Source organism: Sphaerodactylus townsendi, linkage group LG06 (genome assembly GCF_021028975.2).
Source record: "Sphaerodactylus townsendi isolate TG3544 linkage group LG06, MPM_Stown_v2.3, whole genome shotgun sequence".
Lineage (NCBI taxonomy): Eukaryota > Metazoa > Chordata > Lepidosauria > Squamata > Sphaerodactylidae > Sphaerodactylus > Sphaerodactylus townsendi.
In genome coordinates, this window is record NC_059430.1 from 52,487,454 (window position 1) to 53,064,169 (window position 576,716).

General features: G+C 42.2%; 3 protein-coding genes across 7 annotated transcripts; 1 reads left to right on the top strand and 2 right to left on the bottom strand.

The window, feature by feature from the left end:
- Positions 1-124,568: 124,568 nt before the first annotated feature.
- On the bottom strand, positions 124,569-385,568 carry TMTC2 (transmembrane O-mannosyltransferase targeting cadherins 2). The gene is made up of 12 exons (XM_048499966.1): positions 384,992-385,568; positions 271,962-272,532; positions 235,231-236,059; positions 216,730-216,844; positions 201,780-201,865; positions 200,835-201,019; positions 194,894-194,972; positions 177,023-177,144; positions 165,487-165,568; positions 150,856-150,970; positions 149,195-149,258; positions 124,569-127,579 (listed from the first exon to the last, which is right to left on the bottom strand). Exons 1-12 carry the CDS (start codon positions 385,072-385,074, stop codon positions 127,400-127,402), a joined length of 2,511 nt encoding a protein of 836 aa, XP_048355923.1. The 5' UTR covers positions 385,075-385,568; the 3' UTR covers positions 124,569-127,399.
- Positions 385,569-480,613: 95,045 nt separating this feature from the next.
- Positions 480,614-549,777, bottom strand: METTL25 (methyltransferase like 25). Of its 5 annotated transcripts, XR_007244758.1 has the most exons (13): positions 549,486-549,777; positions 545,985-546,149; positions 540,102-540,208; positions 531,493-532,131; positions 530,371-530,506; positions 515,333-515,427; positions 512,259-512,288; positions 509,595-509,668; positions 504,334-504,427; positions 498,007-498,081; positions 495,548-495,682; positions 484,766-484,837; positions 482,741-482,791 (listed from the first exon to the last, which is right to left on the bottom strand). XR_007244758.1 is itself a non-coding variant. In XM_048499443.1 (12 exons), exons 1-12 carry the CDS (start codon positions 549,775-549,777, stop codon positions 482,678-482,680), a joined length of 1,890 nt encoding a protein of 629 aa, XP_048355400.1. In that variant the 3' UTR covers positions 480,614-482,677. The 5 variants fall into 5 exon arrangements, 3 of the variants coding, with proteins under 3 accessions (XP_048355400.1, XP_048355399.1, XP_048355401.1); XM_048499443.1 differs by lacking the exon at positions 495,548-495,682 and having other exon boundaries at positions 480,614-482,791; positions 545,985-546,146; XM_048499442.1 differs by lacking the exon at positions 495,548-495,682 and having other exon boundaries at positions 480,614-482,791.
- Positions 549,778-550,040: 263 nt separating this feature from the next.
- Positions 550,041-560,350, top strand: CCDC59 (coiled-coil domain containing 59). Its single transcript, XM_048499446.1, has 4 exons — positions 550,041-550,176; positions 551,685-551,910; positions 555,475-555,574; positions 558,172-560,350. The coding sequence occupies exons 1-4, from the start codon at positions 550,041-550,043 to the stop codon at positions 558,331-558,333; spliced, it is 624 nt and encodes a 207-aa protein (XP_048355403.1). The 3' UTR covers positions 558,334-560,350.
- Positions 560,351-576,716: the final 16,366 nt, after the last annotated feature.

Below are 576,716 nucleotides of genomic sequence, written 5' to 3' on the forward strand. Positions count from 1 at the left end.
GGGTGAGTTCCTCTCGAAGAAGAAGGCAGACCTGCGGCCTGTAGAGGAAGAGTCTTAATTCTTATAGATGCAGAAATAAAGACGTCACATAATCCTTCCCCTTACATTTCATGTGCTTCAAGCATATGTGTTCAAACTCCATTGGTCAGAACTGGTCACATGAAGACAGCCTATATTTCTACGTATATTCTGTTACTCAAACAGAATATACATGCTGTTAGTTTATGGCCTCTACGCATATACAAAGGACTGCCATAAAAGCTAGCTCACTGTCTTCAAGAAAAACCCGTTTGGCCAAGTTTGGCTCTCAGAGAGAGATGCCCCAGGCAATGCAGGCTTAAGCTATGCAGCATTCTGACATTCTTCTGGATCATAAAACTTCTCTGTTCAATTCCCCAGCATGAAATGTTAAAACATGATTCTAACACTTATACAATGATTCTAAGACAATAGAATTATAGTGAAATACAAATACAGGTGAATTACTCATTTATCCTTTGTGTTCATTTAACTATATAGAAAAACCACTTTGTAATTTAACTAATCACATTGGTTTAGCTAGTTCTAACAAAGTCATATAAAATGCATCTTGTCTTCTGTCACGTAGGCCCTCAGTGCCAAGATGTCAAAGATGTTATCTTGCTGGCCTGCATATTCACTGAGAAACCTGGCAACATTCCTTTGACCTGTTGCTAAAACATGCAGGCTTGCTGGTCACTTACACAGAAGCTCCATTTTGATTCATTGCAATCTCTGGTTCATTTGGATTAATCTTCCTTGATTAAACAATTTTTACACATTCTGGCCCATCTCCACAGTACAAATCCTCAGATCATTTTCATACCTGAAGTGGTGTAAAAGGAGCTTTTGAATTCTGGACACTAAGTAAAAATGAAGGCTTGCCTCTGCCCAAAGTTATTTTTATTCTATTGTGGCTGTGCCAAAAACCACTCATTTCTCATTAATTTTTGAAAAACATCTCATTTTTTGCTAATTGTTCTAAGCTTTACATGCATACTTTTGTTTCATCAAGATGACTATGGTGACTGATTACTTTCTTCACAATATCATGGTACTGTTGTGATGTCATAGATCTCCAGAAACAAAATGGTATGTTTTACTATTTCAGATTAAATGGCCATTATCAGATTAAATAGATAATCCCAAGGATAGTGGAAACACAGAAAAAAGGGGAAAAATTGAAGTGAAGAACAGCAGCAACAATGAGGAAAACAGAAGCAGCATTGACTGGAACTAAAAATGTAAATCTGCTTGCAATGAACCCACTGTGAAGACTGGACAGGGCTGGTGTGCTGCCACAGCAACACACAGCACTGAGGAAGTTCAGAGCTGGGCTGACAGCAGTTTAGTCAGTAATAATTCCAAAGGTATCAAGTCTGTGAAAAGTCCAAAGCATTGTTAATTAAGTCATTAGTCAAAAGGCAGGAATGTACACAGCAATAAGGAAAATCCAAGAATCAAGGTCAAGAAGCAGGTCTGTGGTCAGTCAGGGTCTGGAGACAACAGTGGCATGCAGGCAAGGTCAATAAGAACACACTTTGCACCCACAACTGCAGTTCCTGCCAAAGTCCATTTATTCCTCAGAGCTACTTGCCTGGGACTGCTCTTGCAAAGACTCTGGGTAATGCCTAGCATGCAGTCTTGCTGAGTGGCACCTTTCCTTTAAGGCCACTGTCAATCTCTGTCTGCAATACCGACTAACATCTGGAGACCCAGAGCTGCTAAAATCTTTCTTAGCCGTGCTAATTAGCTCTGAGCAAGAAGCCGGTGCTGGTTCAGGCTCTACTGATTCAGCTGGCATCTCTCTGCAAGGCTCAGTTCATTCTTCCTCAGATGAGCTGTCAGCTGCAGCAGGAGGGGCCGTGACTCCCACAGTTTCCAAGACTAATTTTTGTTGTAATTCATCTGGCTGTGTATGTGCCTTTTTTTAAAATATCAAGAACTAGAATATGGGCAACCCAATGGGGGGGGGGAGTGGTTCCTGGAACAGGTACAGGGCAACAACAGCACATTTATCCACCCCACCAGAGTAAGTGGCACCTAGATCTGCAGGGAGGACAAGCACAGAAGAGTCTGCTGCCTGCAGAGCTGTACTGGCCTAAAAATGGATGCTGATGTGGCTGCAGGATGCTGATGTGGCTGCAGGCAGAGCCAACCTTAGTCACTACTGGAAGTTCAGCCAAAAAATATACTTGGAGCAGACCCCCAACTTCACCTACTGAAAGTCCATTTGGCTCAATGGAGGACTTTCAGGCACCCAGGGTTTTTCTGGATTTCAATGCCTCCCCATGCTTCAGGAAGTCCTCTGGAGGCTGCACAGTGGTTCAGTAGCAGCACTGTCTGTGGCCATCACAGCCTCTGGATTGGGCTGTGATACCCTACTTTATACAGTGTTATGGTACCATATGAATTAGCCCAATGATGTGATTCAAGTGATGCCCATTGTTATTTAATTATTTTTTAGACACCAATTGTTTTTAGGAAGCAATATGTTTGTACTCTATACTAATCCTAACTTGTTTTAATTACAGGGTTGGTGTTACTCTAGTAAGCAAAATCATTTTTCGTCCTTTTTACTGCTCTACAGAGATATTCAGGATAAGGTGTTTATAACCTGGTGGTTTGTAAAAAATCAGAATAGCATTCTCTTCCTTTTGGCAACTTCTCTAAATATCATGCAAAGAAGGTAATGAGGGTGAGTGGATCAAGGCAAGTAAGACATGCAACAGCCAGCAAAGATGTATTTGTTTACATGAATTATCATGACAAGGTCTGCATTATTAAATATATATAAAGGTTGATAAATCAAGATCTGTAGTTAAGCAATTTTTTTAAAAAAATAAATGCATGGTGTACCTGATGTTTAAATTGGTTTACTGTATGTATTAGTGGGGGAAATTATGGACAGAAACAGAATGCTAATATGAGGCAATGATAGCAAAGCACATGCAGTTTATGGCTCAGACATCTGAACAGAAGGATTATAATTTCTTTCTAGCACAGGGGCAACCTACTTTCTAATGCTCTGAAATAAATCATTGTAAGTATCATTCATAAAACCCTTATTGTTTTCTGCCTTGCTGGTCATACAGAACTAGTCACTGAAATGCAGAAGGATAGTATGCTGAGGCCAGTGTTTCCAGGAGACATCTGCATATTACTATTCTTATTTTTCTAGATTTGAAAACAGTTTAGGAATAGTCTAGGGATTGTTTTATTGATACCATTTTAGGCTGCCAGATGCATGTTTTTTATGCCCTGACTTGATTTTTAATGGCTTCCGCTTTTTGAAATAACAACTGTGCTTTTATTACTTACCTTTTTTTGTTTTAGTTACAACTCAAGCAGGGTCTTCGGAGGTACTTTTTAACATATCAGTAGATAGAGAAATCAATTATGTGTTTTTCCCTAAGTACTTGGTTTGGTATTTGGTTAGAAAAATGGTCTGCAGTATGCAAGTTCTACTTCTGTCTCCACTGTTTGTTTTGTTGCTGCAGGAAGGGGTTTGTTGCTGGCCAAAAAGTGAGCTTTGCTTTTTGATGAGTTTCTAGCCTTTTCCCTCCTGTTTCTCACACGAGCACATTTTTTCAGTGAGGAACTTTCCTTTGTCAAATTAGCTAGGGAGGTTCCTGGATGATATGGCTAGAGTGGATATGTTCCTGTGTAAAGAAAGAATATGTCCACAGATCAGGATTTGAATCCCCTTCTGTTAAGCTCCCTGGAGTGGGATATGATTCCTATAGGCAAAGCATGGTGCTCTGTGAAGGACTATGGTGTTTTCTTTACATTTTCTCTTCTTTAATGGATATCAACCAGGATATGTATCAGCATCAGCTTACATTAGTTGCCTACTACAATATATTGATGACATTGAGATATTTTGATTGGTAGACCACTCTGAACGCTGGTATAGTCGTTATGCTCTCAGATCATTCAGATTGAGTCTTTTTTGCCATTTCTTTTTTCTACAGACAGCACTGTGATGGCATTAACATATGAAGCATGGGATTGAATTGCCTCTCTCTTAAGTAACAAAACACCAAAAAGCCAGTTCTGAGGGAAGATGTTAAGACAAATAATACAAAAGCATAGGCAAGCACATGTGTCTTTACCTAGTGGTATATCTACATTAGTGTAAAAAGCTGAAAACATTGTGTTAAAAGCTAGTGTTAAATGCTTACAACATTTGGTGATAGGCAAATTGCTGGGTTACCATAACTGAGGAGGCCTTACCTCTAGTGCCAGTTCTATTCACCTCAAGCAATTAAACAACCTCTGAAGAAGATTGTAACTGACATGTAATTATATAAAGACTTAAAGTGACAAGGTCGCAAGCCATTTAGGAACATGGCATGTTTTGGGCAAGCAAAATCTGCCACTGCATTTCATAGCAGTTTTTTCTTGGTGTTCTTTAACCAAGATCCAAGACAAGAAATCTTCACATAATTATATTGCTTCTTGTGAATGTAGACTGAATGTACAAAGTGATTTTAACTGCATGTATCTCTGTATTGTTATAGCCAATGGCTCAAACAATAAATACTTGACTTGACTACAAAGTGCTATATGTGCAGATCTTTTGACAAGACCATCAACCATCTGATGTGGGAAATGAGAAAACTGATGAAGGCATCCCCGCCTCCTAATAGATGGACAACCCTGACAAATGAACCAAAAGTACCACATTCAGCCAATGATTTCATGTGGCAATTTGAAAATCAGAATTTGCCAGATTCTATTTAGTTTTTACTTCTTCCACCTGAAAGTATTTCTCAGCTCCAGCTATGTAATAAAAAGAGATGAAGAAAAATCCGTTTCTGTTCCCATCGAAATTATTAACTAGGCATTATGTAAAATGAAGGACACAAAAGACATTGTAAAGCCATTAACAGCTAGGTAGAGGAAATGAGGTTCTGATTTGGTCATAACTTACAGAAATATTTGACCCAAAGGTCACTATTACCATTATGACTTGTGCAAACATGAATAATAAGGAAAACCTAAAATGCAATCCTAGTGATTTAATAAGCTCAAAGTTAGACTAGAAGTTGCCATAGGTACACCAGTCTGTTTATAATACATTATAAATAGGAGGTTTCAGTCTGTCATCAAGTCCAGACAGACATTACAGACAGCAAGAGAGAGAGAGAGAGAGAGAGAGAGACATGGTCTGATATATTGGTTCCTATGTAAATATAAAATTAACGGAATGGGTAACATTAGGGCCTACTTTTCTGCAATTTGCTTCACTACTCTTCCATTTAAAAATAAATATTTTCATAATTACATATCAGAAATATTTATTCATTCGCTGGGTTCTGTGGCTTAGCAGGATTTGGTGAGGATAAGAGAACAGTTCGGTTTTGATCTAAAATACCACCCACTGTCCGTATTAGAGTCCACCTGCTTTTAGCCACTACACCACCCAGGAAACATTAAAAACAAGTCACAGTGCACCTCTCTATTTCCCATCCAGGAACATGAGCTTACTAGACATGGAAAATAAGTGCTATGTTTAGTTATCAAACATGTTCACTACAGCCCTAATTTGGATATACAGTTTCCCCTGGATCTACTGTCTACATTGAGAAATGAGGCACTTTGGGAATATTATATTTCCCAAGACAAGGCCTGCTGCTGGTCTGGGGAGCGAGGTGAGGGAGTGGGTGTTGGGATTAATTTTATAATGTTTTTATTTTCATGTTTTGTTGTTACTGTTTTGTTTATGATATATTTATTGGTATGTTTTATTATTCTGATTTATTGTGAGCCACCTAGAGACCTTTGTATAAGTCAGGGTAAAAATTCATAAATAAATAATAATAAAATTAAGGGAGGCAAGGGAGGCACATTGTTGCACATTCTGATTCAATATGGATAAGAGAAGCTGGTTGTAGGAATGGCACTGTCCTGAGCCTTTGCAGCAGCCTTCCCGAAGAAGCTGCCCAGATGACTATAAAAAGCTGCACTGAAAGGTGAGGCTGTGGATGCAATGTACTGTTTTCCTGATGCTATCTGCATGCCACTGCTCTGTTTCCAGATTCTGTTTTGACTTTGAATAGTCTTGTAACAACCTTGATTTTGGGCTCCTCCCTTCAGGTGTGTATGATTCTTTGCATTTGACTTGGTATCTGGCTTGCTTGACCTTGCTTCCTGGACCCTCCCACTAGCCTGTCAAATCTGTGCTTAGACTTTGCTGACTGTTTACCAGCTTGGACTGCTATAGGAAAAACTCCCAACCTCTGAGACTTCTCAATGTTGATGTTGTGATGACAGCATGGCTGCCCCTCCCAGCCTGTATAGCTAATGTAGTATGACAAAGAGAAAAAAATCCCTTTGAAAATGGAGAATGAGGAGAAAATGGCTGAAGGGGGGTTAGGCAACTACTTGGGGTGGTGGATAAGGGTCGGATGTTTGGTGGAACAGAGAAATAAAGAACATTTCAATGTGATCACACACTCAAGGGAAGCAGGTTCAGAAATGAATGAAAATAACAACAAAAGAGTTTGAGAAAACAACAGAGGAAAGATGAAAGGAAAACTTTTCCAAAATCAAATGGGGGCGGGGGGGAGAGTACAGAATTAAAACATATAATGTAGCATTTGGTGGCCAGGTATGTTGTAAACAACTCGTTGTAATTGGACAAAATGTGTCCACTCTTTGATCTGTATGGAAAAATATAGTTCAGTAGATGTGGAAAAACTTTTTTCCTGAGTCTACTGCACCTATTGGTTCAAATAAGCCTACAGAGTTTGTTATGTCTCCGTAGGAATTAAATTACCATTACCATTACCATGATTGATTGAGTATCGGATCACATTAAATTACCATTACCATAATTGATTGAGTATCGGATCACATTCAAAGTTCTGGTGTTGACCTTCAAGGCTGTGAGCAGTCTCAGGCCCACATACCTCAGGACTACAACTCCCTGTATTGCCCCATGAGGTCCCTCCGAAAGAAGTCTGGCTGGCTACTCCAAGGGCCAGAACCTTTACAGTCCTGGCCTCCATCTGGTGGAATCATCTCCCCAGTGAGATCAGGGCCCTGAGGGACCTAAATGGTTTCCGTATGGCCTATTAGATGGAGCTATTCCACCAGGCCTTTACATCTGGCCAGCTCGGTTGAAATTGAAGATATCATCATTATTGGCCTCCCATGGGTAAAGAGGGGTGGAGGGGTTGTTTATGGTTTTATGATTTTATGATAATTTATGATTTTATACTGTTTTTATGCTGTTGTTGTTCATTGCCCTGAGCCCTGTTGGGAAGGGTGGGATATAAATAGAAAAATAAAATAAATAAAATAAAAACCCTTCAGTGTCTTCTCCTCTCCAGCCAGGTCTCCTCTGCTGGTGTGTCCCATGAAGGCAGGTTCTCAATGACAAGTCACCAGATAGAGGGAGGACACGTTCAAGGCTCTTGAACTATCATTCTTTCTCTCTGGACTCTGGCACAGAACTACCACTGCAATTTATACTTTTGGACCAGCCAGGCAGGCAACCCAAATGGAGTTTAAATATCCCAGGGAATGAAAATCATCCCAGTCTTGGGCAGTTTTGCTCGGGCAGATTAAACTTTTCTTCTCCTCCTGTGTCCTGTCCCTCAAGGTGCAAAGCTTTGCCAAGTTCTAGCTAGCAGAAATGCATAACAATCACTGGCTGTCTGAGTAATCCAGTTACCAATTTGTTGCCCTGGAAACAAATTAACAAAACAACAGTGTTCAAGGGAAGGAGAGAGAGAGACTCAGTCAGAGCCAGCTCAAGCACCATTTCTGCTGGGCTTCAGGCTGCTCCTCCCTCCAGACCACACCAGAGAGCCTCCAACACACACAGCAATGTTAAATAAAGTAGAAGGAGATTCTCGGGGGGTGGGGGGTGTTTCTAGTTTAAAGTATACAAGGGTGGGAAATCTCTAGTTTTAACTATATGGAGACAAGTTAATTATTTTTAAAGGGAGTCCAAGGTGTCTAGCCACTAATGAAGTTTAAATCCCCTGAATTCCGAATTCTGAATATCTATTCATCATTCAACATTCTGAGCTATTCAGATTGGTTTTTATCAGCCCTGCTTGTATTCGGAGCTGATAAAAACCAGAAAAAGACAAATACAGCTTTTTTTGGATATACCGAATCATCAAGCCTACTATGAAATATAGCAATTTCTAACAAGGAAACCACAGTTCTCACTACCGTAGATTTGGACCTGTTATCTAAGGAACAATTTGCTAAATCTGTGGTTCCTTCTTTTATATTCAGAAGATCCCTAGAGTAGGTGGGAATTTGATAATTCTTACTTTGGAAGGGTCAAGATAAAAAATTAAGATCCTACTGGCAACTGCAGTCAAAGTTGAGCAGGAAAAATTGGACAAAATATCTTGATTAGGCAACTCTGCATTAGCACAAAGAGACAAGGTAAGACAACATGATTAACATACTTTAATTAGGTTGAAGAAGGCCAGATCTTTATGGACATAAAAGTTTTGTTAAGGAATACCAATCAGTAGTTGTGCACATGGAGCAGCTTTTTATTTATTTGTTTGTTTGTTTATAGTTACTAAACTGCCCACCCCCAAAGGGCTCTGGGTGGTGTACAGTAAAATAATTTAGCTAAAATACAACATAAAATTAGCCACAGCAACCACCAACTTAACACAGACATCAGATGGCGAACACTCTGTCCTGAGAGCAGTAGAAAGCATGATTCCTATCAGTGTAGTAGATGGCACACATCAGCAGCTGTCTCACCCAAATGCCTGGTGGACAACTCTGTTTTGCAGGCCCTACAGAACTGTTGAATGTCCCACAGGGCACAGATGAACAGAGACAGAGTGTTCCACCAGGCTGGGGCCAGCCGCATCATAGAGGGGCCAGAGACCACCAGCAAATTGGCCTCTGCAGAGTGCAGAGGTTGAGTGGGGAAGTAGGAGATGAGATGATCCCATAGATATGAGGACCCCAGGTCACAGAGTGCCTTAAAGGTGAGTACCAACACCTTGAAGGTGATCTGGTATTCAACTGGGAGCCAGTGCAGATGGCGCAGCATGGGTGAGATGTAGTCCTCTATGGAAGTCCCTGCGAGAAGCCATGCCTCTGCATACTGGACCAGTTTAAGTCTCCAGATCAGCCGTAAGGAAAAGCGCTCATAAAATGAGTTACAGTAGTCTAACCTGGAGGTTACTGTTGCATGGATCACTGTGGCTAGGTCAGTCTGGGAAAGATAAGGAGCCAGTCACTGAGCTTGGTGTAGATGGCATAGATTCTCCCAGGACAAAGAGAAGTCCTGCCTTTTTGGGGTAAGTCAAGTGGCAGAATCAACCCTAATGGTTTGAGTAATTGAGCTAATGGGTTGAGACCAACCAAGGTTGGGATCAACCAAGCTTAGAAATGCCTGAAAGGGGGAAGATAGCTGATTGAATTACAGCTGTAGGACAATGACAATGCAGATACAGTGGTTGTTAGTGAGAGGTTAGTCGGAGAAAGAAATTCTTGGGTTAATACAATACTGGCAGGAACTTTGGAGGCAAAAACTTTTAAAAGTCCTTTGTCTCTGCAGGGATGTATAATCTTGGACTGGAGATGAGAACACTCTCCAGAACAGGGGTACTGTGTTCTCTTAATCTCTTCAGGAAGGGTGCTGTGGCTATTTGCAAGGCAGGCACAGACAAGAGCAAGTCCAGACAACTTTTTTACTGTGTTCTTGTGGGTACATTAGCCTATGCAGAGAATGGGGCCCCCATTTTGGCACTGCACTGCTAGATAATCCAAGCTCTGGAAAAATGGGTAGAAGCATCACTGTCTTAAAAGAGCCCACCCACACCCACCATGTGTCAATCTGGCAACAAGATTTCCAAGAACAGATAAATCACCACTTGCTTAACCACCTGCCAAGGCAGGGCATATTTAATGTATGTACAGTGTCCAAACACAGAGAGCTGAAGAGAAAAAGTTATATAGTGGTGCAGGGGTCCCTAACCTTTACAGGTCTACTTGCTCTGTTGGAATTTTGATACTGAATGATGAGTACAACCACAAAATGGTTGCAGAAAAGGCAGGCTAATGACACCATGGCAGAGACTAAGGTTATGCATAACTAAGATTAACTCTTCAAAGTTTCAGGCAAAAGCTTTACTTAACAGGATGCCTTTTTATAAAGGTGTTTTATCCAACAATATTATTGTTTATAAATGTATTCTTGCATAAACATATTCAATGTGAATGTTTTATATTTATATTTTATGGTGTTTTTAACTCACACTATTTCAATGATGTAAGTCAATGCAAAACCCTTTGGTGAGTGACAACTAAAAAAATTAAATACATTCATGCATAAATACATACAATAGTTCCTGAAACAGGATGGAGGGTTGGCCAGTCAGCCAATTTTACAATATTATACAGAATGGAGGGCAATTTGATGATTTGAGTGCCCTTCTTTGAGTTAAAAAAAGGGAAAAGAGAAATCAGGAGTTGGTTAGTGAAATATCAACATTCTTGGACTGGGCATTCCCCTCTGAGATATGTCAGGATATTGGGTGATTTCTCCAGTGCTGAGAACAATATGCCACTGAGTTGGGAAGATGGCATTTATCCTGCTTTCCTTCCAACAACAGCCTTCCTTTTTTTCTCTGGGAATTCCCAATGTCATGGTTCAACCCATGTGCCTTTATGAGACTCCCCAAGTTTCATATCCACTGCACTTATGCTGTGAAAGGGGGTGTCTATTAAAGTCCAAAATAAAAGGCTAACCCTACTATCAAAAGGATCTCAGCTGGAGAGGGGGGCACTCCTCACTGATACAAGGTTTCAAATTCAAGTTTGAAATACAAAGTAACCCTCAGCAGACAGCCACAGAAACATACATCTATCTGAATCTATTCCTAAAATTGAACAGTCACAGAACTAGAATAAGCTGTTACACAATGGGAAACAGAAATTTTAGGCTGTGAAAGTGTAATGTATAGGTCATAGTATATTGCCTGGTCAATCAGAACAACAGAACTCAAGTTGTAATGGAGACTTTCCAGATGTACCTTAGTTCAGAATCTGGTTTTTCCTTAGTACAGAAATATGCGTAGTCTCACTAGAGTTCTTCCCACATGTGGTTGATCTATTTATGGAAGTTCTCTATGTGAATCAGCAGCTTTAACATTGTTTTTTCATCTTGGATGTTTCACCACTTTGTATGCAGAGTTGGAAATCATCGGAACACATGGGGTTCTTAACATGGGACATCACTGTAAAGCATTTGGATGTTCTGAATTTGATTTGCAAAGTTAATGACTTTTCATGCCATTGTGGAGCTAGATCCTTGCTGATACAAATCATTAAATACAAATTTCATTAAATACAAGGAGGCACACCAACTGAAGATATGGAATAGTGCTTTTCACCATATTCTGACCTTCAGCCAAAATGTATGTTTTCATTTCCAGGTGGTAGCATCTTGGGTCTCTAATGTTCCATGTAATGTATTGCTTACTGTCAAATAAGGGAAGCACTCAGTGTGGAGGATTAAAATTAAATGTGAGGAATATATGAATAAAATCTCCAGTTCTTTTGGAAGCTGGTATTATTAAAACAAAATTAGTTTTTATATAGATACTCTCATTCACACTCATAAATAGGCTGACAGAAGCCTGCATAGTTCATAGGAACTAAGATGCAAATTACTATTTATTAAAAATCATTTTTTCTTTCTTCAAGAAGCACATACTAATAGAAATACGTACTCATATATCACATAGCAATAAAACTTAGATACTACAACCTAATCTTCAAGATAGCTTAAAAGATGAAACAGCAATATTTGGGGTCGGATCCTACTTAGTTTGCTACTAGCAAAAGAGACTGGATGGACCACTTTTGACTTCTGAAAAGGTTATGTCTATGGGACCTTTCTGGACAGCAAGCTGTGTTGCACTGAAGAAGGAAACCTGGAAAATAACCTTCTCTTTCTTGTGCCTATATGAAAGTTTGCAGGATCCAACCCTTCAAATTATACTCTAATACTCCAAAGATTTAATCTATAGGTCAAACTAAAATATGTAGGAACAAGTAAACTGTCCGGATAAAGGTTGACATATATATTATATTACAGTATAAATGAATAAAAGATAAATCAATTACATAAGAACATAAGAACAAGCCAGCTGGATCAGACCAGAGTCCATCTAGTCCAGCTCTCTGCTACTCGCAGTGGCCCACCAGGTGCCTTTGGGAGCTCATCTGCAGGAGGTGAAAGCAATGGCCTTCTGCGGCTGTTGCTCCCGATCACCTGGTCTGTTAAGGCATTTGCAATCTCAGATCAAAGAGGATCAAGATTGGTAGCCATAAATCGACTTCTCCTCCATAAATCTGTCCAAGCCCCTTTTAAAGCTATCCAGGTTAGTGGCCATCACCACCTCCTGTGGCAGCATATTCCAAACACCAATCAAGAAGTTAAAAGTGAAGAAGCGTTTCCTTTCATGAAGTCCTAACCTTCCCCCAAGCATTTTCAATGAATGCCCCCTGGTTCTAGCATTGTGAGAAAGAGAGAAAAATTTCTCTCTGTCAACATTTTCTACCCCATACATAATTTTGTAGACTTCAATCATATCCCCCCTCAGCCGCCTCCTCTCCAAACTAAAGAGTCCCAAACACTGCAGCCTGTCCTCATAGGGAAGGTGCTCCAGTCCCTCAATCATCCTTGTTGCCCTTCTCTGCACTTTTTCTATCTCCTCAATATCCTTTTTGAGATGTGGCGACCAGAACTGAACACAGTACTCCAAGTGCGGTCGCACCACGGCTTTATATAAGGGCATGACAATCTTTGCAGTTTTATTCTCAATTCCTTTCCTAATTATCCCCAGCATTTCTGGTATGTACAGTTATTGTATTCGATTGCTGTTGGGAGCCAATTCCGAGCCCTGACTTAACTCTACCCTGATTGCTTGAACTAAGGACAGCTAAGGCCAGGGAAGGAAGGCAGTTGGGACGCACACAGATCACTCTAGCACAGAGGTCAGCAACCTGCAGCTCCAGAGCTGCATGTGGCTCTTTCCTCCTTCTACTGTGGCTCCACGTGGCCACCCCTCCATGGGGGGCCGCCGTCCAAGGGAGGCCCAAGGGGATTCCTTCCTTCCTTCCTTCCTTCCTTCCTTCCTTCCTTCCTTCCTTCCTTCCTTCCTTCCTTCCTTCCTTCCTTCCTTCCTTCCTCTCTCTCTCTTCCTCTGCAAAAGCCAAGGTGGGAAAAGACGTCATTTCTTTCCAAAGTAGCATGCAGTGCCACTTGCTGCAGTGCCACCAAGGAAAGTCCAGGCCAGAAAAGGACAGGCACCCACTCTATCCCTGGAGCCAGTCGCAGCAGGCAGGCTGCGGCAGCGGTGCCTGAGAGGCTTGGTGCTTGCCTAGAGCGAGTCAGAGCAGTGAGAGGAGCAGACTCCCTACCGTACTGAGTGCCTGAAGTGGGTGCCCGATTGGGAATTCAGATCAAGGCACCTCCTGTTTCCTCCAAAAAGCGGCCTCTTTGCCAAGTAAGGGGTAGGTGGCAAAATAATCCCGGGTGCAGGCTGTAGGAAAAGTGTCCTTCCCTTTGTTGTGGATCCCCATTTGAGTGCATGCAACGTTGCTAACTTCCCGGGAGGGGCACATAGGAATGAATTGGACCGCAGATCCCAGTGGTACTTTCAAGATCAGATGGATGACCTCCTAACGTTGATTGTGAAACTGGGGATGGGAAGAAGGTATCCCTGGCTATGTTGTGGAAGGGCAAATCTGGGGGGGGGGGTGGACATTCTTCACCCTCCGTATCACCAACTCATAGGCCTTCATAAACATCCTATAAGTTGTTCATGCCCCTTCATCGCAAGACTTCCTCCACGCTTGCTCTAGCCATCTGAGTTCCCGTTTCATTTGGCGCGGCTCCCCGGTATACCAAGGAGCCCGCCGTGAGCAGGGGTGCAGAGGGCGCTTGGGAGCAATTTCCTTGATGGCATCAGAAAGTCTGGAATTCCAGTCTGTCATCTGCTCATCAAGGGTGCCAGGAGGCTCAGGGTCTCGCAGAGCATTCAGGAACCCAACCGGTCCATAAGTCTCCGCAGGCGGACATAAATAGGCCTGTTGCCTAGACAGGGTTGGCGCGGCGAATCCACCCGGACCTTCAGGGCAAAATGGTTGGACCATGGCACTCTGCTAACAGAGGATACAACCATATTCACTCCTGCCCCAAAGACCAGATCCAAAGTGTGACCAGACAGCCACTCCAGTCCAGCACACTCGAACCCGGAAATTTGAGGGGCCGGGACTGCCCTGAAGGCAATAGAATCCCGGATGAACATCGGCACACCTCCCCGCTGGCCCTGTGTTCGAGGTTGGTGGACACAAGCGAAACCTGGAGGCAAGGCTTCGCTCAAGGCGACTGTCTCGCCTTCTCGCACCCAGGTCTCGGTGATGCAGGCCAGGTCCACTAGCTGCACCCCAAGAAAATCTCGAAGTGTTGTTGTTAATGGACCTGGCATTAATCAACACCAGGCTCGAAGCAGGGTATACCTGAGCCCCTCTGCCCACATTCCTTGGGATAGGCCAGAGGCCAGAAGGGAGATGAGCATAAATGCATCTCCTCCCCCTTCTCTCATACGGCCCCCTCCTACCAGCATATCTACCACATCCCCACACTACTGGGATCCCCGGCTCCCACGCACTGCCCCCCTGCTGCCATCTCCTCCCATAGTTAAGGCCTAGTACAAACTAACAGTAGCCTTATGACAACACCTACTCTAATAACCTAACCTATGTACACATACATATTGGTTGTCTACAAGCATTCAACACCTCTGTTATCTGCCTCCAGACAACCACTAATTCTAAGTAAAATATGGCAAAAAGCTAATAATGTACTAATAAAGTGCCGGTGCTTCAGATAATAGTAATAATAGTGGGGGAAGTAGGTTAAAGCCAGATCACATGTGGCCCAACATACATCGGTTGGGAAATCACTGCCACTTCTTCCCGCTGAGGTGTCAGTGTCTAGATCCAATGTTGCCAATCACCTGATCATTTATAGACGTCCAAAGCCGTAAAGTTATCAGTGGACGGAAAAGTCCCGGTCCATTTCCAAGTCTGTAAAAGTTCCAAGAAATATGACTCCCATTGTCTGGCATCAGTGCCCTGTAACCGGATGATGTCAAATGGCCAGGCAATGGGGCAGCAGGGGCAGCAAAAGAGACCCCTGCCACCAACCTCTCCCTTTGATCTTCAAATGGAGATAAATATTCAGGCCAGGTCCAATGACCAAGTATAGCCAGAGTCCAGACCCACATAGGCCAACGGACAGGTGGGCAGTGGACAGCAAGCAAAGAGAAAACAGAGGAAAAAGGGGGAGGGGGAAGGCTGCCGAAAGGAGGAACCAGGAAGGCTGCTGCCACCAGTCTCCCTCTCACAGACTGTCAGTGCTGGCCCCAAAGTTTAGGGGAGGGCAGAGAAAGGAGGGGATACCCCTTCCTTCTTGCCCCCCACACAGCGTCCCACACACAACGCCGCAGGAGGTCTCTGCCACCAACCTCCTCCGATGACATACCAGCTTCTAGATGGGCCTCCCCTGTCTGACTGGACATCCAACCGGGCATCCCCCAGTCACAGCGGCATGAAGGAGGACCCTGCCACCGACCTCCTCCAATGCTTTCTCAGATTCCAGATATATGTCCCTCGTCCGGGTGGACGTCTGCCTTGTCACAGCGTCACAAGGAGGCTCCTGCCACCGGCCTCCTTCGATGACATCACGGGATCTGGACAGGCATCCGTCGTCCCAGCATCGCAAAGGGGGGAGTCTCAGCGTCACAAGGGGGGTCCCTACCACCAACCCCCCCCAACGGTGTCTCAACGTCTGGACAAGCACCCTCCGCAGCATCTCCGCCACCACTGACCCCAATGGCCACACGCTGTAACAAAATGCGTAATGCCAGCTTAAGAAAGTAACTAAAGCTGCCAGGCTAAAACGCCGAAGCAGCCAGGAGTGGCGAACGGCCGAGAGCCGAGAGCAACGAATGGCCGGGAGGAGAAGGGAACGTCGAACAGCTGGACGATGGGGGGAACACCAGACGGCCGGGAGCAGCAGACAGGCGGGCACCGCGCCTAACGGCCAGGAGCAGCAAACGGGCGGCTGGGAGCAGCAGCGGCCAGAAGCCGAGAACAATGAACAGCTGGGAGCCCCACCCCAGCCACGGCCGATCAGTCCCACCCACAGCACTCACAGCGCAGTAAGGAAAACTAACTAGACTAGACCAAGCCAAATTAAACTGGGCTACTGACAACTCATCTGCAGCTGTAGCTACAAATAGATAACTAGAATCTAAACTAAAGCCTAAAAACCTAAACCTAAAGCCTAAAAAACCCTAAAACAGCGGAGCTCTGCTGCAAAGCTCCCGCTGCGGGCGCCATCTTGGAATGCATGCAAATGGCCCTTTGGGTGTTAAAGGTTGCTGACCCCTGCTCTAGCACAACTGAGAACAAAGGAGTCAGGGAGGGGTGGGGAGGGTCATGGTCAGAAGGCAAGGCTAAGCCCAGACTTAGGGAAGGCCAGGATGTGTGAGGTTAAGAGGTAGCTCTGAACAGCAAGAGGAAAGAGCTGGACAGGATAGGCAGAGATAAGAAAGGGACAAGGAAGGCTCCCCTTTCCTTTTATGGCCTCTCAGGTGGAAGTGCACTGGATACAGGCAAGTTGAAGATGGGGCCGGGAAATTCTATAAAAGGGAAGGTACCACACCGAGCTGAGGAAGAAGCAACAGATGGAGCTCACTATAGCATAAAACAAAGGAGGGGTTTCTATTAAAAACATCTATTTGCCTCCTGACTATGGTAACATTCTCACAAAAATGTATCTAGCAGAAGTTTCTATTATTATTATTGAACTTTGTATCATATACTATCAATACACGGAGCAGTTTCTGGAAAGATAGCTGACCAACTTAACCTTCTCTTCTATGTTTACTTTTGCTGGGCATTAGTTTCTGATCCTACCATCACACTACCAGATTTACTATACCTCAATAACAAGAACTGATCACTTTCCAGAGCAGGAAAATAATTTAAAACCTAGTTCAGAGGCATTATGTCATTATAATTAACTGATATCAGCATAAACTTGATCATTGTTCACAGTAAAGCAGCTGCTGAAATCAGGCTGTGCTTCTGTGGCCCGTTCTGCACTAGCCAATAAACACAGGTTAAGGACAATTAAAAAATCATTTTGGGGAGGAACTTCACGCGGATTCCACCCCTAAAGCAAGTCTGCCCTGCGTTATTCTCCCCAAATTCTTTTTTTTTAGAATCACACTATTCATGAGTCTTTTGAAAAATCCCGGGTTGCAGCAGTTTGTGAGCAAACAGCCAGGCAGGAGGCACTTTGTTTGGCTGCACTTTCCTTTAAAAAAAAAAAAATTCCAGCTTACATCTGCATAATCACACAGGTGCAAATGGTCATATTGTGGTATCATGAGGCATCAGCATGGCTGTGGGGGTTCATTTTTGCATGCCTGCATAGCTAAGCATTGGTGGGAAGTAAATTAAAAATAATAGACGCACCGTGCGAAGGTGTGAAAGCAACCCACATTTTTTCATGGGCTCCAATGGCTGCTTGCACAGATGCATGTGAATGCAAAAACAGAATGCAAAAACAGGGAAGTGGGTTACTTTATCCCAAATGCAACCCACTATACATTTGCTGTGTGGAAGGGGCCTACCATTATGAAGGCCCGCTATGTAACAAGTGGCTTTTCTGTGTACAAACCCATGATCTGCTGCGTAAGTAAAGTGGAAGTTCTGACACAGTGGATTACTTTGCTTGTGATATGTATTCACTGACAACACAGCAGCCTTTTGATTTACACTGACCAGACATGAAAATAAACAAGCAAAGTTTTCCCTACGGCATCTAATCAATAGTATCTGTTGTACTGCTGGCATTTCCTCTGCCCTGTTTATACCATTACTATCTCTCTTGAAGCTGTATAATTTTAAATGTTTCCAGGTACATATGCTGGGAGAAACTCATAGAACTGCATATTAACAGCTCAACTCTCAGAGGGGATAAGAGCTGCATACTATTGTTCCAATATTTTATTGATGGTGATTAATAGAATGACCAAATGGAATCCGTATTTATTATTTTTTTTGTCTTCCATTTTGTAGTAGTATAAGATAGAGAAGAAACATCTGCTGGCATGCTAAAGTAATCATTTGTTGCATTACCAAATTGGTTCTTTACAAAATTACCATATTGTTTTTTAAATCATGCTGTCTGCAATTTAGATTACAATGCTGTGTTACAATGTTGTATTACAAACATTCAGCTTCTCTGATTTAAAAAAAGGGTAACATATCCTGTAGAGAAATACCTTACAACCTAGAATCCACTTTGATGTTTAATAATTGGGACTTCATTCTACACATGCTCCAGAGGCTGCAGTGCTGGTAAAAGACTGGCACAATGAAAACCAAACGGTATGAGTCATTTGTCTCCCAACTGGTAAATGTTGCTTTTGCAAAAAACAACAACAAAAAAACATAAATCCAGGATGAAGATGCTTTCATGAGGTAAAACTTTTTCTTAACTTTGAAGCACACAGAACCGATAACCAAATAGGTACAATCAGTGGTGGGATCCAAAAATTTTAGTAATAGGTTCCCATGATGGTGGGATTCAAACAGTGGCGTAGTGCCAATGGGGCTGGGTAGGGCACAATGGGGGCATGGCCAGGCATTCCAAGGGCGGGGCATTAATTTCTCTGTTACTGTAAAAAACTCTTACTGTAAAAAAAAGTTCCTAATTTCCAGCTGGTATCTTTCTGTCCATAATTTAAACTCATTATAGCAAGTCCTATCGTCTACTGCCAACAGAAACAACTACTTCTCCTCTAATTGACTGTCTGTCAAATACTTAATACTTTCAAATACTTAATTTTGTTTCTAGAAATCAAAAGAAGGAAACTTTCCTTAAACAAGGAACTTTACCATATTTCTAAAACATGTTTTTAAAACAGCCCAACAGGGAGAATGATACCGTTTTCTACCTTCGCTAACCAGCCACATAGGAAAAAACAGGACTTTATGATTTTTGGACCTAATGGAATTTCTAACGGAAAAGCAGACCCAATTAGTAACCCCTTTTCGGCACACACAAATAATTAGTAACCCACTCTCGGGAACTGGTGAGAACCTGCTGGATCCCACCTCTGGGTACAATGGAGACTTCTGTGCTGGTCTGCAGCAGATCCAGCAAGCACCAAAAGAAAGAACAAACACAAAAACTAGGAAAATAAACTTCTAGGCCCAAATTAGTTACTAGGCAACATCAGTCCCATCTATATATTGCATAACTTTACCAGTAAATTAACCCTTTTGTAGTGTGTGATCCATTACTATTGCTATCGTAACAGTAAGCACTGAGGACTTCTATATTTAGTTGTACACTGGTCAGAATGGAACAAAATATTTACAATCTAACACCTTACTAGTATGCTATACCTAAAGACCAGAGACTGGGAAAGCCAAAAGGCTAGATTGTATTTTCTTCCTTCTAGGGAAGAACTGATCTTAAAGATGGGCCTTCTGTGGGAAGGATTCATGGGACTCTAGGAAGAAGCTTTCATGTGATCTCTTCTCCTCATTCATCTTTTTCAGATAGGTGCATGCTATGAAGGACTAACAGCCCAGTCCAGATTCTGAGGTAGCCTGGGTTGGTACTGCTGCCGTGCTGCCTTCAGAGGGCTTCCAGGCAGCATAGGGTGGTAGCCGAAAGGAAAAAACAGCCACCTGGAAAACCTTCATAGAGCTTAATGGAGTTAAATAACCTGAAAAGCCTTAATGCAATTACATTACTCCAAAGTCCTAGGCCCTGGTTGTGGTTTTCCTGACCCTAAAGCCTGGATGGAAGACAACTACAGTCAGCTCAACCCCCAGGAATACCTTGAATGCCCTCCCCATGTGTGTGGCTTAACTGGAGTTAGTTTTACTTTGCTTTACTAGGATCCTAGAAATGGTTGGCAGTGACAACAATTGCCAGTCTACCACTCCAAATTATCCATGGGGTTAGGATCATGTAACTACATAAGAATAAGCTGGTAAAGACAAGATGTAGCATAAAAACCTTACCTGAAATTTATCTCTACACATTTTGCTCTTCACACTCTAAAACAAGTGACTATGATAACAATTTTACCTCAAAGGGGAATAACATTGATTGTGGGTGAATAGGGTAGGAAATGGCAACAAATCAGCTATATCTGCTGTGTCAGTGTATTTTCTGCTGCTTTGGGGGCATATAGATAGATATTTATTATTACGGCCTTTTGGCCAGCCAATAGTTTAAAATCAGAGTACATGTGAATACATAGCAATCCACTTATACAAAAATATAATATAAATTAAAATCCATTATAAAAATGCACTTACAAGCCTTATACCCTTGGGTCTCAGGAGCGCTCTCTCTCTCTCTCTCTCTCTCTCTCACACACACACACACACACACACAGAGGATATTTAACCACAAATCTCCCATCATTCACCTAATTTGGCTTTCCCAGCTCTATAAGGAAAAAGCTGCACTAAAGTTTCTGGGACCATTTGGCAAATAAATCTAAAAGGTTCAAGATAATGAGAAAGTACAAGTAAGAAGTATATCTCCTTTCAAAGGAATAGATGAGAACTATACTGAAAATATCAGTTGCATTTTTATCCTCAATGTTTATTTAATGAGACTGAAAAATGTGCATGATTAATATATATTTGGATTTATTTTACATTAATGTTATGGTATCCTAAGAGTTCAAGAATCTCCTTTCATAAAGACAGGCTAACCTAAATTCATGTTTAATTCCAGCAATTATTAACAGTCTAATGCCTGTTAATTCCAGCAATTATTAACAGTCTAATGACTGAAAAGCATCATTTTATAATCCTTCCAGGGGAAATACAAGATGTCACAACAAATGTAGATGTTTGAACTGTCTGTTTTGTGTCAACTCAAGCATCTCTTTCAATCACCTGGTGTATTCGTTCACAATTCAAAAGTAGCAGCATAAATCTACAGAGAGCATAATGACTAATTAGGTGTTTGATTATTGTATTCTAGATCATCATGGGATGTCCTGTTAAGAAGCAATAAAGCTTTGATGTATGTGCTGATGTATGTGTCTACAAAGCTGGATATGTTCATTGGTCAACAGTATGCTTTCTCCTTGCCCACAGCCTAGACAGCTTTCTTTATGGAAGTTGATTTGTTTTCCTTTCTCAGAAATAAAGTTCATCTTCAGATTTTTGTTTTCCTTTGGGTATGCAGGTGCAGAATGGTGGGGGGAAAGGACACTGAGCAAATTAACAGCAGGTTCAACAGGGCAAAACTATATAACAAAGAGTAGTAACTGTAGTACCTAGCCCATGCTGGCAGGGGCTGATGGGAATTATAGTCCATAGCATCTGAAGTGCCAAAGGTTCGCCACCACGGGTATAGTAAATCTTTTATATAGATATTGTATACAAACATCTAAGCAAATAGTGCTTCTTTGATCTGTAGTCAAGGTGTTTGTCACACATGAGGCTAAGTTCCACAGCAATGGGAAAACATTGTAAGGCCATGCATGTAATCCAGTTTCAGGCTTTTTCAAATGTTAGCAAAAACCAGAGTTCTTTTTTAATAGTTGAAAATACTGATTGCAATTTTTGAACAAATTGTGAGGTAAACACAAAGGTAATTCAGCAACCTTGATTACTTTTGTTTCAAAGTATCAAAGTTTGATGTCCAAAAGAGATTTTTTAAAAAAGGATTGGATTAATTTTAAAAGAGGCATACAACTTTTGCAGTTCAGCACAGAAATGGTTATCCCCGCTAGATTTCTAATGACCAGACAAATATGGGGAACCCATGATTAGTTCTTCTCAACATTTTTAAAAGGTGAACAAAAACTGCTCGGCAGGACCCTAGTTCACATCAACACTTCACATCGATAGATAGCCAACTTTCTCCATATGGTTTTGCTAGCCAAACTGACATGCACCACACACTCTTAATAGCAGAAAGAGTAGGAGAAAACAGACATTCATGGACTGTCATTTTTCTCTCACACTAAAATAGAATGGGGAGGAGGCAGCTTTGATTGGTGAAATCACATGGGGTTGGGAGGTTTAGACCCATTTTCCCCACACACTTTTTAACTCCTGTACAATTCATCCTTTCAAAAGGCTTGGAAGATCTGATCAAGGATCATTCAGTATTAAGCCTGGTTTAGAATAGTGCTATCTTAAGTGGAGTTACACCTTCTAAGTCCACTGAAATTAATGGCATTAGAAGGGCATGTCCTTGATTAGGATTGTGTTGCATGTCTACTTTAATAGTATTAACTTAATACTTTGGTTTAGTTATAGTGACTAAGTTATTAATGGCAAGCCCAAAACAAACACATTTATCTGATAGATAATTAGTCCTCCTGGAGTCACTTAATCTAATTTCCAAGTAAACATGCTTGGAATCAAGATACGCTGAAGTCCTTGTTGGTCGCAACACTTTGTAATCTCTAATGTCATTTGTAGTGTCAAGTCTCATCATATTTTACTAAAGTGCTCACTGTAAGGCATATGGGTCTTCTCAATAAGATCAACCCACAGTGAGAGCATAATAAAAGTCATTCAGACTCAGACTGCAAAAAGGAGTCTCTATCTGAGCTTGCTGGTCCTGTCTTAGGTTCTAGTAGGCACAACAATCCAGTCACAATACTCTAAAAGGAATTAGGTGAAAAATCCAGATAAGGACAAGCATTCTGCTAACCCATTGCTGTACCCACCAACACATTATTGTTATAAAATGCCTCTTGACCAGTGAAATCTCTGCAGCATCTACCATCATCCTATAAGTTTATGCTGGCCACATTTTAGATGAATGGATGCCTAGTTTGGTAGACACCATCCAATTCGGTGTCCAAGGAATCAACTCTATGCATTTAGGATGCTGGCACCCAGCTAGTACTGCAACGATAAATGTCAGGCATATTGCAAACAAACCTAAACAACGTAGAAGTCGTTAGGAGAAATAAGTGGGCTGCAATGGATGTTACAACAAAGGACAGTGTTTTTTTATCAAAGGAAACTAGTGAATCTGCCAAGGTTTCCCTTTGCTAACAGATTGAAATTTGGTGATATTTCTTTTGTGATAGCTAGAGATCTCTTTTATGTTAATAGTATAATAGTGAATTATAACGGTTACCCTGTGCTTGCTAACAGTCAAAGGAAGAAAGGGGAAAAAACAATTTTCCTGTGCAGTTCTGGCAAATCTATTCTTTTAGTGCATTCACTGATTATGAAGGTACTGTTGTATAAAAGCATAAATTCTGTAAAAATTAGATTTGCAAACTTTTTTGAATAATTAATCAAAAGAAATAAAGATATTGCAATCAAACTTGACTTCCTGATACATAAACATCATACAAAGTTTGAAAACTATCACCTGCCTGTGTGACACTTGCTATCCCTTAAGCTGCTTATATCTGTCAGTGTTGTAAAGCCTGAGTAAATTTCCACATCTGCAGATACAAAAAGTAGACACCCATTTTGTATCTCCAACAGCCCTATCCAGGGAGGGGCAACAGGACTTGAGGGAGCAGTGTGGCCTTGGGTGGCATGTTTGCCATCCCAGGGGCACTTACCCTGGTGGAGGAGGCAGATGCTACAGTGGCAGTGCACCCCTAGCCCCCACTACAGCAAAATTTGGGAGTCCAGGCTGTGGCAGGGCTGTGCTAACATCGTAATTGGGTGCCAGCATGGGGGTGCGAGTGGAGCACCAATGTTAGTCAGTTCCCACTTGTGTTTAGGCCAGGGACTGAAGTGCACCAGCCCTTAGGCTTGCAAGCCCTGTGGATGGCAGGTGGTAGCAGGGCAGGGGGGATTTGTATTTTTTTTGCTACCCATACTGCCAGAAAACCAAGGGCTTTAGAAAAAGGTCCAGTATATCCTATCTATCACAGAAAAAGAATACTTGTTCCAGCAATAATGGATATAGAACTTGACATTTCTTGCTTTATGTTATCTGAGCTCAATTAGACATGTTTCCTTTATATTTCAAAAATTCTTTACAAGGAAAATGTTTGAAATGATAATAAATCAGTCCATTCAAAAGCAGCATGTTAGTTCTCAATCTTTTTCCATTGAAGCTAGTTGCTTATATGTATTCTAGTAAATTATGTATACTCTCCAGTTTTCCTATCATCAGTCTTTTATCAACTGCTGACTTCAACTGCAATTTGAAGCTTGGCTGAACATATTGACAATGGTAGAGTTAAACAGATTTCTTGCAAGTTAAGAAAAATCACTGTGAGAAATTGATTTTTTGTTTGTTTCCTGTCATACAAGGCAGTGGCTGATGATGTACTAAATACCTGTTATAATTGCACTAAGTCCAAACATACCATGGGCACATCATTAGGATTCCAATAGCACACAGAGAGTGAAATAAAACTTTTACTTCAGGACCAAACTGGACAAGATGTTGGAGATGCATAACTAGATTTCCTATTTCTTGATGGCTTTGAAAGCATCCACTAGGAAAAACTTGAACAAGGCTGTGGTGTGGGGCGGGGGGAGCCTTAGCTATTTTATCCATGTTTATAATGACTTCTCCAAGCTGGGATTTTTTTCTCCTCTGGAATTTGTTTTTTACTGTACTTACAATAGAAACTAGAGGAAATTTTTATTTAGAAAATTGAACAAGGAAAGGTTAACCCAACCGTCTCATGGCACTACAGTCCCAATTCAATGTTTCCTTCACTCAGCTAATTTTAAAAAGACACAAAAGAGCCAGTTGCAGATTTCCAATGCTTCATCTATTTTGTCTGTGTTGCAAATAATAAACATGATCTGGATCATTGTCATAAGTAACATTTCTCGCACATTGCATAGTCACTATGATTGCCCAGCAACAAGGCTTTGGGCAGGGATATGAGTAGGTAAGTGATGCCAGCTGTGATGCAATGCCAATTTGATAGAATCTGTAAGGAGAATTAACAAATATGATATTAATTAATTTATATCACACATTTTTGCCATTATATAAATCAAAATAAACATGGGTTTCCAAGAGGTCTCTCATCCTGCCACTGACCAAATAAATACCTGCTTAGCTTCTCCCAAAGTTACTACTGGATGTGCTTCCAAAAATAGCTGGTATGCAGCAGTTTCTAACCTCCATAATAATACATATGAATATTGTAATAATAAAAAAATGTAAGTCTTCTGAACTCACTGTAGAAGAATTGCAGTGAAGAAAATTATATTACCATTTGGTATACTACCATACTACCAGCATTAATCACTGCTGATTAATGGCATCCGCATAGGGTTTTCAAAGCAGGAGACATTCAAAGGTGGTTTGCCATTCACTGCCTCTGCATGGGCTAAGAGAGTTCTGAGAGAGCTGTGACTATCCCAAGGTCACCCAGCAGGCTTCATGTAAAGGAGTAGGGAATTGAATAAGGTTCTCTAGATTAAACCCCACACTCTTAGCAACTATGCCATATTGGATCACACACTCATCATATCAGTATACTTCTTAGCATCCAAAGGAAATACTAAGTTTATAGTGGACTGGGGAATACATATTCAAATCTGTATTTAGTGACACAGCACTGGAATAGGTCATTAATTTGTTAAGTATAATATGGAAAATGACTACTTTCTTCACAAACAGTTGAAAGAGTGGAAGAACATGCTATTACCCAACTCATGGCATCCCCATCCATGGGAGTCCCAGACAAGAGGTGAGCAGAGTGGAATGGTAATCAGAAATCATGCAAGAACACTTTGAGACCTCACAAAAAACTCACATTCATAACTAACTTAAGAACATAAGAACATAAGAACATAAGAACAAGCCAGCTGGATCAGACCAAAGTCCATCTAGTCCAGCTCTCTGCTACTCGCAGTGGCCCACCAGGTGCCTTTGGGAGCTCACATGTAGGATGTGAACGCAATGGCCTTCTGCGGCTGTTGCTCCCGATCACCTGGTCTGTTAATGCATTTGCAATCTCAGATCAAAGAGGATCAAGATTGGTAGCCATAAATCGACTTCTCCTCCATAAATCTGTCCACGCCCCTTTTAAAGCTATCCAGGTTAGTGGCCATCACCACCTCCTGTGGCAGCATATTCCAAACACCAATCACACGTTGCGTGAAGAAGTGTTTCCTTTTATTAGTCCTAATTCTTCCCCCCAGCATTTTCAATGAATGCCCCCTGGTTCTAGTATTGTGAGAAAGAGAGAAAAATTTCTCTCTGTCAACATTTTCTACCCCATGCATAATTTTATAGACTTCAATCATATCCCCCCTTAGCCGCCTCCTCTCCAAACTATAGAGTCCCAAACGCTGCAGCCTCTCCTCATAGGGAAGGTGCTCCAGTCCCTCAATCATCCTTGTTGCCCTTCTCTGCACTTTTTCTATCTCCTCAATATCCTTTTTGAGATGCGGCGACCAGAACTGGACACAGTACTCCAAGTGCGGGTGGAGTTGCCCTTTACATCAAAGAGAGCATAGTATAGTATCACATAAAATAGACAATGCAAGGGGAGCTGGTTCCCCTACAGAATCACTGTGGATATCAATACCAGGTGTGAAGGACAGTTTAATATTAGGAATATATTATCGTCCCCCTGACCAAAGTGCACAAGAGGATTCTGATGGAATCAGAATCCCCCCTAGATCCTTTCTTAAAGATTGGTGTGACATTGGCCATCTTTAGGGATGGAGGCTGATTTCAGGGATAAGTTCTATTCATATGCTCTCACCTTTTGACCTTGCTATCTTAATTGTTGCTCACAGGTATATACACTCCACTTGCTTTCCTGTCCTACTATCAGATCTCTGAACATGCCAGCCACAGTTGCAGGAGAAACACCAGGAGAGAATGCTGCTAGAACACGGCCATACAGCCCGGAAACCACACAGCACCTCAGTGATTCCGGCCATGAAAGCCTTTGACAATATATCACTATTTTCCTCACTAAAGTGGTAAAAGACCTTTTTCCTTTTCCTAGAATTATTTAAGGCAAAGAATAAATCCGAACCATTTCATAGAGCCACCATGGAACTTTTTTGCGGGCGGATGGGAAGAGCTTGCTCCTGGGTTCCAAAAAATCACACAAATACCACTTGTGGAATAAAATTGGGCCACAGCCTGTTTTATTATAACGAGAAGCTAGGGCGAGCAGATGGGATCACATTGGAGCCTTGGGCCAGCACCCTTGCTGGCCCCCTAAAACCGTCCCCAATCCCTATTGGGGCATGAGACAGGGAGCTAGCGGGTGCCACCTGGGCGCAAGCCCTATTCGTGACCCCCACCCCCTGCTGGGGTAGCGGGCTCGATTGCATAGTATCCACGGCTTGCGCCATGAGACCTGCGCACCCCAAGCCTCTTACAGAGGCCCCCAACCAGAGAGAAATTCAGGTTCCAAGCTAGATTTTTCTCCCCAAACGATGTGATCCCCTGCCCTAATCTTCCAGGCTGCAACAATAAAATACATTAACACAACTGAAACACAAAATAGACATCAACTGTGCAAATTGAACCATTCCTAAAGTAGGGCGGGGAGGGTGGGTATTGCTGTTGCCTTGGCCATTGGAAGAGACCGAGGCAAGTCCATGCACCACCTTATAAGGCAAACACGCCCCTTTCCCCCTGCACGTGACTGCATTTCAACTTGTGCTCACGAAAACAGGCTAGCATCCGAGCACCGTGTCAATCCTTCAACCGATGGGCTACCCATTGAGCCTCCCCACCTCTGCAACAACAACCCCCAGTGAGTCTGGGGCCGCTATTTATTGAGAGTGCAGATAATACTGTAATATACATGTGTGCGCGTGTGTGGCTTTTACATTTTCATATGATTTACAAATGTAGTGTACTACAACTGTAAAACAACAATCTTTTTTCACTGTGTTAGTGCAAAATTTTAATTAAATTTGTCTTCCAAATATGGCTATATTAGTTTGGATTTTAAATTAAGACTCCATATAGGAAATAAATGTAACCAGACATTTATAGTGAATTTTGTGAAGGAAAACTTACAATATTTTTTAAAGTGCTCTTTTAAAGAGACACATGTGTACTAAATTTATGCAAAACCTCCCCTCTGTAAAAAGTCTGTTACTTAAGGTTTTACATAAATTTAATGCTTCATGCAACATTCATGAGTCACATAGCACATTGCTGTTTCAAGCTCACCAAGGGCCTATTTTGTCATCTAAATAGAAATTGTGATGCAAACATTTTCTGCTCTTAAAAGGAACAGAAATCTCTGTTTCCTCTTGAAGTAGCTTATGCTAAATTTCAGTACAGTCCTATGCCTGCCTACTCAAAGTTAGTCCCTCTTAAGACAAACAGGAAGTGTTTCTGCCCTCTTAAATAATTTTCTTCTCTCAGATCAGTGAATGACGAAGCCACATAGTGATTTACACATTATCTTAATTATAATCCTGTTATAATTGCTATGTAATATCATGCATAAATAGAAATAAAAGTGTGTTGCTTAAAATTGTACTGTGTCATATAACTACATAATCTTCTTTTCTGACAGCCAAATAATTTGTGGAACTTGAAAAAGAAGAACATGATTGGTGTAAACATGGCGGCTATACTTCTGTTAATTATACCTCATAGCCAGCAATACATTTTGCACTTATGCATATGTCCAACTCCATTTAATACATCCATAAAATACCAGTAATCACAATTCAGTTTTAAAAGAATGTATTGTTAAACATTTGTTGTTTGTTGGACATCATAACCATGACATGAACATTATGCAAAAAGTGAAGAACTTATGGTAGAATTCTGAGGGGCAAAAGTGTTTAGGAGGTGGTGCGATTCAGGCATCAGGATAAATGCCACTTCCACTGGTATAAGGGGCATTTACACAGACACTGGAGAGCTGCACTACAGTACAACACCAGCACCAAAGGAGTAGGGCTGGCCTTAACTGTTTTTCTGACCTCTTTTGGCCTAGACTCCCCCACCCATAAACACTCCCATTTGCTGGTGTGGATTTACACCGGCAAAATCAGTGGCGAAGCCTATTGAGTTGCATATGCCACTTTCATCATGAAAAGAGCAGCATTGCTGTCATCTTCCAGGGGGAAACACAGCAAACCTCTTAGGAAGTGGTGTGGCTGTGATGCCCTGGACATGCCACAACTATCCTCCCCCATTCCACTGCCTGGCTGCTTACTAGTAACAGCAGGTAATCACAGTTTTTTTTAAATTAAAATGCATTCATTCTCAATTCTACCCAGATTTATAAATCTCTATCAGATCCCCTTCAAATTTTTCTAAACTCAAAATCCTCAGCTACTTAAGTATTTCTTCATTAAAAAATTGATCCCCTTCATTTAACTGGATTAGTTACCAAGTCTGTACCTTTTCTAAATATCTGCCATATTCTGTACTAAATTCCTGGGGTGCAGATAATAATATTATGGCTTTATTTGTGATTCTTTATCATTAATAACAGTTGCAGTCCTGTGCAGGTGCATAATTTAAGATTACCCTTTAAACCCATATTCAGAAATACATATTTGAACCATACGAGTATTTTTTTTCTCAGTATGCTCCCATGTAGCAAGTCAAAAAACTATGTTACCTAGCTTAACAGGGGGAAGAATTTCTTCTGGGGTTTTAGCACTGGGGAAGAATAACTCAGTTTTGCAAATACGTTGGGGAAAGAGCTTAGCTTGGCAGAGCAATGGGGAGAGCAACTTAGCTTGGCAGAGCTTTGGGGAGAGTAACTCAGCTTGGCAGAGCTTTGGGGAGAGTAACTCAGCAATGCATTTGGGGAAGAAACAACTTAGCTTGGCAATGCGAGAGGAGGCTAGGCTGGAATCTTTGAGACTATGTATATGGGGAAATATGGCAAGGAGCATTCCGCAGAGTAACACAAGGAGTCCAAATTAAGTTTAAAATGTTTATATAAATTTGGTTTCAAACACACATACAGGAAGATATGGAGGCGCATACACACAAGTTCCTAGAGATATAAAAAGGTGAGAAAAATAGATTTGGGTGATAGAAAGGGAATTGGGAAGCAACAGGGTGATACGTTACCTAATGGTTCCAATGCAGCAGACGAAGGCAGGACTCTATGCCAGCACAGAGATCCCATAGGAGGACGATATCATGTCTTACACCAACTTGCCCAAGGGAGGTTCAGTTTAGAAATGAGCAATGAGCTTAAGGTGAGCAGGGCTTTTATAGGGTGGAATGCTAGCTTGGTGGGAAAAGAGACCCTTTACATTAGGTTTCATTTCTTGCAGCTGTGCTGGGTTGCGGGGCTGAGCTAATCAGCAGCTCTATCTATTGTTCTAAACCCAGGGGATTGGTAGCCAATTGTTTCCTTGATTATATTAGCAACACCTTGAATAGGTGGCTGGCAGAGTGAGTCTCTGGCTATTGTAATTTAGCTGAGGCAGCGAGATTACATCAGGGATGGGAGCATTTAGGAAGTTTTAGGAACAGCTGAAGGGAAGGAAGGTTGCAGCATCTCAATGCAAGGGATAGTTCACATTTACAACTCTATTGACTGTAGCTCTGGCTTGGGTGTGGACATCAAGGAGCAAATTAGTAGATTTATTTTCTACTGACTGTTTGCTGTTTCTTAGGCTTGCTGTTAGCCCATTTTATCCTGCGCCACACCATATATATACCATTACTAGCGGGGCCCGGCCACGCGTTGCTGTGGCAATTGTCCTTCTCATAACAGTCCGCAACCCACACAGATGTGCATGCAGGTTCAATGATCCGCAGCATAGCCTTTTGGGGTGGTCAAATGGAATCCTTTTTTCCCTTTTCAGTTCACATTGTTATAACGTTGATTTGTAGTAGTCTCATGTAAGGGGGAAGGGTGTGCAGACAGAGTGTAGTATTCCTGTAGGTTTAGGGTTGCAGTGCTTGTGGGTAGACAACATTTCTTGCTTCTCTGTTGCAGGTGTAGTTGGAGAGGTGTTCTGGGGTGGGATACTCTGGAGCATGCAGCGTATGGTTAATGAGAGAAGCATTCGGAGTGTGGGCTCACGACACAGCACCATTATAGAAACTTGGCCCTGTGCTTTGTTTGATAGTGATAGCTGAATACTAAGCGGATGGGGAACTGTAGTCTCTTAAAATTGGAATGGCATATCTGTGTGGTATCATGGGTATGCAGGGGATAAGGAGGACATCCCTCACCTTTGAAAGAGGGCCTGTCAATGTGTGGCCTCAATTACAACAGAGCCGATGAAGTAAATAAAGGCTGACAAAACTGGATACATAGTAGTAAAGAAAAATTTATTTCATATCAGCTTAGGTGCATCAGTTTGTTGTATTTTTGGAATTGTGTTTGAGCCAGTGCATCTTGTGAGGTGGGGAACTGTGGTTTGTACTCCCCGTAGCAGAAGGAGGCAGAGGATGGTCTGTGGGATACAATTGTTCTGTTAATAGGTGTGTTTTTTGGGTTTGCAGGGTGTTGCAGAGGGAGGGAGGTGACGATGAGAAAGATCCCATAGTGAGCAATGTTGCAGGGTAGTACCTTTAGAGATGTGTAGTTGTAGTGTATGGACTTATTTAGCTGCTGGACCCCTTTGAGTAGTGTTGGGTTACCTATGGTATTTTAGCCGTGAGAGCTGAGTAAGTTGGATATTTGTGCATGGAACTGCGTCTACACAGAGGTTGTTGTTGCGGGTGGGGGGGAGGGGTTAGTGAACATCAGACCTCCACCCACCCACACACCAAGGGAAGGTTTGAAGAGGAAATGAGTGGGTGAACTTGTACGGAGCCAGTTATGTGCAGAGGCAGGGAGAGAGATGGTGGTGTCGGTGGGAAGTTTTGTGTGTGAGGGAGCTAGGTCGTTTGCTGCTGGGTGTTGAGAAGTAACTGAAGGCAGAGAGGTGTGGTGAAGATGCGTGAGGAAGTGGAAATGTGATGTTAGAGTGCGAGGGAGGGCTGAGTGTGGTGATGAGGTTGTGCGCGTGTGTGAATGGCTGAGATCACGAGGGAGGGGAGAGCGAAGGCGTGTGTGAGTGAGGTGGATAGGTTGAGTGGTAATCCTGGGTGAGGCAGGGATTGAGCGATTGAAGCCTAAAAGTGAGGTGAGTGCAGGGAGAGGGGTTTTGAAAAGGATGGAGGAGGCTATGGCTGTATGTGAAGTGTGGCTGTGAGGGAGGGGAGAGAGGAGTGTGTGAAGTAGAGGTGGTTGTGTTTGGGGTGTAGAGTGCAGTGAGAGAGTTGTGCGAGAGAAGGATGGAGGAGGCTATATAGCTGTGTGGAAGTGTGGGTGTGAGGGAGGACAGAGAGGAGTGTGTGAGATAGAGGTGGATTTGTGTTGAAGTGTGAGTGCAATTGAGAGAGTTTTTGAAAAGGATGGAGGAGGCTATGGCTGTGTGAAGTGTGGCTGTGAGGGAGGGAGAGAGAGGAGTGTGTGAGAGATAGAGGTATGGTTGTGTTAGAAGTGTGTGGAGTGCAGTGAGAGAGTTGTGCGAAGGATGGAGGAGGCTATGGCTGTGTGAAGTGTGGGTGTGAGGAGGACAGAGAGGAGTGTGTGAGATAGGAATAGTTGTGTTGAAGTGTGTGAGTGCAATTAGAGAGAGTTTGGAAAAGGATGGGGAGGCTATGGCTGTGTGAAGTGTGGCTGTGAGGGAGGGCAGAGAGGAGTGTGTGAGATAGGAGTGGATTTGTGTTGAAGTGTGTGGGAGTGCAATTAGAGAGGAGTTGTGAGAAAAGGATGGAGGAGGCTATGGCTGTGTGAAGTGTGGCTGTGAGGGAGAGAGTGTGTGAGAGATAGGAATTGGGATTTAGTATTTGAAGTGTGTGAGTGCAGTGAGAGAGAGTTGTCACGAGAGAAAGGATAGAGGAGGCTATGGCTGTGTGAAGTGTGGGTGTGAGGGGGAGGACAGAGAGGAGTGTGTGAAGAGATGAGAGTGAAAGTTGTGTTGAAGTGTATGGAAGTGCAGTGAGAGAGTTTTAGAAAAAAGGATGGAGAGGCTATGGCTGTGTGAAGTGTGGCTGTGAGAGGCAGAAGAGTGTGTGAGATAAGAAGGTGAAGTTGTGTTGAAGTGTGTGAGTGCAGGGGAGAGAGAGTTGTGAGAAAAGGATGGAAGAGAGCTATGGCTGTGTGAAGTGTAGCTGTGAGGGAGGAGCAGAGAGTGTGTAGAGATGAGGAGTGGATTTGTGTTGAAGTGTGTGGCAAGGTGTAGGTAGAGAGTTTTGAAAATGATGGAGAGGCTGTGAAGCTGTGTGAAGTGTGGTTGTGAGGGAGGGCAGAGGTGTGTAGAGATAAGAGGTAGTTGTATTGAAGTGTGTGAGTGCAGTGAGAGAGTTTTGAAAAGGATGGGAGGAGGCCATGGCTATATGAAGTGTGTGTCTGTGAGGGAGGGGCAGAAGGAGTGTGTGAGATGAGGTGGATTTGTGTTGGAAGTGTGTATGAGTGCAGTGAGAGAGTTGTAGGAAAAAGGATGGAGGAAGGCAAGGCTGTGAAGTGTGTGTCTGTAGGGAGGCAGAGAGAGAGAGTGTATGTGAGATGAGGAATTAGTTTGTGTTAAGTGTAGAGTCTAGTGAGAAGTTTAAGGATGGGTGGGAGGGAGACTATAGCTGTGGGAGATGTAAGCTGTAAAGAGAGACAGAGAGGAGTGTGAGAGATAAGGAGTGGTTGTGTTAGAGTGTGGGGTGCAGTGAAAGGTTTAGGATGGGAGGGAGGAGCTAAGGAGCTGTGTGAGGTGTGCAAGGGAGAACAGAAAGAGGGTGTGAGATTAAAGTGGTTGTGTTAAGAGGTGTGGAGTGCAGTGAGGGGATTTGGATAGAGGGAGGGAGCTAAAAGGCTGTGTAGAGTGGTGGCAAGGGGGAGGGCAGAGAGGTGTGGGGATAAGGTGGATTGTGTTAGAGGTGTGGAGTGCTGAGTAGAGGTTTAGGATAAGAGGAGGCTGTAGAGGTGTGAGGGAGGGCAAGAAGGAGTGTGTGAGAGATAGAGTGGTTGTGTTAAGGAGATGAAGTGGGAGTGCAGAGTGAGAGAGTTTAGGATGGGAGGAGGCTAAGGCTGGTGGCAGGATGAGGAGGGTGAAGGGAGTGTGAAGTAGAGATAAAGGTGGTTGTGTTAGAGAGTGCAGTAGAGAGAGGATGGGAGGAGCTGTGAGGAGGTGTGAGGGAGACAGAGGTGTGAGAGATAAAGGTGGTTGTGTTTAGAAGTTGTAAATTGAGTAGAAGAGAGTTTAGGATAGAATATAAGCTGTAAGAGTGGGAGACAGAAGGGAGTGTGAGAGGTAGGAGTGGTTGTGAGAAGTGTGTAAGGAGTGAGTAAAGAAGAGTTTAAGAGATGGGTGAAGTGTGAGGGAGAACAGAAGAGGAGTGTGGCAGATAAAGGTGGTTGTAAGAGTGAAGTCCACAGTAGAAAGTTTAAATGGTGGGAGAGGAGCTGTAGCAGTGTAGAAGTGAGGGGAGAAGAGGAGTGTAGTAGAGATAGAGGTGGTTAATGTTAAGAGATGGGAGTCACAGTAGAAGAGTTAGAGGATAAGTGGGAGCTAAGAAGTGTGAGGGAGGAGCAGAGAGGAGTGTAGAGATAAAGGTGGATTGGTAAGAGTGTGGAGTGTAAGTAGAAAGTTTAAGAAGTATGTAGAGTGGTTATGAGGGAGGAACAGAAGGAGGATAAAGGTGGTTGTGTTGAAGTGGAGTCTGGTGAGAAGTTTAGAAAAGGATGGAGGCCAATGAGAGTGTGAGGGAGAACAGAGGTGTGTGGGAATAAGTGGGTTGTGTTAAGAGTGTGGAGTACAATTAAGAAGTTAAGAAGAGAGGATGGGAAGTGAAAACTGTGTAGAGGTGTGTAAGGGAGGGCAAAGAGGAGTGTGAGAGATAAGAGGTAAGTTTAATGTTAAGTGTGTGGAGTGCACAGTGAAGGAGTTTAGGATGGGAGGAACCATAGCTGTGCAGAGTGTGAGGGAGGGAGCAGAGAAGGAGTGTGAGATAGAGGTGGTTGTAAGAAGTGTGGAGTAGAAGAGGTTAGCAGAAGGATGGAGGGAAGCCAAGGCTGTGTGAGTGTGAGGGGAGGGAACAGAGGAGTGTGAGAGATAAGGTGGTTGTGTTAAGAGGTGTGTGGGGTGAAGGTGAAGTTGAGGATGGTGGGGCTTTGTAGAGGTGTGAGGGAGGAGCAGAGAAAGTGTGGGAATAAGGGTGGTTGTGTTGGGAGGTGTAAGGTCTGAGTAGAAGAGTTTAGGATAGAGGCTAAAAGGCTGTAGAGAGTGTGTGAGGGGAGAACAGAGGTATGTAGAGATAAGGTGGTTGTGTTAAGAGTGTGGAGTGCAGTGAGAGAGTTTTAGAAAAGGATGGTGGAGGCTATGGCACAATGTAGAGTGTGTGTGAGGGAGGAGCAGAGAGGGTGTGTGAGATAAGTGGTTGTGTTAAGAGTGTGGGAATTTTAATTAGAGAGGTTTAGGATGGAGGGAGGTGGCTGTGTGGGAGTGTGAGGGGAGGGCAGAGAGGAGTGTGGATAGGGTGGTTGTGTTAGAGTGTGTGGGAGTAGAGGTTAGTAAGGAAGGATGGAGGAAGTGAGGCTGTGTAGAGATGTGTGAGGGAGACAGAGAAGGAGTGTGAGATAGGAGTGGTTGTGTTAGAGGTGTGTGGGAGTGCAGTGAGAGGGATTTAAGATGGGTGGGAGATGCACAAAGACAGAAGAGGAGTGTGAGAGATAGAGTGGGATTTAATGATGTGCAGAGGTGTGTAAATTACAGTAGAAGGGATTTAAAGGATGGAGAACAGAGGTGAAGTGTGAGGGAGGGAACAGAAGGAGTGAAATGTGAGATAAGGTGGTTGTGTTAGAGATGGAGTCCCTGAGTGAGAAGGGTTTCAGGATGGAGGGGCCATGGCACAAATGTGAAGTGTGAGGAGGAGCAGAAGGAGTGGCAAAGATAGAAGGTGGTTGTGATTGGGAGTGTAAAGAGTGCAGGTGGGATTACAAGGATCACGGAGGCCAGCTGTGAGATGTGAGGGAGGAACAGAAGAGGAGAATAGGGAGTGGGTTGGTGAGAGGTGTGTAAGGGTCCTGAGTAGAAGTTAATAAAAGGATCACGGGAGGTGTGTAAGGAGGGAGGAACAGAAGGTGTGAGAGATAAAGGTGGGTTGTGTTAGAGGTGTGGGAGTCCCTGAGTAGAAGGATGGGAGATAGCTGTAGAGATGAGGAGGCAGATAAAGGTGGGTTATGTTAAGAGATGGGGAGTCCCTGATGAAGGGATTTTAAGGATCTGGGAGGAATATGGCTGTGTAGAAGTGTGTAGGGAGGGCAAGAAGTCGTGAGATAAAGGTGGTTGTGTTAAGTGTGGAGTCAGTGAAGAGTTAAAGAAGGATGGAGGCTAAAATAGGAGTGTGTCCTGTAAGGGAGGAACAGAAGAGTGTGAATAAAGTCAGGTTATTAGAGATGTGGAGTCTGAGTAAAGAGGATTCAGGATCAGAGAGATGTAAAGGGAGGAACAAGAAGTCAAGGTCGTTTGTGTTAAGAAGTGTGTAGGGGGTGCAGTGAGAGAGTTTTAGAAAAAAGGATGGAAGCTATGGCTGTGTGAAGTGTGTGTCTGTGAGGAGGGCAGAGAGGAGTGTATGTGAGATGAGGTGGTTGTGTTAAGAAGTGTGAGTGCAGTGAGAGAGAGTTTTAAGAAAAGGATGGAGGAGCTATATGGCTGTGTGAAGTGTGGCTGTGAGGAGGGCAGAGAGGTGTGTGAGATGAGAGGTGGTTTGTGTTGAAGTGTGTAGGTGCAGTGAGAGAGTTTTAGAAAGGATGGAGGAGGGCTGTGGCTGTGTGAAGTGTGTCTGTGAGGGAGGGGCAGAGGAGTGTGTGAGATGAGGTGGTTGTGTTTGAAGTGTGTGAGTGCAGTGAGAGAGTTGTGAGAGAAGGGATGGAGGAGGCGAAGGCTGTGTAGAGATGTGTCTATGAGGGAGGGCAGAGAGGTGTGTAGCAGAGATGAGGTGGTTGTGTTGGAAGTGTGTGGGAGTGCACAGTGAGAGAGAGTTGTGAGAAAAGGATGGGAGGGAGGCTAAGGCTGTGTGAAGTGTGTCTGTGAGGGAGGCAGAGAGGAGTGTGTGAGATAGGAGTTTGTGTTGAAGTGTGTGAGTGCAGTGAGAGAGTTGTGAGAGAAGGATGGAGAGGCTATGGCTGTGTGAAGTGTGGCTGTGAGGGAGGCAGAGAGTGTGTGAGATAGAGGTGGATTTGTGTTGAAGTGTGTGGAAGAGTGCAATTAGAGAGTTTTGAAAAGAGGATGGAGGCTATAGCTGTGTGGAAGTGTGTGTCTGTGAGGGAGGGCAAGAGAGAGAGTAGTAGCCAGAGATCAGAGGTAGTTGTGTTGGGGGGGAGTGTGTGGAGTGCAGTGAGAGAGAGTTGTAGAGAAGGATGGAGGGAGGCTATGGCTGCAATGTGAAGTGTGTGTCTGTGAGGGAGGGAGAGAGGAGTGTGTGAGATGAGGTGGTTGTGTTGGGGTGTGTGAGTGCAGTGAGAGAGTTGTCTCTGAGAAGGATGGAGGAGAGCTATGGCTGTATGTGAAGATGTGGAGTGTGAGGGAGGACAGAGAGAGGAGTGTGTGAGATGAGGAATTGGTTGTGTTGGAAGTGTGTGGGGAGTGCAGTGAGAGAGTTTTGAAAAGGATGGAGGAGAGCTATGGCTGTGTGGGAAGTGTGTCTGTGAGGGAGGGGCAGAGAGGAGTGTGTGAGATAGAAGTGGTTATGTTGAAGTGTGTGAGTGCAGTGAGAGTTTGGGATGGAGGGAGGCCATGGCTGTGTGAAGTGTGTCTGTGAGGAGGGAGCAGAAGGTATGTGTGAGATGAGGTGGTTGTGTTGAAGTGTGTAGAGTGCAGTGAGAGAGTTGTGAAGGATGGAGGAGGAGAGCTGTGGCTGTGTGAAGTGTGTCTGTGAGGGAGGAGCAGAGAGAAGTGTGTAGAGATAGAGGTGGATTTGTGTTAGAAGTGTGAATGCAGTGAGAGGGATTGTGAGAAAGGATGGAGGAGGCTGTGGCTGTGTGGGAAGTGTGTCTGTGAGGGAAGGCAGAGGCGAGGGAAGCAAGGGGGGTGGGAAGGAAAAAGTTTGTCACGAGGTGGGCGGGGCAGCGTTTGGCTGGCTGACTAGAGCCAGCGTTGGGATATGAAGTGTGCCCAAGGAAAGCAAGAGAAGGTGGGAGAGGGTTGTGCGTATTGGCCCAGCACTTGGGAGGCGTCTTTGTCCTTCGAGGAGGGAGGCGAGCGTGTCTAGCTGAGATGGAGGAGTGGACTGCGTGGCTGCACAAATAGGCTTGGGACAGTTAAGCTCCAAAGCGAGAGATGTCGAGGGGAGTTTGAGCAGCATGCACAGAAAGCAATGTTGGCTGGAGGAAGGGGTGTGTGGAAAGAGCAAGTTCTAATGGGCAGCAGCATCTAGAGGAAGGGACTTACTGAAGCGTGGGATAACTTAAGCTGCTTGAAGAAGCGGATTTGATGGCTCAGGACGGGTGCCGGAGTCATGTAAATGTTGCTAAACACTCTCGCTTGGCAGAGTGACGTGCCTGGGAAGTTTGGGAGGAGTTCGTCCAGCAGTTTATGAGGTAGCCCCTCAGAGACAAACACACTGTTAGATTTTTATATATATAGAATATATCAGAAATATGTCTCACATATACATTCCACCCATAAATATCCCGGCTTGGATGCGTGTTCTAAGATGTGGGGTGGAAGGGGTATATAACAACTATGAGAAAACACCAATGGCGAGCAGGGAGATAAAGTGCAAATAGTGGCAGGATTTACTCGCCTTTGCCCTTGCACTCCTTTTAAAAATTAAATTAAGAATAATAGCCCAGTCAAAAGTAACAAGTTATATCTTCCAATGTATAATGCTAGACATTTTTTTAATGCTGAATCCTGTTTTCCAAAAATTACGCTATGCTGTCAGTTTTAACATTTGGTACAGTCTTAAAATATGTTTGCCTTGTGTTTTAGTTTATGATTGACTCCCCACATGGAACAGTTGTTTTATTGCCTCAAAATAGTGACTTGAATTCATTGTTTGAAATCACAGCTTCCAAATGTATGAGTCTATGTAACATTTTCATTCAGCAATTAATCCCTTCTTAATAGTTCAAACCATTCTAAATAGACTACCTAATGCTGATGAAGCTGGTAGCCTACAGCTTGAATTCTACACTGATTTACTTCTACAGGCTGCTTTGACTCATACATTTTTGACCCTCAATAACTTTTTGTACAATATTAGTAATGATTTTTTGTCCCAGTGGGGAACTTAAATCTGTTTAATTGGGTTTAAATACATTCAGAGAGTCCTTGGTACTAGGTAATCATGACTTCTTAATAAGTAAACAGTTCTTGAACGCCAAGAGCTTTAAGTTCAAAATTTGAAATGATGGACAAGACACAAATTAGAAATCTGACATCAAAGCAGTAACACTAATTTGTTGTAAAAATATAAAAGCACTAGCACTTGATTTGAATAATAAAGCACTGTTATTCTAGACAAGTTGAAATTTAGAAGGGCAATGAGGATGATTGAGGGATTGGAGCACCTTCCTTATGAGGAGAGGCTGCAGCATTTGGGATTCTTAAGTTTAGAGAGAAGACATCTGAGGGGGATATGATTGAAGTCTATAAAATTATGCATGGGGTAGAAAATGCTGACAGAGAGAAATTTTTCTCTCTTTTTCACAATACTAAAACCAGCGACCATACATTGAAAATGCGGGGATGCGGGGGGGGGGGGATTAGAACTAACTGAAGGAAACATTTCTTCATGCCACAGGAGGTGGTGATGGCCGTTAACCTGGACAGCTTTAAAAGGGGCTTGGATAGATTTATGGAGGAGAAGTCAATCTATGGATACCAATCTTGATCCTCATCGATCTGAGATTGCAAATGCCTAAGCAGACCAGATGCTCGGGAGCAACAGCAGCAGAAGGCCATTGCTTTTACATCCTGCATGTGATCTCCCAAAGGCATCTGGTGGGCCATTGCGAGTAGTAGAGTGCTGGACTAGATGGACTCTGATCTGATCCAGCAGGCTTGTTCTTATGTTCTTATATGGCAGCCATTTTGTTGCTGCACCATTCATGCAATATCAGAATTCTAAATTTGACCACAGGTTCAAAAAATTGAAAACCCCCAGTATAGTTTATGCAATTGGTTTTTTCTCACCACAGCTTAGCACAGTTTTGAAGTTCAGTAATACATTTATATTTCTTTTGGCAATTTTCCCTATAGAAATTGGAAACAAACTCTTATGCAGATGTTATATTCATAGTGCAAGTTTTAAAAACTGCACAAATTGCCAAGACTATTGAATAGTTCTCATCAAAAGGCTCATCTTCCATTTACTGGTTCGAGGCTTCTGATTTATATATGTCATCTGTAGAGGTTGATTGGGCTCAATGTGTTTTCCATTTGAGCCCAAACAGGCCAATGAATCTCTCACACATAGTCATTCTGTGACAGTAAATATTCATTGAACCTCCTGAGTGATGAGAGGAATAAATGCAGGGCTTGGGCATTCAAAAGGTTAGTAATATCACTATAAAGGGTTTATAAAATGGATTCTGAAACCTCTTGACCTTGTTAAATCAATTATATTGTTTGATGGAATCTTCAGTAACTGGAGTCAGATTACAGTGCTGGTGATATTGGTGTTGACCAGCGACTTTGGTCAGTACTTAGAGTGTTTTCCTTTCTTTGACCAGATCAGACTTTTAAAATTAGATAATTACAGCAATTTCAGTATGTTTAGTTGACATACTGATTAAAGTATGTCAACTAAATTTTAAAGTCAATTGTTCTTTTTTTCCCTCATTTTGTTTATTTGCTGTGTCAGAACATTTTACAGATGGTGGGAGGGAGAAGAGTAGAGAATTACTTGTAGTATATTGTCCCAACTGTGCAAACATGAAATAAACTGAGGACTGAGTTGTAGTCATCCCCGCAGGGTCGTCGCTAAGGAATAGGCGAGACGCGGAGGAGGTTCCATCTGGTGGAGAGCGTCAGCAACAGGAAGCGCGGGATTTCGTGATCCTGACAACTCTGCCCTGTGCTGGTCTCTGGCACCTTTTATTAGGGTTCATTGTGGGCGTGTCAAGGAGGTGGGTAGGGAGATGGGGTGAGGAGACGGGAGACCTGGGAGATCATCATGATGTATGCCGCCAGGCTACGCGGAGGCTGATAGCGTCTGAGCTAATCCTCACCTGGGGGGCAAGACCATTATCCCTGCCAGTGACTGAACCCAGACTCCAGTTCATGACCCGTGACTCATAGAGGATGAGAGAGAGTGGGAGTGCGACAGAAGGCGTGGAGTCGCTGGTGTCTGCCCGTTCTACCACTGGGGTACTGCTGAGTCAGCAGTGCATTTTCCCATCTCCTCCCCGGTTTTAGAGCCAGAAATGCAAAGAGGCGATTTAGGGGGGCAGCTTGTCTCCTCTGCCTGTTTGGTCGAGGATTGACCAAATGGCATGCAACAAGAGCACCAGGATTTCCTTGGGCAGGAAAAGTCGAGGGCTTCTTACAGGTTACAGGCAATATTAGATACACATTGAGCAGAGAAACAGGACCACGACGATGAAGGCATACAATCAAATGAAATGCAGAGCTGTATGATAGCACTCAACCATCCTCCGGCGAAAATATGGCTCCAGAGGGCTGACCACCAATTGGGCAATACATCATACTTTAGACTGGATACAACTTTTGCAATTCACGCACTTTCATATGAATCAATTGGGAGTTATCAGAGAGAGATTAAAGCAACATATTATGTACATTCTCACAGCCCTGGTGATTAATAACAACAAATAATCAATGGCGGCGATTATCTAAAGTCGCTTGACGAAGTTCCTGCTGCTCGAAGTGGGGCATCCAGAGCAATGGAGGTGGAAGTTGATGGACCGCGAAATTTTGAGCCAGCCGGCCAATAGTCTTAGTGTTACAGGAAACAAGTCAGGGACTCCCACAAGGAAGTTCGCGAAACACCTCCGCTGGCACAGAACGCTTGTCGCTCCGGCAAAGTCGAGAAGCGGGCTGATGGCACAATGCCAGGCTTCGAGGAGGTGAAGCCTGAGGCTTGAAACGATGAGGTAGAAGCGGTAGCAGAGAGTTCCGGCAGACTTGCAAGGCGGAAATGCAGCAACAACAAATAACATAACTTCTAAAATTAAGGCGTACAATGCTTCGAAAGCTAATGGTTGGTTCACAGTAATAAAACATGGCTCGCTGATACATAGGCTGGATGATGTGCGGAAGGAGAGCAACCGGTAGTTTGCATAATTGTCTGTCATGGCTCTTGCTGTTTGACTACAAAACTACTGAAGCTGATGGCGTTAGAGAGTCATGGATTTCTCAAAATGGGAGAGCTACTGATAGTCTTTAGCATTACAGGTTCAGTGATTCTCGAGCAAGGTTGTGAGAAGAAGCGTGTTCAACAATATTCAGGCTAAAACAGCGGAAAGTTCAAAGTTAATCATCGAGGAATAAATCCCCTCGCTGCAACTCAACTTCAGCAGGGAGAGAATAGCGTTGTAGATGAGGGCGGCAGCAGCGGCATCAGCCTCTGAGCCACAGCTGGCCCAGGCTGCCGTTCCCCAGGGGTGGCCCCAGCCCGGGGCTGTGATCGCAGTGGTGGTGTGCTGGCTCAGAGAGATCCCTCCCATCTCGGCCCAGGCTGGGGGGCAATCGGGCTCTCTCGACAGGCGGCTGGGTTGGATCCTCAGGAGGCCAGCTCCATCTCGGGGATGGGGCACAGCCTGGCATGGCGGCTGGACTCCTGAATGGAAGAAAACAAGCAGCTTTCCCCAGGGGGGTTTTAGCAGCTAGCTGGGTTAGTAGATGACAATAGAGGACCCTGAGCCCTGAGTGGGGGGGGGAGCAATTTTTGAATGATTGATGAGAACGATGCTTTGGATATGGTCTGCTTGCTGGATGAACCTTGATTGGGTCGATGGAGGACTATTCTTTGTTTGTTTAGTAACTTTCCTTCGGCGCAGTTGGCCCATTCCCGACGATCACTTGCAACATTCAAAGCGTTAGAGATACAAGGCAGGGAATTGCCGAAGGCTTAGGAGAGAGATCCGCATCCAGGTGGGATGTTTGTTTTGTAAAAAAACAATCCCAATCACCGTCTAGGTGTGGGTTTTGCAAAACAGCAAGCAATTCACAATTATAGTCATATACGTAATATAGCATCTATAGGAAGATGTAGAAGATGCAAAAGCAGTTCCTGGGCCCGAGGTTTGATCACAGGGAGCAAATTGAGAGGGGTTTGCAAAAAGCCCTTTATCAGATCCTAGATCTAGAGGTGGGGTCGCGTCAGCCCATTAGAAAGAGGTGTGCAGAAAGGGGAGGCGGGGGAAGGGTTTGGAAGTCAGCTCACCTTCCCCTCCTGTAGAGGACTTTGGCGGTTTAATTTCGCTTCCTACCTTCCTGGCGGAGAGCTGTGTAAGATAGAATTAATGTAGAGACCCCTTGGCACTGTGACTAAGCCGAGGGGAGAAGGCACTCCATAGAAATGTGGGAACATAATGAAACGTTTGGCTATATGTAAACTTATATGCGCCAATGTGGCAGTGTGAGCTCAGACAGACGAAGGAAAAGGTTCTCAAGGAAAAGGTTTGAAGAAAGAGTTTTGAGGGTTTAAACTAAGATGGAGGTGGCCTGAAGCAGGTCCCCTTCAGGCCTCTCTAAGGAAACATACGAAACTGCGTCCTGTTTAGGTTGATGCTGCTTAATGGGTGAAACCTTTCAAGGCATTGGCACATAATCAAGGAGAAGACTTTAATTGAAGCATAAGAGCATGGCTTGAAAGCAATGGACAAATCCCACTCCTGATGAAGGAAAATTTTAGGGTCTCTTGAAAGGTAGTACAGAGCATACTCATGCATAAAGTAATGAGGAGGATTGCAACTCTGATTTGAGATCTTGCTCTCTGGCTGGTACTGGCGATTTTGCTGCCACTGGGGCTTTTGAGCTTAGGGCTTTGTATGCAGGCTCCAGGGCACAAAGTCCTGATTTGTCCACAGCTGCTTGTAGTTCAGTGATTGTGGACTCTGCAGAGATTTTGAAATCGTTAACCACTCTGTAGCTGGTGAACATGGTGACTTTGGAAATAGAAGGAGACAGAGCAGGAGTATAGGCGTGAGGGAGCAAGCAGCGAGATTTAGATTAGCTGAACCGTCAGACTTCGGTGGCTTAGGGGCAGGATGATCCCGGATGAGCAAAGCGGTTCCTGCGGGATGTTTGTCCACACGGTGCATGGATGGCTCCCTGGTGGTAGGTGATGACCCCTGAGATGATGAAACGAAATCCCTGTTCAGCGGCAAGGAAAACTTTTAGCAGAACCAGCCTAATGGTCTCCGTGGGGATGGGATCACTATACTGAGCTGGAGCAGCGAAGATCTCGATAGAGAACTCGGGGAAAGGGTTTGAAGTCGGGGCCTTGGTTCCGGGCTGGGAGATGCCGGGTCGCGAGACTAGCTAGCAAAACTGAGCACCTGGTCTTAAGACTTACTCCCTGGGGAGTCTTCGCACTCTGGGGAACCCTCACTTCGGGCTGTAGGCCCCGCGGGCGCAGTCTCTACAGTCCTTACGGAGGTGTCTGGCTTGTTGCAGGTGAAACACTTTCGTCGAGGAGCTATCTCAAGAACATGAGGGCACAACTAGAAAGGCGGCGATGGAAGCGAAAGACCCGATGTCCTGGCTGACTTTGAGCATGTCGACCAGTTCAGGGTTCCTACACAAGCCTGTGACTGCTGCGGCGCACTCAGTGGGCGTTCTCTTTGGCGCCAAGAATTTATTCAGGCCTCAGGTACCAACCTGCTGAAGGCTTCCTGGGCTGTTCGTCGGCATAGAGCTCTTAAGGGTTTGCGGATGGTGGAGAAAACTCTGGTTAGCTGGCGGCATTGGGAACAGCAATCGCGCAAAGGCGCACTCAGAAGCGACCGTGGGGTGGCCTCAGGCGGAGATTTAATCTGATCGTTGGGGTTGGTGAAACATCCCGAGCACGTAAAGCTGCTTGTGGCGGTGGCGCCGTAAAGTGGCACTACCCTGTTGAAGCACTGCTGGCGAACTTCGCTTTCCCAGATCATTATTGCAGGGCTCAGAACTGGCATGCAGTGGTCTTCCAGTCGTCGGAACCATTAGGTAATTCCTGTGATTGCCTCCAGCATGCCTCTCCGCGTAGGGGGGCTAAGGTGGCAAAACCCTCGTCCATATGCTTTCTTGAGCTCAGTGAGGATGTTATATAGCAAAAGCTTAAGGGCTGATTTTCGACAACCCGCCCGAACAATGCCATCCCCTCGGTTATCTGTGAAATGGGCCGGGGGCACAATGCGAGAATATGCGGCATCGTCTTCCGTCAGGAGTTTTCTTTCCTTTGCAGATCGTGGCTAATGCGGCTCTGCGAAAGTTTGAAACCAGCGCCATTAAATGGCGCTAATGAGTCGCGGTGGCTTCGAGGAAGAAGCTGGTGGAGAGACAGCTGAGCAGCGGAGAATTTGAGAAGGCGGAGCAAAGAGGCAGAAGGACAAATCAAATTCGCGGATAGAAAATTCCAGGGTTGAAGTGAAGATTGAAAGATCGAAGTGACCTGGCAAAGGGGATAGCCATAGGTCTCTGCAGGCTGATGGCGACATAACGTGTCTCCGATCGGTAGCAGTGAGCATCGGCGCAAGGCTCTGTGAAAGAGGAGATTAAGCCGATGTTTTCCAGTCCTTAAGATTCAATGTCCCCCCTCTGGGTACCATGGTTTTGAGCTTCAATCCTCAACCAATTGCGCCGCTCCACTTCTCTTCTGCGCGAGACCCTACGCGAAATTCCATCCATGGCACTTTCAAATTCGTCGCGTGCTTGTCATAAGCCCTGCTTTGCAAGCTCCCATACTCACGGTGTTCCGTCCCGGACGAGAATTGTCTAGGGCCGATGTCTCTGGATGCGCCGATCTGAAGGACAATGTGCAACGGTGATCCCTGGATCGCCGATCAGCGGACTCGGTATCGCGGCCCTTTCAAGCGGCAATTGAGCAGGTGGAGGTTGAGGATTCCGGGTTTTAAACTTTCCAGCTTGTAGTCATCCCGCGCAGAGATTACCGTGCGGCTAATTCGGCGGGAGGCGGAGGAGAGTTCCATCTGGTGGAGGCGTCCTTTAACAGAAGGCAGCGGGATTGCATTGATCCTGAAACTAACTCTGCCTGTGCTGGTCTCTGTACCTTTATTAGGGTTTCATTGTGGAAGTGTCAAGGGTGGGTAGGAGATGGAGCGGAGACCGGGAGACCTGGAAGTCATCGTAGCGATGTATGATCTCACCTGGCTCACGATCTTGAGGAGAGGAAGCGTAAAGCGTCTGAGCCTAATCCTCACCACAGGGAGCAAGACCATTGTCCCTGCGCCCGGTGACTGAGCCAGACAGTTCATGACCCGTGACTCATAGGGGGATGAGGAGTGGGGGTGCGGTGCGACCAGAAGGCCGTAGGTCCGCTGGTGTGCCAACGTTCTACCACGGTGCTGCTGGGTCAGCAGTGCATTACTACACTGAGTATCTGAGTGCTCCAACACATACTCTCAGTGAAAAGTGAACGCTGTGGTGAAATAGAGTGAGATTAAATTACGCATTGCTCATAATATTTTCTTAAAACTTCACTCATTCAGTTCCATCAAATCATCAATGACGCCAAGTAGGTAAGGGTTTAAAAAGTGGTCTCATGTCTAATGTAGAACACTTGCTCAGGACAACTTGGCCATATAATGTTACTGGTCTCAACCAACATTACTGGAAACCAATCACAGCTTTGGCACTAGGGATGATTTGATCTTCACAAAGCTGCCATTCAAAAATCAAACTTATCTTGGTTATCATATCATTGTGTGGATTATTTGTTCACAAAGAGAGTAGCACTTTCTAAGTAGCTCTGCATTTATGCGCTGATAGAATTGTACATAGAGACTGGCTAGGCAGCTGATGTACATGGATAATCTCTGCTTGTGCAGCATATAAGGCTAAATGAGAAACAAATCTTGCAAGTTCATTAAGTTAAATAAAATTTCTTCCACACACAGAACAGCACAACAACATTAGTAACAGAAAGAAAAAAGTTGCAACATATGTATACAAATTTAGTAAAGCAACTGCTTCTTCTTAGCGAGTACATTTTCCAACACCAGTTGATCAAGGCCAGAGTCTTCCAGTGCAGTCCTTTTGAGGCTGTCCCAAGTCTCTACTTGATAACACTTTACCTAGTTGCTACATCTCCCACTTTACTCCTACTAGCTAGTAAAGCAATGATTGATTGCACTTTTGTACATCCAAGCTATTGTGCTCAAGGAATGAAGAGCTCTGCTCACTGCTCCTTCACTTTACTGCACTTTGGATAACAAGACCAAATGGGATTGATGTGTTTACAGAGATCAGGCTTTGGGCATTCAAAATATAAGCAAAATAAACAGTCTATGTGGTCAGTTCAAACATCATGAAGAATGACAATACAAAGTAAAAGTGAAAACCTGAAATCCTCATATCCCAAATTCGGTTCTCATTTTAGCAAAGGTGATGTTCGGATAGGCTTGTAAAACTTGTCACTGCAAAATTAAACATCCATTATTACCTTGTTCTCAGAGTTAGGACTTCTCCCATTGTTCTTGCTATGGGAACAAGATGAATCCCCCAAGAAAAGACATACAGCCCCATCTAAATCTCATGACGGCAGGACATGGTGCTGCTGTGGCACCACCCCACCACCTCCAAGAGGGCTGTCTAATGGTGCAGAGAGATGAAATGCAACCCTACTCCTCCACTGCCAGAAATCCCTCCTTAGGGCTTAAGGGGGGCCGAGTGCTGTGCTCCCAGCCCTAAACACATTAAAAATTCCATGAAAATGTGATGGTACCCATCATACCTTCCAAATGTCAGGATCACAATATTATTTTAGAAGCAATTACAATTCTCATTTACATATGGACAGGTAGATAAGGCAGAGGGTATGTCCACTGTAAAACAAAACAGAACATGACTACAAGGGGAATTAATACAACCTTACCACTTTGCCTTAATCATTATAGTGGTTTTTCTCTTCCCTGCATGACTCCCGTATCTGAGTTTGGAGGAAAATGTTTTAGGCAACAAAGTCATGACATTAAATCTCACCCACTTCTCACTTTCTGTATACAAGATTTATGTGATGGTGTACAGTCCTGTCAAGTCCCAGTGGACTTAGGGCAACTCAGTAGAGTTCTCAAGGCAAAAGACTGACAGCTTCATCCAAAGGGGGTGGGGTGAATTGCTGTGGGAGTGGAGCACAGGCCTCACCAATGGATTTGCTCTCCCCAGGGCACTTATTCTGGCAGAGAGGTGATGTTTTCTCTTTGCAGGCCTCTGCATCCCACCAGGAAGCCTCTGTGGGAGTGGCAGGTGAGCATGGCTGCATCACCATGACCAGGCACCTGGCTCATGGATGGTGTTGTAAGAGTGGTGATTTGTCTGCCTTCTTCTGCATAGCAACCATGTTATTCCTTCCCGATCTCCTGTCCAAGTACTAATCAGGACTGACCCTGCTTAGCCTCTGAGATCTAATGAGATCAGGCCATCCAGGTCAGGACATACAAGCTTTATAGAGACCAATTATGCTCAAGGCATCTGGAATGTAATGAGGGCAAATGTTTGTTGCAAGATTTCTTATACAGAGGTATTTCCTCAAGCGCTGCTTTACTTTCTAGTCTCACCGAAGCAAGCAAGACCACTTGTAGCATGAATTTAATTTTGCTTTTCCACTAGAGTGGGGAGATTTTCCAGTGAGCATAGCTTTACCTTGGACCTCTTCCCTTCTTCCATAGCCAGTCTGCCTAGCTCTATCCTGCCACCCATGCCTTCCCCATTGTCCCATTGTTGCTGGCTCCTTCCTGCTTCTCGTATGCTCATTTTGAAATATCAGTGCATTGATGTAACACAGTTGGCTTTTGCAAGGAACAGCAGGAGCAGGATCTGTTTCTGGCTCCAGTCCACCTCCTTCACTCTGCTTCTGTCATACCTGATGATCGGGAGGACTTTTAAAAAGTTTTTTTCAAACAAGCCTCTTTTTTAAAACAAGCTTGGCAACTGAGGCAGAAGTGAAAGAGAGGCTGGGGGAGAGAGAGAGAGGAGGGTAAGGTGGTGGTGGGGAGAAGTATTGGGACTACCAAGTGTTATGAGATCTGAGCCTTTAAGGAGGGGCAAAGTTAAGAGACCCAGGAAACATATTCTTGTTGAGACTAGCAGATAAAAGGCATGAGGTAAGAATTCCATGAGTCTTTTTCCATTTTTCGAGCTTATAGAAAGGAAATTTGTATGGCTTCTTAATGCTTCTTAAGGCTTTAATGTGAGAGAAACCTGGTCTTGAGTCGTCTCTTACATAGGGAGATGATGTTATCCTTCCCAATGATATATCTATCGTATATTGTTTAAGGTAGTGTCTGCATTTTCAATGTAGAGGAGAGATAAATCCTTACCCGAGGACCATTCAATAAGGAGGTAATATGAGATGGTCAGCTCAAGTTGCATATATGGATGTGGTGGCAGCTTCCCATTTTAAATAAATAAATAATCACTGCCAGGCAACAAGATACACATCTACCTAGACATCTATGCTGGAACACTTGGATCTTCAAGAAACCTGTGATCTATTCTTGTCTAACCCTGACCCTTTTGCCTCTTGCTTTTATGTTGAGTGGAATAGCTTACATAGTGCTTAGATACTTGTAATAGATAGCTCTTTTAATGTGCTTCTAGTATTTGATGTTATTATTGAACATTTGGTATTATTTTGACAGCCTGAGATTTACTAATTCATCAGGTTGGATATAATAGTGTACTCCTCAATAACATTTTTTTCTGCTCTAACTCCATCTAAAGTTCACCCCAACACTTTGGCAAAGAATTCTACTGTTTGGGTTACTGCCTAGATTTGAGTATATTTAAGCTATGTGTAAACCTAAACCAGCAACTGAATGAAAGGAAATGGAATGAGAGTTTCCATTCTTTATGCTAAGATGATTTCAGTGTGGATGTGGGATCAATTTAAAAGTAGGGCACAATTACAGTAAAGAGTACTTGTGTCTTCTGATAACAAATGATGACAGCACATTTAGATCTTCACTGATGCCACTATTTTTGTTTAAATTATTGTGATATCCATACAACAAACACACACATGCTAAGCTCTATGAACTTGGTCCAGTTTATACAGAGAAGTTTTAAAATTAGAAACCTGAAGTAGACATTTTTATTCTAGTAACATTAGTTTGATTATTTTGAAGTAGATATAATATACATATATGAATCCAGAAGATTTTAATGCAGTGGCAAAATTTTTAAAAGCTAAATACCTAGAAAGTATGTGATACAAACCTTTGCTGGTTAGAAAAAGGGAGGGAAGCTAAAATCTCTTCTCTGTGTACCCCTTTGTTCTGATCTAAATTGGTTCTCCACATGTTTGGAAAGCATGGAACTCCCAAATGACATTTTTGTGACAATTAGAAGGACTCTGTATTGTGTGGTATTGTGTAATGTTGTGTTGTGCCTAATTAGCTAGCTAATTTGACACCATCTCAGTGGAGAAACTATTGGTTTTTTAAAAGGGGGAAATGTATTGAGAGGATCTGATGGACTCTAAGCTTCTTAAACTGTTGAATGAGATTGCATGACTGATGCTATCATATTTTCTTCCCATACCTGTTCAGCTTTATAGGATAGCTTCAGGTGGGTAGCTGTGGTGGTCTGCAGTAGAACACAGTCTATTAGCACCTTATAGGTTAACAAAATTTCCAGGATATTGGAGTATAGCTGTACAGAAGACATTTACATGTTTAATATAATATGTGGGGAAGCAAAATGAAGAAAGTTTTTGGTTTATATATGAACAGATATTAGACAATGAAATTGCAATGGAGCAAAATGTAATTCTATCCTGTAGTATGTCTGTTAGATGTTTGGGATTGTTTTCAACCCTTCCCACCTGGAAATACTATAAACTCCACTTTCTCATGTTCTGTTCTTTATTGCCCTCCAATTGATCCTGCACTAGTGGCAGACAAGCTGTTTCTTTTCCTTCTGTCTTCCAGCAGGACCTGGCTCACAGCTTGTAGGTAACTGCTCAGCATTCAATCAGCTATTGAGCTCTTCCTCAGAAGTCTCTCCAGAATCTTCTCTCACATAATTCCCTGCTTTATAGCAAGACTGTTTGCTTCCCAATGTGTTCTTGGGTTTGTTTGTATTAGATTCTGTCTGAAGCCAGCTCTGTCTTATCATTCCTAAAAAGGTTACAGTTACTTGAGAGTAAACTCAGAGAGAAAGTTGCCTCAGCCCCATTACAGCTAGTACTTGAAAAACATGCCCTAGAATCAGCACCCTGAAAATTTAAGGATTATATTTTTACAATTTGGAAACAAGGCATAAAGGAATTGATGAAATTTTTGGACCACCCTAACAGGATCTACACTAACATTCAATTCACCATGAAAAAAGAAAAATAAGAAAAAAATGACATTTCTGGATGTCATGGTTCCATACAAAACAAACCAACAAGTGAGCCACAGTCTATAGAAAACTGACCCACACAGACTGACATCCACACAAAAATTCCAATCACCACCTTTGACAAAAAGAATGGCATAATCAGAACTCTGATAGACGATGCAAAATGATCTGCAAACCTCACCTTCTCACTGGTGAACTGAGTCATTCACAGTCCCATCCAAAGGGAGGGGCATCTGCTATGTGAGTGGCATGCTGGCAACACTGGCAGATTTCCCCTTCTCAGGACACTTGCCCTGGTGGAGGGTAGAATCCAGCGGTATGCAGCCACCATACACTCCCCAATGCTGGAACATGCCAGAGTCCCAGCACCTGAGCCCCCACCACCAGCATAGTCTGGAGAACAGCATGATCAGGGGAAGAGCCAAAATTAGTTGGCTCCCTCTCAGCCAGTCAGCATGCTATGCCGGTGAGCAGGAATTGAGACATAAACTACCCTTTCAGGTGGTGTAAATCTATGAAGCCCAATGGGGAGTTTCTCACTGGCGGGGGCAGTGCTTGTGCAGCTTCCCCATGCCACCAGGAAGCCACTTTGGGAGGGGTGGTGCAGTGCAGCCATGGTACCACAGCCTGCTGCCTGGACTTGTGGATGGGGCTGCCCAATCACGCACTACAAACAAATCACTACTCCACAACAAAAATAAGAAGATGTAATACAACCAAGAGAGAAAAATCACAACAGAGGAAAAACAGTTTTTCACAGGGAAGGTATTTCTACTGTAAATCAAGAGAATCACAGACTGAATGGAAAAACTGATGGAAAAACATAACCTTCAAGCAGTCTTCAGACCCACCAGAAAAATACAACAAATATTACAGTCAACAAAGGACACTAGAAAACCCCTTACCTCTGCAGATGTCTATTGCATAGCATGCATCTGTGGATGAGTATACAAAGGGATGACAAAATACAGTATTCTGACAGGAATAAAAGAACATGAAAGGCACTACAGACTAAACCAATCTGAGATATCAGCAATAGCTGAAAATGTTCTAACCCAAGCTGGGCATGGGATTTTATTGAATGACACAGAAATTCTTTACAAATCCAAAAGCTACTATGTCAGAGTACTCAGGGAATAGCAAACAAAAAACCTAAAGCAGGTACAACAGAACAACATTCCAACCAACCAATACACCTACTGTAGTTAGACCATCACAATCATATAAAGAGTGTTAACATCTCCAGTATTTAATAAAGACACAAAAGTTCCACATTTGCTGTACAATAAATGATAGAGTAATTTGAGGAATCAATTTTGACAAGCGTCTGATTCCTGCTTCATTTGTGAATGTATGTCCACTTCTTCAGTTCAAATATATCTTGCTCTTTAATGCTGGTACACCTTTAAATTGATCTAAATAGTGAAACAGACCTTTTGCCTGGGGCCTGCTTTCAGCTTGGACACTCTGCTAACCACACAAAAATATGAGAGGTGGCTTCTGCCTATGTAGTTTAACAGGAAAATATTATGAAATAATATATATATATTGGGGTGTCAAGGGCAAGGCTAATGCATTATGCAGAAATACAAAAAATATGGAAAACAGAGTTTCAGTTACATTCACAGCTAGAAAACATGTGCATTTTCCATCTCTGATCCTAGCACATTATCTAGTGGGTGGGAACTTTGACATCTGAAAAGTCCATACATGCAACCTGTCACTTTTGAGGGGGTGAATACATGCATATTTACTCAATTAAGACATTAGGAGAGAGGGAGAAAGGATACAGTAGACTTGGTCAATACCCTAGACATTCGGTAAAATTCAGATTCAGATTTATTTGGGCATAAAATTATCTGTATTCAGCTATACCCAAAAAATTCGGGTCCATCTGATTTTTTTGTATTTTTGGTGTTTTTTCATGTTTTAGCCTGCATGTTTATGGCTAGCAACACCAAAATTTCAGAGTATCATCCAGAGATACTCCTGATTATGTCAGCCAAGTTTGGTGACGTTTGGTTCAGGGGGTCCAAAGTTATGGACCCCCAAAGTGGGTGCCCCATCCCCCAATGTTTCCAATGGGAGCTAACAGGAGATGGGGGCTACCCTTTGAGGGTCTACAACATTGGCGCCCCCAGACCAAACTTCACCAAACTCAGGTGGTATCGTCAAGATATTTTCTGGATGAGACTCTGAAATTTTACACTGAGACCTTCTATGAATATCAAAGTATGCGTATGTTTTAAATTTAAATGGTTCATGTTATTTGGTTCATGGTTCATAACATGGTTCATGTTATTTGTCAGGGAAAGCAGATTCCATAAGCAGAGGTAATTGGGTGGACCTTAGGTGTCTGATGAAGAGATTTTTGACATTGTTGATGGCTGTTTATTTAGGGATTGTGTGCTTCTATCATTTTGGTTTCTTTGTGTGTGTATCTTTGCTCTTGTAACACATTTAAAGTGTCTTGGGGTGAAATGAATTTTTTCTGGCATTAGGGGATTTATTAAAAACTCAAGAAAAATAAGAAGTTTCTCCAAGCTGAATTAGGCTGTGAAGCAGTTTATAGTTTCTTCATGAATGACTGTATAACCAGACATAGCAAGATGGTGTAGTGGTGTAACACTGTCTCATAGTGTTTAAAACTGAAATGTTTAAAAGGCTGAAGACACTTAATAAAATGGAGCTGATTTGACAGCCTCTTTTCAAAGGTGAGCCTGTGAGGGACATAAAACTACATCCGTACGTTGTTCATAATTCCGGTGTCTCGGATGGGATCACTCATTTTCTCCACTTGTGATTATATATTTTTCTTGAACATCTGGAATTCTACTAGCGTATGGTGAATTAATCTTGCCTTGCTATCCATCAGATCCTATTATCTCTGTCATGTAATGTAAGTATGCCCTGTTGCTTTTTTCTGAACTCATCCTGCCTGTAAGTCTGCATCTGGTAAACTGGCATATGGCCATTCCTAACTGCAATCCCTTTCCCAAAGATAATACATTGACTAAACATCTGGATGAAGATCTAAAGCCTTTTTAGAAATAATATTAGAACATGAATAAGCTGGATTTTAATTAGATACTCTGGTTTGATTGTTTTGTAAAAACACAATAAAAATTAGTTATCCAAAAACCAAGACAGCCAGCTTTTTTGCTTCTCGTGGTTTTATTTATTTATTTATTTATTTATTTATTTATTTATTTATTATTTCATTTTTATACCGCCCTCCCCCAGAGGGCTCAGGGCGGTGTACAACACTGACAAACAAATAAAAGCAAAAAATACAAAGTTGAAAATTAAAATGCAGCATTCAATTTATGTGAGGAGGACACTGCCCAGACACTAAGATAGATAACTATGGTACCATGGTACCTCTCAACAGAGATAGAGAAGAAACACCAAGCTTTTTTAATGTTCAAAGGTACCAACACACCTTTTTTTAACATATATATGCAACAGAGCACTTCAGTAAGTGAGAGCTTCAAACTCCATTCATAGCTTTTATCATAATTATTGGTAATTGGTTTTCAGTTTCATGGAAACTACATTTCCTAACTGGAATGTGCAATCAGAAATTTACTAATGAAAATCCAATTCAAACAATGCTGCATTCAAAAATACTGGAAAATTTCCTAATTCAATCAAAATGCCAGAGGGCAGTTTTCTAATCTGTTATACATACAGATTAGGGCTTATTCCTTATAATTAGGGATGCTGCTTTTAGAAATGTTCCTGTTCCTAATCCCAAAGACAAGTCTTATATACACACCCTTCTTACATACGCAATGCTCCCAAAGTGGCAATTTCACATGGCGATGGAGTCACCATGTTCATTTACTTGCACATTAGTTTCAGCCAATGTAATGGAATCTGGAGAGAGTTACCATTAACATGATCAGTGTTGTCTATTCTCACTTGCTCTCCACATTCTCTCTAGGTTCTTCAGTGGAGTTGTTTTATAAAATCTGATACCTGGTTCTTTAAACTGGTGATTGACAGCCTCATCCAACCAGGAGAAGGGCATCCCACACCATGTTCCAGCACTGGGGGATGCCTGCGGCTGCCATACACCAGTGGTTTCACTCCTCCACTGGGGTAAGTGCCCTGGAGGACATTTCTGCCAGTGGATGCCCACACTGATCCAATTGATGGATTGAACCACTTCCCTCAGATGGGGCTCTGAGCCGAAAACCTGTATCCAAAACAAGTGCTGTAGTCCCAGCTCTAACCAGAAGAGAGGTGGAGCACTGACTCCAAATGTGTAATAACCAATAATTATCCTCCTAATAACCAGATAGAATAACTGCTAAATTTCACCTAGTGGGCCTCACAGCTGACTAGAGACTTAAATTTATGACTTTAAGTACTACACCAAACCAGCTCCCAGTTACTTCTGTGCAATTTATATGTACTTGCTTCTACTACCAAAATAATTTCTGTGCAATTTATATGTACTTTGCTTCTACTACCAAAATAAGCCACCCAACTCTGTCCCAAGCAGCAGAAGATCAGTGAAATAACTGTGCAACAGAAATGTGTGAAGAGAGAGAAATAAGGGAGTTTGGGGCATATTTTGTGCCCCCAATTTGCACAGCAGCACTCAAACCACATGAAAATTCAGCACAGCCTGAATTTTTGCTAATAGAAGGCATGATTCAAACATTGTTGGTTCATTATCCTTAACATGGAGCAGCTTCAAAAACAGGTGATTCATTTAAGAGGGAATATATATACCGCATTAGAGTTCTTCCTGCTATCTGATCAGGGCAATATGTTCTGTCAATAGCCTTGCAATAACATCCTGTGTGTGCAAAAAGTGTTCAAAGCATACTAATCAGTGCTGCATATAAATAAAAATCATGCAGCACTTCAGCTTCTGGCAGCTTATTGTCCAAACATTTTATTGACATACTAAGTGCTCTAGGATTTTAAAAAAACACCTTTTCCACAGAAGCTACTATGAAAGGGCTCATGGCATAAGATAAGATTGTGTTTTATCTTTCTTGATGTGTTTTTGCAAGTCCCAGCTCTGCTGATGTTATCAAGTAATTGCTCAATTTATACAGCTTCTCTTTTTCTATCAGCAGAACTCATGGCTTAGCCTTAATGGAGCTTTCATAATGCAGCTTATGGTAGAAAGGTTAGTACTTATAGATATGGTGCATACAAAAAGTACTTTCCTCTTTCTTTGTTGTAAATACTTGAATGCCAGGTATCATTTTTTTAAAAAAGGAGTCAAGTCAAGGCCAATCACAAATGGCAGAGTGATTGACCTCAGGACCCAACGTGAACAAATAGTCAATAGCTCCAACAGTGCCACCATTCTTATTCTGAGAGGAGAACACAGGAAGGTCAGAGAGAATGTAAGAATTGCTCATTTGCCTAGGTACCCTCATCTGTGTTAGAGGGCTTTGTCAGTCACATTTTGTCTCACACTTCCTCCAACTAGTTCAGGATATGCTCCATGGTTCCCATTAAGCACCATTTCATGAAAAAGCTGTGAGGTAAGTTAGGCTAAGAGAGAGAGAATGACCTAATGTCATCCAATGAGATGAATAACTGATTGAAGATTTGAACTTGGATTTCTAAAGTCCTAGTCTAACTGCTCTCATACTAACTTTATAAGGGTGGTGCCTTGCTCACAGTGCATTGGGCCCAGCACTAGAGTCTATGGTTCTATGCATTATTCTCACCCATTTTCTTAAGTATGAAGATAAAAGAAAGACTGTTCTCTTTTAAAGATGGGATTTTCACATAGGCCATTTCCCCACGGGCCAAAAACGACAGCCTGGGGGCGGTAAAAATGCCACCCCCAGGCCGCCGTTCGCACAGGCAGCGCTGCTGCAACGCAGCAGCGCCGACCTTACTGTGCTCCCCCTCCCCCAGGGCGGCGTCAGGCCGCCCTAAACAACAACCCTTTAAAGGGTTGTTGTTGAGGGGAAAGCGTCTTCCCGGAGGCGCGGTGCGAACCGCACCGCCGGGAACATGCTGTTTCCCCTTCCCTTTCCCATTTACCTCTCGTGTCGCCATCCTGCTGGCCTCCTAAGTCCCTCCCTCGCTGTCCTCCGACCCCTGGAGGTCGGAGGGCAGCGTTGGCGGGGCTGAGGAGGCCTGCAGGACAGCGACACGAGAGGTAAATGGGAAAGGGAAGGGGGGAAGAGGCGGCTCCATGCGGAGCCGCCTGCCGTCTGCCGGCCTCTCCAGAGGCCGTCCGCATGCCTGCATGCGAACGGCCTCCGCCTCCACGCCGGCAGAATTCTTGCCGGCGTGGAGGCGCCTCGATGGCAGTGCGGAAACGGCCATAGACAGCTTTTTTGGAACCTCAAGGAAACATACTCTTGCCAAAATGTCTTATTTTACAAAGCTTATCCAGGCACAGGACCCCTGCCCTTTTTTATATCCACAGTATCTGCTAAGTATTGCATAATACTTTTAAATTATCAAAAACAACTATGCAGTGCAAGCAAAGAAGTCTAAACTGGAGAACCACCTGATTGATTTGTAAAGACTGAAAAATATAAATTTATATTTACTACTTAATGAACTGTCATAAATGCCATGTCAAGCAATCCAGTCAGCAGATAACAGCCAGAATAATCTTTTTCTGGGGCACCAAGTGACTTGGGAGAGACAAAAAAAGAGTATAAGTACATTTAAAGACTTTGAACACTAATGACTCTGACTTTCTTCCAGCAGAGGTTTTCCCATTGTTTAGGTGCCAAACTGGAGAGTTTCTGAACTGTCTTTTGTATTCATTTTCCATTTGTTGCTCTTCAACAAATTCTTCATTGTTTTGCTGTGTTTTTGAAAATCAGGTCAAAGGTTGTTAGAGAAAGCATGAGAAATTAGAAAAGGCTATGCATGGGAAATGAGGATCAGTGAAAAAGAAACACTGTGGATCAGCATACAAACCACGTGAAAAGCTCCATGTGAAAACAGTTTTACTCAGCTTGGGTACTCACTACTAAACAAAGCAACCCAATCTCACTTTGCATACCAAACTATTGATCTACATAGCAAGCCTGTCTACCTACAAAGCCACCTCTAGTCTTTCCCCTGGCCTGTCTGCTCTCAGCCTAGTTTTGGTCTGTGCACTTCAATGATAGCTTTCTGCCCCAGCTTTTCCAGAAGAGAACAGAAGTCTTTCTACTGTTTTTCTGATAGGAAGGTTGAAACAGTCCTACATCAAGACATTGGGATCTTCTTCTTCTTCTTCTTCTTCTTCTTCTTCTTCTTCTTCTTCTTCTTCTTCTTCTTCTTCTTCTTCTTCTTCTTCTTCTTTAAGCATCTGGGATGGGTCCTAGATTCTCTTGCTCTTTTTTCCCAGGGTAGTTTTTCATTTAGGCTAAAGAACTAACTGTTGTTGCTTCCACAAAATCCAAACAAAATCTATGAAGGATGGACACCTAAAGTTCTCCGTAATAATTTGTTTTCCTTTTCTTTATTATTATTTTTTGGCAGACTCATTCCTAAATAGGTTCAGCCAGCATCATTCAAATTAGTTAAAAATAGAAATATGTGGTTTGGAATGTTGCTCCAAGGTTCTGTGTAGGCTTGGAAATAAAGTCACAATGGAAATGTGTACACAGTGTGTACACCTAAAGAAGTTGGACACATGCATCTAAAAAATCCTAATGGAAACTATGGACTCCACTGGCCCAACTGCTGAAGCAGGATATGCTGCCATAACTGATCAAATGGAAATATACATTCATGTTCCATTTCAGCTGAGTCAGCTGAAGATCCTCAACTTTGCCTGCAACTGCTGTGACAACTCATCTCAAAATAAAGACCATCCTAATGCTTCCTTGTTCATATAGCATCTTGGTCAAACTTACACATCACTGAGGGTTTAATGAAAAGTGCAAAGGAAGTTCAGTGTCCAGAGATCCCAGAATTTTTTTTGAACTCAATTATCAGGTGCACAGGTCTCCAATTTGGATAGAAACTGCAGTGCAAAAGGAAAAATGATTTAAGTCCCTTTTCCATGCTGTTTCCTGAAACATCTCTGTGGAGCCACTATTTATTCCACTGGAATAAATTTGCATACTGCAGTTCATAAAGAATCACAGATTTGTTGTAAACAGGAACAGGATAATAGTCCTGGTGACCCAAAGTTTGCACTTCCTATGAGTCTTTTTGATCAGGACTTCAGATTTCTAACCCCCAACAGACAATTGCATATCTTTTCGCTCTTCTTAGAAAGAGTATGGTAAGTGTACATGGCCCAGGTACAAACATTTTCCTTTTAGAGGATGCATCAATGGTGTTTCAGTATTTCATCCCATTCATATCAAGTTAGTGCTTCTGTAGTACTTGGTCAGAGGTGAATTCCAAGAAGAAATCCTCACTAAGGTTCCCTTCATTGTGGCTAAAAATTACTCACTTTTTGTTATAGTTATTGTCTAAATACATCAGGAATCCTGATCATAGGAAATATGTTACAAGAGGATCAACTGTATAAAACTGAAACCAGTCAAACTGGCTTTGATCAAATTCTCCTTAAAAGAGAGTTCACCTTGAAAGTTGTCTTTCTAGTGGCTGTAACATGCTCTAACAGTTTCTAAACTGAGTAAGCTCTCAGAAAATAAGTGTGTCTTTCACAGGGAAAATGTGTTGTATGATTGATGCCTGGCTATTTTAATTACCTTTGGGAGTTGTCTACCATGAAATGCTATAGAGCCAGCGGGTTTAGTGTTTAAGGGCATGTGGATTCTAATCTGGAGAACCAGGTTTGATTTCCCACTCTTCCACCTGAGTGGTGGAGGTTTATCTGATGAACCAGATGTGTTTCCGCACTCCTACACTCCTGCTGGGTGACCTTGGGCTAGTCACAGTTAGAATAATAGAATCATAGAGTTGGAAGAGACCCCAAGGGCCATCAAGTCCAACCCAGTGCAATGCAGAATCTTTGGAACACTCTCAGCCCCATCTATCTCACAAGGTGTCTGTTGTGGGGAGAGGAAGGGAAAGGAGCTTGTAAGCCACCGTGAGTCTCCTTAAGAGGAAGGTTGGGGTATAAATCCAAACTACTCCTCCTCCTCCTCTTCTATAGGAGACTTTGCTTTTGTTAACACAAAGGGAATATATCACACCTGAAATACAATTCCATTTGTACATCCCAAGAAACAACCCGCTTTGCATCCACTAGGAAGGGAAATAAGGTATTTTTAAATTATTATGTATTATTATTATGAGCCCCTTGATTCTTAGGAGTTGTAAGACAGTTTGATATGGTAGTTTACACATGTACATTTTTTTGTTTTTGTTTTGTTTTTTAAAAAAAGAGGCAATGCATATTCACTTTATCAATGGAACCAGGGACCAGTACCTGGATAAGTGTGGACTTTGTATCACATAGTCAGTGATAGATATATATATATATTGAATGTAGATTGAGAATTTCTCATGTACTTGCATTTACTATAACTTGTAAACAGGATACTAGGTTAGGTACAGTAAAGCACAACCGACTACAATAAAGTCAAGCTGAATGAACATCAGAGTGATGAGCAGAAAGCTGAATGAAGGAATTAACCTGATGCAAAAGTTAATCTTTTTATCCTCTTTGTTTTTTTAACTGATCTATAATCCCAAATATGGAAATCAGACAAGGTTTTTCAAAAATGTTATTGATGTGAAGATTCATAAAAAATAATGTTAAATCACTGCTTAATGTTGCAGCTTAGAGTTTAAACATAGATGAGTGGTTTTTAAAAAATTAATTGCAAAAAATAGCAAAAACTGTTTTTGTAGCCAATGGTCAGTTTTCAATTCTTGCAAAACTGGTAATTGCTACAGTGAATAGGCTCTGGCCACATGCAAACATATTTAATTGAATGCAGCGAAAATGATTCAAGCAGTCATGTTTTACCAGCATTTGAGGTTCGTGATCAGTCACTGCAGGGGAATATTAACATTTTTCTATAGTAGTTCCCAAAAGATTTATGAAAGACAATGTATGATATGTGGTTGATGCTTTAGAATGCTAAAAAAAAGGGGGGGGGACTGCATCTATCTTTGTAAGTATAGATAAAGCTTTCAATAATATCTTGTGGAAATTTATGTTAAAAACATTGGAATACATAAATTGTGGTTCCAGATTTCTAGAAATAAGATGCACCTGAATAACCAGGGGCAGCCATTGCTGCTGGGGTGAGCAGCGCAGCAGAATAAGGGGTTGCAAGGTAGGAATTGCATGCTGCAGAACCGGGTGCATTGATTGGCTCCCAGCCGCTTTGGCGGGAGGAGCCTGGGTATATATAGACGCCTCTCCCAGTCCGCGCCCTTCCTCGGGCGGCGGTAGACCCAGCATATGCGTGGCTCCACCCACCCTCCCTGTAACTGGGTTGCCATGGGTTTCTTTTTTGGGCCTTTACTGTCGCGAGCTCGGCGTGGTTTGCAACGGTAAGTCGCGACATCTGGGGAGAGAACGAGCCTTCCGGCTAGGGCTATTCCCAGGCTTGTGCCCTGTTATGGGCCGGGGGGGTGGTGCGGGCAGGCTGGCAGGCAGGCAGGGCCGCTGCCCGACACCCCAGGGAGTGGGGTTGGGTTTCCGGCCGGCAGGGCGCCATGGGCTTAGCCGGTGCTCAATAATCTCCCCAGCAAGCAAGGCAGGAGGATCGGCTGTAAAAGGCCTTGGGGTTTAGCCGGTGCCCGCCTCCCCTGCCAGCATGGGCGGGAAGAGGGTGGAAGCAAGGAGTGTTATCTCTGGGGCTTCCCTTCCCGCCAGTCCCATATGATGGGATGGGATGTGCGACCCGTTCGCCGCCCAGCTCTTTTGTATATAGTTATTGCTGTTATGTTTGATATTTCAATAAACGGGCTGCGGCCCATTCCTTTTCCAGCCTGTCGTCGTGGTGTATTTATTGTGCAAGTAAGTCTCACCATCTGCAGCAATAGATACAAAGAATATATACCAGACAGAAAGCAAGAATTGTAATCAATGGCACTTTGGCAGAAGAAATTCAAATTGAAAAGGGAATGAAACAAGGATGCCCACTTTCACCATTATTATTTATCCTCGTTTTGAAACTTTAGGCAACAAAGATTAGACAAGATTCAAAAAATTATGGGTTTAAAAATAGATGGAGAAGAATGCAAGATAAAAAGTTATGCAGATGATGTGGTATTGACAATAAGTAATCACAACTCATCAATAAAACATTTGATGAAGCAAACAGAACAATATGGGCACTTTGCAGGATTTAAAATTAATCATCAAAAAAGAAAAATTATTACAAGATTCCTAACAAAACAAGAAATAACAGATATCAGGGAGATACTGATTGCGATGTTTTTATTAACAAAGGCTCATTCCGCACATGCAGAATAATGCACTTTCAGTGCTCTTTGAAGCTGTGTGGAATAGCAAAATCCACTTGCAAACCGTTGTGAAAGTGGTTTGAAAACACATTATTTTGCGTGTGCGGAAGGGGCCAAAGTTAGGTATTTGAGGATTAATATGAATGGTCAAACTAATAATCTTTCCCTTCTCAGTTAGACACAGTGTGAAACAGACTTTTCTCTGTGATACACCTCTGAAGATGCCAGCCACAGATGCAGGCAAAATGTTAGGAAAAAAATCCACCAGACCATGGCCACACTCCCCGGAAAACCTACCAGAGCCATCTGTCTTCTCTGTCCATGACTTCAGTCTCCATAAGTACTTTACTTCCCAAGTTTAGAACCCCTATTTCTTAAATTAATGGTAAACTTGTCATTAAAAACAAATGGAATGATCCATTTAAATAAGCCACATAAAGGTGTTCTAAATTTAAAGCAACCACATAATATAATTTGAGTTATGCTTTTTATTCTATAGCAAATTTTAGCACTGAGTGTATTTGATATTTACCACTCAGAAAATAGCCCTCTTCAAAAGAATAAATTATCCCCTTCTGCATATTCTGTGGAATCCACGTGTGTTGTGATTTTCTGACTAACGCGGCAGGGATTGACTATGTGAAATTTTGCTCCCAGTTTGGCTTAATACATTTAAATGGCTTAACCCAGTATGCAACCTCAGGTGACTATACCCACGTATCAGTGCGTGGTAATAGTATTATAGATTATACATTAGTCCCTCAAGCAAGTTTTGAACAGGTTGAAAGCTTTCAAGTGGACTGTTAGGTTTGGAGCGATCACATGCCACTTGTGCTTTTTATGAAAAGGCAACTCTTAATGTTAGCTCTCATAACTTATGCTTAACCAGAGCCCCAAGAATTATTTGGAACAGGGTCACTGAAAGGAAACTCGAAGAGTTTCTTTCTTCTTCCCTGCTAACTAAAGCCAGGCAAGACTTAATAGCAACATCACCAACCCAGTTTCTAGAACAGTATGAGGCACTCTTGGAATCAATTACAGATAAAGTTGCAAGATACTCAAGATCCAATGAAACTCCTTCTGAGAAATTTTTGAACAAGGGGTTTAATAAGGAATGTAAAGAGGTGAAAAATCGCTTGGTTTTTCATCATAGCATTGTTTTTTAAAAAGTGGATTTGTAGGGCAAGAATTAATGACTATGCTAATCAAATCTATCAACCATTTATATAACTGTTTTTTCTACTTGTCAAGGTTTCCAGTTTAAGTTTATATTGTTACTGATTCAGATTGTTTTAATTACATAAGTTTATATTGTTACTGATTCAGATTGTTTTAGTTACATAAAATTATTATGCTAGGCTGTGGCTTCATCATATGCTGGATTGGTCTGTATTTCTCTGCATGGCTCCCCATCCTCCTCCCACCAAGTATCACATACTCTCTTTCTTCATTTCCATGGTGAAATATCAAAGTACTTAAGTGAAAAAAGAGTCTAGTAAGTCTCACTGAAACTCATCTGGGAGAATAGCAAATGCTCATTTATATGAACAAAACATAGGCCCCTTCCGCACACGCAAAATAATGCATTTTCAAACCATTTTCACAACTGTTTGCAAGTGGATTTTGCCATTCCGCACAGCTTCAAAGAGCATTGAAAGCAGTTTGAAAGTGCATTATTCTGCATGTGCGGAATGAGCCATAAATTCATTTGTTGGTTAAGAACAAAAATGCAATCTGTCCATTTTACAGTCTGTTAATAGAAAAGATAATAGAAACAAAATGGAAGAAATACTGTCATCTGCCTTTGACAGATGTTTTAACATATTTAAACAATTTGAAATTATTTTTCTTCTTGGGTTGCTTTAAATAACAAAAACCCTTCTGGGATTATCACCACCGGGAATCCTTGTATAGTATATGTCCCTCATCTACTACCATCAGAAGATTCACAGATGGCATAGTTCCTTTTGAAAGATTTTGCAGGTGGCTTCAAGAGAGATGTACTTTCAGCAATAATCCCAAGCGAATAAAGGAATCTGGTGCACAAGTTATCACAAAGTTTGGATTTCTTTCTCATGTAAGCTATGATGAAAAGTAGATGACTGATTTCCAGAACTGTGGTGAGACTGAACATGAAGAAGAAAATGGAGAATGGTGGAATCAGCAAGATGGGAATTTAGAGATATCATGAATATCTTTTCTGCTTCTGATGTGAAATTTATATGTTTGCAGTTGCGATTAAGGGTCTCAAGGAACTTTGAGATGATTAGTAGAACACTGAAAAAATTGTGACTGGGGATATATGATGGTGTATAAATAAACAAATTATATTTATGATACATAATTAAATCTGCATCGTTTTGCTTAAGTTATGCTATTGAATGTAACAAGTAGTTTTAGATGATAATGTGCATGCAGTGTGCAATGCAAGATCAGTATTGCACAAACTATGCTTTAGGGGGTAAATGGTCTAAATACATGATGCAGGAAAACCTAACTGTATGCAAATATTGAATAAGAGGCTTCACACATCTCTGCCTATAATTTATGAAAGTCATATTGTCTCGGTCACCTTTCAGTCTGGGTAAGTGTCTAGACCATAGATACTTCTATTTTATTTCTTTTTGAAATATTTGCAAGGCACCTGACACTTGCTGATCCATGATGTCTTACCATTAGCTGGTGCAACTGAACTTTCCTTCCTCCTGTAGACTGATAACCCTGGTAGTCACACCTGGGAAACAAGGAACATGGAACAAGTTGGGAGGGCTGCAGCTGGAAGACATCAAAAATTCTCTGAATGGGAGTATTTTATATATGTATAAATAAGTGTGCCGAATTTTAGCATTGTCTAGTTAATTTCTCCAGATATATTAATTGTTCACATGGTTGTTTTTTTTAAAAAAATGAAGAAAGGACAACCAAAATGATATTTCTTTGACAGTTGTTACATAAGCAATATTACTGTTGGCAAAACAGGACCTTCTTCATTGTCTTTCTTCAAAGATAACTTTGAAGGAAATGGGGATGGGGCAGCGGAAAATCTAATTTCCCACACACACTCTAAAATTAGTGACACTGGAAAGGCAATTTTACTAATTCAATAAAGGAATTTTTTTGAAGCTGATTTTACATTAATTGCAACGAGGCTTGTGTGAACACATTGGAAGGAAACTCAGTTTAACTCATTACTGCTTTTGAGCTGACCACTTTTGTGACATATGTGATGCCTTTGTTGAGTTAGCAAAACCTGTTTGAGGTATTAATATCCCAGCTTACTAGGTTCAATCACTTTATGAGCTCTATAATTTCTTCAGCAAATTGATTCATGCAATTCTATTTTAATTTAAAGGTAGAACATTAGCACCCCAAATGAACTCCAAAATAAATATCTTAAAGCTCTCAGCAGGTAAAGAAAAGTATGTCTGCACCTTCCCAAGTGCCTCAAAGCTCACAGCGATGAGAATAATTTAATGGTGAAAATCCTGCAGTGATTGAGTTAACAATGACTTCATAAAAAAAGAGGGGGGAGAGTTGGAATACTATATGGTTGAGGGTCAGTTCATGAATTTGGTAGAATAAAGTGGTAAGGTATTTCCTGTGCATCTGTTGCTTGTGCTATTCCCAAACTGACTTCCAAATCAGACTGGAGAGGTTTTACCTGCAGGTAATTAGGCGCATAACTCTTTTGGAAGCTGGGCAGGCATATCGGGGCACATCCTGGCCACCAGGCAGCGAACCGCTGAACCTGATCACTGTCAGCTCCACAGCTGACCCCTGGCCCTTCGGGCAGCGCACCGCTGAACCCGACACCGCCCCCCAATGGCAACCGGGACAGAAGGTTACTAGATGTCACTTGGGCGCCTACCCATTTGTGACACCCCCTCCTGCCAGGGGTAGCGAGCTTGAAACAGGGTTTCCAGGCCTGCATCCTCAAGCCCAGCCCTACCCCCAGACCTCTTATTGAGGCCCCTGCCTAGGGAGGTCTGGCAAGCAAGCCTGCCTCCCCCAAAGGATGTGCCCCTATGCCCTGAATCCGCCAAGACTGTGACAAATGTCTGACGAGCAAACAACCTACCTGAAACAACAGCCCAAAACTCAGGGCGGGAGGGTGGGTTCCGCTTGTCGGCAGCCTTGTAAGGAGGCTGGGCTGAACTGGGCATGGGCTTAAATAGCCTGCTCGGCTCCCTCGTCACGTGACAGTTCCCACCCCCGTCACGTGACCCGTCGATCTGACGACAGGGAGGTGAGCCGATCGCTCCTTCCTCCCCTGCCGCAATGGCGCCCAGGGTAAGTCCTGGTGCACTTTTTGCGTGCAGATGTGCGGTGAGAGAAAGTGCCTGAAATTGCTGGCTGCTAAGCTAGGACCACTGGCAGAACCCCAGCCCCTGATTATAAACCCACACTCACTGCTGTGGCTGCCTGACAACTGTGAATGCTGAATATACTGTAAACCCTCAGTAACTAACTATGAATAACTGTGGATCTACAACATCTAATTATACTAAGACTGAAAACTAATAGGCAAGTCAACCACAGTAAAACTGTCCAGCAGTGGGGACCTAACATGGCCCTTGTAATCTGCCTGGCAACCAGGAACTAAGAATGGCTGCCGCCACCCCTCTGCTGATATTACAACGGGCGCCCTGCCTCTGCCTTGGGCTTCACATTCCTTTGTGGTTGGGGTGGGCGTCTCACCCGCCCCACTATTGGACCCTCTCCTGAAGCTCCCCTCATAAAATGCTGAGCGGAGACTAGTCTGAATTGGGTTATGGAGCGGCGGCCGCTCGCCCCACCTCCTCCCATTGCACTCCACGCGGCTGGCCGTGAGTCATTTCCAAATCCCTGCCCAGCTGCTGAGGCATCCGCGGCTCGCAGCCGCTTCTCCTGCCCCCGCATCTTGAACTGGACTGGGACCTGCATCCCTGGGAACTCACCCACCTCCAGGAGGTAGCCTGCCAATTTTTAAAAGGCCCCGGTCAATACTGCGGGCCAACAAGCAGCGAATCTGCCGCTAATAGAGCCTTCCCGCCCCACCAGCCTCAATCTGAGCAATCGTTGTCTGGCTGTGTAGGGTGCCGGGAGACCCTGCCCTGCCACCTGGGACTTTCCCTCCCACTCCTCAAGGCCCGCCCGTGTTGTTCCCAGGCCCGAGCGATGCCTCAAAACCTCACCATACAGTCTGGGATCTGAATTAAAAGAGATTATTTAATTAAAAAGGTAGCCTTAATTTTATAAAATCTGCTTCCTTTTTTAAATTCCCATAGGCTTCAGATTATATATGTAAGAAAACAGACTTCCAATAGAAAATAAGTTGTCCAAAGTAGCTGTGGAAACTCTGGGAGATTGTAAAGAAAATACTAGATGGATCTCCCTCTAGAATGTTTTAGACTGTGAATTGTAAATTATAGGTCAAATTGTATTAGCTACTTGGTATTGTTTTCTCTGTCTCATTTTATTCGTAATGCACTTTTGAACAATTAGATAGAACTAGATAGAACCACATTGATATTCTCATGGGAGGATAAGCTCTAAAACAGCAGGTCCAGTAGGCAAAGAGACAAATATGCCCTGTCATGTCTTGCTTACTGGGCAACTGCTAAAAGTTTTATAATGGTTATGTGTAATCTAAAATATTGTTCTCATTGAAAGCACACAGATTCCTCATACCACTTGGATTTGCTAAAGTTTTTTTTTTTTGGCCTGGTGAAAACTGTAGCTAAAGGTAGCTCAATGAGTTCAGTACATTAATCTGCTTTGCTTAGGGTCTCATGTCGGACAAGCCTGATAACTGCTTACTCAATATACTTTAAGGAACAGAAGAAATAGGAGACATTACACTTTGCCTCAAGCAACTTCCAATGAATAAACTAGACAACATTTTGGGTTTAATGAATTTATTTAAATATTTAAAATGATCTGCATCATAATTAAATATGCTAACATGGATATCCTGCCTGCAGCTGCCTTTGTTGGCAGACCCACCCACCTCCAAACTTGGCCTGCATCTTCCACTAGTCTCATTTATTATCACCTGCACATAATGTGTCAAGAGCTGCCCAGCCCCTTATGGACCACAAGTCCACTACCAGGTTCAAAAAAATGTTTCTCAGCATCAAGGGCTGCTCCTTCTCATCTGCACACCACTTCATAGTCAGTTATGCACTTTTCTGGATGTACTTCTGCCACTCTTGATATCACAGTGTGCTGGCTGATCTTTCCTACCTATCTTGTTCATCCCACGCAATCTCTCTCACACAGAGAGAGTTAGCCTAACTGAACACCCTTCCCCCTCCCCCCGGCTGACTATAACATCTTGCAGGCCCCATCACAGAACAACATCATATCTCACAGGAGAGAGATGTCCACAGTCTTCTCTGTTAAGGTGAAGCATATCATATCTGATGAAATAATGCAATGCACAAATCCCGCATCCATCCAACTGCTCTGTGAATTGCCTTATATACCTTGGCCCTAGTTCACTATGTGCAAACTGAATTTTGGTTCCCCTCCAAACTCTTTGCAGAAAATTTGACCACCACTTCCATGTATATATTACATAGTGAGCCAGTTGTAGATTCTTCCAATCAACTTTCTTCATCATTCTTATTCCCCATAGTCTTCATTGCCCTTTTCCTTAATCTCTGACTCTCCCTGTACGATTTAAAGGAGTCACATACTTCCTCCTCCAGATCTTTAACACAGTGGTCAATAAAATATGGTTTCTCAAAGACAAGGGCCTTTCTTCATATGGAAACTGTTTCAAATGCCCCAACTTACCCAGTAGGCTACCTAACAATCCTGGTATAACTATCTGTGGGGCGTTAGGTACCAACCACTGAAAAAAACTAGTTCAACACCTCACCACTCCCCCCTTCTAACAGTTGTGACTGGGGAAAAGACCAACTTCATTCACACATTTGTTTTACAATAAAGAAACACATGCAGCTGACTTACAGTGAGTCAGGCCATTGGTATACCAAGGACAACAGTGTCTACTCAGACTTACAGCAGTTCTCCAGGATCTCAGATAGAGGCCTTCCCCATCATCTATTGAAAGAACACTCCCCTTTTTTTACTAGAAAGACTGGCAATCTCTATTGCTGAGCTACACCCAACAAGGCCTCTTGACTTGCTTAAATCTGATTGGACTGGGAAAACAGCTTCCCAGCTTTAATGATGGGAACCCTACATTCCCAATTTTTCAAAGGCAGCACATTTAGCTTGTACTTACACCATTACTGGGAACAAGATACTTTGATTGTCTGACTAGTGGCACATTATTTGAATTGATGCAACTCTATTTAGGAAACACAATTAAGTGAATTGAACTTTCACACAGGTAATGTTTATTTTTTTAAGACTACTAGTGGGGCCCAGCAAAAGAGCCATTAATTCATACCATTATAATGTGGTATCATGTGCTCTCACTAGTTACACATACATATTAAAAGTAAGTTCGTTGACTTAAGTAGGTTTTGTTTCCTTCATCACAAATAGAAAAAGGGATAATGGCCCATTATGCATGGAACACTTCCTGCACCACCGTCTCTATGGGGTTTACATACAAGGACGTGCCCTACCTCCCACTTTGTAGCTTGTGTAGTTTACCTGCCCACACTTCTGGGCCACTCTCCCATCCAAGCTAAGAATGAAGATTGCCATTTGGGGAGGTTTTTAACCCCTTAAATGTAATATCGATATTCCTTAGATCAGTATTGTGGACGCTGCTACCATTCTTTTTGCTTTCTAAGAGAAATGCCAGCTGTCGATTCCCACGAGCAGTGGGAGAATCTCAGCCATTTTTTCTCATTATGTAAGAACAGACAACATATTGTATACAATGCTACTCTAACCCTTCTTCATTACTACCAAGATAAAAATTTTAAAGAGAGCTTAGAGACAATTTTGGTTTTTAATATTCTCTATATATTCTGAATGGTGTGTGTCTATATAAATAATACCAGCAGGAAAGAATTTTTTAAATAATTTTTCAAATCATAGTAATGAAGATTTACAAGAACTAACATTTGAAGAACAATTCCACTATAATATTGAGATAGATTATTTATGCAAATAGCTTTTAGTTCCATTCCTTTTGCACCAAGAAGTCTGGCCAAAGAGCCATCAGTATCTGCTATCTAGTTTGAGTAGTATAGATTTTGTTACCTTCACCCAGAGAAGTAGGAGGAAAATTGAAATTTGTATTAGTTTGAGTAGGTTGCAAATATATGTCCCATTACAAATTATAAACTGATAATCTCTTGGATGATAAAGTGAATACCATGGAAAAATTAGCAATTTCACACCATCACATCTGTGAAAGTGTTTACTTACATAAAAGTCAGTGTCAGGTGGTGAAACACTGAGAAACCTAGAAGACAAACCCAGAAACAATGAGAAACCTAGAAGAAGAATACCCACCTGACAATTTGCCATTGCCTGCACAGAAAAACCAAAGGTGGCTCAGGAGCAGCAGTGGTGTAGTGGTTAAGAGCAGGTGCATTCTAATCTGGAGGAACTGGGTTTGATTCCCCGCTCTGCCGCTTGAGCTGTGGAGGCTTATCTGTGGAATTCAGATTAGCCTGTGCACTCCCACACACACCAGCTGGGTGACCTTGGGCTAGTCACAGCTTTTCAGAGCTCTCTCAGCCCCACCCACCTCACAAGGTGTTTGTTGTGAAGGGGGAAGGGCAAGAAGATTGTAAGCCCCTTTGTGTCTCCTACAGGAGAGAAAGGGGGATACAAATCCAGACTCCTCCTCCTCCTCTTCTTCTTCTGCTTCTGCAGCTTCTGCTTCTGCTTCTTCTGCTTCTTCTTCAACAGGGATTGATTGACCTAAGACAGTTTATCATTGAAGGGCACTAGGGCAGGTGTGTGTGTGTGGGGGGGGAGAGAAACAGTGTTTTGCTTGCACTAAAAAGTAATAACCAGTTCAGTCCATCATGCCTCTTATCAGTCATTCCTTGTACCAGCTGAAGAATATAGGCCTATGCTTTCCAAATTTGCAAATCATGGCATGCTATGTTGCTGGAACAGAGATGGAAATTATGCAGGTCACATTTCTTTGGCTCCCAAAACAAACTCAAAGACAGATACTAATGTAAAGAAAGCACCATGCTCATTATTTCTGTTTGTAATCATTATTAGCATTATTAGCACTAATTGCATTTGTGATAAATGTAATGCTATATCTCTGGTTCACATTAAAGCAAACAGGGTTTTGATTGGTATTCTGTGCAACGGTAGCCTCATTGTGATAAATAAACCAGTCAACAAGAAATCAACACAACAGTACACTATAAAAAGCTTTTATTAACTACAGAAAAGACAGTCCCCTTTCCCACTCAGAAAGCATTGGATTTTTACCTTGGGCAGGCATATCAGGTCATAGAAGACACTTTTATTGTCTCTACAGACCTTTTAGTATCACTTGCTTTTCACTAAATCAAAACCTTGTTCCTAATTGGTAAACCTTATAGACAATGATGTGTTTTCAGAGGTTTGCCTTTAGCACTAGTTCATTTATCATAGCAGAGGGAATGGCTGAACAGTTCCTCTCAAACAACTGCCTATTGTCTTGCTTGTTGTGAATTTAGTTTTGCAGTTATTTACTCAGCACTTTGCTCGCAAACTTATGGGCTGTCCTGAAGGAAAACTGCAGAATGTGAATTCTGTAAGACAGTAGAAAACAGCCATAGGAGTGTTTTTAGACTCCTAATCCTAGAGATCAGCTACAGATATGCAGCTAACAAAATTATTTTTGGGTGTGGCCAGAATTAATTTACTCCCTTTCAGCCCAGGAATATCTCTGACAGAGATGCAAAGTTGCACCAAAGGCAGTGCAGCCCATAGGTTGCCATAGAGCAGCAAAAGCAGGTGCCTCAAACTCCCACAGTAATGTCCAAGCAGCTCTGGATACTGAGGATGCAACCAATTATGTCCTTCCTCTGCGGTGGCCAAGCAACCAATCATGACCTTCCATCCCTGAAGAGAACCCCAACCAGGAAGCCCTACAACTCATGAAGTAAGGCCACAGTACAGCATCCAAGTACCTCTCTCTCTGCTACTGGTAGGGATGGCATGGGGTCTCCTCAGCAGGATGGGATCCTGCTGCAAGGCATGGACCCCCATGATTGGAGAGCATAAGAATATAACAAAATGTTGGATCAGATCAAGGCCCATCAATTCCAGCAATCTGTTCACAAAGAAAGTCCGCAACTAAGATGACAGTAGTAACATTATCTCGCCTGTGTTCCACAGAATGTAATATAATATACATACTCCTCTAATATTGTAAGAACATATATGCTTCATGACTAGCAGCCATTTTGACTAGTAGCTATGGATAGCCGTATTCTCCTTGAACATGTCCACTCCTCTCTTAAAGCTTTCCAAGTTAATAGCCATCACCACATCCACAATTTTAACTATGGCCGTTTCCGCACGGCCCATTAACGACGGCCTGGGGGCGCTAAAAACGCCGCCCCCAGGCTGCCGTTCGCACAGGCGCCGCTGCTGCAACGCAGCAGCGGCGACCTGACTCCGCTTCCCTCCCCCCAGGGCGGCCTCAGGCCGCCCTAAACAACAACCCTTTAAAGGGTTGTTGTTGGGGAGGAAGCGTCTTCCCGGCGGCACGGTGCAAACCGCGCCGCCGGGAAGATGCTGTCTCCATAGGGTGCCCCACTCACGATAAGTCGCCCCCCATTTGTTGTCGTCTGCTGGAAACGTCGTGCAGCCCCGCCCACACTGTCCTCCGACCTCCAGGGGTCGGAGGGCAGCGTGGGCAGGGCTTCGGCGCCCAGCGAGGCGACCTGGCGCAGGACATCGTGAATGAAGCGCAGATAGCGAAAAAAATCGGCTCCATCGCGTGAGCCGCCTGCCGTCTGTCGGCCTCTGCTTGGCCCGTTCGCATGCTTGCATGCGAACGGGCTTCCGCCCCCACGCCGCCAGAACTCTTGGCGGCGTGGGGGCGAATGGAGGCCGTGCGGAAACGGCCTATGTGTTGTGTGAATAAATACTTTGTTTCATCTGTTTTGAATCTGCAACCTTCAGCTTCAGCAGATGACCCAATGTTCCAGTACTACGAGAGAGGGAGAAAACCTTCTCCCTGTCCATGCTCTCCACACCATGCATAATTTTATAGACCTCTATTATGTCTCCCTTTTCAACCTTTTTAAAAACAGCCCTTTAGCTCAGGGAGTGCTCATGACTTCACAGACTGCTGATGACATCTCCCCCTTTGCCTTCCAATGCGTGGGCTCCCCTGCTGCATGTGGGCAAGTAACTGGTTTGCAATATTTGGGGGAGATGCTGGGCCTGATGGTAATACTGGCAGGTTCTCAGGGACTTCTGGCAGGACATGGATCTACTAAAGGGGGGAGGGCAGAGGCGTAGCTGGGCCAAACTGTGCACGGTGTGCAGTGTGTTTTGTCCACCCCCATGCCCCCCGTGCCACCCCCCTGTGCCACCCCCCTGTGCCACCCCCCCCACACCACACCACACCACACCACCACCACCCTTCCCACACTTACCTACATTCCTTTTCTATTTCTAGTACTTTTTGAGGCTGAAAAAAGCGGCCTCTTCACAGTTCAGGGAAAAAACTGCCTGACGAACTATACTTCCGAGGAGACCTTGTGAGCGCCAAGGTCTCCTGGGAACTGTAGTTCCTCAGGCAGTTTTTAGCCTGAACTGTAAATAGGCCGCTTTTTTTAACCTCAAAAAGTACTAAAAAAGAGAAAAGGAACATAGGTAAGTGTGGGAAGGGGCAGTGTGTGTGTGTGCCGCAAGGGGAGGGGTGAGGTGGGGGGTCGCAGGGGGCACGGGGAAAAGGGGGAGGGGTTGGAGGCAATTTTCCACCCCCAGGCCTGCGCCCAGTGCATTATGCACCCCCCGCTCTCTTGGTGCTTTGCCACTGGGGGAGGGGGGATGCTGACAACAGCTTGCATCCATAGCCATGCTCCTTTCTGACCCTGAGCTCTGGCAGGCACTTGGTTTGAGTCCAGTGCCAGGCAGCCCTGATTTATTTTGGCTGTCCTATCCATCACAGTTCCACTGCCTTATCACAACACTTCCAAGGAATGCTGTGGCACAGCTGCTGGGGACACTGATGTGTTTGCAGCAACTGAAACATTTTTCTGCTGACTGCCACAAAGTGGTGTAGCTTGGGGCAGGAGTTGATCCCTGGGTGCCACTTCCAATGTGAGGGGGGGCACATTGCACACAACCCACAACTGCACCCTTTACCCAGACTGCCCAGTTCAGGGAAGGGGCACAGTAATGCAACTTGTAGGGCTGGCCCTGCCCCCAAACTAACCATGGATCTGGGAGCAGAGGCAGCGAGGCTTACCTGCTCCCAAACACCATATGGAGTTTGGGAGTGGGGTGGGCCAGTTCAATGTTGGCTTCAGGTGCCCCAGGTCCATCTTAAAATTGGAGGGTTCAAGACTGAAGTTTAAAGCTTCATCCCAGCTTCACTGAGACCAGGATCAAAATATGCTTCTGAGCTCACTGGCTGCAGTTTTATATTGTTGCTTTGAACCTAAGCTCCACCTCCAGTCAGGCAGAGCTTGCGGGTGGAGTCAACAGTTTAAAGCTGGAGTCAGTCTGAAGCTTTCAGTTTAAAGCTGGACCCATGCCACCTAAAGCCAGCATTGAACAGGCCATCCCCCATCCCAAACTCCACATGGTAGCAGGGTGAGCTCAGCTGGCCCCACTCCCAGCTCCATATGGAGTTTGAGGATGGGGTCAGCTTTAATTCACCCTTGTCCTGAACTCATGGAGTTCCAGTAGAGGTGCAGCTGAGGCCCCATTTTCCTCAGCAATGGCCCTTTCTGCATGGGTGGGCGAGCGGGGGTGCACCAACATAGTTTCAGTCAGTGCACCCCATGGGGCCATTTGCACGCCATTCTGTGAAGGTCCCAATATCCCAGCAGTCTGCAGGGCTGCCTTCACACAGGGCCACCACTGTTTTCCTGCTGTTACCTCCTCTCACCTGCCGTCGCTGTACAGAGGCCAGGGGACATGCCCCCATGGCCATGGAGACACCTCCAGGGATGAAGGCCAGGAGGCGTGTCCCCTGGCTTCTGTACAGTGATGGCAGCTGAGATAAGGTAAGAGCAGGAAAAAAGCAGCACAGGGAAAATGCCGGCTTCCACCTGGTGCCATTCAAATGGAAGCCACCATTGGGGGGGGATGCCGCTGCTGCGGTAGCTGTGCGAACTCCCCCCCCCACCATAATGGCATTTTGCTGGCCCCACACTGGTCTAAACGGGCCGTACAGAAATGGCCTATACTCCTGCCACTCCATGAACAGACACAACAGAGACTAGCAGTGCCATAGTTACACCATGGTCAGCCTCTGCAATGCAGCCATGACTAAAGATTGCTTTACCCACAACTAACACAAATCAATCTGACAAGCCTATACCGAGCCCAGGAAGATGCAGACACTTGGGGGTGGGGAGAGAGAAAGGAAAATGAATATTGAGAACCTTCAACCATTGGCTACCAATGCTCCAAGTTACTTGCAAATATTCCAGGATTTTAAAAACATATTTACGTATATTCCAGAAAATCCCAGATACCATTTGGAGACCCAAATATATCCCAGAAAAACTGATACAGTATTTTTGGATATATATTCAGCTTGGTTATATCCAAAAACACAGCACTGATGAGAATGACCAACTCTCCAACCTTTAGAGTAGAATCATATACTAAACTGACTGTTTCAGTGCCATCTTTTGATGTTCACAAGTCAATGGAATTAAAAAAGGTGCTGCTGTGCTTAGGATAGCACAAATCATATACGTAGTTTGCAGTCTGCCTTTCTGGCTAAGACTCAAGACAGATTACAAAATTTAAAACAACACAACAAGAACATATTAAACAGCGTAAGGAGACTGGGTTGTGATCTATAAGAAATGCAAAAACGGCATTACAGAAAACAATGCAGTAAAAACAAGGTAATGCATACAATAAACAGCACTATACACCAATATTGATAAGTTAGCAGTGTAGGTGTATTTTTTTTTTAAAAAAAATCTGATCTTGTATTTGCAAGGGTTGAAACTTGGATGAAAATAAAACCTGCCAAAAGCTGTGGAGCTACGATTCTGTACCTGGGAAACAGTGGCCCTTTCTCCACATGTCATCTAGAACATTTCAAGAATGTTTTCAAAACCTCCCTTTACCACAATGTTTGTTCACACTCACAGTCTCCAAACATTTCATGGCTTCCATGGGGTAGGGGGTGGTTATTCATAGAAACAAGTCATCATTTATTCTTTGATTTGATTCTCTATAGCTACATTTAATCAATGCTTCAACAAAACAAAACAAAAATCCCCCCCCCCTCCAGAAATGACAAAAATAAAGGTGGGAGGGAAAAGAGCAAAATCAGGGCCTCAAAAAAAAGGGTGCTGAGGGGAAACTTTGGTAATGGCAAAGAAACATAGAAAATGGCAGAGGAAAGACAAAGCATCATAAATATGACTGTACAGCAAGAGAAGACAGTTTGCAAACATTTCACTCTAAGAAATGTAGAATAGCTGTAAAAGGAGTTTTACTTATTTCTAAAGAATAGCTGTAAAAGGAGTTTTACTTAAAATGGAGAAAAGCTGCTTGGAAATGTTTTTGGCACCAAGGGAAAAAATACAATGTGGAACTCCACGCAGGACACATTTCATTTCCTGCCTGAAAACATTTTAAATAGTGTGTGCAGAAAGGAACAATATTGCACTGAACTTCAGCTGTTGCTTTGTTGCTGCACTGCAGCAGTTTCCACATGTTGCTTTTAATTTCTACCTGTTTGCTATAATGCTCTACCGTTCTAAAGTATCAAAAAGTCTGACTATAAAAGTTTGTTTCTCTTTAAACATTTAGAGTTTTTGCTTGAAATGTGTAGATCTATTTGGTAAGTTAATATTTTATAGTTAAAACAGTCTATTGTTGTGTGTGAGAACTGCACGAGGGCAAAAACTAGTGCTGCCAACTCCCACTTGGGTAATTCCTGGAGATTTGGAGGTGAAGCCCGGAAAAGGTCCAGTTTGAGTAGGGAAGATACCTCAACAGAGTATCAGAGTCCACCTTCCAAAGCAGTCTTTTATCCAAGAGAACTCATCTTTGCAGTCAGTAAATCAATGTAATTCCAGAAGACTTCCAGGTCCCAGTCTGAGGTTGGCAACTCTTGGAGTGGGAACTGAGAGCTGTGTTGTTCCAACAATTACACACAATCAGCTGTCCTAATGGAACAAGAGTGCCAAAGAGCTGCTGAATTGATACTACTTATTCCATTGCCCAGAAACCTTCCATCAAAAGGATAAGTTTGGAATCATAGGAACCAAATCCATACAGCACAGTCAAAACAGTCATAGGCACCTGCAAGGATATGGAGTCTGTGACGGACTAGCCCACATTGAAGGGTTAATGTGTTTTTTAAGGGGCAGATTAGCTGGCTTTAGCAACAGCAAGCCAAAGTATAAAGCACGTTCCTTATATGGAGATACCACCTGATTGGCTGGGAGAGGCGCAATTCGCCTATAGCCTCAGGTTGGGGGAACTGGAAGTGCTGGTTATATATAAACAGAAGAAAGCCTGTCAGAGGGACACACTTGAAATCTGAATCGTTTGGATCTTGATCTGAAGAGAAGTCTGACTTTGTCAGTGAAAAGCTTTGTTAAGCTGAGGTGGATCTAAGTCTGTGGACACGCAGGTGACACGCAGCTTTGTATCAGGTCAGTTCCATCCAGTCTGGGAGTGAAGTCCGAGAGGGGAGTGAAGCCCAAGCAGGAACCAGAGAGAGGAAAGGCCAAGAGTCCTCTAAGCTCCAGCTGGTAGTGTGGGACAGTAGGTGTACTAGTAGCTAAAAAGCTGAAGACTTTAGTGAGAGGGAAGAGTACTCTTAGTGGGCCACCTGTGTGTGACCAAGTCTGTGTCAGTGGAACTACTTGAGAAACCTGTGAAGTAAAAGCTCTATCTAAAACCGCATGCTTATGAAACCTCTCTGTGCCATCTGAGAAGCCAGTTCATTTCTGTAAATAACAAAGTTAAATCTGTTTTCATGTTACCAGAAGTGCCAGCATGTCTTTGGCTAGTCTGAACGAGGTAGTGCCTGTCTGTGTTACCTCCAAGCCCCCTCAACAGAGGTTCCCTCCATTTTTAAAGAGGCTCTGTTGTTTACTCCTTAAGTGGCTGAGTGAGTGGGGTGTTCGGAGAGAAGTGACCGTTATATATATTTGGTGGCAACGTTTCCTTTATAGCCCCATAGTGTGCTAGCTGCAAGGGCCACCATCTCCTGTGGGGGATTCTAGGCTATCTTTTGTTGGTTTCCTTTGTGCTGTGCAACACTCTCTTCTCTCCTGGGGGTTTAGTGAGGTACAGGACTGACCACAGAAGAGGAATTGTTCCTGGATTTGGAGAAAGATATATGGGTGGGAAGTCAAGTGCTGACAGCCAATCACAATCCTAGTTCCCTCCTTTGTGAATACAGTTCATGTCTCTTTCTTCTAATTTTGTTTCCTTAGCACACAAACAAATTTAATTTAATTTGATCTTTGGAAACTGTGTGCAACAGGTTAGTGCCATTATTATGACTTCTAATTTTAATAGCATGCATTTTATTCATTTATAGTTTGGTACTGCTTTTAAGAGTTTCTATGACCTGAAGGAAAATCATGTTCATGTTCTCCAGGAAATTTGAGGGCTTATCTTTGCTTTAGTATTTTCATTTGAAACTCTTCAGATTATACTGCAGAGTGTAGAGACTTTAATTTCTGCTATGTGGTTTGCCTCAGGGATGAATTCATTTCTTTTTCAACTTTCCTTCCTTCTCTATATTTATAGTAACCAAAAATCATGAGTTTTAAAACATCAATTTGATTCTCTCTGTTTATATCTCATGTCATTTGGTATATTAAGCCATCTTTTTTCTCACCCATTTCAGGTATAAGAAATTTAAAAACTTTAGTAATTATAATACACTGCAGGATATATGTAGAACATCCTGTGAGGCTTTCAAGATACAAATATTTTTTTCACACTGCAAATAAATATGTCTAACTGGAAATAAATCATGAATTCCCATTGTACATCTGTTGATTTTAGCAGTTCAGCAGCACTGATAACCTTTTAGTGAAAAAGGAAACCAGATAGTCAGTAGTGACTGACAGATCCATTACCCAATGATGTTGCAAAATAAACCAGTTTCTTACTCCCGCAATAGTTTGCAGTATGTATGGTGAAAAATTAATGGCTGCAGGGGACTAAAATAATGAACCACAAAATAGACACTGTGAGGAAAATGTACCTGCATTAATACTTTGAATAAGCACACTGATTTGGAAACAAAGGCCACATACAAATAAGAACATAAGAACAAGCCAGCTGGATCAGACCAAAGTCCATTTAGTCCAGCTCTCTGCTACTCGCAGTGGCCCACCAGGTGCCTTTGGGAGCTCAAATGCAGGATGTGAAAGCAATGGCCTTCTGGGGCTGTTGCTCCCGAGCACCTGGACTGTTAAGGCATTTGCAATCTCAGATCTAAGAGGATCAAGATTGGTAGCCATAAATCGACTTCTCCTCCATAAATCTGTCCAAGCCCCTTTTAAAGCTATCCAGGTTAGTGGCCATCACCACCTCCTGTGGCAGCATATTCTAAACACCAATCACATGTTGCGTGAAGAAGTGTTTCCTTTTATTAGTCCCAATTCTTCCCCCCAGCATTTTCAATGAATGCCCCCTGGCTCTAGTATTGTGAGAAAGAGAGAAAAATTTATCTCTGTCAACATTTTCTACCCCATGCATAATTTTATAGACTTCGATCATATCCCCCCTCAGACGTCTCCTCTCCAAACTAAAGAGTCCCAAACGCTGCAGCCTCTCCTCATAAGGAAGGTGCTCCAGTCCCTCAATCATCCTTGTTGCCCTTCTCTGCACTTTTTCTATCTCTTCAATATCCTTTTTTTGAGATGTGGCGACCAGAACTGAACACAGTACTCCAAGTGCAGTCGCACCACTGCTTTATATAAGGGCATGACAATCTTTGCAGTTTTATTCTCAATTCCTTTCCTAATTATCCCCAGCATAGAGTTTGCCTTTTTCACAGCTGCTATGCATTGAGTTGACATTCCCATGGAACTATCAACTAAGATGCCCAAATCCCTTTCCTGGTCTGTGACTGATAGCACTGACCCCTGTAGCATGTATGTAAAGTTTGGATTTTTTGCCCCTATGTGCATTACTTTACATTTTGCTACATTTCTTAGCCCAATCACCTAATTTATCAAGGTCCGCTTGGAGCTCTTCGCAATCCTTTGCGGTTCTCACCACACTACATAATTTGGTATCATCTGCAAACTTGGCCACCATGCTACCCACCCCTACTTCCAGGTCATTTATGAATAGGTTAAAGAGCACTGGTCCCAAAACGGATCCTTGGGGGACACCACTCCCGACATCTCTCCATTGTGAGAATTTCCCATTTACACCCACTCTTTGCTTCCTGTTTCTCAACCAGTTTTTAATCCATAGGAGGACTTCCCCTCTTATTCCTTGATTGCTGAATTTTCTCAATAGTCTCTGGTGAGGAACTTTGTCAAAAGCCTTTTGGAAATCCAAGTAGACAATGTCCACTGGTTCTCCCTTATCCACATGCCTGTTTACACCCTCAAAGAACTCTAGTAAATTAGTAAGACAGGATTTGCCTCTGCGAAAGCCATGCTGACTCTTCCTCAGCAGGTCTTGCTTTTCTATATGTTTTATAATTTTATCTTTAATGATAGATTCTACTAATTTACCAGGAACAGATGTCAAACTGACTGGCCTGTAATTTCCCGGGTCCCCCCTAGATCCTTTCTTAAAGATTGGTGTGACATTGGCCATCTTCCAGTCTTCAGGGATGGAGCCTGATTTCAGGGATAAGTTGCATATTAAAGTGAGAAGATCAGCAATTTCATGCTCGAGCTCTTTAAGAACTCTTGGGTGAATGCAATCTGGGCCAGGGGATTTGGTAGCATTTAGTTTATCAATGGCTGCCAGAACTTCTTCCTTGTCTACCACTATCTTTGCTAGTTCCTCAGATTCGCCTCCTAAGAAGCTTGGTTCAGGTGCAGGAATTGTCCTCACCTCCTCTTGGGTGAAGACAGATGCAAAGAATTCATTCAGCTTCTCTGCAATCTCCCTGTCATCTTTTAGCACACCCTTTGTTCCTTTGTCATCTAATGGGCCTACCGCTTCCCTTGCTGGCTTCCTGCTTTTAATGTACTTGAAGAACTGTTTGTTGCTGGTCTTGATGTTCGCAGCCATGCGTTCCTCATAATCCTTTTTTGCCTCCCTTACAGCTAACTTGCTTCTCTTTTGCCACCATTTGTGTTCCCTCTCATATTCTTCATCAGTCAAACTGGACTTCCATTTTCTAAAAGACATTTTCTTTTTCTTTTTTGATAATTTCCTCAACCTCTCTTGTTAACCGTGGTGGCTTTCTGGGTGCTGCCTTTCCTAACCTGTGGAATTTTGTTCAGCTGAGGGTTTTGTGCTGTGTTTTAAAATAACCTCCAAGCATCCTGGACAGGTTTGACTTTCTCGCCAGATTTTCCCTTTCAACTTCCTGCTTTTATCTCCCTCATCTTTGAGAAATTTCCCTTTCTGAAGGCCCGAGAATGTAGCTTCAGTAGTAAGTTGTCACTTGTACGTGTATGCAAGAGATACTGAATCTGACAGCATTGTGGTAAGCTGTTCCCTATTGACTCCTTGGCATTTGACTACTTGCACCAGGTCCTGGATCCCACATAGGAATTAGATCTAGGATCACCTCTCCCCTAGTTGGTTCCACAACCCATCTGCTCTAAAAGCCACAGTCATTCCAGCATATCCGGGAATGCTCTCCGCCTTACTATGGCCTGAACGTGCATTTTTCCGGATTTATGTGGGGATAGTTAAAATCACCCATTACCACTACATTTTTTGTTTTGTTGGCCTCTCTAATTTCTTTTTTTATCTCAGAATCCTCTTGTGCACTTTGGTCAGGGGGGTGATAATATATTCCTAATATTAAGCTGTATTATTGCACCTGGTATTGATATCCACAGTGATTAGCCAAGGGAACCAGCTCCCTTAAAATTGTCTATTTTATGAAAGCACTGTCTTCTCTTTTATGTAAAGGACAGCTCCACCCCCAATGTGCCCTGTCCTATATCCTTCCCTGCAGAGCCTGTAGCCTGGGTATAACAGCATCCCACTGGTTCTCCCCATTCCACCATGTCTCTGTAATGCCCACTATATCAAAGTCCTCAGCTGAAGCTCTGTACTCCAGCTCTCCCACATTTGAGTCCGAAGGCTTCTACTTAATGGCATAGAGACACCTGTATACCCTATCTCTGTCCTTAACCCGCAGGATTTGTGTGCTCAAGTCTTTTATGCACCCTCAAGTCTTTTTGTGGGCACTATCACTTGCCACATGCACATTGCTATGTTTCTTGCTTGTATCATGGATTTGGTTGAGAAAAACCTCCCTCTCTGTCTGCATTCCGCCGATACTGTATTCCGAACCGAAGTCACCTCAGCTCCTGTAGAGCTTTCCCCCAGGGCTCAGTTTAAAAGCTGTTCTGCCACCTTTTTAATGTTGAGCACCAGCAGCCTGGTTCCTCTTTGGTTAAGATGAAGCCCGTCCCTTTTGTACAGGCCTGCCTTGTCCCAAAAGGTTCCACGGTCCCTGACAAATCTAGAGCCCCTCTGCGCCCACCACCTTCTCATCCGCGCTTGTTGAGACCCTGTATCTCGGCTTGCCTGGCCTAAGCTGCGTAATGGAACAGATAGCATTTCGCAGAATGCCACCTGCCGAGAGTCCTGGACTTTAACCTGTTTCCTAGCGGCCTAAATTTGGCTTCCAGAACGCCGGCTACATTTCGACCGGAATGTCGTTGGTGCCAATGTGAACCACAACTGGCGGGCTCCACCTTTGGCTGTTTAAAATGGAAACCTATCTAGACGAAGCATGACATCCGCAACCCTTGCACCAGGCAGGCAAGTCACCATTCGGTCATCATGCCTCTCACAAACCCAACTCCCTATATTTCTAATGATCGAATCACAAACTATGAGGAGCCCCCCACCTCCCTGAGGGGTATCCTCAGTGCGAGAGGATGTCTGATCACCAGCTAAGGAAGAGGTCCCATGTAAGGGAGCATCTTCCCCCACCTCAGACTGGCACCCTCCGTCCCCAAGACCTTCATTCTCCTTGACATCTGAAGAGATGTCACCTTGGCAGTGGGATCCGGTTGTTAGGTCCCTGAAAGCCTCGTCTGTCACCCTCTCTACCTCTTTCAGCTTCTCCAGGTCTGCCACCTTGACTTCAAGAGAACACACACATTCCTTGAGTGCCAGGAGCTCATTGCAGCAAGGGCACACCCACGACTTCTGTCCTAGTGGCAGATAGTCATACATGTGACACTCAGTGCAAAACACTGGAAAGCCCCCATCCCCATGCTGGCTTCCTGCCTTCATATCTGATTTTGTTTAGATATTTAAATATTAAACTTTTAGTAAGTGCCCCCTGGAGCTATCTGTATTTACTATCCCTCAAGAAATGTCCTTATTAATTTAAAAACCAAAAAACACACACAAAAAAACCCCCAAAAACGACTGAACTAAAGACTGACTCACCTCAAGAGCCCCACCTCTGAGCAGCCCAGGACAAAGAGGAACCTCTGTTAACCCCTGTTAAGCCCCACCTCCCAGCAGCCTCAGCTCTCAGTAGCCTTACAAGGAGAAAAAGAGATAACCCCTGCAAACCCCTGTTAAAATACACTGTTTTAAAAGATGTGGCTTTGAGAAAAGCCCTCCAAAATGAACACCAGAGCTCACTCTGCTCTTCCTGGCCAATCAAGGTGAATGTATATGTCAGTTGTGGACAACTTCTGTATATGTCAGTTGTGGACAACATATACAATCAAGGTGAATGTATATGTCAGTTGTGGACAACTTCTGTGTGTTGTCTGACCACAACATGGTGAGGCTAGGTAAAGAAGAAGAAAAAGAGTTGGATTTATGTCCCCCTTTCTCTCCTACAGGAGACTCAAAGGGGCTTACAAACTCCTTTCCCTCTCCCCTCACAACAAACACCCTGTGAGGTAAGTGGGGCTGAGAGAGCTCAGAAGAACTGTGACTAGCCCAAGGTCACCCAGCTGGCATGTGTTGGAGTGTACAGGCTAATCTGAATTCCCCTGATAAGCCTAGTTCCTCCAGATTAGAGTACCTCTGCTCTTAACCACTGCTGCTCCTGTAGAAAGTATTTACTATGGCAGAAGTCTTATTTATATATTTTATATATGTTAGGATTTTCTATTATTCTTTCCCACTAAATTGACACTCAGGTTAAGTACAAGGTTACAAACCAGCAACAAAATCAACAATGCATTCTCAGAACAGAAAAAAGAAACAGCAAAAAAGTATAAAGCCTAAAGCCACTTACCAATCCCTACCCCCAAACCATCCAGTTATCCTTGACCAAAGTTTTATAGGTCAGCTGGCCCCTCTTTCCCCTTCTTCCTGCCCTTTCCCCTTCCTTTTGCCTCTCCCTTCATTGTTCCCTTTCCTTTCCTCCCCCCCCCCCTTACTTCCTATTTTTCTTCTTTCCACTTTTCTGTTTATTTTTCCAGGCCTGCAAGCTCACATAGGTTGGCTGACTACCAACCTACCACATACAATCTGTGGATATATGAGGTGGCTATTTAGTAGAGGACACTATCTTATAATTTATAGAATACAAAGAATTATAGTCAAAATTATCTCTTTCCAAGTCATTCTACTTTTAAAAACTTTAGAATTATCAAAAGATTGTTCTAAATTTAAATGCTAGGGAAGTTATGCTTCTAATGGGGAGGGGAAGGAATCCAACACTCAGTTGGATTCAAGAAAAAAATAACTGGAAGATCAGTGTTAAACTCATAAACAGCAATGAGGTAGACATGAAGTAAGAAGATTAATTGAACTGTAATAAGGCTTATTAAGATGAAGAATAACAAAACTACAACTGAGCTTTCCAAGAATCTAGATTATTCAGAATTACAGTTGTTGTTTGTTCTTTTATTGGTTTAAGATGATGTTGATGTAGTATTATACATGCTGAGCAACTGGTGTTGGGTCCTGAATTTGAGCTAAGTGCAATGGACAGGTCTCTTCTAGACAGATCATATTTGCAGACATTTAAGACTGATAATTCTTAATTAGGTTTAATGGAATTGCTGTCTTGTCTAACACTCTTTATGACTCTTTGAAAATGAGCTTTAGATAATCTTGAAGAGACACACTTAATCTTCCTCTTCCTTGTAGCACCCTAATGAATGTAGCTGTTGACACTTTTCACCTACTTTTAGGACTGGCAAATCTCTATTTTTAGGTCACCTATAATCCCTTTGCTTTTGCACTTGCATTTATGTTGCTCAAAACAGAAAGATTAATAACTGCAAAATGCACACATGATAGCTGAAAACAAATATTTTAATTGAATTCACCTTCGCATAGTCTATTGTTTTAGATCTCTTGAGGCAAATAATTAACTTTCATTGGTTATTTATAACTAGTATTTATATAGAACTTTCAATGTGTGAATTGTCCACATGGATTACAGTCCTTACAAGAACTCTATAAGACACATCTATTACCAGATTTATAATGGGGGACTAATGCTAGCAGAGAATGACATGAGTAAAGCCACCTAGAGTGTTTGTGACCAAAATGAGCTCATGTTCTTAGCCCTTATGCTCATCAAAGTACATCAAGCATATTCTTGTTGTAATGAATCAAAAGTCTAATTATGAATAACACCATTTATTAAAATAATGTGGAATCTTAGACATAAATAACTTTATTATACCATTAGCTTTCATAAGCCAGAGTCCACTCAGATGCCTACAGTGTTACTTTCAGTTATCCAGAGTTATCTGCCTGCACCTAGGAAACCTCAGGAGGTGCACTAATGCACCACTATGCTGTGGAGAAGTAGAAAGTAGAAAAAACCCCACTTCCCAACAGCACTGGGGCTGGCGTGTTGAAATGGTCATCATCTTGGTGTACTCTGTCCACTTTTCTCTGATTTTTCTAAAACCTGAAATTTTGGGAAGGTTTGGGAAAGATCAGAGAAAAAGCCTTGATGGTTACGATGTGCATGGGAAATTTCAGATTTTCCTGCCCATATGACAACCATTTTCTCACAGGCTATCCTTATGGCGGCTATCATGTGACCAAGAAAATCTGAACTTTCCCACCCATATGGCAGCCATCCAGATGTTACTCTGATCTGCACTGTGTTACTGAGGTTAAGCTCTGCCAATCATTTTCTGTCTTGCTGCACCTCCTGCAGCAGTTGTGCCCACCATGCTGTGCCAGAATTCCAAAACATTTTGGGGCCCCTGCATTAGATATAACAATATTCAATCAACTTTTTTTAAAAAAAACACTTCCCTGGTGGTGAGGAGAACAAATGAAGACAGGGTCAGGAAAAAAGGCTATTTCCCTCATACACTTTTTGCAAAATAGATAGAATTCTGTTGTATCAATATAATGTTATGAGAACATGTTTACAGATTATTCAGAAAGGCATATCTCCACAATGCGAAGGGGTTATCTTTTTAAAAATGAAAGCAGAAAGTTCAGAGACTCTTTTAAACAAGTATTGTTATATCAAGATATCACTATTCAGCTGCATTTTTTTTAAATGGAAAACTTCCATTAACCTATAGGAAAGGGGATGGCTGCTGCAGGTAGGCCGGGGCGGGGATGTAGGTGAGAACAAGGCAAAGAAACTGGTGGGAAGCTTACCAGATAGAAGCCACATAGCTAATGACCTGTAACAGCAGTTGAACCACCAATGCAAACTCCCATGTTCCTGTCACCATGTGGAAACTACCCAGGACTATAATCTATTGCCAAGAGTAGGTGAAGATCCATTTTCCCAAGACAAGGGAAGTTACATTATGTTGCAGAACGCCAGTGAAAATGAGTAACAGTCAATAGATTCACTCAGAGGTGCTGTGGCTTCTTCCCAACTATTGATGAATTGGCAAAACAAAATGAATAGTATACATAATCCTGGCAGGAGTTTGTGAAATATGCAAAATAATTGTCGTACAAATTATAGCAGAATGGGGAATAATCACCTCTGATTCACTGTAGGGGTTACAAGTATAAAATAATTCATTTTAGAAAAGCAATGTTCCTATTTGTTCTGTTAATGGGATGGTGGTACAAACTGAATAAATTTAAGTGAGAAATTATTAGGTGAGGAAACAGATTGCCATAAAAATATGCACTGGTTCAATTCACAGAAGAAAGAAACGTATAAAAGAAAGGAACATACAAAAACAAAGATTTTGAGACAAGGGAGGGAGGGATGGACTGTGAAAATTAAGTAGCATTTAGAAAATTTAGTAGCATCCTATTTTTGCCGGGGTCTTTTTGGTTTTCATCCAGCATAAATTGTCCTCTTTCAAAAGTGGCTGTCGGGATACCTGGGATTGGAGCCAGACAATATTGGCATATTTCACTGATTCCCCCTTCCTGCAGCACACCCATTTTGTCCCTCAGGGTTTCCTATTCCTGGGGAGCACCACTTAATGGAGATAACAGGGAAGGGATGCAGGAATGTTCCATTTTACAGATGGAAATTTGATCTGAATCCAACCCAATGTGAGGATTGTGAAGCACAAGACATATGTATCATGGAAGTGCAACAGAAAGCCAATCTATTTAAAATGGCAGAGTTCTATGAGCTAATTTCTTGTCTTTTTTTTGTAAGGCTCAATTTGTGGTATGAGAGGAAGAAAATTTGTACCACAGCTGCAGCACTGGGGGAGAGAACATTATTCCTTCCCATGTTTGTTTGTTTGTTTGTTTGTTTGTTTGTTTGTTTGTTTGTTTGTTTGTTTGTTTGTTTGTTTGTTTGTTTATCGTTTTGATTTATTGGCTGCCCTCCCTCGAAGGGCTCAGGTGAGGGAATGTGCTATCAAGTTGCAGCAGAAGTGGACTGCTATTGCCTGCCTTTGCGTAACAACTCTGAATGTCCTTGATTTTATTCCATTCAAGTGTTAACCTGAGACAACCCTGTTTAGCTTCCCAATTTTTTTCCTACTCTCCCAGTTTTAATGAATCTACAGCTGCTGTTTCAAAAAAAAAGCAGGGGGAACCACACTCCTGGGCAGCAAGGGCAGCAAGGGCAGTCTCAGCTGCAAGGAAAGTCTCAGCTGCACTTTCTTGCCTATTTAGATGCTTCTTAATCTAGATCATTCAACAAAACAGGTACTAACAAAAGGGACAGGAAGAAAAATACCAAGAGATTCTATTAATGTACTACCAAATGCTTAAGTATTTGAAGAATGTAGCTGTCTGTGTCAAATACAGTTTGTAAAATGTTTAGTCCTTGGGGAACAGAAAGCGTCTTTATCTGTGTACATTGCCAAGGACTCTGTCAGTATTTGTCAGTAATAAATGATAATCCTTTCTTAGTTCACAATTTACATGCTGAGAGTTCATGTTCTGCTGCCAACAATAATAGGAAAGTTTGCATTTGAGAGACTCTGGAGGGTTTCTTAATGTCAGGAAGTTTGTTGAGAGCCTGTCTAGTTACATGCAGCTGATATTCATAGGTCTTAAGTCTGCAGAAGTAAATTTTCAACAATTGGCTTTGTTAAGGCATAATAGAAATCAGCAAGAACTTATGATAGATATTTCATATGGTTTAAAAAATATAGGAAGCCAAACCATAATGAAAAGATACTAATCTATACATAAAATTATTGTTCTGTTTCTATATCTTATGTAAGACCAGTGTTCTCTATTTCCACTTCCTACCACCTCACTCTCCCTTCAGAGGACCATTGTTACAGCTTTCCTCTGAAACCCCATTCTTCATATTATCCATTCAAGTATACAATTCTTATTGATCTGAAGCAGGCTATAGGCAGACACTAGTCCTGGTAGGCATCTGTGACAAGCTTGACCAAAAAGTGAATTTTCCTGAAAGCAAAACTGTGTAAATGGAGATTACATTGTATTGTCGAAGGCTTTCACGGCTGGAATCACTGGGGTGTTGTGGGGTTTCTGGGCTGTATGGCCATGTTCCAGTAGCATTTTCTCCTGATGTTTCACCTGCATCTGTGGCTGGCATCTTCAGAGGATCGTGCGGAGATGACATTGCCCAGTTAAGAGTGTTGCAAAAGCTTGGGCAGCCCAGAGGCACAAAAATTATCAAGCAGTTAAATTCAGTTCTGCCAGTTATATAAACTTCAAGGAGTAACTTGGGTCATTTTGTATGGCCTTCCTGGATTCATAATTAGCATATTCTTCTTTTCATGTATCTGTTACCTATTCTAACAACACCCTGAAAGTGGAACAGCAAAAGAAAGGTTCCTGTCTTCAAAGGGCTCAATCTAATTTTCCATGAAGCACAAGAAGGAATCTGGAAAAGGAACACAATCTGCTTCTGATGAAAGGGCTAGTGGAGTATCTAGAGGGCTAGTACTGACCAGATTGTCTGAAGCAGAGACATTCTGCTACAAAACATTAGCAGTTGCAGAAAAACAACCTTTTTGGTTAATCTAATCTGCATGTCCTACTAACATATCAAGAAAAAAACAATCAGCTTCACAGTACCTTATGCTGAGGTGTTCTGAGGACTTCACTTCAACCTTCAAGATCCACCACATCTGTTCTTATTCACTAAATGATGCTTTTATTTAAAGTTTCTTCTGCAGAGGCGTAGCTTCCAGGGGACAGGGGGTGAGCACGGGTATGCTGTTAAAAAAATTGAATTCATTTTTATTTTTAGTTTCATATCCTGCCCATCCCAGAAGGGCTCAGGGCAGCAACATGTTAAACCTACATTACAGTTAAAAATCATAATTTTAAAAATGCTCGCCATAACATAAAAGATAACCCAAAGGCAGGACCATGCCTGCTAAAAGACAATTTTTTTAATGCACAGAGCCAGCAGGCCTGTGTGTAGCCTGGGTGTCTGAAACACTTGTGCCTGGCCTGGCAAGGGGGCGTGGTCTTGCAGTGGGGCCATTTTGCACCCCCCTCATGTGACCTACAATGGTGGTGCCTGGGACTCTGAAACTAGGGCTTATTTTTGGAGTAGGGCTTATATTTCAAGCATCCTCCAACAATACCAAAAAATCATGCTAGGGCTTATTTTTGGAAAAACATGGTAAATGGGGGGGGGGGTCGGAAAACACAGAGAGCACCGAGCACAGTATGGCCCAGCTACACCTCTGATCATCTGTCTTTCATGCTGAGTCTTCAAGAAATCTGTTTCCTTTCTTGAGACAGCTCTTCCAAGTTACAGATAACCAATGAACTAATAGATGGGTCCAGCTTCCAAAGCAATTTTATCCTGCTATCCAAGTCCTGCCCTGGTAGTGTTAAAATAATAGTTTTAAAATACACAATACACTCTTCAGTTTTAGTACTTATGTGCATATGGCTCCATAACTCTTGTTGTAATGGCAAAATATTTTGCAGGAAGTCCCATACTTCCCAGGAACGCAAAAATTGCCTATTCCTGTTCTGAATAAAACTTTTCTCTAATTTTTGTTTCAGACCAATCAATATACTAAGTACAGTTTTGTTTTATGGTTAAAGAGCATTGCTTGAGATCTGCCATGGATTTCTTGGAGACTTTTTTGGTCTGGCACATCACTTTCACTTCAGACTTTTGCTACATTCTTTCTCTTCGATTGCTTTAAAAATAGGTGATTAGAAGTTCAGTGGTTGTTGCAGATCAGACCTGTCAAAAAGAGGTGAATCTTTTGAAAAGCTGCTTCTAGGAGCTTGGAATAAAGAAAAGAGAAAAAAAGAAACTCCTAGGCCCCTTCCGGACACGCAAAATAATGCATTTTCAAACCACTCTCACAACTGTTTGCAAGTGGATTTTGCCATTCCGCACAGCTTCAAAGAGCATTGAAAGCAGTTTGAAAGTGCATTATTCTGCATGTGCGGAATGAGCCTCAGTGTAGTTTCTTCCTCCTTTTCCTCCATGTGGTCAATGTTTACTGCTACCTGTCATACTGACATACCTGCAAAATGCATGTTACTTATGTTACTCATTTCAACAGAAAGGCATCTGGTTACAGACTTGAGCCTCTTAAGTACTGTCTGCTTAGTTTTGGCTTTAGATTCATTTCAATTTTGGAAATACCAGCAAGCTGAATTTATTAGCTGGACAAAGTGAAAACTGCAGTACCTGGAAAGAGCTGACCAATCCTTCATAGCACCTGTAACTGGAGAGAGGAAAGAACAGGACTTGCCATAGCTGAACTCTTGAAGAACTGCACTGAAGCACCCTACTACAGAGCTGCCCCATCTTGTCTTGTCAGAAGAAAAGAGGGCTGCTCCTAGGGTAACTACCAAGTTGGAAGACTGATCTGGTGTCTTTCCAGGAAGACTTCCTGCTGTGGCAAGAAGGATTTGGGGGGGGGGGAAGGCGGATTCTGCTTCAGGCTTGGTCTCAGAGGCCGTTTCCGCACGGCAACGGAAACAGCTGGGTTGGCGCATTTCGCGCCGACCCGAAGACACTGGGACCGTCCTCATGGACGGTCCCGGGAAGAGGCGGGACGCCGGCACCATGGAGCGCCGGCGCCCGGCTGACCCGGTGTGTCCCTGGGTCTGCGGCACGTCGCCGAGGCCTGGGGACACGCCCCCCTGGCCCTGCGCGCCTGCTCGAGCGGCGCAGGCCAGGGGGGCGTGTCCCCAGGCCTCAGTGACGCGCCGGAGGCCCAGGGACAAGGTAAGTGCCGGGTGCGGGAGGCGGCGTGAAGCCACTGCCGTTCGCTCAGCAGCGGCTTCACGGCGGCGTATTCCCAAAAAGAATGCTTCCCAGCGTTCTGGGAATACGCTGGCTGCGGGCCAGCCGGGCGGCGCAAGGGCGGCGCGGCTGCACTGCAGCTGCGCCCCCCCGTGCGAATGGCGGCCTGGAGACGGCGTTTTTACCGTCTCCAGGCCGTCATTTTCTGCCCGTGCGGAAACGGCCAGAAAGAACCTATAGTGCAGTCTGCAAGGAACTGTGAAGAGGACTCTGATATAGGATAGTAGTTAGTGAACACGTGTTGAAAGCTTTGGGAATGTTTTCACAAATGCTTTCTGTTGAAGTTTAATAAATTGGATTTATTTTTTGAGTTTGCTAGAATTACTTTAGACTTACAACCTGGATTTTGGGGATTCAAGGGGTTACAGACATACCAGCAAATCAAACACTGGTTCTGTTCTGCAGGTCTCTCACACACAGCTACTCACTTATTTGCTCACTGCAGTCATTTTATCCTGTTAAGTTGTTATAGCAGTACAGAGGCGTTCCTCCCATTGGGCAAAGTGGGCAGTTGCCCAGGGCGCCACCTTGTGGGGGGCGCCAAAAATGCAGGTGGGATTTTTTTGAATTTTCAGTGTTTTTTCTGTTTTTGATCTGCAGGGGGCGCAGTTTTTAGGCTAGCAGCACCAGAAATTCAGGGATTTTTCAGGAGACTATCCTAATGATATCACCCAGATTTGGTGAGGTTTGGTTTAGGGAGTCAAAAGTTATGGACTCCCATAGGGACTGTCCCCATCCCCCATTGTTTCCAATGGGAGCTAATAGGAGATGGGGGCTACACCTTTGAGGGTCCATAACTTTGGACCCCCTGAACCAAACTTCACCAAACCTGGGTGGTATCATCAATAGGGGCTCATGAAGATACTCTGAAATTTTGGTGCTGCTATCTTAATAATTGCACCCCTGACAGCAGGCACGCCCTAAATTTCCCCAGATTCTCCTTTTAAATCCACCCCCTTCCTGCCAATGCTTTCTTTCTTTCTTTCATTCTTTCAATGCCTAATAAAGGTTGTTGTTGTTGTTGGGGGGGGCATCAAACTCAGGTTTTGCCCAGGGCTCCAGTTTGCCTAGGTTCGCCACTGTAGCAGTACCCCTGAAGAAAGCAATGAGTTGTACCACTTCCATTTCAGGCACCTAGCTGGTGTCCTTTGTTAACTTCCTAGTGTGCTAGAGGCAGGAACAAGAATAAAAACAATATGTAAAAACACTTTCTTCCTTTGTGACAACAAATCAGAACTGGCACACTGCTTGAAAAGATATTCACAATGGCCCTTTGGAATTCCTGCTACAAGACTGGAGACTTTATGAAATCTGAATCAGTTTTATTTTTACCAAAAATATGAAGAAAGTTTGATCAGAGCAATGCTGTTCATGATGTGTTCTCTCCTCTCACTTTTGCTTCTGATAAACTGGTTTTGTAAGGATTTCTATTGAGTTTGCTTGATCAGAAATAATAGTTTGGCAAAAAGCCCTCTCAAATCATTTCCAGCTTTCTTAATTTTTTTCTCTGGCCTTATTTACAAATGTTATTGCTTCCATAGACTAAGACATATGAATTCACTTAAATGTTTTGCTATAATGATAAGACAATCAGAACAGACATAAGGAATGAGATTAGAATGTTATCACTAGAAAGTAAATCTATATGCTGATACTGTAGCCATTTTTAACTGATCCAATTATTTCTGATATGAGATTGAAACAAGGTGAGTTGGGTTACAAGTTAAATGCAAAAGAAAAAACCCTAAGTCTAAATATAGTATGTAATCAGATTAAGAATACCGGTAGTTTTGAAAAAATAACTATCTAGGTATTCACATTTTTAAAGATAATAAGGATCTCTTAAAATATAGCTTTGCCGCTTTAATATCAGAAATTAAAGGCAAACTTGAGAACTGGCTGGAGTTGAATTTTAGTTCTTGGAAAGGTTAAGACTATACAAGTGCCTATTCTTCATAAAGTTACTGATTTGATTTCTGATATTCCTATACTAATCTAATAGAACAAAAATGAAAGAACTGGAATACTTAATAGTTTTGTATGGAATAAAAAATAACCAAAATAATTTTAACGACCTCACAAAGGTCTTAGTTTTCCAAATGTATATATATATATTTTTACTGTATGGGTTATAGCATGAATGGCTAGATGGTTTTCCTTAAGAAATGGCTTTTTATTGATATTATAGAACCGAGTTTATTAGAATACCACTAGATGCATAGATATGGTTACGATATCATTAACAAACAATGCAAGGAACAAATATTATGCAGGCAATGACTATATTATAGTTTTGGATAGTAGATGCGATGGTCTATCGTAGAAAAGCTATAATTAATCTAGTAGAACCTCAGAGACCAAAAATCCCCAATAAGATTTTGCGCTTTTGAGATTCTGACAAAAGGAGCTTTGATTCTCAAAAGCTCATTACCCCCCACCCCCACCCCAAATCTTGTTGGTCTATAAGGTGCTGCTGGATTCAATTTTAACCATATTATAACTTTTTTATTTAGCCTTAGCTACAATGTAATCACAGAATCGCATACTGAGATCTCCACTTTGATCCAAAATAAGGAGTTTAAACTGGGTATTGAATTTAACAAGTTCATGGAATAAAGAAGCTCAATATGTGCCTGATACTGTGTCTTAATTTCTGACAATCACACAAAGCCCTATGAAGATGTCCTAGGAAAAAAAAGGTACAAAGATTCCTCTTTTTCAATAATCACCAATAGCATATGTCACCAAGTAGACTGGCCAGGATAAACCTGGAAATTGTTGGCTATTTCGGACGGGTAATGATTCTTTCTACTGTCTTTGGTAGCAATATCTTAAGCACATTGTCTTTGCAAAATTTTGTGGGCAAATTCTGGTACAATCCCTCCTGGGATTAAAAGGGGAGACAAGGTGCATGGGACAGGGGACAAGTCAGGGACACAGTCAGCCCCAACAGACAGCCCATGGACCAATGATGAGTTGGGGGCAGAAACTCAGTGGGCTGGCTGGGAATGGGGAGGAGATAAAAGGAAAATAGTGGGGGAAAAAAGGGGGAGGTGAGCGCAAAGGAGAGGATGGAGCAGATAACAAGAGAGAGCGAGGAGAAATTGAGAGAAAGAAACAGAGAGATGAAGCAAGTCAGAGGAGGCAGGCCAAGTGGAAGAGACAGTGAAAAACTCAGCAAAAAGTCGCTGCCCTGGCCAGGCCATGTGCTCTGGCCAAAGGCCTGACGGCTGCCCTAGAGACCTGCCAGCCACTGAGGCCTGGGCATGGAGCCTGAGTAAAGTAACCAGCTGCTTCTTGGACATCAGGAACTTGGCAGAGGCATAGCTCCAAGGGGGGACACGACGCACCTGACACATGGCCCTGTGAGGGTGTGGTGGGGTGTTCCGGGGCAGGATGGGGCGGAGGACGCACCAGTGCACTGGGTGCTTTTCCCCCTTGCTGCGCCTCTGGAACTAGGGCAGGCTGACCCAGAAATAGGGGGATGACACATTCAGCAGAGGCTAGCAGGGCACAGGTGAGAACCCATGCAGCATAAAACCACCAAAGAATCATGTAATAGGACTAGGTTTATAGAATAATATGAACAACAAATAAAACAAAGATATGCTATAAACTATATAGGAAATTGATTGCAAGTTATAAGACAATGCAGTAAAATCAGGTGATATCTCTAAATAATCATACCAGATAGTCCATTATAAAAGCACCTTCCTGCTCAGTTTCATTCTACTATTGTTCTAATATTTTATACTGCCTTCTTAAACTTATATTTTGCACATTTTGTGGAATGAAAGAAACATTGAACCCTTTTTGACTTCCTCAGGCTGATCATTCCATAAGGTGGGAGACCATTGAAAATGCACATGAATGGGCAGCTGCCAAAGTTACCCATTTGCAGTGTGGCACATTAAGAAGGCTTTTCTCATCTGATGAGAAAATATGTCATTGTAAAGCATAGCAGTAGAGATAGTTCTCCTGTGTGTGGATCCAAGGTAATTAAAGCCTTCACAGATGATAACCAGAGCCTTCAATCGAACTTAGTAACTCATCAATAACCAGTGGAGTATCTGCAGAGTTGGTAGGGTTTTCATATTCCACCTGATGCCTGATAGTAACCAAGCCGTGACATTCTGCACCAACTGCAGTTTCTAAGTTGTGTTTAAGAGCAGACTCATGTAGAGTGCATTATAATATACAAGCACTGGAGTAATGGGCTAAATAGAAAGAGCCCATGGAGTAGCTCGTCCCCAAAACAGCAGTATTCATCTTGGACCTGGAAACTAGAACACTGATGTAGGAAGGGCCAACTCAAATATTTTTTGGAGCTGTAAGTGAATGACTTTGCTACACTCCCCACCCCCATACTGTAGAGAAGCTGCCAACTGCTTACTCCTTACCCTACTGGGAAGCCTGCCATCCTCCCCCTCCACACACACATCCCAGTAAAGCCACTCCACTAATTCCTCCCTCTCTATAACCCAGGATGTAGCTTGCCGTAATGTTCCATCTTCCAACAGAAATAAATTTGGAGACAAAAGCTGAATTTCTGGAAAAAGATCTTGCCTCCAACATAGGGGGGGGGGGAGGTGTGAGGGAGGGAAGGAACAGGTTCCCAAGTGCCATCCAGTGGCATGGAGGAGACTGCTACAGCTTCAAAAGAGATGCCCTCATTAAGCAGAGTTAGCCATTTTTGCCAAGAAGGAACGAACACTCAGCTACACAGAAACACAGTAGCTTGGTTCACAACATGCTGGGAGCTTATGAATGAGTTACCAGTAGTTAACATGCTGCACTCAGAACTACTATATAGGACATTAACAAACAACAAATGGAGAATAATAAATCTCTGAAAATGAAATTTTGAAAGGAGGAGAAATATATACCTTAAATGCTTGACAAAGAGTGTATTTGGACAAAGATGAAAACAGCAGAGAAGCATTTACCACAAAATAAAATCTCCAATGTATTTACAGTGGAATAGAATATTAAAATCCATGGGGATTTATAATCAAAACAAATTGAACTTCTTTGAAAACAGAGTGGTTATAAATTGTTCTAAAGGGGCTTTTTAAAAAGTACAAACACATTCATACTGGTTATAGGAAGGAAAAGCAGGAAACATTACTTTTTAAATTACTGATGCACATTCAGTTATGCACTATTATGCACAGTTATGCACTGTTGTTGTTTTTTTGCTTCTGCAAAACAAGCTGAAAACTACTGGCTTACTTTGACCATTTTTTGGCAATATGCTCTCAATACAGGATTAGGCTGGGGAAACACTTCTAAATTTGGTAGTGAATAGACTATGGCAGGTGAATATCTGGCCACTAAGCAAGTAAAAGAACCTGCTCAATTTTTTAAATGGATGCACAGCAAGGCACATGTGTATTCATTGGCAGTTGGCATCAGCTGCTGTTCATTTCATTGACAGTGCTTTTCATGATAACACATTTAGGAATGAAAATCTTTGCCTGAATAACAGGGAGTGTATCCTCCCCTTTGTGTTTGCATGCTATTGTTTCTGTCTTGAATTTGCATCCAGATGTGAATGGATACTGTCTTTTTGCTCAAATAGAGAATAACAGCAAGGTTCAATTGCAGTGGTAATACATCCATTTACTGCAATGAAATTTGAATGGGAACTGTTGCCCTGGCCATCATAACCACCTTTGAAAATTATATGAGTGCAAGGTAAGGTATTATTATTCAAGCCAGGACAGCTGTGATGGTGGTTGATGGTTTAACATATTTAGTATACTATATGCTAGTAAACCAGGCAGGTCTTAGGCATAATTGATAACTATTCTTTACTACACCATCTGGAAAGGGAGATAGGATAGGGATAATTTCATTTTTGTTGCTTTAGAACATTTTCACATAGCATTCAATATCCTTGATATATCCTATCCCTTCTAGAAGTGATGAATTGCACCATAGACTGCTAGCTTCCCCTTGACTGGTTTCAGCAGATATTTTATTCAATAGACATTTTCTCATTACCTATTCTTTACCTCTCCACACACACACACACATTAATTTCCTTTCATTAAGTTCTCATCAGATTTATTATTCTCCATGCAAAAGATAAATGCAAAAGGGTCTTTTTGCCCATTTTTGTTAGAATTTTAATGGGGTTGGTTTTATGGTTTCAAAGCATGAATAGTACATCCCTAAGGAAGTGTGGGGAATTATTTGGAGAAACATTAGCTTATTTCAGACCCCTTTCAGGACAGATTTTATATGAATATTTTTGGAACAGAAGCTATAGTATCATCCCCAACCACTAAGCAGACATTCTGGAGGTCATTTACTCCTATCTTATCTCTTTTCTAGATTTGTCCCTCTCTTTTTGGAACTGTAAAGCACATTATGAAATGAAGCAGCCCTGGCATTTTTCTTCTTTCCCATTTGAGCTAGCTTGTTAAAGACAAAGAGAAAATTCAGCAGATTACTCACATATCAGAATTGATTCATTGGATCAAAGCTGTTGGCCTGAGTTCCAGACCTGTTATCTGTTTTTATAATTATTTGAAGCATTTTGTGTACTTAGTTAAAGCACTGTATAAATATTAGCTACATTTACTAATTTCAGGTAGACAGGAAGAACTAGTCACATGTCCTTGGATGAATTTATATAACCCTGCTTTCTAGCATAAGATGAACTTCTGATTTTCCTCAGAAGGAATATCCAAAAACTCCTAGGAAAGATTTTATGCTTTGGGGAAAACAGTGTTCAATGGCCGTATTCTGCAAGCCATTAAAATGTGATATCAGCCCAAAAGGAAAGCTATTAATTTTAAATGATTTTTTTTTTGCAATTACAGTCATATGTTTACAATTAAATGATCTGAAACATCTGGCAAATGCTTATCAATGGCAAGACAGCATTTTAGAAGCTATAAGGGCAAAACTCTAGAGACTGAATTTTATAAACACCGGTGTGATATAGGAAAAAATCTGCCCATTTCCAGATGAAAGATGGATTGCAACTGCCAGTGACTGAGCTTGTAATGAGATCCTGGACAAAGTGATAAGGGCTATTTGCATTGGATTCTAAGGCATGTTCCCATCCCTGGTCATCTTTTCAAATGACAGCTTTCCATGCTAGGTGAGTTTGTTTTCATGTTAAACTCTACAGAATATTAGGTTTAATGCATGAAGCCACTGATGAGTTCACAGTTGCAAAAAAAAAGAGAGGAGAGATTCTTAGGATCTTGGTAGTGGCTCTGTCAATAATGATATTGATACAGTTAACAAGGTTTGTCATATGTACCAAAAAGCCCCATATCTGTAACTAATCTCCAAGCTAGGAACAGTGGCTGTAGCTCAGTGCATGCTTTGCATGTAAAGTTCCTGAAGTTCAATCCTTGCTCTCTCCAGTGAAAAGAGAGGAGGGGGAGGGGCTTGCCTTCTGTCCATAGCCCACCCATCCTGGGGGAGGTGTTGGGAAGGGGACAGGAGAGGGGTTCTGAAGGAGAGGGAGGGGGTCCATCAACTGGTTGTTGTTCACCCATCTGGGGGAACAGGAGGGAGGGGGAGGATGGAACTGCTAGACTTGAAAAGATTTCTCTGAGGTTATTGATGATGTATAAAGGATGTATGTGAACCAGCAGATCTGTGATTGATGATTCCATGTGTTGTTACCTGTATAATGTGTAGCTCTTAATTGCTGTGAAGTATTTTTATAGAAGAGACAATGTTGTGTAAATTGAACATCAATCAGGAAATGCATATGAAGAGCAAGCACAGTACAATGGTTAAAAAGGATAAACTATGTCATTACTGTGTCAATTTTCATCTCAGTTATGAATCTATTGTCAGTTTAGATCCAGGGACTCTTTTTTTGCTGAGCATAGTAGCATAGTGGTTAAGAGCAGGTGTACTCTAATCTGGAGGAACTGGGTTTGATTCCCCGCTCTGCCACTTGAGCTGTGGAGGCTTATCTGGGGAATTCAGATTAGCCTGTGCACTCCAACACACACCAGTTGGGTGACCGTGGGCTAGTCACAGTTCTTCTGAGCTCTCTCAGCCCACCTACCTCACAGGGTGTTTGTTGTGAGGGGGGAAGGAAAGCAGTTTGTAAGCCCCTTTGAGTCTCCTTTCAGGAGAGAAGGGGGGGATATAAATCCAACTCTTCTTCATCATCATCATCTTCCTCTATCACAGAAAGATTCCTTAAATGTTAATAAGCAGTCATTGGCACCACCTTCTTAGCCTCTGTATCTGTAATACAGGGACAATAATGAGCCTCCCGGGGATAGGGCAGTATATTAAATTGAATGAATGAATGAATGAATGAATGAATGAATGAATGAATGAATGAATGAATGAATAAATAAATAAATAAATAAATAAATAAATAAATACTAGCTTGTTTATAGTAATACTAAATACTGCTGACATTATTTGAGACATTTTGAGTATTTAGGAAAATCACTATAGAAATACTAAAAAGTATTACTATCAATTACAGGCAAACAGACAAAACTAGTCAGTGGTCACATCTAAACTTGAAGAGAGAATCACTCAAAAGACTTTCCTTAGCATCTGGAAAATAATAAACTTGAACAACGTTCTGAGCATGGGCATCTGTTTTCCTACCAAACCAAATTCTGGAGACTACATTTTTGAGATGTTTTGTATCTGGAATTATTCTTGTGCTCCCTGGAAAATCTCCCTGCCAACAAGTAGAATCCTAGATGTCTGCCTTTCTTGACATGCTCAGGTGCCCTGAGATGTAATTACTTATTATGGAAGAAATCAATATAATATGATTTAAATCTTGAACAGTCTATACAAAATACAAGTTATCAGTATTAAATTGCACTTAAAAACACTAGTCATTTACACACAACCTATTTATGAAAAGTCACAACTGGCACACCAACTGGACCAAGGTACTCCATGCCACATCTGTAGGAGTGAGAATGGAACTCTGGTTTTCATGGAAATCATTTGCAACCATGGATATGTTCTTGAAGAAGATGCTTTTCAGCTGGCTTCTTGGAAGATACTATTACTTTTTTCCTGTAATGAGACATTTTCTAGTCCATTGGCCCGAGGTATTTCTCTTCAGCTAGATGTAATAGGCTTTAAAATGACAAAATTTCCCTTTCCTCTTTTCCTTTTTCATTTTTTTTACTGTTAAAACACAATTTTTAAAAACTGTTTGAAATTACAGCCTTTGGTTTTAGCTATTTGTTTTCTTGGACTACTGAACATTTCTGAAACAGTTTGTCTTTACCAAATAGTGTTCTTTGTCATCAATCATGATTATAGTTCAGGTACAATAATTAGTGGGTTTAATCAATTTTTAAAACCACATTACTCAGGAAGCTGTGAAGTACAGCTAGCATGTATCATGAGAGAGATTATACTAAAAATTATCATACTTAGTTTTTTTTTGTGCAGATGTATGGAAGTTCACTCAATTGACCATTGATACATTATTTAAGTTGGAATAGGAAATCAGCCGCAGCCCATTTATTAATAACAAGATAACAATATAGGAAGCTGGGTGAGCATAAGGGGCACATCCAGGCCCCCAAGCAGCAAACACTGAACCTGGCATATGGGCAGCCCAAGTTGACCCCTGGGCCCTTCAGGCAGCAACTACTGCCCAACAACATTCCCTCCAAGGGGATTGGAACAGAAAGTTACTAGGTGCCACTTAGGTACTCATTAAGGCATCAGGTCTGCTATTCCACAACAGATCCCTGGAAACTTGAGTTTATTGAAATGCTGGATCAGTTGCAGTTAGTGAGTGCTATTTAAAGCCAACATTCAAAGGCTTAGCTAGGAACTAGATTCTTGTAGGTTATGTAAATGGAATCCAGATAAGATTGAGGCAATGCTGAAGGTTGGATGGGGTGAATATTTAGTTCTGTGAAGTGGAAACTGTGCATCCACGATACTATTGTTGCACTATGGCCCCTTCTGCCCATGCAGAATAATGTGCTTTTAATCCACTTTCAGAATTGTTTGCAAGTGTATTTTGCTATTTCACACAGTGAAATTCAGCTGCAAAGTACATTGAAAGTGGATTGAAAATGCATTATTCTGCATGCACAGAAGGGGCCTCTAGCAGTCATACAGAACGAGAATGCCTTATCCACATAGGATAACCCAGATGCAGAAGACTGCCATAGTGCACCAATAGCTCAATAATTAACCATGTATGATCATGTCAGAAAAACTGTAGCAATGAGCCTCCCAGATATCCCAACTCAGCTATCAGGAAATATCCCAAGTCATCCTCTAGAAAACTAGCTTTCATATGTTCACATGGGGGAAAAAAAATCCAGTTGGAATGTTTTATGGGCAAGTAGGTAATAATACCACCTAGACAAATATATATTAACTTACATTTTAGGTATAGTAAATTCATGCAAGTATAGCCTTGAACCTGATAACCTTGAAATTATTTCCAGATATATGTATTTCTTGATTCTCAGCATGTCTCCAAGAGAAAAAGCCAAGACCATGCTTTTTAAAGCGCTAATGCATTTTAATGAATTCCGTATCATTTCTTTTGTTACCTGTATTTATGTTGACTTTAATAGCTTGCATTACAGTACAGGAATTATTGAGTTCTAGTTAAGCCAATTATGCTTACATTCACTCCCTCCTTAAAATAGAGCAGTTCATTGCCTGTATAATATTTCATTCTATCTTACTCACTACAGACTTTGGAAAGAAGATTATTGAGCCCTAATACTATGCCAATTTTCTGACTACAAGATCGGCAGAATAAGTATTGTGTTTTCCACAACACAATGCCATGAGCCAACAGATGGCAATAGCATATGCTGCTACTGAATTTGTGTATAGCCAGCAGTCAGAGGAATATTTTTAACTGAAGAGTGTGAGATATGAAACAAAAACATGTAGATCACTAATCTATAACCTATTCTTTAGTATATGTCTTTTGGAATATGTTTAAAGCTGGTTCTGCTGTAATCAGTTGTTTCTTCCAATTCTATCTAATGATGGCAACACAATATGTTCAGTCTCTCATCATTACAGCTGGTGTTTAAATAAAATGGATCATCACATGTTAAAGAATCTGTCTTCGGCCTTTGGTTCCTTTGTGGATTTTTTTTCTAGAGCTAACTTCCTGTGATACTCTGGAAAGCTGAAACCTCAGCAGGCCTTAAACAAGATCACAGAATATTTCAGCCAAGTGGAGTTTATATGGGTGTCTGCACAACCCATGCATAACCTATGGATCCCCTGGATCCATTCAGCTAGTGAAGTGTTTATCTCTGGTGAAAGGAGCCTTCCCTGCTGGAAGACGGCACATGAATCACCTCCACCTTGCATCAGAGGAAAGCTTCTTCTGACAGACCAAAGTGCAAAGAGTTTCCATTAGCAGAACAGATGGATGGGATCCAACTGATCCTTCCTCATCTGAAAAAAATCAACCCATAAAATTTATAAGTGAACTATTACTATTAAAACATATGATATTTTGAATTAATTTCACCTGCACATTTAGCAGTGTGAATGTTTTATCTTTTGGGACAAGTAAAACAAACCCCAAAATGGAGCTATTGCAAACCCAAGTGGGAGGAAGGGAGCGAGGCCAAAAAGGAAGAACAGCAACACAATTGGGGAAAATACAACCACATGAGCATTGTGTGGCATTGGTACAGGTCCTAAATCAGGTGACAAGCCTGCTGCCCAATATTACCCCATCCCCCCCATTCTACCTGCTTGGAGAAATAACATGGAGTGGCAAGCCCCAGAGTCCACATGGGCACAGGTCTCTGTGTGGCTTCCTTGCCATCTGGTGAGAGCCAGTCAACAGCCCCCAAGCTGAGGGTACCCCTGAATGGCTCTATCCCCTAAACTCCTTAAGCGATCCTCCCAAATGGGAGAGATGGGCATCCAGGCACACTCTCTTCTCCCCAAATGGATCCATCCCAAAGCCCAAACCATCATAAAAGAGGAGAGCAAACAGCCCAGCTCCTTCCAACACTCCTATGACTGCAACCAACAAAGCAAACCATTGTGAATGCTGTGAAGCAAGATGTGCAAACTCGACTCTGAGAAATGAACACTATCAGCCCAGTCCAGGACCATTGCTCCCGACTTGGGAGTTTTCTGGCTGTCATATTCATCAATTTAACAATGTTTTAAACTTCTTTCTAATGAAGGTGGAAAGTTGTAATTTGAAAGAAGATTGTGATGAAAAAGTGAAATTTCAGTTTCAAAAAGATCTCTTTTAAGATATGAAGGAATTAGACTGCATTGTCATATTTTTTAAGGGGAGAAAATCATACATCAGCATCAACAATTCACCTCTGTAGTAGTACATATCTGGAAAGTTGCCTAGCAAGGCTTTTCATGGATTAGGATTTTGATATAGCTTGCTATTTATAAACACCCAAAAAACTCAGTCAGTGTATCACATATGTAAGTAAAACAATTATAAGGGTAAAACTAACAGAAATGTCAACATTTTATTTTTTCAACTAATGGGAACTGTTTAATAACGTCAACTTTGATGCACCAATACATTTGTAGTATTCAAGCAGAGATCAGCATTTATCTTTTTTTAATTATCCAAAGTCAACAACCTCAGTCATCCAAAGAATCAACTTTTAACCATTCAGAGCTACCAACCGGTTTAAAAGGTCACAAGTTATTGATAATTCCATATTTCAAGCTTACAAATGTATTGAGCAGAATATGCAGTTGTTGATGATTTGCCTTTTTCTGTCATTCAGGCATTTTCAGGCATTCCTGTATCAAACTTACAATCATTATCAACATACACTTAGAAGGGGATGTGAAATGCAGCTAAAGATTAAGCATAACTTAGATGTGGAGAAACAAGGAGGAAGGGTCGAGAGTATAATGCACCGTGGTAAAGAGCAACACATATTGATTTAATATAGGTGATTCCAGCCAGAATCAATTTGCAGAGCCCAAACAGATAAAATATACATAATTGTTTTTTAAATGGTTTACTGCTCCTGTACAAGGACAGGGGAAATTTAACAACTGCCTAATGAAAACTATGAAAAACTCACATTGATTATGAGGATGTTTTATGCTGGTATTCTTAACCATGTGATCTGGACTTCACAAGTATGGTTGAATTTAAGTTAGAAGAATATTTCCATTTAGCCATTATTGTTTGCTACTTCATGGAGTTATAGCAACACTGGTCATTAAAGTGTAGGGACAGAAATCATATTTATTTTAATTGAACAAAATTACCTCACCATATCTTAAACCCAATGGGAGCTTATAAAATGAATCCACCTGGAATATATTCCACCTGGAATAGACAAACTTCATTCAGTTTTCCCCCATGTCATAGGTACTGTATAAATATATAATATATATATATATATAATATAATATATATAGTATATAAAATATATAAAATATAAAATATATAAATTCTGGTACATGGATAGAAAGTATTTTCATAAACCTGACCTAACTTGAACAATAAACCCTTCAGATGAAACTGTCCTGAGTGCTTTCCTTCTAAGATAAAGTTGTTGTTGAGTAGAAGTGAGATTATTTTCTGCTGCAGCAATCTTAGAATCATTGAATCATGCTATCTCTGACTGAGTTTCCATATAATAATACCACACACAAGTCCAACTGGCAAACCTCATTCATAGCCAACTATAGACTCCACCCATGGTTCCATCCTTGGACTATCCCAGACAGGTCCTTCAGGAATAGTTAGATTAGTTCAAGCAAGCCTATAAGAAGGCCGCTGTGCAGATCTGGCAAAGATCTGAAAGTTGGGAACCAGGGGTGGCTGTCCAGCCAGCACTTCTGAAGCCAATTACATTTGTAGATGCATATCCATTGGTCTTCCACCAATGCAACACCTGGTAGACTGAAAGGATTATGGATTGGAAGAGCATGCCTAAGAACCCATGGACCACCTCAATATGCTGGATCACCTATGTTAATTTCATCTTGTTTATACCCAGAAGTCACTCCTCAGTCCATCTGAGAGGGTGGGGAATGGTCTAAAGGGAGGAGGATGTTATGGGTCATCCTGCTGTGACCGTCTGAGATTTACAGAAAATAGAGCAAGTCAGTTTGAGAACCAAGGAACAACTGCAGGCAGAAGATGTCCCAACGTCTCTGAAGACTTCCAGCTCAGGGACTCCAGCTGTGTCTGAACCCAGCTACAGTCAGCATCACCTGGGGTCTAGACCACCAAGCCTCTAGACCACAGGTGTCAAACTCACAAAGCCTCTAGAGCCGTGGTGGCGAACCTTTGGCACTCCAGATGTTATGGACTACAATTCCCATCAGCCCCTACCAGCATGGCATTGGCCATGCTGGCAGGGGCTGATGGGAATTGTAGTCCATAACATCTGGAGTGCCAAAGGTTCGCCACCACAGCTCTAGAGACAAAGGAGGAGATAGCTTCAATGAGAAATACAAGAAGGATGATGGAGTGCCCAGCTGGAAACCCATCATAGATCGCTCCCAGACAGCTGTAAAGAGGCAGAGCAAGGCTAACACACATCACCTGACTTGGAATGCCTGAACAGCCTAATTGTCAAAAGCTGAATCATCTAACCCAGCAAGATAAGGGCTTATTTAAGCAGTCAATTAGATTTGGCTGTTGTGGGAGCAACTTTTACAACTATCCTGTGTTCTTGTCTTGTATCTCTGCTGTATTTCCATAATTCCAAATACCTTGTCTTCTTGGGACCAATCTGGAACCTTGATGTACTACTAGGGATTGCCCTGTATCCTTGGACCCCTGGATGGAGACTGTGCTCCCACCTTTGGACTGCCTTACTGACTATACACTTTGTGCTTGTGACCTCTTATCTGCCTGCTTTGGGAACAGTATGCTCCCTCACTTTTATGTACCCATTAATCTCAGCTCATTACCTGCTGATGGAGTGGGGGGAGCGGTGCATTAAGCCCTTGTGGCTCTCCAAGCATTGTTTGGAGGCGGTCAGCTGGTTGGCTGAAGCAGAGCAGGTTAAAAGCTAGAATCCATCGAAGACAAGAGATCCCTTTGGCTGGGCTCCAGGGGGGAGGGGTTGAGGGATTTTCAGTCACCGGGTGTGGGAGGGGGCTACATTGGCATCGGCCTCCTCCGTCCAAGTAGCCTGGGGGGGTCCCACCTGGGATTAGTCTCTTTCAAATGGGGAGCACCCAGGTGGCCCATGCTTAACTTTCCGGGTTGCGCTTTTCCTCCATCTTTGCCAAGCTTTTCTCCCAGTGGCTGGCCCCCTTCACTCCTCTCTCAAGTAAAGCGGATCTAGCTACTGTGATCCATGCAGCCCGGTCACCTCCAGAGCTAGACTATTGCAACTTCGCTTCTCCGCAGGCCTTCCCACTTTGCGTCTGATTCGGAAATTAAAACTGGTCCAGAATGCGGCGGCCCATTTGCTCACAGGGGGTGCCACCAGAGACCATGTTTTACCTGTGTTGCACCACCTGCACTGGCTCCCAGTTGAATTCCGAATCATTTTCAAGGTGTTGGTATTGACCTTTAAGGCCTTGCGCAGCCTGGGACCTCCGTACCTGCAGGACCGTCTTGCCCCATATGTCCCAACTCGGCCTCTACGTTCAGCAGAGGCCAACCTACTGGTGATCCCTCCTGGTCCCTCAATGACGTGGCTGGCCTCCACCCAGGCCAGAGCTTTTACAGCTCTGGCCCCTGCCTGGTGGAATGCTCACATGTCTCCAGCCGCACGCGGGCCCTGCAGGGATCTAAATGACTTCACTTGGGGCCTGCTACAGAGGCAAGAGCTGTTTCCAATCGGACCTTGCTGAGGAGGGTCCCGGCCACTGATGGTTTCCCCCCCTCCGCTTCCCTCTATAACATCTATAGACCTACCGCCCCTTTCTTCCCCCTTTTCCTTTTAGGGGATTGACTAGAGCAGGGGTAGGGAACCTGAGGCTCTCCAGATGTTCAGGAACTACAATTCCCATCAGCCTCTGTCAGCATGGCCAATTGGCCATGCTGGTAGGGGCTGATGGGAATTGTAGTTCCTGAACATCTGGAGAGCCGCAGGTTCCCTACCCCTGGACTAGAGAGACGCCATTGATATATTTGATGTCAGAACGCTGCTTTTAATGGGGTTGGGTTTTAATATATAGAGCTATTCCTAATGATTTTAGAAGAAGAAGAAGAAGAAGAAGAAGAAGAAGAAGAAGAAGAAGAAGAAGAAGAAGAAGAAGAAGAAGAAGAAGAAGAAGAAGAAGAAGAAGAAGAAGAAGAAGAAGAAGAAGAAGAAGAAGAAGAAGAGAGAGAGAAGAAGAAGAAGAGAGAAGAAGAGAGAAGAGAGAAGAGAGAAGAAGAAGAAGAAGAAGAAGAAGAAGAAGCCCTCCCCCGGAGGGCTTAGGGCGGCGAACAACAGACAATAGAGCACAATAAAATCAATAGTATCAAACTATAAAATCATTAGGAATAGCTCTATATATTAAAACCCAACCCCATTAAAGAAACAGCCAGTTCTGACCATCAAATATATCAATGATGCGTCTCTCTGGTCCAGGGGGTAGGGAACCTGCGGCTCTCCAGATGTTCAGGAACTACAATTCCCATCTTCTTCTTCTTCTTCTTCTTCTTCTTCTTCTTATTATTATTATTATTATTATTATTATTATTATTATTATTAATCATCATCATCATCATCATCATCATCATCATCATCATCATCCCCCCAAAGGGCACTACCTTGGTGTGGTGGTGGGGCTTGTGTGCTCCAATGAGTCAGAGGGCTGTGCTGGAGGGCCACCCTTGGAAACCAGAGAGGCCTCTGATGAGGGAGCTCAGACTAAATGTGCCCAAAACCCAAAACCATGGGTGAGAGACAAGAAAAAGAAACTTTATACCCGGATGCGGTCGTCAGCCCAGGTCCAACAAGGGACCCAGCTGTCTAGTGCTGGAGTACCCTGGGCACTTGGTGAGGAAAATGGGCTACAGGACTCAGGATCTTCAGCTGAGCAACCAGGGCTGAAGACTGGCAGGACTACTGGAAGCTTACCGAACAAAAGCGTCAATATATAGGTGTGCAGAGGAATAGAGAAATTATGGCTTGCTACTACAAATCAAACCATCAAAAGAGGATACCTCAAACGAATCGTACCAAGAGTCCTAGGAAAAGAACTTCACCCAGACACAGAAATTACTGGAGCAAAGACTTGGCTGATCAAAGAGAGATATATTAGAAAGGAACAAAGTTTTTGAGTGCAATCTAGAGACTAGCAGAAATCCAGCAGAAAGCACAAGACAATGGGTATTTAGAAAACATACCAAAGGAACACTCCAAAGAAATTCAACAAAATTGGCAACAATTCAAGGGACTGCAAGAGACAGAGGGAGGAGAGGGAGGAGGGAAGAAACAACAATCATCCACACACCTCCAAAGGAGCCAACCCAAAGTTCCCAATTGACAAAAGCAAGCAAGAAGAACTGATGCAGAAGTATCCTAGAACACATGAAAAAGGCAAGTATTACAAAGCGAACGCATTACAAGATTGCCACCATTGAAGCATTTGTTTCAAGGGAAGGGATCTGCTCTCCAATTCACTGAAGGATGCAAAACAAGGGTCATTGCTGGAATCCAAAAACAACAATGTCACTGCATGGAAACAAACCAGCTTATGTACAGCACTGCAGTGAGTGATTTACCTAAAGAGCTAGGGGTAAAGATTTATCACCCAGAAAGAAGGTCGAAAATAAGATACTCTAAAGTGGAAAATCAGACTGGGAAGAGAAAAATCAGCAAACCTACATGCGATCGATGCCAGCAAACTAGAAAAAGCATGTGAAGGAGAAGAAGCTGAAAAAATGACAAAAATCAAAGCAGAGACCTATAGTTAAAGAGGTACCCACCTGGACAAGAGGAAACTCAATGAGGCAATAGAGGTGGGTCAAACAAACAGATGGTGGCAAAGTTTCAAAGAAGATTGCCACCCAAGATTCAAGCAGGGTATTGCTCCAATCTGCAAAGCAGAATCAACTTTTTCTCACTCCAACCAGGAAACGATTCACTACCAGAACCTGTAAGGGTGGAGATGTGAAACAGAAACACAGGAGAGCCAGACAGAGAACAAACGATTGAGTTCTGAGAAGCATTGGTAGGACAGCCCAAAAAGAACTACAACAAAAAAAAGATGCAAGTTGGGACAGCCAAAGAATGTGGAGGCTGAACTGAGCAGCAACAACATGGGACAACCTGGTAATAACAACAACCTAAAATGGTTGGAAAACGAGCAAAAAAGGTGGAAGAAACTGGACTGCCCCAGGCAGTGATGAACTACATGGATTCTGGCTGAAGAAACTGACCAACTTGCATGAAAGGAATTGCTCCAACAGTTGAATCAGGTGCTGCAAACAGGCCAAATTGAAGAATGGATGACAACAGGGAAAACGTTTCCTGATAATGAAAGAGACCAAGAGAAAAGAGGAGCAATCCCTAGCAATTACAGGCCAATCAGCAATTTTGCCTACCAACAACCTTTTTTTTAAGCTTTTTACTGGCATATTAGCTGATGCAATACAAGACCACCTGGAAGTTGAAAGAACTTGCTGCCCCCAAGAACAAAAAAAAGGAAACAAACAGGAAACAGTAGAGGGAACAAAGATCCCAACTGCTCATAGATAAAATGATCCTTGAGAATTGCAAAAGAAGGGAAAACCAACTTGCATGTAAAAAAGCTTGGATTGATTACAGGAAAGCATTCGATTCACTGCCACACAGTTGGATACCTCTCATTTGCCTGGAGATAATTATGGAGTCCAGTGAAAACATCAAGAGAATTGGTCAAGAATGCAATGCACACTTGGAAAGAAACAGAATTAATAGTCCAATGGAGCAGGAATAGGGGAAATCCCAACATCCCTGAGAGGGGAATATTCCAAAGGAGACTCCCCTGTCCCCACTACTCTTCACATCATTGCTATGATTCCGGCTCTCTATAATTCTGAAGAAAGAAAACAGGTCAAGGATATCAGACAGCAAAGAAACTCACCAAAAAATTTCACACCTTCTATACATGGATTGACCCTAAAAGCTCTATGGAAAATCAAAAGCAGAGATTTGAGTCACTACTGGAACACAGTGAGAGTCTTTTGCTAGCACTGACATTACAATGGATTTTTGGACTTGACAAGTGTGCAACTTTTGGAACTCGAAGTAAAGGTAAACTTGCAACATGTCTTGAAGGTGTGGAATATGCCAAATGACATAGAAATAAAGAGCTTACCAGTGACTGAAAGCTACAAATACTTGGGGATACCTGCAAAGCAGAGAAACATCAAGCATGCAGAGGGGGGTCAAAGGCGCAATTAGGAAGAGGAATATCTTAGAAGGGTAACAGAAAAATTTTTTTGAAATCAAAGTTAAATGGAGGAAATACAATAGAAGACAGCAATTAATACTTGGGCAGGTGCCTGTAGTGCGCTACACTGCTGGCATAATTAACTGGACACAAAGCCGAATTGGACATCCTGGACAGAAAACAAAGGGAAAATTATGACCATCAATCGAAAGCACTGCATCCAAGAAGTGATGTAGACAGACTCTACCTAGCAAGGTCAAGAAGGAGGAAGAGGACTGCTCCACATCAAGCAATCAGTAAGAGGGAAGAGAAAAGAAGGCCTGGAAAAAATACATCCAAAGAAGGTCGAGAGCCAGCATTGAAAGAAGTCCACAAGGCTGAGATGCTGAAAGCCAAAGAATCAAAAGAGTATAGAGTCCAACAGTTTAAAACACGCAGAAAAGGAGCAAGTGGCTAAAACAAGAAGCTTTTCACTCCATGGAGCAGTACTTTAAGAACATTTGAAGGGAATGACGGTTGACAGCAAGAAAACATGGGAGTGGCTCAGAAGGGGAACTCTAAAGAAGGAAACTGAAGGCCTGATTTTTTGCTGCCCAGGAGCAAACATTGATACAGGACAAATGCAATAAAGAGACCCTGTCGAATCGAAAAAAAGTCCTACAATGACCCAAAAGTGCCGTCTCTGCAAAGAGGGTGATGAAACAAGTGGAGCACATCATCTGCTGTTGTAAGAAAAATAGCCCAAACTGACTATCTTGAACGTCACAATAGGCTAAAGGCAGCAATGGTTGCACTGGAACCTTTAGGCAAAAAGAAATGCGGCCTGCCACTGTAGCAAGACCTGGTAATTCAATGCAGCACAAGCCAGAGAGAAGACCACAGAAAATGAAGAAGCAAAAAATACTCTGGGACTTTAGAGATACAGACAGACAGGACACCCTGGCACACAACACCCCAGACATAACAGTGATAGAGAAAAAGAAACATGTTTGGATCACTTAGATGTTGCTGTGCCAGTTGACAGCACAGGAGTAGAGGACAAGAAGAGGCACTGGAAAGAGATCACAAAATACAAAGGACCTACAAATTGAAGTTGAAAGCGATTGTGGTGCAGAAAAGAACAACAGTAATCCCACTAGTGAGTGCGGTGCTCTAGGGAGGAATCCCAAGAAATCTTAGAAAAAAACATCTGGAAAGCCTAAACTTGGACAGAACATCAGTCCACATGCTGCAGAAAGCAGCACTTCTAGGAACTGCACACATTCTACGCAAATACCTCTAATATCCTAGGTCCTTGGGAAGGACTCGATATTCAGAGATGAATTCCAGACACTTGTGCTGTGTTGTTATGTGTATAATAATAATAATAATAATAATAATAATAATAATAATAATAATAATAATAATAATAATAATAATAATAATCTCTCTACTATGAACTGTGCCAATCTCCTGTCTTTTTTATTTGGTAAATTTCAGGTTCAAGTTTTTAAAAATCCCCAAAATTTTGGTAGTCATATAACCATTGACTTTATTTGGCTTTTTACTGAAAATTTTCAAGTTTCAAAAACCAGAACCCAAATATTACCAATTAAAATAAAAAATATTACCAAGTAAAAAAGATTCTGGTCTCCCTGCCCCCCATGTCAATTCCCAAGTCCACATGGACCTGCGAAACGGGGTGGGGGGTGGGGGGTGGGGGGTGGGGGGGGGAGGAACAGCTACAACTGAATGCTGGACTACAATTCAGCATTAAGTTGAAGCTCTGAGGTTCTTACCACCATTTCCCAAGTCTACAGGAACCTGGGAAATGACAGCAGATGAAAAAACAAAACAAAACATGTACAGCTTCTTTGACACCAAGATCAAATAGCCTTGGTTTTTTTATTGGTAAATAACCCCCCCCCTCCCAAAAAAAGCCAATATGGTTTTTTCAAATTTTTGTAGTGATTCAGCTTTATTAAATCACTATCCCTACTGTCAGCATGAAAGATAGCAACAATTGTAATTTTTCAATTTGATTGCTTATATGGCAATGCTTCTTTTAAATAAAAAAATGGAGGAAGTTAATTCTGTTAGTGATTTCAGTTCTTGTTAGGATTTTACAAGTGCCTACTTCATTCATTCAAACAAGAGTTGACTGCTGAAGTCACAGCACAGCACAGATACCCAGACTGAGCCCTAGCATAGATATAGTTTGCTGTTCCTACATTTAGTGCAAATTGATTTGTTATCTAGTAAAGTTCTACAAAAAACACACTTGCATCTCTGTCCCATTATTTGTTCTGCTAATTCATTACAATACAACAAAAGGGCACTGATGTTTCCACTGCAAATACTTTTCTCTCTGATGCAAAGTGAGTTGCTTATATAAAGGAAGCTTTTAAAGAGACAAGATATCAGATGAAGAAGCCCCAGTCAGTGGCTCTAACCCAGTGATGACTGTTTCAGCAAATGTGAGTACAGTGCAAACCCCAAACCAATATGCCCTGGCAAGGAGTCCCCTGCTACCTGCTCTCCCTGGATTGGATGAGCGAAATTATTTGGTCTGGAAATTTTGCATGACGTATGCAAAATTATGAAGCATGGAGAAATATGATGCATTTTTAATCCAAAACTTGATATGGAGTTCAAAGTTGAAAAGGTTAAAACTTTTTTCTATGTAAGAGATGGTGAAAATGCTGAGAGAGCCATTAATCACATTAAAAAGGAAGACTGCTCTCACTTGAGTTGTGTTTATGGTTGGCATGTAAAATTATGCCACAGAAGGATGGATTCAGTGAGAAAACTTACAAAAGACTGTGATCAAAAACTAATAGAATGCAACAAAAGTACTGAATGCTGTGAAATATGCAATAAGGTCAAATGTGCTGCTCCTCATTATTCAGACATCAAGGAGCAGAAGTTCTAACAAAAGTACACTCAGACCTAATTGGACCTCTAGCACCTTCTATTGGTGGAAACAAATATGTGTTGAATTGTATTGCTGCAACAAGTAGTTTTGCCCATGTGTGTTTTCTCAAATCAAAAGATCAAGTATTCAGTAAGTTCAAATCTTATGTAGCAGCAGTTAAAAACAAGCATGGAAGAGCACAAGAAATTTTATTCTCAGATCATGGAACTGAATACAGTGCTAGTGAATTCCAAAATTATTTAAACAAGAAGGTACACAACATGCAAGATCAGTTATATACTTACCTCCTAGCAGAACACTTTCATCATACAATACTTGAAACTGCACATTGTTTGTTAAAACAGACTGGATTACTTGACTCCTGTTGGGCAGAAGTTGTGGTATATCTCTTCAACACCATGCAAATCTATTGCAATGACTCTCTTTGAAACCTGGTTTAAAACAAATGAAGCCATTTGGAACAAAAACCCTAAGTACAAATTCCCAAAGAGACAAGAAGAAAACAAGATCCAAGAGCTGAAGTTGAAATATTAGTTGGCTACAATCCAAAATGAAGAAGTTACAGAGTCATGAATCCTAAGACTTATGGTGTCTAGATATTCAATGATGTAGATGAAAGAAACATTCTGTGTGACTCCACAAAAGAAAGCAGGCATGATACTGAAGAAAGCATACAAGATACTGAAGAAGTCACATTTACAGAGTGGATAACAGCATTGTCTACCTATACTGCATTCCAACAGGAGACTTCCCAACCAGAAGGAGAAAAAGATGGAGCCAAATCAACAGAAAGAGAGACTGTAATAGCTGTAAGGAGATGAGAAAAAAGTGCAAAGGGGTAGTGCCGAAGTGATACAGCTACCACATAAATGTGCAAAGACATCATGAACCTGAAAGCTGGAACAAAATGATAAAGTTGCCTCCATGTGAAAAAAGAAAAATGGTGATGGCAATAAAAGAAGAGTTAGATTCTTTACACAAGAACATGATAGCGGACATACTGACAAAACCACTTACCAAGATGAAATGAGAATCTTAGTCAGAAATTATGCCTGGTTGACTTCAGACACTGACATTGGAGAAGGTATGACAGTTTTGTGATAACACAACAATACATGGGAACTGGATAACATTCTGAACTCATTGTTCTCTACACATGAGACAATTGCTTACAATTGAAAAAGAAAGACGATCAATCTCAATGGTGTTAATAAGACGTGTCCCGTTTAAGAGAAACGTAGTCAATGCTTGGAGGTGGAAGAGAAAACAAAGAATCTGAAATGGACGCTGAGATTCCGGCTTCTAAAGTGTAGCACCATTGTGTATTTCTGATGTATTATGGAAAAGTGTTGTTGTAGTGTGTGTATGTATATGTTTAGAAGTAGATACTAATGTTTTGATTCTAGTAGCTTTATATATTTATAAGAATGCACTTTTGGTGACGGGTAAATAAAGAGGGAGGTGGCAGAGTGCAACACACTTCATTTCATTGCTAGGATTTTATAAATGCCTGCTGCATGCTGTCAGGCAAGAATTAACTGCTGAAGTCACATGCCTAGAACCATATTAGCTTCTGGAAAGATCCCTCCTTCCAGCAAAAGAGGAGAGGTGGACACAAAGGCACAGATAGACCGCACAGCAGGGCTGGAGCAAGGGGAAACTGCGCCTGGGGCATGCATGCGTCCTGAGCCCCTGCCAAGCCACCGCCCAACTCCACCGCCCCATGCCCCGGAAAGCCTCTGCCACACCCGCTCCATGCTTGGCCACACCCTGCACCAGCATGCGCCCAATGCATCGCGCACCCCCTCAGTCCCCTTGGCACTACACCACTGCTGCACAGATACCCAGACTGAGCATTTGCATAGATATAATTTGCTATTCCTATAATTCAGTATGAATTCATTTGTTATCCAGTAAAGTTCTGCAAAACAGCTCACATCTCTGCAACATTATTTGGTATGCTAATTCATTGCAACACCATAATTCTGAAAACGTTGTAACTTGTAAATGTTTTAACTTATGTGCAGTGAATTTTCAAGAAATAGAAGTTCATTGTCCCATCCGTCCCCCCATTGAAGTGTAATATCAACTCCACAGTAGCATAGATAACTCTGGAGCAATCTGTGCAAAGCTACACCACCAGGCAACACAAAATTACTGCCCATCCATCCTCCCATAATTGTAAGCACTTGCTCAGACTATGAGACATGCATCTGCTAACAGCTGAAAACAGTAAACTAGTGGCATGCAAGAATAACAAACCAATAAGGTTGAGTTCCCCATGCAGGTAGTCCAGTCATTCAACTTCTATATACTACCTTGTGAATACAGGTTATATCTTTCCTCTGAAAGAACAAACATTGGATCAGAGGGGAACAAGTATGTAGTCCTCATGTAGTCTTCCCTGACATCAATGATTTTTGTTGTAAATTCCAAACTAGTGATAACTCAGTCTTCCTGGCACCATGTTCTCCCCATCATTTAATATAGAACATACAAATATTAACCACTACAGTACAAAGGGAAGCTGGAATGCAAGCATTTGTGGGAGTTGAAAAGAATATGCTTCAGAGTTTGCTGGACTGGTGCCTTTAGAAAGACAACACAGACCAGAAAAAGGAAAGAACCGTTTTGCATTAAGTCAAGAAACAATAGATTGCATTGGATTAATTTCCTTGTATACTTCAGGAAATTTCATAATGCAACTACCATTCCAGACTAATGGAAAATATGTTGCACTTAACATTTGCCATAATAATAAAGGTTTGGAAAAGTACCCAGAAAATCAAGAAAAAAATATACTATAAGAAAATATACATTGATGTATTAATACTCTGTTCATAGAAATGCCTCCTATAACAAACCTAAATCCTTAAAAGAGAAAAGAGAAAACCCTTGAAAGAAAAAAAAAGCTGTTCCACATAAATAAAGAGAATGAATTATTTTAGATAAATATGCATCTGAAATGTTGGTCTAAAATTACTCAAATCTATGGAAACATGTGTAGAATTTATCATGTCTTTTGGGCCAGAAAGTTATATAATGGGACTGGTTCACAGCAAATGCCTGACAGGAGATAGTACTCAAGAAAAAAATAATTTTTGATCAAAATTTTGGTCAGAAATCTTACTTTTGAAAAGTAAGTACATGAAATCTTACTTTTGAAAAGTATTACATGTACTACGTAAGGTTTCTCATTAGGAACCATAGAGTGAGAACTTTTGCACATGTGTTGGTAGCCTTGAAATCTACAGGGACAGACATACTTAGGCTCATGTACACATGAAAAAAGTAGCCCATGAAACATACATACACAACACACAAGATTTGCAGAGGCTTTGCAGTTTCTCAAAATCATCTCTCTTCCATAAGCTACTTTTCTACTCCTGAAAGAAATATATGAAAAACCCAGACTGTGCCCCCCATGATTGGAAAAACAACTTGGGGTGGGGAGTGTACAAGAAGTAAGGGAAAATGTTATACAGTTCCCATAAGGCTGAATTGATACTGCCTTTTTCATTCATTTTTATCCCATACATTTTTGTGGTCAGTTTTGGTTTGTTTCTTTTTCTTTTCTGTCATTGAAGATTCTTTTGTATCTTTTATTCCATTCAGACTGTTTGACCATGGTTTGCACCCGATCCTGCTCCACTGACCAATGCCTGGAGTGTGACCCATGATACTTTGAGTGTTGGCCAGAACAGGACTTAGTCTGGCCTCCAGGGCTGTCAAAAAGAAGTTTCAGACTAGCTGAGAGATGGTTGGGAATGGTGGAGGTGGTGGGAGGAGGTTTGGGCAAAAAGAAGGCAGGGCTGCAGTGCAGCAGCCTCCAGGGACAGAGAAGATGGGGCTGGAGGAGGCTGTGAAGTGGCATCAGTGAAACAGCTGTGATGAGGGAGATGGAAGAGACCCACAGAGATAGTGGCAGTGAGACAGGTGGGGGGAAGTGCCCACAATCTGCAGCAAGAGATGAATGGGCTGAAGGGCAGCTGGTAAACCTAGGTACTCAGCAGCCCTCCAGAGAACCATAGATACTGATGGAGAGGTAGCTGAAGAGATAAGCAGGTAAAAAGTAACCCCCCCTTGAACTGCAGAAGGCAATGTAGGCAGGCAGATAGGTGGGGGAGCAGGAAAAGAGAGATGGGAGTATTGGAGAGGGGAGAAGAACTGACAGTACTGGTGAAATGGGGGAAAAGAGGACGACACACACAGAGAGAAGAAATAAGGAGGAAGGGGAGGAATGACAGTAACCATGGCTGAAATGGAAAGAAAAGACAGAAGCAAAAAGAAGAAATGATAATAGCAGTGTATATTTGCTTGGGCTTAGAAATGACAGTAGTTATGCCTGAAGCAGGAAAAAAAGAGACAGAAACAGAGATAGTAAGAATGACAGTGGCAGAGGGAAGGGAAAGAATTACACTAGCCATAGCTGAAATGGAGAGACAGAAATAAGAGAGAAGGAATTACTATAGTGGAGGCAGGTGGTGGCAATGGCAAATGGGATGGCTATTCCCTGCAAAATCCTTGTGGGTCCCTGCTGTAAATGTGGGTCCCTGCTGTAAAGAGAACACATTGATATTGGGGAGCTTGACTGGATGGATAGATGATATAAAATGTTTTCAATTAAAAGTTAGATTTGAGTGCAGTAGTACCTTAGAGACCAACAAGATGTTCAGGGTACAAATTTTGGAGAGTTAAAGCTCTGTCTGTCAGATGGTATTTGAGGAAGGGAGCTTTGATTCTCAAAAGTTCATATTTGAGGATCTCTAAGAAGCTATTAGACTTGAATCCAACTGTCTATTGCAGACCATCACAGCTACACTCTAAAACTAAAATAAAAAGAAAAGTAAGTTAGCCTCAGGTAATACAAAAATGTAACATACAAACCTACAGAGAAGCTATATTATCCAACAGCATCATGCAAATTACAGGAAGAAAAAGCTCTGAGCATCTAGTGCTGATTCATATATAACCAGACAATCAAGTAGTTACTCTCCTATGTGGGGCAGCCCTCCCAGACGAAGCACTGGAGCCAGAATTTTCCTGAGTTCTGACAGTATTTTTTAGAGAAAGCAATCCATGTATTCAGGTGCAAATGAGTGAGCAACAAGTCACTGAGTAATGTAGCATTCAGTGATGGATGTGTGTTTGTGTGAATCATCGAAAAGAACTACAGATCACAGACAGAACTATAGAAATTGAGAAGAAGAAATCTGGCTGAGGCACATACCTTTAAGTTAGTTATGGGCCCCCTCTACACAGGCCAAAAACAGCGCCCCTGGAATGGTAAAAACATTGTTCCAGAGGCGCTGTTCATACAGCTGCCACCTCAGCATAGAGGCATCCCCGTGCTTCCCCCTCCCCAACCAGTGGGGGAACACTGTTTTCCTGCCTCGTTCAATGAGCGAGGCTTTTGGGAAACAGTGTTTCCCAGCCGGTGCCATGCAAACAGCACTGGGTTGGAGGCGCCGCTTTTAGGAGCCTCCTGCTTTCCCCATGCTTACCTTCTCTCCATGCGGAGCTCTGCAGTAAACAAAGAGACACGCCCAAGCTCCAGGGGTTGGAGGGCAGCATGGGTGTGTCTCCTGGTCCATGCGGAGCTCCACAGGGAGAGCAGTTAAGTGTGGGGAAACAAAACAGAGGTGCCTCCGTGTGAATGGCCCTGGGGCCACACCGGCATCATACAAGATGGTGTGTAGCTGATGCAGGGGCCTACGCAGAACGGACCATGGTTTCAGAGTTTGGTTTGAATTCTCTTTAATGGTTTAAGTACAAAAGGGATTTCACTGCTTGTATAAGCTCTAGGTTGCATGCTTTCATACACATAGGATTCACCCCACATCAGCAAGGATGTAGGTAAAAGGGGGGGTTCTTGGGTTCAACCCCCCCATTCATGTCTGAAGCTCCGCCCCTCCGTTTGTGGGTTTTTAAAACATTTTAGTGTTTTTTTGGTTTTTGGTCTGCATGGGGTGCATTGTTTAAGCTAGCAGCACCAAACTTTCCGGAATTGTTTGGGGGACTCTCCTGATGATACTAACTGGGTTTGGTGAGGTTTGGTTCTGGGGGTCCAAAGTTATGGACTCCTAAAGGGGGTGCCCCATCCTCCATTGTTTCCAATGGGAGCTAATAGAAGATGGGGGCTACACATTTGAGGGTCCATAACTTTGGACCTCCTGAACCAAACTTCACCAAACCTGGGTGGTATCATTAGGAGAGTCTCCTAAAGATACCCTGAAAGTTTGGTGCTTCTAGATTAATAATTGCACCCCTGACAGAAGGCACCTCCCAAATTTCCCCAGATTCTTCTTTTAAATCCACCCCCTTCGGCATAGATTTAAAGGGAGAATCTGAGGTCCTCAGTCTAGAAGAAGAAGAGTTTGGATTTATATCCCGCCTTACTCTCCTGTAGGAGACTCAAAGGAGTTTACAATCTCCTTGCCCTTCCCCCCTCACAACAAACACCCTGTGAGTGGGTGGGACTGAGAGAGCTCCGAAAAGCTGTGACTAGCCCAAGGTCACCCAGCTGGCGTGTGTGGGAGTGTACAGGCTAATCTGAATTCCCCAGATAAGCCTCCACAGCTCAATTGTTTGGGGGTGGATTCCAGCATCACAGCAGCTGCCGGGGGGGGGGCTCAGATTTTGCACCGGGCTCCAGTTTCCCTCTGTACCTCTGCCCAGAGGGGAGGGCAGAAGGAACTGCTGGCTGGGAGCCCAGCTGGTGGAAGGCAGGGGAGGGCAGGTCAGGGGAGTCTGCCATCCCTGGCCTCGGAGAGCTGCTTGTATAAGCGCTAGGCCAGGGGCGGGGCTTGGGGAGGCGTGGCCATGCCCTAGGGGTGGGTGGGGGTGTGGCCCCACCCTCAACCCCCCTATACCTATGTCCCTGCACATCAGCCTGCTCTTTCTAAAGAGTCAGACTAAGAAATATGAGTTCAGCTCATCTCCAGAGACAGGTAGATGGGCACTGCAATCCAGCAGGGGCGAATCCGCCTCTGGAGGTGGTGCAGGCTTACTCTGGCAGATTTGCTGTCTCTGGGGCATTTACACTGGTGGAGGGGCAAACCTGCCAGCACTCAGCCACAGCAAAGCTCTGGGATGCCTGGCCATGACACCCACCTGCCAGCCAGCATGCCTGTGCTGTTGAAAGCTATGCTGATGGCCTAGAGCCAGCAGAGTTATACTACGATTTTCACAGTGTATCTATTCTTCCCTATGAGACAGAACTATGGATGAGACAGAACCATCCCTTAAAGACCAAGTATACAGTTTAGTGGTAGTAGAACCAGTATTATGGGATGGGTACACAAGTGGCATCTGTAGCATGTAGCATCTTTCACCACCATTGCATGAGACACCAGCTGTATTTCTTTTTTGATAGAACTGATCTTACCATAATCATCTATGCTTGGCTATTGCAGTGTTGTTACATACTTGGTTATTTTTTAATTCTGTTAGAATTATATCACCAACGCACTAAAGATCTTCACAAGCTGAGCTCAATTCTGGGCTCAATTCAACAGTTATGGTTTGACTCAGAAATCAGAAACCTTTAATAGCATTCCTTGATATAAAAAGGATTGCTTCTAATCTTGGTGTGAGGAGCATCATCACTTGTCTATCATGATCTAAAGATCTTTGTTTAATCACCCGAATGATGTACTTTTCATCAAAAGCTAGCAGGTTGTTCAAAGATATTCCAAGTCTTCCAATTTTATTATAAATTAATTCTGACCAACTCACAAAATTTGGGTCTTCTGGCATATATGTAAAACCCTAAACAGTCTGGATTCAGATGGTCCATCTGCTCCAGTAATCACCTGTCCATACATTAACTTTTTCTGAGGTTGTCTTGATGGCTCCAATGACACAAACAACATTCCATTTACCCCTGTTGTTGGAAAGCCTCAAGGCAGGGACTCTTGGTCATCTACAGCATTATGAATTGACTTTTATTTTCTATGAGTTCCTTTTGGAAACAATTTTTGACTGAAAAGTAGAATAAAACATTGTAACTATATGCAATATTCTGAATTTGTTTTATTTTGAACATCTACCTCTTCTGTATTTTCTGGGGAGTGTTTTTGATATACTTTTGGCATATGATAATCTACTTATCAGATAGTTTTGAAGGGTATCCAATCTCATGCTGAGCTACTCTCTGGCATACTGCATATAGTTACCTTCCAGACAGCTATCACACCATTCTGACTGGCAGGTACTGTGATGAGATGCTGTATACATTATGACAGCTGTGTGGGAAAAAAATTAAATGCATTTGCAGCATCATGGAAAGCTGACTCAGTCATCAAAATCTCAATTTGATTTGAATCAAGTGGCAGACTTGACTGATTACAGTTGCAAGAATTCTGATGAGCTTCTTCAATTCTATCTGAAAATCAGGGCTCAGATAATTGCCTTAGTTGCCATGCATATTAACTTATTAAAGGGTCAAATTCTACTAACAATTTAATTCTATTAGGTGTCATGAAAACCATGCACTATTTTCTGTCAGAAAAGTCCATCAAGTCTAGCTTGAATTCACTACAGTTCTATCAGCAGTGACTTCTTATTATTCCAGAAATTCCTAAAGTTATATCAAGTTTGAAATATATTTGCACTGTATTTGGGCTTCAAGATTATTTAGCCTTATGGACCAAAACACAACCCAGAATGTCCTATTGATATATGATCGGTCTTCTTTAGAGTATGAAGATTTTTCCATATGCAATAAAGAATTCCAGAAAAGAAAAGGAGATTCCCATTCAATGCCAGCCATGTGCATTTTGGAACCTGAACAAAAATGCTACTTTAACCCATTTGCTTTTTTTTTTTTTTTTAAATTCAGATACATTAATTCAGGGTAGTCCCAAGCCTTGTATGACAACAGTTGAATCAGAAATCAATCCCTAAACTGAATAGCTTGATGAATGTGTCAACCCGGTGTGCTTTAATCATTAAAAATAAAAATAAAAAACCATCTGCTGAAAATAATTATGAAAAAGATTTAAAATGGCCAATATTATAGATCTATGGTGTGGTCTCATTTGGAATTCTGTGTGAAGTTCAGCTCACCATTATTTTAAAAAAATATTGCAAAGCTGAAAAAAGTGCAGAAGTGGACAACCAAGATGAGATATGACCACCTTTTCCATGAGGAAAAGTTGAGAAGTCTGCAATTTTTCTGTTTAGAAAAGAGAGAACTAAGACTGCACATAATACAGGTTTATAAAATTAGGCACAAAATAGACTCAGGTAAATTCAAAATCAATTTGAATCGATACAGGATTAAGAGTGTAACAAAATGACAGCATGCACAAAGTATTTGTTATCAATCATTTATTACTGAAAACGAATTGAATTTTCTTATCTGGCACATAAACAATCATGGCTACAAAAAGGAAAGCCTACAAATCTTGATAATTTATACAAATAATTGTTTTCTCAAAAAATAAAAATTTAATTTAGTAAACTTGTGCTCTTATTTTGAAGCACTGTCTGCAATATCCACCAAAAATCCCTGAGCAGAGACAACATTTTAACATATTTAAAAATGGTAAGTTATAAAGCCCAGCCCTATAGTGAAATGTATGGAGGAACATTCTTCTTTTAAAACTTCTATTTGTTATTTTCGTTTCAAAGAAGACAATCTTCAGTACTACCATAAAACTGTGCTGTGTGTCACTCAACATTGTGCAATGAACAGAAAATTAATAAAAAAAACCCCACACACAATGAATAAGAGAGAGAAAAACAGGAGAATGATACCTGCATTCGATAGCTGAAATGTAAGGATATCACTACTTACACATATTAGTCTTAGGTTAATACATAGGTTATTTTTACAGGGTTTCAGAAAGAAGTGTACCATAGTGGATAGTAACAAGCTATCACACACTTTAACATGAAATACTAAAAACACTGTATTTCAACTCTTTAAAAGTAATTTTTCCCATTTCTAAAAAAAAAACCACTGCTTTTGGGCTTGTACCATTGGCACAGTGAAATAGTTGTGGTTCCTGCACAAGCTTCAGTGAAAGAATGACAGGAAAGGGTTATAAGATCAGAACACTTAGACAGTGCTCATGACCCCCATGTTTACTGAAAATGTCAGTAATAATAGAAACCCACACAGACATCCAAGTTTCAACTTACAAATTGTGACCTACATGGCAACATGCCAGTAAGATGGATAGCCATATTCCTTAGCAGTTATACATTTACATAGAAGGTATATAACCAGATGGTCCACATTGTACAGAATAACCTCCCTCCAAGCATCAATACATACCTTAAACATTTAGAACAGTGTGTGAGTAGGAAAGTAGAAGGCTAGTAACAGTTGTGAAACACTACTTAATTATTCTTTTTTTGTGATTTCTCAAGCAGTATATAGCTATCAAGCAATATTCAAGAATAAGGAAACATTGTAATATAAAAATGAATTTTTTTAAAAAAAATTGATTCAAAGTGCTCCATGATACAAAGTCAATAAGCCACCCCCCCAAAAAAAACCCACTACATGATGTCTTTCTCAGACAGCAGCCTCCTCACCATTTTCATTGTAGATGAATTTTGAGACTAAAATGACCAAACTAAAATGAATTTGGAAAATTACTGGGTTTAGTACATAAACAGTAACAGTTTGTGATGTGGCACAAAAGAATCATGAGGGCATAGAAGAGCCCCTGGACAAGTTTGCAGCTCTCTTTGGAACATGGTTATTAATCGGTTATTAGAAACAAGTTGCCTACCCCATAAAAGAACATACTAAGTGCCCTAAATGAAAGAGCACAGTGCAGGCCTAACATAATTTGTAAAAGATAATTTTTTGTGTGACAAAAATACCATAACTATGTCAAACTGAAATGTTACTACATATCTTAATCAAGAAATGGATGCAATATTGGATTAAATGCTGTACAACATTTTTTCAACGTTAACAATTTTCAATGTTAAAAATGTAAACTTAATTGGCAACTACTATCAGAAACACAATCCATTTGAGTCGAATACCTTGAGATGCTGAGAACATTAAATTCTTGATGTTTCTTGCTGGCTGGGTAGCATATGTCAAAATCAGATACATTGCTAGCACTGCAAATTCATATTTATCAGCCTCACACGTCTGATTTTTTTCAGCTACGTGGAGCTGTTCTGATGGCAGAAATGAAGCTAAATACAAACATTATCTCTTAATGTCCATCTGCCCTGCCATTTGGAATGGGACTTATGCATCCATTAGCAAGTAATATACAACTCAATCCTGAGACCCATGCTGCTTTGCGACTTCAACCTAATAAATCTGTACTGGGGATATATACAATCATGGTCCAATGATCTGCATGCTTGTGCAGTGTCAGTGCCAGGCTGATTTACACTATACTCACCCATGCTTACAAATTACTAAGTGTCAAGGTCTACTCGTTCATGTCTTAGGCAGACCCACAAAGTAGAAATAGCTGAACCTCTCCCACCACAACCCACACCTTCAGCTACTTGTCTCTTGGTCTAGATCCAATACTGGGGCTCCTTTTATGGAAGATTTGACAGACTGTGTTAGACAAGAACTATGCAAAAATGTGAACAAGCAAATATGCTGCATCATCCCGACTTCTGCCTAAGTAGTTTACAATTGTCCCTTCTATTTCCTGTAATGACAAAAAAAGGAAGGTACCTTGAACACAATCAAACAGTGCAATATTCATGACAAAAAGAGGGTTTTCTTTTAAAAGGTTAGGGTGTACTGATTCTAATTCTTGGGTTCATTTTTTTTCTGTGTGCTTGTTTACCCTTCGCTGACCCTTGCTTATTATTCTCAAAACCCACAGCCAGCAAGATTTTTGAGAAAAGGCTAAAAAGTATGTGCACTTTATCAGGAAAGATTGCAAAATCTTAGCAAAAGTGTTAGGTTTTTCAAATAGTTTTTGGGAAACAGATAAGCAGTCAGCCCTAATGATCCACAACATTAATTCAATTTGGAAAATCACTGAGTTTAGTACATAATTTTCAAGAAAGCCTTAGTAAATGACCTAAAACTAGTCTTTATCCTCTTCTAACTTTCCATGCTGATCACACTGATGCTATAAGGCAGCATGATCCTCTATCAGAAACCACTTAGAAATGAGCAACATGAGGATGCCCAGAATGAATCAATGAACATGCTGAAAGGGCTCCTTTCAAGTGTTCCAGTTTTAAAATTATTTCATTTATATGCTTGTGATGGTAACTACCAAGTCCTTCATGAGTGTCTAAGAGGGTTGCTATCTCCCTCTTACTATCAAACTATCACAATAAAAAGCAGCCCTGTAGGTTCTCCTAGCAGCAATTACAACCTTGGACAACTGGACTCCAGTCCAATTTGAGTGCCAAACAAAAGAACATCCTGGAAGTTCTTCTGAAATTGACTTTTTCATTTCCCTTTACCAAAACAGAAAGGGTCTATGGATTTTTTTTCTCCTTTGTCATGTCTTTGATGTCCTTAAGCCTTGTTTTTCCATAATATTCCAGAGCTTGCGTAAGTTTGATTGTGTGATGACATCATCTGGTTTAAACTGAAGGGCATGGAGATAGTTTGCTTCAGCCTCTATGAGTTTGCCATTAAGATGCAGAATTGCTCCCAGATTCATCAGGGCAGCTGGATACTGGAACAGAAAAAAGAAGAAAAAATGGTTTAAAGGTATTTTTGTGGGGGCTGAATGTTTTTTCCCTCTGATAACCTTCACCCATGACACAAAAGTATTCCCTTCTGTTTTTGAAGCTTCTTTCATGGAAACAATTTAGCAACTGGAACAAGCATGGAGAACTAACATAGGAATTATTTAATCTACTATTTGCTGCGCATTGAACCTCAAAGATGGCAGGCCATAGCACTGACAAGGAGCTTCTGTTCCTTTTTTAATTAACATAACAGTAAGATTTCACAAACTATAAAATTGGTATTCCCACTGAAATTTCCAGGAGAAACCTACAGCTGATGAGAAATGTTATGTCTTTTAAAGCAGTTTTTTCCCATTTTTTTTATAATCCATGGAACCCATGCAATATTCTTTTCACTCTACTTTCTAAAAGTAGAAAGTTATGTTCACTTTAGGTTTCTTGTACTGGCTGGTATAACACAACATCAAAATAACCAGAGAAAATATGATTTACTAAAATAATCATATGCATATGTTTACACAATACAACTGTAAACTATCAACTTGCATAAGAATATAAAAGCCCTGCTGAACAGTGGTTTACCTTGCATCACACAGCAGCTAACCAGTTGCCCTTGAGGGCCAACAACAGGACAGAGTCTTTCCCATGACCTCATCTTCCAGGCCTGGTGCTTAGAGCTTTACTGCCCTGAATATGGAAGTTCCATTTAGTAACCATGGTGAATAGCCACAGAAAGACTTTTCTTACATGAATCTATTTAATCCCATTTTAAAATAAGCTATGCTTCTGGCCGCCACATTGTCCTCATGCAACAGAAATGGAAGCAATTTACGTTTACATTTCAACATTGAAATCCTATTTAAACATTGCTACCAAATAAGAAGTTTGCAGTGTTATACTAATGCAGCTGCTTAAGTGAGGAGAAAAAATTCCTTCAGAAACCCATAGTTGAGTCTCAACAATGTCAGTGTCATGTAATGTTACATCCCTCATAAAATATTTTGATAAACCTCCATCATCAAGAGTCTAAAAAGACTGGCTAGAAATATAACAAGCATGCAAGAGATCAATTAAAATTAAACAGTGTAGATGAAAATGCTGAAATTTGATATGCAGTCTTTCTTTTCTACCTTCCCAATGGCTATGTTTCTTCCTGCAAATGTCATAGAAATGAGATTTTTATGGACTGAATAAACCTACATAATTAGCATAGAACAAAGTATATATCCTGTGAATTTACACAAAAAAATGAAGATGAGTATTTTTCCTCAAAGCAAAAATATTTTTCTGACTTTCAAGCTTGCCCATTATCAATATGCATGGGTGACCATGCCCTGACCTGGATGGTCCAGGCTAGTCTAATGTCATCAGATATCAGAAGCTAAGTAGGATCGGTCCTGGCTAGTATTGTATGGGAGATCACCAAGGAATAACAGGGTTGTTATGCAGAGACAGGCAATGGTAAACCATTTCTTAAGGTCTCTTGCCTTGAAAACCAGCCTGGATTGTTAAAAGTCAGCTGCAAGTTGACAACGCTTTACAAAAACACCTGTGAGCCCACACACACTTAAAAAAATTCTTTTTACTCGAAGTAAAATGTTAGATGAAATGAAATAATTTGCCAACCACAGAACACACCAATATTTTGTTTTCTGTATGTCCAGAAATGAGAACTCAATACGAGTATTTGACAAATGTGAACTATTTTCTAGTATTGTGAGTGTGTCCACCTAGTCAAACAATCTAAGCACAAGGTGAACTACTAAATGAATTCATAAAACTTCTTGATTCCAATACTATGCAGAATATCCCAGTTACCATGCTGTTGGCTCTGAATGTAATCTTGTTTTCATGTAGCAAAAAATCATTTTTCATTCTCTACTTATGAAGGCAGGTTAGAAAATCAAACCGAATCTAATTTTAGATTTTATCTCAGATTATTTTTAGATACCATTTTGACTGCCATTTGAAATTCTTCTTCCTTGAAAATACAAAAATTAGTCAGCCGTTTTGTTGAAGACATAATCATCATCCAGCTCAACTTGCTGTTCTAGTGCAAATCATCCAAACATCGTCATACCTATAATGCATGTGATTAACTCAAATATTACATTGCCACATAAAAGAGAAGTGCATGAGGTGCCCTAAATGTATGTGCACTTTATGCATATGGGACAGCCAGCATGGTACAGTGGTTATAGAAATGGACTAGGAATAGGGAAATCTAGGCTCAAACCAACACTCTGCAATGAAGCTTACTTTATGACCATGGTCCAGTAATTCTGTTAGCCTATCTTCCCTCTTATGTTTTTGTGAGAATAAAGTGGGAGGAGGTACCAAAGCTCATTGTCAGTGAGGTACCGAACAGTGGATGATACTCAGCTCTACCTTTCTTTTCCATCTCATTCCAAGGAAGGTGAACAAACTGAAACTTAATCCTGGTTAGAAAGAAGTACTTTGGATTAATACACATGGTGACTAGGGACTTGAGATCTCCCCTGTCTTGGATGGGGCGACATTCTTCCTGAAAAGTTACACTTGCAGTTTGGGAATTTTGTTCAATGTAGCGGTCATCTTAGAACATCAGGTAGCTGCTGTGTTACAGAAGCTGTTGGCTGGGAATCCTTGCAAGGAATCACTCCCCGAAGATGTCAGATCCAAACATCTTGACATAGCATGAAGCTATCCTGGCACTTTTCCTTTTTAACACCCATTCAAGCCTCTGTTTCTGTCTTCTATGTGCAGCTGGCTCATAGAAGCTCATCTGGGGCTGCTGATGGCTCTTCCAGCTGTGAGGCATCTGGCTTTGCTGTTGACACTGCCTCTGCTGGTAGAAGAGGACTTGAAGCTGATTTTGCCACTTGCATTTCCTCTCAAGGAGTCAGTTTTTTATTTATGGTGCTTTCAGTTCTGTGTCTGGTTCCTTGTCTTCTGAATGCTGGCTCATGACATCACCCCATTTTTGTTTCTAACACTAGCTGAGATAAATTCTCCATTTAAAGATTTGTGGGACAAATATTTTATATCCTTTTTTCTGATGTGGGTTTCTTTAGACAAATTACATCTTGTATTGTCGAAGGCTTTCATGGCCGGAATCACTGGGGTGCTGTGTGGTTTCCGGGCTGTATGGCCGTGTTCTAGCAGCATTCTCTCCAGACGTTTCGCCTGCATCTGTGGCTGGCATCTTCAGAGGATCTGATAGTAGGAATGGAAAGCAAGTGGAGTATATATACTGTGAGGTCAAAAGGTGAGGCCATCTGAATAGAGGAGCCTGGTATGTGAGTCACAAAGAAGTCTGTAGCATGTGAGTAACAATGAAGATAGCAAGGTCAATAGGTGAATGCATCTGAATAGAAGTATCCTGGTCTTTGTTCCCTTTGATTGCTATTGTCTATAGTTGTCCTGTGTTTGTGTAGCGCTGATTAGTCACTGTCTTGATTCTAGAGTTTTTCAACACTGGCAGCCAAATTCTGTTCATTTTCATGGTTTCTTCCTTCCTGTTGAAATTGTTGAACATGTGCTTGTGAATTTCAATGGCTTCTCTGTGTAGTCTGACGTAGTGGTTGTCAGAGTGGTCCAGAATTTCTGTGTTTTCAAATAATATTTTGTGTCCAGGTTGGTTTATCATGTGTTCTGCTATTGCTGATTTTTCTGGCTGAAATAGTCTGCAGTGCCTTTCGTGTTCTTTGATTCGTGTCTGAGCGCTGCGTTTGGTGGTTCCTATGTAGACTTGTCCACAGCTACATGGTATGCGGTAGACTTCTGCAGTAGCTAGAGGATCCCTCTTATCCTTTGCTGAATTTAGCATTTGTTGAATTTTCTTGGTGGGTCTGTAGATTGTTTGTAAGTTATGTTTCCTCATCAGTTTTCCTATGCGGTCAGTGGTTCCCTTGATGTATGGTAAGAACACTTTCCCTCTAGATGGCTTTTTATCTTTGTTCATGTGGCTTGTTCTTGGTCTTGCAGCTCTTCTGATGTCTGTAGTAGAGTAACCATTAGCCTGTAGAGCCCAGTTTAGGTGATTCAATTCATCTTGAAGGAGGTGGGGTTCACAGATTCTGTTTGCGCGATCTACCAAAGTTTTTATGGTGCTTCTTTTTTGTCCTGGATGATGATTGGAGTTTTTTGTGTAGATATCTATTCTGTAGGTTTTCTGTATACTGTGTGGCCCAATTGTTGGTTTGGTTTGCGGATGACTAAGACATCTAGAAATGGCAGTTTTCCTTCATTTTCTTTTTCCATAGTAAAGAAAATGAAGGAATACTGCATGCACTCAACCACACCTTTGCATAGCAAGTTCCATCCAAACACTTAATAATTGGTTCCCCACCCTGGGACATGGACAATATACCACACTAAACTTTCCCTTCTCACTTAGACACAGTGTGAAACAGACTTTTCTCTGTGATACACCTCTGAAGATGCCAGCCACAGATGCAGGTGAAACGTTAGGAACAAAATCCACCAGACCACGGCCACACAGCCCGGAAAACCCACCAGAACCAGTTGAATCCGACTGGGAAAGCCTTCAACAACACTTGCCTGTTTGCTGGAAAATACAATTAGCATTGCTTAACAAGAAATTGTGTGTGTGTGTGTGTGTGTGTGTGTGTGTGTGTGTGTGTGTGTGTGAGAGAGAGAGAGAGAGAGAGAGAGAGAGAGAGAGAGAGAGAGAAGCAGTAAAACAAGAAAAGGTAATTTCTTTGAGGTCAAACCTCTCCTTGATTCTCTAAGACTAAGGCCGTTTCTGCACGGCGACAGAAGGGGTCAGGTCGGCGTAGACCCTAGAGCTGCGCTGTCAGCAGGCCGACCTACCTGTCCTGTGGCCCTCTGGCACATCGCCGAGGCCAGGAGACACGCCCCCCTGCCCTGCGCGACCACTCCGGAGTCGCAGGGCAGAGGGGGCATGTCCCCAGGCCTCGCCGACGCGCCGGAGGGCCGCAGGACAGGTAGGTTGCCCGGACATGGGGGGACAGAAGGCGCCATGGAGCTGCTGCCGTTTGCACAGCAGCGGCTCCAAGCCGCCGTTTTCCAAAAACCTTGCTAGGCAAGCGAGGTTGGAAAATGACGGCTTTGCGCCGGTCAGGCGGAGTGAGGGAGGCGCGGCTGCAAAGCAGCTGCACCCCCTGTGCGAACGGCTCCCTGGGGACGGCGTTTTTGCCGTCCCCAGGCCGCCGTATTCCGCCCGTGCGGAAGGGGCCTAAGTGAAGTGCAGTTATTTCACAGGTTTGCTCAGCAGGTGGTGTTAAAGAACAAACAACAGCTATGGTTTTTGGAATTTAGGGATCTGAAAAGAACAATGTCCAAATATTTTAGCTGTACCATTAGGATGCTATTCTCTTCCAAATGTAAAGAGCAGCTGAGGTATTTGGAGCTTTCAGTGTGCTAACTGAAAACTTGAACAGAGGCTTGATAAACAGCAATGAAGTAATAAAAGAGAAAATGAAACAAATTATCAGTAGGCTGTACTGCTCAGCATGAAGACTAGTGGTGGTGGTCTTGCTTCATTTTGCCAATGACCATGTTATAATGTGCTGTCAGGCCTTTTAATCCTTTTGTGGTGATGGGAAGAATTTTCACTTGAACTTTTATTACTGGTGTCACTGCCATGCTTCAGAATGCTATTTTCTGAAGCAATCAAAATGTCAGCAGCTTCTTTTTTATTGCTAAAGAGAACTACGCACAGCTGAATCATTTCAGAAGTTGCATTAATTTTTGACAGATCCCCAAAGTGTTACTTACAGGGTTAGACTGGGACATGAAGTCTAATAGGAAAACCAAGAAGAGTTTAGTTTTCTACACTGTTTTTCTATACCTTAAGGAATCTTGGTTATGCTACTCTTTGAAAAGGATCTGATCTCTATCAAGCAACTAGAATATGTGAACTCAATGTTTACGAGACAGAGATACCATTTAAAACAAAACAGGAAACCACAGAAGACTAAAAAAACCTGTTTTCATGGCAAATGTAATTGCTGCAGCACTATGAAACAGTCTTCTCTCAATGGGTGATAGTACCATATATTGCTATTTCCCACAGAGCCTGAAATATCAACACATCTCACAGTCTCTTGCATTGGTCACACTTTCTTACTGCAGAACATCATCAGAAGCTGGTTGTGTTTCTTCAGTTGATTGAACGAGTAGATTAATGAAGTAGTAAAATAATGGGTAGTTAAAAGTGGAATCAAAGACTATTATAGTCCTGCCTTAACTTTCAAATACAAGTATGTCTATATTGAACTCTTTTGATGCATCAATTGGGCACATCTATTTCCTGTGTTTTCTGAAATTCAATGATGACATACTTGTCAAAGCCTAAAAAATAGTCATGTCAGCCATTGTGTCTGCCTTTTAAAATTTTGTCTGGGTCACACATTTTGACAGTTCCATATACTTCTAATATCAGATTTCCAGAAACTGCATCTGCTTCTCCCACTGCAGGTTTAGGTTTAAGAAACTCTGTCTTCCTAAATCTTCCACAGATTCAGAGCAGCATATAAAAAACTAAGAAGAAGAGTTGGATTTTATCCCATTTTTATGTACCTTAACAAGTCTCAAAGAAGCTTCCAATCCCATCATCTCTCTACAACAGACACCTTGTGAGGTAGCTGGGGCTGAGAAAGTTCTGAGAGAATTGTGACTAGTCCAAGGTCAACCAGCAGGCTTCATATGGAGGAATGGGGAAACAAACCTGGCTCTCCAGATTAGAGTCCACTGCTCTTAACTGCTACACCATGCTCGCTGTTGTAGGAAAATGCTGTCTATTTTTCTACAAATGGAGGTGAGATCTATATTCCACCTTTCCTTCACTAGGAAACCAATACTGTCCATATTCTGTCCCACCAAAAGATCTCAGGAGATTGGTGAACTAATCTGCATTTTCTGAACTGCCTTTGTTCTAAAATGTTCTGCTTGGGCCCTAGTGCTTACCTAGATCTGTCCCCAAGGCACGAAGACCCAAGTGGAGAATTCTAGAACAAAGATGGTCCAAAAAATGGCAGATTAATTTACAAATCTCCTGAGATCTTTTGTTGGGACAGAGTATTATATAGCCAATCATCTGTTCAATATTCTGCAGCATTAATTCAGCAACGGAAGTAAAAATTTACACTCAATAGCAGTTCATGGTTTATTCATGAAAAACAAGAAGGTTTTAGGCGTGTACTCTCCTCTCTCTGCCACCTGTTGTCAGGGGGATGCTATCTAGTTGATTGAGAGGTATTCCTGGAACCAGGTTTCTGCTTGGAATAACACACTGCTGCTGCTATTGAGATATATGTAACCAGCCTGCTATACATAACCATTGCCATCTGTGCATTCTTCCCTTGATCTTTGCTTTATGGCTTCACACACTTGTAGACAACTAGGCTTCCACTGAAACTTCTTTCCCATGGGAACAATGTTGCTTTTGTTATCTCGTGGGGCAGGAAGCCAGGTAGCATTCTCTTGTTATCTGCTGGCAACCTTAGAGTGCCTAGCTCCAAAAGCTGTTTTTCACAAATTCTTGGGAAAACGGGAGGAGGCAGGGGCGTAACGAGGCAAACTGTAGCCCTGGGCAAAACCTGAATTGGATGCCCCCCCAATGGGCGGCCACTCCACCATGACCAAAATTTTTTTGCACCAGGACATTGGTGCATGCAGGGGGTGCATTTTTAGACATATCAGCACCAAAGTTTCAGTGTATCTTAAGGAGACTGTCCACATGATACCCCCCATGTTTGGTGAGGTTTGGCTCAAGGAGTCCAAAGTTATGGACTCCCGAAGGGGGTGCCCCATCCCCCATTGTTTCCAATGGAAGCTAATCTCCAAATTGTGTGCCCTATGCAGCCCTTTGTCTGGAGTTAGGTCAAAACTCCTTGGAATCAGCCGCTTGGCTGAGGGCTTTTAGATTCTGGCTGCAAATTCATTTTCTCTCGGACTATAATTCCCTGGTCCACCGTCTGCTCTCTGACACCCATTCCAACCCCTGGTTTTCCATAATTAAAGAAAAAATGGCTTCTATTGGACTGTCAGTGGATTCACTTTGCCCTCTGTCCTATTCAGAAGCTTATAGAAAATTAAAAGATCAACTATTGGATAGAGAGTTCTCTACCCTAATCACCACAGCCAAGAAAACATGCTCCCCCCTGTATTTTTCTCTCTCATTTGAACGGGGCCACTTGGCACACTACCTGTATTGCTTAATAAACCCTGCTCAAAGGAGAGCCATAATGCTTGCCAGGTTTAATGTTATGCCTTCTGCCTTGTTACATGGCAGGTTTAATAAGCAAGAAAAGGCTAAAAGATTGTGCCCATGTAATGATGGCTCAGTTGAATCTCTGGCCCACCAGTTACTACACTGTCTCAGATTCAAGGAAATCAGATCCAAGTATGTGAATCTTACTCCTTTACATTTACCAGATCTCCCCGATTTCATTAGATTACACTACTTGTTGGACAATCCTGATCCTTCTCTCTGTATGATAGTGGCAGACTTTCTCCTGGAAATTACTGAATGCCAGTAGATTTCCTTCGACCTAACATTTATTTTTTGTATTGTATATCCTTTTTAATCTGTTTTTATTATTGTTGTACTGTTGTCTATGCCAATAAAGGCTTGCAATGGGAGCTAAGAGGAGATGGGGGCTACAGTTTTGAGGGTCCATAACTTTGGGCCCCCTGAACCAAACTGCACCAAACCTGGGGGGTATCATCAGGGCAGTCTCCTGATGAGACCCTGAAAGTTTTGAGACTATGCCTTCAGAAATGTGCCCCCCCAGCCTGCAACCCGCATTGACAGCAATACAGAAAACTCAATGCAGAACAAAGATTCTTGGGCAAATTTCTGGGATGTTCCTGAAGGGGGTGCACTTTTGGATGTATCAGCACCAAAATGTCAGGGTATCATCTGGAAACTGTCCTGATGGGACCCCCCCATTGCAGTTTGGTTTAGGGGGTCCAAAGTTATGGACCCTCAAAGGGGGTGCCTCATCCCCCATTCTTTGCTAAGGAGATGGGGCTACCCTTTTGAGGGTCCATAACTTTGGACCCCCTGAACCAAACTGCACCAAACCTTGGGGGTGCCATCATGACAGTTTCCAGATGATACCCTGAAATTTTGGTGCTGATACATCCAAGAATGCCCTCCCTGCAAGAACATCCCAAAATTTGCCCAAGAATCTTTGTTCTGCATTGAATTTTCTGCATTGATGTCAATGCGGGTTGCAGGCTGGGGGGGGGGGCACATTTCTGAAGGCACAGTCTCAAAACTTTCAGGGTCTCATCAGGAGACTGACATGATGATACCCCCAGGTTTGGTGCAGTCTGGTTCAGGGAGGCCAAAATTACGGACCCTCAAAACTGTAGCCCCCATCTTCTATTAGCTCCCATTGGAAACAATGTGGGATAGGGGCACCCCCTTTGGGAATCCATAACTTTGGACTCCCTGAACCAAACCTCACCAAACTTGGGGGGTAGCATAAGGTCAGTCTCCTGATGATACGCTGCAATTTTGGTGCCACTAGCATAAAAACTGTGCCCTCTGCAGGCCAAAACTGGAAAAACACTAAAAATTCCCAAAAACGAACCCAGCATTTTGATGCCCCCCACAAGGTAATGCCCTGGGCAGCTGCCCACTTTGCCCAATGGGCATTACGCCAGTGGGAGGAGGACTCCTTGGGGAATAAAGGGGACTGTGAGTGCCAGCTTCATCAGAATTGGCTTTACCAGTGTGTTACTTCAATACCTGCTCATTAAATGCTAATGATCAATATTTCATAGTCCGTTTGTTGGCTTAAGGGTCCGAGACCTAACACCTGTCCATCATGGTTGTGCCAAGATTAAAGTTTTCCCATTTTAGAATGAACTTCTTCACCTTTTGTGGCCTCCAAATCAGGTGCATTAACAAATTACCACAAAATATAATACTAAAATGTTAGGAAACAAAATGCAGTATGTTTAATTGTCCAGTTTCTAATGCTATTACCAGTTATGACCAGCTCTAAACTAGGAAATCTTCATTCTCTGTGATTGGAGAGGAAAATGGAGGGATATAATTAGACTTCCAAGGCTAATTGTAAGACTAAACAAAGAATTGTTTGTTTGGTTATCTAAACAAATCCAAAGATCCAGATACACGTTAACTTGGAAAAGGTTATTCACATAGAGTTGATTATAAATATATAATGATATGAATTTTACTTCCATGTGCATATTACTCTTGCTAGACTGAATCACTCCTAAATATATAAAACATGATATATTAACCTAAGCCTTGACTTCGTGAACATTGGTAGAATCATGTCTCTGGGTTCAGCTGTGTCAAAAAATCACTCATAAACTCAAATGCCAAAAAAGCCTATATTCACTTCTTACAAAGTAAATGAAAAAGAATTTTGTGCACAAACATGGGTGCCAGATTTTTCAGCTTGCTCAGAGTTATGACACCAGGCCTATGGCTTGTAAGATGAAGAACTTGGCATGAACTTTAAAACAGCATGTAACCTATCTTGTTTTTTGGGATTGTGACAGCTTCACGGCATAATGCAATGAAGCCTCAGCTTTTTAGATTGCCATCCACTTACCTTCTTTTCCACCTTCATTTGGCTTTTTATACACTTAGTTGGTAAATGATATCTGCCATTTACATTTGCACAAATTCCTAATATACTGTATTACATATTGGCAACACACTAATGCAAAACTTAAAAGTATTACACATTATATGACAGTTTGCAAAACTCAAGAGAATTTCTACAATAGAAGTAGATCTATAATTTTTCCAATAGCTATACACAGAATACTTTGATACACAGTTTCTAAAAAGGCTCTCAGCAATTATTTCAATCCATATGGAAACCAAACTGTAAACTTTAGGATATTATTTTATTAGTATAATAAAACATACTAAATAGTGACATACAGTGTAATTTTAAAAAAAATAAAATACTAGCATATGTATTACAGACCTCACAAAGTGCTTATAATTAAACTCCTCTGGATTTTTAACTCAAATACTTTCAGATTGTGCAATATATAATTACTGCATACCATTTAGAGTTAAATCCGACCATTTAGAGTTAAATACAACTTCATTTGGAGTTAAATGAATTTTTGCTTATAGAAATCATGCTGTGTTTCCATTCTAAAACCTCCAATTTGGTCATTTTCCCATCTAGCAATCTGTTGGATTTATTGTACAGTAGCCCATTTCTACTTACAGTTGGGATGTCTAATAAAACATGTAATATAAATGAATGCCAGTCTTACTATTTTTGCTATGGCTGACATGGTTGGCCAACACGGATGATCCATACATAACTGCAATCAGGACATGTTAATCAGGAGAAGAACACTAATTCAGTGATCATCTATAATGTTATTTTAGCTACTTATTCTTTATATATAATTCTTTACATAATAATTCTATTTTGGTGTTTTGTATGTGCCTTAAATTAAAAGTAACTCATTGAAGCAAGGAACTGAGCTTATATACATAACAGTAATATGTCCATTAGCAGTCTGGGTACATCCAAACTTTTCTTATCAACTACCATGACAATTTAATTATGAGTATTCACAACAAGATTTCTGGCTTACTGCTGCAATTGTTGCTTTCTCCTCGATAGAAATATAATCAACATATAAGAGACAGGAACCAGACAATCTCCTATCGTTTACACTTTGTTTATTTAAACACTTCTATATAGTCTTTCTTTAGCTCGTGGTAAATCCTTGCAATCCACATACTTCAGGATCATCATACCCACATACTCTACCTTTGTCTTCCAAGTAATAAACATGGGCATGGGTCAGATGTAACAGACAAAACCTGGTTTGATGGGATCAGGAACAAGCCTAGGGTATCATAATATTTTCACCAAGATTTAGAATTTTGATTCTGAATGACAAAGCATAGCACATAGTTCAGACATAGTATGAAGGTACAGTTTGCTATGAATCTGGAACATACTTTCTTAACTGGGAATGCACACAGAGAAAAACACACACAAGACCAAAATCCTGTAATGGCCAAACTGTGGTTACATCTGAACCATGACTAGCATAAAAATTTGTCCTCAGTTCCCAAACCAAGGTCAATTACCAGATGTCTTCAGAGAGTGAACTATTTTAATAATGTGACCATACAAAAACATTACTTGGGTAGAGCTGGTTAATGGCAAGCTGTGGTACTTAATAGGGGCATCAGGGCAAATTTGATAAAGAAATGCAATTTGATTTGGATTATCATTAGCAGAAAGTCAATATGGTTGCTGAGTCTCCTAAAATATGCATGTGCACTGGGAACATGTTAAAATACAAACATACTAAAGAAAACCCCCCAGATGAATTGACACTTTCTGCAGATACGCTGACTCTGTTTTTAGCTAAATAGGTTAAAGGGCAAATTTGCTTTATTTTTGCTTGATGGAATGAATTCCTACTAATTCAGTTAAAATTCTAAAGCAGACAGAAAAGTACTATTAGTTTAAGCTTCTCCTGATAAGATATGCACCAGAAAGACTTGTAAGTAATTAAAAATGTGTGGCAAAAATCAGTTTTAAGGGTTACAGAGCCATGAGCTAACTGCAGTTATTAAACAGTATTTTTGATTGTGACCACACATGGAGCTAGAGATTTATGAATGGAATTCTACCACATATTCAGAATAACAACATACTCTTGAAAAATAAGAACTTTGTAAATGTCAGGATAATATCCTATGACTATGGTTTTGGATACAAATATATGAAGAGCAGGACTAATACGTTGGACTGTTTTGAGTGTGCACTAAACTGAGAGTGAACTGTTTGAGCACGCGTGAGAAAATCTCTGCGCTCCTTCCAAGGAAGTCTACTTGGAATAGAAATACAAATAAGCATTGTTGCACTTGTATTTTATGTATGATTAGAAATATAAGAGGGTAATACATTGAATGCCACTTTTAGCAGCATACGTGTGTCTTGTATAATTTTTCCGGTCCGTTTTTTGACACCACACATGGAGCCACAGAATGTATATAGGGTTTACAGCTGTATCCACAGGACATCATATTCTGTACCAGTCCAAACCAAACCACTGGGCCTTGGTGCAGACATCAAATGTTTCTCATCATACTGTGCAGAGGCGATAGCTGTATCTGACAAACACTCAGCTAGGGGCACAGTCACCAGTGATAGAGGTTTTGAAACAATTCATACACAATTCATAAACCATTCTAACAAAATCAACTCAAATGCAATACTTTTTTATCAATTGAATTGATGAATTAAGTCTGGGGACTTGTGAAAGTGTTTTTGAAACAATTCATAAATAGGAAAACCTTCTAACAAAATAAACTCAAATGTAACACTTTTTTGATGAACTGGGTTTGGGGACTTGCATTTACCACAAGATCATAGAATGGCTGTAGGGAAAGGCATTTTCAAAACCTGCAGGAGCCTGATGCAGTTCAGAAGCATGGTGCGTGTGGGTGGGTGGGATCTCCAGTTTCCCCTCTGCATTGTTGTATGAAGCCAAAATAGACCCATGGGATGTTATTTTCCTCTGTTTAGAGCTGCACACACACAGAATATGCAGTCGGACAAAAATATATCTATAGTTCATATGCAGCTGTGAAGTGGAGTCTGAACTCCATACAGAAAAACAGTGTGTGTGTGTGTGTGTGTATGCGCGCACGCGCGCACGGGTGGGGGAGGGGTGCCTTCTCTTCTGGAACCACACAAAATCAGTCCTTGTAGGTTTTAAAAATGCCTTTCTTAAGCTGTTGTATACATCTAAAAATATTGTGTCATTTACCCCTAAGGCTTCATTCAGATGTAACAAACAAATGCTGGAGGGTGTGTTTTTTTTTTAAAAAAAAAATAAGGAGCCTAGTCTCAGGCTTGATAGAAGCCAGGTTCAGTCAAAGACCAGGATTGATGCACCCCTGCTATGCCAGCAACTGTGCTGGGACACTGATGCAGCATACAGTGTTGCATTCCAGCACAGGGGCGCGCGGCTGAAGTGCATATTTTCCCCACCCTTTGGCTAGGGCTGTAAGAGACTTTCTGGGTTAATTTTCCCACTTGTTCTTTCTTTTAGTTCATATCTTCATAAAATGATGTGAATGGGGAGACAGTGCCCTGCTCTTTCCTCATGCAGACCCATTTTTCTAGGGGTGAAGAATTGACTGGACTGAAGTGGGTGATAACAAACCACCTCTGAACATCTTCTGCCTTAAAAGCTTAATGGGGTTGGCTGTGACTTGACTTAAAAAAATATTTTGGTGGCGGCAAAGAAACTACTGAAGATATTTATGGGTTCCAAAGCCTGGGCAGGTAAAGGCACATTTGCACATGCCCTAGAAAAACATTTGGGGGTCTAAAACAGTTTTATGGAATATTTTAAAGACTATATTGTGTTTGCTTTGCCACTGTATAGTTCATATCTCTGCATGTAACCCATATGGCCAAATACTTCCAATTCGGTAACAAGGAAAACTAGGCATGAAAATGTAAATTGGAGAAGTTATATGTTGCAATAAACTAAATATGAATTAGCAAAGAAGTCACAAAGTATATATTGATCTAGGCTTTGCTTCTTGGCATAAGCAGTCCTTAATCAACTATATAGTGCCTGCTTGAAACAGTTCTCATCAGATACCAAAAGTGCTCGCCAGAGACCATGCCTATAAACCAAAATGCAAAAAAGACAGAAGAGCTACTGAACAGATTATTTTCCAAACATAACACTAGAATGTTCCAAAGCTATTTTAAGACCTTGCATTTTGGATGCAATTATAAAACACACGCAGGTGGAGTTGAGCTCCTGGTCATCAGCTTTTGAACTAATAACTAATTTCGTTACCATATAAGAAGATTGCATGGAGAGTCTCATAATATCTGTGTATGGATTTCCAATTATATTTTTTCAATCACAGATAGATTTTCATATGACTTTGCTTTTTTAAAGGCAGTAATTATTTTTAATTGGCCAGTTGCCTAATGCCAAAGCAACAGGATCTATTGTGGCACATCATCATGCACGATAGAAGTGAATTTACCCATTTCATGGCTAAAGATTAGCTGCATAGTTAGTTAAAAAAAACATTCTGACATAGTAGCTTATTTTCCATCACAACAAAAAACAAGTGGTTAGGAAACAGGTGCCTTAGTTGCCACATATATAAAATTGGTAAAGAAAGTTAGTTTCTGAACTCTAGATTGTCAGATGTTGGGATTCATGTGCTTGAATGCTTTTCTTATTTTTTTCTTTAATATAGAAAAAAAATTAACAAACATAAAAAAGAAAAAAAAAGAAAATGGAATCAAATCATAGTTACAATTAGTTGTAAGAGAAGAAACAAAATTATACAGAAATGACCACATAAGCTTCCTACTGTTGAATGGATCACTGTATTTTTTCATTGATTTTTCTGTCCTCCCAGATCTGTCCTTTTCGATTTTTACTCTTTCTCAAAGAAAGTATTTTTATTAATTATTGCTATTAATACTATTATTTTCTTCCTCAAAGTTTTGCATCCATCTGACTATGCATGTTTCCACAGTTCTGTTTCTGTACCAGATTGAAGTAATAATTTTTAAATTTGTTCCAGTAAATTTTTTGTTTGCTACGTAATTACCTTTTCAAGTTCTGTGGTTCTAGCACAAGATGCTACAATTAAAGGATTGAAAGTGGATGTAGAAGAGTTGCTATGCTGATGATGTGGTACCGACAATTTTAAATCTACAAAGATCAAACAACTGGTCTGGTTTGGAATATGTACTGGCAATAATGGCCATTCTTGACATGATTTATTTTCAATTTGAAATACATTGGTTAAAACTCCTAGAGACGCTTGTATAAGGCGGGGCATAAATATAAACACATTTTTAAAAATATTAAGATTTTTGCATTTTTGCTTTGTAGAAATCGTTTGTACCCTGGTCATAAATCTTGAACCACAATTTAAATTTCAAGTGTCTTTAGTAAAAAAGACCAGACTATATTATCATTTTTTTTCAATCTTAAAAAAATAATTAATACTGCTTTTTTCTTCTTCCCTCCCTCCCAAATTCTATTGCATTAACTACAAAATGGACATCATCCAAGGGGTATACCACCTACGGGAACATCTGGTGTCACATGTCCCCCAGCGCACAACATTAAGTCACATGAGGGGCGCAGAATTGCCCCCCATATGGTAGCCAGTGCCGCATGCCCATCCTGCCGCCCAGGGCTGCCGAGCAACGCCTGTCGCTGCCTCCTACAGCAGCAAATTCACCTACTCCCTCAGTGGGCCCCTACTTCTCTTTCCTCCTTGCTGCGCCCCGGCAGACAGAGTGTCCGAAACCGGGGACAGCCCACTGCCCTCCCCGGACCCATTGAGTGGTTCCTGGGCATCCTTTGCAAGGAGGAAGGGCTGGCAGATTCCCTTGCAGAAGCTGCAGTGGGAAGCCATAGATCTGTGGAGCCAGTGGGAAAAGCAACAGAGTTCAAAAGGAGGCCTTGGAAATGGCCCTGCCATCTCCCTTGGCACAGAGACTGAAGCCTGGGATGCTGTGGTTGCCTAGCAATAACCACTGAGGGAATCTATTGTTTACAGGTGCTCTTTTTATTATTTTCATTTTAAATCCCTCCCCTCATTTTTTTTTAGATTTCAGATTTTTCTGCAAACCTGGGGCCCTTTTTAGGTTTGTAGAATATCTACTTTCCCTGTTCACAGCTCCAATTAGTGGATTTAAGTAGCTAAAGATTTGGCCAACTTTACTGTTACAATATAAAGTAGAATTTGGCATAGTTCATGAAGAAAGTACATGGCAATCATTACTGGGAAATATTTAATTGGTGTTTCAGATCTTAAAAGTTACTTAAAATAGCACTGTTTTCAAGTAATATTTTTAGGAAGCAAGTTAATTTTATTTGTTGGGCAATTCTCTATATAACTCAGAACATTTATTATTTTATAAGTTTTACTTTTTGAAATGTAGATTTTCCTGCTTCAAAGGTCCTTAAATAACCCTTTGATCAGAAGTGTAATATAATTAACCATAGCAGATTCACTTTGCCACTTTGATCCAGAAATTGTAGAGTTAAAGAATTGCTTTTCCATCTCCATCCACTCACCCCAGCTTTGAAATGGAAACTGCAGTTGCTTGGCCTAAAGGTGCTGTGCTGCCAAGCCCCTTTTTGTGTGTGCATGTGTGGGTTGTTATGCTATTTAAATCAAAGCTTTTTGAACTGATGGAGTGGAAACAGCTGTATCTGACAAGGTGCTGAAGGTATAGGGTTTAAAGCTGTCAAAAGCTGCTGATTGCAAGTGGGTTGATATGAGACAGGGGATGGTTGCTTCAGGTCATGGCATCTTCATAAGGAATGTACCAAGGTTGCAGGCTAAAAAACCCCAATATCTGGTACTCTTTTATTTGATACTCCAGAGACCAGACTTCAAAGCGTACTTCCTTTTTAAGAGCAGATGTGTAGGTAATTTCAGTAGCCTTCTTGCAAGATGACTTTTTTCTTTAACTTCAGACACTTAAAAAGCAATAGACCCTAAAGTGTTACACCTCTCTCCATAAATACTATACCCTCCAACACAGAGACAGAATTTAATTTGAAAGGAACAAGTTATATTTTGGAAAAGGTCATCAAATTGAGTTAGTTTGATTTTTACCCAATAAAAACTAGCCTGATGTACACTTTTAAAGTATCAACTATCTTAGTTTCTGAGCATAACAAAGCAATTACTAGTAATGTATTATCTCCAAGAGAAGCACCTTCAGAAATAGTACCAATTGTTGTAATGGAATTGCTTCAGTAAGTTTCTTTTGGCTGTTATCAAATAGAATTAATATTTTGCCTATCCAGTATATTCTAGTAACACTAAGACTAAGGTATGTGAACATCCAGTAACTTTCTAGAGAAGAATGGAATACCTTTTTTCTGCCCTGAGAAGCTGTAAAAATATAATGGAATTAATCAATTTTAGTCTGCCAAGACTCTGGTTTATGTTTCAGCATCCATTAATTTAAAGGATTTCAGCATCCTTTCTGAATTGCTGAACTGAAGCCTAATAACAACAAGAACAACAACAATAATATCTTTGATTTATTTCCCGACCTTTACAATAGTCTCAGGGTGGGTTACAATAAAAATAAAGAAGGAATTAGCTACAGTTTTCAATTTGGGATGCACCACACAAAAGCAATTTTAGACTTTCTACCAAGGGTAGACTTAGTAGGAAAATACAGATAGTCCTGGGTCCCTAATATACTGTATGATACAAGTGTCTTTAAAATTTCCTGTTGACAAACTGAAGATCTGTTCTCTCTCTCAACTCACCCAGAAATAGTTTTGGTAAGTTGATATTTCATACTTAAATCCAGAAAGAAGCTTTTCTTAACAATACAAGCATTACTGACCACAGGTGATATCACATCCCAATGTTTACTAGGCAGACTGTGTTTATGGGATGCCTTGTCATGGCCTTCTCCAATCATCTACTTTACCCCCATCAAGCTAGGTACTCTTTTAATGACCTCAGAAGGATGGAAGGCTTAATCAGTTTTGAGCCAGCTACTTGAAACCAGCTTCCATAGGGATTTAACTCAGGTTTTGAGCAGAGCATTTGACTGCAGTACTGCAGCTTATGACTCTCTGGCAATCTTAGAAATGAATTTAAACATATATTATTTAAGAAATAGAAACAAACATCTCTGATAGTGACTTATGTACTCCATGTTTAACATGAATATTCAGAACTTTTCTACAATTAAATCTCACAATGTTGAACATCCATGCAGTTGAATTCTAGCAGGCAGTTTTAATTATGTAATGAAAAAAGAAGTTATGAGAAGCTGCTTTAGCTGTAATAAATCATGCTAATGTAGATCATTTGAACATCCCAATATCTGAGGACCAACTGAAGATTTTTTTTGCTTCCCTTAACAACTGTTTGTATTTACCTAGGCCCAAACTTTACTTAAACATAGAAAAAGAACGGCCGCATCCAAAGGGGTGAGGGCAAATCTGCCAATGGGAATGGCATGGGGCTGCACCAGCAGATTTGCTCTCTCTGGGGCACTTTCCCTGCGGAGTAGCGGTTCTGTTGACAGGCAGCTGCTGTGGCCCTCCATGGCAGTGGGATGTGGCTCTGAACACAGTGTCAGCATCCCTGTACCCCTACTGCCAGCATAGCAGGGGCAGTTCAGAGGCATAGCTAGGGGTGGAGCCAACACTGATTGGCTCCCACCCAGCCATTGCCTGTTATGCTGGTGGCCACAGCTTGGGACTTGTGCCACCCTTTTGGCACTAGTAAGCCTAATGAGAGCTTTCCGGTAGTGGGGAGGCTGTTTTATGTTTTTAGCCTACTCATACTGCTGGAAAGCCTGCTTGGGTGCCTTAGTGTGGCCATGCTGCCATGTCTAAGAACCTGGCCTTTTGGATGGGCCTGGAAAACACCCATACTTAGATGAATACTAACATACACATACATACTGATCAAAAAACATACTATATAGTAATGAGTCTGGCAATTGCAAGATGCTTCAGAGTATTAATAGCGTATAAGCTATATTTTAAATTAAACTTGACAATACATACTCACTGATCTTTTGACTGTCTTTATTATACTCTTATAGCCTAATAGTGAAGTTGGCCAAATCTTTGGATATTTACATCTGGTGACTGCAGCTGTGAATGAGCATGATATATCTTTATGCAAACCCCAGAAAGGCCCTATGTTTGAAGAAAAATATAAAATCTTTTAAAAATACATCAGGGGGTTTAAAAGACCCACCAAAATATGAACGGAGTGCCTGTAGTTTTAAGCAATGGATTCCCTCAGTGATTGTTGCAAGGCAATCCAGACATGAATTTCTGTGATTAAAAAGGCAGGGGGAGGGATACACCCCTTTTCAAGCCTATTTGAGGCAGGGTTCAGTTGAGCTAGGTCTGGCTAGAATTGTCAGCTCCGGTTCCTGGAGATTTCATGGTAAAGTCTGCAGAGGGTAGAGTTTGAGGAGGACAGAAGTCTCAGCTTGGTATAATGCCATAGATTTTATACTCTGAAGCAGTCATTTTCTCCAAGGAGACAGATTTCCCTCATATGGAGTTCACTTGCAATTCTGGGATCTCCAGGTCCTACCTGCAGGTTGCCAAGCAACCTCTAGTGTCTGGATACTACCTGGCTTGCATGACTCAATTAGGCTTGGCTGTTTGCTGATACTCAACAGCAATCACCCTATGAATGTCTGTGTGGAAGAGCATTAAGAGCTTCAGAGCTGGGTCTAGGAGACACAGGTTCAACTCTCCATTTGGCTTTGGAAGTTCACTGGGTGATTTTGGAGCAATCACATACATTCAGATTACCCTACCTCACAGGGTTGTTATGTGGATAAAAAGGAGATGAGGATAAATTGCTTTGCTCCCATCAATGGAGAAAAGTAGAAAGAAAGTTAATACATATAGGTAAAGATGGAAGGCAGAAAAAGGCATGTTGCTGAATCGCTGAGAAGGTAACAATGAGGAAGGGAAATGGGGAAATGGTTTGGGGGTTGCCAGGAAAATAGAAAGAAGAAATGGTGTGGGGAGGGGGATAGAGGAGAAAGTGAGATGCCACCCTACAAGTCCTTTGGGGTTCCCTACCATGGAAATGGGTCAGGACCAGTGGTCGGCACCACATAACTGGACCATAATTTTCCTAGGTAGAGGCTTCTATGGAGGGTTGACTCTTTGGCATTATACCCTACTGAGATCCTTCCATCTTCCCATACCTCACCCTCCAAAGCTCCATTCCCAAATCTCCAGGAATTTTCCAACCTGGAGCTGACAACCATAAGGAACTGATCTGTGTAGTTGTGAGATCTTTTGTGATTCCAGGAGATCTCCAGGCCCCACCTAAAGGTTGGCAACCTAGAAGGAGAGACAGAAACAGGAAAAGGGGCTCTCAGAAAAGGGAAAGAGGAAATAGAGGGGAAGGGGGAAATGAGATGCTTCCCACAAGTCTTTGTAGGTTCCCACTTGTACTACATGTCTTTGCAACCATGACATACCATCCAACATATTACATATGAAAACAGGCAATCTATTAAGTATCCTTGTTTTCATATCAAGGATGATTTTATGAGTCCTATCGCTAGGTATTTTAAATCATTTGCTGTGCTGGTTTACTTTAAAAACAGCCTACAGTCTACTGTTCTAAAAATGGTTATGTTCCTTTGTTTTAGATATACTTGAAAAACATAACTAATATATTATCAAAAGTTCAAAATATACTTGAGCACCTGCAGTAAAATCATATCCTGGCACTGCCTGCTGCTTTACTGTTTGCAGATTTACCAGCATGATCACTAGAGAGATATCCATTTTTGCTCATCAAAGTCTTAGTGCAATTCTATGAAGTGAGCTTAGACTGGACTAACTTCTCATAGAATTGCACTATTAATTTTTAATAGATTTAGAGGAAGGAACTGAAATAATCATTCTAATAACTCACAATACAAGCAAAAATTGGGGACAGTGATTTAAAAAGTGCATGGACCAGTAAACAGGGTCCTGTTCTGGTTAAAACGGACAGTTGGAGCATATAATGTGAGAATGTCACTTTGACTTATGAATCTTTCCAAGAAAGTACTTACATTAGGTCTCAGTTCAGCTGCCATTTTATAGTACTTCTCAGCTGCTTCATTGAGGCTAGCTTGTCTATTGGAACAGGGAAAAACAAATAGTATAGTTGAATTCACACTCTGCAAATAAATCTGCAGTTCAATCATGAATAATTATTTGTTCTGACCATGATTAAGACTTAATAACAATATATTTTAAGTAGTTATAAATAATTCTATTCAAATATTATACAATTCATGTGAATTACTTTCAACATCACATTTTTGAAGCTAATTTAAATTCTGAACTTTCACTTGATAGTTTAGGCAATTATAAATGTGGATTGATGGCATGTTCTAAATAACTGATCAAAATTTAAGAGTAACATGAATAAATCTTACAATTAAACTTTAAGCTTCTTGAATGTCAATGTGATTCTTGTACAAACAAACCATCCAAAAAGAAGTAGTAATTATACTGGCAAGAAAAATATAAGTGTTTTTTTCCCTTGTAGTGCATTAAAAGATTCTGTGACAAGAATTTTCAGATTGAGAGACTGATGATCATTCAGCTTGGTAAGCTTATTTAGTAATGCAATCAAACCATTTAAGTTTGCAAATAGGATACAGTATGCTCATTGAGAAATCCCAATGTTCATTTCCATGACTAAGGCCGTTTCGTGACATCGGGCAAATATGACGCCGCCGTGAACGGAAAAAAAGAAGGCCAGAGCTTTGTGAGCGCTCGCTGCACGCCAAGAAGGCGGAGGGTGAACGCCGCCGCCGCCGAAAACGCTTAAACCGGGCGCCAAGACGTGTGGTATTCAGAAAACGCTTTTAAACCACTCTTTCCTTACAGGACGCGACGACTGCGGCTTAACAGCCGCCACGGAGCTGCCTGCTGGCTAAAATGGCGCCGGGCCTGCACGGGTTTCGTAAGGCAAGCAGGCTTAACGTCATGACGCCAGCCTCGCAGCTTCCGCATGAACCGTCATACATTTCATGGGCTGCGACGAGTTCACTTCTGTCTGTGTGAATCTTTTGATGTTGCATCTATGCATCGCCATCATAGCTGTTTTGGGCCGTATGGAACGCCCTAGAACGACTCACATATTTTCAGCAACATTTTTTTGCACAGGCTGAAAAATGCCTCAAAATAAATGAGAAAAGTTCTACCAATCTTATGCTAAAAGTATTATATAATACAAGAATACATATTTAACTTAAGAAATAATAGGTATTCTTACCTAAAATGAAACTGTTCATACTATATTATGATAGGCACTTGGAGTTCTGTGCTGGGGATTCAATTCCCAGGCACACAGGGGACTGGATTTCAATTGGAGGCATGATTCATGGATAGAAGGAGCTTCAGTCTTTCAGCCTACATGTTTTCCTGATCTGATATGCTTTGCCACTATGTGTCCCATTAGAAAAGCTTATGTGTAATCCTCAATATATCATGTTTCCCCACTGAGTTAAAGAGGGGCTTCTTTGGGGCTCTTTCAGGTCAGAAAAACTATATGGCAGGAAGACTTAAGCCCCTATTCTCTGCATGTTGTGGTCTCAATCCAAATTGAGCCCCAAATGCCTAGGACCCCATAGAACTCCAGGCACTTGTCTGATCCCAAACCCTTATGTGTGGACTTGAGAATGTGAAAATGAGCTTTAAGAAATCAAAAGAAACAACTAACCTGAGCATGTGGGCTGCATTGAAAACCACATCAAATTCTGTGTTATCCAACTCAGCTGCTTTCTTTGCCATCTCAGCTGCTTCTATCAAACGTGATTCTTCCAGTAGAAACTGACCTAAAGGACAGGACTGATATGAACTCAAGATGGAAAGCACACACACTTCAAATAAAGTATTTAAAACAGAATCGGAAAGACTGACAAGAAGAAGTCCAAAAGCATGCTAAGCTGTATTCCTGGGAGCATATTAATTTATTTCTGTATAACTACCAGAGAATCATCATTTATTTTATTATTTACTAATTGATATTTTCATAATAGCTTTTGGTTCTGAGAACCTGCAAAGCGGCTTATGAACATAATAATACATCATCTTGCAGAAGACCTACACATTTTAACTCAGACAAAAAAAATCAATTCAGAATCTGATTGAGAAAATTCAAAGTAATCACAGAAATAAGATACTTCAGATGTTTCATCAACCATAACACCAGCTGTCAAAAAGTAAAGAAAAAAAACCTTTTAGAAAGCTTTTTTTTAATAGTATGGGAACAGAACAGTAGGAAGGATAAGCAGTGAGGAATTATTTAAAAAATACTATTTTGTTAATTCTACCACATCTACAAATTTCAGGTTGCCTTTTTAGTGCACGTAAAGTTCAAAATGACCACAACATCATCAACTGAAATTCCATAATTCCATTACATAAATTGACCTCAGGAATATGGAGTAGTATAACATTATTTAATATTATTAAGTTTATTGATAGCCTTTTTACTGGAATTCTCACATGATTTCAAATATAAGAAATATTCCATCCATCAGAAAATGTCTTACGAAGTGTAACAAAAGCATTTGAATCTAGTAGAAGATGTTCACAGAAAAACAGAATAGTATCCCTTTCTTTACCCTTTCTTTCAACTAATTTTTTTCAGGCATTTCCTCTTTTAAAATCAAATGTACCAGCACTGGACATTATGAGCATCTTTCCATTTATACTGATGGTGATTTAACATTACTACAGTCACTTTTCCTGGGTGCTTCAACATATATATCTTTTACAAGGACCTGAGAACCAGTCAAGGTTAACAGTGCAATCATAAGCAGAGATACACCATAGTAAGCTCATTGACATCAATTCATAGAAGAATATAACACTAGTTAAAATTGCATTTTACTTATGGTTATCTCCCCTCTCCTGACAGGTTATCTCCTGTCAGTGCCATGACTACAAAGTGAGTTACTTATGATATCTAGACATTTTGCATTATTCTAAACAACCAGCACGTGTCAATGTGATGATACACTGTCAATGTAAGGATAAATTCTTATATTCTCTATTTTGGTTGCCTCCCTAACCTGTTTTCTTATTTTAAGATGTCCTGTAGATTTTTACTCAGTTATTCAATATACATACTCTGTATTATTGGGTCTGTGGGGAGTTAGTATTTAATCACAGAGGCCATTTCCGCACGGAGGCGGAAGGGGTCGGGTCGGCGTATTCCACGCCAACCCGACCCCTCTGGGACCGTTCGCATGACCGTTCCTGTCCCGTGGCCCTCCGGCGCGTCGCTGAGGCCAGGGGACACCCCCCCTGCCCTGCGCGACCGCTCCTGAGTCGCAGGGCAGAGGGGGCGTGTCCCTAGGCCTCGGCGACACGCCGGAGGGCCACAGGACAGGTAGGTAGAGGGCGGAAGGGGGGAGGAGTGCTCCTTAAGGAGCTGCTGGGCCGTTATGACGGACAGTGTCCTAGCCGGCCAGAGCCGCTGTTTCTCAGTAAAACCTCGCTTCCCAAAAGCGTAGGTCAAGGAAAACTAAGCGGGCTTCGTTAACGGGGTCGAGGTTTGGGATGGCAAGGCAAGCGGCACGGCTGTGAAGCAGCTGCACCCCCTGTGCGAATGGCTCCCTGGGGACGGCGTTTTTGCCGTCCCCAGGGCACCATATTCCGCCCGTGCGGAAGGGACCAGAGATTCTATGATCAAGTTTATTTCTCTTAGGTTTTCTGCCTTCTTGATATATATGTCTTGACATACAGTTTACTTCCATCCTCAATATGCCTTAAGCTCATACTCAGGTAACCACCCCCTCTGATTTTATCCATTCTATGAACATTTATATATCTATACTGTTGTTTAGCAACAAGCACTCTAGTTCTCTCATATTGCACATAAACACTTAGGTGTTTTTGTTTCCAAGAATTCATTTTCTCCCTCAATTGTTCAATGTCTCCACAAGGCTAGATTTAATTTGAAAGGAACAAATTATATATTGGAAAAGGTCAACATGGTCATTCTCTCCAAATTCTACCCAAATTTCCAACAGAAATCAACAAGCTAGACTGAGATCATTGTAGTAGAATAAAAAATTTTAATAGCTGTTATCAATAACAAAAAAGCCCATTTCCCAGAACAACAGAAAAGATCTACTGGGTCATTGAGCAAAGGATCCATCAAACAACCAACTATTATTCCTAGTGGTTTGAATTTTTTTTGCCTATTTTATTTGAAAAATGGGAAACAAAAAAAATGCATGCCAAAAACTCCTTTAGCACTGCAGGAGTCCCTTGTACAGTTCTGCTTGCAATAATAGACTAATATGTATTCAGATTTATTAACTACATGCTATATTAACCAGAGTGAACAAAAAATGACATTCAAAACATTAACTAACAAAAACTCTGCAGGTTAGGCTAGAGAGAACTGCATGCTGCATGATCAGTTATAAATTGCTTCAAGTGAGTGCATAATTACAGTAATTTAATGTGAATAATCAATTTTATTATAAAAACAGAACCATTAAGTGATTTACAGTTATTAGGAAAATGTATTATTCAAATGAAATGAACTTCAAGTCTCAGCAGTTATTAATAAAAAGAATAGTATTTAGAACATATTTGCTTTTCTGTTTGTTTTTTTGCTTCCTAACTACTAAATATTTCTCTTTTGAAAAAGTTGGATTTTAAACTTTCCTGATTTTTTAACCTTATTTAAATTTGCATTTGAGTGCTACCCATATGATTCTATCTTCAAGATTCAATATATTCTAAACCCACTGTTAGCACGAAGGTGGTAGTAAGTTGACAGAATGTGACAGAAACCACATATCATTATAGTTACATGACAGGAAAATTAACCAGAATCTCTGGAATTGGCCTATGCTAAAAGGAAATGCTTTCCATTTCCATCCCACTCTTCTCAAAATGAATGTCTACAGATGCAGGAAGATAGGGCCCTGGATCTCCACTTTTGTGCACTACCCTAAGATTCTTTCTGAAGGGAACAAAATAGCACCTCTTAGAAAATGTCATATCTTTTTAAAAAATTTCCTGCATAGATTTCTATGCACAGAGTCAGAGGCGAACCTTGGGAAGGGGGGAGGTCTTGAAACCCAGATGCCACTTTTGAAATTCACGCGGGGCACATTTCAGCTGTTCCCCTCCTCCCAGGACCTGCTGGCAGCCCGGCTGCCTGACCAGTCCTCTCGCCCAGCAAGCAGGGTCTGGTGGAGGTGCAGGGGAGTGTTGGTGGGCAGCAGCAGCAAAGGCACCCTCCCGCTGACTTGGCATGCATGATGCATGCAGTTTCCAAGTTTTCCCAGTCAGGTTTCCCAAGTGCAGCCCAGCAAGCAAGGCCCAGTGGGGAAAGGGCACTGCTGGTGTGCAGTGGCATCAAATGTGCCCTCCTGCTTGTCCAGCAGGCATGGTGTGTGCAGCAGCTCAAACTTGGGCACTCCAACTTTCAACAAAGACAGCGAAAGAGAAACCCTGACAAGCCATGACTCTTTTGGAGGAGGAAAAGCAACTGACTGGGAAGCCAAATGTTCTCCACTTAAATCTGCCATTTCAAGGGGGTGGAGATTCTGATGAGGTGGGAAGTTGTGCAGTGTCTGAGCTGTCTAGTGGGCTTCACTACAAAGGCCAGGGAGTTGGTGGTGCTTCAGGGTGTGCACAATGGGCTTCTCCTGGCTGGTGGGGACAAGACTCACTGCCTCAGCATGCTGGACAAAGCCAAGGGCCTGGCTGGCTGTGGTAAGGTTTGGCTCCGGCACTCACCAGAAAAAGAGGTGGGTTTCTGACTTTACCTCTCCATAGTCGTGAAGTCATTCCCAGTGGTTGGTGGGTTGGTGTGACTGATGGTTGGGGTGTTGAGGCAAGAGGCTCTGGCTCACCTCCCTTTCTCTCACACACACCCTTTCTCTTTCCCCCTTTCTCTCTTTCTTTCTCTTGCTTCCCCCCTTTCTCTTCCCCCCACAATCTTGGGGTGTATTAATAGGGGCATAACATCCAGATCTCAAGAGGTTGCGGGGACACCATTTGAAAGCTTGCCCCAGGTTCCATTTTATGTATATGCACAAAGGATTTGTAAGTGTAATCTCTATATATATAAGTGAATTCCACTCACTGACTCACTCGCCAACGGAACTCAGAAACCGCCGAACCTACGCACTTGAAATTTGGCACGCCGGTTCCTCATGTGCCCGAGGCGCTTAATAGAAAACGACAACAAGAAGCAGCTGCAAAATATGCAAAAACCAACCCCTCCGTCAACAGACAGGCTGTCAGGAAATACGCTAAATGTCACCCCGATATTCACAGACACACATATTCACACATATGATTACATACGCGCACTGCCACCCTGAAGTTGACAGGCTGTGAAAAAGTATTCCTCCACAAACCCTCACATTAACAAAACCTCTACAGACAAATACTATCAAAACCAATTACAAACCGCACTGTCACCTTGGACTAAGAAACATTTGTCAGGTTTTGCATATGTGCATCACATTGATTACTGTGGAGACAAGGTTATTGATCTCTGCATTTGATCACCCTGTCCTTGCTGTCGTGCTCTGAAGTGGTGAGATGAGTCCCCAGGAATGTGCTGCAGTGGCAGTACCGTCCAGCTCCCTGCCCTACAACCCTACACTCTTCACAGCCTTTTCACTCATCAGCATCCAATGGTGGAACACTTTCTTTCTGCATCCTGAAAATACAACAGCTGCTTCCAAATGACATCTTTTGGAGCCCACTAGGTGAAAGACAGCAATGTCATTCCAACATTCAAAGTGCACGGACAGGTCTACCACAGGATAGGAAGCCTCATGGCTGGACCCCAGCAGCAGCCTTCATTTCTTCAGATATACTTTGTGGGGGATGCCAACAATGAGAGGAACATATGATGTGGAATCTACCCAGTCCTTAAGCCCGAACTGGTTAGTCAGCTGTAGAAGCTCCTACACGAACACCACAACTACATTCTGGAATTCAAAGCTGCGATTGATTCAGTCCCTAAAGACCAGAAGGATTTCCAAATAGTGATCAATGCCAACCAAAAGCCTTCTGGACAGCACTGAGGTAGCTTCAATGCCCCCACAACTGTAGAAGTTGCTGCTCTCATAGTCAGCCAGGTTTTCAAGAACAGAGACATCATTCTCCACAGCAGAGACAGCAAGTTGAAGTGGATCAGTGCAATGCACCGCTCATAGGACGCTCTCCAGTACCCTCCGATGTTCTGCAGTCCATTGACATTCCTAAGCGCGCTGTGCAAAGCAAGGCTCCTCTCAAAAAGACCGTATCAGCTGCTGAGTTCTACAGCTACAGAATAATGGAGCATGGTGGTGAAGATTGCTACCTGCATCTGTTCAACAGCCTTTTCAATCAATTCCTGGTTGATATGTACGCAAAAATTGAGACCGAAAGACTAACCTGGATTCGTCACAACCAGACCACGCTGCAAAGTGAGGAATATGTGCACCTCAGAGACGCCATCACAAGAACTGATGCCCAGTCATCACAGCTTGGCAAAATGGTTGTCTTACCATCTTCTTTCACTGGAGGGCCCCATTTCAAGCATGAGCGAACTCAAGATGCTATGACATATGTGCGGCACTATGGATGACCCGATTTGTTCATTACATTTACATGCAATCTGAAGTGGCCAGAGATTGTGGACGTCTTGAAGCAAGGTCAAAAACCTCACGATAGGCATAACATAATTGCTTGGGTTTTCCATTTAAAAGTCAAACATATGATGAAACTCCTCATTAAAGGTTGCATCTTTGGCACAACTAGGTGCCACATGTACTCCATGGAATGGCAGAAACGTGGCCTCCCCCACGTTCACATTCTTCTGTGGCTGCAGGAAAAGCTGAGACCAGAGTCTACTGACAAAGTCATAGGTGCTGAACTACCTGAGGCCCACCTAGACCCAGCCCTCTATGAGATTATCAAAACTACAATGATTCATGGCCCATGTGGGTCCCTCAACAAGAACTCATCTTGCATGGTAGCTGGCGTCTGCACCAAGAAATACCCCTGGCCCTTTTCGATGGACACTCAAACAGGAGAGGATGGCTACCCTCAGTATCGCAGGAGATCACCGGCAGACGGTGGGTTCACTGTCAACATCAGTGGAGTTGATGTCGACAATTGCTGGGTCGTTCCATACAATCCTGTTCTGTCTCGAACCTTCAAAGCACATATAAATGTTGAGTGCTGCAATTCAGTCAAATCCATAAAATACATTTGCAAGTATGTCAACAAAGGCTCTGACCAGGTGGCATTCACCATTGAAGATCTGGACGAGGTGGCAAGGTATGAGGCAGGCTGATACATAAGCCGCTCTGAGGCAGCTTGGCATATTCTCTGCTTCCCCATTCACGAACGGTTTCCCTCTGTTACGCATCTTGCTGTACATCTTGAAAATGGTCAGAGAGTTTATTTCACTGCAGACAATGTTACTGCACGGATCACCACCCCCCCCCCCCAAAACCATGCTTCTAGCCTTTTTCAAGCTGCGCACAGTCGATGCTTTCGCAAGGACTCTTGTATATTGTGAAGTTCCAACTTTCTACGTATGGAGAGAAAACCAATTATCCAGAAGGAAACAAGGTAAACCTGTACCAGGTTATCCGGGGGTGAAGAAAGATCAGGTTTTGGGCAGGGTGTACACTGTTCATCTCGGCAATGCTGAGTGCTACTACTTATGCCTCCTCCTACACAAAATTTGGGGATCCACGTCATTCACTGCCCTAAGAACTGTGGCAGGGGTAATCCACACGACACTCCAATCTGCATGCAGAGCACTTGGCTTGCTAGAGAACGATGCTCACTGGGACCACACTTTGGAAGAAGCTTCAGTCTCCGAATTCCCTAACAAAATCTGTGAGCTGTTTGCCATCATGTTACTGTTTTGCCAAGTAGCAGATCCTCTGAAACTGTGGGAAAAATATAGACACACCCTTGGGGAAGGTGTCAGAAGGCAAATGGAGTGACAGTGCGGAAGTGCTCAATTGGTCCCTGAAATAGCTCACAATCAAACCCTTATCCTTCTTGAGGATATATGGTCATAGCCATGGTTGGGAAACCACTCTCAGAGTTCAGATTTCGACCATCTTCACGAGAGCAAGGAACCATTATCAGCAACTGCCAATACCTCAGTGAGCTGTCTTACAATACTGTTCAGTTAACCGAAGTCGTTAAACTGAATGTCCCAAAACTGAACCAAGAACAGAGGGAAGCCTACGATGAGATCATTCACAGTATTGCTTCCAGTTCAGGCTAGCTATTCTTCCTTGACGCTCCTGGTGGCACTGGCAAAACATTTCTAATCAATCTGTTGCTGGCCAAAATTAGAAGTGAAAAGAACATTGCTGTTGCTGTCACTTCTTCTGGTATTGCAGCTACCTTGCTTGACGGAGGCAAAATGGCTCACTCTGCCTTCAAGTTACCTCTCAACTTCAACCATTCTGACACCCCACTTTGTAACATCTCGAAGCACAATGACATAGCTCAAGTGCTTCGTGATGCCAGATTGATCATGTGGGATGAGTGCACCATGGCTCACAAAGGAGGTATTGAGGCCCTAAATAGGACCTTCCAAGATATTACTGGCCACAACTGTCTTATGGGTGCAATAACGGTGCTTCTGTCTGGAGACTTCAGACATACTTTGCCTGTTGTACCACGAGGGACACGTGCAGATGAAGTGACAGCTTGTCTGAAGTCATCCATTTTATGGCCTACAGTGAAAATTCTGTCCCTCACAGTTAACATGCGTGTACACCTTCAGTGTGACCTGAGGGCAGAACAGTTTACTAAGTTGCTGCTTGATATTGGCGATGGAAAGCTTTTGGAAGAGGACGGAAGGATAGACATTCCAAGAAACCTTTGCAATGTTGTGGGAGATCTCATAAGCTTGACTAATAAAATTTACCCCAACCTCCATCAGGTTGGAATGGACTGTGGTTCATGGCTCAGGGAAAGAGCTATTCTCACACCACGAAACGATTCCACAACTAGCATTAATAACTTTCTCCTTGAACAGTTGCCGATGGACAATATGAAGTACACCTCAGTGGACACTGTAACTGATGTCGAGGACGATTATCCCACTGAGTTCTTGCACACTCTCGACCCACCAGGCTTACCACCTCATGTCTTCAACCTCAAGGTTGGAGCTCTAATCATGTTGTTGCACAATCTAAACCCTCCTAAATTGTGCAATGGCACCAGGCTTCAAGTGAAGGCTCTGTACAAACACATGATCGAAGCCACAATTTTCACAGGCATCTGCCAAGGAGAAACCGTATTTATTCCCCGCATTCCTCTAATCCCATCAGACAACCACTTCGAATTTAAATGGCTGCAATTTCCCGTAAAACTCTTGTTTTGCTGTTACTATCAATAAGGCACAAAGGCAGAGTTTGAAAGTGGCTGGTGTAGATCCAAGGCGTGACTGCTTCTCCCATGGTCAGTTGTACATGGCATGCTAGTATTTAGTAAATTTCTCAAACTGCATGGGTCAGAAGTTCATTTCAATTTCACCTTACCGTTACTCAACTTCAACAAGCCATACATTAGTATTTGGGTTTCTGCATTCCATTTTCTCCCACTCCCCATAGCGAAGCATGGGCACTCTGCTAGTAGTATATACACAATTCATGTGAAACATTTTGAGTGCATAATTACTATGATTTAATGCAAATAATTATCAAAACATCAACAATCCAATACCACCTGAGGATCTTTTCTCTATTCAGACAAATAATCCTGAACCAAACAAGCTCTCAGTACCTCCATGTATATGGGCCAAAGGACTTAAGTGATTTTTTTCTACAGCAAATCCCTTCAAAGAAAACGATTTGGATTTATATCCCCCCTTTCTCTCCTGCAAGGAGATTCAAAGGGGCTTACAAACTCCTTTCCCTTCCCCCCACACAACAAACACCCTGTGAGGTATGTGTTACCTAAGACTTACCACTTAGGTAAGTCAAAAACAATGAAAGTTCACTCTGGAATTGCTACATGTACTGTACCAAAATCTGAGTTGATCCTATCACTCTACTGGTATGACCACAACTACACAGCCAGAAAATTTCTGGCCATGAACGCCTTTGACAATAGAATGCAATATTGCCAAATAACGCGCCAAATCATGTTCATCCGTGATTCCATTCCCTTCAGGGCGGCCCCCATCCCAGAGATTGCCGGCATGGAGTGTGTCGGCCTAGAGTGGTTGGCCGTGGAGAGGATGGCAGTCCTCCTGGTGTACCGGTCGCCTAGCGCACCAGGGGACAGCCTGCTGCGGCTGCTGGAGGTGGTGGCGGACTGGGCAGACGCGGTTCCCCAGTCTTGCTTATTGATGCAGGGGACTTTTAATGTCCATGCTGACACCTTTCGTAATACCAGTGGCTGCGGACCTGGTGTCATCCATGGCGGCACTAGGCCTCTCCTTGGTAAGTTCTGGCCCCACTCATGAGGCCGGCCACACGCTGGATTTGGTCTTTGGTTTGGGGGGTTAATATGGTCATATCCTCTACGGATAGAATGCCATGGTCTGACGGCCGTGCGCCTTAGAAGGTTGGGATGGCCCTGCCACGCCAAACCCGTCTAGGCGAGGGGCTGATTTATGCCAGCCCTTGAGACTTATGGATCCGATTGGTTTCCTGAATGCTCTAAGGGACCCTGAACCGCCCGGCACACTCGATGAGCAGGTGGAGGACTGGAACTCCCGGCTCTCCGATGCACTTCGAGATTGTTGCTCCCAATCCTCTTAAGCCCGTGTTGAGCGGAAGGCTCCGCTGGTATACCGAGGAGATAGCCATATGAAACGGATGCTTAGGCGACTAGAGCCAGTGTGGCGGAAATCTCCGCTGTGGCGCTCTTGTAGCGAACACATCTTATAGGGCGTTTATGAAGGCCTATGAGATGGCAACGAAGAAGAGGCGAAGAGAGCTTTCTTCTCCTCCTCTCTTGCGTCTGCTAGCTCCCGCCCGAAGCGCCAATTATTTCATTATAGGCCGGTCTTTGACCTCCTTATCGGAAGGGTCTACAAATCATCAATTGGCTATTAGCTGTGAAGAGGCATTCATGAGCTTTTTGCAGATAAAGTCCGCGTTTAGCTTCGCCGGGACCTTCCCGCCACGTTATCTACAATTAGTGAACTGGAGGCTCCTTGCGTCTTGAGGCCAAATTGTTTGGCCCAGTTCTCCCTGCTCTCGAAGCAGCTGTTGACAGAGGCCTTGGCTGCTGTTAGACCTACTACCTGTCCTCTGGATCGTGCCTCCTGAAAAGCTTATAAAAGCTTGCGGTAATTCTGACTACGACCCCATCTGTTGAACATCATCAATGGCTCCCCTTGAGCAAGGGGTCTTTCGGATGGGTTAGAAGGAGGCAGTGGTCATACTCTTGAAAAGACCATCGTTAGATCCAGGTGATCCTGGCCAATTACAGCCCGTCTCAAATCTTTTCGTTTCTGGGAAGGTAATTGAGAGAGTGAGTGTTAGGAGCAGCTTCAGGAGTTTCCCTGGATGGCGCTGTTGGCTTTCGACCCCTTCCAGTCCGGCTTCCGTGCTGGGCATGGGGCCGGAGACCACTCTTAATATCGCCATCACAGACACGCTCCGGTATGCAACTTCGACCCGGGGCGGATCGGCGCTGCTGGTTTTGTTAGATCTTACCGCAGCGTTTGATATGAAGTCGATCACGACGCTTTTGACCATTACCGCCTGGCGGCTTCGAGAGTACGGGGCACTGTCGCTTCAGTGGATTGCCTGCGTTCTCGGGACGGAGTCAGCAAGTGTGGTCGCGGGGATGAAGCCTCCCGGAGGTGCCCTTCAGTCGCGAATTACGCGAGGGGCCTGCGTTTCTCGGGACGAGTCCAGCTTTAAGTATTGATGCTGAGGGGATAAGCCTCGGAGAGTGCCAGCTTCAGTGCTTGAATATACGCAGGGGAAGCTGCTATCCACGCTATTGATTTAAACATCTATATCGCGACCACTTGCTCAGTTGCAGTCTTGGCGGAGCTTTGGGCTGGAATCTGTCATCAATATGCTGACTGACACTCCAGCTCTGATTCTGTTGATGGAGGGGCCGGTTGCCGCCCCTGCGACTCTCCAGCATTGTTTGGAAGCGGTAGCTGGTTGGATTGCAGCAGAGCAGAAGTTGCAGCGCTGAATCCCATCGAGATGGAGATCCTCTGGCTAGACGCGCAGGGGGTAGAGGTTAAAGGGATTTCAACGCCGCCGGTGTGGGAGGGTCTCATTGGCGCCCGACCCCCCTCTGTTACGCCAGTCCTGGGGGGTCCACCTGGATTCGTCTCTCTCAATGGGAACCCAGGTGGCTGCCATACAACCAGGCGTGCATTTTTGCATCTTCGCCAGGGCCGGCGGTTGGCTCCCTTCCTCTCCCAGGCCGGATCTGGCCACTGTGATCAGCCATGCAGCGGTCACCTCCAGAGCTGGACTATTGTAACTTCGCTGTCACGCCCTTGGCCTTCCCTTGCGTTTGATTCCGGAGAGTTAAAGAACTGGTCCCAACATCGCGACGCAGCATACGCCTGCTCACAGGGAAAGCCTTCAGAGAACACATCCAGCCTGTGTTGCGACAGCTGCATTGGCTCGGTTGAATTCGAATCATCTTCAAGGTGTGGGTTTTGACCTTTAAGGCTTTGCGCGGCCTGGGACCCTCGTACCTTCGGGACCGCATCACCCCATATGTCCCAACTTCCGGCCTCTGCGGCTCTGCAGAGGCCAACTTACTGGTGGCCCCCGGCCCTCTATGATCGCGGCTGGCCTCCGCGGCGGGCCAGGACCTTCACGGCACTGGCGACCTGGTGGAACACCCTTCCTCCAGCTGTCCGGGCCCTGCGGGACCTGGGTGAGTTCCGCAGGGCCTGTAAAGACTGTGTTGTTCCACCGGGCCTTTGGAGTGTCCAGCTGCTGATATGGTGCCCCCTTACTGCCCTGCCCCTAGGGCAGTTACATCAGGGTCCCCTCATATTGAGGGGTCCTGCCATCCCCCCTCATGGGGGTAGGTTTTAAATTGGGGTCGGACGCCTTTTATTATGTATTATGGTTTTTTGCTGTTTTATGAGTTTTAAGCTATTTTATGGATTACTATTAATGTTTGTTACTGCTGTTTTAAAGATTTTAGTGACTTGTTTTACCATGTTTTATGCTGTACACCGCCCAGAGCCCCTAGAGGATGGGGCGGCATAAAAGTTTAATAAATAAATAAAAAATAAATAAATAAAATAGCTATTCGTTTTTTGTGGGGCTGGCCTCTCGCCCAGACTGGTGTTGCTGAGTGTGCTGTCCCCCTTATCTGGGTGATTTACAGTCCATCCTGGCTTCTGCTGGCCTGGGAGCAGGTTGTCCTGCCTCGCTACTCCTCCTGGGTCTCTTGGCTGGACTAATGGGGTGTCTGGTGGCTGGCTTGGGCCTAAACTCTCTGTCCCAGCCTTCAAGGTCTTTCCACAGCTCTCTCTCCTGTCCTTTCTCCTTCCCTCTGTTTCTCTCCCTCTTAGGTCCAGGAAGGTCTCCTCCTCCTTCAACCATGCTGGAGCAGTTTTCCTATAGCCAGCTGGCCTGGGCTGAGGGCCTTGGTGTGAAGGCCTAGGATGAACAAGCCTCTGCCACTTGCCTTTGCCAGCTGAGGCAACCACTGGCTCCAGACATCTTTTTTGTCTCCTTAGTATACAACACTGCTTCTAGAGATATTGCCTTCAATTTTATTTTTTTCTTGATTATTCTTTGAGATTTACATTAATTGGAAATAAACTATGCATATTCCTTGCCAGATATTTTATCATTAGCAGCAGGAAGAGAAAAACAAACTATGGGTTACTTCATCAAGAAATAAATGTGATTCTTTTAAAAAAGAAAGCATTCATCATTCCCATCTTTAAGAAGGGTTCTCTTTCAAACCCTGGGAATTATAGACCTATCAGTTTATTGGTGAACATAGGAAAGCTCTATGCTCGCTTCCTGTTAAATATACTCTCTTCTTTTTAGGAATATACTCTATTCTTTTTTTCTTTTTCTGTTGAACATACTCTCTTCCCTCCCCCACAATGGTGTTTTTACTGGCCCCACTGGTCTTTATGCCCCGTGCGGAATGGGACTAAGACAGGATAGCTTCATCAGTCATTGGTCCAAAGCAATGGAATGTAAAGCTGCCTCAATTGGACTATCCTCTTTATTTCTTTTGCATCTGGGATATGATACTGCCCTAAGATCAATCAATCTATGACTGTTTTGCCTATTCAGAACTATAAAGTTACAAATCTACACAAAATACAGATATGTGATGATGGCTTAGTATATCTTGTTTTGTGCTATTTTTACTTTCTAAACATATGCCTACTGCTCATTTACTTAAAGCACCTGGAATCACTACACACAAATATGCTGCACAACAGTTGATTTTTCTCCACACTAATTAAATCAATTTCCCTAGGGGTGGTGGTTTTTTGGGTTTTTTTCAAGGTTTTATATTTAATTTCTAAATTTCCTGTCATTACATGAGAAGTTGTATAAAAAGAAAATATCACAGTATCTGTTCAGGATCAACTTCTACAAAAGATCTTTAACATTCAACATAAAAACCAATTCTCACTGTATTATACTCACTGTATTTTACTTAAACAGATTTATTAACAATGGAGACTTCAACCTTGACTAATCAAGCAATGCGCTGTTTGAGGAAACTTATTTATATTCATGGACTGCCATCACAATATGTGCACATTCTGCTTTTGTGTCTATGGTTGGAGCATCTGTTAAGGGATCTTCAAGCATAGCTGTTGACTTTGTACTAAAAAAATGGAAGGGGGAAACGGAAACAAACAAACAAACTTAAAAAAATCCTTGTCCTTTTTCCTCCATACAGGTGCTCAGTGTTTTCAAAGGTGACAATTGTAAATATCTGATGATTGAAGTGGTAATTGCTATAGTTTAAAATGCTTATAATTAGATCCTTGGGTGTCCTGGACTGATGCTACTGTGGAATAACATCCATTGGCCCACCAAGCAACAAGTAGTGCTAATATTACAATAATAAAGAGGGCCATGAACCTTCAGTACTTAAGAAATATTTATTTCCCTCCTTTTCCAAACAAGTGTGCCAACCATTTTGTACTTTACTTTAAAACCAAGATCATTTTCTGAAGAAAATGGGCCTTTAGATTTACACATAGGAAGTCTTCTTTGGCGTGCTTAAATTTACCACAGTAGCCCACTAGCTGCAGGGTTGTTTTTTTAAAAAAATAGTTGATCAACTCTTCCTTGATCACTCAGAAAGCAACAATAAACTAATGTATGCAAGGAAACACTGTTTATTGAAAACATACCATAATGCATATAGCAATTTCCCCTGGTAGGATCCAGTTGAATTGCCTTCAAGAAATATTTTTCAGCCTCGCTCTTTCGACCCTTGATGAAAGAAGAGAAATACAAATTACTGGAGATAATGTCATTGCAACTTTGCCATGTGCAATGTCCTATAAGAGAAGGATGCACAATGAAAATATATGTAACTGAATAACTAGATTCCTTATTAACACAAAGATTTCTCAGTTCATTTTTCTGAACTTACAATACAATTTGTAGCCAGAGCAGAACCAAGCTGGCTTACCTATTCTTTCACTTTCCTGCTTGATGTCTTTTTTGAAAAGTGTACTGAGAACTGCCTTTTCATGATACATTCTCTTGGAGTCTCCTGCTACAGACCCTGGGCTTAATCAAAAGGCATTTATGATTAGGGATGTGAATTCAGTATCCAAGCTGAAAAAAATACCCGAAAAACACCTTACCAATATTTGGGATATATTTTTTAGGGTTGGTGATTTGTTAAATCTGAATTACTAACCCCCCTTCCTAAAGAAACCTTTTATTGAGGATACTACGAAGCCAAGTGTAACGGGGTCTGTTATATTCAAGGCGAGGGAGAGATATTATCCCACCTCTAGCCACCAATTGTAACGGGACGTGTGTGGCCTACAATCAAGGTTCCCACTAAACTGACCAGTGGGGTTTCCTTGGTCACCCAAAATATCCCAGGCTGCTGTTCAGGGATCTTCTTTTTACTCTGTTGCCACCATTAAAGAGAAGGAACTAGAATCCCAAAACTGCTGTGGCTGCCAAATATAATAAAGGATCCCACCTCACATTTGCTCTTGGTCTGAGGGGAATGTCCTTCAGAGTCCCATATACAAAAATGGGGGGACTCAAAATTGGCTGGGATTCTAGTCTCTCAGACAGGCACGCTTCAACCTTTCACACACAAACGCAGGGTGGCACGAGGGTAACTTGAACACAACGAATGAAATTTATTTTAAAAACTGGCTCAGAAGAGGTACTAACATTTCTTAAACTGGCTCAGAGAGGTACTAACGCTTGATGGTTTCAGAGAGGTTCTTTTCACTTAAAAATTAAGAGCTTCAGATGTTACTTAGGTTTCACACACACAGAGACACACGCAGGTGTCTCTTCAGGAATGATTTTGTTTTAGATCTACTAACTTTCTTCACAGACAGACACTAATCCTTTCTGATCCACAACCCACTGAATACACACACACACACAGTCTATGCCCTGTGAGATTCTGGCATACAAAGCCTCCCTCTCTCACACTAATCCCAAACTGGCCTCACTGCCTCTGGATCGGGCTTTTCCCAGACTGATGTTACACAGGGGTAGGACAGACTCTAGGTCTGGACAGTGTTTACTGTCAAGCCACTGACTGGCGTGTCACTTTGTACCAAACTCAGGGCCTCCTTTCTCTGGCAAGCCTCCTCAGCTTGTAGAGTGACTGGACTTCTGTCAGCTAACACTGATGACAGAATCCTTCACTTCAGATCTGACAGACTGCTCTCTGTCAAACTCTGGCTCTTCCTGAATCTCTCTCCCAATCTTGACTCCTGATCTCTGTATCAAAATCTCTTCAGATAGAGTGTATCTCCTGACAGGCTCTGCTCTGTCTATTTATATTGCCAGCACTCTGGCTCCCCCTATCCCTGGCCATAGGCAACTGTACCTTTGCTCGACCAATCAAATGGGGTCCTTAGTATAGTGGAACCTGCTGCCTTAACTCTGGCTGTTACTAAGGTCTTTTCATTAGGCCTTTTACACACACCAGCCCTTCAGTGTGGGGCAAGTCCGTTACACCCAGCATTCTAGTTTGCCCCTCCTCTGCTGTCTCAGCTTGTCACTTCTCTCTTGTCCCAGGCTGGGACAAGAGAGGTGGGAGGAGAGTGGGTAAGATCTAGCATGCTGGGCTGAGAAGACTGTCACCTGGCTCTCCTGTGTATGCCCTTTTGGGCTAGGACAGGAAAGGCGGGGCAGAGTGAGCCAGATTCTGCATGCAGGGCTGATGTACACCAGCCCTGCATGCAGGATATGTCTTGTACCTTTCAGGTTCTTTTTTTTTTACCGGAATATTTTCAGTATAGAGCTGATGGATATCAGCTCTATTGGTGGATATCAGCTCTATTGGACTTCACTGAGTTAAAAACATGTGAACCCAAAATGTATCCATAGTTTCTATTGGTGCTCAAGCCTAGTATTTTTTTCAACCAGATACACATCAGATAATCTCCAGTGCTAATAAGTTATCCCAATAAACCCTGAAAAAAATTCTGAATAACAACTGTTGCTGAATAGCAACAATTAAAGGGCTCTACTGTTGCTTGATGGGCTTTTCCTGCCTTTGGACTGGTTTTCAGGGCAGAGAATCCCAGGGTGATGCTGAAGGTCATGATTTCTGGAAATCCTTAAAAAAATGTTGGCATCTCAAAGGTCACTTTTCACACAGTATCTCACACACATGCAAAAACTGTAAGAGGAAAGATACCCAGCAGCTGCATGAGAGGCAGGTGATAACAGGTATACCAGAGCACTACCTCACTCCACCTATACCATTTTTGAGTGTCTGATGGAGCAGAAGCGATCCTGGACTACCTTGATCTTTGAAAACAAGATTGTGTGGGAGGAGAGCCGGCTCAACCAGGATGAGTGGTTGACTGTCTTTCAGACCATGGAGGACCTAAAACCCTTTAAGGACTACCTGTAGTTGCTCTGGTCTGACATGACAACCCTGGCTCTGGTCATTCCCAGGTCACCATTTGGTGATTCAAATGGCTTGTGAGAAGATAGCTGCCTTTCTGGATCCAGCTGCAAGACATGTAGACTTGCTTCCAGTAACACATGCATTGAGTCCCACTTCACCCTCTCATCAAACAAAAAGTCTCCATGTTAGTGATCATGTGTGACCTGCCCATCAAGGGTAGGATTGCTGAATTGGCAACCAGCTCTTTTACTGGACAGCCAAGCTCTCCTGGCACTTTAAGTTCATGCAGGCCAAGAGATGCAACATTAGCATGAGCAGAGAAAGCAGAGGTGCAAGCTCCCCTGCCAGCTCCCCTGTGAGGCAGTATCTCCCCCCCCCCCACTGTGACAACCACTAAGAAGACCTTACATATGGAGACTCAGCCCCTCTGGGGGCATGAAGTGCCTGAAACAGGTTACATCATCTGCAGTGGAGAGGGTGTACTTTGCTGAGCCCTACAAATCCACTGAGCTACTGGGCCACAAAAGAGATGGTCTGGTTGGACCTCTGAGTCATGGCTCGACTCGTGTGCTTTGACAAGCATACAGAATGATCATGTTTTATCCCACTTGGGCAACATAATCAGCCTGCATTGTTCATGCCTATAAACCTAGACAGCTGAACAGGTCATCTTGCTGACAGTCAATCTGACACTGTTTACCAACAAGTTCTGACTTTCAGAGTGAGTGAAGTGAGTACATGCTTGTGCCTGTATCCTCACTCAATCAGTGTTGAGAAGTCAGGGCAAAATGCTCTTCTCAAAATTAAAATGTCACTAAAAACAAGCAGCAGGACAGTTATTCAATCTGATTTGCAGAATCCTCTCCATCCCTAATGCCATTTCAAAGCAACCAGCACAGAAATGCCTCTACTTTACCATAGCAAATGTGTTACACAGAGGGATGCTGGAAGTGGTTTTCAGTCCCAGTCATGTATAGCTACAACAAAATTGTTCTTCATCTTGTTTGAGCTAAAAGGGATAGAGAATGACAGGAACTTCTGTGTCTAACAAAAACTAGTAAAACTCACAGGGGCACCATAAATAATGATACTAATCCACATATGTGTAACTTTCTTCTTTGCTGAGGTGGAGTTGGAAAAAGGAGAGCAAGAGGTAAAGAGCAACTGCAGCACCTCAGGCTCCTCCTGTGAGGAAATAATGGTGTGTACGCTGCTGAGAAAGAAGGATCAGAATATACACCTCCTTCCTTCTGCTTTCTGATGGTAAGTATGTTTGGCCGTTTCCGCACGGGCATTTAATGGCAGCCTGGAGACGGCAAAAACGCCGTCTCCAGGCCGCCATTCGCACAGGGGGCGCAGCTGCATCGCAGCCGCGCCGCCCTTGCGCCGCCCGACTGCCACGAAGCTGGCGTTTCCCCAGAGCGCTTGGAAGCGCTCTTGTTGGGGAAACGCCGCCTCGAAGCCGCTGCCGAGCGAACGGCAGCAGTTTCGAGATGCCTCTCCCACCCTGCCCTGCGCCGCTGGAGACACGCCCCTCTGCCCTGCGCCGCTGGAGCAGGCGCGCAGGGCCAGGGGGGCGTGTCCCCAGGCCTCGGCGACGCGCCGGATGCCCGGGGACATGCCGGGTCGGCCGGGCGGCGGTGCTCTGCGGCGCCGGCTGCCCGGCTCTTTCCAGGACAGTCCGTGCAGACGGTCCCAGTGTCGTCGGGTCGGCGTTGGAAACACCGACCCGGCCGTTTCTGCATTCGTGCGGAAACGGCCTTTGTCAGTGGATTGCCTTTTGTTCAGCTTGGCTTGAAAAGTGGTCCCTTGTGATGGTTATGCTGGGCTTCTGTGAATTACTCTTGGTTCTTTTTTTTTTAAAAAAAACCCTGCTGGGATTCTCTGGTTTGACATTGGTTTTGTGGTTTGCACTGGTTTCTGCTGAGCTTCTCTGTTACACACTGGTTCTGTTGGCCCAGCAAAAGTGTCCTCCCTCTTGTCTGGCTGTTTTTCTGCCAACTTGAAACAATGAAGATTGGAGTGAGGCACCATCTTTGGGCATCCACAGCACTGGATCCCTGACCCAACCTTCTTGAAACTTGCGCGCCCTTCTATGGACAGGCACCAGCAGCTCTGCTACCAATTTGCTGCCTCCAGCTTAGAAAACAGTCCACCCACCCACATCTTGACAACTTCCCCGCAGGTTACAATGGAGCGGAATAAATTCAGATTCCTGAATAAAACCTGAATCTGAATATCATACTGGTTTTGGAATTCTGGAATAGTGGGAACACCAAAAAATTTGGCTCCAATATACTGAAATCCAAAAAGTACCATTTTTAATGCACAACTGTATTCACTATTCAAAAACTTAGATTCAAAGGTTTCAGGAATTCCCTTTAGAGAAACATTTTAGCATTACATAGAGGTCTCCAAGTAAGTTCAGCTCATGTTACTGCCACCTGGAAAGGAGGCATTTTGGTTGTTAAGGACTGACAATATGAATCCTCCCCACAATATAAGATGTCTTGAGGTACAGGTTCATATACCGGGGTTATTTCACAGTTGTACTATTTAACCTTGCAGAAAACAAAATCAGGGCTGTGGCAGAAAATACGTTACTCGGGATATCTCTACAACTGGGAAATTAATTAGCAGAAAATACAGTTTATATTGCCCCTGTACCTTTTCTTATTAGCCAACGTCAATTGATACTTGCCTTAAAAACCTTCTATATGGATGGAATGCTGAGATAAAATGATTTAAAATTCTAAACAAAACAGTAAGCTGGAACACATGGAAGCTAAAAGCCAATGCCTACTAATAGTCAATCCTATCTGAACATTTTCCCACAAATAAATACCTCTCATTGATAGAGTCCCATGCTTAAGTTTTCTACCAAGTCTAATATATCCTTAAATCTTTCACTCCACTTGTGGTAAGTATAAAGAAAAAAATACACACAAGGGGAGAAAATGAATGAAAAAAAAAAGAGTTATCCAGTAGAACCACAGAAATAATTTGGATTACAAATATCACTACACATTAAAAAGAAACACAGGGTCACAAAGCATTCAGCATCAGGTCTCTAAAACTGCAACCCCAGACTGGAATATACTGCTAATGAATTAACATTTATATTCCTTGTGCCACTGCCCTGAACAGAACACTATTAGTCCTAGCAAGCTAATTATTATGTCTCATTTCACACTTGGGTTTCTCATCCTGTAAGAAAAAGAACAGTTCATTCTTGCCTATTAAACCTCTGATTGAAGTATTTACCAATGTCAAACATTATTTTTCAGCTAATTCATTATACAGAATATGTTAGAATGTTGTACTTAGTTTTTTGCAGAAAATCACTGGCCAGTTGGTAGCTGGCAGAAGTTGGGAACTAGTATTCCATATGGGGACAACTACAAAAAGTAAGGGTTCTAAGACAAACCAAGCTCATTAACAGAAAAAGGAGCAGAAAACTTTTCCTGTCCTGACACTCTGCATGGGAGCTATGCTGTAGGTCATGTCTTCTACTTCAGTGTCGCCTTTACACAAAATCTGTTAAAATAATTACAAGGGAATTTTCATGCTCTAGCCAAATACTATTTTTTCAGTGACATTTTCCTGTTATTTTTTTAAAGCACTATTAAAGACACACATTTGACAGCTTTTTGTCAGCTGCACAATAAAGAATCTAGTCTAGTTCAGTGCAAACATTTGGCATTTACCAAACGGTCCTTTCTTGTTGTGACCTGAATGATGACATTTGTAAGTTGAAACACAGGGCAATAGCTGACTTTTATACAGCTCCATAAGAGAAATTCAATACATCAAGGACAAAAATACTAGAGAGTTGCATATAACAATATCTTTTATCAGTTAAGTCAGAATCTGAACTAAACAGTTCAAATGTGTCAAATTCATATTGTACAACTGCATGCAAATTCTTCTATGATACATATGGGTGCCTGACTTAATTCCATTTTCTTTGCATTTTTAAATAGAATTATTTCCAAATTAGCAAACAAGTATGACAATATTATGTGCTTTTCTATTACATGTTACAAACTGGATATGAACATGAGTTCACTTAACAAATATGGTTTCTGAGAAGTGAACAGCTGATTACAATTTAAGGTTTAGTTCTCAGGTAGCCCAGCAGTACTAAATTAATGCTGTGGGTACTACATGCTTTAGGAGAATTAGATCCATGACAGATGCTTAACCTGGACTAATGATCCAATTCCTGTGATGGGAAAGTTCACTTCTTCCACCACCCTTCTAATGTAATATGAACTTTGTAGATTTGCTTGAAATGTCACCTGGTGAGAGTGTAGGGTTTGAGAAATGGTTATTGTTCCTTTAAAGGCTATGGATGTTGCCCTTATACATCCACCTAACACCTAGGCTCTGTATTTCCATGTATGAGAAACAACCACTGACAGAAAGAATGGAGATATGAGCAGAGAACACAAGAATAGACAACTTCTGGCAACAAGATGAGCACAACAGCGACCACTAGGTGCAAAGCTGAATCACAGTGATCCCCAAAAATCACTGTGTGGATTTATCAATAAAATGTCAGCTGAAATCCTACAGCCATTTCAGAGCAGCTTTGGATGGTAACAAAACTCCAAAGCCAGCATATCTGGAGATGCACTGGCAGAATGCTATCCTAGAGTAAGCCCAATGCTTGTACATGTAGGCCAGGACAGAAACTCCAAGCGCACTGCCCTCCACTCCCAGAGAGCCTTCCCAGCAGTTCAGGGAGGCTTGCAAAACAAAACAGTTTCCCTGCCACCAAGAAGCCTCTATGGAGTTGAATAGATTTATGCAACTATTTCTCACCGCTGGCATAACCAGGCAGGGAAGTGCCCTGGGGACAGCAAACATGCTGGCATGGGGGTGCACTGCCCACAAGCCCCTTTTGCTCCCCCCTTGGGTGGGGATCTTTGTCTCTAGCAGTTCAGTGCATCTAGCTGAACAGAAAAACTTGCCAAGGCTCCCCAGTCTCACATTATGAATGGTAATCCCATCTTTAAACTATTCTCTTTTTTAAAGATTGATTTTATTGATTTTATAAGGAATTGGGAGGTTGCGAAATACTTAGCATAATGAACGATAAAAAGCTTGATTGCTACATGTTTGACTGCTGTCATAAAATTAAATTATGGCTTCTTTCATGAAACATACCAATAATTCTGTTTAGCTTTCCCATTTCCAATAACAAGCTTGAAATATATGTAGTTAAAGGGTGCTAATTACAACTTTCTCTGTTGCTACCAAGAAATAAACAATAAACAATGTCAGGCAGTTAAAAAAGTGAGTGTGTCTCCTGTTTTATAATTAGAGTTACAAAATTTTGGCAAGCAGACAAATACACTATAATTGAACGCCAAAATGTATGCACATTTAAATGCAAAAGTAATTTTATGGCATGTGGCCAATTCTAAAGGAAACAATGTTGACAGATGCCAGTTCTGAAAATAACTAAATTTAGAAAATGCTGTCATTTGCAACAGAAATACTAATGATTTGGATATACAACTTTGCTAAGAAGGAAGGCAAAATAAATTCAGTGTTATACAGAAGGACAGATGGATACAAAAATAGAAGCCCTTTCTGGGGGTTAGAAAACTTTAACTGAAATAAAAATGTAAGACACAAACTTGCACTTTATCCCTGAAAAGGTCATCACCAAACATTCCTGTTTACATTTAAACTATTTCTTTGTGCTAAGAAAATTCTGTCACAGAACATACCTAATCTTTAGTATGACAAACAAGGACAAAGTTATAAAATGAATTGCAAGGGACCATATTCTCATCTCATAAATTTTCTGAAGTGAAATATTGTTTATTATTTCACTAGATTATTTTTCCATAGACTAGCAATTGTGTATCATGACTTATAACTGAAAGAATCTCTGGCCAATGGCTTTCTATCAAAATATATGAAATCACCTGATTGATTTATTCCAACAAGATGCTAGTCTACAGCTGATGGCCTGTACACAATTTGTGACAAATGCTTTTGAAAGTCTCAGCTTACATGCTTTAGCTTTCCAACATCTCCCTTAGCACTGAGTTAATTCTAAAATTTGCCCTGCCCTTCCATGGCATTAAAGAAGCTAAATCAATGGCAACTAGAAACTCTGTAAACATAACTTGCCGTCAAAATCCTTGGTGATAACAATATCCACTTACTAATGGATGATGGATGCCCCATAGGGTGTGAACCAGCTAGTAGGAATATAATGGTATGTCAACCCTTTATCTTTATATAACCTCACAGTCATACAGCTGTTGCAGCTAATACACAATCAATCAATACCAACAAAATTAACTCATCCAATAGATTTTAACACAATGGCTGGTGAGATTAAGCCCACCATGACTAATGTCAGTATGTTATGATGAAACAAACACTTTTTGAAATTTAAATTCAGCATTTTTACTTATTTTTTACTATACCATCTTTCTTCATCTAGAGTTAACTTATGTTTGTCTGCTTCAAAACTCAAGCAGCAAGTAGCCTGTCACTGCAGATACAACACCATAGATAAGACATTTTTTGGTTAAATGCCTAGCTAGACATCCAGCTAGAACTGTGAAAAATTCAGCCTCCATTTCTCTGTCATTTTCATGATGAATTTTTTGCTCAAAAAACTTTGGTCAAATGATAACTATTCTTCACAACAAAGATCTATCATTTGAATCTTAGAGGAAAACTGAAATGCTAAACATTTTCCTAATAAAATTAAATTTGTTTCTCATCAGAAAACTGACAAATTACCAAATCAGAAAATGTGTTCTGGATCAATCCTTTGTACTACCAGTTACTAATCAGCAGTTAGTTTTAACAGTGTTTGCCCCTTAAATCCTTCATTAGATCATAATATCTTAAGGAATTTAGACCAGAATGATTACAGCACAATATACTGTCAAATAACCGAGTGCTGATCTCAGGAATCAAAGATAAGAACAATGAAAATAAAGGCATGGTAATACTTGTTTTCAAATTATTTGCTCCTTAAACACTAAATTTTTGTTGTTCTTAAAACTTTTTTGGGGAGAAATATCCCAGTGAGCTATACTTTTTAAATACTATATTATTTCATATGTGGTTTGTGAAACAATATTTTTATAGTGACTTTAGGTCTAATGATCACAATCTCACCAGCGATTATCTTACAGTATAGATTAATTCATTTTTTCCCTCTACAATTATACTCTGTCATATTATAATTCAGCATAACATATGTGAAATTTTCACAAAATTGCTCAGATACATCTCATAACTGAATACTAAACTTGTACAAATTTAAGCAAATTAAACATGTGCAGTTTAATAGAACACAATTAGATTATCTGCTTAACTCTGTTTTTTTCAATATCTTTACAATAATAGCCTAAATCCAATCACACAATTCTGAAGACTTAAGGTCACTTTGCGCTCTTCAAGGAGGTGATGATTTCTAACTATTCTTTCTCTCTGATTCTGCCCTCCCCCCATTTTATTTCTGAAGGTCAGCACATCCACAACAGCAGCACAGTAGCCCCAATGGGAATCTGTAGTGGCAGGAGGGTAATTGGCAGAAATCACAGCTGCTTCTGAAGAAAATGAAAATGCCCTTAAGTCTTTGGAATGTGTGGTGAGATACAGCCTGTTGTTTTATAAAACAAGCTTAAACAGCAGATGGCACTGCCTTGATTGATCCAACTGATCCCTAACTCAGCATTTTCTACTCCAGAGCTGCAGGGGCTCTCAGGTTGCTAAAGCAGAGAAAGATCTCTCCTGACACTGCTGCCTAAGATCTTTTAACTGTGACTGTAACTCAGGCCACTTCCGCACGGTCACGGAAGGGGTCGGATTGGCGTACATGACGCCGACCCGACCCCTCTGGAACCGTTCGCATGAACGGTCCCAGAATCTCCCGGGACGATGGCGCAGTGCTGCGCCGTTGTCAGGACGACCTACCTGTCCTGCGGCCCTCCGGCACATTGCCGAGGCCAGGGGACATGCCGCCCTGCCCTGCGCGACCACTCCGGAGTCGCAGAGCAGAAGGGGTGTGTCACCAGGCCTCAGCGATGCACCGGAGGGCCGCAGGACAGGTAGGTCACCCGGACATGGGGGGAGGGAGGGCGCCTTGGAGCCACTGCCGTTCACACAGCGGCGGCTTACCCTGTGCGAACGGCTCCCTGGGGACGGCGTTTTTGCCATTCCCAGGGCTCCATATTCTGCCCGTGCGGAAGGGGCCTTAGTCTTGTAAAGCTTGTGCACTGGCACTGAACCTACACTTACAAAAGAAGAATCAAATGATATGTAAGCTGCAATAAAAATAAAATCTTCCAAAATTCCTGATTACCAGTGGCTATTCACCAACAGGGATCTCATGGATAGAGCAGGCATTGATCCTCCTGAAAATATCTCCAATGTTCCAGAGGAGGGTCAATACATTTCTTTCAGAAATCAAATTCAAGGGAAGTCAAATTCAGTACCAACACATCTGTTTTTCCTCTACTATCCCAAAATTCTGTTGTAAGAGAAATATTTATTGTAGTCTTTTCCTCATACCTTGGAAGAGATATATTAAGAACAGGTTGGATGGATAAGAAGGGTGGGCTTTGACAGAAAAGTTTGGTAAGCGAGTAAGGAAGCTGGCTACTATCCAGTCAAACTTTATTTAGTTATGACACTTTTGACTGTTGATTCAACAGGACAAAAAAAACGAATTTTGGGCTACCCAGATATAATATGACCTAATTAGTAGTATGTTTATCGATAGCATTTTATTTCCTCTCAAAACAGTATTGCTTTTTTGATAATGATTAACTCACCGTTAAAGCTAGAAGCTTCCCGTACGTAAGATGAGCTGGGATATGATCTGCTTTGGATTGTAGTGATTCCACATACCAATGCTCTGCTTCGGATAATCTGTTGAGCCTCACGTAGGCTTCTCCTATAGAGCAAAAAAATCAGAACACACATAATCTTAATAAAGTTACATATGGAAAATAAGAAATTTGATAAGCTGTAATTATTATTTTTATTAAAGACCACTTCTTCAGATGGAATTGTTCTCTCTCATTCACTAAAACAGCACACACAAAATTCCAACTTAGCAGTTGCAATGAAAGTCTTGCTGTTTGTTGCATGCATTCTAAGTTCATGAAATGCAAATACATTGAACAGGATCTGGCCTGCAGAAAGCAAAGACTAAGGGAGCTCCATTAGTTATATGAGTCTCAAACTGTAGACAACCTGAAATGAAAGCAGAACACCCTTAAACTGAGAAGGAAGAGAATAGCCACCAGTGATGTTTTACTGACATTTCACAAGGGGTGTGCAGTCAGAGCAAGTGACTCATTTTCAAGAGTAGTCTGGCAACAAAAGTAAATAGAATGATGGGATTTGCCCTTTTTAATATTAAAATGTTATTAGTACTTAAAAGTACTTTACATCACCAAAAACACACAAACAGAAATTTACCAAGTACAAGGTACATATTCTACAAGAGCTCTTCTGCACCAAGTATTAACACTAAAAGAAATTTTTTACCACTTGCTCATTAACCACCTAGGTAAAATTAGATCTTTAGAGGTACTACTAATAAAACTTTCACTTTTCTCCATTGGGTCTCATTTCAACAATCCTTAACATTCAAAACCACTAATTGTCTTTTTTTTAAATTGTATCAAAATACGCTATCAAGGGTTTCCAGTTGTCCAAATGGATTGGCCCTCTCCTGAAAAACTGCCTGTACAAAAATGAGTACACACAATTAACTCCTGGCCATTACTTTGAGCATGTAAATATGGCTCTGTTTATTTACATATGCATGTGAATGCATATACAAACAAGACACAAAATGCTTCTTTACTCAATATAAACTTCCAAGTATGTGACACGTAGCAGTTTTTAACTGTGTCAACAGTGAATATAGCAACAGTATTTCCTCTATCAACATCACAGTTCGTGAAATACAAATGATTACAAATGGAAATAGAAAGAGCCCAGCTCAAAAAATTTTCACTTAGTAATTTTTTTCTAAAAATAAATACATCTTTACTTCCTCAGAATTTTTTTTTGGGGGGGAGGGGGAGTAATCTGAAGCATGCAAACTTGAAATATTTTGGAAAGTGATATTGCTTGTTAAAAATTCTAAGCACCAGAAAATCCTCTTATTTACACTGTCTGCTTAATCTAACAGGGATAGAGCAGGATATAAATCCAATAAAATAAATAAAATATATGTTCTCATAGCATATGTTGAGTCCTATTTATCTTAGCTCTATCACTCTAAACCTCATTAATTTAAAAATGAAGTGAATACTAAAAATAAAAACTTTCATATACAAGGTCTATTTTGCAACATAGCTTCTCAGACATACAAAATTTAATAGATTTCCAGCTCTTGATACAATCTGTCATAATTTCTCAGAACACACACATTCAATACACATTTTATATATACTTATTTTGCCATAAATAAAGCATGTACAAATTTATGGAAATGTGGTTGCAGTTATGAATCATGTGCAGGAACACATTTAAAATGCCACAATTTAAACCTGCATTATAGAGTTTTTTTAAAAAAACACACACCTTGCATTGTGATTTGCATTGTCATTTAAAATTCATAAACAGGTGGTTTATGCAATGTGTTTTGTTGAGAAATGCAACAGAGAAACATTGAAATAACAAACTTATGTTGTAGTGCATGGACTCACTAGTCTTATGCCTTGGAGTCTGAGACCCAAATTAGATGAGGCGGTCTCACTAGGGCAGGGGTAGGGAACCTGAGGCTCTCCAGATGTTCAGGAACTACAATTCCCATCAGCCTCTGTCAGCATGGCCAATTGGCCATGCTGGTAGGGGCTGATGGGAATTTGTAGTTCCTGAACATCTGGAGAGCCGCAGGTTCCCTACCCCTGCACTAGGGGCACTGCCACCATTTTACCTCTGTGATTAGCTCAGTTTCCAACACCATGGGAGTTAGATCTTTCACAGGTAATGGTGTGGGGAAGGAGGGGCTCCTTTGACCAGCTGTGGTTTTCAGGCCCAATCTACCCTGAGGGTGTTTGGACACTAGAAAAGAGCATGGGAGCAGTGGAACCTTTCCTTGCCCTGCACCATGGCCCTGAACATGGTGTTTGTAAACAGAGAGGATTCCTGGAAGACAGTGGGAAAATGATCCTATCCTTTCTGTTACAGGAAATGTAGTCAGTCACCATAATACTCATGAAGCCATGAATGAGTAATGATAAAAAGCAGACATCTGACTGAGTATCCAATACTTTTCTTCCATCCAGGAAGAACCCAGTTGCCACGTGCCCCCCCCCCCCACAATGTTCTATCAATCAGTCCATCTTTAGAACAATGAGGGAAATAACCTGAAAATACTCTAGAAAAGGACTCCACGCTTAGATAGTTTCAGAACTTACTGCAGAGAACAGGCTGCCTAATCTGTCCTCAAGACGATAGACAATAAATTGAAGCCTGTAACTTACGTGACCACCCCAACCCCCTCAAAAAACCCTGGCATATTTTGAACTATGGATCTAAAAACCCTACTACTTTTTGTTTTGCAGCAAATAAAGAATTATAAACTTTTAAAATGATATTAATTTTATCTGGCACAAGAAGAAAATTATTCACACATATATTTCAAAACATACATACTGCATATTACAATAAAGCACACTCTGATCTAAAGGTGTGAGGAGAAGGACAGCTGGAACTTAGATGTTTTTGTAAAAAGTTAACATCATGCTAATCAGTTATTTGGTAGAGAAGAAGGGAGAAGATTAATCCAGACTATTGCTCCTCCCTAGTGGATAGCTTTCATTTTAACATTAAAAAAGAATTCCAGGCACTGGCTACTTTATCAGATGGTTAGCATCTAACAGAGCCCATGAACTAGCTGAGGCAACCTGCACTTAATACCTGTTTCCAGGCAACAGTGCTCCTAGCTTGTTCCAGGCAAACTACCCAGCAAGAAGAGCAATGATATGTGATAGTCTTTAAAAGAGATTGTGAGAAGTAAAAATGTAAGCTAAAATATTCTAAGTACAAAGATATGAACAGTGGACGTAATGGAGCTTTGAACTTGCCTTACATCAAAAGTGTATTGAGATTAATGATAGCTTTAATCTTTTTAAAGTGGTACACATAACAGAGAAAAGTCAATTGTGAGACTTCTATAACTGTCTCATGAGGAGCTGAACTAGTTTTGATAGCATATCTATATGTGATCAAAACACAGTGCTATAGTTCAGAAATTATAGCATGGAAGAAGAGAAAATTAAGAAATACATTAATTCCTCAAGAGAATACAAATGGCTTCATTGTGCTGAACAAAATGATTATATAATGTGAAAGATTATTTATGTGTAATATATGGAGTCAGTGGCTACAATGAGACACCTTGTTTAGCATACTAATTGAAAGTCATCTTAATATTTAAAGGGACAAGCAAGAAGGCGGCAATTGTGTTTTATTACATTTCTCAATGGAAAAAAACTAACAATATCTGGATTAACATAAACTGACTGGAGAAGATGCATATATTGCTACGGATAAAAAGCACTATCCCTGAAGGAACTTTTAAAGATTTATTCCAGTGTACTTAGGGCTTAGGGTTAGTTTCAACCACATACAGTAAAAATGAAACACATTCTACAAATACTCTTTGGCTAGTGACCCACAGAATACTTAACCCAACATGTTTGCTCGTAAAACTATCCTTGATACATTAAACACAATAGAAGTAAGCTTAATAATAAAGCATACAGCAGTAAATTATTTAACATTAGCCTGAAGCATGACAAGAATGCAAGAAAAAATTGCACTGCTGGAGGCTTGCAAATAGTTACTCCTTTGGTGAGAAAGGACTGTCACCAGGTCATCAAACAAACAGGATTTCCAAAATTTTTGCCCCTGTCAAGGCACAGTCTACTTATCGTAACCCTGTAGGATTTTCAAGGCAAAAGACATTCAGATGTGCCTGCCTCTGCATAGTGACCTTGGTATTCCTTGGTGGTGTCCCATCCAAATACTAACCATGGTTAATCCTGCTTAACTTCCAAGTTTTAAAGACATCCTGTTCCCCCAACTGGTCTGGCATGTTCCCTTGAATGGTTGGCAGAATTAGGGAACAGATCTGCTATACAAAGGTCTGTGCCCCCAAGGAAATCCATTCAAAACCAGAAGTAAAAAAGGGAGGATTACAATTTTATTGAGGGATTAAAAAGAATAAAAATACACTCACAAACTGCAAACACACACACACATACACACACACACACAGAGAGAGTTTTAAGAAGCCTGGGAAATAGAGAGATGATTGATAGCAGGAATAAAATAGGGCGCTGTGGTGAGGACAATATTTATTATTCCAGAAGTGAAGAGGTCAACGGAGACAGCGAGAGAAGCAGCCAGTACTTGTCACGGGTGCAAGCAGGACATCCAAGTGTGATGTGCTATGGATTTCGAGGTCTAGTTACGGGAAAAATTGACCCTCTAGGTATAAGAGGAGCAATCTTCCTGGAACAAAGCAAAGTTATGTTCCCAGGCATGGACAATACTGTAGAAAATGGTTTGATTGGATTAAGATCTGGGAATGCCCAAGACTTGATGAATTTTGGGCAGTGCATTCCAAGTCTTGATGAGCTTGAACTGTTAAAACAAAGAAACTCTAGAAAGCTGATGACCTTTAGTAGTTGGACAGGAGGTTTAAGATTAAGCTAACCATTGGGAGAAAAGGGTACAGGGCAATCTAACTTGTATGCTGATGAAAGCCAAGTATGGGCATTCGCAAGTTCTTTGTGAAGCTGGAGCCAGGTGCATGATCTCAAGATTGGCTGTTGTGAACTAGATTTGAGTGGCTGGGCTATCAGGAGGGGCACTGTCTGAAACTATGCATGCTTAATTTAGGAGGGGAAAGACTGAAATGTGTCAGAAAGACCCTCTTGATATTAAAACCCTTAAATTAAGATTGTCATCCATCTTACCCTTGCTTTGTCCCATGAAACTGGACTATCAAGATTAAGAACATAAGAACATAAGAACAAGCCAGCTGGATCAGACCAGAGTCCATCTAGTCCAGCTCTCTGCTACTCGCAGTGGCCCACCAGGTGCCATTGGGAGCTCACATGCAGGATGTGAAAGCAATGGCCTTCTGCGGCTGTTGCTCCGAAAGCACCCTGGACTGTTAAGGCATTTGCAATCTCAGATCAAAGAGGATCAAGATTGGTAGCCATAAATCGACTTCTCCTCCATAAATCTGTCCAAGCCCCTTTTAAAGCTATCCAGGTTAGTGGCCATCACCACTTCCTGTGGCAACATATTCCAAACACCAATCACACGTTCGTAAAGTGAAGAAGCAAGTTTCCTTTTATTGAGATCCCTTTTTCTTCCACCCCAGCATTTTCAATGCTTTCATGCCCCTGGTTCTAGTATTGTGAGAAAAGAGAGAAAAATTTCTCTCTGTCAACATTTTCTACCCCATGCATAATTTTATAGACTTCAAATTCATATCCCCCCCTCAGACGCCTCTCCTCTCCCAAACTAAAGAGTCCCAAACGCTGCAGCCTCTCCTCCATAAGGAAGCGTGCTCCTAGTCCCCTCAATCATCCCGTTGCCCACTTCTCTGCACTTTTTTACACTATCCTACTTCAATATCCTTTTTTTGAGATGTGTATGGCGACCAGAGCGGAGTTTCACATGTACTCCAAGTGCGGTCACACCACTGCTTTATATAAGGGCATGACAATCTTTGCAGTTTTATTCTCAATTCCTTTCCTAATTATCCCCAGCATAGAGTTTGCCTTTTTCACAGCTGCCGTGCATTGAGTTGACATTCCCATGGAACTATCAACTAAGACGCCCAAATCCCTTTCCTGGTCTGTGACTGATAGCACCGACCCCTGTAGCATGTATGTGAAGTTTGGATTTTTTGCCCCTATGTGCATCACTTTACATTTTGCTACATTGAACTGCATTTGCCATTTCTTAGCCCACTCACCTAATTTATCAAGGTCCGCTTGGAGCTCTTCGCAATACTTTGCGGTTCTCACCACACTACATAATTTGGTATCATCTGCAAACTTGGCCACCACGCTACCCACCCCTACTTCCAGGTCATTTATGAATAGGTTAAAGAGCACTGGTCCCAAAACGGATCCTTGGGGGACACCACTCCCCACATCTCTCCATTGTGAGAATTTCCCATTTACACTCACTCTTTGCTTCCTGTTTCTCAACCAGTTTTTAATCCATAGGAGGACTTCCCCTCTTATTCCTTCATTGCTGAGTTTTCTCAACAGTCTCTGGTGAGGAACTTTGTCAAAAGCCTTTTGGAAATCCAAGTAGACAATGTCCACTGGTTCCCCCTTATCCACATGCCTGTTTACACCCTCAAAGAACTCTAGTAAGTTTGTAAGACAGGATTTGCCTCTGCAAAAGCCATGCTGACTCTTTCTCAGCAGGTCTTGCTTTTGTACATGTTTTATAATTTTATCTTTAATGATAGTTTCTACTAATTTACCAGGAACAGATGTCAAACTAACTGGTCTGTAATTTCCCGGGTCCCCCCTAGATCCTTTCTTAAAGATTGGTGTGACATTGGCCATCTTCCAGTCTTCAGGGATGGAGCCTGATTTCAGGGATAAGTTGCATATTAAAGTGAGAAGATCAGCAATTTCATGCTTGAGCTCTTTAAGAACTCTTGGGTGAATGCAATCTGGGCCAGGGGATTTGGTAGCATTTAGTTTATCAATGGCTGCCAGAACTTCTTCCTTGTCTACCACTATCTTTGCTAGTTCCTCGGATTTGCCTCCTAAGAAGCTTGGTTCAGGTGCAGGAATTGTCCTCACCTCCTCTTGGGTGAAGACAGATGCAAATAATTCATTCAGCTCCTCTGCAATCTCCCTGTCATCTTTTAGCACACCCTTTGTTCCTTTGTCATCTAATGGGCCTACCGCTTCCCTTGCTGGCTTCCTGCTTTTGATGTACTTGAAGAACTGCTTGTTGCTGGTTTTGATGTTCGCAGATTATGTCTTGTAGGGCTCCCAGACATCCCCCCCCCCTATCTGACTATGGTTTGCCTGGGTATCAATCCTACTAGCCTTAATCTTCTAAAATTAGGAGCTTTCCCCCTGTGACAGATGGCAAGGAAAATGTGATTTTAAAATGTAATTCTGACAAAACAAACCTTCAGATGGAAACACATTCAGTTTAGCCATACCAAAGAGCTTCCAATATCTTACCACCATTAGATTTTTAGGTAAGCCATACCAAATGGATTTAATTGATTTTGGACAAATTCAGTAGGGGACCATCTAGAGGTAGATGCAAGCCACAATTCTGCTAGGTTTACGTCCTTAAATCTTTTTATCACAGCTTCAAAAGCCATGTCTGGGCCAAGCAAAGCAAGAAAGGATGGCGCAAGGCCATAAGAGGTCATCTTGTGTTTAACCAACCTACGCCAAGGGTTAACATACTCCTCAGTTGCTAGATAGGATAATAAACCAGATCCCTTTGTAAAGGGATCCAACCACTTGGATGTCCTCCATTCATAGTTTAATAGTGGCAATCCACACCTTGAGGGATATTGGATATTATCCAGCTTCAAGGAGTAAGACCACATTTGGAACACACTTTGGGATCTGGAAAAGAGATCTCAGAAAGCTTACTTGCAGCCTATCTCTTTCCCCATGAAGCCCTTGTATCCAAATTGGAGAATCAAACAATATTTGGGCTACTACCTTTGCATTGAAAACCTTTACTGCAGAGAGGCAATTTGTATAGCAGAAATGGATGATGGCATTTTTACTAATGGTTGCTTTTTGTATTATGATGTTTCTTTGCTCTACCCAGGATAGAGTGTGATGGAAGTTTAATCCTAGGTATGAAAAGAACCCCGCTTGTTCAAGCACTAGGCCATTTATTATCCATTTCCTAAGATGGAATTTCTTCTCAAAGGTTTTATTGCTCCTTTGAGGACTGCACTTCAGGGAGAGTTGAAGGTTATCCTTTCAATCAGCAATTGCTATTTCATGATCGAAACCCATCAGTCACAAGCCTGATTGTGCAAGGGCCTCATCAGCTTCCCTAAACCAAGAATGTCATATTGAGAAACAGAGGCACAGCTGGTATGCCAAACAACCACACATGTCTCTTGAGCCACTGAGTTGAAAGTTGGTGAAACCTATACTGTACTCTATATGCAGACTTTTCATGAATTTTCTTAACTTTTTAAAAAAGTTCCTGAATACAGCTGTGTCTCACAGTAGTTTGTCATTGCACACAAGAAAGACATTCTGTGCATCTAAAGACATTCACTAGATTGGGACCAATAATACCAAACAATGACAGACTAAAACTGTCAAAATACAACCTAGCTAATATATTAAAATTGTGTCTGAAGAACAGATATAAAGCTCCTTCTTGGGGGAATGCAATTTCAAAAAAAGTAACAGTGTAATCTTAAGAACGCTTTCCTAGGAATAAGCCCACCAAATATACCTGAGTAGGATTCTAAACAGATCTGCTTAGAATTGCTTTCCAACAACCTGAAATTCCAACAGATCAGTTTCACCCTTTTCCCTATTATCTTTCAATGTGAAAACAAAGTCTTAATTCTCCATCTTACACTTATACCACAGAGCTGGCTGACCCAGAGATTACTCTAGCAGGTGGTCTTGTGTGGTTTTAAGACAAATGCAGTGCATCCAAGTGTATACTATATTTCCAGGATACTGAAATACATCTAGAAGTAAGACTGAGTCCTAAAGCAAGACTAATTTTGGCATTAAAATATTCAATGTTCCATTAGAACCATTATTTCTTTTGACCCTGAGATTTAATTGATGCTTTAAAACTAAATAGATTACCCATTTAATATACCTGAGTTGGTCTTTGTATTGCGTGTTCCAAGGCCAAGTGAATTAATCTGCTACCCTCATGTGTACTTGTTAAAGGTGAGTGCCAAAAAAGGTGAAAATGTACTCTACATGGAATCTTAAATAATTAGTCTGATAAGAATTTTTAAAACTATCATTCCATAGTAAAGCACTTGCTATGCATGAAAAAGACTGATAGAATTATTTCCCTTGGTAAAGGGCCAAACATATGGTCTTCTTAACTTGGTTCAAGCACACCTGGCCAAATAAATGCTTGAGACAAAATTCACTGTAGAGCTTTCTGTACTGTGCAGTTATTTTAAATACACGAGATAAGAATGTCCAGATACCTGTGAATACAGTACAGGCCAAAAATATCACTGTACTTTAACAATAACTCAGTAGCTAGATTTCAAGTAGGAACTAGTTGGCCAGACTGGCAAGGTAAATACCAGTGGGAACACTCCTTGAAAACTGTGGAAAACAAATGGTGTAAAATGTTAACACAGCTGAAGTGCTAATCAGAATTTGGTAATCTGGAATGCAACCTTTTTCTCAGCCTAGACAATGAGCCTTCTGTACCTATAAGAAGAAATGAAATCACAATGCTACTGTAAGTGGCATAGCAGAAAAATATTCTGAAATCTGTGGCTCAAACTCCAGGTGGTACTGTAGGCCTTAATAAATCAAGAAGAACATGACTGATTTTGCTGTTACTGGTTCTGTATTCTTGCAGTCAAGTGATCCAAGTTAATAGTTCAGTATATGTTTAAAAGATAAAGTACAGTATTTAATATGGACCAGCAGATTAGTTATCTGCTGAAGCCTATCACCTGACAAAGATTCCAATGTCAATTAGAGATACTTGAGATCGTCTACTCCACTTAGACTTGGGGGCCATATGACAAGGTCCTCTTTTATGTACATACAAGGGGCAACAGAATAGAGGACAGTGTGGCAATGCTGATGGCGGTGTACTTAGTAAGGATACTACTAGCAAGCATCTGGTAGTAATATCTGGTAGACAACTAACATTGTCCAGAGAACCTGCTAGCTAGGGGCTGGAGTTTGTTTGTTTGTTTGTTTGTTTGTTTGTTTGTTTGTTTGTTTGTTTGTTTGTTTGTTTATTTATTTATTTATTATTTGGACTTTTATACCACCCCATCCCCGAGGGGCTCTGGGCGGTGTACAGCATAAAATATAATTATAATTAGATTACTAAAACCTTTAAAACAGTGATAACAATAATGATAATAATAGAGGCATCTGGCCAACCCTGTTTTTAAAATTCTCCCCGGGGGAGGGGGGGCAAGTCCCAATAGATGATAGGCCCAGATGTAAAGAGCCAACTGGGGGGGCACCATTTCAGTGGCTGGTCCCTCCAAAGGCCCAGCGGAACAACTCCGTCTTACAGGCCCTGCGGAACTAATTGAGGTCCCGCAGGGCCCTAACAGCCAGAGGGAGGGTGTTCCACCAGGCCAGGGCCAGAGCCGTAAAGGCCCTGGCCCGCGTGGAGGCCAGCTGCATCATTGAGGGGCCAGGGACCACTAATAGATTGGCCTCCACTGAACAAAGAGGCCGTGCAGGGACATATGGGGTGATGAGGTCTCGAAGATACGAGGGTCCCAGGCCGCGCAAGGCCTTAAAGGTCAACACCAGCACCTTGAAGATGATTCGGAACTCTACCGGGAGTCAATGCAGCTGGCGCAGCACAGGCTGAATATGATCATAAATGGTGCTGCCTGTGAGTAAGCACGCCGCTGCATGCTGAACCAGCTTTAGTCTCCGGATCAAACGCAAGGGAAGGCCCGCGTAGAGCGAGTTACAGTAGTCTAATCTGGAGGTGACCGTTGCATGGATCACAGTAGCTAGGTCCGCTTGGGAGAGGAAAAGAGCCAGCCGTCGGGCCTGATGGAGATGGAAAAAAGCAACCCGGGTTATATGGGCCACCTGGGTCTCCATTGAAAGAGACAAATCCAGGTGGACCCCCAGGCTGCGCACGGAGTGGGTCGGCGCCAATGTGACCTCCTCCCACACCAGCGGCTGGAAAGTCCTGCCCCCTCCCTCGCGGCCAAGCCAGAGGATCTCCGTCTTCCATGGATTCAGTTTTAACCTGCTCTGCTGCAACCAACCAGCAACTGCCTCCAAACAGTGCTGGAGAGCCGCAGGGGCGGTGACCGCTCCCCCTTCCATCTACAGAATGAGCTGAGTGTCATCAGCGTACTGGTGACAAGTCAGCCCAAAACTCTGTACCAGTTGAGCAAGGGGTCGCATATAGATATTAAATAGCAGCAGGGATAATAAAGCCCCCTGGGGTACACCGCAATCAAGAGGGGAACTTCCGGGAGGCCTGATCCTCACACCTCACTTGCTGACTTCGACCCTGGAGAAATGAGACAATCCACTGAAGGACAGTGCCCCGCACCCCGGAGGCGGCCAGGTGGTGGGTCAAAAGGTCGTGATCGACCACATCAAACGCCGTGGTAAGATCTAACAATACCAGCAGCACCGATCCCCCTTGGTCAAGCTGAATACGGAGTTTATCTGTGACGGCAACGAGAACAGTCTCCGTCCCATGCCCAGCACGGAAGCTGGACTGGAAGGGGTCGAAGGCCAATGCGTCATCCAGAAAACCTTGAAGCTGCTCCAACACCACTCTCTCAATTACCTTCCCCAGAAACGAAAGATTCAAAACGGGGTAGTAATTGGCCAGATCTCTCGGATCTATTGATGGTCTTTTTAAGAGTGGGTGGACCACTGCCTCCTTCAACCCATCTGGGAAGACTCCTTGCTCAAGGGAGCCATTGATGATACTCAATAGATGGGGTCGTAACTCCGCCCTGCAGGTTTTTACAAGCCAGGAGGGGCACGGATCCAGAGGACAGGTAGTAGGTCTAACAGCAGCTAAGGTCCTGTCAACAGTGGCTTCGTAGAGCAGGGAAAACTGGGCCAAACAAGGGCCTGAAGATGGCAAGGGAGCTTCCAGTTTACTAATTGTAGCCAACGTGGAGGGAAGATCCTGGCGGAGCGATGCGACCTTATCCACAAAAAAGCTCATGAAAGCCTCACACCTGATACTCAATTGTGAATTTGAGGACCTCTCCGATAGGGAGGTTAAGGACCGAATTATACGAAATAATTGTGCCAGGCGAGAGCTAGTGGATGCGAGAGAGGAGAAGAAAACCCTCTTCGCCTCCTTCGTCGCCACCTCATAGGCTTTCATAAATGTCCTATAAGATGTTCACGCAGCCTCGTCACGAGATTTCCTCCACACTCGCTCTAGACGTCTAAGCTGAGTTGAGTAGCATTTGCTACTTCTGCCCATTCTAAGCCCGCGGAAGCATAAAAAGGTCCAGCTTGAGCCAGGGCAGAAGCCCAGCAATAGAACATGCCCAGGGATGCATATCACAAACATATTTTTTTCATTTCATTTCATTACCTTTATTAGGTATGGATAAAACAACAATCAGACTAACAATAACAAAAAATTGAAAGGTTACTAGGTGATCAACAGGAGTACGCAGGTGTTAATAAAGCTGTTGCCAAAAACTTTGCTATGTCTGCAGTTCTTTTAGTACAGCAGTCATTCAAAACCAGACGTAGCTTGTCTTGGTCATAGGTGGCAAGACATGAATTACTATGAGATTCAACATAGAGACTCCTGAGTTCTGTGTGGCAAGGACAATACAGGAATATATAAGCAGTTGTTTCCACTTGGTTGGGCGAACATTGACAAGTTCTTGTTTGTAAGGGGACCCGAAGGAATCTGCCACAGAGAACTGCAGAGGGGAGAACATTTAGACGAGCTTGCATGAAGAAGCATCTCAGTAATGGGGATGAGAGATTTTTGAAGTAGGTCAGAAGGGATCCATCAGGTGGAAGAAGTCCATAGCTCAAAATGAGCAAGGCCTGTTCGTTTCAGATAGCAGTTTTTGTCTTTCCAAATCAAGTACTCTTTGTTTTAAAATGAGAAAGGTACTGATCTCATCTGAGTTGGAAAAAATTCCACAGAGAAACATATTGCCCAGTGGTCTGCCACTGATTAAGTCTTTGATGAAAGATGGGGACATAGATATGGCTGGGCACCAAAAAGTATTTTAAAATACTTTTTGACTGCAGTTACATTACTTCAAAGAATTCAAGAACACTGATTAGTGTGTTGGATTTAAATCTGTACTATTACCTGATCAATTTTTAAAGACCAACAAAAGGTATTTAAACTAGATATGGAAAGGCAGCACCTTCATGTCCCTGTGAAGAACAAGAAAAGATACAAAAAGTTCAGCTTCAGCTGCTTCCATAATTTCAAGAAAACCAAACTGTGTATTGTTGAAGGCTTTCACGGCCAGAATCACTGGGGTGCTGTGTGGTTTCTGGTCTTTATGGCCGTGTTATAGCAGCATTCTCCCATGACGTTTCGCCTGTATCTGTGGCTGGCATCTTCAGAGGATCTGATAGTTGGAAAGGAAAGCAAGTGGAGTATATATACCTGTGAGTAAAGGTCAATAGGTAAGGGCATCTGAATAGGAGTGGCCTGGCAAGTGAGTAACAATGAAGTGTAGCATGTGAGTAACAAAAGAGATAGCAAGGTCAATAGGTGAGGCATCTGAATAGAAGTAGTCTGGCCTTTGTTCCCTTTGACTAATCCCTTTGACAGTGACTAATCAGCTCCACACAGGCACAGGATGACTACAGATAATCAAACTATCAGATTCTCTGAGGATGCCAGCCACAGATGCAGGTGAAACGTCAGGAGAGAATGCTGCTAGAACACGGCCATACAGCCCGGAAACCACACAGCACCCCAAACCAAACTGTGCTTTCCTATTCCCAGTTGGTTCTTTAAACAAACAACTAAGAGACTGGTTCAAGAGATTTAACTGAAGCAGAATTCATAGCAGCCCAAAAACATCTGCACAGTAACAATCCCAGAATCCAGAAACCAATATTGAGAGGTTATATTTTTAACAGTACATAACAAATTGAAATTATTTCAACATAAATTTGACTTTTGAACTATAAGCCTGAGTCTGTCTAAATATTTTACAGTGTTTTTGGAGAAACATTGTCAGGTGGACTACAGATGTATAAACTCATTCTAAATCTGAAAAAAGCACAATCTGCTTGCTTATTTTAAAAAGAAATGTTGATAGAATGGACAATACAATCTATTTGAATTGACTTGTCCGAAAATTAAAACACACAAAACCAAAGTTCAATGTCATAAATGTTATTTTCTTCTTCCAAGTATGTGAACATTATCAGTGTGAAATGTTGAAGCTGTCAGAAAAATATGCAGTGGTTAGCAAATAAATATTTATATGGATTTATATGGATATACTCTGTGTATATGGATTTGGATTCAGAAATTCAGTCATTTAGTATCTCAATTATTTAAATTACTAAAATAGAGAGCTTTGCCAAAAATTAAAATCACATGACAATTAATAACAATGCATAAATCTGTGCTATGATGTGTAAAATGGTATATTTCAAAATGTTTTAAGTGAGAAATTGTCTTTTTTTTCAGAATCTTCTTTCTGGCTGTCACTCATTTGGAGAAAAAAAATCATTAAACTGAATCCTATTGAGATGGAGCAACTTCACTTCCAAACACTAAACTCTGTGTGCTCTCCAAAAGCTATTCCTTATGCCAAACTCTGAAGAACAGCACAGCATGTGGTATGACCCCTGCAGCTAGAAAAAATTATCAGCAGAAATTCCCTCCACTTCTATAAAAAAAAATCAGAAAAACCTGCTCAAGGATAGGATAAGAATGCTACTGATTCTCTGTGGATACATGGTAAAAAGCAAATGGAATTCTCCAAAAATACCTTATTTCTTTCCTTTGTAAAATTTGTCTTAGGAACCCAAAATCTTTCTTTTTTATCTCAACAGACTAGAAGGCAAGTCTTGAAAGTTATATACTTCATTCCCTGACACTTTGAGTGGGGATGTTATTTGTTTACTTAATAATAGCATCTTGTATTTTCTTATGTGTAAATCTGACCAGAATATCCTATGGCTATTTATTAATAGTTAGTTTAAACTAATAGTTTAAACTATTAAACTAGCAGTAAAGCCCACTGTAGGGTAAAGAATACAGCAGGCCTAGATAGGGGAGGGGAGGGGGTGAGGGCAGGTAGGGGACTGGGTTTTCCCAGCTTGTCTTGGGGGGGGGGTGAGAGAGGGTGGGCAGAGAGATGGGAAGGCTCAGTCTACCTTGTCTTTGTGGGGGGAGAGACTGGGTGGGGAGCGGCTGGGAGGACTTACTGGGGGTGGCAGGTGGCAGGGAGGACTTGTTGGGGTAGAGGGAACAGCTGATCTGCAGGCTGGGGTGCTTGGGGGAGGCTGGCAGGGTTTGCTGGCCCACAGAACATGGGCTGGAGTGCTTAGTAGTGGGGAGGCCAAGAGGGCTTGCTGTGGGTAGGGGTTGGCGGGGAGGGATTGCTGGCCCACAGATCAGCTGGTATAGCATCTTGTGTTTTCTTATGTGTAAATCTGACCAGAATATCTCACGGCAATTTATTATTAAATGCAAAACCTGAATTTATTCTGAGTATCTGGTCAATATTAGGAAAGTAACCTTGGATCTTCAGATAGTTCTGTAGCAGCTGGAGCAAATTGTTATCCAAGCTGTGTTCTTCTGAAATTCCTCTAAATTGTAGATTATTATACACTTTGCTTCCAAGGTTTCTATCTTTTGTACTGTCAAAGACTTTCATGGCGAAATCACTAGGGTGTTGGTGATTTTCCGGGTTGTATGGCCGTGTTACAGCACAGTTACATTTTCTCCTGACGTTTTGCCTGCATCTGTGGCTGGCATCTTCAGAGGATCTGCCTTTTCTGTCCACAGATCTTACCCTTCTAGGTGTAGGTCAATTCCTTTCTGTTTTTCTTTCATTTTCACAATTTCTTGGGGTTTTTCTTGTATACTTTATTTTTGATAATCTTATTGATATCTCCTGCCTCATGCTTTGCACTTTTTTAATCTTCAATTTCGTGTTCTCTTCTGCTTGCTAATTCTTTTTTGTGCATTCTTTTCAGCTTGTTTGATTTTTCTTGAATTCTTTCTTTTGATTTCTTAATTTGATTTGCCACCATCTATATTTGCTGTATCAACATTTTTAAAATGTATTGATGCCCTCAAAAATGTCTTTACCATTTTCCCTTACCCTCTTACTTTTTGGTAGTGTCCCTGTTGCCATTATTTTTTCAATTTTTCTTCTTTGTGCAATTATTTTATATAAACATTCTATGTACCACCACATTAACTAGATACCCAACAATATTCAAAAAGGACAAAAATCTTATACCACCATTTTTTCATCTTTTCCAAATATAATACAATAATTTCCCCTAGTAAGTTGGCATAGACGTTTTAGTCCATTAGCTACTTGATACAGTAAACAATTCAAATGTTTCTGTTAATTCAGATAAACCACCAATTAATTATCCATTAAATCTTGGAAAACCCATCCAAAAGGCCCAGCACTTGGATGTGATGCCACAGCTATGCTGGCTTGCCATTCCCAATAGGCTTTCTGGTGGTGTGGGGACACAAAAAGCACAACAACCCCCATTGGGCTTAATGGATTTACACCACTGAAAAGGTAGCATAAGTTCCAAGGCCCAATTGCTAGCGCAACAGGAGCAATGGCTGGGTAGAAGCTGACTAGTGTTGGCTCCTCCCACAGTCATGCCCTTGGACTACTCCCACTACATTGGCAGGGGTGTAGGGAAGCTGGCGTGGCATTCAGTGCTGTGTTCTGCTGTTGTGTAGGGCTGTAATGGCCATCACCAGCAAATTTGCACCTCCACCAGGGCAAGTGCCCAGGGAAGGGCAATCCACCAGCACAGCCCTGTGCCACTACCAGAGACAGATTCCCCCCTTCCTTTGGATAGGGCAACAAGTCTTATAAAATTAAACATTATGTAGAACAGTTGTAAAAATAAAAAAGAAAAGAAAGAGTAAAAGAAGAAATAAACAGAACTATCAGCCCAAACTAGGGGGACGGCAATGGTGTCATGGAGGCAATGGGTACCTGCTGGTGTAAGGGGTATCTATGTTGGCAGAGAAAGCAAACACTCTGGCAGGTGGGCATCACACAGCTCTGCAGTGCCTAAACCCAGAAGGTTTCTTCCCTTTGAAGTTATGCTGGCATTGGGGAGTATACAAGCACAGTGGGGGATTGGACAGGGGTGTTCCTGGGATGGAGTCAATTTTGGTCAGCTTCTACCAGGCTTTCAGCCTGGGAATAAACCCCCTCTCCAAACACAGCCTTATACCACTGGAAAGTATGGCATAAGACCTTTTTCCCCAGTGGGGCTATTCAGGCAGCCCATGTGTGTGTGTGGGGGGGGAGAGTTGGGGTGAGCTTTCCATGTTGCCTGAAAATCCTTTAGAGGTGATATGTTGGTGTGGAAATGGTGCTGTCCTCGGCCATTGCTCCCACTGGATTGGGCTGTATATCCTTGAAGACTACCATTTGGCTCAAACACCCTGGGATGAATCATCTTCTGCATGATGTGAAAGCTATTTACAGCCTTGTACTTTGCCACATATTTTTGTTTGCTGCTTAAAATAGTCCGTCATCATGCATTCAGCACTAGATCAATCATAATAAGATCAATAATAATAAGGCAATAAAATAAGTATCCCAGATTTTTCTTAAAGTACATATCAATAGTTTCCACTAAGAAATTCCTAATATAAAACTCTGCATTTGAGTAATCACATGGGTCTAATAAAACGTAAGATTGTGAACATACTGGATTTCATTTTGATGTTGGATTTATACTCACCCATCATGTTGTACAAGCTCTGTGGGGCAAACTGCCTTGGCATCTTCTGCATTGCTTCTTTGTAAACTGTGAGGGCATCCTAACATGAAAAAGCAAAGGGGAAAATCATTTTAAGAACACTGTGGCTTCAGAAGCAATTTTTATATGCAAATTTAATCAAGGAAAAATGCATTAATCACAACAAGGATCACATTTCTAAAAAAAAATAGACAACTAATAAGGTGAATCTCCTCATTAATCCTATACAGAATGATTTACATTATTAACCATCTCATTGGAGAATGGGAAAATAGAATTTCTGAAGACCTATAAATGCTCATTATCCTGTGGAGCTAAACAAAATACAAGTTACTATTAAACTACAGATGAGTATTTTGTCATTTTACACTGTGATTCTAATAATCACTTAATAATAGCTTTTAATCTTATATATACTCAAATTCCCTATACAGAATGTATTGTTCCAAACAAAAAAGTTAGATGAATATGAAGAAAAAGAACATAACACAACAAAAGAAGCTTCAAATTAGGCTTTTTAAAGCCATGCATGATCAGGTAAAAGTAGTCTATTTCATAACTGTTAAATGAGAACTTCAAATTTATTTTCATTCTCACTGTTCTATGTGACATTCTTCCTTCTACTTGGAAGTCTTTTAAAAATGGCAAGATTTGCTTTCCCTAATTAAAAAAGCTCCCATAGAAAGCATAATTATCTTTGCTCAAGAACTTGTTGTTCAGTGAATCTTAAAATAAAACCACTTATAGATAGCAGTGTTTGGAAATGTGACATTTGCTAAAAAGGATCCCAACAAAGTGACAGCCTTTAAAAATAAATAAATAAATGAGCTGAGCTGAGCTGTTTTGTATCTTGGCTTCTTTTTGAGTCTCTGGAACCAGCAGAAAGGAGCAGCAGTGGACAAGGCATCTGGGCCAGGAAGAACAGAGTGACTCTGGTGTTCATTTTGGAGGGCTTTTCTCAAAGCCACATCTTTTAAAACAGTGTATTTTTAACAGGGGTTTGCAGGGGTTATCTCTTTTTCTCCTTAAGGCTACTAGGAGCTGAGACTGCTGGAGGTGGGGCTTAACAGGGGTTACCAGAGGTTACTCTTTGTCCTGGGCTGCCAAAGGTGGGGCTCCTGAGGTGAGTCATTCAGTCTTTAGTTCAGTCTCTGGAACCAGCAGAAAGGAGCAGCAGTGGACAAGGCATCTGGGCCAGGAAGAACAGAGTGACTCTGGTGTTCATTTTGGAGGGCTTTTCTCAAAGCCACATCTTTTAAAACAGTGTATTTTTAACAGGGGTTTGCAGGGGTTATCTCTTTTTCTCCTTAAGGCTACTAGGAGCTGAGACTGCTGGAGGTGGGGCTTAACAGGGGTTAACAGAGGTTAATACTCTTTGGTCCTGGGCTCTCCTGAGGTGGAGTCATTCAGTCTTTAGTTCAGTCTCTGGAACCAGCGCGCCACTAGGCGCGCGCAATTTCTTCTTCTTTTTTTAAAATAAATAAATTAATTAATTAATAAGGACATTTCTTGAGGGATAGTAGGTACAGATAGCTCCAAGGGGCACTGACTAAAAGTTTAATATCTAAATATCTAAACAAAAGCAGATATGAAGGCAGGAAGCCAGCAGGGGGATGGGGGCTTGCCAGTGTTTTGCACTGAGTGTCACATGTATGACTATCTGCCACTAGGCCAGAAGTCGGGTGTGCCCACAAGCTGCAATGAGCTCCTGGCACTCAAGGAACGTGTCCGTTCTCTTGAAGCCAAGGTGGCAGACCTGGAGAAGCTGAGAGAGGCAGAGAGGGCAACAAACAAGGCTTTCAGGGACCTAGCAGCCGGGTCCCACTCCCAAGGTGACATCTCTTCAGATGTCATGGAGAATGAGAGTCTGGGTGACAGAGGGTGCCAGTCTGAGGTGGGGGAAGATGCTCCCTTAGATGGGATCCCTTCCTTAACTGGTGATCAGCTATCCTCTCGCACTGAGGATACCCCTCGGGAAGGTGGGGGGCTCCTTGTAGTGGGTGATTCGATCATCAGGAATATAGAGAGTTGGGTTTGTGACAGGCGTGATGACCGCATGGTGACTTGCCTGCCTGGTGCGAAGGTTGCGGATGTCACGCTTCGTCTAGATAGGCTGTTAGACAGTGCTGGGGTGGAGTCAGCAGTTGTGGTCCACACTGGTACCAATGACATTGGGAAATTTAGCCGGGAGGTTCTGGAAGCTAAATCTATGCTGCTAGGAAAAAGGTTAAAATCCAGGACCCCCAAGGTGGCATTCTCTGAAATGCTACGTGTTCCACGCGCGGGGCGAGCTCGGCGAGCGGAGATACAGGGTCTCAATGCGTGGATGAGAAGGTGGTGCAAGGCAGAGGGTTTCAGATTTGTCAGGAACTGGGGAACCTTTTGGGATAAGGCAGGCCTGTACAAAAGGGACGGGCTTCATCTTAACCAAAGAGGAACCAGGCTGCTGGCGCTCAACATTAAAAAGGTGGCAGAACAGCTTTTAAACTGATTCCTGGGGGAAAGCCGACAGGTGCTGAGGTGACTTCGGTTCGGAATACAGAGTCCATGGGGATGCAGACAGAGAAGGAGGTTTTTAAATCAACCACATACAAGTGAGGAACATAGCAATGTGATAAGTGATAGTGTCTACAAAAGGCTAGAGGGCAAAACACATAAATCCCAGGTTAGGGACAGAGACAGAGTATACAAGTGTCTCTATGCTAATAGTAGAAGCGTTCGATCTAAAATGGAGAGCTGGAGTACAGAGTTTTGAAGGAGGACATTGATATAGTGGGCATCACAGAGACATGGGGAATGAGGAGAACCAGTGGGATGCTGTTATCCCAGGTTACAGGCTCTACAGGAAGGATAGGACAGGGCGTATTGGGGGTGGGGTGGCCCTCTACATCAAAGAGAGCATAGTGTCACATAAAATAGACAATGCAGGGGGAGCTGATTCCTCTACAGAAGCACTGTGGATATCAATACCAGGGGTGAAGCATAGTTTAACATTAGGAATATATTATCGTCCCCTGACCAAAGCGCACAAGAGGATTTTGAGATGGAAAAAGAAATTAGAGAGGCCAACAAAAACAAAAATGTCGTGGGCGATTTTAACTATCCCCATATAAACTGGAAAAATGCATGTTCAGGTCATAGTAAGGAGAGAACGTTCCTGGATATGCTAAATGACTGTGGCTTAGAGCAGATGGTTGTAGAACCAACCAGGGGAGAGGTGATCCTAGATCTAATTCTATGTGGGACCCAGGACCTGGTACAGGAAGTCAATGTTGTTGAGCCGATAGGGAACAGTGACCACAATGCTGTCAGATTCAGTATCTCTGCATGCGAACAAGTGACAACTACTAATGTAGTTACATTCGCCTTCAGAAAGGGAAATTTCTCAAAGATGAGGGGGATAGTGCGCAGGAAGCTGAAAGGGAAAATCAAGAGAGTAAAAAATGTCCAAGATGCTTGGAGGTTATTTAAAAACACAGTCTTAAAAGCTCAACTGGAATGTGTTCCACAGGTTAGGAAAGGCAGCGCCCAGTCCAAAAGAAAGCCACCATGGTTAACAAAGGGACGCTTGAGGAAATTATTAGGGAAAAAAAGATGTCTTTTAGAAAATGGAAGTCCAACTTAACTGGATAAAGAATACCAGAGAGAACACAAATGGTGGCAAAGAGAAGCAAGTTAGCTGTAAGGGAGGCAAAAAGGATTATGAGGAACGCATGGCTGTGAACATCAAAACCAGCAACAAACAGTTCTTCAAGTACATCAAAAGCAGGAAGCCAGCAAGGGAAGCGGTAGGCCCGTTAGATGACAAAGGAACAAAGGGTGTGCTAAAAGATGACAGGAAGATTGCAGAAAAGCTGAATGAATTCTTTGCATCTGTCTTCACCCAAGAGGAGGTGAGGAAAATTCCTGCACCTGAACCAAGCTTCTTAGGAGGCGAATCCGAGGAACTAACGAAGATAGTGGTAGACAAGGAAGAAGTTCTGGCAGCCATTGATAAACTAAATGCTACCAAATCCCCTGGCCCAGATTGCATTCACCCAAGAGTTCTTAAAGAGCTCAAGCATGAAATTGCTGGATCTTCTCACTTTAATAATGCAACTTATCCTTGAAATCAGGCTCCATCCCTGAAGACTGGAAGATGAAAGCCCAATGTCACACCAATCTTTAAGAAAGCGATCTAAAGGGGGGGACCCGGGAAATTACAAGGCCAGTCAGTTTGACATCTGTTCCAAAGGTAAATTAGTAGAATCTGTCATTAAAGATAAAAATTATAAAAGCATGTACCAAAAAAGCAAAACCTGCTGAGGAAGAGTCAGCATGGCTTTTGCAGAGGAACAAATCCTGTCTTCCCTAACAAACTTACTAGGAGTTCTTTGAGGGATGTAAATAGGCGCATGTGGATAAGGGGGAACCAGTGGACATTGGTCTTACTTGGATTTCCAAAGGCTTTTGACAAAGTTCCTCACCAGAGACTATTGAGAAAACTCCCTGTAGCAATGAAGGGAATAAGAGGGGAAGTCCTCCTATGGATTAAAAAACTTGGTTGAGAAAACAGGAAAGCAAAGAGTGGGTGTAAATGGGAAATTCTCACAATGGAGAGAGATGTGGGAGTGGTGTCCCCCAAGGATCCGTGATTGGGACCGCAGTGCTCTTTAACCTATTCATAAATGACCTGGAAGTAGGGGTGGGTAGCCGTGGTGGCCAAAGTTTGCAGATGATACCAAATTATGTAGAGGTGGTGAGAACCACAATGGATTATGCGAGGAGCTCCAAGCGGACCTTTGGATAGAATTAGGTGTAGTGGGCTAAGAAATGGCAAATGCAGTTCAATGTAGCAAAAATGCAAAGTGATGCACATAGGGGGCAAAAAAAATCCAAACTTCACATACACGCTTACAGCAGGGTCAGTGCTCCATCAGTCACAGGCCGAGGAAAGGGATTTTAAGGCGTCTTAAATTGATAGTTCCAATCGAGAATGTCAACTCAATGTATGGCAGCTAGTTGAAAAAGGCAAACTCTATGCTGGGGATAATCAGAAAGGAATTGATAATAAAACTGCAAAGATTGTCATGCTCCTTACTATAAAGCCATCGTGGAAAAGCTGCACCTCACTCTTGGAGTACTGTGGTTCAGTTCTGGTCACCACATCTCAAAAAAGGATATTGAAGAAGATAGAAAAGTGCAGAAGAAGGGCAACGAGGATGATTGAGGGACTGGAGCACCTTCCTTATGAGGAAAGGCTGCAGCGTTTGGGACTCTTTAGTTTGGAGAGGAGACGGCTGAGGGGGGATATGATTGAAGTCTATACAATTATGCATGGGGTAGAAAATGTTGACAAAGAGAAATTTTTCTCTCTTTCTCACAATACTAGAACCAGGGGGGCATTCATTGAAAATGCTGGGGGGAAGAATTAGAACTAATAAAAGGAAACACTTCTTCACACAACATGTGATTGGTGTTTGGAATATGCTGCCACAGGAGGTGGTGATGGCCACTAACCTGGATAGCTTTAAAAGGGGCTTGGACAGATTTATGGAGGAGAAGTCAATTTATGGCTACCAATCTTGATCCTCTTTTATCTGAGATTGCAAATTCCTTAACAGTCCAGGTGCTCGGGAGCAACAGCCGCAGAAGGCCATTGCTTTCACATCCTACATGTGAACTCCCAAAGGCACCTGGTGGGCCACTGCGAGTAGCAGAGAGCTGGACTAGATGGACTCTGGTCTGATCCAGCTGGCTTGTTCTTATGTTCTTATGTTCTTATGTTTTCTGGAGTATACAAATTTTCTGCAGAAATGTTCTGTGAAGGTTATCCATTTAATCAGTGGAAATTATGTAATATTTGATTAATCAACGCTCATGGGATTATTACAGTGAAGTTCCTGGAAACCTACTTTGTAGTTAGAGGGAAGGAAAGTCTCACCTCATACTGTCCCTGTTCATGGTAGAGTTTTCCCAAATTGTAAAGGCAGCTGGTGACAGAACTCTTATGAGCATGAGGATCTTTTAAATTTTCATCAGGAATTTCTGAACACTTTAAAAATGTCCTCTTGGCATCTTCTGCCTTTCCTTCGTTCATCAAGATGATACCAGTATTTAAATAGGCAGCTGTAAGATGGAAAAATATTATTTATATACTAATTTTACACATACACATGCATTTTGTTGGGTTTAAGGAATCAAAACTGTAACAGCTGCAGCGGCTAGTACTGCCTTCAAACTTAGACTGGTCATTTGATATCTCTAATATGGTAAAATTCTTTAGCTGCAGAACATTGGGCTTCAACTAAGAGGCTGTACAGAACAGAGCAGTAGCCATGAACAGCCACTTTCATAGCAATCAAGGCTGCTGCTTCCAAAATCCAGATGCAAATTAACAACTGCCACTGCAAAAATATGAAAGCTCCATCAATTAAGACCTTTCCTTAATTTAAACAAATGACTGTTGAAACAATACAACAAACTGGGCTTCCAAAATGGGTCTGGAATGGCAGGAATTCCAAACTCTTCTCTTTGTTTGGATGACAATGACGATCCTCAAGAGAATGTCTTGACAATCCTCAATGATTGTCAATGACAATCCTCAAGAGAAGAAAATATATGATGAGCATTCTCATTTTATTCTGGAGGGGAAGCCGCAATCCAGTGACTATTTGCAGAAATAAGGGTCCTAATGAACAAAGATAGCATGTCACACAATCTGCACTAAGCCTCTTGCAAGTGAAGAAAACTCTCTTTCCTCCCAAACAAGGAATTAATTAACTGCAGATCAAACAAATACTAGAAGTGTCACCCCTAAAAGTAATATTCATAACAGAGCAGGGGAGAAAATCTTTTTCAAAAGAAAAAAGCATGCAGTAATACTTACAAGCTAAAGTAGGTCTGCTTCCAATGGCCAATTTATAGTAATGGAGAGCTTCTGAAAATCTGCTGCTTTCCTGCAGCAGCAACCCCCTAATTTTAAAAAGGAAAAACAAACAGAAAGTGCAATTACTCCATAGGAAATTATGAAAAATAAATCCACAAAAAAGCAGATTTACCAGTCTAAGAATTGACATGGTCCAACAGAGTCAGAGTAGTGTAGTGTTCAGAGTGTCAGATTAAGATCTGGGGGACAAACTAGATTTGACAGCATCCTTGTGTCCACCACAGGGATGCCACAGCCATTTATAGTGATTTTTAAATGCCACGAGGACACAATTGCATGGCTGCAGGCTGAGGTGCTCTTATCTCTTCTCCCATGACTTTTCAAATGCTGAAATAGCTGTGGGTGTGTGCATGGGTGTGGGTGTGTATCCATTTCAGCACCTCAAGGCACAGGGTGGAAACAAGAGCTCCTCAGCCCTCACAACATTTTAAAAAAAACTTTAAAATGGTGGCAGCGACCCCATACCAGTCAGAAGAATGCTGTCACATCTAGTTTAGCCCTACGAGAATCAGGCTTCTTTCAAACTATCCTAATAATCCACTTGAGCAGCTGGTTGCTAACAGAGTTTTTGAGTCATTTCAGGCACAACAGTTTTGGCTCCTGGCTGTTAATGGATTTTTTTAACTTTTTCAGACAAAGTCGCTTAGCATCACAGGGATCAGCTGTTATTTATGAAAATTTATTTCTACCATTTTCAGGTCTCCCTTGCACTTTGAATTGCTTCAGTGTGTTGTTTGAACTATCTGGAGTGCCTTCAAAAGGACTGCTATTTTCCCCCCAGCTTTTCCCACGCCATGATCTTTTCAACAACTACAGACATCTCAATGGTGCTGCTGTAGTACTATAGTCCCATAGCACAAATCGTTAATTTTTTTTTAAAAAAAGAACATGGCATGGGAAAAGGTGAGGAAAAATAGTGGCCAGAGTGCTTCAGTGTGCATGGTCACCTGACAGCAAGCTAAGGTCAAAAGTTTGCTTTAACATGAGCTAATTAAGAGAATGAGTTACTCCTGTATGACTTGGAGGTCTCATCCTGTGTAAGGGCATGCTTGATTACCACACCTTGCAAAGATACTGTTAAAGACAAAGAATATGGAAAGCCACTTTAATATCAGATACTGCCTTTTCCCTATCTCTTCTGGAAACTAGGTCAGCAACAGATGGCTGCTCCCCTGCATCTCCTTTTCCCATTGTTATTACTTTCCTAAAGTCACCCACCTTTCCCCAGTCTAATGTCTCAGCCAAAATCTGAATATCTTGGGCAGTAACCCTAAAAGGTTAATCTGCATGGAAGCCTTTCAGCATTTCCTCATTTAGTTTAACAAAGCAATTTGGCCCCTTTGTCCCGGGCTTAGTCATAGTTGAGCTGATTAACTGGCTCTGCACCCCAAACCCAGCACAGCTGTGAAACCGAGTGCAATTAGCTCCTTTTCCTGCCAAGAGAACGATCTACCTTATAAAAGTTCAGTTCACCTAGAGCACGTTGCTCATTACTAGCCTGTACCTCCCTTGGTCTGGTCAGTTTGAGACACGATATCGTCTTCTACCGGGTTTCTGTGCTGGCGTGGAATCCCTGCCTTCTACTTCGAGAACGTTAGGTAACGTATCACCCTGCAAATTCCCAAATTCCCTCTCTATCGCCGCATCTACCTTTCAAACCTTTCTATACACTAGGAACTTGAATGTATGCGCTCTTACGTATTACTTTTTGTGTGTATTTTGAACCAAATTTATATAAACATTTAAGAACTCCATTTGGACTCTTGAATTACTCTGCGGATCGCTCCTTGCCAAATCCCTTCCCCGTAGAAATAGTCTCCAAGATCTCACCTAGCCTCCTCTGGCACTGCCAAGTGAGTTTCATTCCCCTTTGCTACTTTAAAAACCATATGTGTGCTGTTACACTCTTAGCAGCTGGTGGAGATTCCCTTTAATAAATTGCTAACCCCTGTTAAGCTAGGTAACACTGTGTCAGATTTGGGACAAGGATGATATCCTTTCTCCCAAGCTGTGGAACTCAACTGGGCTTGCATAATTACATTCACATTAAAGCAAGTAGAACAAAACAGGAGACAAACAGATACAGGTCTGTCTAGTTATCCATCAATCTAATAGGCCGCCAACAAAATAATATTTATTTATTTAATCAAACTTATATGCCTATCTCCCCCATAGGACTCAGAGTGGCTTACATTCATGATTAAAATAAAATACATTAATAAAATATATTAAAATACAGATTAAAATAAATTTATTACCATGAAATACGTTAATAAAATACATTAAAATACAGTCCACTTAACCATATAGTTGGTGGCATTCCTCACAACCCTTCCCCCCTTTTCTGAGGAGAAACTGGCTTATGTTATGTAGGAGGCCAGTTGATACAAAGGCCTCAACCAAATGCCTGGTGAAACAGCTCTGTTTTACAGGCCCTGCGGAACACTTTCAAGTCCTGCAGGGCCCTGATGGAAGTAGGCAGAGCATTCCACCTGTAAGGGTGGGGGTTAGTTTCTGCTCTTTCTGCCTGGCCTTGACGCATTCCTCGTTCTGGGCTTCGTGCCCGGGGTGGTTGGGGCCTTAACCTTGCGGTGGCTATCTTGTGTGTTTGAAGTTTGTTTCTGCTCTGTCGTGGGAAACCTGCTGGGACGTTTGGGGGAGGTGGCTGAAGGTTCCGTAAAAGCGATACCTGAAGCCCGGGAAAGTCAGAATCCGCATCCCGTGTAATGCGATCGTTGAAGTTTATGAAATAAACGTACTGAACTCAGTTCCTTTGTTTCGAGTCCTTTGAGGTTCCTTACACCACCAGGCTGAGGCCAGAGCTGTAAAAGCAGTGGTCCGCCTACTCTTGACATCACTTAGATCCTGGTGATCTGGCCAATTACCACACCATTTTGAATCTCTCGTTTCTGGGGAAGGTAATTTATTCGTTCATTATACCTTTATTGGCATAGTAGAGGATTATCACAAGTGTATAAACATTTGAAAGAAATTTAAAAGAAAAGTTTTTTTTTAAAAAAAGTCCAAATACCGAACTTAAAAGTTTTAAATATTTTCTAAATATATGGCTACTGCTAAAGTAATTTGTGAACTGCAGCCACTTAGCAAAAAGCGAGTAGCCTGAAAATTGTATTGTGTGATCCTTGTGGTTAGCAGAGGATGAATCAGGGATACGCGTAGATTGTTGTGAAGGTTGCATTCCAAGAGTATGTGGGATACAGTATCGTGGGATTTGCATCCACAATAACATAGTTTTTGTTGTTTAGGTACTTGGAGATATCTGGGGAAGGTAATTGAGAGAGTGGTGTTGGAGCAGCTTCAGGGCTTTCTGGAGGACACATCGGCACTCGATCCCTTCCAGTTCGGCTTCTGTGCTGGGCATGGGACAGAGACCGTCCTTGTTGCTATCACAGATATGCTCCACATACAGCTTGATTGAGGCAGATCGGCACTGCTGGTATTGTTAGATTTTACTGCAGCATTTGATATGGTCGATCATGACCTTTTGACCCACCGCCTGGCCACTGCTGGAATGTGGGGCATTGTCCTTCAGTGGATCACCTCATTTCTCTGGGAATGGAGTCAGCAAGTGTGGTGCGGGGATCAGTCTTCCCGACGGTGCCCGCTTTATTGGGGGGTGCCCCAGGGGGCATTGTTATTTAACATCTATATGTGACTGCTTGCTGAGCTGGTGCAGAGCTTGGGGCTGATTTGCCATCAATATGCTGATGACACTCAGCTCATTCTGGTGATGGAGGGAGGGCAGCCATCGCCCCTGCGGCTCTACAGCATTGTTTGGAGGTGGTCGCTGGTTAGTTGAAGCAGAGCAGGTTAAAACTCAATCCATCGAAGATGGAGATCATGTGGTTGGACCGCAGGGGAGGGGGGATTGAGGACTTTCAGCCACCGGTGTTGGAAGGGGTCTCTTGGGCACCGACCCTTTCGGCTCGCAACCTGGGCGTCCACCTGGATTTATCTCTTTCAATGGACACCCAGGTGGCACATGTGACCCAGGTTGCTTTTTTCCATCTTCGGCAGGCCCGGCAGCTGGCCCCTTATCTCTCTCAGGCTGACCTGGCTACAGCGAGCCATGCAACGGTCACCTCCAGGTTACACTATTGTAACTCACTCTACATGGGCCTTCCCTTGCAACTGATCTGGAAGTTGAAGCTGGTCCAGAATGTGGTGGCTCGCCTTCTCATGGGGGGGGGGGGTTCTGTTAGAGATCACATCTCCCCTGTGTTGTGCCACCTACACTGGCTCCCAGTGGAATACTGGATTGTTTTCACAGTGTTGGTGTTGACCTTTAAGGCCCTTCACGGCCTAGGGCCCTCATACCTGCAAGACAGTCTTACCCCATATGTTCCAACGCGTCCTCTGCATTCAGTAGAGGCAAATTTGCTGGTGATTCCCTGCCCCTCTATGATGCGGCTAGCCTCTACCCGGGCCAGGGCATTTATGGCCCTGGGCCCTAGTGGAATGCTCTTTCTCCAGCTGTTAGGGTCCTGTGGGACCTGGGTGAATTCCATAGGGCCTGCAAAACTGAGCTGTTCCACCGGGCTTTTGGAGAGGCTGGCCACAGATTGTCCGCTCCCTGTGCCCCCTGTGTCATCTCAATGTGCCTGTCTTGGTTACTTGTTGGTCCCCTCCCAGGGTGTAGGCCAAACGCCATCAAATGCATCAAATGCATTAAATACATAAAATGCATCAATTATATTTCACATATGTATTATGTGGTGCTATATTAATTGCTGCAGATTTTAGAGGATTTTATTGTATATTTACTATGTTTTATTACTGATTTGTTGTGCACCGCTCAGAGTCCTCCAGGGATGGAGAGGTGTATGATATTGAATTAATAATAATAATAATAACAATAATAACAATAATAATAATAATAATAATAATAATAATAATAATAATAATAATAATAATAATAATAATAATAATAATAATAATAATAATAATGGATCCATCTGGAGCTGTCCTTGTTGGTGGAGGCCCAGGTGACCCATACAGCAAGGGTGGTATTATTATTATTATTATTATTATTATTATTATTATTATTATTATTATTATTATTATTATTATTATTATTATTATTATTATTATATTGATACAAAACAGTTATACACAGCAAACAAGATCAATATGCTGGATTTTTGTGGTACATCACAACGCTAGATGCTTGGCAAGCAGTCCGACGTGTGATGTAATACAAAATCCAGCATATTGATCTTGTTTGCTGTGTATAACTGTTTTGTATCAATATAATAATAATAATAATAATAATAATAATAATATATATATGTAATAATACCATAATAATAATAATAATAATAATAATAATAATACCCCAATCGGGTGCCGCTTTGCTTCGCTTGGCGGGGGGCTTAACTGCTACTCTGTGATGTTGAGAGCTGTGCTAACTAAGGCGGTAGTGCAAAATCTACCGAGCAGCTTCAACCATGCCAGAGTTGTCTCCAATTGAGGGAGAAGGGCTAAGTGCACCCAACCCATTAAAAATATGGTGAAACAAACTCAAAGAAGTCCTATACTGAAACCGGTCGTCGCCCAGGATAATAAGGACCATAGGGTGCTGGTGAACCTGGGAGCATCCGCCGAGCAAAGTGGGGCTACAGGAACCAGGACCCATTGCTGAGCAACCAGGGCATGGGCCTGCAGGGCAACTGAAGCAAAACAACAACTACCAAAGCGGCAGAAATTTTCAATGTCGAGAGAATCGAATCTGTCATGAACTGCTACCATAAATCGAACCCCCCAAAAGCGTGGCTACCAAAAACGGATGTACCGGCTGTGGAAACTCGAATATCCAGATTCAACTGTAACTGAACTGAGACTTGCTGACCAGAGGCGATTCATAACCAGGAACAAGGTGTTCAGTGAAGTCGAACTTGAAGAAATATGGAAAAATCATGAAATAGTAGAACAGGCAACTGTGGAGACAATTGTAGGAGTTCTAACAATATCTGAGTCCACTGAACATTTTGAGCCAGAAGAAAATGCAGAAATTTTGGTAATGAAAAAAACCTGTGGCCATTTTTTTCGTACATTCCTGCCACATTGACCATAAGGCAACAAGAACTTAAAGAGAAAAATTTTGACCTATGCTTGCATCAAAGAAGGAAGAAGAAAGCGCAAAGATCACCAACATTGTAAACAGTACCAAGAAAACATCTGGCACCTCTAATGGAAGATGTTGAATGCTACACTCGCAACCATCCAGATAACATCAATGGAATGAAACTAATCAGCTTGCATACGAAGTACAGCAGTGATTGTAACACAAAAAAATGAATTGGGGATACAAAAACTGAAGCCCGCAAGAAAAAATTGACTGGAAAACCAATTAATGGACAGCAATCAGGTTGGAGTTAAAAATCAAGAACCTACGATCAGATGCAAGCAATCTGAGAAGAGCATGAAGGAACAAAAACTGAAAAATGTCAAAATAAAAGAATAACCTGATTTCAAAAAAATACTGGCTGAACACAAGAAAAATTGAAGAAGCACTTGAAATTGTGAAACAACAAATCACAGCAAGCAGCCAGAAAAATTTGAACCGATATGATGCTAGAGTCATCCATGGTACCAAAAGCAAAAACCAACTTTTTTCAATCTGATCAAAGGCGTAAGTTCTACTGCAGAGTCTGAATCAGCAGGCAGCCTTTGTTTGCAAGGAATGAAAAACCAGAAAAAACAGCTACAAATACATTCTGGAAAGATTTGGCTGGGAAGCAGAAAAAGGCTACAACAACAAAAATGCTGGGTGGATAAAAGAAGACTTTGAAAAGAAATTTTCAAAAGAACAAGATGAGAAACTTCGAAATAACAACAGAAATGACTTCCAGTAAAAGAGTAAAGAAAGTCAAAAAAAATTGGACATCACCTTCGGCAATGATCCAGGTTGGGTAATGGATTTTTGGCTCAAATATTCTGACCAGCCTGCACTCAAAAAATGGCCAAAACAATTCAATGAAATGCTGCAAACTGGAAACATCAGTGAATGGATAGTAACTGGAAAAACATATTTGATACAGAAAGATTCAGCAAAAGGGACAATACCAGGAAACTACAGGCCAATTGTAACGTGTTTGCTCTACAATAGTCTCAAACTGCTGACAGGCATAATTGCTGATCAAATCCAAAAGATTACTTTAGAGGCAAATAACATCTTGCCAGTAAGAACAACAAAAAAAGGTAATAAAAAAGAAGAAGTAGGGGCACCAAAGATCAGCATCTGGATTGATAAAATGATACTGAAGGAGAACTGCAAAAAGCCGCCAAAAACAAACCTGTATACAACGTGGGATTGATTACAAAAAAGCATTAGGCTCACTGCCGCCACAGTTGGGATCATCAAATGTCGGAAGGATGCTCGGTGGGGTTTGTGAAAATATTAGCAAGTTTACTCAAAATGCAATGAAACACTGGAAAACTGAGTTGTTCATGGGCAACCAAAGCTACGGAACTGTCAACATGAGAGAGGAATTTTCCAGGGTGACTCACTGTCACCATTGTTGTTCATCATTGCAATGATCCCATTGTCAAAAAACAAACCTGGGCTATCAAACTGCAAGAAATTCACCAAAAATTTCCCACTTGCTGTACATGGATGATCTAAAGCTTTATGGAAAATCAGAAACTGAAATTCAGTCACTGACCAACACAATGGGAATCTTCAGCAATGCCATAATAGTATGGAGTTCGGCTTGGACAACAGCGCCACAGCTGGCATTGAAGAAAGGGAAAATTACTGACAGTAAGGGCATAGAGATGCCTAATGGAAAAACCATGCAGCGCAATCAACCTGAATCCTTGAAATACCTGGGAATACTACAGCTGGACAACACCAAGCTACGGATTACGTGAAAAATGCGGTCAGCAGAGAATACGTCCAAAGCGTCAGAAAAATTCTGAAGAGCAAATTTAATGGCGGGAATACTCTATCAAGGCTATCAACATCACCATAAATTCGCCATCAGATACACCGCTGGAATTGTGGAACTGGACGCTAGCGGAGCTGGATGATCTTACCAGAAAAACAAGAAAACTGATGACAATCCACCACTCATCACATCTGCTGTGAGTGATGTTGATGACTTCACCTACCCAGAAAATCAGGAGGCAGAGGGCTTCTGCAAGTGAAGCAAATGGTGGAAGAGAACCATGCACTGGCAGATTATGTGAAAAACAGTGCGAAACCTAACATTGATGGAAGCCAACAGCAGAAAACTGCTCAAAGTGCAAAAGACAAAGAGTGAATACCAGAAAATACACTGCAAAGCAGAAGAGAAAACTGGCAAAAGAAGGCTCTCCATGGACAGTTCCTAGAAAAAATTGAGGACAAAATTGACAAGGAAAATACCTGATTGTGGCTCACAAACGGAACTTTAAAAAACGAGACTGAGAGCTTGATTCTTGCAGCCCGAGAACAAGCACCGGAACAAACACCATCAAAGCCAGAATTGAAAAGTCAACTACAGATCCTGCGCAGACTCTGCAAGGAAGCAGACTAAACAATAGATCATATACTTAGCTGCTGCAAGAAGATCGCGCAGGACGGACTTTCACAAGCAGAGGTGCGGGCGCATAATACTGTTGCTCAGATGATTCACTGGAACTTGTGCCACAACTACCATCCGCTCCGTGACAAAGAACTGGTGGAATCACAAACCTGAAAAAAAAAGGCCTACTGAAAATGAACACGTAAAACTACTCTGGGACTTCTGAATTCAGACTGACAAAGCTTCGGGAACACAATACTCCTGACCTACCACAATCGTGGAAAAAAAGAAAGTGTGGATAGTTGATGTTGCAATTCCTGGTGACAGCAGGATTGATGAGAAGCCAACTGGAAAAACTTACACGACACGAGGGATTTGGTTGATTGAACTACAAAGACTCCTGGCACAAACCAGTAAAGGTGGTCCTAGTAGATCGGCACACTGGGTGCAGTGCCTAAAGATCTTGAACAGCACTTAAAAACAATTGGCGCTGACAAAATCACCATATGTCAGCTGCAAAAGGCCACCCTACTCGGCTCTGCACGCATTATTCGTCGATACATCACACAGTCCTAGATGCTTGGGAAGTGTCCGACATGTGATGTAATACAAAATCCAGCATATTGATCTTGTTTGCTGTGTATAATTGTTTTGTAGTAGTAATAATAATAATAATAATAATAATAATAATAATAATAATAATAATAATAATAATAATAATGCCACCCTTGCTGTATGGGTCACCTGGGCCTCCACCAACAAGGACAGCTCCAGATGGACCCCTGGGCTCTTGACTGAGGCAGCCATTTTAAGGGCCACCCCATCCAGTGTTGGCAGCTGGAACTCCACTGATCCCCCCCACTGCCGACCTACCCACAGGACCTCCATCTTTGCTGGATTTAGTTTCAATCTACTCTGCTTCAACCAACCAGCTACTGCCACCAAACAGTGCTGGAGAGCCGCGGGGGGAGGGGACGGCGCGGCTGGCTGGTCCTCCATCAACTGAATGAATGTCACTAGCATACTGATGACAACTCAGCCCAAAGCTCCACACCAGCTGAGTGAGGGGATGCATGTAGATGTTAAATAAAATATAGCCAGTTAAGAGTTTCTGACTAGAGATCTTCAAGACTAAAAAAACCTTTGATCTTCTATTCAAAAATGTTCATTTACTGAAATATGATCTGCTGCACATGCTTCCTGAGATGAAGCAGGCAGCATTAAGGTAAGGCTTCCTTCACTATGGCTCTCTAGCTGTGGAATGTCCTCATCTGGCACAGAAACTTTACCTTTTTTCAAACATCATTTCAGTTGAGGTTTTCCTCCCTTCTATTGTGCTGTGTATCTCCTATTGGTAGATACATTTTGTACTATTTCCATGTATTGCATATATTGTGCTGTTTGAATTGCTTGTATTAATATATTTATGCTGTTTGCTTTTTACATATGTATCAATGCTATTAGACCTGCTGGGCTTCAAAGATTTTTAAAGCTGTTTTCACAGTGTTTATAGATACGTTTACTTTTATCTGTTTGTTGTACTTTTTATCTCTTTGTAAATCATTTCAAGAACTAGCCTGCTACAGAGTGTGGGATATAAATGCATGAAACAAATGTAAAAATGGAGTTTTAATGATGAACAAACAGTGCGGAGGTAGAGAAAATGAATGTTATTGCTTTCAAATAGTAAAACAGGTTAAAATAAAATCCTAGGATTTGAATCAGTGGATAATCTCTACTTTCAGTGTATTAAATCCAGGGGGAAATGATGCAAAACAAAACAAAACATCTTTATAGGGAAATCTATATTGATTTTTAAAAAAATTTCCTATGTGCTTTTGTGCTTTCTTAGCTATATTGTGTTCAGCCTTCACCTTTTCAAGTTAATTCACAACTCAGTGATGTAGTACAGTATGATACAGTGTAGTGTAGATTAAGAGTGGTGGATTCTAATCTGAAGAACCAGGCTTGATTCCCCACTCCTCTACATGAGCAACAGACTCTAATCTTGATTCCACAGTATTCCACATGCAGCTTGATGGGTGACTTTGGGCTAGTTAGTTTTCTTTGAACTCTCTCATCCCCACCTACCTCACAAGGTGTCTTTTGTGGGGACAGGAAGGAAAGGAGTTTGTAACCCCCTTTGAGACTCCTTACAGGAGAGAAAGGTGGAGTATACATCCAAACTCTTCTTCTGCTTTATACCTTGTATAGGTAGCTGCCACTGCTTGTTCCTCTCCTGGTTGCACTGTGGGGAGTAGTAGGGAGAAGTTCTTCCTTAGCCCAAACTTTCCCAGCCCACCTGCGGTGATATGCTGCCTCTGCCTGTTGGGCTCATATGACGGAACAGGTTCCCCCTAGTCATTTGTGTCCCTTAGTCAGCCCACAGAGGTGCATTGTCTGTGCAAACACACATGACTACAGTTTGTAAATGGGCAGAGTAAACATTCACAAAAAGTATTCATGTTTGTCCCTGAAGATTTAGTGTACATAGTTCCTCATAAACATAAGCATTAAAAAGTTACAGACATGAGCAACATGCAGTTATTTGTCCGGGAGCTAGCTAGCATATTGCAACCTAGGGCACTTTTAGTCTTTTTGTTAAGCTACAGGTTTCTATTACACTATTTGGCAACAGACTGTTGCCTCAGGAAATGACTGAACATATAGCTGAAATGCAGCCAGCAAAAATGCATCCATCAAATAAAAAATAAAGGGGTAAATAAGACCAGAAAAATTCAAACGCTCATAAAATCTGATTTAGGTATATCCAGGAATATGTTGATTGAAAAGAAAAATACACAGTTCATACAAGACTAAACAATCGTTTGACGTCTTGATGTGCTGAAGATTTCCTTCCTCTTCTAATTAAGAGTCAGGTAATGAAATTTGGGGTTTATCCACACATCAATTAATGATCATTCCAACACAACAATTGTTTACAACTGGGAAGAGTGTCCACAAAGGGAAAAAAATCTATTGCAAATGATTGTTATAGTGCAATGAGACTGCAATCACCAACGATGAGTAGATTTATTTATCTATTCTATTTATAGTCCAACCTTCACCTTATGGCTCACAATGGCTTCCAACATAAAATAGAAAATAAAATATTTTCTATTTAATATAGAATAGAAAATAACATCAATACAATATGTCAATATAAATCTATTATAATCTAATGTAATTCAGATGGTGTTAACATTTGACAAGTTAAAACAAATAGATTTCCCTATGCTCCTCATTCAAACCAATGTATGAAGGAAAATGTGTCACATTCCATAGGGCCATGGTCTCATCTGATAGAATGTTCCATCAGGCTGGGGCCAGGGCTGAGAATGCCCTGGCCCTAATTGAGCACACCCCGAAGGCCAGGGATCCTCAGCAAGTTTGTTTTTGGTTGCTCCAGAGACTAGAACACAGAGTAATGGATTTAAACTATGAGAAAAGAGATTTCCCATAAACATTTGGAAGAACTTCTTGATAGTAAGAACTGTTTGACAGTAGAATACACTGCCTCAGAGGGTAGTGGAGTCTCTTTCTTCAGAGGTTTTTAACAGAGTCTGGATGGCCATCTGTCGGGAGTGTTTTATTGTATGTTCCTGCATGGCAGGGAGTTGGACTGGATGGCCCCAAGGTCTCTTCCAACTCTGTGATTCTGTTATTCCAAGAAAATAAAGAAGATAAAAGTAAAAGAAAGGCCAATTTGATGGAATATTGTTGTTGCCTCAACCATAGGCCTGGTGGAACAGGTCTGTATTACAGGCCCTGTGAAATTCTGTCACGTCCTGCAGATCTGATCTCACAGAATGTTCCATCAAGCTGGGGTCCTGGTCAAGAACAGCCAGATAGCCTTCAGGCCACAGATCAGCATATTGTTATTAGCAAAGCACAACACTCTTCAGGGAATATAGTGGGAGAGGTCTCTCAGATATGATGGCCTCAGACCATTTATGTCTTTGAAGGTAAGTACCAGAACTTTGGATCTGATTCAGTAGGAGTCAATACAGCTGGAGGATCACAGGTTGAATATATGCCTTTCATGGCATCCCTGTGAGGACCTGCGCTGCTGCATTCTGTACCAGATGGAGTTTCCAGAGCAGGCCCAAGTGCAGCCCTGTGTAAAGCCAATTGAAGTAGATCATCCTAAAAAAAGACCATTGCATAGATCATTGTGGCTAAATCAGAGTGGTGCAGGTAGGGAGCCAACAACTTCAACTGGCAAAGATGATAAAAAGCAAGTGGGCAACATTTGTGACCTGAGCCTCCATAGTTAAGGAGGAATCAAAGATCACACCCAGACTCTTGATGCCTGACAAAGATGTTACTTGCATGCTATCACATTTTGGAGTTGGCCATTCCCACCTAAACCTCCCCAACTTCAATGGATTTAACTTCTTTTTTTTCAAGAGAAGCCTTACCACAGCCTCTTTCAACCCCCCAGGGAAAGTCCCTTAACTCAGAGTCAGATTAATAATACTTACTACTCTCCGGACTCTGTCAACAGTGTCTTGGGAAAGGCTGCTGAACTGGTCCAACAAAGGACCTGAAGATGGCCAAGTCGTGGCAAGGAGGACTTGGCAGAATACCAAGACCTTATTTGCAAAAAAGCTTGCACAGCTGAGGTCTGAGTTTCTAATAATTTTGAACCTCTCTGTCAGGTCCGTCAATGACTGAATTACTCTAAATAATTAAGCTGTATTAGCGGATGAGATGCTAGTCGTGAAATATTATTTTTTGAGTGGCCTTCACTGCGATGTCATAAGCCTTCTTAAGTGTCTTATAAGATGTTCATGCCACTTCCTCACAAGTTCTCCACCATACTCGCACTAGTCTTCTCAGCTCCTGCTTTCTCTTTATCGTGAAGGTATGCCAAGAAGCTAATTTGAAGCAAGGACAAGTGGACGTCAGAAAGTGATCTCATCAAGTGACATCAACCACATGGGTAAATCAGAATGGAGCAGGAGGGGAATAGTAATTCCTGGGCTCATGCTTATTCAGATATTGCAAAACCATACTGGCACTATTTGAATTATACCACAGATGTGCAAAGTATAATTCTCTAAAGCAAAGCATCTGCCAGAATATTTGTTAATCACACAGAATTACAAAAATACTACACAAAAGCTTAATGAGTTATTCTTTTCTCTCTGGGCAAAAAGTGGATACTGGAAAGATAGCCATATCTGAGAAATACTTGTCAAGGTAATAAATCAGAAAAACTGTCATGAACAGACTTATAAAGACATAAATGAAGAATCAAGTAGTATATTCATTAATGCCTGCTTAAATGGCATCTAACCAAAAATTCTGAAGGAAAGGGAATTGGTTATTACTGCACTGCCAACTATTGTAAGTGTACTAACAGCGTATTTGCCAAAGGACTGGAAAATAGGAAATAACCCATCCTTCAGTAGCCCCAAAGTTGTTGTAGGAGCACATGGGCTGTGCAGCTTGTGTTCAGACTAATAAAATACCATAATACAGAATAAATACATAAATAACTGCTTGGAGCGGAGTTTTGGAAAGACTGGACTTTGAAGAAATAAGGCTTGGATCACACGGCTACCTTCAAGTGGGGGGACTGATTTGTGCTAATTCCCTCTCCCGCTACACACCATGACTGTGCCTCATGCTGTTCTGGAATGCCACAATGCACAGGAGCAGCCTTTCAGAAAGCATTCTGACCTGCAAGTGAAGGCAGGAGAAGTGGAAGTCCCATCATACTGATGAAAATACCGTCCATTAGAAGTGATTTTCTACAGGATTCACACCTCAATCAACAGACAAATAAGAAGTTATGGTTTATATAGAACACCTGGATTTTCTGGAATTATTGAACAATTGCCCCAAAGAACGAATGGGCATGCCTTATGTGCATGCTGGAAGTGATATTATTGCATTGCTGGCAATGTTGCAGTGACACTGGGATAGGCCTCTACCCACTTCCGGTAAGTCCTGGAGTAGGTTCACCAAATGAAGTCAATAAAAGCTTTCCTATCCAGTCTTTGGACATGATGGTACTTTTAATGTGTTCATGAATGTCTGGTTGCTGGGAAGTATGTATGCTCTTTAGTAAGAAAAAGTATGGATGTAAAGTGCTATTGAGAAACACAGCACTCCACTAGACCACTAGGGAAATAAGCTCATGCTATTCACCTAACAAAATCTCAATATATGATGACCTGATAAATGTGTAGAACAGAAAGGCTCTGTATATCCCAGAGCTTGAAATGCATGATTAATAAAGGGGGAATACCCCACCCCCAAATAACAGCTCCACTTCCTGAGCCACATAAATAGCTTCATTCATGACAGGCATCACAGATGAACCAATGTAAGTTAAACCCATTCATACTTACAAATTATAGAGCATATCAGCCATGTTGCTGCGATAGTACAAGGCATTTCTGTAGGCGCTTTCAGCTTCAGAAATCTTGCTCTGGCTCTTTAGAACATTTCCAAGGTTACCCCATGCTGCCAAGAGAAGAAAGCAGTATTCAGAAAGAGCTACAATCCAATTATATACTCAACACAGTATCTGAGCATTGAGAAGTCCCTCAGGGACAGAAAACCCACAGAGCTGTCTTCTTCTTTTTTAATCTGGAGAATAACTTTCGCTTTTCATTACAGGATATTGTTTCTTCAAAATTGCCCCAAGAGGGCACACATTATCAGCAAAAGGCATCTATTGGTGGGATCACAATTTCCTTATGACCATCTCCTAAGCCCTTATGGATGTGGGGAGACATCCAAGTAAGATAAAGCAGTTACAATGCTGTGTATGGAAGCACAAAACATAGAGACCTTCATAGCACCAAGTATAAAAGGAGAAAGAATAGTTTAGCAGATCCTTAAAAAGAAGCACACTTTGCATATTCATTTTGGGGCATGTGCAATGGATGAGCCTCACCCTGGGAAAACCACCTTCGTGATCATGGTGTCTCCCCTGGAAAGGGGTGGGGGTGCCCTTCACTCTTCACTTGCTGGGGTCGTTGGAGAAAGGGCTTCTTGGCCTTGTGGTGTGTGTCCCCAGGAGCATCATCAGCATTTTGAAAGGGGGCGGCCTTGTTCTGTGAGAAGCAGTCTTTTCCTGACTGTTGAACTGTGATCTACGTTCACTGTTCAAGCGAGGGCCAGAGAAGTAACGTTGGACAAGGGGAGGGGTGAACCAACCAGATCGGCAGGGCATCTTGTGAGCCTTTTTGAGGGTGTTTCCAGTTCCTTCTTCACTTTGGGGGCATGTTGATGATCCAGTGGCCAGCTGCGGAGGGCCTTCTCCAGTTAAAAAATGGAGCTGAACTGTTTTGGTTTTTTTCTTAATTTTGTGAGGTCCAGGAGACCAGTAGCGATTCACCATCCCGTTGTGTGTGCTCCATGAAGAAGCCTGTCTTCCTCTCTCTCTCTCTCTCTCTCTCTCTCTCTCTCTCTCTCTTTCTTTCCTGTGCAGCCTGGTCTGACGTGGCCTTTTTCATTCTCACTGGAGACAGCCACACCTGGGTGCACACAGCCCTCCCCCCTGGGATTTTGATATTTTAATTTCTATCTGTTTTGTTTCTTCTGGTTTCCAGATTATTCCTTGAGGATAAGGCATGTCTACATTTGCTGGGAAGTAGCTTCATCTACAGAACTGGGTGGGTGGGCACATATGCGTTTTGTGTGTGTGTGTGTGTGTGTGTGTGTGTGTGTGTGTGTGTGTGTGTGTGTGTACATATATATAGAGAGAGGGAGATTAAAACATACACATATATACACAGACAATGCCTGAGTTGTACCAATCTGACATTTCCACAGGCTGCTGAGGAACAGATGAAAGCTATGGGGGGGGGGGGCTCTTTTTATCTGTGCTTGCAAACCCTTTTGGACTAGTTTTCAGAGCCATCAAGGACTTATTAAAGCGGCATCCTACATATTTAAAAAAATTGGGGGCATGTTGGTTCTAGAACACCCTGGAGAAGGAAGCAGGAAGAAGTGATTTCAACAAAGGGAATGAAATAAATGACCATGTGGAAGAATGGAAGAGTATGAATCATGTGAAGGATGGGCAGAGGCTTCTGTCCAAGGAATTATACAAGGGAAGGATACACTTCTTTGTCAGGAAGCAGATTAACTTATTTGCAAGTAAGTAGATCAATACAACCATCATTCAAGTGCATGCCTCAACTACAGATGCTGATGATGAAGAAATTGAAAGCTTTTATGGAAGTGTTCAGGAAGAAATTGATCACCTAAACAAGATGGGCTGATAGTCATAGATGACTGGAACACAAAAGTAGGAAACAAAGAATCAAATATGGTGGAAACATTTGAGGCTAAGAGCATGAAATGTAGAAGGAGAGCAACTCAAATAATTATGTCATTGTGAACACATTTCAGGCAACCAAACAGATGACTGTATACATGGGCAACACCATCAATATAGAAATCAAATAGCTTACATAATAGCAAGCAGAAGATGGACAAACTCTATTGTCTCTCCTAAAACAAGGCCAGAACCATTGTAATGCCCAGTGTAAAGAAACAGAAGAGAACAACAATAAAAGGAAGAGCAAGAGATTTGTTCCACAAGATCCAACAAATCAAAGGGAAATTGAAAGCATAGTTAGGCATGCTGAACAGGCATGCATAGTTAGGCATGCTGAAGTTTGGCATGCTGAACAGGACCAAATAATGAAAAGATGGGAACAATACACTGAAGAACTTTACAGAAATGAAAGGATGACAAATTCCTTCAGTGAAGTGAAAGCTGCACTGAGAACAATTGGGAGAAACAAATCAGCAGGATCAGATGGGATATCAATTGATTTATTCCAAGCCACAGAAATAGAGCCCATCAAAATCCTAAGAAGAATATGCCAACAAATATGGAAAACAAAACAATAGCCCATGGACAGGAAATGGTCAATTCCAGAAAAAAGAGATGGCAAAAACTGTAGCAACTATTGGACTACTGCCTTCAATCGTTTTGTTACTCCATAGAGCAACTTCGGCAGACTGTCTTACTCCCAGCGAAAGGGTGGGAAGGATGCCAGGAGACAAGAGGCTGAATTAATTAATAAATTTTATTCAAACCGACAAGGGTTCCAGCAGCAAAAGGGAAGAATTGCTTTTTATAAGGGCTTTTTATAAGGAAAAAGGCAAGAAAAAAATAAAATGCATCTCTATTCATAACAGAACCATAAATCTTACACATGTCATGATGAAACCCTACACTTCAATATAACACTTCCAATTAATCATCTACAAATTTCTCTTCCATTCTGATCATCCCAATCCTATGTAATATATCAATTTAGGGAGTGCTACAAGATCTCAGTGGTTGTTTGAAATTCCAGGGTTAATACAAGAAGTCTTCAGGCAGGAACCCAATTCTCTTGGGCAACTAGGCATTCTCTAAAACACTTGTTTGAAACAGAGGCTTATCAGCTTTCAAAGGCACAAAGAACATAGTTCTCTCCATTCATAATCAAGAATGTACAATACAAATATCATATATATATGGTATATATCTCACACTGTGCATAGAACAGCTATTCTCTAGAACTATTTTAATTCTGATATTTTAATCCACCAGCAAAATTCATAAACTCCCTTAAACATTACATCAGAGTATTGTCGAAGGCTTTCACGGAAGGAATCACTGGGGTGTTGTGTGGTTTCCAGGCTGTATGGCCATGTTCTAGTGGCATTTTCTCCTGATGTTTTGCCTGCATCCATGGCTGGCAGATGATCCTCTGAAGATGCCAGCCACAGATACAGGCGAAACATCAGGAGAAAATGCTACTAGAACACGGCCATACAGCCTGGAAACCACACAGCACCCCATTACATCAGACCTTGTTACAAGAAACTAAAAGCTTACACCTGATACTCTGGTCTCCTTTCCTTGAAGGAGTTATCTGCCAGACAAAGGCAAAGGGGTATAAAGCGAAGTTTATTCATACTGGACCCTTTAATGAGATTAGTTTCCGTATAGTGTATCTGTTTTGCCTGGCCTGTGTTGAAGCCAGTAAAACTTTGGTCAAGCCCCAAGGGCTTCTGGACCATGTTTTACTTCTGTAACTACAATTTTTCACTGGAGTAAAATGATGCTCAAAATCTTACAACAAAGATTTTTACCATATATGGAATGATAAATACCTGATGTTTGAACTGGATTCAGAAAAAGAAGAGACATTGGAGATCATATTGCAAATCGACATTGGTTACTTGAGCATATGAGAGAATTTCAGAAGAAAATCAGATTGTGTTTCATGGATTAAACCAAAGCCTCTATGTGGATCATGAAAAACTATGGCTCATTTTAATGGCAGCAGGAAGAGAGGCAGACCCGACATGAGAGGAATTGACTCTATAAAGGAAGCCATGGTCCCCAGTTCGCAAGACCTGAGCAAGGCTGTTAATGATAGGATGTTTTGAAGGTCATTGATTCATAGGGTCACCATGAGTCAGAAGTGACTTGACAACACTTGACACACAAAAACATACAAGATAATTCCTCTGTAGAGAACAGTTATTATAGTTCGATACATCTAGGTCAGGGGTAGGGAACCTTTAACACTCAAAGAGCCATTTGGACCCGTTTTCCACGGGAAAAGAAAACACTTGGAGCCGCAAATAATTTTTGACATTTAAAATAAAGATAACACTATATATATTGGTGTTTTTTTAACCTTTTACTCCGCTCATTCTGAGAAGCGCATGGATTCTCACCCAACTGCAGGGCGGGCAAGGATCGGGCCAGCGGCTCGGCCTCACCGGCCGCCGGGAAAGTGCCTGCCCCGCTCGAACACGGCGGGCGAGAGGGGAAGTTGGTGCGCCCTTCCTGCTGCCTGCAGGGCGGGCAAGGATGAAGCCGGTGGCTCAGCCTCGCCGGCCGCCAAGAAAGCACCCACCCCGCTCCAATGGGGCGGGCGAGAGGGGAAGTTGGTGCGCCCTTCCTGCTGCCTGCAGGGCGGGCAAGGATGGGGCCGGCAGTTCGGCTCGTGGAGCTGCAGTGCAAGGGCAGAAGAGCCGCAGGTTCCCTACCCCTGATCTAGGTAATACAACAACAAGGCCCACAACAAAGGCCCACAGCAATGAAACCATGGAAAAGTACAAGACCCATAGGAATTGAATACCAGAAAAATCTATTAAAAAGCAAATAAGTTGTATAGAAACAACAAAGTCTATATTACAAAACTTATTAAGCACTATAATAGGGGTCATAGAATCATAGAGTTGGAAGAAATCCCTTCGGGACCGCGTTACTTCATATGTCCCCACTAGACCTCTGTGCTCAGCAGAGGCCAATTTACTGGTAGTCCCTGGCCCCTCAATGATGCGGCTGGCCTCCACTCGGGCCAGGACCTTTTCAGCCCTGGCCCCTGCCTGGTGAAACACTCTTCCTCCAGCTGTCCGGGCCCTGCGGGATCTTGGTGATTTCCGCAGGGCCTGTAAGATGGAGTTGTTCCGCCGGGCCTTTGGAGTGTCCAGCCGCTGAAAGTGCCCCCCCTCTCCGTTTCATCCCCATGGAAATTTGGGTTCATTATCATCTACAGAACCCACCCTTCTCTCCTCTTGGGAGGGTTTAAGAAGAATTTTAACGGGCATTGTTACGTATTAATTGCTGCATTTTGATTTATATTATTGAGAGATTATTGTATTTGATTTTATGTTTATTTGTATTTGAATTTCATGTTGTTCACCGCCCAGAGCCCTTCGGGGATTGGGCAGTATATAAGTTTGAAAAATAAATAAATAAATAAAAATAAAGTCCAACCCCCTGCAATGCAGGAACACACAATCAAAGCACTCCTGTCAGATGGCCATTCAGCCTCTGTATAAAAACCTCCAAAGAATGAGACTCCACCACACTCCGAGGTAGTGCATTCCGCTGTCAAACAGCCCTTACTGTCAGGAGGTTTTTCCTGATGTTTAGATGGAATGTCTTTTTCTTCACCATGAATCCATTACTCCTGGACCTAGTCTCTGGAGCAGCAGAAAACAAGCTTGCTCCCTCACCAACATGACATCCCTTCAAATATCTAAACATTGCTATCATGCCACCTCTTAACCTTCTCTTCACCAAACTAAACATACCCAGCTCCCTAAATCTCTCCTTGTATGGCATAGATTCCAGATCTTTTACCATTTTGGTTGCCCTCCTCTGGACCCATTCCAGTTTGTCAATATCCTTCTTGAATTTCGGTGCTCAGAACTGTACACAATATTCCAGGTGAGGTCTAATCAATGCAGAATAGAGAGCTACAATTACATGCCTCGATCTAGACACCATACTCCTATTAATACAGCCCAGAATCACATTGGCTTTCCTGGTTGCCAGATTACACTGCTGAGCCATGTTCAGTTTGTGGTCTAATAAGACTCCTAGATCCCTTTTGCATGTAGTGTTGTCAAGCCAGGTGTCACCCATCCTATATCTGTACATTTCATTTTTTCTGCCTAAGTTTAGTATCTTACATTTATCTCTGTTGAAATTTTATTTATTTATTTATGTATTTAATTATTTTTCAAACTTACATACCGCCCAACCCCCGTAGGGCTCTGGGCGGTGAACAACATGAAAATTCAAATACAGATAGACATAAAAATCAATTACAAATTAATCTATCAATAATGTAAATTAAAATGCAGCAATTAATACATGAACAATGCCCGCAACAGTCCCTCTTAAACCCTCCCGAGAGGAAAGAAGAAAGGATGTTTCTTTTGGCCCAGCTCTCTAATCTGTCCAGGTCATTTTGAATTCTGACTCTGTCCTCCTATTTTGGTGTCATCTCCATATTTGATTAGCATGCCCTCTATTGCATCATCAAAATCATTGAAAAAAATATTGAAGAGCACTGGGCCCAGGACAGAACCCTGTGGCACCCCACTAGTCACTTCCCTCCAGGATGAAAATGAGCCATTGATGAGCACCCTTTAAGTTTGGTCAGTCAAACAATTACAAATCCATCTAATAGTAGCATTGTCTACTCCACATTTCACTAGCTTACTTGAAATAATATCATGGGGCACGTTGTCAAAAGCTTTACTAAAATCAAGGTATGCTATATCCACAGCATTCCCTTCATCTACCAAGCTTGTCAAAAAAAATAAAGAGATAAGATTAATCTGGCATGACTTGTTTTTCAGAAATCCATGCTGACTTTTTGTGATCACAGTATTCCCCTCTAAGTGCTGGCAGACCATCTGTTTAACGAACTGCTCCAGAATCTTCCCTGGTATTGATGTCAGGCTGACTGGACAGTAATTATTAGGGTACTCCTTTTTCCCCTTTTTGAAGATGGGGATAACATTAGACCTCCTCCAATCCACTAGGACTTCCCCTGTTCTCCAGGAGTTCTCAAATATTATAGCAAATGGTTCTGAGATTAATTATGCCCGTTCTTTTAATATCCTGGGATGTTGCTCATCAGAGTCTGGAGATGTGAATTCATTTAAAGTAGCCAGGTATTCCTGCACTACATCTTTATTTATTCTGTGCTGAATTTCTCCTGCTATCTTCTGTTTAATTTTCCCCTGGATAAGCATCATTTCCTTTTTGGGAAAGACTGCCCTTTCTCCATCCCCTGTTAGCATTTTGCCATCTTCATGCAGTGACTATCTTTTTTCTTCCTTTCGCTATGGACATAACCAAAAAAGCTTATTCTGTTGTTTTTAATCTCTCTGGCAAGCCTCAGCTCATTGTGAGCTTTAGCTTTTCTGATTTTCTCCCTACACATCCTGGTTATTTTTTTAATTCCTCTATGGTGATTTCCCCCCTTTTTCCATTTCTTGTACATGTCCCTTTTAAATCTTAGCTCTGTTGAAAGTTCTTTAGACAGCTGTCCTGGTTTCCTTAGGCTGTTTCCGCACGGGCGGAATACAGCGCCCTAGGGATGCTAAAAACTGTGTCCCTGGGGAGGAGTTCACATGGCCAGCCCAGGCGGCACGAAGACGCTGCTTCTGAACCTCACTCCCTGAGCGAGGTTTTTCAGAAGCAGCGTCTTCCAACTGCTGTTGTGCGAACGGCAGAAGCTGGAAGGCGCCATATCCCCCCCCCACACACACACAGTCCCTGAACGCTGTACTTTGTCTCCTGGCTTCTGGCGCATCGCAGAGACCGGGGACACGCCCCCTGGCCTGCAACTCCAGAGCCACCGCTCCAGCCTGCGGGGGGGGTGTGTCCCCTGGCCTCTGCGATGTGCCAGAAGCCAGGAGACAGAGATGGCGTTCAGCAATGGCGCATCCTGTGCGAAGGCTGCACTACCACCTGCAGACCTACCGGGACCGTCTGTGTGAACGGTCGGGGTGTGTGTGTGTGTGCGTCGGCATTGTTTATGCCGACACATCCCTGCACAGCGCCCATGCGGAAAGGGCCTTAGACACCTCCTATCTTTCCTCCTCATTGGAACTGTTTGAAATTGCGCCCTCAAAATCTCATGCACTACTTTCTCTTTTAGTGCATTTGACCACGGGATTCCTAAGCTTACTTTCTTAAAATCTGCTTTCTTAAAATCTAGAATGCATATTATTACACTTAGCATCCTCTTCCCACTATATAACAAACTCCATGAGAACATGATCACTCCCACCTAAGGATCCTACCACTTCCACTCCACTGATCAGGTCACTATTATTGGTTAGGAGCAGATTTAAAATAGCCATTCTCCCTAGTTGCTTCTTTCACCTTCTGGACCATGAAATTGTCCTCAAGCTTTTCAGTCTATGGGCACCTCTGAAATTCCAACACAAGGTCAAAGGGCACATTAAAAAAAAATCCCTGATAGCAAGTGGGACCAACCAGATAATCTCAGGGAGTGAAGTCATGTGTAACGTTGATAGTACCTCTTCACATTTCAGGAAGAAGCCCTGCTTAATGGGAAGCCTTTTGAAACTGACACTGATAGTAAACACACAAGAAGTATACATATTGAGAAAGTTAAGAAAACTCATCTGATAGTATCTGTCTTCATTTTGCAGGCATCTTAACTTATGTAAAAGGAAAATGAATGAAAATGTATCTTCTCTTGGCTAGCCCCCATTTTTAACCTGCACCATTACTTGTAAGAATAATAGTTGGTGGTGAAGGGCTGACGAGAGTTTCTTGTACATGTGTACAGTTAGAGACAGATTCCAGCCAGATTTTGGTAGGTGAACAAAACTTGATCTAGTGATATTATCAAATGTCATATTTGAAAGTATTATTATTATTATGGTAGATTTCACAGCTGCCAGATCTGGTTGTTGGCCTTCATTACAATTTGAGTTTCGCCCAGAGGCCTAGGAAGTTGCAATGTATCAGTGCATTATTATTATACTCATAACAACACAGCACAAGTGTCTGGAATTCATCTCTGAATATCGAGTCCTTCCCAAGGACCTAGGATAGTATAGGTATTTGCGTAGAATGTGAGCAGTTCCTAGAAGTGCTACTTTCTGCAGCATGTGGACTGATGTTCTGTCCAAGTTTAGGCTTTTCAGATGCTTTTCAAGGTTTCCTGGGATTCCCCCCAGAGCACCGACCACTATTGGGACTACTGACGCCCTCCCTCACCACAATCGCTTGACTCAATTTGTAGGCCCCTGTATTTCGTGATCTTCTCCAGCACTTTGTCCTCTACCCTGCTGTCAACTGGCACTGCAACAATATTATTATTATTATTATTATTATTATTATTATTATTATTATTATTATTATTATTATTATTTAATAGACTGCTCTATTAGGTGCATAAAGCATTTTAGCCCTGCATTACAATCTTGTTTAGTCAAAATTGTCCTACTATGTTTATATAATATAATTCCACTTTACTTAACATAATGCTACTGTCCACAGCATATTGTGAGCACCAAAAACTCAAGAATCCCTACCTAGTTTCTAAACAAATCCAAAACTTGGGTGCCAGGAAATTTATTGGAGGTGCCAGAGTGCACATGGGTGCTATGTTGGAGATCCCTGCACTTGAACATTTTCCCACATTTAAACTGGTTAAACAAAAAACTGATAATCCTCAATATGTTAAAGCTTGCAAATAAAATTGTTTTAGTTTTGAATAAGAAGTTGATGCTATGGACTATTGGTAGCTATGGACATGATACCTTTGTTTTATTATGAATTTAATAAATTTAATGAAATAGTATAAATATGATAAAGTAAGAATAAATAAATAAATACAAAGGCTTGACATTGGACACCACATGGGGATATGTTTCCTTCATATCAATGTTAACAACAGTAATACTCTTTAAAATAACCAGATTTCCAATAATTTTTCCAATAATGAATAAGATGTGGGGTCTTTTGTATACTCCCACTTCTGAACACTGGGGCACAAGATGTGAATTGCTAGATGGAAAGAAACTGCTCCAAAATGTTACCAGCGGTAGGTGCCCTTGCATTACAGATACATGGTCTATTAGTAAAGTACATTTATACTAGATAGGTAGGGAGAGAAGAAACAAGCAAAATCGGAATAAATGCCTTGACAACACTGATGAAACTACTTCAGAAGATGTTCAGCTAATTAAATCCCAGTAACATAACTTTGATTTATATATAACACTCTCCATCTTCTTCATTTGATAGGTGAAACTGTACACTAAGACAACCTTTAAACCCTTCTATGTCTTGGTGATATATTCGTATTAATGTGTACTTCTGCCTTGGAATTTCATTGAGCTTTATTACTTGCACTCCTCCCAAATCACTCTTTCTTGAGCTGCCATATATTAGCAAGTTTAAGAGAAGAAAAATGTCCTCGACACAAAGCAAGATTTCTTTTTTACAATGTTACCATTTACAGAAATGTGTTTTCAATAGTCTATAATATATTTGCTTGTTTCATATTTGTGGTCCATCTAAAGAATTCCCTCTTGGAGCTCTTCGCTTCTTTTGTTCGTATAGGCATTGCATACTACTTTGGCTCCCTTGCAATCCATCATATTTTCGTGTAAGCACTTAGCAATGGAGCAGTAACTTTTATATTGGCACTGTATCCAACCATGTAACATTTACACATTAGCAGAGTAATACTGAAAATGAATTCCCAAATAATATATTATTAAATAAAATATTATTTCTTAATGGTTGCTCTCTATGGTTGCTAAATGCCTCTCTATGGTTGCTAAAAGTGCATCAAGAAAACATGCAAAGATGTTCTCACCAAACTCATAACCCATACCTATTAACAAGTCAGAAATATGCCAATTCAGGGTATCTGTCATAGCAGTGACTTGATTAACTCCCATGTCTAGAACTCATATAGTATGAATATCAAATATGGTAGCGAGATAAAAACAATGAATACATATTTCAGTTGCAATAATGGTTTGAGTATCTTTATAAACTCTTTAAAAGCACTACCCGACTCTCAGATATAATTAACGAAATAATCGCTTTATTTTTACATCTGAAATGGTCTCCACAAGCCAAGATCAAAATGGAAGATTCATCTTTGAATATATGAACAGGGCTGCCAACTGACATTCCCTGAAAATGCACCCTTTAACAGCAATTTGAGCTGTAGAAATCTACAAATCTCTGCGGGTTAAGATGGTATCCCTAAATTAGGGGTTTGTGTCCCTATACAAAAAATAAAATAAACCTAAAAATTGGAAGAAAGTTATTTAAATGATTTCAATTCTGAGATGAATAATAGAAGTTGTTGCTATTTTCTGTCCATCATCTCATGAACACTCAACTAATATTAACAATCATCCACACTTCAATAAAATATAGAACTACAATTTGCATTCACAAAGTAATTTTCTAAAAGTCACCGCAGGGAGCGACTTCAAATGCTGAGTTAACTGTTTTCAATGGCAACATTTTTTGTTCTGTCAATGCCCACCAAAAAGAGCCACTAATTTAATGAATATAATCTTACTCTTCAGTCAATCAGGAAAAGTCACCATTTTAACATTTTCATATCACAATAAACAAGTTCATACGCACAGAAACAGTCATGTTAACAACATGCAATAGTGTGCCACAAAAGCAGTAAGAGAATGAAGCTAGAACAAAGTAGCACACTACAGCTGAAACGCTATCAATCACCATATAACAAATATATAAAGTGTATATGTCTTTTTAACTCATTATCAAAAGTGTAATAGCAATGACATACATCTTATCCATTTGAATAACAACCTTTAAAATCTATCTATATATACACGTTACAAAGAATATAGACACCATATAAGAACATAGGTGTATTGCAAACATATCCTACAATAAATACATCATTCCATTAAAGTGCAAATCCAATTGCTGTGGAGTGGGAATGAAACTCGGGAGCAGCAGCAGCAGAAGGCCACTGCTTTTACATCCTGCATGTGAGCTCCCAAAGGCCACTGGTGGGCCACTGTGAGTAGCAGAGTGCTGGACTAGATGGACTCTGGTCTGATCCAGCTGGCTTGTTCTTATGTTCTTAACCTGTAGGGTCACCTCTGACGTAGTATACAATATTATTATAATATTCATAGGTTTTGTGTCCCTTTCACAACGCGTCAATTTCTGGCCCCATAAAGTTCAAAGTGCCTGATGGAAAAATTGTAGTGGGGCTCTATATTAACATCCAAATCTATAAGAAACCATAGATATGTTGCATTCCACAGTTTATGCATGTATCACCCACATTGCAATGGAAATTAATCAGGACGGATGTCCTCTACGAACAATAGTCTTTCCAAGAAGAGACTGACAAGCCGGAACAGAGACCCATGTGCAAACCGCAACACGCGTTTATTTGTGCTTTCATCTGTTTTCTTCAGTGCATGAATTCTCCCATGTTTAAGGTGCCAGTCAGGGTTATGTAATCATATTGTACTGGATATCCCTCAGGCTTTTCATCATATGATGCCAGAGAGAAAAAGCCAGAGATCAATCCAATGTATGTTAAGCTTGGGCACTACAAGCACAAAATTCTGCCTTTCAGAACAGGCTACTTTGCTTCCTACACAGGATCCACAAATTCACCAGCTACATTAACCATAATGATTGTTCCACCTTGTTCTGAGCAACATGAAGATTAATATTCTAAGGAAAACTGCTGCTTGTTATCCAGATGCAAATCACCCTCATGGTTGTGCTGTGCTCTGGAAAATATTCAAAACAAGTCTGATGCTAAGCAACAAAAGCTCATCTCAACCTTCCTGCATGACTTTGGGGACAGTTTTAGTGCCTACAAAGTTCAGGGATGATTTCAGAAACAAGACCCTGCTTCTCTCTCTTCTTCTTAAGAAAAGGGCACAGCTGGAGTTAAGAAATAGTTTTAGCTGGCTACTAAAGCTCCTGTCCTTACCTACTTAGACTCAATGGGCACAATATTACACAGAGCAAAATTCTTCCACAAAAGACTGCATGGCAGGCCTTCAGCTAGAAACTGCTGAGTGCTGCATAATATACATTCAAGGCAGGCATTTTCCCAAGTAAAAGATTGCCTTGAGCACTGTTTCATTCTTTTGTTCCCATTTTCATCATGACCCACAGATTCCACTGACTTTCCCCACCCTCGTAATTCAGTCTTTAGAGAACTGACCTCTGCTTGACTCCAAAATAGCATACTTTGCCTTCTGGTCTGACACTTTGCCTATGAGTATAGGCTACAGGTCCAGAACTAACTCCTGTATGAACTGGACATCAGAACATATATTGCAAGCAGTTCAAATACTACTCATTCCACAAGGAGGCTGCTCTTAATCTTTTCCATGACAACACTGCACAAAGTGTGGCATAACAGTTGTCCCAGGGTTATCAAAACAACCAGCCACAACTAGGAACAGAAGCTGGTATGGTATAATGATTAAAAGAATGAATGAATAAGGATGTTAATTCTAATTTCACTTTTGCCACAAACTCAATAGATAGCTTTAATAAGTCATTTGCACACATACTTATCAGGCACAAGTGTAATAAGTGACTTCCTATGATAGGCCTTTTTTGCCAACTGAGGGTATGCACACATCTTTCTATAGTTTGGGGGGATCTAGTTTGTTTTAAAGTATAAACTTCTCACTCAGTCACCAGGTATTCCAAAGGTAGCAAGGGTATAGGCTTTGGGTTTGCTGCAGTGTGTTGTTTTGGGGTGTCCAAGAACACTATTGAGATCACTGAGGTGGAATTAATATAGGGAAAAAAACTATGAAGATGTATTTATTTACATATTGGTTTAAAGGAAGAGATCAACAGCACAGGTCTCCCAGTAGACAAAGGAGAACGCTGGTTGAGGCACATACATCAAAACTTGTTATGGCTTCACAGAGTAGTTAGACTATTCTGTAGTGCTCTCAGGCACAAACAGACTTGTGCTGACTAACCACTAGGTTGGATCCTCACATGTACACAGGATTCCACCCACACCAGCCTGCCCTTTTCCAAGATTCCGACTAAATGATGCAAGGTCTGCTCATCTCCAGAGACAGACCTAACAATAAATTAATCTCTTCACTCTCAGAGACAGAACCAAACTACTGTCATGAACCAATCTTCTGGGGACAAGGGACTGCTGGAAGAGCATCCAGAAGCATAGGAAGTAAATCAAAGTCCTGTGGCAATAGATAAGGTTGAGAAAGTAAACATATCACAGTCAGAGGATCCCAGCCAGAGGATCCCCGGGCGCCCCCCACATGACAAGATGGCATGCACCCCAGCTGCATGCTACTGAGCCCCACCCCCTGGCCTCCATGCAGGCCAGTTTTTGCCATCCCCAGGCCCTGGGGTGGCAGGAGCCAGTCTGCAGAGAGGCAAGGGCGGGGTTCAGCACGCAGGAGCATGGGGAGTGCAGGGGCACCCGGAGGAGGTGTTGCCCCCAAGCGCCATTTCCCCTTGATACGCTTCTGGGCAGACCTGAATTGTCACTGCTCTCTCCCTGAGACAAATCTAAACTCGTCCCTCCTGTTCTTCCCTCCAACATTCCATCTCCTTTTCAAAGGTGACTGGATACTGAAGCAGCACTCCTGTAAGCTCATCTGAGTGGCTGTTTCCCATCTCCCTTACGGGAAAATTCTGTAATTCCCATGTTGTCCTTCTTCTTCTATTTCCCCCTCTTTGACTGGTCCCGATTATTGTTATCTGGTTAAAGACACTGCTAGAATTCTAATAGATACTGAAGATTTTAAATTGTAAATTGTATAATTTAAACTGATGTTGGACAGTGTTGTGAGCTGCCCTAAGCCTGACTTGGTTGGGAAAGGGAAGGTAGGAAGTGAGTGAGTGAGTGAGTGAGTGAGTGAGTGAGTGAGTGAGTGAGTGAGTGAGTGAGTGAGTGAGTGAGTGAGTGAGTGAGTGAGTGAGTGAGTGAATGAAATGGAGGACTGGAAAATAATGCAAGCAGCTTTGGATTCAGATGGGTTTAATTAAGTAAATACATTGTTATTTACATGGGTATAATGAAGTAAATACATTGTTAACTTCTGATTCATTTTGATGTATGCAATAGCTCTTAATGTCAAAAAGTAGTGAAAAAAATAATACATTTTCACATTTGAGAAGATTGTTGGAAGAATCCTTTTTGTATTTAGTTCACTCTTACCAGATTGGAACTTTTCCCTGAAAAAGGATTACCTAAACAGAGCTAAAATGAGTATTTTATTGACATCAGATAAATGTGGTTAAAGAAGTCTGATTTTTCTAGGTACTTTTGCTTATCCAAATGGTGTTTGTTGAATTACTTTCCTAAATCAGAATTTAAAATAGCAAACTAAGATAAAAATAAACATGCTGTGTGTACATGAATAGGCACTACAATACTATGCACCATTTTAATGTAGATTATGCTAAAACTTTAGCTGTAAAACCAAATGCAAACACCTTTTTAAAAAGAAGCACTTGTTCCTTATCGGAAAACTGCAACTGTCAAATTGAATATTATATTGAAGGGATACTTATCCAGTCTGCTTTTCTTCCCATTTTCTCTTGACAGAGCTTCAGTTTTCCAGAATCCTTAATTAACTACATCCACTCTGCTCTCAAATTCTAAAACTATAATAAGGCATGATTCAGCTAAGTTCGTGAGTTATTTAAAGATACCCTTAACAACAAAAAACCCTGATTAAATCAAAACAGCAAAGCATCAGACAGGACAACTCATGCAGGGGTGTCTGTCACTCTCAACTACCACTGCACTTTTCCAGCAGCTACTGACTGGCAGGTTGCCTGTCAAACTTCAGGTCAAACAGAATGGCCTTTGCATATGACAGTTTTAAGGCAGTTGTAGTAGATTCTTTTCAGCTGGTTCTCGTGAGTATAGCTTTCCCCAACAGTGAGCAAAATTGTGTTCCAGGAGTTTAAGTAGTTCATGAGGACATAAATAATAATAAGCTGTGCAACTGGAAAGCTGTTGGAATTTTAAAAGAGAAAACAGAAAAGAGAAAACTGGATAGTGTAGTCAAATTATTAGACCATGTGAAGAAGTTAACAAAGAAAGGCAAAGAGGGAACTGGTAACCAGCCTGCTTATATTATCAATAACTGAGTATTTAAATAGGAAACGAAAGCCCCATATACCAACAAATGGTTACAAAAGGTGGAATATAATGATAATCTTAAACATTTAAAAAGAATAAAAGTTGGGACAAACAAAAACTTTTGTTCATAAATATAAAATGTTTGAAATATGGTAGGGACAAAATAGATCTAGGGAGATTTTTTTCCCCTTTTGGTAGAGGGTAAGAACATAAGAAAGAGCCTGCTTTGTCAGACCAGAGTCCATCTAGTCCAGCTCTCTGCTACTCGCAGTGGCTCACCAGATGCCTTTGGGAGCTCACATACACGATGTGAAAGAAGGCCTTCTGCTGCTGCTGCTCCCGAGCACCTGGTCTGCTAAGCCATTTGCAATCTCAGATCAAGGAGGATCAAAATTAGTAGCCATAGATCGACTTCTCCATAAATCTGTCCAAGTCTGTTTTTCCTGTGTGTCTACAAAGGGTGGTGCCTGGCTGCATAAAAGCCATAAGAACATAAGAACATAAGAACAAGCCAGCTGGATCAGACCAAAGTCCATCTAGTCCAGCTCTCTGCTACTCGCAGTGGCCCACCAGGTGCCTTTGGGAGCTCACATGTAGGATGTGAACGCAATGGCATTCTGCTGCTGTTGCTCCCGATCACCTGGTCTGTTAAGGCATTTGCAATCTCAGATCAAAGAGGATCAAGATTGGTAGCCATAAATCGACTTCTCCTCCATAAATCTGTCCAAGCCCCTTTTAAAGCTATCCAGGTTAGTGGCCATCACCACCTCCTGTGGCAGCATATTCCAAACACCAATCACACGTTGCGTGAAAAAATGTTTCCTTTTATTAGTCCTAATTCTTTCCCCCAGCATTTTCTATGTATGCCCCCTGGTTCTAGTCTTGTGAGAAAGAGAGGAAAAATTCTCTCTTTCGACATTTTCTACCCCATGCATAATTTTATAGGCTTCAATCATACCCCCCCTCAGGTGTCTCCTCTCCAGACTAAAGAGTCCCAAACTCTGCAGCCTCTCCTTATAGGGAAGGTGCTCCAGTCCCTCAATCATCCTCATTGACATTCTCTGCATTTTTTCTATCTCTTCGCTATCCTTTTTGATATGTGGTGACCAGAATTGAACACAGTATTCCAAGTGCGGTCGCACCACTGTTTTATATCAGGGCATGACAATCTTTGCAGTTTTGTTATCAATTCCTTTCCTAATTATCCCCAGTATAGAGTTTGCCTTGTTCACAGCTGCCATGCATTGAGTTGACATTCCCATGGAACTATCAACTAAGACGCCCAAATCCCTTTCCTGATCTGTGACTGATAGCACTGACCCCTGTAGCGTGTATGTAAAGTTTGGATTTTTTGCCCCTATGTGCATCACTAAACATTTTGCTACATTGAACTGCATTTGCCATTTGTTAGCCCACTCACCTAATTTATAAAGGTCCGCTTTATGTTAAAACAAATACTCTTGATGTATCGTTAATACAATTACATTTTCTAACAATACACACTAACCCATTTTGTACTTATGTATGTAACAAGCATATACATATGTATGTAACAAGCATATACATACATACATACACACACACACACACACATACATACATACGCACACACGCACACACACACACACACATATATATATATATATATATATACATGATTAGGTATATACATGTATACAGGTGTATATATACAAATACATATATGTATACGTATGTATGTATATTTACAGGTGTGTCTGTGTGTGGGGGGGCAGGGGCGTGGTTAGTACAAGTGCTCAGAAAGACCAGCATAGCTTGTTGCCGTTAAGCCTTCATCTTGTTGGCATCTTTCTTTTTTGCTCCATTTTGGACACCAACAAGCCCAACTCTTCTCTACCAGACACATGAGACTCAGAAAATGAATTTTGGCCCATCTATTATACATAGGCTGAGACAAATTTATAAAAGAATACTATCACATCAATAAAAACAGCATTTTGTTCGCATTTTGTAAGTCTTAGGGACAGCCACTTTAATTAGTTAATAATGAGTTAATTATAAGAATATTTCAATTTTATCTGTTTTTAAGCAGCAACTTTATTTGTGCACATATCCCTCAAAAACAATGTAGTTCAAATTGTGTAAACACGAGTTTTTTAAAATGTTCATTAGCTTTTTTATTAGTCTTCTCCACCACTTTTTCTTCACAGCTTGCTTTCCTGCTCCAATCTATGCTTATTCTTTTGATATGCAATCAACATTAACATGTATTTTATTTATTATACCTCCAGTGTTTCCACACTGCTCATAAATGCACACCTGCACCTGGGAACCACATCCTTTCCAAATTTATTAAACCCAGAAACAGAAAACAAAAGTATACTTAGTAGAATCTACAAAATAAGCAAACAAACAAACAATAAACACTGTTACCTTTAGCTGGATTTACTTTTATCCCTGACTTATACAGCATTTCTTCATTTTGCCAGTCTCCATTCCTGACAAAAGTCTTGAGTCCATATAAAAAAATTAATGCAGCAGTGGCAAAAAAAATCAAGTTCTTCAGAAAGCGCTTTTGGGTTTTTATGTAGAGGGCTCTGGTGCCCACCGTGATCAGCAGGCAGAAGCCCATACTAGGTATATACAACACACGCTCTGCTATTACAAAGCCGACATAAAAAAACAGGTTTGTGGCTGGAATAAAGGGCACAATTAACAGGGAGAGAGACAGAACTACAATGTTCTCAGTTGAAGGAAGTTGTGGTTTCTGTGGCAAGTATCTGTTAATGCCATTTTCTTCTTTAGACAGAAAGCTGGACTTCATCTCCAAGCTTTTGCAGTCCATTTCTGATATAAAGTTATGACCATTGGTATTCGGCTTGCCATTGGTTATATTTTTCCCATTGCATTCTCTCTCTTTGCTGGAGTTTTTCAAGCCAGAGTAAGCAAGAAGGAAAAGTCCAGCATAAAAGGCCACTGTGTATAGGTTCCTCCAGTCACTGACTGTTTTGAGAAGAGGCACAGCATCCATGGACCAATCAAAGCTAAGAGTGTCTGGGCATAGCAATAGCCAAAGGTTTTTGGTTGGTAGGTAAAAAAATGTTAGAGTTCGTGTTAGAAAAATGTCTGAATCAGCTGCTGGGTTGTCAGAGTTGGAAAAGCTGGGAGGTTTGTTCCCCATCCAGTAGAAGCGAAAACCTAGCAGCAAAGTTCCCCAGAAGATCAATAAACCAATGCTCAAAAGTAGTGGTAAATTCTTCCTCTGAAAGGGAAAAGAGAATAATATATGTATATTACATCATCAAATATATTTAGGCTCATGAAATCACTATATAAAAGACTTAATTTCAATATTTTCAAGCTTCTAAATTGGCTTTAAAAGCCTCACCTAACAGCACCCTTCAATTTCCCAGCCAGTTTTCATAGTACCATCTATGCCTATTAATAACTAAATGTTGTCCTACTTTATTAACTCCAGTTATAGAGTTATTTGTATATTATTGAGGATCCTTTGTGAATAAAAATAATTGCTGACATCAAAGGACTTCTTAGGCTCATGTGATCTGCACACCCATCCTGTTAACTTTTTTGGTTTGCACCAAAGCATAGTTTAACATGACACTAGTTTAATTTTAGGTATAAATCCTGGTTTGTAGGCAAGAAGCAGTCCCTATTGTGTGGTTTGAACACAACAACAAACAAGGGTCATTTGGAAACCAGAAAATAATTAGTTCCTAAGCTACATGTGATAGGAAATCTGTGAGAGGCAACACACATAAGTCTAGACCCCCTTCTTCCACTTGTTCATAAGTGACAAACCTGAAGACACAGTCCACCATCTCAAAACTTCAACGTTTGCCATGTCTCCCAAACTCTCCACCCTTTTAAAATGTATTTTATTTTACTTATAGTTCAATTTACAGGCCACCCTTCTCTGTTAATGGGATCAAGGCAGCTTACAACAATAGATTTACAATAAAAACGAACCAACTACAATCAATACAGGAGGTGCATCACACACTAGGACATTTCTCACAGGTTGGAAGCCCTTCTCCAGGCAGACAGGGTACATCTTTCAGCATGGGGGACGGATTTGTGGCTACTTAGCCTTCGTGGTGAATTGTGTGATTGGCTCAGGGTCTGAGAAGTGTTTGGCGGGAGCTGGGTTTTGCCCAGCTCTTTGGTGGGTTGCACATGGGGTACTGATCTATTAGTCTGGGTTAGTGGGTGAGGTAACCCGCTTTTTGATGGAATCTCTTTAAGAGGTTTGGGCAAAATGGGCAGGCCATCCAGATGTGGGTTACTAAAACTTACGCCCCTAGCAGCAGCAGGAGGAATCTTCTGGCAGTGGCCCACCACCCATCTGGAATTTCCCATTGCTGCTCCATTGGTTTGTGGTTTTCCTCAGAAGGCAGGCTTGAGGAAATCGGCACCTGATGGACAGCCCAGCGCACAGATCAGACCCCCATGCTGCGCCTTTCACTTCTTTTTACCAATAAATAAATCCAATAAATAAAATGGCTATGGCCGACATGTTTTTTCCACATAAGATGATGTTGTCTCTCGTTTATTGGTGGGGTTAGGGTGAGAGAGGGAGCAGATCATTCCCCCGGCTGGCAATATGATTATTGAGCAACCACAGCTATCACACATTCACCACAAGTTGCTGTGATTCCTTTTCCTAAACTGCAACTTCTCTAATATTGTGCCATAATCAGTCCAAATTTCCATGCTTCATCTCTTTTGATTTCTGTGACCAGATTTGCACAAGTCACTTCCTTCCTGGTTTACACAAGACACTTTCTTCCATAAAAAAACTAGCTTAGATTTTGCAGTTTGGATAAGGCAGTATAGTATACTACATTGAGTGTTCAACTTGCAACCAAATCAAGTATGGCTCAGATCCCCACTTTATTTAAGAAGTCCATTGGCTGACTCATTAGCTGTCATCTCAACTTACTTCACAGGGTTGTAACAAGGCTACAATGTGCTTCACAGATCAAGGCCGACAATATACATATGCCATAATTAACAAACCATCACCATCCTGCCAAATGATGGTGGCCTAGGGCTTTGTAGATTATTTAGGATAAAAATTTCATTTTCCAGACTGCCCTAACCTTACAATTTCTACAATTAAAAAATATGATAGTGAATCATAGGCTGATTCCGCATGGGCCAAAAACAGTGGTGTGAAAATGGTGTGAAAACAGTATAAACCCTTTTACACCATTTTCACACCATTTTCACACTGCTGTTTTTGGCCCATGCGGAATCTTTGAAACATTGGTAGGGCTTGCCATGTTGCTGTTGGGGGTATAACATCTCCCACTTTCATCCCCAAGTCAAAACTCAAGTATCCAGAAGGAGGAACAAAAAATTTTAAATTGCTGTTGGGTGATGATATTACATTATTGCCAAGGAAAAGCTGAAAGTGGCATCATATTGCTCTAGCAATTACTGGAAACTCAATGATTTTACCATCAACTTTCTAGTGTTTCTAAGGAGCACTGGTGTTATCTGATGGTGCCCCCATGTCCCTAATTTCCCCAACTCCTGCCAGTTGCCCAACAGTAGTAACTGACTGGCAACCCTAGATGCTACTTTTCAGTATATTATTATATAAACAAAAAGCAATAAAATTTCAGTGCAATAATTTTTCATTCAACAGGGAACACACATCAATTTTTTCATGGAAAAGCTGTTTAACTACTATTTCATGACAGGTTCTAGCACTATTTCTAATAATTAGCATCTATATAATTGTCCCATCATTATGGCTATAAATTTAGATGAACCTAGCAAGAGGTGTTCCTTTTAATACTTGGCAGCAAGGATTTGGATTACTGCGCTTCTGAGTCCTAATCCAGCCCATCTGCCATATGCTTTGACACTCTCATAAATCCTCCAGCTCTTCAACAGCTATAATTTTCCTCTGGGAAAGAAAATGAACACAGATTTTTTTTCAAAGATCAGATTGAAATGCCACACATGATTGCAGTGTTTTTAATCAGTGAAATACCCCCACCCTGGTTCGCCAAACCCAACTACTCCATACAATGCATGATGCAATACTTTGGATCAGATTCCTGTTACAGAGCTCTGCAGAAACACTGCTGAACTAAACTCCACAGCAGATTAGCTACACTGTAGTCCGTCTCAGTGCAAAGTTCCCGTTTATCCAGTGGCATATCGAGTTTCCAAACAACAAGATTCTTTTCTCTTTGCCCTCTCCTGATCCATCAAGGAATAAAAACCAAAGAAATTTGCTTTGAAGATTTCAAAGCATAATATAGGCAACAGCTTAAACACTATTCTCAAATTACAAACAGATCCATTAAACAGATTGTTTCTAATCCCTGCATGGCTTAAAAAAATAATGTAAGATTCAGCTAAAACCATGGTTTGCAACTCTAGCAATGAAACATGAATGGCAAGATAACCCAACTTGAACTATCAAAGATGACAATTTTAAACTTGAGCAGAAAACAGAAGATAGTTAAGTTCCTGAAGGAATGGGTTAATGGGAAGATATTTAAAAGGTGTACAAGCATCTTCACTTGCTGTTACTAAATGAAATGAAATGAAACCTCTGATGGCATTTTAGGAAATAATATATAATGGGTTTTAAAAATATTAAAAAATTAAAATTATTGAATATAGCCATTAAAATTTTTTTAATTGTTTAGCAAAAAATTCAGAATGTGCAGTGACAATGACACACACAAATCTGGCCATAGGTTCAAGTATTGTGCCTGAATTACTATCTAGCAAAAAGAAGGCTTTAGCAGCATCTGCAATACTGTCTCTAGGCCATTCAAGAGGGGCTTTAAAAAAATTTCCCCACATAAAAAAAGCAATGGTGAAGGATGGGAGGGACTGTTTCCTCTGATCCAAGGGTGCAGCTACAGTTTCTGTCCAAGTTGTGAGATGATTCTCTCTTCTGTATCTTCTGGCAGAAGGAATCACGTTACATCTAGCCAGAGTAACAGCTCATCGAAGTTTAGGACCAGTTAGTAAATAAAGATAGCTGGCCATCATGGTAATCCCAGTGAGGATGACCAGATGAATAGGAGAGCAAAATTTATTTGCTTGGGCTATCAATCTCTGTGATTCTTTTTTGAGAAGTCTACATTTTATTGCACAGAATGTCTCATTGGCAGGTAGCATAAGTAGAGAGTCCAGAGGCAGATCCAGGTCTTGTAATATTAAGATGAACCCACTAGTCCGTGAAATGAAGAAAGATGAGAGCTTGAGAAATAAAACTAGGGTCCTTGTTTCTATAGCAAATTCATAGCCAGGTAAGACACCAAGCCCTGGTTTCCATCAAGTTCTGGCCTGCTTATGTCCCTAGAACAGTTCACATGTAAAGAAAAACCATGGATTGTGAATGAACCTGCAGAAAACCTCAGGGTCAAGTATGTCTTCACCCCCTCATACAACTAGCAAATTAAATGGTTGTACATTTACAGCAAGTCACAGTTAGCATTTTGTTCAAACCACAAACCATGATTTGTTTACTTCTTTCTCAACCATAATTAAACAGTGCTTAGGAAACGTGCTGTTCTGGAAGTAAAAAAAGAAACTGTAGATTGTGGCTCAGAGGAAAAAAGCAAACTATGATATGCCATAAAAGCAGGAATATTTAATTAATTAATTAATTAATTTAAGCGACAGACAGTTCAATCCCAAAGTTCTTCCAGTCTTATTGTGTTTTGCTAATATTACTGAACCATGTTAAAGACTTATGGGTGCTTAACAATTAATTTATTCAACAATAAACTCCCAAAATCTTCTTTTTAACGAGGAAGCTTAACTCTTTCTCCAAAACAGAGAATAACACACAAGATATATTAAGTAGTATGAGATCATATTCAGCATTAAAGTTCTAGATAGCTACTGGGGCATGACCTAAGCTAATCCCAGCACAAAAGAGAATGAAATAAAATAATCACAGAAGAAAAAGCAATGACTGGTGAGGAGAAAATGGTGATGTGGGCTAGGGAATAGTGACCTAGGGAGAAAGAAAGAAAGAAAGAGGCCTTGTGGCCCAGCCCACATATTGTAATGCTTAGGAAGTAACACTTCATGATTCTAAAACTATATCCAGGAGAGAGAAGAAAGAAGCACTGAAATATTCTGCCATTCTCTCTTGGAGATAAGGGCAGTTAGAATATGTGGCAACAGCATAACCAACCATGTAAACACTACACTTCCGGGAGACTACTTCTGTTGCAGGTAGCTATATGAAGTGGTACTGTGCCCCAGCCCCCCTGGGCTGATTAGCTCCATATATGGAAAACATTGATTATAGTTATGAATCATCATCACTACCAACATTGAACTGAACATAGGAAGTGACCCCTAGCTCATACATGGAGTCATATAGTTGCAATGAAATCTAGTGATGCAATCTGGAGCCATGTAGCGGGTCCTGCCAAGGATTAGACCCAGCATGTCTCTGCTGCTACCTCTATGTCTCCTTGCCATCAGTGCCAGCCATCCCCAAGTACTGAGATTCCACAACAAGGCAGGCTAATCCCATCACTTTGCTTCTTCTAAACCCATCCACTCAAGCTTCTGGACAGAAAGAATTCTGGACAGATATTTATTTATTTTACATTAAAAAACCCTACATGACCATTCAAATTTCCAATATATATATATAATTTTGATTGACTATTGGAAATTTGAATGGTCATGTAGGGTTTTTTAATGTTGTTTTGGCAGGAGCTCTAAAGTACAAATTATGATAGATATTAAAAGAGTTGCACCTACATGAGCTGGAATGTTTAAATACATAGCTTAATTATTAAGCCAAGTCTGATATTTGTTTGTTGTATTAATAATGCCTGAGTGCTTCGCTAAACCAAAATTCGAGCCAAGGAGTATGCTTTATTTGTAAGTCAGGAAAAAAAAGCAGCGCAGGAGGGGACATATTTTGTAGTGAATTAACTAAATAGATTTTATGTGCAAAATGTCATTTAATTGCAAATTAAACTTCTGGAAGGTCTAAGCAGTTTTAACAATCCAACAGTGGAAAACCATCCAATATCGAATTTTGTTTGTAGTATAAATAGCAATTTGGTTTTGAGAACAACATCAAAGAAAAAAAGCTATCCCAATACAATATGGACCCAATTAGCTGAAGTACCTGCTATTTATCAACTGTTAGCATTATCTATATTCCCCCTTTTAACGTTCCAGTTATATATTTATCTGCATTATTTTTAAACGGAATAAAAAGTGACACAATGAACTATTTCAGAAGGATGATTGACATATGACTTTCTTTATATGAAAGAAGGTACCAAATACCTTCCACTGATAATTTCTAAAGGTGATTCCAATATATATATATATTTTAGCTAAAATGTTATTTTTATCCTGGGCATGGAAATGGACTATTTCCACAGAAAGGGTAATATGCATACCAGTGCTTAGACAAGTGATAGCAAACCTATTATGTGTGTCAAGAGCAGTGGCATACCAAGGCTAAATGGCGCCCAGAGGATGACTCCCCCCCCCCCCGTGGCCCACTTACAAAAGCCAGAGGGTGCCACTTACAGGAGCCACTTACAGGAGCCAGCAGGGAGGCTCAGGGGCAGCTCGGGAGGGGGGGGCGCTGGGGCAACAGGCTGGCTCCTAGGCCAGCGTGTGCTGCAGTGCCCATCTGGGCCACCCAGTGCAGTGCCCCGCCCTCCCTGCAGGCCAGCTTCTGCCCTCCCCAGGGCCTGCAGGGAGCCAGCCTACAGGGGAGCCAGCATGCAGGGAGGGTGGGATGCCATGTGCCACGGCTGACCGGCATGGCACCACGCCCCCACCATCCCTGCAGGCCAGCTGCAGGGAGACCGGGAGTGAGATGGGGCTTGGCAGCTTGTGGCTCAGGCGCATGCTGTTTCATCACGTGGGGCACTCCAGCACCCCCACGTGATGAAACGGCATGTGCCGGGGGACATAGGATATCCCCAAGTGCCCATTAGTGGTACACCACTGAAGAGTGACACTCCACAACATTTTGGTTGATATGCCAATGTTCACTAACACCCAACAACTATTGTCCCTGTTTGAGTCATTTTTATTATTACTTGACACTTCTTTATATAACACAGCACTACAAATGAATGGACTTTATTTTCAAAAATAAATGAATACATACAGAATTGTTTCTCTTTTGTTTTGGGGAGGGGAGGGGTTAGAGAGAGACTCACACCAGCAGAGTCAAGTTAAGCATTTTCTGAATTTTTGACACACCATGCCCAAAAGCGTTGCCATCACTGGCTTAGCCTGTGCCTGGATGGAACACATTGGTTATTCTAGTACACCTCTGCATGATCTTTAACCCATTTCTGCCTCTAGCACATCCATCCTTTGCTAAGCACAGTGACTCTGAGACCAATGTTAAATTGGCCTAGGACATTAGAATTGCAGCCTTAGTAACTTTCAAGGCAGAAGTTATATTTTATTTTCCTCTCACAACTGCAGCAAGGAATGTTCTTTAAATGGGATGTTTACAGGGCTGAGAGAGTTCTGAAGAACTGTGGCTAGCCCAAGATCACCCAGCAGGAATGTAAGAGTGTGGAAGCACATCTGGTTCACCAGATAAGCCTCTGCCACTCAGGTAGTGAAGTGGGGAATTAAGCCCGGTTTTCCAGATTAGAATCCACCTGTTCTTAACCACTACACTATGCTGGCTCTCAGTCCTTGTTAATTTGATCACAGGTTCTCAAAACATTAGATAAGAACTTAGCAACTGTTAGATTCTTACCCTCTAGTAAAAAACTTCACATAAAATCGAGATGACTGACTGGGAACATACTTCAGCAAGGGATAAATGTAGTTGTAGCAACCTGAAGAATCGCAACAAAGGAGAATATGCAGCAAGGGCATACTCTAGAGGTGTAAAGGATGCCAGAAAATTTGCCAAGGAGCTATGTGCATGGTACCTTAGTTCTAAATAGGCCATATCCTTCAGTCTTTGATTGACTGATCTTAGGGCAGTGTCATATCCCAGATGCAAAAGAAATGAAGAGAATGGTCCAATTGAGACAGTTTAGGATTCCATTTGCTTTGAACCAGGGGTGACCAACCTACAGTGCTCCAGATGTTCATGGACTACAATTCCCATCAGGGGCTGATGGGAATTGTAGTCCATGAACATCTGGAGCACCATAGGTTGGCCACCCCTACTTTGGACCAACAACTGATGAAACTATTCTGTCTTAGATTCATAATAAGCCCTGTACCCAGGTTAAAAATGAACTTAAGCCAGTACTTCGTAGCTGTTAACCAAAAGCATGTCAGTATGGGAAGTACTCCCACTTCTAAGAATAACACTGCATTTGGGACACATCTGGAGAACTGGAGGAGTGCCCTTAAAATTTTGGACTGTAAGACCTCCAATTCAGTTTCTGCTCCTAGAGTCCAATTTGTTGCAACACAGAGTAGATGAGCTGCTGTCTATGCATTATATTCTTTAATAGCAACTGGAATGTTTTAGCCACTCCTCATATAGAATAAACATAAGATGGCAGATTGACTAGTATCTGCTTTCAGAATAATGATGGATCTATGAGTTGACCACAAATATTGTGCTCACAGTAACATTCCAAGACACCAAGAAGCTTCAGCTCTTACAAAAAGAGAGGGAGAAAATCTTCAGAAATCTAACAACACAAATGCATATGAAAAGCAAATGGAGAATACTGACCAATGAGACAGTGATAAAATCTAATAATGATTGCCTGACTGAACTGCATTGTTGACTAATCATTGGTGGATGAGACAGGGAGGGAGAGAAGTGTACGCAGGAACACAAATTAATTGGGAACTTTATATTTGGATGGGTGTCTGGTTATTAGAAATAAGTTCTACTGATATTTAGTGGTATTCAAGGATAGAGATGAGACTGAGCAATTGGTTCTGCCTGGCTTTTTATTACTTTTAAAGGTTCCAACAGTTTCTAGTTGTACAACTTAACTCTGTTTTTATACTCTGAATATCTGCTCTGTGTTTCAAACTAAGGCCGTTTCCGCACGGCCCGTAAATGGCGCCCTGGGGATGGGATAAACGCCGTCCCCAGGAAGCCATTCACACAGTCGGCGCTGCTGCTAAGCAGCAGCGCCGACCTGGCATCGCTCCCCCTCCCCCAGGGCGGCGTCAGGCCGCCCTGAAAAACAACCCTTTAAAGGGTTGTTTTTCCCCAGACAGCGTGTTCCTGGCGGCGCGGTGCAAACAGCATCACCGGGAACACGCTGTTTCCCTTCCCCGTTTGACTCACCTTGTCCCCGTCGCCAGCCTGCTGGCCGTCGAAGCCCCACCCACGCTGCCCTCCGACCTCCAGGGGTCGGAGGACAGCGTGGGCGGGGCTTCAATGGCCAGCAGGCCAACGACGGGGACAAGGTGAGTCGAACGGGGAAGGGGGAAGAGGCGGCTCCATGCGGAGCCACCTGCCGTCTGCCGGCCTCTCCAGAGGCCGTCCGCATGCTTGCATGCGAACGGCCTCCGCCTCCACGCCGGCAGAATTCTTGCCGGCGTGGAGGCGCCTCAATGGCCGTGTGGAAACAGCCTAAGATATTTTTTTCCTGTGATTTTTCTACAGTGTTGTGATGTTGGATGACTTCTTGTGCTTTAGGTAGGTCTCTGCAATGTTTATGTTAACTTGTAACTCTGTAAACACTTGGAGGCACTTGACATAGAAAGACAGAAAACAAAAATTTCAAATACAAGCATATACTGTGAATAGGAACACTACAAAGTTTTAAATAACTCTTGGATGTATTGAAACTGATAACTTTTAACATGCATAGAGCTCTTTCTCAACTATACAGTCTTTCAGAAGTTCTAATTGTCAAAATTAACATTTTTATTACTGGATATTCTACTGTCTGATACTAAATCAATTATTTAAGAAGTAAGGATTGCTAAGGATTAAATTGATGAAAAGGCCATTTTCTTTGATCAATGCTAATTTATGGTTTTTCATTTGTTTCCTATTTATTCTACTAAGTAGAAAATGGAATGAGGCACTATTACAAAAAAAGGAAAGAAAAGGAATGTATTAAAACTATCTGAAGCAAATAGCGTTTTCCTGTCATGGGTAACAAATAACTAATGATTTTCTAATACAAATGCTGCAAGATAAAGGCAAAACTTTTCAATAATGGTTCACTATTACAAGGAATATGCAAATAACTGGATCACAAAGAAGGGGAGGAAAATTATACCTGAGGTGCATTGCTTTGAGAGAAATAAAACAAAGTTGCACTTCCCTGTAACTATTGTTCATCAAATGTCTTCTGTTCAGGCACACATGGGACTGCATAAGCACAGGCAGATCATGGAGATTAGACTGCCAAAGCTTCTTGAGACTTCTCCACAGGGTTTCCGCTATCCTCCATCTCAGGCTAGAGCCAGGATTTTTCCTGACCCAAACAATCACACCACAAAGGCAGGGAGAGAGCTCCTCCCTCAGTTTTCCCTTTGCCATCGTGGAGCCACTAACTGTCATGGAATGAACCCAGCAGTAGGAAAAGGAGAAAGGGATGTATGCCTGCACAGAATACACTCAATCAACAGCAGTTACAGGTGAGTGCAACCTTGTTTTCATCTTCATGTCTTCTATGCATCCCATGTCGTCTATGCATGGAAGAGTAGCAAGCTCACTTACCACCGAGGTGGGTGAGGGTTGGTGAGCAAAAAAATTGTAAAACTGCTCTCCAAACAGCTGTATTGAATATATTAGATATCTTTTTTGAGTGGGGGTTTGAAAAAACTTTTCAGGAATCCACTCTAATGTGAAATGCTGATATTGCAATTAAAGGGAACTTTATTCAGGATGTAAAGAGACCAATGTCTTTAAGTTATAATAAGTAATCAAAGATAATCAGCTGTAAGCACCTGTCAGGCCTGACCCCTTGTGGGGAAACCCATTGGGTAAAATGGTGCCATTTAGTACTATATGACTTCTGAGTGGAGGGCTTCCCTGGGCAATACTAACATTTTAGTTACCATATCTGGCAACTGATACCATATCTGATTAATATGGAATCAGCCACACCATCAGGTTTAGGAAAGCTACAGTGTGGTGGAGAAATGAGCCTGAAATAGAAGATGTCTGTAAACTCCTTCTACCAGTCACCAAATTGTTAAGAACCACTCTTTTTGGCCAGTACAGGGCTATATATGTATATAGGAAGCTCCATTTGTCCTCACTTTGGTTATGATGCTATGCAAAATTGGAAAAGGGAGGAAAGCATATAGGAGTGCACTCTTCCCCAATGGAATTGGAAAGCAATGCCTATACAGCACCTGTCCATAGCCTCTTGAGAACAGAAATGGAGCCATTTGTTGTGAGCTGTAGCAAAAAAGAAATTTTTGAAAAAACATTTGTGGTCTACCCTTGCCTTTCTGCGCAGAGAATCTGCTTTGCTGCTGTGCTGGCTTGCTACATGGATGTGATATTGAATCGGCCACAGGGCAATGTGATATTGAATCGGCCATTGACAAATACAATTTGCTTCTCTGCACAGTGACAGTGAATCTTTACTGCCCTGTTTGTTGATGTAAACCTTGACTTGTCTGTCTGTGGCCTATTTGTAAAATAGGCAAGAGCATGCCTAATGACTCTGACTTCCAATATATTAATATGCAATTAAGATTCCATTTCAAACCAACAACCTCTTATAGAGAGCTGATTGATATGGGCTCCCCATCCTCCAAAAGAAGCATCTGTGAAGCTCTCTGGCTCATGAGTAAGATTCCCTAAACACACATCCTGAAGCAGGTTTTCACCCTTAGTGTACCATTCCAGGGATCTAATACCCCTCCTGGGTATAGAACATTTGAGCCATTGGGGGTCAGTGTTCATTTTGAACTTGTGTGTAAACCAATTCAGCATTGCTTGCAGCTGGAAGCTAACCTATCCACCACTGCTGTAGTGGAAGACATTAAGCCCAGTAATTTCTGGATACAAACTGCTTTTTGAAACCTGACTGTGGTAAAATGGGCTTGTAGGGGATAGAATAGCAGAAATCCTCTCTAAAGTTAAGTATATCCTGTCAGAGGTGAGGTGGGCCTGAATTAACTCAGTTCCTTGCATGGAAACAAGGTGTGACTTTTTAAAATTAATCATAAATCCTAGATCTTCTAAGGTCAGTAAAGCTAAGGATAGTTGCCATGACAAAGATATCATGTTAGCACTTTAAAAAAAGAAAGTAATAACTAATCCACCCCTGACGGAAAGTTTCTCGAGATGATCACAAGCTGTAGAAAATATCCTCTCTCTACAGCAGCAAAGAAAGTACGGATAGAAGAGAGTTCTCTCTGCCACCATCACATGATTGTTTAGGCAGGAAAACCTCTGGCTCCAGCATGGCATGGAGGGGGAGTGCTCTGGAGAACTCTCAAGAAACGTTTGAAAATGAATGTCTGTGGACAGCCTGCATGGTCCCATGCAGGACTGCACAGCAGACACAAAGATTAACACAGAGGTTTACGTATACTTTTAATCATCCTCATACAGGTTAGGAAGTTCAGTGGCACTGAGTAAAAAAACTGCAGTACTGAAGTCAGAGCTTTGCTCATGATCTGAATTCGATCCTGGTGGAAGTCAATTTCAGGTTGAGTCAGACTTCCATCCTCCCGAGGTTGATAAAATGAATACCCAGCTTGCTGGGGTAAAGTATAGATGACTGGGAAGGGAATGGTAAACCACTCATAAACATATTTTGCCTAGTAAATGTTGTGATGTGACATCACCCCAAGAGTTGGTAATGACCTGGTGCTTGCACTGGGAGCTACCTTTAACTTTACTTTTTACATTTAGGTTTATGCATATGCATCTGAGCAACCGTTTATATGATCACTATAAGCAAAACTGCTACATCTCACAAGTCAAAAAGGTAAGGTGAAGGAGAGAGGTTGAGGTTGTTGTGAAACAAGTCAAAATGGGAAGGCTGATTCCATTTCATGGTATTGTAGCTGACATGGCGACTCATTCGTTTTCATTGAACTAATGTCAGGGAATCAGGCAGTTAGCAAATCTCATGATTTCCTACAGCAAGCTAATTCTAAAGTAAACTCCTAGAAGCTAAAGTCCCTACAGAGTTCAATTTCTGGAGCTGCAAGGGAGAGTACTGGAACCCCGAACCTATTATGCCATTAAGCAAAAACCTATTTTAATGCCAGCATTTGAAGTAATCTTGTTTAGCTTTAAAATAAGAGATTTAGCACACCCCACCAGGGAGAGTACTATAGTTGAAATACTTTAGCTGTGAAACAGCTCAGTCTTGAAAACAGTCAAGGATTTATGGATGGAAGGGTTTTTTTAGTAACATGCTTCTTACAAACTTCATTTCTATTATTAAAAAAAGTTTGCATTTTAACCCATAAGTGTCTATAATTTTTTAACAGAAGAAAACCTTCAACAGAGAAGGTAGATTAAATAAAGGAACAAAAATAATTGAGTTGGGGAGAGCAGTAGGAATCAATCTTCACTGCTTTCTCTTTAGCAAGCTTGCTGAAGTGCAAATATGTTTCCAGCACCGATGAATTAAACTGCAACATTTTTCTTTACTCTGTGTGGTTCTGGTACAACAAGCCAGCCATTATGAAATACATTCCTGTCTCATTAATGAGCTAAGCTTGGGAAGCCAGCATTTTGGAAACATAAAGAGACAATTTATAATGAGACCAACTCAGTGGGGAGGCCTCAACCTTATCATAATAGAAAATTGTTAAATGAATGAGAGATTTTGCTAAGAATTGTAAAATCATTCTACTTTTGAAGAGGATATATTATATTACATATAGGCACACATTGCTGAGCTTCAAGATACAGAAGTCCTTTTACTTTACATGAAAATATACATTGGACAATGTATTATGAAGCATAAGAAACAAGGTCCAAACCAATTACAGACATAAAGCACTGCATGCATCGTTGTTGCATATACCTTGATCAATATTAATTATGAACATGGCAAGAAACTGTTGGTGAACGAAAAGTCTTCAAGGCACTGTTATTTTTTTCAGACCTCAATATTTTCAGAATATAAGGAATACACACCAATGGTTTAGAATAAGGTGCATTGTGATAATATGACAAACATGCTGCAATCATGACATCAAATTTGTAATATTCAGGTAAAAGGAAAAAATGACAAAAGTTCTAATTATCACAGGTATAATTGACCTAAATTGCACTAAATGGTCTAATAGGAGGATATCTGAAGGGTTGTGTTCTTCCACACCTGCTTATTTTCCATATGAAATTTTTATTGGATGCTGCCAGAAGAGTTAAATGGGTCTACTGAGAAGCCTTTTCCCAAGAGCCCTGGAAATCATTATGAGTTCTTAGGTGCCAGATGAAGTCTGCCCAGTTTACCTGAGCCTTTTGATCATTAAGTTGGTTTCACTTTCCCTCTATTCCATAACAGCACTTTGATGCTACAGATTAACTGGTGCTAAAATGGAATTTTGGAGCTCTATTGGGCATTTTGTTCTTATTTTTGTTTTCACACTTTATCGCCTCTGCTTTAATATTGTTTTGGTGTTGCTTTGTTTATGAAATTGTACATCAGCTTCCATGCTGAAATTCCTGGCTGAAATTCAGAACATGTATTTTAAATAAATAAATAAATATCACATGTGATTGGTTAGAGATCCAACCAATTACCAGATGTGAGGTAGAGTCCAACACATTCTTAGTTTTTAGTAACAACCTAAGCACAGAACTGGAGAATGCAGGGTCAAAAATCCTGGGGGATTCAAAAGATCTGAAGAATGAGTCCTACAGCTTGATAGGGACCCAAGGAACTACAGCCCAGGCAGATCCTGAAGACTTTATCTGTATCTGCCTTGGCTCACCTCTTCTCTATTCCCAAGAAGATGTGGAAAATTCTACTTGTACCTCCTCTGCAGACTGCTTCAATAAGACCACCTCTAAGATGGCCAAATTCTATTCTGAGACCTCGTCCATAAGGAAGCAGATATTTCAAATGTTTTAAAAACTTGTATGTATAATTAATTATAACACAATGGTTATGAATTTTAATCACTATAGTTTAATATTTGTACATAAATTGTACTATTAAACTGATGTTGACTGATTTTTAACATAATAAATGTTGATTAATTTGTTTGTCTTAGCTCTACCAGATAGTACAAACCTCTGTCTTCATGCATCACAATTTGCTGTCTCATTTTTTATTTCTATGTAATTAAATTTCTTGTTCATAAGTTTTTCATATATAAATGTTTACCCTGCTTTTTGATCTGCTGTATCAGCACAGTGTGATGCAATGATTCTAAAAACAAGACGTATAACACCAAACAAAGAACAGCAAGCAAAAAATAATACCCAGAACCAGAACAAAATAAAATAAGCTATAAAGCATGTGGAAAAAAGAATTTTGCAATTCTACTATCAACCATCATTGTAGTCAGCTGTTGTACTTAAACAGTTTGTTTAAAACAAGAAAGGAACCCAGTGGATCAACCCCTGCCCCCCCGCCCCGGAAGCTGTGTCGCCAGTGACATACCGTGGAAATGAAGAACAGATCCCACTACATAGGGCTTTCTCTTTCACTTCTTAAGTCACTGAGCCAGAATTTCTTAAGGTATGGCCTATGACTTATGCTGATTCCGCATGGGCCAAAAACAGCGGTGTGAAAACAGTATGAAAACAGTATAAACCCTTTTACACGGTTTTAAACTCTTTTACACCATTTTCACACCGTTTTCACACTGCTGTTTTTAGCCCATGCGGAATTAGTCTAAGAAATACAGTATCTGTTATCCAAGCATAAAGTTCCAGGTTCAATTGCTAGCACCTCTAGGTAAAAGGATTCCTAAAAGGGGAAGGGTCTCCATCTGAGGCTCAGGAGACCCGATGTCAATAGGCAATGCCAACCTTGATAAATCAGTGTCTTCCTCATTATAAGGAAGGTTCACATGCATGTTTTTGCCTCCTGCTCATATGATTGCTACAGCTACCTTTGCTATTCTTTCCTATTGCTGTGACAGCTTGAGAAACCTCCTGAAGTTGTGAAATTTATTTGTGCATTCATACTCTAAAAATGTATGTTACAGAAATGTCAGCCTCTGAAAATTTAAGGAAATTATCCCACTCACAACAGCCTCATACTGAGACCTTGTTTACACCTGCAAAAATAAGTGTGAGATACAAGTGTGTATGAGGGGGATTAATATACCAAGGAGAAAAACTCTCAGTTCTTTCTTGCTGTTCGCCAGGAAAGGTTCTGTTACATAAAAGAGTATTAAGAATGGATCCTCCACCTGCAGTTTGAAGTAGCACAGTTCGTTATCAAGATTCTACCAGCTCATTGTAGAAGATCCAGGCTGACAGTATTGGATTAAGATTTGTGAAGCAGGCATGGAAAGTAAGTTATTTATTGTCTTTTTTTCAAAGACTGGTGTCTAACTCAGCTTTGTGAACTCAACACATATCTCATTACATATCTCAATTTAAAAGTTCTAAAAAAAACTCTGACCAAAATAGTATTGTCAACATATGCATGCTATTTATATTCTTACAGAACTCTGGGAGGGAATTTTTTTTTAATTCACTACTTCACAGCAATGTAGTATATTAATTTAAAAAATTCAGAAATAGATGAAAATATGTGGGTTTGAGAGCAAAGAAAAGAGAAAGCATAGCTGTTAGGTTGCCAGCAGTCAGCCTGAGGACAGATAAATTGTTCTCTAAGTCATTAAAAATGCCAGCATCCTCCAGTCTTTCCCTTAGCAGGGGTTCCCAGAAAAAGAATATGTAAAGATAGCTATCTGAATGCTGGCATTTATACTTCCCTTGAATAACAATAATTGTGTGCTATACATTTACTTTGGATTCTGCTCATTCTTTTGCAAATTATCTAAATACAACACTTATTAAAAGCACTCAAATGCTAGAGGAACATAGAAAAAATAGCAAAATACTAAAAAGAGAATCATCAATCCTAACTTTAAAAGAAACAGAAAACTACAGCCATATAATCATCACTCTGAAAGCCTGGTTGATAACAGTGATGATCAGAGATGTGTTTGCTGCAAGAAACAGAAATCAAAAGGACAGCCAACACTTTGTAGCTGTGCTTTGTGCTTCCAAAGGAAATTTAGGTAGTGCTTAAGGTACAGCTAAGGCATAATCTTATAGCTGAAAGGAAATGAAAATTGAGAGGGTAGGTGTGTTGAATTTTACTACAAAGAAGTCTTGTGCGGCTGAACACGTCTGAGTTCAAAAGCTTAAATTGGAAGTAAAAGGTCAGAAAAGCACACCGGGGAAGATTATTTCCACTACTTGGGATGGTAGCAACCAAGCTAGTAGGAATGCTATGGTGACTGTCTGACTGGAGGACACTCCAAGTTTGCATTTCAGAAATATAGAATGCATATATTTGTATATGCCTTTCACATTTTCTCAAAAGACCAGATTGACTCTCCAGTCTAACTCTGTGCCTAAACACACAGCTTGAACCAAGTACTGTTTACAATACCAGATTGATCTCTGGAAATATTTTTAATTGTTTGATCAAGTGGTGAGGAAGATGATACATTCAAAATAAACACAATACAGTTCTGTACACTCATCACTTTCTCCCTATGGGGAAAGGAAGTAATCTAAGAGACCCTTGGACATACTATTGGGATGAGAAATCTTCTCTGAAATGAGTGTGTGAGTGAGCTGGATTTTGGGGACAGAAGCTATTTTAATGGAATTTGGTATGGCCAAAAAAAGATGGCATTGCCACCAAGAGACTGTTTACATGTAGAGTGAGAGATGTTACCATATTGTCCAAATGTAGCAGTTACAATAGATGGGATATCATAAAATATACAGCCCATCCAAGAGGCCTGGCTGCGGCTGTGTCATGTGCTGCAACTCCCAAAGAATCTTCCTGTGGGGATGTGGGGAGGCTTAAATTTCTGAAAAGCCTCTCCACAGCCAGGAAGCCCCTATCGGGCTGAATAGACTTATGCCATCTGTTACGCCCAATGTTCCCACCTGCAGGTGCACTGGGGCAAACAACATGGAGAGGCAGTCCCTCAGCCATGCCCCCCAACTGACCCTGCTGCTTCGCCTGCTCCATTGGAAAAGAATGACATATAGGATTGCTGATTCAGGCTCCAGGAGCAGCTAACATATCAGTATGAAGATAGATTTTTATCATCTCCTTAATTTAATTGATCCAAAATATATTTTAATGTGTACAATTTTACATTTTGGCAAAAAGAAACAACAAAATCTTTATTTAATATATTGTTTTAAAAAATTACGGAGGGAAGTGCAAACCTGAGGGGAGATAGCTGCACCATGGCTGTAGATGGTGCAGCCATGGCACAGCTGTATCACCTCCAAAGAGACTTACTGAGCTACTGTGGACAGCAAGACAAAAGCTACACTGTTCCTTACTCTGTGAAAGTGGGGGGAAGTTCAAAGGGCTGCGTCAATGATTTTGCTGACTTAAGTCTGCACCAGCAAATGGAGGTGTTCGTGGGCTAAAAAGGCTCAGGAAGTCGGCTAAAGCTGACCCTGCTCTTGGGAACACCCCCTTTGGTCCCATGCAGCTCCCAAACACCAGTGTACATGTCTCTGCACCAGCATAAATGTTTCTTACACTGGCACATGAGGTGTTTATGCCAGGTCACACCTCCTCCAAGTTTGTACTGTGCATCTTAAATACTATAATGGTCATGTTTTTTTAAAAAAAACTCTTTACAAAACGTGTTTGTCTCTAAAAGATATTTACAAAGCTAAATGCAACTTGCTTAAAAACACATCTTTGAGCTAAACAAAAAAAAGATTTGGACAGAATGAGTTCTTCTGTCTCCTTACACCCAAGTTTTTGGGTCTTTAGCATGAACCTCAAACCCAGATTTACACTGTTTCAGTAATCTTGATAGTATAACCATAATATATTCACAACAAAAGAGCTGATGTTGCAGATAACAAATACAATAGCTAACAAAGTCACCCAAAAACACATTCATGTTATTTCTAATTCCCTTATTAAATAACAAAATAAAGCATTCAGAATTAATAATTAATGTGCAAAACTGGAACTTTTAGTTTAATTTTATTTTATAAAATTACAGTCTTCAATTCTGCCCTTAGAAGGGCCACCAAGGTGTCTAACAATTTTTCCCATTAATAACATTCTAACAAGTATCCATTTAGTCCAAGTACATTCCGATCTGGCTTTTCTATTAACAAAAAATAGGTGCACTCTTCTTTTTTAAAATCTCTTAATTTTTATTTTAAAACTAAAACTTAAAAACTAAGATTTGTTATACGGGTCTGTTTCTAGTTCTGTAGGGGAATCACCTCATCTTAGTTTAAAAGACTTGTGTAGCTGTTAAGGAATTTCTTGTCAGCATTTTGTAACTGCATAGTGACAGGAAGGTTCATGTGACCTTGTTCTCTGAAGTCAGTCTCCATGGCTGTACACTGTGGCAGATGGTTTCTGTGTGCTCTGCTGGGCTTGTATTCCTGCCATGACATAGAACGCCACTGTGCCATGGAATCCCTGCACTAATGTCTACTTGTATCTCTGATTTAGCCTGTGAATTACTTTTTGGTTGCCTCTCACTTTCAATTCCACTCTGGTTTCTAATTAAACACTGAATGAAATTAGGGTTGCCAATCGCCAAGCAGAACCTGGAGTTCTCCAGGTATTAAGGCTGATCTCCAAAGATTAGTTCTGCTAAGAAGAATGTCTGTTTTGAACGGTAATGTCCATGGCATTTTATAACTGGCCAGCCATTCCCTTCCCCAAGGCCCATCTTCACCAGGCTCTACTTAGAAATCTCCATGAATGTCCCTCTCTGGAGTTGGCAACTCTAATTGAAATAGGTTATTATCAGAGGTGGGATCCAACCAGTTCTCACCACTTCTCTAAAAGTGGTTACTATTTTTTTCTGAGTGCTGAGAAGTGGTTAGTAAAGCAACCTCCCTGCCCAATAGGGACTGGAGGTGCATGTGTGCGGCAGCGCCACTGTTTGAATCCCACCACCATCGGAACCTGTTATTAAAATTTTTGGATCCCACTACTGGTTATTATGAATTGTCAGGTTAACTTACAGCAGATATACAGTGACATACACACTGTTCCATTTTTTGTTAAGGGCAAATTAATTGAGATAAACTACTATTTGGATTTTTCATGGGATAACTCTTATTCCCTTGCTCCTTTTTAAAAAAAAAAAACCACATATCTGAAGGACCACCTTTCCTTATATGAGTTCTCCTTGTACCTCCTTGTACCTACTTTTTAGGTCTTTTCTTCTGATGCTCCAATCCTGTAGATTAGCTTTCTAGAGGCCTTGTTTCAAGTCTTATATTTGTTTTCTTTTAGGAGACCTCTCAAAGGACTCTTTGTTGTATGGTTTCTAGTCTCCAGGTAAAGACTGGAGATCCTTGGAATTACAACTGCTGTCCAGACTACAGCGATCATTTCCTCTGCAGAAAATGTCTGCTTTGGAGGGTGATGTCAGTGGCATTGTACCCTGCAGAGGTCCCACTCATCTCCACCCTCAAATCTCCAGGAATTTCCCAACCTGGAGCTAGCAACCTTACTTTATTGCCGTTCAATGATGAAAATTGTTCTTTTGCTTATTTTGTATTCAGGTAGTTTGATCAGTATTATCAAGCTCTTGACAGTTTGATTACATTTTTAAATTTGATGTTGTACAACTGTTTCTTTGATATCAGCTAGTTTGAGCCTTCTGAGGAAAATCAGGGCACTGTAAAAATAGATAAATGTGCTGAATGTATGTTTAATACAAGTAATACAAAAAAGGAAATAGCATATGGCTCAAATAACAATTTCCAACATGGCAAGTGATTTATTAAATAAAGCATGGTTGTTCTATATTTAAGCGCCATTCTTTAGCCACATCTTTTAAAAAAGGAACTGATTGATTTCAAAATCCCTAAGACTCATGTAACCATGGTGACAAATTTATGTTGTTAATGTAATGAGTGGAAAAAGCTTTATAATTTATGGTGGATGCAAGATCTTCTCCTGTGTAAATAATATGTGAGCGTGCTGTTGAAGATTTTGTCCTTTTGTCTGCCTCAATGCATACCTTTTGCCAGATCCTTCTGCAAGTATAAAATTGTGAGTTACTAACCTATCAGTCAGGAGTACAGGAGTTCAAGGTGTCTATATGAATCCTTCTTCCTTATTTAATCTTCTCAACAAGCTTGTGAGATGATTAGGCTGAGAGTGAGTGCCTAGCCCATAGTATGATAGATATCTATCTCATTCAAAAGAGGGAACTGCAATAACTTCTATAGAGAATTTTAAGTGCATCTCCAAATGAAAAGAGAGTAGGCCAAGAGTATATGTGTATGTAACCCCCATGCTCAGAATGGGTTGACCCAGTAAGGGGTGGAGACTCAAAGCAGCAAGAGGCTGCAGACCTCATGTAGTTTGGAGGAGACAAGGCTACCAGACTCGGACCTTGGTTGTATAAGCCCTTAACACCTTGTTAAGGTAACTGCAATATTGTTGGGAACTACTGGGAAGGTAGTTGTTTGTTTTTGCTATGTTGTAAATGTTGGAGTTTATTGTTTCAGGGTTTCTTTTTGTGGTTGTAATGGGTGAGAGTTCTCCTGGAAACCTTCATCATGTTGAATCCTGTTCATCAAGCCCTTGGAGTCTTCAGGAGCCAACCCACTTGCAAAGAAGAATTGGACCTGGCAATATCAGTAGACTGTAAATATAAGGACTTGAAAATGCAACCTGAACAGGACCTTGAAATGTGATGTTAAATGTTGATGTTATATGTTATGAAAGTAAACCATTTTGTTTTTAAAAATTTGTTGTTGCAAACTCATTCCACGTTCTGCCCCACAGAACCCACAGATAGAGGTTACATGTACAGAGGGTGAGAAATACAGTACAAGTTTCTGTAGCTGTAATCAATAAAATCTGAGTCATTTAAGACTCTTTGAAAAACATGACTATTAAAACATTTTCATGGCAAAATGAGGAGTTTTGAACCTGGCTATGGACCAGTTCTCTGATTGCATCACACTAGTTCCACTTTATGGTGAGCATGCAGTTCTTCTTAAGGTGCTTGCCATACCACTGCTTTTTGGGGGTGGATTAGTAACAGATAGGTGTGCTTTGATGTCCACTCCTCCCCTCCAACAAAACTCCCTGGGTAAATAAAGTGAAAGAATTAAAAAATCACAGCTGGCAGTAGCAATGACAAAAAAGGCCTTTCTGCATTGATTTGAAAAAGCAAGACTATGTTTTGAAAACGAAACATTTGACAGCTTATCCAGTTGCCATTGCAATATTAATTGACAATATAATCATCATGTTGCTGCAAAAATTCCTTCTTGTCTGGTTGAAAAATGTTTGTTTGTGCACATTCTTAAAGGTTTTGACAGCTTTAATGGAAAATGAGGTTTTGAAAGTTGTGACCTAAGCAGGCATGCATTCTGTGACAGTGATTACTGTCTCAGTGTTTCAATAAACATATGGTTCAATAAACATACTTCTCTTGTTTGAAGTATGTTAAGCCCAAATACAAATGAACTGGAGGCACATAAGCATTGTAGTCTATCAGATGCTGCCATTTCCTTCTTTGGATTGCTGTAAAGCTCGGGTGGGTTCATTGTGATGAAGTTACTGTTCCAGGAGTACAAAGAACTAATATGGTAAAAAGGGTCAACATCAAGGAATCTATCACTACTGATCCACCCCCATCTACTCAAGCAAGTGTGACTGTCTATCACTATCTCTTATTGTCTTATGTCTGCTGTATCTGGTCACCATTTCAACTGTTTCCAATATCCTTTCTTCTTTTTTTTTGCTTTTTTCCTATCTCCCCCCCATTAAAGATGACACCCAGCTCTGTTAGGCCGTTTCCGCACGAATGCGGAAGCGGCCGGGTCGGCGTACTTGACGCCGACCCGAGGACGCTAGGACCGTCCGCACGGACGGTCCTAGAAAGAGCCGGGCAGCCGGCGCCGTGGAGCACCGGCGCCCGGCCGACCCGGCGTGTCCCCGGGCCTCCGGCGCATCGCCGAGGCCTGGGGACATGCCCCCCTGGCCCTGTGCGCCTGCTCCAGCGGCGCAGGGCAGGGAGGCGTGTCCCCAGGCCTCGGCGACGCGCTGGAGGCCCGGGGACAAGGTAGGTACAGGGAGGGAGTGGGGGGGGGAAGCGTCGGGAAGCCACTGCCTTCCCGCCGGCGTTTCCCAACAAGTGCGCTTCCGAGCACACTGGGGGAACGCCGGCTTCGGGGCGGGAGGGCGGCGCAGCTGCGAAGCAGCTGCGCCCCCTGTGCGAATGGCGGCCTGGAGACAGCGTTTTTGCCGTCTCCAGGCCACCATTAAATGCCCGTGCGGGAACGGCCTTAGATAGGGTTTCTAGTTCTGTTTCTAGTTCCATGCCTCCATGGTTTTGTATGTAGAAAGAGGAAGGCTCTACTGCCAGGAGATCAATTAATAAAGGACATACCTTGAGCCACATGGATGTGTGCTATATGAACAGCTGGATATGTATTTGAAAGAACACTGTTTACAATAATACTGTCTAAAATAATACTTTCGGTGCCACCAAGTCACAGGTGAATTAAGGCAAGCTCATAGCAAGAGACATTCAAGGTAGTTTGCTATTGCTTCCTCTGCAACACTATTCTGATACTTTTGGAGGTTGTCCATCCAAATGCCAACCAGGGCTGACCTTGCTGACAATATCAGATCATCCCAAAAATCCATGGAACATGCTATATTTCTGATATGATAGTACATAGGCCTTAAGCCCAGGCACAGTTGCAACAGCAGCAGCTACCACCAGAAAATATGCTGCAGACTTAGATCTATGTGCCAAGTCCTAAAACTAGGGCTTCATAGGAATACAACAGTGTTCTCAGTGGCTGAGTTACAAAAATGCAATTACTGACTTGGGCAAGTGTCCAGAAAAATCCCAAATGAGCATCTTTTAGAAACTATTAAAATGCTTAAAGTTTTGGTTGATTATCAACAGCTATTCAAGATAAAGTTTAAATATTTGTATGTTTTGTTCTTAACATAGTTTTATCTCACTTCAAGTCTTTGGGGTGTGAGGATTCATATGTAAAGTAAAATAGATATTCTACTTTGTTTATTATCTTGGAGTTGTATACAGACAAAAACTTTAATCGCAACAGATCTGTACATACAGCAAAAGTCTTATAGAGCTCTGTGATTGCTTTTCTTTAGTCATGGCACTAAGGGTTCTAAGTGTTTTGTCTGCTGTGAAGTTTCTTGTAACAACTCATTCCCTTTCTAAATCTTGGCACTCTAAGGAATGATGTTAATCTATTATAATAGAGGTATAATCCATTAGCAGTTGTACTGGTGTATTTACAATAAGAGAAACATAAAGTCATACTATAGAAATATGCCTTTATCACTTGAGATAAATATGTATCCAGAAGAAGAGAAAAAATGTTTGGATTTCTATACTGCTTTTCTCAACCATAAGGAGTTTCCAAGTGACTTACAAACCCCTTCCCTTCCATCCCCACAACAAACACCTTGTGAGATGAATGGAGCTGAGAGAGTTCGCAGAGAAGTATAACTAGCTCAGTCACCCGGCAGGCTTCATGTGGAGGAGTGAGGAAACAGACCTGGTTCACCAAATCAAAGTCTGCCACTCATGTAAAGAATCAAAACCAGTTTTCCAGATTAGAGTCCACTGCTCTTAAGCACTATGCCACTGTGGCTCTCCTACTTTAAATAAAGCACCTTTAGTAAATAAGCAGATTGTATTAATTCACAAGCTCTTTGCTGCTGGGGTTTCAGAGTCCATCCAGTAGAAAATAAACATTTGAGAAAAATACCACTATACCTTTTCAGTAAATGCTGGAAAACAGGGAATGACTGACAGTTTGATAAAAAGTAGTTTAGCTGAAGCATGAGGACTAAATGAGACAGAATTCCCATTAGACATGTACCTTTTAGAAGTCAATATAATTATTGGAGTCTACATTGTAAGTTGTCTAATCTTGTGAGTTTGTCGGTTAGTAAAGAAGGGGGAAATGTATGACGTCTTTAAGAGAGGCAGCATTGTCAACATGATTAGCAAACACGAATGAGATGCAGTAATTGCAAAAGACCATGTCAGGTCAGAAAATTGCTCTCAATCATTAAAACAAGTTGCTATTACACTGGCCATCCCTTGAGTGATTACAGGATATAATTATTATAGAAACCACAGCACGGGCAGATGCAGTTGTGCTGAATTAACTGATGAATTTAACTAGTAGACTGAAACAGTCATTTTGCTTTTATTTTGAGTCAAAAGTGACAGGATTATGAATGGCAAGGGTTACTGAGCTTATTCTAAATTGGGCTCTAGTTTTAAATTCTTTGTACAGTTTTGAATAATCAGTTTCAGACACCACTAACATGCCCGGCCACGCGTTGCTGTGGCTGAGTCTGGTGAAGTGGAAAAGGAAGAAAAGGGGAAGCGAACGGTTCGAACATGTGTAATTGCACAATGATTGCAAGGGAGGGGAGAGGCAAGGGGCCCCTCGCTCCCCTCCCTCTCTCCCGTTCCCTTGCATGGCAACCCTGCAAGTCTCTCCCTAACGTCCCCCTTCCTCTGCTAGGGTGGGTTGGCCATGTCCACGTGGCCTGGTCCTGTCCCTTTCACTCCCTTTCCTTGCAGGTGAATTATCTAGCATAAAACACGCTGGGAGGAATGAGCTACGTTGTGTTCAAATTTCAGAGCGTTTGGTCCAGCAAACCCCTGGACCTTCCCTCACCTTCTCCTTCCTACGCCAGGGTGGGTGGGCCATGTGAAGATGGCCAGCCCCATCCCTTTCACTCCATAAGGCAGTGGTTTTCAAGGAAGGCATGGTTGGTTCCCTTGTATCAGAAGTTGTTGCTTTGACAGCCAGCAGATGGTGCTATTGTGGAACAGAACTGTGGTTCCAACTGTCACAGGTGTGGCAGATTCACAATAACGGGCACAGTTGTGACATGTACACAACAGGAGGTGTGGAAACAGCATGAAAACCTGGCCGCACGTGAATGCGACATTGTGTGAAAATTTCAAAGTAATTGGTTCAGTAGTTTGGGAGATTATCTGTCAGCAGAAAACCGAACTGATAGATTTTTATATATACTAGCGAAGCCTCGCCACGCGTTGCTGTGGCTTATTGTGGTGAAATGGGAGAGGAACAGTAGCAGCAAATCAATTGCAGAGGCCAGCAGTAATGTTCTCATGCAAACACGCCAGCTATTCGATACTGTGCAATGTCAGCGATATGTGTGTGCCGCGCGCGCTCGCATCTCCTGGGGGGGGGGAGATGGAAAGCGGAACCCCTCCCACACATCTAGCTTCTGGCTATTGGTCATTACCTGGGGAGTAAGTTTGGTTGGTGAAGCGTAGATGGGTGTCGCTTCTGAGGAAACCCTCTGAGGGGCGCGATGGAGCCATTCAAAGTATGTCACGGTTGCTGTACTGAGCTTACTCCTGAGTAATGCGTGCCTGGTTTTCTTAACTGTAACTGCAGTATTCAGGGAATCTAGGGTGCCTGGCCCCTCCCTCCTGTCCCTTGCATGTCGCCTTTCACTCTCTTCCCTCCCTCACTTCTCTTCCCTTGCATGCCACCCCTCCCCCTCCCTCCCTTCTCTTTCCCTCCGTTAGGGTGGGTGGGTCATATCAAGATGCTGGGCCCCCTGCCTCCCCTCCCTTGAATGCCACCCCTCACTCTCTCCCCTCTCTCACTTCTCTTCCCTTGCATGCCACCCCCCGTCCCTCCCTTCCCTTTCCCTCTGCTAGGGTGGGTGGGTCATATCAAGATGCTGGGCCCCCTGCCTCCCCTCCCTTGCATGCCACCCCTCACTCTCTCCCCTCTATCACTTCTCTTTCCTTGCATGCCTCCCCCTTCATCCCTTTCCTCTCCCTCCCTCTCTTCCCTTGCATGCCATCCCTCCCCCTCCCTCCCTCCCCTCTCCCTCGTGTGTATGTGTGTGTAAGTGTTTCACTTCCACTCGAGTTACTGCCTATGTACTGTTTCCACTGCTCATATCTGGCCATCTGAGTGAACATTCTAAGCAGCACGAACATTCTAAGGGTGACAGTTACACACAGGCAGCTGCATTCCTTCACCATGGAGCGCCAGGAAAAAGGCATTTTACCTGGGCCAGGTGTGAAGTTTCAGGTATGTGAACATCTAAAAACACTCCCGCCTGGCTATGGTGGCTGGGAATTTTCAGAGTAATTGGCCCAGCAGTTACTGAGTTATACCATCATCAACAAAAACACTGTTAGCTTTTTATATATACAGATAGATTATGACAGTGTGCTTAAAATTGTAATTTATTACGCAGTTGTAACGTTTATTTTAATGTACTTATAGGAAACAATGCTTGTAGTTATCCAGATTGTTATTTGGTTGCTCATGGTTTTAAACTGAAGAAAAAAATTGTAATCACTGCTTCTATAATATCAGCGTGTTTAGGATTGCTGGGTTATATGATCAATTTGTTTATGCCATGGGAGAAAATGTACATTGTAAGGTCCTTTTGAGAACAACATTTATAGAGTGCTGTGTGGTTTCTGGGCTGTATGGCCATGTTCTAGCAGCATTCTCTCCTGACGTTTCGCCTGCATCTGTGGCTGGCATCTTCAGTGGATCTGAATCAGATTCTCTGAAGATGCCAGTCACAGATGCAGGCGAACCGTCAGGAGAAAATGCTGCTAGAACACGGCCATACTTCTCGGAAACCGTACAGTACCCCAGTGATTCCAGCCGTAAAAGCCTTCGACAATATATTGAACATTTATAGAATTACTATGCATGAAAGGAGTTTTATATAGTCACAATTTGGCTAGCAATGACAAAAGAAGAACTTTTTAACAAATCTTAATATTTTTAATGCAGATAGAGAAAATGAATAAAGTTTACCTGTGACTTAAATTTAAAGACAGGTAATTACCTGGACCAAGAATGCTATCAGTTTATGGGTCAGAATTGATGCATCAACAGATGACTTCCATATTTATGGATTTTCTGTTTTTCATTATTTATTTATTTATATCATTATTGCCCACCTTTCTTTCTCAGTCTTAAAATGGATTATGAAATTATGGGGATAGGATGCTATTAAGTCAGATAGCATAAGACATCACATAAAATTTATGTGCCCCCTGTTGCTCTTACTTGGGTGCTACATCAGGGACTCTCATATTGAGGGCCCGCCGCCCCCACTTTTTTGGGGGGGTAGGTTTTAAATTGGGGTTTTGGACGCCTCTTGACTATTTATGTATTAACTGTATTCGCTGTTTTATGAGTTTTAGGTTATTTTATTGATCATGGGATGGAGCTTGTATATTTATATTTTGTATATGACCGCTCCTGCTTAATGTTTGTATTGTGTTGTTCACCGCCCGGAGCCCTTCGGGGATCGGGAGGTATAAAAATCAAATAAATAAATAAATAAATAAATAAATAAATAAATAAATAAATAAATAAATAAATAAATAAATAATTTAGTAGAATTTCAGTACAGATTTGGAAAACAGTGCAGGTAAACAAACCAAAAAACTGTCTAAACCATATCATACCATGGAGAAAGTGGTTTGCAAAGTTAGAAAATGAGAATAAGGTACAAACCAAAAGAAGTAAAATAAATATTACAACAAGCTGCAGTCCTATTCCCTAATAAATGTGATCTGGTGTGCTATTACATTATATTATTGTTCTAGTCCCTTTCTAACTCCACCATTGCTGGTCCCAAGTCTGGATGTGAAAGGAGCAGGGTTGAGATTCAGGCTAGTAACCTGTTCCCGTTAAACCCCAATCGCTATGGAAACAACAAAAAGAACTTCAAGCATTTCTGGTAACCCAGGCAGGAGTTTGGCTTCACATGATATGATGGTGTCAGAGCAAACGAGTACTGGTGTCCGGAATGGTTCACTTCCTTAACACAGGATATGAAGAATACCAGAGAGAACACAAGTGGTGGCAAAAGAGAAGCAAGTTAGCTGTAAGGGAGGCAAAAAAGGATTATGAGGAACGCATGGCTGCGAACATCAAGATTGGAAACAAACAGTTCTTCAAGTACATCAAAAGCAGGAAGCCAGCTAGGGAAGCGGTAGGCCCGTTAGATGATGAAGGAACAAAAGGTGTGCTAAAAGATGACAGGGAGATTGCAGAGAAGCTGAATGAATTCTTTGCATCTGTCTTCACCCAAGAGGAGGTGAGGAACATTCCTGCACCTGAACCAAGCTTCTTAGGAGGTGAATCCGAGGAACTAGCAAAGATAGTGGTAGACAAGGAAGAAGTTCTGGCAGCAATCGATAAAATCAATGCTACCAAATCCCCTGGCCCAGGATTGCATTCATCCAAGAGTTCTTAAAGAGGTTCAAAGCATGTGAAATTTGCTGATACTCTCACTTTAATATGCAACTTATCCCTGAAATCAGGCTCCATCCCTGAAGACTGGAAGATGGCCAATGTCACACCAATCTTTAAGAAAGGGTCTAGGGGGGGACCCAGGAAATTACAGGCCAGTCAGTTTGACATCTGTTCCTGGTAAATTAGTAGAATCTATCATTAAAGATAAAATTATTAAACATGTAGAAAGCAAGACTCTGCTGAGGAAGAGTCAGCATGGCTTTTGTAGAGGTGGCAAGTCCTAGTCTTACAAACTTACTAGAGTTCTTTGAGGGTGTAAAACAGACATGTGGATAAGGGGGAACCAGTGGACATTGTCTACTTGGATTTCCAAAAGGCTTTTTGACAAAAGTTCCTCACCAGAGACTGTTGGAGGGAAAAACTCAGCAATCAAGGAATAAGAGGGAAGTCCCTCCTATGGATTAAAAAACTGGTTGAGGAACAGGGAAACAAAGGGGTGGGTATAAATGGGAAGTTCTCACAATGGAGAGATGTCGGGAGTGGTGTCCCCCAAGGATCCCGGCTTTTGGGACCAGTGCTCTTTAACTTATTCATAAAATGACCTGGAAGTAGGGGTGGGTGGTAGTGTGGGTGGCTAAGTTTGCAGATGATACCTCAAATTATGTAGGGTGGGTAAGAACCACAAAGGATTGGCGAAGAGCTCCAAGTGGACCTTTGATAAATTAGGTGAGTGGGCTAAGAAATGGCAATGTGCAGTTCAATGTAGCAAATGTACAAAGTGATGCACATAGGGGGTAAAAAATCCAAACTTCAAGACATACACGCTTACAGGGGTAAACAGTGCTATCAGTCACTGACCAGTGGATTTAGGCGCCTTAGCTGATAGTTCCATGGGAATGTCAACTCAATGCATGGCAGCTGTGAAAAAAAAAAAGGCAAACTCCCCTCTATGCTGGGGATCATTAGGAAAGGAGTTGATAATAAAACTGCAAGGGGATTAAGTCATGCCCTTATATAAAGCAGTGGTGCTGGACGGCACTGGGAGTACTGCTGTGTTCAGTTCTGGTCAGCCTACATCTCAAAAAAAAGGATATCAAGAGATAGAAAAAAGTGCAGAGAAGGGCAACGAGGGATGATTGAAGGATTGGAGCACCTTCCTTATGAGGAGAGGCTTGTGCCGCGTTGGGGACTCCTTTTAGTTTGGAGAGGAGACGTCTGAGGGGGGGATAATGATTGAAGCTCTATAAAATTTTATGCATGTGGTAGAGAAAAAATGTTGACATGAGAGAAATTTTCTCTTTCTCACAATACTATAAACCAGGGGGGCATTCATTGAAAAAAATGCTGGGGGGAAGAATTAGGACTAATAAAAGGAAATTACACTTCTTCACGCTAACGGTGTGATTGCTGTTTGGAATACGCTGCCACAGGAGGTGGTGATGGCCACTAACCTGGATAGCTTTAAAAAGGGCTTGGGCAGATTTATGGAGGAGAAGTCAATCTATGGCTACCAATCTTGATCCTCCTTGATCTCAGATTGCAAATGCCTTAGCAGACCAGGTGCTCAGGAGCAGCAGCAGCAGCAGAAGGCCTTTGCTTTCACATCCTGCATGTGAGCTCCCAAAGGCACCTGGTGGGCCACTGCGAGTAGCAGAATGCTGGACTAGATGGACTCTGGTCTGATCCAGCAGGCTAGTTCTTATGTTCTTATGTTCTTATATATTGGCCGTGGGGAAAATGCCTTGGTATCAGAATCTAGCCCCCACCCCTAGGATATCAAGAGCTTCCTTATGGAATCAAGATTATGGAATCCTCTCTTTGGTGTATGTAAAATGTAACTTCAACATGTTCAGAGGTTTTATTAGCTCCCCCCCACTTCCACTTTGACCTTATAAAGTGCTATACTCTGTGCCTGAATCTTCTATGCCTGCACAACATGCAAACCCAAATGTTATCCTCTGGGGCTGCAAACTTTTGCACTAATTCTGGAATGTAAGGGATTTCACTACATCATGAAAAATAAGTTTCTACGTAAAATTTGTAGAAAATAGGCTCAAATAAGTATGGTATATTATGGATCAACACTTGTTTCCTAAAAATCCACATTGTAGAATGTGAACATCAGTCTTGAAGGAGTCATATTTTCCTTTACTATTATTTTGTGTGACAGTAATCTACTGAGGGGGAAATATGTGGCTGCTACCCAAAGTGGTGAGAAGTCTCTCCCTATTACTGTGGGGAACTTAGCTGGAGCAGACTCTTGCCATTGCAAAAGTCCAAGCAACACGGGTCTTAACTGCCTATTTATATGAGAGTCAGCTTTTTGTAAGAAACCCGCAGTAGAGTGAATAAAGTTTAACAATTTTATTAAGGGATAAAATGGGGGTAAGCAAGCACACAGTAAAAACAGCAGAACACACACAGAGTCCTAGGATATAGACAGGAGATAGATCTGGAATAGATAAGGAATAAATGAGGAGGGGCAATAAAAGTTATAGTCACTTGGTTTTGGGAGTAGAAAGGTCCGATGAACAGAACTGAGTGACCTGCGCTTCCCTTCTTTCCTTTTGCCACCCCCCGCCCCCTTCATTATGTGGATTAGAAATAAATTGATTTTAGAAGTTAGAGGATATTCAAGGGGAGGTCCCTTGTGGAGTTGTTCTCTTATATCCACACTGCTGGGAAGCCCAAAGATTTATGATGCAATGTTGTTTTAAAGTATTGATGTGTAAAATTATTTATATTTTAAATACAGATGCACTGATTATTGGATAGTTTTTAATATAATTCTCATATGTGATTTGTTGTCATTTGCCTTCCTGGGTCTGGCTTGCTGGGGTAGGGCAGAGTATAAATCTAAAATGAACTAAAACTAATAGGATGTTGACATTAGAGAAGAGGAGCTATTAAATCAGTCATGTGAACAGAACATTATAAGACTTGTTCAAAACTATATTTTGTACTATGTTGTGAACCAGAAGGTGGGTTTCATGATGTTTCTGTGATTGATGTTCACACCTACAATCAAATATAATGAGAATCAGACTATCACAGAGTTATTTGGACAACATACTGTTTTGACATCTACCATTTATTGGATTGGATTCTGTGTCATTGTAACAAACATTACAACATGACCATAATTTTAGTGTGTTCAAATATCCATTTGAGGAAATGTTGAAAACTTATTATGGCAAACCCAGAAGTGTATATATTACTATTATTATTTATTGCTGTGTAATTACTCATTTTTTCCAATACTGCAATATATATTCCAAAGAAATCCTTGTTCCACCCTCCATGAAATATGCTTATCACTGAATACTGCAATTAGAAAGAATTTAGATTTCTGCAAATTTGTTTGTAACCACATTTTGATGGTAGCATATATGAGAGCCATTTCTAATCCACAAGAATTTAAAAAGTGATAATTCTGCACTCCCTTTCCTTATTAGCAACGGCATCTATACCTCTAACCACTGTAGTGATGGCATCTCTACCACAAACCACTGAAAAAGCTGATCAGGAAGGTTTTAAATACTGATATAAAAAGCTTGGTTAAGATAGCTGTTAACCATGGTAATGTCAGTGAAGATATGGAGCAGTAAGAGAAAAACAGAACATGAGACATAATCCCACTTCTAATTACTAATCCATGTTTAAGAGAGGGCAGTTTTGTAGTTGCCCCTGGAGCCTCAGGATCTAATTTCTTAATAAGTCCTTCCTTCCAAACTTGCTCAATCTCCTTGTCTAAATTTTGGTTCAAGAACTCCTAAATAGGAATGTGCCATCTACTCCATCTCAAACAGCATAAAACAAAAGGTAAATAATAATGAAATAGACAGTCCTAAAAACATACTAACCATTGCAGTTACATAGTTTGTTTCTAGATAGCACCTGTTGTTCTTTGGAAGAAACGAGGCTGTGGAACATAAAAAATGCTAATATTTGTTCAGACTTTCACACATTTATAATGAGATAAAATGCCAGAGAAATTACTGCTCAGTTGAATAATCCTGAATGAAAGGAACTCCACATAAGAGTGAGTGGTTGGGATCGCAACCTTTTTTTTTTAGCTCTTCAGAGTGTAAAAAAATTCTACAGAGCACACAAAGGTCATGCTTAACAGTTTAGTGCACTTATGTGTGCACATTTGTCCCAAAACACTTACGGCTAGAAAGTGGAAGTGGCAAGAGGTAAAGCTACATTCTAAATCCAACTATCACTTACCACATAGCAGGTTGTTAGAAACTTATTTTTGATAGAAAACATTCATTTTGTAATTACAATTACACAGAGCTGTTCCAAGTACTGCAAAGGGATTCTTATAAACTCAACACTATCTACCCACAGAATCATGAATGAAGACTGAAAAATTGACCTAGATGCTTTTAAAAAGATGCTCACTGAAAAGAATTTCCACATAATTTGATGTATATTTGATTTTTATTGCAGTGTTAATTTTACGTTAAAGTAAAAAGAGCAATTAGTGAGGTGCTGTAGCACTTAGGAAGCCAGGATAAGACCTGGACCTGGAAGGTCAAAGTTCAAATGATACTTAGCCATGAAGTTCACTGGATGAGCCTGATTCCTTCTCTCCTGCTTTAACCTATCAAGGACAGTTGTTGAGATGACAAAATGGGGAGAGGAAAAACTAAGTTCATGACACAGAGGCTCATTCCGCACATGCAGAATAATGCTTTCAGTGCTCTTTGAAGCTGTGCAGAATGGCAAAATCCACTTGCAAACAGTTGTGAAAGTGGTTTGAAAACGCATTATTTTGCATGTGTGGAAGGGGCCAGAGCTTCTTGCAGAAAAGTTGTTCAGATGTATAAACAGAAATTCATTGAATAAAAGAGGGTGAAATAAATTTACAGTACCTAAGGTTGTGATTTCAGTGGACTCGGAAGCAGAATATTCCACTCAGGGCAGCATTGTTATGTTTCTTTTCCTATTATAATGTACTTTCTCAAGGACAAAGACTAATTGGCACTATTTCTAAGCATCTGGATAGGTGAATTATTCTATCCTGAGCTCTTAACTGCTACAGCAGAGTCTTAGGATTAAAACATATATTTAAAGTTTACAGTGGCATTTTTAATGACATTATTCGGATAACAAGTTCTAGGATATTAATTTAGGTTTGCTTCACTTAAGGACAGAATTGAAGTTGATCATTAGCCATATCATTCTTGGACTTTAGTTTTGATCCAAACTAGTATTTCCAAAAGTGCAATAATTTACAAATATATCTTTCTCATTTTCTCTATCCTGTGGCTAACCAAAATGCGTCCCAACTTCTGTTTCATGGGAAGCTATGGTGAGAAAGTAGGTAAGAACACTGTCATCCATAAAAACTGTAGTCTGGACACAAACTAACATTTGCACAAATACCCTGAAGTGAAAATAGTTTCTATAAAATTTAATTTGTGACATACCGTATATACTCGTGAATAAGTTGACCCGCATATAAGTCGAGGCACCTAATTTTACCACAAAAAACTGGGAAAACTTATTGACTTGCACATAAGTCAAGGGTGGGAAATGCAGCAGCTACTGGTAAATTTCAAAAATAAAAATAGATGCTTGCCGTCCATCTATTTTCCTGCACCATGCGTGTCTCCCAGACAGCCAGCCAGCAACTCGCTCCTGAGCACCACCAGCCAGCCTCCTTCCCCGGGCAGCATCAGCCCAACCGCGTGTGCACAGCCCCCGTCTACTTTGTCCCACCACCAGCCAGCCTCCTTCCCCGGGCAGCACCAGCCTGACTGCGCGCGCACAGCCCCCACCTGGTTTGTCCTACCATTAGCCAGCCTCCTTCCCCGAGCAGCACCAGCCCAACCACGCGCAGCCCCCACCTGGTTTGTCCTACCACCAGCCAGCCTCCTTCCCCAGAAAGCACCAGCCTGACTGCGCACGCGCGCAGCCCTCGCCTGGTTTGTCCCAGACTGTGGGAAGGAGCCAGCGAGGTGCTCGGCAGCTGTAGCACCGAGCTGTGGCACGCTGCCCCACAAGACCTTCTGCACACTGACTCCACACATGCAAAGGTGAGTGGGAAGCCCCCGCAGGCTGCCCTAGCAAGGGTTGCAGGTGGGAAAGGGAGAAGGGCTGGGGGCTGACTCACGTATAAGTCAACGGGGGCTTTTTTCAGCACTCAAAAAGGGTTGAAAAACTCAACTTTCACACAAGGGCTGAAAAACTCAACTTTCATACGGTAATTCATAACTGGTACCAGAATTCTTATAAAAGAGTGTTGAATTAAACAAGGAAAGAAATGTTTCTTTAGTTTGTAACTTTTTAAATCCTCCCAGTATTGTAAAAAACACATTCACAGCTGATCAAAGTACTATAGGAAAACTTAAATCTGGGATTATGTTAATGGTTAACCCAGGCAAAAAGCATGTAAGACAAGAACTGGCTACAAGTTGTGCATCAGTCTCTAGGAGAGCAAGATATATAATAAAAAAACCAATATGGTTAAAAATGCACTCACAGCACAAGAGATGCTTAGTGAAAGAACTGGAGCATGGTTGAAATATGAAGCATCAACCTCATGAAAAGTCACTGTTGAATGGATTAAATTATATTTCAACCATAAAACCTTTTCACAAGGCACAATGACCTAGTAAGTCACCCCATGGTTGTTTTTTCAAACATGCACACTCATATACACACACAAGCAAACATATACACATACAGACACACAAACAGTGTGTTCATTTTAATCTGGTACAAAACCTGATGCTTCTTACATTCCCCAGATTTCACTCACCTTGTTAATAGCAGGAATGATCTGGTGCATTTTAAGTCTGTGAAACACAAAGACATCATAAACTGCTGAAACTGCTAGAACTGTCACTCCTTGCTCCTTCCACAACATGCTGCAGGTGGCACACACGCCTGTACCCAAGAGCCAGCCCCAGGTTCCTTCTGAATAACTTCTTGTGCAGCAGTGCTTGATGTAACACATTATGGCGAGCAGGAAAAAAAGGCAAGCTCCAATATCAGCTCTTCCCACTATGCCTGCCACTGCTTCAGTATGGATGGGATGAGAAGCAAACAGCAGGCCAGCAAGTAAGGTCCAATATCCATCACCCAGCAATATTCGGGAAAAACTTGTGAAAAGAACAGTGACTGCAGCATGTAACAAGACATTTACAAGATGATAGCTCCAAGGGTCCATTCCTCCAATAGCATAGTTGAGGCGAAAAGAAAGTGAACAAAGTGGTCGATATGATTTATGGCTCCCACTGTGGGTAAGAAGAGTGCCCCAAAAGTCATTGTAGAATATGTGAGTCCAAGGTGTTTCTGGAAGAAGATCTTGGTTTGTCTTGATAGCTCGGCTGAAAACAAGCATAGAAAGAATCAATATGATGACAATAAATGGGGCTTCTACAGTAATCATAATGGAATTGCTGAATATAGATAGTTACATTATGGAATTAGAACAAAGACATGATATGAAGCATTACTACTTAAATTTTAAATTCTGCAGTACAAGTTCTGTTAGGAGTATCTCATTTGTTCACTTTTTGCTACAATAAATTGGTTTTTAAAACCTTAGAAACATATGCTATGCTGGGTCCATTAATTTAAAACACCTTTCAATGACATTCATCCAAGTCAAACCTAGAAGCAATAACTTGCAACTTGATGGGTTATAATTAAAATGTAAAGGAAATATGAGAAACTGACAAACACAGTGGCTGAAACTAGAAATTCCTGAGCAGTTCCAAGTAAAATACCAAGTGGCCTTTTATACATCTATTTTAATTTATATGGCAAAATACATCTTGCAATAGGACGCCATCATATGTATACAAATTTGCAATACTGAATAATTCCAAATTAGACACACACACATCTCTAGGCCAGACTCTCTTTATTTGCTCATCAGTAAGTCTTCTTTCTTTGTATCTAGTAATAACCATTAGTTAAACCTATCTATTCTAATTTGGAAAGGGGAATTCTAACTAACTCACATTCTGAGTGATGACTTTATCCTTTGAGCTTAGTTACTGAGAAAGTGGACAGTTATTGTGTAAGGAACTACAAGAACTTCTTGATATTCTAGTTAGATATGTTCTCCCTAGTTGTGTTCAAAATTCTCACTTAGTAAATGGTGGTGGCTATTCTCACTTAATAAATGGTGGTGGCTATTTTTTTGAGGTTGGAGAAAGGCTTTAGACTCTACAGTATGTCAGGAGCTGAAGGTATAACAGCTGCATGGCAAAACCCTTGATTGCCTTAATTGCCTGCTGAAGGACTAACTACAGTAACCTGTTGGCAGTCAGCCAAAGGGAATGACTAAGCATGATTGCATCAGCTATATATAAGAGTCATGTGACCTTTGACTGTACTAGCCATAGGCTAATTAATGTATCATAGTGTATATAAGTAAGCTAACTCAGTTAAGCATGTTCCTTGCTGGGGACAGGACCTAAGCCGAAGGCTCTGTCCGTTTAAACTGTATATATTTTATCAATGCCAATACATCCTTTCTTTGAGTGAACTCCCTGGCTCCAGTGGTTATTGCCGCACTCTGTGTATGCTCAGTTGCGCCTACGCTGTCAACTCGTGTCACAGTAAACCAAGAGTAGCTACATAACTGACTCCAGGAATACCCCTAAGAAAATTCATTCATATCTATGCTTTAAAAATTATAACCATGAGTGTCAAAATGCATCACTTATATTATTTCAGTGATCCTTATAACTGTGAAATGTGCAGCTATTTTTGATCCCATATCTCTACATTCCACTAAGATCTACTACTTGAAAACTAAAATGACTACTTGAAAACTAAAATAATACTTGTGTATAAGCCGACCCATGATTAAGCCAAGGCACCTAATTTTACCACCAAAAACTGGGAAAACTTACTGTCTCGTGTATAAGCCTAGGGTGGTAACTCCAAAGCAGGTGGGGGCAGGAAAGAGCCGGGGCACCCACTCCCCACCGGATCGCTCCCACCCCCCGCCTCCTCCTGGATCCCCACATATAAGCCGAGGAGGGCTTTTTCGGCACAAAAACTGTGCTGAAAAAGTCAGCTTATACGCGAGTATACAAGGTATATATATTTGAAGTGAAGTGCCAGCAGTACAAAGATGACTCTGAGATTTCCATTTTCTGGTGATGCAAGGAATCATGGCAACTAGCACCCCAGTCAATTACCTCCCTCCTTTCTCAATTTGCTTGGTGCCTAGGTAATCCTTTTTTACAGGCCAGTTGAAGTCTGTTCTGCTCTTTTTTACTTCTAATGCCTAAAAGTTTGGCATGGCTTCCAGTACTCTGGGATTTTTTATCATCTTAGTGTTCCAAAAGTTAGATGAGAATTCTTAAATAAATGAACAGACAGGATATTAGACCATCCACATGGTGCACGATTATCCATATTTGCTTCCAATTTATCCTGTGAATGGTAAACATAAACCCAAAGGAGGTGGAGGAACAGATGGTATATCAGTTCTTGTCTTTTAATAAAACATTTGAATATGGGATGGGATCTAGTTAGCTGTTCATGGAAGGATTATGGCTCTTCCCTGGTTTCCTGTCCATACTAATTATAGACACGCACACACACTACATATAGACAACACCCATACACAAATTAGAGAATTCCAGTGAGCTGGGGAGAAAATTTGGGGTTTAAATAGTGTTCAAGAAAGACAGCAAACTAGTACAAATGAGTATAAACCCTTGGGTTACAAGTGAAATGACATGGGTGCACTGGTAGGGAGAGCAGTTGATGTGGTGTGTAGCCGAAGACAGGTGTTTTGTAACTTAAGCTGTTTGTCCAGAAGTGTTTCATTTATGCTCTGAGTTGAATTAATGAATAACAGGTTTCTTTTTCCCATGCAACTTTGCCTCATTTTATGTCACTAGTAGGATGATTTACAATCTAACAAGAAACAAAATTAGATGAGTATTCCCACAAATTGAGATGATGGGAAAACACAGATTTATTTAAATTTCAGAGTTAGGTATATCATTTACAACTAAAATTAATTTCTTCTGCTGAAACAAACTCTTGAGGATCCTCAAAGCTATCACCCATCATCCTGCATTTTCATTTTAAAAACATAAGTAGATTAATGAATTGCCCTCTGCACGTTCATTTTGAAGAGAAAGAATTGTCAGTATGATTTAAACTGCTGACATAGCAAGTCATACCACTGTTCTGCGAATGCACGCTAATAGAAAGCTCAGCGGTTTCACTGCATGAAGCACATTGCTGTAATGCTTTTAAGCACATCTGCTGCATGTAGATCCTTTTTGTCTGCATGGGTATTGAGGTTAAGAAGAGGTCAATAAAAATACTCATTTCAGTTTTTGCTTTGGTTATTTGCCTCCATTTGTATTTCATTTAAGGGTGATTAGGATATGACAAAGCTACAAAAATCTCATACATGTATTGCCTCATATCCTTTATTCTAATAATAAATCAGAATCCTCAGTTTGTGATGTCATACTCCAAAATACACATCTCCAGAGCAACAAGGAATCAAAAAGACAACAAGCAAAAGGCTTAGAAAACTCAGGGATTATTGCCAGTCCCCATAGCAGAAGTATGGACTTAATAGAGGCTTCACTGTTAAGAAAGGCTAATCTGGTGTAACACAGGCCATTGTGCTAATGAAGTCAGAGGGTCTGGAAAATACAAGCAGAAGAGTTTAGAAGGATTATTTTCTCAATTTTCTCAAGCAAACCCTCCCTAGGGATTAATACACTCCTCTTTTTTTCTTTTTAAATTCTAAACCAGATTTAGAGGCATCCAACAGTGACGGGTCCTTTTCTTCCCCATCAGCCATATCAGTCTCACTATGGTAAGAACTCACTCCCTGAATGCAAGCAAGAATTATATGCAGGCAGCTGACCCCTTTGCCAGCTGGAACATGGCACACTTGCTTTCCCAATGAGAAGTGTAATGGGGGAGGGGGAGAATTCTATGTATCTACAGGAACAGGTTTTTGCAGTTGCAATAGAAGGCACGTAGACAGCAACACACGATGTCCTTTCCCAAATGGTTAAATGAATAATTCTTACAGCTCTTGAGTTCAAGCATCTGGCACAAAGCTGCTAGAACCCGTGGTTTACTTGCCCTGAAAGTAGCAACGATTCAATTTTCAAGAATAAGACGTTTGAAAATTGAACTTTTCCAGCTTGCAGTGACAGTTTTCCCTTAAGTCAGGAACCTCCTGTGATTGCATTAAAGACAGCTGTGAATCACCATGGGCTGCGATTGCTGCTCGGGGTGGGTTAGTGGAGCAGAACTGGCTGCAATTGCCCAGGTCAGGGCAGAGGCCAAGCCCTGGCCTATAATCGGCAGGGCAGACGTCACTGGAAGAGGGCAGATCCGAGTCCTTAAATGACCAAGCCCTCCTTTGTGCCAGCCATGTGCTTTGGCCGGCCAACGATTTGCCCGCCCACCTCTCCCTAATTTTACAAGTTGTTAATGCATGTTCTTTTGTCATAGCCATCAGCGGTTGGCGCATGGGTATTGATCCAGAAGGGCCAGGAAAAGGGAGCTAGGGAGCTATCTCTTCCCCCACTTCGAGTGGCCGATGGCAGCAAGACGCAACCATCCTGCCGGACAGGGCCAATGGGGAACACCTCTTGCCAGGAGCGTCCGCCCAGCAGAGCCCCTCAGTGGAGCAAAGCTCCAGTATGAGGCATCCGCCCGCGGGAGCTTCGCCATGACGATCAGATAAAGACCCATGCTTCGCCTCACGCTTCTGTCTTTTGTATAATAAATGGCTACGGCCAATTGATTTATCCCAGCCAAGGTGTTGTGTGATTATTGGGAGAAGATCCACGAGAAGGTTCCACCCTCAGACGGCAATGATCTGTTCTCAATTTAAAATGAGCACTTTTGGCATCAGCACAGTTAGAAGCACTGAATACAGCAGCTGCTTAGATAGCAACTATTGGTACATGCTCACAATCAAGGGCTTATTTCAGATCAGCTACCTTTTGAGTATAATGTATTACTTTTGCACATATCACTGTGGTGCATGACCGGAGTTTACCCGACGAAAACATAACTCCTAGTTAGCAGTGCAGATATGTATAGTTTTAAAATTCAATTTAGAATTCAGTTACCACAAACACAGTCCAGTTTGTAAGTAAAACTCGCAAGGCTGGACTATTAGAGAGAGAAAAACACATAGCTTCCCTCCTGCAACCATCTCAGAAGGAACTGGGTAAGCAAGGCAATAACCTCTCCTGTAAGACTTTTTACCCCTGGGTACTTCAGCTGCATTGATGGATAACAGAAAATATGCAGCCACTGCTTTTTTAGGATGTTCCACTGAACCAATAAAGCTTCATGTAACCTCCATATTATTTATTTGTTTGTTTGTTTGTTTGTTTGTTTATTATATTCATTAGTCACCTTTTTTCTTACAGAGTTCAAGAAGGATTACAACACAAATAAAACATATAAAATAACATATAAACATAAAGTCAGAATTTAAAATCACAACTCAGGAGTTCACATGAACTTAGCCAAATGCAATTCTAAAGAAAACCTTCAACTTCCTCCTAAAGGTCACTGCAAAGGTCTCTCTCATGCACCCACCAAAGCTTCTTTGACTGATGGGACACAGTCAGGGGAATTCTCCATGTGATCTTAATTCCAGGGTAGGAACTAGGGTAGGAATAGGGTAGGAATTCCAGGGTAGGGTAGGAACAGGGTAGGAATTCCAGGGTAGGAACTAATGGGAGAAGGTGGTCCTTCAGATATTCCAGTCCAAGCCACTTGGGGCTTTAAAGGTCAAAACCAGCACCCTGAATTGGGGTCAGGAGTAGATCACCAGTCAGTATAATTGCTGTAATATCCATGTCATATGCTCCCAACAGTTGGCCCTGACCAGCAGCCTAGCTGCAGCATTTTGTATTAGATGCAGCTTCAAAACACTTTTCAAAGGTTGTTCAGTCTCGATGTAATTAAAGAATGAATCACTGTAGCTAGATCTGACTCACCTAGGGACATACACACTTGATGCGCTACCCAGATCTGTGCAAAAGCACTCCAAATCACCTTAGACACCTGTTTTCCATGGTGACTGTTGAAGCCAGTAGCTCTCTCAAGATGCCAACAAACTTTTCAAACCCTATACCAGACAACAATGATCTCATGTCCCTGGTCAGGCTTCCTGCTAACCAACAGAACGTCTGTCTTATTAGGAGTAAGTTTCAGTTTCCACATCCTCAACCAGCTCATTATTGACTCCAAGCACAGAATATCAACATAATTAGAGTTGGGTGGTATCAAGAACCCCTAGTCCAAGAGATTCTGAAGATGGGCCAAAATCACACAAAATTACAAACCCTGGGCAAACCCTCATACCTCAGACTTAGTAGGCGCCATTCCCCCGCACTCCGGCCTTGCCTAGCTGAGATCTTCCCCAAACCTCCCTCCCTAAATCTCCAAGAACTTCCCAGCCCAGAATTTGTAACCCTAGTTGTGGTCATTCTCATAAGGCTCATGAAGAGAATTGCCATACAAGGTTCATGAAGAAAATTACTACTGCTTCATCAGACTTTTACAGAATGGGAGCAAGCACAACTGGATAGGAATTAGATTGTTGGAGTGCTGTATGGTTTCCGGGCTGTATGGCCGTGTTCTAGCAGCATTCTCTCCTGACATTTTGCCTGCATCTGTGGCTGGCATCTTCAGAGGATCTGATGCCAGCCACAGATGCAGGCGAAACGTCAGGAGAGAATGCTGCTAGAACACGGCCATACAGCCCGGAAACCACACAGCACTCCAGTGATTCCAGCCATGAAAGCCTTCGATATTAAATTAGATTGTTGACTAGCACATTTCAATTTAGGCCCTGTTTATTTTATTTTTAAAATTAATATATATAGATAAAATATTGACCATGTTGAGAATACTGCTGACCCACCTGAGACGTCAGTATAGCCATAGTAGCCTAAAATGGTGCAAACCAGAAAATGCCAGATTCTGTTTTCAAAAAAGGTGTATTTGTTCATATTGTGACATTTTAAGTGATCCATTCATTCATCAACTTAAGCTATAACATCAATAATGTTTTTTTAAAGATCTCCACCTTTGGGTACTTTTGCAGAACTATTTATAAACTTAAAGGACTATGTATTGTCGAAGGCTTTCACGGCCGGAATCACTTGGGTGCTGTGTAGTTTCTGGGCTGTATGGCCGTGTTCTAGCAGCATTCTCTCCTGACGTTTCGCCTGCATCTGTGGCTGGCATCTTCAGAGGATCTGATGTTGGGAAAGCAAGTGGAGTATATATCTGTTGGAGTGTCCAGGGTGGGTGGAGAAACCTTGTCTGAGAGTAACAAAGAAGGCAACCAGGTCAATAGTTGAGGGCGTCTGAATAGAAGTATGAGTAACAATGAAGACTATAGCATGGGCGTAACACTGGAGATAGCAAGGTCACTGGGGGGAGCATCTGAATAGAAGTATCCTGGCCTGTGTTTCTGTTGGCTGTGGTCGTACTGTGTTTGTGGGGAGCTGGTTAGACACTGTCTTGGCTCGAGGATTTTCAACACTGGCAGCCAAGTTCTGTTCATTTTCATAGTTTCTTCCTTCCTGTTAAAATTGTCCATGTGCTTATGGATTTCAATTTCTTCTCTGTGTAGTCTGACGTAGTGGTATTGTTATTGTTCCAGAATTTCTGTTTTTTTTCAAATAATATTCTATTTCCAGGTTTGTTTATCTTGTGTTCTGCTATTGCTGATGTCATTTTTTCTGGCTGAAATAGTCTGCAGTGCCTTTCGTGGTTCTTTTGATACGGTCTGTGCAGCCATGCCAGGGTTCCTTTGCAGACTTGTCCACAGCTGCATGGTATGCTATACAGACTCCTGCAGTAGCTAAAGGATCCCTCTTATCCTTTGCTGAATGTAGCATCTGTTGAATTTTCTTAGTGGGTCTGTAGATTCTAGGTTGTGCTTCTTCATCAGTTCTCCTATGCGATCAGTGGTTCCCTTGATGTATGGTAAGAACACTTTCCCTCTAGATGGCTCTTTATCTTTGTTCATGTGGCTTGTTCTTGGTCTTACAGCCCTTCTGATTTCTGTATTAGAATAACCATTAGCCTGTAGAGCCCTGTTTAGGTGATTCAATTCATCTTGTAGGAGGTGAGGTTCACAGATTCTGTTTGCGCGATGTACCAAAGTTTTTATGGTGCTCCTTTTTTGCCCTGGATGGTGATTGGAGTTTTTGTGTAGATATCTGTGTGTGTGTGTAGGTTTTCTGTATACTGTGTGTCCTAAACAGGGCTCTAAGATGTTTAAGATGTTTTCTCATCACTCAGACCTACTTCAGAGATAAGCAAACCAAAAATGAAGTCCTGACATCTGTTAAAAGTGAAACCAAATAGAAACACAGATTACCATAAAGTGTCAATGATTTTCTAAGCTTTAATGAAAGATTTTTTAAAAAATTATTTCATTTATATCCTCTTTTCCTTTTCCCCTATGTGGTACATTAGGCTGACAGTATGTGTGACTGGCCCACGGTTATTCAGTTTTGCTCTTTTTCCTGAAAAAAATTGTTTGGCAGTTATAATATACAGAACAATGTACCGTACAGAGTTTTAGTCTTCATATGTCAAGTATTTATCTCTAAGAACAAAAAAAATATTTAAAATAGAAATAATAAATATGTTTATATTATGAGCTCTCAATGTGAAGGTGCTCCCAAGAAGAAGAAGAAGAAGAAGAAGAAGAAGAAGAAGAAGAAGAAGAAGAAGAAGAAGAAGAAGAAGAAGAAGAAGAAGAAGAGGAGGAGGACGAGGAGGACGATGGGACGCAGGACCCAAGGGATCCAGGACGAGGGACGACGAAAGGAGGAGGAGTTTGATTTATATCCCCCTTCCTGTAGTGGAGACTCCAAGGGCATGCCCTTCCCCTCACAACAAAACACCCTGTGAGGTAGGTGGGGCTGAGGAGAGCTCTGGAGAAGCTGTGACTAGCTCCAAGGTCACCCAGCTGGCGTGTGTGGTAGTGTACATACTAATCGGAATTCCCCAGAGAAGCCTCCACAGCTCAGGAAGCAGAGCTGAGAATCAAACCCGTTTCCTCCAGATTAGATACACATGATCTTAACCTCCTACGCCACTGCTGCTCCTCCCTAAGTGGCATAACTTCAAAAGAGGCCCCAACCTTTGCATGTTTTATTTATTTATTTATTTATTTATTTATTTATTTATTTATTTCCCTACCATCATTCCAGTTCCTGGATAGGGTACAATCCAAAAGCACCATTAAAACAAACATAAACCTATCATAAAATTTCCTTTTAAAACCATCCCCACCCCCCCACCTGAACCCCCTATGACAATTGCCCATATTTGGGAAGTGGTTTCTAGGGAGAGACTGCCCTGAAATAGTTAAGTCCTGCTCAGTCCTGATTGGCTGAAGGAAATTGCCAGGGGGAAGAAAAGGAGGCAGCAAGAGTGCTGTGGGTTCTTTTTGTCTTGGTTCTGCTCTCTGGACTAGGTTCCAGAAAGCTGAGTGCAGATCAGGGAGAGAGATCTGTCAACAAGCAAGCTTGTGCATTCTGGACAAGAAGTCAGACTGCTCTATTCAGGCTGAGGAGGCTTGAAAGAGTGTGAGGGAAAGCCCTGGGCTTGGTGGAAGGTGAATCCGCCGCTCAGGTGCTTGGCAGCTTGGCTGTCCAGACTAGTGTCTGTCCAACCTCAGTTCAAAAAACCCAGTCAAGAGAAGACCACAGTCCATAAAGGGGCAGTTAGGCCTTTAACAGGGGACTGAAGCTGAAGATGGCAAGTGTTAAGCACAGAGTCCCTTCCTAGTCTTGGAGACTCTGGGGTGATTATGTGAACTGGAAAGGGTGTGGAACAGAGAAAAATTCTAAGTGTGTGTGTAACAAACTAAAAAAGCTGAAACCTCTGTGAGAGAAAGCTGAAGTAAAACCAGGAACCTGTGTGTGTGTGGCTGATACAAAGCTTTAAGAACCAGAACCTCTTTAGGAGAAGGAGTATAAAGTGGCCACCTCAAGTGCAGGACCAAACTGAAAAACTTTTAGTGTAAACTGACTGAATAACCCTCCCTCGCTAAGAAAATAAGCTTTGACTTTTCTGTAACTCCACAAGTGTTTAAAACCTCTCAAGTCAACTGAGAGAAGCTCTTCTATTTCTAGCCAAATAAATCTTTACAAATTCTACTTACATGTTACCAAAGAGTTCCAGTCTATTTTCCTGTGTGTGTCTACAAAGGGTGGTGCCTGGCTGCATAAAAGCCATAAGAACATAAGAACATAAGAACAAGCCAGCTGGATCAGACCAAAGTCCATCTAGTCCAGCTCTCTGCTACTCGCAGTGGCCCACCAGGTGCCTTTGGGAGCTCACATGTAGTATGTGAACGCAATGGCATTCTGCTGCTGTTGCTCCCCATCACCTGGTCTGTTAAGGCATTTGCAATCTCAGATCAAAGAGTGATCAAGATTGGTAGCTATAAATCGACTCTCTCTCTCTCTCCATCAATCTGTCCAAGCCCCCTTTAAAGTTATCCAGGTTAGCGGCCATCACCACCTCCTGTGGCAGCATATTCCAAACACCCTCAATCACACATTAATATCATGTGAAGAAGTGTTTCCTTTTATTAGTCCTAATTCTTCCCCCCAGCATTTTCAATGAATGCCCCCTGGTTCTAGTATTGTGAGAAAGAGAGAAAAAAATTCTCTCTGTCAACATTTTCTACCCCATGCATAATTTTGTAGACTTCAATCATATCCCCTCTCAGCCGCTTCTCCTCTCCAAACTAAAGAGTCCCAAACGCTCTGCAGCCTTCTCCTCATAGGGAAGGTGCTCCAGTCCTCAATCATCCCAGCTTGTTGCCCTCTTCTCTGCACTTTTTCTACCTCCTCAATAATTTTTTTTTGAGATCCGCCACCAGCACTGTGAACTGGACACAGTACTCCAAGAGTGGCTCTAATTCACGGCTTCTTTTATAAGGGCATGACAATCTTTGCAGTTTTATTATCAATCTCTTTTCTAATGATCCCCAGCATAGAGCTCTGTTTTTCACAGCTGTCGCGGCATTGAGTTGACATTCCCATGGAACTATCAACTAAGACGCCTAAATCCCTTTCCTGGTCTGTGACTGATAGCACTGACCCCTGTAGCGTGTATGTGAAGTTTGGATTTTTTGCCCCTATGTGCATCACTTTACATTTTGCTACATTGAACTGCATTTGCCATTTCTGAGCCCACTCACCTAATTTATCAAGGTCCGCTTGGAGCTCTTCGCAATCCTTTGTGGTTCTCACCACCCTACATAATTTGGTATCATCTGCAAACTTGGTCACCACGCTACCCACCCCTACTTCCAGGTCATTTATGAATAGGTTAAAGAGCACTGGTCCCAAAACGGATCCTTGGGGGACACCACTCCCGACATCTCTCCATTGTGAGAACTTCCCATTTACACCCACTCTTTGTTTCCTGTTTCTCAACCAGTTTTTAATCCATAGGAGGACTTCCCCTCTTATTCCTTCCTATTCCTATTAAGCCAAAACTCTCTCACAGAGTTTCCCTCCATTTTTGTCAGGGGCTTTATTTTTTTCTCTGGGGAGAGTTGGAGGCAGACTCCAGAAAGGGAGTCTGAGCGTCCAATCCCTGCTACACCCCCCTCCTACGTTCTCCTACAAATGGACCTTGAGCTTGTTTGGAGGTTCTAGCAGGGGAGCGCAGCTATCGTATACCCTTAACTGAAGAATGGTACACTCTTTCTATCTGGGATGGTCATCCTCTTCCACCGAGTGCACAGCTTTGGGAGGAACGCACATGGAGCAGTGAGGGAGGGAGGGAACACCCACCTAGCCAGCCAGATCAGCCGAATCAACCCTGGCGATCAATGGGGTGACAGATGTCGCAGCCAGATCGCCCTCACATCCTATATATAGTCTTTCTGTCTGTGTTTTGAATGTATTCCTGATTTATACTTCATAAATGTCTGGTAATGCTCTAGAGCCTATTTTAAATAATAAAGGTTGTTGTCCATCCCCCATGATCCATCCCCCATAATGTTCCCCAACACATTTCAGAAATTGGGCTGGGGCTGAACCAGTAGAAAACTGGTACAGGCAAGTGTGGGGAGGGAGGCACCACACAGAAAGGATCATCTGTATGCTCAGATATAGAGGTGGTCTTGGCCAGGCACCTAAACTCTTGCAAATTTGGTGCCTGGCAGACCCTTGGGGGGAAAGTGTTCCAAAGCGCCAGAGTCACCGCAGAGAAGGCCCTCCAGCGCCTTGTTATGGGAAACATAACAAAGGTCCTTTCCAGAAGATTTCAATTGTCAGGGAGGAACAGAATCTCAACCTCAAAATTCAGAAATGTGACTCACAAATTATTCAGCTCATGAAAGAGAATATAGTTTTTTCAAAGAGTATCGGACCATACCATTGTTTATTAGAGTTACTTAAGTATACTTTTATTTAACTGCAATCAATAGGACTTAAATGGGTTCTATTGTGCTTAAATCACTTTGCTTTATGTATTCATTTGTACCACACCTTTCTTCCCAAGGAGGACCACACTTAGCACCACAGGTTCAAGCTTCAGTGTTGGCAGCCAAATCTAGGATGTATGAACAAAGGCTCCTCATCCAGGGGTCTTCGGAGCTGCATGCGGCTCTTTCAGCCTTATACTGCAGCTCCACGTGGCCTGGAGGTCGGAGGGTAGCGTGGGCGTGTCCCTCCAGAGCAGCACTGGAAGGAAAGGTGAGTGGACGGGCCGAACCGGAGGCAGCTCCATGCGGAGCCGCCTCTCTGGCTCGGTAGATCTTTGGGCCGTGGAAAACAGGTCAAAATGGCTCTTTGGGTGGTAAAGGTTGCCGACCCTGTCCTAGTCCATCACCTTCTTGGCCACTAGTCAGAGAATTTGAACAGCAAACCTATACTTGGAGCACTCATATTACTTAGCCCAAAAATCTGCAAGTGGAACATTCACCTTCCACTTAATTTCTGATAGACTGAGTTTTTCTCTCACTCTCTGAGGACATGAGCAAGAAGGAGGAGGAGGAAAAGCAATACTTATTCCTTTGCTTCTTCTTTTACCACTACTGGGAGAAGCTTTTTCTCAAAGCTTAACTCCTAGTCATTATCCACTTTTGCATCCCGAACCAGAATTTGAGAACATTCAGGAATACATTATTGTTCCAACCACATCTCAAGACCTTCAGCTACAAGGTACTCTTTTTAGTTTACATTTTTCTGATGCTTACTTCTGCATTTTTATCTAACCACCAATGAGATGGGAAAGTTACAGCAGCAGTGGAGACAGCCATTCAGAAATCTCATGCCCCAATTCCTGTATACTTGCTCAAGAACATAAGCACCAGTCTTGCTCTTTAAGACTTTTTCAGTTCTCTGAAGAACCAGCAAAAAAAAGTGTGTGTGGGAAAGCATTATCTGAAACTATTTAAAAGAGAAACTTTAGGAAACAGGGGAAACTGATAAAAAAAGCTATGGCTTCCAGTTAAACATTCAGGTTTCAGGAAAATAAACATTCTGTAATGTCTGGTGAAGCAGAAAAGAAGAGGGAGGTCACAACCCTAAATCAATTCCAACTTCAAATCAAAGAAATAACTTGTTTGTATTTCAGAGTAATGCATGCCAGAAAGACACCAGCAGAGCCTTGGAGACTAAAAAAACCAAAGCATCAAAAGGTCAACACACGCTGTCTCAACTATTGGGGTGTTTGCTACACCTGCACCTTACTACTTACAGCTGTACATGTGTGATTAATCTCTTTTCCCCTTCACATCATTTTTTTTAAATCTAAGAGCAAACTAAAGCTTATTTTCACTTGTAAATGCTTACTGCCCAATTCAAAAGCAATTTTTTAAAAGCAGTTTTCTTAACACCTTGGCAAGTGCTGCAGACACTCTCTAAATAGCATTTGTGCTTCTGTTAGCTATTTCCAGGAACAGATTCTGGGATAAAATGATAACTAATGCTGTTAGTACTATCACCTGGTTTCTAATTCAAATAATGTATCTTCTGGGTATAGTTTACTTATTAGTCTAGACTCGCTAATGGGCATAATAAAAGGAAACTCTCTATGGGCCATCTAGTTAAGGACTGTAATCGCTACTCTCTCTGAAAGGCAAGAATGTCACAAGAAAAGTCATCTGTCAAGGTTCCAGTTCCACTGGAACTTTTATTTTCTATCAGCCACAGGTAACATTTGCTAACTCAATAACCAAGACTATTCTCCACATTTAAAAGCCTGTCCATTTCACAAGTCCCAGGAGAAACTGTACTTGCTTATATCACCACTAATGGGCTATTTAAAAAAAACAGCATTTTAAAAATGATTTAAAATATTAAAAATAGTTACTTGATAAAGATAATGGCAAATGATTTTAACATGTTCTTCTATGTATGCGCATATTGCCAGCAGCTGCTTCTCATAAAGAACTAGCTTCAAATGGGGAAAGAACTAGGAAGTTAGTCCTCAACTGCTAATATGAAAATCACTGCTGGACTATTTCTGTGATTAAAACAGAAAAGTGGGGCAAGCCTTTATTCACCAGGCAAGGATACCATGATTAGCTGGGTGCACCAGCTGTGTCCTTTCCTCAGTCTGATTTTGCCACAGTGATCCATGCCTTAGTTACATCTAGACAGTACTATTGCAATGCATTCTCAATGGGGCTACCCTTGAAGAGCGTTTGGAAGTTACAATGAGTACAGAATGTGGGGTGTTAGTTGGTAGTTGGTAGTTGTTAGTGCTAGGCTAGGTGGTCTATTACTGGTGCCTCTTAGGTATTGATTATTAATCCTAGGTTTTTGTAAATGGGAGGGGACAGGGAGCATGGGGTTGGCAGTATTGGGGCAGGGGATCCCAGTTCTGATGGGTCATGGGAAATACAATAGGAGGAGGCCACATGATAGAAGGGGACTGAGCAGTAGATACGTTCACTTCCTTTCTGACCTCCGTCCTATCCCAAGGAATGAGGGCTGTGGGCTTCAGGTTTTCCCAGCTTCGTCCTTGGTGTTGTTCAATGCCTGATCCATTAACAATAAGATCATGATGCCCTGGGATTATCTCGGAGCTCAGCAAGCGGACCTGGCTTGTATCACCGAAATGTGGGTGCATGATGGAGAGACAGACTCATTGAATGGGGTCTCGCCCCCAGGTTTCGCGTGTATCCACCAATCACGAACACAGGGCCGTGGGGGTGGCAATACTCATATGAGATTCTATCCCTCTCAGGGCTGTCCCTGTCCCAAGGATCAGCGGTATTTAGTGTGCTGCTCTTGAGTGTGAGTTCATGGAGAGTTTGGCTGTCTTCCTGGTGTACCAGTCGCCTAGCACACCGGGAACAGCCTGCCACAGCTGCTGGAGGCAGTGGCCGATTGGGCATTGCAGTTCCCCATTGTTGTGGGTGACTTTAACATCCATGTGGATACCATCTCTTGTTCACTGGCTGTGGACCTAGTGTCATCCATGGCAATACTGAGTCTCTCCTTTATTAATTTCAGCCTCACCAATGAGGCCAGTCACATGCTGGATTTGGTCTTTGGGTCAGAGGTTGATATGGTCGTATCCTCTGTGGACAGAGTACTGTGGCCTGACCATTTTGCCCTGAAAGTCCCAGTGGGTTTGCCACCCCAACCCTGTCTAGGCGACGGGCTGATTTATGTCTGCCCGCAGAGACTTGTGGATCCTATTGGTTTCCTGAATGCTTTGAAGGACGCTGAGCCCACTGGCAGGGGGAGAACTGGAATTCCAGGCTCTCCAATGCCATGATTGCTCTCCGGTGCTCTCTGTGCCCCCATTCACGACTAGCTCCTTGGTATACTGAAGAGCTGTGCCAGATGAAAAGGGAGATCAGATGGCTAGAGCGAGGGTGGAGGAAGTCTCATGATGAGGCTGCGTGTACATCTTATAGGACGTTTATGAAAGCCTATGAGATGGCGACGAAGAGGACAAAGAGGGAGTACATCTCATCCTCTCTCGCATCTCCTAGCTCTTGACCAGCACAATTATTTTGTATTATTTGGTTGCTTACCTCTTTAAATGTGGGTTCTAAAATGAGGGTTCTAAAAGCTGTGAGGATTTTATGGGGTTTTTGTGGATAAAATCATGTTGCTCCACCATGACCTTTCTGCCTCCTTTGAGACAATTAGCGAGCTGGAGGCTCCATGGCTGTCTTCAGGTCCTTATCTGGACCAGTTTTCCTTGCTCTCAGAGGCTGATGTTGACAGGGTCCTGGCTGCTGTTAGACCTACAACCTGTCCTCTCGATCCGTGCCCCTCCTGGCTAATCCAAACATGCAAGGAGGAGTTATGACCCCACCTGTTGGGTATTATCAATTGCTCCCTTGAGCAAAGAGCATTCCCAGGTGGTTTGAAGGAGGCAGTGGTCTTAAACAGACCATTTTTAGATCCTAGCGATCTGTCCAATTACCACCCCGTCTCGAAGGTAATTGAGAGAGTGGTGCTGGAGCAGATTCAGGGCTTCCTGCATGACTTCATCCCTTCCAGTCCAGCTTCCATGCTAGGCATGGGACAGAGATTGTCCTCACTACCGTCACAGATACATTCCACATGCTTGACCAGGGCAGATCAGCACTGCTGCTATTATTAGTTCTTGCTGCAGTGTTTGATGTGGGTGATCATGACCTTTTGGCCCACCGCCTGGCCGTTGCCGGGGTGTGGGGCACCGCCTTGCATTGGATTGCCTCATTTCTTTGGGAGCAGAGTCAGCAAGTGTGGGGATGGGGCCTCCCAGAGGTGTCCGCTATGCTGCTGGCCCCTTACCTCTCCCAGGCTAACCTGGCCACAGTGATCCACACCACGGTAACTTCCAGACTAGACTATTGCAACTCACTCTACGTGGCCTTCCCGTGCGGCTGATCTGGAAATTGAAATTGGTCCAGCATGCGGTGGCACAGCTGCTCACAGGTGGCTCAACTAGGGACCATATCTCCCCTGTGTGGCGCCAACTGTACTGGCTGCCAGCAGAACACCAGATTACCTTCAAGGTGTTAGTGATGACCATTAAAGCCCTTCATGGCCTGGAACCCTCATATCTTAAGGACCGTCTTAAGGACTGCCCCCCATATGTAAATGACTGATTTAGCTTTTATTTATTGGCAGTCCTAATTTTTAAACTGTGACCTTTAATTTGTTTTTACAATTGTCCTACTCATATTGTTCTGCTGGTTTTTATAATAGTTTCATTCATTGCAAGCTCTCTTAAATTCTCGTAAATTTCCCAAGGGAAAAGGGTGATTAATAAACGTTGTAGCTAAATAAATAAATAATAAAATTATACATGGAATCTTAAGCAATGTAAAAAGCTCCCTAACTGTTCAACAACATGTAGTAGCAGAATTATCTACCTGGATATGCTGTGAAAATGATTTCTGTGACAAGATAAAAGCCATTTTCAGACATTTTACAGTTGTTAGGTCTCGAGACCTTAAGTCAATAAACAGACTCTGAAGTATCAATCAGCAGCACTTATTGGTGAGGTGCACAAGCACCATACTTGGCAAAAGTCAGTTCTAACAAAGCTGGCATTTCCAGTCCCATTTATCCCCCACAGAAACCCTCTCCCAGAATTCCCAAGACTTCCCAAGAGCAATCTCTGAAATTGAGACTGCCCCAAAGTCAGCAGCGGATAGCGAAGGAGCCACCAGGCTTCCTACCCCACAACAAGATAATGTAATTTCTTTCTCATGGGACAGAGGTACCAAGGGAAACCTTGTTTACTACAAAACATGAAAGCCATAAAGTATAGATCAAGGAAAGAATGCACAGATGGCAGTGGTTACATATAGCAAGCTAGTTACATATATCTTAGAGAGCCATTGGTTTGTTGTTTCTGGTTACACAGAATCAGGAATGAATCTTATTCACCCAGATAAGCATCCCCCTGACAACAGTGGTGTGTACTGGCAGTCCAGTACAAAATGGAATTGCGTTTATCAGAAAGATCATATGTAGCACATGCTCCTGGAATGCATAATAAAATGTACTGACTGAAAAAGCTATGATTATATAGACATCTATCAGTGGTGGGATTCAAATAATTTAACAACAGGTTCCAGTGGTGGGAATTCAAATAATTTAACAACTGATTGTTTACAAGCACCATTTTAACAACTGGTTCTGCTGAAGTGGTGCAAACCTGCTGAATCCCACCACCGACATCTATCATTGATTTTAAAACTCTAGACATGAATTAAACTGATTGACTGTATGGGTCAGATTAAAATCAAAGGAAAACATGTTATTTATATATCTCTTCTCACACAGTAGAAGGGATACTGCCCACTTTTTGGTAGTAAACATGCCTTGCGTAAACTGTTTCCATCCTGCAGGTATTATTCACGTGATTCAATGCTCTTCCATATGGGTTAAAAAAAATCTGTTCATGTGTTTCCCCATACTCAAAAGGCTCAGGTAACACACCTGAGCCAGGTAGAAACAATTGGAAGGGTGGGGTCCAGTGCGCATGCACCAAACCTCGGAGGCGCAGGAAACACCCAGGGTGCCGGCGCCGGACAAAGGTGCAAACAGAGGGGCAGAAGGAGGACGCGACCCGCCAAGACGTGAGGAGACACCCAAGCTGCCGGCATGGGACAAAGGCACAAACACAAGGGAGGAAGGAGGAAGTGAGTCGACAAGATGCTGCAGGGCGGAACGAGGACGCGAACCGCCAATACACACAACAGCAGCTGATGGGCCCCACTCCTGACCCCCAGCACAGTGAGTCAGGGGGGAAAGAGATCATAGCTGAAATGGCCACAGCAGGAGGAAGGCACACACAGCTGGCATAGGGAGGAACCACTGGCCCAACATCCCAGCAAGCGGAGCGAGGCCCAAGCAGCTGTGGCCCCACAGTCCCGGCCCTGAAGCTGCGCTGGGAGGCAGAGAAGCTGGCAGGTGGGGGGAGGAAAGAACTTAATGCAACAAGCGGTGGACAAGGCCAAGCAGTGGCCGCCGTAGGAACACACAAGCATGGGGGTGGTGGGAGGAGATGAGACAGCCACCGTCGGGAAACGCGCAGGGCCAGCCGATTGGGCCCATTCCCGGGGCCAGAGCTGACTGCAGCCGAGGGAGCGGGGGCAGAAAAACCTAACAGGTCATGTGCCCCCATCCTTATCCTTCTCGGCGCCCCTGCTCTCCTTGAGGTAAGGGAGACTGTGAAGACGGCCAGCCGCCCTGCGCCAGAAGAAAGTGCCAGCGGAGGCCTGGAGGGAGGAAGCTGCCCTGTGGCCCCCCTTCTAATCTGAGCCACAGCAATGTGTGGCCGGGTACGCTAGAATTCATTATTGCCTTTGTGGGGAGGGGAAGGGAAAATGATTGCAAGCCATTTTGATATTCCTTAAAGGCAGAGAAAAGCAGGGTATAAAATCCAATTCTCCTTGTGAGCTTCTGCCTGAAGTACTAACACAAAGAGCTCACAATATGGCATACATACTTCATGAAAGACTGAAGATGAACACTGTTGAATTCTGATATGTTTGACAAATTTTTAAGAGGTCTCTTTTCTACCATCTAAGAGGAACATGTGGTTGCTCTAGACACATTTCATCAATGTTTCAACCACTTCGTAAATTTTATATATGACTATGTGTTGGTAGGAAGAGATTTTAATGACATTCGTGATTCAACTTTGGATCAAAGCACATCTTTATGTGACGAATATTCTTTGGTGAGATCTACACCAGCCTATATGACTAAGATGAGTTTGATTGATCCCTGGTGTATACTGTACCTAATGGACAAGGATTATACTTCTATTTCTTTTTTGCATTCTAATTGTTTTCAGTTAGACTACTCTCTTGTTTCAAGTTCTTTGATGCCTCAGATTACTGCTTATTATATAGATGTTATTGTTGCTTCCGATCACACCCCACATTATTAGTCTTTCAGACTCCAGCCTAGATTAGACTACTTGGTTTATGGTGTCTCAGTGCTTCAATTTTTAACTTTAAAAAATTAGATGATGACTGAGTTATCAGAATCTTTTAATATAAATCAAGGAACAGCTAGTACTCATGCTACTTGAATGGGATGCTTGTAAAACTATTATTAGAAGATGTATTGCTTCTCATTAGAATAAATGCTATGTCTCCCACATAATATCTTTATCTTGCATTGCAAGAAGTTAAATATGCATTAAACAATTCACTATCAGTGAAATTGAATATGCTTTAAATTGTTGGGAAAGTACTGAGAAACCGGGTAAAATTCTAGTATACCATTAAAGACAGCAAATGATTAAGAACTATATTCCATTGATCAAAAATGAGAAAAATATAATATAAACTGCCTCTAACAAAATAAATTTACAGTTCTATATTATTCTGAATTGTACAGGCAACAAATTTACAGAAAATGCTATGGGATGAAACATTTTTCTCACCTTGATCTTCCATTTGTAGATATTATTCAGCAAGAATCTATTGCATGGGCAAAATAAAGGCAGTGATAATGAATATGAATAATGCAGGAGATCTGCAGGACAGGTTGCCTATTGAATGGCATAAAACCTATGTATTTATCTAAATTCCAATACTTTATCAATTATATAATGAGATTTTTGAGTCTGGCTCATTGCCTTCATTATTATATGATGCCTATATTATGGTGATTGCTAAACTTGGCAAAGACTATAGTCAGTGTGCAAATTTTTGGTCTGTTTCTTTGATGGATGTGGATGCTAAAATATTAATTGGTATTCTTGGTAGCAGACTTCAAAAGGTTGCTGCAACTTTCATACAAATAAGATTTACAAAAGGCAGGCAAGGGTCTGACAATCTTATGCTGGTCATTGATCTGATTGCTTTAAATAACAAGTTTAATCAGTTTCATAGTAAGCCTATATGCTATATTGCTGTTTCATAGATGGTACAGTGACTTATGATGCTCTGGCTAATGGATTATACACTCAGGGTCTAACCCAGGCTGGCACTTTACAGAGTACCTCAAGCCTATCTTTGTTAGAAAACCCTAAAATAAAACTTTTCCCTCCACTTACTCTGGAGCGAAATAAAGCAAAACCCAAACACTCCAGACAATTGGCCCCAGGAATTATTCTTCCCTCTCTCTGGAAGATATATTCTTCCCTGGTTAGATATATGGTCACTTAAGTTTGGGCCCTTCAATAACCCTCTGCCAGCTCACTTAGTCTGAGTATTACTTTGTTTTCACAAACAGCACACCAGCTGTCACATGAAAGAGCAAGCCAGTTTTCCATACGCTGACTGTAACTACTCTCCTCAGAGATGATGTTTTAAAGTACAGTTAAGGCAGATAGCTCTTAATGCAAGGAACTCCAAAATCCAAAAGCAGCTCAGATAGCTCTTCACAGGGAGATACATTCCTCCCTCTGTGCATCATCACACCTGAACTAAAAAAAATTTCAGTTCTCCCCCTCCTGCACCATTTTCCAAAACTTTGGGAGCTTGGGAAACTATGCTGGAAGGGAATGGGAGATTGGAAAGGCATGGGAGAGGCATAGATCTTGTGTGTAGCTCAGTCTGACACACAAGATCTGATAGATATCCACACCCTGCATGCCCTTCCAGCATGGTAGAGGCGTGGATCTTGCTCAACCCAACAGGTAAGATCTGACGCAAGATTCTCCATGCCCTTTCACTTTGCAGGGAGAGGTATGGATCGTGTGTGCCAGTCTGAGCTAGCTCATCTTGACTCACAAGATCTGACAGATCCCTCCCCCCCCCCATTCCCTTAGGGGCTGGAAGGGAATGGGAGAGGAATGGATCTTGCATGCTAGTCTGATCTAGCTCAGCCTGACACACAAGATCTGACAGATCACTTCAATGTCCTTCCAGTCCAGCAAGACTTAAGAGCATGGGAAAGGTATGAATCTTGTGTGCTGGGCTGAGCTAGATGCCCAACATGCAAGATCTGACATATCTCCACACACACACACACACACACCCACATACACACACCCCACCTCCATGCCCTTCCAGCTCTGCGGGGAGAGGCATGGATCCTTCATGCCGGTTTGAGTGATGCAAGATCTGGCAGATCTACCAGCTAGAAACCTACCAGCTAAAAACCATTCATCATGAGTGGATATATATGGTATATATGAAATACATCACATAAAGTATTTTGCAGTCCTCCAAGCATGCTCAAGAATGTGAAAGAAACTGAGGTACTGGTCTGCATAATAATGAGCTTTCAAGGTTTCAATATTGATTCCACACATCAGTCTTTGAATGGCAGAGAGTGTAAATCAGGTTGAATAGAATATGCTTTTTCCTGTCAGTAAGATACATTATGTAAAAGAAGCCTGGGAGACCTAAACAAACATATAAGAAAAAAGGAGCTAAACTTTAACAGAAACATTACTGCTCAAATATTCTGTTCAGGAGTCCTTGTTCATCCATGTAGAGTAAAAGTAACAGCATAATCTGGGGTAGATGTACCAAAACTGGAATTTTAGGGAATATATTTTACTACCCCTTGTCAGAACAGTATTACTTATGAACTTAGGCTCCCATTGTCTTGAAGGTGCCACAGAATTTCCTTTCTGATAGCCATGAATTTACTTTCAACTGTAGGCATGAACATCAATGTCTTCAGAGTAACTTCACACCCTATATGCCTCTGTGTTAAATGAAAACAATATTCAGTGACTGACACATAAAACCTGTATCTCAGGCTCTGGAGTTTATGTGATAGGAAGTGACTCTTACAGCACAATCCAGAGCTGTTGGGTGGGTGGAGATGCATTTGCCCCTCATGACGGCAGAATGGACACTCACACCAGTGCAGGGGTGTGCTGGCTCCAGAGGGGAATTTGAGGCCCCTGTCTGACTTGGGCTGCCCAAATGAAGAGAAAGTCATTCAGACTAAGCAAACAGCTTAGGTCATTCAGAACATCTACTAAACAGTTACAATGAAGTTGATTTTGTCCAAAAAAAACCCCCAAGCTTAACATACAAAGAAAGTCAAATATGTTGTGTCATTCACAATAGGAGCAGTGTAAATTATTCCGGGCTGGCTGCTGGCTTTAAAATCTACATGTTTCTTTATGCTCTGGCCTTGTCTCTCAGACTTTTAATTTTCTGGTCTGATAAAACACAAAAGTTCCAACACTAAAAATTATTGTGATAAAAATTGTCCAAAATGCTTTGCTTTGAAAGGATATGCAATGTTGTCATTCTTTCCCATTACATTTGCAGTCATTTTAAAATTTAATCCTTTCTTCTGATTTCAAAATCAGATTGTCAGAACAAGTGAAATTCCACTCTCAAATATTCTACCTACCCGAAGGCTGTAACAACTTAAAGGGCAACCTTCAGTTAGCAGTTATCACCTTCTCTCTGGTACAAACTTGGATGGTGAGCAAAAATTAACAGCCATTTTCCAGGAGGTTTAGCTTTCCTAAGGATCATGTGGGTGAAACATGAAGCTCTTTTACAACCCTCCTAAAAATCAAAGACCATGGTAAACCACTTTCCTCAGTTCCCCAGTGCAATATTAAAAGTACATCCACTTCTCACACAGCAGCAGCATCAACTGTTTCCAGTGAAAGCATCCAAATATCATAAAAGGTTGTGCTAGATTAAGACACTCATTTGTTCTTTCAACACTAAACCATAAATTCTCATAAAGAAAGAGACATGACAAGAAACAAAACCTTATAAAATTAATGAACAAGATTAGATGAGAAGGGAGAAAGGGAATTTTTGCCCTCTTGAAAGCCTCCATGACCCAAATATTTCACTGTTGACTCCATACAACCACTGATGCCAGAACAAGTTTTAGCTGCAGCAGGATTTTAAAAAGCTGACTGAAGAAATGCACACAGTGCTAACATTAGGCAGACTGCACTCTTCTAAGGATTGATAAGAGTGTGATTCTACTTAGGATGACATGGACAGTTTCCTAATAGAGGCAGGAATTTATTTATTGTGCTTATTAAAGTACAAAAAAGGATTTGCTTAAAGTGGACAATTAATTCTTCTGGACCTCTCAGCCAGTTTCGATACCATTGGCCATGGTATCCTCCTGGAGCGGTTCTGTGAGGGGCACTGTTCTTCAGTGGTTCTCGTCCTTCCTTTGGTGCAAGCTCCAGAGAGTAGAAGCGGGGATTCCTGCTCCCAGCCCTGGAAGCTTCATTGTGCGGTTCCCCAGGGATCAGTGCTTTCCCTCCTGCTTTTTAATATCTATGTGAAGCAGCCGGGGGAGGTCATCAGGGGGTTGGGAGTTGGGTACCATCAGTATGTGGATGACACCCAGCTCTACTTCTCAATTCCAGCTGAGTCAGGTGAAGCCCTTCAGGTGCAGGATACTTACCTGGAAGCGGTGTTGAACTGAATGAGGGCCAAAAAACTGAGGCTGAATCCAAATAAGACGGAGGTGCTATGGGTAGCGCATCCCCAAGTCCATGAGATCAGAGGGCACCTGGTGCTGGATGGAGTGGTGTTGCCCCTAAAGAACTGGGTGCGAGATCTGGGAGTGTTCTTGGATTCTGCCATTCCTGGAATTACAGGTGGCAGCGGTGGCCAGGAGTGCTGCTCCGTCTGTTTTGCCAGCTTCTCCCTTATCTGGGCTGAAGGGACCTGGCCACAGTACTGCATGCCCTGGTAACCTCCAGTCTTGATTACTGCAATTCATTTTACATGGGGCTTCCCTTGAAGACGATCTGAAAGCTGGTGCTGGTGCAGAATGCAGCAGCTTGACGACTGATGGGTCAACCTGGCCAGCTGCATATAATGCCGGCCTTGAAAGAACTGCAGTGGCTCCCTGTTCGCTATTGGGCTCAATTAAAGGTATTGACAATCATATTTAAAGCCCTAAATGGCTTGGGCCAACCTATCTAAAGGAGCACCTACACCCCCATGAGCTGGCTCGTGAACTGAGGTCAAGTGGGGAAGCCCTCCTGGTGATCCCTTCTGCTGCTGAGATGTGGCGGGAGGGGGCTCACGGGGGTGGGGGGTTTTCTGTGGTTGGCCCCAAGCTGTGGAACAGCCTCCCTGCAGAAATTCACCAGCCGCCAATACTTTATGGATTTCAGCATGAGGTTAAAAACTTCCTCTTTACCCAGGCCTTCAATATGTGACCCCCCCCCCAATAGTCCCCCGCATTGATGCCAGCTGACAGGTGGGGGGAATGGTGGGGTGGGGTTTTTTAATGATGTTTTTATTAACTGTTTTTAAAGGATGTTTTTATGGCGGTTTTTAATGTTTATGTTTTATGGTTTTTAGGATTGTATGTTTTAATGGGGCTTTTAACCCCATTATGAAAGCTGTCCTGGGACTTTGGTGTAGGGTAGGTTATGTATGAATGTATGTATGTATAAACAAACAGGCAAGCAAGCTACTAAGGCAGCTTGTGTGTTTTATATCATAAAACCACAAAAGTACAATCAAAGGAAGTTTATGGGAAGAACATGGCCACACAGGATTATAAAACATAAATTATATTGTTTAATTGAATCATTTTAGAACATTAGTATGCCCTCTTCGTCATATCTTGATTTGTCCTCTGTTATTAAATGGGCTGCATATAGTTCATAGGATGTTTCCCCATAGTTTATTTTGTTAAAACTGACTTGCTTTCAATATTCAAAACTTCATATTGCAATAAAATTATACATATTCAAGAATTCCCATTATCTAAATTAAGAGTAATCAGTTGAATGACAGACATATAACTGATTTTTCAAAAAAACCGATACCTAACAATAGCTTCTCTTACAATTCACAAAGACACCACAATTGAGCTTTCATGTTACTATTCTGACAATTCTTTACAATTTCCAGAGCTACTAGAGGTTGCATTAAAATCTGCTACACTTGTGTCAAATTACAATTCACCCAGAACAAAGCACCTTCAATTTGTCATTTCTACATATTATTTCTCTTAACTTCTGCCTTATGCTATCTTTTCATTGTGCACTTGCACAAAAAAACCTTATGGGCTGTAATCTTCTTGCATCTCAGAAGGCCAAGCATAATCAAGGATGAAACATGAATGGAAGAAGGTTAAATAATTCACCCAGCTCAAAGACAACAAAACCCATAACACTCTCTCAAGCAAGGATATGTGTAAACATCTGATCCATAGTGGGTTCTCCCTGCATTCTCTGTTTACATGAGAGGAGACCCCCCTGTTTGCTCTGATCCTAGCTGCCATTTTGCTTATCCCTGAGGCCAGGTCACTAATATCATTGCTGCCTTTTTTGTTCTGTTATCCACGCGATAGAACGTTAGTGTCAAAATAATAATTAAAAAAGAAGTCTCATCGTTCCCCCGGAAATGACTGCCCAGGAACAGGCAGATCTGTTCCTGTGTGGACAGGGGAAAGTTAGGGGAACAGAAAGCCCCAAAGCAGGAAAAATTGAAGGTGGATTCCTTCATTCTCCTTGCACAGGCAGGAAAATACTTGATGTTTCTTAGAAACTGCAAGGATAATCGAATCTGTGGCACAGTGAGTGTGGGAGGGGTGAAAAGGAGTGGAGTAGACCATGACTGCATAAAAGGCCACAGAGTATTTTCAGGCAAGAAGGGCAAGTAAGTAGAGGAAAGGGGATAACAAGGGAAATGTTTTCTCTACTATAGTCAACAATATAGACATTACCGGCCATAACCTCCTACCTTCCCAACCAATCACAGGATAGTCTTCATGGAACTTTCTGAATTCAGAGTGTGTTCCCCACCCATATTAAATCAACAGCTGAACTGCACCAACTAATTGAATAACAGTCAGTTTGAGAAGGGGTTGGCTCATACCTGCAAGCAAGTCCCACCAAGCAGGCACCATGATGTTCAAAGGATCCAAACTATGGAACACTTACTTAAAATACGTTCAGTATTTTGCAATTTTTATAATTATACTATTTCTTCAAGGCAGGTAAATTCTTTATAAAATAAAAGTTTATGGTGAAACTACTGGAGATGTTGATTGCCATTTGTTTCAAACTATAAATATCATACTTATGAATCAATAGTTGACTAGTATTGTTATCCAAAATGGTGGGAGTCTCTCCCCTTTAGAGTGGGGAATTAGTAAGAACAGACTCTTGGCTTAACAAAAGGTTGGGCAAGGTCAAATCTCTATTACTCACTAGCAGGACACCTGTGCTTCGCTACGGAGATTATAAAAAATACCCCCTCCTCTTCCCTCCCCTCCTTTGCAATGCCACCCCTCACTCACTCCCCTTCCCTTGCATGACACTCCTCACTCCTTCCCCTCCCCCTCTCTCTGCTAGGGTGGGTGGGCCATGTCCAGATGCCGGAGCCCCTCCCCTTCCCTCCCCTCCCTTGCATGCCACCCCTCACTCCCTCCCCTTCCCTTGCATGGCAAAAAAACTGAAACTACTGAAAAATACTAAAAATATGAAATGTACCTGATAAAATTACCCTTGAAATTTGAAATGGCATGAATTTATAAAAATATACTTACTGGAAAAATACTGAAAATATAAAACGTGATGGTATATAAAAAAAAAAAAAATAATAATTTTAAAGGTTGCAATTTAAGGAATTCATAAAAATAAAGATCCTTTAAAAACACTGAGAATACTAAAACATAGTGAAAATATCAAAGTGACCTGATGAAAATACAGTGAAAGTTCCAAATGTAATGAATTCATAAACACTATTAACTATTTACAAATGGTAGGATGAGTTTCTGTCACAGGATAAAACATTAAAAGGCAAATAATCACCACCCCTAGCTTTGTGGTCTACATAGCCATACTAATAATTTGTTCAGCATACAGTTTTCATTTCTCCCTCAGATTAAGTGCTCAAAACATCCCTGTAAACAATATTCTTGGTTTTTCTCTCTGGTTGAAAGATGATCAAGCTGTCAGGTGATCAAGCTGGAGCACTCTGAATGTCCCTCTCATTGTTATCACCCCCAACAAAGTATATCTGAAGAAATTATGGCTGCTGCTGGGGTCCCGCCATGAAGCTTCCTATCCTGTGGTATCCTGTCCCTACACTTTTAATGTTGGCATGAAATTGCTCTCTTTCACCTCTGGGGCTCCAAAAGACCTCATTTGGAAGCATCCATTGTATTTCCGGGAAGCAGAAAGAAAGTGTTCTGCCATTGGATGCTGATGAGTGAGAAGGCTGTGAAGAGGTTCAGGGTAGGGTTGAATGGCAGGGAGCTGAACTGTACCGCCACTGCAGCACATTCCTAGGGGCTCACCCCGCCACTTCAGAGCATGACACCAAGCACAGGGTGATCAAAGTCCAAGAGCAATAACCTTGTCTCCAATAACAGTAATCAATGTGAGAGCCATATTCAAAACCCGACCAATATTTTTTAGTCCAAGGTGATAATTTAGTTTGTAATTTTTTTAATTGTATTTGGCTATAGCGGTCTGGTTAACGTGAGGGTTGTTAGAGGAATACCTTTTCACAGCCTGTCTGTTCACTTCGGGGTGACATTCAGCATACTTTTTCACAGCCTCTCTATGAACATGCGGGTTGTTTTTCGCATATTTTGCAGCAGCTTCCCTTGTCTTTTTTAAATCGAATCTGTAAATGATTTCTGCGTTTAATCCCTCTCCTCCCAGTTTCAACATAAGGAACATGTTTGTATGCGTTGAGGAGGTCAATGGTAGAATCCAGTTGGGCCACCGTTGGTTCAATTGTGCTTGTTGTTTGGTGGGCATTATCAGAACTTGTTGATTCAACAAAAGAAAGTAGAATGTCAAAGTGCCCTTCATTAAAGTCTCCTGTGAAGCTAATCATTTTTACTCCCTGTACTGCATCCTCAAACTTGGCAAGCAGGCTTTTAACTGTCACCTTTAGAATGTTTGCGCAGATGGCCAGAGTTCAACAGTAACGCAGATGGCCAGAGTTCAACAGTAAATGTGTAATAACTCGAGTAAAACTAAATATTTTGAAAAATCCTTTCTTAGTGAGCACCTAAACCACATAACGAACTGGTGTGCCAAATTTCAACATTGTAGATTTGGTGGTTTTTGAGTTCTTTGCATGAGTCAGTCAGTGGTACTTTGCATTTATATATATAGATGTCTACCAAGGTCAGCTTTTGCAAGAAATTCAGCAGGGTAACAAGTTTATTTAAGGGATAATGGGGGCACACGAGCACACAATAATAAAATGGCAGAACACCCACAGTCCTAGGATATCAGCAGTTTTGAGTGGATAGAGTTGGGATAGATGAGGGACTTGGGGAATAAGGATTATACTGTACCAGATCCTGAAGTGGCTTTGGGTCAGTGGCTGTTCATGCATAGCGGCAGAAACAACTGTCCACCAGCATAATTAATGCTGGTGGAGCCACGGGACCATTTGCAGAGTCTCATACAGGCGGGGCCTAATCTGCTGTGTGTGTTGTTTACCTTATCCTCCCTCTGAGACTCCAGAAGTTGGAAGTGACATGCCCACCCTGCCCTCTGACCCATGAGGGTCGGAGGGCAGCATGGGCATGTCACTTCTCCCTCCAGAGTCTCAAAGGGAAGACAAGGTAAACAACACATGCAAACAGGCAGTGCCTTAAACTGGTGCTCTCACACCAGTGCCCTTTGCATGGCGCCAGCGGGAAGATGCCGCTTTTCAAAAAATATGCTAATGGAGCAAGTTTTGAAAGCAGCATTTTTGCGCTTTTTGGGGCGGTGAGCACAACGCTGCTGGGCAGCTGTGTGAACAGCGCCCCAGGGACAGTGTTTTCCCCATCCCTAGGGTGCTGTTTTGGAGCCATGCAGAAATGGCCTGTGAAGCAGAGTCCAGTGAGTTGCATTGGGCCCCAGGAAGTAGAAAGTAGGTGACATGCAGCAGCAACTGAACCATTTGCTAGTTCAGAAGTACTGAGTGGAACAGTGTGGCCAGACCAGCGGTCCAGACACACTGAACACTGAGTGTTGGGTGAGGGCCTATTCTATAGAGGAGATTGGGCCCTCTAGACATGCTAAAAGAGCTTAATCTCCCAGGACAAAGGAGATTTCCTGTTCTCCAGAGAGGAGACAAGAGACAAGCATCAACCTTAATGTGCTGGGTCATTAATCTAACGGTTTGAGGTATTAGCTTGTTGGGCCGAGTTTACTGGTGCCTGAAAAGGGGGAAAGTAGCTGTTTGAATTACAGTTATAGAACAATGAGAATGCAAACGAGGTGGTCATTAGTAAGAGGTTAGTCAGAAGAATGAGTTTTTGGATTAATACAATACTGATAAGAATACTTGGAGCAAATACATTAACAAGTCCTTTGTCTTTGCAGAATAGTCCACGGCTGGAGATGGGAATGTTCCTCAGGGCAGGAGTATTCCATTTGCTTAATCCCTTCAAGAAGGGTGTGTGAAGATATTTTGCAAGGCATGTCCAAACAAGTTTTTACTGGGCAGTGGCGCACCTAGGCAAACTTGAGCCCTGGGCAAAACCTAAGTTTGATGTGTCCCCCCCATGGGCGGCCACCCTCCCCCACCATGACCAAACAATGATTTGTTTCTACCAGGTCGTTTCAAAGTCACCATCACATTATAGAACATGCCCCAACTCACAAATCTGAACACAGCAATGGGTCATGTCATACAGCAGAAATATTTTTTTGGAAAACATTTTCAAAATGCTTTCAAAATGTTTTATTACTGCTATGAAAACATTTTTTATGAGAAAGTTAAACCCGGTCCCCCCCCCAATTGGGGAAACATCATTTTCAATAAAGTTATTTAAACTGGGAACCCCAGATTCTCCCTTTAAGGTGGATTTAAAAGGGGCTCCCTAGTTTAAACAAGTGATGCTGGAATCCACCCTCAAACAGCATCATTTTCAATGGTGTTTAAACTAGGGAGCCCAGATTCTCCTTTTAAATCCACGCTAAAGGGGAGAATCTGGGGTCCCCAGTTTAAACAACATTGAAAGTGATGCTATTTTAGGGTGGATTCTCCCCCACCCTGAAACAGCATCACTTTCAATGTTAAAATTAGGGACCTCAGATTCTCCCTTTAAATCCATGCCAAAGGGGGGGGGATTTAAAAAAGGGAAAATCTGGGGGGAAATTTGGGGTGCCTAAGTCTATCAGGGGTGCAGATTGTTAAGAAGCTAGCATCACCAAACTTTCAGGGGTATCCTTTTAGGAGACTCTCCTAATACCATTACCACCCAGGTTTGGTGAAGGATTTAAGCTTCCAGGGGATTCAAAGTTATGGATCTTCAAAGGTGTAGCCCCCATCTTCTATTAGCTCCCATTGGAAACAATGGGGGATGGGGCACCCCCTTTGGGAGTCCATAACTTTGGACTCCTTGAACCAAACCTCACCAAACCTGGGTGACAGCATCAGGAGAGTCTCCAGAAACATCCCTGAAATTTTGGTGCTGCTAGCCTACAGGCCAAAAACGGAAAAAACACTGAAAATACAAAAAAATCCCACAAACAAACCTGCATTTTTGGCACCCACCACAAGGCGGCGCCCTGGGCAACTGCCCACTTTGCCCAATGGGAGGAACGCCTCTGTTACTGGGTCCTTGAGGGAATACTAGTCAGTGCAGAGAATGGGCTCCCAATTTTGGCACTTTACTTCTAGGCACCCCAAAAGCTTGGCAGGATAGGTAGAGGCACCAGTGTCTAAAAACAGAGCCCCTCCCCCACCATGGGTCAGCCTGAAAACATTATGTCATTATTATTTTTTGACCAGAAAAATCAAATAATTGTGTCATTATTATTTTTTGGCCGGAAAAATAAAATCTCTTATTGGGACCCCATTATTATAAATGATCTCTGTTGCATCTAGTGCTTTGACAGACATTCAGGTGGACTGGGCAGGAACACAACCGTTTGAGAAACAAGGTAGCACAACACCCTATTCTTTATACAGACCCATTTTTAATGGGTTGTTTTGCCTATGAGCTTAAACTGATTCCAACAAGGTTAATCCACTTCCAGCACCTGGCATATTTGTTTGCACAGCAACTTGGTTTGAAGAATGCTGATGTCTCTTGTGCATGTTTACATAATTTTTCAAAAAAACTATTTTAGTTATTGTATAATGATCTGACAGCACTACATTCCATGGTAGTGTTTTTCAAGCTCAGCTGACTTAGGCTTGTTTAATGGGCCTTGAAGAAAATATATCATCAACTTCAATGAGAATTTATGCAAATTGCTGGCAGAAAACATTTACCATTAATTATAATTAACCGTGGAGTTTATTTTCTAGATACTCCTGTTTCATGAGCCTAATTTTTCCCTTTTTCATTTATGTAACCCCAAATTTCCTTTCACATCAAGACATAAGCAACTGAGTAAGTATATTTCCCGAAGTAACTCATTTCTCACTTTACCATTCAACTAGAATCTTGCTATGTACTATATTTTAATTCTTCTCTTGTCACTTAAGGAGAAAGAAAGGAGAATAATGTAAACAGCTCTGAGACTCCAATAGGGAAAAAAGAACAACCACTAAGTCTATGCCTGTGTATACATATAGCCTTTGGAAGAAAAATGAAAGCCAGACACTACCCTTCCCCCAAGAGAACAAGAATAGTTATTCTGAATTTTAGGAGACTTAAGTCCATGTAGTACAATAACCACGAAAGAGAAATAAGGAAGTATGTGGCTTTCCAAAAGAATTACAGGCAGATGCTCAAACAGATCCTGACATTTCTTTCAGAAAATTGTTTGCCTTGATTGATACCCCATTAACTGAATGTAAAATATCCTCTAACTGCACTGAGATAAACTGAAAAGCATAATTACACCTTTAGCAGAACTCTGGGATTAAGTATTTTTTTTTCTATTATAAAATTTCTTTTTCTACACAACATACAATACAGTAATAACATGCACTGGTTTTCAGCCTTGTAATTTAGTAAATTACAGTTTCCGATTCCTAAAATATTTTGCAGTCCTCATATATTCTGCTTAAGTATGGTAGCTCTTTTTGGATTTCTCTCTCCTTCTGAAAATGTGATTATCTACCAAGTGCTTCCCCCGCCCCCTCCACCTGCTTTTTAAATTGCAGTTCCAATAGTAGCACACTGCAGTGTTTTATCATTTAAGGCCAACTAGGATATATATACCAACATATATATTAAGTTGTACCTTAAATACGTGATACAAATTTCTCTTTTGTAAATTCATACCATTAGCCTTAAATATATTTCCTTACAGCTCTGTTACTTATTTTCATGAAATGTATTTCCACAGAATTTCAAAAACTGTTGTAGTATAGAATCTACAAGAATGAACAGCAGTTATCAGATGAACTCATTAGGCAGCTAAAGGCAGACCAAACTCTTAGTCTCAGCCCATCTCCAATAAGGAAATAATAAAACTACCTTAACAGAGCTGTTGTAAGGAACTCAAGATATGTAGTAGTTTGACAATCGTACATAGTTAAACTTCAAGAGTGCCCTTCACATTTTAGGCCTTTCTACACAATGAAGTGCAGTTGTTACTCACTTATGATTGCACCCAGGCTGGGCAGTTCCTCAGAATCAACCTGATTCTCCCAGCTGTGGGTATTCTTTCTCTGACTATGGAAAAATTTTTTTCCAAAAGTACATTGGAATTGTTATGTGGAGGAGAATGAGACATCTGCCTTCTCCCAATTGCTATGCAATGTATGGGAATCATTGCATCAAATGCTTTAGATACCAACATCATTGCCCCAACATTTCATGACTGTTTAATATATTATAGCTCATTGAAAGCTGTGTTTACTATCTATCCAGAATTAAATGCTCATCTACCTTAACAAGAAAAACTTTCTCTTCCCAAATGTATGTGTTGACTGGATAATAAATAGTAAGACACTAATGCCTCAGAGAGGAAATATGGAGAACCATCTTGTAAAGGTTAAAACATAGTTAGGACAGTATTCCTTGATCACCTGGAAATGGCACTATGAGGTAAGTTTTATTGCGACTTAAAAGGAAATATAACATATTAAAATGGTGTAATATGTGATACTTATTATCTGAAACACCAACTCATTCCAGCATATGGTTTAAAATGATATCCCAAGTTTCTATTTCTGAACCAGCTGAAGCACTGCAATGTACCCTTGAAGTGAATGCTACTTCCACCACAAGCCAATTCTCAATTTAGCTCTTCTTTGAAAATTCTCCCCCGCCCTTAAAAAAAACACAAATTAACAGTTTGCTCTTTGATAATGAAACATATTGATTGGAAAACCAAAAAGAAGCATGCAGAGAAAACCTTTCATCTCCTTTCAAATTGCTTTTGCTTGTTTTCCTGTCTAAAGACATCCTTTGGAAAATAATCATGGTTGTCAATTGTAAACTTCCTTCAACTCAGTAAAATGATGTCATTTTGTATAGTTAAACAGATGTGGGAATTTTAAGATCCAGGGGCAGCAGAGGATGGGTGGGTCAGCTGAACAGGAAGCAAAACAAATACTACGTTGGAAATCTTCCTGAGAAACAGAGCATCAACTTCCCCTTGTATGATTTGTTTAAAATTAAACTATATAAATAAAAATCAAAGTTAACCAAGTACTTTTTTGCTCTCTCTGAAGGATCCATTTACATTCATTTCAAAATATGCATTTGCACAGATCAGTAAAATGAAGGCTGTGCTCAACTGTAGTTACAATTATTTTTGGAAAGTCAGATTTGCTTCTATCCAGCTTTCAAGGTTCTGACGAAGAGGTCTTTCATATCACCTTCTACCCAGTTTTCAGCTGGAGAGGCCAGTGACTGAACTTGGAACTTTCTGCATGCAAGTGTTCTACAAGCAAGCCACAATTCCTCCGCAAATCACCCAGAGTTCTTTGGAGAAAAGGTTAGAATGTTTTTTAAAAATTAATTACTAGGTAAATGAGAATAAAATTCACAGGAAAACAGGATTATGCTTTCCCCTCTATAATTCTGAACCAGTTTGCATGAGCTCAGCAACTGCTTGAAACTTTAATGAAATAAAATACATTTAAACAAACTGCATATCCCAATGCTGTGCTGCATTTGCACCTGTCTTTTCAGACCAGGAATTCTAAGAGGACGGGTCCATATCAGAATTACAATTACAATTCCTAGGGATTATTAATGTTATATCAGCAATGGCAACCATTCTTTGCTACTGGTTTTATGAAACATTGGTCAATTCCGCAGAGCAAATGTATAATGGACTGCAGTCATTATAAAGGAACCCATTTTCCTTTTTTCCATTCACATGAATGTCATGCAGGCAGCAATTGGAGCCCATGGAAACAATCCAGGTTGCTCTTGTGCCTTCACACGGAGACACTTCTTTTTTTAAAATTTTCTGCAACACATGCGTAGCTGCGCAAGCATACAGAAATGAACCCCCACAGCCATGCCAATTGTCCCACAATACGATTAGCTACACCTGTGTAGCTGCGCATGTGCAACAAGCAAAAGAAAAAAAAGGTCCCCTGCGATGGCAGGGCAATAATGAACATATTGCTGTGACAGGAAGATTCTCCCTGATTGGACAGTGTGGTGGAAGGGAGGGAAATAAAGCACCTTCTGCCTGGCCATTCACGTAGGAGCAGCTCCAACCCGGAATTGTGCAAAAGGATAGCTGGTTTACTGATTTTCAAAAATCCCTGGTTGAGGCAAATAAAACAGGGCAGGCTCATTTGCAAAGTTCCCACCCCAAAAAAACAGTTTGTATTACGTCTTATACCCGTCATATTTGCCCTATGCAGAATCCACCAATGAATTTTATACAAGTGGAATACAAATTGTGCAAAAAATAAAGCACCAGAAAATTTTCTGCTCTGGTTCTCTGATTAAGTGCAACATTACATACAAGAAATTTACATTTTTTTAAACTTCTAAATAGAAACTTATAGAGGATAAGCTATGGTTAGCAGTCCTTGTTTTCAAACAAAAGTTTGTGTGTGTTTTGCAAAGTCACATGCCTGAATTTTGCAAATAATTTTTAGTTTTTAATACATAGCTTTAAGCAAGAAAAAGTTAGTTCATATTTATTAATCTGCTTGCTGTTAGCGTAACAGTCAAGACTCAGTAATGAAGTAGAATGGCCTAATTCTCTCAACCTACATGATGTTCTTGAACTACCTGTCCAAACCTTTGGGCATTGAGAAAGCTCTGTGTAATGCCAATTTGGCCATAAAACAGGAAATGCTGGGGACAGGAAGCCTTTAAACCCCATCCATTGTAACATGCCACTTCTGTAAAGAAATGATGGGATCCACATATATGAGGATGAGTGCAACATTTACTTGGCTGATCTTCATTGAGTCCTACATGACACAACAGCACATGAGACAAAGGATGTTAAGCTAGACTAACACCTTTATGCTTTGGAGAGTTAATCAGTAAGCATCTTAAAACAACTGTATGATAGAGGGTATATCTGGAACAAGCCATCACATGTCTTCCAGTTGGGTGCATTTTGAAGGAGCACCCTTGGTGCTGAGCAACATCTTTTGAACCTGGTACTAACCAGGTTCAAGAGAGAGAGAGAATGAGAGAGCTTTGTACAATACAAGAAGCTGGGCCACTACATGGGAAGAGAAGAGCGTTCAAGAGCAGAATCTCATCTCCTCTTTCAGCAAGTTTGCTATCCTCCTAATGATTCTCCAGGTTTGCTGCCTTCCCAGTCATTGCTTCCAGTTAAAGCACAGATAATGCTAATCTTGACAGACCAATGATGGAACTGTGAACAATACAGTTTCATGGGGTTTGCCATGGTCAATTCTGCACAGCATAATTATACCGGGCTACATTCAGTATTTAAAAATGCAGGTCTATCTTACCGCAGTTTCTCCCTTTGCATGAGTGCCCGTTTCTGTGAAGGAATCAAGTTAAGACCGGGAAGAAATACTCCGATTTCTTTTGCATGAGTCTGGTTTTTTTTTTTTGCTTTTACAATGCAGATGCAGCACGCATGCTTGAACATCCCCCATTTTCTGCATCTTCAGTGGCTCCCCCCCCCTCCAGATGCATTGCTTATGATTGATAGATCTACAGCAACCACAGGAAAACCACACAGGATACTCACACCTTTTTTCTCCAGCTTTGGAAAGGAGCCAGTGCAGGGAGCAACATGACAAGAACATTGCGCTATACAAAGAAAAACTTTTGACCAATACTGGGCAGAGAAACCATTGGGAATGTGAGCCCGGAGCTGCGGGGCTGGACTATCCAAACTGTGACTTGTCTAGCGAGCAATGCTTGGCGAGAGCAAGTGGAAACAGGGCGTTCATGCTTTCCTGCACAGGCTCACCTGCCTGGCTCCTGGAAGAGCTTCCTGGCCCCTCCCAAGATCCCATTGGGAACAGAGGCGTTCCTCCCATTGGGCAAAGTGGGCAGTTGCACTGGGCGCAGCCCTGTGGGGGGGCGCAAAAACTGCAAGTTCCTTTGTGGGATTTGTTTGTATTTTCAGTGTTTTTTCCGTTTTTGGCCTGCAGAGGGCGCAGTATTTAGGCTAGCAGCACCAAAATTTCAGGGATGTTTTGGGAGACTCTCCTGATGCTATCACCCAGGTTTGGTGAGGTTTGGTTCTGGGAGTCCAAAGTTATGGACTCCCAAAGAGGGTGCCCTATCCCCCATTGTTTCCAATGGGAGCTAATAGGAGATAAGGCTACACCTTTGAGGGTCGATAACTTTGGACCCCCTGAACCAAACTTCACCAAACCTGGGAGGTATCATCAGGAGAATCTTTTACTTGGTTCAGGGGGTCCAAAGCTATGGACTCCCAAAGGGGGTGCCCCATCATCCATTAATGGGAGCTAACAGAAGATGGGGCTACACCTTTGAGGGTCCATAACTTTGGACCCCCTGAACCAAACTTCACCAAACCTGAATGGTATCATTAGGAGAGTCTCCTAAAGATACCCTGAAAGTTTGGTGCTGCTAGCTTTACAATTGCACCCCTGACAGCAGGCATCTCCCAAATTTCCCCAGATTTTCCTTTTAAATCCCCCCCCCACACCGCCTTTGACATGGATTTGAAGGGAGAATCTGAGGTCCCCAGTTTAAACATTGAAAGTGATGCTGTTTCAGGGTGGGGGAGAATCAACCCCAAAATAGCATCACTTTCAATGTTGTTTAAACTGGGAACCCCAGATTCTCCCTTTAAGGTGGATTTAAAAGGAGAATCAAAAATACTACTTCAAAAAGTTATGGAATATGGCAGAGGTCCCCATCCTTTTTGATCCTGTATGTACCATTGGAATTTTGGCCAATGGAAGCAAAAAGGGAAAGAATGACTAATATGAGATAATGTAGTAGACTTTGGGAAGGTAGGCAACTTCCTTATCTGAATTTTAGTTACTGAGAGATTAACGTTAGGGAATTAAATACTGTATAATAATATTTGGCTTTTCCTTGATGCTTACTGTCATTGCTGTGCCAGAAGCAATACTATGAAAGGTACATATAGCGTAAGTGTTGAGTTATATTGTTAGTACCTAGTTTCTGTTGGGGACATCTGTATTTCATTATTATAAGCTCACTGAGAGGGCAGTTGTATCTTGTGCCATACACAGCTTAAAGTGTTAAGCTTCCAATGATCAAGACTCTCTTGCGTCCAGTTATCTGTTTTCAACAGGGGCAGGCATATATTGCAAAGATCTACAGAAAGCAAAAAGTCAAAGGAAAAATAATCAATGGAAAACTGAAAAAGTCAAGTATTTGAACAGTACTTTGGTGTTAAGTATCTGATCAGTTAATCCATCATTATGGCCTCTCATAATCAAGTAATACACAATTAATTTCAGCTTTTCAACTTTCAAAACTGGGAGAGCTTCTTATAAACAAGGCTAAAGTTTTATATGCTTAAACTGAATTTCTCTTAAAATGCAACTTGTGAAGCTGTCTTTAAAACATTTTCAGAAACCTCATTCAGTTCAGAATGTAACTGTCTACCTGTTGATGGGAGCTAGTTGGTAAGGTGTTTTATGCCACTTATAATTCAATTTCACTGGCTTTAAATTAGTTTCAAGGCCCAATTCAAACACCGGTATTGACCTTTAAAGCTAACAATGGGCTGCAACGGGGCTGCTTCAAGGATTTTATTTTGCTTGGCCTGCTTTTAGGTCAGTTTTAATGCTATTGAGAAATGAAAGTTTTTACTGGGATAGTTTAATTTTCAACTGATTTCATGCTACCTCAAACAGTGTTCTCAGAGAGGTGATACATGCATTGCTCTTAACTGTTGTCATGGAAGGAGAAATATTATAAATAATGGTGCTCAGAGCAATACAATACAAGACGTTCTGTGTGACATCTCAAAGCATAAGTGGTTACAAGATAAGCACAATAACATTCACAACAGCGAAGGTCCTACAACAGGAAGGGGAGGATCTTCTAACAGGATTTCATTCATGAAGATTACATGTCCTCCCCTTATTAAAGAATGCTACCCAATGTGGCTGTTACTAACTTCCTACCAAGTGTATCATCTAAAATAAATCTCCATGTATATGAACAAAACAACCACTACATTTTTATGGTGCTTTTAAAAAAGGAACTTTCTTTCAGCTTTTTCCTCCCAGGAGCCTCTGATTCATCTTGAAACCCAACTGCATTGATTACCATGTAATATAATTAAGAATGCAATACTTCCTGTTGTTAGTTTTTAGAAGCAGCAAATTTTCACTCCCTTCTCCCCTCTTTTTCTCTTCCTACTTGGAACCTGATGTCAGGTGTCAGGGAATTGTATTTTGTGTCATTTTGTATTTTGTGTCATTTTGTTTATTCCTGATTTAAAAAAAAGAAAAGAAAAAAAAACCACTCCCAATGCCAGCAAATAAAACCACACTTACATCCAAAGTACAAAAAAGATACAGTTTGCTGCTGGTTATACAGCAAACCACAATGTGCTTTAAATTTGTGTATTTTAGACAATAAGGGCCCTTAAAAATCCTAGTATTGTTTGTAGATTTTTCCCCACTAATCATCATTTTTGCCTATTCCTGGCATCAATAATTAATAATATCATGTTGCTAAACTGTTAAGATAGTTAAGAACCTATTGGATGAACAGAACTGATTAGGGCTGAACAGAACTTATTATGTTGAACAGTGATGCTTTTTGGATCAGCAGCAGAGTCAAATGTTCTCTCACTGGTTTCTGAATACTGTCATTGTTTATATCAAAGGTGTGCCAGTTTGTGGTTTTGTGCAGAGACTGACTTTGTCCTATTTGGACAGCAAAAAAAGGATTGATGACTTATGATTATATGTTTCATATTGGAGAATGAGCAGGTGAGCAAACTCTGTTGTAGCGAATGTTATCAGATCCCACTAGAGTTTTCAGGCAGTGCCTGGCAAACGGTGGGTGGATTGTAAATAAAAACATTGGGGAGCCACAACAATGGCTGCAGCACATCACTTCCAGAAAAAAAACCTAGAGCTACCCTACCAGAAGTGACACAGAGACACAAACTATGTTGCCCTTTAAAAAAATATATTCTGCTGTTGCTCAGAGCAGTGGTAGGCAACAGGAGCTGGGGATAGGGAATCCCCCACCCCGACCAGGGGAATGAGAACGTTAGGTCCCACAGAGGTTTTGTCCAAGTGGATATACAGATGGAGAGAGTTAGGTTTGTAGGATCAGTTACTTCAGCAAGTGTCTAAGGCTCATTTTGCACAGCATATTTATAATGAGTTGCAGTCGTTACAAATGAACTTGTTTGCTCGTTATAAATATGCTGTACAAAATTAACGTTAGCAAGGAGAGTCAATGTTGATTATGAGTAGTTTTTTATGTTGATTATGAGTAGTTATTACAGGGCTGACTATAAGTAAGAAAACGTTGAACACCCAAGGCCTGAGATAGAAGTATATATTGTCCAGGAATTTTCACTGAAAAATTCTTTTCTGTTTAGAAACTTGAACACCTGTATTACAGAGCACATGGGCAAAATGTTTTTTTAAAGGTGCCAAATTGTTAAATATTGGGGGGGAAACCAGCCTCCAGGTTTAGATGATTCATATAAGCTCCTAATTTTAAGACTGAAAACTCTAGATGACAAACAGCTATCTATTTGATTATTATTCAATGAATACTTATTATAGATAAAATACTGCCTCCACATCAGCACCACTACCGATCATTTATATAATGAATAATATTTAATTAGTAATAGACATCTTCATGTACAAAGATCAGTGCTGGGTCTCATAATACCTTTCTTAAGTAGGGATCTGGCTGTTGAATTATTATTATTACTATTCAATAATTTTGATCAATTATAATGCACTCCTTATACAGGATAAAAGGACGCAGTGTAGATGGAAGCAAGAACAGTACAACTTTTGTAGCTATGCTGATTATAAACCTATATCTTTAATTGTCCTTTATACAAAACTACTTACTGCAGACAAAAGATGAAGAATCACGAATATGTTAGTCGCAGCACCATGATGTACTGTCCTTGCACAGCAAGTCCACTGCAGCTCTATTTCAGAAGTATAATTTCTATTCTGCCAGTAAACACAACAGACTGATGTTGCTAGCAGAGGGGAGCATTTTCCTAGCACTATGGCAACTGGAGTGTTTATCCACCTCCCACTTTTCCGAAGTCGTTCTTTTTCCTAGCTTAAATTATACTTCTTACACATTCCCATGTTGGAAGGTGAAAAGGCAAATGATTTAGAAACATTTCAAGTGTTTTGCCATATAAATGGAAATTACATTTAAAATTATGTTAAATTATAATTTATTCAGTACAAATCAATCTACTATATTAAACCAAAGTTCGAGTTAATAATAACCAGGGACATCCCATACAAACTTTCAATTTACTCCATTTCCTGCAACAGTAATTTTGTGGTTGGCTCTGACTTATGAAAGACATTCTACGTTTATGCCCAGGACCCAGAGTCAGAATTCCAAAGGTCTGTGCAAAATCTGAAAGACTGGACAAGCAGATAAATCTTGCTGACAGCATCATTTGATTAAATGAGAAACTATAATAATCAGTGTGACCACACAATAACCACCAAATTGACCAACTATCCCCTTTTTTAAAAAAATCAGTGCTTACCAATCACATCTGATTAAAAACATCAGTTTTCAAAATGCCAGAAGGAAAACAAACATTGATTAGTTTAACGGAAGAGCTCTACTGTGCTCAGGTCTATTCCTTCACTCTACCACCACCCCACAAAAAGAACATAGCAAAGTTTGGCAGAATAACTTGCAAAGCTTGACAGTTCTGTAGCTTTCTCAAAATGACATCATAGCCCCAAGGATTTCAAACCATGTTCAGGAAGAATCCAGATTATATTAAGTCAGAAAGAAGCCCATTTTTTTCAGTAACCTGGAAGAATGACCCTAGAACATATGTGCTGTTTCCGTTTAAACCTGTAAGAGGCCCAACACAAATCCATCCTTTTAAAACACGTAACCAGCTTTTAAAGTCGGGGATGGGGGCATGTAATGTTTGTACAGAAAATCTTAGTCATAAGTAAGGAAAAGCAAAATTCAAGAGAAAATGTTAATCCTATCTTTATTCTTTTACAATATAAAAGGGTAACAATAACAAAAGGCTGGTAAGACAGTTTTGTCACATGCAAAAATTTACAAAAATCTCCATTCTCTTTGAAATGGAGAAATGGAGTAACTGATCAATGCAGATTGATCAACTGTCTTTCTGCACTGGTTGGTACACTGCTCTATATTCAAAAATACAACTCTGAAATCCTGGCACGATCTTCACATACATTTGAGGTAAAAAAATGTGTGTAAATGCTCAGAAAAGCAATAAGGAAGTTTTTATGTAGTCAGATGTAGATTATGCTGAAACATTTGGCAACTAAGGAACTTTTTCATCTCAGTTCATCAGCTTTTTTAGTTCTGAAATACAGATTTCACATAATAAAGCCCATAGCTCCCAATTAAAAAAGAAAAGAAAAGGTTTTGGACTATTCCTGGTGTACAGTTCCATACACTCTCAAATTTCATCTGCAAATGCACCTGGGCCTCAATGGGAATGCCATGACATCCAAAGTCATGCATGATTTACTTCCTTAGCCAAAGCAATTTCTGTCCAACAAATAATTGGCATATAAAATTGACATGGGTGTAAGTAATTTGAAACCTGTTCATGGATAGTAGCTTGCAAACGGAATTCCTCTCTCATCACATTCTTCCTCGCTCTCACTGTTTTTAAAAAAAAAAAGGAACTTGCACAGAAACATTCTTGTCTCCCTCAGAATTTGATAAAACAGTAATATTCTTACTGCAAAACAGAACTTTTGAGTCCTCTCAAACAATATCTAACAAAGAAAAGGTATCTGGGAAAGAGGCAGCAAGGAAATACACTGCTCAATCAAATTATAAGAAATCTGGACAGATATTTGAAATTTCTAATTTCTATTATATAGATAAAGATTTTTTTTCTCTAGTATTCAGTATGAACGCTGTATTTATGAGGTACCATATTATCTTGCGCGATCTTGAAATAATAATAGAAGATAAAAGAAGCCAGCCAAAGCTAAGTGGAAAGGATGTAAAGAAAAACTCACTGCTCTGGTTCTGTTCAGGAACACCACTGTTTTCTTTTGGAAAGGTCATGATTTCAAAGGCTCCTACAGGTAAACAGTGCAGTGTAAACAGTGCCTAAGTAGCATTAGACAACCCCAGCTTGAACAAAGAGATAAGGGTCAGAAGATCCAGGGTAGGGTCAAACTATCAAAAACCTATGCAACAATAAAAGTGTCCTTCTAAAGAACTGGCTCATCCCAAGCAACCAGGAATCAAATACATTTTTATCTCATAACCTCTGTCCTTTTACTCCACCCCCATCTTCTAATTTCTAAAAGGAAGAAAAACAAATGGAAAAACAGCATATAGTACTAATTGGTAACTGTACTGCTAGGAGCACAGCAAGCAAACTGAGGCTAAGCTCTATGAAGAGTCTACTCAAGAGAAAATTAAGGGACAAAATTGACATAAATCAGCTAAACTGCATATTTATTGCTTTTAGGAAACACTGTTGTATTGATTACTACACAATCTAGAACTTCCTTTCAGAGCAAAGAAATCTGTAAAATTCCCATGTCAAAATCAGGATAAAATTTTAAAATCATATGAAACATGTAAAAGGTATGTACACCTTGTAAAGTATCCACTAGGGCCCTGGTTACATCTAGATTAGATTACTGCAATGTGCTGTACTTAGGGCTGCCCTTGAGAAGGGTTCAGAAACATCAACTGGTACAGAATGCAACAGCTAGGATATTGACTGGAGTAGGTCACTCCAGTCTTGACTCATCTATGCTGGTTCCCATTCTGTTTCTGGGCACAATTCAAAGTTCTGGTGTTGACCTTTAAAACTCTTTATGGTTTGGGACTAATATGCCTGAAGGACCCAGTCACATAGCTGCCACAGGGTGGGGGCACCACACCCTGGGCATGTGCCACTGGAGTCATGTGGGGGCACAAAATCGTCCCCACACCCCTACCCCTTCCCCCTACCTTGCCAGGCCAGGCAGAAACCCCTGCCGGGCTGGCCTTGCCAAGCCAGGCCTGGCAGAGGTCACTGCTGGGCAGGGGCGTAATGAGGCAGCTCTGGGCAAACTGTAGCCCTGGGCAAAACCTGAGTTGGATGCCCCCCCCATGGGCGGCTACTCCACCACGACCAATTTTGTTTTGCACCAGGACATTGGTGCCCGCAGGGGGTGCATTTTTAGACATATCAGCACCACAATTTCAGCATATCATCAGGATACTGTCCTTATGCTACTCCCCAAGTTTGGTGAGGTTTGATTCAAGGAGTCCAAAGTTATGGACTCCCAAAGGGGGTGCCCCATCCCCCATTGTTTCCAATGGGAGCTAATAGGAGATGGGGGCTACAGTTTTGAGGGTCCATAACTTTGGACCCCCTGAACCAAACTGCACCAAACTTGGGGGGTGCCATCATCTCCAGATGATACCCTGAAATTTTGGTGCCGATACATCCAAAAATGCACCCCCTGCAGGAACATCCTAGAAATTTGCTCAAGAATCTTTGTTCTGCATTGAGTTTTCTGCATTGCTGTCCATGGGGGTTGCAGGCTGGGGGGGCACATTTCTGAAGGCACAGTCTCAAAACTTTCAGGGTCTCATCAGGAGACTTCCCTAATGATACCCCCCAAGTTTGGTGCAATTTGGTTCAGGGGGGCCAAAGTTATGGACCCTCAAAACTGTAGCCCCCATCTCCTATTAGCTCCCATTGGAAACAATGGGGGATAGGGGCACCCCCTTTGGGAGTCCATAACTTTGGACTCCCAGAACCAAACCTCACCAAACTTGGGGGGTAGCATAGGGACAGTCTTCTGATGATACGTTGAAATTTTGCTGCCACTAGCCTAAAAACTGCGCCCCCTGCAGGCCAAAAATCGAAAACCACTAAAATACCCAAAAATGAACCCAGCATTTTGATGCCCCCCACAAGGTGATGCCCTGGGCAGCTGCCCACCTTTCCCAATGGGCATTACGCTAGTGCTGCTGGGTGCCCCTGCCCTGCCCAGCCCCGCCCCACCAGCCAGGCCCCACAGCCCAGAACAGCCTGGCGGGGCTGTGCCATGGAGCTGGGCAGTGGCCCAGCCAGGCTGTGCCATTTTGCCCCAGGTGCTCTTTTTCCCTCCACACACCTTTGGAAGGACCGCCAACTCCCATGTGAATCAATCTGACCACTGTGGTCACCTTCAGAGCCCCTACTTTGAGTGCCTTTATCTTCTGAAAGTAGGCAGGTGGAAACCCAGGAAAACGCCTTCTTAGTCCTGGTGTTGAAGCACCAGAACTCTTTCCCTAGGGAGAATCATCTGGCCTCTTCTGTTGCAATGTTCCACTGACAGGTGAAGACTTGTTTGGATTGGTGCCCTTAGTGACCTCACCTTTCTGTTGAACTGTAGTTATGTCTTTGTATGTTTGTTTGTTGTTGCTTTTAAAGGTTTTTAAGATGTGATTTGTATGTTTGTATGTTGTTGCTTTTAATGGTTTTTAATATGTGATTTTATTATTTTTTAAATGTATTAACTATTAACAGCACAGAAAAGCAAGGTATAAATTTTGTAAAATAAAAAAATAGGGCCTGGTGCAAGCAAAAGTCTAAAATAATTCACACTGGTCTTTTGAACTAAGCTACACATAGTATTTCCCAAGGCATTTGTACATTTGCACAAGGTGTCCTTAACATGGTGCAAATGGGTGCCATGGGTGCCTGCCAACATTTTTCTTGAAGCTTGCCACATGTTTTTAGGAAGTGGGCAGAGTCACATGGGGATTTTGCCTAGCAGTGCTTTTAATAAGACATTGGAGATCTGGTAGGCTGTACAGATTTTTTTTTTTAGAAGTTGCTTTGGCAGCAGCTGCTATCACAGCACATGGATCTTCATTGAGTGGCTGAAGGCAAGCAGTGTGTATGCAAGAAAATATTTTATGCCGTATGTTAATAGTAAATGTGTAAAGAAAGCGTACTTTAATTTATCATTTTTAATTAAGTTGACATAATGGTAGCAATTTTGTATGATTTTAAGAATCTAAAATGTCTTGTCTGTTTCATTTATTTTAGCAAACGCAGCTGTAAAGAGATTGCCTTTCATCTTCTAAGGTCACAAAAATGGTTAAATGAGATTATTCCTTTTGGTTTCTGTAACTGATTTCACCTGGGAACCTTTGAGATAACAACCTTTGCTATGGCTTAATTAGTGCAGCAATCCTATTGGTTCAGCAAGTACCACATGGGGTAGAGCATAGATGTCAAACTCGTAGCCCTCCAGATGTTATGGACTACAGTTCCCATCATCCCTTCCAGCATGATACTGGCAGGGGATGATGGGAACTGTACTCCATAACATCTGAAGGGACACGAGTTTGACACCTGTGGGGTAGAGGCTTTTTCTATATAGTTTTAAGGTATCTTTTTGGCTGGCTATTCTGTTATGCTTTTACTGTGACTCATCACTTTGACCTTGCTTGTTGGACTTAATTTCTGAAAGAACTGATACACAGCTTGCTGCCTAGAACCAAGGCTACGCAAAGAATGGACTTTTCAAATTGGGTTCTATTGGGATTTTGCTTTATTTGTTACAGATTCTATTGGGATATTTGCTATATTAGCCACTGCTGTTTTCCAGCTTCTGTTTTGTACATTTTGAAATGGAGAGATGCCCCACCACCACTACAGTTTTGTGCCTAAGCAAATCTACCCATTGTTTTTGTTCATTTGAAATGACTTTTGCTATATTTACATCCTACTGTCTTCTTACTTCAACTGAAACATCCTCAGTGGTGGTCGGAGCTGAATTCACATCACTGGATCTTGCTCTCTGAGCCACAACTGCTGGAACAGGCCAAGTGTGCTGCTCTCTTTACAATCACCTGGGGGATTTCTTCATTGCTGCTGGTCTCTGGAGACTGATTAGGTCAGTGATGGCGAACCTTTTCGAGACTGAGTGCCCAAATTGCAACCCAAAACCCACTAATTTATCGCAAAGTGGCAATTTAACTTGAATGCTGATGTTTTAGTTTAGAAAAAACAGTTGGCTCTGAGGCGTGCTTTACTCAGGAGTAAGTTTGGTAGTAGTCAATGGCTTTGCTTTGAAGCAACCATGCAACTCTTCCAACGGGTGAATCATGACCCTAGGAGGGTTTACTCAGAAGCAAGCCCATTGCCAGCAACCGAGCTTACTCCCAGGTAAAGGATCACGCTTTAGTTATTCGCATGAAAATCAGTGGGGTTTAACAGCATTTAACAGGGTTACCTACACTGCTTCTCCAAAACTAGGTCTTAGGTTTAATGCTAATAATCGAGCCCAGCGGTTCCAGGCCAGCCTAGTTGTATGGGGGGGGCACTCTGTTTGAGCGTGCTCACAGAGAGGGCTCTGAGTGCCACCTCTGGAACCCATGCCATAGGTTCGCCACCACTGGATTAGGTGATGTGGAAAAGTTCCTGGGTGGGTGGAACTTGGGAACAGAAGGAGCCTTAACAGGAATCTGCCTTTCACAGTGCCAGTTCCTTAAAGGAACGAATCTCTGGACAGCACTTGTAATCCCAGGTTCAGGGTGTGTACTAGGGCATTTGCTGATAAGTTTGTTTGTTTGTTTGTTTGTTTGTGTTTGTTTATGGGATTTCTATACCGCCCAATCCCCAAAGGGCTCTGGGCAGTGTAGTTGAGTCTCCATGGGCTACATGACCACTTGAGCTGGCCCAGACAGTAACAGAAGGGTTCCATTTGGCCTGCCTTAGATCCAGGCTGCACCTGGCCCACCCAAGCTCAACATGGACCATGAAAGCCAAGATCTGCATGAAGCAAGAAAGGTGACATCTGACTCACCTGAGCCCTGTATAAATTGAGAAAGTCAACACTAGTCTGCCCAAGCTTTGTACTGTAGAGGTGGCTCCCAGTCCATCCAAAACCTGAGCAGCCTTGGCTTCTGTGCCCTGCTTGTTGGCTGTCCAGGACAACTTGTTGCTGCTGTGTAAAACAGGATGTTGGAACAAATAAACCACTGACCTAGTGCAGCAGAACTCCTCTTATGTTCTTATGCTCTTGCATGCTTAGTTTTTATTCAGTTGGATGCAACTTTCCTGCCTCCCCACCACCACATTAACCTACTTATCTTCACGAAATGCTGCTCCTTATGTTAGGGACATAAGGGTGGTTTGTAGCAGGACAGAGGAAACTGGCTGCAAATGCCATTTCAGTCTTTATCCAACCTTGTGTATCCAACTATTTTTTATTTATAACAAAGCTAAAACTTTATGTTCCATTTTTCTCCATAGCAGAAGAAGCTCAATAGTCACAGAGCTTTAAATTCTAGATTACGTTAAAATAAATGTCCATACCTGATATCCAGCAAGGAAGTGCATTTGGCATTCCTAAGCACCAGGGTTCATTCTCAAGGGCATTTAGCTTGGATCACCCTCTAGTTGAAGTTTAAACAAATTTGTTGGCCTCAACTCAAAGTCTATAAAAGAAAGTGTTCCATACCACAAAACCACAAAATTGTTCTGCAAAATCAACCAGCATATAAGAGACTAACAGGTCTGAGTCAAGTGAATGACAAACATTCAACCACTAGCACTCAAATAGAACAGCAGGGGTCTACTGTGTGTATGCGTATTTAATGAAGTGAAAGAAACTTTAGTTTGGGAGTCAGATAGTATTGCTTACTTCTTATATATGTTGTGAAATGTACAAATGTCTCGCAATGCCTTCCTAAAATTGTCCTAAAACAATAATTCATTAATTTTTCATAAAACTATACCATATTTCCACCATCTCACTTCTCATAAGAATGTACCTGGGAGATAAAGAAAGAACAAAATTCTATTTATTTCTGTAGCTATTCAAGTAAGTATATAATAGGCCACTATGCACCACAATTGCAGAAACAAAATTTTTAAAAAAATTTAATTGCGATACCTGTTTTTAGCAGTACATTACATTTTGTGAAACTTAAAACAGGTTGAAAGTTTTATTGCTTCACAGTGAAAATAACTGAAAGTCACAGTTGGACTTCTAATGGTACATTTTATTAACAGCCAAATAATATTTGGCCCACAGATGCCTTATGTTTAAAAAAATGAGAATTGCACATACAGGCAAAAAAAGAAAAGCCTGATGCAGTGTTGGTCAAAATTCTTGAAGAATGACAATGAAAGTCTTGGAATTCTAGTGGCTGAAACAATACATGAGATTCAAATGGAAATAAACTACCGGTACTCAGTTACTTTGTTTGCAATCAAATTCTTGTGAGCAATGCTACATCAGAAGAACAATTTATGATTATTTCCTTTGGCCAAATGAAAAAATAAAAAAATTATAATAACTTTAATGCTCATACTATAAGGAAAGTGTAACCTCAGCTTGTGGGTTCTGTGGGGCAGTACTTGGAATGAGTTGCAACAACAATTTTTAAACAACAAAATGGTTTACTTTTCTTTACAATTAACACTTTTAAAACATCAACATTTAACATTACAATTCAAAGTCCTGTTCAGGTTGCATTTCAAGTCCTTCTATTTACAGTCTACTGATATTGCCAAGTCCAAATCTTCTTTGCAAGTTGGCTGGCTCCTGAAGGCTCCAAGGGCTTGATGAACAGGTTGCAACATGATGAAGGTCTCCAGGAGAACTCTCACCCATTACAACCACAAAAGAAAACCCTGAAACAATAAACTCCAACATTTACAACATAGCAAAAACAACAACTACCTTCCCAGTAGTTTCCAACAATATTGCAATTACCTTAACAAGGTGTTAAGGGCTTATAGAAATCAAGGTCCGAGTCTGGTAGCCTTGTTCTTCTGCAAAGAGCTCTGAGTTCTGCAGCATTCTGCTTCCCTTCAGACTCCACCCCTTTCTGGGTCAACCCATTCTGGGCCAACCCATTCTGGGCATGGGGGTTACATTCTCCCCACTAAAATTCTGTCGTCCCGACAGTAATTACAATGCAACTCTTGAAATCATTGCACAATGATTTCCCCAGAGATTCCTGTACTTGGAGGAACCACATTTGGTGCATCTGAATGCAGAACATTGTCTTTCCCTTGCAAGGATTTCCAACTGTTCCAAACTTAGCTGCACTGGAAGTTTGCAAAACTTTCCAGCAAATGTTGCAATTCAACCAATTAGTTTGCAGAAGGGATGGGGGGTTGCAACTGGAATCCCTTCCTTCATATAACTGCCAAACAGTGTTTCAAATTAACACAGCAACATCTCTTGAACTTACATAACAAAACAGTTTTATGGGGATCAAACCCCAACTTGCTGCACACTTCCATTGCAAGCAATTTATATTTGCAATCTCACTTCCAAGCCCCACGTTGGGCGCCAATTTGTAACCTCAGCTTGTGGGTTCTGTGGGGCAGTACTTGGAATGAGTTGCAACAACAATTTTTAAACAACAAAATGGTTTACTTTTCTTTACAATTAACACTTTTAAAACATCAACATTTAACGTTACAATTCAAGGTCCTGTTCAGGTTGCATTTCAAGTCCTTCTATTTACAGTCTACTGATATTGCCAAGTCCAAATCTTCTTTGCAAGTTGGCTGGCTCCTGAAGGCTCCAAGGGCTTGATGAACAGGTTGCAACATGATGAAGGTCTCCAGGAGAACTCTCACCCATTACAACCACAAAAGAAAACCCTGAAACAATAAACTCCAACATTTACAACATAGCAAAAACAACAACTACCTTCCCAGTAGTTTCCAACAATATTGCAATTACCTTAACAAGGTGTTAAGGGCTTATAGAAATCAAGGTCCGAGTCTGGTAGCCTTGTTCTTCTGCAAAGAGCTCTGAGTTCTGCAGCATTCTGCTTCCCTTCAGACTCCACCCCTTTCTGGGTCAACCCATTCTGGGCCAACCCATTCTGGGCATGGGGGTTACAAAAGCACTGGCTAAAATCTGGCATATAAAAAAAATAAGCTAAGCCTCCCCAATAAATTTCTAGGTTAGAATCACTACAAATTAAAGAACACTCTGAATTTAAAAAGTGGCCAAAATATAGAGAAACGCTTAAAAAGATAAGAAAATCCTATGTCCTAAAAGGCAGGGAAGAATTTAAACAAGAGGAAATTCACTGTGATTGGTTCACATACCAGCAAATAAAAGAAGCATTTCAAACAGATAAGAAAAATTGGGACTTTGCCAAAGGAAATGAAGAACTAGATACCAACTTACTTAAAGAAGACCAAAAATGGTAAAAAAAATGTACAATTTATTATTGGAATTTAAAACAGAAACCGTTAAATCAGTTATGATATCATGGGCCAAGGACCTGAAGAAAGAGATTAACTGGAAGAGTGGGAAGATCTATGGAATAACTATAATGAATTTACATGTTGCCTAAATTTAAAAGAAAATTTTAATAAAACCTTTTATAGATGGCATTACATCCCCACCAGATTAGGAAAAATAAACAAGAATCAAAACATTCAGTGCTGGAATTGCAAAAAAAAAACAAGTGGGTTCCCTTTACCACATTTAACAGGGTTACCTAAACTGCTTCTCCAAAACTAGGTCTTAGGTTTAATGCTAATAATCGAGCCCAGTGGTTCCAGGCCAGCCTAGTTGTATGGGGGAGCACTCTGTTTGCGCGTGCCCACAGAGAGGGCTCTGAGTGCCACCTCTGGAATGTGGAAAAGTTTCAAAATTTTGCAAATTGAGCTGTTTCTGCACAGCCAGAGCAGCGGAGCTGCATCGGCATGATTCATGCCAATGCAAACCTCGAGACCGTTCGCACAAACGGCCGTGCTGGCTGCGCAGCTGGCAGAGCAGGCTCGGAATGGCCATGGAGGTCAGGAGGCATTTGGGGCTGGTGCAGGGAAAATGTCGCCTTCCATCCGCTGCCATTCACACAGCAGTGGGTGGAAGACGCCGCATTGAGCGAGGTTCAAAAGCGGCATTTTCGCCCTGCTTGAGCAGCGCCAGCTGTGCGAACAGCGCCCCAGGGACGGTAAAAACTGCAAATATATAAGGAATAACCTAGTGCTACACAGCAAGCTAATCCAAACTCCACACTAGCAGAAATTGAGTAGAGTTGTTTAACTGAATAATCAGAGTCTACAACATCTGCTTATCTAAACTGTGGATCTCCTCTTTACAGGAAGAAGCGTTTTACCTAAAGTGGAATCTAGGACCATGCCTATGAATTTTATCCTCTGGGTAGGACACAGCTTGGATTTAACTATGTTGACCACCAGTCCTGGAAGGCTTGTAGGGCAGTATCCAGTTTAGTAGAACTGCAACTAATTTGGAAACAAAATGTCAGTCATCTAAGTAGGGGAAAATAGTGCACCCTTGTACAGACAAGTATTCCACCACTGCTGCTACCACTTTAGTGAAAACCCATTGCAGGACAAAGGAAAGGACACAAAATTAATACACAAGATCTCCCATAGCAAATATCTAGCATTTACAATTCTGTTCATGGATGGCCATATGAAAATAAGAATCTTTCAGACAGGGCCCCAATACCCTACATCCAGGAGGGGCATAATGTCTGCCATGTTTCAAATTGCAACCTGGGTACAGGCTAAGGAACTATTACTAGTCATTCCAAGGTTCTTTGCCTACCAAAGCAGACCTCTCAGGGAAGTTAGAACCCTTCTTATCCTTGCTCTTGGGCTGGTATTTCAGTCTATTGAATTGGGGTGAGCCCATCCTGAATTGCTGTTGAGGGTAGCCATATTGAGGGCAGGACCCAAACTTGTACTTGGTATAGTAGTTAGATGCTGTACCTGGTGTGAGAAGATGAGGTGCTTGACTGATTGGACTGAGAGATTCCTAGGAACTTGTTTGTCTGCCCATCTTTTCTGAGGCCATGAAGAACATCATCTGTGGTCTTGTGAAAGAGTTCCTTTTTGTCAAATGGAAGGTCTTCCATATGTGGCTGAATGTTTTGCAGCAAGGAGGAAGATAGCAGCCATGTGTGGCAGCACAAGACAATGCTAGAGGCCACGTTCCGTGGGGAGTCATCGGCAAAATGCTTGATACTGTTCACTTACGTTTTGGCCAGTTTAAGGCCTTCTGAGGCATCCATGCTCAAATGGCTACCCCTGGAGGCAGTCCAGTATGGGCTGCAGCTGTTGCCAGAGATAATACTTGACTTGCCTTGTCATGGCCAAGTAACTCTGACGATGTACATCAACTGGTTGACAAAACTCTTGTGTGCTTTTGAGGAAAACGAGCAGTGCTTAAAGTGCAATCTTGAGTCAGTGGTGCTGGATCCTCTGTTAAAAAAATAGAATCCTCTCCAAAGTCTCCTTCCAAGCCTGAATCATAAGAGATGGTTGGTCCCAAAGGGTGGGAGAGGACATTGGCTCTGGTCCACTGCCAAAGCTGCGTCCTTTGTGGCACAATCCCATTTGTGGAAGTGTGCCAGTCCCTCAGCTGTTGGCCAGACTGGCATATTCCCCAGGTGTTGAAGGGTATAATGCCACAGCTTCTGCAAGTTTGGATAGGTTTACTGCTCTCTGGGGAGCTGAGGAATTTCAGATAGGGCTGATCGATCTATCTGTTCATCCTCTAAGGAGGAGCACTGGATATCCTCCAGAGACGGAGTCAAAGAGCAGTAAGACTTGACACTCCCTCTCCTGGAAGGGAGGCCTCACAAGCTGCACACACAGGGAATGATGGGTTTGCTGCCCTGGCAAGACTATCTTTTGGCCTTCACTGTTCGAGTCTTCGAGTCTGTTCAAGTACGTACCTACTTATGTATGTATGATTTTTGCTTCTTCGTTGAAATGATACATCATTGATCAATTGCTTCAAAATGGCAAAAATGGTGAAAATAGAGACAAGATGGAAAAGCAGTAAGATGAGAACTGTGAAAAAATGGCACCAAGGGGGAAGTTGGGTGATAGAGAAATGGAAAACAGCAGCGGGAAAGATACAGTGTTTTAAATATGACCATATTGGGAGGGAAGCCAGCTCTGAAACATTTCAGTTAAAGGAACTGTTGTAAAAGGATTATGAAAAATAATGGAGAAAAAGCTGCTTGGAAATGTTTTCGGAACCAAAGGGGGGAATCAGTCTTTTAATAAATCACTTTAATTATATTCTGTGGTGTTCTTGAATTGTATTATTTCAATCTGAATCCAGTACTTATGCCTACATTGGCTACAGTTATTGAATTAAGTTTTTTTAAAAAAAACTTGCCTTGGAAGTGCACAACATTGAAAAGTTGACTTTTTTTGTTCTTACACCAAGTGGAGCTAGAGGCTCGGCACCTTGGTCTCTGGCTGACAGGATAGTTTGGGGGCTATTGACAGTGATGCCTTGGGGTATGTAAACTCACACTTCAGTCCAGCCTGTCTTCCTTAAAAAGGACTATGGTTTTTTAACATCCATTAGCAATGGCTTTATTAACAACTTCAACCTGGGAAGATCTTATGGCTTCACTAGAAGTTCTAGCTAAAGCCCCTAAACATTTTAGCCATATTGCAGCCAAGTCATGTTTAGTAATAAGCAAGTCCCACTATGTTTTCAGAATATCAATCTGCTATTTGTACAAATAAAGAACTTTAGTAAAAAATTTCTGAATTAAGCCACAACGGGCCGAAAGCATGCATCAGGAAAATGGATACCATGGGGACCCCTGGGTCAATGTGAAAGGCTGATTCATGCTAATCTATATCTATAAACGCGAAATACCACTGACTGACTCATGCACAGAACTCAAAAACCACTGAGCCTACAATATTGAAATTTGGCACACCGGTTCATTACGTACTCCAGGTACTCACTAAGAAAGGATTTTTCAAAATATTCAGTTTTACTCAAGTTATTACACTGTTTACTGTTTTCACTGCTCATCTCTGGCCATCTAGACGAACATTCTAAGGGCAAACAAACTGCTCAGTCCACAGACATTCTGCACGAACATTCTAAGGGTGACAATTAAACACTACCAGCTTCATGTCTTTCACCAAGGTGCGCCAAATGCACTCTAACACTGCCTTCCACAGCGCATGCGAATCTATCCCTTCTGTTGAAACTGCTACAGGGAGAAGAGGAATTAAACACAGAAAGTGCTTTACACACTGCATTATAAAAAGACAACTACAGGAAGCTGCTTCAAAATATGCGAAAACAAATCCATCAGTCCACAGACAGGCTGTGAGGAAATATGCTGCATGTCACCCCAAAGTTCACAAACGCCCTCCACAATACATGCGAACCTATCCCTTCTGCTGAAACCCCGACAGGGAGAAGAGGAATTAAATGCAGAAAGTGCTTCACACACTGCATTATAAAAAGACAACTACAGGAAGCTGTGCAAAATATGCGAAAACAAACCCATCAGTCCACAGACAGGCTGTGAGGACATATGCTGCATGTCACCCCAAAGTTCACAAACAGGCTGCAAAGAAGTATGCTGAATGTCACCCCAACGTTAACAGACAGGCTGTGAAAAAGTACTCCTCCACCCACCCTCATGTTAACAACACTGCTACAGCCAAATACTAACAACATACCTTACAAACCACACTATCACCTTGAACTACTAAACATTTGTCAGGTTTTGCATATGGACATCAGATTTATTACTGTGGAGACAAGTTTACTGCTCTCGGCCTCCAATTCGTGCTCTGAAGTGTTGGGATGAGTCCCCAGGATTGTGCTGCAGTGGCGGTACAGTCCAGCTCCCTGCCCTTCAACCCTACCCTGAACCTCTTCACAGCCTTCTCACTCTTCAGCATCCAATGGCAGAACACTTTCTTTCTGCATCCCGAAAATACAACGGCTGCTTCCACATGACATCTTTTGGAGCCCACCAGGTGAAAGAGAGCACTAACACACTGCATTATAAAAAGACAACTACAGGAAGCTGAAGCAAAATATGCCCCACCTATTGACCTTGCTATCTCCATTGTTACTCACATGCTACACTTCATTGTTACTCCCTTGCCAGGCCACTCCTATTCAGATGCCCTCACCTATTGACCTTTACTCACAGGTATATATACTCCACTTGCTTTCCTTTCCTACCATCAGATCCTCTGAAGATGCCAGCCACAGGTGCAGGCGAAACGTCAGGAGAGAATGCTGCTAGAACACGGCCATACAGCCCGGAAACCACATAGTACCCTGGTGATTCCGGCCATGAAACCTTCGACAATACAGTCCACAGACAGGCTGTAAGGAAATATGTTGCATGTCACCCCAAAGCTCACAAACAGGCTGTAAAGAAGTATGTTGAATGTCACCCCGAAATTCATAGAGAGCCTGTGATGAAGTATGCGTAGCGAAGCACAGGTGCCCTGCTAGTTTGTTATATTTTAATTCAATGGTAACTTTGTGAATGTTGTAACAATGTGGAATATCTATAAAGCTCATATGGCCGCCTTAAATTGTTTAAACATTTCTTGTTGATAGCAAAATGTTGCAGTTGTTATATCTGAGGTCTATCATTGTCCTTGCCTATTTTATTTGGCATTCCCTTACTGACCCTCCTTTCCTTGCATGTGCTTTGTTTAATTGTCAGTTTTCTATTGTTTAGAAGCTTGTTTCTGATTGCTCACCACCTTGAATAAACTATGACAGGTGGAAAGGCAGCATAAAATATTATACATAAGCATGCAGTCCAAATCCAATCCAATCCAACATACCACAGTCCTGTAAAGTTTAGCACCTGGTGAATCCACTGCTTAGTTTTCTAGCGGTATTAGACACTATTCTATTTCTGCAAGTTATTAAGATGTATGTCCCTGCCCTTCATGGATGGAAAAAGAAATTAGAGAGGCCAACAAAAGCAAAAATGTCGTGGTAAGGGGCGATTTTAACTATCCCCACATAAACTGGAAAAATGCATGTTCAGGTCATAGTAAGGAGAGAACATTCCTGGATATGCTAAATGACTGTGGCTTAGAACAGATGGTTGTGGAACCAACAAGGGGAGAGGTGATCCTAGATCTAATTCTATGTGGGACCCAGGACCTGGTGCGGGAAGTCAGTGTTGTTGAGCCGATAGGGAACAGCGACCACAATGCTGTCAGATTCAGTATCTCTGCATGCGAACAAGTGACAACTACTAATGTAGTTACATTAGCCTTCAGAAAGGGAAATTTCTCAAAGATGAGGGGGATAGTGCGCAGGAAGCTGAAAGGGAAAATCAAGAGAGTCAAAAATGTCCAAGATGCTTGGAGGTTATTTAAAAAACACAGTCTTAAAAGCTCAACTGGAATGTGTTCCACAGGTTAGGAAAGGCAGCGCCCAGTCCAAAAGAAAGCCACCATGGTTAACAAGGGACGTTGAGGAAATTATTAGGGAAAAAAAGATGTCTTTTAGAAAATGGAAGTCCAACTTAACTGATAAAGAATACCAGAGAGAACACAAATGGTGGCAAAAGAGAAGCAAGTTAGCTGTAAGGGAGGCAAAAAAGGATTATGAGGAACGCATGGCTGTGAACATCAAAACCAGCAACAAACAGTTCTTCAAGTACATCAAAAGCAGGAAGCCAGCAAGGGAAGCGGTAGGCCCGTTAGATGACAAAGGAACAAAGGGTGTGCTAAAAGATGGCAGGGAGATTGCAGAGAAGCTGAATGAATTCTTTGCATCTGTCTTCACCCAAGAGGAGGTGAGGAAAATTCCTGCACCTGAACCAAGCTTCTTAGGAGGCGAATCCGAGGAACTAACGAAGATAGTGGTAGACAAGGAAGAAGTTCTGACAGCCATTGATAAACTAAATGTTCCCAAATCCCTGGCCCAGATTGCATTCACCCAAGAGTTCTTAAAGAGCTCAAGCATGAAATTGCTGATCTTCTCACTTTAATATGCAACTTATCCTTGAAATCAGGCTCCATCCCTGAAGACTGGAAGATGGCCAATGTCACACCAATCTTTAAGAAAGGATCTAGGGGGGGACCCGGGAAATTACAGGCCAGTCAGTTTGACATCTGTTCCTGGTAAATTAGTAGAATCTGTCATTAAAGATAAAATTATAAAACATGTACAAAAGCAAGACCTGCTGAGAAAGAGTCAGCATGGCTTTGCAGAGGCAAATCCTGTCTTACAAACTTACTAGAGTTCTTTGAGGATGTAAATAGGCATGTGGATAAGGGGGAACCAGTGGACATTGTCTACTTGGATTTCCAAAAGGCTTTTGACAAAGTTCCTCACCAGAGACTATTGAGAAAACTCAGCAATGAAGGAATAAGAGGGGAAGTCCTCCTATGGATTAAAAACTGGTTGAGAAACAGGAAGCAAAGAGTGGGTGTAAATGGGAAATTCTCACAATGGAGAGATGTGGGGAGTGGTGTCCCCCAAGGATCCGTATTGGGACCAGTGCTCTTTAACCTATTCATAAATGACCTGGAAGTAGGGGTGGGTAGCGTGGTGGCCAAGTTTGCAGATGATACCAAATTATGTAGGGTGGTGAGAACCACAAAGGATTGCGAGGAGCTCCAAGCAGACCTTGATAAATTAGGTGAGTGGGCTAAGAAATGGCAAATGCAGTTCAATGTAGCAAAATGCAAAGTGATGCACATAGGGGCAAAAAATCCAAACTTCACATACACGCTACAGGGGTCAGTGCTATCAGTCACAGACCAGGAAAGGGATTTGGGCGTCTTAATTGATAGTTCCATGGGAATGTCAACTCAATGTATGGCAGCTGTGAAAAAGGCAAACTCTATGCTGGGGATAATCAGGAAAGGAATTGATAATAAAACTGCAAAGATTGTCATGCCCTTATATAAAGCCATGGTGCGACCACACTTGGAGTACTGTGTTCAGTTCTGGTCACCACATCTCAAAAAGGATATTGAAGAGATAGAAAAAGTGCAGAGAAGGGCAACGAGGATGATTGAGGGACTGGAGCACCTTCCTTATGAGGAAAGGCTGCAGCGTTTGGGACTCTTTAGTTTGGAGAGGAGACGTCTGAGGGGGGATATGATTGAAGTCTATAAAATTATGCATGGGGTAGAAAATGTTGACAGAGAGAAATTTTTCTCTCTTTCTCACAATACTAGAACCAGGGGGCATTCATTGAAAATGCTGGGGGGAAGAATTAGAACTAATAAAAGGAAACACTTCTTCACGCAACGTGTGATTGGTGTTTGGAATATGCTGCCACAGGAGGTGGTGATGGCCACTAACCTGGATAGCTTTAAAAGGGGCTTGGACAGATTTATGGAGGAGAAGTCAATTTATGGCTACCAATCTTGATCCTCTTTGATCTGAGATTGCAAATGCCTTAACAGTCCAGGTGCTCGGGAGCAACAGCCGCAGAAGGCCATTGCTTTCACATCCTACATGTGAACTCCCAAAGGCACCTGGTGGGCCACTGCGAGTAGCAGAGAGCTGGGCTAGATGGACTCTGGTCTGATCCAGCTGGCTTGTTCTTATGTTCTTATGTTCTTATGTAATACACAGAGATAAATGCATTTTCCCTTTTCTTTGATTCTACCATGAGGCAAGCAATACATTTAAAGTTTCTCTCCCAATGATGCAATATACATGTACAAAGAAGCTATCATTGCACATGCATCCTAATTATAAGTAGCCAAGATGAAGTTCCTAGCAGATGGTATACAATTATTCCCATATTAATCACTATAACTAAGACCAAATTTTGTGGCACTTGAACTACGTTTAAGACTTGAGAATAATCCAGGTAATTTCTAAGTCAATGGGAAATAGTTTGATAAAAATACAGAAAAATGCAGAAAAAAATACAGGAAGTCTTGGAGCAAATTCTTTTTATTGGTTTTTACCTCAAGAGGAAAGACATTTCAAGCTGCGCATTATTAGGCAACCTAACCCCTAAATATGAAAGGAATACTGTAAATACCTAGTACGTAGGAGAAAAATGAAACAGTTTGGCGAACTGAATGCTCATTAAATTTTCAGTAATATTCAGGCAAATTCAAGCCTGAGTAACAATGGAATTTCAACCTATAACAGAAATCCATTAAGCTAGGCATAAAATTTGAAAACTGCTGGATCCAGTTTTTTTTCCTCATATCCTCTTTTTGAGTGGAAGATTTCCTTTGAGTACACTCAAGGAAAATCTAGGCGTATTGGTCCACACTAAGAAAATACAAGAGCAGTCAATATTCCTAAAACATTAACACTCTTCTCAGGATGACCAGATATGAACAAGGGCAGTATCTTCCTACAACAAACCGTTATTTATGTCCAGGTAAGAGAAGCTGTATTTCCAGAAATTCATTTTTCAATACAAATAATCAAAATACAGGTGCCTTCTCTTTCTTTGCCAGTGGGCACATTTGAACCCCACAAAATTTGTCTTCACTATGCTTGAAGGAGTGGGGGTGGGGTTTTTTTCAGATTTAGAATTTTACCACATATAACCCACATTTTAATATTGGCACTGAATTTATTCTGCTGTTCTTCTCAGTGAAATGATAATTAGAATCTTAATAGTGTGTATGTTAATTCTCTTCCTATAACTGTTTTCCAGCTGAACAAAATGTCCCTTTTCTACCAACTTGTACAACAAACTCTTACTTTTTCTATTCTTCCTTTGCTTATTTAATTACTTTTTTTTAAAAAAGGCCAGTGTTTAAACTGGTACCACTTGAAGCCAGTCACTTTTTTTCCTACCCATTTTCAGTCACAAATACATAGATTTGAACAGGCAGGTTTAGCATGCTGCTCAATGCCAGCTTTTTGTTACTGTTAATAAATGGACCAATTAAGAAGACAGGGTCTAGCAGTTTTCCCAGCTGTCAATGAAGCTGGCACTAGCCTCGTCTGCAAGTCATTCAGGACACTGTCAATAAGAACATTCTATACACAGATCTGTGTTAGTGTTTTACTGGATTCAGAAGACAGGACATGTAAACAATTTTCACATCTCCCATAGGAATTTTAAGCCAAGGAATAAAAGAAGAATCCAATTTGATATTAGAAAAAAATCATATTTCCAATAGGCAAATCATAAGGGAGATGGCTTAATCTCTTCTGTTCCACACAAACTCTTTTTTGAACTTTTCTTCCAATAATGTATATTTTCTACAATGCTTTTTCCTTTAATATTTATATACACAACAAAACATTTAAAGTAAAGAGCCAAATCTAATGCACTTCTTTACAAATCAACTCTGAATAGTTTACAGTAAGGAATCTAAAAGTCATCTCTTTCATTGCAGATTTTTTTCATTGGCATGGAAGAACCCAACATATTCATAGAAAGATGTACAAATCTGGAAACATCAAGGATTCTTTTGCACTCAGGGATTGCTTTTAAAGAAGATGAGTGTCCTTCTCCATCCATAAGCATCCAAAACCAGCCTTTAAATCTGAGATTAGCAAATGGGACTGCAAAATCAGCGAGCTGACATGGATTTAAAACTACTATCTTTATTTTTAAAAGACACACATTACTAATGAGGATTTTGGAAAGGGCAGATAATAAGGGTCAGTATGAATTCCAATATCAATCAATAGCTTATATTTTCTCTAGAACTCCATTCATTTTGGACTACACTTCACAGCATCTGAAGTAAGTCTGACTCAACAAAGTTCATGCTGGAGAAATGCTGTCAATCTTTAAGGGGCCACTGGATTTTTGTTTTATTAAACTTCTAAGAGCCATCCAGGAAACACAAATTCAGCCGTCTCTGCTAGCAAAGGAAGAAAAGTTTCAAGAAAACCAGTGGGAAAACCTACAACATATTTCAGCTCAAACATAAAACATCACAAAAACAAACTCAGCAGTCAATCTTCAATTTTCCTCTGGGAATGTCTGCAAACACCACTTATAACACTTAGCTGTAACCCTATAAACTTTGCCTCTGGGAACATTGATAATAAAGACACATGCTGGAAGACTGCACTCCCGAGCCCGTTGCCTTTGTCAGCTCATAATCTCATCAGACTGCGGAAGTGTCCTTGTAACAGGTGCACTTTTAAACATTTTTTTAAAGACTTGAGCAGAAAAGGTTCCTAAGGAAGTCTTGGGACAAAGGCAGCATGGAGTGCCTTCCCAGGACACTTTTTTTTTTGCATCCTTTGAACGTTTTATTTCAGCTGTACAGAACAGACAACTGTCACTGAAAAGTGAGATATTTTCACGTAGAATAAGAACCCTTTTAGGAGGCTTCAATAGTTGCCTGAAGTATTGCTGATATAGTCATATGAAGCAGTCTTATATTGAACTAGCGTGGCCCGGCCACGCGTTGCTGTGGCTTATTGTGGTGAAATGGGAAAGGAACAGTAGCAGCAAATCAATTGCAGAGGCCAGCAGTACATGCTCATGCAAACATGCAGCCTGATACTGTGCGATGTCAGTGATGTGTGTGCCCACATTCCTTGGGGGGGGGGGGGAATGGAAAGGCACCCCTCCCACACATCTAGGCTGGCTGGTCATGATCCTTTACCTGGGAGTAAGTTTGGTTGGTGGCAATGGGTGTCGCTTCTGAGGAAACCCTCTGATGGGTGCGACGCAGCCATTCAAAGTATGTCATGGTTGCTGTACTGAGCTTACTCCTGAGTAATGCGTGCCTGGTTTTCTTAACTGTAACTGCAGTATTCAGGGAATCTAGGGTGCCTGGCCCCTCCCTCCCGTCCCCTGCAAGTCGCCCCTCACTCTCTTCCCTCCCCCCCTTCTCCTCCTTTGCATGCCACCCTCCCCTCCCCTCCCTTCCCCTTCCCTCGCTAGGTGGGTGGGTCATATCAAGATGCTGGGCCCCCTGCCTCCCCTCCCTTACATGCAACCCCTCACTGTCTCCCCTCCCTCACTTCTCTTCCCTTGCATGCCACCCCTCCCTCCCTTCCCTTTCCCTCCGCTAGGGTGGGTGGGTCATATCAAGATGCTGAGCCCCTGCCTCCCCTCCCTTGCATGCCACCCCTCACTCTCTTCCCTCCCTCACTTCTCTTCCCTTGCATGGCACCCCTCCCTCCCTTCCCTTTCCCTCCCCTAGGGTGGGTGGGTCATATCAAGATGTAGGGCCCCCTGCCTCCCCTCCCTTGCATGCCACAGCTCACTGTCTCCCCTCTCTCACTTCTCTTCCCTTGCATGCCTCCCCCACCGTCCCTTTCCTCTCCCTCCCTCTCTTCCCTTGCATGCCACCCAGTGGTGGGATCCCAAAATTTTAGTAACAGGTTCCCATGGTGGCGGGATTCAAACTGTGGCGTAGCGCCAATGGGGTGGGGCGGGGCATGGCTGGCCATTCCAGGGGCGGGGCATTACTGGGCGGGGCTGTGGCAAGGACGCAGCCGCTGTGCCGGTCCTTGGGTGGGAAACGAATGCACGCAGGCGCAGGCTGCCACGCACGCTGGTGCACCTCCTGCTAGACTGCTTCAAGTTCTGCGCGCTACTTCTGAGAGAAGGGGCGTAACTAAGGCAAAAATCACGTGACAAAATCACCAATTAGTAACCCCCTCTCGGCACACACAAATAATTAGTAACCTACTCTCGGGAACCTGTGAGAAACTGCTGGATCCCATCTCTGATGCCACCCCTCCCTCTCAGTGGCAGTGGAGGTTAAGAGCTCGTGTATCTAATCTGAAGGAACCGGGTTTGATTCTCCGTTCTGCCACCTGAGCTGTGGAGGCTTATCTGGGGAATTCAGAGTAGCCTGTACACTCCCACACACGCCAGCTGGGTGACCTTGGGCTAGTCACAGCTTCTCGGAGCTCTCTCAGCCCCACCCACCTCACAGGGTGTTTGTTGTGAGGGGGGAAGGGCAAGGAGATTGTCAGCCCCTTTGAGTCTCCTACAGGAGAGAAAGGGGGGATATAAATCCAAACTCCTACTCCTCCTCTTCTTCTTCTTCTCCTCCTCCTCCTCCTCCTCCTCCTCCTCCCCTCTCCCTCGTGTGTATGTGTGTGTATGTGTTTCACTTCCACTCGAGTTACTGCCTATGTGCTGTTTCCACTGCTCATCTCTGGCCATCTGAGTGAACATTCTAAGGGCACGAACATTCTAAGGGTGACAGTTACACACAGGCCCCTCCCTGTCCTTCACCAGGGAGTGCCAGGAAAAAGGCGTTTTTACCTGGGCCAGGTATGAAATTTCAGGTATGTGAACATCTGAAAACACTCTTGCCTGACTGACTATAGTGGCTGGGAATTTTCAGAGGAATTGGCCCAGCAGTTACTGAGGTACCCTGTCATCAACACATACACGGTTAGCACCAAAGTCAGCACTGTCTACTTAGACTGGCAGCAGCTCTCCAGAGATCATTCATATTGCCTTACCCTTTTAGGAGGAGACAGAATTTGTTTCTGAATGCCAAACAGATGTCCTACTCACTGAACCAGAGTTCCATCTTAAAACTGCATTACAACAGCAACACAAGATATTGAATATTCATAATTTCATCTCCTTGCTGTAGCTTCTAGGTTTTGGCTAAATCACAATAAACTACTTCTGATTCAGAAGTGCAACTTGTTCTGGAAACAGCACACTGGATATGAACAAGAGTTATTTTGGTATAGAAGGTCCTGTCTCAAGGCAGGAGACTGGATAAAAGAACTGCAAGGTTTCTGTGCTGCAGGCAGTTTCCTTCCATGTCCACAAAGGTGACTATTAACAGTAAAATATTTAATAGTCATAAGTGACACATACATACAAGTAAGAAGCTTATCAATAGAACCATTCTCTCTGAAATTACCACCACAGAAATTTCAAGTTTCCACAAAGTGGGTGCTGAAATAGTTGCCATTTAGCTATCAATATTGAGTACAGTATTGTAGCCTAACAAGAGACAATTATTTTCTAAATAGCAAATGATTCAAGGCAGTGAGCATTTTAAGGTTAACATTTTTGCCAGAAAAAGGGTACTAGACCAAAATAAATGGTTTCAATAGAAGAAAAAGGAAATGAGAGACAAATAGGTCCATGGACTAATTCTATGTCAGGCTGTGTGCATGAAAACAAAGATACACCAGATCAGCACCAGCAGCAGGCTTTGTAAAGGAGTGTCAAAATACTGGAGATCAATATTTTTTCTCTTTGCAGCTACTAGAGAAAACTGAAACACATTGTTCTCAACAGATGAATCACCAGTGTATAGTACTGTCAAAAGATGTGGACTGCAACTTCTCAATAACTGAGGCTCAAATTAGATATGATCATTTACATCTTTTTGCTGCTGACACTCAGGATGAAATTCAACAGGAGAGGTCCCACCATTATATATTTATTCTGTCAATGTATTATAAAATATTAATTCAGAAAGCCTCTCTCATAGAAGTCATTCCTACCTTATCTTCACTTGCAAAAGAACATTATTTGTCTACCTTGTTTCCACACAAACTATGTCAAAGGACTTCCTCCTACAAGCAGTTGCATGGGGATGTTTGGAGACTCATTTCGTCAGAAAGAATACTAACACAACTTGTTGGAATAGAAATCGGCCGCAGCCCAAAATTTATTTAACACATAACCAAGAAACCTTGAAGCTGGGCGAGCATACCAGAGCACATCCTGGCCCCCAGGTAGCAAACCGCTGAACCTGGTTATAGGGCAGCCCAAGCTGACCCCTTAGGCCCTTCGGACAGAACCCCTGTCCGGCACATCCCCCGAGGGAACGGAACAGGAAGTTACTAGGTGCCACAAGGACGCAAACCCAATTTGTGACACCCTTCCCTGCCGGGCAGCGAGCTCTCAGCGCAGCCCCCAGGCTTGGCTTTCGAGAGCTCTATCGCCACCACGGACCTCATAAGGAGGCCCCCCGAGGTGGGAAGGTCCGGCATGCAAGCTTCTGCCTTCCCCAAATAGGATGTGCTCTTATGCCCTACCGCCACCGAGCTGTCACTCCAACAGCTCCGCCCAGCTTCAGCAGCCCAGAGTCTCACAGCTCAGTGCGTGCCGCGAAAGTCACTGCAACAGAGCAGAGCAGTTCGGCCAGCTCAATGCGGGCAGCGAAGCCACTCCAGCAGAGCATGGCGGACATCATGCAACCAGATGTCCTGGCCCCAATCCGATAAGTGGACTCCGTCGGGCAAAACAATGCTGGCAGAGCATGAGACAAATCAACATGGGGAATAACATCCCTCCCATGCTCCAGTACCAGCCGGGCTGCGGACCGACAAACCTTGGACCTGACTTTGTTAACTCTGGCCGGAGCTACGGCGTTCCTCCAAGTCCTCCGCTCCAGCAAGCACGACCAAGAACAGCTTGGATTTCGGCATCTTCGCGATGAAGCAACTGTAAAGTCTTCCCTCATGGCTGTTCTGCAACGCTACTCCCTTGAAAGCCGGAGATGTCCATTTTCCCCAGCTGAAGAACTGCATTAAGCGTCTGGGAAGCCAAACTGAAGCACCGAAGTTCATAGCAACTCGGAAGTTTTTTGCAGAGAAGACCACCGCATGCCTGCCTACATAAGCCAGCCAGTGAATGTCCAGGAGGTGTCCAGTCCAAGGTGTTGTCCCCAGCCCGACTTCTTAGCATAACAGCCAGCCAGCCCAGTAAACAAATGCTGTGGCCAACCATCCAAACTCTAAAGGTAACGACAGGCCAGCGGAATCTATAAAGAGAACAAAGTTAGCAAGGAAAGGTGAGGCGGACATAAAACTACGATAAGCTAAAGATCTCCAGCGGCCTAAAGCCTGAATTTCGGTTGCAGATTGATATCCCTCTTGAGAGGCGTGGTAGCTGCCCCAATCCGAAAGCGAGTGGGAACCGAACTGCTCTGCTGGGAGTCCTAAAATTGTGAAACACCAGCAGTGAACACAGCCCACGTGAATGGTGAAATCTGGACACTGATGCTCCATCGTTGTGGATAAACAGGGGACCCTAAGTCCCTGCAGAGGCGGACAGCTAAAAACGCATGGCTATCCCTAAAGCGACCGGACAGGAATTGCCCTATTGGTGGGAGGGGCCAATGTCACTCTCGTTCCTCGGCGCCCGCTGGCTCAGTCTTTGGACCCACGCCTTAACCATATGATGTAAAGTTCCCATCGGCCATGGACACATCCAGTAACCTCTTTGCAGAGCCTTAGGCGCTTCAATGATGTGGGTGGGACGGGGCCACTAAGCTCACCACACCGAAAGGCCCCATAAAAGCCAAAGGTAAACAAGGCCTGGAACAGTGGTAGACTCACTTAGGCAGAGTCACAGACTGATTCTGTGGCGTTAAGTAAAGGATTCCCAGGAGACTCCTTGCTGATGGGACGCCTACTATCTTGCGGTCTGGGAAGCGCGCTGCCACCCGGCCACTGCCTCCTTCTTGAAAGCTTCGAAGCAGCGAGGAGTGGCTTCAGTGATCCCCAGGGCCTGGCTGAAAAAGGAAATGGTCATGCTAAATGGACCTTTAATTGTCCACTGCAGCAGCCAATTAGACGGTCCTCCTTCAAAGTCAATCCAAATACCCGGAGCACGCAAATCCTTAGCAAAACCCTGCTCGAACAAGGCCTTCGCCCAATGGAAGCCGCATAAAAGCAAAGAAGGTGCTCAAGGGCCCCCCTTCATCACAGCCCAGCGACGGGTAGCTGGAGCCAGTGACTGCAAGACACCTAACCGGCTATTGATCTGCCTCCAAGACGCTTTACAGATGGTCGGGACACCTCTCCAGGAAAGTGGCTGGCTTCGGGAGCTAGTGAGCTTAAAAGCGGCTGACCTGGACGAAGCGGTGACACAAAGCGGTCAGCTATATTGTTAGTTATACCTGGCAAGAAAACGGCTTTAAAGGAGATGTTATTAATCAGTGGGCAAACCATTACAGAATTCCCTTTACTTAGCCGCATCACTCCGCTTCTGAGCCGGGTTATTGGACTGCCGATTTACCAATTCCCTGACCACAGCCCTGGTTGTCACACCAGAACTTAATCTGCATGGTCGCGAAACACATCGCTTCCAGATGTGAACCGCCCGCCACCAGAGGGAACAACTCCAGGAAAGTCATGTCCCTCAAAATTCCGGGTCTGAGACCACGCTAGGTGGGCCACTCCCTGCGTACACCCACTGGCCCTGAAATAAAATACTCTCAAAGCCCTATCCGGAAGGCCAGCTGCATGCGGTGTGAACTTAGATAAAACTATCCTTGCAGCTCCCAAGGAGACTTGCCAAAAGGAAACTCCATTATAGCGGCTCCAGAAAACGTAATTACATACCCCTAAGTCTTGGCGTAAGACCAGAAGTAACCCTGACGTGATGATGGGGAACTGAATAATCAGCCCGCCAAGGACGCTACTTTGGCGAGCCGGGAACAAAAGCTCCTTCCCGGGGAGACCAACCCTGCACGAGAGCCAAAGGGATTAAAGGTGCCCAAGCAGGGACTGTATTTCCGCGAACCTGCATTTCTTTTTTTGCACAGGTGTCTGCGATCAGTGCACGTAATGTTGTCAGCTTGTCGAGGGGCAGGGAAGATGTTCCTGCCACCGTGTCCAGTATTGAATTCCCTAAGTATTAGGTTAAACAAGACACAGGCCCTTCCAGTCTTGTCGGCCGCCAAAGAGAACCCCAAGCTCCGCCGCCAAGACCTGAAATGTGCTGACAACATCATCGCACGATTCAAGTCAGAGCCAGCTGCACCTACAAACAAAAATCATCCAGATAATGAGTGACTTTTCGCTGTTGATGGTGCATCGCGATCGCCGATTGCCCATTCAAAAGGTGCTAAATTTTTCAAAGAAGGCTGCACAAGCTATAGAGCAACCCCATGGGCATGCATTTATCGACATACCAATGTCCTTCAAATTGAAAACCTAACAGTTGGCGAAGTCCTTGGGAGGGTGTATGGGCGCAGCAGGCGAAAGGCTGACTGTATAGTCACATTTCCTACTTAACATCGGAGGCGAGTTCCCACCTCCCGGATGAGACTCTCCACTGCTTCATCCACAGTGGCATACCGAACAGAGCAGATGCCTGCAGGTCGCATGAAGAGTCGTTTCACCGCACTTACCTGGCGCGGGTAGGACAAATGTTGTATCATCCTATACTCCCCGGGGGCCTTTTTGGGTACCTACCCCAATGGGGAAACCCGGAGAAGTTGGAGTATGATGGAGGCTGTGCAAAGGGACCTGCAATTCTGCCCGCCAAGCATTCTCTTTGCAATTTTGGCAGCCACTACCGCAGGCAATTCCCTGGCTGATTTTAAGTTGGGAGCTGAGATTGCCACCCCTACACCCTAAAAATGGGATGTGAAAACCAAATTGAAATCCCTCCTCCTTAAGAGGTACAATGCGTCTTCCGACCGCGGCCGGATACCTGCAATCCAGCCATTGGCATAAAAGGTTGCCTGCACGCGACCCGGAAGGGTGCGAAAGACTTTCTGCAGAACTCCTCTCCGGGACTTCCAGGCCTTCTGGACGAGGGAATGTCAGTCCTCCCTGGTCCGCTTTTACTGTCCTTCTTGTAGGAGTTGCCGGAGCCAGAGGGAGTTCGAGCCGCACGTCGAAGCGGGAGGCCGAGGCCAGTTCGCGGGCATTACATGTACTCTGGTGTGGGCCCCAAAGCAACGGGAACGAGCTGATGCTCGAACTCTACCATTTATCCCTCTTACAGGAGCCTTGGTTAAAGGCCCAGCAAGCTAAGCCGGGCGGGTCCGCTTCGACTAAACCCTCTTTTTCCTTTCGGCCCATCAGCCCCAGCGTTGACGCTTAGTAGCACCAGATGACGCCAGTTTTAATTACATTTGTCATCCACGTCTGATCGCGTGTATTAAGATCCCACCTGCGTCCCCGGACGATGTAGAAGGCACTAACTCTGCGGAATGCCTCATGTCGTGATTTCTGATAGCAGCCGCATCCCCTGATATAAGGGATACCGTTGTCCCTCAAAGAACATTAGCCCAGTGGAGCATACAGGATGCCAGAGCTTCCTTGAGTGGGTAAGCAGCTCCTATCAGAGGCCCATATATTCCAGCGAACCCTTTCAGCCAGTTGGTCCGAAGGAGCGGCTCAGCTCTTTCATGGGCGATTCTCTTCTCTTCTCTTAGCTGACCGGGAACTCTGTCTCTCTTCTGGATCCTCTTCCGGCCATGGGCAGTGAAACCGTGAAGGATATCTACATAGTACCCCATCCAGGGCACGTTCTCTTAACTTCCTGCGACGCAAATGGGGAGCCTGGGGTCCCCAGGGTCCTATGCCCGCAAAAGGCTGAAGCCCCTAAGTTCCCGATCACACCGGTCCTCCACACTGCGCAGCTCCCCTTTTCTCCTCTCCTGGAGTAATCCAGAGGGGAAGGAGCCTGGCAACCTTCTCTCCCTCTTTCCCAGTAATCTCCAAAGCTGCTTGGCCGGAATCCTCATCTGTAGACTCCTGCCAGGCGAGGGATGAGCTTTGGGAGACCGCCGAGAAGATCTGGCCAGCGGCTGACTTCAGAGGCCTTTTTTTTCCCTCCTCCGGTCTGGTTCTCCTGGCTCTGGCCCCGGCAGACTGGCTGGCAGAGCCTGCTGCAGCCTTCCAACACTGCCCGTTGGTCCAGGCCAGAGTACAATCCCCAGTCAGATGCGGCTCACCACTGGACTACCGCGAACTATTGGGACAGCGGGTCCGGAAGGAACCCACGCTCCGGGGTGCCCTTGGCAGCCAAAGAAGAAGCTCTGATGGACCCTGAGTCCCCCCCAAAATTGGTGGCAAGGAGGAACTCCAAGCTCTGTTGGACCTGCGTACCCCTAAACTGACTACCAGAAGAACTTTGAACTTGAGAAGGCCAAAAAATAAAGGGGCTGGTTCCCCATGAAACCTCCCTGGGCCATTTCAGCCCAAAACCAGGGGAGGGGTTGGAATCTCTGGCCTGGCCATCCCATACCGGGGTTAACATTCATGCCCATATCACGGAGAATATGGATAAGTATATAATGGCATAAAAAAACAGAGTTTCCAGATATGGGGCAGCCCACTTTGGCCATGAGGAGGCATGAGCACAGAGGGACTATTCATCCCGGTCCGAATAGAGGCGAGGCCGCAGGACGGGCCTTTCCTGGAGTTCCCGGCCCCAGCGCTGCCCCTGGTGCACCTCTGGCGTGCGGGACTCCCTGCTCCAATCTTCACGGCCTCTGGCCGGATTACTGCTCAGAGTGCCTTAACCAGGCATGGCAGGCGCCCCTAAAGCTGGAAAAGAGGAGGGGATTGCACCTGTTGGAGTAAAAGAAACGACCAACTCCCCTGTCAGGGTGCGTGGGTGCATGCGGCTGACTCAAATTCCCAGAAGGGGAGGAGTGGGCCCTCACCTGCCCCTTGTTCCTGAAAGGCCTGAGTGGCGGCTTTGGGTTTGGGCCACCCTTCCTTGCTCTCTTCTTTGTGCCTTTTAGGCTTCGATTAACGCCACGGTGGCCCTTGACTAACTCCACCAATAAAATTGCTTTTGTTAATTCAAAACCGCTCTCTGCCCTTTTGGTTTGCTGGTTTGTCCCTTTTTTATATATATATATCTATGACTATATATATGTATATTCCAGTTGTTGACACAAGTGCAAGAGTCTCTTGCAGGCTGTTAAAGTGCCTAAACAAAGAAATCACACCTCGCGATTGGACTTTCCCCTTTGTAGCAGCCTGTAAAGCAGCCTTCCAAAGGAGTTTTCCAAAAATGGCTGGCCAGCTCCTTGCGAGGGCCTTAAGCTATCTGAAGAATATCGAAAAATGGCTGCTCCTTTCCAGTCCACTCCCACCGGGAAGGGGACAAAATAGCGCCCGCACTGCCCTTTTCGTCGCGATGCTGGCCTAAAGATTGTCCCCTATGAGCTCACCGCTAGAACTGCCGGTCAGCAGGCAGCCCCTCAGAGTAGTCCTAAGGGAAGGACACAATGTCCAGCCCGACCCCCTCGTTCTTAAAACAGACGCCCAGGTCCCTTCCGGGAGCGTTTTTTAATTAACGCTTCGGGGAGACTCCACGAGCAGGCAAAAGGAAGGCAAAACTTGAAAGCGCCCGGCGCTTCTCGCTGCCGCAGACGGGCAACCTATGGGGGAGGCAGCGCCTTGAAAGCAGCAATGTCCAGCGAGGCTTCGCTTCTAGCGGCCGAAGCCCTTGATATCCCCTGCGTAAGCCTCACGGCGGGCAGCCGTAAAGCGGCCGCTTGCGATTTTGCGTCGGTTTAGAGGACGGATCGGGCTCGCATGAATAAGCCCTCCGATGAAAGCCCTGCTACGCCCAATATCTCCCCGCCTGCCTGAGAAGCCGAAGGAAGATCAGCCCAGTCATTATCGCGATACGCAGCACGCCCGGCACTGCAGCCAGTTAGGCGGTAGCGAAGCCGCGGCAGCGTCCTACAAAGCGCCTGTCGGTGAGTGGGGAGGGTGAAAACCCTACGAAGTCTCGCGCGAGGCCGATCCTCCTCTCCCACAAGGCCGCAAGGAAAGCTCCTCGAAAACAGTCTCCCTTAAAAGCGATCTGGTCCTTGAAAGAGTAGCCCAACCCGCCGACGCATGACCTTTTAACAGGCTGCCAGAGACCCCTGTCGCGTGCGGCACCGAAGGCCACGTGACCGCCCACTTCATGACGGCGGGAGGAGGAGGGTAGGAAAGCCTCCAATCGGGTCCACTCCCCTTGCAACGGCGCCTCCAGGCTGAAGCCTGGGGCGCGATTTCTTGGTTGATCAGCTTTGATACCTTTATACTACATTCAATCAGTTTACAAACAAACTGTAAAAGAACACTTTCCTGGGAACAAGTTCCACTGAATACACTTAACTAGGATTCTGAGTGGACCTGATTAGAATTGCTATCTAGGACATTTAGTTGAAATATTGCATTTTGTATTAATCAAAGTTTTTGTCATATTTCTTGATCTGCTACCCCTTGCTCAGAGTTAATTATATACTACTGGGATACAATTATCTGAGTTTCCTAGCCAAGAAAAAGGAAGATGACATACAGAGGGCTAAGAGCAAAAAGTACATTTGTGTAACAAAGAAAATGAAATGTTTACAGAATCAAATTAATCTTTATTATAAAGTCAGAACTCTCAATGCATGAAGAAGAACTGCTAGGAGAGGAACATACTCACCTTGCCGCTGCCCTGCCAACATCAGTTTAATGTTCTGTACAACATAGCCCGCAGAGAGGATGTCAAAATCCCTCTGGCAGTTTCTGCACGGGCTGAAAGCAACGGCTTCAGCCCGGTAAAACACCGCTTTGGCAGGAACCCTTCGAACAGGCGCCGCTGCCAAATCGATGCAGCAATGCTCTGTGCCCGCCTGCAAAGCGGTGGGGACATTCAAAACTTCAGCTTTGGGGAGCGAGTTTTTCTGGAAACTTGCTCCAGCTTCCATCTGCTGCCATGCAAACGGCAGCGGGTGGAAGCCGGTAGCTTTTCCCCTCCCCTCCCAGGCCCCAAACTACCCTCGTTATCCTTCATGCTGGCAGCCGCGTGGCTTCTATGCGTTAAGCTCCTGAGGGGAGGGAAGGGGACACACCCCTGGTCTCCGGTAAGCTTCAACCGTAAGCTTCTGGGCTTTTCATGGGGCGTGTTCCCCTTCCACTCCCTCAGGCGACAATACGAGCAAACAGCGGCCATGCCGTAAAGCAGAAGATGCTTAACGAGGGCGCTTTGGAGCCGGGGAGGGGAAGGCTACGCTTGGCTGTCGCGGGCTTGTTCCTCACAGCTGGCCACCCGAAGAATCCCAATGTAAGGGGCCGTTTGTGCGAACAGCCCCAGAGCCTGCATCGGCATGATTGGCTGTGTGGAAATCGCCTCTGTTTATAAGACCTAGTGTGCTTTTTTACCTCATTGCTTCCAATAGTGCTGGGAAGTAGTCAAGTAGTACTGGGAAACTGAGAATAAGACTATTATCTTAGATCCAATGATGAAGATAATTGCATGAGTGGACAAGACATCCCACAAGAAGTGAACAATAATTTCGTATTTATGAGACTTCTCAGACCAGAAAGCCAAAATGCGTAAAACTAGCATTTGAGCAATATATATTCATCTTTATTTTATTAACAAACTCCTATAGTACTTTTCCGTGCAGAATCCCAAACAAAACTTACAGATAATAAAACATGAAATCAGTCATTGTTAAAAACAATCTGTGGAAAAAAAATTAAAAATAGTTAAAACCCCAAGCACAAACATCAGATTTTCTCAAAAGCCTTCTAATCTGCCTTGAAATGGAGTGTAGTAAATCTTCCGTTCTCAGTCCAATGCAATAACCACTCAGGTGGAAAAGGACTGCCTCATCCTATTTATCTTACAGCCAACCCAGATGTGACAGCACCCGTATGTCTGACATGGGATGCCATCACCATTTTAAAGCCTAACATGGGTGATTTACAATACCATGCGAGCCCAATCTTTATCAAGCCCACAACACAGGGAATGAGGTGTCCCCCCCCAAAAAAAAACTTTTTAAAGTGCTGAAACAGTTACAAAGAAAACACCGCTTTGGCACCTGAAAAAGTGTACCAGACAAGTGTACATCCCACTGCACAGCTGTTTTAAATCATGCACATTAGACTTCAAAATAGCAGCAGCACCTTATGTCACATCTAGTTTGGCCCTTAGTTTTCAGAAGGGCACATACAGGAAAATGTGCTTTTTCAATGTAGCCAGTATCAAACATTAAGAAGTTCACAACATGAAAACCTTGCAGGAAACCAACTCTTTCTGGCACACAGAGAGGCAACCCTGGGGTTGTCATTAGAGTTAGTCAGCTTCCTAACGCTATCCAGCCTGGGAATTGCCACCTAGAACCAGTGAAAAGTTATGCTACGAAAAACCTAAAAATGGCCCAAAGGCACCCATGCAACTGCAGCAGCAAATCTTTCCCTAGCACAACCACTGTCCCGGTCACAAGACCACCATTGCACAGGATGCTAACTTTGGTCACAGCCAACCAAACCCCATTCTCTCCCCCAACCACACCCACTCCAGCACTACATAAACTCCAGCCAGGCCATAGCATAACTAAGCCAATAAGGCATGTGGCACAGGACTATTTCCACAGTTTCTGGTGTGCAGATTTAGAGCAAAGTGTTGCATTATGATGGCAAGAAGTTCACAGAGAGGACACTTAGCACTTGCTGTGTGACCACTGCTTCTCATGTGGCAGCTGCTCCACTGTATTCTGCCATATGACAGGCCAAACCCTTATAGCAGCTATTGCCTTGTAGGATCAGAACTCAATGCTTCAGCACCAGAAAATGGAGCAGACATATTTGAGTTACACTGTTAAATCATTAGGATGACCATGGCATGCGCCACAAGGGGGAGGTATCCTTACAGAAAAGAGCCCCCTCTTGTTGGTGGGACTAGAGACCCAGCTGGGGGACCACGGGCCTGGCCATAACAGTCATGACCACTGTGCTGTTTGTTACCATTGCATACGGTATGTTTATTTTTGGAAGCTGGGCAGTCGGTGATTCAACACGGAAGAGAGGTGGAAGAGCAATATTCCCAGTGCAATACCCACTGGCTGTAGGAATCTACATTGCTTCTGCTTCTCTGCTATGGGCTGTCATCTCCACAGTTCCAACCCAGCTCCAGCAGCATGCCAACCCAGGCAGTCATCTATCAAGCTATGATGGGGACAGCTTGTTCCATCTTCACATAGCTTCTCCAAGCATCTCACAAAGGGGAAAGGGGAAAGCTGGATACAGGGATTTCATAATGCCTGTCATCAGATCTCATTACTATTTCCCTGTTGCCAATCAATAAAGTCTGGAGTTATTCACAACCACATCACTATCTGATTGTTGTTGGAAAGAGGCTTGAACCCTGCCCCCTCCTTCACCATTGCCCCACACCACTCTCCACCCTAATACCTTGTCCCTCCTGAAAATTCCCCCCTAAAGCATCCCACAGTGATCTCCCTTTTGCACATCTGAAGGGGTGGGATCTGATTCAGGAGAACTCATGGCTTTATGCTACTGGTTTCACAGTGCCAATGAATTTCTGCTTATTTTGCTGCAAAACATAACAAAGAAAATGACACCTTACAGGCTAATAACATGTTGCGACGGGGAGACACACATCCTGCCTCCCACATACAAACACACCCTATCCTCTTCAAGCAGGGAACCACTCACTGATTTGGCAGTTACTACAGTTACTTGGCCAGTCAGAGTGTAGGAGGCCAATCACAGCCAATCAGGTGGCTATCCTGTTCCCTGGCCTTTCTGCCGCACCCTGACTGTAAACAGTATAGTAGTTTTAAAACTACCCTTGTAAAAAAATCATATTTCTTTGCAGTTTGTGAGCATGTTCAGAGGGAAAGAAGTATAAATCTGAAGCCTGATTCCTGCATCCATCTTCTAAAAGACTAGGACAAAGACCTCTTATGTACTATACTTTTATAAGGAAAAAATTGATTTGTTTTCACACAAAAATAGCTTCAGGATATGAACAGAACAGAAACTTTCAAAAACAATGTGAGTAGATGTAGTGCATTTCAGCGATCAAATTGATTAAGTATTTAAAAGAATGTTGCTTATTGATGCTAGCCACTCTGAGCCTATCATGACAGGGGAGAGCAGCATAGAAATCCAGGAAATGAATAACAAACATTGATGTCCTCCAGAAAGGGTTCAGGGAGGGGGGGGGAAGATGCTAAAAGCTGAGGGCTAAACTCTTGTTAACTGAAGCAGCAGCAATGAACTATACAGAATCATAGTGCACTTAGACTATGCTATAACAATTCAGCCAGAAATTCAGCTCTATGCAATTTATACTCAAAGTTAAATAAAACAGTCCTACAGCTTATGTGGAAGCAGAAACTCATGTGTGTCTTAATTGAAGAGATCCTTGCTGGCCAGCTTCATTTTTTCCCCATTGGGAGTTACTATGAGAATGGATCAACCTTTAAACATGAACTTCAGCTATGAGGTGATATACAAACAAGTGTCTAAAGTGTTGACTACCATTTTAAACTGGGCACCCTTTTAGAAGTAGATGTCTGCAAAATAAAACTCCAGATGATACCAGAATAATTCATGTTTCATTGAAAGAACTTCCACATTACAAAAACACGTGCAGTTGAACTGATGGCTTACAGGAATCTAGGATGAGATACTTTTAATTTAGATTATATTTTAGAGTGGTTTTTTAAATATTTATGATTTTATGTACTGTATCGAATGAGGTAAACTGCCCTGAACCTTTGAGGGAATGAATGAATGAATGAATGAACGAATGAACGAACGGTGAATCGAACGAGCGATCAATCGAACGAACGAATCTTAACGAATCTGTAATCGAACTTAACGCAACGAACGCAGGAATCTAACTAACGTAATCTTAACGAATCTAACGAACAGTATATAGAGCATTGGTGGCAAACCAATTGGCCATGCTGGCAGGGGCTGATGGGAATTGTAATATCAAAGAACATTATATTGTAGTATCAAAGAACATTATATTTGTGATGGCTATGTAATTAGCGCTGAAGAAGGCAGCAAGCTCAAATCTTTAATTAGAGACATAATAATGTCCCTCATGTAGCATTAGTACAACTCTGCCATAGCATTGAACTGCATCAGCTATGTATGGTTCACATTTCAACAATGTTTCTTTCTTTGTTCTACGGATGTGGATAAGTCATCCTTGTGAGAACCCTAGAAAATAGGAATTCATACATAACTTTTTTGCTAACTTACAACCCCATCCAAAGGGGTGGACACAAATCCACTCATGAAAGTGGTGTGTGCCTGCGCCAACAGATTTGTCCTCCCTGACTGAGGAGCAATTCTGTCAGTGTATGACTGCCATGCCCCTCCCTGGTGCTGGGAGATGGTGTTGCATGCCAAGCCAATGTCCCAGGGCCAATGCCTCAGCGGCTAGAGTAGCAGGGTGGCCATTAGTCAGCTCCCTCTTGGCCTTTGCTGGTGTTACGCCAAGTATCCTAAGCCTCAGACTTATGCTACCAAAAAGATGATGCAGGTCTATTCAGTCCAATGGGGGCTTCTCAACAGTGGGGAGACTTTTGTACTTTTCAAGTCACCCCACACCACCGGGAAGTCTCCATGGGAGCAGCAGCATGGCATTACATCGGAGCCACAGCCTGCTGCTGGCAGGTTTAAATGGGGCTGCAATATGTCAATAATGTAGCGTATTAAAGCATGTAATGGCAATTGATAGAGCCCAGTCTGCAAAGGTCTAGATAATTGGAAATCAACTCCAGAAAATTTTTAACAACAGAGATGGAACAACAGAGCTGTATGAAGTATTGGGGGAGGAATACAAAACAGGGTTATTGTCTACCAGTGGGTGTGCATGTGCTTGAAAAGATTAGCATTGTTAGCCTTTGCCAGTACTCTTTTTGCCATTCTCTAAGCACAGAGAAAAGTACATTTTTCTTCTTCAAATAGAAAATATATCCTTAAAAGGAAAACAAGAAAAGTAATATTAGCAGCACATTGAACTAAATTCAAATTTTAAAACTAAATATCTATATATGACAATATCTTATTTTAAGAAGTCATGTAATTGCATTTAATTACATAAACTCTTTTACAGACTGTAACTAGAATGGAAACAAAAAGAACTGTTCCCTCAGTCAGCAAATATTGAAAAGTTTCTCCCGCTCTAGACAGTTAAAGGCATGTGAAATTTCTATAAAAACCGAACAAATACTGACTTTGCACTCAATTGTACATGACTTGCATAGTCTTTATAATACATTGGAACAAAACACATGAAGAATAAAAGCTTTTCATAAACTATACTCAGTATTCAACAGATACAATACCCACCAAAGATAAGGGGCCATATTACAAATATTTGTTGAATTTTTTCTCTATATATCTCTAAACTAGTTTAATGAAATAATCTATGTAGCAGAATGAACATGGAAACCAAAATAATTCTAGATTCAATGATAGAAGGAATTTCTATTATATAACATGAAAAACATTCCTAAGAAACAGAATAATCCAATTTATGAAAGCTATGAATGTATTAGAGTTTGATGCCAAAAGCTGATGTCTTACAAAATATTTAAACGTGCTTCTTGTTATCACATTTTTTTTCTATCTTACTTAAAATAGTCTTCTACTTATCAAGCACTATTCTTTTTCAGAGCGAAGCGTGGTCAGTAACTGACCATTTCAATCAATGTTGATGCATTCTAGATTCAAAAGACTAGTAGTACTCTGTAGATGTACATTCAGGGAAGTGGAATGTTCAGCATGATTGCTCAATTTCTTCATTTCCTCTTCTTTCAACACAGCTGCACAAAAGTTCATACCAACTCTAGGAAATCATTATTCCTCCTCATGTTACTCCCCTTTGATTTTGTTGAAATGGTTTTTTTACAGGTGTGTATCGTTGCATATGTGTAACAATTTTGTCCATTATTTCTTTCAGCAAAATCTCTTCAATGTTTTATATTAATGTTCTGCTTTACTCCAGCTTTTGCAAACTATGTCATATTAATATATTTATGTGATTCAGTTATCATTGTGCAAAAAACAATTTATTAATTTTATTTTCATAACTTCAGGAGGGGGAAAATAACTTATTAATTTGTTCCTAGATACAGAGGCCTGAATTAAACAAATAATCAAACGACAGTTGGTTTATAATTTCTCAGGCTCGTGTACTTTCTTCTCTCCTCCACTTCCATCTTGGATTGTGGTCTCTCGGTAGGGAAATTACTGGAGATTTGGACCTGGAGCATGAGGAGGCCACAATTTAAGGAAATACCTGGGAGGATATAATGCCATAGAGCCCACCCTGCACAGCACGCATTTGCTCCAGATAAACTAAGCTCTGTAGCATGAAGATCTCTTGTATTTCTGGGAAATGTACAGGCCCCTCCTGGAGGTTATTCCAAATTACATTTTGCACTACAATGGCAAAGTAATACAGTACTGTGTATCTGGTCTAAAACAAATAAAACAATACTTCCATACAACTTCTAATGTTGTCTAAATTTTTACAAAACACATAACTAATTCTCATAACATTTGCTTCATCATATACAAACTTCAATCCTTGTAGGTTCACAGTAGTTTTTCAAACAAAGACTATCCACCTAATCCATGAGGACATTCGGCTACCAATTGAAGTCTGATCTCAGTAAATCTTTCAAGGCCTGCGGTAATCTGCAAAAACATGTACATTTTTGCCTACAAGAATTTCATAACAATCCCAATAATAACATATATTGTTTTCTCATTACAATATTTACATGCTTATTTCTACAAGGATTGAAATTTAAAGGTATGTATAGATTTTCATTTTTTATATGATGAAGAAAATTTTATGAAAATTAGTTATTTATTTTGTAAAAATATAGACAACATTGTATGAAAGTACTGTTTTATCTGTTTTGGACAAGATACATAGTACTGTATTACTGTGAGCCTCTGCAGTGCAAAGTGTGGTTTGGGATTGCTTCTAATGCACCAGCCTCATGTATATTTGAAGATGGTGGACCCACCTGGAGGCTGGCAAATTTACTTCTACCCTACATTCCAATCCCAAAATTGGAACCTTACTGCAAATTAAGCCAATAGACAATAGTGTTTTTAAATGGAAAGTGGTAGGGGAAGTGTCTTCTGTATTAAGTGCAATCTGATCACTATTAAGTCACACAAGAATTCATAAATAGTTCCAGAAAAAAACAAAAAATAGAAATGATTAATCTCACACATACTATTGCTATCATTTGTGCTCAGTCTCCATTAACTGAAAATCAAATGGATAATGTTACAGAAAAGAATGATTAAATTACATTACAGAGGCATTCAATGTGGCAACAATAAAGTTATTGGGAAACATTCATATTGCCAAAAAGGAAGAACAAATGCATACATGGCTCAAATGAGAGGGAGTTGCCATGTTCCTAGTATTCAGTAGTCTGAAACTCTAGGACTTCTTGTACAAAGCAAATATTCCTCTACTTAAAAATCAGATCTCTTTAGTTCATTCTATTTTAACAAGTTTCCTATTTTGCATAGAGATAGGAACCAAAAGAGAATGAACAAAAATTGTCTAGTAACTCTTACTCTCCCACCTTTTTTACCTTTTGGCAACCAGTTTACAAGTAATTCCTCCTGTACACACATACACATACACCAATATTGCTACACTTTTTTTCCTGTATCTAAATTGAAATTATTTTGATTAAATTTGCAAGTCAGTTTGCCATAAAATCACAGTAAAAATGTTAGAAATTAGTTAAATAAATTTGAGTGTACCAGCAGCACACCCAGCTCAGCAAAATCAAGTTCACCCCCTGTATAGTTTCATAGCTGAAAAGTAGATCTAGTAGTCTGTACAGTCAATGCATTTTGCACATCAGTTTCCATACTTGAAATTTCAGAGAGAAAGTACAAAAGAGAAAAGCATACGACATACACAACTTGCAGAGTTTAAATCGGTTGTCTGATCATTGATACTACACAAAGAACGCTCTCATGCAACAGTACCATCTTGCTTTTTTCCATTGTTGAGAAATGGTCAGGGAACAGCCAAACCTGTAGTGGCCATGGCTTATTGAATGGATTGCCTCGTTCCTCTGGGACCGGACTCAGCAAGTGTGGTGTGGGGACCAAGCATCCCGGAGGTGCTCACTTCATTGTGGTGTGCCTCAGGGAGCGCTGTTGTCCCCGCTATTATTTAACATCTATATGCGACCCCTTGCTCAGTTGGTGCGGAGCTTTGGGCTGACGTGTCATCAATATGCCGATGACACTCAGCTCATTCTGTTGATGGACGGGGGAACGCCACCGCCCCTGCAGCTCTCCAGCATTGCTTAGAGGCCGTGGCTGGTTGGTTGAAACAGAGCAGGTTGAAACTGAATCCATCAAAGACGGAGATCCTTTGGCTGGGCCGTGAGGGGGAGGTGGGGGATTTCTAGCCGCCGGTGTGGGAGGGGGCTACATTGGCACCAGCCCCCTCTGTTTGCGACCTGGGGGTCCACCTGGATTTGTCTCTTTCAATGGAGACCCAGGTGGCCCATGTAACCCGGGTCGCGTTTTACCACCTTCGTCAGGCCCGACGGCTGGCCCCCTTCCTCTCCCAAGCTGACCTGGCCACTGTGGTCTATGCAACAGTCACCTCCAGGTTAGACTATTGCAACTTGCTCTACGCGGGCCTTCCCTTGCGTCTGATTCGGATGCTGTGTATGCTCACAGGAGGTGCCATTAGAGAACACATCACACCTGTGCTTCGCCACTTGCACTGGCTACCAATTGAATACCCGAATCATTTTCAAGGTGTTGGTGCTAACCTTTAAGGCCTTGCGCGGCCTGGGACCTCCGTACCTGCGGGACCATCTTACCCCATATGCCCCGAATTGGTCTCTGTGCTCAGCAGAGGCCAACTTACTGGTGATCCCTGGCCCCTCAATGATACGGCTGGCCTCTACCCGGGCCAGAGCCTTCACAGCTCTGGCCCTGGCCTGGTGGAACGCTCTCCCACCAGCTGTCCGGGCCCTGCAGGATCTTAATGAGTTCCGCAGGGCCTGCAAGACAGAGCTGTTCCGCCGGGCCTTTGGGGAGTCCAGCCGTTGATGGGGGGGCCCTCCTCCCCCCTTTTCTCTCTATAACATCAAATGAATCCTACCACCCTTTCCTTTTGGGGTTTGAGGGAACTTGATAGTAGGTGCCATCTTTTGTATTAATTTTGTATTAATTTTAATAATGCTGCATTTTAATGGGGTAGGGTTTTTATATATATATATATATATATATATATATATATATATATATATATATATATATATTAGAGCCTGTATTAACTAATATTTAACGGATTTTAATCTGATATATGCGCTCTATTTATATGCTGTTCACCGCCCTGAGCCCTTCGGGGGACGGCGGTCTATAAACCTAATAAATAATAATAATAATAATAATAAATAATTATTCAGTACAGTCAAGAGGTCCCTTTCATATTTGCTAAAAAAGTACATTTCTTGCTCAGTGGAGAAGTTTTCAATAAAGATACTCATTCCTCTTAATAATTTAGTGCTCAGCTTACACTGTTTTGCATTTCTACCACTATTGCCCCTTAGCACTTCCACATATCAACTGCAATAATCCAGTTCGGTGTTAATTCTGAGGTCTTCATTGCATACAAACTACACTAGCCAAAGCATTTGCATGATATGCTCTTCGAGAAGTCAAATCCAACCCCCTAATCAAATCAATCATCACTCTGAAGCATGAGCAGCTTTAAAGGAACTTCAGAAGACTGTATGCATGCCAGGTAGTGACTATAATTCCATCTGAGTACAAGTAGTCCAACATCTTAAAAACTGCATTTTCACAGAGTGAAGAGTAGAACAAACACCGCTCATCAGATGATGCATGGAAGCTAGAAAATAGATAAATTGTGTCAATGCAACCAATTTGAAAAATGAATGCCATTGTTTAAATTATGCAATAGATCTTCAAAAAAGAAAAAAAGTATATTTTCAGAGGTTAACAGTGCAATCCTAAAAAGAGTTACTCCAGGCTAAGCCCATTCATTTCAGTTGGTTTAGACCAGAGTAACTCTGTTTAGGATTGCACTATTACCTCATGACCAGGACTGCTGTTATGATGAGGCCAACTAGGTGGTGTATAGGGCACAGACCTCAGGAGGACATAGAACTGACCTGAGAGGCAGTTTTATGAAGATCAGTTTCTTTAAAAAATGCAGCTGACAATTTAAATATTTATTTTAAGATAAATATCATTAACAGTGTTATGGAATATAATTAACATATTAGTCTTATATTAGTTTTCTATATACTGTGCCTCCTACTACTAGCAAGAGTTCCAAAGGAACCAGCCACTGCAGTCTGTCTCTGCGGTTATAAAATGGCAGTCAGGGCTAATGCGCAGGCAGCAGTGGGGGAGAAAACCTATTGGTCACTACACAGCAGGGAAGAAGGGATGGTCTCAGCAGGCAGTCAAGCAACTCACAAGTTCACTGTAACATTTTTAGCAAGACATTTTCCAATAGTTAAAACAAATACCAGAAAACTGTACCATAAATGGGCTAGTTGGAGTAATTATTAAGGAGAAAAAGATGCTAGCAGTTTGTAGACATTGTTCTTTGAATAAGAGCAGTAAGGTATGACTTTGGGTAAATAATGTGAGATCATTAACTCTCAAAAAAGGGCAAACTTAATGAATTATATCATCCTGCTTTAAGATAATGTTGCCAATCATCACTGCATCTCAAAATAGTCTAGCAGACTCAAATTTATCCCAGATGACTCACTGAAACTACTCCTTTTTAGCTTTCCAAACAGCTGACATAAAGAAGCGAGCAAACAAATCTTCTTGTCAAGTACAACATAATTTCCCCTCACATCGGTGGATTCAGCACAGGCCAAATATAACGTCTGCAGGATGTTATAAAAAACATTTTTGGGGGCAGGGGAGTCTTGTTCTCAAAACTAGTTTGGCCTGTTTTATTCCCCTCAACCCAGGATTTTGAAAAATCACTAAACCAGTGATCCTTTTGCACAGTCCTGGATTGGAAGCTGTAATATGACCACCGCCCTAAGCCACCACTAGTAAAGGTGGCCTAGGAGCAGACCAAACGGGCCCACACCTAATGCTCTTCAGGAGATCCTGTCAGATTTATTCTAGCTGCGACCTTTAAGAGAATATTGATACCACTGTGAGGCGATTTTACTTTTCCCTCCAAAAACTTACTGCTCTTGTCAGGCTGGATTGGGCACTCTCAAATAACTCCTTGAGGCTTATTAACAAGTAAATAAAGATGATTTTAAACAGATCCTCATGAATTCATATGATTTTTGCATTGGAATGAAATGAAACCACCATGAAACTATAGAACATGTCTTAGTCTTCAGGCAACACCAAAACAATCATGCATCCCACGCTCTGTGGTGCTGCAGTGATGCAAAAACCTGCTTGAAAAACATGGATCCTCATGTCATCCCAAAATCACCAGCACATCACAACTTCAGCCATTAGCCACATGTCTGAACACAACAATCACATGCTTCATGGTGCCGCAGTGGCACAAAAACCTCATGGATCCTCATGATTTTTGCACATGGTCACCCAAAAATCATCAGCACATCACAGCTCATGCCCCTGGTTGTCTGAACACACCAATCACACATCCCATGCTCCGTGGCACAGCAGTGGTACTTGGAAAACACGGATCCTCATGGATCCTCATGATTTTGACACTAAGTCACCCCCAAATCAGCATCAAATCATAGCCGAAGCCCCTGGCCACATGTCTGAACACAACAATCACAAACCCCACACTCCGTGGCACTGCAGTGGCACAAAAACCTGCTTGGAAAACATGGATCCTCATGGTGACCCTAATTAGCTAAGTAGCTGGCGCTGATTCTGTGGATGACTTACAGTCACCAAGCAGCCAAACTAGCAGACTCATGTGCTCTGCTAGCTCCAAGTGCAGTTGCTGGAGTCTCTGTTCATTGGAGGAGGAGAGTTTGGGGGACTGCATGGTGCCAGAAGAACCATCAGAACTGATTCAGGAGACTTGCTGGTCAATCAATATGGTCCCAGGACTTGATCTTAAGTGCTGTCTGACACATCCAGGTCTGTTTGTGGTGCAAGCCCATTCTCACTGCCAGCTGGCTCCTCCTCCTCCTCACTCTTGCAAGTGCGATCTTCATCACTGTTGTCAATGCCAGGCTTGGTGGGACGTGAGGGGCAAAACACAACAGGCTGCCCATCTCAAATCACAGTTTTAGCGTTCAAGTATTTTCTCCTTTGATAATATAATTGCTTATTTCAGTGAATTTTTAATTTCTTTTTCAAGGGCACATTTTAGAGACTACAAGAATTGTCCTCCAAAGTAATACTTAGTTACTAATATCTCACTGTTTATACCACTTCTCACAGAAACCAGATGTAAAGAGTTGTTAGAAAATTCTTTCCTGGGGCTGTTTTCTCTGCCATTCTACTCAAGAAACAGGAATATGTTCCATGTGTTAAATAAAAATGCCTCTCAAGAAAGAAAGTTTTCAGTAAGTCAACTATTGGGTCAAACCAGTATTAAAACTGTTCTGTACTGAGCTGTACATCTTTGCTAATTAATTTTTAATCATAATCGTTCTTCCAGGACTCTTTTTCCCACACAGTCAATAAACAGGAGTATTTTTCAGCCTGCACCATAATTTTTTTGTAAAGTGCAAAATACACTGCAACAATGAAAAGAAACAGAATGCTGTTTTTGGTATTATGCTCAGTTCATTCACTAATGCCCTGAATGTTTTTAATTAGACTGCATATTTTAAACAAATGAATGAAAATAAAAATTATTTCCAAGAAAAAATATGGTTTCACTTCATTTTTTAAAATGTAGCCCACACTATGTACATGTTTACATTTTCTTTTACTAAGTTTTATGTTAATCAAATTAGAATCTTATTCCAATATATCAGTGATGTTCATTCAGTGACTCAGAACTGACATGCCACATGATTTTTCTGAGCAATATGAACAGAACACCAGAGCATGCAGCTGTGGAGCAGAAAAATAAGACATCCCCTGAAAATAAGACAACGCATCTTGGGGAGCAAAAATGAATATAAGACACCGTCTTATTTTCAGGGAAAGAGGTAGTATTTTTGTATACTTGTGATTCTGGTTTATTTAATGTACTCAAGAGTTAACTCGAGTGATTTTCAAATAAATGACTCACAACAGTGAGCAATCATTGGCTGAGATGCAAGGCTGCCTTATACTGAGCCAGATCATCCATCTATCAAGATTAGCCAATGCCTATTCAGCTTGGTGGCAGTTCTCCAGAGTCTTGGAGTCTTTGTTATCAACTGCTATTTGATCCTAGGGGAGGGGAGAAAAATGGAAATACTGGGGGGGCTGAACATACAACCCTGTAGCACCCTGTGGCATGAGAGGCAAATGTTATACCCCTGAGACATGATACTCTCATCCCATCAATGAAATCATTTTATTTAAAACAACAAAATTAACTAGCACAAATGTGATATCTTTGAATTATACTGATTGTTGTTATAGATTAAATTACAAAATATTTTAACCATAGTTATGAAAATAATCCATGATACACATGTTTAACTCCAAATTACACAAGAAACATGTGTAAATATAATACATCCATGGCTTTTGCTAAGACTGCCCAGTAGATAATTGCTTGTCAATATTCTGACTACAGAAATTATGGATTATTTCTAATTTGAAAATGTGCAGTACTTAGAAATTTCATACTGCTGACTAGACATGTCTAAAAACAGATTAGAGAGTAATGCTCCAGTCAAAATTTTATACTAATTTTTCTTGCCCCCTCCCTACCTCCTCTGTTTAGATATGCCAGTTTTACTGTAGTTTGTTAGAATAATCAGAATATGCACATTACTGACTTCTGTAGAAATAGAACAAACAAATCAACATAGGTCAATCAAATGATTAACTGCCTTTAAGACAAATGTGTACATTTTATGCCCACCTATTTTGAAGCTTTAGAGAGACAAACAGATTAGAACAGGTATGATAAACTGCTTGGGAAATACTTTATCTTACAATATTTTCCTTTAATATATGGCTGATGGCTGTATTTCATGACGATTCAAATACACAGATGAAATCAGCCTACAAATTTGCCACTTGCTCCTTCTGCCTCTCTAAACCCATTACACTATTTAGAAAGCACCTTTGCTTCTCCTCAAATCTCTCAGGAGAGGGACTTAATGTCAATCACAAAAGTGTACTGAACCTGCACACTTGCATCTTTGTATGCAAGAATACTTCACAGAGATGCATGTGCAGGAAAGAATTCTCACAGGGTATCTATGCTCTCCCAGCTCTTACCTGGATCACATTGCAAGTGTGCTGCAATACCCAATAAGCCATGCATTAGAGGAATGCATTACTGCACAACCACTACAACAACCGCTGCAAGCAAACTGTATGGTAGGGGCTTAGCGAGATCTGAAGCTATTTCCTGCCTCTACAAAGTAGGAAAGATCCTCCCATTCGTAGTTAATGGTCTGTGGCATACAAAATACTACATGGTCAACTAAGAAGTGGTAGGAGGAGGATCCCATTGTGCACATGTAACAGTTGAGTTGTTCATATTTGCAAGGATGGACTGCACAGGGAAAGAGCTCTGTGCATATTGTACAGGCATCCCCATATGCAGTAGTATGTAAAAATCAATCTGTATCTTTGAGTAACCAAATTGTATTCTAGGCACAGCTACTAAGTAAAAAGACCATTGCATCCTTACCTTAGAGTTAAACAAATTTGTTAAATTTTTATAGATACTTTCTCCAAGAAGTGAGGCTTATGTGGATTCCTTAAGTGGTCTCCAAGAGAGGTAATTGCTGGGCCAAGAGCAGTCTGTGCAATATAAAGCATTTTCAAATGTATAATACAAATATAAAGAAACATGTTAAATGTTTGTTTTCACAATGTAGAGTGTTTTTGTATATTCTGAAATGGCTATGTCATGGGATTTTGAATATGTAGCATAGTTCTGGAAATATAGTTCTATATAAATGTAAAAAATAAGAACATAGGAAGAGCCCTGCTGGATCAGATCAGTGGTTCAACGAGCCAGTATTCTGTCTCACACAATGGCCAGACAATTACACTGGAGGGCCAATAACAGGGCACAGAAGCCAAGTCCTTCCCTTGATGTTACTTCCTGGCACTGGTATTCAGAGGCTGACTGCCTCTGAACATGGAGGCTTCCTTTAGTCACCATGGCTAGCCACTGACAGTCCTACTATCCATGAGTCTGTCTAATCCCTTTACTTATACACTTCTAGCAGTCACATCTCCAGCAGATTGTTTTTGAGTTTGCAGTCATTCCAGGACAACGTTGAAACTATTGACAAAACGGCTTCTCATCAACATTTCCCAGCCCTGGAGCAGAAGGCAGACCTGTAGTTTATCATGGAGCAAATAATGAAAAGAGGGCTGTGAAGATGTCTAAAAAGGCACTGGCAAAAAAAAAACCTCATACTGAAACCTGCAGAGTGAGTTATAGAGCCCACTTGAAGACTTATGAAGCAGTGATGATAATATCAAAAAATTGGTCCATTGGATACTTACCGTGAAGGGGCCTTCTCTTGGTAGGCAGGAGAACATCTTGATAGGTGATTTCCACCCCATCTCAGAGAGGCAGGAAAAAGAATCCCATTACTTCCTGTCCAGGCCTGGACTCCATTTTAGCCAGTATTCACCTGACCAAGCAGTTCATAGAAAAGGAAAGCATTCCAACTAACACACAACTCAAGAAAGACATGAAAAGTCTATGTTAACTTTAACCTGATAAGTAGAAAGATAGTACATAACAGGCCTGAAGAAGGGGTTCCTAGAGAAGAGTTCCCAGGACCCATACAAGACACTATCATTGTACAGGGAGAGCCAAGATGTCTTCCTGCCCACCAAGAGAAGACTTATTAATACTTCACGGTGAGTATCCAATGGACCATTCTCTTGGAGGTGGAGGACATCTTGATGAGACATCCCAAAGCTGTGTTCCTAATTAGGGTGAGGTATCGTTGAGTGTCTATGATGTGTTTGAGGACCCTCCATCCAAAGACAGTTTCAGCAACCCCCCAGGATTGTAATTTGTAGTGATTGACAAATGATGAGGGACTAGACCAAACTGCAGCTCTGCAAATTTGTTCCACTGAAATATTATGACAAAATGCTGCATTGGTGGCTGCAGAACAAGTGGAATGACCCATAACAACAGATGGAACTGGTATATTCAGCACCTTATTCGCCTCTATAACAAAGGCCTTCAGTTGAACTGATGGATGCCATGGACATAGGAAGATCTAACCTAGGAGCAGACGTGTTGATGAAGACAGTCTGCGTTTGTCATATGGAGTCAGTCCTGATTATGAATACTTGACTGCTCTTCTAACATCCAGGGTATGTCATGAACGTTCTGTAGGATGTGATGGCAGAGGACAGAATGTGGGCATAACAATGTCCTGTTGCAGATGGAACATGGAACTGGCTTTTCGTTTGAAAGTAGGATCCATTCTGAGCACTACCGTGTATACACGCATAGATATAAGTTTCTGAAGCTTTTTCAGCCCATTTTTGTGTGCTGAAAAAAGCCCTCCCTACGGGCTTATTATTAGTTATTGATGGAGATCCAAGGCTTTGGTAGATTTGACAGCTCCCTCTTTTCCCACCTCATGGCAGAGAGAGGAAGCTTTGGGAAAGACCCCCACAGCAAAGAGAGAGGGGAGGCTTTGCCTCACAGGCATCACCAGGTGGAGGAGGGCACAGAATGGCCCAACATGGCCACACACCCCTGCCAGGCTGAGCACGAGTGCAAGTGCTCCAGAAAGCCCTAGCTACACAGAGCCATACTGGCTTCATATATTAATATAGCTGGGTTGCTATCAGACAGGTCCTGCCTTTGGGCTATCTTTAAAGTTATGGTGAGTATTTTTAAAATTATAATGTTTACCTGTAATGTAGGTTTAACATGTTGCTGTTGCCCTGAGCCCTTTTGGGATGGACAAGGTATGAAACTAAAATTAAAAATGAATTTTAAATTTTGTTTATAGCATACCTATGAGCCTTTGCTGAATATGCAAATTATTAATCCTCTGCAGGATTATCCTGCCCCCCCTAGCCCTGCCTCCTTTTGCAGATCCTAGGCACTCATGCCCAAGGTGGCAGTCAGAGCCCTCTCTGTGGGCACGCGAGTTGTCATCTCCCCCTCCCCTGGGAGAGAGAGCGATGGAACTTTTAGTGCGTGGGAGCCCAGGGTGGGGAGGAGAGATGTTGAAAGGTCCCTAGGCTTGGTGCGCTCAGCAAAATCCCCAAATTCAGTTTTGCAGGGAGACCTCCTGCCCTGAAAAAAATCCAGATCTTGCCCGGAGGAGCCCTCCCTGCAAAAGCAAGTCATCGGTTGGGTTTGCTCCAGTGGCTTCCTCTGATCCTTGCCGGTGGAAAGGTGAGGAGGCAGCCAGCCAAGCGGGCAGAGGGAAAGGGATGCCTTCACCCTCGATGCTCTGCCCTGGGAAAAGTACATCCCCCCTGCGCATGCACACACACACATACACACACACACACCGCACTTCTGTTAGGTGAGGTGATGCTGTTAGGAAATGGGAAGCGTGAGGCACCGTGCCTGGAGCTCCAGAGGCGGCCTCTTCCCTTGCCCCTTCCCTTTCCCTATGAAAAGTAGGCGAGACAGTCCTCCTGGAAGGAAGGTGTGAGTGAGGTTTACATAATGAGACAACGTCAGTTGCTTACTGTAAATGCCGACAGAATGGAAGGCGAGGTGCCGCACACCCCTCCCCCCGCCAGGCCCCCAGTATGATAATAATGTCATTATTTCAGGGAGATTATTAGCATTAAACCTAAAACCTAGTTTTGGGGAAGCAGTGTAGGTAACTCTGTTAAGAGCTTGTTAAATCCCACTGATTTTCATGGGAAGAACTAAAGTGCTAATCTTTACCTGGGAGTAAGCTCAATCGCTGGCAATGGGGCTTGCTTCTGAGTAAACCCTCCTAGGGTCAAGATTCACCAGTTTAACATGTTGCATGGTTGCTTCAAAGCAAAGCCACCGACTACTATTAAGCTTACTCCTGAGTAATGCGCACCTTGGAGCCAACTGTTTTTTCCAAACTAAAACCTCAGCATTCAGGTTAAATTGCCAGGCTGGTGTAGCCCTATGTTCAGAATGGGTTGACCCAGAAAGGGGTAGAGACTCAAAGCAGCAGAAGGCTGCAAAAACTGGTGAAGTTGGAGGAAGCAAGGCTACCAGGCTGGGACCTTGATTTATTTCTTTATAAGCTCTTAACACCTTGTTTAAGGTAACTGCAAAGTTGTTGGGAACTAGTGGGAAGAAAGTTGTTTATTTTTGCTGTATTGTAAATGTTAGAATGTATTGTTTCAGGCCTTTCTGTGTATGTAGTTGATGGGAGTTCTTTTGGGGACCTTCATCCCGATCTAGCCAGATGACAGCAGCCTCCCGTGGGAATCACAACGCACCCAATCCACCCCTCTCTCCAGTCAGCTCCCCCCCCCTTCCCACCCGGCTGGAAAGAGCAAAGAAGAGACATGCCTTTCATTCAAGAATAGGAGGCAACCAGCGATGTGGGGAAGGAAGGCGGCAAGCAGTAACCCCTAGGGAAAGAAAGGGAAGGGGGGGGGGAGAGAGAGAGAGAGAGAGAGAGAGAGAAGTTGTCCCCCTGCAGCCCCTAGAATTTGCAAAAGGAAGCAGGGCTAGGGGGGTAGGATAATTTGCATATTCAGCAAAGGCTCATGGGTATGAGACAGCAGCTAGAAATTCCCTAGGGGTATTAAACACTCTTAAGGAGCGAGGAGTAAGGCAGTAAAGCCTCAACACAAAAGGGTACAGAAGACAAGACAAAAGATAGGAGGACAGGAGGACGGGTCACTACTAAGAGTCACAAAGAAGGAGCTTAAAGCAGGAGTCCAAATAATTCCATGCGCTCCCTGTCAAGGAAGGAAAAATACTGGCTAAAATGGAGTCCAGACCTAGACAGAAAGTGACAGAATTCTTTTTCCTGCCTTCCTGAGATGGGGTGGAAATCACCCATCAAGATGTCCTCCGTCTCCAAGAGAATGCAGTTGTTCTGTGAACATTGCATCAGCTAGTTTATAACCATCCTAATTGTTCAAGGAATCTCAACACGTTTTCTCTCAGGTACTGGCCCTTTCCACACAATCCTTTTAAAACATTTTCAGGCAGGAAATAAAACGTTTCCTCCATGGAATTCCACAATGTTTTTTCCTCCTTATATTTAAAAAAGCCATACAGGCTTTTAAATATAACAACCCAAGCACAAAGTACATCTCAAGACACCTAGCAGATCTATGTGTTTTTCAGGTCAAAATTCTCAGGTTTAAGGGGAAAAGTATGCTCGCTACCTAGAAAAGTGGCACTACACAGCACTGCAGAGACATAATGGTTTTAGAGGCTGTTTCTGCACAGCCGAAAAACAGCACCCTAGAGATGGTAAAAGCACTGACCCTGGGGCACTGTTCACACAACTGGTGTTGCTGCATCGCAGCAGTGCCATGCTCACCTTCCCCCCAACTGGCGCAAAAACACCACTTTTGAAACTCGCTCCCTGTGTGCGAGGGCGCCGCTTTTGGCCCCTCCAATTTCCCATTCACCTATCTCTCCTCCCTGCACAGCTCTAGATGGCCAGAGGGACATGCCCATGCTGTCCTCCGACCCCCAGAAGTTGGAGGGCAGCATGGGCGTGTTCCTCCAGCCATCCAGAGCTGCACAGGGAGGAGAGGTAGGTGAACGGGATGACCCACGGACGGCTCCATGCAGAGCCACCTCTGCAGGTCGCAAATGGTCTCATGCATCCACCAGCATGAATTATGCCGGTGGAGAGCCATTTCTTGCCGCTGCGCAGAAACAGCCAGAGAGATGAGCTGGATCTGTTGTTTGATAGACCAAGGAGCATTCTGAATACCTCCGTGTCCAGTCTGTAGTAATCTGTGCAATCCACAGGTCAACTATGGATGGAACAGGAAGACTAACATTGCTGATCTGAAATCCCCAGGAGATGTAAGGAAACTCTCGATCCAAACCCTCCTAGGTCCACTATCTACTTATGCACTATTTTCTTGTAAGCATGTTCTTCCCTCACAGAGACATTTTGTTTTAACCTAAGTCCCCAAAATTGTTCCTTTTCCTTTATTTAAAAAAATCTCAGGATAGTGGCTTCACTTGTATAAAGTTTTTTTAAAGTTATTTTCATGTTTTCCAACAGGCTTGAATTGAACACTGATCATGGAATCATAGATGTGGATCTGGTACAACACAACAGTAGAATTATCACTACAAAAGATGGAAAGGACACAATTATGTAAATGATACCATAGTGCTTCTACAAAGAAATAGAACACTATGGTATCACACTTAGGTATCACACCTATGGTTTTGTTTTAGCTAACAAACAAGTGCTGAAATAAACCTAGAAGATGTTTTGCAGTATGTTTTGGTTACATTAATCAGAAATGATAAATTGATTTGCTGTGATAAAATACATATTGCTATATGTCTCAACTCAACCATTATTTCAATGAGTGATGTTAGACAAGCCAGAAAACTTTGTATGCATATCTGTGTATGTGTGTATACCTGCATGTGCATGAGCATGTGAATGAGCATGTAAGTAAAGTGCCATCAAGTTGCAGCCAATTTACAGCAACCCTGTAGGGTTTTCCAGCCAAGAAACTAACAGAGGTAGTTTGCCATTGGCTTCCTTTGCGTGTATATCACCACAACGTACACACAAATCTCCATTCCAGGTTAACTGTTAAGACTTCCAACAAAGAATCCTGGAACTAACACAATTCTGCTGTAGATCCCTTCATGGAACTACAAAATGTGCTGAGATATCATGGGCAATTCTGAGAACACTTACCACAGAGAAGCAAAAATCTGAAATTAATCCAATGAAAAGACAACACTGAAAGCATGCTAGTTTCCAGAAAGAATTCCTAACCATATACATGAATATATGTGAAATCCAAAACACATCAATGTGTTTTTGGAGATTCAATGAACCAGAGATTGTTCTTTTTCACATGAGATTGGTAACCCCAAAAGCTGGGTTACTTTCAACTGAGTTCTGAAAAATTCATTTCAATACAGCTTTTTTAAATTATATCCCCGCAAAGGGGGATAATACAAACCATCATAAATGTTTCTCTGAAGCATTCCATTAACAGCTGGATGATCTGTGGATAGCCTGAAAGTAAAGAATTCCACCAAAAGTAAGAAGCATTGGGACAGACTCATTTTTATTACTGCATATGCCATGGATGTGGATCTCCAGACATTTTGAAAAAATTAAATATTGTAACTTCAAGCATGAAAATATATTACAGGACTAAGAATCGGAAATATTATTCAGTACTGCCTCCCCCTCCCCCCACTTTTACCTTAATTTGTTCTTGGTTTAGTGTCATGTTATGATTGTACTGTTTGCATTAGAAAAAGCATTACTGTTTGTACACGTCAAGGAAGGAGTCAATTGAGGTGGTACTCAAAAAAGCTTTAAAGTTTTTAACGCTATAAAAAGTGCTGCATGAATAGTAAATATCATAATAATGTTTACAAACTATAAAGAGACAAAAAAACCAAACTTTTTAAAAAAACTATGGATTTTGAGGACATGGTTTCAGAAGAGTGACAGATGAACAAAATACCTATCAACTTTCGTTGTTAACATCATATCAATGACAGTGACATGCAGGTTACATGTAAGTAAATATGCATATTAGTGCAGAATAAATTCCTGGTGTGTCCATCCATACTGAACAAATTACTTGCCCTTAATACAGAATATAAAAACTGCTTGGCTACCGAAGTTTAAAAAATATATTATAAATTATTTTGCTACCTTAAACACTGACTGCAGTGATTAAAAGTGCCACTTGCCCAATTAAATTTCATCATCACTGCCTGGTACTCATATTTCTTGCAAATTTTGTTCCCAGCATGGAATTTTCTCACTTAGCAAATTATTTTCTTTAAATGAAATTAGGTTATTTTCAAAGAACTGTTTAGTGTGACCAAAAATAAAATTACAGTATAGATTAGAACTGATTTGATTCAGCATATGGGCTCATACAGAGTAAGGGAAAAGTTAATGAGTATCTGAAATCTTCCAATATGACTGACTGCTATTCACTCTTATAAATTAAAGAACAACACTTAGGCGGATTCTCCTTGGAGCAAAACTGGTGTCGGCCCAGTAAAAACACAGTTTGGAGGGGAACTTCCCACGGCTGCCGCCCCCACATCGATGCAGTGCCACTCTTTTCTCCTCTAAACGATGTTTTGTTGACTCACTAAACTAGCAAGTCTTTTGAAAAGCAGCAGCATCCATCCGGTGCTGAGTGAACAGCACAGGGTGGAAGGCGCCATTTTTCGGCACAACGCTTAAAAAAAACTACCTCCTCTTCCTACATAGCTCTGTTGAGACGAGGGGAGACTTCTGCCCTCCAACCCTGGGGCGTTGCCAGGGCCGGGGGGGTTGTCCCGACAGAGCCACGTAGGAAGAGGAGGTAGGTTTTAAATTTTAAAAAGTGGCGCACCTCGTGCAGAGGCGCCACTGTGGGCCGCACCGCCTCACACACATTTGAGAAGGGCTTCGGGTCTACCTGGGTCCATGCAGCTCCCTGGGTCCATGCAGAATCCATCTTTGAGAAACAATTGCAACAAAGGTAAAACTTGAAGCCTTGACACTAACTGCCTAACTGTCACTGAGAGCAATGCCACAAAGGAACCCAATAAGAATATGTATATTACTTCCCCAGCAAGGTCTCTGTAATATACAAGGTCTCCCCGCACATCCTGTCCACCATAGTGATGGGCATCTTATTATAAACCTTCAGCCCTCTGCCAAAGAATAGCAAGTCATATACAAATACCTGCTTCAAATAAATTTCACAACAAAAGAATAAATCCAAAAATTTCATTTAAATTTTTCAGACCACAGCTACATACTGATCAATTTAAATGTGAAAATAGAAACTGCACATCTCAACAAGATGGAGATGAGAAAGGAAAAATGTGTATCGTGTTGATTTAACAATCACCTTTATTAACAGACTTTTTTGTTAACCTAATCTCATTTTTCTTAAATCTAACATTTCTACTATTAAAAAGGACACAATAGAACAGTGGTGGCGAACCTTTTCAAGATCGAGTGCCCAAATTGCAACCCAAAACCACTTATTTATCGCAAAGTGTCAACAAGGCAATTTAACCTGAATACTGAGGTCTTAGTTTAGAAAAAACGGTTGGCTCCGAGGTGTGCGTTACTTGGGAGTAAGCTTGGTGGTAGTCGGTGGCTTTGCTTTGAAGCAACCGTGCAACTCTTCCGACGGGTGAATCACAACCCTAGGAGGGTTTACTCAGAAGCAAGCCCCATTGCCAGCAACCAAGCTTACTCCCAGGTAAAGGATTGTGCTTTAGTTCTTTGCATTGAAATCAGTGGGGTTTAACAGCACTTACCAGGGTTTCCTACACTGCTTCCCCAAAGTTAGGTCTTAGGTTTAATGCTAATAATCGAGCCCAGCGGCCCAGGCCAGCCTAGATGTGGTGGGGGGTTTGCGCGTGCCCACAGAGAGGGCTCTGAGTGCCACCTCTGGCACCCGTGCCATAGGTTCGCCACCACTGCAATAGAACAATGTTCCACCCCCAATCCTGCATTCAAATTTTCAGCAATCTATAAGCAAGTGAAACCCATTGAAACTAAAGGATATTGGATGAGAAGGCAAAATGAGGCAGGCATCTCAAGCACAGCCAATAGTAATAGAATTGCAATTATATGGTAGGAATGGCTGGGAAAGTGTAGTGTGACTCCGGAAAGAGAAAGCTTGCAATTACAACAAACTACTTCTGTGACCTGTTTTGTTATATACAACTAGTATTTCTCTTTCTGTGAAAGCAAAAGTACCACCAAGAATGCAAAGATTAAGTTCCATTTACTGCTGCAAAATTACAACCTACCATTATTAGCAGTTTCCCTGTTTCCCTATGGAAATGTATGATACAAATAGGAAAATACTCTTAAAAAGTCTCCCTGGTCTCCCAAAAAGTCCTCCCAATCTCATTTTAAGATGTAATCTCATGATCTCCTAGCCACATCACCTTTATTACCCAGGCTACAGAGCCATAATGTGCCTGGATAATAAGGATCAACTCAGACTGCCTGATATTCAACCCTAGGTTACCATTACTGTATACTTCCAGCAAAGTTTTAATGCTGCAAGAGGGTAAAGCACTTGCAGTATCTAGCTATACATGTTCATGCTCCACAAGCCCTCTTATTTCAATTGGCCACATTAGCAACTCTCTCTATACCCAACTAAATAGATGAAGCAAAGTCAGGAATATTCTACATTTCTCCCTTTTCCCTTTCATAGAGTCAATTCACAAATGACCCCCATTACCACTGCAAACCCAGTCAATGATAAGATCTCTTCCAATAGAAAACTACCGGGTTATAGCAGCAGAGGGTACTTTTCATGGACTGAACTTTCAGAGCCATTCAAAGCCAGCTCTCTCTCATTAGATTAAACTAGGCTCCAAAATAAGTAAAACTTTGTACCTGATGAAAGAAACAACAAACGCTGGCCATTTATGCATTATGCATGGCCTTCGCATTGGACATACTTTCCCTTTGGCTCATTCCACACACGCAAAATAATGCACTTTCAAGGGCTGCTTTCAGGGCTACTTTGAAGCTGTGTGTGGAATGGCTTAAAAGCAGTTAATGAAAAGCAGCTTGAAAGGTGCATTATTTTTGCTGTTAATCGCGGAGATGAGCCTTTGAGTTTGATTCTCGGTTATGCATGTTTCCCGCTCTTCAGCAGTCATCCAGCCTTCAGATCAATCACCCAGTCACCCAGCATTCAGATCAGAGAATCCATGTGGTTTCCAAAAGCTCTGAAAGTGCACCTTTTCCTCTGCCTTCGAAAGAAAAGTGAAGGAGATCAGCTTGCATTTAGCTTTCTTTGGGTTTTCTTGCTCCTCCTTGCCTCCCCCCTCCCAACACCATAGCAGTCTGCCCAATCTTTGGGCCATCATTTCAGAAGGCTTAGAAGGGCTTTCTCTTTTTTTACATTTTTATGCTGGAGGTCTATTGCTGGAGTAATAGACCCAGTGAAATTGACAAGAAACTGACATGGTCTAGAAAAATATCACTAGACCAAAGTTGACAGGGGAAAAAAGTGGCAAGCAACTTCCCCAAATGGAGGTTGCATGGAAACTACAAGGAAACAGGGGGTAGGCAAAATGGCAGATTGCCTCAGCTAGGGACACTGCAGTAGAAGAATCCCTGTGTAAACAAAAAAAAGTGGGAAAAGTTTTGGGGCATGGAAATAAATAACATCCCCTAACAAACAATATGGCATTAAGCCTTCATTAAATGGACAGGGCATTTTCTTTTTCTCCAGGGAGCTGACAACCACAGTCCAGCCCATTTAACAACTGTTTTAAGTCACTTTCCTCAAGAAACACAATATAGGTAGAAAAAAAATCACTAGAGTTTAACGATAACATATTTGAAACTAGCATCATATTAATCACCCCAGACAGAAATAACTTAATAATATTCATACAAATGCTATCTGATAATAAAAACAACATATTTGAGATTGGGAAAATTGTTCTATTGATGTGAGGCTGCCACACATAACAACTGTGACACTCTGAGGAAGCTCCTTCAACAAGCATTGGTCTATGAGGCATAACTGAGGAAGAGATTGTCTCCCCATAGATGATTCCAGGTTATGATGGGCATTAACTGAAAAAACCATCACCTTCAATTGAACCTGGAAGTAATCAGGGAGCCAGTGGAGCCATTTAAAAAGCACCACTGTATGATCAGTGCATGTTAACAAGCAGGCAAGCATATTTTCAATTGTCTTCAAATACGGCCCCACAGATAATATGCTACAGTAATCCAGTCTAGAGGTTGCAGAGATATGGATTAGCAGAGCAAGGTCTGCCCTACTAAGGAGATTTGAGAACCTAAAAGTCTGATGTAAGTGGAAAAGTCAGACTTTGAGTGTATGTGTCAGCTGGCCTGGAGCAAATTTAATAGAGGCTTAATATGCAGAAACAGACATTTGAGCTGTTTGTGGCACGCTAATAAATATTACCATCTCGTAGTTACTGCAGGTAAAACTGATATTAAAGGAACAGCTAGAAGAAGTATAAAATTTGGCAATCCTGACTTGGACAATGCTGTTACCTGCTTTTCCAAGACCAGGCTAATAAGATTTATGCACTGCAATCCAGAGGGGGGGGGGGAGTTTCATGGCAGAGGCAGCAGCACTGCCACACTGCCTCCAACCAAGATTGGGAAGGCATTGAGAGGATGAAAAAACAACAGAAATACTCCCCCCAACTCATTGTTCTTTCTCAACAGCTTATGCTTGCTGTTTTCATTGTGTAAGTTGTTGGCAGGCACAGGCTGAAAGCCCTGTTGAAGCCAACTAAAGCCATTTCTACTACCAGGAATACCCCTGGAATGCCCAACCAATGTCAGAACCTGTTGTGAAGAAGCACCAGAACAGTGGCAGCTTCCAGGTTTGGGTACTATGGAGCCACCCAGCATCCCACTGCTAGCATATTCCCCCCACCCTCAGCCAGCATATTTGCCCCTTGCAAGAGGCACCTGTGTCAGCGTGCCCGTGTGCCACTTCCATGATTCTTTCAACCTCGGCTCCCCCTGGTGGACTGCACACATCTCTTAGCAGATCTAACAAAGCCAAACCATCCTACCAATTTTCTCCACTGGCAACATATATGTCTTGCCTGGATTCAAGTTTCACCACTTGACGGAGGAGAAACTGCAACTGGGGAGGGGGGGAGCTGTTAATCAATGAATCATTCAAGCTCAGTGTCACCAATACATCAGTTCTAGTTTGCCAGAAATGTGGGCAGCCAAGGTTACCATTGCTACATTCTACTTTAACAATGAATTCAAATGAGCGGTTGGATCCACTTCCCCTCCCAATATTTCAACACCTCTACAGTCTAATCAAAAGCAAGTATTCTAAGCCGACAAGGCTCACATTGCCTTACAAAATCCTCTTTGGTGAAACTCAGTATGTATATATTTATTGGCTAATGAATTCTGGAGGACCGACTCCTTCCATATGTCTCTGTGCACCAACTACAAACATCAGTTATCTACTGGTTACCTGGTAGCCGGCCCGACATCAATTAGAATCTGGGTCTTTTCCAGCTCTGTGGAATGAGCTCCCTAAAAATGTGAAGGGACCTCTCCTTAGAGATCTTCAGGAAACACTGTAAGGCCTACCTGCCTCCTTGCCAGGACTTTTGAGGAGGCTTGAACTGCAGGCATCTTTTAAGGTTAGAATTGCCGGGGACAATTTGGGGTTTGCTAACTTATTTTTTATTTTAACTGAACATGTTTTTTAATTAATATTGTAAGATGTCTTGAGGCACAAGGAAAGGTGGAATTTAAATGTTAATAAATAAATTCACAGATATCCAAGTGCTGAGGTCCTCAGTACAATCTTTAGCAAATGGCCTCAAAGAGATCACGGAAAGTGATTTATATAGTGATTTATGTCATCTTTTTTTCAGCCAGACTGTTTCTGCTTTGAACATTAAAAAATATATCAGACCCAGTCAACTGAAACCATCTTCCTTGATCACCTAAATCCCTTTCCATTTTAATTAGACAAACTCCTTAATGCCCCAAATGTAGGAATAGTATCAATTCCAGTGATAAATATTTGTGGACCATGACATTACACAGTTATCCTAACAATGAAAATAGAGGATTCTTGCAAATTAACAGCTAGTACCTAGCAGTTTAAAAAGAATTAAATTCATAAATGCTTGTCCTGGTCACAACAAGCAAGACTATAAGTGTGGTGGGCAAAGTATACAATTTTCATAAGTCTGCCATATATCCTAGCTAGCCAGAGAGTCAAAGTTCAATATTTCCTTTGTTCAGCAACAGCTCTATGAATAGAGAAAGAATCCTGCTATTCAGACCCCTAGCCTATTACAATGCTTTGTAGTCTCATGCGGAAAATCTTGGTTCAATTATCTATTAGTCTTTGCTTCCAATACCAGCTGGGTCTGGGAGATGTACAGATGTAGTTTTCATGGCTCCTGGGAAGGAGGTGGCCAACAATGAATTGGACAATTACTTTAGAGGAGTTAAGGAGCTCTACCACAAGAACTTCACAGATTATTCACCTTCTACCAGAAAATTAAAGGAAAAATATTGACTTTCAAAGTGTAAAGCAAGAAGTATATTCTTATAATGTACTGTCATTATGACTAGTACTTATATGTATGATCTAAACCATAATACTGATTTGCAAGTCATCTTAATGGCTTGAAAACCTGTCATTGTTGCAATGAAAAATATTAACATAAGGTACTGTACCAAGATTAATAATTTTCCTGATGCAAAGTAACTTGTTCCTGGGAAGAGAAATTGTGGAAACTGAGATGTAAGCCCCGTAGATTATTGTAGCAAATGCCAAACCCTGATTCCAAAATCCATTTTCTCAGGGTTTTTTTAAAAAGTTCATTCAAAACAAATACTGCAAGTGTGATCATTAAAAAAGACCACATTAAAATTATAGAAGTAAAATATCTAGCATATAGAAATTACATTCCTCTTCTCCCTTCCCCTCTCAGACCACCATCAGTTCTAATCAAAGAACAATTCACCATAAAAATATCACTTGGGTGCAAAGGTACAATGTAGAATTAAACTGTTTGCAATGAGTTGAAAACCAACAGCATTGCATGGTTTTCTGTCAACATGACAACCAGTCCATGCAGTCTGTTCAGGCCTTTGAAAAGAGATAAGAGGAATGCACATGATCAGTCATGCGAATGAGGGGACACAAAGAGTTCAAAGCCTGAAAAACTTCAAAGGTCAACAAACTTCAACAATCCGAAACTGTACCATAGTGAGATCAAAATTAGTTCAAGAACCCAGAAGATCAATGGCAAAGGATTGCAAATGTAAATTCCATATTGAACATTTGAGTTTTCCCACTCATTTCAGTCTATCAACAATAATGTTATTATAATCAGTTCACCAAAAATGTAATTACCAAAGATGCCAAAGAAGCAATATCATGTCCTCATTTGATGTAAGTTATCAAGTAACATGATTAATTAAATGAAGTCTAACAATTACAATTATCGTCAGAAGTTTTCAATCAATCATAACAAAAACTTTTTTTGTTCCAGGTGTAACCTATGGTATTAAATGATGCATACCTTGAGCCTACAATAAATCTTAAACAGTGATTATAAAGAGAGGAACCAAGATGATCAGGGAAACAAGACAAAAAAGAATGACTCCAATTCCAATCTTTTAAACACCATTTATGACATCAACTCTTGCAAATCCAAACACTTTGAAGGAAAGCCAAACAATATTATATTATTCAAACAAATCAATATAGCTGTATGAATCCTATAGTTACAGGATCAACTAGTGTACTACCTGATAAATTGGTAAAGCAATGCAGTCTCCAGGGTTCTGAAACATTCATGAATCAAAAATCTAACTACAGGAATACAGTAATCACATATCAGTCACCCAGCTTAAGGAGCTATGAGAAGCAGTATCAATGTCCTGTATTTGTTTCAAAATCTTTCACACCTCTTTACCTGAATGCACCAGCTGTAATACAAAGTCACACATAAAACACCTGATGGCTTTTACTAAATGTAGCTACTGTCATTTTTCTCAGCCCACTCTTTCTTCTTGCATTTTGGAGAACTTCATTATGTTGATGGGCACTCTTTTAAAAAAGATTTTAAAGTGACTAGACACATGTGCTATGTCCCCACATTTATGTGCTGATGTTAAAACTATTAAGCCACTGGCATTCCTATAAAAGCTGATGGCATTTATTCATCATTAAAGAGTTTTTCAGCTGTATAAAACTTCTCACTTGCATATTCCCATTTCAAAATTATAGATGACATGTACCCAGGCCACATTCACTATTTTCAGGAAAAGGTCTGAAGAACCAAGTCAAATTGAAGTGATAAGAGATGAAGTTCTAGGTCTACTGGGGAAATTAAAAACTGATAAATCTCTACGTCCTTATGACAACACATTCCTTAATATGAGACTGCTGATCTACTAACCCATATAAGTGACCTATCACTAAACTCACCCACTGTATCAGAAGACTGGAAAGACTGGAAGATTGGACTGTGCATCCACAAATTATGCCGGTGGAGAGCCGTTTGCTGCTGCTGTGCAGAAATGGCCTGAGAAAGAATGGCTGTGTTGCAGCAGTGAAAAAAGGCAAACTCTGTGTTAGGGATTATTAGGAGCTGAAAATCAAATGGCTGATAATATAATCTGTATAAATCAATGACGAGATCTCATTTGGAATACTGTGTGCAGTTCTGGTCATTATATCTCAAAAGGAACACTGCAGAGCTGGAAAAAGTACAAAAGAGGGCACCCAAAAAAATTAGGGTGTTTGAGCATCTTTCCTACAAGAAAAGGCTGAAGAGTCTTGGATTTTTATGTTAGAAAAAAGATTACTAAGGGGGGAAGCATGATAAACACATACAATTATGCATGGATGAGAAAGAGTTGACATAGAGAACTTCTTTTCCCTTTTCTAAAATACCAGAACTTGAGGGCATCCAACGAAACTAATGGGAAGTAGATTCAGGACAGATAAAAATAAATATTACTTTACACAGTAAGTGATTAAAATGTGTGGAATTTGCAGCCAGAGGATGTAGTGATGGCCACAGGCATAGACAGGGCATTAGATAGATTCATGCAAGTCTACCAGTGACTATTAGTCATGGTGACTAAAGGGAACCTCCACATTCTTATTACAAGAAAATGGTGGTGCGGCAGACACCCACGCGAGCTCCTCTCTGGGTGTGCAGCTTCGCAAGGCAGGTAAACCACTGACTCTTATTTTTCCTACCTTTTCACTTCAGAGACTGAAGTGCTTTAGAAATAAGGTACAATTTGTTTGAAAGCACTTTCCCTCAGTCCTGTTCACAACGAGAAGGCAAAGGATGTCCACTGACTTTTATTTTCTTTTTTCACTCTCAAACACTCCCCACGCTAGGCACAGTAAAACAAATATACTGACACAGATCTAAACTTAAACAAGAACTCAGATTTATTAAACAGGTAGGGGAGATGGTGAAGGAAAGGACTTTAAGAAGCTTGGGGCCGTTTCAAGACGAAGCCTCCTTGCGCCCACACACCGCTTCAAGAGTGCGGGCGGCGCAAGGAGCGCAAGCCCTGTTTCGCATGCAAGCATGCAGCTAACGGGAGGAAGCGAGAGGTCGGCAGAGCGGCAGGCGGCTCCGCGTGATAGCCGCTCTCTGGCGCCCTCCCCCGCCCCACTCGCAGTCATCCTCCCACCAGTCGCCTGCGGGAAGCGTCGCAGCCCGCCCATGCACCCTCGCACCGACCCCCTCGGAGGTCGGAGGACAGTGTGGGCGGGGCTGCGACGCCCCGCGAGGCGACGAGGAGGACACCGCGGATAGTAAAGCAGGAGACGAGGAGACAGCGTCTTCCCGGCTGGGCTTGGTTAAGCACCAGCATACAGGGAAGACGCTCCCTCCCCAACAACAACCCTTTACAAGGGTTGTTGTTTAGGAGTGGCTTGACGCCGCCCTGGGGGGGGAAGAAGAGTCAGGTCGCCGCTGCTGCATTGCAGCAGCGGCGCCTGTGCGAACGGCGGCCTGGGGGCGCCTTTTTTGGCGCCCCCAGGCCGTCATAAATGGGCCGTGCGGAAACGGCCTTAGAGATGGATGGTTGAAGCAAATAAGGCAGGAGGCAAGAGATATTATGGCACATAGACTTATAGTTTTGATTACTTTAGCACAGCACTTGATTACTTAGATGATAGTTTCAGAGATATTTCAACACACACAAACATACACCCTTTTCTGTTAGGTAAAACCCACAAACAAAACATAAACTCTCTACTGAGATAAATTTAAAGCAAATCCCTACATTCCAGACAAACTGATATATTAGAACCCTCCTCTCGCTAGGAAAAGTCCTTATTTCAGTTTATTAAACCTGGCCCTACAACAAACCCTGCCAATATACAGTGTATGTGTATCAACTGCTTAAACTCAGCTGTCTCAGGCCAATACCAGTAGAATCAGTCACTCTCTTGGCTGACCTACTCCCCACAGAGTTTAGTTTTCTTTCACAGTTAAGAAAAATAGGTCTTAACAGAACCAAAAAGCCATTCACAAAGAACTCCTAGTTCTTGTGCTCCCCAAGATAATTCTTCTGACTCAAATATTACTGTACTATACTTCTGACAAGGAGAGCTAACCTCCTCTCTCTTTCTGCATCACACTGTTACCTGCCTAATCAGAGCACCACAGCCAATCAGGTGGTTCAACTGTTCCCAAGTTTTCCTGTTCCACCCTGAAGGTAAACAGTAAATTTGCTTTAACAGAATTGCATTTTAAAGTCAGCTTTTCTTTCCAATCTGTCACAGGTGGCTATACTGCCAGGAAGCCTTTAAAAAAAAAAAAAAGGCTACAGAAAACTCAGCTGATAGTACTATTGTTAGACTCTAAAGATTGCTATTGCTGGGGAAATACTATCAATAGAAAAATAGTCACAGTTCCAGAGGGCTACAACTTCTGACCTTACCCAAACTGATCAATTGCACTTTACATTTCACTACACATCTCTTTAAGAAAAAACAAGATGGATCCTCCGCATTCCTTAAATTTGTACTATCTATACCTGCATGCACGCACACACAGTGTGTGTGTGCGTGCGCGCGCGCGCGCGTGTGTGTGGTGTGTGTGTGTGTGTGTTGCCTGTCTCTATAACTAGGTTGTCTGGCCACATGCCATAAAACCTATATGATTATACTTCCTTGGGTTTCATAGCTACTTACAATACTTTAGCCCATGACTTATTAATTTAGTTTTGTTTTGATTTATATGATGGGCTCTCCATGGTGGATTCAGAGCAGCATACAACAAACACATAAATTAAAACATCATTTCTTGCTGTGCTAATCCGATGGCACTAAAACCAACTAATTTGCTCTTGCCTTTCCACCATCGCTTCTTTGCACACCTGTTCCCAGAATCACTTTATCTCCATCTTTCCTGAGCCTACAATAATTGTCAAAGCCCTCTTGTCACACAGGAAGCCTTTGAGTGAAGGTCAAAGAGCAACATGCACATTACTGGGAAGAAATTCCACAGTGTCCAAGGAACCAAGCCATCACCAACCCCTTTAAACTCTCAGCCGAGACACCAAGGGACCAAGTCTCTACCAGGTGTTAATCCAGAAGTCAGCTCTGCAAATTGGGGCCCTTGCCAATTGAGTTGTACAAACAAGTGGGAGGAACTTACTGGAGGTCCCTGGCCCAAGACAGGTTCAGCTGGCCACCACTAGGGCCAGGATTTTTTTGACCCTGGCCCCTACCTGGTAGAATGTGCTTGCAGCTGAGATTAGGGCCCTGAGAGACATACCAGGGCCTGAAAGACTGAGCTCTTCCGCCAGGCTTTTATATCGTACCAACCGGCCTGACTGGAACACCGTCGCCTCCCATGGGTGTCTGGTTAGGGTTTTTCTCGCCATCTGTCTTTTTCTATTATTCATTGTAAATGTTTTAAATGATACCGCTATGTCGGTACTGATTCTTTATATTGTATGATTATTTGTGTAGTTTTATTGATGTTTGCTGCCCCTGAGACCTATTGGGAAGGGCGGGATATAAATCGAATAAGGAAGGAAGGAAGGAAGGAAGGAAGGAAGGAAGGAAGGAAGGAAGGAAGGAAGGAAGGAAGGAAGGAAGGAAGGAAGGAAGGAAGGAAGGAAGGAAGGAAGGAAGGAAGGAAGGAAGGAAGGAAGGAAGGAAGGAAGGAAGGAAGGAAGGAAGGAAGGAAGGAAGGAAGGAAGGAAGTACTTGGAAGCTGTAAGGTAGTGAGTTTAGACTGAAACCCTAAAACCCAAATAATACTTCAGGAACATAATTACTAAGGTTTATTAAAATAAATGAGCAGAAACATATAAATACAGAAGCAGTGCAAAGCAGGGAAGAAAATAATAAAGCTCAGTAATTGTCCTAGAATAGTTATTCAGGCTTTTTAGTCTTTTGATGCAGGCGCTGCCTGGTCAAACTGAAGGTACAGGGTCTAGATAGAACTCCCAGTCCAAACTCCAAAAAAGCAGATGAATATTTCAGGTACATAAGTACCTTTAGATGATCATTTCAGTTATTTGTAGCCTTTAGTATCTTGGATAGTCTAGTTATGTATCAATAGCAAGTTGTTTTGCTATTATATTGATATTATATTGGCCAGCCAATCAACCAAGTAGCACAATTTTTACTGCAGTACAGAGGGGCAGTAGAAAAAATATATATTAGCAGTCACAGTGCAAGCAAAATAACAATGTTCTGTGTCCTGGCCGAAAATTAATAAACTGCTCTGCCAGAAGTCTAAGTTAAATACTTTGCAGAAAAGAATACTCACTATAAAAATCTTTGGTTCCTAAACCCTACCTTCATGAAATATATAGCTACATCCCAAGAATTAATAGTTACGGGTTTTATTTTTTTCCTTGTATTTACTACATCACACTTCCATTAATCAATCATTTGAACTACATTAAATCTGATAGGGTGAGAGGAGGGAGAACAGTTGTTTTGCAACATCTACATAATCAATATACATTTTCAGACCTTGATTGAGACACAGCATATGCTTTTTGAATTGATCACAGCTTTGAACTAATGGTACTTCAATTCAAGTTTCACCTAGTGTAGTCAATAAGGTTATAAACACATACTCATTAGTTCCTATTATCATGCCTACAAGAATTCTTCCATAAATTTAAATATGAACATAAGAATTCATCCAGCTCTGTTTGAAAGCAATATCTGGCCATATGAAAGTTATTTGAAAGTAAGTAATTTTATTCTATGCCAGTCAAGCTCATTGTTTTCCATTACTTTTTTATCATTAAGAAATTGATTTTGCTGTTAGAAGGTTTTTATGACACCACTTAATCTTAGACAACCTAGTAAAATCCAGAAAACAATTACAGGCACCTTTATATAGTATAGTAATCTTGATCACTACATTAAGAAGGAAATCACTCTAAGTTAAATGCCACATTTGGTAGTCCAGGAACCTCAAGAATTTGGCATTGCTCCTGAAGTGATCAATAGCTGCAAAGCACAAATGCACAGTTTTGACCTAGTAAGACTGGAAGGATGATTCTACCTTGAAAACAACATTTCACTTTGCAGCTCAGCTCACAATTTCTACAGCCGCATTCTATGCAACTTCCCAATGGTCAGCATAATTTACTAGCTTGCAGTTTTCATCTCCCTTTTCTTCCTACAGTAATTGAAAATGCTCTAATTAACTGACCTACAGCACAGCATAATCAATACTTCCTGATCACATATGCCAATGAATTTCGAAATTCAAGAAGTGTTTATGTGTACAGCTATTAAATGAATTAGACAAATCTGTATGTTAAAATATAATTGACCTATTACAACCTTAATGCTACCTACACAATTATTTTTCCCATCCTAAGCAAATAGTCTGTAATTAACTTCCAATAGCACCAATAACATGGAAGAATGAAATTTGGACACAAATATGTCATACCAAGAAAAATCCAGACTTTTATATTTATGCGATGGATTTCATTTATATATTGCCTTTCTCCACAATGGGTCTTAAAGTGACTTGTATCATTCCCCACTCCTCCAGTTTATCCTCACAACAAGGCTAAGAGATAGGTTAAGCTGACACTGTGTGATTGGTCCAAAGTTACCCATCTAACTTCTAGGGGAAAGTAGAGATTTGAACTGGGGGTCTCCCAGATCCTATACCACACTGTTTGTTTGAACAACTCAACTTTAGCTAATTTAAAGTAATTTAAAATTCTCAGTCTGTACCCTCAGATAACCTAGTGTCCTCCCTAAAATAGAGCTAACTTCAAGTCCAGTAGTGTGTTAAATGAGAAATGTGTTTTCTACTGGGAATGAGGAGATGAGTCATAAGAGAGGACGCTTGTGGCAGGACAAAATAAGACCATGGGATGACTAGGCTGAAAGGCAAGGCTTGTATCAGATTGTACGTATTGAGCATGCTTAATAGGCTAATGCATACTAACTTCTCTTCCTGCTCTGATGACAAACTGTATTATAACGAACATACAAGAAGAATATGGGAGTGGGTCACATATTAAGGAGTAACAAATAAATAGGCGGACTGAAAAGTTGTGACTCGAAGTACCCTAGCCAATGGGGGAACATACCTTAATGCTAGGGAGGATAAGGTGAAGATGAGGCGAACAGGGATGATGAGGCGAATTCAGGAGAAGGGAGTAAATATGCTGTGGATATACTGTTTCAGTGGAGTCTGCCCATGTGGGGACGGCTCCCTTTTCTTTGCAAATAAAGCTACTTAAAACTCTCTTCTGTTGGCTTGATATTTGGTAAAGAAATAATGAGCACCACAGTAGTACCTTAGAAACCAACAAGATTGTTGATGTAATAAGCTTTCAAGAGTCAAAGCTTCCTATGTCAGATATCTGGATTTGAATCTAGCTCTTCTACTGCAGACTAGCTGAAACTCTGAAACTCCATGAAACAGCTCATTCTCAAATGTTTGGACAGGTCCAGGCTTTTTCTAGACCCGACAATGCTATTGCAGTATTTGTACATAACATGGAAGAATATATCTACCATGTGTAGCATAACAAAATCAGATTTCTAAATCTTTAAACTGTCTGTAAATATGTGCAGCAGTGGAAGCAGTTTCAATCTGGTTAAATACAATCAATATGGAAGCAGTTTCAATCTGGTTAAATACTTGAAGAAAAAAAGACTTCACCCTATAACTCTGTGAAAACCTTACAGTTTGGTTGCTGATTGTTAATCTGCCACTGTTAGGGAATGAGACAATAGGAATCACAAACTGGTACTCATCATTTCTACAATATAGAGAATCAGTAGTAACTGCTAACTATAGCAGGTACAATACAATGTTAAGGGAGGGTGAAAGTTCAAAGTAGTAGCAGATTCTTTCCCCTACTTAACAATCTGTTAGAAACTTTGTAACATGTTTTCTATCAATAGTTAATTCTGCGAGTCTGTTCCATTTGCTTTGGGCTTCAACAACTTCACACTAATATAAGAGAAGTTGAGATTTTCAGAGGCTCAGATCAAGTGTTTGCTGATAACAGTGTAACCTAATAGATATATGAAGGCAGAATTGCTGATGAACCATTAACAGATTTTACAACCATCACAGCTTAGACTTTTTACATACTGTAGTATCAAATTGCTCCCTTGTATGAGAATTCAAGGAGTGCACCGTCAATACAAAGCCACTCTACTGAAAGTCAGTGCAGCCTTACCCAAGAGACCCATTCACTTTCCACATATGGAAGGGACGATGAAAAACTGTCAAAGTAAATCTATGCTCACTTTTGGATGGTTTAACATCAATGGAGCATGCAAACACCCCAGGATGGCTCATAAGCTTAGTCGTGCGTGAAGTTCTCCCTAATATACTTTAATTGTGAATCTGTTTTAATTATAATCAGATTAAGTCACCGGGAAAAGGTGCAAATACGAATTTTCTTTAATTGCTAATGGAGCTTTTCAGCAATTTCTAACCACATGCCCGGTTCGGAAAGAAACTGGTAGAGACACCAGCCCAAGTTTGACATTCTCTAGAAATCAATGCTGTTTCTTAGACAACACAGTTCAACTCTTATTAACAGCCCAAACTCACTCAAATGCTAGAGACAAATTCAAGCCTTGAGGGTTTCATCTTTACTAATTAGCATAAAGGAATGTTGAGCATACAAGTCCAAGGAACACAATAGAAATGCTTTCACAAGCACTGCCCAGCAGACAATGCATATAGACAAACATGCAAACATTTAAACACGGCCACTGAGGTTTTCCAGCCAACACAGTCAACAACATTAAAGCAGCAACTCCTGTTCCAAGACATCATTTCAGGCTAGAGGATTTCCTTCAGAATATATTTTCAGTGCTGGAGCTCCCCCTCTGAATATAACTACAAACAAGAACATGTGCAGAGTTTCTTTCACTCACTGCTGAATAGCTATAATGAAATTTGGCATATTTCTAGCATCCCAGGAGGAAAGATCTAAATTAGATCCCAATTTCCAGTCAAGTTTCTAGTCAGATTCATGTTAGGAATTAGGTACACACTCACCATTTAGCTGTTCTATCAGTGCAATCCTATATCTGCCTATTCTTGCTACTCTTCAGTTGTGTCTACTCTCAGGTCGTTGTGTTTAGTTAGGATTGCAGTCTCATGTGTCAATTTTAAGAATGTGCCAAATGCTCCAGAAAGGAACAGGAAGGCACATCCATGTAGCAAATGAAACAATTAAACAGATGAAAAGTTTTCCCCTTTGGTACTACTATGGTGTTATGGTCTGTTATTAATTAGATGCCAGCTTTAAAGAAGGGAAGAAAACTGGTCTCAAAGAGACAGGACACACATTCACTTTCAGAATTTTCCCTACCCAGAAGTGATTTCTGAGTCCCCCAATTTAAGGACCTCCTACAAATGGACTAGAAAGGGAGATCACATTTTTAAAAAAATAAAAAACTGGAGATAATAACTTTATTAGGAGAGATTCGCTGCATACTCCGACTATTCAGCTGTTCAGCTGTTCGAATCCCACTGTCTGTATCCCCAGTACAAGCAAACTAACTTGACAGCAGAGACAAGTCAGATAACTGCTGGTGTCCTCTACAGTACTTTTGCTAGGTCCCTCCCTTTTCGAGAAGGGAGAGAAAAACCCGGGATTAAGCTCCCAAATCTAAAATCAGGGAGAGAATGAACAGATTAACCCTTCCTCAACAGGTGAATGACAGATGAGCGGAGGTACGAGGATGGGGATTCACGCCATTATGAATGTTCAGCCAGGACACGGCGCTGCGTGCGGCAGCCACAACTTCCAAGCCGCTCGCCTTTCACACGAGAACACACACCCAGCGCCGCTTTCGGCATCGTGCTGTTGCCGGGTTTGTGCGCCTGCCGGCTCGCCAGCGCCAGCTCCTACACCTACCTGTCATCGTAACAGAAATCCGCGCCGAGAGTGTTAAGATACAGGACGAGCCCCAGGGCGCCGCTCACCAACTCCGCGATCATCTCTCCTCCGCCACCGCCGCCGCCGCCGCCGCCCTCGTCTCTAGCCGCCGCCGCGCCGCCGCCGCCGCCCCCCGGTCGCGCAAAGCATCCGCCGCGCGCCTTTCCTCCTGCCGTCTCGCTCCGCTTCTGCTCCCCAGCTTGGTCAGCACCTCCAAGCGTCCAGCATCGCGGCCCTTCCACCCCACCCCCTCCACCCGCCAGCCGCACTTGGCCAAGCAGTCAGTCAGCAGCGGGAGGAGCCGGCAGCAGCTTTTATTGTTCCGTCCGCTCCGCTCACTCCCTTTACCCCATGACTGGCCGGGGCTGGCACCGAAGAGCGGCGGGCGCTCCGCCTCGAAAAGCCGCTTGGCCGGAGCGAGCTCGGCGGCTCCCCTGTCCCCAACACCGGGGTGTCTCTCCGCGTCTCCACCACCTTGCAGCTCGGAGGCCCCTTCACGGCTGAACTGAGAGCGCCACTGCTGAGGCTCGGAGAGCGCCCGCATGGGGCTCTCCAAGCTCCCATCGCGCTTGCGTGCCGTCCCCCCTTCAGTCCGCCCCTTTCCCCACCCCTTCTCTCGCCTTCGCTTTCTGTCGCTGCGAGGGGCTTCTCTCCCTCCGCCTTTCCCTTTCAGTTTCACACAGGAACCCACTGAAACAAATAGCTCGTCGCTGGAGGAAAGCCCGCGGCTGGAAAGGGACTGGGAAGGAGGAGAAGCGGGTCAAGAGTTGGGAAAGACGCAGACTGGCACCGCTTTTGTTACCAACCCTCACCCTCGCCTCGCTCCCCTAGCTCAGTAGCCAGTCAGGTGGAAAGATCACGACGAGCGGGCTGAGGGTAGAAAGCTGCCACTGCCATTGTTCAGCCCGCCCGCCGTATATCTTCATAAGGCACCCCTCTTACCTATTTTTTAAAAATAATTGTCTTCAGACGCCACATACAGGGACTACTTTTTGAAGCAAGCTTTTGCTTGTGTTTTGAAAACTTTAATAGAAGTGACCAGAAGGGAGGTGCGTGCGTGCAATTCCCTTGAGAGGAATTGAAATTAGGGGGGGGGGGGTGTTGGAAGCGACAATGATGGAAAGGCGGTGTGTGTTATTTTATTTATTTTATTTGTTACATTTATATACCGCCCTCCCCGAAGGCTCAGTTACACAGTTACACACACACACACAATGGGTTTTTCTAGCAGGCATGGTGGAAACATTTTACGAATGATCTTAATGGGATATGGTTGATTGGAGCTAGTATTGATCTTTCGAAACAAGGTTTATATGGGGGAGGAGTTCAGTTTTTTCTTCATTTTCTGTTAACCAGCCATCTGCCGTAAAAGTGTTTCTTCAAGTGGCACAGCATGCCAGCCTATAGGAGCATGACATGCCCAGCTGTGTGCTAGAAATCCAGAAGCTTTTAAGAAGCCTCTTCCCCCTACTATTATTTAACACAGTCCCCTCCAGAATTGCTAGGCATTAAGCACATTCGGGCCTTTTCAAGGCAGTGCTTTAAATGCTCTTATGAAGCCTGCCTTTGAATGTCACCAATTCCCCCCTGCTGCTTTCAGTTAGTTCCAATGGCTTCAACATGTCATCACCAATGGTGGGTAATTTTAGATGTGGGGTGTGCCATTCTACATTAAAGCACTGAGAGGTCCCTCTGTAGATTATACTGGCTTCTAGGGAATGAATATATTTGGTCTTCAACAAGCAGGATAAATTAGGGTTCCCTGGCTTCAGAATAATTTAGGTCTAGGTCTTCAGCCTTTTCTGTTTCATAGGCACAGCTAACACATTAGTTTGTTCTACTCCACTATTTTGTTATTTCTTCCAGAAATAAACTGTAATTTGTTTAATTTAAATCACTTATTAGACACTGTTTTATAGAAAGATAACACACAACAAAAGAGAAACAAAAAACTAAGTACCCTGTTGGATCCGAGCAGTGGTATATCTAGTCCAGCACCCTGTCTCACACAGTGGCCAGTTACTCTGTTCAAAAACATCAAAAGACTTAAGATTCAGGCACTACAAACACAAAATCCCAGGGTAACTAGCCACCACCAGTCCCTTTACTAATTCTCCAGCCAGAGAGCAAGAGATCCTTCTGGATGTAGTCAAGAAGTCATCCCTGAAAAGTGGGACACTTGCAAGCTGAATTCCAAAAGCAAATTGCTCTGGAAGTACTAGATTTAGACTGAAGCCCTAAAACCCAAAGAATAACACTGGGTATAATTGATATGATTTATTAAATTTGCAGGAATATTATATAAGGGCCATGAACAGCAAGGATAAAATAATAAAGTCTAAACAGCTAACCCAGAATGCCGATACAAGCTTTGATTCTCTAATCTATATTTTATCTGATCAGACTGAGATAGGCAGCTCATCCAAACGTCCAGCCAGCTGTGCACCACCTCACTGTTCCTAGATAGATTTCCCAGTGGCATGGGAAGGCTTGCAAAGAGAAAAAGCCTTCCTGTCACTGAAACTGAGTAGACATACACTGCCTTTTGGGCAGCTTAAGTCTAAACAAACTGCCACCAACATAAGGTGGCAAACAGCCAAAAGGCATGCCCCTGCAGTACATGGAGCAAAAACTATCAGACCATGGACACACAGCCTGGAAATCCCACAACAGCCAAAGACTTCAAAGTTTAAGAGGTAGGTGTTCCACTCTTACAAGACCCAACCTGGCTCAAAGGTGTCAAGAATCAAGAGGTATCCAAACTATACAGGTGCAAAACTTATGTCAAACTGCCAACAGTTAAGATGATCCTAGTCGACTAACCAAATGTATTCCTAGCCAGGTGACCTGACCAATCAGATGTGTTTCTGGACATGTGACCATGTATTCTGCAACGGCACATAAGCACAATTAAGCAAACCACCTTTACTTATTCAGAGTGTCTTGTGTCAATGAGATGGAATGTGGAAGTAAAACTCCCAGCCTTCTGGCCTTGAAGCTCCCTAAGCCACTATGATGTCACCTGCAATTGTGTCTAACTTCCATCTCTTGTACACTCTCTCTAAAACTGCAAAATTATTAGGTTCCCGGAGAGAGGCCTTCTATGATTCTGCTAGGCCCAAATCCTGAACCAATTTTTTGAAAAACCAAGAAATTGCTAGGCAAAGACATTTTTAAAAACAGGCCAGCAACACAGTATATATGCCAAGGCCTTTCCCTGATGTTGACTTCTCTACTTGCCAGAAAATATAGTTACAAACCTAGGAAATCTTGTAATCCTAAATAACAAGAAGAGCTTTTACTCAGGCATGTTTTAACATCCTGCCTTCTGCTAAAAGGGGAGATATCAAAAAACTCTGTATTTGGAATGGAATTGCCCTTGTGGCAGTCATGAAGTAGAATCAATAGGGCATGTTCTTTTACATTGTCTTTTTTAATAAGGAATTGTGAGACAAACTTATTCTTCTTCTGCCAAATAAATACAGACAGATATAGCGAAGGTAGCAAAATTTTGCACAGCAGCAAAATCTATTCATGCTTCATTGAGGAGGTAGTTTTGTTTTACTGTACCAAATTATGTAAATGTTATTTGAGATTTTAGTATTTGTAAACCATAGAAATGATTGAATATTAGATTACTGTAAATCCATAATGTTTTAATTATGCTAGTCATTGTCTGTGATAATAAATATTTGCACTTGTACTTGCCTTCTGCACTGGGATATTCAGGGCTTTACTAGCTCTGAATGAGGAAGTTCTCTTTAGTCACCAAGGCTAGTAACCACTGATAGACCTCCATGAATCTGTCTAATCCCTTTTTAAAGGTCCCTCTGGCAGAGAGTTCCACATTTTAATCAGTTGTTGAATGTTGAAAGCATTTCCTTTTGTTGATCCTGCCTCTATTGCCCATCAGCTTCATTGGCCCACACCACTGGACAGAAAGAGAGCTACACCAGTGATTTTCCTAGAAACCAGGAGCCGTACTGCCATATTGAGGCCCATTCCACACAGGCTAATAAACACAGGTTAAGGACAGTTAAAAAACCCCATGGGTGGGGGGGGGACTTCTCAGGGATCCCAACCCTAAAGTGAGTCTGCCCCATGTTATTTTCCCAAAACTGGGTTTTTTGAGAATCGCACTATTTGCAAGTCTTTTGAAAAATCCTAGGTTGCAGCCGCTTGCAAGCGAACAGCCGGGCAGGAGGCACTTTATTTGGCTGCACTTTCCTTTTTAAAAAATTCCCGGCTTACATCTGCAAAGCCACAAGGTGCAAATGGTCTTGTCGTGGTATTGTGAGATGTCAGCATGGCTGTGGGGGGCTCATTTGTGGATGCCTTTGTAGCTATGCATCAGTGGGAGGTTTAAAAAAATAGACGCACTTTCATGCGAAGACGTGACAGCAACCTTCATTGTTTCTGTGGGTGCATGTGAACGCAAAAACAGGAAAGCAGGTTACTTTATCCTGATTGCAACCCGCTATACATTTGCTGTGTGGAAAGGGTCTGACATAGATTCTGACATAGACATCTCTATCTTCTGTACATCATGACTGTACCCCTGGACTGTCATATTTTTTGTTGACACTAGAATATTAATTGGCAGGTATTGGGGAGGTTTACTAGTAGCAGTTGGAAGAAATCATTACCTGGAAAGGGATTTTGATGAATGCACTATTTCAGGGCAAGGGGGAGCCAGTGTGGAAGGAGCTGAGATTTATCTCTGATGGCAAGTCTTTGGCAAAGATTCTCACTGCCTGTCCAACTTCTTGAGAGTCGATGAAACAATCCCCACCCCCATTTTACTCCATGTCTATAGTAATATTGTACAACACCAAATCAGTGAAACACAAGATTGCACAGCTGGAAGAAATTGATCTAGCTTGCATAATAGAAAAATGGCTGGAAGAATGTGTCTGCCTCAAGAACACCTCCTGGTTATGCAGTCCTCCACCAACCCTGCACATCTGGCCAGGGAGGAGGCATGGCCATTATCCTGCATGAAACCTTCAACTTCTACAGAATTCCAGTGCAAACTATCACCGCCATTGACTGACATTAGGGATTAAGAATAGATTGGGCATTCTTCTTGTCTACCAGCTCCTGCCCTCTATAAATTGGCAGAGGTACTGTTGGATGTAGTGCTAGAGACTCCTACCCTGTTAGTTCTAGGAGACTTCAACATTCATGCCAACAGTATCTGTCAGAAGTGGCCCAGAATTGTATAGCTTCCTTGACTGCACTGGGTCTTTCCCAGATTGTGACTGGCCCAGGGGCGTACCTAGGCAAACTGGAGCCCGGGGACAAAACCGGCGTTTGGCGCCCCCCACCCCCACCCGGCATATGGGCGGCCAACCTCCCCCACCATGAACAAACAATGATTTTTTGCACCAGCTCACAAAACACCTCCCACTCCCAGCAAAACATACATGGCTCTCTCCCCACCAACTCTTTTCCTAATTTCCTAATCACAACAACCCTATGAGGTAGGTTGTTAGCCTGAGAAACAACTCCAAGCCAGTGCAAGTGGGTATTAAGCATGTAAATCTCTCAAAAATCACCCCCAGCAAAACATTTACCAAACAAGTGTCAGCATCATCTCTCACAAAACACCTCCAGTGGACTTCACCCCCCAAACAGCATCAATTTTCTTAATGGTGTTTAAATCCAGGGAGCTCTGATTCTTCTTTTAAATCCAATCTGTGCTGTGGGAGAGAATCTTGGGGTCCCTGGTTAAAACAAAATTCGAGTTATGCTGTTTGGGGGTTTATCCTCCCCCACCCTGAAACAGCATCACTTTTGAGGGCTGGGAGATTCAGATATCGCAAATGTACCTGATTCAGCTGGAAATCTGGGCAAATTTAAGCATTATTACTGGACAAAAAAGTGTCCGATTATGTCCCAAGTACCCAAATATGAACAAATGTGCATGCAAGGTATTTGGGCTTTTGGGGGGGGGGGGGGGGTTTTTGGGGTTTTTTGGCCGGCAGGGAGGGCATTTTTAAAGCTGAAGCGACACCATGATTTCAGGGCATCATCAAGAGACTGTTCTGATGATAATATCTAAGTTTGTGGATATTCAGGGGAAGCAAAGTTATGGACGCCTGAAATTTGAATGGCCTCATCCCCATTGTTTTCAATGGGAGCTAACAGGAGATGGGGGCTGCCCATTTGAGGGAACTATAACTTTGGTCCTCCTGAACCTAACTTCACCAAACTTGGGTGGCATCATAAGCAATAGTTACCAGGATGATACCTCCTTGAAATTTTGGTGTCACTAGCTTTAAAAATACACCCCGTACGGGCACCCCAAGAAATTTGCCCAAGATTTTTTGTTTTGCAGTGACTTTGCTCCATTGTAGCCAATGGGGAATTTCTGAGACAGGCTGCACATTTTTGAAGATAGAGGCACCAGACTTTCAAGGTGGCTCCAGGAAGCCCTCCTGGTAATAGCATCCAGGCTTAGAGACCTTTGCTTCTGAGGGTTCAATTTTATGGACCCCCAAAAGGCTTATTTTGTTTCCACACTCCTGCCCATTAAGCCTGATGGCTGAGTTCTCTCAGAACTCTCTCAACTCGCCCCCCCCCCACTCCAGAAGCAAAGCTCACCAAGCTTGGATGCTATTACCCAAGGCCTCTTGGAGCCACCTTGAAAGTCTGGCGCCTCTATGTTCAAAAATGTGTGGTCAGTGCTTACACACTCAGAAATTCCCCAGAATCTGCCAGGCTCTTCAGCAAGTTCTATGGTGGGAAACATTATTTTTCCCACCATAGACTTCAATGGGGCTTTCTGTTATGCCCAGCTGGTGCTGTGGTAGAGGTTTAAACAGGAGGCAATGTGGTAGTGGTCTTGCTCTGGGTGGGGGCACTTATTTCCTGCAGGGCTGCTGGTGTGAGTCTCCTGAAAGGAACCAGCCAACTTTGCTAAAGTTTGCCTGGGATGGCCGAATGCTGTGGGCATCAGGTTCACCTTCAACTTGGTGCCCACAGCATTTTCCTCTTCCACACACATTTTAGCAAATTTGGTTGGTTCCTTTCAGGAGACTCACACAAGCAGCCCTACAGGAAATGCCCCCACCCAGAGCAAGACCCCTACCACAGTGCCTCCCATTGAAACCTCTACCACAGAGCCATCTGGGCATAACAGAAAGTCCCACTGAAGTCCATGGTGGGAAAAGTAATTTTTCCCACCACAGAAGTTGCTGAAGAGTCTGGCAGATTCTGGGGAATTTCTGAGTGTGTAAGCACTGGCTGCACATTTTTGAAGATAGAGGCACCGGGCGCCCCCCCCCCCCCCCGTCCCTAGGCAGGACGCCACTGGACTGGCCCAACGTATGAAAGAGTCTAACCCTTGGATTTAATCTTTTGAACTGAGAGAAGGTTTCAGGGTTGGAGATTTGTCCTGAACCAAGGTTTGACCACTATGTACTTAAAGCCAAGGTGATTGTGACTCTGATACCTTGCAGGATAAGGTCCCACTTTAAATGACCCACCCACAGAATCCTAATGGATTCCCAAAAGCTCCAGGAGATTTTAGGATTCCAACTGTGATCTGTTGAGACCATGGTGGAAAAATAGAATATGAAGCTCATTGGAGCTCAATTGTTTTTTAAAAAAATAAAATGTATTAACAGCTAAACAACCAAGAAGTTACAATTTCCCAAACCTTCATTGTATGAACTAGACTGATAAATTTTGGCAGATCATCACAGGTGTCAAGTTACTCAGTAGAATTGGTACATGTGATAATTACAGGGTTTAAAAAGAGATAATTTAGGAGTTCACATATGTTACCAAGAAGTCATTTTCAAAATAACTTTCAGTATAGCAAAGACACATTGTCACAGACTATTCCACCAGAGAAAAGAGTAGGAGGGTTGTAACAACAAATACTAATAACAGTAATTATGAAGATGAACTGAGGTACATATTCTCAAAGCTATTCAGAAGCTGCAGCAATTGTGTTTAATTTGCTTTTTAAAGGCACATTTGCATATAAATAAATAAATCCTGACACAAAGAAATAAAGCATAGCTATAGAACACCCATTCACCAAATAAAATAGAAAAGATTGTTGAGAAATTTTCCTTCACAAAGTTGTGAAAAATAAAGTTGTGACACAACTATACAGTAGTTCAGTTATTTACCAGACTTGGTAACTTTGACCTATCAGTGCAATTCTTTCAGCGGACTTTGAAGGGTGTAACTCTGTTTTTGACTGTACTGGATGAAAACTTACTTGTACTGGCGATTATTTATTTTTTAAAATAGGTTTTTTATACCACCACCCCAAGAAATCTGCCCAAGGCAGCTTAAAGGTCAATAAAATACAATAAAAACATATTAAAATATTAATGAAACTCTAGCTTTAAAAACTCTCCCACTGCCTTAAAAAAGACCACTGAGCAGCTTAAAATAAGAGTTTGCAGTCTACAAACACATTAAATGGGGTTAATTTTTTTTAAAAAAAACCTTAATTAAAGCCCTGGTTGAACAGAACCATTTTTGCTTGGCAGCTGAAAGAGAGCACTGTGAGTGTCTGGCAAACCTCAAGGTGAAGGGCATTCCATAAATGAGGTGTCACTACTGAAAAAGCCCTGTCTCTGATTGCTACCTACCTAATCAGTGAAGATGGAGATAAAAAGTGTTAGATTTCGTTTAGAGTCATGGATCTGCCCAGTAGTGTGTGTGAGTGCAGTTTATAGAAACTTCCCAAGAGATAAATGTAAAAGGTAAAACTTACATTTATTCAAGCATCTCCAGTTCACAGCTTTGTTCCAGGAAAAAGATAGATAGAAAGAAACCCTAGTCTAAAGAGATTACTTTCCCTACGACAAGTGGGCACAACTAACGCGCCATCACGTGTGTGCAGGTGAGATGATGCTGCAGTGGGAAAGGCCCCACTGAGCAGGTTGCCATTGACCATGCGCTTGGGTCAAAGGCTAGAGCAGAAGTGAAACCAGCATGGGGAAGAAAGGAAGTTAGTGGGCGGTCCCCTGGCCCAGACAAGGAGGGCAAACAAGAGAGGCAACATCACAGTTAGAGTGAGATACACTGCACCCCCCAGTGTCCAGGCATGCAGAAGTCGCTTATTCCAAAAAAAAGAGAAAGGCTTGTGAAGGAGATCAGAACTGGTGGACTGGACATTATGGGGAGGTAAAGGAAGAGTCATGGGGACAGGTGATGTCAGCCAATAGACTTCATAGAGTTTCCAGTGAGTTTCTGCATTTTTCTTGGAAGCAATGTAGTGATGCCTCCAATATTGCTATTTTGTTTTTTTCCTACCACCACTCCAATGGAAGGGGGCAGGAGATCTAGTAGCCTAACAATATGGGAGAATTAAAACATTTATACTCTATCTTTTCTCCTGAGCTAAGGCAGTTTAATTAGTCAATGTCTGATTAATATGCTATGAAAACATTTACGGATTAAGCATTTTCATGAGGAGCTACTGAGTTTCATTGGCTCCCTCTGCCTCTTGGGACACTGGTGAAAACAGATAATTAAAGACTGTTTAGGGAATGCATGACCCTCCTGGAATAGGAAGTTAGGTGGCATCAAAGGATCAGTCAAGCCAGCTTGCGTGATAAAAGTAAGGTACAAATGAAGTAAATAAATACATACATAAATATTGCCTTCCATCAGCCTGAATAACTTGCTGTTTCCAGAGCTCCTAGTTTTTCCTCTAGGAAGAAAGATTCATGGCCTTCAGCCTGACCTACCTTCACTTGCTTTTGTGTGATGTATGTGTGTGGTTTCAGCTCAAAATACTCAGCATGGGTCTGAGTACCTGGTAACTGTACAGCACATACTATATCCTGGACTATAGTGTTCTAGACACTTTATCCCAGTTCCATAAGAAGGTGAAGAGTTGGTTTTTATACCCCACTTTTGTTAACTGTTAAAGACTCTCAAAGAGCCTTATATCTGCCTTCCCTTTCCCTCCCCACAACAGGCAATTTGGGGGAGGCAGAGAGTGTTCTGGGATAATTATGATAAATGTGGTAGTTTATGCACTTGTGGTCTTCTACGCATTGAATGTAGATTCCCTTCATGTTGGATTCTCCACAACACACACATTTTCCCCTCTCTTGAATTCACTGCGCCTCAGATCAGAGAATCTTGATGGTTTCTGAAACATCTGAAAGTGCTACTTTTGCACTACCTTCTCAGGGAAAGTGATGAGACAGCATGTTTTTGACTTGCATGGGTTTTCTTGCTCCTCCCCACCTTCCCCCACCCAACCAACAGCAGTTTGTTTGTTTTATTGCTATGCATTTCTATCCCGCCCTATACCTAAAGTTCTCAGGGTCTGTTACAACATAAAAATAATAAAATCAAACTTAATATAAAAACAACTAAAACTGGCCACAATAAAACCTATTAAAATTCATAAAACCTGTTTAAAATTTATACAATCTGAAGAGAAACCAGAGTATTGTTTAAAATTTATACAATTATCAAAGGGAAACCCATCTCTTCAGCCTAATTAACCTGATAGCCAAGACAACAAAATAGATGGCGAGTTCCCTAGGTTCTGTAACCAGGATGACCTAACACTACAAAAATCCTATCCAACCTACCAGAAAACTATGAGCAGCCTAATTCTCATTGCCACCGTAAGGAGACCAACCAACTAACCTAAGACTCTATCACCTCACACAAAAGCCCAATAAAGCCCCAAAATTAACTACAACTGCATCACCCCATATATCTAATCAACTTAATTGCTTAAAAAGCAACGTCCAACAACTGCTGCAATCAATAGTTCCAACACTCCTGCAGAAGGTCATCGTTGCCCCGCTATGTACTAGTCCCGTGGTGACGAACCTTTGGCACTCCAGATGTTATGGACTACAATTCCCATCAGCCCCTGTCAGCATGGCCAATTGGCCATGCTGGCAGGGGCTGATGGGAGACAATCCTGGAGACTCTCCGCCATCACCTGTTCTGAAATCCCTTACAAGGGGCCATCGCCGCCATGTTCTTGGTAGAAAACGCCCCACTCTCAAATGTCGAACCAGAGTCTCCCATGACCACTTGAAGGGTTTAAAAATACATTCAAAGACATTCTGGTAGCAGAGATGTGCAGTGGCAAATAAAGATAGACAAGGATGCCTGAGTTGCTTTTGGTATAAAAATAGTTTTACTAGCTTTAGGGAAGAGTTACATGGGAAGCAAAATAAGCAGACTTAGAGATGGGGCTGGCACAGCCTCAGCCAGGCTGCAATCAAGGAAAAAGCCAGGAAGGCTGAAGAGCCAGCCTCAGGCTGATAGGGTAAGACAGCCACTTGGAGCTGGTCAGAGAGCTCCTAGGAGGGAGGAAACCTCATGACAGGGATAAAAGGGAGGTAGAGCAAGGAGGAGGAGGTTGGCGAGGTGCAGGGATTCAAGTTTACAGGAGTGCTGTTAACTACCTGACAGAACTTATGAATAGAAGCCTGAGTTGTGTCCTGTTTGTGTCAGAAGTGTATCTAAGCTCCTGCATGGCCAAGGGGGCCTACCCTGCAGGGGTGGACAGCAGAAGGGTGTTCACAATGATAGTGACACTTTAAAAAATAATTTCTTCAAAATTATAATAAATTGTATCACTGCGTAAAACACATAATTGTTGGAATTATATAATATAGTAGAATTCAATATGTTCTCCTGTGTTCTTAAGTGCAAGTAAAAATGAAGAAATAAGGTTTAAAACAATAAAATGAAACCAATACTCATCCTCAATGTATTACATGTTCCAATGAAATTAAGAATAATGGCCTGGATTCATCTGAAATTTCTACTAACAGGAGGCATTTCTGTCAGAAGAATACGATTGTCCTGCTGCAGCCCCATCCCCACCCCCAAATGCTGTTACAATGGGATAGCGAACACCCAGCTGCTATCCTTCCATCCACAGAAATCCTCTGCTTCATCCAATCCACTATATATGTCTGTTTTAACAGCTACCAAACTTTCACAAAACATGTGCAGCAACTGATATATCCTAATGAAAAGTATGCATTTTTTTGTTCATTTCACCCACAGGAGTAGCAGTGGCGTAGGAGGTTAAGAGCTCGTGTATCTAATCTGGAGGAACCGGGTTTGATTCCTAGCTCTGCCACCTGAGCTGTGGAGGCTTATCTGGGGAATTCAGATTAGCCCTGTAAACTCCCACCTGCGCCCAGCTGGGTGACAGGCTAGTCACAGCACAGTCTCTCAGCCCCACCCACCTCACAGGATGTTTGTTGTGAGGGGGGAAGGGAAAGGAGATTGTAAGCCCCTTTGAGTCTCCTACAGGAGAGAAAGGGGGGGATATAAATCCAAACTCTTCTTCTTCTTCTCTTCTTCAGGTAAACACATGAGAATCTGAAAATATGTTTCTCCTGTGGACCATCCATTTATATGGTTGGAATTAAGTCAAATATTTATGAGATGCATTTGGTTTTTAAAGCAATAATTTAAAAAAAAATCATCTCCTGAAATTCAAAGAGACAAGCAGCTCCCAATGAGGAGTTATAGATCTACAAGCTGTCAATTTATTTTAAGTAAAACAATGAACATGGAAAAATCTATGTTTCATTCTTAGAGTCTTTTCGTTAAATTACAAAGGGATTCATAGCAGCAAAGTTGCTAAAAACCATCATGTGTGGACATCTTAGGAAGTTTAGCAGCTAGCTTCCAGCCACAATGTCATATATGTAAAAGCCTTATCATTCTCAAGTGGCATCATAGCATTTCTTCATTTCTGCATGATTTACTCCATCACAAAAAACTATTGTATCCCAGGCAAATCCATTCCACAGTAACAAAATCTATGCTATGCCATTTAATTTTCTTGTTTCCAAAGTACCCAAGACCAAAAAACAGGCTGTGTCTGCTGATGTTTCTACAAAGAAAAATGTTTACAAAGAAGGAGAAATTAAGAAAGAGTCACCCTATTGCAAATCATTTAAAATCTTGTTGCTAGGAAGTACCAGTTCCTCATTTTGATCAACTACCAGTAGTAGCGCTAAACTGCAGAACTGAAGCTCATTTGGCACATGCAGAATAATGCACTTTCAAACTGCTTTCAGTGCTCTTTGAAGCTGTGCGGAATAGCAAAATCCACTTGCAAACAGTTGTGAAAGTGGTTTGAAAATGCATTATTTTGTGTGTGCGGAAAGGGCCTGACTGACAATGAAGAAAGTCATGCTTGTCAACAGAATTTAGGATTTTGTCTATTATCCTGCCCATGCAAACCATGTGGGAGAAGCCAACTCCACACATATTTTGCATGTATGAAGTTCAGGTATGGAATTTAGGGTGAGCCCATGTAGGTCCATTCTACCAAGTCAGGATACCTCCAGTCCACTTAGTTATTATTGTTTGGGAGGGTCTCATTTAACCTTTTCTTAGGTTTTGTTTTCAGTATTTAGCCTATTATTTATTTTGATTATTTGCTTTATCTGTACCCCACCTTTCTACCCTATTGGGACCCAAAATGGCTATGGTCATTTTCCTCCATTTTATTCTCACAACAACCTTGTGAGGTAGGTTAAGCTGAGAGTGTCCAACTGGCCCAGGGTTACCCAGCTAATTTACATTAGAGTGGGGATCTAAACCTCCCAGATCCTAGTCCAATACTCTGATCCCTTAACATAAAACAATGGAAATATTTAGAAAAGTAAATTTCCTTTATTTTAATAAAAATATTATATACAAATTAATTGCATTAAATAGACTAAGGAGTTATTGACTCTGCATATATTTCTTATTTTGGGCTTGTGGGGCATTGTGGTGGGCTGTCTAATCTGATAATAATTCTACTCCTGATGAGGTCTCTGATTCAGTCTCTGAGTTAAAGGAGCTGGCTGGAAGACTGAGCTGTGAATGAGGATTTGAATCTTGAATCTGCCATGCACTCACCAGGTTGTCTTAGCCTTGTATGTACAATAGTGGGACTAATAATTTTTACTCAATTTACAGGACTGCTATAATGTATATGAAGTGCTTTTAATACTCTGAAGGACTATATGAATGCTAAATATTTAGGATGGCTAGGAAAGACCTGTGCCGGAATCTCTGGAAAGCTACATCCTGTCAAAAACAATACTGGATTGACCAATGACCTGACTCAGGCAGTTTCATATGTTCAAATGACTACATGAGTTCTTGCAGGTTCAAATTACAAACTGAGAAAGAGTAGCCTTGTTACTTAGTACAACAGTCAACTGTTACACAAAACCACTGCTGATATTTATTTGTTGCAATACAGTTTACTTCTAATGAAGTACAACAGCCAAAAATCAACTGCGGGGAATTATTTTTGGAAAAGCCCTATAGTATATATGATTTATAAAGCCCTTTCCTAAGGGATTATCGACAACATAACTATTTTATGTGTCAAAACAACAGTTGCTAGGACCCTCTCCCTTTCATTCCTGTAATACTAGGCTATTAGTAAATAACTGTAAAGAAAGTTAGAAATGCAGATTTCTACAAAATGCTTCAGGTATACAAATCCTAAACATTTAGTTATCTGATAGGAAATCCCACAGTGACATCCCTACAAATTCCATACCTAAGGTACTGTTTTATGACATCCTGCAAAAATATACCAATTTCTTACTTTTTAGCTTCTAAATTCTCAGTCCTACAATCTTGTTTTACGTTTACAGTATTTGCTTTCAACAAATACAGCACAAGATTCTTGACTGTAATACAAAACATAATATGGAAGCAAGAACCAATTGTTAAAGTAAAGATCACAATCTGGATCCTACCATAAGATTCAGTTTAAGTATCGGTTTTCACAAGATTAGCTCATTATATTCAAGTGGTTTAAGAATCAAGGAGAAATCTCTGCATGAAAGAAAAGTTCCGGAGAGGTTTAAAATTACATAGGTCCAGATCATAATGTGGTTTGTGTGGCCACAAAAGCACTCTTTGATCACAGCTGCAGAGAGGAAACAGAGAATATATCTGGCATTTTTCTATGTATCATATAGATTGACAGCCAGGGAATAATGCATATGGCAAAACTAAAACTGGGTAGTGGACATACTTATTTGCTGCTGGCTTAAATAATTTTCACAATATGTCCCAAGTCATGTCCCTTTCCAATCTTATCTCTAGTATGAATCCAAATGCTCACTATTTTTTTCTGGGACAACACCTTCTGTCATACAGCTTCCCTAAGAGTTTCCTTAATAATCTACTTGCTTAGCTGTTTCAGTGTTCCTAACACTTTTGAACTATATGGTAAAACTTGTTTTAAAAATTCCAGGAAAAAATGCAAATTGTTGACTGTTCAATAATGGTATGAAGAATTAATCAGACAATGCTGATCACATTGAAGTCCCCAGAGAAAGCTATCTCACATAGAAATAAACAGAGTCAGAAATGCCAAAGCTGGATCTTAGCTTTGCAAAGGGGGGAACCAGCAGGATGCTTGGGAAAATGGAAAGAGACCTCCCTATCTCTATAGGCACCCCCCCCCCATTTGGAAAATTAGATCCTAAGCTCTACCAAAGCTTTCAGGGAGCCAGCAGGATGCCTGTGAAGATAGATCCTGTTGTGTGTGAAAAAATACAGTGGACTCTAGCAAGTGGGAAACCGCAAGTGGGGACTTGAGACATTACCCCTACCTTTTCTTTTCTTTTCCCCCTTCCTCTCTGCCTCAGTATCCATCCTGTCTCTCCTCTTAATCTTCTCTTATTTTTGCACCACGACCCCAACACTCTTTCTGACTCCCTACTCCAGCTCTCTCTTTCTGCCCCACTACCCCAGCTCTGTTTTTAACTTTCTGCCCTGCTCCTGCACAACTTTCTTCCTCTGTCTTGCCTTCTCAGCTCTCTTTTCTTTCCTCCTTTGCTCCTTTTCTCTTTCCACTTATTACCTCTCTCTCTTTTTTTCTCTCTTCCTACCCCAACTCTCTACTCTCATGTTTCTGTCATCCTATCCCAGATTTCATTCTCTCTTTCTGGCCACCTACCCTAGCTCTCTGTGTGTGTGTGTGGGGGGGGGGGGGGTATTCTATCCCCAGCACTCACTGTCTTTCTGCTCCTACTCCAACTTTCTCTTTCTCTCTTTCCCACCAACCCAATGCTTGGGAGCTTGCCTGGATGCTCTGGATGGCGTGGTGAGACCTCCCCCCCCCCCCAGTCCTGCTGTCACAAACTCAGGTGGAGCTGGTCAAGGTGCAGCAAGGCCTTCTCCCTCCCCACAAACAGCCTGGGGCAGAGGGGCCAGTTCACTCCTGGCTGCTTGCACAAGGCTTCCTGGTGATTTACTAGAGAGTTGGCTCAGGCAAGGAATAGGACAGCTTTGCGAGGACCCCAGAGCTTTAAGGATTGTTACGAACTGAATGAGAAGGAGTCTGGGAGTTGTAGTCCCATCAGCCCCATTGTACATGAGAAATGGCTCCCTCTGGACTACAGTCTCCCAGAGTCCTTCACTTTTGCTGGTTCATCATCAGGAACACACTGCTTGATTATATAGTAAGATCAAGTGCATCTATGTGATTGCCCATGGGACCTGGCCTTCCCCACTCCAGCCACTGTTCTTGCCACTGCAGTGAACATCTTACTGACACCCTTTGTCCCTAACATAAGCAGTATGCTGGGAATACCTGACACTCTTGTCAACTGTCTCCTGGACTGGACTGTGGTGTTGGCATGATGTAGTATGTGTTGCTACTGCACCCCTTGTTGGCAGTGCTTCCCTTGTAGCCTGGGAAGGTCTCCTAGAGTTCCTGCTCTGGTGGGAAAGGGCTGGCATCAGAATGGGTAGCTGAAGAGACAGAGGTCTGGCTCTTTCTTCCTCTGGCAGGGGGATTCCCCAGTGTGCCTGGGATTCTCCAGTGCCTGATTCCTCCTTGGCCTTGCTCCTTCCTGCAATATTTAAGGAGGTTGCACCCTTACCCCATCCCCCCTTGGCTTGATCTGAGCCAGTCAGTGTGTCTGACTTAGCCTCTGGTCCTTCCTTCAGGGCCAGGGTTGGCCCACTGCACTGCTCTTCCAGATTGGGACCCACCTCCTGCACCACCTCTCTTGTGCCTGCCCTCCGCCATGGCATGCCAGGGCTTGCTCCCAGACTGGCAAGCATCACCCAGGCCTTCCCTCTGTTGCTTCATCCTGTGGATCTTCCTCTCTTGGCAGCAGATTTCCAATACAAATCATTGGCAGCTACTCCCTCCTGAAGCCTTGCAGCTGTTAGCTCCTGCTGCCATGTCCCACGGCTCCTTCTGCTGCAGCAACCTGTTGTCACCATGGCCCATTTGCTCCTATCCATGGCCACATAGCCACCTAACCTGTGCCTGCCCAGGCGAGTTCCTCCCTTCCCTTCCTCCTCTCAAGGTGGCTGTCACTGGCAGCATTCTCTGGCCTGCCCAGGTGAGTCTCTGTTGGTGGAGCCTCAGAGTTGTTTGCTGGTGGGCGGGGGAGGCCCAGCAGGGACCAGGAGTCCTGGACCATAGCCAACAAGGGTGAGTTGCTGTCCACCCAGGAACCAAAAGGCTGCTTGTGATGCTATCTTGCATCTATTTTCTACTGAGTTTTGGTCCTGCTTGTCTGGAGGTGTATGAGCACACATAGAGAAGGGCATCTTGCAAATATTAATTAATTAATGAATTAATATGTCCCTCTTTCAGAACAGACAAGTCAGTACTTGGTCGTAATGTCATGTGTGGCAACTTGCCCCACCTCTTATTTTTCTTTCAATCTACAGTCCATCACAAATTTCTGATTCTGGGCTTGCCTATCCTAGTGTACAACTATACGTACAGAAACTGCATTTGTTTCTGATATTATTAAAACATTTTAGTAAAGCAAACATGAAACAATGATATTTTGATTTTGACTCCCATTCCTATATTTTCTTTATTCAAGCATTCTTCTCCATCATACCTTAAGAACTAAGCTGGATGTTACATATATGGATATCATTTTCTTCTAACAAATGATTGTGGAAGCTAAACTCTTGAACAGAAACAGAAGGAAACATATTTCTTTCCCTGCTGATGATTTTTTGTCCCCATGGGAATATGCAGTCAGGTGTAAATCTGATCAAAAGGGCCACAAACAGGAAAAGGTTCAACTAGTACTAGTCCTCCACGCTCTTCAGCAAAGAGCTCAACCTCCTGAGACTGTGTTCTGCGATGTCTACTTGGGTCTTTATTCAAAATATATGACCCAATATTACTGGGCCCCCTGAATTGCACTGTGGAGGCAAGGCTGGGCTGCCCCGATATGTTTGCCTCCTGTGCTTGTGCAAGGTGCATCCCCACTGGCTTCCCCTCAGCCTTCTGGTGGCAAACCTCAGACATCCTGGCAGCTGTGGGGCAGGGGTTGGCTGGGGCATTCCTGGGGGAGGAGTTGATGTTAGTCAGCCTCCATCCCAGGTTTGCATACAGTTGTGCCACAGCCCAAAGTTTTCCAACCCCTCTATGGAGGACTTTCTGGCAGAGTGGGAGGTTGGGGTTGAGTTTTTCTGCCTCCCCCATTGCCAAGAGGCCCTCTGGAGGCAGTGGGGCAATGCTACCTTTGGCTGCCTTGGACTGAGGATTGGGCTGCTTATACTTTGGTTTAGGATTGGAATTAAATATGTTCTTATGAAATGAAGTTCAATGTGATACATTTCTAGAGGTATAAATGAATCTGTAACCAATGACCTGAATTTTTGTGCAGGTGGAGAGAAAGAAAAAGGCAGTATGCCTAGCGTGTGTATCATATCCTGTCTTTCATCATTTCTTGGCAGATGCATTGTCTGGTAAATGAAAGTGCTTTGGCAACAACTGAAATCTGTTTCTTGTCATCTCAATTCCCAATGAAAGCAGCAAGTTATCATGTTGTCCATCAGTCATATATTTTTTCACTGGAGTTGGACTGGCAAAATTTCCCTTGGGAGGCAGATGTTTTAAAATGACTTCACTCTTTGGTAGATTTGTAACCAGGTCTTTACATTTTGATATTTCTGTCTTCTTAATGTTAGTTCGAAAGGGACTGTGGGAAACCATAATACAATAGTTAATTTTCAGACTCATATTCCCCATTCTTTATCTCTTTGAATAAGGTAGCCATAATCTAATGGGAATTTCCAGTTAATTCTCATCAAAGAGAATTATAGAGAATCATGAAGAATTATAGTATTTATAATTATCTTCTCCTTGTGCAATTTTTTTTCACATCCCCTTATTTAGTGAGTTTCAAAAGTTATAACGTGATTCTTTGTGCTGTTGAATTAGTACAGATATGTCCTTCTTTTGGGATAATAACAGCTATGTTTTCTTGAGTGCTTTCCGGTGGTATGTAGAAGCCATCGGTCTCTTTTTGCGAAATTTTATTTACAGATCATTCATCAAAGCCATGAATCATGCAAGAGTTGCCAAAGGCTGTTTCTGTGTCAGATCATGGTCTTTTCCGCTGCACAGGCAGAGATTCTCATTGACATTTGCTTGGATGCTGTTATTCAAAGGTCAGATGCAGGTGGGAATAGTTGCTAGAAATGTGTTGTTATGCTTTCTTTTCTCACAGGGGGCGATTCCCCACTGGAAATTAAATATAGTTAAAACCAAGTTTAAAAATAAACTGCACCTTTTCATCGGGGTTTCAACCTCCCCATTGCAGCATTTATTCAGCGAACTATATTGGGTTCCAGAAATGCAGCAATCCCCACAAAAATTGATCTCCATTTTTTGTCTCTCCTGATTGGCTGGCGTGCCGTGCTGGGGTGGTTCCTTTTTTTTTAACGTGTTTTCATGTTCTTGCGAGACCTAACGTTTTCTCGTGTTCTCATGTTTTTGTCAGCAGCTACTTCTAAAAGTTTGCGGCTGAGTACAGGGTACTTATCTCTGCCTAGGCAGCATGCAGCACTGTGCAGCTCATTCAGAGGGCAACTCCAGTGCAGCTCACATTTGGCAGAGAAGGAGAAGCTCATCTGCAGGGCTTAACATATCCTGTTCTCCTCGCGCAAGCGCTCTCTGACCCCAAAGGGATCATTTCAGATTTATTGCTAACTGATATGTGCAGGGTAGTTGGTGTTGTAAAAACCACTCCTTACAAATCTGATCATTGTTCATCATGGCTGGTTGAACTTGAAACCTGCCAGGGGAAGTATACTAAAAACCAGTCAATAAAGTTCATATATTTCCAACCTTTTGTGGCTAATCTTTTTTATTGGACCGAGCGCTGGAATATCTGCAATGCCATATAGTCACTTTGTTGATTTCCCACACATCAGAAAGAGGCCAAAGTGGTGGTGGAGGAGGAGGCTGAAGGTGGACAGCGTGAGTCTGATCATGCATCTACTGTTCTGATCACAAAATACATTTGTGAGTGATGGGATTATGCAGCTGGCTTCAAATGTATCCCTCCCCCCCTCGACTGCTATGAAATTGACCAGCTAAAATATTTCAGAATGTTATCAAAGATGCCAACTTTGAATGAACAAGTGACATTATGACATTCTTTATTTCACAGAAGGGAAAACCTATGCCTTGCTTTAAGGAAGCCAAAATATTCAATGCTGCAGTAGAATGAACCCTCAGAATACCAAGCCAGGACAACTGACAACGCATAGGAATTACCAAGACTGTTGGTGTGCGGTGTACATTGTTCTGGTGGAATATCTTAAGCTGCAGACAGATTGTGATCATGACATGCACATTGTCCTTTCATTTATTTCGGTACTGGTTTTTCCACACAGATCCTATGGAGAAGGGAATATGACATGCCTGTGGAGGAGCAAGAGGTACAGAGGGGGAGGATCCTCAACCAGGTTAGACAAATAATTACCAAAAACTTTGCAGAAGACCACAGCTATGTGAGGATATTAACACTGCCTCTGCATGGCATGATTTGGCTGGTGGAATGGAATGGTTCTCCCTTTCCTCCCATAATTATGTATTAACCCACAAACTGCATTGCATCTGTGTTTGGTTTCGTGTTCCTTGTGGTTCGAATGCATGTAGTGTATGATTATCTGCAAATTCCTTTTTTGGTGCAACCTTTTAGACCCTCAGGTGTTTCACTCCACATAATCCCTCCAACAGAAGGGGTCTCCAAACAAGGAAATACATCTGAGGGATCGGAGGACAGTGAGGGGTCTAGTGAGCAGCAGTAAGTTAAATTGCTGCTGGAAAGTTAATCTGCAACTTGTACCAATCTCTGACCAATTGTTTATTGTTAGTGAGCATCTTTCACCATAGAATAAAAAGATTGGAGAGAAAAGGAAGTGTGGAGTGCTGTTTAACAGCACTAGAGGAAGACGTCAGGCCAGGGGTGTAGCTAGGGTAAATGGAGCCCGGGGCAAAATCTGAGTTTTGCGCCCCCCCCATATGGGCAGCGTCCCTCCCCCACCACGGCCAAACAACATTTTTTGCACCAGGTCATCTCAAAGTCACCATCGCATTATAGAATATGCCCCAACACACAAATCTGAACACACCCAGGGCTCCCTAGTTTAAACAACATTGAAAGTGATGCTATTTTTTGAAGACGGGGAAATCCACCCTGAAACAGCATCACTTTTAGTGTTGTTTAAACTACAGAGCCCAGATTCTCCTTTTAAATCCACCTTAAGGGGATACTCTGGGCTCCCTAGTTTAAACAACATTGAAAGTGATGCTTGTTTCAGGGTAGATTCCCCATTCCCAAACAGCATCATTTTCAATGTTGGTTATTGTGGGTTTTCTGGGCTGAGTGGCCGTAGTCTGGTATATCTTGTTCCTAATGTTTCACCTGCATCTGTGGCTGGTATTTTCAGAGGTGTATCACAGAGAGAAGTCTACTATACATTATGTCCAGCCTTCTCTTATAACAGACTTCTCTCTGTGATACACCTCTGAAGATGCCAGCCACAGATGCAGGCAAAACGTTAGGAACAAGATCTACCAGACCACGGCCACACAGCCTGTAAAACTCACAACCACCAGTTGAATCTAGTTTTGAAAGCCTTCAACAATACTTTCATTTTTTTAAATCTAGGGAGCCCAGATTCTCCCTTTAAATCCACTCCAAAGGAGGTGGATTTAAAGAGAGAACCTGGGGAAAATTTGAGGGTGCCTGTCAGGGGAGCAATGTTTAAGCTAACAGTACCAAACTTTTAGGCTATCTTCAGGAGACTCTCCTGATGAAACCACCCAGGTTTAGTGAAGTTTGGTTCAGGAAGCCCAAAGTTATGGACCCTCAAAAGGGTAGCCACATCTACCATTAGCTCCCATTGGAAACAATGGAGTATGTGGTCACCCATTTTGGGGGTCCATAACTTTGGACCCCCTGAACCAAACTGCACCAAACCTGGCTGGTATCAGCAGCAGACTATCCTTATGATACTACCTAGGTTTAGTGAACTTTGATTCAGGGGATCCAAAGTTATGGACCCTCAAAATGGTAGCCTCATTTACTATTAGCTCCCATTGGAAACAATGGAGTATGTGGTCACCCATTTTGGGGGTCCATAACTTTGGACCCCCTGAACCAAACTTCACCAAACCTGGCTGGTATCATCAGGAGAGTCACCTGACAATACCCTGAAAGTTTGGTGCTGCTAGCCTAAAAACTGCACCCCCTGCAGGCCAAAAATGGAAAAAACCTGAAAAATAGGAAAAGCCATAAATGAACCTGCAATTTTTGCGCCCACCACAAGGTGGCGCCCGGGGCACTTGTCCCCGGATGTCCCCATGGTAGCTACGCCTCTGTTCAACCACGACCGGGTTGATGACTCGAGAGACTCGATATGGTCCGAGGAATTGGGCTCCCAGTTTCCGGGTGCCCGGGAGGCCCTTTAGGTTTTGCGTGGAGAGATATGCATGGTCGCCCACCTTATAGTCCACGGGGCGGCGCTTGCTGTCCGCAAAGCGCTTGTAGTCCGCCTTCACCTTGGTTAACGACTCCAGCGCCGCGTTCCACGTGTCACGCAAGGACGTAATCCATTCCTGTAGGTCCAGCATCGCGTCCGTGGGCTCCCCCTCCAGGGGAAAAGGTGCATTGTCGTGCCCATACATGACCTTGAATGGGCTCTGTCCTGTGCTGGAGTGAACCGCGTTGTTATAGGCGTACTCTGCGAAGGGGAGGAGGGGCACCCAGTCGTCATTGTGCCTGTTCACGTAACAGCCAAGGTATTGTTCCAGGATGCCATTCACAAGTTCGGTCTGCCCGTCGGTTGCCGCATGGTATGCAGACGAGAGCCCCAGTTCTACCCCCAGTAGCTTCATGAACTCCCACCAGAAGCGGGAGACGAACTGCGGGCCACGTCCAATACGATTTTGCGGGGGGCTCCGTGTAGGCGGTAGACGTGAGAAAGGAACATGCGTGCCAACTTCGGGTCCGACGGGGGTCCCCTGCAGGGAATGAAGTGGGCCTGTTTGGAGAAGAGGTCCACTACCACCCAAACAGCCATTTTTCCCTTGCTGGTCGGCAGGTCCGTGATAAAGTCCATGGAGACATGCCGCCACGGAGCATCGGGGCTGGAGAGCGGTTGCAGCAGACCAGGTTGCTTTCCCATGATGTTTTTCGTGGCCGCACAGGTCGGGCACCTGCTCACGTAATCCGCCACATCCTTACGGAGGGATGGCCACCAGAACTGCCGTCTCGTCAGGTGGAGGGTCTTAACGAAGCCCCTGTGCCCCACAGACTTGGCATCATGGCAACCGGCAAGGATTTTCCCTCTCAAGGCCTCCGGGACATAGACTTGGCCCCCCTCCACCAAAGGCCCCCCTTGTCGGAGAGGGTGCCCATCTCTCGGTCTGCGTCTGGGATGGACGACGAGTGCATGTGGAGCTCCGTCTCCAGGCTCAGGGGGAGAGTTGACGCCACGCTAGGATTCGCCCTGCGGACTTTGGCACAGGACCTGGTAACCACCTGCAGGCCCAATTGTGAGGTGGAGAACACCGTCCCAACGGGCCGCTCCTCCATCGGGGAAGAGTCCGGGAGATGGGAGAGCGCATCCGCCAGTGGGTTGTTCTTCCCGGGGAAAAAGTTCAGGGTGAAGTTGAACCTGGCGAAAAAGTCCGCCCAGCGCAGTTGCTTCGCGGAGAGTCGGCTGGGAGATTTCAAGAAGGCCAGGTTCCTGTGGTCCATCCAGACCTCGAATGGTAGAAGGGCTCCCTCCAGCCAGTGCCGCCAAGCCGCCAAATCGCGGCAGATCACACTCATCTCCTTGTCCCCCACCATCCAATTCAATTCGGACCCAGAGAACTTGCGAGACAGGAAAGCACAGGCATGGAGTTTCCCGTCCTCCCCCCTCTGCACCAGGGCAGCCCCCATGACCATGTCGGATGCGTCGACGTGCACAATAAATTGTCTGGTGGGGTCGGCATGGACTAGAACCGGCTCCGTTGTGAATGCAGCTTTCAGGGCTTGGAAAGCCTCCTGGCAAGCAGGGGACCAAGCAATGGGAGCCCCCGGCCGCCCCCCTCCAGGCCCGGTCCCCTTCATGCGAAGGAGGTCAGTGAGGGGGAGTGCGATGGAAGCAAAGTCCGGAATGAAGTCCCTGTAAAAGTTGGCGGATCCAAGGAACGACTGGAGGTGTCTGCGGGTACGAGGGGCTGGCCAGTCGACGACCGCTTGCACCTTGCCCGGGTCCATTTCCACCCCCCGCCCTGAGATCCGGTAGCCTAGGAAGTCCACTCAGTCTTTGTGAAACTCGCACTTGGAGAGCTTCGCGTAGAGCTCGTGGACTATGAGGCGGCAGAGCACCATGCGAACCAAGGCAGTGTGTGACACCATGTCCTTGGAATAGATGAGGATGTCATCCAAGTACACGACAACCCCCTTCAACAACAAATCGTGCAGGGCCTCGTTGATGACGTTCATAAACACCCCGGGGGCCCCACTCAACCCGAAAGGCATTACCAGATATTCGAATTGTCCCAGGGGTTGTTGAAGGCGGTGAGGTGTTCGTGGCCCTCCGCAATGCGAACACGGAAGTACGCCTCGTGCAGGTCCAATTTTGTGAAAATACGTCCCTTAGCCAAGTGTTGTAGGAGATCCTTGATTAGTGGGAGGGGGTATTTGTTGGACCTTGAGACCGCGTTGAGGCCCCGGTAGTCCATACAGAGGCGCAGGGTCCCATCCTTTTTTTTCCAGAATAGGACCGGGGCACCCATGTGTGAAGTTGTGGCCCTTATAAAACCCCTGGCCAGGTTCTTGCTAGGAACTTCCGCAGCACATCAAGTTCTCTGGGGCTCATTTGATAAATCCTCCCCTTTGGCAGTTGCGCCCCCGGGATCAGTTCTATGGAGCAGTCGGTGCTCCGGTGGGGTGGGAGTTTATCGCATTCCCCCTCATCAAAAGCCTTCACTAAGTCCCGGTAGGGAGGGGGAATGCCCGAAGGGGAGACGTGTGCCGCCAAGGCAGAGTCCGCGATGGGCTGATTGGACGTCTGCTCCCCCCGGTCGGGGAGTGATACTCGATGTTCCGACCACTTAATTACGGGGTTGTGGCGTGCTAACCAAGGCATGCCCAGGACAAAAGGGAAGCTCCCCAACTTGGCCACCACGAATTGCCGGCGTTCTGTGAGCCCCGCAAAGGAAACAGACACTGGCTCCGATTTGTGTGTGGCAAGAGCCCCCCCCAACAAGGACCCATCCATTTGCTTGAAGCGAATGGGGTTCTTGAGTTCGACCAATCGAAGGCCCAGCGTGGCCACCAGGTCGGGGTGGATCAAACAGCGTCAGCACCCAGAGTCAATGAGGGCATCAGAGCGGGTGGTGCCCTGGGACCCTGGGACTGATAGCGTGACAGAGACCACCACCGGTTTGGTGGCAAGGGCACCCACCCGAGTTGTTGCGCCTGTCGGTGCGACCTGGGCCTCGGCGCTCCTTACGCCAGGTCGATTTCATTTCCCGCCGGTTCGAAGTCCGGGGTCGTGAACTCCTCCGAGTCGCTCGAGTACCCCTCCGGGTTGCCTTGGGCGGTGGCAACTGATGCCGTCATGGAGTGTGGGCGCACGGCGGGTTTCTGGGTCGGCGCAGAGGTTTTCGAGCGGGACCGACCGGGGTTGCCCCCTGGAGCAGGTTGAATGCAATGCTGCGGGCACGATGCGGCGAAGTGCCCTTCCCCCCCGCAGTCGAGACAAAGGCCCAGGCGGCGACGGTGCGCACGGCTGTTGTCAGAGGGCCCCGGCTTGGGTTGGGTGGTTCGGGGGACATTGGGTCCTGCTCCATCGATGCTCCGACTGTTCAACCTGGCGAATTCTCAATTCGGCTTTCCCTGCTCTCCGGATCCATTCCATCAGTGTTCCCGGATCACCATTGATCAGGCTCCATTGCAGGATCTTCGGTTGGAGGGAGTCCTTGAACAGTTGCACTAGGACTAATTCCGGCCACCCTCGGAGGCGACTGGCAAGTTTGCAAAACTTCGCTGCGAAGTCACTGATGGAGTGTGTCCCTTGTCTGAGCCGCTGTAGTGAAGCCCGGGCTTTTTCCTCAGTCAATGGGTCCTCAAAGCACAACCGCAAGGCCAGGAGGAACTGCTCCAGGTCGTAGAGCTCAGCTGCATTGGATTCCACGAGGCCTACCAACCAGTTCACAACCTTCCCCCTCAGCTAGGTCCCCAGTTCAAACACACGTTTCCGGTCCGTCTGGAAACTGGCCCCATGGACTTCCATGTAGGAGCCCACCTGTATAAGGAAAAAGGCGAGCTTGTCTAGGTCCCCACTGAAGGTCACTCGAAAGCTCCGGTGGAGTCGTCAGCCAGCGGTTGGGACGACTTGGTGAGGAGGTGTCAGGGCGGTCATACGTTGGAGGGGGGGATCGGAGGCCACGGTCAGGTCGTCAGTGACCTACTCCGCCATCGTGCTTTCCAATTGCCGGACCCCCTCGCGGTCGGCCATTAACGTTGCTACTTGGGTTTGTAAAGTCAATAGATCAGCGCGTAGCTGGTCCCGTTCATGCTGCAGTTCCATTGTTCTCAGCTGTAAGGCGGCGTAGGCCCGCTGTTGCTTGTCGACGTCCCGGGTTGCCTTACGTGTCGGCTCCTGGGATCTCGCTAGGAACGTTGTTAGCCACAGTCGTTCTATTGTACCCACACCATGAAGAGTCCCGACTCCAGTCCACAATTCACATCGAGGTTGGGGTCTCTCTTCCTTGATTGGCGAGAAGTCGATGGGAATAGAGCATTCTCCATGCCCAGCCATGTTGGGGAGGTCTGAGTATGGGAGGTTGCAAATAAAAACGAAGAGGAGTTCCAGCACAATGTAAGGCTGGACACACTCAGACAAAGTCGACTTTGAAACAAAGAAACAAACTTTATTGATTTATGTCGCCCTAAGATACAGGGTGCTGGAATTATGACTGTATGACTATAGCCTGTGCTGACATTTCATTTTATTTTATGATTTTACATTCTATGTTTTTATTACTATTGATTGTTTCCTGATTGCTTACTAGACCTATATGACAATCATTAAGTGCTGTACCTTATGATTCTTGACAAATGTATTTTCTTTTATGTACACTGAGAGCATATGCACCGGAGACAAATTCCTTGTGTGTCCAATCACACTTGGCCAATAAAGATTCTATTCTATTCTATTCTATTCTATTCTATTCTATTCTATTCGTGCCCTCAGTTCCAGTATATTTACAGGCGGGAGTGGGCGGTCCTTCCCAAAGGCGGGAACGAGGGTAACTGGAGAAACAAAACTTACAGGAAGGCAGAGGTTACTGGCAGGGTCGCGGCCCTGACAAAAGTCAGACACACAGGCACAACCATACTGCACATATACCCACCCTGGGCACTTGCTTAGATAGTTTGCTGTTCCTATATTTAGTGTAAATTAATTTTTATTTAGTAAAGTTCTACAAAACAACTCACTCACATCTCTTACCTATTATGCGCTCTGCTAATTCATTGCAATAGAACACTGTTGCTCAAGCAAGGGTTGTTTGCACTAGGGAAAGTATTGCTTTTAGTGAAACAACTCAAAAGGCATTTGCAGTACACTGGATCTCTGTACTTCCTGGTTCAGAATTACATTGAAAGCATTATGCTATATTTCAGTTTGGTTCAGTGAGTAGGTTTTCCTCTAGATTTATGAACCTTGTTTCTTCCCCACCCCACCCCCTACACTCATGGCTGTGCAAGAGGCTCTTACAGTCATGTTCTCTAACAAAGCCAGCAGCTACTTTTTAAAAAATGCTGTGCTATTCTTTGTGTGCTTCTAAACAGTGCCAGTCCAGAATATAAAAGCCATTTTATATAAGCTGTCCAGGTGAACACTTCTGACATGAATGTGTTCAATTGTGCATGAATGCCTAGTTCTCTATGAATAACAACTGCTTTTCAAGCATTCAAGCAAATAAGACGCAGGCACACAAATATTTTATTTTTGGTAACAAGGATTATGATACCAAAATGACAACTAACATAAATAGCAATCACTGATTTTATTTAAATGAACAATGCTGAGTTTCCCACAAGCACACAAACAGGCCCATCATATGAGCAAATATCTATTATTATTTTTTTTGCCAACATGGTATTTCAACATTTGCCCAGCTTTTGCAGGCAACATTGCTTTTTATTATTATTATAAGGGAGGAATGCAGGGGTTTTTGTTCAATGCTATTTGCTGGCACATTCTCTCTAAACTAGAATCTAGGGAAACATTGTCATATTTTTAATGAAGTGCAGTCCAAATGCAAACATTCAAGGGCAAAGAAGATGCAAAAATGCTTGTCAAACAAAAATAAACCATACAACTAATCAAACAGACATGCTTGTCTGGCTTACATTCATTCTGCAGCAATTGTTTCTGTTGAAATTTTATGGTTGTTTAATTACCAGTTGTTTCAGAAACTTAAAGAATTATCTGAAGTAACCATTCATTTAGGAATTTTGTCATCAATGGGCTCATTGAGGGAAAAAAGTGTAAATGATATCTGAATTTCATCTTAGTCATTGAACTAAGAATTTGGAAATCACAGAAGAATCATATCAATGTGACATCAACAGAGCAGCTTTTTATTGCCAAGATTCATGTCCTTATGGGATTGGCTACTACACATTGCAGTTTTGTTTTCACCTCACAAAATTTACTGAACTGATAGTCACCTTGCCTCCTCTTCTGACTCATCCATTGCGAACAATTCAAGCAGTGCTTTCCAAGAAGGTTTGAGAAGATATTCTGAGAAGAACTTATGAGATCACTAATGAAAAATGTATGCCACCAGTGATCATGTTTTCAGCACCTAGCACATTGTTGAAGCTAAATAAATGTTACATATTTTGAAATTAAATTATGTTTATCAACAACATTGCTGGACTGCAATGAACAATAATCACCATCTCCATGTCGCTGCAGAGTCTGTCTGTCTTTTAAATCTCCCCTGACATTTTAGAATGGGATTAAATTTCCCTTATGCAAAGATTTAGGAAATTTTGGAGAGATATCCACAGAGTTATAGACAAATATGCATCTTGTTCTTCTTTCTGGATCTTGTGAAAATTTGCATATGTATTTAGGATTCCCAGTGTGGTACAGAAATTAGAGTTTTGGTGTTTATCTAATTAGTCCTTATTGACATTGACAGCTGCTGATCTGTTTGTTTTTGCAAAACTTTTGTACATGCAGTTTTGGGGGAAAAACCTCAATGCAAACTTGTTCAACAAATTTCAAGTTGTTTGGTACTGAGCAGACCAAGTTACTGGCTCAATCAGATTGTCCCATAGTATGTTCACCTGCCAAAATTCATTTGATGTGAAAATTGTTATCCCTAGTTGAGATATCATCCCAAAAAACCTATTTTCACAACTTCACAGCTCCATCTTCTGTCCTTGTTTGATTCATAAACATGACTCCAGAATAGTGACAATTGGTCAAATTGATAGAACCATATATTCAGGTACCTGTGTCTGGAACTAAGAGGAATTCACATGAAAACTAATGCTGATATAACATAGCTGCATTCTCATGCATTCTTGACAACAAAGAATAAAACAATGCTATGAAATGATATACGTAGAAAAGTACTGTTAGAATGCCATGATCGGCTTCAAAAGTAATCAGAATCCTATTCTTTATTGTACTGTAGAAAGGGAAGAGGTAGAAAGTCCTTTTGTAAACTTAGGATCTCATAAGATTACCCTTCCTTTTTGGTAGATGTAATATTATATAAAGGAGCCATGTGGTGTAGTGGTTAAGTGCTTGCATTGCCACTCACACGGTCAGGAGTTCCAACCCCTTGTGGGTCAGATATCCTGGCAGCTGGCTCATGGTCAACTCAGCCAGCCAGCCACTTCTTGGTCAGTAAATGAGTATCTAGCTCATAGCTAGGGGGTAAAGAATAGCCGGGGAAAGCAATGGCAAACTATCCCACAAAAGCAGCTTGCCCAGGGTCGTATACGACTGAAGGGGAAAATTTACCTTTTTAATATTATATACAGGGGCAGGGCAGAAACAGATTCTGAGAAATCATAGGATTCTGAATATGTCCTGCTCATCTTCTGTCATGCTTCTAATTCCACCCATTCCCTTTGCACTATTCTGTTTCAATACCTCATACCTGTGGGACCATCTTACCCCATATGTCCCTAATTGGCCACTGCATTCTGCAACGGAGGAGTTGCTGGAAGTCCCCGGCCCTTCAATGATGCGGCTGGCCTCTACCCGGGCCAGAGCCTTTACAGCCCTGGCCCCTGCCTGGTGGAACACTCTTCCTCCAGCTGTCCGGGCCCTTTGGGACCTTGGCGAATTCCTGTAAGACCGAACTGTTCCACCAGGCTTTTGGTGAAGTTGGCCGCGGACTGGCTGCCCCCTTGAGAGGCCCTGCCATGGTTTTGTCATCTCTGGCAGTGCCCCCGCTGGTTTCATCTTTGGGCATTGCCAGCACCTCCCAGCCTTAAGACCGGCCTTAATACCGGGTGCCACCAATATGGGTAGTCTGTTATTATTGGAATTGATGCTGCATATTGAATTTAAATGTTTTTAGATGTTTTAAGTAACTTATTGGTTTTATTATATTGTGAACCGCCTAGAAGAGAAGAAGAAGAGTTTGGATTTATATCCCCCCTTTCTCTCCTGCAGGAGACTCAAAGGGGCTTACAATATCCTTGCCCTTCCCCCCTCACAACAAACACCCCGTGAGGTGGGTGGGGCTGAGAGAGCTCCGAGAAGCTGTGACTAGCCCAAGGTCACCCAGCTGGCATGTGTGGTAGTGTACAGGCTAATCTGAATTCCCCAGATAAGCCTCCACAGCTCAGGCGGCAGAGCTGGGAATCAAACCCGGTTCCTCCAGATTAGATACATGAGCTCTTAACCTCCTACGCCACTGCTGCCTAGAACCCTTTGGGGATGTGGTAGTCTACAGAATCTAATAAATAAATAAATAAATAAATAAATAAATAAATAAATAAATAAATAAATAAATAAATAAATAGATAGATAGATAGATAGATAAATAGATAAATAGATAAATAGATAGATAGACTGCAACACAGTATAGACAGAGCCATTACGCAGACGCATCTTATGTTCTTGAAGTGTAAAGGGAATTTACCAGTAATTACATCCTATCAAGCAGGTATCATTTGCAGATAGGATGGTTCTGACAGATTTTAGGTTTTAAATACACGGAGCAAAATGTTTGTTACAAGATTAAGCAAATGAAGCATTATACTGGCTCTACTGGCAAAGGTAGATACATTTGGAAGATATTTATTACCAGCTAGATAGAGGTGCAAAGCTGAATTCTGAATAGTCTCTGTTTCTTCTGATACTTACTCAACTCCCTACAGAGAAGAGAGGGTAAAAGAGGTGAGAGAGAGCTCCCCAAGGAGAAACCTAAGAAAAGGGTAGGCTTAATAGCTGAAATTTTTATAGATGTTTGTTCAGAAGAGAACTATATTTAAGGGATTTTTCCCATTTCATTGTCCAGCTGGTTCTGTTGGAGAAATGGGCTTTAGATCCTTAACTTCAGCCTCCCTTCTGTGTATGTTAATATCTTTCCCACTGCAGTATAAAGTGCTACATCCCTGCAATTAAATACTGTAGCAGTCAGGGCCTCCTGATAGAATTCCACAGATGTGGAGCAAATCTGCCTCATGATTCTTGCTGTAAAAATGGAGGATAGTAACAAGGTTAGTACAATCTAGCAATGTTTCCAGATACGTAAATCTTAGCAATAACAGTGCACAAAATTAACATAACTTTTCATTGCATAAAAGGTTAATATAGCCAAACAATAGCTTCACATTCCCGTGAGAAGCAAAAGAATGAGATTGCTCCATTAATCTCACTTTTACACTTCATCACATTGCAGTATAAAATATTGATCAATGGCACTCTCAATCACTCATATGCCATCATGTCGGTCAGAAGACTGTACAAATCTCTCACAGACTAAATGACCTCCCAGTTCTCACTCAGTGCAAGAAGTAATCCCTCTAAGTTATTATTGAGGTACATTGCCAGGGCAGTGTGAAGACAGTTTTAGTGCTGCTGTACTTGTTGTGTACACAAAGACAATCAGAGGCCTAGAGTGTCAATCTGTCACTTGTCACAAGAACTCCATGTATTTTACATATTTGATGAAAGCTTGAAGGGAAGGCATGTAGAAACAAGCTTTATCATGGTCCTGTACTACTGTGGTTTTTCCCCCCTTTCTTAATAAAAAAGACCCCCAAACAAGAACAAGGAAAAACCCTCAAAATTCAACAGCATAGATTTTTTTAAAGGTATACATAAATTAGAGACAAAAATATACCAGCAGTGGTTGCAGATCTACTTGTAAGTTTCTGTTGGTCTACAAATATTTTAAAATAAATCCATACGCAATTGTCATCAATACTCTGTTACTCGAATTGGTCAGGTCTGCTTCTTGGAATAATGGGGAAATTTCCTAGAGGTAGACCAGCTACGTGAAAGGCTATCTGTGTCTATACAGAGATCAGTTCCCCAAAAGAATCACCCAAAATCAAGGTTGCAGCAAAAGAGATTACAATTTTATTAAGGGATCAAAATACTACTGAAAGTTAAATCAGTGTGACAAGCTACTAGCCACCATTTCCCCCATTTATCCTCCCATTTTTCTTTTGCCATCCGGTTGAGCAGCAGTGGGACGGGCCCACGGGTTATACAGGAAAGTAGAAACAAGGCAATCCTAAACTACGCTAAGTCTAGGACAAAACCAGAAACAGACAGCATCCTTTAGCTGAGCACTTAATTCCCCCTGTAACCATAGCAATCTAATCACCTAGTTATGAATACACATTTAGTTATAAATATACCCTTGGGGGTGGGCGATCTATTAAATGTAATTAATAATAATAACAACACGGAACTATTTGGCATATATATATGAACATATCCTTGCATGTCTTAGCCAAGTGACCCCTATGTAGATCAAAAATAATATATGTAATGAAGTTTCACCAAACTCAAGGGAAATCCAAGGTTTACATTTAAAAAATTTGATTTTTAAAATTGTGTGGGTAAAAAAAATACGCACACTCCATGTTTTCCACCCCTTGCAGCCCCACCCCCTCCCCATGGCCCCTCCCCCACTTACCTTTTCTAGCTGGCTGAAAACGGGCCGGGCTGGTGGGGCAGAGCCAGGCCTGGCGAGGGGGGAAGGAATCGGGGGTAATTTTTGCCCACCAGACACATACCTGGTGCAATGTGCACCCCCCTGTCCCCTTGTAGCTCTGCCACTTGGAGTAAGTGCAGGGAGGAGGGAGACAAATAGAAAGGAAGAGGTAAAACTAAGCAGGTGGTAGGGTGAGTAGGTGTCAGGTCCATGCCTGTCAGTGCTTAGATGTCTTGGGCTCATTCCGTGCTTAGATGTCTTGGGCTCATGCAGAATAATGCACTTTCAAACTGCTTTCAGTGCTCTTTAAAGCTGTGCGGAATAGCAAAATCCACTTGCAAACAGTTGTGAAAGTGGTTTGAAAACGCATTATTTTGCGTGTGCGGAAGGGGCCTTGCTGTGTGGGAATTGCAAATGTTGTAGAAATAAACTGCTTTAGGACTTTCCTACGGTCTCTGTTATTTCCACGTTCGAGAGCCTGAAAGTAGTCTGAAAGGTTGGGCAATTGGGGGGAAGGAGAGAAGTGGAGCCAGAATAATGTTTGGGGGGCATAGTGAAGCCAGAATGGGGGAAGGAAGGGGAGGGAGGGTAGGAATGAGATTTCTTCTCTTGTTCAAGTCCTTGCAAGTTGCAGGCATCATTCATATACTAATGGCAAAGTCAGCCAGATTTGAGGATACTTAAATCCAGTGACTGGAGCTGTGAATAGTCAAGAAAGATCTTTCTATAAACCTGAAAAACATCTCAGCTTAGTAGAAAATTGTGAAAACTAAAAAAATACTTTGGGGGTATGGAAACCCTAAAAATTATAAAAGGAGCACATGGAACTTTAAGCAATGGATTCACTCTGTGGCTGTTGCTATTCAACTACAGTATTCCAAGCTGAAATTCTGTGAGTAAAAAGGCATGGGAAAGGGAGAGGATTCTTTTCAGACCCATTTTGGCCTTTGAAGGAGGACTCGTTGGGGTCAGGTTTGACTAGGGTGGTCAGGTTCAGGTTGGAAAATTCCTGGAGATTTTGTAGTGGAGCCCGGAGAGTGGAGAAGTCTCAGCAGGGTATAATGCCATAACGTTTATCCCCCAAAGCAGTCATTTTCTCCAAGGAGACAGAATAAGGCAGAGCAGGGGAAGAGGATATGGGGGTTGCCCAGGTAAGGTAAAGAGGAAATAGTGTGGGGAGCGGGATAGAGGAGAAATTGTGATGCTATTCAGCCAGTTCTTGGGGGTTACCTACCATGCAACTGGGCCTGGCCCAGTGGCCAACTCCACAAAACTGGGCCACAGATTTCTTAGGTAGAAGCAGCCAGGGGAAGCAGAAGACAGAGGGGAAGTGGGTGGGAAGGGGATAGGGTTACAAACTCCAAGTTAGGAAATACATTTTATTGGGGGGAGGCCAAGAAGGGTGGTGTTTGAGAAGGAGCGGGATCTCAGAAAGGTATAATGCTACACACACACACACACACACACACACCCCGACAATTTCCTCCCTGAGAACTAGAGTGGCCAATCTACTGATAGATAGAGATCTCCTGGAATTACAACTGTTCTTCAGATGACAGAGATCAGTTCCCCTGGAGAAAATGGCTGCTTTGGTCCACGGACCCTATGGCATTTTATCTTACTGAGGTTGCTTCCCCCCCCCCCCCACGTCACCTCCCAAGGCTCCACCTCCAAATTAAGGAGAGAAGGAAGCAGGAAAAGGGGAGAGTCTATGGGAGTTTTCAGGAAATTCAAGATGAAAATGGTGGGAGAGGGAGCAATAGGATTTCTCCTGCAGTTGTTGAAGGTACCCACTTGTTTTTACTCTAAGGCATAACAGCTGTGCTGGAGTGTCTTCGCACACTTTATATGGAAGGCACGATTGGTGAAGATACAAACTAGTGGATTACAGAACTTCATTCAAAGTACAGGGCTAATCAGAGTTCATGTACATTAGACTATAAGAACCTAGCAATTAAGAATTTCTTACAAAAAATTCTGTTGGTTTCTGACTGGGGAAACAAATGCCTCCACAGATTTTGAGGGTGTGTTTGTGAATAGCAGACCACATAGATAAAAAGTGTGTGATTAATAATGTTTGATTTTGTAATATACTGTAAGACTTATTTATGGTAAATCAAAAACCTTCAACAAATAGTAATAGAGAAGAAGTTGATATGTTAAGCAGTGGTGGGATCCAAAAATTTTAATAACAGGTTCCGATGGTGGTGAGATTCAAACAGTGGCGCCGCCGCACACACGCACCTCCAGTCCCTATTGGGCAGGGAGGTTGCTTTAGTAACCCCTTCTCGGCACTCAGAAAAAAATAGTAACCACTTCTAGAGAAGTGGTGAGAACTGGTTGGATCCCACCTCTGATGTTAAGTGACTTATTAGGCTTAGGGAGAAAAACAGAAAATGCTGTTTCCCTGTGAACATGATCCATCTAGCTTTGGGACAATCACATACTGAATAAGTGCTGTAATCTGAGACATTGACTACCAAATTACTGCTCCATTTTCTTATTTTAGGAGTGAGACAGCCAGTGGATAAGCAGAAAGAAGTCAAGGATAGAGTTGGAGATTAGGAAGACTGCATTTGAAGCAATCAATATGGGCAACATGGAAAGTGGGAATTTATTAAATAATCCAAGATGTGTATAAGAATGCAAGCACATTGTCACGGTCTGTTACTCCAGTTGTCAAACGAGACTCAAGAAGGTTTCAAAAGCTTTATTGGAACTGTGTCAGCCCAAGGCTCAGCCGAAACTAAAGTTTGGCTCTCTGGTCACTGGTATATACCTGTAAATTACAGAAAGGTTCAACCCATAATCCCCCCACCCTCACATTCCTATAATATCAGCATTAGAAAGGTAGTGGGAACAGGGGCATTGTTTGGAATAGATGGTTCACTCCTTCGGAGGAAGGCAGATAAGAGTGAACAGTTTAAGCTCTATTGACTAGTTACATGCGAGCAGGGGGAGGCCTCCTTAGCCTTGGGCGATGATAATGGCTGGGCCATCTGTGGCCTTGGTGTGGACGTGCGAGCTGACAGGCCGAGAATGGTGCAGGCCTGACACACATACAGGCAGATGTGGTGTACAGGAAAACTACTTGTTTTCTCAGGTAGTACTACTGCTTGTCTTAGATTCTCCTGCCATGCCGACCTTGACATCATGAACCTGCTTCTTTATGAGAGCTCTGCCTTCCTCTGATTCTGTTCAAGGTCAATAGAGACAATTAGGGAACACATCCTGTGGCTGTTTAATAAGAATAATTTGCTTAGACTTGCCAGTTTACTTTCCCATGCAGAGGCGGTAGCAGGCAAGGTGAAGGAACATGCTCTAAGCATTCAGATTTCAGAGATATATTCACTGCAGGAAACAGTTCCAAGCTTTTAAAAAATGAAAAAGTGAAACTACAGTGACTTGCAATTGTCATTTGCAGATGCTACTGTAACATACTTGGACATTTTCATTATACATGTAAGCATACTTTGTGGCTTAGAGTCACATTTTATAATTTAGGGCCTATATAAGTGGAAGAAAATCCTCAGAATTAGGAATCTAATAGTATTAATCATGAAGGCTTGAATTTTACAAGAGCACAAGTGTTCTTTTGGGATCACAGCTCCTGTAAATAAACATTTTTAAAAACCTTACCTTTACCTTATCCTAGTTTTTGGGTATGTGGGTCTTACTGCCTTTTGCATAGCCTTTTCAGCAGCCAAAAGGGACCTACCCTCCTCCTTTCACCAGAAGAAAAACTGATAGAATCCAATCTATATCTATATATATATATAAAGCTAACAGTGTTTTTGTTGATGACAGTGTACCTCAGTAACTGCTGGGCCAATTCCTCTGAAAATTCCCAGCCACTATAGCCAACCAGGCGAGAGTGTTTTTAGATGTTCACATACCTGAAATTTCACACCTGGCCTAGGTAAAACACCTTTTTCCTGGCGCTCACTGATGAAGGACATGCAGCTGCCTGTGTGTAACTGTCACCCTTAGAATGTTCGTGCTGCTTAGAATGTTCATTCAGACAGCCAGATATGAGCAGTGAAAACAGTACATAGGCAGTAACTCGAGTGGAAGTGAAACACATACACACGTTGCCATGTGAGATGTCAGGTGGGGTTCCCTCCCCCTCACACGCAGGTACCTTTCACTCTCTGTGCCTTACCCACTACCACCACACAACACACCTACTCTCATACACATTCAGCAGAGGGAGAGGGAAGGGATGGAGGGGGAGGCATGCAAGGGAAGAGAGGGTGGGAGAGGGAAGGGACAGAGGGGGAGGCATGCAAGGGAAGAGAAGTGAAAGAGGGGAGACAGTGAGGGGTGGCATGCAAGGGAGGGGAGGCAGGAGGCCCAGCATCTTGATATGACCCATCCACCCTAGCGGAGGGAAAGGGAAGGGAGGGAGGGGGAGGGGTGGCATGCAAGGGAAGAGAAGTGAGGGAGGGAAGAGAGTGAGGGGCGACATGCAAGGGACGGGAGGGAGGGGCCAGGCACCCTAGATTCCCTGAATAATGCAGTTACAGTTAAGAAAACCAGGCACGCATTAATCAGGAGTCAGCTCGGTACAGCAAGATTGACATACTTTGAATGGCTGTGTCGCGCCCCTCAGAGGGTTTCCTCAGAAGTGACAACCATTGCCACCAACCAAACTTACTCCCAGGTAAAGGATCATGACCAGCCAGCCTAGATGTGTGGGAGGGGTGCCTTTCCATTCCCCCCCCCCCGGAATGCGGGCACACACATCGCTGACATTGCACAGTATCAGGCTGCGTGTTTGCATGAGAACGTACTGCTGGCCTCTGCAATTGATTTGCTGCTACTGTTTCTTTCCCATTTCACCACAATAAGCTACAGCAACGCGTGGCCGGCCACGCTAGTATATATATAAATCTATCAGTGCATTTTTCTGCTGATAGGTAATCTCCCAAACTACTGGACTGATTGCTTTGAAATTTTCACACAACGTCGCATTCGCGTGCGGCCAGGTTTCCATACTGTTTCCACACTTCTTGTTGTGTACATGTCACAACTGTGCCAGTTATTGTGTACATGCCACACCTGTGACAGTTGGAACCACAGTTCTGTTCCACAACAGCGCCATCTGCTGGCCATCAAAGCAACACCCTCTGATACAAGGGAAACCATGCCTTCTTTGAAAACCGCTGCCATCTGGAGTGAAAGGGATGGCCTCGCCATCTGGACATGGCCCACCCACCCTAGCGGAAGAAGGGGAAGGTGAGGGAGGGTCCGGGGTTTTGCTGGACCAAATGCTCTGAAATTTGAACACAACGTAGCTCATGCCTCCCAGTGTGTTTTAAGCTACTTACCTAGCTCACGTACCGCACTGGCCAAGGTAAATCATGATAACAAGCTATGTTCCACCCAGTTCTCCCCCCCCCCACACACACACATAGGAACCGAAAGCCAAGTAGAAATGGATAACCTTTCATACACACATCTTTTAGGGGTGCGTTTCAGTCGAACTGTGAGAGGTATTGTTTACCTGCCACACCTGTGACAGTTGGAACCATGGTATGGTTCCGCAACAGCGCCATTTGATGGATGTCAACAGCAACACACTTCACCTGCAAGGGAATGGAATGAAAGGAACAGGGTCCGCCATCTGGACATGGGCCACCCACCCTAACAGAGGAAGGGGAACGTTAGGGAGGGAGGGGGCGGGGTGCCATGCAAGGGAACGGGAGAGAGGGAGGGGAGCGAGGGGCCCCTTGCCCCTCCCCTCTCTTGCAAGCATAGCTCAATGACACATGTTCGAACTGTTCGCTTTCCCTTTTCTTTCTTTTCCACTTCACCAGATTGAAGCCACAGCAACGCGTGGCTGGGCACACTAGTTCTATATAAAATAGCATATACAATGATGGTGCTATATTAGCAAGAATTATTTTCTTCATCTTCATTGTGATCATCATCATGCAAAGCTCACTTTTCTCACTGACACTCAATGCAGATTTCAAAATATGAAAAGCAATCCAATCAGACAACCAAGACCGCTAGTGAACAATGGACTATATGTTGCATTTTGTCACTGCATGCCATCTTTCTCCAGAACACCCTCTAGCATCAGAAGAAGGTGTCTTGTGCCAAAGGAATGTATTTAAAGCATTTATACCCCACCTAGAGTTGCCAGCCAAGCACATGTTATTCTATTTTATTGCATTGTTTTTTAAAATTGCAAGTCACCCTGAATCTCCGCAAAAGAAATAAAATTACAAATAAAGTAAGCAAACAAATGCATAAGTAAGAGGTTAAAAGAACAGTTAGTGTCTGTGCTGGTTTCAATAACTTCAGGTTGATGCCAGATGTGATGCCGCACCATTAGAGCAATGACAATTTTATCCACATTTCCCCTTGCCCCATAAAGAGGTGTGGGTTAGGAGTCTGCCAGAGGAAGGTATCTCACATTAATGTATTGTCGAAGGCTTTCAGGGCCGGGTTCAACTGGTTGTTGTGGGTTTTCTGGGCTACCAGACCATGGCCACACAGCCTGGAAAACCCTATCCCACATTAGCTAGAGGGAGACTTGGCAGCCTTAATCTCATTTTCTCTGTCCAAGGTGGATACCAATATAGCAACTATTTGCAAGAACACTAACACATAAGGTAATCATCAAAAGTGCTCACAAGCAAGGTAAAGATACAAATTAAAAACCAACACAAATTAAAAACAAGAATTTAAAACACAGATATATTAAAAACCAGCACACTGATTAAACTGCCAGCCAAATCTGCCTAAAACGTTTGGTGGAAGAAAGTGCTGTCAAGTTTAATCTCTATCAAATGCCCTATGAGATAAAAGTGGTTTGCATGTCTTCCTAAATTCTTGCTCTTAGAACAGATTTCATAGAATTATCCTTGAGCATCACAACACTGTTTCATTTGCAAATCTGAACGCTTGCATTCAATTGCTTTTTAAATCTTTCATTGTGTAATTTTCTCACATTTTCCTTGTAAAAAAGCTCTTTGCTTCTCTCTGGTTCAGCAGCGTGCCACAGGCCTTGATGGACCATCTAGTAATTTGCAACTGTTGTCAACCACAGAGTTCCTGGAGGAGAGAGAATCAGATGGAGACTGTAGTCCACATTTTGTCCCAGCAAACACCAAGATAGACAACAAATGAAAGCAGCCATTTAGCCCTCTGTGATATCATTTCAGATTTTATTCGTAGGATATGGAGATTTTACTTAAATGGGCCTAGATTCTGAACAAGATTTAAAGGTCTGCATTTGGATATCATAACATTCCACATTCAGGTCCACTTCCACCAGTCCAGCACTTTTTGTTCATTAAGCTACTTCTTTGCTCTTTTTAAGGTCTCTACTATGAGAAGAAGAGATGGTAGTGGCAATGGTAGTTCCTTACCCTCCCTCTGACTTTTAAAGGCCAACCTAAAGTAGAGGTGGATCCACCCACAGCTTCCTAGATCTCACAGGAGATTGGGCCTTTTTCGTAAGAACTGGAGAGTTCACTGGTTGTTAGATCCAGTCTCATATTTTCCTATTTTAACCTGTTTCTTCCCTGTTTTGACCTAATAATTGCCCTTCTGATCCTCTGCAAGGCTTTAACTGTTTTGTTGGCCCTGGCTGAGTAGCCAACTGGTTCCCACCATGACCAGAACAGTGCCACCTAACAGGTAATCATACACTGTCCCAAACTGGTGATATTAATAGTCATGGGTTGCAGAACCAACTTGTTGGCGAAAAATATAAAAATGTTACAAAAATCATGTAGTCTTCATCTGCAAAAGGCAAATTGTGTTAGCATTTCCCATTTTTGTATGCCTCTGATCCAAAGCAGGTTTATGTGTAGGGTTGCCAGCCCAAAGCTTGCTACCAGTGGGAGAAACACCGGGGGGGGGGGGGGGGGAGAGGCTAGCTAGTGACTCAATAATGTCTCTTCTATCATGAACTGGAAGTGATGTCATTATATAGCACAGAGTTTTGGACAACTACGGTACTAGCATAACTTCATGAGATTAACAGTGCCAATATCCCTTCCATTTTCCCTAGCATTTCCCTCCTACTGACCATCTGAGTGGGGAAAGCTGATAAGGGGAAGTCTCATGCTGAAGTGGCTTGCTAGTTATGTGCGCACATGTAATTTGTCTTCTGCAGCGTTAGAACATAACCTCTGGTTGAATCTTTATTATCATCACTCACATAGGAATTTTGTCATAATTTTGTTTTGTATTAGTTTTTTCCATTGTATCTGCAGCACAGGATCCCAAAATAATCAGCACCTTTCAGTTGATTACATTGTGAGAGAATTAATACATATTGAGTCATGGAGGTGGCGGGTGGAGGAGAATCCTCAGTTTTGTCCTGATACAGCAAAACATTTAAGACCTATTTATGTTTGAGTTCAAAACATCGCTATAGCCCTATTTTTACTCTTTGTTTCTTTTTTCTTGCAAAGAATGTGTCAATTTTGAGCAAAATAACATGTTATCTGTGAATATACAGATCTGATTAATTCATACAAGTCTAGCACAGCTGTACTGCCATATTATAGAGGCCAACCACTGAGAGTGAATTAGGTATAAAATAAACAATACCACTTTCTGTGGTAAATGAGTATCAACTCAGCAAAATATTTCAGTGTACATAATCACTAGAATAGAAATATGTACTCTTTAACACAGCATGGCCTTTCCATAGTGCAACTTCCATGGGACATTGATATCTAGAGATCTGAGGGTTTTCTCTGATTATTTTTGTTATATGAAGTTCTAAAATCCATAATCTAATAATAATTAAACTTAACAAAATATGCTAAAACTGCAGTGCCTCTCCTTCTACCTTTTAATTTACCTTTATATGACCATGTTAGAACAACAGATTTGGTGAGAGAATTTGCTCAGAGTTTTCCCCCACACCTTTATGATTGATAAAAGGAATCTCTGCCTCCCTCCCCTCCCTTGCATGCCATCCCTCCCTCCCTCCCCCCTCTCACTCCCCTTCCCTTGCATGCCTCCCCTCCTTCTCCGCTAGGGTGGCGGGCCATGTCCAGATGCTGGGCCCACTCCCTCTCCTCCCCTGCATTCCGCCCCTCACTCCCCTTCCCTTGCATGTTTTTAGGTAGCAGACTCTGGGGACCCACAACAGAGCAGGATATTGCCTTTATGCCATGCGTGTCAGTTTTACCAAAGCACCTGACTTTCCTGTATGAAAAACAGAATGCTGTACTGATTGAACAGGGCTTATGTTATACAAATGTAAACATTTAGAGTACATATTAAGTAGTATCACCACTGTGTCAGAAATTATTTCATTCTGTGTTTGTGACAAAGCAGCTCAGGAACTTCAGCTGAACTATAACAGCTTGAAGTGCTGAAGGCCTTAATAAATTGACCCCCCTGTGGAGATTTGCAAGCATTTTCTCTCTGTCATCATGCATGAGATACATGTCTGTTCCACCTGGTGTGAATATCTTATTTTAGCAACCATATATCACTCTCTGTTTTCAATTGGAATTGTTTGGGTGGGTGGATTAATGAAAGATGGAATGGATTGTGGCCTAAAACATTATTAATTACAAAGTATTGTTGTATGTTGTTTCCTGCTTTGTTCAAAACTGGATTTTGTACATGTGTGCATTTGCTGTATTTTTTAAAATAACACAATCCTGTTGTCTATTAATGGAACAGAATATCCTCAGTGCTTCAATCTGCTTAATTTGCATATTGCTATGAACAAATCTAACAAAAGACCCAGTCTGTAACATGCTTAAATCAAAATAACTGGATTTCAGCTAATATAGTTGCACTGCTTTAAAGACAACTGATCCTTTTAAATTCAAATACTTTAGTTTTAACTGATGTGCATTAAAGTGAAAACTAAGATCTCCAAGATGGTTTTCTTTTTATATACCGTATATACTCGCATATAAATCTACTTTTTCAGTACATTTTTGTGCTGAAAAAGCCCCCCTCGACTTATACGCAAGTGAGGTGTATTTTTAAAAATATTTTAGGGTTTTTATTTTGTCAGCCACCAGGGGGTACAGTTTTTGGGCTAGTGGCACCACAATTTCAGGGATTTTTCAAGAGACTCTCCTGATAAAGTTTGGTTCAGGGGGTCCAAAGTTATGGACCCCCAAAAGGGGTGTCCCCATCCCCTATTGTTTCCAATTAAGGAGCAGCAGTGGCGTAGGAGGTTAAGAGCTCATGTATCTAATCTGGAGGAACCGGGCTTGATTCCCAGCTCTGCTGCCTGAGCTGTGGAGGCTTATCTGGGGAATTCAGATTAGCCTGTACACTCCCACACATGCCAGCTGGGTGACCTTGGGCTAGTCACAGCTCTTCTGAGCTCTCTCAGCCCCACCCACCTCACAGGGTGTTTGTTGTGAGGGGGGAAGGGCAAGGAGATTGTAAGCCCCTTTGAGTCTCCTGCAGGAGAGAAAGGGGAGATATAAATCCAAACTCTTCTTCTTCTTCAATGGGAGCTAATAGTAGATGGGGCTACATTTTGAGGGTCCATAACTTTGGACCCCTTCAACCAAACTTCACTAAACCTGGGCGATATCATCAGAATAATCTCTTGCTGATTCCAGCCAGGTTTGATGATGTTTGGTTCAGGGGGGTCAAAAGGTATGGATCCCCAAAGTGGGTGCTCTCATACCCCATTGTTTCCAATGGAAGCTCATAGTAGATGGGGTCCATTTTGAGGGTCCATAACTTTGGACCCCCCTGAACCAAACTTCACCAAACCTGGGTGGTATCATCAGGAGGGTCTCCTAAAGATACTCCGAAATGTTGGTACTGCTAACATAAACAATCCTCCCCTGACCGAAAATCCAGTTTTGAAGGATTTTAACTTTTGTGTTTTAGCTTGGTTGCTGATTGAGCTAAGGTTTTTGTACTTTTAAAGGTATTGTTGAGACCATATTGTTTTTGTTGACCCTTTTTTCCACTTACAGAGCTAGTTTACTGTTTTTCTTTGAAATAAATATTTCAAATTTCTAAAATATATTTTTCCAAACAAAATATTTCAAAAATATTTAACCTACTGATGCCTCAATTAATGTAATTTTATTGGTATCTATTTTCATTTTTGAAATTTACCAGTAGCTGCTGCATTTCCCACCCTCGACTTATAAGCGAGTCAATAAGTTTTCCCAGTTTTTTTGTGGTAAAATTAGGTGCCTTGACTTATATGCGAGTCGACTTATACACGAGTATATATGGTACTCATTAATCAAATCTTTATTATGGTCCTAGACAAGAATAAGAAAAATGGAATAAAGGATAGCATCCCCCTGGGAGCTTTGTCAGTGAATTAAAGGATCAATCCACGCTTGCTATGTAGGTACCTTTCTGCAGTGTACTTGCTCTCTGAATAGACACACAAGCAACTTTAAAGTTCTTCTCAATCTTTGACTTCTACAAAAATGTGTGCAGTTAAATGTCTGAGAAATTCCTTATCCATATGAAAGCAGAAAGCAACTAAAATAGATACAGTGAAAAAATATATGTAAGTCTTCTCAGCTCACATACTCCAAAACTTAGAAATGCCAAATCTAGGATTTTGGATAGCCTAAGATTGCCTACAGATAAAGTAAAGGGCCACAAAAGGATCAGATCTTTAAACAAAAGTCATTGGCTCTACTGATTGACTAAATTACTCCTAAGAACAATCAGTTATTTGTGGCCAGGATTAAGAACGTACAGATACTGGGGTGCTGTGTGGTTTCTGGGCTGCATGGCCATGTTTTAGAAGCATTTCCTCCTGACGTTTCACCTGCATCTGTGGCTGGCATCTTCAGAGGACCTACAGATAGATTTTTTAAAAATCTAAAACCAGTCAATTCAGCAGTGGAAGAAAGGGGTAAAGAATCACTATTTTTCTTGTCAAATGAACCCTGCCAATCTGCTGCTTTAAGGTAAAACCATTTGTGAAAATTAGATTGACCAGAAGCAACTTTTTTTTTCTTTAGACAATCTCTGTAGCTCAAAGGACTGGAATGTTTGTATGTACTTCTGAAGACATTAGGAACAGACGAAGCAGTTGAGATAAAGATAAGGCCATCATTTAGCACACAGATTCAGTATGTGTCACACATTGGAATGTTCCAGACAGGTTCACTATATCACAGCACACAGCAAAACTTTATTAGGCATAAGTTATAATCTCTACAGACAATAAATCCTGTACATAAATACAAAAATAAATCCAGTATCCAAGTTATAATAAAATATTTATATATACACAACATCAAATATATGACATATTGTTTAGAGTCAGACAATTAAAATTCACTTACATTTGGGGACGGCTCACATTTGTCGTTATATTAAATCACGTATAAACACGTGTATTTGTAAACTTGTATGACTACACGAGCTCAGGTTTTTGGTAACGTTTGTTGTTTATTACTTCTGCTAAAAAGTAGCAACCTTGAGAGTTGTTTCAGGGGATCGATCATTTAATAAATAAGTTACTACGTATGTCGCAGGAAAACTGGATTTTGTTTTAAAAAGCGGAGTAATATAGATACTACGTAGGGTAGAATAGAACTGACAGTTTAAAAGGATATGCTGAATTGAATCCACCTCATTTAATGGGCACGAACAACATCTCTCTGAGACTGGTATGCCTTGATATCTTCCTTCCATCACTTTAGAGGGGAAGGCGTTAAACCTCGCCAGCATAAATGCTCTGCGATGAGATGGATTATCAAGACTGAAAAAATATTGAGCCATCTTGCCATGAGAAAAAGTTCATTTTAATGACTCAGGTGAACATGTCGCTGGTTGTGAGGGCTGAAGTTTTTGCTGTTCCGCATCAAAGATCCTTTGGCTGAGGAGCCTGAGAATGTACTCATCAATTAAGGGTTCAAAGAATTCCAATGAGAAACCTAAGGTTTTTATTTTGGTTTCTAAGTTGGCTAGCCAGGATGTACTCAGTGGGTCAGATTTAAAGTAAGATAAGAGCGAACTTTCTTTTGCCCTAAATAATATTTTCAGTCAGAATCTAAAAAAGGCAATCCATGCTTTTGTTTCCACACAATGTAAGCCCAGTTCCACATATATTACTGAGTTGGGAACACATTTTGGGACTCCCAAATTTTTTCTATAGAAGGCAGACTGAACTTTTTTCTATATTGGGCTCAAAATCCTGAACCCATAAGGGTGATCCATACAATAGAGAAGATATTATTTTTATTTCAAAGATTTTGGAAGCAGTTGGAATAATTTGGTTTCCTTTGGCATAAAAAAATTGTGTAATTGGGGTGGAAGAGCAATTAGCGGTTCTAATTATTTTTGCTTTGTGTTTAGACCATTGTAGATTGTATTGGAATATTATGCCCAGGTAATTAAACTTCTTTACTAGAGAAAGGGAGTTACTTCCAATTGTCCCATTTTGTGGTTTCCAGCTTTTTGAAAAGACTATAATTTTTGATTTGGAGTAATTGATGACCAGTCTATTTTCTTGACAGTAATTGTAAAAATCTTGTAAATATCTTAAGAGGCCTACTCTAGTGAATGATAGGATGGTGGTATCGTCAGCATAGAGTAGCAAGGGGGTGTCCCTGGTGTCTAATTTTGGGGGATGGCCATTGATTTTATTGAGAGCTGGTACTAGATCATTTAGGAATATATTAAATAGATGTGGAGCCAAAATGCATCCCTGTCTCACTCCAGTGTTAACTGGGAATTTTTGGGATAATTCGCCTTTGTTTGTATATTTGACCTGGCTATAATTGTCAGAGTGGATTTTTTAAAATAAGAAATAATAGGCGAGGCTCCATCTGCAGCTTCCTGAGTTTTTCCCAAAGAATATTCCTTTGGAGAGAGTCAAAGGCACTTTTTAAATCAATAAATGCCACATATAATTTCTTTGTCTAAGCCATTCAAAATTACTAAATTATTGACCATACAGAATTCAATTAGCCTGATTCCCACCTTATTTCTTTTACAATCATTTGAGTTCCTTAGGTAAGATAAAACAGCAGGTAACCGATCATTTTTATCAAGATTCAGCTGGGAGATCAGCGACAGATTGCTGGCACCTATTCTGGCATTAAAGTCACCTAAAAGAAGAATTTGAGAGAGATAATATTTTGACCTTCAAGCAATCAGATAGTTAGTTAGTTTTTCCCATTGAGACAACATATGAGAGTTAGAGAGGAAAGGCAAACATACATTTATGATAATCAAGTTATAGTCTTGCAGTTGAATTGAAATTGCTTGAGCTAAAGGATTTAAAGGAGGAATTGAGAACATTTGTATACAGTGTCTGTAAAGAATGGCTAATCCCCCACTGGGGCGTCCTCTGACCACATTTTTCTGGGCAAATAGGTTCTGAGAAGTGTAGCCATCAAGTTTTATATCTCTTGTTGCCTATGTTTCTTGTAGCAGCAAAAAAGCCAAATGATTTCACATAATTCAGAAAATCTGGATCAGAAAAGCTTATTTTCCCATCCTGCAATGTTCCAAGAAAGTATTTGGAGCTTAGAGAATGGGGAAACTGATGTGGAAGTAGGTAGTCAATCTTCATTTGTAATTTGATCTAAAGAGTTACAAGTGTCAAAGAACACGCATCCTTTTGCTTGTAAAGGAATAGGAGTAGTTGGAGCATTATGAACGGGGCTTGAGAGTTCTGACATAGTGCCTTTCTGTAGGATTGTTGTTGTTGCAGTACACTCCTTCCTTTCTGTGTGTTGGTCATTTTGTACCTGCTTAGAGGGCTCAATTTCCAACAATTCCTGTGCCCATGATTTACTTTTTTGAGGCATGTTAAAGTCCACATTTAATATTCTGTTGACATGTAGATCTACTTCATAGTCAATGTGTTCATCCATGTATTGTTTAATAGCGTTTAAACTGGATACCGAAGGGGGCTGAGATGAATTAGAATGAGAATGATTCAGCAGTTCATTACGCCTCTGATGTGGGTTTGAAGGACTTTCAGCATTGAGAAGTAGTTGTTCATCAATCTCACTATATCAAAATGCATAAAGATGGCTTAAAGTCCCTTGAAATCACTATAAAGTTAAAAACTGTCCTGAAATCCTCATTCAGAATCATATTCTACCATCATGTAATCAGATGAAAATCCTTCCTGGTTCATCCCTTGTGTGGTTTCATAGGGTACCAGATGCCCTCCTTTTCTAGGATGTGAGTAACTTGCTCCTACTGTCCCTTAGAAACCAGCAAGTACTGCAACTATGACATGTCACTTCACAAGCAATAGAGAAGCCCAGTGTAACCTCTGCTTGTGGGTTCTGTGGGGCAGAACTTGGAAGGAGTTTGCAACAACCAGATTTTAAACAAAAATGGTTTACTTTCTTTAACATATGACACTTATCAAACATTAACATTTTACTTAACACTCCAAGGTCCTGTTCAAGTTTCATTCCAAGTCCTTCTAATTAAAGTCTGATAATGCCAAGTCCATTCTTCCTGCTAGTGTTGGTTCATGAAGACTTCAGAGGCTTGATGAACTGGATTCAAGGTGATGAAGGTTTCCAAAAGAACTCTCACCAATTACATACACACAAATCCTGAAACAATAAATTCTAACATTTATAATATAGCAAAAATAAACATCTCCCTTCCCACTAGTTCCCAACAACATTGCAGTTACCTTAAACAAGGTGTTAAGGGCTTATAAAAATCAATCAAGGTCCCAGCCTAGTAGCCTTGCTTCCTCTCACTTCATGAGTTTGCAGCCTTCTCCTGCTTTCAGTCTCCACCCCTTTCTGGATCATCCCATTCTGAACATAGGGGTTATGCCAGCATGTACCATTCACACAGACTTCTTACTAGACCTAACAACCTTTTAGAACCCTGACAATACACAAGTGTTGTAAAGGCCACATCTTAGGGTGTTTCTAATCCCCAATAGTGCGGTTGAGCCAGATGGTTGGGGAATGACATCTACATGGACCCATGCATTTCCTGCATTGGGACATATAGATACAAGTGAGAGGAACTGCAAAAGCTTGTGGAGGCCATTTCATTTCCCCCCACCTCATTATTTTCTCTTTCCTTAAAACCCCTGTAGGTTCTTCCATTTTGCTGCTTGTTTTTCTCCTTCTCACCCATGCCAACCTACTTTTATATGTTCCAGTATTCCACATTTCTTCTGTCTCTCTCCCTGGGAAAACATTGTGCAGTGATAGCTGCCTGGCTCAGTTGCATGATGGGACAGTCACATGGACTTTTGGGTGCACCTTACTATTCCTTGGATTCCACTCACCACACTATTTTTCTGCTTACCCCATATCCTCATATTTCCCTATTTCCTTTTCTTTTTCCACCTGCCCACTCTCCATATTCAACTATATTAATTCTTTATTTACTTAATTTGCACCCTGCTTTGCTCCACAACAGAGACCCAAAGCAGCTTACACCATATTATTCTCCATTTTACCTTCAAAACAACCCAAGGCAGAGTAGGGATGCAAACCTGAGTCTCTCAGAGCCTAGTTCAACACTCTAACCACGATACAACAGTGGCTTTTCATGCAGTGGATATTGTTGAACAATAGCCAGCAGTCAAGCATGGGTGAGTCATGCATGCTGCATGATAACTAGTTGTCAGTGGATGTTGCCTTAATGAGTAATCCCTTAAAGTGAAAACAGCTCTGGAAAACATGCTGCCCCTTCTGCCTTTCACTGACAGAAACCAAGGATGGAAGACTAGCAATAATGTTGCAATTGCCTAGCAATGGCCATTTGTTTCTTTGTTTTGTTTCTTCATTTGTTTCTTAAAGTTGCTTAAAGGTGCTGCTTCCATGGGAACGGGGGGGGGGGGGGTTATCTCCCTATTTTGTTTGTTTGTTTCAGTTTTAAAAATCTTGGGTGTTTTTCAGATTGTAGGAAGATCTGTCTTGTCTGTTCATGGATCCTGTCATCAGATTTTAGCATTCACAAATTTTGCCATGTTGAGAATTATATACATAAATAATAGATGTATACATGTATTAATGCACCTTAAATATATACTTTGCCTATTATCTAAAAGCACCCGTTACTTTTATTTCCAGGCAGCAAATATCTATTTTTCTCATTGTTTTGTTCATTTTTCTGATTTCCAGACTCTGCCCTATCCTTTATATATTACTCATAAATAAGTTTCCATGGCCGTTTCCGCACGGCCCATTTATGACGGCCTGCAACGCAGCAGCGGCGACCTGACTCTTCTTCCCTCCCCCCAGGGCGGCGTCAAGCCGCCCTAAACAACAACCCTTTAAAGGGTTGTTGTTGGGGAGGGAGCGTCTTCCCTGCGGCGCGGTGCGAACCGCGCCGCCGGGAAGACACTGTCTCCCATCTCCGCCCCACTCACGGTGTCCTCCTTGTCGCCTGCGGGGCGTTGCAGCCCCGCCCACACTGTCCTTCGACCTCCAGGGGTCGGAGGGCAGCGTGGGCGGGGCTGCGCGCCTGCAGGCGACGCAGGAGGACACACCGTGAGTGGGCGGGGAGGGCGAGAGGAGGCTCCAGTCGCGGGCCGCCTGCGTCTGCCGCCTCGTCGCCTTCCGCTCCCGCCGCATGCTTGCGTCTGTAGACAGCATTTGCTTGCGCCCCCACGCCGCCCGCACTCTTGGCGGCATGGGGGCGCAAGGAGGCCGTGCGGAAACGGCCCATGAGTTCAGCTGGACTCCCACACAAGATTTTTGTGTAGGTTTGCATGCTTTGAAACTTTACTCAGTGACTGGATCCTGCCCTCCCCACAAGATCATCATATTGAACCTAAAATTACCTCACTGATCCAGTGTAAGCAGATTCCCTCTCATAGAATTTCTCCAGAAAGAAAGGGAAGCAGACTGTCCCAGTGATTACAGGGCATTCCTCTACTTGAGCCCAGTCTGGCAAACATTTCTGAGGTAATGAATCTGCACTGGTTCTAGTACTAAAGGAGGGCACTCTCCCAGTTACTGCCATAAGGCTTTCAAATGCTCCAGATCCTTTCTATAGGATGTACTGAAATATTAAATGGAATCTGTAGGATTTACAAGTTGGTTCCCAGCCAGGCTATAACATCCACCAGGTGGTTTTATGCAACAAGATCACCATCACATGTGGGATAATAGAAGCATTAGCATTAGTTTCTGTGATAGGTGGATAACTAAAGTTGAACCCCAGTTTCTGTTTCTGAAAAGTTGTCAAATGCTGAAATTCTGTTCTTCTGTAATGAAGCATGTTTTCTTCTGCCCTCACAAAAATATTGGAGAAGAATGTGTGCAGGCTGTTTTCTTTCACAACTTCAGAACCAGCCCCCAAAGCTCTAAAGTCCTCCTTGCCATATGTTGTTGTTTGAATTCCAGTACAAGTTTAGAAATTGTGTAGCATCCTTTCAAATATAGAACTAATGCGTACTTTAATTTCTGTGGGGGGGTTTAATGTTCAATTGGTTATGTGAGACAGTTGAATAAAGAAAATTATTTGGCTTGCAATTGCTTAAGGTATCTTTTCCAAAATAATTTTCCAATTTTGGGGAAGTGTGTACTTGTCTTTTTAAAGATGATTGTGCTGTTCTTTTGATAAAAATAAAAATATATAAAATAAATATTATACATTATGAACCAAAGGCATCAGTCAGAAAGTCCTCTGGCTTGGTGGTCCAACTCCTGGCACCCCCAGTTAAAGACCTGATCAGTAAATTTAGTACTACAACCTCAAGCAACAGATGAGTATACAACTGCACTCTTTCTGATTTACATTTTGTGTGAATAGGGCAATGGTACATGCAGATATGTACCGTCAAAAATCTAGGTTTCCAACTGCACATACCAAAGGGGAGAGATGTGCACATTACCCTATTCACACAATTGGTGACCAGTCATATGAGGAAGCAGTGCTTTCCAATTAGATGAGGTTAGAGTGCCAAAATCATAACAATTGAAGAAGACTCAAATATTCTGAAGCAACTAATGTAAGCCTGAAAGTATAGGAATGTAAAATTGTAGTAGACCACAGTAGGCCTTGTTAGAATTTAAGTGTATGAGGACAATGACATGATAAATTCCTGTAGGAGAAGAATGTGTGAGAGAAGGAACCATGAGAATATTGTATTGTCGAAGGCTTTCACGGCCGGAATCACTTGGGTGCTGTGTGGTTTCCGGGCTGTATGGCCGTGTTCTAGCAGCATTCTCTCCTGACGTTTCGCCTGCATCTGTGGCTGGCATCTTCAGAGGACCCTCTGAAGATGCCAGCCACAGATGCAGGCTAAACGCCAGGGAGAGAATGCTGCTAGAACATCGCCATACAGCCCGTGAAACTACAGCAATCCAACATGAGAATATTGTCACAATGCCAATGGGCTAACTGAATTGTATATATAAGGATTGTAATATGAGTTACAGTCAGTGGTGGGATCCAAAAATCTTTAGTAACAGGATCCGGATGGTGGTGGGATTCAAACAGTGGTGTATAGTGCCAATGAGGCTGGGTGAGGCATGACGGGCGGGCTGGAGCATTCTGGGGCAGGGCATCTCTGGCGGGCTGTGGCAAGGACGCAGGGCACGCGCGCCCCAGGTGCAGTTCCCTTCACCTCGCCTCTAGATTCAAATAATGACTGCCAGAAGCATTTAAAAAAGCAATATACCGAAAAGGTAGTGTATTATTTCTTTTTATATAATTATATTGATTGATTGATTTTAAATAATAACATAAGTAAGGAGAGAAACCCCAGAAAAAGCTACTTACTTTAGGCTTCAGAAATCAGCTCAACAATCACTGGGCAAAAGAATGAGAAAAGATAGAGTCCTCTTGTGCACATAGACACTCCTACTTCATGTGTGCCGCCAACCTCCAGGTGGGGCTTGGAAACGTCCTGGAATTACAACTGATCTCCAGACTTGGGAACTGCCAGCAATTTGGAAGTGCAGCGGGAGGGAGGGAAGGGCTTGAGGAGGGGACCATAATGCCATAGAGTCTTCCTCTAAACCAGGCATTTCTCTCATTAAAGAGAACTGATCTCTGGTCATCCAGAGATCAGTTATGATTCCAGAAGATCTCCAGGCTTCACCTGGAGCTTGGCAAACATAGTTCAGGACAGAGAGCGGTTTTGACTCTCCTGCTGCCCAAAGAGCCTCCTTGGAAATGGAGCAGCTTTGTTTTTAAACTCATCCATCAGCTTACACACGATCTGCCCCTCCCCGCTTCCTTCTGGCCCCTCGCCTTGCCTTACCTGGCTGCATCTAAGAAAGGGGGGAAGTTCCCAACTCCTCCCCCACCAAGGCTCATTCAAGACATGGTAGAATAATGCACTTTCAAACTGCTACTGCTCTTTGAAGCTGTATGAATGGCAAAATCCACTTGCAAATAGTTGTGAAAGTGGTTTGAAAAACACATTATTTTGTTTGTTCGAAGGGGCCTAAGACTCATGCCCTCCCCCCACTTACTTTTCTCCTCTTATCAATTGCCTGGGCTTTTAAAGGACTGGAGAGGTCCCACCAGCCTTTTTCCGCCTCTCCTTCTTCAGAGCCATGGACACCTGGGGTGGAAATGTGCTCAGGGGGGATGGGGCTGAGGAGGAAGAGGGAGGCAAGGGGAGTGAAGGCTAAAGAAAGCAGCAGGTGGGAGAGAGCTGCAGCTTTTGCTTCCTCCCCTTGCATAGGACTTAAGGGAACTGAGAAAAAAAGGAAGGAAGGAGCTGGGGAGGAGAGAAGGGAATATTCTTGGGCTTTCCAAAATACGGGCAATCATTCATGTCGTTCAAAATGCGCCGGGGGGAGGGAGGAGGAGGAGGCGAAGTTGGCGACTTGGTGTGGAGGGCTGCAAGTGCGTGGGTCGGCCGGTTCAAAAGGGGCCGTGGGAGAGGAGGAGGCATGGGCAGAGGCAGGGCTACCTGGCTGCTGGTGGCTCGAGCAGGAAACAGGAAACAGGAAGGAAAGGGCTGCGGAGGGGCAGGCTCTCAGCTGCTGGAGGAGCCCGGAGGCGTGTGCTCACTGGCCTCCAGAGTCCATGAGGTCAACTCCGGGCACCGCCGCACACACGCACCTCCAGTCCCTATTGGGCAGGGAGGTTGCTTTAGTAACCCATTCTCGGCACTCAGAAAAAAATAGTAACCACTTCTAGCGAAGTGGTGAGAACCGGTTGGATCCCACCTCTGGTTACAGTGCACCTGTTCTTTTGATCTTTATGCTCTTCTTTCTACTCTTGGGCTTGGTTATTGGGTTGTGATACCAGGCACAATTCTGAACCCTAAATTAGGGTAACATTCTTGAGATCTAGAAAGTCATTGTCAATCAGAAGACACAATACTGAGCTATATAGGCTAATGGTATGTTTTTATATAATTTAGTTTTATATACTATACCAGTATACTATTCCAGTGTGGTATAGTAGCTATGTTGGACTAGGATCTGAGAGTCCCAAGACTGAGAGTCCCAAGTCTGAATCCTTACTCTCACCCTAACCTGTCACACAGGGTGGTTACGAGGATAAAATGGAGGAGAGGAAAATGATCTATGCTGTTTTGGGTCTTCATTGTAGGAAAAGGCAAGATATAAACAAAGCAGATTAATATCCAAGGTCATATAATTACAATGTTTCAATTAAGAAACACCATATTTAAAGAAAATACAGCTGCGTGTGGATGTGTGGAGACTCGTTCCATTAATAACACTACAACATATTAGTTGAAAAAGTAATCGGCCGCAGCCCAAATTTATTTAACATATAATAATAATAACCTTGAAGCTGGGCGAGCATAACAAAGCACATCCTGACCCCCAGGCAGCAAGCCGCTGAACCTGGTTATAGGGCAGCCCCAGCTGACCCCTTAGGCCCTTTGGACAGCACCGCTGTCAGGCACATCCCCCAAGGGAACTGGAACAGGAAGTTACTAGGTGCCACATGGACACAAACCCACTTTGTGACACCCCTTCCTGCCGGGCAGCGAGCTCTCGGCGTGGCCCCAAGGCCTGCCCACATGAGCTCATCACCACCTCGGATCTCATAAGGAGGCCCCCAACGTGGGAAGGTCTGGCACGCAAGCTACTGCCTTCCCAAATAGGATGTGCTCTTATGCCCAACCGCCAACGAGCTGCTAAAACAGCTCCCGCCCCAGCTTCAGTAGCCCGAGTCCCATAGCTCAGTGCATGCCTTGAAGCCACTGCAACAGTGCATATCAGATGTCATGTAGCCAGATGTCCTGACCCCAGTCTGACAAGTGGACTCCATCGGGCAAGTACAGTGCTTCCTGCGCAAAGGATATATCAATATGGGGAATCACATCCCCTCTCATATCCTTGACCACCCGCCAAGCACCGACAAGCCTTCAGTCTGGCTTTATTCACCCTAGCAGGGGCCAAAGCACCCCGCCAGGCCCTGAGCTCTAACAAGCATGACTGAAACAGATGTCATTTTCTCCTAACACAACTGCATCAGGTGAACCAAAACGAGTAAATCGCAGTCCCCGCAATCTTGGGAGTAGGGCACACCACTTCATGCCACATTCGGCAAGCCAGCGAATATCAATGGAGGCGTCCAGTCCCAGGTGGGCTCCCCATCCAGATCTTTCTGCATAACGTCCAGCTCCGAACGCAATACTGTGGCCCAGCATCCAGACCTGTCGCTGATTTGACGCTGGGGTTACAAGAGAAAAACCATAGTTATAGCAACAGGTGAGGTCTCACGTATAAGCAGTAGGCCAAAGACTTCCAGTGGCCAACCGCCTGAACCTCGGCTGCAGACTGGCCCTCTTGAGCCACGGAAGTCTGATCCGGGAAGAGTGAGAACTGAATTATTCTGCAGGGAGACCCATGAACCGTAAGCATTGCCACAGGACGACTGTAAATTGGTACCTAGACAGTGCAGACCCATCATTATGTACAAACAATGGGCCTTGACAATTCAGGCGGACAGTCAAAAATGAAGACATGGTAGCTACCAGGCAAGGGGCTCCCGGGGGAGACGGGGACAATATTATTTGAGTTCACCATCGCCGCTGGTCAGTTTTTGACCCGGACAGCCATACCAACAACTCTCCTTTCTCAACAGACACGTTGACTCTTTGGAGGGCTAAAGGAGCCGATGATGTGGTGGATGGGGCAACAATTTTGCTGCACCAGAAGGCACTGTAAAACGCCAATGTAAATGCAGCCTGGAATAACTTGGCCTCATATCGAGAGTCACAGACTGTATATGTAGCGTTGAGGAGTGACCCAAGGAGCTCCTTTGTAATGGGCTGCCTACCATCCTGAGGCCTGGGGCAGACCTCTCTGCCACCCTGCCACCGCCCTCCGGGCCTCAAAGCAGCGGGAGTGGTCAAGAATTCCTAAAGCCTGACTGAAAAAGGATAAGGCTGCCAAGTGGACCTTCATAGTCCAGACGGCAATTCAGCAGTCGTGCAAATTGACCAGGTACTAGAGCAACAGGTCCTTGGAAATCCCGTGCCGAACATACTCATCAATAGATGCGGCAAAAGCAAAGAAGTTGCTTAATGCCCCTTCATAAGTGCGATGCATAGCCAGAGCCAGGGACTGCAAAACACCTTCAGCTATCGACTGTCGCCAAGTTACCACAATTGGTCTGGAAACTTCTCTAGAAACTGGCTGGCCTTGGGTGCTAGGGCGTGAAAACAGCTGACCTGGTAGCGAGACAATGCGTCAGCTATGCTGTTAGTGACTCCTGGAAGAAAAATTGCCTTAAAGGAGATGTTATTAATCAAGCATACAAGCACAAGTTCTCTTACTAGACGCATCACCTGCTCAGATTGGCTGGATTGTCGGTTGACCACCCTGACCACTGCCTGGTTGTCACACCAGAATTTCACTACATGGTCTCAAAACACATTCTGCCAAATGTGAACTGTAGCCACTAATGGGAATAACTCTAAAAAAAGTCATGTCCCGCAAAATCCCAGTCTCTGCCCATGCCGCTGGCCACTTTCCAGAGCACCACTGACCCCAGAAATTGTCCTTGACAATTAAACAATCTCTTTTAATCTACCATACCAAATACAAAAAACTACTACAATCTCACACTGGAAACTATTATAATCTCATGCTGGAATTTATCCTTATTGTTTTCAAAATAAGCAGGTGCCTATGGTACTTCTTAAAATGGAGTCTCTTGTTATTAACAACTAGTGCTCTCACTCTGTCTCTCTTTCTGTATATTATTTATTTATTGTTAGAGAATACAAAATAATGGTGTGCATCTTATGAGCAGACAGATCAAAACAGTCTAGTTGACAGGCTCTTCCAGAGGTTGCTGGGAGAAGTACCTGTCAAAGTCCCAGTTATAACTGCACACAACTGGTGTAAGCCAGTCAACTAACCATTGCAGTGATAGGCTGACAAATGTATAAAAACAGTGTTTGTTCTGTAGCACTTTGTCTAGGGAGTTTTGGAGTTTCTGCAGAACATGCTGTCCAACTGTTTGATGATTTCTGTATATACTGTAAATACCTGCACCCAAGATAAAGCCTTCTTGGAAGTAAAGCTACTTCGTGGTGTGGTGTTTCTTCTGTTGTGTCCTGCCTGTTGCAGCTGCATTTGCTTGCCTCTGTAGCACAGTTTTTCGCTGGATAGGTCTACTCTGTGTCATTTATTTCATTAGATTTATAAACTGCCCTCCCCTGTAGGGCTTAGGACAATGAACAACAAAAGATAAAAACAATAAAATCAGCCATAAAATACAATAATAAAAGCAGCCATAATATACAAAATACAATAAATAGGAAACAATAACAATGGCCACTGACACACACACAGCCCTCATACCCACGGGAGGCCAAGAAGGTAGCAAGGGGTTAATACGATCCACCTGGCTGGCCAGATGGAAATGCCTGATGGAATAGTTCCATTCTGCAGGCCCTGCAGAAACTCTGCAAATCCCACAATGCCCTGATCTCCTGAAGGAGCCTATTCCACCAGGTAGGAGCTAGGGTCGTAAAAGCCCTGGAGACCAGCTGGATATCATTCAGGCCAGGGATCTCCAACAGGTTCTCCTCTGAAAAATGGAGGGACATAGCAGGGCAGCATGCAATATGCAGGTCCAAGACCGCTCATAGCTTTGAAGGTTAAACCCACACTTTGAATATGATCTGGAACTCAATCGGTAGCCAATGAAGATGGTGCAGAACCAGTGTGATCCAGTCTCGGTTGGATGCTCCAGTAAGGAGCCTGGCTGCCACATGTTGTACAAGCTTAAGTTTCCGTATCACAGTCAAAGGCAGGCCAGTGTAGAGTGAGTTACAATAATCCAGTCTGGAGGTGACCATTGCATAGATCACTGTGGCCAGGTCAGAACAGGAGAGATATGGGGCCAGTTGCCCCACAGATGGTGAAAAGCCGCCTGGGCCATCCAAGTATTTGGGCCTCTAGTGACAATGCCAAGGTTACTCCCAGGCTTTTGACAGACAAGGCTAGGTGTAGGCCTTGCTGTCCAGCATAGGCAGGCAAAAGTCCGCCAGACCAACTAGCTTCAGCCAACTTTCTCTCAATCAACCAGCCATGCCCTCTAAACAATGCTGGAGAGCTCCAGGGGCCGAAGATGGGCAGCCCTCCATCGTGAACACGACTTGGGTGTCATCCACATATTGGTGACATCGCAGCTCTGGGTGACCAGGGTTCGTATCTTTATTCCTCCAGATGTTCATGGACTACAAATCCCATCAACTCTTGCCAGAATGGCCAATTGGCCATGCTGGCAGGGGCTGATGGGAATTCTAGTCCATGAACATCTGGAGAGCCACAGGTTGCAGACCCCTGCTCTGGACCAATATAACCAGGGGGTGCATGTAGATGTTAAAAAGCACTGGAGAGAGGATTGCCCTCTGCAGCACCCCACAAACTATGGGATGACGCCTGGAGTTCTCTCCTCCCAATGCCATCTGTAGTCCCTGGTCTTGGAGAAATGAGGTCAACCAACACAAGGCTGACCCCTGGACTCCAATTTCAGCGAGGCAGTGGACCAAAAGGTCATGATCTACTACATCAAACACTGCAGTGAGATCTAACAACAGCAGCAGCCCCAAACCACCTCTGTCCAGGTAGAGCTGGAGCTCGTCCACAACAGTGACCAGTACCATTTTGGTCCCATGGCCAGCATGAAAGCCAGACTGGAAGGGATCCAATACATTAGTACCATCCAAGAACTTCTGGAGCTGATCTGCCACTGCTCACACAATTACCTCACCCTTAAACAGATTTGAAACTGGGTGGTAATTGGCAGGATCCAATGGAGGTCTTTTTAGGAGCAGGCAGACCACTGCCTCTTTAAGCTGACCCAGAAAGACTCCTTGCTCAAGGGAGCTGTTGATTATATTCAACAGGTGGCTCTGAAGCTCCTCCCTGCTAGCTTTAACCAACCAGGAAGGGCATGGGTCAAAAGGACAAGTGGTAGATCGCACAGCTGCCAGTGCCGTCCATATATATATATGTTCTATGTGTGCTTATTTAGTTACATATGTTTAATCAGTGCTTTGATGGCATGTATGGTAGGGGGTTGGACTGAATGGCCCTTGTGTCTCTTCCAACTCTGTCATACTGGCCAGGAAGAGCAGAGTGACCTGCTGGTGTTCATTTTGGAGGGCTTTTCTCAAAGCCACATCTTTTAAAACAGTGTATTTTTAACAGGGGTTTGCAGGGGTTTCTCTTTTTCTCCTTGTAAGGTTGCTAAGAGCTGAGACTGCTGGAGGTGGGGCTTAACAGGGGTTAACAGAGGTTACTCTTTGTCCTGGGCTGCTAAAGGTGGGGCTCCTGAGGTGAGTCATTCAGTCTTTAGTTCAGTCTCTGGAACCAGCAGAAAGGAGCAGCAGTGGACAAGGCAACTGGCCAGGAAGAGCAGAGTGACCTGCTGGTGTTCATTTTGGAGGGCTTTTCTCAAAGCCACATCTTTAAAACAGTGTATTTTTTTAACAGGGCTTTTGGCGGGCTTCTTTTCTCCTTGTAAGGTTGCCAAGAGCTCAGCCTCCTGGAGGTGCGGCTTAACCGAGGTTAACAGAGGTTACTCTTTGTCCTCGGCTGCTGGGGCCGTGGGCTCCTGAGGTGAGTCATTCAGTCTTTAGTTCAGTCTCTGGAATAGCTACGCGATACTACGGGCTAATTTCTTCTTCTTTTTTTAAAAATAAATAAATTAATTAATTAATAAGGACATTTTTTGAGGGATAGTAGGTACAGATAGCTCAAAGGGCACTGACTAAAAAAAGTTTAATATCTAAATATATAAACAAAAGCAGATATGAAGGCAGGAAGCCAGCAGGGGGATGGGGGCTTCCCAGTGTTTTGCACTGAGTGTCACATGTATGACTATCTGCCACTGGGCCAGAAGTCGTGGGTGTGCCCACTCGCTGCAATGAGCTCCTGGCATACAAGGAACGCGGTCCGTTCTCTTGAAGCCAAGGTGGCAGACCTGGAGAAGCTGAGAGAGAGGCAGAGAGGGCAACAAACAAGGCTTTCAGGGACCCAGCAGCCGGGTCCCACTCCCAAGGTGACATCTCTTCAGATGTCATGGAGAATGAGAGTCTGGGTGACAGAGGGTGCCAGTCATGTGGGGAAGATGTTCCCTTAGATGGGACCCTCCTTAGTTGGTGGTCAGATATCCTTCCTCAAGACTGAGGATACCCTCGGGGAGGTGGGGATCCTTGTAGTGGGTGATCTGATCATCAGGAATATAGAGAGTTGGGTTTGTGACAGGCGATGACCGCGATGGGTGACTTGCCTGCCTGGTGCTAAGGTTATGATGTCACGCTTTACCGCCTCTTAGATAGGCTGTTAGACAGTGCTGGGCAGGAGTCAGCAGTTGTGGTCCACATTGGTACCAATGACATTGGGAAATGTAGCCGGAGGTTCTGGAAGCTAAATTTAGGCTGCTAGGAAAAGGTTAAAATCCAGGACCCTGCTGCGGCATTCTCTGAAATGCTACTCTGTTCCACGCTTAGGGCGAGCCAGGCAAGCCGGAGATACAGGGTCTCAATGCGTGGATGAGAAGGTGGCAAGGCAGAGGGTTTCAGATTTGTCAGGAACTGGGGAACCTTTTGGGATAAGGCAGGCCTGTACAAAAAGGGACGGGCTTCATCTTAACCAAAGAGGAACCAGGTTGCTGGCCAACATTAAAAAAGGTGGCAGAACAGCTTTTAAACTGGATCCCTGGGGAAAGCCGACAGGAGCTGAGGTGACTTCGTTCGAATACAGAGTCCATGGGGATGCAGACAGAGAAGGAGGTTTTTTTAAATCAACCACATACAAGTGAAGAGCACAGCAATGTGATAAGTGATAGTGTCTACAAAGGCTAGAGGGCAAACACACATAAAATCCCAGGTTAGGGACAGAGAGACAGAGTATACAAGTGTCTCTATGCTAATAGTAGAAGCATCTCGACCTAAAAAAATGGGGAGCTGGAGCACAGAGTTTTGAAGGAGGGACATTGATATGAGTGGGCATCACAGAGACATGGTGGAGATGAGGAGAACCAGTGGGATGCTGTTATCCCAGGTTACGAGAGCTCTACAGGAAGGATAGGACAGGGCGTTATTGGGGTGGGAGGGTCTCTACATCAAAGAGAGCATAGTGTCACATAAAATAGACAATGCAGGGGAGCTGAATCCCCTACAGAAGCACTGTGGGATATCAAATACCAGGGGTGAAGCATATAGTTTAACATTAGGAATATATTATCGTCCCCTGACCAAAGCGCATTAAGAGGATTCTGAGATGGAAAAAAGAAATTAGAGAGGCCAAACAAAAGCAAAATGGTAAAATGTCGCAATGGGTTTATTTTAACTATCCCCATATAAACTGGAAAAATGCATGTCTAGTGGTCATAGTAGTAAGGAGAGAGAACATTCCTGGATATGCTAAAATGACCTGTGGCTTAGAGCAGATGGTGGTTGTAGAACCAACCAGGGGAGATGTGATCCTAGATCTAATTCTATGTGGGACCCAGGACCTGGTGCGGAAGTCAGTGTTGTTGAGCCGATAGGGAACAGCCACCACAATGCTGTCAGATTCAGTATCTCTGCATGCTTAACAAGTGACAACTACTAATGTAGTTACAGACGGCTCTTCAGAAAGGGAAATTTCTCAAAGATGAGGGGGGATAGTGCGAGGAAGCTGAAAGGAGAAAATCCATCAGAGAGTCAAAAATGTCCAAAGATGCTTGGAGGTTATTTAAAAAACACAGTCACAAAAGCTCAGCTGGAATGTGTTCCGCGAGGTTAGGAAAGGCAGCCCCAGTCCAAAAGAAAGCCACCATGGTTAACAAGGGACGTTGAGGAAATTATTAGGAAAAAAAAGATGTCTTTTAGAAAATGGAAGTCCAACTTAACTGATAAAGAATACCAGAGAGAACACAAATGGTGGGCAAAGAGAAGCAAGTTAGCTGTAAGGGAGGCAAAAGGATTATGAGGAACACATGGCTGTGAACATCAAAACCAGCAACAAACAGTTCTTCAAGTACATCAAAAAGCAGGAAGCCAGCAAGGAAGCGGTAGGTCTCAAGAGCTGACAAAGGAACAAAGGGTGTGCTAAAAGATGACAGGGAGATTGCAGAGAGGCTGCCTGAATTCTGCGCTGCCGTCCTCACCTACGAGGAGGTGAGGAAAATTCCTGCCCCTGAACCAGAAGCTTCTTAGGAGGCTTAATCCGAGGAACTAACAAAGATAGTGGTAGACAAGGAAGAAGTTCTGGCAGCCATTGATAAACTAAATGTTACCAAATCCCCTGGCCCAGATTGCATTCACCCAAGAGTTCTTAAAGAGCTCAAGCATGAAATTGCTGATCTTCTCACTTTAATATGCAACTTATCCTTGAAATCAGGCTCCATCCCTGAAGACTGGAAGATGGCCAATGTCACACCAATCTTTAAGAAAGGATCTAGGGGACCCGAAATTACAGGCCAGTCAGTTTGACATCTGTTCCTGGTAAATTAGTAGAATCTGTCATTAAAAGATAAAATTATAAAACATGTAGAAAAGCAAGACCTGCTGAGAAAAGAGTCAGCATGGCTTTTGCAGAGGCAAACTGTGTCTTACAAACTTACTATAGCTATTTGAGGCTGTAAAGAGGCGTGTTGTATGGGATGAACAAGTGGACATTGTCTGCTTGGATTTCCAAAAGGCTTTGACAAAGTTCCTCACCAGAGACTATTGAGAAAAAACTCAGCAATGAAGGAATAAGAGGGGAAGTCCTCCTATGGATTAAAAACTGGTTGAGAAACAGGAAGCAAAGAGTGGGTGTAAATGGGAAATTCTCACAATGGAGAGATGTAGGGAGTGGTGTCCCTGCTGATCCGTGTGGGACCAGTGCTCTTTAACCTATTCATAAATGACCTGGAAGTAGGGGTGGGTAGCGTGGTGGCCAAGTTTGCAGATGATACCAAATTATGTAGGGTGGTGGAGAACCACAAAGGATTTCAGGAGCTCCAAGCTGACCTTGATAAATTAGGTGAGTGGGCTAAGAAATGGCAAATGCAGTTCAATGTAGCAAAATGCAAAGTGATGCACATAGGGGCAAAAAAATCCAAACTTCACATACACGCTACAGGGTCAGTGCTATCAGTCACAGGCCAGGAAAGGATTTGAAGCTGCCTTAGTTGATAGTTCCATGGGAATGTCAACTCAATGTATGGCAGCCAGAAAAAAGGCAAACTCTATGCTGGGGATAATTAGGAAAGGAATTGAGAATAAAACTGCAAAGATTGTCATGCCCTTATATAAAGCTGTGGTGCGACCGCGCTTGGAGTACTGTGTTCAGTTCTGGTCGCCACATCTCAAAAAGGATATTGAAGAGATAGAAAAAGTGCAGAGAAGGGCGTAATGAGGATGATTGAGGGACTGCAGCACCTTCCTTATGAGGAAAGGCTGCAGCCGTTTGGGACTCTTTAGTTTGGAGAGGAGACGTCTGAGGGGATATGATTGAAGTCTATAAAATTATGCATGGGGTAGAAAATGTTGACAGAGAGAAATTTTTCTCTCTTTCTCACAATACTAGAACCAGGGGGCATTCATTGAAAATGCTGGGGGGAAGAATTAGAACTAATAAAAGGAAACACTTCTTCACGCAACGTGTGATTGGTGTTTGGAATATGCTGCCACAGGAGGTGGTGATGGCCACTAACCTGGATAGCTTTAAAAGGGGCTTGGACAGATTTATGGAGGAGAAGTCGATTTATGGCTACCAATCTTGATCCTCTTTGATCTGAGATTGCAAATGCCTTAACAGTCCAGGTGCTCGGGAGCAACAGCCACAGAAGGCCATTGCTTTCACATCCTACATGTGAACTCCCAAAGGCACCTGGTAGGCCACTGCGAGTAGCAGAGAGCTGGACTAGATGGACTCTGGTCTGATCCAGCTGGCTTGTTCTTATGTTCTTATGTTCTTACGATGACTCTAATACTTGTTTTATATGTGCCTAACAATAACATTCTTAATTAAACACAGACATTACTGATATTTTATTGGTTTGGAGATCGTTAGATAAATTGTCATTCAATGTTCAACTGAATTGCTTTCTGTTGCAACTGAAATCAAAATCGCCAGTCATGGAATTTAATTGTTTACCATGATAAGTCAGGTTTTGTTTTGAAATTATTTTGTCATTAATAACAAGCCTGTTTAATTGTTTACTTTGTGTTAATTCAGTAATATCTAATTCCAGTCAATCTTCATATGAGTTATACTCTGTGATGTGATTCACACCTTCTGTTTAAATTATCTATGAAGTCTACATAAGACTTTGATAGGCAAGAATGATGTATCCTTCATCATCCTTTTTCTACCTGAAATGTGAGAATTGTTTTTTTTTTAAGTGAAGGGACAAGTTCTCAACAACAAAAAGTCTAAATGGCTAAGAAGTCTGGCTCCTTCTAGGTTACAAATAACAGCTAGGAAGTGTAAAGTTTTACACTTTACTGTGGGATAACTTCTGTAATCTTTGTTCCTTTCTCTTTTAATCTTTGTTACCCATGAAAAGAAAACCTTTGATTTTTTTCCATCTGTAGCTTTTACAGGCTATAAGGTGGATGTGGGCTGTATGCATGCCTTTATCTCTTATATAAACCATGTGTACATCTGCAATTGAATGAGCATGGAGAATTTGTTGAGAACTGATCCAAATGCATGCAAAGTTCTATAAAAATTCAAATTAACATCAATGTTACAGGGTAAGCCTGAAGGCTGGATCCATTCCACACAGTGCCAACATAGAAGTGGTCAGCATGAGGTCCAGTGACCACTGCTTCAGTTCAGTGTCACGAAAAAGGTTGGGGTTTTTACTGGCAGTTACTGGAATGTTTGCCATTGCCATATATGGTGTTTAACACTTCCTCTTCCCAAAGAAGTGAGACGTTCAAAGCAACTTTTGCAACATCAGATTCCACTTAAGCAGAGAACATTTGAAGGGAGAATATTTGAGACTACTTATGTCTTCGTAATAACATTGTCAAGTACCAACACAATGGTTGAGCACTGTGCCCCCAGAAACAAGCACATGGGCCAGGCAGCCAAGAGCCATCAAGGGCCCCCAAACAAAGATAATTTTTGGTAACATGATTTGGTACACTTCATGTTACAAAGGAAACCTACAATTATGCAAGTATCTCACCAATGTGGTGCATAAGGCCTCCTCATTGTTGATCTTCAGGAGGCAGCTGAAAACGGCTGCATTGACTTAGTTGTTTTTTTAATTGGCTTGTCCTATTGGAAGTTTTTAAATTGTGAATTTAATTTGTGAATTTATAATTTTTTTGTTTATATTGCTTTATTGTGTTTTTATAAATGTTTTATTTATGTTGTGAGCTGCCTTGAGTTCTACAAGGCAAAAAGGTGGCCATAAAATATTTTAAATAAATAAATATGTTTGATTAGAAGAGGCATGCTGCCAATATTTCCTGAGTCACTTTGCACAGCTAACAACTTAAAGGACAACAAGAGCTCCTGGAAATTTGTATCCAAAGCCCCACTCCATGGTCCTGTATGCAGGCAAAGTTAGAATCTAAGCAGTATCAGTTCAATCCCCCCTCCCTCCCACCAAAAAACCCCCAAATGGAAATACCAAAAAAAACAAAACAAAAGGAAATACTTCAGACATGACTGCTTGGACATTCTGGGCTTTATCACAGACAGATTAGGTAAACCTGGTTTTCAGCTCTCTATCAGACCAGAGGAGGTGATTAGTATTTCAAGTAGTAATAGCAGAGAAGGAACGCTGAACTGTCCTAAGCCTAGGAAAACCAGATAATATGACAATTTGGCTCACAAAGTGTGTGTTAATGTGACATAGAAATGGTAAGGGATAACAGAAACAAGAAAAGAACAATTTCTCTAAATACATTTTGTACATCATCACACACACACACAACCAATTTCAAACATTTTTGTAGGATTCTGAGATTATTCTCAGGGTGGAATTTTGCTATGAACTTCACATTTCATCCAGAAAACACAAGTTCCAGAAAAATGAGAACATGCAGTGAAGCAAGGCTGAGGAATGTCCTGTGAACACTTTCAAGGATAGAATAAGAAATGTATTTAAGTGGTATAAAAATTGTGTTGTACAAAAATTGATTCAATTATTTTATTGTTTGAAAACTTAATTTGTGTTCAACAACAAAACCAAAACTAGTTATTATTTTAGGAAATCACTCTGATAGTTATTCAATAGAAAATACATTGGTCAATAGAAAATACATTTCTGGGTGTAATTACCTACCCTGTTTGTGATGATATTTTCAGGAAGTCTACCCTTCACACTAGGAAGCTGTCCTGCCAAGTTGCAGTCAGAATGAAGAAAGTAAAAAGTCTCTATTGTGCAGGCCATCAAAATTCTCCCCTGTACATCAGGCACAGAAAAGGATAACAATATTGGCATGTGAACGAGCAAGCAATTTTTCTTTTCTTGGAATGTCTATTTGGGGCAACTAAACGTTGAACTCCCTACATCTTATCTTTTGAGACCATTCTTTTTTACTTCTGATATTGGAGTCTGAGCAGGAAAAACAGATCACTTCAAATGATGGAACACAGCAAGATTAAGCCACATTAGTGTCCCTTGCCCATACATTCCAGTCTTCTTTCTTTAAAACAGACTTCTCCTGCTTTACATGAAATTGAGTGGACTTATGTTTATCAGTCCCTTTTTAAATGTTCCAGTTGTGTGGGCCTACCAATTGCAAGCTTACCAAGTACATACCATATATACTCGCATATGTCGACTTTTTCAGCACATTTTTTGTGCTGAAAAAGCCCCCCTCGACTTATACGCGAGTGAGATGCTATTTTAAAAAATATTTTAGGGTTTTTACTTTGTTGGCCGCCAGGGGGCGCTGTTTTTAGGCTAGTAGCACCAATATTTCAGCGTTTTTTCAAGAGACTCTTCTGATGATACCACCCAAGTTTGGTAAAGTTTGGTTAAGGGGGTCCAAAGTTATGGACCCCCAAAGGGAGTGTCCCATCCCCCATTGTTTCCAATGGGATATAATAGTAGATGGGGCTACATTTTGAGGGTCCATAACTTTGGACCCCTTCAACCAAACTTCACCAAACCTGGGTGGTATCATCAGAATAACCTCTTGCTGATACAAGCCATGTTTGGTGATGTTTGGTTTAGGGGGTCCAAAGTTATGGATCCCCAAAGTGGGTGCCCCATCCCACATTGTTTCCAATGGGAGCTAATAGTAGATGGGGCTACATTTTGAGGGTCCATAACTTTGTACCCCCTGAACCAAACTTCACTAAATCTTGGTGGTATCATCAGGAGGGTCTCCTAAAGATACTCTGAAATGTTGGTACTGCTAACATAAACATTCCTCCCCTGACCAAAAATACAGTTTTGAAGGATTTTAACTCTTGTGTTTTAGCTTGGTTGCTGATTGAGCTAAGGTTTTTGTACTTTTAAAGTTATTGTTGAGACCATATGGTTTTTGTTGACCCTCTTTTCCACTTACAGAGCTAGTTTACTGTTTTTCTTTGAAATAAATATTCAAAAACATTTAACCCAATTGAGGTTAAAAACATTAACTTCAATTAATGTAATTTTATTGGTATCTGTTTTTATTTTTGAAATTTACCAGTAGCTGCTGCATTTCCCACCCTCAACTTATATGCGAGTCAATAAGTTTTCCCAGTTCTTTTGTGGTAAAATTAGGTGCCTCGACTTATATGCGGGTCGACTTATACACGAGTATATACGGTATGTCAGGAATACAGGCAATCCATGATTCTGTTAATATTCATCAGTCACCATGTTATGTGGACAGAAAAATCCAGTGATCAGTTCACACATCTGTGTGTGCTTGGTTAATGCACATATCACGACAACTGCATACATTGGTAGGGTTTACACTGTTGGTAAATTCTCATTGTGCATGCTTATAACATCTGTAAAAAGATAGTAAATGTTTTTAGTATAATAAAGATTTCCAAATATACTCTTAGTCTATAGTTGTCCATCGCATACTGAGATGATCTGACCCTTCTTTATTACTGATTTAATATGATTTCTGAGTGAATATGTGCTTTACTGTCACATGAATCTTAAATTTCTAGGTCTATCTAAGTCCAATTTTAGGTCAATGAGGTTGTGTTTGGCCAATGTTGCACAAGCAAAAACTTTGCATCTTTTGTTCAAAGTGCAAGTAGCTTGGCTGTTTATCATGGGAGGGAGGAATCCTTAGTCATTGCTTCCCTCATCTAGTATGCTGGCATTGACTACCATGAAGAGAGAGCCTGTTTCTGTTCCTGCATTGTCTGCCCCACTTGCTTTTATGTATTAGCAAATTCTTTGACTTTGTTTGGGAACCATATTCATAGAGAACAAAACAATTCTCATTAATGCAGAATCAGAAAGCCTTCCCAATGCCTAAGATGGTGTATCACTTGTCAGAATGCTTGAACTGTGTGAACAAAATTCCTGTCTACAGAGAATGTGATAGCTATGGGTCCAAGAACATAGTGGTTGTAGCGGCTTTCTCATATCCGTGAGTAGAAATTCTATAATGGTGCCATAATAGCAGTCAGGACAAAGCTACATGATCCCTTTTTTGTGTTTAAACAGAAATTTTGAATTGTTCTTACTGTGGTCCATTCCGCACAATGAAAATAACGTTTTGAGATCTGAAAATGAAATGTTTCCTGCAGGATGTCCACACAGTTTTTTGCTTTGGAGCAATGTAGACTCAAAATGAGTTCATACGTGGCGATTCTCGTACTGAGTCTCTGTAGCTTTGAAGCTGCTTCTCTAAAAATAAAAAAGGGGGAAAGTGACATGTTGCTGAAATCAGCAGGCCAAGCTGTTAATTTATGTACTTAAATCAGTGAAACATCACCCAGCAGTGATGCCAGCAGAGGAAACGACCTTGAGGAAAACTCTGAAAATGGCAAGTGGAGTGGAGAATCACAAGCAGCTCAAAATAGCGGGTGCAATAAAACGATAATGAGAGCTTGCACAGTTGGCAGCAGACAGGGAAAAAAACCATTTTCACCAGAAATGCTTTATTTTTCCATGCTGGGGGGCGGGGAGCCAAAATGGCTCATCTTAAAACACTGCCCATTTTAAATGGTCTGTGTGGAAATGACCACTATTTGTGCACCTTGCATGTAGGTTGAAAAAGCTAATGGGTAGCAGAAGGGAGACATTTCCAGTTCTGACATTCATTCTAACTAATGAAGGTTTTGGATTATGTTTTGAGATACAGAAAAACAAGAGTAACAATAAGAACCTTAGATCATCTTTACAAAAAAGGCCAAATTGAGATGGGTTTATTCAGCCAATTTCTCTTTCAAAAAGCAAGGGAGGAACCGTTGCCACTGAAGAAGGGGTTTTCACTTTGGCGCACCAAATGAAGCCAGTGTCAGAGATCTTGAAAAATACATCCATGAAGGACTACCAGAATGTTCCTGGCAGTGCTGGACAAAATATTATGAATTCTGTAATGGGATGCAGCTGCTGGTACAATGAAAAACAAATGGCAGCCAGCAGGTTGAATTTATGGAGACTGGAAATTGCATTTTGGAGACAAGACCCTTCCACACATCAAAAATTAGAGAGATAACTGAGAAGTGGGAAGATTTTGTTTCCAAAACCATTCTGTTCACCAGAATGAATTTACAATAGAATCATAAAATGAGTTAGTTGGGCTTAGGACTACATTGTTATTGACAGGTAATATTCAGTCTTCTGGAACTGAAATTATGTGATTCACCTATGAAAGTACAATGCTTTCTCTGATTAATTTGGGCCTGGATGTCATTTTTATATGTACAAAATAGCATACAATAAAAGGAAAATGTGGATATGTGCAATACCATTATATGGTATGCCGTAACTGAAAGCTTTGCAGATTACCTGTTGTCTTTGCCAAACTTTACTTAATAGAATTGTCAGAACTGGTTTAAACTTGGGTGTTTCCTTTAATTCCTTTAAACTTGGGATAGTTTCCTTTAATTCACAATCATGAGCAGAATCTCAGTTGCGCAGCAAATGAATAAAGAAACAGGAAGATTTTGTATGACTAAAAAAATGAGCTGGGCTCATCATTGTTTGTTTGTTTGTTTGTTTGTTTGTTTGTTTGTTTTTTCAATTTTTATACCGCCTGATCCCCGAAGGGCTCCGTATTGTAACATCATGTCATTATGTTCAAGATCAAGATCAAAGACATTTATTAGGAATTTAAAAAACGAAACATAAAACTAGGTAATCCAAATACAGTTTGAGGAAGTAAAGCAGGAAATCCTATTGCATAAAGTGCATGCTTCAGAGAGAAAGAGGAATCCAGGAGGTTATTTCATAATAGTGAGCAAAAATTTGGCCACTATGTCCAGTAGTAACGCCGTTGTAACGTCGTTGTAATGTCATTGTAATGCCATTGTAATGCAGCTGTAACGTCGTTATGACACCATGATGTTATAACATCACATGATGGTGTTATAACATCAGGTCTTGATGTTATAACTACACGTCATGATATTATAAAGTCACGTCATGATGTAATAACATCACATCATGATGTTATAACATCACATGATGGTGTTATCACATCACATCAGAGGGTTATAACATCAGGTAATGATGTTATAACATCAGTTCATGAAACTATAACATCACGTCAAGATGTTATAACATCATATGATGGTGTTATAACATTACCTCATGATGTTATAACATAACATAATGGTGTTATATCATCATGTCATGTTGTTATAACATCAGGTCATGATGTTATAACATCAGGTCATAATACTATAACATCATGTCATGGTGTTATAACATCACATCATGATGTTATAACATCAGATCATGATGGTATAGTTCAAGTTCAAAGACCTTCATTAGGCATTAAAAAACGTAACATAAAATTAGGTAATCCAAATACAGTTTGAGGAAGTAAAGCAGCTACTCCTATTTCATAAAGTGCATGCTTCAGAGAGAAAGAGGAATTCAGGAGGTTATTTCATAATAGTGTGCAAGATTTTGGCCACAATGTCCAGTAGTAACGCCATTGTAACACTGTTGTAAAGCCGTTTTTAACGCCGTTGTAACACAATGATGTTATAACATCACATGATGGTGTTATAACATCACGTCCTGATGTTATAACATCACTTCATGATATTATAACGTCACGTCATGATGTTATAAAATCACATGACGGTGTTATAACATCATGTCCTGATGTTATAACTTCACGTCATGATATTATAACGTCACGTCAAGATGTTATAACATCACATCAAGATGTTATAACATCACATCATGGTGTTATAACATCTGGAAACTATGTCCAGTAGTAATGCCGTTATAACTCCGTTGTAACGCCATTGTAACGCCGTTGTAATGCAGTTGTAACGCCGTTATAACACCATGATGTTATAATATCACATGATGCTGTTATAACATCAGGCCATGATGTTATAATGACACGTCATGATATCATAAAGTCATGTCATGATGTTATAACATCACGTCATGTTGTTATATCATCACATGATGGTGTTATCACATCACATCATGGGCTTATAACATCAGGTAATGATGTTATAACATCAGTTTGTGATGCTATAACCTAAAGTCATGATTTTATAACCAGGTCATGGTGTTATAACATCACTTTATGATGTTATAACTTCACATGATGGTGTTATAACATTACGCCATGATGTTATAACATCACATTATGTTGCAATAACATGAGATCATGATGCCATAACATCACGTCATGATGTTATAACATCAGGTCATGATGGTCAAGTTCAAGTTCAAAGACCTTCATTAGGCATTAAAAAAGTAACATAAAACTAGTTAATCCAAATACAGTTGGAGGAAGTAAAGCAGCTACTCCTATTTCATAAAGTGCATGCTTCAGCGAGAAAGAGGAATCCACGGGGTTATTTCATACTAGTGAGCAAGATTTTGCCAATATGTCCCGTAGTAATGCCATTATAACGCCGTATTAACGCCGTATTAATGCTGTTATAACACCGTATTAATGCCGTTAAAACGACGTTATAAGGCCATGATGTTATAACATCACATGATAGTGTTATAACATCATAAGATGGTGTTATAACATCACATCATGATGTTTAAGTTCAAGTTCAAAGACCTTTATTAGGAATTTAAAAAATGAAACATAAAACTAGGTAATTCAAATACAGTTTGAGGAAATAAGGCAGGCAATCCTAGTTCATAAAGTGCATGCTTCAGAGAGAAAGAGGTATCCAGGAGGTTATTTCATAATAGTGACCAAGAATTTGGCCACTATGTCCTGTAGGAACATCGTAGTAACGCTGTTGTAACGCCATATTAATGCCATTGTAATGCTGTTGTAATGCCGTTGTAACGCCATGATGTTATAATATCACAGGATGGTGTTATAACATCACATCATTATGTTCAAGTTAACGTTCAAAGACCTTTATGAGGAATTAAAAAAATGAAACATAAAACTATGTATTTCAAATACAGTTTGAGGAAGTAAGGCAGGCAATCATATTTCATAAAGTGCATGCTTCAGAGAGAAAGTGGAATCCAGGAGGTTATTTCATAATAGTGAGCAAGAATTTGGCCACTATGTCCAGTAGTAACGCCATTATAACGCCGTTGTAATGCCGTTGTAATACCGTAATAGTGCCATTGTAACGCCGTTGTAATGCCATGATGATATAATATCACATGATGGTGTTATAACATCACGTCATCATGTTAAAGTTAACACTCAAAGACCTTTATTAGGAATTTTAAAAATGAAACATAAAAATGGTAAGTCAAATGCAGTTTGAGGAAGTAAGGCAGGCAATCCTATTTCATAAAGTGCATGCTTCAGAGAGAAAGAGGAATCCAGGAGGTTATTTCATAATAGTGAGCAAGGATTTGGCCAATATATCCAGTTGTAACGCCGTTGTAACGCCGTTATGACGCCGTTGTAATGCCGTTGTAACACCTGTATAACGCCGTTGTAACGCCGTTATAACACCATTGTAACACCATTATAAAACCATTGTAACTCTGTTGTAACGCCATTGTAACACCATGATGTTATAACATCACATGATGGTGTTATAACATCACGTCATTATGTTCAAGTTAATGTTCAAAGACCTTTATGGCCACTATGTCCAGTAGGAACGGCATTGTAACGCCGTTATAACGCCGTTGTAACGCCGCTGTACACTTGTAAAATGCCATTGTAACACTGTTATAACACAGTTGTAACGCCATTGTAACGCTGTTATAACATCACATGATGGTGTTACAACATCACGTCATTATGTCCAAGTTAATGTTCAAAGACCTTTATGGCCACTATGTCCTGTTGGAATGCCGTTTTAACGCGTTATTAGGAATTTAATAAAGGAAATATAAAACTAGGTAATTCAAACACAGTTTGAGGAAGTATGGCAGGCAATCCTATTTCATAAAGTGCATGCTTCAGTGAGAGAGAGGAATCCAGGAGGTTATTTCATAATAATGAGCAAGAATTTGGCCACTATGTCCAGTAAAAACGCCGTTGTAACGCCATTGAAACGCCATTGAAACGCTATTGTAACACCGTTGTAATGCTGTTGTAACACCATGATGTTATAACATTACATGACGGTGTTATAACATCATGTCATTATGTTCAAAGTAACGTTCAAAGACCTTTATGGCCACTATGTCCAGTAGGAACGCCGTTCTAACGCCATTGAAACGCCGTTGTAACGCCATTGTAATGTCGTTATAACACCATGATGTTATAACATCACATGATGGTGTTATAACATCACGTCATTATTTTCAAGTTAACTTTCAAAGACCTTTATTAGGAATTAAAAAAACGAAACATAAAACTAGGTAATTCAAACACAGTTTGAGGAAGTAAGGCACGCAATCCTACTTCATAAGGTGCATGCTTCAGAGAGAAAGAGGAATTTAGGCCGTTATTTCCTAATAGTGAGCAAGAATTGGGCCACCATGTCCAGTGGGTACACCATTATAATGCCCTTGTAACACCGTAGTAACGCCGTTGTAACTCTGTAGTAACGCCATGATGTTATAACATCACATGATGGTGTGATAACATCACGTCATTATGTTCAAGTTAACGTTCAAAGACCTTTATTAGGAATTAAAAAAATGAAACATAAAACTAAGTAATTCAAATACAGTTTGAGGAAGGCAGTTAATCCTATTTCATAAAGTGCATGCTTCAGAGAGAAAGCGGAATCCAGGATTTTATTTTATAATAGTGAGCAAAAATTTGGAAACGATGTCTAGTAGGAACAGCGTTACAACGCTGTTGTAATGCCATTGTAACGCTGTTGTAACGCCGTTGTAACACAATGATGTTATAACATCACATGATGGTGTTATAACATAACGTCATTATGTTCAAGTTAACATTCAAAGACCTTTATGGCCACTATGTCCAGTAGGAATGCTGTTGTACCGCCATTGTACCGCTGTTATAATGTCGTTGTAATGCCGTTGTAACGCCGTTGTAACGCAATTGTAACACCGTTATAACACCATTGTAACGCCGTTGTAACACCATGATGTTATAACATCACATGATGGTGTTATAACATCACATCATTATGTTCAAGTTAATGTTCAAAGACCTTTATGGCCACTATGTCCAGTAGGAACGCCGTTGTAGTAACGCCGTTGTAACACCGTTGTGACACCTGTATAACGCCGTTGTAACGCCATTGTAACGCCTTTATAACACCATTGTAACGCCGTTGTAACACCGTGATGTTATAACATCACAAGATGGTGTTATAACATCACGTCATTATGTTCAAGTTAACGTTCAAAGAACTTTATGGCCACTATGTCCAGTAGGAACGCGGTTGTAACGCCATTGTAACACCTGTATAACCCCATTGTAACGCCCTTATTATGCCATTGTAACACCGTTGTAACGCCGTTGTAACACCATGATGTTATAACATCACATGATGGTGTTATAACATCACGTCATTATGCTCAAGTTAATGTTCAAAGACCTTTATGGCCACTATGTCCAGTAGGAATGCCGTTGTAACGCTGTTGTAACGCCGTTGTAACACCTGTATAACGCCATTGTAATGCCGTTATTATGCCGTTGTAACACCGTTGTAACGCCGTAATAACGCCGTTGTAACACCTGTATAACGCCATTGTAACACCGTTATTATGCCGTTGTAACACCGTTGTAACGCCGTTGTAACGCCGTTGTGACACCTGTATAACGCCATTGTAACGCTGTTGTAACACCTGTATAATGCCATTGTAACGCCGTTGTATAACACATGATGGTGTTATGATATCATGTCATGATGTTATAACATCATGTCATGATGTTTTAACATCACAAGATGGTTAGGAAAGGCAGCACCCAGTCCAAAAGAAAGCCACCATGGTTAACAAGAGAGGTTGAGGAAATTATCAGAAAAAAGAAAATGTCTTTTAGAAAATGGAAGTCCAGTTTGGCTGATGAAGAATATGAGAGGGAACACAAATGGTGGCAAAAGAGAAGCAAGTTAGCTGTAAAGGAGGCAAAAAAGGATTATGAGGAACGCATGGCTGCGAACATCAAGACCAGCAACAAACAGTTCTTCAAGTACATCAAAAGCAGGAAGCCAGCAAGGGAAGTGGTAGGCCCGTTAGATGACAAAGGAACAAAGGGTGTGCTAAAAGATGACAGGGAGATTGCAGAGAAGCTGAATGAATTCTTTGCATCTGTCTTCACCCAAGAGGAGGTGAGGACAATTCTTGCACCTGAACCAAGCTTCTTAGGAGGCGAATCCGAGAAACTAGCAAAGATAGTGGTAGACAAGGAAGAAGTTCTGGCAGCCACTGATAAACTAAATGCTACCAAATCCCCTGGCCCAGATTGCATTCACCCAAGAGTTCTTAAAGAGCTCAAGCATGAAATTGCTGATCTTCTCACTTTAATATGCAACTTATCCCTGAAATCAGGCTCCATCCCTGAAGACTGGAAGATGGCCAATGTCACACCAATCTTTAAGAAAGGATCACTAGGGGGGGGATCTGGGAAATTACAGGCCAGTCAGTTTGACATCTGTTCCTGGTAAATTAAGTAGAATCTATCATTAAAGATAAGAATTATTAAACATGTAGAAAAGCAAGACCGCTGCTGAGGAAGAGTCAGCATGCGTAAGCTTTTGCAGAGAGGCAAATCCATGTCTTACCAAACTTACTAGAAGTTCTTTGAGGGTGTAAACAGAGATAATGTGGATAAGGGAACCAGTGGACATTGTCTACTTATGGATTTCCAAAAAGGCTTTTGACAAAGTTCCTCACCAGAGACTATTGAGAAAACTCAGCAATGAAGGAATAAGAGGGGAAGTCCTCCTATGGATTAAAACTGGTTGAGAAACTTAGGAAGCAAAGAGTGGGTGTAAATGGGAAATTCTCACAATGGAGAGAGATGTAGGGAGTGGTGTCCCCCAAGGATCCCGTGTGCAGGACCAGTGCTCTTTAACCTATTCATAAATGACCTGGAAGTAGAGGGGTGGAGTAAGCGTGGTGGCCAAGATTTGCAGATGATACCAAATTATGTAGTGTGAGTGAGAACCGCAAAGGATTGCGAAGAGCTCCAAGCGGACCATGATAAATTAGGTGAGTGGGCTAAGAAATGGCAAATGCAGTTCAATGTAGCAAAATGTAAAGTGATGCACATAGGGGCAAAAAAAATCCAAACTTCACATGCACGCTACAGGGGTCAGTGCTATCAGTCTGAGGCCAGGAAAGGGATTTGGAAGTCATAGTTGATAGTTCCATGGGAATGTGAAAAAGGCAGCTGTGAAAAAGGCAAACTCTATGCTGGGGATCATTAGGAAAGGAATTGAGAATAAAACTGCAAAGATTGTCATGCTCTTATATAAAGCAGTAGTGCGACGCACTTGGAGTACTGTGTTCAGTTCTGGTCGCCACATCTCAAAAAGGATATTGAGGAGATAGAAAAAGTGCAGAGAAGGGCAACGAGAATGATTGAGGGATTGAAGCACCTTCCTTATGAGGAGAGGCTGCAGCGTTTGGGACTCTTTAGTTTGGAGAGGAGACGTCTGAGGGGGGATATGATTGAAGTCTATAAAATTATGCATGGGGTAGAAAATGTTGACAGAGAGAAATTTATATCTCTTTTTCACAATACTAGAGCCAGGGGGCATTCATTAAAAATGCTGGGGGGAAGAATTAGGACTAATAAAAGGAAACACTTCTTCACGCAACGTGCGATTGGTGTTTGGAATATGCTGCCACAGGAGGTGGTGATGGCCACTCACCTGGATAGCTTTAAAAGGGGCTTGGACAGATTTATGGAGGAGAAGTTGATTTATGGCTACCAATCTTGATCTTCTTTGATCTGAGATTGCAAATGCCTTAACAGTCCAGGTGCTCGGGAGCAACAGCCGCAGAAGGCCATTGCTTTCACATCCTGCATGTGAGATCCCAATGACACCTGGTGGGCCACTGCGAGTAGCAGAGAGCTGGACTAGATGGACTCTGGTCTGATCCAGCTGGCTCGTTCTTATGTTCTTATGTTATAATATCATGTCATGATGTTATAACATCACGTCATGGTGGTATAACATCGCGTCTTGATGATATAACGTCACTTCATGATGTTATGATGGTTATTGAGAAGCATCAACATTATAACGTCATAACATTACGTCATGGTGTTATAACATCACATGATGGTGTTATAATATCATGTCATGATGTTATAACATCACATCATGGTGTTGTAACATCACGTCATGATGTTATAACTTTACTTGATGGTTTTATAACATCACCTCATCACCCCACACCTCCCACTGCTTTTTTTGCACCACTGCAGCACCACAGAGTGTGGGATGCATGATTGTTGTGTTCAGACATGTAGCTATGGTCTCGGGCTGTGGTGTGATGGTGATTTGGGGGTGACAAAGTGGAAAAATCAGGAGGCTCCATGATGATCTGTGCATTTTTACCACATGAGTGATTGTTGTGAGGGGTAGCAAGCAGGGGCACTGTCAGGGGAAGGTGGGGGTGGTAACCAGGGACACTGGGAGAAGGCAGGGGTAGTGACAAGCAGGGGAAGGTGAGGGAAAGCAGCATTGCCAGCTGCATTGTTTGCCTAAATTTGGCATGGATTGGGGGGAATTTAAAGGGAGAGCTCCCTTTAAATCTCCCCCAATCCACACCGAATTTAGGCAAATAAACTAATGTCTACTTTTTTCAGCATTCATTTTAAAAAAGGGAGCGCCATGAGGCTCCCCAAACCACCCCCCCTCCCCTCAAAAAAAATCCATTTGATTCCTTTGGGGGGGGCAGTTGCATTGTCAGGGTACCCCTGGGACATGCTCACGGTACCCCAGGGTACCACGGAACCCTGGTTGGGAATCACTGGTGTGGTGTGTCGTTGTAGTGGGAGTTGTTAGAGAGCGGTACTGAGAGGGAGAACTGTGTACAGCACTGTAAACATTTCTGCACTAAAGATAAAGCCTTTCTTCGTGAAAGAAACCTGTGCTGTGTGACTGCATTTCTTTTTTGCCTTATTCCTTCTTCTGGGCAGCTTCTAGTGCATTTATTGTGCTGCACAGACAGCTTCATCTTACGCAAAAGGTCAATTCACATATGTACACAGACTTGCTTTTTCACCAATATTTTGAATTGTGGCAGTGTGTAACACACTTCTCTCTGTGATACACCTCTGAAAATGCCAGCCACAGATGCAGGCAAAACGTTAGGAACAAGGTCTACCAGACCACGGCCACACAGCCTGGAAAACCCACAACAACCAATAGATTCTGTGCTTTCCTCTGGAATGGAAAGTCTCATTAAATGGGGACTTGGACAGCAGAGAAGAGGCAAGTTGAACTGACATATAAGTTATGCACTATCCTTAAATTTTAAAAATCACTGTCCCCACAACTTCTACATCTGTTTCTCCCTTCCCAGCTTTTGAATCTGGCTATCATCCCCCAACAATTTCTGGATCTGCCTATCATACCCCCAACTTCTGACTGATCTGCCTCTTACACCCCTAACTTCTGGATCTGGAACTCACCCCACCCCCAATTTCTTACTGGTCTGTCTCTTACACCCCCAACTTTTGAATCTGCCTATTGCCCCACCCCCCCCAACTTTTGGATTGGCCTATCACCCCCACCAACACATGGATCTGCCTCTCACCTCCCAATTTCTCACTGGTCTACCTCTCATACCTTCATCTTTTGGATCTGTCTATCATTCCCCTTCAACTTTTGGATCTGTCTATCATTCCCCTTCAACTTTTGGATCTGCCTCTCTCTTACACACACACCAACATTTGGATCTGCCTTTCCCTCCCCAACTTTGGGTTTTGCCTATCATCCCCCCACCTCAAGTTCTGGATCTACCTCCCTCCCCAGCTTCTGGAACTGCCTCCTAACTTTTGGATTTGCCTCTCACCTCTCTCCCCCGCCCAAACTTATGACTGGATCTGCCTCTTCCCCATCCTCAATTTCCAAGGTGGCAGTTGGCAGAGGCTGGCAGGTCCAGAGCATAAGAAGAGGAGGTGCAGTGGGTGCTTTGGTTGGCAGCGAGACTAGGCAAGATACCAGCTTGCTGCTGTGCCGCAACCCTGTGCACCCTGACAGGGAACTCCAAGCCCAGGAAAGAGGTGGGCAGGAGGCTGGTGAACCCAGGATGCAGAAGGAGGAGGAGCAGTGGCTGCCATTGCTTGTGTCAGCAGCAAGGCTGGGTTAGCTCAATTGGGGTGGGGGCTTTTCCAGTGTCCCCCAGTAATGTCTGAGGCCAAGACCCTTGCTCCCACTGGTTATGCATCTGTCTGATGTGGCTATTAGAATATAGAATTCTGATATAATGCACCGCAAGCTTACTTTGGATTGTTATATAAGTAACACTGTATAGTGATCTGCTCATCTGAAAGCATTTCTTCTTCAAGAAAACAGAACCTCTGTATTCAGCAATTAAAGGCAAAGTATATGTAAGGGCTGTGAAATTTCTATATAAGGAATAATCTTTTCTAACAAGTAATTGAAACCTCTGATCCAATTTAGAGTGCATGAAGTTTTTCCATTGGAAAAGAACAGCACAGTAAATACAGTACATATGTACAATTTTTAGCTTCATTAACTGGTAGTGATTATCATATTTATTCTCTTCCCCCTCCCCCCAAACCAGTTATTATGGTTACTGTTGGCATTTTTTCCAGTGGCTGCCATCTGGTTCACATTAATTAATTATATTGGCGCTGCTATTGTTCTCCACTCTTGTTAAATTTAACATTGTTGCAGTGTTTCCAAAACATCTCTCAATACATCATATTCACTATGGTTTTGGCTATTTTTCACATACGTGGGAATACTTATGCATCACAACAGCTATTTGCTGCATTTGTGTCATATTCTTTCTTTAGCAAATATCAACTTGCCCTAGTTATTAGAACAATATCTAGGAAGACATATGGCCTTCTTGCAGGTATCCATAGGCAGCATCCATAGGCAGCATATGAGTTGGGAACCATAGGTTGGAAAATGGTCATGTGGTTCAAACTTCCCAACTAGAGAACCTTAACAGGGTTTTGTTGTACTTATAATGTTTTGGCACATATACTGTAATGGGGCAAGCCTACACTGTTTAAAACAGGTCCCTTATAAATTTTCACTTGAGCTGATTCAGATATGTATTCCTTTGTCTATGCAGACCACACCCCTGTACTAAAAGAAATGGGAACTACGTAACACTCAGGATATCCACATGTATACACAACAAATACAAGCACATCACTCTCAAATCAAAACAATAAATCTTAACATAGAGGATGCTTTTCATTTTCTTCTTTTTCATTAAAATGAAAAGAGCTATTCTCAATTTGTCAAGTGAAGCTAATTGTGTAGGGGATGATGGGGAGGCTGACCATTGGAATGGGCTGACTTGAGTAAGAGATGCCATTTATACCAGGCATGCAGAAACTGACATTGTTGGATTGTGTGTGTGGGTAATAAATTAATAATTTTAAACATCAGTGTGCTCTTTGTTTTAGAAGATTGTAATCTTGACTGAAAATTTAAACTTCGGGATTTTGCGACTGATCACTTAAATTCACAATGCAGCACAATGAGCACTATTTTGTGTTCATTATATCCAATCAAAAGCATAAATAATATAAAATGTATGTGGAACAATAATAATTTGCTTGCATTCTGTGTGAATTAACATTTCAGCATTATTCTTGTTTCATTTGCCCAAAGATCTAAGTAAAGTAACAAATCCTTGCATAAGTTGTAAAACAGTTTATATTCAAGCTGTGCTACACTTCTCTTTAGATGGATTATCAAAAAACTGCAGAAGTACGGTTTATTGAAGACAAGAAAACTCTTGCAAATTAAGTACGAAGGATAATAGTTGATTTTTTAAATAGGGGAGCCACTGGAAGGAAATCATTGTGATTTACAATCCATAAGCCCTTTTAAGAGACCATTTAAGGTTGTGACATGGCATGTTACAATACAGATGAAAACTTATTCTTATCAAATCTTCCTCAGTTATGCACATATAGGTTTGTTTGATTATGCTGCCACAACATCTGTGTACATTTTTTTTAAATTAAGATATTTCTAGATTTACCTTTTCTCATGGCTCAAGGAACAAAACAAAGGAGCTCAACCCAGTCAAATAAGTCTGAAGATGCTGTATGAAATACTGCAGGCTGCCCCATCTCCTTCCATGTGCCAAAAGTTGTATACAGTTTTATTTCACTGAGGGTGGAAAAGTGTTCTAGAAATACCATACAGAAAATTAATAAGCCCCCTTCCAACTACCATGTACCATTGCAAAATCTAGTTGTACAGTAAGAACAGCCTCAAAAGTTTAAAGGGGGAAGAGCCTGAGGATTTAACTTGAGCTGGTAATTTCCTATTTCCGTCCCCAAATATTTTTAATACCTTCTTTAATATCATGGAAGGACTTGCCATCCAATGAAAATAATAGCTAATGCTATTTGCATGGGGATGTGTGGAGACTCATTCCAATCAAAGGAACACCTAAACACATATAACTTGTTTGGGAAATAAATCGGCCAATAGCCTTGTAAATTTTATTTAACTTATAATACCAAAACCTTGAAGCTGGTGCTTTGGTAGGCATTATCAGAGCACATCTACATGGCCCCCAGGCGTTAAGCAAACCGGGCTGGAACCTGGTTATGAGGCAGCTCCAAGCTGACCTCCCTTTAGGTTCCTAGGACCAAGAACCTCGTCACAGAGCATATCCCCGAGGGAACTGGAACAGGAAGTTACTAGATGCCACCACCTGGACGCAAATCCAATTTGGCTGACACCCCTCCTACTGCCGGGCAGCGAAGCCTCTCAGCACGGCCCCAAGGCTTTGCTTACCCAGAGCTCTGCCATATCGCCACCACGGACCCTCATATGGAGGCTCCCCGAGGGTGCAGGGAAGGTCCGGCACGCATAAGCTACTGCCTTCCCCCAAATAGGGATGTGTCTCTTGCATGCCCTCCGCCACCGGGTAGCTAAGTTGAACCAACAGCTCAAAGCCCCAGCTTCAGCAGCCCAGAGTCACACACGCTTCAGTCGCGTACGCGCATAAGCACTGCATCAAAAGCCAACGGATTTTAGCCAGCTCGAAGTGCAGGCCGCTACAGCCGCTGCAGCAGAGCATGGCCCGTGGACATCATGCAACCAGATGCTCCTGGCCCCAATCCGATAAGTGGACTCCGTCGGGCAAAAACAATGCTGGCAGAGCATGAGATAGATCAACATGGGGAATAAACATCCATGCTTTCAGCAAGTACCAGCTCGGACGCGCGGACTCCATTACTACCGGGTTTAGGAACCTGGTTTTGTTAACCTCTCGGCCGGAGCTCACAGCTGCGTTCCTCCAAGATTCCCTGCGCTCTAGTAAAGCGGCCCAGAACAGATTTGGTCTTCGGCCTCTTCACGATGGATTCAGTTGGCATCAAGTGCGTCCCTCATGGAGTTCCTGCAACGCCACCCTTTAGGAGGGCCGGAATGTCATTTTCACCCAGTTGCGAAATCACCAGAAACTGCATCAGGGAAGCTTTCAAATTGCAGAATGACGGAGTTTCGCGAACCGGAGAAGCTTAGAGGCAGGCCACATCATGCTCTTCGATCTCGCCAGCCAGCGAATCATCCACAGAGGTGTCCAGGCCCAGAATGTTCTTCCCCAGCCAGATGGTTCTTCGGCAGATAGCGGCCCCTTGATGTCCAGTGGACAATACTTTCAGACTTTCAACCAGCCAAACTTTGGTACCCGACGGGCCACCGGAACCTATAAAGAGAACAAAGTGCCATACAGCGAAAGGTGCAGGCCAGGACATCGCTACCTGATAAGGCTAGAGACCTCCAGCGACTCGCCTAAAGCCTGAATCTCAGTTGCGAGAGTGTCGCTTCCTGAGAGGCCGTACGGGTTGCCGCTCCGATTCCTGAAAGGAGTGAGAACCAAACCTGTTCATGCCGGGAGGTGACCCTGACAAACTGTGGTGTAGGCAATGCACCACAGACAAAACCGCTGTAAATTGTGTATCTGGACACTCGCCAATCCATTACTATGGATGAACAGGTGGACCCTGCCCTTCGGAGACTTAGCGGCTAAAAATAAAATGCATCGCCATGTGTGCCACCGGGCAGGGGAGACTCCTGTTTGGGGAAGGGGCCAGAAGGAATCACTCCTTGGTTCCTCGACGCTTGGCTGGTCGCAGTCTTGGACCCCGCCATACCATATAAGTGATGGCTCCCATCGGTACCATGGAAACATCGAACTCTTTGTGGCAAAAGCCTTAGGGGCCCGTGATGATGGTGAGTGGGATCGAGACGGCAACTAATTAAGCTACACCGAAAGGCCCCATAAAAGGCCAAAGCAAATAAGGCTTCTTGAAATGAAGTGCAGCCTCATAAGCAGGAGATCACATACTTTGTTTCCTGTAGCATTAATTAGGAGTCCCTTAAGAGCTCTCCTGAGTGATGGGACGCCTGCTGTCTTGTGCTGGCCTCTGAGGGGAAGCCAGCTTCGCCACCTCGTGCCACCGCTCATCTTAGCTTCAAAGGACCGGGGAGTGGTCGGGTGATCCCACAAGGAGCCTGGCTGAACGAAAAGTGGCGTAATATGGCCGTTAACCAAAATGGACCTTTAATAGTCCTGGCAGCCATTCGGACGGTCCCTCAATTCCACCAGATACCGGAGAACCAAATCCTTAGCAAACCCCTTGTCGCATTGCAGGTTCGCCGATGGAAGCTGCATAATGCAAAAAAGGTGCTCAGAGCCCTTCATCACTGGCTGGGCATTGTAGCTGGGGCCAGTGACTGCAAGACACCTTCGGCTATGGACTGCCTCCAAGAGCGCCACAGATGGTCCTGGACACTAAATCTCGAAACTGGCTGGCTTCGGGGAGCTAGGGAGCCGTAAAGCGAGCTGACCACTTGGATCGACTTGGTGATACAAGTCGTCAGCCAATGTTGTTATTTATAATTCCTGGCAGAAAAGCAGCTTTAAAAGAGATGTTGTTAGACAAGGCAAAACCCAACACGAATTCCCGCATACTTCAGCCGCGATTACACGCTCTGACCGGGCTGGACTGCCGGTTTACTACCCTGACAACAGCCTGGTTGTCACACCAGAACTAACTGTGTGGTCGCGAAACCACATCCTTCCAGATGTGAACCAAGCACCGGCCACCAGAGGAGAACAACTCCAGGAAGAGTCATATCCCGCGAAAATTCCAGTCTGATTCCACGCTGATGGCCCGAATTTCCACTGCACACCACTGGCCCCTAAAATAAATGCACCAAAACCTATGTAGAGGGAGCCAGCTGCATCGGGTGTAGGAACTTGAAAACTTTCTTGCAGCTCCCAAAGGCACCTGCCAAATTGAAACTCCCATTGTAGCGTTTTCATGAAAACTTAACCAAACCCTATAGGTCTTGAAAGCGCCAACCCGAAGTCACCCTGATGTGATGGGTAGGGGAACTGGAGTAGCCCTGCCATGGACCTGCAGCAAGACGGGAACAAAAGGCCCTTTCCCGGGGATTCTGACCACCCTGCATGCAAAATTAAAGGTGCCCAAGCTGGGACTGTATTTCCCGCAGTCGGCACTTCCTTTTGGCAGAGATTTCACTTCGTCAATCAATGTGCGCAATGCCGTCAGCTTATCAAGGGGCAGGGAAGATGTTCCTGCTATTGTGGTCCAACTGAATTCCTAAGTAAGTTAAGCCAAGAGACACAGAGCCCACTTCCGGTCTCTTTGGTCGTACGCCAAAGGAACTCCCCAACTCTGGCCGCTTAAGTCGCTGAAATGCGGATAACATCGTAACTGCACAGTCACTACAGTGAAAACTGCTGCTTCTACAAATGCTAAAAAAAAAATCATCAAGGTAATGATGCAACTTTTGCTGCGATGGCATAGATCTCTGTGACTGCCCATTTCTAAAAGGTGCTAAATTTTTTCTCAAAAGCTTCACTTAAGCTATCGAACAGTTTCCATGGGCATGCACTTCTATTGACATTCGCCATCAGTCCGGCTAAATTGAAAACCTAAGAGTTCTAAGTCCTTGGGTGTATGGGCAGCAGCCCGAAGCGGCTGACTATTATTATTATCACATTTCTCATTAACTTTGATGCTGTTCCCACACTCCCGGATGAGACCTTCACTGCTTGCCTCATCCAAGGTGGCCCCGTGACATCGAACAGAGCAGATGCCTGGAGTGCGATAAAGTCATTTTACCGACTCTGCAGGGTAGGACAAGTGCTGTATCATTCTGTACTCCCCGGGGGTCTTTTTGGGGACCACCCCGATGGGGTGAAACCCCTGAAGGTTGGCGTAATCGGAGAGCTCAGCAAAGTAAAAGGGCCACTACTGAAATCCTACCCGCCAGGCATTCTTGCTTTGAAATTTTGGCGGCCACTACCGCGAGGCAATTCCCTGGCTGGATTTTTTAAGTTGGGAGCTACGATGTTGCCTCCCTGTTCCCTCAAAAGGAATGTGGAAACCCCATTTGGAATCCCTCCTTCAGAAGGTATAGTATAATGGCGCTCTTCCCGACGCGGGTACCTGTCCAGCCACTGGGATAAAATTCGCACACGCACCGCGCAGGAGGCTTAGACTCTGCAGGACTCCTCCGGGACTTCAGGCCTTCTGGGCGGGGAAGGATCCTCCCTGGCCGCCACCGGGCCCTTCTTAGCCACCGCTGGAAGCCAGGAGTTCCGGCCACGCGTTGAAAGGGAGGCGCGCCAGTTGAGGGCATTGTGTCCTGGTGTGAGTCCCCTGAAGCATCTAGAGCAAAGAGTGCTCAAACCTACACTTATCTTTCCTACAAGAGCCTTGATTAAAGGCCCAACAGGCGTTGACGTGGCCGGGTCTCGCTGGCTAACCCCTTTCTTCTTCGCCCCTTCCCCAATAGCAGGGGTGACCTTGACTGACATTTGTCATCCACGTCTACGATGCGTGGATTATGTCCCACCTGCGGCCTGGGCGATGTGAAGCGCTCTTTCAAAATGCTTCATCATATTTCAATGCTAAGCTGCGTCCTCCCGAGAGGGATCGGGCTTTCAAAACGCTTGGCTCCAGTAGCAGGCAGCCAGGTGCCAGGCTCCTTAGAGGGTAGGCGGCTCCAATAAAAGTGCCATATATAACCGTCCGCAAATCCTTTTGACCGGGAAGTTGTCAAAAGAACGCCCACGGCTCCTTTCCGGGCGTTCCCTTTTCCTTCTGGTCGAACGGGAACCAGACTCCTGCAGGATCACTCTTCCGGCCGCAAAACCGTGAAGAGGTCCACATAGTACCCGGGCCCAGGGCTTCTCTCTCTCAGTTTCGGCGAAATGGGAGCCCGGAGGATCTCCAGGATCCCATGCTGAGCAGAAAGCTGCCATCTCTGGATTCCCTGCACTGTCCGGGCTACAGCAAAGGGTCCCCTTTTCTCCGGTTAACGCAATGATCCACTGAGGGAGAGCTGGCACCTTTCCCCGTTCCCAGTAATCCCCTGCCGCCTGGGCGGACTCCTCATCCGTCGACTCACCCGACGCCCAGGATGAGCTTAGGGGAACGATGAGAACGCATCGCAGGAGGCCTTCTTCCCTCTTAAGGCGCCTTGTCCTCTGGCGCCTAGGTTTGCTCCCGACTTCGGCTTGAAGAGCCCTGCCAACTTTCGGACTTCTGAACTATATGGACTCTCGCCTCGCTACTCGAAGGAGCTTTGTAGGGACTCCTCCAGGAAGGTGGCTGGGCAACCCAAGCTCTTGCTGGGCCTATGAGTCCCAACAAAAGGGGGGGACATCGAAGTCACGCCCTGCTGGGTGTTAATCCCTGCAAAGAAGGGGGACTGAGGAACCCAAGTTCTGTTGAGCCTGAGTCCCTATAAAGGCGGGAACCGGGGAACTCCAAACTTTACGCCAGTAACTGGGAGTCCACTGTATAAGAGGGAACAAAGGCACCCAAGCTTCGGGCTGGACCTGGAGGGTCCCGGAAGGAGAAGGAGGAAACCGAGGAACCCAAGCTCTGCTGAATCTGGAGGCCCCGGAAAGGGGGGCGGCTAGGAGAACCTGGGCCCTTTGATGAGGCCAAAGACTGGGGTGCAATTCTGTTGAAGCTTTACTCCAAAACCACCTGGCCATTGTCCACCCAGGGGTGGGAGTTAAATTGCCCTGGCCAACTCCATGCCAGGATTTTCACATTCATGCCCAATGCGCCCATGAATGTATGGGAACGCATATGGGTAGGGACATGGCATGAAAAACAGGACTTGGAAGGTTGTAGGGCAACTCTTTACTTTGACCAATAGGAACCGCCATGATCCCTACAGGATTGCCTCGCACTCCAGCCCGGGCCTGGAAGGGAGAGGCCTGAGTTGGACCTGGGGCTACCAGGGTACTGGCTGCACTGGCGATGCCCGGCTGGGCTCAGTCTCCAAGCTTAACTTTGTTCCTGGTAGGCCCACGGCAGATGTGACACACGCCACCGGAAGCTGGGCAAGGGGAGGCCAGGACCTCCCCAGGATTTGGAGCAGGAGTGGCAGGCATCCCCAGATTGGTCTCTGGGAGATTGCACATGCATCAGGATCCCGGCTACTCCCCGAAAGTGGGTTCCATCGGATTTGACGCCTCTTCAAAAAAGCCCTTAATGAAAGTCAAGCTTCACGCCCGCTGCCTGCGTTCCGTGCCCTCTTTTTGGTGCAACTTTTCTTTGGCTTTGTGGCCGGTTGCATGGCACAGAATGCTCACTTAAATATAATAGAAACTGCAAAAGGGAAACTTACGTTATAAGCTCACGAAGTAAACTTATTAAAATTAAGGTGTGTGTGTGTATTATTGTGTGTGTTGTGTGTTTCTACCCAGCAGGCCCTTCTACAAACTAAATGGCCTTAACTCTTCCTACTGAATGCTATTCTATGGGGGGGGGGTTGTGGCGGGAATAACGCGGCTCAAAAACGAAGGCCCAAAATGGCCACCGCAAACAAAAGGCCCCAAAATGGCCGCCGCTCTCCACCCCAGCCACTGACTCCGCTGCCTCCAGGCACCAGGCGAGAGGCACGCAGCCTCGCCTCAAGGCCCACGTCCACGAGCCGGAGAAGCAGGGCCGCCTTGTGCAAGATGCACGCGGCCGGCTCTCCGCTTCGCGACTTGCGGGCTAAGCTTAAGGGTCGGTGATCAAGCCCCAGTCAAATTCGTTAACTGGACGGAGTCACGAGGCCCGGGACGGAGTGAACGGCTGGCTAAACGGCCGCACTTTTAAACTCAAGCCACGAGGCCGAATACTGCACGGTAGGCTTAAATGCCCGATACCAGAGCCTCAGTCCAAATTAGGACGTCACGGCCGCGTAAAAGGAAAAAACGCTTACAAGTGAGGTGAAAGACGCCGCCCCGGGAGCCTCAATAAAGCGTCAGCTCCCCGCTCAGGCGGATGAAAGCTCAGCTCCCGGCAGCCGCACGGGAGAGCAAACGCTCCACCCCCCACCCCGGCAGCCACACAGCCGAAGGCCACGGAGGCGGCGAAGGCACGCCCGCTCCGGCCGCAGCAGCCGCCAGGAAAACGTCCCCTCAAAGCGGATCCGGCAGCCGCGAGCGAAAGCACGCTTTGTTCCGGCCGCAAAGGTATGCTTGTCTAGCTAACCGGGGAAGGAGGGAGAGAAAAATCACCCGGCTCTAATCAAGGCCGCCAGCAAGCACCACTCAGCTGCCTTTCAAACCTGCCGGCCTCGAAAAGAGGCCGGGCCCCGCCGACGCAGCCCTTTTATGGGCTGCTCTGAAGCCCTCGTCACGTGCCGGTACCCGGCCACGTGACAGGCTCAGCCAGCCGGCGGGGGAGAGGTTTACATTCCTTCCTCCCCCCTGCAATGTCGTCCCAGGCTGAAGCCTGGGACGCGATTTAGCTCTGTATAAGTCTTTACAATGTTCAAAATGTTTCACATGCATCAGCTCAATAATCCTCATAAAGTTGGTCAGTATTATCATTATTGTAATACAAATGTGGTGGGAAGACTGAAGCTCAGAGAGACTTAACTAAAGCAACCCAGTCATTTAATGGTAATGGGCAGAACATTGGTTTTCCTGGTTCACAGTTCTAATATCAAATCACCTGGATTACACATTGCATGAATTATTACCCCTGCTGAATAGAAGATAGTTTTGGGATGAAACAAATGTATCCCTTGTAACGAAGTCTAGCATCTTTAAGCTACCTTCTACACGATTATTTAATCAAACTTTCAGTGCAAGCAGACTAGCTAAATGTAAGGAACAGTTTCCAATGAAGTTATTTGATGGCACATTCCAACACTTCCCTGGCTTAAAGATCATCTGTTCAGAAACCGTTCTATTATTCATTGTCTACAGCGGTCCTGGGATCCAGAATTGGGTTGGCATAGAAACCGAACAGCTGCTACGCACTTACAAGTCCTTCATATTTTCTGGCAGATTCTTTTGATTTCATATCTTTAAGCTAGGAACACAGCAAACAGCACATTACAAATGTACCTCAGCCAGACTGAAAGGGGATAAAAAAGGTCTTGGACCTTAGGCTGAGTTTTGCCAAGGATATTAAAAGACCCTGATCAACAATGGAAAAATAGTAGATGAAATCTACCTTTGTGTACAGCTGTTGTAGATAATTGATTTTGATTACTGCAAACTGAAATACATCGATATAATAGTAATAAAAACATTTTCTTCATTCTGCCAATCTCAAAGGTTGTTTTCATTGTTCAAACATTTCCCTGAAAACCTGCCCTCTGGTCTGTAGCATTGAAGCACCAATGGAAACAATATTTAGTGAGCCAATCTTTCAAAAACATTTTCTATGGCAGTCTCTTCTGAGCTATGCTATTTAAAATGGAATTTTTAAAATTAATCACAATTTATGAGCCATATTCTGTATTTATGACTTTTGGACTGAATTTCTGTGCAGTGCATAAAGTAGGCATTATTTAATGTATTTTCTTTTATAACAATAATGTAACAAAAAGAAAATACAGGATATATTGTGTTCTAACAGCTGACAGAGTTGGTTATTTGTGGTAGAAAACACAACATTGATATAAACTGGAATTCAATTCTATTTTATTATGTTTGACAATATGCCTGCTGCAATTCAAGATAAACTGTATAAAAAGAAGCCTGAAAAAAATATGTGTTATGTGGCTTAGAAAAAAAAATCTTTCCTTTACAAACTAAAGAGGGTGAAGGCAAAGCAAATGTTCTTCATTTGCTCCAATGCCACTGACTTGAGTAGAACTCAGCAAAGAATTTTCTGAATAGAATCAGTATCTGCACATTTTAATATTTTAAATCTTGCCCTTATTTTTAATCTTGCTCTTTGTCCAAGGAGCTCGGTAAGTTGACATAATTTTTAAGGTTCTGAGATAAGTCTAAACAGAGTAACACCAAAGTCAGTGGACAAAGGAGGATGTAAATCAGTTTACAATTGCAGCATTTAAGAATGGTCTCTATGCAAAATTCACCTGAATGGAAGCAAATTCAAATCTGTATATTGCATACATTTCTAACAATCTTCAGGACTTCAGATTCTCTTCTTTGAACAAGTGAGGAAATGATTTATTCTTTGAACAAGTGAGGAAACATTCTGGGGCCAGCTTTCATTTGTGATACCAAGAAAAGGTGAAGTCCTGTACAATGTAAACATATATGTTTATATTATTGTTCTAAAAGACTTCAAGACATCAAGAACTGCATCTTATGATTTGGAATATACACTCTGAATTTCTAAAAATATTTTCTCTCAGCTGCTGTTATCACAAACTTTCACATTAAAACCCCTTGAATTTAAATAGTTTTTCTTTAAGCTGCTGGAAAAGGATATGGTAGAAGTAGATGCAATGACCATATTTTATATAAACTTGTTTGCAGTTAGAGATAGGCTGTACTACCCACCAAGGTCAGACTCCTCATTTTGAGAATGAAATCATCTTCAATTATTTTCAGCGGGATGCAACTGGTCAGCTAAAGACGTATTTGAAAATTTCAGAAGAGTGGGTAGCTTGTTCACCTTCTAGAATGCTCTCACCCACTTGATATTTGATTGGTTAATTGGTAATCATTTGGTATGGCCAACCTATGCCATAATCATATCAGAATTAGCAGTCATTTCTTTCCTTAGTCCTTGTCTATGTTCTCCTCTATTTTGCTGGAAAAACTTTTTTCATGCACTGAGGATTTCTATTGTATTTTCTTTGCAAGTATCCTTTCTGATAAGCTTGAGTTTTGTTGTTTATTGTGTACCTGAAGTGAAATGCACCTTATAATTATATATTCACTGTGTATTTTTACCTTCTTTTTATTACCTTTTTTCATTTAAAAATATTAATTAATTAATTTTGTGTTTTGGAGTACCTTTTCAAAGCCCAGGGCTCGGCATTGCCACCATTCAAAGACTGGGTCAGGTCTTCGACAACTTCTTAAAGGCCTCTTGAAGTGAAGGAGTGGAGAAACACAAACTAGTTCATTTTATTTGGCTTAATATGTACCTCATACAACCATCAAACACAGAAAGTTTGCTCCAGTTACCTTTATTACTTCCCATATACCATCTCACAGGATCTGAATTTAGGCAAGGGGAACAGATACCACCTCTAGCATTTTAACAAATGACAAAATCTGTTCTCTCTTCTTTGTTCCCTCCATAGCAAATCTGTTCCTGTGCCAACAAGTAGGGCCCTAAAACAGGATCAAACACAGGTAAAATAGGGGTTTCTGTATACTGACCAAATTCATAGGTATATATTAACATATTACTACATTTCACACACACCTGCCCCAGTCTTCTCTGTGCAATGTTATCCCATATGAAAATAACATAAAAAATTGACAGTGACAAATGTGAAGGAAAGGACTGGTCCTGCTCAACAAAGGGTATGAAAACTCACAGAAAGCAAGGTAGGAGACTGTACTGCTCAAGCTACATACCTTTTGCAAACTTCCTTTCCCAATAGTACTACAGTGGATCACATTTAAGGCTGACTATAAAGTATGGTACTGCTTCAAGGGAAAAGATATGCTGACCCCTTCAGTCTGCTATGTCCTTGGAAGGTCATTTAGCTAGTTTCTGCCTGTGAATGGCCTATTATGCATAAAACACTTACCTAAGGGCTCCTCACTGCACAGTGGGCTTGTAGTGTGGTCTTCTTGCATTTCTCTATTTACATGCGAGGAGGCAGCCTTTGGTCTGCAGCGCAGTTTGTCTGCTGAACTCTGATGGCTCTCCTGGATCTCTTAACTCCACCCAGATCTCATCACACCCATAGCCTTAAGTTCCTGGATCTCTTAACTCTGCCCAGATCTCATCACACCCATAGCCTTAAGGCTATTATACTAATATTACTGTTATTGCAGTTATATCAATATTCTAGCCTATCCCAAAATGATCTCCCCTCCACAAATGAAAGAGGCAAAGCAATTCCCTGGACCATGAGCTGCTGAAAAAGGGGACCATGTGCTAGAGCTGTCCTCCTCCCTTCTCCTCTACCCACTCACCTACACACACACACACACACACACACACACACACACACACACACACACACACACACACACTTTTCCTACCACTGCTTCTCCTGCAGAAGAAGAGAGGCTTGTTTAAAATAAAGTTTTAAAAGCCCTCCTAATCACTGGGGAGGGTGGAAGTAGAGTGGAGCCAAAAACAGACCCTCCTTGTACTGTTCCTTGTAAAAGTCAACTATCTGTTATTATATTAATATATGATATTGATATATCCATATAAGCATTTAGAGAAGAAGGAAAGAGTGGCAACATGGAAGAAGAAGTGAGGGGAAAGGCATGAATAGCAGAGTGAGGGAGTGGGAAGGGAGGGGCTAGGCAGGCTGGCTGTGAGTGAATGGAAGATGCCCAGGGTAAAGCTGTGCTCACTGGAAGTCTGCCCAGTCTGGCAGTGAAGCAAATTAAAAGTCATGCTGGAAGTAGTGTAATTTGCCACAGAGAGAATGGGAAGTGAAAGCAGGCCTCAAGGAAATACATCCATACAAGAACTCTTGCCACAATGGACATTCACCCCATAGCACACCAGATACCTTGTGCCAATATTTCTAGCTTGATTCTCTTCCTACTGTAAGAAGCAGAGAGATAGAGTGGGAACTGGCTTTGGCTCTTAGACCCCTCATCCTGGTATAGTTAATTTTTTATCAGAGATAATTGCCTGTACATTCTTTTGTCACAGTTATAAATCAGTGGGAAAACATTTTTAATTTTAAAAATTCAGCTCACACTATTAAGAGGTCAATCTAATTGTTCTGGATTGGTCTAATTCTTAGCACTATAACAATTCAGTAGTTGTTATTATGCAAGAAAGTAAATGGAATTAGATAGCAATGTATTTTATAGGTCACTATAAAGCATTGGGGATTATCTCACAAACACTAATTTTTATCAAGTGATCACTTACATTATTTTCTAATAATTCATGTGAAATATTAATGATTTCATTATGCATGTTGTTATTACAATAGATATCATAAGTTTAATGTATGGAAACATAGCATTCTTGATTCACATCATATCCTGGAAAATTCTAATAAAGCACAATGAAACCTAAAATAGCAAGCTCTTATTCACATCCCATTGACAGAACATTAGCAGATGTAACGAGGCAACTCATAAAAATAAATATATTAACAAATGTTCTACGCCAGCAACAACCATAGTCACAGATTATAGGAATATTTTAAACTAGACATAAAACTCGCTCTTCACCAATTTTGAATGAAATTAGGACTTGCAATATTGTTATGAGCCCTGATCTGTTTCCATGCAGGGTACCACGCTAGGCAGTGATGATTCATAAAGTCTAAACTCCTCTACTCAGAACCACCTTCTGGAAGAAAACTTGAGATGACCTAACCACATATTTTTTTAATTCCACAATTCCAACCAAAAAGGTTTGCAAGGAAGCAGTTTGACAGGTGTTCATTCTTGGGATGGATTGCATTAATGCAGCAGAAAATTTGTTAGCTCCATTTACAAGAAGTGATGCTATGAATCCCACAGATTCACATGGGTTCTTTCTCCACATGACCATGCTATATAAGGGTAATTGAGTGTATCAACCAGCCCCCTTCCTTTCCCAGAATGAAGAACTTGCTATAAAGAAGCCCTTAAAAATCTCATTTGTTTCAGTACGAATTATGCAGGAAACATTGCTAACAGAATGAAAACAGTTTCTTGTGTAAGTAGATATACATTTCTTTATTTCTACTCCTCCCCCACCACCATTTCTACAGCACTACAGCAATCACAAGCCTTTCCTTGAATGATTTATTGAAGTGTCAGGGTACTTCAATAACTATTCATGTTCAAAGATTCCAAACCTTTTTCATGCTGTGCAGTTATATAGTTCTTGAAGAGAGTCAGCCAATTTTATACCAGTAATAATTGACAAAACAAAATCTAAGACTCCCCAACGACAATCATCAGCCCCAAAATAATCCCAGAATAACTCAAGTCTGAATGTAATTAAAGACCAACCTGCCAGTTTAGTACACCTGAATCTCACCATTTTATGAAATAATGAAGTCAATAGTTTAAAAATATTTTACTTCAAAATGTCATATAAACACAGGAAAAAAGAAGTTATTCCACATAAGCCACTGAAAGTAATACCATACCTGTAAGATGATTTGAAATATATAAAAGCAAAATGAAATGAATGAAACGCGAAAAGAATATTGTGCCACATTTCTGAAACCATGACGTAAAGGAACCTTAGTTTAAAGATAGATCAATTAATAGGATTTTTCTCAATTAAGAGAAGACAATGTACCGGTAGGAGATGTACTTCAGTGCATTAGGTTAATATGTTAAGAAAAAAATGTATATGTACATAAAAAATACAAAAGGAAACATTTACATTTCTTTTGTAAACCTATCCCTACCCATGAGAGTTGAGCTTAACCACAGTTCCCTGCTACAAGTAAGCATGCAGGTGTCACTGTTTTGTGATGAGAGGCTATAAACAAAGAGGGAGCAACATACCGCAATCATTTTTTAAGATTTGCCAGTCTACTATCCTTTTTTCTAATAGCCACTGCTTTGGTTTTGGTCCCTTGTGCTCCTATGTTGAAGAGAACCAAAGTCACCACTTTTGTTTTTTCTGTCTGTTTAGTGTTGATGTGACAGATGGGATGGTTGTGATCTGCCTCCCAAGGCAGTGGTCTGATTTCAGTGGACTTGATGGTAGAAAATGTGACTTAAAACACTCCCTTGTGATTTTCAAGGTGAGAGACAGATGGTTTGCTATTTCCTGCCACTGCGTTGCAAGTCTAGACTTCCGTGGTGACTTCCCATCCAAGTAACAACCAGGGCCAACCCTGCAATATCACTATATCTATCTATCTATGAAGATCTTAGGAGATGGGCAACCCAATCCAGACGGATGGGGACCAAATGGGCTATGGCAGTGGCACTGTGCTGATGCATTTGCCCTCTCTGCTGATGTAAGGAGCACCCCTGCTGGCGGAGAGGGCAAAAACGCTGGCACCTGGCCACCCCACGCCTCTGTAGTGATGAAACCCAAAAGTGGGCACCATTGCAGAGCAACGCTGGCATCTAAGTGGCTTTAGTTGGCTTCTACCCGGGCTTTCGAGTGGGGAATTCTACAGTAAGGGCTTCAGACTTACACCACCCAAAAGGTGGGCTATGGAGGGCTTTATAGGTGATAGGGGGGTGTTTCCCTTTTTTCTTCTTTTCTTATTGTGGCTTCCCCACGTCACTTGGAAGCCCTCTGGAGTGAGAGCGGCGCTGTCCCCAGCTGCCTCAGCCCTGGATTGGGCTGTTAGAAAACATTTGTTGCCTTTGGGTATTGGGAGGTGGGAGAATTTTCCCCTTATAATCCCTGGCAGCATTGTGCTACAAAATAAACCCACAATTTGATAGTGCCACCATAAATATTAAATAAAAAAATAAAATATTTCAAAAATCTTAGAAATTTTACTTCAGACATCCCAGTCAGAAATGGAACCCCCAGTCAGAAATGGCAAAAACAAAAGAGGCCCAAGGGGATAGTACAGGAGAGGAAACCTCCTCCTGAGAGAAAAATCCTAGTCTGGAATTGGAATTTATGAAAGTTGAAATAACAATAATAGAAACAGATAAGGACAAAATTAGAACTGAAGCAGAAATAGACACTAAAGTCAATTAGCCAAGATTGCAGCACAAAAGGAACAACAAATCATAAGTAATCATAAAACTGAACAAAATATAAAGGAGAAAAGCAGCATCAATTGGGAGATTTGCTAGCAATTTGGATGCATGTGAAATGTCTGTTTCTTCATAGCCACAACTGCATAACATCTGGGGGATTTTATGGGATCAAATAACTTCACCAGTCCAGACCAGGCAAGGTTGTTCTATAAAATGATATATAAACAGAAAACATCAAAAAAGCATTTGACCCAACATCTATGAAACTGCATTATGTTCATATTTTTTAATTTAAAATTATAAATGCACCAACATTTTGCACTTATATCTAAAAAATGAAAAACAGCTATTTTTTAGTCTTATTTTATTGGCCAACTATTATATTTTAAATACAAAGGCTAAAAAAAACAGCTCATGATCCCTGTTGCTTATTTAATATGAAGAACTCTTGTTTCACTAGCCCAGCAACCCACCAGTTATGTAAAAAGAAGAAAAAAATCCCTTTTCCTTACTCTGCCTCACCTATTCTTCTTTGTGGTTTTGCACTGGTATCAGCAGTTACTCTTCATTAGTTTATTCTGCATATATGACAATGCTGTCCAAGTAAGAAATTATTTATTTATTTATTTATTTATTTATTTATTATATTTTAAACCGCCCATCCCCGAAGGGCTCTGGGCAGTGTACAGCAGGCTGGCAACAACAATAACATAATAACATTAAACACAGCAGGCCAAACAACATTTCACACAATAATAACTAAGTTAATTTAAAACAATTTACAAATCTATAAAACCACAAAAACACAGCAGCAGCAATATTATATTATATGGCACCAGATCCCAAGGCTGGGAGGGGACAGTAGTGCTAACTAGATGTTATATCGGGCGTGCCAGTGATGGTGTGGCACGCAACACAGGGGCATCCTGGAGGGGGAATCCATGGCTGGCCTCACCAAAGGCCCGGTGGAACAAAACTGTTTTACAGGCCCTGCGGAATTCACCAAGATCCCACAGGGCCCGCACCTCTGATGGAAGAGTGTTCCACCAGGCAGGGGCCAGGGCTGTAAAAGACCTGGCCCGGGTAGAGGCCAGCTGCATCATGGAAGGGCCGGGGGCCACCAGTAAATTGGAATTTCTAATGAATCTTAGGTAGCCAGGTAGGATTTGGGCATTACTTTCCATTAGCTTTTCAGATATTCCAATTAATATCTGATCTTCAATTTTGTGGTGTAGGTAGGCTAGCTTTATAGTTTTGGGGAAAGGTAACAAAATCTGGAAATTCTAGATGAACAAACATTTACGGTAAGCAATTATATTTTTCTACATATATTGTTAACGCCATCAGAAGGATTATTTGTGCTTCAGGGCCTAAATTGTGTTGGGAAAGCTCTGACAGAAGGATGTGATATGTTGTAATGTTGTAAAAGCTGTTATAATGGCAGGAATTCTAGGAAATACACAATTTTCAGTAGTTCAGATAACAAAGACAATGCAGAATAAGTTGTTCTTTTCCTCTTGGCAATCCTGAAAATTCCTGGGCACATTTTAGTCAGCTTTATAGTAAGCACTCTTTGTACAATGAGATTTTTTATTTATCCTTTCTCCACTGCTCCACTTGTCTCCAGGAATATATACCTAAGAAAGGCACCTAAAAAAGGCACAGACTGCTCAAGTGTACAAAAAAACAAAACCAATTGTGTTAACTAGGTAAATCCATTGCTCTTACTTACACCGGACAAAATGATTTTTGAACAAAACAGACACATTACAGTATCAAAATTACCAACACCTTCAAATACAATTCAGACCCGACAGTATATGAAATGTGTTATAAGTATGAATGCAAGCTCTTACTGAAAACAGTAGTCAGCACAAAGTAAAAATTGTTTAGCACTTCAAGTATTAACAATTAAAACATCAGTTGGGGCTATGTACTTTCTTTATTACTAGTAATTTTCCAGGCAATTAAAAGAACATAAAAGCTTTACTACAGCAGGTTTGCCCAAAGTAAAGACATCTGCTTAGCAATGTTTGGAGTGACAGACTGAACATGTTAAAACTCTGGCAAATATGTGTAATCTTTTTTTAAAAGACTACCTGCTACTGAGTGAACCATTTACAGTATACACACATGACTAATTCATCATCCCACTCTAGTATCATACATCTATGAATTACCTGTTCTTTAAGGTAGCACAGACGATCTAGAAGTATCAGCGCTTCTATACAAGGTCCCAAAACAACTTTCAACTAAAAGAAAGATTTAAACACCAAATAGGTCTAATGAAAGAAATATACTTTGCTGTTAAAAAATGATAAAAAGCAGCCCTCTATTCCAAAATTTACCTCATTTTTTATTTTTAATCTAGTTAAAATGAGCAAAGTTTACCTGAAAGACAAAGTATAGAAACTGAAAATTTATTTCATTTTAAATATCTTATTATATGCAGTGGATTTTCTGTTGACACAAAAAAAGAGGAAATGGTTTTTATACTCCCCTTTTCTCTACCTTTAAGAAGTCTCAAAGCAGCTTACAAACACCTTCCCTTCCCACTTCGTGAGGTAGGTGAGGTTGAGCAAAGGGAACTGTGACCAGACCAAGTTCACTCAACAGTGGGGAAACAAACCTGGTTCTCCAGATTTGGTCTGCCACCCTTAACCATTACACCACACTGGTGTACCTGGGCAATATTGCCTGTGGTATACACAGGTAATATTTGCCAGTTCCCTTCTTTACTTCAGGCTCATTCTATATTTTTGTCTACATGTGTCCCATGCTACCCAGCATAACCTTTTTTGAGCGTCAAAAAGAGGCATGTCCTTTATCTTATACAGGCAAAAAGAGTGGCAAGATCCAATCTTTGATTTTTAATGAGTGAGCCAAATATTTTTTAGATTCAATTGGTAAGAGTGAATTTTGATCACAATGAACTGATGCAAATGTGAGGCAAATCACATTACCATGCATCCATTAGCTAACATTTATCTCAAGATAGGTTTCCAGAGTGGCTGTTGGCGCTGATCCTATATTACTGAGCAGACACTATTCAGTTGTTTTTCTCCCTCCACCTCCAAAAAAAGGGAAGTGAGTCATATTCTTGAGGAAAAAAAAGAGTTGCATTACTCATGGAACACTTACCTTGGGCCTTTTAGCTGCACAGTAAGGCTGAAGTGGCTCTCCCACATTTCTGTTTACACACAAGGAGGCAGCCCAGTCTTTCCCCACAGCTAGTCTCAACGGGACTCTGTTTCCTGGCTCCCTTGTCTCTACCCCTCTTAAAGACACCGATCTCAACACTCAGTAGTCCCAATACTATAGAACTGATATTCTCTTCCCCCCACTACCTTCCCCTCCACATACACTCTCTCTCTCCCACACCCTTTCTCGCTGCTGCCATGGGGGAGAGGCTTATTTTTAAAAAGAGGCTTGTCTGAAAAAAAGTTTTAAAAAGCCCTCCCAATCACCAGGGAGGGCAGAAGCAGAGCTGGGGTGGTGAGTTGTTTCTTGCAAAAGCCAACTATGTTATATCAATACATTGATATATCAAAATGAGCATTAGCAAAGCAAGAGCCAGCAACAATGGGGCAAGGGGGAAGGAAAGGATGGCAGTGCAAGCACTGGGAAGGGTGGAGATAGGTAGGCTAGCCATGGGTAAAGGGAAGAGGTCCATGGAAAATCTCCCCACTCTGGTGATGAAACAAAATTAAATTTGTGCTACAAGTGGTCTTGCTTGCCGCAGAAAGGCTAGAAAGTGAAAGTGGAGCTTGAGGAAATACGTTCATACAAGAAATCTTTCTGTGACAGATATTTGCTCCCATCATGCATCAGATGCCTTGTGCGTAATTGGCCTAATTGTTGTTCATCAAGTATCTTCTATGCAGTTCCACATGGAGACTGCACATGTCAAACACAGAGGACAGATTTCTAAGTTTACAGAAGTTCCACTTCTGCCATCCATCTCAAGTTGTGCTGGCTTCCTTCACCCCCCAAACAGTCACAACACAGAGATGGGGAGACTGATTCTCCCTCGGTTCTGCAATAGCCACCATGGAGTACTAAAAGTTAGATGTAAAAAAGTTAGAAGTCCATAGCAGGGAAAGGAGGAAGTGATGCATGCCTGCACAAAAAACACTCAATGAACAACAGCTGCAGGTAAATGCAGCTTTGTTTTCATCATCTTGCCTACAGTACTGTCCCACTTTGAAGTGTGGCAGGATGATTTCCTCCTTTGCCCACAAGTGCCCTCCAAAATTTCTAAAGGTCACTTTTCGGGGCCTACTGAGCAGCCATTCCCTGATTTTAATAATGTGGTAGCATAAATATGTTTTTTCCACCTTTTACAATAAACCCCCAGAAAAAGGGATAATCTTTTGCTCAGTATGGACAGAGGAATGTGATACATTTAAAAGAAAAAATAATTCACAGAACCTTTTTCTTTGCTGTCAGAAACATAAAATTAAGGCACCAGAGGCTTGGATTCTTTAAAAGATGAACTAATAAAAAGAAGTATTTATTTATAAGAACAATAAAGGTTTGGCAAGGTAAACATATAACAGAAAAATTTAAGCAAGTAAATTATGGAGTTAAAACGCATCCCAGGCATCAGCCGTGGTGACGCTGTTGCAGTGGGGGAGGAAGAAGTGGAATGCCTCCTCCCCGGCCGGGACGAGGCTGGTCACGTGGTGCGGAACCGCCGCATGACAGGGGCTGGACAACCCTTTAAAAGGGCTGAGCTGACCAGAAACTGCCTCTTTTGAGGCCGGAGAAGCTGAAAGGAGGGCGTTTTTTCCTCCTGACGCTGTGCGGCCTCGGAGAGAGCATGAGGCAGCCGCTCGACCAAACAACGGTCTGGGTCATGTGGACTCAGCCGGCGCGGTCCTCTGCCTCAGCGGAGCATGATCGAGGCTCCGTCGTAAAATCGATTGGTCCCGCGCAGTCGTCAGCCTCGCGGCGGGCCTTTTGATCTCCTCACAGGTTCCCCCCTTTCCCCGGTACTCCAATTGCACCGGGTAGACGGGCTAGGTGGCTGGGGGAGTACATAGTAGGCTTTGGGGAGGCAGGTGAGCGTAGTTAGGCCTCCTAGTAACTTCCTGTTCCAGTTCCCTTGGGGGATGTGCCTGACAGCACTACTGTCCAAAGGGACAGAGGGGTCAGCTGGGAGCTGCCCTATAACCAGGTTCAGCGGTGGCTGCCTGGGGGCCAGGATGTGCTCTGATGCTCGCCCAGCTTCAAGGCTATTCATATTTGTTAAATAAATTGGGCTCCGGCCGACTTGCAATTTCCAACAAAAATATATTGTTTATTCATTAATGAAACGAGTTTACACACCTCCGCACGCAATGCAAGTTAAGTTGCTGCTGTAGCACACAGCTGTGTTTGATACAAATCAGTTCATTCACCTGAGTTCAGCCTTTCTCCGTGGATACAATTTCAAGCTTCCTTATATGGATGTTTAAATATATATAAATAAAACTGTTTCAACCATAAATAAACAGCTTGGCTTCTTTTCCTTAAAAAGGACTTTCAGTTACTTTCAGTATAAGTTTGACTCAACAGTCTTTTCTCTCACACACTCTCAGACACTCCTTTTCCAGGGATATGTCCTGTCCACAGGTTGATTACCAAAGAAGGATTTTTCACCTAATTCTGACTTCTTTGCAGAAAATAAAATCCTCTCCTTTTCCCTGTAAAAATATCATCAAATAAGTAACCTCACTTATTCTCCTGAGTATTTCCCTGAGAGAAACATCAATTGTCAATCCCTGTGGCAACTTAGTGCAAGTGTACCGTTTGTACCAGGGACTAGTACAATTTTCCTCATCTGACCATCTAGTCCAGGGGTAGGTGTAAAGGTTTCAATGGTGTTGATGGTAAGGGCAGCCGCCTAACCTTGAGTACATTCCACAGCCCGGGCGATGGGCCAGCTTCATCGGCGGAGACTTTATCTCTGCGCGGGAGATGAGGTCTCCGTTCCCATGGGAAGCAGGAGCAGGAAGTTGAGTGGGATAGTTGAATAGAGTTATAGCACAATGCTTCTGGCGGGAAGTGTCATTCCTGCCACTGCACAGGTGTGCCAGGCTTTCTAAGATGTCTGGAATAAGCGGTCTTTTTTCACCAAGGCAGCCTTTTATTTCTGCTTCTATAAATTCCTTACATTGTGGCAGGAATCCTTAATTCATCTATAATATCCCTGAAGTGCAGTGGACTCCGCAGGGTATGTCTCGGCATGGAGAGGGTTGAATATTGCACTGCCGGAAGATGCGGTAGCCCCCAAAGAGGGCTCCGACCTTTCCTTCTGGATCCTGGAGAGACGAAGCGTGAGAGCGGGCCTGCTGCGTGACTCTTTTCCACGTCCTGCGTATCCTTGCAGAGTGCTTCCTTTCCTCCCGTTGGAGCGAGGGGCGTGGCGGAAGCGACCATGGGGACCCATGAGTGGATTATGGTAGCGTGTCTATGGATCGAAGCAATGGATCCCGGATCTCTACTACCGTTTCGTCATGTATGGATTACAAACCTCAGATGCAGCCTGTCATGCGCCAGGAGGCGGGCCTGACCACACTTTCATGCGGCAGCAGGAGTCCATTGAGCGATTCACTGGACTACCGTATTTCCAGTGATGCTCCCAAAAGAACCACACGTGGCGCAACACTGGGGCCGATCCGAAGGACACTGGGACTAAACCTGGGATTGGGAGGGTGTCATTACCGCCTTCGATCCGGACCCCCCCCTGATCCGGAGTCAGCGGCTGCACCACAGGGAGCCACCCGGTGGCTCACGGTGTCTCCGATGTCACCAGCTTCCGGAGCGGCGAAGAGTCGAAGAAAGCCTGCACTCCAGCGGGATCTGTTCCCTCTCCATCCCGAAAGGAGCTGGGATGAGGGGAAGTGGGCCGACTTCGCGAGATGCCCAGAAACATGGACCGATGAGCGCCAGCTATGGGGAGGAGGAGCGAGGCACAGTTACGCAGCAAGGCTGGCGAACCTGCAGAGGACCCGGGGGGGGCAACAAGCATAAAAGTCAACTTCGAGTTGGACGTGCCAAAGATCGGCTCAAGCGACAATATCGCCAGAACCTGTCAGTCCATGATAAAGGTCCTGGAACGCACTCCAGACTGGATTTACGGCGTTCCAGACGCGATTAGCGCCTTCATGCGCCAAAGTGAACTTACTGCAGCTATTAAAGCGGAGACGAACTTTAAGCTAAATTAGGAGCGAGAAAAAAGCAGCCCTGCATGCGCACAGGATGCATTGACCCGCCAGGAGAGAGCTTTGGCTGCGTTGGAGAGGGAACTGAGAGGCAACCAGACGCCAGGAAGCCCCAAGTTGGAGGTCTATGCTGTTACTGATACTGCGAGCCAGAGGAACTTGGCGTGGCTGGGCCTGCCACCCAAGCGCCAAAATGATTTACGGTGTGTTAGCCCGATTCCGGCCCCTGTGCAACGCTGCCATGACACCAGCTCAACCCGGTAGCATACGCCCGCCCTGCAGCCAGGGAAACCCGATGGAAAGAAGGGGTTACTATAGGCCCCGAAATACCTCCATACCCGTTTTGATGGGACAGCTTCCAAGCTTCCCTACTTCATTTTACAGCTTTCGATGCCCACATGGAGGACTATGATGATGATTTATACCCGGTCTGAAGCCTTGAAAAATCACGGGACGCCCGGCTCCAGTCCTGGATGGGAGCAGCTTAGCCCGACTGGTTTGTGACCCTTTTGGATTTGCAAGAATGAAGACTCTCGCATACGGTGCCGCCATTCCATCCAAACCTTAGAAGGCGGCGCTTCCAGATCGAGCGAAAATGAGGCTATCCGCACCATCAAAACTATCCAGCAGGGCAACCGTCCGTTTGCAGAATTTGCCCGTGAATTTCGTCGCGTGCTATTCGATTTCACTCCTGAGTACGCCTGAGCATGAAATACGAATGCACTTCTCCAGATGCTGTTGAAAGCGGCAAAAGCTGCGTGAAAGCGGTGTTTTAATTCGGGTTCCTCGCACTGGCGCGGTTGCTGATTGGATCCAGTTGGGATCCCCGGGTAAGGCGTCTAAACGGAATCTGGCTTCGTGCAGGAGGCATGCGCCGAAGCCTGCCACTTTCGTCCACCAAAGGCAAATAGCCGCCCCCGCAGAGACCACCTCTGGCGCCCAGGTGCTTGACTGGGAAGTTGTGCTGCTTTACTTTCGCGAGGAGGACCAGGTCGTCCTAGCCGCCAACTGTCGAAGAAACAAAACCAACAGCTCCAGCCAGCGCCCCATCTGCCAAACCACCAAGCAGAGTCGGGGCCGCCTCCGACCAGCGGAAGGCTCTTCTAAAGCCTGATCATCGAAGGCAACCTAGAGGGGGGGGAAGCGGCTGTTTGCCTTTCTTCAGCCCCCATGGATATAGGTCCGACTCCTGGCGGTGGCGAGTGAAGGCATGCAGCTCCATTACTGTCAAGCGTTTCTGTAGCCCGGCTAAACATACTGCATTATAGCCTGCGGCCTTGTATGCGGAGTTCACATTGCTCCCACATTGCTTAATCGCGGCCCAAGGTGGCAGAGGAGCTAGGTCTGGACCAAATTCCACTGGCTAAGCCCATACCATTCACCCAAATGGGCCGGCAGCCCTCTCAGGGAGCGAAGGACTGACCCAGTTCAAAACACAACGGGTCTACTCCTCTGTTCGCCCGACCATTGGGGAGAAAATTAGTTTTATTTTGAAAGCCCGGTAGCTAAACACTCCATATAGTTTGGGCATGCCATGGTTATTGTTACATGAACCAAAGTTCATTTGGAAAGAAGCGGATCTTAGAATTCACTGGCCACTCCCTGCGGTGAACACATGAATTGGGGAAAACTCCAGCTTCTCCTGACACACTTGCCTGGCTGTCATCGAGGCTGCTCGATTCTATTGGCATCCCGCGATACCAAAGATCTAGCCAAGAGTTTTTTCAGGAGTAGGAGAATGCGATCAGTTTACTTACCCATAGAGACACTGACTGCAAAATGCGTTATGTACAGCCAGAGCAATGGCACTAAGGTAGAATCTACCGTGTAAGTCCCAATGAGAAGGAACCCGATTGCCTTCTTGGACAAGAATTTCGGCTACAGCTGTGAGTTCATCACGGCGAGCTATAAACACACCTGCACGCTGCTCTCCCGTTTTGTTTGTAAAAAAAAAAAAGATGGAGTCTTTCACGGCTTTGCACAGATTCATCCGAGAGTCTCAATGCGCAGTCTCTCCTGTCCAATAAATATCCTTTGCCTTTGATCAAGGACCTTTTAGATGCACTGGGCAAAGAGCATCTTTACCTAAATTAGACTTTGAGAGGAAACTTACTACAGGGTCAAATTGCTGAAGAGCTATGAACACTTGATTCGCGTTGCTAACACAAAGTTTTGGACAAGTTTAGAATCCATAATAATGTACATTCCCGAGGTTAAAGTGGGAGGGCCCCGAGAGGGCTTTATGGCCCTCATCGCGGGAAGTTCTCCATGAGTTGTGTACAAAGGAGTTGTGGTATGCTTAGATGAAGCGTTTTAATTTATTCACAAACCATAGAAGAGCATGAAGCATTGGTTGGAAGTACTGAAGCAGCTTGCTCAACAACTCTCTCTTTGCCAAACCGGTAACTCAAATGCTGTTTCCGCAGACCTCCATTGACTATTTGGGTTACGGATCTAAGCCGAGGGCTTAAAATGGATCCTGCTAAAATTGGCCTTGGTTACCTCCAATGGCCTGCCCCACCAACGCAAAAGAACTCCAATCTTTTTCTGGGTTTTGCTAAATTTCTATCATTGACTTTATACTGCCCAATTAAACAGAGCTGGCTCTCCCCTCTCACAGACCTCTCTGCACTAAAGGGTCGAAGGATCCACTGTCCGCCAAGCCGGGGATTTACTCCTGGTCTGAAGAATCAAACAGCCTTTCAGCTCTTAAAGTCTGCTTTTACCACGAGGACCTATCCTAAAAGCACCCCTGAGCCCAGACGTCTCCCGTTTATGGTTCCGTGGATGCCTCCCGGACCAGCGCTTAGGGCAGCCCTGTTGCAGAAAAGAAATAAAGATGGTAGAGCTGGTTCCGTGTGCTTATTTATCAAAAGAAATTCTCGATTGCTGGAACGCTCAACTGGACTGTAGGGGAATAAAGAGACTGCAGCCATCAAAGTAGCACTCTCCACTTGCGTATGCACTGGCTGGAGGCCTAAGCACACTTTCCAGGTTTGAGGTGGGATCCACAAAAAACCACTGGCGCTCTGCACCTCCGAAGATGTGCCAAAACAACTCCGTTGGGCGATTTTTTCTTTTTCGTTTCTCTTTCACCAGTCCATTTTTCCCGGAAAACCAATAAAGCTAGCTGGCAGCGTCTACAGCGCCTACCGAAGGAGGGTGGAGCTGCCTTACTGAGACATTCCACGCACTGTTCTCTCCCTCCCAGTTAGGACTGGCTGTCACCCGATCTCCAAGCGTCCACTCCTCCTTCACGCCCATTCCTAGTCTGGGCTGCGTCTCTCCTTTCCCTCTCTTGCAGCGGGAACTTCGAGAAGCCGGGGCTGCCTGAAGCCTCCAGCGGGAAAAGTGACTCCCCAATTGCGTTTGGAGAATGGAGTTTGGCGGAGAGTGTTAGTCATTACCTCCCCTCCCTCATAAGCAAGGTTCTTGAAGCCTGCCCGCGATGCCCTTCGGTACTGGACATTTTGGCTTTCTGCAGAAACTCTGCATTTGGCCCGCCCGTCAGTTCTGGTGGCGGCGCAATGTAAAGGAACGATGGTATGTTAAAGGCTGCTCTGTTTGTGCAGAAGCCAAAACCATTCGGGGAAAGCCCCATGGGCTGTTGAAACCTCTCCGGTGGCCTCCAGCATAGGAAGTCATCTCCGGCTGGATTTTTTATTACCAGATTTGCCGAAGTCCTTGTATGCGGTCTTGTGGCAGGTGGTGAGTGGACTTATTTTCTAAACAAGCCCATTTTATTCCGTAATGAACATCCCCTCCGCTCCTAAGTTAGCCGCGGCTGTTCATTCAACATGTTTTACCGTCCTACCTCCGCCCCGTTAAAGGTGAATTCTCCGTTACCCGCGGCCCCTAATTCATTTCACCACCGAAGTTCTGGAAAGCGTTTTTTTACCGCGCAGGGTTGTTAGGGAATACGCCGGTCATCCGCCCTACCGTTCAGTAAGTGGCCCGGTGAGGTGAGGAAGAGCGAACAGAACCCTAGAAGCGAGTATTCACGTTGTTACAACTACCACCACAAGACAATTAGATGCGAGCTCGATTCCGTTCTGCGAATGTCGCTTCTCTATAATAATCACGGTTCGCCTTGAGTACAAAGAAACCCTTTGAAGTATTGTGTCTGGTGGCTCGTTCCGCGCCGTTGCCGCCTTAACTACCGCGACAGCTTTGGATCCTCAAGGGGGGGTTTCAACAATGGATTTCATCCCTAGCCGAGGGATGGAAATCGGTCCAGACCATGCCACTTTAACAGGCTAAGGACTCCCAAAAGCTGCAAGCGGATAAGCACCGCTTCGGATTATCTCGCGTGTAGGCGCTTGAGGTGTATTGTCTACAAAAAAAAAATCTCCAAGAGAGCGTGCATAGAATTTACCAAACTAGGCAAAAGATTCGTGGGACCTTTTCAGATTACTAAAATTGATTAATGATGTCACTGCCCGATTGGATTTGCCTAACTCTCTCTTAAATAACATTCATCCTGTCTTCCCATTCCAGTTTACTCAAAGGAGCTCCTTTACGATTACCAGCCTGTACGACCGCCCGGAGAGACCCCCCACCAACTATTATTGATGGCCCACAAGCACTCTGAAATTGGCGCCATCCTGGACTCTGCTTTAATGCATGGCGCTTGCAATATTTAGATCTCTTAGGTTGGGATTTTCGATGTTGGTTATTCCTCTGGAGTATAATCAATGGGTTTATTCGAAAATATTGGCGCCCCACCTTATTTCACCTGCTTTCCACCGCTTTCTGCATAAACCTGGGGAGGGTCTTCTTTAAAGGGAGGCCAGAGTGTAAAAGGTTTCAATGGTGTTGATGGTAGGGCAGCCGCCTATTGCCAATTACATTCCACAGCCGAGGCGATGGGCCAGCTTCATGTGGAGACTTTATCTCTTGGGGATAGGGTCTCCGTTCCCATAGGAAGCAGGGGAGGGATGGGAAGATAGGAGTTATAACCTGTGCTTCTGGCGGGAAGTGTCATTCCTGCCACTGCGTGTACTTGAGCTTTCTAAGATGTCTGAATAAACGGTCTTTTTTCACCAAAGAGCCTTTTATTTCTGCTTCTATGGAATTCCTTACAGTAGGGAACCTGCAGCTCGAGAGCCGCATGTGGTTCTTCTGCCCTTGCACTGTGGCTCCAAGAGCCGAGCCGCCGGCCCCATCCTTGCCCGCCCTGCAGGCAGCAGGGCGGGCGCTTTCTAACTTCACCATAGTCGGCTGGGCCGCGGCGCTGACTTCCCTCTTTCGCCCACCCCGTTGGAGCGGGGCGGGCAATTTCCAGCGGCCGGCGAGGTCGAGCCACCGGCTTTATCCTTGCCCGCCCTGCAGGCAGCAGGGCGGGCGCATCCATGCGCTTCTCAGAATGAGCGGAGTAAAAGGTAAAAAAAACCCCCTATATATATATAGTGTTATCTTTATTTTAAATGTCAAAAATTATTTGCGGCTCCAAGTGTTTTCTTTTCCCGTGGAAAACGGGTCCAAATGGCTCTTTGAGTGTTAAAGGTTCCCTACCCCTGATCTAGTCCCTCACTCAGAGCATTCGGATTACTACCAGAGAACATAGAGCTTTACACACACATTTGTTCATCTGCTCTGATTCCACAAAAACTCAGCTCTCACTTCAACTGACTCTCTCCTCAGTTTAAGACAGCCAATCACAGGAGTTCTGTGTTAATCCCTCATGCTCTGCATTCCAACTGCCTATATTGCAGCAAAATGGTGGAATTCGTCACAAGTAGCAAGCTCACTTACAAAGGAGGTGGGTGTGGGCTGCTCAATGGAAAAGTGTTCATAAAACTGCTGCTTCACTCCTGGAGTCCATGTCAATGGAGATATACCTCAGGAATGTAGAAGCAGTCAACTATGTTGCTGTCCTGCAGATCAGTCCTAGAGAGGAAGACAACTGATGAGCTGTCAAAGGTTTTCATAGCTGGAATCAACTGGATGTTGTGGGTTTTCCGGGTTGTGTGGCTGTGGTCTGGTAGTTTTTGATCCTAATGTTTCTCCTGCATGTATGGCTGGCATCTTCAGAGGAATGCCAGGGTAAGATGTGTTTCTCTTTGTGGCCCAGCATGGAGTGATTTTGTGGTAGGGTATATGCTTTGTCCGCCTCACAGGTGGGAGGGGATACTGTTGCATTTGTATTTGCTGTTGCAATTGCATTAACATGTGTCCATGTGGAATTCATGAGCATGTGAATGTATCTGGGTTTTTGTGTTTTTTTTAATACCTGAAACCAGGTTTAACATAAAGGAAGAGAGTTTGAAATCAACAAAATCTGGGGCTGGTGGAATCTATAGGATCTACCATGCTGAAATTGATATGAATGTCTAGGGTCGTGGTGGCGAACCTATGGCACTCCAGACGTTCATGGACTACAATTCCCATCAGCCCCTGTCAGCATGGCCAATTGGCCATGCTGGCAGGAACTGATGGGAATTGTAGTCCATGAACATCTGGAGTGCCATAGGTTCGCCACCACTGGTCTAGGGAAATACCTTTTTTGGGGTATGGGATATGATCCCTAGAAACTTAATTAACATTTTCCCCCTTATTTTATCCAGAACTGAATCAGTAAAATCCCGATTCAGTGCTTGAGAGGGTGGTCATTGTGTGTTGCCCTCGGTAAACTCCTGAGGAGGGTAAGGGTTAGGTAAGCCTGCTACTTGTTGTCTCCATGGCTCCATGAATGGAAAGGAAACCTTACAGATGTCACTTTTTGACAAGTGGGGAGAAATACACCTTGCTACCAACAGCATCAGCATCCTAGGGCACTCTAAATGACCCTTCTGTCTTTCTGGACTCTGATGACTAGGAGATTCTGATCACCAATGTTGGTTGAGGTGATGCTAGGCTGTGACACTGAGAAGTAACTGAGCCTTGATATCAATTCAGAGGTGAGCTCCAATGTCATGAATCAGTGAGGCTTGGATGTCATGGGGGCATCTGGGTTTGGCATTGAGGAGATTGTGAAGTTCAGTGTTGGGAAGGGAAGTCTCAGCACTGAGGTGATGTTCATGATCAATGTTGAACAGAGATAGATGTCATCAAAGAGAGACTGACAACAGTTGCCACAGTGAAGAAGGCTCTCCACAGTGAGGTGACTTCAATGAGGAGAGTCTGTTGACATGTTTAGCCTTCTTTTTGGTCTTTTAGTGGGCAGCCTCAGAGCTGTTTGTTCCACCAGCATTGGATCCAAGGAGGGCTTAGAGAGTATGACCAATACTGATGCCATAGATGGTACACATGATCTTTTGTGGTACTTTTCAGCAGGTTTTTTAATCACTTTGTTTTCTCTCACAGGGTCTCCTTAAGATGCAATGTGTGCCCATCCCTGGCCTTGGGCATGGACAGATGACATGCATGGCAAGAATCCATAATGTGGCCTTCCCCCAGACAGAGAAAACACTCACTGTGCTCACCATTCTGTGCCATCTTCATCCTCGATTTCTGGTACTTTTTAGGCAATGCCATACTAAAATCATGACATTTTGTAGAGCTTGTGAAAAAATTTTGGATATTGGAAAGTTCTTTTTAAAAAGACAACCAGTCTCCAAGGTGGCAAAAAGAGAAGTGAGGGAGAAAAGGTCTCCCCACCTTCATTACACAATCATTTGGGTGGGAAAGGAATCCAGTTCTTGGGAAAAGAAATCGGCTCTTCACTTGAGATGGGGGTGGGAAGGGAGGCATCCAAAGGCATTGAAGCTTGTGGAAACTTAAAAGCCTACTCTCTGCAGATCATCTTTACCTGCACAGTCCCCATGTGGGACTACACAGAAGACATGAAGATGAACCAGGCCTTTCCAATTCTACTCTATTGGGCATCTTCAGAAAATCAATAAAGGGCAAAAGATCAAAGTCTGGGGAATGCAATAGGCAGGGCATATATCAGTCAGTAGCTCTGAGGTATATCTCAGCATATAATAACAATTGAAAGTATTTAAATCAGCAAAATAAGTGTACAGACTGTACACTTTTGAATATGGATTCAAAAAGAGCCTGAAATTTCTTCCAAACATCTAATATGCTTGAAAAAGGAACATCATATGTTCACTTTATTCCTGGCATCTCATTATTCTGGAAGAGAGTATGCTTTGAATGCAGTTTTTTTTCTTTCTGTTGAAAATACATCTCAACATAATATTTATTCACCCCTTCATAGAAGTTTCAATTGGTCCAACTCAAAGAACAACTCTTCTTGTAATTTTTACCATATTAAAAGCTTCCAGCTCCTTCATTCTGTGCTTGTATTTTCCAAAGTACTCCATTATGAGGCTGTCTGAAATCTGCAACAGCAAGAAAATTGAAGACACAATTAAAACCGATCTGAGGCAAATGCTAAAATTATTTTTCTCAAATTTCAAATACTTGGAACCTAATGTAAATATTTATCTACGTTATGTAATGATTTTCCAATGCAAATGCGTTCACTTCAAAAATGGTTAATTCCTTAGTTAACTCACGGTTATTCTAGATAGCAAAGTATTCTAAAAGCCTGGCAAGGCCAAAAACTCTTTATTCAGACACACTGCTGAGTAAACCTGTTTGGAATCACACTATAGACCTGTTTTTGGAATCACACTTTCCACAGCCAGCACACTTAGAGGATGCACATCAACATTTCCAGTGCTAAATATGAAGGACAGACAGGTGTCAACCCAATCAGCAACAGATATGCAGTGGACACACATTCAGGTTAATCAGCAAGCAACAGACAAAAATGGACAGCCAGTAGGACTTCACCCCCTGGAATGAAATACAGGGCTGGTCCTAAAATGAAGGTCTTAGAGAAATGAGTAAGGGTTGTGAACATGTGTAGATCTGGCCAGAACACATGCTGGTAATCCAAGAAAAGCAAGGCTTCTAGTAGTCCTGCAACCACTTAAGTGGAACTGTCTCCCTAAATTCTGACATCTTTGGAACACAACTGACTTGCTGTGACACTAATGAAATGCCTGAAACAGAATCCCATATTTGACTTTGTATGCTTATCTGCCAGAGACGTTTTCCTTCTCTTCTAACACCTTGATGATGCTGGGGATTTTCTATTTGCTTATACTAAAAAGGACTCTGCAGTTTGTCAGGTGATTCTTGTAGACTTTACAGCTGTTAAAACTCCTTGTCAGATTAAATTGGAATTTGGCACTGTCATCACATGAACTGTATGTTGGTTTATATTTAAAGTACAGTTATCCTTTAAACACAGCATTAATATACATGTTTTATACAGCTATCATCATTAACTTTGTATAATCCCATTTTGACAGCTGAACTGTATCTGCCTTTTTGCATTTGGCTGTTAAATGTCCTTTCTGCTTGTTACTGCTTAAAATGGAGCTAACCCATTTTCAAGTTAATAAAAAATGGGCAAACTTTACCTTGGGGGGAAGAAAACCAGACTAAAGCACACATTCCTTTTGGTATAGACCCCACTGAACAAGGCAAGACTTACATATGAGGCAGATTGGACTGCATGTTGAAGAGCTTTCATCAATACAAATGGCATGACTCCAATCCACAAACCTGTTTCTCATTCATTAATTGTGCAAATTTACCCAAATGACTGTGATACTGACTCTGAAATAAATAAGGCAGACTCTGCATGCACATAACTACTTGATCAAAGTAACTGATGACTCCATATAATTCTATCCCAGCTGCAGGGACAGCAGCAGGTGCAGTTTGTTAATCAGGTACCCACCTAAAGGCAACTGTCACTTTCTTCTAAAATGTCTTTCCTTATGTGCTTCTTTTGTAGCCTGAAAATCAAATCATCCCCAAACATCCAAGTGGTTTTGGGGAGTCTTCCTAGAGAAATACTCAAGTTTGGTAATGATTTCATGGGGGGTGGGGGGGGTTTCCAATTTTATGGGCACCAACACAGGGCATTCCTATTAATAGAGGATAATGCGATCACGCCCCCAGGTTTCGCTTGTGTCCACCAGCCTCGAACACAGGGCCGGGGGGGAGGGGTGGCGATGCTCATCCGAGATTCTATCGCCTTCAGGGCAGTCCCTGCCCCTCAAATTCTTGGATTCGAGTGTGCCGGATTGGAGTGGCTGTCTGGGGAGAGGTTGGCCGTTCTCCTGGTGTACCGGTGGCCTGGCACCCGAAGTGACGGACTGCCACGGCTGCTGGAAGGTGGCCGGGTGGGCGTTAGGTTCCCCCGACTTATTGTCTTGGGAGGACTTCAAGCGTCCATGTGGGCGCCGCCCGCCGTTCAACAACAGTGGACCTGGTGTGTCATCCATGAAGGCAGCTAGGACTCTCCCTTCTAAACACCGGCGCCACTCACGCGAGCTGGCCACACCTTGGATCTGAGTCTTTAGGGCAGGAGTAGATAATAGTGCGTATCCTCTGTTAGCGGAACATGGTCCGACCATTTTGCCCTGAAGGTTGAATTGAACCCGCCGTCCCAACCCCGTCTAGGCCCGACGGACTTATTTTTGTCCGCCCGCGAAGACTTATGGAATTGAACAGGTTCCTGAATCCTCTGCACGTCCCCCAGCCTCCTAGCACCCTCGATGAGCAGGTGTCAGACTGGAACTCCAGGCTTGCCGATGCCATCGAGGAAATTGCTCCCAGGCACCCTCTGCGCCCCCGTTCACGCAGCGAGCTCCTTGTGGTATGCGAGGAGCTGCGTAAATGAAGCAGCGGAACTCAGGCGGCTAGAATGAGTGTGGAGGAAGTCTCGTGACGAAGTGGTACGAGAACAACTTATAGGGCGTTTATGAAAGCCTATGAGTTGGCGTACGGAGAGGCGAAGAATGTCTATTTCTCGTCCTCCCTCGCATCTGCTAGCTCCATAAGCCCGGCACAATTATTTTGCGGATTACCGATCCCTCACACTCTTTGGTGGGAATGCTCTACAAATTCCTCAATTGGCTATTGGCTGTGAGGCATTTCAAGAGCTTTTTTGTAGATAAAATTAATCTCTCCGCCGGGACCTTCCGACCACAATTATACAGTAAAGGAACTTCGAGGCTCCTTAGCCGTCTTTGGAGTTAAACTTGGACCGGTTTTCCCTACTCTTAGTCCGATGTTGACAGGGCCCTAGCTGCTTATTAGACCTACTACCTGTCCTCTGGATCCGTGCCCCTCCTGGCACGATAAAAGCTTGCCGGGAGGAGTCACGGCCCCACCTGTTGAATCTAGTCAACTGCTCCCTTGAGCAAAGAGTGTTTCCAGAGTGGGCTGAAGAGAACAGTAGTCCGCCCACTCTTAAAAAGACCATCCGGAGATCCTGGCGATCTGGCCAATTACCGTCCCGTTTCGAACTTGTCGTTCCTGGGGAAGGTAATTGAGAGAGTCAGTGTTAGAGCAGCTTCAAGAGGGTTTTCCTGGAGGACGCATGCGGTGCTCGATCCCTTCCAGTCCGGTTTAAGTGCTGGGTATGGGGCCGGAGACCGTCCTCGCCAGCCATCACAGACATGCTCCGCATGCAGCTAAGACCAAGGCGGATCGGCGCTGCTTGTGTTACTTGACCTCACAGCTTGGCGTTTGATGTAGTCGACCATGACCTTTTGATCCACGCCCTGGCAGCCTCTGGAGTCGCGAGGGCACAGGATCCTTCGATGGATTGCCTCGTTTCCTCCAGGGTAGGATCAGCAGGTGTGAATGTGATCACCGAGGCTTCCCAAAGGAGGCTCCACTTAGTTGTAGGGTTCCCCAGGGAGCCTTACTTTCCCCGCTCTTATTTAATATCTACGTAAAGACGCAGCAAAGCAGTGCGGAGCTTTGGGCTAGTCTGTCACCCATATGCGGATGACACCCAGCTTATTCTGCTGATGGAGAGGGGGACGACCTCTGCCCCTAGGCTCTGGCATTGTTTGGAGTCGATGCGGCTCACGCTGGCTGGTTGGAGGCAGAGTAGGTTAAAACTTAATCCAACAAAGACGGAGGTCCTCTGGCTGGGCCGGGGAGTGGAGAGACCTGCGTGATTTCCAACCGCCTATTTTGGAAGGGGTCACTCTGGCCCCGACATCCGGCCTGAGCTCGCAGTCCGGGGAGTCCGCCTGGACTCTGCCTTTGACAATGGAGTGGTGCCAGTGTGGCCCATGCAACCCAGGCTATGCGTTTTTTCTATCTTTCGCCAGGCGCCGGGCGTGTTGGCCCCTATCTCTCCCGGCCCGACCTGGCCACCGCGGATCCCATCGCGGCCCGGTCACCTCGAGGCTAGGATTCACTGTAACTCGCTTTACGCTGGCCTTCCCGCTAGCGATTGATCCGGAAGTTGAAGCTGGTCCAGAATGCAGCGGCACGGCTTTTGACAGGTGGTGATTATCTCGAATCACATCACCCCTGTGCTATGGCCGTCTGCACTGGCTCCCAGTGGAGTTCCGGATCGAATCCTTCTCAAGGTGCTGGTAATAACCTTTAAGGCCTTACGCTGGCATGGGGCCCTCATACCTAGGGGACCGCATCACCCCTTATGTCCTACGTGACCCACTGCGTTCAGCGGTGGCAGAACTGCGCCTGGTGACCCCCAGCCCCGCCGATAATGCGGCTGGCCTTTCGACCCAGGCCAGGGCGCTACGGCTCCTGGCCCCTGCCTCAGTGGAATGCTCTACCTCCATCAGTTCGGACCCTGCGGGACCTTTGGGTGAGTTCCTGCAGGAGCCTGCAAAACTCAGAGCTATTCCACCGGGCTTTTGGGGAGGCTGGCCGCGGTTTTACTGCCCCCCACTGAAACATCGGAATCAAAACTGAGGCTGCCATTCTCCATCCCCTGTTATTTCGGTCGGGCCCACTGTTGATTCCATCTGGGCCCGCCTGCTCCCTCCTTTTCCTTTTCTATTACTACTTCTCCCTTTTTAGCCTTGGGATCAGGCGCCCGTTTTTTACCGTTTTATTAGTCTACTGTTTTACTGTTTAAATTGTATATGATTGCTGCTGGATTTTAAATGTGTTAAGTTATGTTGTTGGAGTTGCTGTCAGAGAACAGCCATGTTGGAAGCCGCCTCGAGCCCCCTGGGGAAGAGGCGGCCTATAAGTTTGAAATATAAATAAATAAATAAATAAATAAATTAGAATAGTTTCCAATGGATGAAAGAATAGTTTCCAATGGATGAAAAATTGGGGTCTATAACATTTTAAACCTTTTCCCGCTCTGTACAGTAATCCTGAGTGAAGAGGGGCTACTTTTGTAAACCCAGATGACCCCATAGCAGTATGTTGAAGCCCATCAGATCCAAGGCCCACTCAAGTAGGGCAAGACCAGCAGAATCTCTGGAATGAAGACTGTGGGTGGTCCGTGGGGGACACTTTTGCTAGCCCAGACAAACCAAATGAAACATGTAGCTGTCTACCAGAACACAGGCCCATGATGCAGAAACTGGAGAACATATGCAGAAGCAAGTAATGGGCCTGTAAAACGGACCTGTTCTGCCAGGCATTTGGCCAGCCGGGATAACATCGAAAATCTGCTAAAATAAACATCTGGCCTCCTGTGGGCACAGGGGAAGGGGTGAGGGAGTACTTTTAATGCCGTCTGAAAGTATGGAAATTATATATTTATGGTTCCTTTTTAGTGGGGATTGACTGTTTTAATTTAAATGTTGTATATGATTGTTTTAAATGTTTGCATATGATTGTTGGACACCGCCCTGAGCCCTCCAGGGGAGGGTGGTATAAAATTCAATTAATTAATCAAGCAATTAATTAATTAATTAAATACTGTAGCTGATACTCCCAAAATAATCCCCAAAACAGCAGATTTTTTTGTAATTGGGATTACCAACTACAGTTTAAAATGCCCCCTTTTCATCTCAACTTTCCCTAATACTCACCCCTACTTCTGATACATATTCTATACAAGTCTTTATTTTAACTAGTAACTTAAGTATTCCTTTTAGTTTTCTTGAAACTAGTCCTCTAATTTTTAACTAGCTACTCTGCAGAAATTAAATTGGCTTGCAATCAAGCTCATTCAGTCTGAAGTGGTCTTTAGATCACAGCCATTGGGCTTTTGTCTGTGTAAAAGCAAACTGATTAAAACAATAACTCTTGCAAATTATCTTTAGAAATGGAAGCTTGTTAAAAGAATATGCCAGTACTTATAAGCACACAAGTACATATATATATTCCCAACACAAGTAGCAAGATGTTCCACATATGTCAAAAAAGTGGAAAAGATATGAAGATACATTTCAGACAACAGGAAGATCCAGTGCGGGAGCCGGTGTAGTGGTTAAGAGTGTTGGACTATAATTTGGGAGTTCCAGGTTCGAATCAGCATTTTGCCTGAAAACTTGCTGGGTGACGTTGGGTCAGTCATACTGTCTCAGCCTACTCTACCTCATAGGGTTGTTGTAAAGATAAAATGGAGGTGAGGACAAAAAAGTAAATAAAAATATATTTGTTCAAGTCTATGCAACTTTCACAGAAATGTGTGAGTAGATCTAAATTTTCAATAATCATAAAACAGCTTAAACTTTCTAAATTTAACATCACAGCTCCACTAGCAAACAATCCATTAAAAAGTATTTGCACTTTATAAATATGAGTTACATACATATATTGAACAATCAGCTACATACCTTTGACTCATCCAGTTCAAGTTTTCTTAAGGATTTTCGAATATAATCAAGGAAGGAAGATGACTTAGAAAATACTTTCCCAATATTTCGGTCACTGAAACAATAAATAACATTTATAATTTGTTGTTGATCTATTAAAAGACTAAATATTAACAAGAGGAAGAGGAGGAGGAGGAGGAGGAGGAGGAGGAGGATTTATATCCCCTTTCTCTCCGGTAAGGAGACTCAAAGGGGCTTACAAACTCCTTTCCCTTCCCCCCTCACAACAAACACCCTGTGAGGTAGGTGGGGCTGAGAGAGCTCAGAAGAACAGTGACTAGCCCAAGGTCAACCAGTGTGTTGAAGTGCACAGGCTAAACTGAATTTCCCAGATAAGCCTCCACAGCTCAAGCAGCAGAGTGGGGAATCAAACCTAGTTCCTCCAGATTAGAGTACACCTGCTCTTAACCACTACGCCACTGCTGCTCCAGAACACATATCTACCAAAAATCATTAGTGAATAAAACAAAATCATATAATTTACTTACTTAAATTTACAGATTATTTCTTACTTAAATTTACAGATTATTTCATTAACTATTTATTTGCTACCAAATGGGTTTAGTTTTTAATGAAATTGCAATTGAATAGAGCTGCTAAAATACTCTTATCAGTTACCATTTTATTTTTTAAGTTTATATATCATGTTTCTGGTATGGGACATTTAAGACAGCTTACAGATCCAAAAAAGCCAAGTATAAAACAATATAACAACATAAAATAGTAATGAAAAGCTGGAGCAATTGAAACAGTAGTGAAATGAAAACTTGAAAGAACTACCTCACTTGGTAAACATGGGGAAATCTTAGGTACCAAGGGTATGGAAATATAAAAAGATGGCCTAGAGCTTAAAAAATATCATAGCCATAGGAAGGGTCCTGTTTACAGTAGATGCCACCTAACTGACAAAGCCAAAGCCACTTGGAAAAGGAACTCTGATGGGTTTCTTAAATGAGGAACAAGCTCAAATGAAAAACAGTCCTTCAGATATCAGGATCACATAATGTTCATGGCTTCAAAAGGTTAAAACTTTGAATCATTTCCACAAACTAGAAGACAGTGAAGAACAGATATCACAATGCAGAATTCCAGCATTATTTTCCAGAATTAATCTACCCAGTAGGAGCGAGGTCACCTCCCAGCCTTGTCAGGCAGATATCCTGTCTTAGCAGAGTACCTTCAGGATAATGCTGAATGACTGAGGGAGTAGACCGTAGAAACAAGGGAAGCTACAGGAAATGGCAACCTGTCTGTCCAAAGAGTAAGGTGTCAGGTCTTTGTTGGGATGGAGGCATGATGCAGGACACTGAATAGTTTCAAGGTTTACAACTGGTTCTAGTGAAGGATGGAACCAGACTGGAGCTCTAATAATAGTGGAGCAGACCTAGAAAAATCCTACCACAGTCCCAACTCCGAAGAATTATAGACAACATATCCGATAGCAAGGAACTGGTTTAAAGATCCTTAAATACTATGCTGTATCTCCGCCATAAATAATATGAGGTATCTTCCCCTTCCCCTCCCCTTCCTCCCCAGGGTGGGTGGCCCAAAACCACATGCCAGGGCCCCTTCCCAGGCCTTCCCCTCCTCCTCCCCAAGGTAGGTGGGCCACAAATTTATCAGCAATTCAGATATAACAAAAAGCATTTGTATCAACCAGAATGAATATACCCTTACATTCTCTTTTAAAATAGCTAATGGAACCATATTTCTTATTTACTTATAAACCTAACTTTCTTCCAACAACTGGACTCAAGGCAGGCAACAAAGTTAAGATACATAATGTATATTTAAACAAACACTATTATTGAACATTAAAATACTCAGGGACCCTCTTCAAATGTCCAGTTTTACAGTCCCTTTGGAATGTCAGCAGGGTGGGATGTTTCCTCAGCATTTAGAGGAAGCACAGGGGCAGCCACTGAATAGGCAAATGAAGAAGTGGCAGGCTGCTGCATTTTAGTGGGAAAAGGTACAACAAAAAGGTTATTGCTGTGCTGAACAAAGTTGGCACATGGATTCAAACTGGTAGACTGATTTTTCAGATATCTGGGTCCCATATCATGCAGATAAACACCAGCATTCAAAATTAGATGTGAAGAGGTATAAAAATGAGAGTGAAATGCTCTCAATGATTAGTCCTTCACAGCAGACAGCCACATTCTGTACCAACTGCAGATTCCATGTGGTTTTCAAGGACAATGCATAGAATACACTGTAACCACTGAAACACAGTGTTACTGAGAAAGCTCTTGAGTTAAAAGTAGCTGTAAAAATGCACTCTTAGCCATCACAGTGAATTGTTCTGGTAATAACAGAGCAAATAGAACCCTCTAAGCTCTTTTAAGTGGATAGTGTGATCGCAACAAGAATAGGCACCCTTACTGACAAGAATTACCTCTGTCTCATCAGAATTCAACTTCTGTTCTCTGTCTCTCAGCTACCTGACCATGCTGCTCAGGCACTGACCCGGGATGAGATGGCAGCAGAGATACATAGCTGAATGTTATCTGCATATGGTGATATCTGACTCAAAAGCTGTGGATGAACTCATTAAGTGCCTCATGTATGTGTGTATAGTGCCATCAAGTCGCAGCTGACTTCTGACGACCCCCACAAGGGGCTTTCAAAGTAAGTGAGCAGCAAAGTTGGTTTGCCCTTGCCTTACCCTGCAAAGTACTCCTTGGAGGTCTCCCTTCCAAGTACTGATCCTGCTTATCTTCCAAGATCTGACTGGGCTATGCTCTGCTGCCTTCCTTCCCAAGGGGACTCATAAAGCATTAAAAAAATGCTGAAAAGTACTGAAACCTTCATTACTCCCAGAGCAAGTGCTGATTCCTCATGTCCTGATGCCACTCTCTGTGTAAAAAAGGGAAAGGCGATCCCCTGTGCAAGAAGCAGGTCATTACTGACCCATGGGGTGATGTCACATCATGACATTTACAAGGCATGTTTATGGGGTGGTTTGCTATTGCCTTTCCCACTCATCTACACTTTATCCTCAGCAAGCTGGTACTCATTTTACCAACCTCAGAAGGATGGAAGGCTGACTCAACCTTGAACATGAGACTGATTTCTGCTGGGACATCATAAACAGAGCTTTGACTGCAGTACTGCAGCTTACCAATTTGCACCACAGGACTCCTTACTTTCTGTGTATACTTGCGAAAACAAAGATGAAAACTGCCTCACATTCTAAACATCTGAACAGTAGCTAGTTATCAACTGTATCAAAGATGGAATGCAGGCCAAGAAAAGATGCTCCCTTATACAGTAGCAAATGGAGATAGCGCAATACAACTACCAAGGCCATTTCCTTCTCAAAACGAGGACTAAAAGTCAGATTGAAAAATGGTCAAGAGAGATGGATCATCCAGGAGGTGGAGTTGCTTAGCTATAATCCCTTTAACAATCTTACCTAGGAATGGGAAACTAGAGATAGGTTTATAGCTATCTGACCAGCCAAATAAGGTTTTTTAAAATAACTGTCTGATTACATCTTCCTTCAATAATTTTGGGGACATTCTCTTAACTAAAAGTGGCATGCACAGTCCTGCAGCATGGAATACATACCAACTATTTGCACAGTTTCAATAATGATAAGGGGCAGGGATTTGGCCGTCTTAGTTGATAGTTCCGTGGGAATGTCAACTCAATGTGTGGCAGCTGTGAAAAAGGCAAACTCTATGCTGGGGATAATTAGGAAAGGAATCGATAATAAAACTGCAAAGATTGTTATGCCTTTATATAAAGCAGTGGTGCAACCACACTTGAGTATTGTGTTCAGTTCTGGTTGCCACATCTCAAAAAGGATATCGAAGAGGTAGAAAAAAATGCAGAGAAGGGCAACGAGGATGATTGAGGGATTGGTGCACCTTCCTTATAAGGAGAGGCTGCAGCGTTTGGGACTCTTTAGTTTGGTGAGGAGACGGCTGAGTGGGGATATGATTGAAGTCCATAAAATTATGCATGGGGTAGAAAATGTTGACTGAGAGACATTTTTCTCTCTTTCTCACAATACTAAAACCAGGAGGCATACATTAAAAATGCTGGGGGGAAGAATTAGGACTAATAAAAGAAAACATTTCTTCATTCAACGGTGTTTGGAATATGCTGCCACAGGAGGTGGTGATGGCCACTAACTTGGATAGATTTAAAAGGGGCTTGGACAGATTTATGGAGGAGAATAAATCAATCTATAGCTACCAATCTCGCTCCTCCTTGATCTCAGATTGCAAATGCCTTAGCAGACCAGGTGTTCAGGAGCAGCAGCAGCAGCAGCAGGCCATTGCTTTCACATCCTGCATGTGAGCTCCCACAGGCATCTGGTGGGCCACTGCAAGTAGCAGAGAGCTGGACTAGATGGACTCTGGTCTGACCCAGCAAGGCTCTTTCTTATGTTCTTATGTCTAAACTACAAACAGTGGCCTTCACAGCTCATAAGATTTGTCAGTCTTGTTCAAAGAGATGAAGTTGAGATGGTCAGTACAGAGATGCTTAATGCTTCCTTGAGGGTGGTGACGGTTGCCCCAACCTTGAAACAGGCTGTGGTTCTTCTGAAGTAAGATGGGTTAATAACCTGAGAGAGGGCTTTCTTTGTTGTGACACCAAAAAATATGGAACTCTCTCATCTGTTCCATTTTGTCACTATCTTCCACCAGCAGGTAACAACTTTTATGTTTTGTCTGGCAGTCCATCAATGATCCCTCTTCCTGCTCTATGTTTTAACTATTTTTCTCTGTTCTTTTAAATATGTTCTTTAGTTTTAGTTTAAATGTTTTTTATGATGTGATTTTAAAATGTCAGTTTAACTGTTAGCTGTTCTGATGGAGCAAAAAGATGGGGTACACATTTTGTAAATAAAAGTAATCAATAAAATTAAGACCAAATATCTCTACCATATGATGCATTCATAAAGTAATTTGGCCTGCAAAAGCCTGGAAAATGCAGGTTGCGCATCAATTGTATAGTTTAGATAACACACAAGTTGTATATATCTGGGTACATTAGCATCTGAAGTGAAGCAAGTAGAAAGAACTACAGGTCGGTAGATCTCGCAGAGGTTTGTGCCAAGTCTACCTCAGACATGGAGTAGCTAGGTGACCTTATGTGGAGAATAAGCCCAATTAAGTAAGATAAAACTTAATTCAGAATAGATTTGCCCTCCCTTGCAGGAACAGAAGTAGCTTTTCAACCAAGGTATCTAAATCACAGCCACCTACCTTCTACTGACTCCATAAAATTCTTCTACAATAACCTGTAGGACAGCTCGATAAAACAGTGATTCTGTAGGCAGCTGCAAAGAATCAAAGAACAGCAGGAAGTTTAATTTGGAACCAGACTCTAAAACTAAAACAGTGAAAAATAGTTGGCAGTTTTCTACTAATTACTGGTTTGTATTCATTCTGTGTTACTAACAATTCTCTTGTTCACAAGTTAAAGAGATGTTCTTTAGACATAGACCAATGTAACCATAATTGTTGGAAAAAATAAACACAGGAAACTGCAAACACTGAATGGAAGTGAGAAGCAAGCGAAAGGAAAAAGAAAGCCCCCATAGGCGAAATTATACTATTTGTTATGCTAGCTTTATTGTAGAAATGTACCCAATAGAGTTCAATCTGTTTCTTTAAAGTCAGAGAGAAAATATTCACAAGTATTAAATATACTCCGTTTCCTCCAACAACTTCATTTTCATTCCCTGATGTATATAGAAAGCACTAGGTTTCTAAAAACTGTGTGTGTTGAAGAACGTCATACCTTTAAGAAAGAACTATGTTTACATAAGAAAAATAATGTTTGCTTCTTTAAAATGTAGGGCCAAATTTATCCCATGTAAACTCCACTGAGGCCAATGGGTTTACAGCAGGGATACACAAGTCTGTAAATCTAGTGTGTCAAACATCCACACAACCTGCTGACATACTCCAAAAGAGATTATAAATTATGAAGGAATGATTTAAAGAGTCCACAGAAAGAAATGAAACAGTGATTTAAGAATAGAGAATAATGAGAGTCCTGTCAGAAGCAAGTATTTGCAATAAATCTAATCAAATCTTTACAGTTCGTTCACATTTTTTATATCGTTAGTTATGTATAACTCACATTGAGAGGGAAAAATGTCATTGATTGTTCATTGGACTAGGTTAGGAAGCTGTCTGAATCTTACCAGTGTGTTCAGGTTACATGAGAGGAAGTTAATTTGTATGATCTACATCCTGGCTTTAAATTCTTTCAGTTACTTTGAACAAATAACATTTCAGTAACAAATAGTTTTTAAGGAAAATCTGAATGTCCAGTAATATATTTTGAGAAAATATAGGCAGCTACACAGTTATAAAAAAACTTGAGGAAAAGAGGAGCATTAATTTTTTAAAAAATTATGAACTATATCTTGCTTGGAAAGACCTGCCAAATTTTCAACTTTGAAAAATATCCTATTAAAGGGAAAATTTCATTAAAATTTATGAACAAATAATCAATTTATACCTCCAAATTAATATGCATGATTGGATACTCATACTTGGCTATGAAGAGAAACACTACACATGCAAGGGGCTGGCAGACAGTTCCTCAGTCTGTACTTCTTGAAAGCAGTGCAATCAATGCACGCTAGTAGTTTAGGTTGGGACCACACCTCAGTGGTAGAACATCTGCTTGGCGTGCAGAAGAATTAAAGTACAACTGACATTTCCAGGTAAAAGGAATTAGTAGTGGTGATGTATAAGACTCCTTGAAGATCTCTTGGAGAGCCACTGACAGTCAGAGTTCACAATAGTGACCCTGCGAGATCAGTGGTCTGATTCAGTATAAGGCAGCTTCATGTGTTTTCTTAAACTTGCACATTTCCCCATATGTGTACGGTGTATGTGTCTAAATAGCATAATCATTCAGATTCATCATTAATCATATGTGAATCACTGTTCACTTAATAATTTTCATGAAGATATGAATTCCTCTTCAGTATATCTGTAACTATGAAAAAACTAGAGGGCCAGTGTGGTGTAGTAGTTAGGTGTCAGTCTAAGTAGGATCTGGGAAAACCAGGTCTGAATTTCCTATTCTGCCATGGAAACCTGCTGGGTAACCTTGGGTCAGTCATACACTTTCAGTCTTGACCCTGGCAAGTATTTGGATGGGAGACCTTCAAAGAATACCAGGGATATGAGGCAGAGGCAAGCAATGACAAACCATCCTGAATATCTGTTGCCTAGAAAACCCTATGGGAATTGCCATCAGCCAACTATAACTAGATGGGGGGGAGGGGAAGGGGGGGGGGGAAGAAAGAAAAAACAAAAATTGTTTAATGCTTACCTTGACACCTATAGTTTACAAAGACATGTGTCAGATATAAAAAATCCTATTTATATTGTTTATAAAGACCTACACAACAATGAGTAAATGATAATAAGATTGCCACAGAAATACACACTCAAGCAAGTATCCCCAGGTGTGAACACTGTTGTGTCATATTTTTTTAGCAGCTGAAGGTTTTAATTTTAAATGTGCATGAAGCCCCACAAAGAAATCATCTTCGAGAAAGACTAGGCTTGAAGAATTCCTCTTGACTTCAAATGAAGCTAAAATAATGATGGAAGACTGAACCACAAAACATCTAAGGTACTTTTAATGTATTTCTATTTCAATCACTCTTTATTAACTGAAGAAAATTATGCCTTATCATTGGCCCATGAAGACCAGGCAATAAAGGTGCAATTTCATGGTGATAATGCAAAATATCAATCTGCCTCAGATTCACACTTTGCCATTTGCTAACTCTTTGATTTCAGCAAACTACAAGTTCAGCGTAAGGTCATGCATTCAAAGTAGTCAGAAAGAGAAAATGGTTTTGTCATTGGAAAGGTTAAATAAACAACATTACTCACCACTTGGCCCACTGCAACTCGTTCCAGAGCCTTTAAAGATTAAAAAAAACCCACTGATGTGTTTATTCTTGTAGCTGAACTTTTTATAAACAGGCTACATAGAATAAAAATAACATGCTAACAGATAATGTAATAAAAATTAAAAAGTGTTAAATAAAAATAGTGTTCTCATCACTGCTTTTTAAATTGTGCAAGTCAAAATTATAATGAACATATGCATTCCTTATTTTTACAAGTAACTGAAATTATATAAGGCTACAATTTTTAAAAAAATTAAATCTAAAATGCATTAAATAAATGCTTAGATTTAATTTGAGTTTTCTACTTCCTATAAATAAGGGACAAACATAAAGGATTTAAAAAAACCTAAGCATGTAAAAATGATAACAGACTATTAGTTAAGCTTTCAAAGCATGACATGAAATTGAACAAAAACTTCCTACAGAACAATCAACACTGTCACACTTTAACACATAGCTTCAATATAAAGGAGGTGCCCCCCCCATCCAAAACCTAACTTTTACATTTTGTCATCCCTGAAGTGAGTAGGCTTATTCATATGTTTTTATACTGCTTTCACCACTCTTCAAAGCAGCTTCCCTTGCAATTAAATATTATGCATAAAACAAATTCCTTAAAATGATGAAATAGAACCATTAAAACCAAAACAGCAGCAAATTTCAACAATTTTAAATACCAGGAGGAGGTATAATCTGGACACAAACATAGTTCTGAAATATTAGAACTAAAACCGAGGTTGCCATTTTTCCATCCTTTGTCACCTCGGTCGGGCCACTGTTGATTCCATCTGGGCCCGCCGTTTTCCTCCCTCCCTTCTTTCCTCTACTATGTATTTTCCTCCCTTTTAGCCTTGGGAATGGGCGCCTGCCTTAAACTGTTTAAACTGTTTTAAGCTGTTTTAAACTGTTCAGACCGTTGAATTGTTCGAGCTGATTGAACTGTTTGAACAGCTATATTGTTAAGTTGTTTTAAATTATGCGATTGCTGCTGGTTTTAAGAGTGTTAAATTGTGTTGTTGAGTTTGCTGTCGGAGAACAGCCATGTTGGAAGCCGCCTCGAGCCCCTTGGGGAAGAGGCGGCCTACAAGTTCGAAATATAAATAAATAAAAATAAAAGGAAACCACGAATCATAGTCAAAATCATTACAAATAACACCTCAACCAAAAGTTATATGAAGAACTGGGTCTTTACATGTTGCCTCAACATAGAAAAAGAAGTCATCTGGTGAACCTCAAGACTACAGAATTCTCTAGTTGTGACTCAAGCAGTGAGAAACCTTTCCTGCCCCATCCAAGGGGGGAGGGGTGAATCCACCACTGGAGGTGGGGTGAGGCTGTGCCAGTGGATATGCCCTCCCCAGGGTACCTGCCCCCACAGAGGAGTGGCAAAGCCAGTTTGGACTTCTGGCCCTTTGGATGGGGCTGTTTGGATGGGGCAAGTTTGGACTTCCGGCCCTTTGGATGGGGCTGTCTATGTTATCAACTTCATCAATCAGGAAGCAGAGGTACCTGATGAAGGGTCTCCAACGACATTCTCAAATTAATCGGCAAGTTCTCAGGGGAGTAATGCTTCATTTACTTACTCTGTACAAAAAGTGTAATTCTTCAAAGGGCAAAACCAGCCCTCCAAACAGAGTCAAGAAACAAGCTGTTACTAACATGTTTGAGTGAGGACAACATTAACAAAATTTCATCCCGATTTGATGGGGGGGTGAAGATTAGATCCAGGAATGTCTTTAGAATGGAAATGTTTTAACATGTGACTGAATTTAACACATGACTGAACTGTCTAGCCAATCAACATTTTTCACATTCATCCATTAAAAAGCCACTTGGCTGGCCAAGCTTGCTGTAGTTTTGTCATCCTTGGGAAGAAACTTGTTTTTTCCTTTCTCTTTCTAATCAGATACCCAGAACCAACACTGTTCTGTGGTAGTCACTAGAACGTTAACAGCCATATTTTTACTAAACATACATATTCATGTAAAATATCATACCACACCACACATAGAAGTGTTTGTACCAGTAAAAACATGTAACTTACATGCAGCAACCATAATTTTAAACAGTACATAGGCAAAGATACAGAAATGTGGCTTCTGTAAGTAAACTCACAGTGAATAGGAGAAAATGCATAGCAATGTGATGGGAGGAAGGAAAAAAGATATAGTTCAGCATTAGTTTACTGAAGAAAAGGGCTAAGGTGCAGGAAAAACAAGACTCTGTCTGAATGTGTTTGAAAGGGATTATGGAGGCTGAAGCTAAGAACGAAGAAGTCAAAGGGGCAAAGACTGAGTGAAACAGGTATATAAGAGGATCAGAAAAGGATTAAGGAAGCATTTGGTTTACAGTGAAGATATGTTTTCTGGCACAGGGATAGAACTGCATCCAGAAGCAGTGGAGCACTTCTAATACTCTGATCTCCTTAACACTTGGCAGACATGGTTTCCCCCCTTTGATTCATAGCTAGCATCTGTGCAAATATGAGAAGGTGCATAAATCTGAGATTACGGGGAAGTGGGAAGGAGAGGGGAGAGAATAAATAGTTAACATATTGGTCATCCAATGCAATGGAAATCTGAGTGCACATTTCTGTCATCTCTCTATGCCTCGACAGAATGAGTTGGAAATTAAGAAACATGAAAAAGGTATCCAGAGAGGAAAACCCTGAAGGTGTTCTGGGTTTGTAGTCAGAAGGCTGTTGTATTTGCTCAGCACAGTTAAGATGTCCAGTACAAGCAAAGTCAGAGATGGTGTCATTACCATCATCATATATTTATTTTCCATAGATAATTGCCAAGACCTTGTATCCTTCTTTCAAGTTCAGTTCAATAAAGTTGTAGCTAAATTTTCATCTGTGTCTACTGTTCTGCTTACATAACATGTGTCAACAAACTTTGAATTAAAATGTATTTCCTTATAATTTATCATGAATGTATCATTAATGACAGTCTACACAGCTCTGGTTTTACAAGTCAAAAGCAGTTAAGTCTATAACACGTGAATACAACTCTGAAAACAAAATTTTAAAAATACAAAACAAAAACACTGTACCAAACAGGCTGCCATTCTGGCATTACGACCACAGAACCAAGCCTCTTCTTTTAAGTACTGGCACATGGGAAAACCCCAGGTTCCTTGAATGTCACCTGCAGAGGAAAGAGGAAAAGTGCATTAACTCTTTTTAAAAAAGAGACCAACAGAGCAAATTCACAGCTGATAAAGTTACAGTAAGAGCTCTGCAAGGAGTGTTCGAATGGTATTTAATCTTAACAGACAACAGAAATATGAAAAATATAATTTAAGTGATTAAAAATTGTTTGCCTAGGAGGTTGTGTCTACAATGATTTGTCAAACTTAATATTTCAATACCAAATGAATCCCTTGTACAACAGAAAGCTACAAACAGTTAAACCATCAGCACTGAACAGCAAAAATATCTATAGGGAGGTTTCATAAAATTAGGCTAAAATAATTGCTGCTTGTTCAAGTTGAAATAGTACTACACTCCAATGTGATACAATGATTGAAGTGTTGGACTAGGATCTGGGGGGCTCACTCCGCTATGCAAGTTTGCTGGGTGATCCTTGGTCAGTCTCACATCCTCTGTCTAACCTATCTCACAAACTGTTGTGAGAACAAAAAGAAGACAGCAATGTAAGTCACTTTTAGTGACCATGGGGGAGAAGGATGGGGTCTAAATGAAGTAAACAAACGGACAAGTTCAAGGCCAACAATCACTGTGGAAAATCCAGCTCTGTAATATATAGCTCAAATGTGATTATTAGGTTGGATTCAGACTAAATTGACAATTTCCCCTGATTTCCCTTTCCAGTATAATTCTCAGAGTTCCCAATATGCCAAGAGAGATTAATAAAATGTTGTGGGAAGGGACAGGAAAGTTCCATTCCATGTTAAAATTTAGTCTGGATCCAAACCACTGAATTCAAACTGGGAAGGTTTTTTAAAAGCTTCATTTCCATAATATTTGATACAAGGGACATGGAGTAATTAATTCACCTTTTAGTATGTTTGGGAGAAGACCATTAAAAATTGAGTCTCACAGACTGACTCCAATGTTAGATTAAATAAAATTTCATTCTACTACTCGAACATTCTTTTGATTAATCGCAAGTAGGCCCTTTGGCAATGTGGGTGAGGCTAGGAAATAAGGAACAGACTACAGGCAAAATTACACAAAAGAAATGGAGGAGGATTTTGAAAATACTGCCAGTGGCTTTAGAAACTAGGAATAAAGTCCAATGTCCATTCTGACTACCAATCTTTAATCGGGGGAGGGGACAATGACGACAATGCATTCTTCCCTGTTTCCCACACATTTCATGTTAGGAGAGAAAAACGCAAATGAAATAATGTTTTTTTTAAATGTTACAGAAAAAGGACAATACCTATACAAACCTTATTTGTAACGCCAAAAAACCCAAGGCTCTTAGAACAATGTATGTCTTTCTAAAATAACTAAAAGTTACATTGGTTTTTTAAAAGGAAAAAAATGTGCTATTCTCTTTATCGCAAGTTAATTACAATGTGAATCGATAGGCTAGCCACAAACAGGTTGGGGGAAATGAAGCTTGCTTCCAAATGTGAGTTCAATAAATATTGATGTATTCAAATTCTAACCCTTCTAAACCTTCTAATATATATATATATTTATGGAACATTGGGAGAAAATTATTTTAAAAAATTGTTCTGCCTCACTGCAGAAAAAATGTCCAGGTATATTTATTAAAGTTATACCATCAAACTTACCACAATGCACAGAATTGCACAAACCAGTTCATACAAAAAATGTATAGTCTTCTACTTCAACAGAATTTGTATAGTCAGCAGCAGCTAAATAAAAGCAGGGCACCTAATAGCATCTAATGTATGACAGTTGAATGATAAAATTTATCCCAGAACTGCAATCTATGTTAAGCAAAGAAGGGACTTAAGACAGTACAAACTGAACAGAATTGCTGCAGTTACCACTAGTACTTCATACAACAAATATTTAGATACAGTTATACCAGTAATTAATTCCCTTGGAGGGGGTGTAATTTTTCTTGGACACCTGAAATTGCATTCTGCAGTTTTCATTCTGTACCAGTTTGTTACTAAGGGTAAAATCAGACAATGGATTGTTAAATATTCCTTGAATGTCTAGTTTTCACCCTTCTCTTCCCTTTCTCGAGGTCTTCTCCTGAAGCATTTAGGAACAAATAAGACTTCTGTGATGACCAATGCAACAATTCTACTTCAGTACTGTTGCCCCCATTTTCAGAGTCAACAGAACTTTCAATTCAGTACTTCTGGTTCTGTATTCAAAAGCTGATGTTTATCTTAATACTGATTGTTAGAATATCTGAAGTTGCCCAATCTACACTTTTGTTGTTTTTAGTTAATAGTATATGTTTACTCTTTCTTGCTCCAAAACCAACTAATATTAAGTGTAATGTTACCCAGCCTCAGTATTTCTCATTAATAGTATATACTAGCAAAGCTTGGCAGAATGCTTCATTTTATTTAATGGTGTCCATGCCCTACAAGGAGAGACTTAGGGAGCTGGGTATGTTTTGTTTGGTGAAGAGAAATTTAAGAAGTGACATGATAGCCATGTTTAGATATTTGAAGGAACATCATGCTGATGAGGGAGCAAGCTTGTTTTCTGCAGCTCCAGAGACTTAAGACTTAAGAGTAATGGGTTCAAGATGAAGAAAAAGAGATTCTACCTAAACATCAGAAAAAACTTCCTGACAGTAACAGCTGTTCGACAGTGGAATGCACGGAGTGTGGTGGAGTCTCCTTTGGAAGTTTTTAAACAGTGGCTGGATGGCCATTTTTCAGGAGTGCTTTGATTATGTGTTCCTGCATTGCAGGGGGTTGGACTTGATGGCCCTTGTGGTCTCTTCCAACTCTATGATTCTAGTTTCCTTCCTACTTTGTTAAGACAGATCTCTTCAGTTTACAGGAGCCATGAAATTGCTGCATTGGGAGAGATGACTCTTAGGGCCCCTCCGCACTGTAGGATTCGACCTTAGTTCGACGTAGGTCCGACCAGGGTACACTGCACAGCCATAGCGTTCGACTCATGTCTGACTCTGCTCCCCCCCATCTCACCATCAAATTTTCGAGCTCGACTGGGAGGTGCAACTTCCTGGGTTGCACTCAACTCGGGTTGCACTCAAGCCGAAGCCGGCGGAGTGCGGAATCTCCCTCGGCTCGACTCTGCCAGCCAACCAATCACAGTGCAATATTTTGGCCATGCGCAGAACGGGAGACTCGTGGCGGCAGCGAGAAGCGCGCCTTTAATAAAATCCTCCTACGTAGCTTCTACGTCGGTAAATGAAAAAAAAGGGACGCGCACTCACGTTTCCCACCATAGAATGGCAGCCAATCGGGAATGAGGAGCGGAAGACGCGAGGAGGTAATCCCGCCCTCTGAACTCGGCTTTGGAGACACGAGCCAGCTGCTGTACGGAGTAACAGAGGAATCGAGCTCAGGTAACGATTTCCGAAGACACGAGTTGAACCCTAGCTGCCTCTGTTGTGAGAAGGGGCCCTTAAAGTGAAGACGGCATGTGACTCCACCAGCACTTAAAAATCCCCCCCTTTCTTTGGTGAATAGATCAGAGAACAGCTTCTGTGTTCCTCCACAGCATCAGGAGGAGTTGGCCGTGGTAGGTCTGGGCCTTGCCAGTTAAAGTTGACCTCCCTGTGTGGCAGCATAGTTGCTTGCTCCAAAGCACAACCTAGTGAGATATCATCTTCCCCTCAGACAAACTGATGGGTTTTACCTAACTGTAATGGCTGTGTTAGGATACAGTGAAACCACTCACTGACTAGGCTCATCAGATTTTGGAGGCAAAAGGTACATATATTTATACTAGTTACACAAGAGCTTGGCACAGAGATTTAGAGGGTTTTTTTATTTCATCAGCATAGCATTTAAGATTACTCAGTTATAGTTCAGTTTAGATGCTAGTTTCATACATGGTTCACAGTTTGTACAGTTCCTTTGCTTAGATGTTCTGGCTTATGACTATTCACATACAGGGTCCTAACACAGGTTTGGTACGTTTTTACTGTACCCTCACACAGCCCTCATAGTTAGGTAAAACCCTTAAAAACAAAACATAAACTCTCTACTGAGGTAAACTTAAAGCAAATCCCTATACCCCACACCCGCTTGTACACTAGAACTCTCCTCTCTTTAGAACAGCAGTTCTCAACCTGTGGGTCGCGACCCCTTTGGGGGTCGAACGACACTTTCACAGGGGTTGCATCAGTGTTCTCCATCTGTAAAATGGATAAATGTTAGCATGGGGGGTCACCACAACATGAGGAACTGTATTAAAGGGTCGTGGCATTAGGAAGGTTGAGAACCACTGCTTTAGAAGCAGTTTTTATCCTGGTTGACATGGCCTTCAACTTGGCTCTTCAATAAACATAACCTCACCAGTCTACTTGGTCTGTGTTTGATTGCTTTCACGCAGCACTATGGCTGATAACCAGTAGAATCAATCACTTTCTTTGGTTGATATACTCCTCTCAGAGATTATCACACAGTTAAGGCAGGTAGCATTTAACATCAGAAACACTTCAGACCAAAAGCCTCACAGAATGTCCTCATAAGGACATTCTTCCCACATATCACACTGTTCCTTGGCCAATCAGAGGGCAGGAACCACAGTCAATCAGGTGGCTCCTCCTGTTCCTAGGCCTTTCTGTGCCACACTCTCAAGATAAACCATTCTTTTCTTAGAAAGAACTGCAATTTACAATTACACTGATCCTTGCTGCCTGTCCCAGCAGCCTATCACCTAATCAGTGCCTTGGGGAACCCTGGTAAAGCTGCCTCTGTGTACAAAAGGGCAGAGCTTTCCAACTATGTCAGCCCCCTGCCCCTTGCACTCATCCTAGCAATAAAGGCAGGTTTTGCAAATCTTCATTCATATAAGAAAAAGAACAATAAGACACCCTGAATAAAAGCACCCATGCAATTTTGTGTAAGTAAATATTAAGAAATATAAATGTCAATTTGAAAAAAAAAGAATGACTGTTCAAGTCTTTGTTAGGAAAAACAAACTAGTAAAAAAATTTCTAAACATTTTTGAATTCTTTAAAGGTCCAAGATGACTTCAATCTAGTAAGAGGACTACCTGCCATAGTTTACATACAATATCTAACCACTGAGTGTGAAACACTCAAAGGGCCTTCATAAAACGTTTTCTTTCAACATTTTCAAAGTTAGCCAAGCCCACACTTCAGCTTGCATCCTGATTGCTTTTTTGTAACTTTAAAGTTCCACTGTGCATAAATGTTTACATCACACAAGTGAAATTAAAATTAAGAAAGTATGAATATGTCCAGGATCATTTCCTAACCACTTCTGGGAAACAACAGACTACCTCAAGGAAAAAAATAAAATTTGTGCCAGGCCTGCCAAACGTATATAACTGATGGAAGATCATATACAGCTGTCAGTGTGAGGTAATTACCCTGGGCCTGCCAAGCACATCGAAAAATCTCTGTATTAATCACACATTTATTGGCAGGGATTACTATGGGATTCAGGCCAAAGATAAACAATGAAGGGTAAGTTGATATGAAACGTATATCTCATTCACAGCTGAATTCACAAGACTGGCAAAAACAGCTTATCAGCTATTTAATTATAAAGATTACTACCTGGGAGGTAGCCACCAAAATTTGTCTTCAAGCTTGGCTGGTTTACATTATATTAGAGATCAAACTTAAAAAGGAAATCCATAATGGACGGAGGCTAATGCTTATCACCTAAGTTTTTAACACTTTCCTACATGTAGCTATTAGATCAATAGTTCTCTAACTTTAGCAATCCAGGGGCACCTGGAGGAGAAACATTTCAAGAATTTTTTCCCCTAGGAAACAATCAGGAGTGGGGGTGGGGTTAAAATATTTTATTTTATAAAATGATCTCTCTGTCTGTCTGTGGCATGTGTAACTCACCAGGAAATGAAGCTAGAAGTCTCAAAATTGGTCATCTGCTTCAGGGTGGCCGTGGGAGTTGCACTGCCAAACATGAAAGGAATTGGAACATCACCCCTTACCCTACTTTTTGTTACTTGTGGAAGGCTTTGTTACTTGTGGAAGGTTCAATTCACTAGAATAAACAGCTTGGCATTTGAAATTTGGATTCTGAGTTCAGGATAATTGGAGTTTTACTGCCAAAAATGAAGGAACTTGGGACATTCTGACCTAGGTTTTCTGCAGAAACCTTCCAGTGCTATCTGAAGAAGAACAGTTGGATTTATATCTCCCCTTTATCTCTTATAGGAGACTCAAAGGGGTTTACAAACTCCTTTCCCTTCCCCCCCCCCCCAAACAAACACAACATTCATCTGCAATGGAAGTTAAGATTTTACTCATGGGTAGGCAGCACAGATAGGGACGGCGGGAGATGTCTACACAGGTGCTGTTGGAGAACTTATTCTGAATCTGACACATTATGTTATGAAGCTCACTGTAAGACCTATGAAGAGTTGTGACAGAGGCTAAGAAATGTTACTTCTCTGCTATTAGTGTATTAGCTAGTTTACAATCATCCTGCTTTTAAAATATCAATAATATGTTTTGATTTAGATGCTGACTGTAATGGAGGTCCACCAGAAAAACTTCCTAATTCACTGCCTGTTCTATTCATGGGCCACTTTGATTGAATTTCCATGACAGATGTTGACAAGCTCCTGGAATCACTGAATGCCACTACTTATGCACTGGTCCTTGTCTATCATGGCTTTTAAAATCATGTAAAGACCACATGAACAAATCTTTCGTATCAACTGTAAACCAGTCACTTCCTTAGGGCACCTTTCCTTGATTTCTCAAAGAAATGGTTATCCATCCACTACTAAAACAATCCATCCTTACAGGAAAATGATGCACCAATTATTATTCTGTCTCTAACATGCCCTTCCGAGGCAAAGTGATTGAAAGAGCAGTAGCAGACCAACTCCAGGTCTCCCTGAATAATTCATAAGAACATAGGAACTGGCCTGCTGGATCAGACCAGAGTCCATCTAGTCCAGCACTCTGCTACTCGCAGTGGCCCACCAGGTGCCTTTGGGAGCTCACATGCAGGAGGTGAAAGCAATGGCCTGCTGCTGCTGCTGCTCTCGAGCACCTGGTCTGCTAAGGCATTTGCAATCTGAGATCAAGGCAGATCAAGACTGGTAGCCATAGATCGACTTCTCCTCTCCATAAATCTGCCAAGCCCTTTTTAAAGCCATCCAGGTTAGTGGCCATCACCACCTCCTGTGGCAGCATATTCCAAACACCAATCACACGTTGTGTGAAGAAGTGTTTCCTTTTATTAGTCCTAATTCTTCCCCCCAGCATTTTCAATGAATGCCCCCTGGTTCTAGTATTGTGAGAAAGAGAGAAAAATTTCTCTCTGTCAACATTTTCTACCCCATGCATAATTTTATAGACTTCAATCATATCCCCCCCCTCAGACGTCTCCTCTCCAAACTAAAGAGTCCCAAACGCTGCAGCCTCTCCTCATAAGGAAGGTGCTCCTAATCCTTCTCCAATCATCCTCATGTCCCTTCTCTTCTGCACTTTTTTCTATCTTCTTTTCGATATCCTTTTTTTGAGGATGTGGCGGACCAGAACTGAACACAGTACTCCAAGTGCGTCACACCACGGCTTTTATATAAGGCATGACAACTCCTTTGCAGTTTTATTATCAACTCCTTTCCTAATTATCCCCAGCATAGAGCTCTTGCCTTTTTTCACAGCTGCCATGCATTGACATTCCCATGGAACTATCAACTAAGACGCCTAAATCCCTTTCCTGGTCTGTGACTGATAGCACTGACCCCCTGTAGAGTCTATGTGAAATTTGGATTTTTTTTTGCCCCTATGTGCATCACTTCTTTTACATTTTGCTACATTGAACTGCATTTTGCCATTTCTTAGTCCACTTCCACCTAATTCTCCTATCAAGGTCCACTTTGGGAGCTCTTCAAGAATCCTTTGTGGTTCTCACCACACTACATAATTTGGTATCATCTCGCAAACTTGGCCACCACCACGCTTACCCACCCCCCCTACTTCCAGGTCATTTATGAATAAGTTAAAGAGAATCTGGTCCCAGCAAACGGGATCCTTGGGAGGACACACCACACTCCCTACATCTCTCCATTGTGAGAACTTCCCATTTATACCCAACCCTTTGTTTCCTGTTCCTCAACCAGTTTTTAATCCATAGGAGGACTTCCCCTCTTATTCCTTCATTGCTGAGTTTTCTCAACAGTCTCTGGTGAGGGAACTTTGTCAAAAGCCTTTTGGAAATCCAAGTGAGACAATGTCCACCTGCTTCCCCTTATCCACATGCCTGTTTACACTCCCCATGTGCAAAAGAACTTCTAGTAAGTTTGTAAGACAGGATTCTTGTTTCCTCTCTGCAAAAAAAGCCATGCTGACTCTTCCCTCAGCAGGTCTCTTTGCTGGCTTTTCTACATGTTTAATAATTTTATCTTTAATGATAGATTCTCCTAATTTACCAGGAACAGATGTCAAACTGACTGGCCTGTAATTTCCTGGGTCCCCCCTAGACCCTTTCTTAAAGATTGGTGTGACATTGGCCATCTTCCAGTCTTCAGGGATGGAGGCAGATTTCAGGGATAAGTTGCATATTAAAGTGAGAAGATCAGCAATTTCATGCTTGAGCTCTTTAAGAACTCTTGGATGAATGCAATCTGGGCCAGGGGATTTGGTAGCATTTAGTTTATCAATGGCTGCCAGAACTTCTTCCTTGTCTACCACTATTTTTGCTAGTTCCTCGGATTCACTTCCTAAGAAGCTTGGTTCAGGTGCAGGAATTTTCCTCACCTCCTCTTGGGTGAAGACAGATGCAAAGAATTCATTCAGCTTCTCTGCAATCTCCCTGTCATCTATTCCAGTCCCTTTTCTGTCTGGTTTCAGTTTGGGCTATGGGATTCAATTGATATCCTTTGTCTAAATTCAGACAAAACTCAGGCCTTCCTGTTGCTCCTACTGGATTTATCTGCTGCTTTTGACACAGTGGACCATACTATCTTGTTGAGGTATTTGGAGGCAGAAGAAGTAGTTACGCAATGGACTACTTCAAATCATTCCTCATGGACTAGACCCAAATAATTGCCATTGGAGATCAGTTATCATCGGTGTATAACCCATTCTGCATGGTTCTACAGGGCACAATCCTATCCCCATGCTCTTCAAACTTTATGTAAAGTCTGTGGGTCAAATCATTCATAGTTGTGTGTGCGTGTGTATCTTACCCTATATAATTGCCTAATGTCACAATGATGAACCCTCAGCCAATGGGCATGCAGAAGACTCTCCTGCACACCCATTGGCTGAGGGTGCAAGGTCGCGTTCAAAAGAGCCAGGCGGAGAAGCAGTGCCAGGCCACCTGCCTGCCGGGCCTCCCATCCACCTCCCCGTTCCCCCAGCCACCCTCCCATGCCCCAAGCACAAACCTTGGTCTAGCGGAGAAGCAGCACCAGGCTGCCCTCTGCTGGGCCTCTCACCCACATCCCCATTCCCTCAGCCACCCTCCATCTGCCTCACAAACAAAACCACCAACCACTAGAGCCATAGAGCCACCGGAACCATGATGAGAAGGAACTGCTGAACTTTCTGAACCACCTTAACAGCATCCACTCAAACATCCAATTTACCATGGAAACTGAAAAAGGAGGAAAACTGCCTTTTTTAGATGTCTTGGTCTTTCGCAGACCCAACCACCAATTGGGCCACACAGTATACAGAAAACCGACACACACAGACCAGTATCTACATAAAAACTCCAATCACTATGCACAACAGAAAAGGGGTATAATCAAAACTCTGACACATTGTGCAAAAACTTTGTGAACCTCACCTCCTCCTTGATGAAATCAATAATCTAGACTGGGCTCTGCAGGCTAATGGCTACACAACAGAAATCAGAAAAGCTTTAAGACCAAGAGAAACCCAGAGAACTGAGGAGAAACAGCCCACCACAGGAAAAATATTTCTACCATACATCAAGGGAATCACAGATCAAATAGGGAAAATGATGAAAAAACATAACCTACAACGCATCTTCAAACCTACCAGGAAAATACAGCAGATGCTACGCTCAGCAAAGGACAAGAGAGATCCCCTCACTTCTGCAGGAGTCTATCACATATCCTGCAGCTGTGGAAAGGTCTACATAGGAACCACAAAACGTAGCATTCAGACTCGTATTAAGGAGCATGAAAGACACTGTCGGCTTAACCATCCTGAAAAATCTGCAGTTGCAGAACATGTGTTAAACAAAACTGGACATAACATTTTATTTGACAACACTGAAATTCTGGACAATTCAGAAGGTTTTGTCAGACTGTACAGGGAGGCCACTGAAATTCACAAACACTAAGACAACTTCAATAAGAAAGAAGAGACGCTGAAAATGAGCAAAGCTTGGCTCCCAGTACTTAAAAAATGGACTGATAACCCCACCTGCAATACAATGCACCCAACCACACCTTTGCATAGCAAGTTCCACCCAAACACTTAATGATTGGTTCCCCACCCTGGGACATGGACAATATACCACACTAAACTTTCCCTTCTCACTAGACCCAGTGAGAAACAGACTTTTCTCTGTGATACACCTCTGAAGATGCCAGCCACAGATGCAGGCAAAACGTTAGGAACAAGATCCACTAGACCACGGCCACACAGCCCAGAAAACCCACCAGAACCAAAACCACCAAAGTCCTCCCACCTGCCCCCCACACCTAGCAGGTCGCTTGGGCAGTAAAGCAGGGGGACTTGGGCTCCCAGTACTCCACTGGCCTGGCAAGGCCCTCTTGCCTCCCTTCCCACCTCCGCTAGGCCATCTGGTTGGCAGAGAGGGGTATCTTGGTGCCTGTTGCTCCGCTGACCAAAAAGGTGAATACTTATTGCTCAAATATCAAGTATTACATAAAAAGTCATGAGGACTTTCAAACTATGGATATCATAGTGCATACACTTCTTAAAATTAAACAAAATATAAAAAGCTAAATGTGCAGTTTCCTCTCAACAGTATTTTCAATATGTAAAATAGATTCTGGTTGTTCAGTAACAAGACATTTGGCAAAATGTGTCAAAGACAGATGGCAAACAGTCAGGAAGATTAAAAGATTTTCATATGATCCTGAACATGCTTACTTTGAACCCATTCTGATTTCAAGCAGTAGTTTAAAATAAGAAAAAAAAGATGAAAAAAGCCTGCTACATTCATTTGTAGGCAAGGATCTTGGTTTCCAGTCATTGTGAGGGAAAAACTAAATACAACAGTGGTCTCATGACCACCATGAGGATAACAACAATTTCAAAGACACTTTAAAATTCTAAGAAGACACAATGCTTTTGTCCCCTTTCCGTCTTTTTTTCCCCACGTGCTGAAACAGCCACTGGTGGGCTTCTTTCCCCACACAACAGTTTCAGCACTTGAAAAGGCATTTGGGGAGGACGAGTATCATACTGCAGACCTCATAGCATTTAAGAACAACTTTAAAATGGCCACCACCTTTAGTTCAGCCCTGAGACATCATTTCTCTATCTTCATAGGTTCTCTATTGAGTGTGCACGCTTTGATTTTTAATATAATGGCGTCTTTGCACCAGTCGGGCATTGCCAGCACGGCAATGTGCAAGCGCCACCCCAGGGATGGCGTCTTTAGCGTCCCTGGGGCGCTGTATCCCACCCGTGCAGAAGCAGCCTGAAGAGTGTATGACTGGTCCAAGGACATACAGCAAGCTCCCAGAGCACTAACGTGGATTTGAACCTGGGGTTCCCAGGTGCTAATCCTACATCTCAACCACTATACCATGCTGACCGTCCCAAAGCAAGTCTACCATAGAGTAAATCACACTGCATTAAATAGGTCTTATTCCCAGGAAAATGTGCATACATTTGCAGCCAAAAAATTATCATATGGTTCTTATTTCTTTGGTGAAGAAACACTTCTGTTGTTCTGTATGTTTTAGGCAAAACATGCACAGATTAAAACCAGAACTCTGAATTTCTTCTGAACAGTTTCTACAACAAAAAATCCTCTGTGTTTTGGTCACTTTGCAGGCATATTGTCAGACAGCCACAAAACTCAATGAAATTCATAAGATAATGATTTTTAAATATTGAAGAATACATGTTGGTTTCAACCATCTGTTATTTTCTTTACAGCCATGTGTCAAGTATCTCATGAACTGCTTCAAATACAGTAAACATGTCTCATATAGTAAAGAGAGTATGGAAATGAAATCAACTGCTTTGATCTTTTGTTTGGTGCATTCATGAGTTGTCATGGTATCAAAGGGACTACTTTTTACATAAAGACTGTGGGAGAAAGAAGGATCTTTCATTGTTCAGGGAGGGCAGATATGCAAAACACAAGTTTTCTGTCATACTATACTGAGATTTAATATATATTCAAAATATAGTGAGTACTATAAAGTACATATTCTAAAGGAATAAACAATATTCTTACATGTGAACAGTTGAACTATCTTTCCAACAAGGCCCACGATTCTAAAATAATTGTGCACTTGAATTCATTGATCAGAACTGGCTTGCATGTGCCTAACTGTTCTGCTGTGGTAAAAAAGCTTTTCATGTTAATTTATTTAAGAGTTTGTTTCCCAGTTTTTGAAGTTTATAGAATTCTAGAGAGCAAGGTAGCAGGGTGGAACCTCAGAAGTGAGCATTGCACTGAAACTCCAGGGCATATTTGAATAATACAGCAAATATACCACTAAATAACAGTAACTAGTGAGACAGTAACTAGTGAGACATACATACTACCATCACTAAATGGCAATCAATCGGATCCAGCATCTTTACCAGAGCTCATCAAGGCCTTGGTGAAATTAGTATACAAAGTCTGCATCGCTACTGTAAATTTTTCTGCCTTGACTTCACTGATATGTCTGCCTTTATTTTATCACTTGACTGCTAAAACAGCCATAGTCACAACATCCTGGTAATGTCTGATTCAGTCTTCACATTTTTTTTTACATTTATGCAACTTTTCAATGACCAACACATTTATTGTGGCATAAGCTCTTGCAGGCTAGAGTCATATCTTAAACACACAGCACATTGAACAAAGTAGGAGGTAAATCATGAAAGCTTATGCTGCAATGAATGTGGTAACATTTAAAGTATCCCAGAGTTAATTCTTGGTTTTCCTGCAAAATAATAACACAGCTATCCTTCTGGAGTTGGTGTCATGATCGGTTCTCCCTCTGTATCAAACAGCGAAGACGAAAGCAGCCTACCACACACCCCTGTTAATCCCCACCAGCGAAGGAATGTTTCAAGAGTGGAGGTGTGAGAGCAGCTGTTCATCAGAAGAGGATGAACCAGCTGTTGATCCAGAGTCCTCTGCGGGGCTCTCGAAGTTAGGACTTTCTCAGAGTCCACCCTCAGCACCCCAAGCAAACAGTCCTCCCGGTTCACCCACCCCTTTAGAGCAGCGTTGCCAACGGTTACGCCTTGAATTAGCTGAGCGTAGACGATCAGCTCAACTGGCTGCTCGGCATTTGTAAGTTACGAACAGGACCAGCTCCCTGAAGCAACACTCCTCCAGCATTTCCGCCCTCACGCTGATAAGAGACAGCTCACAGCCGATGCATTTGCCCCCTGGACCTGCTTTTTGGATTTGTGTTTTGGATTGTGACGACCTGGTGGACTGGTGAGCTTGCTTACTGGTTCTCAGACTGAACTCTAACCAGTGCCTTGTCAGGTGCCTTAAGAGACATTTCTGACCTGTGTTTAACCTGCAGAAAATATCTATCAGCTACACCCTGTCTTCTGTCCATCCTTGTCAGTCAGCCCGTGACAGTTTATCCTTATGATCCTAGGTCAGTGATGGAGAACCTTTTCGAGACCGAGTGCCCAAATTGCAACCCCAAACCCACTTATTTATCGCAAAGTGCCAACACAGCAATTTAACCCGAATACGGAGGTTTTAGTTTAGAAAAAACGGTTGGCTCCAAGGCGCGCGTTACTCGGGAGTAAGCTTGGTGGCAGTTGTTGGCTTTGCTTTGAAGCAACAGTGCAACTCTTCCAACGGGTGAATCACGACCCTAGGAGGGTTGACTCAGAAGCAAGCCCCATTGCCAGCAACCGTGCTTACTCCCAGGTAAAGGATCGTGCTTTAGTTCTTCACATGAAAATCAGTGGGGTTTAACAGTGTTTAACGGGGTTACCAACACTGCTTCGCCAAAACTAGGTTTAATGCTAATAATCTAGCCCAGTGGCCCAGGCCAGCCTAGATGTGTGTGTGTGTATGGCGGGGGGCGATTCCCCCACCCCCCACAATGAACTCTGTTTGTGCGTGTCCACAGAGAGGACTCTGTGCCACCTCTGGCACCCGTGCCATAGGTTCGCCATCACTGTCCTAGGTGGTATATCCAAGAATACAGTGACTTATGTTACAATTGTAAGAGAGAAAAATCACTTTCCTACAATTAAATTCTGTGCAATACTAATATTCATTCCCTTATTATACAATTTAAACTGACGTACATATATTTATGCTGGCCTGGTTCCTATGGTGCTAAACCAATGTAAGCAATATGCAGATTGCAGCTATAATCTTCTACTGCGAGCCTCAAAATGTCCCTCTCTAACCTTAAGCAGCTGCTTTTTAAAGGAATGATCATAAGAGACCAAAATGTTCTTAAAGACATACATATGCACTTAACTGAATCATAAATTAGTGTTATGCTGCTATATGTACATTGCCATTGATCACATCTGATACAAACTATATATGGCTGAAAATATAATGATGAACAAAACACATATTTCTAACTGAGTAAAAGCAGTTTTTTAAAATAACCACATTAAATAATTCTCCATTAATAGGCCTACAATCGGTGCAGATATTGAAAGGAGTGGCAGAACAAGAAAGCCACAGGGCTTTCAGAAGAAAACCTTCAACAAAAAGTAATTAAAGTTAGCAAGAAACAATTCCATGAAAAAAACAAAAGCTATTTGTTAAATATTTTTTTAAAATCACACTGGCTATTTTTGTTGTACCTGTCTCAGTTTCTGATAGCAGATGGTAGCAGCAGCCCACACTGCAAACTGCCTTAATCTCAGGTTTAGAAGTAAAAATCCGAAGAGTGCTTGGGCCAAGATCGCCACATGTGTGCAGACCCACCATTACGCAGTCCTAAGAATAGGAAGAACCCACAACAACAAAAACAGAATTTAGAACCAAGTAAGGTGCATGGTACATCAAACCCTAATAATGTGTCTTCATTTCAATTTTTCCTTCACCTCACCCCAGCCTATAAATCAGAATGAAAATTTCTTGGATTAAGTTGGAAGGAAGAAAGGAATCTGAGCAACAAAGATTGTGTCACCAGACTACCCATTCTGGGTGGGTGGACTCTGTTTCTAAGCAATAGTATCTCACCAATTCTTGGGATGCCTAGCATGCAGTGTCAAGATGGGGAGTCCATTCTCTGCATTGGCTGGTGTACCCACAAGGACTACTCCCATGAGAAGGAGCTGAATTTGATTGATTCTGATTGAATTTTTCTTGCCATCTATAGCTTTTTTTCTGTTTTTAGGTTTAATAATGGTTTTATAGATGTGATTTGAATGTTTGATCATTTTGTACACTGCCCAGAGCACTTTTGGGGTGGGCAGTATACTAAATTTTATTATTAATTAATTAATATAAAAATGTTTGCTATCTTTTCAGAAATAGAGAACAATGTGCCAAGTGAACTAGAGAGCAGAGAAATGCTTCATGAAACCGTCCCACTTATGTAAACTGGTACTTATGAAATTACATTTAGAATTCCATTTTTGAACAACAGTGGTGTCATTTTAAAACATACTACATGTTTTCATTTGTACCATGCTGTTTAAGAAAGGCAAATGTTACAGATTTGATTCATGAATTTAAAACTCACACAGTGGCTTCTATTTTACCAATTCATTCTATTTTACCAATTCTATTTTACCATTCATCTAGCTTAAAGAATCGTCCTCTGATGGAAATGTTTCTTTTGCCACAGGAAGAGTCATGTCTATCAGAGGAAGGCTGAAAGAAGTCTTCAAACTTGGCTGAGAGAACCAGTAGGATAAAGTAAAGATTTCAAGCATCAGGTTTTAGCAAGCATGAACGAGGATAACAAATGTAGTAACCTCCAGATCTGCAACAATATCACTTAGCTCTGTTTCTGCGGTGATATAGGATGTTAACGGGGAAAACATGTTCGCTTCCTTTGATCTGCTTGCTTTGGCTTTAAGAGACGCCATCTTCCTTTGTTCTTTCTCCTCTTCACAGAGCTCCCTGCAATTATTTTTGGGTGAATAGTCCATTTCCACAGCATCAGCAGGCAAAATATTTAGGAATGCATTTTCTGAAATATTGTTCTCATTGAGCTGCAGCTGAGCCCCAGAGGGAAGTACATATTGTTTGCTAGTAATAGATGTGTCTGGGTCTGTGAAAACATCAGATATTTCAAAAAGAATAGACTCTGGAGTAGCCACCTCGGCCTGACTCTGAAGACAGTTATTAGTACTTAAGGGCTTTTCACTGATATTTGCTTTACATTTCTCTTTATCTTGCTCTAGTCTTTCTTTTTCCTTTTCCAACACTTGACCTCTGACATTTGCTCTTGCCTGACTTTGATAGGCTCTCCAGTGTTTCTTCAATTTCCTGTTTCTTTCATTAGCTCCGTGGGTGTTTGTGTTTGAAGAATCAATTCCATAAACCTTCAGATTATATTGCATTGACAAGAAGGAGCTGAGGTAGCCTTTTCCAGAGCCCAGGTCAATCACCTAGAATGTGGATAACAGCAAGAATCAAACAGTAGTAAGTACTGCTATTAGGAAAACAGCAACTATTAGCATCATAATAAAAACTGTGGATCATATAATGCACTTAATATGTTGATGTTTCCGTTCCTATTTGTCGCACAAGCAGTAAAGTTAAAACCTCAGAACTGCAATAATTTTAAATGTACTGGTTGAAAGGCAGGTATCTTGGAGGTGGCAAAGTGGCACCTGTGCCATATGGCACCATATTATTATTTATGTTTCAAAGCACAAAAGGTTTTTTCCAGCAGCCATCAGGAATTCCAAATGATATAAATGCACCTAGAAGCAACTCTCATCATCTTCTCTGCAGTTTTCTTTACAAAACAGTCACATACTGGGATGACTATAAAGACAGTATTGTGAAACAGACATGCTTTATCCTGACCAGTATCTTATGACAGTTTGCAAACTTGAATTTTATCAGCTTAGGTTATTACTTCATTTGTGACTAATGGAGAGGTTGTTCAGGAAACACTTCACTCCTTGAATTCACTTTAGGGTGAGGGCAGAGGTATGGCCAAGACTCGCTTGCTCCTGCTCTCAATCCCATTTGCTGCAGGGACAAGTAGTTAAAAAAAGAACCAAAGAGATCCTAATGTTCAAAGAAACACAAAATAATACGAATCACTGTTCTTAATGTATATAGCACAATGGCTGTTGTGGGTTTTCTGGGCTGTGTGGGAATGGTCTGGAAGTTTTTGCCCCTAATATTTTGCCCACAACTGCCAGTCATAGATGAGGATGAAACGTTAGGAGCAAAAACTACCAGTCCACAGCCACACAGGCCAGAAAATACATCAGTTGATCCTGGCTGTGAATGCCTTTGACAATACATTGCATAGCACATTCCCACTGTTTTTAGAAGTGCAGATATCATCTCAGTAACTCTTAAAACCACCTATAAAGTACATAAAAACTGCAGAAGGAGAGACAGGGCTGAAAAAAAGAAGAAGCTTGTCTGAGGCCACCAAGTGAGCTGATAGCCAAGTGAAATCTGAACTGCACCCTTCTCTGGTATCCCACGCCTTTTATTCTTATGCTACACCAATTCTCCATACCTGCCATTCATTCATTCACTAAGAAGGAACAGAAGGAAACAAATGAGCCTGAGGTCAATCCTGATCTCTCCTTGGGTCAAATCCTAACAACAAAGTACTGTCTGAATTGGTTCAGAGTATCTCATTACTTGCTTTTTTGTTATTTGGACGGGTAACATGTGTTTCCAAACTTTCAATGCTTTGACAGCTAAACTGCATGCTTTCGTTAGGAAATCTCCTGTCAGCAAGTGAATACTTCTGCCCCAACATGTTCCTTTTATTTTGAGAAGTGACAATTAGTAATCTGCCTGTGTGACATGCACAGTTCTAGCTTCTTGTTGTCATTGATAAATATGGCCAAATGAAAGTCACCATAACTGTGTTAAATAACCAAAAGCAAGTCAAACATTCCATAAATGCAGCTGTAACCCCTGTGTCAGAATGGGATGACCCAGAAAGGGGTGGAGTCTGAAAAGAAGCAGAATGCTGCAGAACTCATGAGGTTGGAGGAAGCAAGGCTACCAGGCTGGGACCTTGATTGATTTTATTAAGCCCTTAACACCTTGTTTAAGGTAACTGCAATGTTGTGGGGAACTAGTGGGAAGGGAGTTTATTTTTTTTTTTGCTATATTTTAAATGTTAGAATTTATTGTTTCAGGGTTTTTGTGTATGTAAATGGTGAGAGTTTTCTGGGAACCTTCATCATCTTGAATCCCATTCACCAAGCCTCTGAAGTCTTCAAAACCAACCACCAGCAAAGAAGAATTGGACTTGGCAATATCAGTAGACTGTAAATATAAGGACTTGAAAGGCAAACCTGAACAGGACCTTGAATTGTAAATGTGAAATGTTGATGTTTAATGTTATGTGTAAAGAGAAGTAAACTGTTTTGTTTAATGTTGGTTCTTTGCAACTCCTTCCAAGTACTCGCCCCACAGAACCCACAAGCTGAGGTTACAAATTACTTTCAACCAGCGTAATTGAAGTGAGATTGCAGATATAATTTGCTTGCATGGGAGGTGTGCAATAAGTTGGGGTTTGATCCCCATAAAACTGTCTTGTTATGTGACATAAGTTCAAGGGATGTTAATGAGGATATTCAACATACTGTGGAAACTTATGGTGCAATTGCTAAAATGCACAGGATAAAGGGCAGAGGGAAAGAGATGTTGCTGTGTGAATTTGAAACACATAATTCTGTTTGCAAGATAGTCAACCAATGTATAAACTGTAAGTTGCAAGGGAAATGGGATGTAATCCCTATTGATGCAGAGTTTGCAACAGTTAGTTGGGAAGAAGCAAAAACCTGTGCACAGGGAGAAAAAGGAACACTGTTTGGCAGTTCCATGAAGGAAGGGATTCCAGTTGCAACCTCTGCCCCTTCTGCAAACTCATCCTCTGGATTGCAACAGCTGCTAGAAAGAGTTTTGCAAACTGCCAGTACAGCTAAGTTTCCAGCAGTAGATCTGGAGTTGCAATTAAAAACATTTTCTGGTATTTTACCAAAACCAGCAGGGGAAATAGAATACTCAGTTTGGCGAGTTCATGCAAGAGAATTAATTGCAGATGACAGCGTTCCTGAAAATATTAAAAGAAGGAAAATTATAGAGAGCTTGCTGCCTCCTGCATTGCCCGGCTAGCTCAGTCGGTAGAGCATGAGACTCAGAGCAGCAGAAAGGCTGAAAGAGCTCTTTGCAGAAGACAAGGGTACCAGACTCGGACCTTGATTTCTATAAGCCCTTAACACCTTGTTAAGGGTTTTCTTTTGTGGTTGTAATGGGTGAGAGTTCTCCTGGAGACCTTCATCATGTTGCAACCTGTTCATCAAGCCCTTGGAGTCTTCAGGAGCCAACCCACTTGCAAAGAAGAATTGGACTTGGCAATATCAGTAGACTGTTAATAGAAGGACTTGAAATGCAACCTGAACAGGACCTTGAATTGTAACGTTAAATGTTGATGTTTTAAAAGTGTTAATTGTAAAGAAAAGTAAACCATTTTGTTGTTTAAAAATTGTTGTTGCAACTCATTCCAAGTACTGCCCCACAGAACCCACAAGCTGAGGTTACACAGCCACTTACTCAGAAATTATAAAATTTCATATACTGAATATATCTTCTAAAAGCAGCATGGGGTTGAGCCAACAGGTGCAGTGACAGTTCAGAAAGTCATATTGAAAAACGTAAACATTCTCAACTTCTGTTATTAAAAAGTCCCATTATTTTGTCAAAGTATCCTTGAACCTAAAGAAGCTCTAACTTAAGTACAAAGAACAACTCTAGTCTGAGAGACCTTAAAGATGAAACTATTCTTGTTCAAATGTTAAAAACAAAAATTATTTACTTTACTTACAGCCCTATTTTCTCACTGAGACTCAATTTCAATTTAGACATTTTTTAAAAAAATGACAACATGCAAAGTTGCATTCCAATTAATGGGATGCTAGGTATGAAAGCATACACATCTGAAAGACGGAACACATAATAAAATCCCCCATCCCTTTCAGTTGCAGGATACCACAAACCAAATATCATTGTTCCAAATAAAGATATAAGGAATTTCCAAAATGCTTTTCTAAGAACTAGTGAAAATATGTCATCATATATTAATGCAGTTTATAATATCTCCATTCTTTCAACCTTTTTACTATTGTGTTAATAAGCCGCTCACAGATTCTTGTACAATAAACGAAGATTAGGCTCCAAAGGCGAATTGCCTGTGTTTTCTTCTACTGACATCTAGTGGCTGTCAACCTGCCAGTGCTACCTTGGCACCATTTCTGTTGACTTTTTAATCAAGGAGGGGGGGGAAACATATGCATCCACACTGAACATATGTAATGAATATTTGTGTTGCCTTTTTGAAAAGTGAAGGTTATGTGAAGCACAATGAAATAAAACATACTGGAAAAAGCTAATCCCTGTTGAAATACCAGTGACTCAATTTGGAAAGCAATGCCAAGTATAAACTATTAAAATGAAATTTCCAAGACATAATGAAAGCTTTATTGAGTTAAGTGCTAGGGCCAAATACAGTTTTTATAAGCAAAAAACAAAAAACATGAATGCAACAAAACTAAGCTCTTTAATAGCAATAAATCTTCAGTCCTAAAAAAAAATCTGCCTGTTCAACTGATACCCAAAAAGTTTAAAAATATTTCGGAAAAAGGAATGTTTTCTTTTAATAGTCTTCAACAATACCTGGCATATTATTACAAACTGTGAGAATATCTGTAGGTTAGTCAGCAAGGTATACATTTCAGCAATACATAAACAAGGACTCTTCAGTCTTTTGCCTCATGTTCTAATTGAAGTGCCCAGGCAAGCACACACCTATTAAAATTGAGGTTTATCTATACCTCCTGTTTTTAAAATTAAGCAAATTCTAGATGCTTGTTCTAGGTTCCAAAAGCCTTGACAAAATGAATGTTTGCAAATACAGGCTTTATATGCTTTGGTCTCTGAAATACAAACAAAAGGGTATGGAGGAAAGGTAGGAAAAACTGAAAGACATCCCTGCTCTTTCATCCCCTGCAGAGACGAAAGATTAACTGAGGCTTCCTAAGTAGGAATGAAGTTTTCCTTGTACTGAAGAACATCACAGTGCAAGAGTGCTGAACTACTTGTGACTGATTCAATCACTGAAGCAGGAAGGTGCATATGCTACTGGAACTGGAACAAGAGAAATCATGTGATTTTGGCAGTCACATCACTGTGAGTTAACCTAAGTGGGCTTCTAGATGGTGGAGCTGAAGACAACATGATTCTGGCTTCTGACAGAGGTCTGCACAAGCTGAACTGTACGGTACTTTCTAATTCCACAATAGTTCAAACTGACACTGTATTTGGACGTCATGATAGATTGTAGTTTGATTAAAACTAGTTTTTGGCCCACATCTACCAGACATATATAACAGAGTACCGTTCAATGAATCCTGACTAGTCCCCTGCTTGTGTTCTTTCCTGCCTTCTAGTGGAATCCCCAGGTGTTATCCTGTGTTGCTTGGCTCATGCCACAAGATATGATCAGTTGCAAGGAAAGGCAGGGCCAGTCAAACATCACTCCTACCCACAAAACTGATCTCTGACATCCCTCACTCCCTTTTCTCTTTTGACAACCACTCTTGCCCTCTCACCCAGCTGCTTCACTGCATTATTAAACTATATTCTGACACAGCTAGAACTTTTCTAGCCATCAAACACCTTCCCTTGTTCTCTTTTGCTGTTCTTGCCACATTCCTTAACCTCTGTGTTTCTTAGAAAGAAAGCAAATGCCCAGCATCGCCAGGTCACTCACTTGATCTCTGTTGGGACATAAATGGTGGGCAGAGAGCAATGGGATGAAGGGGACCTCTTTTCATGCCATGGAAGGTCTGGAAGTAAGCAGGAGTGAATGGCTTTTGATTGTAACAATATTTTGTATGACATTTCTTTTATGTACCGTATGTTGGCAATGAATAAAAGAAAGTGATTCAGCAAAAACCTTTTGTCCCACTGTCTTTCACATTTTCCCCTGGAAGAGGACGGAGCTTTGGGCAAGAAATCACTAGCGGGCAGGGGGAAGCAGAGCCTGTCCCAAGAAAGCATTATCAGTAATTGAATCCAAGAAGCTGAGAGGGGTGGTGCTGCTAAACAAGCTGGGATTTCTAGATTTGGACTTCAAACTACAAGTAGGAAATATGTCCAGATAAAAGCCAGTTTAGACAATTCCAGTTTCGCATCTGCCAACAAACCATAATGTGTTGAACAGCCTGCACTGATATTACACTAAAGCAAAGCTTAATCATACTGTGATTTATAAAGTGTAGTTTAATGCTTTTGTTTTTACTTGATGTTTGTGTACAGACTGATATGTAAAATTCAAACTTGACTGCTGTAAAATAATTCAAAGCTCTTACAGATGAAGGACTGCTTACTGTTTCTAACCTGTTCATCAGTATAATAATTATCAATACAATGTGGTAATATAATGTTTCCCTCACCTAGTGTCAAGAGATCCAGAATATGATCATTTCACTCAAACCAAAAGAGCACAAATAAATTGTAAAGATATCCCTTAAAATTATGTCATCTGACTTTAAAGTGACTATGTTAGAGATAAGAATTTTAACTTCATGTTCCTTTGAATTTGTTAAAAAAAATGACTAACAGCTACACCAGACCAATATCTTCCACTACATATTAGTTATCATAATGAGGGTAAAACCAAGGACAATTTCAGTTATCTGGTATGCTACAGACTCCTCAGAATGATGGCTTTAGATGTGAAAAACCACATTGTTCTACATTTTAATAAGGGTTTAAATATGGGTAATAAAAACTGTTCAGCATATTATAACCCAAGCTTTCAAACACATTATTAAGGAAGAAACACATCAGAAAATAGTGCAATGACACAATAAATCATACATTGTATCTTATATTGTAGGGTACCTTCTCAACCCCAAGAAGAAGTCTTTCTTTTTCTTGAAGCAGACACAATTCAGTAGTGCAAAAAGCATGGAGGCTAAATGACTGCAGATTTTGAATTGTGCTGTCTATTTTATAAACCAAACAGAATGTTTTATTTTTATTTAGTTACCATTTACCTCATTTATACCCCACGTTTCTTCCCAACAGGGACCCAAATGGTTGACATTGTTGTTCTCTCCTCCATTTCATCCTCACAACAACTTGGTGAGATAGGTTAGGCTGAGAGCATGTGACTGGCCCAAGGTCATCCAGCAGGCTTCTATGACAGAGCAGGGATTCGAATCTGCGTCTCCCAGTCTCACATAAAGAATACAAGTGGTTCTCCCCTCAAACATAGATTTAATACAGTCCAAAAAAGCCCCATAACTACATAAATACATCACAACATAAAATATATCATTTCGAAGAGTTAAAAGTGTCCTATATAATGGCTTCAAAATTCAACTGAAATACTAAAATATAGCAACTATGACACTTCCTGGGGCTGGCTATTCCATGGTTTCCTTATCTTCGAGGTCAACCAAGGAAATTTTGCTACCTTAAAAAAAACAAGTCGTTATGTCCATAAAATTCTCAGACTTGAGAAACATACAAATAAAACCTGTACATCACCTTTAAACTCACACCTCCTAAATTTGACCATTTAGACCTAAGCTTCTACGGCTTTGTTATAATATCTCTACACGATTTTTTAAAATGTACATATTCAAGATTCTCAGAGATAAGGAACAAAGATCAGGAAGTGAAGCTGGAAGATGGTACAGGACACAGATCTCACAGGACCATCTGTGAGTTACAGTGGAGAACACGCTCAGATTTGTTTACTAAAGCAGTGACACATTCATGATGATGCTCTCACTGTCTCCTTACACTGTCCCCCTTCCAGCATACTCAGGTCATTGATTATATACCAAAAGCCATCACAGCCTACAGTATCCTAATTGAAGCACCATACTATGCCCTGAAGGGCAGCAATCAAGGGACCAAACATACAGTTCAGGACAGAGCAGTAATAATCTAACAATTAAATACTTTCTCCCAGGAACTGAAATCATCCATCACAGACCTCTGTGCACTGTGCAGCAGTATATCATTGCTCAGCAAATTCATGATTAAAACTGGAGCAATACCGAAAGTACCTTAGCTACCAGGCTTTATTTGAAATTTGGTTCTCTTGTACTCTGTCACACACAACACAACCTTTATTAGGCATTTAAAATAGGCTCTAGAGCGCTGTACTCTGTCCATGGTTCTGACTCTGATTCTATTTGATCCTAGAACTGAATCCTTCACCAAAGGTGGTCTAATTAGCTTTAGTTGCTTGCAGATGGTAGCAGTTCATTCATGGGCTTTGCCTGGGAGACAGAAAAATATTGAACAAACATTTTTAAAACATACAATAGTAATTATTCATACCATGTCTTACCTGATTTAAGCCATTATATCTTGCGATGCCATCCACTAGTGCAGACATCAACTGTACTTCATGTGACTTCTTATTATTCATGAAGTCATCTGTTTTCATTTCTACATCTGATCAGGGGGAAAAATGGGACTAAACTCAGACTGCATGACCTTTAAGATTTCAAAAACAAATACATCACTAGCTACCTACCAATTCTCAAAAGGTGATTTTTTTCTGATCTCTCCCCCCCCCCAAAATAAAATATCCTTTTCCAGTAAAGCATCATATGGATGTTTGTTTTCAGTAAACATTCACATCAATTGACTACTGAATTATAAAAGAGAACCATGTACGTTACAGTCCCTCAAACAGCCCTGAAAAAGTTATAATGGAAATGTAATATTTTGTGGCATTTTACAAAGTATGTTGTCTCATTTACAAGATTTGGTCATGAACAGTTTTAAAATATGGAGCAGGTATTCCAACAGAACCTTTACTGAAGTGCGTGACTTATATCCTGTTACTTCACACTGCAAACTTTGAAGCCCTCCTCCAGCCTCTTTCCAACTTAAGTGACATTTTCACCAGGGGAAACTTTGCTGAGTGAAGTGGTAGAATATGTTTCTAAAAAGGCAAATGTCAGTATACTGAGGTGTAATAATTTTAATGTGTGTGTGTATGGGACTTTAAATTGACAGCTGGGTTGGAGAGAGAAAGGGGGTGAGAGGGGGATGAGAGAGTGACATGATTGATTCTACAGAGTGCATGTGGGAGGCTGTGCTGGGCAGAAGGCGTCAAAGAGTCAGAAAGGGCAGAAGGTGACAGGATTTCAAAGTGAAAAGACTTAGAGTGTAAAAACTCTAGTCAGAGATTTAAAGCTCTGTGTGGGAATGCCAGAATGTGTTAAAGTTTCTGAGTGAGAAGTCAGAGAGGGTCAAAGCTCTGTGAGAGAAGTAGTCAGTGTATAAGAGTGCATACAGAGAAAGTCAGAGCCTCAATAAACCGTCAGACAAATAATGACAGTGAGTCTGAGAGAACTATGAGAGACAGAGAGGGAAAGAAGCTGTCAGAAAGTGTCAAGAATGAATTTCTTAAAGTATTTGTTGCTTCATTTGCATTTTATTAGGTAAATATTTTGCATGAAACCTTGAAGTTACATATCAGTTATACCAAAATCTTGCTTTGAAAAAACTTTAGAATCCCACCCTATTTTCCTTAGGCCTTATAAGCTTGTGCACACTACCAAAAGGAGATAAAGCAGTTTTTTTGGAATTTATATTCCTGGTGGCAGCTATCCTATGGGGTAAAATTAAGGAAACAAATGTTAGTTGGCACTTATTACATATTTATTTACAAAGGAAAAAAAGAGTGGACATTGCATTTGGTGGCCACGGGTTGGATGATCATTGCATGGCTATTTTCTACAGTCCTTTTTTCTTTACATGGCTTGTATTTGAGATTTTATTGCCCCCCTCTAATTTTTTGTTAAACCAAATACTTGTCCAGATATGGATTCTATTTTTCAAAGAAATCTTGACTCCATGCACTTTAATTTCAGATTTTAAAATGAAAAATATACTTTTGAAAGTGTAACCTAGAAGTAGATGACATGCTTCTATGCTATTTTGGTTATTTCTAACACTAATTGCAAAGCTCTTCAAAGTAATCCTCCAGGACTATTTTTCTTTCATGAAAAGGAAAATCATGAAAAACACATAGAAGAATTCTCAACTCAGTATGGCCCTTTCCGCACGGGCCATTTACAGAGCCCTAGGGATCTCAAAAACGCTGTCCCTAGGGAGCTGTTTGCATGGGGGTGCAGCTGCATCGCAGCCGCGCCACCCTCGCTCCCCTCCCCCCAGCGACACAAAGCCGCTGTTTCCAAACCTCGCTCCCCGAGCGAGGTTTTCTGGAAACAGCGGCTGGATGGTACCATGTCCCCCCTTTCCCTGTGACCTTCTGGCACGTCGCCCAGGCCTGGGGACACGCCCCCCTGCCCTGCAACTCCAGAGCTCTCGCGCAGGGCAGGGGGGCATGTCCCCTGGCCTGGGCAACGCGCCGGGAGGTCGCAGGGAAGGTACATCGATCGTGCGAACGGTCCCGGCGGGGGGATGTCGGCGTTGAATACACCGACGCACCCCCCAGCGTGGCCGTGCAGAAATGGCCTATGTTTAAATGTTACAACATTCTTCGTTGTGTACAAGTTCCTTTAAAATGTGATTTGTTCAAGATTAGTTCTAAATTCTAAGTCCAGTAAAGTCCATGAGCAGTATAATCTAAAACTGCATAAATCAGAAAATTGTATACAGTTTTAGATTATACTGCAATTGTGTGTTTCATTTATAATGGATATTTACCAGGTAAGCCATCTAAGTTACAGTAGAAACTTGGCAGCTGTAAATCATCATCACCCCCGATGCCACCAAAAAGCTTAAAACTGAGTGAGAAACTCACATTATAAAGTACTTAAATACAACAACATGGTCACAATCCAGAACAACATGGCTAACTCTGCTGTTTCAGCCCTTCACTATACTACACAAAAAGCCATTTTAGCCACATTCAGGCATTCACAAGCCTGTTTGCTCATGATAGTCATGGAAACCACTTTCCTCTCTGTCCAAACACACACACCCCCTTACTCTATTGCATCCTGAGTACAATTGGAGGTATCTAAATCTGGGAGGCCTTTAATCAAACTTCAATTTTTAGTGACATGTACACATGCAGGAGCCTAGGTTACCTTGAGTTTCTTTACTTCCCCTAAACTGGGGTTCTGAGCTATAGTTTTGTGAAGAGGAAAAAAGTTCTAATTTGCTCCATTACCCACATTTGAATGGCATGGCACACAAGAGTTTCATTTAAGGATACCAAACCCAGAAACACTTTTAATATGCCCTGCATAGACTAGGAGTAGAGAATGTGGAATAGAGAAGGCACATGGGCACAAGAATAAGTTGTGTTTACACATACGAAACAAAAACAGAGATTTGTCATGGGAACTGAATGTAACCTTTTTCATGAAGAATTGGGGATAAGGTAGGAATGACAAATGGCTGCTTTTCAAAAAAACAAAATCAGAAGTTCTACAGGACTTACATGAAAACTCAGACAGCTAGTGTGGATAATGGAAATTAACAAGGCAAGAAGACAGAAGTAGTTGTCATTGCATTCAAGGAGTTCTGACTTGAATATTTAACTTTAGGTAAATTTGTAGATTACATATTTGCAGACTGCACAACCTAAGAAATGTAACAGTGACTATGAGAATTATCACAGTGCCAGGAAAGCAAGAATAAGTGAATATTAAATGTACACAGCCAGTCCTCTCCTCCCACTAAAGCAGCAGTGGTGTAGTGGTTAAGAGCAGGTGTATTCTAATCAGGAGGAACCGGGTTTGATTCCCTGCTCTGCCGCCTGAGCTGTGGAGGCTTATCTGGGGAATTCAGATTAGCCTGCACACTCCAACACTCACCAGTTGGGTGATCTTGGGCTAGTCACAGTTCTTCTGAGCTCTCTCAGCCCCACTGTGAAGGGTATTTGTTGTGAGGGGGGGGTAAGGAGTTTGTAAGCCCTTTGAGTCTCCTATAGGAGAGAAAGGGGGGATATAAATCCAAACTCCTCCTTCACTTCTTCCTCTTCTTCTTCTAGAAGTGTCATTAAAATATGGGACAAAGGACCTGCATATAAGAACAAGACAGTGCTCCACACAGAATAGATACCACTCAGAGAATTCTGGGATCCAAAACTGGTTGATGGCAACTGAACTTTTCCCTTGGCCTGAAAATGTGCTTGGCTAACTAATCTCCATAGTCTAACCCTAATGTGATGTAATCAGCGCTCCAAACAGACCTTTTACTTACCCTAATCTTTATCCACTCCAGTAATCATCTGTATCCATCCCAGCAATTAATCAGTATTCAGGACAACAGCCCAGACATTCTCTTGACAATCAGTCAAAACTCTACTATATTTTTGTTGAAACCCCAGAAAAGCAATCAATTCTTTGTCTCTGGCTTTCTGGCCAATTTACCTCAAACTGCCTCAGGACCCATTCTGGGGTATAACTATTGGTCTTTTGGCCATTCACAGTGTGTGTGTGTGTTCTGGGTCTATGCACACACCCCTCCCACTTGTGTGTGGCCTCTTTCTTTTGCTCCTGGAAACATTGGTTGTTTTCCTCTTCAGTCCGGCTTTTCCTGGACATCCCTTCAAGACTGATAATCATCACCCATCCCTGAAACCCTATAGAACATCTTCCTTTCACTCTTAGTCAGCCTTTGTATGCTTTGCAGGTGTGTGCTTATTGCTTAAAATATATTCCTTATTTTTTGTTATTTTATTAATAAAACTCAGTTGTTCAACTGCACAACTGCCTGCTTATTTAAGAGGTCTCACCTGGATAAACATGGTACACACAGGTTATTGATCCCAGTTACCCCCTGCTGCGCTGGATCTCCATAGCAGCTATTTCCCCCAACTAAAAAGTGGAGACTGCCTGCTTAGGGTTGCATAAGAAGAAAGCTGTAAAGGTATAAGCTTCTCTTGAGAATAGATTGCTGGAGAGGCAGCATACAAATTTTTTATATAAATAAAAAGATATTGGAATATATACAATATCTTTACAAAGCAAAGATTTTAAGTGTTGAAAAAATTACTTGCTAATTTATGCAAAAAACAGACTAATTTATTAAGCTATTTTCACTGTTTAAATCTGATGCTACATCTCGTTCAAACAAAGGTAATACAAGAATGAACAAAATATTGTTCCCTAAATTTTGTTGGCTAAAACAGGAAAAAATTCTACAAAATTTCCTGTGTAGATGACCTAGAGGTGATTCCATTTTATCTGTTTAATGCAATGAGCCTCCTCCAGAAATAGGAAGAAAATTAAAGTCAACACTGTTGAAATTTCAGGATTACAAATAAGAAAAGTATGAACTGGAAGACTAACCATACAAATAGGATTATACTTTAGCTAGGTTCTCCAGTTGATTTAAGGTTTTGTTCTGGTTAATTTAGGATACTCTTGCTTATATGTATATGTACTTGTACTGTACTGGAGGTTCTTTAAGATTTCCTCTCATGTTTAAGTTTAGAAATGTTATTTTAGATATCTGTATCTGTTGGAAAAGCAGCAGCTTGTAGCAGCTGATATTAAGGACCAAGGAAGCTAGCCTTGGAATTCAGTTTGGGCCAACACCCGGTAGATCTCTTTAGCAAAAACAAAGACCCCTTTGGATTTACAAATTGAATCTGATGACGGCACCCCAGGTATCCCAGCCGTTGAAGAACGTGCCAAGATCACCATTGGACCATTTGAACTTTCTTTTGTTGCAGGACTGAGGCGCGGGAGCCTCAGGACATAACTCAAGGAAGTAGTCCATCTGATAACCAGATTCCTGGGTGCGTTAAACAGGCTCACCCAGTTTTATGAATGGACACTCTCCACTCTCCATTTCAGCACTATCATAAAGTCTCGGGGGAAGACGCCTGACAGCGAGATCTCCCGGTCCCATTCACAAAGTTGTAATTGTACCTTTTCTTTTATGTGTTGATGTTTCTTTATTGTTGCATGGTAAGGGACCTGCCCCCTTACCCCTTTTGATGTGTGTGTATAAAGTTCTAGCGCTTGGCTACGAAAGCGCGATTCCCCTGCCTGAGCTTTAACAACCGCTTCCGAATAAAATACTTTGCTTTTGAAGAACATTGGCTTCCTGTGCCTCACTATGTTGCCTGAGCTGAAATCCGAGCTGAAATCCGATGGTGTTGCCAGAGCTGAAATCTGATGGTGTTACCCGAGCAGCTGCGGTAACACCATCATGAACAGCAAATATGATTCACCGGTACACAGATCACTAGAAAACTTTTTTATACTGTAGTCTTAATTAAATTATTACCCACCAGATCTTGATGACCGTTGGCTATTCAATGCTTCAAGCATCTCTTCTAAAAAGCTACACACTTCAAGATGTGGCATGGAGTAATACTTGGCAGCTAGAGCAAAAGCTTGTACATTGATCAACTTCTGAGAATGTTCACAGAAAATGCTGGAAAAATCACAGCCTTCTGGAAAGAAAGGGGACAGTTATTTATTAACAGTAACAAGAGTGTGACAAGGTTCAAGAGAACTATCACCAGTTTGTAATATATATGTAAAAAGGGCAGTACATTCCAATGTTGAACAGCCCTTACCGTCAGGAAGTTCTTCCTAAAGTTTAGGTGAAATCTCTTTTCCTGTACTTTGAACCCACTACTTCTTGTCCTAGTCTCTAGAGCAGCAGAAAACAAGCTTGCTCCATCTTCAACATAACATCCCATCAAATATTTAAACATGGCTATCATGTCACTTCTTAACTGTCTCTTCTCCAGACTAAACATACCTAGCTCGCTAAGCCACTCCTTAGGACATGGAATCCGGACCTTTAACAACTTTGGCCACCCTCCTCTTCACCCGTTCCAGCTTGTCAATATCCTTCTTGAATTGTGGCAGTATTTCACATGAGGTGTCACCAATGCAGAATAGGGAAGTATTATTAAATCCCTTGATTTAGACACTATACTCCTATTGATGAAGCCCAGAACTGCATTGGTTTTCATAGCAGCTCCATCAACCTGCTGTTTGTGGACTACTAAGACTCCCAGATCCCTTTCACATGTACTGTTGTCAAGCCAGGTGTCCACCATCCTATACATGTGTATTTCATTTTTCCTGCCTAAGTGCAGCATCTTACATTTGTCTCTGTTGAAATTCATTTTGTTAGTTTTGTCTCAGCTCTCTAATCTATCCGGGTCACTTTAAATTCTGACCCTGTCCTCCAGGGTATTAGCTACCCTCCTAATTTGGTGTCATCTGCAATTTTGATTAGCATTCCAGTCTATTTCATCATTCAAGTCATTGTTAAAAATACTGAATAGGACTGGGCCCAGGGCAGAACCCAGTGAAGCCCACTAGTCACTTCTTTCCAAGATGATGAGCCATTGGTACCCTTTGGGTTCAGTCAGTCAAACAATTACAAATCCATCTAACAGTAGCATTGTCAAGCCCACTTTTTACTGCCTTGCTTACAAGTTGGTCATGGGAGACCTTGTCAAAGGCCTTACTGAAATCAAGGCATGCTACACCCACAACACTCCCTTCATCTACTAAGCTTGTCATTCTATCAAAAAAAGAGATAAGCTTAGGTGCTGTGTGGTTTCCGGGCTGTGTGGCCGTGTTCTAGCAGCATTCTCTCCTGACGTTTCGCCTGCATCTGTGGCTGGCATCTTCAGAGGATCCTCTGAAGATGCCAGATGCAGGCGAAACGTCAGGAGAGAATGCTGCTAGAACATGGCCATACAGCCCGGAAACCACACAGCACCCAAGTGATTCCGGCCGTGAAAGCCTTCGACAATACAGAGATAAGCTTAGTCTGGCATTACTTGTTTTTTGAGAAACCTGTGATGACTTTTAGTGATCATGGCATTCCCATCTAAGTGCTTACAGACGGTCTGTTTAATGATCTGCTTCAGAATCTTTCCTGATATTGATGTCAGGCTCACTGGGTGTTAATTGTTTGGGTCCTCTTTTTTCCCCTTTTTGAAGATGGCAATAACATTAGCCCTCCTCCAGTCGGCTGGGACTTCTGTCCTCCAGGAGCTCTCAAAGCTTATTACAAGTGGTTCTGAGATTACTTTTGACAGTTCTTTTAATACCATGGGATGTAGTTCATCAGGCCCCAAAGATCTGAATTCATTTAAAGTAGCCAGGAATTCCTCTACTACCTTTTTATTTATTCTGTGCTGAATGTCCCCTTCTGCATCTTCTGTTCCATTTCCCCCTGGTTGAGCACTATTTTCCTTTTGGAAGAAGGGTGAGGCAAAGAAGGTGTTGAGTAGCTATGCCTTTCTCCATCCCATTAGCATTTTGCCATCTTCTCCATGCAGTGAGAAGCATATATAATAGCCACCACTATGAACATAGACTCTACTGACTTTGCACTTACTTTGCTGATCTAATACAGGGGCTGAACTTAAGGCCTTTGTCTTGGTGGGAACCATTATGTTGTTTATGTCTTTTTATCCTCCAAGGAATGTGAACCAATTAGATCCCCATCCCTCAGTTAGGAAAATCTTGACAGAAGATAGTGACTCTTCCTATTTCCAAAATTATACATGCATTTTTGTGAAAATATTTTTCCTAAGATATTTCATATTGTTCCCCCAAGGTGACATAATTTTTATTAGGTCATTAGATGAATATGTCCAGAGCTTTGGGACTGAATGCCATCCATATGCTGATGATACCCAGCCTCCAGAAACCGCTATCTCTGTGCTAAATGGAAGCTGAAACAGAACAAACAGAATCTTAATATGGGCAAGACGAAGGTCTAACAGAAACTGATTCTGGTAGATGGAAGTGACAAACTAGGGTTCGGGGTACCCTAGAACCTACCTCACTTATAGCAGAATAAGTTTATTTATGCAGCCTGGGGTCAACTTATCTGAGTGGCATCTCTCTCCACATCAAATCATCCAGTGGTGGCGAACCTTTGGCATTCCAGATGTTATGGACTACAATTCCCATCAGCCCCTGCCAGCATGGCCAATTGGCTGATGGCAGGAACTGATGGGAATTGTAGTTCATAACATCTGAGGTTTGCCACCACGGTAATATACCAACTACAGCCATTGCTTAAGTTTTTATTCACTGGAAGTATCTGCTGTATTTCAGCCTGAACCTGTGTTCTCTCAGTGGCTGCTCCAATGTTGTGCAGTGGTCCGTCCAAGGAGATCTTTTGGTTTTCTAGGAATACTTTATTCCAAAATGCTTTCGTTTATCTGTATGGCTCTCTGTATTATTTTCCTGAGAATCTGTCTATGGCAAGTCAAGTGAAGTTCCTCTCAGTTGATAATTGTAAACTTATTTACAAAACTTATTTACAAAAAACTCAACAGATGATTGTCAGCACCAGGCACAATCAAATCTTGGTTGCTTGAGTGTCATTAAGTCCTTATTGAACCCTCTAAAATGCCTGAATTGGTTTCTTTTATACTTTTAGAAATTCGATGTTTGACTTGCAGTTGAAATTCATGCCATTCATAATATACAGCACAAAAAGCAGGAAGTAAGGCTTAAATTCAAAGAGATTCATCAGTTATCTCAACAGAGTTCGACATAGAAGGTGAGACTGACATTACTATTCAGCTTCCTACTTTCAAACGCATGTAAGGATTTTTTAAAAGTATATCTTGAGCCACTTTGAGTGTCATCTATGATGCAAATGTTGGAATGGTTAAAACCGCTCCCTTCCTTCGTGGCCAAGGGCAGAATGGCTATTTATTCTACCAGAAAAATCTCTAGAGCGCCCCTTTCCCAAACTCGTCCCAGAGCTAACCGGCTTCAGACCCTTGAAAGACCCTTACCGGCGGCTTCCTCCAGAGGGCGCTGTGCAGGTGGCTCTTCCAGGAGTCGCTGAAGCCTCTCCCCGCTCAGCGCTTCCAACACTGTCTCCGGGGGAAGCGCCACCATTTTCTCCCACAGCCCGTGCGTAAAAAACTCCACCGTGTGCGCCTGGCATAGCGGCAGCACTCGTCGCAGAAACTGCGCCACAGCCCGCAAGCAAGTTCTGACTGCGTCTGCAGACGGCTGCAGGGGAAGCGGCTGGACGGCCTTGGCGGCAGCCGGCTTAAATGTTTCGTGGGCAGTCCGCGACATGGCTTATAGGAAGGAGCGTTTCCGTGCCAGTCCCAGAGATGCTGTTAATTCGGCGTTTGATTTAGATGGCCTCATCGTTATACTGCCAGTCCTCTAAACACGAAACATCTTTTTTCCTCTTTATCAGTGCGGCTTCTACCCAGACAAAAGGAATCAAACGCCGATAGACGATTTCCCGCCTCTCCCATCAGAGCGCACAGGCTAAGTGGGCGCGGATTTGATGACGTAGTCGGGCTGCGACTGAGGCAAAGCGTGAACACTTGATGGCCCCGAAAGTGAGGAACAAAGGGGCTCCGAGCCGAAAGGGGAACGCGGGAGCGCAGGATTCGCAAATTCGGCGTAACCGTAAACAACCATGGAGACGAGATCCACGTGCGGTGAGGGGGAGTGTCCAGGAAGGTAATACCCCGTCTCCGGAGGTTTCCTGACCTCTTTGAATTCGCACGGGGATTGGCCAGAATGGCCTATTGACATGCTTCCGTCCCTCCCGTTTAATGTGTACCCGTCGCTTAATCTGCGTCCTTTACAAGTTTTCGGACAGAAATGTGATCGCCAGACAGGCCGAGCCGCCGGTCCCCTCTTCGCCCGTCCTGCAGGAAGCAGGGCGGGCGCATCTCTCGCCCGCGGCCGGCCAGGCTGAGCCGCGGGCTTTACCTCTCGCCTGCGGCCAGCCAGGCAGAGCCGCGGGCTTTACCTCTTGCCCGCCCCGCTGATTGCGGGGTGGGTGCTTTCCCTGTGGCCGGCCAGGCCGAGCCGCCGGTCCCCTCTTCGCCCGCCCTGCAGGAAGTAGGGCGGGCATATTTCTCCCCCGTGGCTGGCCAGGCCGAGCCGCGGGCTTTACCTCTTGCCCGCCCCGCTGATTGCGGGGCGGGTGCTTTCCCGGCGGCCGAGCCACCGAGCCCATCTTTGCCCGTCCTGCAGGAAGCAGGGCGGGCGCATCTCTTGCCTGCGGCCGGCCACGCCGCGGGCTTTCCTCCCGCCCGCCTTGCTGGTTGCCGTGCAGGCGCGGGGTGCGGCAAGTCGGCGGGGAGCGGAGGGGGTGAGCGGGGGAGGGTGAGCCAAATGGCTCTTTGAGCGGAAAAGGTTCCCGACCCCTGAGCTAGAGGCTTGTATGTATAAAAGTAACAGAGTAGATCCAGAATGATGTTCGCTAAAGCTCAGGAACACATGCATACATGTGATTACTGCAGGCAGTAATTTTTGAAAAGAGCTATTTATAGGAGTAACTGTAGACAGGGTGGATTTGTTTTAAAGCATGGTTTTCTGTATAAAGACTCATTAATGCTGGCATAATCTTAATATATTTACAACTAGATGAAGGTTTGAGTTTTAGAATGATAACTTTAGAAATACATAGATGCATAATTATGAAATCATTGTGTGGTGAACTATTTCCATTTTAATTTGGACCACCAGGCCTTGCATTTCTTTGTTGCCATAAAAGGCCATAAAAGAGGTCTAGTTTGAGAATATTTTAATAAAGTTTATCTATCGATTGGTAAGGCAAGCATAGGTGCAAAATGCAAACATTGTAACAAAGAAATGCAAGGCCTGGTGGTCCAAATGAAACTGAAAGTAGCTCACCTTGTAATAATTTCATAAATATGTATCTATGTGTTTCTAATAGTATTTCTGTGTATTTTCAGTAGTATAACCAAATCACTATTTTTGATATAAGTGTAAAACTAATTATCAAAATTATTTTTCTACAAATGAAATTTTTATCTGATTTCAAATATTAAAATTATATTAGCAAGAATGAGTCATTATTTAGAAAACTATGGTTTAAATCTAATCTTACTGACTAGTGAGTTAAATCATGAATTACATTGATTTGGTTTATATCAAATGCACCCTGCTGAAAGATATTATTTCATAGTGCATTGACTTATTTTTCATGATTTCAGGACAAGGATTTGCTTTTTGGAGAAAGCAAAAGATTCAACGTGATTACAAGAAGTTATTGAAAAAGGAAAAAGATGCTAATTCCCAGAAGAGTGTTGGGTATACAGAGAATTATCCAGAACACTTGAAGCATCTTTATTTAGCTGAGGAAAAAATGCTCAAAGAACAACGTAAGCCTAAAAATAATAATCCGATTCTATTGGAAGAAATAAGTACCAGCACGATCAAGTAAGTTATTTCACTGTAATTCCTTTGGAAGTGTAAGGCAGGGGTTGCCTGGTTATAATTTTTCTATGCAGAGGAATGTTCTTAGAATTTTAAGTTTAGTTCAGTGGATAAGACAACATATAGCAAATAAAGGCCCCTTCTGTACATGCAAAATAATGTACTTTCAATCACACTTTCACAATTGCTTGCAAGTGGATTTTGGTCTTCTGCACAGTAAAATCCAGCTGCAAAGTGCATTGATAGTGGATTGAAAGTGCATTATTCTGCATTTGTGTAAGGGGCCAAAGATACTTGTTTGTGAACACCTAATAAATATATAAAGCTGTTTAAGCTATGCATTTGGGAGGAAAAAGTGCTAAGACTAATTCAGGACCTGGTGCAGGAAGTCAGTGTTGTTGAGCCGATAGGGAACAGCGACCACAATGCTGTCAGATTCAGTATCTCTGCATGCTTAACAAGTGACAACTACTAACGAGTTTACATCTGCTTCAGAAAGGGAAATTCTCAAAAGATGAGGGGATAGTGTGCAGGAAGCTGGAAAGGGAAAATCAAGAGAGTCAAACTGTCCAAGATGCTTGGAGGTTATTTAAAAACACAGTCTTAAAAGCTCAGCTGGAATGTGTTCCGCAGGTTAGGAAAGGCAGCACCCAGTCCAAAAGAAAGCCACCATGGTTAACAAGAGAGGTTGAGGAAATTATCAGAAAAAGAAAAATGTCTTTTTTAGAAATGGAAGTCCAGTTCTGACTGGATGAAGAATACTTGTGAGGGAACACAAATGGTAAGTAAAAAGAGGAAGCAAGTTAGCTGTAAGGGAGGCAAAAGGATTATGAGGAACGCATGGCTGGCGTAACATCAAGACCAGCAACAAACAGTTCTTCAAGTACATCAAAAGTAGGAAGCCAGCTAGGTAGGCCCGCCCAGATGCCAAAGGAGCAAAGGGGGTGCTAAATGACGACAGGGAGATTGCAGAGAAGTTTAAATTGAATTCTTTGCATCTGTCTTCACCCAAGAGGAGGTGAGGAAAATTCCTGCACCTGAACCATGCTTCTTGGGAGGCGAATCTGAGGAACTAGCGAAGATAGTGGTAGACAAGGAAGAAGTTCTGGCAGCCATTGATAAACTAAATGCTACCAAATCCCCTGGCCCAGATTGCATTCATCCAAGAGTTCTTAAAGAGCTCAAGCATGAAATTGCTGATGTTCTCACTTTAATATGCAACTTATCCCTGAAATCAGGCTCTATCCCTGAAGACTGGAAGATGGCCAATGTCACACCAATTTTTAAGAAAGGATCTAGGGGGGACCCGGGAAATTACAGGCCAGTCAGTTTGACATCTGTTCCTGGTAAATTAGTAGAATCTATCATTAAAGATAAAATTATAAAACATGTACAAAAGCAAGACCTGCTGAGAAAGAGTCAGCATGGCTTTTGCAGAGGCAAGTCCTGTCTTACAAACTTACTAGAGTTCTTTGAGGGTGTAAACAGGCATGTGGATAAGGGGGAACCAGTGGACATTGTCTACTTGGATTTCCAAAAGGCTTTTGACAAAGTTCCTCACCAGAGACTATTGAGAAAACTCAGCAATCAAGGAATAAGAGGGGAAGTCCTCCTATGGATTAAAAACTGGTTGAGAAACAGGAAGCAAAGAGTGGGTGTAATTGGGAAATTCTCACAATGGAGAGATGTCGGGAATGGTGTCCCCCAAGGATCCGTTTTGGGACCAGTGCTTTTTAACCTATTCATAAATGACCTGGAAGTAGGGGTGGGTAGCGTGGTGGCCAAGTTTGCAGATGATACCAAATTATGTAGGGTGGTGAGAACCACAAAGGATTGCGAAGAGCTCCAAGCGGACCTTGATAAATTAGGTGAGTGGGCTAAGAAATGGCAAATGCAGTTCAATGTAGCAAAATGCAAAGTGATGCACATAGGGGCAAAAAATCCAAACTTCACATACAAGCTACAAGGGTCAGTGCTATCAGTCACAGACCAGGAAAGGGATTTGGGCGTCTTAGTTGATAGTTCCATGGGAATGTCAACTCAATGCATGGCAGCTGTGAAAAAGGCAAACTCTATGCTGGGGATCATTAGGAAAGGATTTGAGAATAAAACTGCAAAGATTGTCATGCCCTTATATAAAGCCGTGGTGCGACCGCACTTGGAGTACTGTGTCCAGTTCTGGTCGCCGCATCTCAAAAAGGATATTGAGGAGATAGAAAAAGTGCAGAGAAGGGCAACAAGGATGATTGAGGGACTGGAGCACCTTCCCTATGAGGAGAGGCTGCAGCGTTTGGGACTCTTTAGTTTGGAGAGGAGACGGCTGAGGGGGATATGATTGAAGTCTATAAAATTATGCATGGGGTAGAAAATGTGGACAGAGAGAAATTTTTCTCTCTTTCTCACAATACTAGAACCAGGGGGCATTCATTGAAAATGCTGGGGGGAAGAATTAGGACTAATAAAAGGAAACACTTCTTCACGCAACGTGTGATTGGTGTTTGGAATATGCTGCCACAGGATGTGGTGATGGCCACTAACCTGGATAGCTTTAAAAGGGGCTTGGACAGATTGATGGAGGAGAAGTCGATTTATGGCTACCAATCTTGATCCTCTTTGATTTGAGATTGCAAATGCCTTAACAGACCAGGTGCTCGGGAGCAACAGCCGCAGAAGGCCATTGCTTTCACCTCCTGCATGTGAGCTCCCAAAGGCACCTGGTGGGCCACTGCGAGTAGCAGAGAGCTGGACTAGATGGACTCTGGTCTGATCCAGCTGGCTTGTTCTTATGTTCTTATGTTCATAGTGAATAGAGCTTTATTGTCATCACTTGGTCACACTGGATTTTTTTGCTCAGCTTACATAGCTTGCCTTATTCAGGGCTGCCCTTGAAGAGGAGAAAGGTGAGCTGAGCTCTTCTGAAAGCCAAATGAGTTATGAGGGACAGTCAATCCAAGTCTTTTAGCTAAGGTTTCATATTTGGAGGCAATAGGTTTACATCTTTTGTGACAAATAAAAAATTGAAAACTCTTGCTAATTAACAAAGATTTCATTCATTTTTCTTCTAGTTGTTTCACAACAGTTAATTAATTTCTCTGCTGATAAAAAGTTTATTTCACTGCTGTGAATTGAACTTAATAGTTAGATGAACACCTTTACCAAATCAACTCAAGCACAGTTGCTGCAAAAAATTAAATAAAGAATTTTGAAGAGTCAGTTTATCTCAAGCAATCTGTCAACCAACAGTCCATCTTTTTAGAATGAAACAAAAAACAGAGGATTCAAAAATAGTAATGATTGTGGTTAAGTCTGATATAATTATGCTTGCTCAGCAAATTACATTTATTTCAGTAGTATTTACTTTTAAGTAATGTGCTAGGAGTCCCTCCTAAGTTTGTCCTGCTAATCAAAATCTATCATGTTTTTCCCGATCAAGAGAAAGGCATTTTGAGTCTTATGTAACTCCGAATACACTTTGGTAATACAACTTTCATTTAAAGTATCAGTGAAGAAATACAAGACTTTCTGTAAGTCATTAACTTTCATTTGGAAAATTCTTGTCTATCCCAGGTTCAGCATCACAAAGAGAAAGCTTAAAGCAAAAACTTCAAACCAGAAAGCACAAGAAGAATATGAACAAATAAAGGCTAAGAGGGATATGAAAAAAGAGGTATGTAAATCTTATATCGAATCTTTAACATAAGTGCTGTGTCTCGATGATGTGTTAAGTGTTTTGTTTCTAATGCTTTATAATAAACTGTTTATAATGCTTTAAAAATAGGTGAGAATTAATCATCAGTGGCAGTTGTTTGTGGAATCAGCAGATGCCTTTTCGACTGCTGGTGTGAATTCTGGAACTGCACTATGACTTCTTAGCTCCCAAGAGCACACATTATGTCCATATTCTTCCCACATGAAGGCTATTTCAGAGGCTAGGGAGGGTCAACCCTGGCCAAGTATTTGAATACTAGGGTTGTGAGGAGAAAGCAGGGAATGGTAAACCACTTCTGAACATCTGTTCCCTTGAAAACCCCAGCAGGGGTCAGCTTGATGACAGGGAAAAAAAGTGCTGCTCTTACATGAAACTGCACAAAGCTGTACTTCTCATTTCTAAACATGAAGGAGCATGATGAAAATGAACACAGATATGCCACTAACTCAAGGATTAGGGTCTCATCACAGTTTCTCCCCTGATTTAAACCCAAATTTGTGGAAGTTTTAGGACTAAGAAATAATATCATCGTTAGGTTCTGAGTTGGTCCTGAAGCAGGTGGAGAAGCCTTTGGCATGAGAGTCAGCATGGTGTAGTGATTAAGAGTGACAGACTTTAATCTGGAGAACTGGATTTAATTCCCTACTTTTCTGCATGAAGCCTGCTGGGTGATCTTGGGCCAGTCCCAGTTCTCTCAGACTTTCCAACAAGGTGGCTGTTGTGGAGAGGAAGGAAATGTGATTGTAAACTGTTTTGAGACTCCTTAAGGTAGACAAAAATGGAATATAAACCCCTATTCTTCTTCTTTAAAAGGGTTAAAAAATGATAGGGGCAAACTGACCCTGGCTGCAGAAAGCAAGTGGACTAAAGGTTTTTGTGTGTAACAGGGAGGAATGGGAGGGTCAGAGCAACAATGTATTTAATTATATTCTGATACCAGCACAAGTATGTAATGTTTGAGTATGCTTTTTCTTTCACCATCAGTTGACTTTGTTTCTGCATCTCCTAATGTTCTTGCATCTTGATCAAATGCATTCACACCTACTGATCTAAAGTTATGTTATCCACAGAAGGATACACAATTCAATGAAACCACTTCAACAGAAGCATTTCTTTTAAGAATATTTAAAACATTTTTGTCATATTTGATCAGCAGTAACTCCCAAACCTTGGCCCCTCACTCTCAATCTTTAGGTGGCGGCTAATTTATAATGGTTTTATGTATTTTTACGTGTTGTATTATATTATTTATGTTGTTAACTGCCTTGAGTTCCAATAAGATAGAAAGGCAGCTAATAAATGAAATGAAATGAAAGGAGACCTTTAATGGCGTATCTGTTATCTGTTTAGACATGCAGCATAAAAAAACTAAAATATTAAACTGTTGAATTAAAATTGGCAAGCATTTGAGAACATATCACAATGACATCGCACAGAAATCTAGCAGTTGGTTCAAGAGTGCTAGTAGAGTTGCTGTCCAACAGGAACAAGCTAATAAATGTTTTAATTAAATAAATGTAACAGGCTTACAGGACCTATTTCAATTTTTTAGATGTATGACAGATGGGGTCAGTTTAGGAAAATGAGTGTCTTAATGGTCTTATTGAAAGACATGAAGCAGTAATTCCAATGAAACATTTTTAACTGCGTAACAAACAGTATGTTTATCCTTCTTTAACTGCTTTTTGAATCTGATCTTATTTTAATGAAATTGTATCTGTTTTAATGATAATATAGATTAGCTTTTTATTAACCCTCTTGGGTGCTTGGGTAGGTATCATTCACTGAACAAATAGGATCAAAAGTCATTTTGTTAGATGATAATGTATGCATCAGCTGAGCATGCATCATCAGTATTTAATTTTATCTGCCCTTAGCTTCTGTGCCTTCATGCTCTGTCCTCTTTATCTTCAGTAGATTTGGGCACAAGCAATATGAAAGTATTAGGGATGCATTTTTTCAAGCTAAACAGTTACTTTCTGTTTGTAAAAGGGTCTGCAATTTGTATGTTTTCAGTTGAAGCCATTAGAGTCATTAGTTTGGATCCAGCAATGTACAAGTAGAAACATAAATAGATTTGTGCATTGTAGTGCCCATAAAGTGGTTGTGCAAATGCAAACACAAGTGCAGGTGTGGTGTAGTGGTTAAGAGCAGGTGCAGTCTAATAAGGAGAAGCGGGCTTGATTTCCAGCTCTGCCACTTGAGCTTATTTGGGGAACTAGATTAGCCTGTGCACTCCAACACATGCCAGGTGGGTGACCTTGGGCTAGTCACAGGTCTTTGGAGCTCTCTCAGCCCCACCCACCTCACAGGGTGTTTGTTGGGGCAGGGGAGGAGATTGTAAGCCCCTTTGAATCTCCTTACAGGAGCGAAGGGGGAGTATAAATCCAAACCCCTCTTCTTCTTCAGGTCTGATAACAGACATAGTGCAAGCTGCTGTCATGATATTTTTCTCGCAACTACAGTGAGAGCTGTAGTTTAAGCAGAAATTTTGCAAAATTATGTGGAATAGGAAGTTGTGCTTCTTTTAATTTATTCACACATTTTTATTTCAGGCTGCCAGAAAAAGGAAGGAAGAGAGAGAGAATGCTCAGAAGCTTTACAAACAAAAGAAAATGGAAGCATATAAAATATTAAGTAAGAGGACTAGAAAAGGACAGCCAGATCTGAATTTGCAGATAGAATACCTACTTCAGAAGATACAGCAAAAACCATGAACAATTATGTTTACGATGGGTTCTAATAAAAATACTCCTTGCAATTATTTTGTCACTGCCTCAAGGATAATCAGTCCTCTCCAGTTTTTAATACAGATTGTTCCCAGGAAAAATGAGAGACCTGCTCTGAAAGTGCCTGTAGTTGTCTAAATAGATGAATTATTATTGCAATGTCCACCCTGGCATTGTGGGTTTTTTCACTACATTTTATTTGTAGCTTCGCACTACTTCACTGGCATGCGCAGTTATTCTGACATCTCATATTGCAGGATTTATTTGTGTGGTCAAAACCTTGCAATGCATCTATTTGCTAACCAGTTACAAAAAAATTATTGTAATGGCTGTCAGTCTTATGTGCAGGATAGAAATGATAGAGAACTGGTTGTTCAGTGAACACCCAGGTCAAAATCTACATGCTGTGTAAGGACCCTGTCTTCTGTAACCAAGACCCATCAGAAAGAAGGTTTCCCCCCCTTTTTTTGGACTTGTTAAAAATAGGCATCCCCTTTTAGAGCCTCAGTGCCGAGGGATTTAAAACTTGAGGAGTCTCAGAAAGGCACTGAAATTCAGCAATGACACTAAAGAGTTCTAGGGAAAAGGTAGGGTGTTAATTTGTAAGTGCAATCTCCCCATCTTTGTGGTGTGCCTTTCTCACAAACAAAAGAGTTTTCAATTACGAGGACATCAGCCAATGTCCTTGCATACCTGGAGGTGTCTTCTGACTGCAAAGCCAGTAACTCAATCAAGGGAGACCCTTAAATCGTTCATTTGCCCTGAATCCTTATCTTTGCCTCTCCTGGGATTTTTTGCTACCAAAGTATGACAGCAGTTAACTTTAACCCTGCTGGTATGATTCAAACGTATTTACCCAGTCTAAAGTCAAGACAGCTGAGCCCCTGCCAGGGCCCTGGACCTTGTGTCCATCAAAGAGGGACCCAAAGCCCCAGAAAACTGTTCCTCAGATCTCTGCTGTCAGAACTCTGGCTTCCTTCTGAGAACCCCTGCTGGATCCTGCTGACTTTTCTCCCTACTTTGCCAGCTCCTTGCTCTGTTCCTCAAACCTCTGCTGCACCAACTCCCAGATCTCTTTAAACCACAAGACCACTTCTCTAAGGTTGTGAATCTTCCCAGTTTCCTCTTTTTCTCCCTCTAATAAGGTGCACTCTCTTGCTTGTGTTTGTGACTGCTTGGGGAATCAGTTCTCATGTGTAGGTTCTTTGTTTTTTTAAAAAAAATTACTTTTTTCTATACAATAAATTTATTTTATGTGTTTACAATCACTTCCTCTTTCCTCAAGTTCTATTTTGTGGTATCAGTACTGATATCCTGGTATACCCACACTACAAGATTGTGCGTTATCCTTTTCTGGAACCCCTTCTATTGTTAATTTATCTCCATAGGGACCAGTTCAGGTAACAACTGCATGGTAAGCTATTCTTAAAAAAGGAAAACATATGGACATACCTAGTGCATTGATAGTAAGATTATATAATTTGAATTAATCGCCTGCAACGTGGTATATGACATAGGATAGTGGATTGTACAGCTTTTGGCAGAGTAACAGTAGGAGCTTCAGGATACATACCTGAAAATATCTTGGGCTTCAAAATTGTTCAGATGCTTCAGTATGGGCTGTTTTTATAGTCTCCTAAATATTGGACTTATGAAATACATGTCTGTACATTCACCAACATTACGCATGACTTTTTAGTGAATATTCTGAAGAGCGTAGAAATTTACAGACTGACTTGTTCAGAAAAGGGCAAATGTTTGCTTGCCCTAAATGTGTGGATTAGAAACTGAAGGGTCCCGCTTTAATGTATTGTCAAAGGCTTTCACGGCCGGATTCAACTGGTTCTGGTGGGGCTGTAAAACTGGGAAGGCTAGCAATGAAAGAGCTTGAAAGATTCTTAAGTGTAAGAATGTGAAACTGCCAACCAAAATCAAATTCATTTCATAGCATTCTCCATTATTATGTAAGGGTGTGAAATTTGAATAAAGAAAAAAACTGACAAAGTTTCTTTTGCAATGTAATCTTTAGGAATACCGTGGACTGCCCACTCCCCACCCCCCGGTGCAAAAAACCCCCAGCTAGTCCTAGATCAAATAAAGCCTGAACTGTCCCTAGAAGCTACAATGGTCTATTCTGCACAGCACAAATAAGGCATCCTGAGAACGCAAAAAAGGCATCTTGGGGAGGAACTCTACATAGCTTTTTCCCCAAGACATCTTCAGGACATCTTATTTCCACCTAAGTTGACTTATTGAAGGTGGACATTTCCCCCTCAAGTCATCTGCAAGGCATCAGCTGCCTGGCTGTGCAGAGTTCCGGAGGCATCTTATTTTTCCTGCACTACCATTAAGCATTCTGGTCAGTTTCCTCCTCAGCTTGCATCTGACATTTTGTGTGCTGGTGAAGGGATTCTTCCTGCCTCCATTTGCTGAAGGTTGCCCCATTTACTCTGCAGGTTCCAATCCTGGGCACCTTTTCAGCCCGAACAGTACATATTTGCACTCAGCTTCTGCCGGTTCTGTCAATATGTAGTTTTCCTCAAGTTTCCCAGCGCAGACACATTATGAGAATCTTAGTTGCTCAGAGGACTGGTCTCTGCCCATTGAGAAGTATTGGATAGATCTGTCCTACGTGGTCCCAAGGCTTTTCAATGGGAGATAGACCAGTCCTCCAAGCAGCTAAGGCCGTTTCCGCACGGCCTAATTATGGCGCCCTGGGAACGGTAAAAACGCCGTTCCCAGGGAGCCATTCGCACAGGCGGCGCTCCCCCTCCCCCAGGGCGGCGTCAGGCCGCCCTGAAAAACAACCCTTTAAAGGGTTGTTTTTCCCCCGACAGCGTGTTCCCGGCGGCTGTTTCCCTTCCCCGTCCCACTCACCTTGTCCCCGTCGTCGGCCTGCTGGCTGTCGAAGCCCCGCCCACGCTGTCCTCCGACCCCTGGGACCCCCGACCCCTGGGACCCCCGACGACGGGGACAAGGTGAGTGGGACGGGGAAGGGGGAAGAGGCGGCTCCATGCGGAGCCGCCTGCCGTCTGCCAGCCTCTCCGGAGGCCGTCCGCATGCTTGCATGCGAACGGCCTCCGCCTCCACGCCGGCAAAATTCTTGCTGGCGTGGAGGCGCATGGACGGCCGTGAGGAAACAGCCTAAGATTCTTATAGCATGCTTTGCAGATACCTCATTGAAAAAAAATTAAAAAGAAAAACTATATGGAGCTGAAAAAAATCTTCATGAGCCAAGGATTGTTAAAAGGCCTGTTAGTCAAAATGTATTTATACTTCTAAGATCGGACTGCAAAGATAGATGGGAAGTTAACTTCAGCCCAGCCTATTAGAACCATAGGAAACAGCAAAAGTCTTGCTTAGTGTAGAGATTAGGGTAAACTGTTTGAAAAATAAATTATCAATGGCACTTGAAATCAGCTAAAATTTCAGTAGAGTTTGCTGGAAGTGTGGTATAGAGAAGGGACTTTGCCACTCATGGTGGTTGTGCACATTGTTACAAAAATTTCAGAACGGAGTTACATAATAGAGAAATAGAAATTCTGATTCATATGTTTGATGTAATGCTGAGGATTTAATTTTTAGGTGAAATCCCATTTAGAAAGGGAAAGCTTCAGGGAATCCTACTTCAGCAATTAGTTATTGTTCTCTATTTTCAGTGATCTAAACACATCAGTTTCTTGTCAGATCATCAAAAGACATAAAGATATCACTTTCTTGAAGATCAGGAAATTGTACTTATAGTGCGCCTATCTTCTCTTCAGTGGAGCGAAGTAATCCAGGCTGGTTAGATCAGTATCCCACTCTTCAGGCAGGGCTATGCATGTTTTTGCTACTCTCCTGGACTGTAAGGGGCTGGCCCTTCCAGGAGTACCGTAGCCATGCTCCACTAGTCGTATTGCACTAAAAAAAATTTTTTTTGTATATACATCCCACGTCATCATTAATCCTTCCAAAGGCAGCCTTAGCTGAAGTGTGCTGGTCTAGTCTGTAACGGTGCACAAATGTAGAAAAGAAAGGTAATGTTGCGGTCTGGCATATCTTTGCCACCAGAGCCCTTGAAGTGAAAGCAGCTGATATCACTATGGCCCTGGTGGAATATGCAGTCACGTGTCCTGGTGCCTGCAAACCTTGTAGGCTACCTGGATACATTGCTTTACCCATTTGGCAATGATCATTTTTGAAACCTGTTTTCCTTTATTCCGCTTAACATAAGCCACAAATATAGCCTCCATAAACCAAAAGGATCGTGTTCTGTCAGTGTAGAATTTTAAAGCCTTCCTGACTTTGAGAGTATGTCATTGCTTTTGCTTTGGATGAACCAGCCTCAGACAAAAGGATGGTGACACCATCAGCTGACTCAAATGAAACTCAGATTTTACTTTAAGAACAAATTTAGATATCAGTGCTATCTCTATATCTATTCAGGCTGTACTATTAGAGGATAATAATATCAGCTGTACCATCTCTGGAAGAGTGTTTCAGGAGGTCTAGTGATCTACACAAGGATGAGTAAAGTGGGGAAGTTCCACAAGCAGAGCTTCACTTCTGGTTTATTGACCATGGGGGACCACAACCTTGTGGGAAAGTGGCTTGTATGCTATTCTGGGTGTATATACATTTAACTAGTAAATATGCTAATGTGGGCCAAAATCATTTGTTGATAAACTTTGTCATAACACCTCTTCAACTAATAGCTGTTTCTTATTAATGTTATTAAGTACGTGTTCCAGCCATATTCTACACATCAGAAGATCCAGACTGGATTTCTACTGAACAAATCTTTATACTTGTTTGGAGCCAGCAATCATAACAAAATTATTAAACCTGTCATTAACTAATTTGCTAAATCACCTTTCACACTCATAAGGTGCCTGCCAAGGAAGGTAACCTGTACCTGTAACTTCAAAACTCTTTTCTAATTTATAGGGGGGTTCTTCAACAGAAATATCTCATGCTTTTCTAAGTTTTTTCCCCTCTTTTTATTTCTTATCAAGGAGCCCCACTGGGTGGAGGTATGGAGCTGAATTTCAGCAGGAATCATGCACTTCATAGTGCAACACAACACATGCAACAGCAATTCAAGAGACTCAGTGCTATTTTAAACCATGTCAGAGTTCAAAGAGCTTGCCAATTCAGCAAGAACCTATATTTTCAAGCACTGAGTATGCATGTATCAAGAATTTTAAATTTAGTTCTTGTATACCCTTTGCCTGTTTATGAAATAATGACTGGATCATATGATTTTCAGTATAATAACAACAGCAGATTATAGACTATTGGGCTACAATCACAGTGTTGATTCAGGAAAGCAGTTTGCTTCATCACTGGACCAAAGTCTCACCCTGGTGTCAGTAATATACTGCCACAGTCTAAGCCTCCACATGATACATATGTACCACAAAAGAAGGTGAATTCTACTGCCTCATCCTTATTGGCTCAGCAGTAATAGCAAGTGGTTTATAGGGCTTTTAAACACCAGCATGGCTGAACGGTCATCATGGAAGTTTGGACCATTCCAAATGGATGTATTTTTAGAGATGAAGTTGATATGCTGGATACGATGAGCCCTGTTCTGTTCCTCAAGTAAAATATCTTAGGTGCCCTTTACTTGACCAGAACAGAGTGGGAGACTCACAAGAAGGTATAACAGTTTTTTTTTTAAAAAAAGCTTTTATTGCTTAGCAGAATTAAGACCTGAACTCCTCCCAGGGTTTGACCAAAATAAAATACTTGCTTGACTGGAACAACTTGAAGATTGAGACTTTTATCCTTTCCTGACTCCTTCCAGGAAAGTCCACTTTGTCTGGGCTTCCTCTTGGTTCCTTCAGTGTCCTTTTTCTGGATTCAAGTTTCTGTCAACACCTTAACTTTTATACTCCTTATACACCGTAGACTATACACCATAGACATAAGAGATTTTGCAGCCCTCCAACTCCACTGGCACCTTAGACCAAACTAAATAAACAGGGACAGTACTGGGTAATGAAAGGAAGACTGCCTCTAGGGGATTTCTTAAAGGGATTGGACTGTTAAACACAGGGTAGGTTTGTGACACAGGCACACTCAACCACCAAACAAAATCTAGGAAGTTCCAAGGTTAACCTGGAAAAACACTATGCCAAAATATTAGACCAGAGTTGAGATCACAAGGAAAGCTGAGATTCAGAAATTTGGAGAATCAAACATACAGTCTGATTGCCAGGACCAAGCAATATGATTCTTTCTTTCTTGAAATGTCAGTTGCATTATTTATGTAAGTGCTTCTGTCCACTTAATTACAGTGCCAGCATCTTGGCAATAACTAATTTTACACTAGGTGGATTGTCTTTAAACCTTTAAACCCTTTATCAGCTTACCAATGACAAAAATATGTTATTTTCATTTCTTATAAATTAATATCAGATATTAATATTATTCCTAAGGACTAGAAAAGTGCTCCACCCAGCATGAATATTACATCGTTTTCTTAGGTATATTAATTGTTTGATCAAGCAGGATCAGAAGTTAAGTCATTCTTCAGAATTTATTTATTTATTTTATTCTATTTGTTGGCCACTCTTCCCTTTGTGAGCTCAGGGTGGCTTCTAACATATGATAAATACAATAAAATTAGACATAACACATCCAGAGGGTGGTTAAAAACTCACATAAGTAAAATTAACAATAAAATTGCCTATCATTGTAAACAGAAAAATAGAGGGAAGGGAGTGGGTGAGAGACAGGGAGGCTGTTGGATGGTAAACAATTGCTCCCTCAATCACAGGGCTGGTGGAACACTCTGTCTTATAGGCCCTGCAGAATTGCATCAAGTCCTACAGGGGTCATGTCTCATCTGACAGAACATTCCACAAAACTGGAAAAGGTACTTAACAAGGTACATTTGGATATTTTACCATTAGAAATATTGGAAGAGCAATACAATAGGACCCCATATAATGAAAGAGACTCTTTGTATGATTGTGGACATACTGAAAATGTGACCAGTGTGATGCTCTGATATCCTAGATATATGAAAGAACAAGTTCCTTGGGACAATTTTATCATGACTCTTAGGGAAACCATGACAAGTTAAATTAATGTTTCTTTTGGTGGATAGAGATAAATGTGTTTCAGCTAGGTTGGGAAGATTTGTTGCCTCCTTTGTCATAATGGCCTCCTATTATGTTAACTATCTCACTCTGGGTCACTGATATTTATGCTGTCAAATGTGTCTAAGGAGTAGTTTGCTATTAGTGATATTAATATTATTAAATGTGATTGTGCATATGTGTTATTTAAAACTGAAATTAAGATGTCACACTTATCATGGACAGGTCAGAGGCGGCCAACTCCTGCCACCCAGCTTGGCCCTCTCCACTGCCTCCGCACCCTCACCCCGTGTGCCCAAGCACTTGTGGAAGTCGGCGGGCAGTTGCCAGTGGGGCTTGGCCAGGTGGCACAAGTCGGCCTCCTTGGCCTGTCCATGAGGGAGACGCGGGAGACAGCCAGAGGCCCGGCTAACTGCCTTCCCTCCTCATATACGGCTCCATCCACCTGATGACCTCCGCCGTGCTCCTGCTGCACCTGGCCTACCTCACCTTGATTTTCCACCCCACCCCCATGGCTTACACTTGGGACATGTGACCTCACTTGTCCCCATGGGCGTTACACCTCTAGTGGGAGGAGTTGAAGAAATGGAGCGGATAAATAATGAAGGGATGGAAAGATTTTCTAATCATAAACATTTTTTTCAGGGATGCGGCTATTAAAATTAGGGTTGAGAAATAGTTTAACCATTATTAATGGCCTAGCTGGTATTGACAATTCTGGAGATTTCATGTGTATTAATTCAAGATGACTAGCATTATTGACTATATAATAATCAATGAGGATACACTCCAACTTCTGTCAGCTTTTTTTGGTACATGAGGTTTGCGGGAATGACCATCTGTTGCTGGACATACAGCTCAGACTTATGTGCCCTTCCAAAACCTCCTTGTCATAGGGAAACATTAAAATAAAAGTGAAACCCTAGATATTAAACAGGTAAGACAAAAGAACAGAAAATTCCATAAACATGATCTTAAACAGGATCAAGTAGAACTTATAGGCCTATTTCTTAAAACTGCTGTTCCTATTATTTTGTGAAAGTTTAACACTTCCCGTTGTTTTTTGTTAGTTTGTTTTAATTTTTTTTAAGATTCACGTTTTTCTGCAAAGCTGAGGTTTTTCTCAGTTTCTTTAAAAATCTGTTCACAGTTCACTTTCCAGATTTAAGTATCCATAGATTTGGCCATGTGAAGAATTAGATATATTGATTATAATAGCAGCTTTCATGTCAGTCACTAAAGTCTAAGTATATATCTTTAGAAAGAAGAAAACAAAGAGCTTGGGGGTTTTGTCCAACAGAACACAAGCAAAGTTTAGCAAATTCATTTTTAGCCTCTTGATTTGTGTCATTACCATCTTCAAATGACTGCAGGCAAATCACATTTCATCAGTTAGTAATTTCATAAATTGTGTGTGTGTGCTCTAGAGTCACAGTAGGCTTAAATTAGTGGCTGACTAAAAGCATCACAACATTCAGCAGTCACCTTCCCTCTGATTCTGAAGAGTGGGAAAAAAGGCATCATTCCTGTTTCAAGTAAACCCGGAGCCACATTTCTGAATGAAAAAGTGCATCTGCTAAATGATGTGCTTTTATGGGGTACATGAAAACCGTTTCACAGAACACAAAATGTATATCCCAGACTACAACATCATTCAAGTTTGGAAAGAAAAACCATTGCGTGCAGATATGCGGAGGTTCGCTCCATTAACCACAGACACCTTTGATTAGTTGGAATATGAAATCGGCCGCAGCCCATTTATTATAACAATATATGTATATATATATGTATATAACTGCAACCTAGGAAGCTGGGCGAGCATAACAGAGCACATCCTGGCCCCCAGGCACCATTCTGAACCTGGTTCACAGGGCAGCCCCAGCTGACCCCTCAGGCCCTTCGGACAGCCCCGGCTGTCCGGCACATCCCCCAAGGGACTTGGAACAGAAAGTTACTAGGTGCCACTTCAGTGCATACCCATTTAGTGACACCCCTTCCTGCCGGGTAGCGAGCTCTCCACATGGTCCTAAGGCAGCAGTGGCAAACCTATGGCAAACCACAACTGGCCTGGGCACGATCCTTTACCTGGGAGTAAGCGCAGCTGCTGGCAATGGGGCTTGCTTCTGAGTAAACCTTCCTAGGGTCATGATTCACCCATTTGAAGCATTGCATGGTTGCTTCACCAAGCTTACTCCCGAGTAACATGCACCTTGGAGCCAACCATTTTTTCTAAACTAAAACCTCAGTATTCAGGTTAAATTGCCGTGTTGGCACTTTGCGATAAATAAGTGGGTTTTGGGTTGCAATTTGGGCACTCGGCCTCGAAAAGGTTCGCCATCACTGTCCTAAGGCATGCACTATCGAGCTTTCCACTATTTCAGACCTCTTATTGAGGCCCCCAATGCAGGAAGGTCCAGCATGCAAGCTCTGTCTTCCTGAAAAGGATGTGCTCCTGTGCCCCGACTACCAAAGAGCCGCAACAAAGAACATTATATGAACATCAACTGACAAATCCAAGAAAACTTAAACATTTCCTCTCAAAATCTGACCTCGAAAGAGGCCTTCCCACGGCTGGGCACTGCTTTTATGAGCTTGCCCGGCCCCTGTCATGTGACGGTTCTTGGCCATGTGACAGGCTCCCAATTGGTGCGACAGGGAGGAGAGCAGTCATTCCCTCCTCTCCTGCCGCAACGATGCCCCAGGTTAATTCCTGGGGCGCGTTCTCTTGTGGCATGGATGTAGGTAAGGGGGGGTTCTCGGGTTTGAACCCCCCATTCATGTCCGAAGCTCCACCCACCCGTTTGTGGGTTTTTAAAACATTTTAATGCTTTTTCGGTTTTTGGCCTGCAGGGGGCGCATTGTTTGGGCTAGCAGCACCAAGCTTTCAGGTATCCTGATGATACCACCCAGGTTTGGTGAAGTTTGGTTCAGGGGGTCCAAAGTTATGGACTCCCAAAGGGGTGCCCCCATCCTCCATTGTTTCCAATGGGAGCTAATAGAAGATGGGGGCTACACATTTGAGGGTCCATAACTTTGGACCCCCTGAACCAAACTTCACCAAACCTGGGATGTATTATCAGGAGAGTCTCTTATTGATACCACCCAGATTTTGTGAAGTTTGGTCCAGGGGGTCCAAAGCTATGGACTCCCAAAGGGAGTTCCCCATCCTCCATTGTTTTCAATGGGAGCTAATAGAAGATGAAGGCTACATCTTTGAGGGTCCATAACTTTGGACATCCTGAACCAAACTTCACCAAACCTGGGATGTACTATCAGGAGAGTCTCTTATTGATACCACCCAGGTTTTGCTCCCTCACAACAAACACCCTGTGAGGTGGGTGGGGCTGAGAGAGCTCCGAAAAGCTGTGACTAGCCCAGGGGTAGGGAACCTGCGGCTCTCCAGATGTTCAGGAACTACAATTCCCATCAGCCCCTACCAGCATGGCCAATTGGCCATGCTGGTAGGGGCTGATGGGAATTGTAGTTCCTGAACATCTGGAGAGCCGCAGGTTCCCTACCCCTGGACTAGCCCAAGGTCACCCAGCTGGCATGTGTGGGAGTGCACAGAGCAGGGAATCAAACCCGGTTCCTCCAGATTAGAATGCATCTGCTCTTAACCACTACGCCACATTGAAAGTGATGCTGTTTCAGGGTGGGGGATAATCCACCCCAAAACAGCATCACTTTCAATGTTGTTTAACTGGGGACCCCAGATTCTCCCGTTCATGTGGATTCAAAAGGAGAATTTGGGCTCTCTAGTTTAAACACCATTGAAAGTGATGCTGTTTGGGGGTGGATTCCAGCATCACAGCGGCTGCCCAGGGGAGGGTGGCGCAAAACTCAGATTTTGCACCAGGCTCCATTTTCCCTCTATGCCTCTGCCCAGAGGGGAGGGGCGGGGAGGGCAGGGCAGGGCAGGGGAGTCTGCCATCCCCGACCTCGGAGAGCTGCTTTTATAAGCGTTAGGCCAGGGGCGGGGCTTGGGGAGGCATGGCCATGCCCTAGAGGTGGGTGGGGGTGTGGCCCCACCCCCGAACCCCCCCATAAAAAATCTATACCTACGTCCCTGTCTTGTGGTTTGGACCTTTAAGCTTAATCATTTCAGCTTCAAACCCTCAACTATCTTGAAAATAAAGCAAATATAAATATGAGAGACTCATAAATGACATTTAATGCAAGCTTCTTATCAATTTCTAACTGTCCACTAAAGCATATTTCAGGAATGACTGAGGTGGTAGATATTGCTGACATTTCTGGATGTTATATAATTGAAGGCTTAAGATGTCTGCCTTATTTTAACACACTACCTGAAAATTATTGCTGTATCCGGTTGTGAAATGCACACAGATATTTGCACAGATTCTTGGTTATTAAAAACATTAAAAGACTAGGCTCATGTTTTTTCACAGCAGGAAGCACACGTTCAAAGAAAAGAAATGTAAATGAAAAAGAGATGTGACATGGGGCACAGGGGAAGACATAACCCAAGACTTTAATTAATGCGGCGGGTGGGGGAGAGATCTACTACTACTACTACTACTACTACTACTACTACTACTACTACTACTACTACTACTACTACTACTACTAAGAACAACAATATCTGCCCACATTTTTTTACAAGTACATCACTTTGAGAAATTGAGGTGGAGAGTTATGGCTGAAAAATCTGATTACTATAAATTAATTCCCTATAACACAGATGAAAATAAACCACACCACACAGGCAACAGCAAAGTAAGTGATGATATATGAGGCCATTGAATTCCAGCAGTTGTGTTCTCTGTTACCATGGAGAAAGATAATTTGTAAACTTTGGAATGTTCTGCTGCTTGTGATGTATTTTGAGTAGGAGGCTTTAGAAAAATTTCTAAGAAAATTGTAGAAAGCATGACAAAAGCAACTTCATGACAATGGTTCACCAGATGAAATTCTTACAGTGCTTCTATATTTTTTGCCATTGAACACATAATGTCATACACCTGTGGGGATCACAATTACAAGAGGCTTTGGTACAATTTAGTTCTGCTAAAACCAAAAGACACTGACAATTACATTAAATGTAATGTGAATTCACTTATACCAAATTTCCACCATCTGTGGAGGATTCATACTGATTCAGTATTATCACTGATACCACAGACTAGTATTTGTCAGATTAGCTGTTTTTGTCAGATTTCTTCAGTCCTATATTAATACAAATGGTGTCTACATATTGGCATACTGCCAATGGGGACAGGTGGGGTCACATGTTCCCAGGCACAGGCCATTTAATCGTGGGGGAAAATCACCTCCCACATGGCCCCATCCCTCTGTGCCCCGGGCTCCATTTCCCTTGATACACCTCTGCAAGCAGGTCTCGCACGGCTGCTGACCGACCAACCCATGGCCACAGGCTGGTCAGTGCAGGACTGGCTTATTCTATGCTTCCTGTTGAAGGTACATCAAGTTCAAAGACAATTACTCCCCACCCATCCCCAAGTAACTAGTGTGCGAAATTCCAGCCTTCAGTAAGTTTGCTGAGAATCTCGCTCTACCCCACTCCCTGGGATGTTGGTGTGATGGACTGCACCCCTTTGATGACTCCCTTTAAACTTATAATGACTGAAATATGATAAAACGAATAGAGATTTGGATTATAAGGTTTTCTATGAATTTGACTTGGGATTTTGTTGCAGCATGGGGTTTTGTCACAACTGAATAAAACCTGGAAAAAAGCCAAATCAGGGTTTTTCAGGCTTTCTTTCTTTTTTTGCTGATTTGGTTTTACCAAATCAACATTTCTATTCCTCACTCTGCCACATAAGTGGTGGATTCTAATCTGGTGAATGAGGTTTATTCCTCCACTCCTACACATGTATCTTGCTGGGTGACCTTAGACTTCTTACAGTACTTCAGAACTCGATCAGCCCCACCTACGTCACACGTTGTCTGTTGTGTGGAGGGGAAGAAAAAGAGTTTGTAAGCCACTTTGAGACTCCTTACAGCTCAGAAAAGTGGGGTATAAATCCAAACTCTTCCTCCTGTTGTCCTCCTCCTCCTCCTTCATAGACTAGCCATCTCCAGAATTTCTTGAGCCTGAATTGCACAGTGTTCAGTTTGCTGTTGAATTCATTTCAGTGATTTAAATATAGAATTCTCCTTTGAAAAATTTTGCATGAATTTACAAGTTCTGGGAGTTTGAACTCCTCCACTAGATCTAATGCCATTCTTAATATTTGCTTTGTATCCATACATTTATGGCCAATGTAAATGCAGTACATTGTCAGCAGATGGTAGGATATATCACATTAGAAGATGTGTGAGGAAGTGAATGCTTGGTATACAAACACTATTTCTTTGTATTCACTGTGCATGCAGAGAATACAGCTGCCGGTGGACAGCTGGATGCATACAGCTGTCCATGGAGAACCACTTCAGAAATCTTTTGAAGTTGCCTATAAAAGTTTGTGACACAATAAATGTGTTAGTCTTTAAGTTTCTGTGAGTTCATAATGATTTTAACAAATTTATACAAATTATAAAATTATGCATGCTAGTGGTACTGGCTTTCAAACAGAAAAGAGGGCAAATTTTGTAACAGATTAGTTAACAAAGGTGTACTTTCAGTAGATTTCTCAATGTTGTTGCCCGTAAGTACATCTGGGTGTTACTGGGTGGCACGTATGAGAAACCAGGTATTGCCTTTAAATCAAATGCAATTGATTGCTGAGATGTGAGAGCCATTGTCTGTTAGTAATCTGGAGCTCTCTGTGAGCTCTTGCCAGTTCTTTGTTGCTGAGCAACAGCATTTTGTCCCTTCCAGTTAAGCATTTGTAGAATGTATGTATGGATTAAAAATAAGAATGACAAGGAATGAAAACTGCTTCACTAATTGTTCTTAACTGTTTACTAACCAATCAAATTGCTTGTTCTAGTAGGAGATAATAGGTAACAAGGAACAACCTTAAACCAAGGCTGAAAGTTCAGTCCATGCAAACTGGGTGATTTGGAAGTCAAGTAATTTAAAATCCAAATCCTTTGTTTTCTCTGGCAGATTCCGCATGGGCCAAAAACAGGTCTGTGAAAATGGTGTGAAAATGGTAACCCTTTTACACCATTTTAAACCATTTTACACCATTTTCACACTGCTGTTTTTAGCTCATGTGGAATCTGCCTCTGTCTCACAGATTCCCTGTTACAGAATCATTTAGAGTGCCATGTTAATGTTTATGCTTTATTTCAGATCTGTATCAGATTTCTGCTTGGTTCCAGAATTCTGCAGTCCAAATTCTACTGCATTATTGGATGCCCCATCCTGATTGTATTGACTTAACACTGTATAATCTGCCTTGAGTCAGAGTGAAAAATTGGACTGTAAATAACATAAATGTTAGGATTTTTTCCCTCTTGAGGTGGGGCTGTGACTCAGTGGTGAGCATCTGCTCTCAATGCACACTGTCCCATGGTTGTTCCCCATCATCTCCAGTTAAAAAAAGACCAGGTAGCAGGTAATATGCAAGACCTTGGTCTGAAAGTTGCTACAAGTCATGGAAGATAGTACAGACATGGATAAATCAGTTTTCTTACTCACTCTAAGACAGATTCATATGTTAAGTATATTTCCACTGGAAGTTTTGAATTCAAAGAATGGTGCTATTTTATAGTCATCTTTATAATCATATACAGTGTGCTTCTATGCATATTTATTGAGATGTGAGTCCCCACTGTGGAACTTTCCTGCCAGTTAGTGTGTAGTGTTAATAAGAATGACTGTATGTTAGTACAATTATAACAGCAGTGTTGTATTTGCCTAGGGACAAGGGGTACCCCATGTCCCCAGGCGCCCCCATTGGTCACGAGGGGGGGCGCCAAAGTTTCAGGATCCTTTGTGTTTTTCCCCCATTTTTTAGTGTTTTTCACATTTTGGCCTGCAGGGGGCACATTTTTAAAATTAGCGGCATCAAAATTTCAGGGTATCATCCGGAGACTGTCCTGATGATACCACCCAAGTTTGGTTAAGTTTGGTTTAGGCGGGTCCAAAGTTATGGACCCCTAAAGGGGGTGCCCCATCCCCCATTGTTTCCAATGGGAGCTAACAGGAGATGGGGGCTACCCATTTGAGTGTCCATAACTCTGGCCCCCCTGAACCTAACTTCACCAAACTTGGGTGACATCATAAGAATAGTTAACAGGTGATACCCTGAAATTTTGGTGTCACTAGATTTAAAAATACACCTCTAACAGGCACCCCAAGAAATCTTCCCAAGATTCTTTGTTTTGCAATGCCTTGGCTTCATTGTAGCCAATGGGGAATTTCTGAGTGTGTGAGCAGGCTGCACATTTTTGAAGATAGCACCAGACTTTCAAGATGGCTCAGAAGGCTCTCCTAGTAATAGCATCCAGGATTGGAGACCTTTGCTTCTGGGGATTCAATTTTATGCCCCCCCAAAAGGCTTATTTTGTTTCCCCGCTCCTGCCCATAAAGATTGCTGACTGAGTTCATCAAGCTTGGATGCTATTACCAGGAGACCTCTTGGAGCCACCTTGAAAGTCTGGAGCCTCTATCTTTAAAAATGTGCAGCCAATGCTTACACACTCACAAAAATTCCCCAGAATCTGCCAGGCTCTTTAGCAAGTTCTGTGGTGGGAAAAATTACTTTTCCCATCATAGACTTCAGTGGGGCTTTCTGTTATGCCCAGCTGGCTCTGTGGTATAGAGGTTTCAATGGGAGACACTGGGGTAGGGGTCTTGCTCTGGGTGGGGGCATTTCCTGTAGGGCTGCTGGTGTGAGTCTCCTGAAAAGAGCCAGCCAAATTTGCTAAAATGTCTGTGGGAGAGGAAAATGCTCTGAGCACCCAGTTGAAGATTTTGTCCAAATCTGGTATTTGTTTCCTCCAAATCTCCAACCCTAGAAAGTGATGCTTTTTCGGGGGGGGGGGGGGGCCATCCCCAAACAGCATCACTTTCAATTTTTTTTAACCGAGGACCCCAGATTCTCCCTTTAAGGTAAATTTAGAAGAAGAATCTGAGCTCCCTGGTTTAAACACCATTAAAAGTGATGCTATTTGGGGGTGGATTCCACTGGAGGTGTTTTGCGAAAGATGATGCTGACATTTGTTTGGTAAATGTTTTGCTGGGGGTGATTTGTGAGAGATTTACATGCTTAATACCCACTTGCACTGGCTTGGTACTGTTTACTGGCTAACAACCTACCTCAAAGGGTTGGTGTGAGGACAAAATGAGGAAAGAGTTGGCGGGGGAGAACATGTATGTTTTGCTGGGGGTGATTTGTGAGAGATTTACATGCTTAATATCCACTTTCTCAGGCTAACAACCTACCTCATAGGGTTGGTGTGAGAACAAAATTAGGAAAGAGAGTTGGTGGGGAGAGAGCCATGTATGTTTTGCTGGGGGTGGAAGGTGTTTTGTGAGCTGGTACAAAAAATCATTGTTTGGTCATGGTGGGGGAGGGTGACCACCCATAGGGGGGGGGGCAGCTCAAGTTTTGTCCCTGGGCTCCAGTTTGCCTAGATTCACCTCTGTATAGCAGTAGTATTCTATGAGAGGACAAATAATAAAAAGAAAACCCTAAAAAGGCAATTGGTACAAAAAGATAGACATTAAAGCAGGGTTAAACAATCTCCATAGGAAAATAATCTTATTAAAACACAAAAATATATTCTTGTGGTCTAGAGAACCACACAGTGATATATGTATGCTTTCCTTCTTAAGAGTAAAAAAATAAACTACTATCCCTTCTAATGCTGCATTTCAGGATGTTTTTAAAATGATCCCGCTACAAGAAAATTTCAGGTGTGTGTGTGTGGACAAATGAATAGAATGTTTGCATAGAATGTTCATAATGGAACCTAGAATACACTAATGGTATGAAAAATATATTGAAAAGAGCAATTAGTAGTCTTTCTCTTATTTGGTGAGGTTAATGCACAATGAGAAGGGACGTTTTACAGATCAAATACTATAAAACTATTTGGTCTGTTACAAGTGTAGGGACTAATAACGAAAGCCTCAGCTTGCTGTTCAAAATCCCAAAGAAATCGCTTTTACTTCTAGAGTTTAGCCAATACCAGCAGTCTTCAATTAAAAATAAAGCAGGAAGATCCAAGAATGGTCATGGTACAGAGCAGTAAAAGGCAGATGAATGAATACAAGCATTCTGTAGGCTGACATCATCTCGGGATATGATTTATTTATTCATTCATTCTGCAAAGCTTTAGACCTATCAACTGTCCTGTTTAAACAATAAATAGATTAAAGATGAACAGGATGAGAGGATGTTTTTTTAAAAAAAATCACAAAGAATAGCTTTACAGGGTAAACAGCTAAAGTCATGCAAACATGTATCTCAAGGTCAGAGCTGAAATCATTCCACTGTTTTTAGTGAAAATAGCAGCAACAGCATCCAGCTTCCACTGCAGCAACTACAAGGTTTGCAAAGCAAAGAACCAGCAAATCAGTCAACCCTGGATTTTAATATAATTAAACAGAAAAATGTTATTGTCAGAACCGAAGCTTGAATTATACTCTGTATTCAAATATCTTGTTTGATGCTGGTTGATTGATATGCGTACTGATTGATATGTAGAAGGGGCTCTTCCTTTCCTTCCTGTATCTCTCTCTTTGATGTTTACTGCTTCACACCTAGGAGCGACCCTGAAAAGCCTCTTGGCCATGGACAACAGAATGTCCATTGAACCAAGGGGGGAGGCTTAGCAGGTGGCATCTCTCTCTCTCTCTCTCTTGCAATCTTGAGGTGCCTATGCCTCCAGAAAACAAGTCTTTTCACACTTTTGCTGAGAAAGTGGTGGTGGGGTGGGGGGGTTGAGTGGAGATATAACAACCTAGAAAAGCCCAATTCCCCCAGAACTGGCTTTCTCAACCTAGGGACTTGCAGCCTTCAAGAAACACTTCTGATCAAGCATCCAGAGTCTGTTTATTGGTCTAAAGTCCGAGACCTAACAGTTATGCAGATGCTGAAGTACCTTTCTAGGGAGAGAGCAACACAGATATCCTGGGAAATAGAATCATCATACATAGGGTGTCTGATTTGTCTGACACAAGTGTTCTAATTCAATGGATTTCATGTTGACTATTCTTTCAAGTCATAGCAATGGAGTCTATCAATATCCTAACTAGAGAATTACAATAAATATGGAAAATAAAATAATGACTCACAAACTTGGAAACACTCTATTTACATTCCAATTCCCATAAAGAAGACATCAAAGATTGCAGCAACTATTAGACCTTTGCAATAACTTTTCACACATGTAAAG

Coding starts and splice junctions, on each gene's coding strand:
- TMTC2 (XM_048499966.1), bottom strand. CDS start 385,074: ATGATCGCGGAGTTGGTGAGCGGCGCCCTGGGGCTCGTCCTGTATCTT. Junction 236,060..271,961: donor TCATTCCTGCTATTAACAAG/GTGAGTGAAATC, acceptor TTTCCCTTTCAG/AGGAAGAATTTACCACTACT. Junction 177,145..194,893: donor GAGCTTGTACAACATGATGG/GTGAGTATAAAT, acceptor TTTGCTCTATAG/GAGAAGCCTACGTGAGGCTC.
- METTL25 (XM_048499442.1), bottom strand. CDS start 549,777: ATGTCGCGGACTGCCCACGAAACATTTAAGCCGGCTGCCGCCAAGGCC. Junction 532,132..540,101: donor GATATAATGGCTTAAATCAG/GTAAGACATGGT, acceptor TCCACATTCTAG/GTGATTGACCTGGGCTCTGG. Junction 515,428..530,370: donor GCTATCAGAAACTGAGACAG/GTACAACAAAAA, acceptor TTTCCTCTGCAG/GTGACATTCAAGGAACCTGG.
- CCDC59 (XM_048499446.1), top strand. CDS start 550,041: ATGGCCCCGAAAGTGAGGAACAAAGGGGCTCCGAGCCGAAAGGGGAAC. Junction 550,177..551,684: donor GAGGGGGAGTGTCCAGGAAG/GTAATACCCCGT, acceptor TCATGATTTCAG/GACAAGGATTTGCTTTTTGG. Junction 551,911..555,474: donor ATAAGTACCAGCACGATCAA/GTAAGTTATTTC, acceptor TGTCTATCCCAG/GTTCAGCATCACAAAGAGAA.